The following is a 576,716-nucleotide window of genomic DNA, read 5'->3' on the forward strand; positions in this document are numbered from 1 at the left end:
TGGTGGGCCCTGTGTGCCCTCTATGGCCAGAATCCCCCTCCGTTGGTCGGTGTTGAGGGCCTCAAAGCGAGCGTAGAACCCGTTCAGCTCCTCTGGTAGTGTGTTTTGGCTGGTTGTGGTCCCCGCACTCCTCTGCTTGTAGTCTGTGATGTGTTGCAGACCTTGCCACATGTGCTGGGGATCTGCAGTGGTGTAGTATCCCTCCAGCTTCAGTCTGTATTGTCTCTTGGCTTTGCTGATGGATCTACGCAGGTCGTATCTGACTTTTTTTGTAATCCTCAGGGCTTACTTGAGGAGTTGTCTGTAGGCTGGATAGAGAAACACACAGCATCCAGGTGCACAGAGTAGTATAATAAACTTTTTATAGGGTAATGGTTTATATACAGAGCATGGAATATATTATCAGAACATGAGAGGCTAATGCCACAATAACCACTTATGTTACTTAATGGTCTATCTGACTGTTCAAAACCAACACTTTATTTTGATAATTTCCACAAGCCTTGTGACGACATTTCATCTCTGGAAAGGGCTGTGTTTCAGTGGTGAAGTTGTTAAACTATATAAAAATATATAAGGTCTTCTCCCTGTTAAATGCATTACAGCTCATCAATGTGCAAGCTAAAAGGGCTGTCAGATATCCCCAAAAACACCCTAACAAATTTGAAATGACAATCAATACAATCATCCTTAATGGTGTGTTTTAAATACCATTTTTAAATAAGTAATCATGACAGCTGTATTGTGTGACACACAATGTGGTTCCAAATAATAGTATACAGCCACTGCAGCCGCAAAAAACAGAAAGACAGTCTCGTATTAAAATCAGCTTGTTTAGCGGCAAACCCGACGTTCTGTGGTTTACGAATGGACTCACTTCCTGCTTAACTGGGAGTACAGCGCCAGTTGATAATATACCAAAGCTGCTACTGACACCTACAGGGGAAAATAATGATTGGTTGCAGCCAGCACAATGCTGTAATGAGGGTCCGATTCAGCAGTTGAAGGGAACCTGCTTCTCTTTTTATGCATTTTCAGTGTGTTGCTACATGGGTGTGAGGGAAATTCTCCTCCTGAAGATAATTTGTGAAGAACAAGCAAACTCAATGTTATGAATCAACTCTCTTTACTTACATTTTACATGCAGCATGGAGAGAAGTACGGCAGTTCTCTCCCTTGCTGTTACAGTGTTCAAGCTTATATACAACATCAACAACCCCCTACCCCATCCCCACATGGTACTTCACTCATCCACCTGGCCTTCATCAGCAAGATAAGATGACCTTCTCTGCTCTCCAGGGGAAACCAGGGGAAACCGGGGTTCACCAAGTCAACGTCATAAAATAAATTGCCCCCCCATATAAATTTAAATTTAGTTACCCCCTTGATGATCCCTGGAAAATTCCCACATGGGTCCGCAGCCAACATACGCCGTAGGATTCTGTGTCTAATATGTAACATATTAGACATGGTCAAAGACAACACAGAAAAAATACTTGCAGTATCTGTATCTATATATCGCGCTGCCGATCCTGTTGGCGGGGACAGCGAGGGCTATTTCAGTGGAGTGCACTGATTCATGTATTCTTTAAACAGTAGCTTGAAGTTGTGAGCCTTCAGATTCACAACTTCAAGCAACAGTTTCGTTTTGGATGGATAGCTTCAAAAAGGCTCTTCATGGAACGTCTGTATTTGTCCCAACTGTGCGCCACTGCGCTCTCCAAGATACCGGGCAGCTCCCTCGCTGTCCCCGGCAGCAGCATCAGCACCTTGGAGAGTGAACAGATGTCAGATTGTAGTGAACATTAAATAATAAAGCCCTTTGCTGTACTGTGAGAAAGGACAACTGTGCATTATACCATCTTATACGTCACATGTATGACGGCAGTATTATTATTATTATTATTATTATTATGACTACTTTCTTAACCTTATTTTTATTCCAGGTATTATAAAGTATTCGAATGATTCTATTTTTACTGTTGTTATCCCTGTGAGCAGCGAGAGAAAATCAACGTTCTGTGAACATCGAGAGAAGATCATCATGTTTTTCTCCTTCAATATGTGCCTTTAAGATATAATAGACAGGTTTGTCTTCTTATCATATCACTTAGTAATTCTGAAGCAGCAAAAACAACAAACAACATATGCCCCTCTTTGGTAAAGGATGCAGTAATGCTCGTCTTTCATAATAATGAAGTTAAAATGTTATTTGGATGTGATTAATAGTGTATTCGTGTCATATGGCGTGTACTATTCTATACTTGGTTGTCGATTATCTTTCAAAACTGCATGGAACAATACACTGTCCATGAAATCAGCGAGAGAAGATCAAAATGTGCTTTCTCAGGTGAAAACGACATTTCTCTCCATAAGATCTTTATTTATTTATTTACTGTACAATGGAAATATCAAAACTAAATGAATTGAAAGATGACCTTGTAGATGGTTTGTTTTTCCTCAATGTACTGCATCGTCAGATAAATCATGCCCTTACTCTACTGTTTATTCCGTCCAGCTTCGTAAGGCTTCGTAAGGATCTCTCAAAACTGCACGGAGCAGACAAAGGCTTCAGGCAGAGCCTTAATATGCTTTTGGGTTTTCTGACGCCACCTGTGGCTGTTCTAGCCCAATCTCTCGAAAAGAGATATAGATTGAAATTGAAAGTACATCCTTCAGCTAAGTTTGGATCAGATGCAAGCTAAAATGTTGCTGAATGTTTAGGAAAGTCGCAGCTGTGCACTAGAGGTTTCAGGTAGCTAGTACTAAAATGTAATAAATTCAGGGAGGCAACAGGCCTTTACAGCCTGTCTCAGCCCCTTCCACCTTTCATTCTTGGAACGGCATTTCTCGTTACAATATGGCAGCTGTCCGTTTTTCAAAAATTCTACTGTCTAATTGTAGCAGCCAGTCATTCCTTCAAACTGACTAAAGTTAATGTCAGTCACTCAGTCTTCCCCCACAGTGTCTTAAATCACCCAGTATCCTGTTCCTGTATCTCCAACACGTTTGAGTAATGCATTTCTTTTTGGCTGTTTGCAACAACTCTGGGGAGATGAAAAATTTGCCCAAAGTTAGCTGGTCTGCATGACAGATTTGGAAATTATAATTACAGTTGTTTTATCATTATTGAAATGGCAATCAGATATGAATAATAATGCAGTTAACTCATTGTCTAATAACAAAAAAAGGGAAAGATTGGTATTTTAGATTGAAAATTAACTATTGGCATTCAAGACTATACACAGGAGAAGTGCACAGAGAAATGAAAATGTATTCCATCTGACTTGTGAATGTAGTAGAGATATGCTAAAATGCTTTAATTATATTACATTTTTTTGTTTTTTGTTTCAGGCCCTTCCTTTTCTCACTGCTGGGGAGAGTGCACCTCAATAGCAGTACCAGGCTATATAACGACTGAGGATACCAGGAGAATAGAAGCTGGCTTCAAATGTAAGCTGTGATGCCCATATAGACTTTGTTGGGGAAGACTAGGGAGATAATTTATTCTAAAAAGAAAACTGGACTTGAAAATTTGAATGATCCTTGTGTTGTTAGTGCAACACTCTGTTGCATGGAGAATTGTTTCAACTACACTGTATGAGGTTGCCTGATGCAGCACTTGAAAAAGACTGGCACATGCTCCATGTTGAAAAAGGCAGAGCTCAGAACAAAAATGTACCATATTTTTAAGAACAATGAATTCTGCAGCAGCAAAGCATTGCCTCTGCAGTGTTTATGGACACTAACCAACAGAGCACTTTCTCAGTCTTCACAAAACAACAGAATCTGAGAGATGCCGCTTTACTTTGAAAAGCATCAAGACTTTCCTAAAAACACCATGACAATTGGATTGTTTGAAATGCTCTGGCAAAACATTCCTAACACCAGTCAGGGGATTGAAAGGTTTTTGGCTCTCAGAAGGAAAGTAGAGAGCAATTCAAACACAAATAGAAAAACATGCAGGGTTTCTCAGCACATTGTCTTTTCCTGAAAATAGTTTTCTTATTTTCTTAAAGCAGCAATAAGCATCTTTATATAACAACAGTGAAATCTGCAAAACTTTTTTTTTTTTTTTAAACTATCCACTTTATGTATTCTATAGCCAACAGATTTGATTGCTTTTTTATAGTAATTTTGTTGATAAAGACACAGATTGTGCCTCTGTGTAAGATGAGAATTTTCTTAAAGTTTAGGTTTGCTATATTTCACTATTTTGCACTTCAGATCACTTGACTCCCATGCCTATATCAATTTAAGTATTATTATTGCTTACTGCTTTCATTCACTAGTATTTGATCGTTTGTAAAAAATCTGCATGTTTGGGTGATAAAGTGTTCTGACATGGTTGAATAAAATAATAGTTTGATATTTAACTACTGAGTACAAATGAATTTTTATACCTTTGCTATTTTCTTGCTTTAAATAAGACTAAGGATGTTTGTTGAAGTTGTTTGATGTGGATTAAAACCACATCCTGAGTCTCCAAAATGCTTTTCTCTCAGATGCACCCCGGCCTGGGATAGCCGGCATTTGAGTTGAGGGCCGAGGACCCCGCCATTTGGACGGCCTTGATAGTTTTAAGTGGCGATGTTGTAGGCACCTTTAGCCTGCAGTGTACAGTAAACTTCATTTGGCGTGTCTTGACGGCTTGATAGTGTGATATGTTTTTACATTAAAAAGAAAATGCATTCATTGCAAACGACCGGCTGGGCCAACACGCCTCCTACAGGGTCGGCTCCACACTCCCCGGACTTTCTTCTATTGTCCTCCTCTCTGGATGAAGTAAAAACGTAATAACTGAATGTCACAATGTATGCTAAGATTAGTTTAGCAGTATACTATAGCGTATGGATAGTGGCCATCACCATCGCACAACATTGCGCTAGTATAGCTTCATCTACAAATCCACGTAAACAGTGCTGCTACAGCTTACCCTCACAGGGTTTCATCACTTTGTCCACCCCGTCAGTCCGTACTGAACTCGGTAGAAAGGCCTTTTCCTACTCTGCCCCATCAACCTGGAATACACTACAGAAGAATGGTGTCCAGCTTAATTCTAGGGAATTTTAAAATACTTTCATAGAACATGGAGAGAGCGTCTGTGGGAATGTACCATGTAACTTTTATTGACTTTTCTGCATTCATCAGTTTAATGATTTTATTATTACTTTGTATCTCCGTATTCATTTTGTTGATTGATGTTGAGTATTGTTTGTAACTCTGTGTTGTTGTTGTTGTTGTTGTTGTTGTTGTTGTTGCTGCTGTCCAAGCAGGTCTCTGACCACGTGTCTTAATGAGATTAAATAAAGGCTAAATAAAATTAATACAAAATTATGCAGCACAGGGGTTCCCAAACTTTTCAGCCCGCGACCCCCAAAATAACGATGCGAGAGACTGGCGACCCCCACTGTCCCTGGAGGTAGTTAAAGCATAACGTTGCGCACAGCCGTGCACACGCTCTTATAGGAACCTCCAAACCCCGGCACTAGAACAACACAAAGAACACAACAGTACAACAACAACCATAATATCATTTTATCGTAATTTAAGAAAGGCTAGATGCAGAATACAATTTCCATGTAGCACTGAATACAATATTTAATAAGGTTATGTCGGTGTGCGTGAAGAGCAGCAGACACCTACATTGTTGGTTACCTACATTTGCTTTCAAGTGCAAAATTACATTTTAGATTTTTTTTTACACATTACTTCAACATTAGACTCACCTAATGAGATGGGTGGGCACAATGCATGGAGCAGAGCAAGCCCATTGTGGGTTTAATTTTGGAGACGGCCACTCGGAGATCATCATCCATCTTTCGTGCTGTCTGTAACGTTCGGCCACTTGACAGTTTAACTGATGCGTCCTCCAGGTCTGATGTCGGATGATTTTCCCACGCAACAGTGAATGGTGATCTTATTCAGTCGTATTGTTCTGGAGCGGTTTCCTCTGGAAAATACTTGTTAAAGTGTTCACTGTGTTAACACTCAGTGCATTTTCCTCCATGAAGTCTTCCATCTTATAGAAACCATGTGAATCCTGCCCATTTCAATTTGCGCACTCTGTGAATAATACAGTGTCTGAAATGTACGTGAGTTGCCACATGTAAGACTCTTGCTTCAGTCCTTTCTCCCCCAGCATTGCTCCAGCACTGTCTGTATACACACCAATGCAATCGTCCCAAAGTTTATTGTCAAGTTTAGTGAACATGTCCTCACCTGTGCACGTCTCCTCGAGCAGGGTACAAAACAGCATTAAGAATTCCGTCAAAACTGTACTTACATTAACTGACTTATTGCTAAAGCTGCGGGTTTGATTAATGTTTCCTCGATTGTTTAGCTTTTGTGCCTGTGCAATTAAATATGGCGCGTCATTATGATGCCATTTGAGCTTTGGCTTGGATTGTTGTTTGTTTCATTAGGGCTTTTTGGCCTTACAACTCTTGCTCCTATCGGCGGAAAAAAATCAACTGGTTTAGCAGCAAGTGAGGGATGCTTGGTTTTCCAGTGTCTGTATAGCCTTTTAACAGGCTTTAGGCTTTCAAGTGCAAGTACCCCAGCGCATGCAACACATTGGGGATGTTGAAGTTTGTTGATGATGACACATGCAGATACATATTGCATTCATCTTGATATTTTCGAAACCTAGAAGAGCTGCTCCGACTGATGATGGATATTACCACGGTGGTCTCCACCTACGTTCACATGTCGCTGTGTTTCCTGTGCTGCTGTAAATTGATCTGCTGAAACGATGCTGTTAATCTGTCGCAATTACCTCAGGGACACTTCTTTTGCGCTTGGTTTCATTTCAAATTTAACTACTATTTTTGAATATATCTTGACGATAATGGATAAAATATGCAATTTTTTAATCATTTGAAATTTTTATTTGTTTTTTGGTATGCATCTCGCGACCTCCCCCGGTGTCTGCGATCCCCTGGGGGTCCCGCCTCCCACTGTTGGAACCACTGAGAAAAAAATCAACATGCTCTCTATCACAGACAATTCTCAAAGAAACTCAGAAAGAAAACCACGACGTAAGTAAAAATTGTTGGTTTTTATTTATTTTTTTCTTCACTGAACGGCGAAGCGGATAAAAAAGTTACAACATGAAAATTATACCATTTAAAATAACATTAACTCAGTGAAAGGAACATGCTGTTTTTAGAAGAACATTGCACATGCAAGAACATGCCTACATTTCTAAGAAACAAAATCATCCGATCTCTCTTCTGTCCCATTCATAGTTCATCAGTTATGCGTCGGGCTCGTAGTTGCAGACCTGCTCTCCTTCTGGGCTTCAACCAGCACCGCTTTTTTTGACGCGATGCATGACAATTTGATCTGATTAGCCTGTTTTTGATGTGATGTGATATGATGTGATGTGATGCATTTCAATGATGTCTGGTCCAAGTCAGTTTTTATTTCTAGCTCGCAATATCCGTAGATGAATAATTTCCTCAGTAGCTAACGGATGGATGTATATCTGTAGCAAATTACTTTGCCTCATTAAAAACATAGGCTACTTAACTAAAAGTAAAATTACTGACTTTAAAGAATACTCTAAAAAGTACAAGTACACGAAAAAGCAACTCAATTACAGTAATGTGAGTACTTGTGATTTGTTACTTTCACCTCTGTGTATATGGTAGAGATGACAGCTTATTAGTCAAAAGATATGTAACTTGGTGAGATGAGATCGTAATTACCATACTAAGACGGCCAAAATGTGGATTTTGCCCACATAATCAAAAGTTTAGGGAAAATGCCAATGGCCAAAAAAGTAGCAGAGATGCAAATAGGCTACCGCTTCTAAGTTGTTAATGGGGATGAAAGCTCCAGCCCGCCTCCAAGGCTCCTCCCTGCACCCCTGCACCCCCACCTCACGTCTTGTTCAGGCAAAACAGCTGGTCTGCTCCAATTCTGCGTACCTTTGAATCCTCTCAATTGAGCTGAAACAAAACGTCATAGGCGCGCGGGAAAATGTTCGTATATGTCCGGAAAATATCAGTATTATGTTACTGATTAATTGTCCCCATCCATAATTCTGATAACAATATAATTGGATGAAGCGATGCCTCCTCGAACTGCGTTAGGACCCGTGCTTATGACACAGCTGCCAATCTGTTTTTCACTGTTAACAGGGACTCCAATGCATGCTCTCTCTCTCTCTCTCGCTCTGTCTCTCTCTCAATTTCAATTTCATTGTGTGTGTATGTGTGTGTGTGTGTGTGTGTGTGTGTGTGTGTGTAAAATTAAATATTGTGTTAAAAAAAAAAAAATCAATAAACCAAGAGTTGATAACAGTAGAAAATGTTGGACATATCTTGCTGCAGCTTGGCTGCTGTATTTGATTTCTCCGAGATATGTTCATATTTGCTGCAGTGTAGCAGGAAGTGTGTCTCTGTCTCCAACTGTCTGTGTGGACGGAGCTGACACAGTCTCTCCTCTCTGGAGCCTGGTGCCTCTGTGTCTACCTGTCTCGATGGCCAGGCTGTGTTCGCTGAGTCTGTACCTGGTTAAAATCTCATCAGTCACAGTGCCACTGTGTACTGTCTGTTTAGAGCTGAATAACACAGCAATTTTCTCTGAGTGTTTGTGCTACATGTCCAATAGTTGTTGTCATGTTGTTTTTCTTTGTCTATCATCTGGTTGGTCTGGATTGTGTGAGGGCTGTCCTGAGGCCTGTTGAGGAGCTGAGCCTCAGAATTAGCTGGCTGACGGTGTTCTCCATGTTCTCCATGTTCTCCATGTTCTCCTCTTGGCATTGCAGTGCTTTGTGATGGTATGAGTTGGGGTCACTTGTTTTGAGGTGTTTATAAAATTTGATAGCTCTTTTTTTATTATAATGAAAAATGGAAATTAGTCTATGTCAAGTGGAGCCCAATAAAAACTGACTGGTTTCCCTGACCCCTTGGTCATTTCAAGAATATCATTATTCTTCTTTTGTCTAAATTAACTGTCAGGGCCTAGGTCTGACAGAAGGTTTGCAGGTGATCCACTGGCTGTTGAAATGCCCCCTTAGATGGAGCCAGCAATATCAGATCATCTGCAAACAGTAGGCATTTGATGTGTGTCAGACAGGGTGAGACCAGGGATATCAGACTGTTCCAATGACTTAGCCAATTCATCAGTATAAATGTTTAAGAGGGTGGGGCTGAGACTGCAGCCCTGTTTCACCGCTCTACTTTGGTAAAGAACTCTGTTTCCATCTTGGCAATTTTTACAGCATGCTTTAATGATGTCATGAACTCCTACACCATTTCAATTAATTTTAAGAACAGAACATAATGCCAAATCGAATCAAATGCTTTTTTTGAAGCCTACAAAACAGGAGAAGATTTTGTTGTTGTTTTTGTGGCCGTGTTTTTTAATGAGGGTGTTGAGGGTATAGATGTTCTTTTTTACCTCTGAGTGTTCCTCTGTATGTTCATAGTGTTCCCCAGCACTGGAGGCTGAGCTCAGGGTTGTCGGGTTGTCTGTGTTTTTGATTTGATAAACTTCTGAGTTTTTTACTCAGATGTCTGCAGTTTCTTTCGAACCACTCCTCATTGGTTCATGTTTTTGATGTGTGGTGCTGAGGCTTTTTCAGACTGGATAAGTCTGCCACATTGTCAAATATGTTGTAAATGACTTGTACAGCCTATTTCAGGCCGTCTGTACTGAAGGGAAAATGAGGTAGAAAGAAAATCTGCCGTCTGAAGTGCTGAAAATATGAGTGAAAAATGCTGAGTCAGTTTTCCCCAAAACACCCTAACAAATTTGAAATGACACTCAATACAATCATCCTTAATGGTATGTTTGTAATCAATCAAATTAAATTCAGATCAAAGTTTATTTGTATGGTGCCAAATCATAACCAGAGACACTTTACAAAAAGAGCAGGCCTAGACCGTACTCTTTGTTATGCTATTCAGAGAGAGACCCAACATGAATCACAATCAGTAGCACTTAGCAACATTCGGCACATTGGCAAGGAAAAACTTCCTTTTAACAGGCAGAAACCTTGAGCAGAACCAGACTCAGGGTAGGGGGGCCTGATAATTGAAGGCTCCCATACTACTCTTAGAGACTTAAGGTACCACAAGCAGGCCTGCATCCTGGGAGCTCAGTATTCTAGAAGGGTAATATGGCACTATGAGCTCTTAAACATAATACCTTTTTGAATAGGTAATCATGATAACTGTGTAGTGTGACACACACTGAATGATGACAGTGTGGTTCCAAATAATAGTATACAGCTTCTGCAACTGCAAACATAACAAAAAGACAGTCTCGTATTAAAATCGGCTTGCTTTTTTGTTTTTTTTAACACTTTATTTGTAACAGATTTTGCATTGCAGAACAAAACATTGATATGCCTCAATAAGAGCATACGTATGGACAAACTACAACCCAACATCCCTATCAACGACAATCAGCTTACTTTATGAAAGTAAGGAGGGAAATTTGTACCAGCTGAAACTAGGGATACCCCGAAGATACCAATTGTAGGAGAGGGCACAACCGTGCAGCCGTAAGACTTTGAGAGTGTGTCAAAAATCGCTTAGGTATCGCTTGAACCAAATATAAAAACTTTGGAACAATATTCATCTTTACAGAATTTGTTCTCCCAATAAGAGATGAGGGTAAAATAGACCAGTGTTTAATATCCTGTTTACACTGTTCTAAAAGAGGACCAAAATTTGCTTTAAATAGTCTGTTGATAAGATTTGGTTATTTTTACCCCCAGATATGTGAAAAAGTCAGCTGTGAGTTTAAATGGCAGATTGGGAAATTCTTAAGCTTTCTTGTTAATGGGGAAGTACCCACTTTTATTGAAATTAAGTTTGTATCCTGATATTTTTCCAAATTCTTCCAGGACTCTGAGGACTTCAGGTATGGTTGAGACAGGGTTGGTGACATATAATAACAAGTCGTCTGCGTAGAGTGAGACAGTATGTGTTATAGGCCACTGCGTGTACCACCCTGTATAGCATTTTTGCACATGAGGCTATGGAGAGTGGTTCTATTGCAAAGAGAAAAAGTAGTGGGCTTTCCTTTGTTTAGTCCCCCTGAAGAGAGGGAAGTAATCAGAGGAGACAGAGTTAGTGTAAACTGAGGCAGTTGGGTCCAACACTTTGTGAGGAAGAATGTTTTCAAGGCGAATAGCCAAAACTTTTGAAAACACTTTACCATTGCAGTTTATCGGCGTAAATATGAACTAAAATTAAATTAAGTTGTAGTAGCTTTCTCACAAATGTAACATAGCAAACATTTGGATCAGAGATAGTGTTTGATGCAATAAAAGAAGAAGAACAAATAGAACTAGACAATTCCCCGTTGGGAAATCGCGAGAGTGGGCTGTGCTGCGCTGCATGTCTGTATTTGTCTAGACAGACACATTCTGTACTTATGGATAGCCTATAGCTTTGCTAACCCCTGTTGGGAAATTTCCTATGGAGATCTGTTCAGGCCGACACTGTAATCATACATGGGAAATTTCAAGCTGATTGAACATTGTATATGAGAGTTACTACTGACTCTTACCAGTAGGTGGCGCCATCAGTATGAGTGAAAAATGAATATGCAGATGTGTTCAGGGCAGTACCCTCATGAAACCTGTGACATTTGGAGCAAATCAGACAATGTATATGAGAGTTGATACAGGCTCTGCCCAGTAGGTGGCGCCATCAGTATGAGTGAAAAATGTATATGTAGATGTGTTCAGGGCAGTACCCTCATCAAACCTGTGAAATTTGGTGGAGATTGGACAATGTATATGACAGTTTATACAGGCTCTGCCCAGTAGGTGGCGCTATGACTATGAGTGAGAAATGTATATGTAGATGTGTTCAGGGCGGTACCCTCATCAAACTTGTGAAATTTGGTGGAGATTGGACAATGTATATGAGAGTTGATACAGGCTGTCACCAGTGGGTGGCGCTATAGTATTGGTAAGGAAAGGAGTGTGTAGATCTGTTCAGGGCGGGACTCTGATCAAGCATGTGAAATTTGGTACAGACAGGATGAAGTACAGGCGAGTTATTGCAGCCTAAATGTCATGGCGAGGCATCATGGCGAAGGTTATATGCGCCGCGCTGCCAGGGTCACGCCCTCTGTTGTAACCTGAACAAGTTTTGTCACAGACCTTAATCAAGGTCTTAAGAGTTTCCTGACATGAATTTGAGGTTAACATGTTTTACCACCTTGGAGGAGGGGCTTATATGTCACTTCCTGTTTCCAGTAGCGGGCGCTAGGCCTGATGGGAAATATTTTCATGTAATTGTGTTCAGGCTGGGACTCTTGTCATACACGTGAAATATGAAAAACCACACACACACAACTGTCCAATCAGAGTCCTCCTGTGTTGTCTGTCATCTGTATCCGAGGTGATTTGTCAAATGAGATCGATCAGCACGGAGCAGACGGTTATATCATGGCAGAAAAAACCACACACACACAACTGTCCAATCAGAGTCCTCCTGTGTTGTCTGTCATCTGTATCCGAGGTGATTTGTCAAATGAGATCGATCAGCACGGAGCAGAAGGTTATATCATGGCAGAAAAAACCACACACACACAACTGTCCAATCAGAGTCCTCCTGTGTTGTCTGTCATCTGTATCCGAGGGGATTTGTCCAATGAGATGGCTGATATCTGTGCACTTGACACAGACGCCGGACGATCATACTCTGCTGCAGTCTCTCTGTCTGTGTGATTTACATTGGAGTGAATGGAGTAGTTGAGCGCTACTCTTGTCGGTTACAGGCAGATCAATCAAAAACCATAAGTCCTACTGATAAAGTAGACAGATTGGGAGAAAGAAGACAAGTGTGGCTACAACTTTGTGAAAAATCACTGTTCTACTGTGTAATTTGTGGCTGGGGTGAGTCACGGAAAGAGAGAATTTCTGAGAGTTTTTTGGAGTCTGAAGAATTAATTGGCCCAGCTGAGCTCGGTTGCCGCGGAGATGGTTGTCGTTACTCCCTAGCAACGACCAAAGCTGGTGTCTGTGGCAGCTGATCTGAGCGTGATTTCTGGCTCACATTTAGGACGTCAAACTACTGCCATTTCTTCCAAACCAAACATGATATCGTCAAAATTTCTTCACCATCAAGCCAGAAAGGCCTTAAAGAACACAGACATAAGTTTTTGTGGTCCTAGCTTCTAAAATGTGGTAATAGGAGCGAGTTAAAAACAGGTGCACTTTCGAAAATCCTGGAAAATCCTCCTCCCGATTAACATTGGAGTAAATGGAGCAGTTGAGAGCTACTCTTGTCAGTTAGGGGCAGATAAATCAAAAACCGTACATCCTACTGATAAAGTAGACACATTGGGAGAAAGAAGACAAGTGTGGCTACAACTCTGTGAAAAAATTACAGTTCTACTGTGTAATTTGTGGCTGGGGTCGCGAGAGAGAGACAGAATTTCTGAGAGTTTTTTTTGAGTCTCCGCACTCTGTCAGTTAGCTCTGCACGAACATTCCGCAATACACACCCATTATAAATCCTGAATTTTTCCAAAATAACTCACCATCTTTAAAGGGTCACCGTTCAAAAACGAAACATCGTAGGAAAAAAGTTCAAATACAACTTAAATAGACAAGACCCGTGCCTACATTTTAAAGTTTGAATGGTGTTTCTAGGTGAACGTAGGCCAGAGCAGGAGATGTTTGAAAAACGTCGTAGATTTTCGAGGTTTTTTTTCCTCGTCCCATTCATTCCAGATGGGAATTTTTTCCCAGTTTTTCGCGTCTTACGACGCGAAAAATTAATATTCTGGAGATAAAAATAATAGCACACCGAGTCCGAACGAGCCGCACGTTTTGATGTATTTTTTATTTGTGTGCGCTCAAAGCTGCGGGGCAAGAAAGAAACCGAAAATTAGGGAGGAAGAATAATAACTAGACAATTCCCCGTTGGGAAATCGCGAGAGTGGGCTGTGCTGCGCTGCATGTCTGTGTGCGTACATTGATAATATGATTTTTGAAAAAGAAAGTTTCATTTTTTTTGTCAATGAGGATTGCCAATGCTATGATACTATACTACAATGCAATGCTACAATGTATTCATTTCACCACCTACCATTCATTCTCAGCGTCTTCATCTATGGTATTTGTCTAGACAGACACATTCTGTACTTATGGATAGCCTATAGCTTTGCTAACCCCTGTTGGGAAATTTCCTATGGAGATCTGTTCAGGCCGAGACTATAATCATGCATGTGAAATTTGAAGCTGATATAACATTGTATATACCAGGTAGTACTGGCTCTTGCCAGTAGGTGGCGCTAAGAGTATGAGCGAAAAATGATTCTGTAGAACTGTTCAGTCCGACACTGTAATCATACATGGGAAATTTCAAGCTGATTGAACATTGTATATGAGAGTTACTACTGGCTCTTACCAGTAGGTGGCGCTGTGACTATGAGTGAAAAATGAATATGCAGATGTGTTCAGGGCAGTACCCTCATGAAACCTGTGAAATTTGGAGCAAATCAGACAATGTATATGAGAGTTACTACTGGCTCTTACCAGTAGGTGGCGCTGTGACTATGAGTGAAAAATGAATATGCAGATGTGTTCAGGGCAGTACCCTCATCAAACCTGTGAAATTTGGAGCAAATCAGACAATGTATATGAGAGTTGATACAGGCTCTGCCCAGTAGGTGGCGCCATCAGTATGAGTGAAAAATGTCTATGTAGATGTGTTCAGGGCAGTACCCTCATCAAACCTGTGAAATTTGGTGGAGATTGGACAATGTATATGAGAGTTGATACAGGCTGTCACCAGTGGGTGGCGCTATAGTATTGGTAAGGAAAGGAGTGTGTAGATCTGTTCAGGGCGGGACTCTGATCAAGCATGTGAAATTTGGTGCAGACAGGATGAAGTACAGGCGAGTTATCGCAGCCTAAATGTCATGGCGAGGCATCATGGCGAAGGTTATATGCGCCGCGCCGCCAGGGTCACGCCCTCTGTTGTAACCTGAACAAGTTTTGTCACAGACCTTAATCAAGGTCTTACGAGTTTCCTGACATGAATTTGAGGTTAACATGTTTTACCACCTTGGAGGAGGGGCTTGTAGAGTAAAATATGTCACTTCCTGTTTCCAGTAGTGGGCGCTAGGCCTGATGGGAAATATTTTCATGTAATTGTGTTCAGGCTGGGACTCTTGTCATACACGTGAAATATGAAAAACCACACACACACAACTGTCCAATCAGAGTCCTCCTGTGTTGTCTGTCATCTGTATCCGAGGTGATTTGTCCAATGAGATGGCTGATATCTGTGCACTTGACACAGACGCCGGACGATCATACTCTGCTGCAGTCTGTCTGTCTGTGTGATTTACATTGGAGTGAATGGAGCAGTTGAGCGCTACTCTTGTCGGTTACAGGCAGATAAATCAAAAACCATAAGTCCTACTGATAAAGTAGACAGATTGGGAGAAAGAAGACAAGTGTGGCTACAACTTTGTGAAAAATCGCTGTTCTACTGTGTAATTTGTGGCTGGGGTGAGTCACGGAAAGAGAGAATTTCTGAGAGTTTTTTGGAGTCTGAATAATTAATTGGCCCAGCTGAGCTCGGTTGCCGCGGTGATGGTTGTCGTTACTCCCTAGCAACGACCAAAGCTGGTGTCTGTGGCAGCTGATCTGAGCGTGATTTCTGGCTCACATTTAGGACGTCAAACTACTGCCATTTCTTCCAAACCAAACATGATATCGTCAAAATTTCTTCACCATCAAGCCAGAAAGGCCTTAAAGAACACAGACATAAGTTTTTGTGGTCCTAGCTTCTAAAATGTGGTAATAGGAGCGAGTTAAAAACAGGTGCACTTTCGAGAATCCTGGAAAATCCTCCTCCCGATTAACATTGGAGTAAATGGAGCAGTTGAGAGCTACTCTTGTCGGTTAGGGGCAGATAAATGAAAAACCGTACATCCTACTGATAAAGTAGACACATTGGGAGAAAGAAGACAAGTGTGGCTACAACTCTGTGAAAAATCACAGTTCTACTGTGTAATTTGTGGCTGGGGTCGCGAGAGAGAGATAGAATTTCTGAGAGGTTTTTTTGAGTCTCCACACTCTGTCAATTAGCTCTGCACGAACATTCCGCAATACACACCCATTATAAATCCTGAATTTTTCCAAGATAACTCACCATCTTTAAAGGGTCACCGTTCAAAAACGAAACATGGTAGGAAAAAAGATCAAATACAACTTAAATAGACAAGACCCGTGCCTACATTTTAAAGTTTGAATGGTGTTTCTAGGTGAACGTAGGCCAGAGCAGGAGATGTTTGAAAAACGTTGCAGATTTGCGCGTTTTTTGTACCTCGTCCCATTCATTCCAGATGGGAATTTTTTCCCAGTTTTTCGCGTCTTACGACGCGAAAAATTAATATTCTGGAGATAAAAATAATAGCATAGCGAGTTAGACCGAGCCGCACGTTTTGATGTATTTTTTGTTTGTGTGCGCTCAAAGCTGCGGGGCAAGAAAGAAACCGAAAATCAGGGAGGAAGAATAATAAAAAGAGGCGCAGTGAAGAACAATAGTGGGCTGTGCTTCGCACAGCCCACAATGGACCCCTATAGCTTTGCTATAGAGGGGGCCATTGTGGGCTGTGCTGCACAGCCCACTAACTAGACAATTCCCCGTTGGGAAATCGCGAGAGTGGGCTGTGCTGCGCTGCATGTCTGTGTGCGTACATTGATAATATGATAACATTTAGCTAACAGTCTAGACAGACACATTCTGTACTTATGGATAGCCTATAGCTTTGCTAACCCCTGTTGGGAAATTTCCTATGGAGATCTGTTCAGGCCGAGACTATAATCACGCATGTGAAATTTGAAGCTGATATAACATTGTATGTAACAGGTAGTACTGGCTCTCGCCAGTAGGTGGCGCTAAGAGTATGAGCGAAAAATGATTCTGTAGAACTGTTCAGTCCGACACTGTAATCATACATGGGAAATTTCAAGCTGATTGAACATTGTATATGAGAGTTACTACTGGCTCTTACCAGTAGGTGGCGCTGTGACTATGAGTGAAAAATGAATATGCAGATGTGTTCAGGGCAGTACCCTCATGAAACCTGTGACATTTGGAGCAAATCAGACAATGTATATGAGAGTTGATACAGGCTCTGCCCAGTAGGTGGCGCCATCAGTATGAGTGAAAAATGTCTATGTAGATGTGTTCAGGGCAGTACCCTCATCAAACCTGTGAAATTTGGTGGAGATTGGACAATGTATATGACAGTTTATACAGGGTCTGCCCAGTAGGTGGCGCTATGACTATGAGTGAGAAATGTATATGTAGATGTGTTCAGGGCGGTACCCTCATCAAACTTGTGAAATTTGGTGGAGATTGGACAATGTATATGAGAGTTGATACAGGCTGTCACCAGTGGGTGGCGCTATAGTATTGGCAAGGAAAGGAGTGTGTAGATCTGTTCAGGGCGGGACTCTGATCAAGCATGTGAAATTTGGTGCAGACAGGATGAAGTACAGGCGAGTTATCGCAGCCTAAATGTCATGGCGAGGCATCATGGCGAAGGTTATATGCGCCGCGCCGCCAGGGTCACGCCCTCTGTTGTAACCTGAACAAGTTTTGTCACAGACCTTAATCAAGGTCTTAAGAGTTTCCTGACATGAATTTGAGGTTAACATGTTTTACCACCTTGGAGGAGGGGCTTATATGTCACTTCCTGTTTCCAGTAGCGGGCGCTAGGCCTGATGGGAAATATTTTCATGTAATTGTGTTCAGGCTGGGACTCTTGTCATACACGTGAAATATGAAAAACCACACACACACAACTGTCCAATCAGAGTCCTCCTGTGTTGTCTGTCATCTGTATCCGAGGTGATTTGTCCAATGAGATGGCTGATATCTGTGCACTTGACACAGACGCCGGACGATCATACTCTGCTGCAGTCTGTCTGTCTGTGTGATTTACATTGGAGTGAATGGAGCAGTTGAGCGCTACTCTTGTCGGTTAGGGGCAGATCAATCAAAAACCATAAGTCCTACTGATAAAGTAGACAGATTGGGAAAAAGAAGACAAGTGTGGCTACAACTCTGTGAAAAAATCACTGTTCTACTGTGTAATTTGTGGCTGGGGTGAGTCACGGAAAGAGAGAATTTCTGAGAGTTTTTTGGAGTCTGAAGAATTAATTGGCCCAGCTGAGCTCGGTTGCCGCGGAGATGGTTGTCGTTACTCCCTAGCAACGACCAAAGCTGGTGTCTGTGGCAGCTGATTTGAGCGTGATTTCTGGCTCACATTTAGGACGTCAAACTACTGCCATTTCTTCCAAACCAAACATGATATCGTCAAAATTTCTTCACCATCAAGCCAGAAAGGCCTTAAAGAACACAGACATAAGTTTTTGTGGTCCTAGCTTCTAAAATGTGGTAATAGGAGCGAGTTAAAAACAGGTGCACTTTCGAAAATCCTGGAAAATCCTCCTCCCGATTAACATTGGAGTAAATGGAGCAGTTGAGAGCTACTCTTGTCGGTTAGGGGCAGATAAATGAAAAACCGTACATCCTACTGATAAAGTAGACACATTGGGAGAAAGAAGACAAGTGTGGCTACAACTCTGTGAAAAAATAACAGTTCTACTGTGTAATTTGTGGCTGGGGTCGCGAGAGAGAGAGAGAATTTCTGAGAGTTTTTTTTGAGTCTCCGCACTCTGTCAGTTAGCTCTGCACGAACATTCCGCAATACACACCCATTATAAATCCTGAATTTTTCCAAAATAACTCACCATCTTTAAAGGGTCACCGTTCAAAAACGAAACATGGTAGGAAAAAAGTTCAAATACAACTTAAATAGACAAGACCCGTGCCTACATTTTAAAGTTTGAATGGTGTTTCTAGGTGAACGTAGGCCAGAGCAGGAGATGTTTGAAAAACGTCGCAGATTTTCGAGGTTTTTTGTACCTCGTCCCATTCATTCCAGATGGGAATTTTTTCCCAGTTTTTCGCGTCTTACGACGCGAAAAATTAATATTCTGGAGATAAAAATAATAGCATAGCGAGTTAGACCGAGCCGCACGTTTTGATGTATTTTTTGTTGGTGTGCGCTCAAAGCTGCGGGGCAAGAAAGAAACCGAAAATTAGGTAGGAAGAATAATAATAAAAAGAGGCGCAGTGAAGAACAATAGTGGGCTGTGCTTCGCACAGCCCACAATGGACCCCTATAGCTACGCTATAGAGGGGGCCATTGTGGGCTGTGCTGCACAGCCCACTAACTAGACAATTCCCCGTTGGGAAATCGCGAGAGTGGGCTGTGCTGCGCTGCATGTCTGTGTGCGCGTGTGTGTGTGAACCCCACGTGTAAAAAAGTACTGGCTCTTGCCAGTAGGTGGCGCTAAGAGTATGAGCGAAAAATGATTCTGTAGAACTGTTCAGTCCGACACTGTAATCATACATGGGAAATTTCAAGCTGATTGAACATTGTATATGAGAGTTACTACTGGCTCTTACCAGTAGGTGGCGCTGTGACTATGAGTGAAAAATGAATATGCAGATGTGTTCAGGGCAGTACCCTCATGAAACCTGTGACATTTGGAGCAAATCAGACAATGTATATGAGAGTTGATACAGGCTCTGCCCAGTAGGTGGCGCCATCAGTATGAGTGAAAAATGTCTATGTAGATGTGTTCAGGGCAGTACCCTCATCAAACCTGTGAAATTTGGTGGAGATTGGACAATGTATATGACAGTTGATACAGGCTCTGCCCAGTAGGTGGCGCTATGACTATGAGTGAGAAATGTATATGTAGATGTGTTCAGGGCGGTACCCTCATCAAACTTGTGAAATTTGGTGGAGATTGGACAATGTATATGAGAGTTGATACAGGCTGTCACCAGTGGGTGGCGCTATAGTATTGGTAAGGAAAGGAGTGTGTAGATCTGTTCAGGGCGGGACTCTGATCAAGCATGTGAAATTTGGTGCAGACAGGATGAAGTACAGGCGAGTTATCGCAGCCTAAATGTCATGGCGAGGCATCATGGCGAAGGTTATATGCGCCGCGCCGCCAGGGTCACGCCCTCTGTTGTAACCTGAACAAGTTTTGTTCCTTAATCAAGGTCTTAAGAGTTTCCTGACATGAATTTGAGGTTAACATGTTTTACCACCTTGGAGGAGGGGCTTGTAGAGTAAAATATGTCACTTCCTGTTTCCAGTAGCGGGCGCTAGGCCTGATGGGAAATATTTTCATGTAATTGTGTTCAGGCTGGGACTCTTGTCATACACGTGAAATATGAAAAACCACACACACACAACTGTCCAATCAGAGTCCTCCTGTGTTGTCTGTCATCTGTATCCGAGGTGATTTGTCAAATGAGATCGATCAGCACGGAGCAGAAGGTTATATCATGGCAGAAAAAACCACACACACACAACTGTCCAATCAGAGTCCTCCTGTGTTGTCTGTCATCTGTATCCGAGGTGATTTGTCCAATGAGATGGCTGATATCTGTGCACTTGACACAGACGCCGGACGATCATACTCTGCTGCAGTCTGTCTGTCTGTGTGATTTACATTGGAGTGAATGGAGCAGTTGAGCGCTACTCTTGTCGGTTAGGGGCAGATCAATCAAAAACCATAAGTCCTACTGATAAAGTAGACAGATTGGGAGAAAGAAGACAAGTGTGGCTACAACTTTGTGAAAAATCGCTGTTCTACTGTGTAATTTGTGGCTGGGGTGAGTCACGGAAAGAGAGAATTTCGGAGAGTTTTTTCGAGTCTGAAGAATTAATTGGCCCAGCTGAGCTCGGTTGCCGCGGAGATGGTTGTCGTTACTCCCTAGCAACGACCAAAGCTGGTGTCTGTGGCAGCTGATCTGAGCATGATTTCTGGCTCACATTTAGGACGTCAAACTACTGCCATTTCTTCCAAACCAAACATGATATCGTCAAAATTTCTTCACCATCAAGCCAGAAAGGCCTTAAAGAACACAGACATAAGTTTTTGTGGTCCTAGCTTCTAAAATGTGGTAATAGGAGCGAGTTAAAAACAGGTGCACTTTCGAGAATCCTGGAAAATCCTCCTCCCGATTAACATTGGAGTAAATGGAGCAGTTGAGAGCTACTCTTGTCGGTTGGGGGCAGATAAATGAAAAACCGTACATCCTACTGATAAAGTAGACACATTGGGAGAAAGAAGACAAGTGTGGCTACAACTCTGTGAAAAAATCACAGTTCTACTGTGTAATTTGTGGCTGGGGTCGCGAGAGAGAGAGAGAATTTCTGAGAGTTTTTTTTGAGTCTCCGCACTCTGTCAATTAGCTCTGCACGAACATTCCGCAATACACACCCATTATAAATCCTGAATTTTTCCAAAATAACTCACCATCTTTAAAGGCTCACCGTTCAAAAACGAAACATCGTAGGAAAAAAGTTCAAATACAACTTAAATAGACAAGACCCGTGCCTACATTTTAAAGTTTGAATGGTGTTTCTAGGTGAACGTAGGCCAGAGCAGGAGATGTTTGAAAAACGTCTCCGATTTTCGAGTTTTTTTTTCCTCGTCCCATTCATTCCAGATGGGAAATTTGTGGCAGTTTTTCGCGTCTTACGACGCGAAAAATTAATATTCTGGAGATAAAAATAATAGCACACCGAGTCCGAACGAGCCGCACGTTTTGATGTATTTTTTGTTTGTGTGCGCTCAAAGCTGCGGGGCAAGTTAGGTGCCGAAATATAGGGAGGAAGAATAATAACTAGACAATTCCCCGTTGGGAAATCGCGAGAGTGGGCTGTGCTGCGCTGCATGTCTGTGTGCGCGTGTACATACAGATAATATGATAACATTTAGCTAACAGTCTAGACAGACACATTCTGTACTTATGGATAGCCTATAGCTTTGCTAACCCCTGTTGGGAAATTTCCTATGGAGATCTGTTCAGGCCGAGACTAGAATCATGCATGTGAAATTTGAAGCTGATATAACATTGTATGTAACAGGTAGTACTGGCTCTTGCCAGTAGGTGGCGCTAAGAGTATGAGCGAAAAATGATTATGTAGAACTGTTCAGTCCGACACTGTAATCATACATGGGAAATTTCAAGCTGATTGAACATTGTATATGAGAGTTACTACTGGCTCTTACCAGTAGGTGGCGCTGTGACTATGAGTGAAAAATGAATATGCAGATGTGTTCAGGGCAGTACCCTCATGAAACCTGTGAAATTTGGAGCAAATCAGACAATGTATATGACAGTTTATACAGGCTCTGCCCAGTAGGTGGCGCTATGACTATGAGTGAGAAATGTATATGTAGATGTGTTCAGGGCGGTACCCTCATCAAACTTGTGAAATTTGGTGGAGATTGGACAATGTATATGAGAGTTGATACAGGCTGTCACCAGTGGGTGGCGCTATAGTATTGGTAAGGAAAGGAGTGTGTAGATCTGTTCAGGGCGGGACTCTGATCAAGCATGTGAAATTTGGTGCAGACAGGATGAAGTACAGGCGAGTTATCGCAGCCTAAATGTCATGGCGAGGCATCATGGCGAAGGTTATATGCGCCGCGCCGCCAGGGTCACGCCCTCTGTTGTAACCTGAACAAGTTTTGTCACAGACCTTAATCAAGGTCTTAAGAGTTTCCCGACATGAATTTGAGGTTAACATGTTTTACCACCTTGGAGGAGGGGCTTGTAGAGTAAAATATGTCACTTCCTGTTTCCAGTAGCGGGCGCTAGGCCTGATGGGAAATATGTTCATGTAATTGTGATCAGGCTGGGACTCTTGTCATACACGTGAAATATGAAAAACCACACACACACAACTGTCCAATCAGAGTCCTCCTGTGTTGTCTGTCATCTGTATCCGAGGTGATTTGTCAAATGAGATCGATCAGCGCGGAGCAGAAGGTTATATCATGGCAGAAAAAACCACACACACACAACTGTCCAATCAGAGTCCTCCTGTGTTGTCTGTCATCTGTATCCGAGGGGATTTGTCAAATGAGATGGCTGATATCTGTGCACTTGACACAGACGCCGGACGATCATACTCTGCTGCAGTCTGTCTGTCTGTGTGATTTACATTGGAGTGAATGGAGCAGTTGAGCGCTACTCTTGTCGGTTACAGGCAGATCAATCAAAAACCATAAGTCCTACTGATAAAGTAGACAGATTGGGAGAAAGAAGACAAGTGTGGCTACAACTTTGTGAAAAATCACTGTTCTACTGTGTAATTTGTGGCTGGGGTGAGTCACGGAAAGAGAGAATTTCTGAGAGTTTTTTGGAGTCTGAAGAATTAATTGGCCCAGCTGAGCTCGGTTGCCGCGGAGATGGTTGTCGTTACTCCCTAGCAACGACCAAAGCTGGTGTCTGTGGCAGCTGATTTGAGCGTGATTTCTGGCTCACATTTAGGATGTCAAACTACTGCCATTTCTTCCAAACCAAACATGATATGGGCAAAATTTCTTCACCATCAAGCCAGAAAGGCCTTAAAGAACACAGACATAAGTTTTTGTGGTCCTAGCTTCTAAAATGTGGTAATAGGAGCGAGTTAAAAACAGGTGCACTTTCGAGAATCCTGGAAAATCCTCCTCCCGATTAACATTGGAGTAAATGGAGCAGTTGAGAGCTACTCTTGTCGGTTAGGGGCAGATAAATCAAAAACCGTACATCCTACTGATAAAGTAGACACATTGGGAGAAAGAAGACAAGTGTGGCTACAACTCTGTGAAAAAATCACAGTTCTACTGTGTAATTTGTGGCTGGGGTCGCGAGAGAGAGAGAGAATTTCTGAGAGTTTTTTTTGAGTCTCCGCACTCTGTCAGTTAGCTCTGCACGAACATTCCGCAATACACACCCATTATAAATCCTGAATTTTTCCAAAATAACTCACCATCTTTAAAGGGTCACCGTTCAAAAACGAAACATGGTAGGAAAAAAGTTCAAATACAACTTAAATAGACAAGACCCGTGCCTACATTTTAAAGTTTGAATGGTGTTTCTAGGTGAACGTAGGCCAGAGCAGGAGATGTTTGAAAAACGTCTCCGATTTTCGAGTTTTTTTTTCCTCGTCCCATTCATTCCAGATGGGAATTTTTTCCCAGTTTTTCGCGTCTTACGACGCGAAAAATTAATATTCTGGAGATAAAAATAATAGCACACCGAGTCCGAACGAGCCGCACGTTTTGATGTATTTTTTATTTGTGTGCGCTCAAAGCTGCGGGGCAAGAAAGAAACCGAAAATTAGGGAGGAAGAATAATAATAAAAAAGAGGCGCGAGCAATAACAATAGTGGGCTGTGCTTCGCACAGCCCACAATGGACCCCTATAGCTACGCTATAGAGGGGGCCATTGTGGGCCGTGCTGCACAGCCCACTAACTAGACAATTCCCCGTTGGGAAATCGCGAGAGTGGGCTGTGCTGCGCTGCATGTCTGTGTGCGTACATTGATAATATGATTTTTGAAAAAGAAAGTTTCTTTTTTTTTGTCAATGAGGATTGCCAATGCTATGATACTATACTACAATGCAATGCTACAATGTATTCATTTCACCACCTACCATTCATTCTCAGCGTCTTCATCTATGGTATTTGTCTAGACAGACACATTCTGTACTTATGGATAGCCTATAGCTTTGCTAACCCCTGTTGGGAAATTTCCTATGGAGATCTGTTCAGGCCGAGACTATAATCATGCATGTGAAATTTGAAGCTGATATAACATTGTATGTAACAGGTAGTACTGGCTCTTGCCAGTAGGTGGCGCTAAGAGTATGAGCGAAAAATGATTCTGTAGAACTGTTCAGTCCGACACTGTAATCATACATGGGAAATTTCAAGCTGATTGAACATTGTATATGAGAGTTACTACTGGCTCTTACCAGTAGGTGGCGCTGTGACTATGAGTGAAAAATGAATATGCAGATGTGTTCAGGGCAGTACCCTCATGAAACCTGTGACATTTGGAGCAAATCAGACAATGTATATGAGAGTTGATACAGGCTCTGCCCAGTAGGTGGCGCCATCAGTATGAGTGAAAAATGTCTATGTAGATGTGTTCAGGGCAGTACCCTCATCAAACCTGTGAAATTTGGTGGAGATTGGACAATGTATATGACAGTTGATACAGGCTCTGCCCAGTAGGTGGCGCTATGACTATGAGTGAGAAATGTATATGTAGATGTGTTCAGGGCGGTACCCTCATCAAACTTGTGAAATTTGGAGCAAATCAGACAATGTATATGAGAGTTGATACAGGCTGTCACCAGTGGGTGGCGCTATAGTATTGGTAAGGAAAGGAGTGTGTAGATCTGTTCAGGGCGGGACTCTGATCAAGCATGTGAAATTTGGTGCAGACAGGATGAAGTACAGGCGAGTTATCGCAGCCTAAATGTCATGGCGAGGCATCATGGCGAAGGTTATATGCGCCCCGCCGCCAGGGTCACGCCCTCTGTTGTAACCTGAACAAGTTTTGTCACAGACCTTGATCAAGGTCTTACGAGTTTCCTGACATGAATTTGAGGTTAACATGTTTTACCACCTTGGAGGAGGGGCTTGTAGAGTCAAATATGTCACTTCCTGTTTCCAGTAGCGGGCGCTAGGCCTGATGGGAAATATTTTCATGTAATTGTGTTCAGGCTGGGACTCTTGTCATACACGTGAAATATGAAAAACCACACACACACAACTGTCCAATCAGAGTCCTCCTGTGTTGTCTGTCATCTGTATCCGAGGGGATTTGTCCAATGAGATGGCTGATATCTGTGCACTTGACACAGACGCCGGACGATCATACTCTGCTGCAGTCTGTCTGTCTGTGTGATTTACATTGGAGTGAATGGAGCAGTTGAGCGCTACTCTTGTCGGTTACAGGCAGATTAATCAAAAACCATAAGTCCTACTGATAAAGTAGACAGATTGGGAGAAAGAAGACAAGTGTGGCTACAACTTTGTGAAAAATCGCAGTTCTACTGTGTAATTTGTGGCTGGGGTGAGTCACGGAAAGAGAGAATTTCTGAGAGTTTTTTGGAGTCTGAAGAATTAATTGGCCCAGCTGAGCTCGGTTGCCGCGGAGATGGTTGTCGTTACTCCCTAGCAACGACCAAAGCTGGTGTCTGTGGCAGCTGATTTGAGCGTGATTTCTGGCTCACATTTAGGACGTCAAACTACTGCCATTTCTTCCAAACCAAACATGATATCGTCAAAATTTCTTCACCATCAAGCCAGAAAGGCCTTAAAGAACACAGACATAAGTTTTTGTGGTCCTAGCTTCTAAAATGTGGTAATAGGAGCGAGTTAAAAACAGGTGCACTTTCGAGAATCCTGGAAAATCCTCCTCCCGATTAACATTGGAGTAAATGGAGCAGTTGAGAGCTACTCTTGTCGGTTGGGGGCAGATAAATGAAAAACCGTACATCCTACTGATAAAGTAGACACATTGGGAGAAAGAAGACAAGTGTGGCTACAACTCTGTGAAAAAATCACAGTTCTACTGTGTAATTTGTGGCTGGGGTCGCGAGAGAGAGAGAGAATTTCTGAGAGTTTTTTTTGAGTCTCCGCACTCTGTCAATTAGCTCTGCACGAACATTCCGCAATACACACCCATTATAAATCCTTAATTTTTCCAAAATAACTCACCATATTTAAAGGCTCACCGTTCAAAAACGAAACATCGTAGGAAAAAAGTTCAAATACAACTTAAATAGACAAGACCCGTGCCTACATTTTAAAGTTTGAATGGTGTTTCTAGGTGAACGTAGGCCAGAGCAGGAGATGTTTGAAAAACGTCTCCAATTTTCGAGGTTTTTTTTCCTCGTCCCATTCATTCCAGATGGGAATTTTTTCCCAGTTTTTCGCGTCTTACGACGCGAAAAATTAATATTCTGGAGATAAAAATAATAGCACCCCGAGTCCGAACGAGCCGCACGTTTTGATGTATTTTTTGTTTGTGTGCGCTCAAAGCTGCGGGGCAAGTTAGGTGCCAAAATTTAGGGGGAAGAATAATAATAAAAAAGAGGCGCGAGCAATAACAATAGTGGGCTGTGCTTCGCACAGCCCACAATGGACCCCTATAGCTTTGCTATAGAGGGGGCCATTGTGGGCTGTGCTGCACAGCCCACTAACTAGACAATTCCCCGTTGGGAAATCGCGAGAGTGGGCTGTGCTGCGCTGCATGTCTGTGTGCGTACATTGATAATATGATAACATTTAGCTAACAGTCTAGACAGACACATTCTGTACTTATGGATAGCCTATAGCTTTGCTAACCCCTGTTGGGAAATTTCCTATGGAGATCTGTTCAGGCCGAGACTAGAATCATGCATGTGAAATTTGAAGCTGATATAACATTGTATGTAACAGGTAGTACTGGCTCTTACCAGTAGGTGGCGCTGTGACTATGAGTGAAAAATGAATATGCAGATGTGTTCAGGGCAGTACCCTCATGAAACCTGTGACATTTGGAGCAAATCAGACAATGTATATGAGAGTTGATACAGGCTCTGCCCAGTAGGTGGCGCCATCAGTATGAGTGAAAAATGTATATGTAGATGTGTTCAGGGCAGTACCCTCATCAAACCTGTGAAATTTGGTGGAGATTGGACAATGTATATGAGAGTTGATACAGGCTGTCACCAGTGGGTGGCGCTATAGTATTGGTAAGGAAAGGAGTGTGTAGATCTGTTCAGGGCGGGACTCTGATCAAGCATGTGAAATTTGGTGCAGACAGGATGAAGTACAGGCGAGTTATCGCAGCCTAAATGTCATGGTGAGGCATCATGGCGAAGGTTATATGCGCCGCGCCGCCAGGGTCACGCCCTCTGTTGTAACCTGAACAAGTTTTGTCACAGACCTTAATCAAGGTCTTACGAGTTTCCTGACATGAATTTGAGGTTAACATGTTTTACCACCTTGGAGGAGGGGCTTATATGTCACTTCCTGTTTCCAGTAGCGGGCGCTAGGCCTGATGGGAAATATTTTCATGTAATTGTGTTCAGGCTGGGACTCTTGTCATACACGTGAAATATGAAAAACCACACACACACAACTGTCCAATCAGAGTCCTCCTGTGTTGTCTGTCATCTGTATCCGAGGTGATTTGTCAAATGAGATCGATCAGCACGGAGCAGAAGGTTATATCATGGCAGAAAAAACCACACACACACAACTGTCCAATCAGAGTCCTCCTGTGTTGTCTGTCATCTGTATCCGAGGTGATTTGTCCAATGAGATGGCTGATATCTGTGCACTTGACACAGACGCCGGACGATCATACTCTGCTGCAGTCTGTCTGTCTGTGTGATTTACATTGGAGTGAATGGAGCAGTTGAGCGCTACTCTTGTCGGTTACAGGCAGATCAATCAAAAACCATAAGTCCTACTGATAAAGTAGACAGATTGGGAGAAAGAAGACAAGTGTGGCTACAACTTTGTGAAAAATCGCTGTTCTACTGTGTAATTTGTGGCTGGGGTGAGTCACGGAAAGAGAGAATTTCTGAGAGTTTTTTGGAGTCTGAAGAATTAATTGGCCCAGCTGAGCTCGGTTGCCGTGGAGATGGTTGTCGTTACTCCCTAGCAACGACCAAAGCTGGTGTCTGTGGCAGCTGATCTGAGCGTGATTTCTGGCTCACATTTAGGACGTCAAACTACTGCCATTTCTTCCAAACCAAACATGATATCGTCAAAATTTCTTCACCATCAAGCCAGAAAGGCCTTAAAGAACACAGACATAAGTTTTTGTGGTCCTAGCTTCTAAAATGTGGTAATAGGAGCGAGTTAAAAACAGGTGCACTTTCGAAAATCCTGGAAAATCCTCCTCCCGATTAACATTGGAGTAAATGGAGCAGTTGAGAGCTACTCTTGTCGGTTAGGGGCAGATAAATCAAAAACCGTACATCCTACTGATAAAGTAGACACATTGGGAGAAAGAAGACAAGTGTGGCTACAACTCTGTGAAAAAATCACAGTTCTACTGTGTAATTTGTGGCTGGGGTCGCGAGAGAGAGACAGAATTTCTGAGAGTTTTTTTTGAGTCTCCGCACTCTGTCAGTTAGCTCTGCACGAACATTCCGCAATACACACCCATTATAAATCCTGAATTTTTCCAAAATAACTCACCATCTTTAAAGGGTCATCGTTCAAAAACGAAACATCGTAGGAAAAAAGTTCAAATACAACTTAAATAGACAAGACCCGTGCCTACATTTTAAAGTTTGAATGGTGTTTCTAGGTGAACGTAGGCCAGAGCAGGAGATGTTTGAAAAACGTGGCAGATTTGTGCGTTTTTTGGACCTCGTCCCATTCATTCCAGATGGGAAATTTGTGGCAGTTTTTCGCGTCTTACGACGCGAAAAATTAATATTCTGGAGATAAAAATAATAGCACACCGAGTCCGAACGAGCCGCACGTTTTGATGTATTTTTTCTTTGTGTGCGCTCAAAGCTGCGGGGCAAGTTAGGTGCCGAAAATCAGGGAGGAAGAATAATAAAAAGAGGCGCGAGCAATAACAATAGTGGGCTGTGCTTCGCACAGCCCACAATGGACCCCTATAGCTTTGCTATAGAGGGGGCCATTGTGGGCTGTGCTGCACAGCCCACTAAAAAGAGGCGCGAGCAATAACAATAGTGGGCTGTGCTTCGCACAGCCCACAATGGACCCCTATAGCTACGCTATAGAGGGGGCCATTGTGGGCCGTGCTGCACAGCCCACTAAAAAGAGGCGCGAGCAATAACAATAGTGGGCTGTGCTTCGCACAGCCCACAATGGACCCCTATAGCTACGCTATAGAGGGGGCCATTGTGGGCCGTGCTGCACAGCCCACTAACTAGACAATTCCCCGTTGGGAAATCGCGAGAGTGGGCTGTGCTGCGCTGCATGTCTGTGTGCGCGTGTACATACAGATAATATGATAACATTTAGCTAACAGTCTAGACAGACACATTCTGTACTTATGGATAGCCTATAGCTTTGCTAACCCCTGTTGGGAAATTTCCTATGGAGATCTGTTCAGGCCGAGACTAGAATCATGCATGTGAAATTTGAAGCTGATATAACATTGTATGTAACAGGTAGTACTGGCTCTTGCCAGTAGGTGGCGCTAAGAGTATGAGCGAAAAATGATTATGTAGAACTGTTCAGTCCGACACTGTAATCATACATGGGAAATTTCAAGCTGATTGAACATTGTATATGAGAGTTACTACTGGCTCTTACCAGTAGGTGGCGCTGTGACTATGAGTGAAAAATGAATATGCAGATGTGTTCAGGGCAGTACCCTCATGAAACCTGTGAAATTTGGAGCAAATCAGACAATGTATATGACAGTTTATACAGGCTCTGCCCAGTAGGTGGCGCTATGACTATGAGTGAGAAATGTATATGTAGATGTGTTCAGGGCGGTACCCTCATCAAACTTGTGAAATTTGGTGGAGATTGGACAATGTATATGAGAGTTGATACAGGCTGTCACCAGTGGGTGGCGCTATAGTATTGGTAAGGAAAGGAGTGTGTAGATCTGTTCAGGGCGGGACTCTGATCAAGCATGTGAAATTTGGTGCAGACAGGATGAAGTACAGGCGAGTTATCGCAGCCTAAATGTCATGGCGAGGCATCATGGCGAAGGTTATATGCGCCGCGCCGCCAGGGTCACGCCCTCTGTTGTAACCTGAACAAGTTTTGTCACAGACCTTAATCAAGGTCTTAAGAGTTTCCCGACATGAATTTGAGGTTAACATGTTTTACCACCTTGGAGGAGGGGCTTGTAGAGTAAAATATGTCACTTCCTGTTTCCAGTAGCGGGCGCTAGGCCTGATGGGAAATATGTTCATGTAATTGTGATCAGGCTGGGACTCTTGTCATACACGTGAAATATGAAAAACCACACACACACAACTGTCCAATCAGAGTCCTCCTGTGTTGTCTGTCATCTGTATCCGAGGTGATTTGTCAAATGAGATCGATCAGCGCGGAGCAGAAGGTTATATCATGGCAGAAAAAACCACACACACACAACTGTCCAATCAGAGTCCTCCTGTGTTGTCTGTCATCTGTATCCGAGGGGATTTGTCAAATGAGATGGCTGATATCTGTGCACTTGACACAGACGCCGGACGATCATACTCTGCTGCAGTCTGTCTGTCTGTGTGATTTACATTGGAGTGAATGGAGCAGTTGAGCGCTACTCTTGTCGGTTACAGGCAGATCAATCAAAAACCATAAGTCCTACTGATAAAGTAGACAGATTGGGAGAAAGAAGACAAGTGTGGCTACAACTTTGTGAAAAATCACTGTTCTACTGTGTAATTTGTGGCTGGGGTGAGTCACGGAAAGAGAGAATTTCTGAGAGTTTTTTGGAGTCTGAAGAATTAATTGGCCCAGCTGAGCTCGGTTGCCGCGGAGATGGTTGTCGTTACTCCCTAGCAACGACCAAAGCTGGTGTCTGTGGCAGCTGATTTGAGCGTGATTTCTGGCTCACATTTAGGATGTCAAACTACTGCCATTTCTTCCAAACCAAACATGATATGGGCAAAATTTCTTCACCATCAAGCCAGAAAGGCCTTAAAGAACACAGACATAAGTTTTTGTGGTCCTAGCTTCTAAAATGTGGTAATAGGAGCGAGTTAAAAACAGGTGCACTTTCGAGAATCCTGGAAAATCCTCCTCCCGATTAACATTGGAGTAAATGGAGCAGTTGAGAGCTACTCTTGTCGGTTAGGGGCAGATAAATCAAAAACCGTACATCCTACTGATAAAGTAGACACATTGGGAGAAAGAAGACAAGTGTGGCTACAACTCTGTGAAAAAATCACAGTTCTACTGTGTAATTTGTGGCTGGGGTCGCGAGAGAGAGAGAGAATTTCTGAGAGTTTTTTTTGAGTCTCCGCACTCTGTCAGTTAGCTCTGCACGAACATTCCGCAATACACACCCATTATAAATCCTGAATTTTTCCAAAATAACTCACCATCTTTAAAGGGTCACCGTTCAAAAACGAAACATGGTAGGAAAAAAGTTCAAATACAACTTAAATAGACAAGACCCGTGCCTACATTTTAAAGTTTGAATGGTGTTTCTAGGTGAACGTAGGCCAGAGCAGGAGATGTTTGAAAAACGTCTCCGATTTTCGAGTTTTTTTTTCCTCGTCCCATTCATTCCAGATGGGAATTTTTTCCCAGTTTTTCGCGTCTTACGACGCGAAAAATTAATATTCTGGAGATAAAAATAATAGCACACCGAGTCCGAACGAGCCGCACGTTTTGATGTATTTTTTATTTGTGTGCGCTCAAAGCTGCGGGGCAAGAAAGAAACCGAAAATTAGGGAGGAAGAATAATAACTAGACAATTCCCCGTTGGGAAATCGCGAGAGTGGGCTGTGCTGCGCTGCATGTCTGTGTGCGCGTGTACATACAGATAATATGATAACATTTAGCTAACAGTCTAGACAGACACATTCTGTACTTATGGATAGCCTATAGCTTTGCTAACCCCTGTTGGGAAATTTCCTATGGAGATCTGTTCAGGCCGAGACTAGAATCATGCATGTGAAATTTGAAGCTGATATAACATTGTATGTAACAGGTAGTACTGGCTCTTGCCAGTAGGTGGCGCTAAGAGTATGAGCGAAAAATGATTATGTAGAACTGTTCAGTCCGACACTGTAATCATACATGGGAAATTTCAAGCTGATTGAACATTGTATATGAGAGTTACTACTGGCTCTTACCAGTAGGTGGCGCTGTGACTATGAGTGAAAAATGAATATGCAGATGTGTTCAGGGCAGTACCCTCATGAAACCTGTGAAATTTGGAGCAAATCAGACAATGTATATGACAGTTTATACAGGCTCTGCCCAGTAGGTGGCGCTATGACTATGAGTGAGAAATGTATATGTAGATGTGTTCAGGGCGGTACCCTCATCAAACTTGTGAAATTTGGTGGAGATTGGACAATGTATATGAGAGTTGATACAGGCTGTCACCAGTGGGTGGCGCTATAGTATTGGTAAGGAAAGGAGTGTGTAGATCTGTTCAGGGCGGGACTCTGATCAAGCATGTGAAATTTGGTGCAGACAGGATGAAGTACAGGCGAGTTATCGCAGCCTAAATGTCATGGCGAGGCATCATGGCGAAGGTTATATGCGCCGCGCCGCCAGGGTCACGCCCTCTGTTGTAACCTGAACAAGTTTTGTCACAGACCTTAATCAAGGTCTTAAGAGTTTCCCGACATGAATTTGAGGTTAACATGTTTTACCACCTTGGAGGAGGGGCTTGTAGAGTAAAATATGTCACTTCCTGTTTCCAGTAGCGGGCGCTAGGCCTGATGGGAAATATGTTCATGTAATTGTGATCAGGCTGGGACTCTTGTCATACACGTGAAATATGAAAAACCACACACACACAACTGTCCAATCAGAGTCCTCCTGTGTTGTCTGTCATCTGTATCCGAGGTGATTTGTCAAATGAGATCGATCAGCGCGGAGCAGAAGGTTATATCATGGCAGAAAAAACCACACACACACAACTGTCCAATCAGAGTCCTCCTGTGTTGTCTGTCATCTGTATCCGAGGGGATTTGTCAAATGAGATGGCTGATATCTGTGCACTTGACACAGACGCCGGACGATCATACTCTGCTGCAGTCTGTCTGTCTGTGTGATTTACATTGGAGTGAATGGAGCAGTTGAGCGCTACTCTTGTCGGTTACAGGCAGATCAATCAAAAACCATAAGTCCTACTGATAAAGTAGACAGATTGGGAGAAAGAAGACAAGTGTGGCTACAACTTTGTGAAAAATCACTGTTCTACTGTGTAATTTGTGGCTGGGGTGAGTCACGGAAAGAGAGAATTTCTGAGAGTTTTTTGGAGTCTGAAGAATTAATTGGCCCAGCTGAGCTCGGTTGCCGCGGAGATGGTTGTCGTTACTCCCTAGCAACGACCAAAGCTGGTGTCTGTGGCAGCTGATTTGAGCGTGATTTCTGGCTCACATTTAGGATGTCAAACTACTGCCATTTCTTCCAAACCAAACATGATATGGGCAAAATTTCTTCACCATCAAGCCAGAAAGGCCTTAAAGAACACAGACATAAGTTTTTGTGGTCCTAGCTTCTAAAATGTGGTAATAGGAGCGAGTTAAAAACAGGTGCACTTTCGAGAATCCTGGAAAATCCTCCTCCCGATTAACATTGGAGTAAATGGAGCAGTTGAGAGCTACTCTTGTCGGTTAGGGGCAGATAAATCAAAAACCGTACATCCTACTGATAAAGTAGACACATTGGGAGAAAGAAGACAAGTGTGGCTACAACTCTGTGAAAAAATCACAGTTCTACTGTGTAATTTGTGGCTGGGGTCGCGAGAGAGAGAGAGAATTTCTGAGAGTTTTTTTTGAGTCTCCGCACTCTGTCAGTTAGCTCTGCACGAACATTCCGCAATACACACCCATTATAAATCCTGAATTTTTCCAAAATAACTCACCATCTTTAAAGGGTCACCGTTCAAAAACGAAACATGGTAGGAAAAAAGTTCAAATACAACTTAAATAGACAAGACCCGTGCCTACATTTTAAAGTTTGAATGGTGTTTCTAGGTGAACGTAGGCCAGAGCAGGAGATGTTTGAAAAACGTCTCCGATTTTCGAGTTTTTTTTTCCTCGTCCCATTCATTCCAGATGGGAATTTTTTCCCAGTTTTTCGCGTCTTACGACGCGAAAAATTAATATTCTGGAGATAAAAATAATAGCACACCGAGTCCGAACGAGCCGCACGTTTTGATGTATTTTTTATTTGTGTGCGCTCAAAGCTGCGGGGCAAGAAAGAAACCGAAAATTAGGGAGGAAGAATAATAACTAGACAATTCCCCGTTGGGAAATCGCGAGAGTGGGCTGTGCTGCGCTGCATGTCTGTGTGTGTACATTGATGCTATGATGCTACTATACTACAATGCAATGCTACAATGCAATGCTAATATGTATTCATTTCACCACCTACCATTCATTCTCAGCGTCTTCATCTATGGTATTTGTCTAGACAGACACATTCTGTACTTATGGATAGCCTATAGCTTTGCTAACCCCTGTTGGGAAATTTCCTATGGAGATCTGTTCAGGCCGAGACTATAATCATGCATGTGAAATTTGAAGCTGATATAACATTGTATGTAACAGGTAGTACTGGCTCTTGCCAGTAGGTGGCGCTAAGAGTATGAGCGAAAAATGATTCTGTAGAACTGTTCAGTCCGACACTGTAATCATACATGGGAAATTTCAAGCTGATTGAACATTGTATATGAGAGTTACTACTGGCTCTTACCAGTAGGTGGCGCTGTGACTATGAGTGAAAAATGAATATGCAGATGTGTTCAGGGCAGTACCCTCATGAAACCTGTGAAATTTGGAGCAAATCGGACAATGTATATGAGAGTTGATACAGGCTCTGCCCAGTAGGTGGCGCCATCAGTATGAGTGAAAAATGTATATGTAGATGTGTTCAGGGCAGTACCCTCATCAAACCTGTGAAATTTGGTGGAGATTGGACAATGTATATGACAGTTGATACAGGCTGTCACCAGTGGGTGGCGCTATAGTATTGGTAAGGAAAGGAGTGTGTAGATCTGTTCACGGCGGGACTCTGATCAAGCATGTGAAATTTGGTGCAGACAGGATGAAGTACAGGCGAGTTATCGCAGCCTAAATGTCATGGCGAGGCATCATGGCGAAGGTTATATGCACCGCGCCGCCAGGGTCACGCCCTCTGTTGTAACCTGAACAAGTTTTGTCACAGACCTTAATCAAGGTCTTAAGAGTTTCCTGACATGAATTTGAGGTTAACATGTTTTACCACCTTGGAGGAGGGGCTTGTAGAGTAAAATATGTCACTTCCTGTTTCCAGTAGCGGGCGCTAGGCCTGATGGGAAATATTTTCATGTAATTGTGTTCAGGCTGGGACTCTTGTCATACACGTGAAATATGAAAAACCACACACACACAACTGTCCAATCAGAGTCCTCCTGTGTTGTCTGTCATCTGTATCCGAGGTGATTTGTCAAATGAGATCGATCAGCGCGGAGCAGAAGGTTATATCATGGCAGAAAAAACCACACACACACAACTGTCCAATCAGAGTCCTCCTGTGTTGTCTGTCATCTGTATCCGAGGGGATTTGTCCAATGAGATGGCTGATATCTGTGCACTTGACACAGACGCCGGACGATCATACTCTGCTGCAGTCTGTCTGTCTGTGTGATTTACATTGGAGTGAATGGAGCAGTTGAGCGCTACTCTTGTCGGTTACAGGCAGATTAATCAAAAACCATAAGTCCTACTGATAAAGTAGACAGATTGGGAGAAAGAAGACAAGTGTGGCTACAACTTTGTGAAAAATCGCTGTTCTACTGTGTAAATTGTGGCTGGGGTGAGTCACGGAAAGAGAGAATTTCTGAGAGTTTTTTGGAGTCTGAAGAATTAATTGGCCCAGCTGAGCTCGGTTGCCGCGGAGATGGTTGTCGTTACTCCCTAGCAACGACCAAAGCTGGTGTCTGTGGCAGCTGATCTGAGCGTGATTTCTGGCTCACATTTAGGACGTCAAACTACTGCCATTTCTTCCAAACCAAACATGATATCGTCAAAATTTCTTCACCATCAAGCCAGAAAGGCCTTAAAGAACACAGACATAAGTTTTTGTGGTCCTAGCTTCTAAAATGTGGTAATAGGAGCGAGTTAAAAACAGGTGCACTTTCGAGAATCCTGGAAAATCCTCCTCCCGATTAACATTGGAGTAAATGGAGCAGTTGAGAGCTACTCTTGTCGGTTGGGGGCAGATAAATGAAAAACCGTACATCCTACTGATAAAGTAGACACATTGGGAGAAAGAAGACAAGTGTGGCTACAACTCTGTGAAAAAATCACAGTTCTACTGTGTAATTTGTGGCTGGGGTCGCGAGAGAGAGAGAGAATTTCTGAGAGTTTTTTTTGAGTCTCCGCACTCTGTCAATTAGCTCTGCACGAACATTCCGCAATACACACCCATTATAAATCCTGAATTTTTCCAAAATAACTCACCATCTTTAAAGGGTCACCGTTCAAAAACGAAACATCGTAGGAAAAAAGTTCAAATACAACTTAAATAGACAAGACCCGTGCCTACATTTTAAAGTTTGAATGGTGTTTCTAGGTGAACGTAGGCCAGAGCAGGAGATGTTTGAAAAACGTGTCAGATTTTCGAGTTTTTTTTTCCTCGTCCCATTCATTCCAGATGGGAATTTTTTCCCAGTTTTTCGCGTCTTACGACGCGAAAAATTAATATTCTGGAGATAAAAGTAATAGCATAGCGAGTTAGACCGAGCCGCACGTTTTGATGTATTTTTTGTTGGTGTGCGCTCAAAGCTGCGGGGCAAGAAAGAAACCGAAAATTAGGGAGGAAGAATAATAATAAAAAAGAGGCGCGAGCAATAACAATAGTGGGCTGTGCTTCGCACAGCCCACAATGGACCCCTATAGCTTTGCTATAGAGGGGGCCATTGTGGGCTGTGCTGCACAGCCCACTAACTAGACAATTCCCCGTTGGGAAATCGCGAGAGTGGGCTGTGCTGCGCTGCATGTCTGTGTGCGCGTGTACATTGATAATATGATAACATTTAGCTAACAGTCTAGACAGACACATTCTGTACTTATGGATAGCCTATAGCTTTGCTAACCCCTTTTGGGAAATTTCCTATGGAGATCTGTTCAGGCCGAGACTATAATCATGCATGTGAAATTTGAAGCTGATATAACATTGCATGTAACAGGTAGTACTGGCTCTTGCCAGTAGGTGGCGCTAAGAGTATGAGCGAAAAATGATTCTGTAGAACTGTTCAGTCCGACACTGTAATCATACATGGGAAATTTCAAGCTGATTGAACATTGTATATGAGAGTTACTACTGGCTCTTACCAGTAGGTGGCGCTGTGACTATGAGTGAAAAATGAATATGCAGATGTGTTCAGGGCAGTACCCTCATCAAACCTGTGAAATTTGGTGGAGATTGGACAATGTATATGACAGTTTATACAGGCTCTGCCCAGTAGGTGGCGCTATGACTATGAGTGAGAAATGTATATGTAGATGTGTTCAGGGCGGTACCCTCATCAAACTTGTGAAATTTGGAGCAAATCAGACAATGTATATGAGAGTTGATACAGGCTGTCACCAGTGGGTGGCGCTATAGTATTGGTAAGGAAAGGAGTGTGTAGATCTGTTCAGGGCGGGACTCTGATCAAGCATGTGAAATTTGGTGCAGACAGGATGAAGTACAGGCGAGTTATCGCAGCCTAAATGTCATGGCGAGGCATCATGGCGAAGGTTATATGCGCCGCGCCGCCAGGGTCACGCCCTCTGTTGTAACCTGAACAAGTTTTGTCACAGACCTTAATCAAGGTCTTACGAGTTTCCTGACATGAATTTGAGGTTAACATGTTTTACCACCTTGGAGGAGGGGCTTGTAGAGTAAAATATGTCACTTCCTGTTTCCAGTAGCGGGCGCTAGGCCTGATGGGAAATATTTTCATGTAATTGTGTTCAGGCTGGGACTCTTGTCATACACGTGAAATATGAAAGACCACACACACACAACTGTCCAATCAGAGTCCTCCTGTGTTGTCTGTCATCTGTATCCGAGGTGATTTGTCAAATGAGATCGATCAGCACGGAGCAGAAGGTTATATCCTGGCAGAATAAACCACACACACACAACTGTCCAATCAGAGTCCTCCTGTGTTGTCTGTCATCTGTATCCGAGGTGATTTGTCCAATGAGATGGCTGATATCTGTGCACTTGACACAGACGCCGGACGATCATACTCTGCTGCAGTCTCTCTGTCTGTGTGATTTACATTGGAGTGAATGGAGTAGTTGAGCGCTACTCTTGTCGGTTAGAGGCAGATCAATCAAAAACCATAAGTCCTACTGATAAAGTAGACAGATTGGGAGAAAGAAGACAAGTGTGGCTACAACTTTGTGAAAAATCGCTGTTCTACTGTGTAAATTGTGGCTGGGGTGAGTCACGGAAAGAGAGAATTTCTGAGAGTTTTTTGGAGTCTGAAGAATTAATTGGCCCAGCTGAGCTCGGTTGCCGCGGAGATGGTTGTCGTTACTCCCTAGCAACGACCAAAGCTGGTGTCTGTGGCAGCTGATCTGAGCGTGATTTCTGGCTCACATTTAGGACGTCAAACTACTGCCATTTCTTCCAAACCAAACATGATATCGGCAAAATTTCTTCACCATCAAGCCAGAAAGGCCTTAAAGAACACAGACATAAGTTTTTGTGGTCCTAGCTTCTAAAATGTGGTAATAGGAGCGAGTTAAAAACAGGTGCACTTTCGAGAATCCTGGAAAATCCTCCTCCCGATTAACATTGGAGTAAATGGAGCAGTTGAGAGCTACTCTTGTCGGTTGGGGGCAGATAAATGAAAAACCGTACATCCTACTGATAAAGTAGACACATTGGGAGAAAGAAGACAAGTGTGGCTACAACTCTGTGAAAAAATCACAGTTCTACTGTGTAATTTGTGGCTGGGGTCGCGAGAGAGAGACAGAATTTCTGAGAGTTTTTTTTGAGTCTCCGCACTCTGTCAGTTAGCTCTGCACGAACATTCCGCAATACACACCCATTATAAATCCTGAATTTTTCCAAAATAACTCACCATCTTTAAAGGGTCACCGTTCAAAAATGAAACATCGTAGGAAAAAAGTTCAAATACAACTTAAATAGACAAGACCCGTGCCTACATTTTAAAGTTTGAATGGTGTTTCTAGGTGAACGTAGGCCAGAGCAGGAGATGTTTGAAAAACGTCTCCGATTTTCGAGTTTTTTTTTCCTCGTCCCATTCATTCCAGATGGGAATTTTTTCCCAGTTTTTCGCGTCTTACGACGCGAAAAATTAATATTCTGGAGATAAAAGTAATAGCATAGCGAGTTAGACCGAGCCGCACGTTTTGATGTATTTTTTGTTGGTGTGCGCTCAAAGCTGCGGGGCAAGAAAGAAACCGAAAATTAGGGAGGAAGAATAATAATAAAAAAGAGGCGCGAGCAATAACAATAGTGGGCTGTGCTTCGCACAGCCCACAATGGACCCCTATAGCTTTGCTATAGAGGGGGCCATTGTGGGCTGTGCTGCACAGCCCACTAATAAAAAAGAGGCGCGAGCAATAACAATAGTGGGCTGTGCTTCGCACAGCCCACAATGGACCCCTATAGCTTTGCTATAGAGGGGGCCATTGTGGGCTGTGCTGCACAGCCCACTAATAAAAAAGAGGCGCGAGCAATAACAATAGTGGGCTGTGCTTCGCACAGCCCACAATGGACCCCTATAGCTTTGCTATAGAGGGGGCCATTGTGGGCTGTGCTGCACAGCCCACTAATAAAAAAGAGGCGCGGTGGAGAACAATAGTGGGCTGTGCTTCGCACAGCCCACAATGGACCCCTATAGCTACGCTATAGAGGGGGCCATTGTGGGCTGTGCTGCACAGCCCACTAACTAGACAATTCCCCGTTGGGAAATCGCGAAAGTGGGCTGTGCTGCGCTGCATGTCTGTGTGCGCGTGTACATACAGATAATATGATAACATTTAGCTAACAGTCTAGACAGACACATTCTGTACTTATGGATAGCCTATAGCTTTGCTAACCCCTGTTGGGAAATTTCCTATGGAGATCTGTTCAGGCCGAGACTATAATCATGCATGTGAAATTTGAAGCTGATATAACATTGTATGTAACAGGTAGTACTGGCTCTTGCCAGTAGGTGGCGCTAAGAGTATGAGCGAAAAATGATTATGTAGAACTGTTCAGTCCGACACTGTAATCATACATGGGAAATTTCAAGCTGATTGAACATTGTATATGAGAGTTACTACTGGCTCTTACCAGTAGGTGGCGCTGTGACTATGAGTGAAAAATGAATATGCAGATGTGTTCAGGGCAGTACCCTCATGAAACCTGTGAAATTTGGAGCAAATCAGACAATGTATATGAGAGTTGATACAGGCTCTGCCCAGTAGGTGGCGCTATGACTATGAGTGAGAAATGTATATGTAGATGTGTTCAGGGCGGTACCCTCATCAAACTTGTGAAATTTGGAGCAAATCAGACAATGTATATGAGAGTTGATACAGGCTGTCACCAGTGGGTGGCGCTATAGTATTGGTAAGGAAAGGAGTGTGTAGATCTGTTCAGGGCGGGACTCTGATCAAGCATGTGAAATTTGGTGCAGACAGCATGAAGTACAGGCGAGTTATCGCAGCCTAAATGTCATGGCGAGGCATCATGGCGAAGGTTATATGCGCCGCCAGGGTCACGTCCTCTGTTGTAACCTGAACAACTTTTGTCACTGACCTTAATCAAGGTCTTAAGAGTTTCCTGACATGAATTTGAGGTTAACATGTTTTACCACCTTGGAGGAGGGGCTTGTAGAGTAAAATATGTCACTTCCTGTTTCCAGTAGCGGGCGCTAGGCCTGATGGGAAATATTTTCATGTAATTGTGTTCAGGCTGGGACTCTTGTCATACACGTGAAATATGAAAAACCACACACACACAACTGTCCAATCAGAGTCCTCCTGTGTTGTCTGTCATCTGTATCCGAGGTGATTTGTCCAATGAGATCGATCAGCACGGAGCAGAAGGTTATATCATGGCAGAAAAAACCACACACACACAACTGTCCAATCAGAGTCCTCCTGTGTTGTCTGTCATCTGTATCCGAGGTGATTTGTCCAATGAGATGGCTGATATCTGTGCACTTGACACAGACGCCGGACGATCATACTCTGCTGCAGTCTCTCTGTCTGTGTGATTTACATTGGAGTGAATGGAGTAGTTGAGCGCTACTCTTGTCGGTTACAGGCAGATCAATCAAAAACCATAAGTCCTACTGATAAAGTAGACAGATTGGGAGAAAGAAGACAAGTGTGGCTACAACTTTGTGAAAAATCGCTGTTCTACTGTGTAAATTGTGGCTGGGGTGAGTCACGGAAAGAGAGAATTTCTGAGAGTTTTTTGGAGTCTGAAGAATTAATTGGCCCAGCTGAGCTCGGTTGCCGCGGAGATGGTTGTCGTTACTCCCTAGCAACGACCAAAGCTGGTGTCTGTGGCAGCTGATCTGAGCGTGATTTCTGGCTCACATTTAGGACGTCAAACTACTGCCATTTCTTCCAAACCAAACATGATATCGGCAAAATTTCTTCACCATCAAGCCAGAAAGGCCTTAAAGAACACAGACATAAGTTTTTGTGGTCCTAGCTTCTAAAATGTGGTAATAGGAGCGAGTTAAAAACAGGTGCACTTTCGAGAATCCTGGAAAATCCTCCTCCCGATTAACATTGGAGTAAATGGAGCAGTTGAGAGCTACTCTTGTCGGTTGGGGGCAGATAAATGAAAAACCGTACATCCTACTGATAAAGTAGACACATTGGGAGAAAGAAGACAAGTGTGGCTACAACTCTGTGAAAAAATCACAGTTCTACTGTGTAATTTGTGGCTGGGGTCGCGAGAGAGAGAGAGAATTTCTGAGAGTTTTTTTTGAGTCTCCGCACTCTGTCAATTAGCTCTGCACAAACATTCCGCAATACACACCCATTATAAATCCTGAATTTTTCCAAAATAACTCACCATCTTTAAAGGCTCACCGTTCAAAAACGAAACATGGTAGGAAAAAAGTTCAAATACAACTTAAATAGACAAGACCCGTGCCTACATTTTAAAGTTTGAATGGTGTTTCTAGGTGAACGTAGGCCAGAGCAGGAGATGTTTGAAAAACGTCTCCGATTTTCGAGGTTTTTTTTCCTCGTCCCATTCATTCCAGATGGGAAATTTGTGGCAGTTTTTCGCGTCTTACGACGCGAAAAATTAATATTCTGGAGATAAAAATAATAGCACACCGAGTCCGAACGAGCCGCACGTTTTGATGTATTTTTTGTTTGTGTGCGCTCAAAGCTGCGGGGCAAGTTAGGTGCCGAAATATAGGGAGGAAGAATAATAACTAGACAATTCCCCGTTGGGAAATCGCGAGAGTGGGCTGTGCTGCGCTGCATGTCTGTGTGCGTACATTGATAATATGATAACATTTAGACACATTCTGTACTTATGGATAGCCTATAGCTTTGCTAACCCCTGTTGGGAAATTTCCTATGGAGATCTGTTCAGGCCGAGACTATAATCATGCATGTGAAATTTGAAGCTGATATAACATTGTATGTAACAGGTAGTACTGGCTCTCGCCAGTAGGTGTTGCTAAGAGTATGAGCGAAAAATGATTCTGTAGAACTGTTCAGTCCGACACTGTAATCATACATGGGAAATTTCAAGCTGATTGAACTTTGTATATGAGAGTTACTACTGGCTCTTACCAGTAGGTGGCGCTGTGACTATGAGTGAAAAATGAATATGCAGATGTGTTCAGGGCAGTACCCTCATGAAACCTGTCAAATTTGGAGCAAATCAGACAATGTATATGAGAGTTGATACAGGCTCTGCCCAGTAGGTGGCGCCATCAGTATGAGTGAAAAATGTCTATGTAGATGTGTTCAGGGCAGTACCCTCATCAAACCTGTGAAATTTGGTGGAGATTGGACAATGTATATGACAGTTTATACAGGCTCTGCCCAGTAGGTGGCGCTATGACTATGAGTGAGAAATGTATATGTAGATGTGTTCAGGGCGGTACCCTCATCAAACTTGTGAAATTTGGAGCAAATCAGACAATGTATATGAGAGTTGATACAGGCTGTCACCAGTGGGTGGCGCTATAGTATTGGTAAGGAAAGGAGTGTGTAGATCTGTTCAGGGCGAGACTCTGATCAAGCATGTGAAATTTGGTGCAGACAGGATGAAGTACAGGCGAGTTATCGCAGCCTAAATGTCATGGCGAGGCATCATGGCGAAGGTTATATGCGCCGCGCCGCCAGGGTCACGCCCTCTGTTGTAACCTGAACAAGTTTTGTCACAGACCTTAATCAAGGTCTTAAGAGTTTCCTGACATGAATTTGAGGTTAACATGTTTTACCACCCTGGAGGAGGGGCTTGTAGAGTAAAATATGTCACTTCCTGTTTCCAGTAGCGGGCGCTAGGCCTGATGGGAAATATGTTCATGTAATTGTGTTCAGGCTGGGACTCTTGTCATACACGTGAAATATGAAAAACCACACACACACAACTGTCCAATCATAGTCCTCCTGTGTTGTCTGTCATCTGTATCCGAGGTGATTTGTCAAATGAGATCGATCAGCGCGGAGCAGAAGGTTATATCATGGCAGAAAAAACCACACACACACAACTGTCCAATCAGAGTCCTCCTGTGTTGTCTGTCATCTGTATCCGAGGTGATTTGTCCAATGAGATGGCTGATATCTGTGCACTTGACACAGACGCCGGACGATCACACTCTGCTGCAGTCTGTCTGTCTGTGTGATTTACATTGGAGTGAATGGAGCAGTTGAGCGCTACTCTTGTCGGTTACAGGCAGATTAATCAAAAACCATAAGTCCTACTGATAAAGTAGACAGATTGGGAGAAAGAAGACAAGTGTGGCTACAACTTTGTGAAAAATCGCTGTTCTACTGTGTAATTTGTGGCTGGGGTGAGTCACGGAAAGAGAGAATTTCTGAGAGTTTTTTGGAGTCTGAAGAATTAATTGGCCCAGCTGAGCTCGGTTGCCGCGGAGATGGTTGTCGTTACTCCCTAGCAACGACCAAAGCTGGTGTCTGTGGCAGCTGATCTGAGCGTGATTTCTGGCTCACATTTAGGACGTCAAACTACTGCCATTTCTTCCAAACCAAACATGATATCGTCAAAATTTCTTCACCATCAAGCCAGAAAGGCCTTAAAGAACACAGACATAAGTTTTTGTGGTCCTAGCTTCTAAAATGTGGTAATAGGAGCGAGTTAAAAACAGGTCCACTTTCGAGAATCCTGGAAAATCCTCCTCCCGATTAACATTGGAGTAAATGGAGCAGTTGAGAGCTACTCTTGTCGGTTGGGGGCAGATAAATGAAAAACCGTACATCCTACTGATAAAGTAGACACATTGGGAGAAAGAAGACAAGTGTGGCTACAACTCTGTGAAAAAATCACAGTTCTACTGTGTAATTTGTGGCTGGGGTCGCGAGAGAGAGAGAGAATTTCTGAGAGTTTTTTTTGAGTCTCCGCACTCTGTCAATTAGCTCTGCACGAACATTCCGCAATACACACCCATTATAAATCCTGAATTTTTCCAAAATAACTCACCATATTTAAAGGCTCACCGTTCAAAAACGAAACATGGTAGGAAAAAAGTTCAAATACAACTTAAATAGACAAGACCCGTGCCTACATTTTAAAGTTTGAATGGTGTTTCTAGGTGAACGTAGGCCAGAGCAGGAGATGTTTGAAAAACGTCTCCGATTTTCGAGTTTTTTTTTCCTCGTCCCATTCATTCCAGATGGGAAATTTGTGGCAGTTTTTCGCGTCTTACGACGCGAAAAATTAATATTCTGGAGATAAAAATAATAGCACACCGAGTCCGAACGAGCCGCACGTTTTGATGTATTTTTTGTTTGTGTGCGCTCAAAGCTGCGGGGCAAGTTAGGTGCCGAAATATAGGGAGGAAGAATAATAATAAAAAGAGGCGCGAGCAATAACAATAGTGGGCTGTGCTTCGCACAGCCCACAATGGACCCCTATAGCTTTGCTATAGAGGGGGCCATTGTGGGCTGTGCTGCACAGCCCACTAATAAAAAGAGGCGCGAGCAATAACAATAGTGGGCTGTGCTTCGCACAGCCCACAATGGACCCCTATAGCTTTGCTATAGAGGGGGCCATTGTGGGCTGTGCTGCACAGCCCACTAACTAGACAATTCCCCGTTGGGAAATCGCGAGAGTGGGCTGTGCTGCGCTGCATGTCTGTGTGCGTACATTGATAATATGATAACATTTAGCTAACAGTCTAGACAGACACATTCTGTACTTATGGATAGCCTATAGCTTTGCTAACCCCTGTTGGGAAATTTCCTATGGAGATCTGTTCAGGCCGAGACTATAATCATGCATGTGAAATTTGAAGCTGATTGAACATTGTATATGAGAGTTACTACTGGCTCTTACCAGTAGGTGGCGCCATCAGTATGAGTGAAAAATGAATATGCAGATGTGTTCAGGGCAGTACCCTCATGAAACCTGTGAAATTTGGAGCAAATCAGACAATGTATATGAGAGTTGATACAGGCTCTGCCCAGTAGGTGGCGCTATCAGTATGAGTGAAAAATGTCTATGTAGATGTGTTCAGGGCAGTACCCTCATCAAACCTGTGAAATTTGGTGGAGATTGGACAATGTATATGACAGTTTATACAGGCTCTGCCCAGTAGGTGGCGCTATGACTATGAGTGAGAAATGTATATGTGGATGTGTTCAGGGCGGTACCCTCATCAAACTTGTGAAATTTGGTGGAGATTGGACAATGTATATGAGAGTTGATACAGGCTGTCACCAGTGGGTGGCGCTATAGTATTGGTAAGGAAAGGAGTGTGTAGATCTGTTCAGGGCGGGACTCTGATCAAGCATGTGAAATTTGGTGCAGACAGGATGAAGTACAGGCGAGTTATCGCAGCCTAAATGTCATGGCGAGGCATCATGGCGAAGGTTATATGCGCCGCGCCGCCAGGGTCACGCCCTCTGTTGTAACCTGAACAAGTTTTGTCACAGACCTTAATCAAGGTCTTACGAGTTTCCTGACATGAATTTGAGGTTAACATGTTTTACCACCTTGGAGGAGGGGCTTGTAGAGTAAAATATGTCACTTCCTGTTTCCAGTAGCGGGCGCTAGGCCTGATGGGAAATATTTTCATGTAATTGTGTTCAGGCTGGGACTCTTGTCATACACGTGAAATATGAAAGACCACACACACACAACTGTCCAATCAGAGTCCTCCTGTGTTATCTGTCATCTGTATCCGAGGTGATTTGTCAAATGAGATCGATCAGCACGGAGCAGAAGGTTATATCATGGCAGAAAAAAACACACACACACAACTGTCCAATCAGAGTCCTCCTGTGTTGTCTGTCATCTGTATCCGAGGTGATTTGTCCAATGAGATGGCTGATATCTGTGCACTTGACACAGACGCCGGACGATCATACTCTGCTGCAGTCTGTCTGTCTGTGTGATTTACATTGGAGTGAATGGAGCAGTTGAGCGCTACTCTTGTCGGTTACAGGCAGATCAATCAAAAACCATAAGTCCTACTGATAAAGTAGACCGATTGGGAGAAAGAAGACAAGTGTGGCTACAACTTTGTGAAAAATCACTGTTCTACTGTGTAATTTGTGGCTGGGGTGAGTCACGGAAAGAGAGAATTTCTGAGAGTTTTTTGGAGTCTGAAGAATTAATTGGCCCAGCTGAGCTCGGTTGCCGCGGAGATGGTTGTCGTTACTCCCTAGCAACGACCAAAGCTGGTGTCTGTGGCAGCTGATTTGAGCGTGATTTCTGGCTCACATTTAGGACGTCAAACTACTGCCATTTCTTCCAAACCAAACATGATATCGTCAAAATTTCTTCACCATCAAGCCAGAAAGGCCTTAAAGAACACAGACATAAGTTTTTGTGGTCCTAGCTTCTAAAATGTGGTAATAGGAGCGAGTTAAAAACAGGTGCACTTTCGAGAATCCTGGAAAATCCTCCTCCCGATTAACATTGGAGTAAATGGAGCAGTTGAGAGCTACTCTTGTCGGTTAGGGGCAGATAAATGAAAAACCGTACATCCTACTGATAAAGTAGACACATTGGGAGAAAGAAGACAAGTGTGGCTACAACTCTGTGAAAAAATCACAGTTCTACTGTGTAATTTGTGGCTGGGGTCGCGAGAGAGAGAGAGAATTTCTGAGAGTTTTTTTTGAGTCTCCGCACTCTGTCAGTTAGCTCTGCACGAACATTCCGCAATACACACCCATTATAAATCCTGAATTTTTCCAAAATAACTCACCATCTTTAAAGGCTCACCGTTCAAAAACGAAACATGGTAGGAAAAAAGTTCAAATACAACTTAAATAGACAAGACCCGTGCCTACATTTTAAAGTTTGAATGGTGTTTCTAGGTGAACGTAGGCCAGAGCAGGAGATGTTTGAAAAACGTCTCCGATTTTCGAGTTTTTTTTTCCTCGTCCCATTCATTCCAGATGGGAAATTTGTGGCAGTTTTTCGCGTCTTACGACGCGAAAAATTAATATTCTGGAGATAAAAATAATAGCACACCGAGTCCGAACGAGCCGCACGTTTTGATGTATTTTTTGTTTGTGTGCGCTCAAAGCTGCGGGGCAAGTTAGGTGCCGAAATATAGGGAGGAAGAATAATAACTAGACAATTCCCCGTTGGGAAATCGCGAGAGTGGGCTGTGCTGCGCTGCATGTCTGTGTGCGCGTGTACATTGATCATATGATTTGATTTTTTGAATTGGATTTTTGAAAAAGAAAGTTTCATTTTTTTTTTCACACAGCCCCATTCATTGTCAATGAGGATTGCCAATGCTATGATACTATACTACAATGCAATGCTACAATGTATTCATTTCACCACCTACCATTCATTCTCAGCGTCTTCATCTATGGTATTTGTCTAGACAGACACATTCTGTACTCATGGATAGCCTATAGCTTTGCTAACCCCTGTTGGCCCGGAGCTACTGGGCTCCGACTAGCCAAGCTAACTGCTAACGCTCCGTTAGCGTAAGCGTGTCTGTGTGCGCGTGTGTGTGAACCCCACGTGTAAAAAAGTACTGGCTCTTGCCAGTAGGTGGCGCTAAGAGTATGAGCGAAAAATGATTATGTAGAACTGTTCAGTCCGACACTGTAATCATACATGGGAAATTTCAAGCTGATTGAACATTGTATATGAGAGTTACTACTGGCTCTTACCAGTAGGTGGCGCTGTGACTATGAGTGAAAAATGAATATGCAGATGTGTTCAGGGCAGTACCCTCATGAAACCTGTGAAATTTGGAGCAAATCAGACAATGTATATGAGAGTTGATACAGGCTCTGCCCAGTAGGTGGCGCCATCAGTATGAGTGAAAAATGTATATGTAGATGTGTTCAGGGCGGTACCCTCATCAAACTTGTGAAATTTGGAGCAAATCAGACAATGTATATGAGAGTTGATACAGGCTGTCACCAGTGGGTGGCGCTATAGTATTGGTAAGGAAAGGAGTGTGTAGATCTGTTCAGGGCGGGACTCTGATCAAGCATGTGAAATTTGGTGCAGACAGCATGAAGTACAGGCGAGTTATCGCAGCCTAAATGTCATGGCGAGGCATCATGGCGAAGGTTATATGCGCCGCCAGGGTCACGTCCTCTGTTGTAACCTGAACAACTTTTGTCACTGACCTTAATCAAGGTCTTACGAGTTTCCTGACATGAATTTGAGGTTAACATGTTTTACCACCTTGGAGGAGGGGCTTGTAGAGTAAAATATGTCACTTCCTGTTTCCAGTAGCGGGCGCTAGGCCTGATGGGAAATATTTTCATGTAATTGTGTTCAGGCTGGGACTCTTGTCATACACGTGAAATATGAAAAACCACACACACACACAACTGTCCAATCAGAGTCCTCCTGTGTTGTCTGTCATCTGTATCCGAGGTGATTTGTCCAATGAGATGGCTGATATCTGTGCACTTGACACAGACGCCGGATGATCATACTCTGCTGCAGTCTGTCTGTCTGTGTGATTTACATTGGAGTGAATGGAGCAGTTGAGCGCTACTCTTGTCGGTTAGGGGCAGATAAATCAAAAACCATAAGTCCTACTGATAAAGTAGACAGATTGGGAGAAAGAAGACAAGTGTGGCTACAACTTTGTGAAAAATCACTGTTCTACTGTGTAATTTGTGGCTGGGGTGAGTCACGGAAAGAGAGAATTTCTGAGAGTTTTTTGGAGTCTGAAGAATTAATTGGCCCAGCTGAGCTCGGTTGCCGCGGAGATGGTTGTCGTTACTCCCTAGCAACGACCAAAGCTGGTGTCTGTGGCAGCTGATCTGAGCGTGATTTCTGGCTCACATTTAGGACGTCAAACTACTGCCATTTCTTCCAAACCAAACATGATATCGGCAAAATTTCTTCACCATCAAGCCAGAAAGGCCTTAAAGAACACAGACATAAGTTTTTGTGGTCCTAGCTTCTAAAATGTGGTAATAGGAGCGAGTTAAAAACAGGTGCACTTTCGAAAATCCTGGAAAATCCTCCTCCCGATTAACATTGGAGTAAATGGAGCAGTTGAGAGCTACTCTTGTCGGTTAGGGGCAGATAAATGAAAAACCGTACATCCTACTGATAAAGTAGACACATTGGGAGAAAGAAGACAAGTGTGGCTACAACTCTGTGAAAAAATCACAGTTCTACTGTGTAATTTGTGGCTGGGGTCGCGAGAGAGAAAGAGAATTTCTGAGAGTTTTTTTTGAGTCTCCGCACTCTGTCAGTTAGCTCTGCACGAACATTCCGCAATACACACCCATTATAAATCCTGAATTTTTCCAAAATAACTCACCATCTTTAAAGGGTCACCGTTCAAAAACGAAACATGGTAGGAAAAAAGTTCAAATACAACTTAAATAGACAAGACCCGTGCCTACATTTTAAAGTTTGAATGGTGTTTCTAGGTGAACGTAGGCCAGAGCAGGAGATGTTTGAAAAACGTTGCAGATTTGCAAGTTTTTTGTACCTCGTCCCATTCATTCCAGATGGGAATTTTTTCCCAGTTTTTCGCGTCTTACGACGCGAAAAATTAATATTCTGGAGATAAAAATAATAGCATAGCGAGTTAGACCGAGCCGCACGTTTTGATGTATTTTTTGTTTGTGTGCGCTCAAAGCTGCGGGGCAAGAAAGAAACCGAAAATCAGGGAGGAAGAATAATAAAAAGAGGCGCAGTGAAGAACAATAGTGGGCTGTGCTTCGCACAGCCCACAATGGACCCCTATAGCTACGCTATAGAGGGGGCCATTGTGGGCTGTGCTGCACAGCCCACTAACTAGACAATTCCCCGTTGGGAAATCGCGAGAGTGGGCTGTGCTGCGCTGCATGTCTGTGTGCGTACATTGATAATATGATAACATTTAGACACATTCTGTACTTATGGATAGCCTATAGCTTTGCTAACCCCTGTTGGGAAATTTCCTATGGAGATCTGTTCAGGCCGAGACTATAATCATGCATGTGAAATTTGAAGCTGATATAACATTGTATGTAACAGGTAGTACTGGCTCTCGCCAGTAGGTGTTGCTAAGAGTATGAGCGAAAAATGATTCTGTAGAACTGTTCAGTCCGACACTGTAATCATACATGGGAAATTTCAAGCTGATTGAACTTTGTATATGAGAGTTACTACTGGCTCTTACCAGTAGGTGGCGCTGTGACTATGAGTGAAAAATGAATATGCAGATGTGTTCAGGGCAGTACCCTCATGAAACCTGTCAAATTTGGAGCAAATCAGACAATGTATATGAGAGTTGATACAGGCTCTGCCCAGTAGGTGGCGCCATCAGTATGAGTGAAAAATGTCTATGTAGATGTGTTCAGGGCAGTACCCTCATCAAACCTGTGAAATTTGGTGGAGATTGGACAATGTATATGACAGTTTATACAGGCTCTGCCCAGTAGGTGGCGCTATGACTATGAGTGAGAAATGTATATGTAGATGTGTTCAGGGCGGTACCCTCATCAAACTTGTGAAATTTGGAGCAAATCAGACAATGTATATGAGAGTTGATACAGGCTGTCACCAGTGGGTGGCGCTATAGTATTGGTAAGGAAAGGAGTGTGTAGATCTGTTCAGGGCGAGACTCTGATCAAGCATGTGAAATTTGGTGCAGACAGGATGAAGTACAGGCGAGTTATCGCAGCCTAAATGTCATGGCGAGGCATCATGGCGAAGGTTATATGCGCCGCGCCGCCAGGGTCACGCCCTCTGTTGTAACCTGAACAAGTTTTGTCACAGACCTTAATCAAGGTCTTAAGAGTTTCCTGACATGAATTTGAGGTTAACATGTTTTACCACCCTGGAGGAGGGGCTTGTAGAGTAAAATATGTCACTTCCTGTTTCCAGTAGCGGGCGCTAGGCCTGATGGGAAATATGTTCATGTAATTGTGTTCAGGCTGGGACTCTTGTCATACACGTGAAATATGAAAAACCACACACACACAACTGTCCAATCATAGTCCTCCTGTGTTGTCTGTCATCTGTATCCGAGGTGATTTGTCAAATGAGATCGATCAGCGCGGAGCAGAAGGTTATATCATGGCAGAAAAAACCACACACACACAACTGTCCAATCAGAGTCCTCCTGTGTTGTCTGTCATCTGTATCCGAGGTGATTTGTCCAATGAGATGGCTGATATCTGTGCACTTGACACAGACGCCGGACGATCACACTCTGCTGCAGTCTGTCTGTCTGTGTGATTTACATTGGAGTGAATGGAGCAGTTGAGCGCTACTCTTGTCGGTTACAGGCAGATTAATCAAAAACCATAAGTCCTACTGATAAAGTAGACAGATTGGGAGAAAGAAGACAAGTGTGGCTACAACTTTGTGAAAAATCGCTGTTCTACTGTGTAATTTGTGGCTGGGGTGAGTCACGGAAAGAGAGAATTTCTGAGAGTTTTTTGGAGTCTGAAGAATTAATTGGCCCAGCTGAGCTCGGTTGCCGCGGAGATGGTTGTCGTTACTCCCTAGCAACGACCAAAGCTGGTGTCTGTGGCAGCTGATCTGAGCGTGATTTCTGGCTCACATTTAGGACGTCAAACTACTGCCATTTCTTCCAAACCAAACATGATATCGTCAAAATTTCTTCACCATCAAGCCAGAAAGGCCTTAAAGAACACAGACATAAGTTTTTGTGGTCCTAGCTTCTAAAATGTGGTAATAGGAGCGAGTTAAAAACAGGTCCACTTTCGAGAATCCTGGAAAATCCTCCTCCCGATTAACATTGGAGTAAATGGAGCAGTTGAGAGCTACTCTTGTCGGTTGGGGGCAGATAAATGAAAAACCGTACATCCTACTGATAAAGTAGACACATTGGGAGAAAGAAGACAAGTGTGGCTACAACTCTGTGAAAAAATCACAGTTCTACTGTGTAATTTGTGGCTGGGGTCGCGAGAGAGAGAGAGAATTTCTGAGAGTTTTTTTTGAGTCTCCGCACTCTGTCAATTAGCTCTGCACGAACATTCCGCAATACACACCCATTATAAATCCTGAATTTTTCCAAAATAACTCACCATATTTAAAGGCTCACCGTTCAAAAACGAAACATGGTAGGAAAAAAGTTCAAATACAACTTAAATAGACAAGACCCGTGCCTACATTTTAAAGTTTGAATGGTGTTTCTAGGTGAACGTAGGCCAGAGCAGGAGATGTTTGAAAAACGTCTCCGATTTTCGAGTTTTTTTTTCCTCGTCCCATTCATTCCAGATGGGAAATTTGTGGCAGTTTTTCGCGTCTTACGACGCGAAAAATTAATATTCTGGAGATAAAAATAATAGCACACCGAGTCCGAACGAGCCGCACGTTTTGATGTATTTTTTGTTTGTGTGCGCTCAAAGCTGCGGGGCAAGTTAGGTGCCGAAATATAGGGAGGAAGAATAATAACTAGACAATTCCCCGTTGGGAAATCGCGAGAGTGGGCTGTGCTGCGCTGCATGTCTGTGTGCGTACATTGATAATATGATTTTTGAAAAAGAAAGTTTCATTTTTTTTGTCAATGAGGATTGCCAATGCTATGATACTATACTACAATGCAATGCTACAATGTATTCATTTCACCACCTACCATTCATTCTCAGCGTCTTCATCTATGGTATTTGTCTAGACAGACACATTCTGTACTTATGGATAGCCTATAGCTTTGCTAACCCCTGTTGGGAAATTTCCTATGGAGATCTGTTCAGGCCGAGACTATAATCATGCATGTGAAATTTGAAGCTGATATAACATTGTATGTAACAGGTAGTACTGGCTCTTGCCAGTAGGTGGCGCTAAGAGTATGAGCGAAAAATGATTCTGTAGAACTGTTCAGTCCGACACTGTAATCATACATGGGAAATTTCAAGCTGATTGAACATTGTATATGAGAGTTACTACTGGCTCTTACCAGTAGGTGGCGCTGTGACTATGAGTGAAAAATGAATATGCAGATGTGTTCAGGGCAGTACCCTCATGAAACCTGTGACATTTGGAGCAAATCAGACAATGTATTTGAGAGTTGATACAGGCTCTGCCCAGTAGGTGGCGCCATCAGTATGAGTGAAAAATGTCTATGTAGATGTGTTCAGGGCAGTACCCTCATCAAACCTGTGAAATTTGGTGGAGATTGGACAATGTATATGACAGTTTATACAGGCTCTGCCCAGTAGGTGGCGCTATGACTATGAGTGAAAAATTTATATGTAGATGTGTTCAGGGCGGTACCCTCATCAAACTTGTGAAATTTGGTGGAGATTGGACAATGTATATGAGAGTTGATACAGGCTGTCACCAGTGGGTGGCGCTATAGTATTGGTAAGGAAAGGAGTGTGTAGATCTGTTCAGGGCGGGAGTGTGTAGATCTGTTCAGGGCGGGACTCTGATCAAGCATGTGAAATTTGGTGCAGACAGGATGAAGTACAGGCGAGTTATCGCAGCCTAAATGTCATGGCGAGGCATCATGGCGAAGGTTATATGCGCCGCGCCGCCAGGGTCACGCCCTCTGTTGTAACCTGAACAAGTTTTGTCACAGACCTTAATCAAGGTCTTAAGAGTTTCCTGACATGAATTTGAGGTTAACATGTTTTACCACCTTGGAGGAGGGGCTTGTAGAGTAAAATATGTCACTTCCTGTTGCCAGTAGCGGGCGCTAGGCCTGATGGGAAATATTTTCATGTAATTGTGTTCAGGCTGGGACTCTTGTCATACACGTGAAATATGAAAAACCACACACACACAACTGTCCAATCAGAGTCCTCCTGTGTTGTCTGTCATCTGTATCCGAGGTGATTTGTCCAATGAGATGGCTGATATCTGTGCACTTGACACAGACGCCGGACGATCATACTCTGCTGCAGTCTGTCTGTCTGTGTGATTTACATTGGAGTGAATGGAGCAGTTGAGCGCTACTCTTGTCGGTTACAGGCAGATCAATCAAAAACCATAAGTCCTACTGATAAAGTAGACAGATTGGGAGAAAGAAGACAAGTGTGGCTACAACTTTGTGAAAAATCACTGTTCTACTGTGTAATTTGTGGCTGGGGTGAGTCACGGAAAGAGAGAATTTCTGAGAGTTTTTTGGAGTCTGAAGAATTAATTGGCCCAGCTGAGCTCGGTTGCCGCGGAGATGGTTGTCGTTACTCCCTAGCAACGACCAAAGCTGGTGTCTGTGGCAGCTGATCTGAGCGTGATTTCTGGCTCACATTTAGGACGTCAAACTACTGCCATTTCTTCCAAACCAAACATGATATCGTCAAAATTTCTTCACCATCAAGCCAGAAAGGCCTTAAAGAACACAGACATAAGTTTTTGTGGTCCTAGCTTCTAAAATGTGGTAATAGGAGCGAGTTAAAAACAGGTGCACTTTCGAGAGTCCTGGAAAATCCTCCTCCCGATTAACATTGGAGTAAATGGAGCAGTTGAGAGCTACTCTTGTCGGTTAGGGGCAGATAAATCAAAAACCGTACATCCTACTGATAAAGTAGACACATTGGGAGAAAGAAGACAAGTGTGGCTACAACTCTGTGAAAAAATCACAGTTCTACTGTGTAATTTGTGGCTGGGGTCGCGAGAGAGAGACAGAATTTCTGAGAGTTTTTTTTGAGTCTCCGCACTCTGTCAATTAGCTCTGCACGAACATTCCGCAATACACACCCATTATAAATCCTGAATTTTTCCAAAATAACTCACCATCTTTAAAGGCTCACCGTTCAAAAACGAAACATGGTAGGAAAAAAGTTCAAATACAACTTAAATAGACAAGACCCGTGCCTACATTTTAAAGTTTGAATGGTGTTTCTAGGTGAACGTAGGCCAGAGCAGGAGAGGTTTGAAAAACGTTGCAGATTTGCGCGTTTTTTGTACCTCGTCCCATTCATTCCAGATGGGAATTTTTTCCCAGTTTTTCGCGTCTTACGACGCGAAAAATTAATATTCTGGAGATAAAAATAATAGCATAGCGAGTTAGACCGAGCCGCACGTTTTGATGTATTTTTTGTTTGTGTGCGCTCAAAGCTGCGGGGCAAGAAAGAAACCGAAAATCAGGGAGGAAGAATAATAAAAAGAGGCGCAGTGAAGAACAATAGTGGGCTGTGCTTCGCACAGCCCACAATGGACCCCTATAGCTTTGCTATAGAGGGGGCCATTGTGGGCTGTGCTGCACAGCCCACTAACTAGACAATTCCCCGTTGGGAAATCGCGAGAGTGGGCTGTGCTGCGCTGCATGTCTGTGTGCGCGTGATTTGCAGCGTCTTCATCTATGGTATTTGTCTAGACAGACACATTCTGTACTTATGGATAGCCTATAGCTTTGCTAACCCCTGTTGGCCCGGAGCTACTGGGCTCCGACTAGCCAAGCTAACTGCTAACGCTCCGTTAGCGTAAGCATGTCTGTGTGCGCATGTGTGTGTGAACCCCACGTGTAAAAAAGTACTGGCTCTTGCCAGTAGGTGGCGCTAAGAGTATGAGCGAAAAATGATTATGTAGAACTGTTCAGTCCGACACTGTAATCATACATGGGAAATTTCAAGCTGATTGAACATTGTATATGAGAGTTACTACTGGCTCTTACCACTAGGTGGCGCTGTGACTATGAGTGAAAAATGAATATGCAGATGTGTTCAGGGCAGTACCCTCATGAAACCTGTGAAATTTGGTGGAGATTGGACAATGTATATGAGAGTTTATACAGGCTCTGCCCAGTAGGTGGCGCTATGACTATGAGTGAGAAATGTATATGTAGATGTGTTCAGGGCAGTACCCTCATCAAACCTGTGAAATTTGGTGGAGATTGGACAATGTATATGACAGTTTATACAGGCTCTGCCCAGTAGGTGGCGCTATGACTATGAGTGAGAAATGTATATGTGGATGTGTTCAGGGCGGTACCCTCATCAAACTTGTGAAATTTGGTGGAGATTGGACAATGTATATGAGAGTTGATACAGGCTGTCACCAGTGGGTGGCGCTATAGTATTGGTAAGGAAAGGAGTATGTAGATCTGTTCAGGGCGGGACTCTGATCAAGCATGTGAAATTTGGTGCAGACAGGATGAAGTACAGGCGAGTTATCGCAGCCTAAATGTCATGGCGAGGCATCATGGCGAAGGTTATATGCGCCGCGCCGCCACGGTCACGCCCTCTGTTGTAACCTGAACAAGTTTTGTCACAGACCTTAATCAAGGTCTTACGAGTTTCCTGACATGAATTTGAGGTTAACATGTTTTACCACCTTGGAGGAGGGGCTTGTAGAGTCACTTCCTGTTTCCAGTAGCGGGCGCTAGGCCTGATGGGAAATATTTTCATGTAATTGTGTTCAGGCTGGGACTCTTGTCATACACGTGAAATATGAAAGACCACACACACACAACTGTCCAATCAGAGTCCTCCTGTGTTGTCTGTCATCTGTATCCGAGGTGATTTGTCCAATGAGATGGCTGATATCTGTGCACTTGACACAGACGCCGGACGATCATACTCTGCTGCAGTCTGTCTGTCTGTGTGATTTACATTGGAGTGAATGGAGCAGTTGAGCGCTACTCTTGTCGGTTACAGGCAGATCAATCAAAAACCATAAGTCCTACTGATAAAGTAGACAGATTGGGAGAAAGAAGACAAGTGTGGCTACAACTTTGTGAAAAATCACTGTTCTACTGTGTAATTTGTGGCTGGGGTGAGTCACGGAAAGAGAGAATTTCTGAGGGTTTTTTGGAGTCTGAAGAATTAATTGGCCCAGCTGAGCTCGGTTGCCGCGGAGATGGTTGTCGTTACTCCCTAGCAACGACCAAAGCTGGTGTCTGTGGCAGCTGATTTGAGCGTGATTTCTGGCTCACATTTAGGACGTCAAACTACTGCCATTTCTTCCAAACCAAACATGATATCGGCAAAATTTCTTCACCATCAAGCCAGAAAGGCCTTAAAGAACACAGACATAAGTTTTTGTGGTCCTAGCTTCTAAAATGTGGTAATAGGAGCGAGTTAAAAACAGGTGCACTTTCGAAAATCCTGGAAAATCCTCCTCCCGATTAACATTGGAGTAAATGGAGCAGTTGAGAGCTACTCTTGTCGGTTAGGGGCAGATAAATGAAAAACCGTACATCCTACTGATAAAGTAGACACATTGGGAGAAAGAAGACAAGTGTGGCTACAACTCTGTGAAAAAATCACAGTTCTACTGTGTAATTTGTGGCTGGGGTCGCGAGAGAGAGACAGAATTTCTGAGAGTTTTTTTTGAGTCTCCGCACTCTGTCAATTAGCTCTGCACGAACATTCCGCAATACACACCCATTATAAATCCTGAATTTTTCCAAAATAACTCACCATCTTTAAAGGGTCACCGTTCAAAAACAAAACATCGTAGGAAAAAAGTTCAAATACAACTTAAATAGACAAGACCCGTGCCTACATTTTAAAGTTTGAATGGTGTTTCTAGGTGAACGTAGGCCAGAGCAGGAGATGTTTGAAAAACGTCTCCGATTTTCGAGTTTTTTTTTCCTCGTCCCATTCATTCCAGATGGGAATTTTTTCCCAGTTTTTCGCGTCTTACGACGCGAAAAATTAATATTCTGGAGATAAAAATAATAGCACACCGAGTCCGAACGAGCCGCACGTTTTGATGTATTTTTTATTTGTGTGCGCTCAAAGCTGCGGGGCAAGAAAGAAACCGAAAATTAGGGAGGAAGAATAATAATAAAAAAGAGGCGCGAGCAATAACAATAGTGGGCTGTGCTTCGCACAGCCCACAATGGACCCCTATAGCTTTGCTATAGAGGGGGCCATTGTGGGCTGTGCTGCACAGCCCACTAACTAGACAATTCCCCGTTGGGAAATCGCGAGAGTGGGCTGTGCTGCGCTGCATGTCTGTGTGCGCGTGATTTGCAGCGTCTTCATCTATGGTATTTGTCTAGACAGACACATTCTGTACTTATGGATAGCCTATAGCTTTGCTAACCCCTGTTGGGAAATTTCCTATGGAGATCTGTTCAGGCCGAGACTATAATCATGCATGTGAAATTTGAAGCTGATATAACATTGTATGTAACAGGTAGTACTGGCTCTCGCCAGTAGGTGGCGCTAAGAGTATGAGCGAAAAATGATTCTGTAGAACTGTTCAGTCCGACACTGTAATCATACATGGGAAATTTCAAGCTGATTGAACATTGTATATGAGAGTTACTACTGGCTCTTACCAGTAGGTGGCGCTGTGACTATGAGTGAAAAATGAATATGCAGATGTGTTCAGGGCAGTACCCTCATGAAACCTGTGACATTTGGAGCAAATCAGACAATGTATATGAGACTTGATACAGGCTCTGCCCAGTAGGTGGCGCCATCAGTATGAGTGAAAAATGTCTATGTAGATGTGTTCAGGGCAGTACCCTCATCAAACCTGTGAAATTTGGTGGAGATTGGACAATGTATATGACAGTTGATACAGGCTCTGCCCAGTAGGTGGCGCTATGACTATGAGTGAGAAATGTATACGTAGATGTGTTCAGGGCGGTACCCTCATCAAACTTGTGAAATTTGGAGCAAATCAGACAATGTATATGAGAGTTGATACAGGCTGTCACCAGTGGGTGGCGCTATAGTATTGGTAAGGAAAGGAGTGTGTAGATCTGTTCAGGGCGGGACTCTGATCAAGCATGTGAAATTTGGTGCAGACAGGATGAAGTACAGGCGAGTTATCGCAGCCTAAATGTCATGGCGAGGCATCATGGCGAAGGTTATATGCGCCCCGCCGCCAGGGTCACGCCCTCTGTTGTAACCTGAACAAGTTTTGTCACAGACCTTGATCAAGGTCTTACGAGTTTCCTGACATGAATTTGAGGTTAACATGTTTTACCACCTTGGAGGAGGGGCTTGTAGAGTCAAATATGTCACTTCCTGTTTCCAGTAGCGGGCGCTAGGCCTGATGGGAAATATTTTCATGTAATTGTGTTCAGGCTGGGACTCTTGTCATACACGTGAAATATGAAAGACCACACACACACAACTGTCCAATCAGAGTCCTCCTGTGTTGTCTGTCATCTATATCCGAGGTGATTTGTCAAATGAGATCGATCAGCACGGAGCAGAAGGTTATATCATGGCAGAAAAAACCACACACACACAACTGTCCAATCAGAGTCCTCCTGTGTTGTCTGTCATCTGTATCCGAGGTGATTTGTCCAATGAGATGGCTGATATCTGTGCACTTGACACAGACGCCGGACGATCATACTCTGCTGCAGTCTCTCTGTCTGTGTGATTTACATTGGAGTGAATGGAGCAGTTGAGCGCTACTCTTGTCGGTTAGGGGCAGATAAATCAAAAACCATAAGTCCTACTGATAAAGTAGACAGATTGGGAGAAAGAAGACAAGTGTGGCTACAACTTTGTGAAAAATCACTGTTCTACTGTGTAATTTGTGGCTGGGGTGAGTCACGGAAAGAGAGAATTTCTGAGAGTTTTTTGGAGTCTGAAGAATTAATTGGCCCAGCTGAGCTCGGTTGCCGCGGAGATGGTTGTCGTTACTCCCTAGCAACGACCAAAGCTGGTGTCTGTGGCAGCTGATTTGAGCGTGATTTCTGGCTCACATTTAGGACGTCAAACTACTGCCATTTCTTCCAAACCAAACATGATATCGGCAAAATTTCTTCACCATCAAGCCAGAAAGGCCTTAAAGAACACAGACATAAGTTTTTGTGGTCCTAGCTTCTAAAATGTGGTAATAGGAGCGAGTTAAAAACAGGTGCACTTTCGAGAATCCTGGAAAATCCTCCTCCCGATTAACATTGGAGTAAATGGAGCAGTTGAGAGCTACTCTTGTCGGTTAGGGGCAGATAAATGAAAAACCGTACATCCTACTGATAAAGTAGACACATTGGGAGAAAGAAGACAAGTGTGGCTACAACTCTGTGAAAAAATCACAGTTCTACTGTGTAATTTGTGGCTGGGGTCGCGAGAGAGAGAGAGAATTTCTGAGAGTTTTTTTTGAGTCTCCGCACTCTGTCAGTTAGCTCTGCACGAACATTCCGCAATACACACCCATTATAAATCCTGAATTTTTCCAAAATAACTCACCATCTTTAAAGGGTCACCGTTCAAAAACGAAACATGGTAGAAAAAAAGTTCAAATACAACTTAAATAGACAAGACCCGTGCCTACATTTTAAAGTTTGAATGGTGTTTCTAGGTGAACGTAGGCCAGAGCAGGAGATGTTTGAAAAACGTCTCCGATTTTCGAGTTTTTTTTTCCTCGTCCCATTCATTCCAGATGGGAATTTTTTCCCAGTTTTTCGCGTCTTACGACGCGAAAAATTAATATTCTGGAGATAAAAATAATAGCACACCGAGTCCGAACGAGCCGCACGTTTTGATGTATTTTTTGTTTGTGTGCGCTCAAAGCTGCGGGGCAAGTTAGGTGCCAAAATTTAGGGGGAAGAATAATAACTAGACAATTCCCCGTTGGGAAATCGCGAGAGTGGGCTGTGCTGCGCTGCATGTCTGTATTTGTCTAGACAGACACATTCTGTACTTATGGATAGCCTATAGCTTTGCTAACCCCTGTTGGGAAATTTCCTATGGAGATCTGTTCAGGCCGAGACTATAATCATGCATGTGAAATTTGAAGCTGATTGAACATTGTATATGAGAGTTACTACTGGCTCTTACCAGTAGGTGGCGCCATCAGTATGAGCGAAAAATGAATATGCAGATGTGTTCAGGGCAGTACCCTCATGAAACCTGTGAAATTTGGAGCAAATCAGACAATGTATATGAGAGTTGATACAGGCTCTGCCCAGTAGGTGGCGCTGTGACTATGAGTGAAAAATGAATATGCAGATGTGTTCAGGGCAGTACCCTCATGAAACCTGTGACATTTGGAGCAAATCAGACAATGTATATGAGAGTTGATACAGGCTCTGCCCAGTAGGTGGCGCCATCAGTATGAGTGAAAAATGTCTATGTAGATGTGTTCAGGGCAGTACCCTCATCAAACCTGTGAAATTTGGTGGAGATTGGACAATGTATATGACAGTTTATACAGGGTCTGCCCAGTAGGTGGCGCTATGACTATGAGTGAGAAATGTATATGTAGATGTGTTCAGGGCGGTACCCTCATCAAACTTGTGAAATTTGGTGGAGATTGGACAATGTATATGAGAGTTGATACAGGCTGTCACCAGTGGGTGGCGCTATAGTATTGGCAAGGAAAGGAGTGTGTAGATCTGTTCAGGGCGGGACTCTGATCAAGCATGTGAAATTTGGTGCAGACAGGATGAAGTACAGGCGAGTTATCGCAGCCTAAATGTCATGGCGAGGCATCATGGCGAAGGTTATATGCGCCGCGCCGCCAGGGTCACGCCCTCTGTTGTAACCTGAACAAGTTTTGTCACAGACCTTAATCAAGGTCTTAAGAGTTTCCTGACATGAATTTGAGGTTAACATGTTTTACCACCTTGGAGGAGGGGCTTATATGTCACTTCCTGTTTCCAGTAGCGGGCGCTAGGCCTGATGGGAAATATTTTCATGTAATTGTGTTCAGGCTGGGACTCTTGTCATACACGTGAAATATGAAAAACCACACACACACAACTGTCCAATCAGAGTCCTCCTGTGTTGTCTGTCATCTGTATCCGAGGGGATTTGTCCAATGAGATCGATCAGCACGGAGCAGAAGGTTATATCATGGCAGAAAAAACCACACACACACAACTGTCCAATCAGAGTCCTCCTGTGTTGTCTGTCATCTGTATCCGAGGTGATTTGTCCAATGACATGGCTGATATCTGTGCACTTGACACAGACGCCGGACGATCATACTCTGCTGCAGTCTGTCTGTCTGTGTGATTTACATTGGAGTGAATGGAGCAGTTGAGCGCTACTCTTGTCGGTTACAGGCAGATTAATCAAAAACCATAAGTCCTACTGATAAAGTAGACAGATTGGGAGAAAGAAGACAAGTGTGGCTACAACTTTGTGAAAAATCGCTGTTCTACTGTGTAATTTGTGGCTGGGGTGAGTCACGGAAAGAGAGAATTTCTGAGAGTTTTTTGGAGTCTGAAGAATTAATTGGCCCAGCTGAGCTCGGTTGCCGCGGAGATGGTTGTCGTTACTCCCTAGCAACGACCAAAGCTGGTGTCTGTGGCAGCTGATCTGAGCGTGATTTCTGGCTCACATTTAGGACGTCAAACTACTGCCATTTCTTCCAAACCAAACATGATATCGTCAAAATTTCTTCACCATCAAGCCAGAAAGGCCTTAAAGAACACAGACATAAGTTTTTGTGGTCCTAGCTTCTAAAATGTGGTAATAGGAGCGAGTTAAAAACAGGTGCACTTTCGAGAATCCTGGAAAATCCTCCTCCCGATTAACATTGGAGTAAATGGAGCAGTTGAGAGCTACTCTTGTCGGTTGGGGGCAGATAAATGAAAAACCGTACATCCTACTGATAAAGTAGACACATTGGGAGAAAGAAGACAAGTGTGGCTACAACTCTGTGAAAAAATCACAGTTCTACTGTGTAATTTGTGGCTGGGGTCGCGAGAGAGAGAGAGAATTTCTGAGAGTTTTTTTTGAGTCTCCGCACTCTGTCAATTAGCTCTGCACGAACATTCCGCAATACACACCCATTATAAATCCTGAATTTTTCCAAAATAACTCACCATATTTAAAGGCTCACCGTTCAAAAACGAAACATGGTAGGAAAAAAGTTCAAATACAACTTAAATAGACAAGACCCGTGCCTACATTTTAAAGTTTGAATGGTGTTTCTAGGTGAACGTAGGCCAGAGCAGGAGATGTTTGAAAAACGTGGCAGATTTGTGCGTTTTTTGGACCTCGTCCCATTCATTCCAGATGGGAAATTTGTGGCAGTTTTTCGCGTCTTACGACGCGAAAAATTAATATTCTGGAGATAAAAATAATAGCACACCGAGTCCGAACGAGCCGCACGTTTTGATGTATTTTTTATTTGTGTGCGCTCAAAGCTGCGGGGCAAGTTAGGTGCCGAAAATCAGGGAGGAAGAATAATAAAAAGAGGCGCGAGCAATAACAATAGTGGGCTGTGCTTCGCACAGCCCACAATGGACCCCTATAGCTTTGCTATAGAGGGGGCCATTGTGGGCTGTGCTGCACAGCCCACTAATAAAAAAGAGGCGCGAGCAATAACAATAGTGGGCTGTGCTTCGCACAGCCCACAATGGACCCCTATAGCTTTGCTATAGAGGGGGCCATTGTGGGCTGTGCTGCACAGCCCACTAACTAGACAATTCCCCGTTGGGAAATCGCGAGAGTGGGCTGTGCTGCGCTGCATGTCTGTGTGCGCGTGATTTGCAGCGTCTTCATCTATGGTATTTGTCTAGACAGACACATTCTGTACTTATGGATAGCCTATAGCTTTGCTAACCCCTGTTGGGAAATTTCCTATGGAGATCTGTTCAGGCCAAGACTATAATCATGCATGTGAAATTTGAAGCTGATATAACATTGTATGTAACAGGTATTACTGGCTCTTGCCAGTAGGTGGCGCTAAGAGTATGAGCGAAAAATGATTCTGTAGAACTGTTCAGTCCGACACTGTAATCATACATGGGAAATTTCAAGCTGATTGAACATTGTATATGAGAGTTACTACTGGCTCTTACCAGTAGGTGGCGCTGTGACTATGAGTGAAAAATGAATATGCAGATGTGTTCAGGGCAGTACCCTCATGAAACCTGTGAAATTTGGAGCAAATCAGACAATGTATATGAGAGTTGATACAGGCTCTGCCCAGTAGGGGGCGCCATCAGTATGAGTGAAAAATGTCTATGTAGATGTGTTCAGGGCAGTACCCTCATCAAACCTGTGAAATTTGGTGGAGATTGGACAATGTATATGACAGTTTATACAGGCTCTGCCCAGTAGGTGGCGCTATGACTATGAGTGAGAAATGTATATGTGGATGTGTTCAGGGCGGTACCCTCATCAAACTTGTGAAATTTGGTGGAGATTGGACAATGTATATGAGAGTTGATACAGGCTGTCACCAGTGGGTGGCGCTATAGTATTGGTAAGGAAAGGAGTGTGTAGATCTGTTCAGGGCGGGACTCTGATCAACCATGTGAAATTTGGTACAGACAGGATGAAGTACAGGCGAGTTATCGCAGCCTCAATGTCATGGCGAGGCATCATGGCGAAGGTTATATGCGCCGCGCCGCCAGCGTCACGCCCTCTGTTGTAACCTGAACAAGTTTTGTCACAGACCTTAATCAAGGTCTTAAGAGTTTCCTGACATGAATTTGAGGTTAACATGTTTTACCACCTTGGAGGAGGGGCTTATATGTCACTTCCTGTTTCCAGTAGCGGGCGCTAGGCCTGATGGGAAATATGTTCATGTAATTGTGTTCAGGCTGGGACTCTTGTCATACACGTGAAATATGAAAAACCACACACACACAACTGTCCAATCAGAGTCCTCCTGTGTTGTCTGTCATCTGTATCCGAGGTGATTTGTCAAATGAGATCGATCAGCGCGGAGCAGAAGGTTATATCATGGCAGAAAAAACCACACACACACAACTGTCCAATCAGAGTCCTCCTGTGTTGTCTGTCATCTGTATCCGAGGGGATTTGTCCAATGAGATGGCTGATATCTGTGCACTTGACACAGACGCCGGACGATCATACTCTGCTGCAGTCTGTCTGTCTGTGTGATTTACATTGGAGTGAATGGAGCAGTTGAGCGCTACTCTTGTCGGTTAGGGGCAGATAAATCAAAAACCATAAGTCCTACTGATAAAGTAGACAGATTGGGAGAAAGAAGACAAGTGTGGCTACAACTTTGTGAAAAATCGCTGTTCTACTGTGTAAATTGTGGCTGGGGTGAGTCACGGAAAGAGAGAATTTCTGAGAGTTTTTTGGAGTCTGAAGAATTAATTGGCCCAGCTGAGCTCGGTTGCCGCGGAGATGGTTGTCGTTACTCCCTAGCAACGACCAAAGCTGGTGTCTGTGGCAGCTGATCTGAGCGTGATTTCTGGCTCACATTTAGGACGTCAAACTACTGCCATTTCTTCCAAACCAAACATGATATCGGCAAAATTTCTTCACCATCAAGCCAGAAAGGCCTTAAAGAACACAGACATAAGTTTTTGTGGTCCTAGCTTCTAAAATGTGGTAATAGGAGCGAGTTAAAAACAGGTGCACTTTCGAGAATCCTGGAAAATCCTCCTCCCGATTAACATTGGAGTAAATGGAGCAGTTGAGAGCTACTCTTGTCGGTTGGGGGCAGATAAATGAAAAACCGTACATCCTACTGATAAAGTAGACACATTGGGAGAAAGAAGACAAGTGTGGCTACAACTCTGTGAAAAAATCACAGTTCTACTGTGTAATTTGTGGCTGGGGTCGCGAGAGAGAGACAGAATTTCTGAGAGTTTTTTTTGAGTCTCCGCACTCTGTCAGTTAGCTCTGCACGAACATTCCGCAATACACACCCATTATAAATCCTGAATTTTTCCAAAATAACTCACCATCTTTAAAGGCTCACCGTTCAAAAACGAAACATGGTAGGAAAAAAGTTCAAATACAACTTAAATAGACAAGACCCGTGCCTACATTTTAAAGTTTGAATGGTGTTTCTAGGTGAACGTAGGCCAGAGCAGGAGATGTTTGAAAAACGTCTCCGATTTTCGAGGTTTTTTTTCCTCGTCCCATTCATTCCAGATGGGAAATTTGTGGCAGTTTTTCGCGTCTTACGACGCGAAAAATTAATATTCTGGAGATAAAAATAATAGCACACCGAGTCCGAACGAGCCGCACGTTTTGATGTATTTTTTGTTTGTGTGCGCTCAAAGCTGCGGGGCAAGTTAGGTGCCGAAATATAGGGAGGAAGAATAATAACTAGACAATTCCCCGTTGGGAAATCGCGAGAGTGGGCTGTGCTGCGCTGCATGTCTGTGTGCGCGCGTGTGAACCCCAAATACATTGAACATATGATTTTTGAAAAAGAAAGTTTCTTTTTTTTTTCACACAGCCCCATTCATTGTCAATGAGGATTGCCAATGCTATGATACTATACTACAATGCAATGCTACAATGTATTCATTTCACCACCTACCATTCATTCTCAGCGTCTTCATCTATGGTATTTGTCTAGACAGACACATTCTGTACTTATGGATAGCCTATAGCTTTGCTAACCCCTGTTGGGAAATGTCCTATGGAGATCTGTTCAGGCCGAGACTATAATCATGCATGTGAAATTTGAAGCTGATATAACATTGTATGTAACAGGTAGTACTGGCTCTTGCCAGTAGGTGGCGCTAAGAGTATGAGCGAAAAATGATTCTGTAGAACTGTTCAGTCCGACACTGTAATCATACATGGGAAATTTCAAGCTGATTGAACATTGTATATGAGAGTTACTACTGGCTCTTACCAGTAGGTGGCGCTGTGACTATGAGTGAAAAATGAATATGCAGATGTGTTCAGGGCAGTACCCTCATGAAACCTGTGAAATTTGGAGCAAATCAGACAATGTATAATGAGAGTTGATACAGGCTGTCACCAGTGGGTGGCGCTATAGTATTGGTAAGGAAAGGAGTGTGTAGATCTGTTCAGGGCGGGACTCTGATCAAGCATGTGAAATTTGGTGCAGACAGGATGAAGTACAGGTGAGTTATCGCAGCCTAAATGTCATGGCGAGGCATCATGGCGAAGGTTATATGCGCCGTGCCGCCAGGGTCACGCCCTCTGTTGTAACCTGAACAAGTTTTGTTCCTTAATCAAGGTCTTACGAGTTTCCTGACATGAATTTGAGGTTAACATGTTTTACCACCTTGGAGGAGGGGCTTGTAGAGTCAAATATGTCACTTCCTGTTTCCAGTAGCGGGCGCTAGGCCTGATGGGAAATATTTTCATGTAATTGTGTTCAGGCTGGGACTCTTGTCATACACGTGAAATATGAAAGACCACACACACACAACTGTCCAATCAGAGTCCTCCTGTGTTGTCTGTCATCTGTATCCGAGGTGATTTGTCAAATGAGATCGATCAGCACGGAGCAGAAGGTTATATCATGGCAGAAAAAACCACACACACACAACTGTCCAATCAGAGTCCTCCTGTGTTGTCTGTCATCTGTATCCGAGGTGATTTGTCCAATGAGATGGCTGATATCTGTGCACTTGACACAGACGCCGGACGATCATACTCTGCTGAAGTCTGTCTGTCTGTGTGATTTACATTGGAGTGAATGGAGCAGTTGAGCGCTACTCTTGTCGGTTACAGGCAGATAAATCAAAAACCATAAGTCCTACTGATAAAGTAGACACATTGGGAGAAAGAAGACAAGTGTGGCTACAACTTTGTGAAAAATCGCTGTTCTACTGTGTAATTTGTGGCTGGGGTGAGTCACGGAAAGAGAGAATTTCTGAGAGTTTTTTGGAGTCTGAAGAATTAATTGGCCCAGCTGAGCTCGGTTGCCGCGGAGATGGTTGTCGTTACTCCCTAGCAACGACCAAAGCTGGTGTCTGTGGCAGCTGATCTGAGCGTGATTTCTGGCTCGCATTTAGGACGTCAAACTACTGCCATTTCTTCCAAAACAAACATGATATCGTCAAAATTTCTTCACCATCAAGCCAGAAAGGCCTTAAAGAACACAGACATAAGTTTTTGTGGTCCTAGCTTCTAAAATGTGGTAATAGGAGCGAGTTAAAAACAGGTGCACTTTCGAAAATCCTGGAAAATCCTCCTCCCGATTAACATTGGAGTAAATGGAGCAGTTGTGAGCTACTCTTGTCGGTTAGGGGCAGATAAATGAAAAACCGTACATCCTACTGATAAAGTAGACACATTGGGAGAAAGAAGACAAGTGTGGCTACAACTCTGTGAAAAAATCACAGTTCTACTGTGTAATTTGTGGCTGGGGTCGCGAGAGAGAGACAGAATTTCTGAGAGTTTTTTTTGAGTCTCCGCACTCTGTCAGTTAGCTCTGCACGAACATTCCGCAATACACACCCATTATAAATCCTGAATTTTTCCAAAATAACTCACCATCTTTAAAGGGTCACCGTTCAAAAACGAAACATGGTAGGAAAAAAGTTCAAATACAACTTAAATAGACAAGACCCGTGCCTACATTTTAAAGTTTGAATGGTGTTTCTAGGTGAACGTAGGCCAGAGCAGGAGATGTTTGAAAAACGTGGCAGATTTGTGCGTTTTTTGGACCTCGTCCCATTCATTCCAGATGGGAAATTTGTGGCAGTTTTTCGCGTCTTACGACGCGAAAAATTAATATTCTGGAGATAAAAATAATAGCACACCGAGTCCGAACGAGCCGCACGTTTTGATGTATTTTTTGTTTGTGTGCGCTCAAAGCTGCGGGGCAAGTTAGGTGCCGAAAATCAGGGAGGAAGAATAATAAAAAGAGGCGCGAGCAATAACAATAGTGGGCTGTGCTTCGCACAGCCCACAATGGACCCCTATAGCTTTGCTATAGAGGGGGCCATTGTGGGCTGTGCTGCACAGCCCACTAATAAAAAGAGGCGCGAGCAATAACAATAGTGGGCTGTGCTGCACAGCCCACTAACTAGACAATTCCCCGTTGGGAAATCGCGAGAGTGGGCTGTGCTGCGCTGCATGTCTGTGTGCGCGTGTACATACAGATAATATGATAACATTTAGCTAACAGTCTAGACAGACACATTCTGTACTTATGGATAGCCTATAGCTTTGCTAACCCCTGTTGGGAAATTTCCTATGGAGATCTGTTCAGGCCGAGACTAGAATCATGCATGTGAAATTTGAAGCTGATATAACATTGTATGTAACAGGTAGTACTGGCTCTTGCCAGTAGGTGGCGCTAAGAGTATGAGCGAAAAATGATTATGTAGAACTGTTCAGTCCGACACTGTAATCATACATGGGAAATTTCAAGCTGATTGAACATTGTATATGAGAGTTACTACTGGCTCTTACCAGTAGGTGGCGCTGTGACTATGAGTGAAAAATGAATATGCAGATGTGTTCAGGGCAGTACCCTCATGAAACCTGTGAAATTTGGAGCAAATCAGACAATGTATATGACAGTTTATACAGGCTCTGCCCAGTAGGTGGCGCTATGACTATGAGTGAGAAATGTATATGTAGATGTGTTCAGGGCGGTACCCTCATCAAACTTGTGAAATTTGGTGGAGATTGGACAATGTATATGAGAGTTGATACAGGCTGTCACCAGTGGGTGGCGCTATAGTATTGGTAAGGAAAGGAGTGTGTAGATCTGTTCAGGGCGGGACTCTGATCAAGCATGTGAAATTTGGTGCAGACAGGATGAAGTACAGGCGAGTTATCGCAGCCTAAATGTCATGGCGAGGCATCATGGCGAAGGTTATATGCGCCGCGCCGCCAGGGTCACGCCCTCTGTTGTAACCTGAACAAGTTTTGTCACAGACCTTAATCAAGGTCTTAAGAGTTTCCCGACATGAATTTGAGGTTAACATGTTTTACCACCTTGGAGGAGGGGCTTGTAGAGTAAAATATGTCACTTCCTGTTTCCAGTAGCGGGCGCTAGGCCTGATGGGAAATATGTTCATGTAATTGTGATCAGGCTGGGACTCTTGTCATACACGTGAAATATGAAAAACCACACACACACAACTGTCCAATCAGAGTCCTCCTGTGTTGTCTGTCATCTGTATCCGAGGTGATTTGTCAAATGAGATCGATCAGCGCGGAGCAGAAGGTTATATCATGGCAGAAAAAACCACACACACACAACTGTCCAATCAGAGTCCTCCTGTGTTGTCTGTCATCTGTATCCGAGGGGATTTGTCAAATGAGATGGCTGATATCTGTGCACTTGACACAGACGCCGGACGATCATACTCTGCTGCAGTCTGTCTGTCTGTGTGATTTACATTGGAGTGAATGGAGCAGTTGAGCGCTACTCTTGTCGGTTACAGGCAGATCAATCAAAAACCATAAGTCCTACTGATAAAGTAGACAGATTGGGAGAAAGAAGACAAGTGTGGCTACAACTTTGTGAAAAATCACTGTTCTACTGTGTAATTTGTGGCTGGGGTGAGTCACGGAAAGAGAGAATTTCTGAGAGTTTTTTGGAGTCTGAAGAATTAATTGGCCCAGCTGAGCTCGGTTGCCGCGGAGATGGTTGTCGTTACTCCCTAGCAACGACCAAAGCTGGTGTCTGTGGCAGCTGATTTGAGCGTGATTTCTGGCTCACATTTAGGATGTCAAACTACTGCCATTTCTTCCAAACCAAACATGATATGGGCAAAATTTCTTCACCATCAAGCCAGAAAGGCCTTAAAGAACACAGACATAAGTTTTTGTGGTCCTAGCTTCTAAAATGTGGTAATAGGAGCGAGTTAAAAACAGGTGCACTTTCGAGAATCCTGGAAAATCCTCCTCCCGATTAACATTGGAGTAAATGGAGCAGTTGAGAGCTACTCTTGTCGGTTAGGGGCAGATAAATCAAAAACCGTACATCCTACTGATAAAGTAGACACATTGGGAGAAAGAAGACAAGTGTGGCTACAACTCTGTGAAAAAATCACAGTTCTACTGTGTAATTTGTGGCTGGGGTCGCGAGAGAGAGAGAGAATTTCTGAGAGTTTTTTTTGAGTCTCCGCACTCTGTCAGTTAGCTCTGCACGAACATTCCGCAATACACACCCATTATAAATCCTGAATTTTTCCAAAATAACTCACCATCTTTAAAGGGTCACCGTTCAAAAACGAAACATGGTAGGAAAAAAGTTCAAATACAACTTAAATAGACAAGACCCGTGCCTACATTTTAAAGTTTGAATGGTGTTTCTAGGTGAACGTAGGCCAGAGCAGGAGATGTTTGAAAAACGTCTCCGATTTTCGAGTTTTTTTTTCCTCGTCCCATTCATTCCAGATGGGAATTTTTTCCCAGTTTTTCGCGTCTTACGACGCGAAAAATTAATATTCTGGAGATAAAAATAATAGCACACCGAGTCCGAACGAGCCGCACGTTTTGATGTATTTTTTATTTGTGTGCGCTCAAAGCTGCGGGGCAAGAAAGAAACCGAAAATTAGGGAGGAAGAATAATAATAAAAAAGAGGCGCGAGCAATAACAATAGTGGGCTGTGCTTCGCACAGCCCACAATGGACCCCTATAGCTACGCTATAGAGGGGGCCATTGTGGGCCGTGCTGCACAGCCCACTAACTAGACAATTCCCCGTTGGGAAATCGCGAGAGTGGGCTGTGCTGCGCTGCATGTCTGTGTGCGCGTGTGTGTGAACCCCACGTACATTGAACATATGATAACATTTAGCTAACAGTCTAGACAGACACATTCTGTACTTATGGATAGCCTATAGCTTTGCTAACCCCTGTTGGCCCGGAGCTACTGGGCTCCGACTAGCCAAGCTAACTGCTAACGCTCCGTTAAAAAAGTACTGGCTCTTGCCAGTAGGTGGCGCTAAGAGTATGAGCGAAAAATGAGTCTGTAGAACTGTTCAGTCCGACACTGTGATCATACATGGGAAATTTCAAGCTGATTGAACATTGTATATGAGAGTTACTACTGGCTCTTACCAGTAGGTGGCGCTGTGACTATGAGTGAAAAATGAATATGCAGATGTGTTCAGGGCAGTACCCTCATGAAACCTGTGACATTTGGAGCAAATCAGACAATGTATATGAGACTTGATACAGGCTCTGCCCAGTAGGTGGCGCCATCAGTATGAGTGAAAAATGTCTATGTAGATGTGTTCAGGGCAGTACCCTCATCAAACCTGTGAAATTTGGTGGAGATTGGACAACGTATATGACAGTTTATACAGGCTCTGCCCAGTAGGTGGCGCTATGACTATGAGTGAGAAATGTATATGTAGATGTGTTCAGGGCGGTACCCTCATCAAACTTGTGAAATTTGGAGCAAATCGGACAATGTATATGAGAGTTGATACAGGCTGTCACCAGTGGGTGGCGCTATAGTATTGGTAAGGAAAGGAGTGTGTAGATCTGTTCAGGGCGGGACTCTGATCAAGCATGTGAAATTTGGTGCAGACAGGATGAAGTACAGGCGAGTTATCGCAGCCTAAATGTCATGGCGAGGCATCATGGCGAAGGTTATATGCGCCGCGCCGCCAGGGTCACGCCCTCTGTTGTAACCTGAACAAGTTTTGTCACAGACCTTAATCAAGGTCTTAAGAGTTTCCTGACATGAATTTGAGGTTAACATGTTTTACCACCTTGGAGGAGGGGCTTGTAGAGTAAAATATGTCACTTCCTGTTGCCAGTAGCGGGCGCTAGGCCTGATGGGAAATATTTTCATGTAATTGTGTTCAGGCTGGGACTCTTGTCATACACGTGAAATATGAAAAACCACACACACACAACTGTCCAATCAGAGTCCTCCTGTGTTGTCTGTCATCTGTATCCGAGGTGATTTGTCCAATGAGATGGCTGATATCTGTGCACTTGACACAGACGCCGGACGATCATACTCTGCTGCAGTCTGTCTGTCTGTGTGATTTACATTGGAGTGAATGGAGCAGTTGAGCGCTACTCTTGTCGGTTACAGGCAGATTAATCAAAAACCATAAGTCCTACTGATAAAGTAGACAGATTGGGAGAAAGAAGACAAGTGTGGCTACAACTTTGTGAAAAATCACTGTTCTACTGTGTAATTTGTGGCTGGGGTGAGTCACGGAAAGAGAGAATTTCTGAGAGTTTTTTGGAGTCTGAAGAATTAATTGGCCCAGCTGAGCTCGGTTGCCGCGGAGATGGTTGTCGTTACTCCCTAGCAACGACCAAAGCTGGTGTCTGTGGCAGCTGATCTGAGCGTGATTTCTGGCTCACATTTAGGACGTCAAACTACTGCCATTTCTTCCAAACCAAACATGATATCGGCAAAATTTCTTCACCATCAAGCCAGAAAGGCCTTAAAGAACACAGACATAAGTTTTTGTGGTCCTAGCTTCTAAAATGTGGTAATAGGAGCGAGTTAAAAACAGGTGCACTTTTGAGAATCCTGGAAAATCCTCCTCCCGATTAACATTGGAGTAAATGGAGCAGTTGAGAGCTACTCTTGTCGGTTGGGGGCAGATAAATGAAAAACCGTACATCCTACTGATAAAGTAGACACATTGGGAGAAAGAAGACAAGTGTGGCTACAACTCTGTGAAAAAATCACAGTTCTACTGTGTAATTTGTGGCTGGGGTCGCGAGAGAGAGACAGAATTTCTGAGAGTTTTTTTTGAGTCTCCGCACTCTGTCAATTAGCTCTGCACGAACATTCCGCAATACACACCCATTATAAATCCTGAATTTTTCCAAAATAACTCACCATCTTTAAAGGCTCACCGTTCAAAAACGAAACATCGTAGGAAAAAAGTTCAAATACAACTTAAATAGACAAGACCCGTGCCTACATTTTAAAGTTTGAATGGTGTTTCTAGGTGAACGTAGGCCAGAGCAGGAGATGTTTGAAAAACGTCTCCGATTTTCGAGTTTTTTTTTCCTCGTCCCATTCATTCCAGATGGGAAATTTGTGGCAGTTTTTCGCGTCTTACGACGCGAAAAATTAATATTCTGGAGATAAAAATAATAGCACACCGAGTCCGAACGAGCCGCACGTTTTGATGTATTTTTTATTTGTGTGCGCTCAAAGCTGCGGGGCAAGAAAGAAACCGAAAATCTGGTAGGAAGAATAATAACTAGACAATTCCCCGTTGGGAAATCGCGAGAGTGGGCTGTGCTGCGCTGCATGTCTGTGTGCGTACATTGATAATATGATAACATTTAGCTAACAGTCTAGACAGACACACTCTGTACTTATGGATAGCCTATAGCTTTGCTAACCCCTGTTGGGAAATTTCCTATGGAGATCTGTTCAGGCCGAGACTATAATCATGCATGTGAAATTTGAAGCTGATATAACATTGTATGTAACAGGTAGTACTGGCTCTCGCCAGTAGGTGGCGCTAAGAGTATGAGCGAAAAATGATTCTGTAGAACTGTTCAGTCCGACACTGTGATCATACATGGGAAATTTCAAGCTGATTGAACATTGTATATGAGAGTTACTACTGGCTCTTACCAGTAGGTGGCGCTGTGACTATGAGTGAAAAATGAATATGCAGATGTGTTCAGGGCAGTACCCTCATGAAACCTGTGAAATTTGGAGCAAATCAGACAATGTATATGAGAGTTGATACAGGCTCTGCCCAGTAGGTGGCGCCATCAGTATGAGTGAAAAATGTATCTGTAGATGTGTTCAGGGCAGTACCCTCGTCAAACCTGTGAAATTTGGTGGAGATTGGACAATGTATATGACAGTTTATACAGGCTCTGCCCAGTAGGTGGCGCTATGACTATGAGTGAGAAATGTATATGTAGATGTGTTCAGGGCGGTACCCTCATCAAACTTGTGAAATTTGGTGGAGATTGGACAATGTATATGAGAGTTGATACAGGCTGTCACCAGTGGGTGGCGCTATAGTATTGGTAAGGAAAGGAGTGTGTAGATCTGTTCAGGGCGGGACTCTGATCAAGCATGTGAAATTTGGTGCAGACAGGATGAAGTACAGGCGAGTTATCGCAGCCTAAATGTCATGGCGAGGCATCATGGCGAAGGTTATATGTGCCGCGCCGCCAGGGTCACGCCCTCTGTTGTAACCTGAACAAGTTTTCTCACAGACCTTAATCAAGGTCTTAAGAGTTTCCTGACATGAATTTGAGGTTAACATGTTTTACCACCTTGGAGGAGGGGCTTGTAGAGTAAAATATGTCACTTCCTGTTTCCAGTAGCGGGCGCTAGGCCTGATGGGAAATATTTTCATGTAATTGTGTTCAGGCTGGGACTCTTGTCATACACGTGAAATATGAAAAACCACACACACACAACTGTCCAATCAGAGTCCTCCTGTGTTGTCTGTCATCTGTATCCGAGGTGATTTGTCCAATGAGATCGATCAGCACGGAGCAGAAGGTTATATCATGGCAGAAAAAACCACACACACACAACTGTCCAATCAGAGTCCTCCTGTGTTGTCTGTCATCTGTATCCGAGGTGATTTGTCCAATGAGATGGCTGATATCTGTGCACTTGACACAGACGCCGGACGATCATACTCTGCTGCAGTCTGTCTGTCTGTGTGATTTACATTGGAGTGAATGGAGCAGTTGAGCGCTACTCTTGTCGGTTACAGGCAGATTAATCAAAAACCATAAGTCCTACTGATAAAGTAGACAGATTGGGAGAAAGAAGACAAGTGTGGCTACAACTTTGTGAAAAATCGCTGTTCTACTGTGTAATTTGTGGCTGGGGTGAGTCACGGAAAGAGAGAATTTCTGAGAGTTTTTTGGAGTCTGAAGAATTAATTGGCCCAGCTGAGCTCGGTTGCCGCGGAGATGGTTGTCGTTACTCCCTAGCAACGACCAAAGCTGGTGTCTGTGGCAGCTGATCTGAGCGTGATTTCTGGCTCACATTTAGGACGTCAAACTACTGCCATTTCTTCCAAACCAAACATGATATCGTCAAAATTTCTTCACCATCAAGCCAGAAAGGCCTTAAAGAACACAGACATAAGTTTTTGTGGTCCTAGCTTCTAAAATGTGGTAATAGGAGCGAGTTAAAAACAGGTGCACTTTCGAGAATCCTGGAAAATCCTCCTCCCGATTAACATTGGAGTAAATGGAGCAGTTGAGAGCTACTCTTGTCGGTTGGGGGCAGATAAATGAAAAACCGTACATCCTACTGATAAAGTAGACACATTGGGAGAAAGAAGACAAGTGTGGCTACAACTCTGTGAAAAAATCACAGTTCTACTGTGTAATTTGTGGCTGGGGTCGCGAGAGAGAGACAGAATTTCTGAGAGTTTTTTTTGAGTCTCCGCACTCTGTCAATTAGCTCTGCACGAACATTCCGCAATACACACCCATTATAAATCCTGAATTTTTCCAAAATAACTCACCATATTTAAAGGCTCACCGTTCAAAAACGAAACATGGTAGGAAAAAAGTTCAAATACAACTTAAATAGACAAGACCCGTGCCTACATTTTAAAGTTTGAATGGTGTTTCTAGGTGAACGTAGGCCAGAGCAGGAGATGTTTGAAAAACGTCTCCGATTTTCGAGTTTTTTTTTCCTCGTCCCATTCATTCCAGATGGGAATTTTTTCCCAGTTTTTCGCGTCTTACGACGCGAAAAATTAATATTCTGGAGATAAAAGTAATAGCATAGCGAGTTAGACCGAGCCGCACGTTTTGATGTATTTTTTGTTGGTGTGCGCTCAAAGCTGCGGGGCAAGAAAGAAACCGAAAATTAGGGAGGAAGAATAATAACTAGACAATTCCCCGTTGGGAAATCGCGAGAGTGGGCTGTGCTGCGCTGCATGTCTGTGTGCGCGTGATTTGCAGCGTCTTCATCTATGGTATTTGTCTAGACAGACACATTCTGTACTTATGGATAGCCTATAGCTTTGCTAACCCCTGTTGGCCCGGAGCTACTGGGCTCCGACTAGCCAAGCTAACTGCTAACGATCCGTTAGCGTTAGCATGTCTGTGTGCGCGTGTGTGTGAACCAAACGTGTAAAAAAGTACTGGCTCTCGCCAGTAGGTGGCGCTAAGAGTATGAGCGAAAAATGATTCTGTAGAACTGTTCAGTCCGACACTGTAATCATACATGGGAAATTTCAAGCTGATTGAACATTGTATATGAGAGTTACTACTGGCTCTTACCAGTAGGTGGCGCTGTGACTATGAGTGAAAAATGAATATGCAGATGTGTTCAGGGCAGTACCCTCATGAAACCTGTGAAATTTGGAGCAAATCAGACAATGTATATGAGAGTTGATACAGGCTCTGCCCAGTAGGTGGCGCTATGACTATGAGTGAGAAATGTATATGTAGATGTGTTCAGGGCGGTACCCTCATCAAACCTGTGAAATTTGGAACAAATCAGACAATGTATATGAGAGTTGATACAGGCTGTCACCAGTGGGTGGCGCTATAGTATTGGTAAGGAAAGGAGTGTGTAGATCTGTTCAGGGCGGGACTCTGATCAAGCATGTGAAATTTGGTGCAGACAGGATGAAGTACAGGCGAGTTATCGCAGCCTAAATGTCATGGCGAGGCATCATGGCGAAGGTTATATGCGCCGCGCCGCCAGGGTCACGCCCTCTGTTGTAACCTGAACAAGTTTTCTCACAGACCTTAATCAAGGTCTTAAGAGTTTCCTGACATGAATTTGAGGTTAACATGTTTTACCACCTTGGAGGAGGGGCTTGTAGAGTAAAATATGTCACTTCCTGTTTCCAGTAGCGGGCGCTAGGCCTGATGGGAAATATTTTCATGTAATTGTGTTCAGGCTGGGACTCTTGTCATACACGTGAAATATGAAAAACCACACACACACAACTGTCCAATCAGAGTCCTCCTGTGTTGTCTGTCATCTGTATCCGAGGGGATTTGTCCAATGAGATGGCTGATATCTGTGCACTTGACACAGACGCCGGACGATCATACTCTGCTGCAGTCTGTCTGTCTGTGTGATTTACATTGGAGTGAATGGAGCAGTTGAGCGCTACTCTTGTCGGTTACAGGCAGATTAATCAAAAACCATAAGTCCTACTGATAAAGTAGACAGATTGGGAGAAAGAAGACAAGTGTGGCTACAACTTTGTGAAAAATCGCTGTTCTACTGTGTAATTTGTGGCTGGGGTGAGTCACGGAAAGAGAGAATTTCGGAGAGTTTTTTGGAGTCTGAAGAATTAATTGGCCCAGCTGAGCTCGGTTGCCGCGGAGATGGTTGTCGTTACTCCCTAGCAACGACCAAAGCTGGTGTCTGTGGCAGCTGATTTGAGCGTGATTTCTGGCTCACATTTAGGACGTCAAACTACTGCCATTTCTTCCAAACCAAACATGATATCGGCAAAATTTCTTCACCATCAAGCCAGAAAGGCCTTAAAGAACACAGACATAAGTTTTTGTGGTCCTAGCTTCTAAAATGTGGTAATAGGAGCGAGTTAAAAACAGGTGCACTTTCGAGAATCCTGGAAAATCCTCCTCCCGATTAACATTGGAGTAAATGGAGCAGTTGAGAGCTACTCTTGTCGGTTAGGGGCAGATAAATGAAAAACCGTACATCCTACTGATAAAGTAGACACATTGGGAGAAAGAAGACAAGTGTGGCTACAACTCTGTGAAAAAATCACAGTTCTACTGTGTAATTTGTGGCTGGGGTCGCGAGAGAGAGACAGAATTTCTGAGAGTTTTTTTTGAGTCTCCGCACTCTGTCAGTTAGCTCTGCACGAACATTCCGCAATACACACCCATTATAAATCCTGAATTTTTCCAAAATAACTCACCATCTTTAAAGGGTCACCGTTCAAAAACGAAACATGGTAGGAAAAAAGTTCAAATACAACTTAAATAGACAAGACCCGTGCCTACATTTTAAAGTTTGAATGGTGTTTCTAGGTGAACGTAGGCCAGAGCAGGAGATGTTTGAAAAACGTCTCCGATTTTCGAGGTTTTTTGTACCTCGTCCCATTCATTCCAGATGGGAATTTTTTCCCAGTTTTTCGCGTCTTACGACGCGAAAAATTAATATTCTGGAGATAAAAATAATAGCATAGCGAGTTAGACCGAGCCGCACGTTTTGATGTATTTTTTGTTGGTGTGCGCTCAAAGCTGCGGGGCAAGAAAGAAACCGAAAATTAGGTAGGAAGAATAATAATAAAAAGAGGCGCAGTGAAGAACAATAGTGGGCTGTGCTTCGCACAGCCCACAATGGACCCCTATAGCTACGCTATAGAGGGGGCCATTGTGGGCTGTGCTGCACAGCCCACTAACTAGACAATTCCCCGTTGGGAAATCGCGAGAGTGGGCTGTGCTGCGCTGCATGTCTGTGTGCGCGTGTACATACAGATAATATGATAACATTTAGCTAACAGTCTAGACAGACACATTCTGTACTTATGGATAGCCTATAGCTTTGCTAACCCCTGTTGGGAAATTTCCTATGGAGATCTGTTCAGGCCGAGACTAGAATCATGCATGTGAAATTTGAAGCTGATATAACATTGTATGTAACAGGTAGTACTGGCTCTTGCCAGTAGGTGGCGCTAAGAGTATGAGCGAAAAATGATTATGTAGAACTGTTCAGTCCGACACTGTAATCATACATGGGAAATTTCAAGCTGATTGAACATTGTATATGAGAGTTACTACTGGCTCTTACCAGTAGGTGGCGCTGTGACTATGAGTGAAAAATGAATATGCAGATGTGTTCAGGGCAGTACCCTCATGAAACCTGTGAAATTTGGAGCAAATCAGACAATGTATATGACAGTTTATACAGGCTCTGCCCAGTAGGTGGCGCTATGACTATGAGTGAGAAATGTATATGTAGATGTGTTCAGGGCGGTACCCTCATCAAACTTGTGAAATTTGGTGGAGATTGGACAATGTATATGAGAGTTGATACAGGCTGTCACCAGTGGGTGGCGCTATAGTATTGGTAAGGAAAGGAGTGTGTAGATCTGTTCAGGGCGGGACTCTGATCAAGCATGTGAAATTTGGTGCAGACAGGATGAAGTACAGGCGAGTTATCGCAGCCTAAATGTCATGGCGAGGCATCATGGCGAAGGTTATATGCGCCGCGCCGCCAGGGTCACGCCCTCTGTTGTAACCTGAACAAGTTTTGTCACAGACCTTAATCAAGGTCTTAAGAGTTTCCCGACATGAATTTGAGGTTAACATGTTTTACCACCTTGGAGGAGGGGCTTGTAGAGTAAAATATGTCACTTCCTGTTTCCAGTAGCGGGCGCTAGGCCTGATGGGAAATATGTTCATGTAATTGTGATCAGGCTGGGACTCTTGTCATACACGTGAAATATGAAAAACCACACACACACAACTGTCCAATCAGAGTCCTCCTGTGTTGTCTGTCATCTGTATCCGAGGTGATTTGTCAAATGAGATCGATCAGCGCGGAGCAGAAGGTTATATCATGGCAGAAAAAACCACACACACACAACTGTCCAATCAGAGTCCTCCTGTGTTGTCTGTCATCTGTATCCGAGGGGATTTGTCAAATGAGATGGCTGATATCTGTGCACTTGACACAGACGCCGGACGATCATACTCTGCTGCAGTCTGTCTGTCTGTGTGATTTACATTGGAGTGAATGGAGCAGTTGAGCGCTACTCTTGTCGGTTACAGGCAGATCAATCAAAAACCATAAGTCCTACTGATAAAGTAGACAGATTGGGAGAAAGAAGACAAGTGTGGCTACAACTTTGTGAAAAATCACTGTTCTACTGTGTAATTTGTGGCTGGGGTGAGTCACGGAAAGAGAGAATTTCTGAGAGTTTTTTGGAGTCTGAAGAATTAATTGGCCCAGCTGAGCTCGGTTGCCGCGGAGATGGTTGTCGTTACTCCCTAGCAACGACCAAAGCTGGTGTCTGTGGCAGCTGATTTGAGCGTGATTTCTGGCTCACATTTAGGATGTCAAACTACTGCCATTTCTTCCAAACCAAACATGATATGGGCAAAATTTCTTCACCATCAAGCCAGAAAGGCCTTAAAGAACACAGACATAAGTTTTTGTGGTCCTAGCTTCTAAAATGTGGTAATAGGAGCGAGTTAAAAACAGGTGCACTTTCGAGAATCCTGGAAAATCCTCCTCCCGATTAACATTGGAGTAAATGGAGCAGTTGAGAGCTACTCTTGTCGGTTAGGGGCAGATAAATCAAAAACCGTACATCCTACTGATAAAGTAGACACATTGGGAGAAAGAAGACAAGTGTGGCTACAACTCTGTGAAAAAATCACAGTTCTACTGTGTAATTTGTGGCTGGGGTCGCGAGAGAGAGAGAGAATTTCTGAGAGTTTTTTTTGAGTCTCCGCACTCTGTCAGTTAGCTCTGCACGAACATTCCGCAATACACACCCATTATAAATCCTGAATTTTTCCAAAATAACTCACCATCTTTAAAGGGTCACCGTTCAAAAACGAAACATGGTAGGAAAAAAGTTCAAATACAACTTAAATAGACAAGACCCGTGCCTACATTTTAAAGTTTGAATGGTGTTTCTAGGTGAACGTAGGCCAGAGCAGGAGATGTTTGAAAAACGTCTCCGATTTTCGAGTTTTTTTTTCCTCGTCCCATTCATTCCAGATGGGAATTTTTTCCCAGTTTTTCGCGTCTTACGACGCGAAAAATTAATATTCTGGAGATAAAAATAATAGCACACCGAGTCCGAACGAGCCGCACGTTTTGATGTATTTTTTATTTGTGTGCGCTCAAAGCTGCGGGGCAAGAAAGAAACCGAAAATTAGGGAGGAAGAATAATAATAAAAAAGAGGCGCGAGCAATAACAATAGTGGGCTGTGCTTCGCACAGCCCACAATGGACCCCTATAGCTACGCTATAGAGGGGGCCATTGTGGGCCGTGCTGCACAGCCCACTAACTAGACAATTCCCCGTTGGGAAATCGCGAGAGTGGGCTGTGCTGCGCTGCATGTCTGTGTGTGTACATTGATCATATGATAACATTTAGCTAACAGTCTAGACAGACACATTCTGTACTTATGGATAACCTATAGCTTTGCTAACCCCTGTTGGGAAATTTCCTATGGAGATCTGTTCAGGCCGAGACTATAATCATGCATGTGAAATTTGAAGCTGATATAACATTGTATGTAACAGGTAGTACTGGCTCTCGCCAGTAGGTGGCGCTAAGAGTATGAGCGAAAAATGATTCTGTAGAACTGTTCAGTCCAACACTGTAATCATACATGGGAAATTTCAAGCTGATTGAACATTGTATATGAGAGTTACTACTGGCTCTTACCAGTAGGTGGCGCTGTGACTATGAGTGAAAAATGAATATGCAGATGTGTTCAGGGCAGTACCCTCATGAAACCTGTGAAATTTGGAGCAAATCAGACAATGTATATGAGAGTTGATACAGGCTCTGCCCAGTAGGTGGCGCTATGACTATGAGTGAGAAATGTCTATGTAGATGTGTTCAGGGCGGTACCCTCATGAAACCTGTGACATTTGGAGCAAATCAGACAATGGATATGAGAGTTGATACAGGCTCTGCCCAGTAGGTGGCGCTATGACTATGAGTGAGAAATGTATATGTAGATGTGTTCAGGGCAGTACCCTCATCAAACCTGTGAAATTTGGTGGAGATTGGACAATGTATATGACAGTTTATACAGGCTCTGCCCAGTAGGTGGCGCTATGACTATGAGTGAGAAATGTATATGTAGATGTGTTCAGGGCGGTACCCTCATCAAACTTGTGAAATTTGGAGCAAATCAGACAATGTATATGAGAGTTGATACAGGCTGTCACCAGTGGGTGGCGCTATAGTATTGGTAAGGAAAGGAGTGTGTAGATCTGTTCAGGGCGGGACTCTGATCAAGCATGTGAAATTTGGTGCAGACAGGATGAAGTACAGGCGAGTTATCGCAGCCTAAATGTCATGGCGAAGCATCATGGCGAAGGTTATATGCGCCGCGCCGCCAGGGTCACGCCCTCTGTTGTAACCTGAACAAGTTTTGTCACAGACCTTAATCAAGGTCTTACGAGTTTCCTGACATGAATTTGAGGTTAACATGTTTTACCACCTTGGAGGAGGGGCTTATATGTCACTTCCTGTTTCCAGTAGCGGGCGCTAGGCCTGATGGGAAATATTTTCATGTAATTGTGTTCAGGCTGGGACTCTTGTCATACACGTGAAATATGAAAAACCACACACACACAACTGTCCAATCAGAGTCCTCCTGTGTTGTCTGTCATCTGTATCCGAGGTGATTTGTCCAATGAGATCGATCAGCACGGAGCAGAAGGTTATATCATGGCAGAAAAAACCACACACACACAACTGTCCAATCAGAGTCCTCCTATGTTGTCTGTCATCTGTATCCGAGGGGATTTGTCCAATGAGATGGCTGATATCTGTGCACTTGACACAGACGCCGGACGATCTGCTGCAGTCTGTCTGTCTGTGTGATTTACATTGGAGTGAATGGAGCAGTTGAGCGCTACTCTTGTCGGTTAGGGGCAGATCAATCAAAAACCATAAGTCCTACTGATAAAGTAGACAGATTGGGAGAAAGAAGACAAGTGTGGCTACAACTTTGTGAAAAATCACTGTTCTACTGTGTAATTTGTGGCTGGGGTGAGTCACGGAAAGAGAGAATTTCTGAGAGTTTTTTGGAGTCTGAAGAATTAATTGGCCCAGCTGAGCTCGGTTGCCGCGGAGATGGTTGTCGTTACTCCCTAGCAACGACCAAAGCTGGTGTCTGTGGCAGCTGATTTGAGCGTGATTTCTGGCTCACATTTAGGACGTCAAACTACTGCCATTTCTTCCAAACCAAACATGATATCGTCAAAATTTCTTCACCATCAAGCCAGAAAGGCCTTAAAGAACACAGACATAAGTTTTTGTGGTCCTAGCTTCTAAAATGTGGTAATAGGAGCGAGTTAAAAACAGGTGCACTTTCGAGAATCCTGGAAAATCCTCCTCCCGATTAACATTGGAGTAAATGGAGCAGTTGAGAGCTACTCTTGTCGGTTAGGGGCAGATGAATCAAAAACCGTACATCCTACTGATAAAGTAGACACATTGGGAGAAAGAAGACAAGTGTGGCTACAACTCTGTGAAAAAATCACAGTTCTACTGTGTAATTTGTGGCTGGGGTCGCGAGAGAGAGACAGAATTTCTGAGAGTTTTTTTTGAGTCTCCGCACTCTGTCAGTTAGCTCTGCACGAACATTCCGCAATACACACCCATTATAAATCCTGAATTTTTCCAAAATAACTCACCATCTTTAAAGGGTCACCGTTCAAAAACGAAACATGGTAGGAAAAAAGTTCAAATACAACTTAAATAGACAAGACCCGTGCCTACATTTTAAAGTTTGAATGGTGTTTCTAGGTGAACGTAGGCCAGAGCAGGAGATGTTTGAAAAACGTGGCAGATTTGTGCGTTTTTTGGACCTCGTCCCATTCATTCCAGATGGGAAATTTGTGGCAGTTTTTCGCGTCTTACGACGCGAAAAATTAATATTCTGGAGATAAAAATAATAGCACACCGAGTCCGAACGAGCCGCACGTTTTGATGTATTTTTTATTTGTGTGCGCTCAAAGCTGCGGGGCAAGTTAGGTGCCGAAAATCAGGGAGGAAGAATAATAAAAAGAGGCGCGAGCAATAACAATAGTGGGCTGTGCTTCGCACAGCCCACAATGGACCCCTATAGCTTTGCTATAGAGGGGGCCATTGTGGGCTGTGCTGCACAGCCCACTAATAAAAAAGAGGCGCGAGCAATAACAATAGTGGGCTGTGCTTCGCACAGCCCACAATGGACCCCTATAGCTTTGCTATAGAGGGGGCCATTGTGGGCTGTGCTGCACAGCCCACTAATAAAAAGAGGCGCGGTGAAGAACAATAGTGGGCTGTGCTTCGCACAGCCCACAATGGACCCCTATAGCTTTGCTATAGAGGGGGCCATTGTGGGCTGTGCTGCACAGCCCACTAACTAGACAATTCCCCGTTGGGAAATCGCGAGAGTGGGCTGTGCTGCGCTGCATGTCTGTGTGCGCGTGTACATACAGATAATATGATTTGATTTTTTGAATTGGATTTTTGAAAAAGAAAGTTTCATTTTTTTTTCACACAGCCCCATTCATTGTCAATGAGGATTGCCAATGCTATGATACTATACTACAATGCAATGCTACAATGTATTCATTTCACCACCTACCATTCATTCTCAGCGTCTTCATCTATGGTATTTGTCTAGACAGACACATTCTGTACTTATGGATAGCCTATAGCTTTGCTAACCCCTGTTGGGAAATTTCCTATGGAGAACTGTTCAGTCCGACACTGTAATCATACATGGGAAATTTCAAGCTGATTGAACATTGTATATGAGAGTTACTACTGGCTCTTACCAGTAGGTGGCGCTGTGACTATGAGTGAAAAATGAATATGCAGATGTGTTCAGGGCAGTACCCTCATGAAACCTGTGACATTTGGAGCAAATCAGACAATGTATATGAGAGTTGATACAGGCTCTGCCCAGTAGGTGGCGCTATCAGTATGAGTGAAAAATGTATATGTAGATGTGTTCAGGGCGGTACCCTCATCAAACTTGTGAAATTTGGAGCAAATCAGACAATGTATATGAGAGTTGATACAGGCTGTCACCAGTGGGTGGCGCTATAGTATTGGTAAGGAAAGGAGTGTGTAGATCTGTTCAGGGCGGGACTCTGATCAAGCATGTGAAATTTGGTGCAGACAGGATGAAGTACAGGCGAGTTATCGCAGCCTAAATGTCATGGCGAGGCATCATGGCGAAGGTTATATGCGCCGCGCCGCCAGGGTCACGCCCTCTGTTGTAACCTGAACAAGTTTTGTCACAGACCTTAATCAAGGTCTTAAGAGTTTCCTGACATGAATTTGAGGTTAACATGTTTTACCACCTTGGAGGAGGGGCTTATATGTCACTTCCTGTTTCCAGTAGCGGGCGCTAGGCCTGATGGGAAATATTTTCATGTAATTGTGTTCAGGCTGGGACTCTTGTCATACACGTGAAATATGAAAAACCACACACACACAACTGTCCAATCAGAGTCCTCCTGTGTTGTCTGTCATCTGTATCCGAGGTGATTTGTCAAATGAGATCGATCAGCGCGGAGCAGAAGGTTATATCATGGCAGAAAAAACCACACACACACAACTGTCCAATCAGAGTCCTCCTGTGTTGTCTGTCATCTGTATCCGAGGTGATTTGTCCAATGAGATGGCTGATATCTGTGCACTTGACACAGACGCCGGACGATCATACTCTGCTGCAGTCTGTCTGTCTGTGTGATTTACATTGGAGTGAATGGAGCAGTTGAGTGCTACTCTTGTCGGTTACAGGCAGATCAATCAAAAACCATAAGTCCTACTGATAAAGTAGACAGATTGGGAGAAAGAAGACAAGTGTGGCTACAACTTTGTGAAAAATCACGGTTCTACTGTGTAATTTGTGGCTGGGGTGAGTCACGGAAAGAGAGAATTTCTGAGAGTTTTTTGGAGTCTGAAGAATTAATTGGCCCAGCTGAGCTCGGTTGCCGCGGAGATGGTTGTCGTTACTCCCTAGCAACGACCAAAGCTGGTGTCTGTGGCAGCTGATCTGAGCGTGATTTCTGGCTCAGATTCAGGACGTCAAACTACTGCCATTTCTTCCAAACCAAACATGATATCGTCAAAATTTCTTCACCATCAAGCCAGAAAGGCCTTAAAGAACACAGACATAAGTTTTTGTGGTCCTAGCTTCTAAAATGTGGTAATAGGAGCGAGTTAAAAACAGGTGCACTTTCGAAAATCCTGGAAAATCCTCCTCCCAATTAACATTGGAGTAAATGGAGCAGTTGAGAGCTACTCTTGTCGGTTAGGGGCAGATAAATCAAAAACCGTACATCCTACTGATAAAGTAGACACATTGGGAGAAAGAAGACAAGTGTGGCTACAACTCTGTGAAAAAATCACAGTTCTACTGTGTAATTTGTGGCTGGGGTCGCGAGAGAGAGACAGAATTTCTGAGAGTTTTTTTTGAGTCTCCGCACTCTGTCAGTTAGCTCTGCACGAACATTCCGCAATACACACCCATTATAAATCCTGAATTTTTCCAAAATAACTCACCATCTTTAAAGGGTCACCGTTCAAAAACGAAACATGGTAGGAAAAAAGTTCAAATACAACTTAAATAGACAAGACCCGTGCCTACATTTTAAAGTTTGAATGGTGTTTCTAGGTGAACGTAGGCCAGAGCAGGAGATGTTTGAAAAACGTCTCCGATTTTCGAGTTTTTTTTTCCTCGTCCCATTCATTCCAGATGGGAATTTTTTCCCAGTTTTTCGCGTCTTACGACGCGAAAAATTAATATTCTGGAGATAAAAATAATAGCACACCGAGTCCGAACGAGCCGCACGTTTTGATGTATTTTTTGTTTGTGTGCGCTCAAAGCTGCGGGGCAAGTTAGGTGCCAAAATTTAGGGGGAAGAATAATAATAAAAAAGAGGCGCGAGCAATAACAATAGTGGGCTGTGCTTCGCACAGCCCACAATGGACCCCTATAGCTTTGCTATAGAGGGGGCCATTGTGGGCTGTGCTGCACAGCCCACTAATAAAAAGAGGCGCGAGCAATAACAATAGTGGGCTGTGCTTCGCACAGCCCACAATGGACCCCTATAGCTTTGCTATAGAGGGGGCCATTGTGGGCTGTGCGAAGCACAGCCCACTAACTAGACAATTCCCCGTTGGGAAATCGCGAGAGTGGGCTGTGCTGCGCTGCATGTCTGTGTGCGTACATTGATAATATGATTTTTGAAAAAGAACGTTTCATTTTTTTTGTCAATGAGGATTGCCAATGCTATGATACTATACTACAATGCAATGCTACAATGTATTCATTTCACCACCTACCATTCATTCTCAGCGTCTTCATCTATGGTATTTGTCTAGACAGACACATTCTGTACTTATGGATAGCCTATAGCTTTGCTAACCCCTGTTGGGAAATTTCCTATGGAGATCTGTTCAGGCCGAGACTATAATCATGCATGTGAAATTTGAAGCTGATTGAACATTGTATGTAACAGGTAGTACTGGCTCTTGCCAGTAGGTGGCGCTAAGAGTATGAGCGAAAAATGATTCTGTAGAACTGTTCAGTCCGACACTGTAATCATACATGGGAAATTTCAAGCTGATTGAACATTGTATATGAGAGTTACTACTGGCTCTTACCAGTAGGTGGCGCTGTGACTATGAGTGAAAAATGAATATGCAGATGTGTTCAGGGCAGTACCCTCATGAAACCTGTGAAATTTGGAGCAAATCAGACAATGTATATGAGAGTTGATACAGGCTCTGCCCAGTAGGTGGCGCCATCAGTATGAGTGAAAAATGTATATGTAGATGTGTTCAGGGCAGTACCCTCATCAAACCTGTGAAATTTGGTGGAGATTGGACAATGTATATGACAGTTTATACAGGCTCTGCCCAGTAGGTGGCGCTATGACTATGAGTGAGAAATGTATATGTAGATGTGTTCAGGGCGGTACCCTCATCAAACTTGTGAAATTTGGTGGAGATTGGACAATGTATATGAGAGTTGATACAGGCTGTCACCAGTGGGTGGCGCTATAGGATTGGTAAGGAAAGGAGTGTGTAGATCTGTTCAGGGCGGGACTCTGATCAAGCATGTGAAATTTGGTGCAGACAGGATGAAGTACAGGCGAGTTATCGCAGCCTAAATGTCATGGCGAGGCATCATGGCGAAGGTTATATGCGCCGCGCCGCCAGGGTCACGCCCTCTGTTGTAACCTGAACAAGTTTTGTCACAGACCTTAATCAAGGTCTTAAGAGTTTCCTGACACGAATTTGAGGTTAACATGTTTTACCACCTTGGAGGAGGGGCTTATATGTCACTTCCTGTTTCCAGTAGCGGGCGCTAGGCCTGATGGGAAATATTTTCATGTAATTGTGTTCAGGCTGGGACTCTTGTCATACACGTGAAATATGAAAGACCACACACACACAACTGTCCAATCAGAGTCCTCCTGTGTTGTCTGTCATCTGTATCCGAGGTGATTTGTCCAATGAGATCGATCAGCACGGAGCAGAAGGTTATATCATGGCAGAAAAAACCACACACACACAACTGTCCAATCAGAGTCCTCCTGTGTTGTCTGTCATCTGTATCCGAGGGGATTTGTCCAATGAGATGGCTGATATCTGTGCACTTGACACAGACGCCGGACGATCTGCTGCAGTCTGTCTGTCTGTGTGATTTACATTGGAGTGAATGGAGCAGTTGAGCGCTACTCTTGTCGGTTACAGGCAGATCAATCAAAAACCATAAGTCCTACTGATAAAGTAGACAGATTGGGAGAAAGAAGACAAGTGTGGCTACAACTTTGTGAAAAATCACTGTTCTACTGTGTAATTTGTGGCTGGGGTGAGTCACGGAAAGAGAGAATTTCTGAGAGTTTTTTGGAGTCTGAAGAATTAATTGGCCCAGCTGAGCTCGGTTGCCGCGGAGATGGTTGTCGTTACTCCCTAGCAACGACCAAAGCTGGTGTCTGTGGCAGCTGATTTGAGCGTGATTTCTGGCTCACATTTAGGACGTCAAACTACTGCCATTTCTTCCAAACCAAACATGATATCGTCAAAATTTCTTCACCATCAAGCCAGAAAGGCCTTAAAGAACACAGACATAAGTTTTTGTGGTCCTAGCTTCTAAAATGTGGTAATAGGAGCGAGTTAAAAACAGGTGCACTTTCGAAAATCCTGGAAAATCCTCCTCCCGATTAACATTGGAGTAAATGGAGCAGTTGAGAGCTACTCTTGTCGGTTAGGGGCAGATAAATGAAAAACCGTACATCCTACTGATAAAGTAGACACATTGGGAGAAAGAAGACAAGTGTGGCTACAACTCTGTGAAAAAATCACAGTTCTACTGTGTAATTTGTGGCTGGGGTCGCGAGAGAGAGACAGAATTTCTGAGAGTTTTTTTTGAGTCTCCGCACTCTGTCAATTAGCTCTGCACGAACATTCCGCAATACACACCCATTATAAATCCTGAATTTTTCCAAAATAACTCACCATCTTTAAAGGGTCACCGTTCAAAAACGAAACATGGTAGGAAAAAAGTTCAAATACAACTTAAATAGACAACACCCGTGCCTACATTTTAAAGTTTGAATGGTGTTTCTAGGTGAACGTAGGCCAGAGCAGGAGATGTTTGAAAAACGTCGCAGATTTTCGAGGTTTTTTGTACCTCGTCCCATTCATTCCAGATGGGAATTTTTTCCCAGTTTTTCGCGTCTTACGACGCGAAAAATTAATATTCTGGAGATAAAAATAATAGCATAGCGAGTTAGACCGAGCCGCACGTTTTGATGTATTTTTTGTTGGTGTGCGCTCAAAGCTGCGGGGCAAGAAAGAAACCGAAAATTAGGTAGGAAGAATAATAATAAAAAGAGGCGCAGTGAAGAACAATAGTGGGCTGTGCTTCGCACAGCCCACAATGGACCCCTATAGCTACGCTATAGAGGGGGCCATTGTGGGCTGTGCTGCACAGCCCACTAACTAGACAATTCCCCGTTGGGAAATCGCGAGAGTGGGCTGTGCTGCGCTGCATGTCTGTGTGCGCGTGTGTGTGTGAACCCCACGTGTAAAAAAGTACTGGCTCTCGCCAGTAGGTGGCGCTAAGAGTATGAGCGAAAAATGAATATGCAGATGTGTTCAGGGCAGTACCCTCATGAAACCTGGGAAATTTGGAGCAAATCAGACAATGTATATGAGAGTTGATACAGGCTCTGCCCAGTAGGTGGCGCCATCAGTATGAGTGAAAAATGTCTATGTAGATGTGTTCAGGGCAGTACCCTCATCAAACCTGTGAAATTTGGTGGAGATTGGACAATGTATATGACAGTTTATACAGGCTCTGCCCAGTAGGTGGCGCTATGACTATGAGTGAGAAATGTATATGTAGATGTGTTCAGGGCGGTACCCTCATCAAACTTGTGAAATTTGGAGCAAATCAGACAATGTATATGAGAGTTGATACAGGCTGTCACCAGTGGGTGGCGCTATAGTATTGGTAAGGAAAGGAGTGTGTAGATCTGTTCAGGGCGGGACTCTGATCAAGCATGTGAAATTTGGTGCAGACAGGATGAAGTACAGGCGAGTTATCGCAGCCTAAATGTCATGGCGAGGCATCATGGCGAAGGTTATATGCGCCGCGCTGCCAGGGTCACGCCCTCTGTTGTAACCTGAACAAGTTTTGTCACAGACCTTAATCAAGGTCTTCCGAGTTTCCTGACATGAATTTGAGGTTAACATGTTTTACCACCTTGGAGGAGGGGCTTGTAGAGTAAAATATGTCACTTCCTGTTTCCAGTAGCGGGCGCTAGGCCTGATGGGAAATATTTTCATGTAATTGTGTTCAGGCTGGGACTCTTGTCATACACGTGAAATATGAAAGACCACACACACACAACTGTCCAATCAGAGTCCTCCTGTGTTGTCTGTCATCTGTATCCGAGGTGATTTGTCCAATGAGATGGCTGATATCTGTGCACTTGACACAGACGCCGGACGATCATACTCTGCTGCAGTCTGTCTGTCTGTGTGATTTACATTGGAGTGAATGGAGCAGTTGAGCGCTACTCTTGTCGGTTAGGGGCAGATAAATCAAAAACCATAAGTCCTACTGATAAAGTAGACAGATTGGGAGAAAGAAGACAAGTGTGGCTACAACTTTGTGAAAAATCACTGTTCTACTGTGTAATTTGTGGCTGGGGTGAGTCACGGAAAGAGAGAATTTCTGAGAGTTTTTTGGAGTCTGAAGAATTAATTGGCCCAGCTGAGCTCGGTTGCCGCGGAGATGGTTGTCGTTACTCCCTAGCAACGACCAAAGCTGGTGTCTGTGGCAGCTGATTTGAGCGTGATTTCTGGCTCACATTCAGGACGTCAAACTACTGCCATTTCTTCCAAACCAAACATGATATCGTCAAAATTTCTTCACCATCAAGCCAGAAAGGCCTTAAAGAACACAGACATAAGTTTTTGTGGTCCTAGCTTCTAAAATGTGGTAATAGGAGCGAGTTAAAAACAGGTGCACTTTCGAAAATCCTGGAAAATCCTCCTCCCGATTAACATTGGAGTAAATGGAGCAGTTGAGAGCTACTCTTGTCGGTTAGGGGCAGATAAATCAAAAACCGTACATCCTACTGATAAAGTAGACACATTGGGAGAAAGAAGACAAGTGTGGCTACAACTCTGTGAAAAAATCACAGTTCTACTGTGTAATTTGTGGCTGGGGTCGCGAGAGAGAGACAGAATTTCTGAGAGGTTTTTTTGAGTCTCCGCACTCTGTCAGTTAGCTCTGCACGAACATTCCGCAATACACACCCATTATAAATCCTGAATTTTTCCAAAATAACTCACCATCTTTAAAGGGTCACCGTTCAAAAACGAAACATGGTAGGAAAAAAGTTCAAATACAACTTAAATAGACAAGACCCGTGCCTACATTTTAAAGTTTGAATGGTGTTTCTAGGTGAACGTAGGCCAGAGCAGGAGATGTTTGAAAAACGTCGCAGATTTTCGAGGTTTTTTGTACCTCGTCCCATTCATTCCAGATGGGAATTTTTTCCCAGTTTTTCGCGTCTTACGACGCGAAAAATTAATATTCTGGAGATAAAAATAATAGCATAGCGAGTTAGACCGAGCCGCACGTTTTGATGTATTTTTTGTTGGTGTGCGCTCAAAGCTGCGGGGCAAGAAAGAAACCGAAAATTAGGTAGGAAGAATAATAATAACTAGACAATTCCCCGTTGGGAAATCGCGAGAGTGGGCTGTGCTGCGCTGCATGTCTGTGTGCGCGTGATTTGCAGCGTCTTCATCTATGGTATTTGTCTAGACAGACACATTCTGTACTTATGGATAGCCTATAGCTTTGCTAACCCCTGTTGGCCCGGAGCTACTGGGCTCCGACTAGCCAAGCTAACTGCTAACGCTCCGTTAGCGTTAGCATGTCTGTGTGCGCGTGTGTGTGAACCCCACGTGTAAAAAAGTACTGACTCTTGCCAGTAGGTGGCGCTAAGAGTATGAGCGAAAAAATGATTCTTTAGAACTGTTCAGTCCGACACTGTAATCATACATGGGAAATTTCAAGCTGATTGAACATTGTATATGAGAGTTACTACTGGCTCTTACCAGTAGGTGGCGCTGTGACTATGAGTGAAAAATGAATATGCAGATGTGTTCAGGGCAGTACCCTCATGAAACCTGTGACATTTGGAGCAAATCAGACAATGTATATGAGAGTTGATACAGGCTCTGCCCAGTAGGTGGCGCTATGACTATGAGTGAGAAATGTATATGTAGATGTGTTCAGGGCGGTACCCTCATCAAACTTGTGAAATTTGGAGCAAATCAGACAATGTATATGAGAGTTGATACAGGCTGTCACCAGTGGGTGGCGCTATAGTATTGGTGAGGAAAAGAGTGTGTAGATCTGTTCAGGGCGGGACTCTGATCAAGCATGTGAAATTTGGTGCAGACAGGATGAAGTACAGGCGAGTTATCGCAGCCTAAATGTCATGGTGAGGCATCATGGCGAAGGTTATATGCGCCGCGCCGCCAGGGTCACGCCCTCTGTTGTAACCTGAACAAGTTTTGTCACAGACCTTAATCAAGGTCTTAAGAGTTTCCTGACATGAATTTGAGGTGAACATGTTTTACCACCTTGGAGGAGGGGCTTGTAGAGTAAAATATGTCACTTCCTGTTTCCAGTAGCGGGCGCTAGGCCTGATGGGAAATATGTTCATGTAATTGTGTTCAGGCTGGGACTCTTGTCATACACGTGAAATATGAAAAACCACACACACACAACTGTCCAATCAGAGTCCTCCTGTGTTGTCTGTCATCTGTATCCGAGGTGATTTGTCCAATGAGATGGCTGATATCTGTGCACTTGACACAGACGCCGGACGATCATACTCTGCTGCAGTCTGTCTGTCTGTGTGATTTACATTGGAGTGAATGGAGCAGTTGAGCGCTACTCTTGTCGGTTACAGGCAGATCAATCAAAAACCATAAGTCCTACTGATAAAGTAGACAGATTGGGAGAAAGAAGACAAGTGTGGCTACAACTTTGTGAAAAATCACTGTTCTACTGTGTAATTTGTGGCTGGGGTGAGTCACGGAAAGAGAGAATTTCTGAGAGTTTTTTGGAGTCTGAAGAATTAATTGGCCCAGCTGAGCTCGGTTGCCGCGGAGATGGTTGTCGTTACTCCCTAGCAACGACCAAAGCTGGTGTCTGTGGCAGCTGATCTGAGCGTGATTTCTGGCTCACATTTAGGACGTCAAACTACTGCCATTTCTTCAAAACCAAACATGATATCGTCAAAATTTCTTCACCATCAAGCCAGAAAGGCCTTAAAGAACACAGACATAAGTTTTTGTGGTCCTAGCTTCTAAAATGTGGTAATAGGAGCGAGTTAAAAACAGGTGCACTTTCGAAAATCCTGGAAAATCCTCCTCCCGATTAACATTGGAGTAAATGGAGCAGTTGAGAGCTACTCTTGTCGGTTAGGGGCAGATAAATCAAAAACCGTACATCCTACTGATAAAGTAGACACATTGGGAGAAAGAAGACAAGTGTGGCTACAACTCTGTGAAAAAATCACAGTTCTACTGTGTAATTTGTGGCTGGGGTCGCGAGAGAGAGACAGAATTTCTGAGAGTTTTTTTTGAGTCTCCGCACTCTGTCAGTTAGCTCTGCACGAACATTCCGCAATACACACCCATTATAAATCCTGAATTTTTCCAAAATAACTCACCATCTTTAAAGGGTCACCGTTCAAAAACGAAACATGGTAGGAAAAAAGTTCAAATACAACTTAAATAGACAAGACCCGTGCCTACATTTTAAAGTTTGAATGGTGTTTCTAGGTGAACGTAGGCCAGAGCAGGAGATGTTTGAAAAACGTGGCAGATTTTCGAGTTTTTTTTTCCTCGTCCCATTCATTCCAGATGGGAATTTTTTCCCAGTTTTTCGCGTCTTACGACGCGAAAAATTAATATTCTGGAGATAAAAATAATAGCACCCCGAGTCCGAACGAGCCGCACGTTTTGATGTATTTTTTGTTTGTGTGCGCTCAAAGCTGCGGGGCAAGTTAGGTGCCAAAATTTAGGGGGAAGAATAACAATAAAAAAGAGGCGCGAGCAATAACAATAGTGGGCTGTGCTTCGCACAGCCCACAATGGACCCCTATAGCTTTGCTATAGAGGGGGCCATTGTGGGCTGTGCTGCACAGCCCACTAACTAGACAATTCCCCGTTGGGAAATCGCGAGAGTGGGCTGTGCTGCGCTGCATGTCTGTATTTGTCTAGACAGACACATTCTGTACTTATGGATAGCCTATAGCTTTGCTAACCCCTGTTGGGAAATTTCCTATGGAGATCTGTTCAGGCCGAGACTATAATCATGCATGTGAAATTTGAAGCTGATATAACATTGTATGTAACAGGTAGTACTGGCTCTCGCCAGTAGGTGGCGCTAAGAGTATGAGCGAAAAATGATTCTGTAGAACTGTTCAGTCCGACACTGTAATCATACATGGGAAATTTCAAGCTGATTGAACATTGTATATGAGAGTTACTACTGGCTCTTACCAGTAGGTGGCGCTGTGACTATGAGTGAAAAATGAATATGCAGATGTGTTCAGGGCAGTACCCTCATGAAACCTGTGACATTTGGAGCAAATCAGACAATGTATATGAGAGTTGATACAGGCTCTGCCCAGTAGGTGGCGCCATCAGTATGAGTGAAAAATGTCTATGTAGATGTGTTCAGGGCAGTACCCTCATCAAACCTGTGAAATTTGGTGGAGATTGGACAATGTATATGACAGTTTATACAGGCTCTGCCCAGTAGGTGGCGCTATGACTATGAGTGAGAAATGTATATGTAGATGTGTTCAGGGCGGTACCCTCATCAAACTTGTGAAATTTGGTGGAGATTGGACAATGTATATGAGAGTTGATACAGGCTGTCACCAGTGGGTGGCGCTATAGTATTGGTAAGGAAAGGAGTGTGTAGATCTGTTCAGGGCGGGACTCTGATCAAGCATGTGAAATTTGGTGCAGACAGGATGAAGTACAGGCGAGTTATCGCAGCCTAAATGTGATGGCGAGGCATCATGGCGAAGGTTATATGCGCCGTGCCACCAGGGTCACGCCCTCTGTTGTAACCTGAACAAGTTTTGTCACAGACCTTAATCAAGGTCTTAAGAGTTTCCTGACATGAATTTGAGGTTAACATGTTTTACCACCTTGGAGGAGGGGCTTATATGTCACTTCCTGTTTCCAGTAGCGGGCGCTAGGCCTGATGGGAAATATTTTCATGTAATTGTGTTCAGGCTGGGACTCTTGTCATACACGTGAAATATGAAAGACCACACACACACAACTGTCCAATCAGAGTCCTCCTGTGTTGTCTGTCATCTGTATCCGAGGTGATTTGTCAAATGAGATCGATCAGCACGGAGCAGAAGGTTATATCATGGCAGAAAAAACCACACACACACAACTGTCCAATCAGAGTCCTCCTGTGTTGTCTGTCATCTGTATCCGAGGTGATTTGTCCAATGAGATGGCTGATATCTGTGCACTTGACACAGACGCCGGACGATTATACTCTGCTGCAGTCTCTCTGTCTGTGTGATTTACATTGGAGTGAATGGAGTAGTTGAGCGCTACTCTTGTCGGTTACAGGCAGATCAATCAAAAACCATAAGTCCTACTGATAAAGTAGACAGATTGGGAGAAAGAAGACAAGTGTGGCTACAACTTTGTGAAAAATCACTGTTCTACTGTGTAATTTGTGGCTGGGGTGAGTCACAGAAAGAGAGAATTTCTGAGAGTTTTTTGGAGTCTGAAGAATTAATTGGCCCAGCTGAGCTCGGTTGCCGCGGAGATGGTTGTCGTTACTCCCTAGCAACGACCAAAGCTGGTGTCTGTGGCAGCTGATTTGAGCGTGATTTCTGGCTCACATTTAGGACGTCAAACTACTGCCATTTCTTCCAAACCAAACATGATATCGGCAAAATTTCTACACCATCAAGCCAGAAAGGCCTTAAAGAACACAGACATAAGTTTTTGTGGTCCTAGCTTCTAAAATGTGGTAATAGGAGCGAGTTAAAAACAGGTGCACTTTCGAGAATCCTGGAAAATCCTCCTCCCGATTAACATTGGAGTAAATGGAGCAGTTGAGAGCTACTCTTGTCGGTTAGGGGCAGATAAATCAAAAACCGTACATCCTACTGATAAAGTAGACACATTGGGAGAAAGAAGACAAGTGTGGCTACAACTCTGTGAAAAAATCACAGTTCTACTGTGTAATTTGTGGCTGGGGTCGCGAGAGAGAGAGAGAATTTCTGAGAGTTTTTTTTGAGTCTCCGCACTCTGTCAGTTAGCTCTGCACGAACATTCCGCAATACACACCCATTATAAATCCTGAATTTTTCCAAAATAACTCACCATCTTTAAAGGGTCACCGTTCAAAAACGAAACATGGTAGGAAAAAAGTTCAAATACAACTTAAATAGACAAGACCCGTGCCTACATTTTAAAGTTTGAATGGTGTTTCTAGGTGAACGTAGGCCAGAGCAGGAGATGTTTGAAAAACGTCTCCGATTTGCGAGTTTTTTTTTCCTCGTCCCATTCATTCCAGATGGGAATTTTTTCCCAGTTTTTCGCGTCTTACGACGCGAAAAATTAATATTCTGGAGATAAAAATAATAGCACACCGAGTCCGAACGAGCCGCACGTTTTGATGTATTTTTTGTTTGTGTGCGCTCAAAGCTGCGGGGCAAGTTAGGTGCCAAAATTTAGGGGGAAGAATAATAATAAAAAAGAGGCGCGGTGAAGAACAATAGTGGGCTGTGCTTCGCACAGCCCACAATGGACCCCTATAGCTACGCTATAGAGGGGGCCATTGTGGGCTGTGCTGCACAGCCCACTAACTAGACAATTCCCCGTTGGGAAATCGCGAGAGTGGGCTGTGCTGCGCTGCATGTCTGTGTGCGCGTGTGTGTGTGAACCCCACGTGTAAAAAAGTACTGGCTCTCGCCAGTAGGTGGCGCTAAGAGTATGAGCGAAAAATGATTCTGTAGAACTGTTCAGTCCGACACTGTAATCATACATGGGAAATTTCAAGCTGATTGAACATTGTATATGAGAGTTACTACTGGCTCTTACCAGTAGGTGGCGCTGTGACTATGAGTGAAAAATGAATATGCAGATGTGTTCAGGGCAGTACCCTCATGAAACCTGTGACATTTGGAGCAAATCAGACAATGTATATGAGACTTGATACAGGCTCTGCCCAGTAGGTGGCGCCATCAGTATGAGTGAAAAATGTCTATGTAGATGTGTTCAGGGCAGTACCCTCATCAAACCTGTGAAATTTGGTGGAGATTGGACAATGTATATGACAGTTTATACAGGCTCTGCCCAGTAGGTGGCGCTATGACTATGAGTGAGAAATGTATATGTAGATGTGTTCAGGGCGGTACCCTCATCAAACTTGTGAAATTTGGAGCAAATCAGACAATGTATATGAGAGTTGATACAGGCTGTCACCAGTGGGTGGCGCTATAGTATTGGTAAGGAAAGGAGTGTGTAGATCTGTTCAGGGCGGGACTCTGATCAAGCATGTGAAATTTGGTGCAGACAGGATGAAGTACAGGCGAGTTATCGCAGCCTAAATGTCATGGCGAGGCATCATGGCGAAGGTTATATGCGCCGCGCCGCCAGGGTCACGCCCTCTGTTGTAACCTGAACAAGTTTTGTCACAGACCTTAATCAAGGTCTTACGAGTTTCCTGACATGAATTTGAGGTTAACATGTTTTACCACCTTGGAGGAGGGGCTTGTAGAGTAAAATATGTCACTTCCTGTTTCCAGTAGCGGGCGCTAGGCCTGATGGGAAATATTTTCATGTCATTGTGTTCAGGCTGGGACTCTTGTCATACACGTGAAATATGAAAGACCACACACACACAACTGTCCAATCAGAGTCCTCCTGTGTTGTCTGTCATCTGTATCCGAGGTGATTTGTCAAATGAGATCGATCAGCGCGGAGCAGAAGGTTATATCATGGCAGAAAAAACCACACACACAAAACTGTCCAATCAGAGTCCTCCTGTGTTGTCTGTCATCTGTAGCCGAGGTGATTTGTCCAATGAGATGGCTGATATCTGTGCACTTGACACAGACGCCGGACGATCATACTCTGCTGCAGTCTCTCTGTCTGTGTGATTTACATTGGAGTGAATGGAGTAGTTGAGCGCTACTCTTGTCGGTTACAGGCAGATCAATCAAAAACCATAAGTCCTACTGATAAAGTAGACAGATTGGGAGAAAGAAGACAAGTGTGGCTACAACTTTGTGAAAAATCACTGTTCTACTGTGTAATTTGTGGCTGGGGTGAGTCACGGAAAGAGAGAATTTCTGAGAGTTTTTTGGAGTCTGAAGAATTAATTGGCCCAGCTGAGCTCGGTTGCTGCGGAGATGGTTGTCGTTACTCCCTAGCAACGACCAAAGCTGGTGTCTGTGGCAGCTGATCTGAGCGTGATTTCTGGCTCACATTTAGGACGTCAAACTACTGCCATTTCTTCCAAACCAAACATGATATCGTCAAAATTTCTTCACCATCAAGCCAGAAAGGCCTTAAAGAACACAGACATAAGTTTTTGTGGTCCTAGCTTCTAAAATGTGGTAATAGGAGCGAGTTAAAAACAGGTGCACTTTCGAGAGTCCTGGAAAATCCTCCTCCCGATTAACATTGGAGTAAATGGAGCAGTTGAGAGCTACTCTTGTCGGTTAGGGGCAGATAAATGAAAAACCGTACATCCTACTGATAAAGTAGACACATTGGGAGAAAGAAGACAAGTGTGGCTACAACTCTGTTAAAAAATCACAGTTCTACTGTGTAAGTTGTGGCTGGGGTCGCGAGAGAGAGACAGAATTTCTGAGAGTTTTTTTTGAGTCTCCGCACTCTGTCAGTTAGCTCTGCACGAACATTCCGCAATACACACCCATTATAAATCCTGAATTTTTCCAAAATAACTCACCATCTTTAAAGGGTCACCGTTCAAAAACGAAACATTGTAGGAAAAAAGTTCAAATACAACTTAAATAGACAAGACCCGTGCCTACATTTTAAAGTTTGAATGGTGTTTCTAGGTGAACGTAGGCCAGAGCAGGAGATGTTTGAAAAACGTTGCAGATTTGCGAGTTTTTTGTACCTCGTCCCATTCATTCCAGATGGGAATTTTTTCCCAGTTTTTCGCGCCTTACGACGCGAAAAATTAATATTCTGGAGATAAAAATAATAGCATAGCGAGTTAGACCGAGCCGCACGTTTTGATGTATTTTTTGTTTGTGTGCGCTCAAAGCTGCGGGGCAAGAAAGAAACCGAAAATCAGGGAGGAAGAATAATAAAAAGAGGCGCAGTGAAGAACAATAGTGGGCTGTGCTTCGCACAGCCCACAATGGACCCCTATAGCTACGCTATAGAGGGGGCCATTGTGGGCTGTGCTGCACAGCCCACTAAAAAGAGGCGCAGTGAAGAACAATAGTGGGCTGTGCTTCGCACAGCCCACAATGGACCCCTATAGCTACGCTATAGAGGGGGCCATTGTGGGCTGTGCTGCACAGCCCACTAACTAGACAATTCCCCGTTGGGAAATCGCGAGAGTGGGCTGTGCTGCGCTGCATGTCTGTGTGCGCGTGTACATACAGATAATATGATAACATTTAGCTAACAGTCTAGACAGACACATTCTGTACTTATGGATAGCCTATAGCTTTGCTAACCCCTGTTGGGAAATTTCCTATGGAGATCTGTTCAGGCCGAGACTAGAATCATGCATGTGAAATTTGAAGCTGATATAACATTGTATGTAACAGGTAGTACTGGCTCTTGCCAGTAGGTGGCGCTAAGAGTATGAGCGAAAAATGATTATGTAGAACTGTTCAGTCCGACACTGTAATCATACATGGGAAATTTCAAGCTGATTGAACATTGTATATGAGAGTTACTACTGGCTCTTACCAGTAGGTGGCGCTGTGACTATGAGTGAAAAATGAATATGCAGATGTGTTCAGGGCAGTACCCTCATGAAACCTGTGAAATTTGGAGCAAATCAGACAATGTATATGACAGTTTATACAGGCTCTGCCCAGTAGGTGGCGCTATGACTATGAGTGAGAAATGTATATGTAGATGTGTTCAGGGCGGTACCCTCATCAAACTTGTGAAATTTGGTGGAGATTGGACAATGTATATGAGAGTTGATACAGGCTGTCACCAGTGGGTGGCGCTATAGTATTGGTAAGGAAAGGAGTGTGTAGATCTGTTCAGGGCGGGACTCTGATCAAGCATGTGAAATTTGGTGCAGACAGGATGAAGTACAGGCGAGTTATCGCAGCCTAAATGTCATGGCGAGGCATCATGGCGAAGGTTATATGCGCCGCGCCGCCAGGGTCACGCCCTCTGTTGTAACCTGAACAAGTTTTGTCACAGACCTTAATCAAGGTCTTAAGAGTTTCCCGACATGAATTTGAGGTTAACATGTTTTACCACCTTGGAGGAGGGGCTTGTAGAGTAAAATATGTCACTTCCTGTTTCCAGTAGCGGGCGCTAGGCCTGATGGGAAATATGTTCATGTAATTGTGATCAGGCTGGGACTCTTGTCATACACGTGAAATATGAAAAACCACACACACACAACTGTCCAATCAGAGTCCTCCTGTGTTGTCTGTCATCTGTATCCGAGGTGATTTGTCAAATGAGATCGATCAGCGCGGAGCAGAAGGTTATATCATGGCAGAAAAAACCACACACACACAACTGTCCAATCAGAGTCCTCCTGTGTTGTCTGTCATCTGTATCCGAGGGGATTTGTCAAATGAGATGGCTGATATCTGTGCACTTGACACAGACGCCGGACGATCATACTCTGCTGCAGTCTGTCTGTCTGTGTGATTTACATTGGAGTGAATGGAGCAGTTGAGCGCTACTCTTGTCGGTTACAGGCAGATCAATCAAAAACCATAAGTCCTACTGATAAAGTAGACAGATTGGGAGAAAGAAGACAAGTGTGGCTACAACTTTGTGAAAAATCACTGTTCTACTGTGTAATTTGTGGCTGGGGTGAGTCACGGAAAGAGAGAATTTCTGAGAGTTTTTTGGAGTCTGAAGAATTAATTGGCCCAGCTGAGCTCGGTTGCCGCGGAGATGGTTGTCGTTACTCCCTAGCAACGACCAAAGCTGGTGTCTGTGGCAGCTGATTTGAGCGTGATTTCTGGCTCACATTTAGGATGTCAAACTACTGCCATTTCTTCCAAACCAAACATGATATGGGCAAAATTTCTTCACCATCAAGCCAGAAAGGCCTTAAAGAACACAGACATAAGTTTTTGTGGTCCTAGCTTCTAAAATGTGGTAATAGGAGCGAGTTAAAAACAGGTGCACTTTCGAGAATCCTGGAAAATCCTCCTCCCGATTAACATTGGAGTAAATGGAGCAGTTGAGAGCTACTCTTGTCGGTTAGGGGCAGATAAATCAAAAACCGTACATCCTACTGATAAAGTAGACACATTGGGAGAAAGAAGACAAGTGTGGCTACAACTCTGTGAAAAAATCACAGTTCTACTGTGTAATTTGTGGCTGGGGTCGCGAGAGAGAGAGAGAATTTCTGAGAGTTTTTTTTGAGTCTCCGCACTCTGTCAGTTAGCTCTGCACGAACATTCCGCAATACACACCCATTATAAATCCTGAATTTTTCCAAAATAACTCACCATCTTTAAAGGGTCACCGTTCAAAAACGAAACATGGTAGGAAAAAAGTTCAAATACAACTTAAATAGACAAGACCCGTGCCTACATTTTAAAGTTTGAATGGTGTTTCTAGGTGAACGTAGGCCAGAGCAGGAGATGTTTGAAAAACGTCTCCGATTTTCGAGTTTTTTTTTCCTCGTCCCATTCATTCCAGATGGGAATTTTTTCCCAGTTTTTCGCGTCTTACGACGCGAAAAATTAATATTCTGGAGATAAAAATAATAGCACACCGAGTCCGAACGAGCCGCACGTTTTGATGTATTTTTTATTTGTGTGCGCTCAAAGCTGCGGGGCAAGAAAGAAACCGAAAATTAGGGAGGAAGAATAATAACTAGACAATTCCCCGTTGGGAAATCGCGAGAGTGGGCTGTGCTGCGCTGCATGTCTGTGTGCGCGTGTACATACAGATAATATGATAACATTTAGCTAACAGTCTAGACAGACACATTCTGTACTTATGGATAGCCTATAGCTTTGCTAACCCCTGTTGGGAAATTTCCTATGGAGATCTGTTCAGGCCGAGACTATAATCATGCATGTGAAATTTGAAGCTGATATAACATTGTATGTAACAGGTAGTACTGGCTCTCGCCAGTAGGTGGCGCTAAGAGTATGAGCGAAAAATGATTATGTAGAACTGTTCAGTCCGACACTGTAATCATACATGGGAAATTTCAAGCTGATGGAACATTGTATATGAGAGTTACTACTGGCTCTTACCAGTAGGTGGCGCTGTGACTATGAGTGAAAAATGAATATGCAGATGTGTTCAGGGCAGTACCCTCATCAAACCTGTGAAATTTGGTGGAGATTGGACAATGTATATGAGAGTTTATACAGGCTCTGCCCAGTAGGTGGCGCTATGACTATGAGTGAGAAATGTATATGTAGATGTGTTCAGGGCAGTACCCTCATCAAACCTGTGAAATTTGGTGGAGATTGGACAATGTATATGACAGTTTATACAGGCTCTGCCCAGTAGGTGGCGCTATGACTATGAGTGAGAAATGTATATGTAGATGTGTTCAGGGCGGTACCCTCATCAAACTTGTGAAATTTGGTGGAGATTGGACAATGTATATGAGAGTTGATACAGGCTGTCACCAGTGGGTGGCGCTATAGTATTGGTAAGGAAAGGAGTGTGTAGATCTGTTCAGGGCGGGACTCTGATCAAGCATGTGAAATTTGGTGCAGACAGGATGAAGTACAGGCGAGTTATCGCAGCCTAAATGTCATGGCGAGGCATCATGGCGAAGGTTATATGCGCCGCGCCGCCAGGGTCACGCCCTCTGTTGTAACCTGAACAAGTTTTGTCACAGACCTTAATCAACGTCTTAAGAGTTTCCTGACATGAATTTGAGGTTAACATGTTTTACCACCTTGGAGGAGGGGCTTGTAGAGTAAAATATGTCACTTCCTGTTTCCAGTAGCGGGCGCTAGGCCTGATGGGAAATATTTTCATGTAATTGTGTTCAGGCTGGGACTCTTGTCATACACGTGAAATATGAAAGACCACACACACACAACTGTCCAATCAGAGTCCTCCTGTGTTGTCTGTCATCTGTATCCGAGGTGATTTGTCAAATGAGATCGATCAGCACGGAGCAGAAGGTTATATCATGGCAGAAAAAACCACACACACACAACTGTCCAATCAGAGTCCTCCTGTGTTGTCTGTCATCTGTATCCGAGGTGATTTGTCCAATGAGATGGCTGAGATCTGTGCACTTGACACAGACGCCGGACGATCATACTCTGCTGCAGTCTGTCTGTCTGTGTGATTTACATTGGAGTGAATGGAGCAGTTGAGCGCTACTCTTGTCGGTTACAGGCAGATAAATCAAAAACCATAAGTCCTACTGATAAAGTAGACAGATTGGGAGAAAGAAGACAAGTGTGGCTACAACTTTGTGAAAAATCACTGTTCTACTGTGTAATTTGTGGCTGGGGTGAGTCACGGAAAGAGAGAATTTCTGAGAGTTTTTTGGAGTCTGAAGAATTAATTGGCCCAGCTGAGCTCGGTTGCCGCGGAGATGGTTGTCGTTACTCCCTAGCAACGACCAAAGCTGGTGTCTGTGGCAGCTGATCTGAGCGTGATTTCTGGCTCGCATTTAGGACGTCAAACTACTGCCATTTCTTCCAAACCAAACATGATATCGGCAAAATTTCTTCACCATCAAGCCAGAAAGGCCTTAAAGAACACAGACATAAGTTTTTGTGGTCCTAGCTTCTAAAATGTGGTAATAGGAGCGAGTTAAAAACAGGTGCACTTTCGAAAATCCTGGAAAATCCTCCTCCCGATTAACATTGGAGTAAATGGAGCAGTTGAGAGCTACTCTTGTCGGTTAGGGGCAGATAAATGAAAAACCGTACATCCTACTGATAAAGTAGACACATTGGGAGAAAGAAGACAAGTGTGGCTACAACTCTGTGAAAAAATCACAGTTCTACTGTGTAATTTGTGGCTGGGGTCGCGAGAGAGAGACAGAATTTCTGAGAGTTTTTTTTGAGTCTCCGCACTCTGTCAGTTAGCTCTGCACGAACATTCCGCAATACACACCCATTATAAATCCTGAATTTTTCCAAAATAACTCACCATCTTTAAAGGGTCACCGTTCAAAAACGAAACATGGTAGGAAAAAAGTTCAAATACAACTTAAATAGACAAGACCCGTGCCTACATTTTAAAGTTTGAATGGTGTTTCTAGGTGAACGTAGGCCAGAGCAGGAGATGTTTGAAAAACGTGGCAGATTTGTGCGTTTTTTGGACCTCGTCCCATTCATTCCAGATGGGAAATTTGTGGCAGTTTTTCGCGTCTTACGACGCGAAAAATTAATATTCTGGAGATAAAAATAATAGCACACCGAGTCCGAACGAGCCGCACGTTTTGATGTATTTTTTATTTGTGTGCGCTCAAAGCTGCGGGGCAAGTTAGGTGCCGAAAATCAGGGAGGAAGAATAATAAAAAGAGGCGCGAGCAATAACAATAGTGGGCTGTGCTTCGCACAGCCCACAATGGACCCCTATAGCTTTGCTATAGAGGGGGCCATTGTGGGCTGTGCTGCACAGCCCACTAACTAGACAATTCCCCGTTGGGAAATCGCGAGAGTGGGCTGTGCTGCGCTGCATGTCTGTGTGCGCGCGTGTGAACCCCAAATACATTGAACATATGATTTTTGAAAAAGAAAGTTTCTTTTTTTTTTCACACAGCCCCATTCATTGTCAATGAGGATTGCCAATGCTATGATACTATACTACAATGCAATGCTACAATGTATTCATTTCACCACCTACCATTCATTCTCAGCGTCTTCATCTATGGTATTTGTCTAGACAGACACATTCTGTACTTATGGATAGCCTATAGCTTTGCTAACCCCTGTTGGGAAATTTCCTATGGAGATCTGTTCAGGCCGAGACTATAATCATGCATGTGAAATTTGAAGCTGATTGAACATTGTATATGAGAGTTACTACTGGCTCTTACCAATAGGTGGCGCCATCAGTATGAGTGAAAAATGAATATGCAGATGTGTTCAGGGCAGTACCCTCATGAAACCTGCGAAATTTGGAGCAAATCAGACAATGTATATGAGAGTTGATACAGGCTCTGCCCAGTAGGTGGCGCTATCAGTATGAGTGAAAAATGTCTATGTAGATGTGTTCAGGGCAGTACCCTCATCAAACCTGTGAAATTTGGTGGAGATTGGACAATGTATATGACAGTTGATACAGGCTCTGCCCAGTAGGTGGCGCTATGACTATGAGTGAGAAATGTATATGTAGATGTGTTCAGGGCGGTACCCTCATCAAACTTGTGAAATTTGGTGGAGATTGGACAATGTATATGAGAGTTGATACAGGCTGTCACCAGTGGGTGGCGCTATAGTATTGGTAAGGAAAGGAGTGTGTAGATCTGTTCAGGGCGGGACTCTGATCAAGCATGTGAAATTTGGTGCAGACAGGATGAAGTACAGGCGAGTTATCGCAGCCTAAATGTCATGGCGAGGCATCATGGCGAAGGTTATATGCGCCGCGCCGCCAGGGTCACGCCCTCTGTTGTAACCTGAACAAGTTTTGTCACAGACCTTAATCAAGGTCTTACGAGTTTCCTGACATGAATTTGAGGTTAACATGTTTTACCACCTTGGAGGATGGGCTTGTAGAGTAAAATATGTCACTTCCTGTTTCCAGTAGCGGGCGCTAGGCCTGATGGGAAATATGTTCATGTAATTGTGTTCAGGCTGGGACTCTTGTCATACACGTGAAATATGAAAAACCACACACACACAACTGTCCAATCAGAGTCCTCCTGTGTTGTCTGTCATCTGTATCCGAGGTGATTTGTCCAATGAGATGGCTGATATCTGTGCACTTGACACAGACGCCGGACGATCATACTCTGCTGCAGTCTGTCTGTCTGTGTGATTTACATTGGAGTCAATGGAGCAGTTGAGCGCTACTCTTGTCGGTTAGGGGCAGATCAATCAAAAACCATAAGTCCTACTGATAAAGTAGACAGATTGGGAGAAAGAAGACAAGTGTGGCTACAACTTTGTGAAAAATCACTGTTCTACTGTGTAATTTGTGGCTGGGGTGAGTCACGGATAGAGAGAATTTCTGAGAGTTTTTTGGAGTCTGAAGAATTAATTGGCCCAGCTGAGCTCGGTTGCCGCGGTGATGGTTGTCGTTACTCCCTAGCAACGACCAAAGCTGGTGTCTGTGGCAGCTGATCTGAGCGTGATTTCTGGCTCAGATTCAGGACGTCAAACTACTGCCATTTCTTCAAAACCAAACATGATATCGTCAAAATTTCTCCACCATCAAGCCAGAAAGGCCTTAAAGAACACAGACATAAGTTTTTGTGGTCCTAGCTTCTAAAATGTGGTAATAGGAGCGAGTTAAAAACAGGTCCACTTTCGAGAATCCTGGAAAATCCTCCTCCCGATTAACATTGGAGTAAATGGAGCAGTTGAGAGCTACTCTTGTCTGTTAGGGGCAGATAAATGAAAAACCGTACATCCTACTGATAAAGTAGACACATTGGGAGAAAGAAGACAAATGTGGCTACAACTCTGTGAAAAAATCACAGTTCTACTGTGTAATTTGTGGCTGGGGTCGCGAGAGAGAGAGAGAATTTCTGAGAGTTTTTTTTGAGTCTCCGCACTCTGTCAATTAGCTCTGCACGAACATTCCGCAATACACACCCATTATAAATCCTGAATTTTTCCAAGATAACTCACCATCTTTAAAGGGTCACCGTTCAAAAACGAAACATGGTAGGAAAAAAGTTCAAATACAACTTAAATAGACAAGACCCGTGCCTACATTTTAAAGTTTGAATGGTGTTTCTAGGTGAACGTAGGCCAGAGCAGGAGATGTTTGAAAAACGTGGCAGATTTGTGCGTTTTTTGGACCTCGTCCCATTCATTCCAGATGGGAAATTTGTGGCAGTTTTTCGCGTCTTACGACGCGAAAAATTAATATTCTGGAGATAAAAATAATAGCACACCGAGTCCGAACGAGCCGCACGTTTTGATGTATTTTTTATTTGTGTGCGCTCAAAGCTGCGGGGCAAGTTAGGTGCCGAAAATCAGGGAGGAAGAATAATAAAAAGAGGCGCGAGCAATAACAATAGTGGGCTGTGCTTCGCACAGCCCACAATGGACCCCTATAGCTTTGCTATAGAGGGGGCCATTGTGGGCTGTGCTGCACAGCCCACTAACTAGACAATTCCCCGTTGGGAAATCGCGAGAGTGGGCTGTGCTGCGCTGCATGTCTGTGTGCGCGTGTACATTGATCATATGATAACATTTAGCTAACAGTCTAGACAGACACATTCTGTACTTATGGATAGCCTATAGCTTTGCTAACCCCTGTTGGGAAATTTCCTATGGAGATCTGTTCAGGCCGAGACTATAATCATGCATGTGAAATTTGAAGCTGATATAACATTGTATGTAACAGGTAGTACTGGCTCTCGCCAGTAGGTGGCGCTAAGAGTATGAGCGAAAAATGATTCTGTAGAACTGTTCAGTCCGACACTGTGATCATACATGGGAAATTTCAAGCTGATTGAACATTGTATATGAGAGTTACTACTGGCTCTTACCAGTAGGTGGCGCTGTGACTATGAGTGAAAAATGAATATGCAGATGTGTTCAGGGCAGTACCCTCATGAAACCTGTGAAATTTGGAGCAAATCAGACAATGTATATGAGAGTTGATACAGGCTCTGCCCAGTAGGTGGCGCCATCAGTATGAGTGAAAAATGTATCTGTAGATGTGTTCAGGGCAGTACCCTCGTCAAACCTGTGAAATTTGGTGGAGATTGGACAATGTATATGACAGTTTATACAGGCTCTGCCCAGTAGGTGGCGCTATGACTATGAGTGAGAAATGTATATGTAGATGTGTTCAGGGCGGTACCCTCATCAAACTTGTGAAATTTGGTGGAGATTGGACAATGTATATGAGAGTTGATACAGGCTCTGCCCAGTAGGTGGCGCTATGACTATGAGTGAGAAATGTATATGTAGATGTGTTCAGGGCGGTACCCTCATCAAACTTGTGAAATTTGGTGGAGATTGGACAATGTATATGAGAGTTGATACAGGCTCTGCCCAGTAGGTGGCGCTATGACTATGAGTGAGAAATGTATATGTAGATGTGTTCAGGGCGGTACCCTCATCAAACTTGCGAAATTTGGTGGAGATTGGACAATGTATATGAGAGTTGATACAGGCTGTCACCAGTGGGTGGCGCTATAGGATTGGTAAGGAAAGGAGTGTGTAGATCTGTTCAGGGCGGGACTCTGATCAAGCATGTGAAATTTGGTGCAGACAGGATGAAGTACAGGCGAGTTATCGCAGCCTAAATGTCATGGCGAGGCATCATGGCGAAGGTTATATGCGCCGCGCCGCCAGGGTCACGCCCTCTGTTGTAACCTGAACAAGTTTTGTCACAGACCTTAATCAAGGTCTTAAGAGTTTCCTGACATGAATTTGAGGTTAACATGTTTTACCACCTTGGAGGAGGGGCTTGTAGAGTAAAAAATATGTCACTTCCTGTTTCCAGTAGCGGGCGCTTGGCCTGATGGGAAATATTTTCATGTAATTGTGTTCAGGCTGGGACTCTTGTCATACACGTGAAATATGAAAGACCACACACACACAACTGTCCAATCAGAGTCCTCCTGTGTTGTCTGTCATCTGTATCCGAGGTGATTTGTCAAATGAGATCGATCAGCACGGAGCAGAAGGTTATATCATGGCAGAAAAAACCACACACACAAAACTGTCCAATCAGAGTCCTCCTGTGTTGTCTGTCATCTGTATCCGAGGTGATTTGTCCAATGAGATGGCTGATATCTGTGCACTTGACACAGACGCCGGACGATCATACTCTGCTGCAGTCTCTCTGTCTGTGTGATTTACATTGGAGTGAATGGAGTAGTTGAGCGCTACTCTTGTCGGTTACAGGCAGATCAATCAAAAACCATAAGTCCTACTGATAAAGTAGACAGATTGGGAGAAAGAAGACAAGTGTGGCTACAACTTTGTGAAAAATCACTGTTCTACTGTGTAATTTGTGGCTGGGGTGAGTCACGGAAAGAGAGAATTTCTGAGAGTTTTTTGGAGTCTGAAGAATTAATTGGCCCAGCTGAGCTCGGTTGCCGCGGAGATGGTTGTCGTTACTCCCTAGCAACGACCGCAGCTGGTGTCTGTGGCAGCTGATCTGAGCGTGATTTCTGGCTCACATTTAGGACGTCAAACTACTGCCATTTCTTCCAAACCAAACATGATATCGTCAAAATTTCTCCACCATCAAGCCAGAAAGGCCTTAAAGAACACAGACATAAGTTTTTGTGGTCCTAGCTTCTAAAATGTGGTAATAGGAGCGAGTTAAAAACAGGTGCACTTTCGAAAATCCTGGAAAATCCTCCTCCCGATTAACATTGGAGTAAATGGAGCAGTTGAGAGCTACTCTTGTCGGTTAGGGGCAGATAAATCAAAAACCGTACATCCTACTGATAAAGTAGACACATTGGGAGAAAGAAGACAAGTGTGGCTACAACTCTGTGAAAAAATCACAGTTCTACTGTGTAATTTGTGGCTGGGGTCGCGAGAGAGAGAGAGAATTTCTGAGAGTTTTTTTTGAGTCTCCGCACTCTGTCAATTAGCTCTGCACGAACATTCCGCAATACACACCCATTATAAATCCTGAATTTTTCCAAAATAACTCACCATCTTTAAAGGGTCACCGTTCAAAAACGAAACATCGTAGGAAAAAAGTTCAAATACAACTTAAATAGACAAGACCCGTGCCTACATTTTAAAGTTTGACTGGTGTTTCTAGGTGAACGTAGGCCAGAGCAGGAGATGTTTGAAAAACGTGGCAGATTTGTGCGTTTTTTGGACCTCGTCCCATTCATTCCAGATGGGAAATTTGTGGCAGTTTTTCGCGTCTTACGACGCGAAAAATTAATATTCTGGAGATAAAAATAATAGCACACCGAGTCCGAACGAGCCGCACGTTTTGATGTATTTTTTGTTTGTGTGCGCTCAAAGCTGCGGGGCAAGTTAGGTGCCGAAAATCAGGGAGGAAGAATAATAAAAAGAGGCGCGAGCAATAACAATAGTGGGCTGTGCTTCGCACAGCCCACAATGGACCCCTATAGCTTTGCTATAGAGGGGGCCATTGTGGGCTGTGCTGCACAGCCCACTAACTAGACAATTCCCCGTTGGGAAATCGCGAGAGTGGGCTGTGCTGCGCTGCATGTCTGTGTGCGCGTGTGTGTGTGAACCCCACGTGTAAAAAAGTACTGGCTCTCGCCAGTAGGTGGCACTAAGAGTATGAGCGAAAAATGAATATGCAGATGTGTTCAGGGCAGTACCCTCATGAAACCTGGGAAATTTGGAGCAAATCAGACAATGTATATGAGAGTTGATACAGGCTCTGCCCAGTAGGTGGCGCCATCAGTATGAGTGAAAAATGTCTATGTAGATGTGTTCAGGGCAGTACCCTCATCAAACCTGTGAAATTTGGTGGAGATTGGACAATGTATATGACAGTTTATACAGGCTCTGCCCAGTAGGTGGCGCTATGACTATGAGTGAGAAATGTATATGTAGATGTGTTCAGGGCGGTACCCTCATCAAACTTGTGAAATTTGGAGCAAATCAGACAATGTATATGAGAGTTGATACAGGCTGTCACCAGTGGGTGGCGCTATAGTATTGGTAAGGAAAGGAGTGTGTAGATCTGTTCAGGGCGGGACTCTGATCAAGCATGTGAAATTTGGTGCAGACAGGATGAAGTACAGACGAGTTATCGCAGCCTAAATGTCATGGCGAGGCATCATGGCGAAGGTTATATGCGCCGCGCTGCCAGGGTCACGCCCTCTGTTGTAACCTGAACAAGTTTTGTCACAGACCTTAATCAAGGTCTTCCGAGTTTCCTGACATGAATTTGAGGTTAACATGTTTTACCACCTTGGAGGAGGGGCTTGTAGAGTAAAATATGTCACTTCCTGTTTCCAGTAGCGGGCGCTAGGCCTGATGGGAAATATTTTCATGTAATTGTGTTCAGGCTGGGACTCTTGTCATACACGTGAAATATGAAAGACCACACACACACAACTGTCCAATCAGAGTCCTCCTGTGTTGTCTGTCATCTGTATCCGAGGTGATTTGTCCAATGAGATGGCTGATATCTGTGCACTTGACACAGACGCCGGACGATCATACTCTGCTGCAGTCTGTCTGTCTGTGTGATTTACATTGGAGTGAATGGAGCAGTTGAGCGCTACTCTTGTCGGTTAGGGGCAGATAAATCAAAAACCATAAGTCCTACTGATAAAGTAGACAGATTGGGAGAAAGAAGACAAGTGTGGCTACAACTTTGTGAAAAATCACTGTTCTACTGTGTAATTTGTGGCTGGGGTGAGTCACGGAAAGAGAGAATTTCTGAGAGTTTTTTGGAGTCTGAAGAATTAATTGGCCCAGCTGAGCTCGGTTGCCGCGGAGATGGTTGTCGTTACTCCCTAGCAACGACCAAAGCTGGTGTCTGTGGCAGCTGATTTGAGCGTGATTTCTGGCTCACATTCAGGACGTCAAACTACTGCCATTTCTTCCAAACCAAACATGATATCGTCAAAATTTCTTCACCATCAAGCCAGAAAGGCCTTAAAGAACACAGACATAAGTTTTTGTGGTCCTAGCTTCTAAAATGTGGTAATAGGAGCGAGTTAAAAACAGGTGCACTTTCGAAAATCCTGGAAAATCCTCCTCCCGATTAACATTGGAGTAAATGGAGCAGTTGAGAGCTACTCTTGTCGGTTAGGGGCAGATAAATCAAAAACCGTACATCCTACTGATAAAGTAGACACATTGGGAGAAAGAAGACAAGTGTGGCTACAACTCTGTGAAAAAATCACAGTTCTACTGTGTAATTTGTGGCTGGGGTCGCGAGAGAGAGACAGAATTTCTGAGAGTTTTTTTTGAGTCTCCGCACTCTGTCAGTTAGCTCTGCACGAACATTCCGCAATACACACCCATTATAAATCCTGAATTTTTCCAAAATAACTCACCATCTTTAAAGGGTCACCGTTCAAAAACGAAACATGGTAGGAAAAAAGTTCAAATACAACTTAAATAGACAAGACCCGTGCCTACATTTTAAAGTTTGAATGGTGTTTCTAGGTGAACGTAGGCCAGAGCAGGAGATGTTTGAAAAACGTCTCCGATTTTCGAGGTTTTTTTTCCTCGTCCCATTCATTCCAGATGGGAATTTTTTCCCAGTTTTTCGCGTCTTACGACGCGAAAAATTAATATTCTGGAGATAAAAATAATAGCATAGCGAGTTAGACCGAGCCGCACGTTTTGATGTATTTTTTGTTGGTGTGCGCTCAAAGCTGCGGGGCAAGAAAGAAACCGAAAATTAGGTAGGAAGAATAATAATAAAAAGAGGCGCAGTGAAGAACAATAGTGGGCTGTGCTTCGCACAGCCCACAATGGACCCCTATAGCTACGCTATAGAGGGGGCCATTGTGGGCTGTGCTGCACAGCCCACTAATAAAAAAGAGGCGCGAGCAATAACAATAGTGGGCTGTGCTTCGCACAGCCCACAATGGACCCCTATAGCTACGCTATAGAGGGGGCCATTGTGGGCCGTGCTGCACAGCCCACTAACTAGACAATTCCCCGTTGGGAAATCGCGAGAGTGGGCTGTGCTGCGCTGCATGTCTGTGTGTGTACATTGATGCTATGATGCTACTATACTACAATGCAATGCTACAATGCAATGCTAATATGTATTCATTTCACCACCTACCATTCATTCTCAGCGTCTTCATCTATGGTATTTGTCTAGACAGACACATTCTGTACTTATGGATAGCCTATAGCTTTGCTAACCCCTGTTGGGAAATTTCCTATGGAGATCTGTTCAGGCCGAGACTATAATCATGCATGTGAAATTTGAAGCTGATATAACATTGTATGTAACAGGTAGTACTGGCTCTTGCCAGTAGGTGGCGCTAAGAGTATGAGCGAAAAATGATTCTGTAGAACTGTTCAGTCCGACACTGTGATCATACATGGGAAATTTCAAGCTGATTGAACATTGTATATGAGAGTTACTACTGGCTCTTACCAGTAGGTGGCGCTGTGACTATGAGTGAAAAATGAATATGCAGATGTGTTCAGGGCAGTACCCTCATGAAACCTGTGAAATTTGGAGCAAATCAGACAATGTATATGAGAGTTGATACAGGCTCTGCCCAGTAGGTGGCGCCATCAGTATGAGTGAAAAATGTCTATGTAGATGTGTTCAGGGCAGTACCCTCATCAAACCTGTGAAATTTGGTGGAGATTGGACAATGTATATGACAGTTTATACAGGCTCTGCCCAGTAGGTGGCGCTATGACTATGAGTGAGAAATGTATATGTAGATGTGTTCAGGGCGGTACCCTCATCAAACTTGTGAAATTTGGAGCAAATCAGACAATGTATATGAGAGTTGATACAGGCTGTCACCAGTGGGTGGCGCTATAGTATTGGTAAGGAAAGGAGTGTGTAGATCTGTTCAGGGCGGGACTCTGATCAAGCATGTGAAATTTGGTGCAGACAGGATGAAGTACAGGCGAGTTATCGCAGCCTAAATGTCATGGCGAGGCATCATGGCGAAGGTTATATGCGCCGCGCCGCCAGGGTCACGCCCTCTGTTGTAACCTGAACAAGTTTTGTCACAGACCTTAATCAAGGTCTTACGAGTTTCCTGACATGAATTTGAGGTTAACATGTTTTACCACCTTGGAGGAGGGGCTTGTAGAGTAAAATATGTCACTTCCTGTTTCCAGTAGCGGGCGCTAGGCCTGATGGGAAATATTTTCATGTAATTGTGTTCAGGCTGGGACTCTTGTCATACACGTGAAATATGAAAAACCACACACACACAACTGTCCAATCAGAGTCCTCCTGTGTTGTCTGTCATCTGTATCCGAGGTGATTTGTCCAATGAGATCGATCAGCGCGGAGCAGAAGGTTATATCATGGCAGAAAAAACCACACACACACAACTGTCCAATCAGAGTCCTCCTGTGTTGTCTGTCATCTGTATCCGAGGGGATTTGTCCAATGAGATGGCTGATATCTGTGCACTTGACACAGACGCCGGACGATCATACTCTGCTGCAGTCTCTCTGTCTGTGTGATTTACATTGGAGTGAATGGAGTAGTTGAGCGCTACTCTTGTCGGTTACAGGCAGATCAATCAAAAACCATAAGTCCTACTGATAAAGTAGACAGATTGGGAGAAAGAAGACAAGTGTGGCTACAACTTTGTGAAAAATCGCTGTTCTACTGTGTAATTTGTGGCTGGGGTGAGTCACGGAAAGAGAGAATTTCTGAGAGTTTTTTGGAGTCTGAAGAATTAATTGGCCCAGCTGAGCTCGGTTGCCGCGGAGATGGTTGTCGTTACTCCCTAGCAACGACCAAAGCTGGTGTCTGTGGCAGCTGATCTGAGCGTGATTTCTGGCTCACATTTAGGACGTCAAACTACTGCCATTTCTTCCAAACCAAACATGATATCGGCAAAATTTCTTCACCATCAAGCCAGAAAGGCCTTAAAGAACACAGACATAAGTTTTTGTGGTCCTAGCTTCTAAAATGTGGTAATAGGAGCGAGTTAAAAACAGGTGCACTTTCGAAAATCCTGGAAAATCCTCCTCCCGATTAACATTGGAGTAAATGGAGCAGTTGAGAGCTACTCTTGTCGGTTAGGGGCAAATAAATCAAAAACCGTACATCCTACTGATAAAGTAGACACATTGGGAGAAAGAAGACAAGTGTGGCTACAACTCTGTGAAAAAATCACAGTTCTACTGTGTAATTTGTGGCTGGGGTCGCGAGAGAGAGACAGAATTTCTGAGAGTTTTTTTTGAGTCTCCGCACTCTGTCAGTTAGCTCTGCACGAACATTCCGCAATACACACCCATTATAAATCCTGAATATTTCCAAAATAACTCACCATCTTTAAAGGGTCACCGTTCAAAAACGAAACATGGTAGGAAAAAAGTTCAAATACAACTTAAATAGACAAGACCCGTGCCTACATTTTAAAGTTTGAATGGTGTTTCTAGGTGAACGTAGGCCAGAGCAGGAGATGTTTGAAAAACGTTGCAGATTTGCGAGTTTTTTGTACCTCGTCCCATTCATTCCAGATGGGAATTTTTTCCCAGTTTTTCGCGTCTTACGACGCGAAAAATTAATATTCTGGAGATAAAAATAATAGCATAGCGAGTTAGACCGAGCCGCACGTTTTGATGTATTTTTTGTTTGTGTGCGCTCAAAGCTGCGGGGCAAGAAAGAAACCGAAAATCAGGGAGGAAGAATAATAAAAAGAGGCGCAGTGAAGAACAATAGTGGGCTGTGCTTCGCACAGCCCACAATGGACCCCTATAGCTACGCTATAGAGGGGGCCATTGTGGGCTGTGCTGCACAGCCCACTAACTAGACAATTCCCCGTTGGGAAATCGCGAGAGTGGGCTGTGCTGCGCTGCATGTCTGTGTGCGCGTGATTTGCAGCGTCTTCATCTATGGTATTTGTCTAGACAGACACATTCTGTACTTATGGATAGCCTATAGCTTTGCTAACCCCTGTTGGCCCGGAGCTACTGGGCTCCGACTAGCCAAGATAACTGCTAACGCTCCGTTAGCGTTAGCATGTCTGTGTGCGCGTGTGTGTGAACCCCACGTGTAAAAAAGTACTGGCTCTTGCCAGTAGGTGGCGCTAAGAGTATGAGCGAAAAATGATTCTGTAGAACTGTTCAGTCCGACACTGTAATCATACATGGGAAATTTCAAGCTGATTGAACATTGTATATGAGAGTTACTACTGGCTCTTACCAGTAGGTGGCGCTGTGACTATGAGTGAAAAATGAATATGCAGATGTGTTCAGGGCAGTACCCTCATGAAACCTGTGACATTTGGAGCAAATCAGACAATGTATATGAGAGTTGATACAGGCTCTGCCCAGTAGGTGGCGCCATCAGTATGAGTGAAAAATGTCTATGTAGATGTGTTCAGGACAGTACCCTCATCAAACCTGTGAAATTTGGTGGAGATTGGACAATGTATATGACAGTTTATACAGGCTCTGCCCAGTAGGTGGCGCTATGACTATGAGTGAGAAATGTATATGTAGATGTGTTCAGGGCGGTACCCTCATCAAACTTGTGAAATTTGGTGGAGATTGGACAATGTATATGAGAGTTGATACAGGCTGTCACCAGTGGGTGGCGCTATAGTATTGGCAAGGAAAGGAGTGTGTAGATCTGTTCAGGGCGGGACTCTGATCAAGCATGTGAAATTTGGTGCAGACAGGATGAAGTACAGGCGAGTTATCGCAGCCTAAATGTCATGGCAAGGCATCATGGCGAAGGTTATATGCGCCGCGCCGCCAGGGTCACGCCCTCTGTTGTAACCTGAACAAGTTTTGTCACAGACCTTAATCAAGGTCTTAAGAGTTTCCTGACATGAATTTGAGGTTAACATGTTTTACCACCATGGAGGAGGGGCTTATATGTCACTTCCTGTTTCCAGTAGCGGGCGCTAGGCCTGATGGGAAATATGTTCATGTAATTGTGTTCAGGCTGGGACTCTTGTCATACACGTGAAATATGAAAAACCACACACACACAACTGTCCAATCAGAGTCCTCCTGTGTTGTCTGTCATCTGTATCCGAGGTGATTTGTCCAATGAGATGGCTGATATCTGTGCACTTGACACAGACGCCGGACAATCATACTCTGCTGCAGTCTGTCTGTCTGTGTGATTTACATTGGAGTGAATGGAGCAGTTGAGCGCTACTCTTGTCGGTTACAGGCAGATCAATCAAAAACCATAAGTCCTACTGATAAAGTAGACAGATTGGGAGAAAGAAGACAAGTGTGGCTACAACTTTGTGAAAAATCACTGTTCTACTGTGTAATTTGTGGCTGGGGTGAGTCACGGAAAGAGAGAATTTCTGAGAGTTTTTTGGAGTCTGAAGAATTAATTGGCCCAGCTGAGCTCGGTTGCCGCGGAGATGGTTGTCGTTACTCCCTAGCAACGACCAAAGCTGGTGTCTGTGGCAGCTGATTTGAGCGTGATTTCTGGCTCACATTTAGGACGTCAAACTACTGCCATTTCTTCCAAACCAAACATGATATCGTCAAAATTTCTTCACCATCAAGCCAGAAAGGCCTTAAAGAACACAGACATAAGTTTTTGTGGTCCTAGCTTCTAAAATGTGGTAATAGGAGCGAGTTAAAAACAGGTGCACTTTCGAGAATCCTGGAAAATCCTCCTCCCGATTAACATTGGAGTAAATGGAGCAGTTGAGAGCTACTCTTGTCGGTTAGGGGCAGATAAATCAAAAACCGTACATCCTACTGATAAAGTAGACACATTGGGAGAAAGAAGACAAGTGTGGCTACAACTCTGTGAAAAAATCACAGTTCTACTGTGTAATTTGTGGCTGGGGTCGCGAGAGAGAGACAGAATTTCTGAGAGTTTTTTTTGAGTCTCCGCACTCTGTCAGTTAGCTCTGCACGAACATTCCGCAATACACACCCATTATAAATCCTGAATTTTTCCAAAATAACTCACCATCTTTAAAGGGTCACCGTTCAAAAACGAAACATGGTAGGAAAAAAGTTCAAATACAACTTAAATAGACAAGACCCGTGCCTACATTTTAAAGTTTGAATGGTGTTTCTAGGTGAACGTAGGCCAGAGCAGGAGATGTTTGAAAAACGTCTCCGATTTTCGAGTTTTTTTTTCCTCGTCCCATTCATTCCAGATGGGAATTTTTTCCCAGTTTTTCGCGTCTTACGACGCGAAAAATTAATATTCTGGAGATAAAAATAATAGCACACCGAGTCCGAACGAGCCGCACGTTTTGATGTATTTTTTGTTTGTGTGCGCTCAAAGCTGCGGGGCAAGTTAGGTGCCAAAATTTAGGGGGAAGAATAATAACTAGACAATTCCCCGTTGGGAAATCGCGAGAGTGGGCTGTGCTGCGCTGCATGTCTGTGTGCGTACATTGATAATATGATAACATTTAGACACATTCTGTACTTATGGATAGCCTATAGCTTTGCTAACCCCTGTTGGGAAATTTCCTATGGAGATCTGTTCAGGCCGAGACTATAATCATGCATGTGAAATTTGAAGCTGATATAACATTGTATGTAACAGGTAGTACTGGCTCTCGCCAGTAGGTGTTGCTAAGAGTATGAGCGAAAAATGATTCTGTAGAACTGTTCAGTCCGACACTGTAATCATACATGGGAAATTTCAAGCTGATTGAACTTTGTATATGAGAGTTACTACTGGCTCTTACCAGTAGGTGGCGCTGTGACTATGAGTGAAAAATGAATATGCAGATGTGTTCAGGGCAGTACCCTCATGAAACCTGTCAAATTTGGAGCAAATCAGACAATGTATATGAGAGTTGATACAGGCTCTGCCCAGTAGGTGGCGCCATCAGTATGAGTGAAAAATGTCTATGTAGATGTGTTCAGGGCAGTACCCTCATCAAACCTGTGAAATTTGGTGGAGATTGGACAATGTATATGACAGTTTATACAGGCTCTGCCCAGTAGGTGGCGCTATGACTATGAGTGAGAAATGTATATGTAGATGTGTTCAGGGCGGTACCCTCATCAAACTTGTGAAATTTGGAGCAAATCAGACAATGTATATGAGAGTTGATACAGGCTGTCACCAGTGGGTGGCGCTATAGTATTGGTAAGGAAAGGAGTGTGTAGATCTGTTCAGGGCGAGACTCTGATCAAGCATGTGAAATTTGGTGCAGACAGGATGAAGTACAGGCGAGTTATCGCAGCCTAAATGTCATGGCGAGGCATCATGGCGAAGGTTATATGCGCCGCGCCGCCAGGGTCACGCCCTCTGTTGTAACCTGAACAAGTTTTGTCACAGACCTTAATCAAGGTCTTAAGAGTTTCCTGACATGAATTTGAGGTTAACATGTTTTACCACCCTGGAGGAGGGGCTTGTAGAGTAAAATATGTCACTTCCTGTTTCCAGTAGCGGGCGCTAGGCCTGATGGGAAATATGTTCATGTAATTGTGTTCAGGCTGGGACTCTTGTCATACACGTGAAATATGAAAAACCACACACACACAACTGTCCAATCATAGTCCTCCTGTGTTGTCTGTCATCTGTATCCGAGGTGATTTGTCAAATGAGATCGATCAGCGCGGAGCAGAAGGTTATATCATGGCAGAAAAAACCACACACACACAACTGTCCAATCAGAGTCCTCCTGTGTTGTCTGTCATCTGTATCCGAGGTGATTTGTCCAATGAGATGGCTGATATCTGTGCACTTGACACAGACGCCGGACGATCACACTCTGCTGCAGTCTGTCTGTCTGTGTGATTTACATTGGAGTGAATGGAGCAGTTGAGCGCTACTCTTGTCGGTTACAGGCAGATTAATCAAAAACCATAAGTCCTACTGATAAAGTAGACAGATTGGGAGAAAGAAGACAAGTGTGGCTACAACTTTGTGAAAAATCGCTGTTCTACTGTGTAATTTGTGGCTGGGGTGAGTCACGGAAAGAGAGAATTTCTGAGAGTTTTTTGGAGTCTGAAGAATTAATTGGCCCAGCTGAGCTCGGTTGCCGCGGAGATGGTTGTCGTTACTCCCTAGCAACGACCAAAGCTGGTGTCTGTGGCAGCTGATCTGAGCGTGATTTCTGGCTCACATTTAGGACGTCAAACTACTGCCATTTCTTCCAAACCAAACATGATATCGTCAAAATTTCTTCACCATCAAGCCAGAAAGGCCTTAAAGAACACAGACATAAGTTTTTGTGGTCCTAGCTTCTAAAATGTGGTAATAGGAGCGAGTTAAAAACAGGTCCACTTTCGAGAATCCTGGAAAATCCTCCTCCCGATTAACATTGGAGTAAATGGAGCAGTTGAGAGCTACTCTTGTCGGTTGGGGGCAGATAAATGAAAAACCGTACATCCTACTGATAAAGTAGACACATTGGGAGAAAGAAGACAAGTGTGGCTACAACTCTGTGAAAAAATCACAGTTCTACTGTGTAATTTGTGGCTGGGGTCGCGAGAGAGAGAGAGAATTTCTGAGAGTTTTTTTTGAGTCTCCGCACTCTGTCAATTAGCTCTGCACGAACATTCCGCAATACACACCCATTATAAATCCTGAATTTTTCCAAAATAACTCACCATATTTAAAGGCTCACCGTTCAAAAACGAAACATGGTAGGAAAAAAGTTCAAATACAACTTAAATAGACAAGACCCGTGCCTACATTTTAAAGTTTGAATGGTGTTTCTAGGTGAACGTAGGCCAGAGCAGGAGATGTTTGAAAAACGTCTCCGATTTTCGAGTTTTTTTTTCCTCGTCCCATTCATTCCAGATGGGAAATTTGTGGCAGTTTTTCGCGTCTTACGACGCGAAAAATTAATATTCTGGAGATAAAAATAATAGCACACCGAGTCCGAACGAGCCGCACGTTTTGATGTATTTTTTGTTTGTGTGCGCTCAAAGCTGCGGGGCAAGTTAGGTGCCGAAATATAGGGAGGAAGAATAATAACTAGACAATTCCCCGTTGGGAAATCGCGAGAGTGGGCTGTGCTGCGCTGCATGTCTGTGTGCGTACATTGATAATATGATAACATTTAGCTAACAGTCTAGACAGACACATTCTGTACTTATGGATAGCCTATAGCTTTGCTAACCCCTGTTGGGAAATTTCCTATGGAGATCTGTTCAGGCCGAGACTATAATCATGCATGTGAAATTTGAAGCTGATATAACATTGTATGTAACAGGTAGTACTGGCTCTCGCCAATAGGTGGCGCCATCAGTATGAGTGAAAAATGTCTATGTAGATGTGTTCAGGGCAGTACCCTCATCAAACCTGTGAAATTTGGTGGAGATTGGACAATGTATATGACAGTTGATACAGGCTCTGCCCAGTAGGTGGCGCTATGACTATGAGTGAGAAATGTATATGTAGATGTGTTCAGGGCGGTACCCTCATCAAACTTGTGAAATTTGGAGCAAATCAGACAATGTATATGAGAGTTGATACAGGCTGTCACCAGTGGGTGGCGCTATAGTATTGGTAAGGAAAGGAGTGTGTAGATCTGTTCAGGGCGGGACTCTGATCAAGCATGTGAAATTTGGTGCAGACAGGATGAAGTACAGGCGAGTTATCGCAGCCTAAATGTCATGGCGAGGCATCATGGCGAAGGTTATATGCGCCGCGCCGCCAGGGTCACGCCCTCTGTTGTAACCTGAACAAGTTTTGTCACAGACCTTAATCAAGGTCTTAAGAGTTTCCTGACATGAATTTGAGGTTAACATGCTTTACCACCTTGGAGGAGGGGCTTGTAGAGTAAAATATGTCACTTCCTGTTTCCAGTAGCGGGCGCTAGGCCTGATGGGAAATATTTTCATGTAATTGTGTTCAGGCTGGGACTCTTGTCATACACGTGAAATATGAAAAACCACACACACACAACTGTCCAATCAGAGTCCTCCTGTGTTGTCTGTCATCTGTATCCGAGGTGATTTGTCAAATGAGATCGATCAGCACGGAGCAGAAGGTTATATCATGGCAGAAAAAACCACACACACACAACTGTCCAATCAGAGTCCTCCTGTGTTGTCTGTCATCTGTATCCGAGGGGATTTGTCCAATGAGATGGCTGATATCTGTGCACTTGACACAGACGCCGGACGATCTGCTGCAGTCTGTCTGTCTGTGTGATTTACATTGGAGTGAATGGAGCAGTTGAGCGCTACTCTTGTCGGTTAGGGGCAGATAAATCAAAAACCATAAGTCCTACTGATAAAGTAGACAGATTGGGAGAAAGAAGACAAGTGTGGCTACAACTTTGTGAAAAATCACTGTTCTACTGTGTAATTTGTGGCTGGGGTGAGTCACGGAAAGAGAGAATTTCTGAGAGTTTTTTGGAGTCTGAAGAATTAATTGGCCCAGCTGAGCTCGGTTGCCGCGGAGATGGTTGTCGTTACTCCCTAGCAACGACCAAAGCTGGTGTCTGTGGCAGCTGATTTGAGCGTGATTTCTGGCTCACATTCAGGACGTCAAACTACTGCCATTTCTTCCAAACCAAACATGATATCGTCAAAATTTCTTCACCATCAAGCCAGAAAGGCCTTAAAGAACACAGACATAAGTTTTTGTGGTCCTAGCTTCTAAAATGTGGTAATAGGAGCGAGTTAAAAACAGGTGCACTTTCGAAAATCCTGGAAAATCCTCCTCCCGATTAACATTGGAGTAAATGGAGCAGTTGAGAGCTACTCTTGTCGGTTAGGGGCAGATAAATCAAAAACCGTACATCCTACTGATAAAGTAGACACATTGGGAGAAAGAAGACAAGTGTGGCTACAACTCTGTGAAAAAATCACAGTTCTACTGTGTAATTTGTGGCTGGGGTCGCGAGAGAGAGACAGAATTTCTGAGAGTTTTTTTTGAGTCTCCGCACTCTGTCAGTTAGCTCTGCACGAACATTCCGCAATACACACCCATTATAAATCCTGAATTTTTCCAAAATAACTCACCATCTTTAAAGGGTCACCGTTCAAAAACGAAACATGGTAGGAAAAAAGTTCAAATACAACTTAAATAGACAAGACCCGTGCCTACATTTTAAAGTTTGAATGGTGTTTCTAGGTGAACGTAGGCCAGAGCAGGAGATGTTTGAAAAACGTGTCAGATTTTTGAGTTTTTTTTTCCTCGTCCCATTCATTCCAGATGGGAATTTTTTCCCAGTTTTTCGCGTCTTACGACGCGAAAAATTAATATTCTGGAGATAAAAATAATAGCACACCGAGTCCGAACAAGCCGCACGTTTTGATGTATTTTTTGTTTGTGTGCGCTCAAAGCTGCGGGGCAAGTTAGGTGCCAAAATTTAGGGGGAAGAATAATAATAAAAAAGAGGCGCGAGCAATAACAATAGTGGGCTGTGCTTCGCACAGCCCACAATGGACCCCTATAGCTTTGCTATAGAGGGGGCCATTGTGGGCTGTGCTGCACAGCCCACTAATAAAAAGAGGCGCGAGCAATAACAATAGTGGGCTGTGCTTCGCACAGCCCACAATGGACCCCTATAGCTTTGCTATAGAGGGGGCCATTGTGGGCTGTGCTGCACAGCCCACTAACTAGACAATTCCCCGTTGGGAAATCGCGAGAGTGGGCTGTGCTGCGCTGCATGTCTGTGTGCGTACATTGATAATATGATTTTTGAAAAAGAACGTTTCATTTTTTTTGTCAATGAGGATTGCCAATGCTATGATACTATACTACAATGCAATGCTACAATGTATTCATTTCACCACCTACCATTCATTCTCAGCGTCTTCATCTATGGTATTTGTCTAGACAGACACATTCTGTACTTATGGATAGCCTATAGCTTTGCTAACCCCTGTTGGGAAATTTCCTATGGAGATCTGTTCAGGCCGAGACTATAATCATGCATGTGAAATTTGAAGCTGATTGAACATTGTATGTAACAGGTAGTACTGGCTCTTGCCAGTAGGTGGCGCTAAGAGTATGAGCGAAAAATGATTCTGTAGAACTGTTCAGTCCGACACTGTAATCATACATGGGAAATTTCAAGCTGATTGAACATTGTATATGAGAGTTACTACTGGCTCTTACCAGTAGGTGGCGCTGTGACTATGAGTGAAAAATGAATATGCAGATGTGTTCAGGGCAGTACCCTCATGAAACCTGTGAAATTTGGAGCAAATCAGACAATGTATATGAGAGTTGATACAGGCTCTGCCCAGTAGGTGGCGCCATCAGTATGAGTGAAAAATGTATATGTAGATGTGTTCAGGGCAGTACCCTCATCAAACCTGTGAAATTTGGTGGAGATTGGACAATGTATATGACAGTTTATACAGGCTCTGCCCAGTAGGTGGCGCTATGACTATGAGTGAGAAATGTATATGTAGATGTGTTCAGGGCGGTACCCTCATCAAACTTGTGAAATTTGGTGGAGATTGGACAATGTATATGAGAGTTGATACAGGCTGTCACCAGTGGGTGGCGCTATAGGATTGGTAAGGAAAGGAGTGTGTAGATCTGTTCAGGGCGGGACTCTGATCAAGCATGTGAAATTTGGTGCAGACAGGATGAAGTACAGGCGAGTTATCGCAGCCTAAATGTCATGGCGAGGCATCATGGCGAAGGTTATATGCGCCGCGCCGCCAGGGTCACGCCCTCTGTTGTAACCTGAACAAGTTTTGTCACAGACCTTAATCAAGGTCTTAAGAGTTTCCTGACACGAATTTGAGGTTAACATGTTTTACCACCTTGGAGGAGGGGCTTATATGTCACTTCCTGTTTCCAGTAGCGGGCGCTAGGCCTGATGGGAAATATTTTCATGTAATTGTGTTCAGGCTGGGACTCTTGTCATACACGTGAAATATGAAAGACCACACACACACAACTGTCCAATCAGAGTCCTCCTGTGTTGTCTGTCATCTGTATCCGAGGTGATTTGTCCAATGAGATCGATCAGCACGGAGCAGAAGGTTATATCATGGCAGAAAAAACCACACACACACAACTGTCCAATCAGAGTCCTCCTGTGTTGTCTGTCATCTGTATCCGAGGGGATTTGTCCAATGAGATGGCTGATATCTGTGCACTTGACACAGACGCCGGACGATCTGCTGCAGTCTGTCTGTCTGTGTGATTTACATTGGAGTGAATGGAGCAGTTGAGCGCTACTCTTGTCGGTTACAGGCAGATCAATCAAAAACCATAAGTCCTACTGATAAAGTAGACAGATTGGGAGAAAGAAGACAAGTGTGGCTACAACTTTGTGAAAAATCACTGTTCTACTGTGTAATTTGTGGCTGGGGTGAGTCACGGAAAGAGAGAATTTCTGAGAGTTTTTTGGAGTCTGAAGAATTAATTGGCCCAGCTGAGCTCGGTTGCCGCGGAGATGGTTGTCGTTACTCCCTAGCAACGACCAAAGCTGGTGTCTGTGGCAGCTGATTTGAGCGTGATTTCTGGCTCACATTTAGGACGTCAAACTACTGCCATTTCTTCCAAACCAAACATGATATCGTCAAAATTTCTTCACCATCAAGCCAGAAAGGCCTTAAAGAACACAGACATAAGTTTTTGTGGTCCTAGCTTCTAAAATGTGGTAATAGGAGCGAGTTAAAAACAGGTGCACTTTCGAAAATCCTGGAAAATCCTCCTCCCGATTAACATTGGAGTAAATGGAGCAGTTGAGAGCTACTCTTGTCGGTTAGGGGCAGATAAATGAAAAACCGTACATCCTACTGATAAAGTAGACACATTGGGAGAAAGAAGACAAGTGTGGCTACAACTCTGTGAAAAAATCACAGTTCTACTGTGTAATTTGTGGCTGGGGTCGCGAGAGAGAGACAGAATTTCTGAGAGTTTTTTTTGAGTCTCCGCACTCTGTCAATTAGCTCTGCACGAACATTCCGCAATACACACCCATTATAAATCCTGAATTTTTCCAAAATAACTCACCATCTTTAAAGGGTCACCGTTCAAAAACGAAACATGGTAGGAAAAAAGTTCAAATACAACTTAAATAGACAACACCCGTGCCTACATTTTAAAGTTTGAATGGTGTTTCTAGGTGAACGTAGGCCAGAGCAGGAGATGTTTGAAAAACGTCGCAGATTTTCGAGGTTTTTTGTACCTCGTCCCATTCATTCCAGATGGGAATTTTTTCCCAGTTTTTCGCGTCTTACGACGCGAAAAATTAATATTCTGGAGATAAAAATAATAGCATAGCGAGTTAGACCGAGCCGCACGTTTTGATGTATTTTTTGTTGGTGTGCGCTCAAAGCTGCGGGGCAAGAAAGAAACCGAAAATTAGGTAGGAAGAATAATAATAAAAAGAGGCGCAGTGAAGAACAATAGTGGGCTGTGCTTCGCACAGCCCACAATGGACCCCTATAGCTACGCTATAGAGGGGGCCATTGTGGGCTGTGCTGCACAGCCCACTAACTAGACAATTCCCCGTTGGGAAATCGCGAGAGTGGGCTGTGCTGCGCTGCATGTCTGTGTGCGCGTGTGTGTGAACCCCACGTACATTGAACATATGATAACATTTAGCTAACAGTCTAGACAGACACATTCTGTACTTATGGATAGCCTATAGCTTTGCTAACCCCTGTTGGCCCGGAGCTACTGGGCTCCGACTAGCCAAGCTAACTGCTAACGCTCCGTTAAAAAAGTACTGGCTCTTGCCAGTAGGTGGCGCTAAGAGTATGAGCGAAAAATGATTCTGTAGAACTGTTCAGTCCGACACTGTAATCATGCATGTGAAATTTGAAGCTGATTGAACATTGTATATGAGAGTTACTACTGGCTCTTACCAGTAGGTGGCGCCATCAGTATGAGTGAAAAATTAATATGCAGATGTGTTCAGGGCAGTACCCTCATGAAACCTGTGACATTTGGAGCAAATCAGACAATGTATATGAGAGTTGATACAGGCTCTACCCAGTAGGTGGCGCCATCAGTATGAGTGAAAAATGTATATGTAGATGTGTTCAGGGCAGTACCCTCATCAAACCTGTGAAATTTGGTGGAGATTGGACAATGTATATGACAGTTGATACAGGCTCTGCCCAGTAGGTGGCGCTATGACTATGAGTGAAAAATGTATATGTAGATGTGTTCAGGGCAGTACCCTCATCAAACCTGTGAAATTTGGTGGAGATTGGACAATGTATATGAGAGTTGATACAGGCTGTCACCAGTGGGTGGCGCTATAGTATTGGTAAGGAAAGGAGTGTGTAGATCTGTTCAGGGCGGGACTCTGATCAAGCATGTGAAATTTGGTGCAGACAGGATGAAGTACAGGCGAGTTATCGCAGCCTAAATGTCATGGCGAGGCATCATGGCGAAGGTTATATGCGCCGCGCCGCCAGGGTCACGCCCTCTGTTGTAACCTGAACAAGTTTTGTCACAGACCTTAATCAAGGTCTTACGAGTTTCCTGACATGAATTTGAGGTTAACATGTTTTACCACCTTGGAGGAGGGGCTTATATGTCACTTCCTGTTTCCAGTAGCGGGCGCTAGGCCTGATGGGAAATATTTTCATGTAATTGTGTTCAGGCTGGGACTCTTGTCATACACGTGAAATATGAAAGACCACACACACACAACTGTCCAATCAGAGTCCTCCTGTGTTGTCTGTCATCTGTATCCGAGGTGATTTGTCAAATGAGATCGATCAGCACGGAGCAGAAGGTTATATCATGGCAGAAAAAACCACACACACACAACTGTCCAATCAGAGTCCTCCTGTGTTGTCTGTCATCTGTATCCGAGGTGATTTGTCCAATGAGATGGCTGATATCTGTGCACTTGACACAGACGCCGGACGATCATACTCTGCTGCAGTCTCTCTGTCTGTGTGATTTACATTGGAGTGAATGGAGTAGTTGAGCGCTACTCTTGTCGGTTACAGGCAGATCAATCAAAAACCATAAGTCCTACTGATAAAGTAGACAGATTGGGAGAAAGAAGACAAGTGTGGCTACAACTTTGTGAAAAATCGCTGTTCTACTGTGTAATTTGTGGCTGGGGTGAGTCACGGAAAGAGAGAATTTCTGAGAGTTTTTTGGAGTCTGAAGAATTAATTGGCCCAGCTGAGCTCGGTTGCCGCGGAGATGGTTGTCGTTACTCCCTAGCAACGACCAAAGCTGGTGTCTGTGGCAGCTGATCTGAGCGTGATTTCTGGCTCACATTTAGGACGTCAAACTACTGCCATTTCTTCCAAACCAAACATGATATCGTCAAAATTTCTTCACCATCAAGCCAGAAAGGCCTTAAAGAACACAGACATAAGTTTTTGTGGTCCTAGCTTCTAAAATGTGGTAATAGGAGCGAGTTAAAAACAGGTGCACTTTCGAAAATCCTGGAAAATCCTCCTCCCGATTAACATTGGAGTAAATGGAGCAGTTGAGAGCTACTCTTGTCGGTTAGGGGCAGATAAATCAAAAACCGTACATCCTACTGATAAAGTAGACACATTGGGAGAAAGAAGACAAGTGTGGCTACAACTCTGTGAAAAAATCACAGTTCTACTGTGTAATTTGTGGCTGGGGTCGCGAGAGAGAGACAGAATTTCTGAGAGTTTTTTTTGAGTCTCCGCACTCTGTCAGTTAGCTCTGCACGAACATTCCGCAATACACACCCATTATAAATCCTGAATTTTTCCAAAATAACTCACCATCTTTAAAGGGTCACCGTTCAAAAACGAAACATGGTAGGAAAAAAGTTCAAATACAACTTAAATAGACAAGACCCGTGCCTACATTTTAAAGTTTGAATGGTGTTTCTAGGTGAACGTTGGCCAGAGCAGGAGATGTTTGAAAAACGTGGCAGATTTGTGCGTTTTTTGGACCTCGTCCCATTCATTCCAGATGGGAAATTTGTGGCAGTTTTTCGCGTCTTACGACGCGAAAAATTAATATTCTGGAGATAAAAATAATAGCACACCGAGTCCGAACGAGCCGCACGTTTTGATGTATTTTTTATTTGTGTGCGCTCAAAGCTGCGGGGCAAGTTAGGTGCCGAAAATCAGGGAGGAAGAATAATAAAAAGAGGCGCGAGCAATAACAATAGTGGGCTGTGCTTCGCACAGCCCACAATGGACCCCTATAGCTTTGCTATAGAGGGGGCCATTGTGGGCTGTGCTGCACAGCCCACTAACTAGACAATTCCCCGTTGGGAAATCGCGAGAGTGGGCTGTGCTGCGCTGCATGTCTGTGTGCGCGTGTACATTGATGCTATGATGCTACTATACTACAATGCAATGCTACAATGCAATGCTACAATGTATTCATTTCACCACCTACCATTCATTCTCAGCGTCTTCATCTATGGTATTTGTCTAGACAGACACATTCTGTACTTATGGATAGCCTATAGCTTTGCTAACCCCTGTTGGGAAATTTCCTATGGAGATCTGTTCAGGCCGAGACTATAATCATGCATGTGAAATTTGAAGCTGATATAACATTGTATGTAACAGGTAGTACTGGCTCTTGCCAGTAGGTGGCGCTAAGAGTATGAGCGAAAAATGATTCTGTAGAACTGTTCAGTCCGACACTGTAATCATACATGGGAAATTTCAAGCTGATTGAACATTGTATATGAGAGTTACTACTGGCTCTTACCAGTAGGTGGCGCTGTGACTATGAGTGAAAAATGAATATGCAGATGTGTTCAGGGCAGTAGCCTCATGAAACCTGTGAAATTTGGAGCAAATCAGACAATGTATATGAGAGTTGATACAGGCTCTGCCCAGTAGGTGGCGCCATCAGTATGAGTGAAAAATGTCTATGTAGATGTGTTCAGGGCAGTACCCTCATCAAACCAGTGAAATTTGGTGGAGATTGGACAATGTATATGACAGTTTATACAGGCTCTGCCCAGTAGGTGGCGCTATGACTATGAGTGAGAAATGTATATGTAGATGTGTTCAGGGCGGTACCCTCATCAAACTTGTGAAATTTGGAGCAAATCGGACAATGTATATGAGAGTTGATACAGGCTGTCACCAGTGGGTGGCGCTATAGTATTGGTAAGGAAAGGAGTGTGTAGATCTGTTCAGGGCGGGACTCTGATCAAGCATGTGAAATTTGGTGCAGACAGGATGAAGTACAGGCGAGTTATCGCAGCCTAAATGTCATGGCGAGGCATCATGGCGAAGGTTATATGCGCCGCGCCGCCAGGGTCACGCCCTCTGTTGTAACCTGAACAAGTTTTGTCACAGACCTTAATCAAGGTCTTAAGAGTTTCCTGACATGAATTTGAGGTTAACATGTTTTACCACCTTGGAGGAGGGGCTTGTAGAGTCAAATATGTCACTTCCTGTTTCCAGTAGCGGGCGCTAGGCCTGATGGGAAATATGTTCATGTAATTGTGTTCAGGCTGGGACTCTTGTCATACACGTGAAATATGAAAAACCACACACACACAACTGTCCAATCAGAGTCCTCCTGTGTTGTCTGTCATCTGTATCCGAGGTGATTTGTCCAATGAGATCGATCAGCACGGAGCAGAAGGTTATATCATGGCAGAAAAAACCCCACACACACAACTGTCCAATCAGAGTCCTCCTGTGTTGTCTGTCATCTGTATCCGAGGTGATTTGTCCAATGAGATGGCTGATATCTGTGCACTTGACACAGACGCCGGACGATCATACTCTGCTGCAGTCTGTCTGTCTGTGTGATTTACATTGGAGTGAATGGAGCAGTTGAGCGCTACTCTTGTCGGTTAGGGGCAGATCAATCAAAAACCATAAGTCCTACTGATAAAGTAGACAGATTGGGAGAAAGAAGACAAGTGTGGCTACAACTTTGTGAAAAATCACTGTTCTACTGTGTAATTTGTGGCTGGGGTGAGTCACGGAAAGAGAGAATTTCTGAGAGTTTTTTGGAGTCTGAAGAATTAATTGGCCCAGCTGAGCTCGGTTGCCGCGGAGATGGTTGTCGTTACTCCCTAGCAACGACCAAAGCTGGTGTCTGTGGCAGCTGATCTGAGCGTGATTTCTGGCTCACATTTAGGACGTCAAACTACTGCCATTTCTTCCAAACCAAACATGATATCGTCAAAATTTCTTCACCATCAAGCCAGAAAGGCCTTAAAGAACACAGACATAAGTTTTTGTGGTCCTAGCTTCTAAAATGTGGTAATAGGAGCGAGTTAAAAACAGGTGCACTTTCGAGAATCCTGGAAAATCCTCCTCCCGATTAACATTGGAGTAAATGGAGCAGTTGAGAGCTACTCTTGTCGGTTAGGGGCAGATAAATCAAAAACCGTACATCCTACTGATAAAGTAGACACATTGGGAGAAAGAAGACAAGTGTGGCTACAACTCTGTGAAAAAATCACAGTTCTACTGTGTAATTTGTGGCTGGGGTCGCGAGAGAGAGACAGAATTTCTGAGAGGTTTTTTTGAGTCTCCGCACTCTGTCAGTTAGCTCTGCACGAACATTCCGCAATACACACCCATTATAAATCCTGAATTTTTCCAAAATAACTCACCATCTTTAAAGGGTCACCGTTCAAAAACGAAACATGGTAGGAAAAAAGTTCAAATACAACTTAAATAGACAAGACCCGTGCCTACATTTTAAAGTTTGAATGGTGTTTCTAGGTGAACGTAGGCCAGAGCAGGAGATGTTTGAAAAACGTGGCAGATTTGTGCGTTTTTTGGACCTCGTCCCATTCATTCCAGATGGGAAATTTGTGGCAGTTTTTCGCGTCTTACGACGCGAAAAATTAATATTCTGGAGATAAAAATAATAGCACACCGAGTCCGAACGAGCCGCACGTTTTGATGTATTTTTTATTTGTGTGCGCTCAAAGCTGCGGGGCAAGTTAGGTGCCGAAAATCAGGGAGGAAGAATAATAAAAAGAGGCGCGAGCAATAACAATAGTGGGCTGTGCTTCGCACAGCCCACAATGGACCCCTATAGCTTTGCTATAGAGGGGGCCATTGTGGGCTGTGCTGCACAGCCCACTAACTAGACAATTCCCCGTTGGGAAATCGCGAGAGTGGGCTGTGCTGCGCTGCATGTCTGTGTGCGCGTGTGTGTGTGTGAACCCCACGTGTAAAAAAGTACTGGCTCTCGCCAGTAGGTGGCGCTAAGAGTATGAGCGAAAAATGATTCTGTAGAACTGTTCAGTCCGACACTGTAATCAGACATGGGAAATTTCAAGCTGATTGAACATTGTATATGAGAGTTACTACTGGCTCTTACCAGTAGGTGGCGCTGTGACTATGAGTGAAAAATGAATATGCAGATGTGTTCAGGGCAGTACCCTCATCAAACCTGTGAAATTTGGTGGAGATTGGACAATGTATATGACAGTTTATACAGGCTCTGCCCAGTAGGTGGCGCTATGACTATGAGTGAGAAATGTATATGTAGATGTGTTCAGGGCAGTACCCTCATCAAACCTGTGAAATTTGGTGGAGATTGGACAATGTATATGACAGTTTATACAGGCTCTGCCCAGTAGGTGGCGCTATGACTATGAGTGAGAAATGTATATGTAGATGTGTTCAGGGCGGTACCCTCATCAAACTTGTGAAATTTGGAGCAAATCAGACAATGTATATGAGAGTTGATACAGGCTGTCACCAGTGGGTGGCGCTATAGTATTGGTAAGGAAAGGAGTGTGTAGATCTGTTCAGGGCGGGACTCTGATCAAGCATGTGAAATTTGGTGCAGACAGGATGAAGTACAGGCGAGTTATCGCAGCCTAAATGTCATGGCGAGGCATCATGGCGAAGGTTATATGCGCCGCGCCGCCAGGGTCACGCCCTCTGTTGTAACCTGAACAAGTTTTGTCACAGACCTTAATCAAGGTCTTACGAGTTTCCTGACATGAATTTGAGGTTAACATGTTTTACCACCTTGGAGGAGGGGCTTGTAGAGTCAAATATGTCACTTCCTGTTTCCAGTAGCGGGCGCTAGGCCTGATGGGAAATATTTTCATGTAATTGTGTTCAGGCTGGGACTCTTGTCATACACGTGAAATATGAAAGACCACACACACACAACTGTCCAATCAGAGTCCTCCTGTGTTGTCTGTCATCTGTATCCGAGGTGATTTGTCAAATGAGATCGATCAGCGCGGAGCAGAAGGTTATATCATGGCAGAAAAAACCACACACACACAACTGTCCAATCAGAGTCCTCCTGTGTTGTCTGTCATCTGTATCCGAGGGGATTTGTCCAATGAGATGGCTGATATCTGTGCACTTGACACAGACGCCGGACGATCATACTCTGCTGCAGTCTGTCTGTCTGTGTGATTTACATTGGAGTGAATGGAGCAGTTGAGCGCTACTCTTGTCGGTTACAGGCAGATCAATCAAAAACCATAAGTCCTACTGATAAAGTAGACAGATTGGGAGAAAGAAGACAAGTGTGGCTACAACTTTGTGAAAAATCACTGTTCTACTGTGTAATTTGTGGCTGGGGTGAGTCACGGAAAGAGAGAATTTCTGAGTTTTTTGGAGTCTGAAGAATTAATTGGCCCAGCTGAGCTCGGTTGCCGCGGAGATGGTTGTCGTTACTCCCTAGCAACGACCAAAGCTGGTGTCTGTGGCAGCTGATTTGAGCGTGATTTCTGGCTCACATTTAGGACGTCAAACTACTGCCATTTCTTCCAAACCAAACATGATATCGGCAAAATTTCTTCACCATCAAGCCAGAAAGGCCTTAAAGAACACAGACATAAGTTTTTGTGGTCCTAGCTTCTAAAATGTGGTAATAGGAGCGAGTTAAAAACAGGTGCACTTTCGAGAATCCTGGAAAATCCTCCTCCCGATTAACATTGGAGTAAATGGAGCAGTTGAGAGCTACTCTTGTCGGTTAGGGGCAGATAAATGAAAAACCGTACATCCTACTGATAAAGTAGACACATTGGGAGAAAGAAGACAAGTGTGGCTACAACTCTGTGAAAAAATCACAGTTCTACTGTGTAATTTGTGGCTGGGGTCGCGAGAGAGAGAGAGAATTTCTGAGAGTTTTTTTTGAGTCTCCGCACTCTGTCAGTTAGCTCTGCACGAACATTCCGCAATACACACCCATTATAAATCCTGAATTTTTCCAAAATAACTCACCATCTTTAAAGGGTCACCGTTCAAAAACGAAACATGGTAGGAAAAAAGTTCAAATACAACTTAAATAGACAAGACCCGTGCCTACATTTTAAAGTTTGAATGGTGTTTCTAGGTGAACGTAGGCCAGAGCAGTAGATGTTTGAAAAACGTCTCCGATTTTCGAGTTTTTTTTTCCTCGTCCCATTCATTCCAGATGGGAATTTTTTCCCAGTTTTTCGCGTCTTACGACGCGAAAAATTAATATTCTGGAGATAAAAATAATAGCACACCGAGTCCGAACGAGCCGCACGTTTTGATGTATTTTTTGTTTGTGTGCGCTCAAAGCTGCGGGGCAAGAAAGAAACCGAAAATTAGGGAGGAAGAATAATAACTAGACAATTCCCCGTTGGGAAATCGCGAGAGTGGGCTGTGCTGCGCTGCATGTCTGTGTGCGTACATTGATAATATGATAACATTTAGCTAACAGTCTAGACAGACACATTCTGTACTTATGGATAGCCTATAGCTTTGCTAACCCCTGTTGGGAAATTTCCTATGGAGATCTGTTCAGGCCGAGACTATAATCATGCATGTGAAATTTGAAGCTGATATAACATTGTATGTAACAGGTAGTACTGGCTCTCGCCAATAGGTGGCGCCATCAGTATGAGTGAAAAATGTCTATGTAGATGTGTTCAGGGCAGTACCCTCATCAAACCTGTGAAATTTGGTGGAGATTGGACAATGTATATGACAGTTGATACAGGCTCTGCCCAGTAGGTGGCGCTATGACTATGAGTGAGAAATGTATATGTAGATGTGTTCAGGGCGGTACCCTCATCAAACTTGTGAAATTTGGAGCAAATCAGACAATGTATATGAGAGTTGATACAGGCTGTCACCAGTGGGTGGCGCTATAGTATTGGTAAGGAAAGGAGTGTGTAGATCTGTTCAGGGCGGGACTCTGATCAAGCATGTGAAATTTGGTGCAGACAGGATGAAGTACAGGCGAGTTATCGCAGCCTAAATGTCATGGCGAGGCATCATGGCGAAGGTTATATGCGCCGCGCCGCCAGGGTCACGCCCTCTGTTGTAACCTGAACAAGTTTTGTCACAGACCTTAATCAAGGTCTTAAGAGTTTCCTGACATGAATTTGAGGTTAACATGCTTTACCACCTTGGAGGAGGGGCTTGTAGAGTAAAATATGTCACTTCCTGTTTCCAGTAGCGGGCGCTAGGCCTGATGGGAAATATTTTCATGTAATTGTGTTCAGGCTGGGACTCTTGTCATACACGTGAAATATGAAAAACCACACACACACAACTGTCCAATCAGAGTCCTCCTGTGTTGTCTGTCATCTGTATCCGAGGTGATTTGTCAAATGAGATCGATCAGCACGGAGCAGAAGGTTATATCATGGCAGAAAAAACCACACACACACAACTGTCCAATCAGAGTCCTCCTGTGTTGTCTGTCATCTGTATCCGAGGGGATTTGTCCAATGAGATGGCTGATATCTGTGCACTTGACACAGACGCCGGACGATCTGCTGCAGTCTGTCTGTCTGTGTGATTTACATTGGAGTGAATGGAGCAGTTGAGCGCTACTCTTGTCGGTTAGGGGCAGATAAATCAAAAACCATAAGTCCTACTGATAAAGTAGACAGATTGGGAGAAAGAAGACAAGTGTGGCTACAACTTTGTGAAAAATCACTGTTCTACTGTGTAATTTGTGGCTGGGGTGAGTCACGGAAAGAGAGAATTTCTGAGAGTTTTTTGGAGTCTGAAGAATTAATTGGCCCAGCTGAGCTCGGTTGCCGCGGAGATGGTTGTCGTTACTCCCTAGCAACGACCAAAGCTGGTGTCTGTGGCAGCTGATTTGAGCGTGATTTCTGGCTCACATTCAGGACGTCAAACTACTGCCATTTCTTCCAAACCAAACATGATATCGTCAAAATTTCTTCACCATCAAGCCAGAAAGGCCTTAAAGAACACAGACATAAGTTTTTGTGGTCCTAGCTTCTAAAATGTGGTAATAGGAGCGAGTTAAAAACAGGTGCACTTTCGAAAATCCTGGAAAATCCTCCTCCCGATTAACATTGGAGTAAATGGAGCAGTTGAGAGCTACTCTTGTCGGTTAGGGGCAGATAAATCAAAAACCGTACATCCTACTGATAAAGTAGACACATTGGGAGAAAGAAGACAAGTGTGGCTACAACTCTGTGAAAAAATCACAGTTCTACTGTGTAATTTGTGGCTGGGGTCGCGAGAGAGAGACAGAATTTCTGAGAGTTTTTTTTGAGTCTCCGCACTCTGTCAGTTAGCTCTGCACGAACATTCCGCAATACACACCCATTATAAATCCTGAATTTTTCCAAAATAACTCACCATCTTTAAAGGGTCACCGTTCAAAAACGAAACATGGTAGGAAAAAAGTTCAAATACAACTTAAATAGACAAGACCCGTGCCTACATTTTAAAGTTTGAATGGTGTTTCTAGGTGAACGTAGGCCAGAGCAGGAGATGTTTGAAAAACGTGTCAGATTTTTGAGTTTTTTTTTCCTCGTCCCATTCATTCCAGATGGGAATTTTTTCCCAGTTTTTCGCGTCTTACGACGCGAAAAATTAATATTCTGGAGATAAAAATAATAGCACACCGAGTCCGAACGAGCCGCACGTTTTGATGTATTTTTTGTTTGTGTGCGCTCAAAGCTGCGGGGCAAGTTAGGTGCCAAAATTTAGGGGGAAGAATAATAATAAAAAAGAGGCGCGAGCAATAACAATAGTGGGCTGTGCTTCGCACAGCCCACAATGGACCCCTATAGCTTTGCTATAGAGGGGGCCATTGTGGGCTGTGCTGCACAGCCCACTAACTAGACAATTCCCCGTTGGGAAATCGCGAGAGTGGGCTGTGCTGCGCTGCATGTCTGTGTGCGCGCGTGTGAACCCCAAATACATTGAACATATGATTTTTGAAAAAGAAAGTTTCTTTTTTTTTTCACACAGCCCCATTCATTGTCAATGAGGATTGCCAATGCTATGATACTATACTACAATGCAATGCTACAATGTATTCATTTCACCACCTACCATTCATTCTCAGCGTCTTCATCTATGGTATTTGTCTAGACAGACACATTCTGTACTTATGGATAGCCTATAGCTTTGCTAACCCCTGTTGGGAAATTTCCTATGGAGATCTGTTCAGGCCGAGACTATAATCATGCATGTGAAATTTGAAGCTGATTGAACATTGTATATGAGAGTTACTACTGGCTCTTACCAATAGGTGGCGCCATCAGTATGAGTGAAAAATGAATATGCAGATGTGTTCAGGGCAGTACCCTCATGAAACCTGCGAAATTTGGAGCAAATCAGACAATGTATATGAGAGTTGATACAGGCTCTGCCCAGTAGGTGGCGCTATCAGTATGAGTGAAAAATGTCTATGTAGATGTGTTCAGGGCAGTACCCTCATCAAACCTGTGAAATTTGGTGGAGATTGGACAATGTATATGACAGTTGATACAGGCTCTGCCCAGTAGGTGGCGCTATGACTATGAGTGAGAAATGTATATGTAGATGTGTTCAGGGCGGTACCCTCATCAAACTTGTGAAATTTGGTGGAGATTGGACAATGTATATGAGAGTTGATACAGGCTGTCACCAGTGGGTGGCGCTATAGTATTGGTAAGGAAAGGAGTGTGTAGATCTGTTCAGGGCGGGACTCTGATCAAGCATGTGAAATTTGGTGCAGACAGGATGAAGTACAGGCGAGTTATCGCAGCCTAAATGTCATGGCGAGGCATCATGGCGAAGGTTATATGCGCCGCGCCGCCAGGGTCACGCCCTCTGTTGTAACCTGAACAAGTTTTGTCACAGACCTTAATCAAGGTCTTACGAGTTTCCTGACATGAATTTGAGGTTAACATGTTTTACCACCTTGGAGGATGGGCTTGTAGAGTAAAATATGTCACTTCCTGTTTCCAGTAGCGGGCGCTAGGCCTGATGGGAAATATGTTCATGTAATTGTGTTCAGGCTGGGACTCTTGTCATACACGTGAAATATGAAAAACCACACACACACAACTGTCCAATCAGAGTCCTCCTGTGTTGTCTGTCATCTGTATCCGAGGTGATTTGTCCAATGAGATCGATCAGCGCGGAGCAGAAGGTTATATCATGGCAGAAAAAACCACACACACACAACTGTCCAATCAGAGTCCTCCTGTGTTGTCTGTCATCTGTATCCGAGGTGATTTGTCCAATGAGATGGCTGATATCTGTGCACTTGACACAGACGCCGGACGATCATACTCTGCTGCAGTCTGTCTGTCTGTGTGATTTACATTGGAGTGAATGGAGCAGTTGAGCGCTACTCTTGTCGGTTACAGGCAGATCAATCAAAAACCATAAGTCCTACTGATAAAGTAGACAGATTGGGAGAAAGAAGACAAGTGTGGCTACAACTTTGTGAAAAATCACTGTTCTACTGTGTAATTTGTGGCTGGGGTGAGTCACGGAAAGAGAGAATTTCGGAGAGTTTTTTGGAGTCTGAAGAATTAATTGGCCCAGCTGAGCTCGGTTGCCGCGGAGATGGTTGTCGTTACTCCCTAGCAACGACCAAAGCTGGTGTCTGTGGCAGCTGATTTGAGCGTGATTTCTGGCTCACATTTAGGACGTCAAACTACTGCCATTTCTTCCAAACCAAACATGATATCGGCAAAATTTCTTCACCATCAAGCCAGAAAGGCCTTAAAGAACACAGACATAAGTTTTTGTGGTCCTAGCTTCTAAAATGTGGTAATAGGAGCGAGTTAAAAACAGGTGCACTTTCGAGAATCCTGGAAAATCCTCCTCCCGATTAACATTGGAGTAAATGGAGCAGTTGAGAGCTACTCTTGTCGGTTAGGGGCAGATAAATCAAAAACCGTACATCCTACTGATAAAGTAGACACATTGGGAGAAAGAAGACAAGTGTGGCTACAACTCTGTGAAAAAATCACAGTTCTACTGTGTAATTTGTGGCTGGGGTCGCGAGAGAGAGAGAGAATTTCTGAGAGTTTTTTTTGAGTCTCCGCACTCTGTCAGTTAGCTCTGCACGAACATTCCGCAATACACACCCATTATAAATCCTGAATTTTTCCAAAATAACTCACCATCTTTAAAGGGTCACCGTTCAAAAACGAAACATGGTAGGAAAAAAGTTCAAATACAACTTAAATAGACAAGACCCGTGCCTACATTTTAAAGTTTGAATGGTGTTTCTAGGTGAACGTAGGCCAGAGCAGGAGATGTTTGAAAAACGTCGTAGATTTTCGAGGTTTTTTTTCCTCGTCCCATTCATTCCAGATGGGAATTTTTTCCCAGTTTTTCGCGTCTTACGACGCGAAAAATTAATATTCTGGAGATAAAAATAATAGCACACCGAGTCCGAACGAGCCGCACGTTTTGATGTATTTTTTATTTGTGTGCGCTCAAAGCTGCGGGGCAAGAAAGAAACCGAAAATTAGGGAGGAAGAATAATAATAAAAAAGAGGCGCGGTGGAGAACAATAGTGGGCTGTGCTTCGCACAGCCCACAATGGACCCCTATAGCTACGCTATAGAGGGGGCCATTGTGGGCTGTGCTGCACAGCCCACTAACTAGACAATTCCCCGTTGGGAAATCGCGAGAGTGGGCTGTGCTGCGCTGCATGTCTGTGTGCGTACACTGATGCTATGATGCTACTATACTACAATGCAATGCTACAATGCAATGCTAATATGTATTCATTTCACCACCTACCATTCATTCTCAGCGTCTTCATCTATGGTATTTGTCTAGACAGACACATTCTGTACTTATGGATAGCCTATAGCTTTGCTAACCCCTGTTGGGAAATTTCCTATGGAGATCTGTTCAGGCCGAGACTAGAATCATGCATGTGAAATTTGAAGCTGATATAACATTGTATGTAACAGGTAGTACTGGCTCTCGCCAGTAGGTGGCGCTAAGAGTATGAGCGAAAAATGATTCTGTAGAACTGTTCAGTCCGACACTGTAATCATACATGGGAAATTTCAAGCTGATTGAACATTGTATATGAGAGTTGATACAGGCTCTGCCCAGTAGGTGGCGCCATCAGTATGAGTGAAAAATGTCTATGTAGATGTGTTCAGGGCAGTACCCTCATCAAACCTGTGAAATTTGGTGGAGATTGGACAATGTATATGACAGTTTATACAGGGTCTGCCCAGTAGGTGGCGCTATGACTATGAGTGAGAAATGTATATGTAGATGTGTTCAGGGCGGTACCCTCATCAAACTTGTGAAATTTGGTGGAGATTGGACAATGTATATGAGAGTTGATACAGGCTGTCACCAGTGGGTGGCGCTATAGTATTGGCAAGGAAAGGAGTGTGTAGATCTGTTCAGGGCGGGACTCTGATCAAGCATGTGAAATTTGGTGCAGACAGGATGAAGTACAGGCGAGTTATCGCAGCCTAAATGTCATGGCGAGGCATCATGGCGAAGGTTATATGCGCCGCGCCGCCAGGGTCACGCCCTCTGTTGTAACCTGAACAAGTTTTGTCACAGACCTTAATCAAGGTCTTAAGAGTTTCCTGACATGAATTTGAGGTTAACATGTTTTACCACCTTGGAGGAGGGGCTTATATGTCACTTCCTGTTTCCAGTAGCGGGCGCTAGGCCTGATGGGAAATATTTTCATGTAATTGTGTTCAGGCTGGGACTCTTGTCATACACGTGAAATATGAAAAACCACACACACACAACTGTCCAATCAGAGTCCTCCTGTGTTGTCTGTCATCTGTATCCGAGGTGATTTGTCCAATGAGATCGATCAGCACGGAGCAGAAGGTTATATCATGGCAGAAAAAACCACACACACACAACTGTCCAATCAGAGTCCTCCTGTGTTGTCTGTCATCTGTATCCGAGGTGATTTGTCCAATGAGATGGCTGATATCTGTGCACTTGACACAGACGCCGGAAGATCATACTCTGCTGCAGTCTGTCTGTCTGTGTGATTTACATTGGAGTGAATGGAGCAGTTGAGCGCTACTCTTGTCGGTTACAGGCAGATCAATCAAAAACCATAAGTCCTACTGATAAAGTAGACAGATTGGGAGAAAGAAGACAAGTGTGGCTACAACTTTGTGAAAAATCACTGTTCTACTGTGTAATTTGTGGCTGGGGTGAGTCACGGAAAGAGAGAATTTCTGAGAGTTTTTTGGAGTCTGAAGAATTAATTGGCCCAGCTGAGCTCGGTTGCCGCGGAGATGGTTGTCGTTACTCCCTAGCAACGACCAAAGCTGGTGTCTGTGGCAGCTGATTTGAGCGTGATTTCTGGCTCACATTTAGGACGTCAAACTACTGCCATTTCTTCCAAACCAAACATGATATCGGCAAAATTTCTTCACCATCAAGCCAGAAAGGCCTTAAAGAACACAGACATAAGTTTTTGTGGTCCTAGCTTCTAAAATGTGGTAATAGGAGCGAGTTAAAAACAGGTCCACTTTCGAGAATCCTGGAAAATCCTCCTCCCGATTAACATTGGAGTAAATGGAGCAGTTGAGAGCTACTCTTGTCGGTTAGGGGCAGATAAATGAAAAACCGTACATCCTACTGATAAAGTAGACACATTGGGAGAAAGAAGACAAGTGTGGCTACAACTCTGTGAAAAAATCACAGTTCTACTGTGTAATTTGTGGCTGGGGTCGCGAGAGAGAGAGAGAATTTCTGAGAGTTTTTTTTGAGTCTCCGCACTCTGTCAGTTAGCTCTGCACGAACATTCCGCAATACACACCCATTATAAATCCTGAATTTTTCCAAAATAACTCACCATCTTTAAAGGGTCACCGTTCAAAAACGAAACATGGTAGGAAAAAAGTTCAAATACAACTTAAATAGACAAGACCCGTGCCTACATTTTAAAGTTTGAATGGTGTTTCTAGGTGAACGTAGGCCAGAGCAGGAGATGTTTGAAAAACGTCGCAGATTTTCGAGTTTTTTTTTCCTCGTCCCATTCATTCCAGATGGGAATTTTTTCCCAGTTTTTCGCGTCTTACGACGCGAAAAATTAATATTCTGGAGATAAAAATAATAGCACACCGAGTCCGAACGAGCCGCACGTTTTGATGTATTTTTTGTTTGTGTGCGCTCAAAGCTGCGGGGCAAGTTAGGTGCCAAAATTTAGGGGGAAGAATAATAATAAAAAAGAGGCGCGAGCAATAACAATAGTGGGCTGTGCTTCGCACAGCCCACAATGGACCCCTATAGCTTTGCTATAGAGGGGGCCATTGTGGGCTGTGCTGCACAGCCCACTAACTAGACAATTCCCCGTTGGGAAATCGCGAGAGTGGGCTGTGCTGCGCTGCATGTCTGTGTGCGCGTGATTTGCAGCGTCTTCTTTGCTAACCCCTGTTGGGAAATTTCCTATGGAGATCTGTTCAGGCCGAGACTATAATCACGCATGTGAAATTTGAAGCTGATATAACATTGTATGTAACAGGTAGTACTGGCTCTTGCCAGTAGGTGGCGCTAAGAGTATGAGCGAAAAATGATTCTGTAGAACTGTTCAGTCCGACACTGTAATCATACATGGGAAATTTCAAGCTGATTGAACATTGTATATGAGAGTTACTACTGGCTCTTACCAGTAGGTGGCGCTGTGACTATGAGTGAAAAATGAATATGCAGATGTGTTCAGGGCAGTACCCTCATGAAACCTGTGACATTTGGAGCAAATCAGACAATGTATATGAGAGTTGATACAGGCTCTGCCCAGTAGGTGGCGCCATCAGTATGAGTGAAAAATGTCTATGTAGATGTGTTCAGGGCAGTACCCTCATCAAACCTGTGAAATTTGGTGGAGATTGGACAATGTATATGACAGTTTATACAGGCTCTGCCCAGTAGGTGGCGCTATGACTATGAGTGAGAAATGTATATGTGGATGTGTTCAGGGCGGTACCCTCATCAAACTTGTGAAATTTGGTGGAGATTGGACAATGTATATGAGAGTTGATACAGGCTGTCACCAGTGGGTGGCGCTATAGTATTGGTAAGGAAAGGAGTGTGTAGATCTGTTCAGGGCGGGACTCTGATCAAGCATGTGAAATTTGGTGCAGACAGGATGAAGTACAGGCGAGTTATCGCAGCCTAAATGTCATGGCGAGGCATCATGGCGAAGGTTATATGCGCCGCGCCGCCAGGGTCACGCCCTCTGTTGTAACCTGAACAAGTTTTGTCACAGACCTTAATCAAGGTCTTACGAGTTTCCTGACATGAATTTGAGGTTAACATGTTTTACCACCTTGGAGGAGGGGCTTGTAGAGTCAAATATGTCACTTCCTGTTTCCAGTAGCGGGCGCTAGGCCTGATGGGAAATATTTTCATGTAATTGTGTTCAGGCTGGGACTCTTGTCATACACGTGAAATATGAAAAACCACACACACACACAACTGTCCAATCAGAGTCCTCCTGTGTTGTCTGTCATCTGTATCCGAGGTGATTTGTCAAATGAGATCGATCAGCGCGGAGCAGAAGGTTATATCATGGCAGAAAAAACCACACACACACAAATGTCCAATCAGAGTCCTCCTGTGTTGTCTGTCATCTGTATCCGAGGTGATTTGTCCAATGAGATGGCTGATATCTGTGCACTTGACACAGATGCCGGACGATCATACTCTGCTGCAGTCTGTCTGTCTGTGTGATTTACATTGGAGTGAATGGAGCAGTTGAGCGCTACTCTTGTCGGTTAGGGGCAGATCAATCAAAAACCATAAGTCCTACTGATAAAGTAGACAGATTGGGAGAAAGAAGACAAGTGTGGCTACAACTTTGTGAAAAATCACTGTTCTACTGTGTAATTTGTGGCTGGGGTGAGTCACGGAAAGAGAGAATTTCTGAGAGTTTTTTGGAGTCTGAAGAATTAATTGGCCCAGCTGAGCTCGGTTGCCGCGGAGATGGTTGTCGTTACTCCCTAGCAACGACCAAAGCTGGTGTCTGTGGCAGCTGATCTGAGCGTGATTTCTGGCTCACATTTAGGACGTCAAACTACTGCCATTTCTTCCAAACCAAACATGATATCAGCAAAATTTCTTCACCATCAAGCCAGAAAGGCCTTAAAGAACACAGACATAAGTTTTTGTGGTCCTAGCTTCTAAAATGTGGTAATAGGAGCGAGTTAAAAACAGGTGCACTTTCGAAAATCCTGGAAAATCCTCCTCCCGATTAACATTGGAGTAAATGGAGCAGTTGAGAGCTACTCTTGTCGGTTAGGGGCAGATAAATGAAAAACCGTACATCCTACTGATAAAGTAGACACATTGGGAGAAAGAAGACAAGTGTGGCTCCAACTCTGTGAAAAATCACAGTTCTACTGTGTAATTTGTGGCTGGGGTCGCGAGAGAGAGACAGAATTTCTGAGAGTTTTTTTTGAGTCTCCGCACTCTGTCAGTTAGCTCTGCACGAACATTCCGCAATACACACCCATTATAAATCCTGAATTTTTCCAAAATAACTCACCATCTTTAAAGGGTCACCGTTCAAAAACGAAACATGGTAGGGAAAAAGTTCAAATACAACTTAAATAGACAAGACCCGTGCCTACATTTTAAAGTTTGAATGGTGTTTCTAGGTGAACGTAGGCCAGAGCAGGAGATGTTTGAAAAACGTGTCAGATTTTCGAGTTTTTTTTTCCTCGTCCCATTCATTCCAGATGGGAATTTTTTCCCAGTTTTTCGCGTCTTACGACGCGAAAAATTAATATTCTGGAGATAAAAATAATAGCACACCGAGTCCGAACGAGCCGCACGTTTTGATGTATTTTTTGTTTGTGTGCGCTCAAAGCTGCGGGGCAAGTTAGGTGCCAAAATTTAGGGGGAAGAATAATAATAAACTAGACAATTCCCCGTTGGGAAATCGCGAGAGTGGGCTGTGCTGCGCTGCATGTCTGTGTGTGTACATTGATCATATGATAACATTTAGCTAACAGTCTAGACAGACACATTCTGTACTTATGGATAGCCTATAGCTTTGCAAACCCCTGTTGGGAAATTTCCTATGGAGATCTGTTCAGGCCGAGACTATAATCATGCATGTGAAATTTGAAGCTGATATAACATTGTATGTAACAGGTAGTACTGGCTCTTGCCAGTAGGTGGCGCTAAGAGGATGAGCGAAAAATGATTCTGTAGAACTGTTCAGTCCGACACTGTAATCATACATGGGAAATTTCAAGCTGATTGAACATTGTATATGAGAGTTACTACTGGCTCTTACCAGTAGGTGGCGCTGTGACTATGAGTGAAAAATGAATATGCAGATGTGTTCAGGGCAGTACCCTCATCAAACCTGTGACATTTGGAGCAAATCAGACAATGTATATGAGAGTTGATACAGGCTCTGCCCAGTAGGTGGCGCCATCAGTATGAGTGAGAAATGTATATGTAGATGTGTTCAGGGCGGTACCCTCATCAAACTTGTGAAATTTGGTGGAGATTGGACAATGTATATGAGAGTTGATACAGGCTGTCACCAGTGGGTGGCGCTATAGTATTGGTAAGGAAAGGAGTGTGTAGATCTGTTCAGGGCGGGACTCTGATCAAGCATGTGAAATTTGGTGCAGACAGGATGAAGTACAGGCGAGTTATCGCAGCCTAAATGTCATGGCGAGGCATCATGGCGAAGGTTATATGCGCCGCGCCGTCAGGGTCACGCCCTCTGTTGTAACCTGAACAAGTTTTGTCACAGACCTTAATCAAGGTCTTACGAGTTTCCTGACATGAATTTGAGGTTAACATGTTTTACCACCTTGGAGGAGGGGCTTATATGTCACTTCCTGTTTCCAGTAGCGGGCGCTAGGCCTGATGGGAAATATGTTCATGTAATTGTGTTCAGGCTGGGACTCTTGTCATACACGTGAAATATGAAAAACCACACACACACAACTGTCCAATCAGAGTCCTCCTGTGTTGTCTGTCATCTGTATCCGAGGTGATTTGTCAAATGAGATCGATCAGCGCGGAGCAGAAGGTTATATCATGGCAGAAAAAACCACACACACACAACTGTCCAATCAGAGTCCTCCTGTGTTGTCTGTCATCTGTATCCGAGGGGATTTGTCCAATGAGATGGCTGATATCTGTGCACTTGACACAGACGCCGGACGATCATACTCTGCTGCAGTCTGTCTGTCTGTGTGATTTACATTGGAGTGAATGGAGCAGTTGAGCGCTACTCTTGTCGGTTACAGGCAGATTAATCAAAAACCATAAGTCCTACTGATAAAGTAGACAGATTGGGAGAAAGAAGACAAGTGTGGCTACAACTTTGTGAAAAATCGTTGTTCTACTGTGTAAATTGTGGCTGGGGTGAGTCACGGAAAGAGAGAATTTCTGAGAGTTTTTTGGAGTCTGAAGAATTAATTGGCCCAGCTGAGCTCGGTTGCCGCGGAGATGGTTGTCGTTACTCCCTAGCAACGACCAAAGCTGGTGTCTGTGGCAGCTGATCTGAGCGTGATTTCTGGCTCAGATTCAGGACGTCAAACTACTGCCATTTCTTCCAAACCAAACATGATATCGGCAAAATTTCTTCACCATCAAGCCAGAAAGGCCTTAAAGAACACAGACATAAGTTTTTGTGGTCCTAGCTTCTAAAATGTGGTAATAGGAGCGAGTTAAAAACAGGTGCACTTTCGAAAATCCTGGAAAATCCTCCTCCCGATTAACATTGGAGTAAATGGAGCAGTTGAGAGCTACTCTTGTCGGTTAGGGGCAGATAAATCAAAAACCGTACATCCTACTGATAAAGTAGACACATTGGGAGAAAGAAGACAAGTGTGGCTACAACTCTGTGAAAAAATCACAGTTCTACTGTGTAATTTGTGGCTGGGGTCGCGAGAGAGAGACAGAATTTCTGAGAGTTTTTTTTGAGTCTCCGCACTCTGTCAGTTAGCTCTGCACGAACATTCCGCAATACACACCCATTATAAATCCTGAATTTTTCCAAAATAACTCACCATCTTTAAAGGGTCACCGTTCAAAAACGAAACATCGTAGGAAAAAAGTTCAAATACAACTTAAATAGACAAGACCCGTGCCTACATTTTAAAGTTTGAATGGTGTTTCTAGGTGAACGTAGGCCAGAGCAGGAGATGTTTGAAAAACGTCTCCGATTTTCGAGTTTTTTTTTCCTCGTCCCATTCATTCCAGATGGGAATTTTTTCCCAGTTTTTCGCGTCTTACGACGCGAAAAATTAATATTCTGGAGATAAAAATAATAGCACACCGAGTCCGAACGAGCCGCACGTTTTGATGTATTTTTTGTTTGTGTGCGCTCAAAGCTGCGGGGCAAGTTAGGTGCCAAAATTTAGGGGGAAGAATAATAATAAAAAAGAGGCGCGAGCAATAACAATAGTGGGCTGTGCTTCGCACAGCCCACAATGGACCCCTATAGCTTTGCTATAGAGGGGGCCATTGTGGGCTGTGCTGCACAGCCCACTAACTAGACAATTCCCCGTTGGGAAATCGCGAGAGTGGGCTGTGCTGCGCTGCATGTCTGTGTGCGCGTGATTTGCAGCGTCTTCATCTATGGTATTTGTCTAGACAGACACATTCTGTACTTATGGATAGCCTATAGCTTTGCTAACCCCTGTTGGGAAATTTCCTATGGAGATCTGTTCAGGCCGAGACTATAATCATGCATGTGAAATTTGAAGCTGATATAACATTGTATGTAACAGGTAGTACTGGCTCTTGCCAGTAGGTGGCGCTAAGAGTATGAGCGAAAAATGATTCTGTAGAACTGTTCAGTCCGACACTGTAATCATACATGTGAAATTTCAAGCTGATTGAACATTGTATATGAGAGTTACTACTGGCTCTTACCAGTAGGTGGCGCTGTGACTATGAGTGAAAAATGAAAATGCAGATGTGTTCAGGGCAGTACCCTCATGAAACCTGTGACATTTGGAGCAAATCAGACAATGTATATGAGAGTTGATACAGGCTCTGCCCAGTAGGTGGCGCCATCAGTATGAGTGAAAAATGTCTATGTAGATGTGTTCAGGGCAGTACCCTCATCAAACCTGTGAAATTTGGTGGAGATTGGACAATGTATATGACAGTTTATACAGGCTCTGCCCAGTAGGTGGCGCTATGACTATGAGTGAGAAATGTATATGTAGATGTGTTCAGGGCGGTACCCTCATCAAACTTGTGAAATTTGGAGCAAATCAGACAATGTATATGAGAGTTGATACAGGCTGTCACCAGTGGGTGGCGCTATAGTATTGGTAAGGAAAGGAGTGTGTAGATCTGTTCAGGGCGGGACTCTGATCAAGCATGTGAAATTTGGTGCAGACAGGATGAAGTACAGGCGAGTTATCGCAGCCTAAATGTCATGGCGAGGCATCATGGCGAAGGTTATATGCGCCGCGCCGCCAGGGTCACGCCCTCTGTTGTAACCTGAACAAGTTTTGTCACAGACCTTAATCAAGGTCTTACGAGTTTCCTGACATGAATTTGAGGTTAACATGTTTTACCACCTTGGAGGAGGGGCTTATATGTCACTTCCTGTTTCCAGTAGCGGGCGCTAGGCCTGATGGGAAATATTTTCATGTAATTGTGTTCAGGCTGGGACTCTTGTCATACACGTGAAATATGAAAGACCACACACACACAACTGTCCAATCAGAGTCCTCCTGTGTTGTCTGTCATCTGTATCCGAGGTGATTTGTCAAATGAGATCGATCAGCGCGGAGCAGAAGGTTATATCATGGCAGAAAAAACCACACACACACAACTGTCCAATCAGAGTCCTCCTGTGTTGTCTGTCATCTGTATCCGAGGTGATTTGTCCAATGAGATGGCTGATATCTGTGCACTTGACACAGACGCCGGACGATCATACTCTGCTGCAGTCTGTCTTGTCTGTGTGATTTACATTGGAGTGAATGGAGCAGTTGAGCGCTACTCTTGTCGGTTACAGGCAGATCAATCAAAAACCATAAGTCCTACTGATAAAGTAGACAGATTGGGAGAAAGAAGACAAGTGTGGCTACAACTTTGTGAAAAATCACTGTTCTACTGTGTAATTTGTGGCTGGGGTGAGTCATGGAAAGAGAGAATTTCTGAGAGTTTTTTGGAGTCTGAAGAATTAATTGGCCCAGCTGAGCTCGGTTGCCGCGGAGATGGTTGTCGTTACTCCCTAGCAACGACCAAAGCTGGTGTCTGTGGCAGCTGATTTGAGCGTGATTTCTGGCTCACATTTAGGACGTCAAACTACTGCCATTTCTTCCAAACCAAACATGATATCGGCAAAATTTCTTCACCATCAAGCCAGAAAGGCCTTAAAGAACACAGACATAAGTTTTTGTGGTCCTAGCTTCTAAAATGTGGTAATAGGAGCGAGTTAAAAACAGGTGCACTTTCGAGAATCCTGGAAAATCCTCCTCCCGATTAACATTGGAGTAAATGGAGCAGTTGAGAGCTACTCTTGTCGGTTAGGGGCAGATAAATGAAAAACCGTACATCCTACTGATAAAGTAGACACATTGGGAGAAAGAAGACAAGTGTGGCTACAACTCTGTGAAAAAATCACAGTTCTACTGTGTAATTTGTGGCTGGGGTCGCGAGAGAGAGACAGAATTTCTGAGAGTTTTTTTTGAGTCTCCGCACTCTGTCAGTTAGCTCTGCACGAACATTCCGCAATACACACCCATTATAAATCCTGAATTTTTCCAAAATAACTCACCATCTTTAAAGGGTCACCGTTCAAAAACGAAACATGGTAGGAAAAAAGTTCAAATACAACTTAAATAGACAAGACCCGTGCCTACATTTTAAAGTTTGAATGGTGTTTCTAGGTGAACGTAGGCCAGAGCAGGAGATGTTTGAAAAACGTCTCCGATTTTCGAGTTTTTTTTTCCTCGTCCCATTCATTCCAGATGGGAATTTTTTCCCAGTTTTTCGCGTCTTACGACGCGAAAAATTAATATTCTGGAGATAAAAATAATAGCACACCGAGTCCGAACGAGCCGCACGTTTTGATGTATTTTTTGTTTGTGTGCGCTCAAAGCTGCGGGGCAAGAAAGAAACCGAAAATCTGGTAGGAAGAATAATAACTAGACAATTCCCCGTTGGGAAATCGCGAGAGTGGGCTGTGCTGCGCTGCATGTCTGTGTGCGAGTGATTTGCAGCGTCTTCATCTATGGTATTTGTCTAGACAGACACATTCTGTACTTATGGATAGCCTATAGCTTTGCTAACCCCTGTTGGGAAATTTCCTATGGAGATCTGTTCAGGCCGAGACTATAATCATGCATGTGAAATTTGAAGCTGATATAACATTGTATGTAACAGGTAGTACTGGCTCTTGCCAGTAGGTGGCGCTAAGAGTATGAGCGAAAAATGATTATGTAGAACTGTTCAGTCCGACACTGTAATCATACATGGGAAATTTCAAGCTGATTGAACATTGTATATGAGAGTTACTACTGGCTCTTACCAGTAGGTGGCGCTGTGACTATGAGTGAAAAATGAATATGCAGATGTGTTCAGGGCAGTACCCTCATGAAACCTGTGAAATTTGGTGGAGATTGGACAATGTATATGAGAGTTGATACAGGCTCTGCCCAGTAGGTGTCGCTATGACTATGAGTGAGAAATGTATATGTAGATGTGTTCAGGGCGGTACCCTCATCAAACTTGTGAAATTTGGTGGAGATTGGACAATGTATATGAGAGTTGATACAGGCTGTCACCAGTGGGTGGCGCTATAGTATTGGTAAGGAAAGGAGTGTGTAGATCTGTTCAGGGCGGGACTCTGATCAAGCATGTGAAATTTGGTGCAGACAGGATGAAGTACAGGCGAGTTATCGCAGCCTAAATGTCATGGCGAGGCATCATGGCGAAGGTTATATGCGCCGCGCCGCCAGGGTCACGCCCTCTGTTGTAACCTGAACAAGTTTTGTCACAGACCTTAATCAAGGTCTTAAGAGTTTCCTGACATGAATTTGAGGTTAACATGCTTTACCACCTTGGAGGAGGGGCTTGTAGAGTAAAATATGTCACTTCCTGTTTCCAGTAGCGGGCGCTAGGCCTGATGGGAAATATTTTCATGTAATTGTGTTCAGGCTGGGACTCTTGTCATACACGTGAAATATGAAAAACCACACACACACAACTGTCCAATCAGAGTCCTCCTGTGTTGTCTGTCATCTGTATCCGAGGTGATTTGTCAAATGAGATCGATCAGCACGGAGCAGAAGGTTATATCATGGCAGAAAAAACCACACACACACAACTGTCCAATCAGAGTCCTCCTGTGTTGTCTGTCATCTGTATCCGAGGTGATTTGTCAAATGAGATCGATCAGCGCGGAGCAGAAGGTTATATCATGGCAGAAAAAACCACACACACACAACTGTCCAATCAGAGTCCTCCTGTGTTGTCTGTCATCTGTATCCGAGGTGATTTGTCCAATGAGATGGCTGATATCTGTGCACTTGACACAGACGCCGGACGATCATACTCTGCTGCAGTCTGTCTGTCTGTGTGATTTACATTGGAGTGAATGGAGCAGTTGAGCGCTACTCTTGTCGGTTACAGGCAGATAAATCAAAAACCATAAGTCCTACTGATAAAGTAGACAGATTGGGAGAAAGAAGACAAGTGTGGCTACAACTTTGTGAAAAATCGCTGTTCTACTGTGTAATTTGTGGCTGGGGTGAGTCACGGAAAGAGAGAATTTCTGAGAGTTTTTTGGAGTCTGAATAATTAATTGGCCCAGCTGAGCTCGGTTGCCGCGGTGATGGTTGTCGTTACTCCCTAGCAACGACCAAAGCTGGTGTCTGTGGCAGCTGATCTGAGCGTGATTTCTGGCTCACATTTAGGACGTCAAACTACTGCCATTTCTTCCAAACCAAACACGATATCGTCAAAATTTCTTCACCATCAAGCCAGAAAGGCCTTAAAGAACACAGACATAAGTTTTTGTGGTCCTAGCTTCTAAAATGTGGTAATAGGAGCGAGTTAAAAACAGGTGCACTTTCGAGAATCCTGGAAAATCCTCCTCCCGATTAACATTGGAGTAAATGGAGCAGTTGAGAGCTACTCTTGTCGGTTAGGGGCAGATAAATCAAAAACCGTACATCCTACTGATAAAGTAGACACATTGGGAGAAAGAAGACAAGTGTGGCTACAACTCTGTGAAAAATCACAGTTCTACTGTGTAATTTGTGGCTGGGGTCGCGAGAGAGAGATAGAATTTCTGAGAGGTTTTTTTGAGTCTCCACACTCTGTCAATTAGCTCTGCACGAACATTCCGCAATACACACCCATTATAAATCCTGAATTTTTCCAAGATAACTCACCATCTTTAAAGGGTCACCGTTCAAAAACGAAACATGGTAGGAAAAAAGTTCAAATACAACTTAAATAGACAAGACCCGTGCCTACATTTTAAAGTTTGAATGGTGTTTCTAGGTGAACGTAGGCCAGAGCAGGAGATGTTTGAAAAACGTTGCAGATTTGCGCGTTTTTTGTACCTCGTCCCATTCATTCCAGATGGGAATTTTTTCCCAGTTTTTCGCGTCTTACGACGCGAAAAATTAATATTCTGGAGATAAAAATAATAGCATAGCGAGTTAGACCGAGCCGCACGTTTTGATGTATTTTTTGTTTGTGTGCGCTCAAAGCTGCGGGGCAAGAAAGAAACCGAAAATCAGGGAGGAAGAATAATAAAAAGAGGCGCAGTGAAGAACAATAGTGGGCTGTGCTTCGCACAGCCCACAATGGACCCCTATAGCTTTGCTATAGAGGGGGCCATTGTGGGCTGTGCTGCACAGCCCACTAATAAAAAGAGGCGCGGTGAAGAACAATAGTGGGCTGTGCTTCGCACAGCCCACAATGGACCCCTATAGCTACGCTATAGAGGGGGCCATTGTGGGCTGTGCTGCACAGCCCACTAACTAGACAATTCCCCGTTGGGAAATCGCGAGAGTGGGCTGTGCTGCGCTGCATGTCTGTGTGCGTACATTGATAATATGATTTTTGAAAAAGAACGTTTCATTTTTTTTGTCAATGAGGATTGCCAATGCTATGATACTATACTACAATGCAATGCTACAATGTATTCATTTCACCACCTACCATTCATTCTCAGCGTCTTCATCTATGGTATTTGTCTAGACAGACACATTCTGTACTTATGGATAGCCTATAGCTTTGCTAACCCCTGTTGGGAAATTTCCTATGGAGATCTGTTCAGGCCGAGACTATAATCATGCATGTGAAATTTGAAGCTGATTGAACATTGTATGTAACAGGTAGTACTGGCTCTTGCCAGTAGGTGGCGCTAAGAGTATGAGCGAAAAATGATTCTGTAGAACTGTTCAGTCCGACACTGTAATCATACATGGGAAATTTCAAGCTGATTGAACATTGTATATGAGAGTTACTACTGGCTCTTACCAGTAGGTGGCGCTGTGACTATGAGTGAAAAATGAATATGCAGATGTGTTCAGGGCAGTACCCTCATGAAACCTGTGAAATTTGGAGCAAATCAGACAATGTATATGAGAGTTGATACAGGCTCTGCCCAGTAGGTGGCGCCATCAGTATGAGTGAAAAATGTATATGTAGATGTGTTCAGGGCAGTACCCTCATCAAACCTGTGAAATTTGGTGGAGATTGGACAATGTATATGACAGTTTATACAGGCTCTGCCCAGTAGGTGGCGCTATGACTATGAGTGAGAAATGTATATGTAGATGTGTTCAGGGCGGTACCCTCATCAAACTTGTGAAATTTGGTGGAGATTGGACAATGTATATGAGAGTTGATACAGGCTGTCACCAGTGGGTGGCGCTATAGGATTGGTAAGGAAAGGAGTGTGTAGATCTGTTCAGGGCGGGACTCTGATCAAGCATGTGAAATTTGGTGCAGACAGGATGAAGTACAGGCGAGTTATCGCAGCCTAAATGTCATGGCGAGGCATCATGGCGAAGGTTATATGCGCCGCGCCGCCAGGGTCACGCCCTCTGTTGTAACCTGAACAAGTTTTGTCACAGACCTTAATCAAGGTCTTAAGAGTTTCCTGACACGAATTTGAGGTTAACATGTTTTACCACCTTGGAGGAGGGGCTTATATGTCACTTCCTGTTTCCAGTAGCGGGCGCTAGGCCTGATGGGAAATATTTTCATGTAATTGTGTTCAGGCTGGGACTCTTGTCATACACGTGAAATATGAAAGACCACACACACACAACTGTCCAATCAGAGTCCTCCTGTGTTGTCTGTCATCTGTATCCGAGGTGATTTGTCCAATGAGATCGATCAGCACGGAGCAGAAGGTTATATCATGGCAGAAAAAACCACACACACACAACTGTCCAATCAGAGTCCTCCTGTGTTGTCTGTCATCTGTATCCGAGGGGATTTGTCCAATGAGATGGCTGATATCTGTGCACTTGACACAGACGCCGGACGATCTGCTGCAGTCTGTCTGTCTGTGTGATTTACATTGGAGTGAATGGAGCAGTTGAGCGCTACTCTTGTCGGTTACAGGCAGATCAATCAAAAACCATAAGTCCTACTGATAAAGTAGACAGATTGGGAGAAAGAAGACAAGTGTGGCTACAACTTTGTGAAAAATCACTGTTCTACTGTGTAATTTGTGGCTGGGGTGAGTCACGGAAAGAGAGAATTTCTGAGAGTTTTTTGGAGTCTGAAGAATTAATTGGCCCAGCTGAGCTCGGTTGCCGCGGAGATGGTTGTCGTTACTCCCTAGCAACGACCAAAGCTGGTGTCTGTGGCAGCTGATTTGAGCGTGATTTCTGGCTCACATTTAGGACGTCAAACTACTGCCATTTCTTCCAAACCAAACATGATATCGTCAAAATTTCTTCACCATCAAGCCAGAAAGGCCTTAAAGAACACAGACATAAGTTTTTGTGGTCCTAGCTTCTAAAATGTGGTAATAGGAGCGAGTTAAAAACAGGTGCACTTTCGAAAATCCTGGAAAATCCTCCTCCCGATTAACATTGGAGTAAATGGAGCAGTTGAGAGCTACTCTTGTCGGTTAGGGGCAGATAAATGAAAAACCGTACATCCTACTGATAAAGTAGACACATTGGGAGAAAGAAGACAAGTGTGGCTACAACTCTGTGAAAAAATCACAGTTCTACTGTGTAATTTGTGGCTGGGGTCGCGAGAGAGAGACAGAATTTCTGAGAGTTTTTTTTGAGTCTCCGCACTCTGTCAATTAGCTCTGCACGAACATTCCGCAATACACACCCATTATAAATCCTGAATTTTTCCAAAATAACTCACCATCTTTAAAGGGTCACCGTTCAAAAACGAAACATGGTAGGAAAAAAGTTCAAATACAACTTAAATAGACAACACCCGTGCCTACATTTTAAAGTTTGAATGGTGTTTCTAGGTGAACGTAGGCCAGAGCAGGAGATGTTTGAAAAACGTCGCAGATTTTCGAGGTTTTTTGTACCTCGTCCCATTCATTCCAGATGGGAATTTTTTCCCAGTTTTTCGCGTCTTACGACGCGAAAAATTAATATTCTGGAGATAAAAATAATAGCATAGCGAGTTAGACCGAGCCGCACGTTTTGATGTATTTTTTGTTGGTGTGCGCTCAAAGCTGCGGGGCAAGAAAGAAACCGAAAATTAGGTAGGAAGAATAATAATAAAAAGAGGCGCAGTGAAGAACAATAGTGGGCTGTGCTTCGCACAGCCCACAATGGACCCCTATAGCTACGCTATAGAGGGGGCCATTGTGGGCTGTGCTGCACAGCCCACTAACTAGACAATTCCCCGTTGGGAAATCGCGAGAGTGGGCTGTGCTGCGCTGCATGTCTGTGTGTGTACATTGATCATATGATAACATTTAGCTAACAGTCTAGACAGACACATTCTGTACTTATGGATAGCCTATAGCTTTGCAAACCCCTGTTGGGAAATTTCCTATGGAGATCTGTTCAGGCCGAGACTATAATCATGCATGTGAAATTTGAAGCTGATATAACATTGTATGTAACAGGTAGTACTGGCTCTTGCCAGTAGGTGGCGCTAAGAGTATGAGCGAAAAATGATTCTGTAGAACTGTTCAGTCCGACACTGTAATCATACATGGGAAATTTCAAGCTGATTGAACATTGTATATGAGAGTTACTACTGGCTCTTACCAGTAGGTGGCGCTGTGACTATGAGTGAAAAATGAATATGCAGATGTGTTCAGGGCAGTACCCTCATGAAACCTGTGACATTTGGAGCAAATCAGACAATGTATATGAGACTTGATACAGGCTCTGCCCAGTAGGTGGCGCCATCAGTATGAGTGAAAAATGTCTATGTAGATGTGTTCAGGGCAGTACCCTCATCAAACCTGTGAAATTTGGTGGAGATTGGACAATGTATATGACAGTTTATACAGGCTCTGCCCAGTAGGTGGCGCTATGACTATGAGTGAGAAATGTATATGGAGATGTGTTCAGGGCGGTACCCTCATCAAACTTGTGAAATTTGGAGCAAATCAGACAATGTATATGAGAGTTGATACAGGCTGTCACCAGTGGGTGGCGCTATAGTATTGGTAAGGAAAGGAGTGTGTAGATCTGTTCAGGGCGGGACTCTGATCAAGCATGTGAAATTTGGTGCAGACAGGATGAAGTACAGGCGAGTTATCGCAGCCTAAATGTCATGGCGAGGCATCATGGCGAAGGTTATATGCGCCGCGCCGCCAGGGTCACGCCCTCTGTTGTAACCTGAACAAGTTTTGTCACAGACCTTAATCAAGGTCTTAAGAATTTGAGGTTAACATGTTTTACCACCTTGGAGGAGGGGCTTGTAGAGTAAAATATGTCACTTCCTGTTTCCAGTAGCGGGCGCTAGGCCTGATGGGAAATATTTTCATGTAATTGTGTTCAGGCTGGGACTCTTGTCATACACGTGAAATATGAAAGACCACACACACACAACTGTCCAATCAGAGTCCTCCTGTGTTGTCTGTCATCTGTATCCGAGGTGATTTGTCAAATGAGATCGATCAGCACGGAGCAGAAGTTTATATCATGGCAGAAAAAACCACACACACACAACTGTCCAATCAGAGTCCTCCTGTGTTGTCTGTCATCTGTATCCGAGGTGATTTGTCCAATGAGATGGCTGATATCTGTGCACTTGACACAGACGCCGGACGATCATACTCTGCTGCAGTCTGTCTTGTCTGTGTGATTTACATTGGAGTGAATGGAGCAGTTGAGCGCTACTCTTGTCGGTTACAGGCAGATCAATCAAAAACCATAAGTCCTACTGATAAAGTAGACAGATTGGGAGAAAGAAGACAAGTGTGGCTACAACTTTGTGAAAAATCACTGTTCTACTGTGTAATTTGTGGCTGGGGTGAGTCACGGAAAGAGAGAATTTCTGAGAGTTTTTTGGAGTCTGAAGAATTAATTGGCCCAGCTGAGCTCGGTTGCCGCGGAGATGGTTGTCGTTACTCCCTAGCAACGACCAAAGCTGGTGTCTGTGGCAGCTGATTTGAGCGTGATTTCTGGCTCACATTTAGGACGTCAAACTACTGCCATTTCTTCCAAACCAAACATGATATCGTCAAAATTTCTTCACCATCAAGCAAGAAAGGCCTTAAAGAACACAGACATAAGTTTTTGTGGTCCTAGCTTCTAAAATGTGGTAATAGGAGCGAGTTAAAAACAGGTGCACTTTCGAAAATCCTGGAAAATCCTCCTCCCGATTAACATTGGAGTAAATGGAGCAGTTGAGAGCTACTCTTGTCGGTTAGGGGCAGATAAATGAAAAACCGTACATCCTACTGATAAAGTAGACACATTGGGAGAAAGAAGACAAGTGTGGCTACAACTCTGTGAAAAAATCACAGTTCTACTGTGTAATTTGTGGCTGGGGTCGCGAGAGAGAGACAGAATTTCTGAGAGTTTTTTTTGAGTCTCCGCACTCTGTCAGTTAGCTCTGCACGAACATTCCGCAATACACACCCATTATAAATCCTGAATTTTTCCAAAATAACTCACCATCTTTAAAGGGTCACCGTTCAAAAACGAAACATGGTAGGAAAAAAGTTCAAATACAACTTAAATAGACAAGACCCGTGCCTACATTTTAAAGTTTGAATGGTGTTTCTAGGTGAACGTAGGCCAGAGCAGGAGATGTTTGAAAAACGTCGTAGATTTTCGAGGTTTTTTTTCCTCGTCCCATTCATTCCAGATGGGAATTTTTTCCCAGTTTTTCGCGTCTTACGACGCGAAAAATTAATATTCTGGAGATAAAAATAATAGCACACCGAGTCCGAACGAGCCGCACGTTTTGATGTATTTTTTATTTGTGTGCGCTCAAAGCTGCGGGGCAAGAAAGAAACCGAAAATCTGGTAGGAAGAATAATAATAAAAAGAGGCGCGGTGAAGAACAATAGTGGGCTGTGCTTCGCACAGCCCACAATGGACCCCTATAGCTACGCTATAGAGGGGGCCATTGTGGGCTGTGCTGCACAGCCCACTAACTAGACAATTCCCCGTTGGGAAATCGCGAGAGTGGGCTGTGCTGCGCTGCATGTCTGTGTGCGCGTGTACATTGATGCTATGATGCTACTATACTACAATGCAATGCTACAATGTATTCATTTCACCACCTACCATTCATTCTCAGCGTCTTCATCTATGGTATTTGTCTAGACAGACACATTCTGTACTTATGGATAGCCTATAGCTTTGCTAACCCCTGTTGGCCCGGAGCTACTGGGCTCCGACTAGCCAAGCTAACTGCTAACGCTCCGTTAAAAAAGTACTGGCTCTTGCCAGTAGGTGGCGCTAAGAGTATGAGCGAAAAATGATTCTGTAGAACTGTTCAGTCCGACACTGTAATCATACATGGGAAATTTCAAGCTGATTGAACATTGTATATGAGAGTTACTACTGGCTCTTACCAGTAGGTGGCGCTGTGACTATTAGTGAAAAATGAATATGCAGATGTGTTCAGGGCAGTACCCTCATGAAACCTGTGAAATTTGGAGCAAATCAGACAATGTATATGAGAGTTGATACAGGCTCTGCCCAGTAGGGGGCGCCATCAGTATGAGTGAAAAATGTCTATGTAGATGTGTTCAGGGCAGTACCCTCATCAAACCTGTGAAATTTGGTGGAGATTGGACAATGTATATGACAGTTTATACAGGCTCTGCCCAGTAGGTGGCGCTATGACTATGAGTGAGAAATGTATATGTGGATGTGTTCAGGGCGGTACCCTCATCAAACTTGTGAAATTTGGTGGAGATTGGACAATGTATATGAGAGTTGATACAGGCTGTCACCAGTGGGTGGCGCTATAGTATTGGTAAGGAAAGGAGTGTGTAGATCTGTTCAGGGCGGGACTCTGATCAAGCATGTGAAATTTGGTACAGACAGGATGAAGTACAGGCGAGTTATCGCAGCCTCAATGTCATGGCGAGGCATCATGGCGAAGGTTATATGCGCCGCGCCGCCAGCGTCACGCCCTCTGTTGTAACCTGAACAAGTTTTGTCACAGACCTTAATCAAGGTCTTAAGAGTTTCCTGACATGAATTTGAGGTTAACATGTTTTACCACCTTGGAGGAGGGGCTTATATGTCACTTCCTGTTTCCAGTAGCGGGCGCTAGGCCTGATGGGAAATATGTTCATGTAATTGTGTTCAGGCTGGGACTCTTGTCATACACGTGAAATATGAAAAACCACACACACACAACTGTCCAATCAGAGTCCTCCTGTGTTGTCTGTCATCTGTATCCGAGGTGATTTGTCAAATGAGATCGATCAGCGCGGAGCAGAAGGTTATATCATGGCAGAAAAAACCACACACACACAACTGTCCAATCAGAGTCCTCCTGTGTTGTCTGTCATCTGTATCCGAGGGGATTTGTCCAATGAGATGGCTGATATCTGTGCACTTGACACAGACGCCGGACGATCATACTCTGCTGCAGTCTGTCTGTCTGTGTGATTTACATTGGAGTGAATGGAGCAGTTGAGCGCTACTCTTGTCGGTTACAGGCAGATTAATCAAAAACCATAAGTCCTACTGATAAAGTAGACAGATTGGGAGAAAGAAGACAAGTGTGGCTACAACTTTGTGAAAAATCGCTGTTCTACTGTGTAAATTGTGGCTGGGGTGAGTCACGGAAAGAGAGAATTTCTGAGAGTTTTTTGGAGTCTGAAGAATTAATTGGCCCAGCTGAGCTCGGTTGCCGCGGAGATGGTTGTCGTTACTCCCTAGCAACGACCAAAGCTGGTGTCTGTGGCAGCTGATCTGAGCGTGATTTCTGGCTCACATTTAGGACGTCAAACTACTGCCATTTCTTCCAAACCAAACATGATATCGGCAAAATTTCTTCACCATCAAGCCAGAAAGGCCTTAAAGAACACAGACATAAGTTTTTGTGGTCCTAGCTTCTAAAATGTGGTAATAGGAGCGAGTTAAAAACAGGTGCACTTTCGAGAATCCTGGAAAATCCTCCTCCCGATTAACATTGGAGTAAATGGAGCAGTTGAGAGCTACTCTTGTCGGTTGGGGGCAGATAAATGAAAAACCGTACATCCTACTGATAAAGTAGACACATTGGGAGAAAGAAGACAAGTGTGGCTACAACTCTGTGAAAAAATCACAGTTCTACTGTGTAATTTGTGGCTGGGGTCGCGAGAGAGAGACAGAATTTCTGAGAGTTTTTTTTGAGTCTCCGCACTCTGTCAGTTAGCTCTGCACGAACATTCCGCAATACACACCCATTATAAATCCTGAATTTTTCCAAAATAACTCACCATCTTTAAAGGGTCACCGTTCAAAAATGAAACATCGTAGGAAAAAAGTTCAAATACAACTTAAATAGACAAGACCCGTGCCTACATTTTAAAGTTTGAATGGTGTTTCTAGGTGAACGTAGGCCAGAGCAGGAGATGTTTGAAAAACGTCTCCGATTTTCGAGTTTTTTTTTCCTCGTCCCATTCATTCCAGATGGGAATTTTTTCCCAGTTTTTCGCGTCTTACGACGCGAAAAATTAATATTCTGGAGATAAAAGTAATAGCATAGCGAGTTAGACCGAGCCGCACGTTTTGATGTATTTTTTGTTGGTGTGCGCTCAAAGCTGCGGGGCAAGAAAGAAACCGAAAATTAGGGAGGAAGAATAATAACTAGACAATTCCCCGTTGGGAAATCGCGAGAGTGGGCTGTGCTGCGCTGCATGTCTGTGTGCGTACATTGATAATATGATTTTTGAAAAAGAAAGTTTCTTTTTTTTTGTCAATGAGGATTGCCAATGCTATGATACTATACTACAATGCAATGCTACAATGTATTCATTTCACCACCTACCATTCATTCTCAGCGTCTTCATCTATGGTATTTGTCTAGACAGACACATTCTGTACTTATGGATAGCCTATAGCTTTGCTAACCCCTGTTGGGAAATTTCCTATGGAGATCTGTTCAGGCCGAGACTATAATCATGCATGTGAAATTTGAAGCTGATATAACATTGTATGTAACAGGTAGTACTGGCTCTTGCCAGTAGGTGGCGCTAAGAGTATGAGCGAAAAATGATTCTGTAGAACTGTTCAGTCCGACACTGTAATCATACATGGGAAATTTCAAGCTGATTGAACATTGTATATGAGAGTTACTACTGGCTCTTACCAGTAGGTGGCGCTGTGACTATGAGTGAAAAATGAATATGCAGATGTGTTCAGGGCAGTACCCTCATGAAACCTGTGACATTTGGAGCAAATCAGACAATGTATATGAGAGTTGATACAGGCTCTGCCCAGTAGGTGGCGCCATCAGTATGAGTGAAAAATGTCTATGTAGATGTGTTCAGGGCAGTACCCTCATCAAACCTGTGAAATTTGGTGGAGATTGGACAATGTATATGACAGTTGATACAGGCTCTGCCCAGTAGGTGGCGCTATGACTATGAGTGAGAAATGTATATGTAGATGTGTTCAGGGCGGTACCCTCATCAAACTTGTGAAATTTGGTGGAGATTGGACAATGTATATGAGAGTTGATACAGGCTGTCACCAGTGGGTGGCGCTATAGTATTGGTAAGGAAAGGAGTGTGTAGATCTGTTCAGGGCGGGACTCTGATCAAGCATGTGAAATTTGGTGCAGACAGGATGAAGTACAGGCGAGTTATCGCAGCCTAAATGTCATGGCGAGGCATCATGGCGAAGGTTATATGCGCCGCGCCGCCAGGGTCACGCCCTCTGTTGTAACCTGAACAAGTTTTGTCACAGACCTTAATCAAGGTCTTAAGAGTTTCCCGACATGAATTTGAGGTTAACATGTTTTACCACCTTGGAGGAGGGGCTTGTAGAGTAAAATATGTCACTTCCTGTTTCCAGTAGCGGGCGCTAGGCCTGATGGGAAATATGTTCATGTAATTGTGATCAGGCTGGGACTCTTGTCATACACGTGAAATATGAAAAACCACACACACACAACTGTCCAATCAGAGTCCTCCTGTGTTGTCTGTCATCTGTATCCGAGGTGATTTGTCAAATGAGATCGATCAGCGCGGAGCAGAAGGTTATATCATGGCAGAAAAAACCACACACACACAACTGTCCAATCAGAGTCCTCCTGTGTTGTCTGTCATCTGTATCCGAGGGGATTTGTCAAATGAGATGGCTGATATCTGTGCACTTGACACAGACGCCGGACGATCATACTCTGCTGCAGTCTGTCTGTCTGTGTGATTTACATTGGAGTGAATGGAGCAGTTGAGCGCTACTCTTGTCGGTTACAGGCAGATCAATCAAAAACCATAAGTCCTACTGATAAAGTAGACAGATTGGGAGAAAGAAGACAAGTGTGGCTACAACTTTGTGAAAAATCACTGTTCTACTGTGTAATTTGTGGCTGGGGTGAGTCACGGAAAGAGAGAATTTCTGAGAGTTTTTTGGAGTCTGAAGAATTAATTGGCCCAGCTGAGCTCGGTTGCCGCGGAGATGGTTGTCGTTACTCCCTAGCAACGACCAAAGCTGGTGTCTGTGGCAGCTGATTTGAGCGTGATTTCTGGCTCACATTTAGGATGTCAAACTACTGCCATTTCTTCCAAACCAAACATGATATGGGCAAAATTTCTTCACCATCAAGCCAGAAAGGCCTTAAAGAACACAGACATAAGTTTTTGTGGTCCTAGCTTCTAAAATGTGGTAATAGGAGCGAGTTAAAAACAGGTGCACTTTCGAGAATCCTGGAAAATCCTCCTCCCGATTAACATTGGAGTAAATGGAGCAGTTGAGAGCTACTCTTGTCGGTTAGGGGCAGATAAATCAAAAACCGTACATCCTACTGATAAAGTAGACACATTGGGAGAAAGAAGACAAGTGTGGCTACAACTCTGTGAAAAAATCACAGTTCTACTGTGTAATTTGTGGCTGGGGTCGCGAGAGAGAGAGAGAATTTCTGAGAGTTTTTTTTGAGTCTCCGCACTCTGTCAGTTAGCTCTGCACGAACATTCCGCAATACACACCCATTATAAATCCTGAATTTTTCCAAAATAACTCACCATCTTTAAAGGGTCACCGTTCAAAAACGAAACATGGTAGGAAAAAAGTTCAAATACAACTTAAATAGACAAGACCCGTGCCTACATTTTAAAGTTTGAATGGTGTTTCTAGGTGAACGTAGGCCAGAGCAGGAGATGTTTGAAAAACGTCTCCGATTTTCGAGTTTTTTTTTCCTCGTCCCATTCATTCCAGATGGGAATTTTTTCCCAGTTTTTCGCGTCTTACGACGCGAAAAATTAATATTCTGGAGATAAAAATAATAGCACACCGAGTCCGAACGAGCCGCACGTTTTGATGTATTTTTTATTTGTGTGCGCTCAAAGCTGCGGGGCAAGAAAGAAACCGAAAATTAGGGAGGAAGAATAATAACTAGACAATTCCCCGTTGGGAAATCGCGAGAGTGGGCTGTGCTGCGCTGCATGTCTGTGTGCGCGTGTACATTGATGCTATGATGCTACTATACTACAATGCAATGCTACAATGCAATGCTACAATGTATTCATTTCACCACCTACCATTCATTCTCAGCGTCTTCATCTATGGTATTTGTCTAGACAGACACATTCTGTACTTATGGATAGCCTATAGCTTTGCTAACCCCTGTTGGGAAATTTCCTATGGAGATCTGTTCAGGCCGAGACTATAATCATGCATGTGAAATTTGAAGCTGATATAACATTGTATGTAACAGGTAGTACTGGCTCTTGCCAGTAGGTGGCGCTAAGAGTATGAGCGAAAAATGATTCTGTAGAACTGTTCAGTCCGACACTGTAATCATACATGGGAAATTTCAAGCTGATTGAACATTGTATATGAGAGTTACTACTGGCTCTTACCAGTAGGTGGCGCTGTGACTATGAGTGAAAAATGAATATGCAGATGTGTTCAGGGCAGTACCCTCATGAAACCTGTGACATTTGGAGCAAATCAGACAATGTATATGAGAGTTGATACAGGCTCTGCCCAGTAGGTGGCGCCATCAGTATGAGTGAAAAATGTATCTGTAGATGTGTTCAGGGCAGTACCCTCATCAAACCTGTGAAATTTGGTGGAGATTGGACAATGTATATGACAGTTTATACAGGCTCTGCCCAGTAGGTGGCGCTATGACTATGAGTGAGAAATGTATATGTAGATGTGTTCAGGGCGGTACCCTCATCAAACTTGTGAAATTTGGTGGAGATTGGACAATGTATATGAGAGTTGATACAGGCTGTCACCAGTGGGTGGCGCTATAGTATTGTTAAGGAAAGGAGTGTGTAGATCTGTTCAGGGCGGGACTCTGATCAAGCATGTGAAATTTGGTGCAGACAGGATGAAGTACAGGCGAGTTATCGCAGCCTACATGTCATGGCGAGGCATCATGGCGAAGGTTATATGCGCCGCGCCGCCAGGGTCACGCCCTCTGTTGTAACCTGAACAAGTTTTGTCACAGACCTTAATCAAAGTCTTAAGAGTTTCCTGACATGAATTTGAGGTTAACATGTTTTACCACCTTGGAGGAGGGGCTTGTAGAGTAAAAAATATGTCACTTCCTGTTTCCAGTAGCGGGCGCTAGGCCTGATGGGAAATATTTTCATGTCATTGTGTTCAGGCTGGGACTCTTGTCATACACGTGAAATATGAAAGACCACACACACACAACTGTCCAATCAGAGTCCTCCTGTGTTGTCTGTCATCTGTATCCGAGGTGATTTGTCAAATGAGATCGATCAGCACGGAGCAGAAGGTTATATCATGGCAGAAAAAACCACACACACAAAACTGTCCAATCAGAGTCCTCCTGTGTTGTCTGTCATCTGTATCCGAGGTGATTTGTCCAATGAGATGGCTGATATCTGTGCACTTGACACAGACGCCGGACGATCATACTCTGCTGCAGTCTCTCTGTCTGTGTGATTTACATTGGAGTGAATGGAGTAGTTGAGCGCTACTCTTGTCGGTTACAGGCAGATCAATCAAAAACCATAAGTCCTACTGATAAAGTAGACAGATTGGGAGAAAGAAGACAAGTGTGGCTACAACTTTGTGAAAAATCACTGTTCTACTGTGTAATTTGTGGCTGGGGTGAGTCACGGAAAGAGAGAATTTCTGAGAGTTTTTTGGAGTCTGAAGAATTAATTGGCCCAGCTGAGCTCGGTTGCCGCGGAGATGGTTGTCGTTACTCCCTAGCAACGACCAAAGCTGGTGTCTGTGGCAGCTGATCTGAGCGTGATTTCTGGCTCACATTTAGGACGTCAAACTACTGCCAGTTCTTCCAAACCAAACATGATATCGGCAAAATTTCTTCACCATCAAGCCAGAAAGGCCTTAAAGAACACAGACATAAGTTTTTGTGGTCCTAGCTTCTAAAATGTGGTAATAGGAGCGAGTTAAAAACAGGTGCACTTTCGAAAATCCTGGAAAATCCTCCTCCCGATTAACATTGGAGTAAATGGAGCAGTTGAGAGCTACTCTTGTCGGTTAGGGGCAGATAAATCAAAAACCGTAAATTCTACTGATAAAGTAGACACATTGGGAGAAAGAAGACAAGTGTGGCTACAACTCTGTGAAAAAATCACAGTTCTACTGTGTAATTTGTGACTGGGGTCGCGAGAGAGAGAGAGAATTTCTGAGAGTTTTTTTTGAGTCTCCGCACTCTGTCAATTAGCTCTGCACGAACATTCCGCAATACACACCCATTATAAATCCTGATTTTTCCCAAAATAACTCACCATCTTTAAAGGGTCACCGTTCAAAAACGAAACATGGTAGGAAAAAAGTTCAAATACAACTTAAATAGACAAGACCCGTGCCTACATTTTAAAGTTTGAATGGTGTTTCTAGGTGAACGTAGGCCAGAGCAGGAGATGTTTGAAAAACGTGGCAGATTTGTGCGTTTTTTGGACCTCGTCCCATTCATTCCAGATGGGAAATTTGTGGCAGTTTTTCGCGTCTTACGACGCGAAAAATTAATATTCTGGAGATAAAAATAATAGCACACCGAGTCCGAACGAGCCGCACGTTTTGATGTATTTTTTGTTTGTGTGCGCTCAAAGCTGCGGGGCAAGTTAGGTGCCGAAAATCAGGGAGGAAGAATAATAAAAAGAGGCGCGAGCAATAACAATAGTGGGCTGTGCTTCGCACAGCCCACAATGGACCCCTATAGCTTTGCTATAGAGGGGGCCATTGTGGGCTGTGCTGCACAGCCCACTAATAAAAAAGAGGCGCGAGCAATAACAATAGTGGGCTGTGCTTCGCACAGCCCACAATGGACCCCTATAGCTACGCTATAGAGGGGGCCATTGTGGGCCGTGCTGCACAGCCCACTAATAAAAAGAGGCGCGGTGAAGAACAATAGTGGGCTGTGCTTCGCACAGCCCACAATGGACCCCTATAGCTACGCTATAGAGGGGGCCATTGTGGGCTGTGCTGCACAGCCCACTAACTAGACAATTCCCCGTTGGGAAATCGCGAGAGTGGGCTGTGCTGCGCTGCATGTCTGTGTGCGTACATTGATAATATGATTTTTGAAAAAGAAAGTTTCATTTTTTTTGTCAATGAGGATTGCCAATGCTATGATACTATACTACAATGCAATGCTACAATGTATTCATTTCACCACCTACCATTCATTCTCAGCGTCTTCATCTATGGTATTTGTCTAGACAGACACATTCTGTACTTATGGATAGCCTATAGCTTTGCTAACCCCTGTTGGGAAATTTCCTATGGAGATCTGTTCAGGCCGAGACTATAATCATGCATGTGAAATTTGAAGCTGATATAACATTGTATGTAACAGGTAGTACTGGCTCTTGCCAGTAGGTGGCGCTAAGAGTATGAGCGAAAAATGATTCTGTAGAACTGTTCAGTCCGACACTGTAATCATACATGGGAAATTTCAAGCTGATTGAACATTGTATATGAGAGTTACTACTGGCTCTTACCAGTAGGTGGCGCTGTGACTATGAGTGAAAAATGAATATGCAGATGTGTTCAGGGCAGTACCCTCATGAAACCTGTGAAATTTGGAGCAAATCAGACAATGTATATGAGAGTTGATACAGGCTCTGCCCAGTAGGTGGCGCCATCAGTATGAGTGAAAAATGTCTATGTAGATGTGTTCAGGGCAGTACCCTCATCAAACCTGTGAAATTTGGTGGAGATTGGACAATGTATATGACAGTTTATACAGGCTCTGCCCAGTAGGTGGCGCTATGACTATGAGTGAGAAATGTAGATGTAGATGTGTTCAGGGCGGTACCCTCATCAAACTTGTGAAATTTGGTGGAGATTGGACAATGTATATGAGAGTTGATACAGGCTCTGCCCAGTAGGTGGCGCTATGACTATGAGTGAGAAATGTATATGTAGATGTGTTCAGGGCGGTACCCTCATCAAACTTGCGAAATTTGGTGGAGATTGGACAATGTATATGAGAGTTGATACAGGCTGTCACCAGTGGGTGGCGCTATAGGATTGGTAAGGAAAGGAGTGTGTAGATCTGTTCAGGGCGGGACTCTGATCAAGCATGTGAAATTTGGTGCAGACAGGATGAAGTACAGGCGAGTTATCGCAGCCTAAATGTCATGGCGAGGCATCATGGCGAAGGTTATATGCGCCGCGCCGCCAGGGTCACGCCCTCTGTTGTAACCTGAACAAGTTTTGTCACAGACCTTAATCAAGGACTTAAGAGTTTCCTGACATGAGTTTGAGGTTAACATGTTTTACCACCTTGGAGGAGGGGCTTGTAGAGTAAAATATGTCACTTCCTGTTTCCAGTAGCGGGCGCTAGGCCTGATGGGAAATATGTTCATGTAATTGTGTTCAGGCTGGGACTCTTGTCATACACGTGAAATATGAAAAACCACACACACACAACTGTCCAATCAGAGTCCTCCTGTGTTGTCTGTCATCTGTATCCGAGGTGATTTGTCCAATGAGATGGCTGATATCTGTGCACTTGACACAGACGCCGGACGATCATACTCTGCTGCAGTCTGTCTGTCTGTGTGATTTACATTGGAGTGAATGGAGCAGTTGAGCGCTACTCTTGTCGGTTACAGGCAGATTAATCAAAAACCATAAGTCCTACTGATAAAGTAGACAGATTGGGAGAAAGAAGACAAGTGTGGCTACAACTTTGTGAAAAATCGCTGTTCTACTGTGTAAATTGTGGCTGGGGTGAGTCACGGAAAGAGAGAATTTCTGAGAGTTTTTTGGAGTCTGAAGAATTAATTGGCCCAGCTGAGCTCGGTTGCCGCGGTGATGGTTGTCGTTACTCCCTAGCAACGACCAAAGCTGGTGTCTGTGGCAGCTGATCTGAGCGTGATTTCTGGCTCGTATTTAGGACGTCAAACTACTGCCATTTCTTCCAAACCAAACACGATGTCGTCAAAATTTCTTCACCATCAAGCCAGAAAGGCCTTAAAGAACACAGACATAAGTTTTTGTGGTCCTAGCTTCTAAAATGTGGTAATAGGAGCGAGTTAAAAACAGGTGCACTTTCGAAAATCCTGGAAAATCCTCCTCCCGATTAACATTGGAGTAAATGGAGCAGTTGAGAGCTACTCTTGTCGGTTAGGGGCAGATAAATGAAAAACCGTACATCCTACTGATAAAGTAGACACATTGGGAGAAAGAAGACAAGTGTGGCTACAACTCTGTGAAAAAATCACAGTTCTACTGTGTAATTTGTGGCTGGGGTCGCGAGAGAGAGACAGAATTTCTGAGAGTTTTTTTTGAGTCTCCGCACTCTGTCAGTTAGCTCTGCACGAACATTCCGCAATACACACCCATTATAAATCCTGAATTTTTCCAAAATAACTCACCATCTTTAAAGGGTCACCGTTCAAAAACGAAACATGGTAGGAAAAAAGTTCAAATACAACTTAAATAGACAAGACCCGTGCCTACATTTTAAAGTTTGAATGGTGTTTCTAGGTGAACGTAGGCCAGAGCAGGAGATGTTTGAAAAACGTCTCCGATTTTCGAGTTTTTTTTTCTTCGTCCCATTCATTCCAGATGGGAAATTTGTGGCAGTTTTTCGCGTCTTACGACGCGAAAAATTAATATTCTGGAGATAAAAATAATAGCACACCGAGTCCGAACGAGCCGCACGTTTTGATGTATTTTTTGTTTGTGTGCGCTCAAAGCTGCGGGGCAAGTTAGGTGCCGAAATATAGGGAGGAAGAATAATAACTAGACAATTCCCCGTTGGGAAATCGCGAGAGTGGGCTGTGCTGCGCTGCATGTCTGTGTGCGCGTGATTTGCAGCGTCTTCATCTATGGTATTTGTCTAGACAGACACATTCTGTATTTATGGATAGCCTATAGCTTTGCTAACCCCTGTTGGGAAATTTCCTATGGAGATCTGTTCAGGCCGAGACTATAATCATGCATGTGAAATTTGAAGCTGATATAACATTGTATGTAACAGGTAGTACTGGCTCTTGCCAGTAGGTGGCGCTAAGAGTATGAGCGAAAAATGATTCTGTAGAACTGTTCAGTCCGACACTGTAATCATACATGTGAAATTTCAAGCTGATTGAACATTGTATATGAGAGTTACTACTGGCTCTTACCAGTAGGTGGCGCTGTGACTATGAGTGAAAAATGAAAATGCAGATGTGTTCAGGGCAGTACCCTCATGAAACCTGTGACATTTGCAGCAAATCAGACAATGTATATGAGAGTTGATACAGGCTCTGCCCAGTAGGTGGCGCCATCAGTATGAGTGAAAAATGTCTATGTAGATGTGTTCAGGGCAGTACCCTCATCAAACCTGTGAAATTTGGTGGAGATTGGACAATGTATATGACAGTTTATACAGGCTCTGCCCAGTAGGTGGCGCTATGACTATGAGTGAGAAATGTATATGTAGATGTGTTCAGGGCGGTACCCTCATCAAACTTGTGAAATTTGGAGCAAATCAGACAATGTATATGAGAGTTGATACAGGCTGTCACCAGTGGGTGGCGCTATAGTATTGGTAAGGAAAGGAGTGTGTAGATCTGTTCAGGGCGGGACTCTGATCAAGCATGTGAAATTTGGTGCAGACAGGATGAAGTACAGGCGAGTTATCGCAGCCTAAATGTCATGGCGAGGCATCATGGCGAAGGTTATATGCGCCGCGCCGCCAGGGTCACGCCCTCTGTTGTAACCTGAACAAGTTTTGTCACAGACCTTAATCAAGGTCTTACGAGTTTCCTGACATGAATTTGAGGTTAACATGTTTTACCACCTTGGAGGAGGGGCTTATATGTCACTTCCTGTTTCCAGTAGCGGGCGCTAGGCCTGATGGGAAATATTTTCATGTAATTGTGTTCAGGCTGGGACTCTTGTCATACACGTGAAATATGAAAGACCACACACACACAACTGTCCAATCAGAGTCCTCCTGTGTTGTCTGTCATCTGTATCCGAGGTGATTTGTCAAATGAGATCGATCAGCGCGGAGCAGAAGGTTATATCATGGCAGAAAAAACCACACACACACAACTGTCCAATCAGAGTCCTCCTGTGTTGTCTGTCATCTGTATCCGAGGTGATTTGTCCAATGAGATGGCTGATATCTGTGCACTTGACACAGACGCCGGACGATCATACTCTGCTGCAGTCTGTCTGTCTGTGTGATTTACATTGGAGTGAATGGAGCAGTTGAGCGCTACTCTTGTCGGTTACAGGCAGATCAATCAAAAACCATAAGTCCTACTGATAAAGTAGACAGATTGGGAGAAAGAAGACAAGTGTGGCTACAACTTTGTGAAAAATCACTGTTCTACTGTGTAATTTGTGGCTGGGGTGAGTCACGGAAAGAGAGAATTTCTGAGAGTTTTTTGGAGTCTGAAGAATTAATTGGCCCAGCTGAGCTCGGTTGCCGCGGAGATGGTTGTCGTTACTCCCTAGCAACGACCAAAGCTGGTGTCTGTGGCAGCTGATTTGAGCGTGATTTCTGGCTCACATTTAGGACGTCAAACTACTGCCATTTCTTCCAAACCAAACATGATATCGGCAAAATTTCTTCACCATCAAGCCAGAAAGGCCTTAAAGAACACAGACATAAGTTTTTGTGGTCCTAGCTTGTAAAATGTGGTAATAGGAGCGAGTTAAAAACAGGTGCACTTTCGAGAATCCTGGAAAATCCTCCTCCCGATTAACATTGGAGTAAATGGAGCAGTTGAGAGCTACTCTTGTCGGTTAGGGGCAGATAAATGAAAAACCGTACATCCTACTGATAAAGTAGACACATTGGGAGAAAGAAGACAAGTGTGGCTACAACTCTGTGAAAAAATCACAGTTCTACTGTGTAATTTGTGGCTGGGGTCGCGAGAGAGAGACAGAATTTCTGAGAGTTTTTTTTGAGTCTCCGCACTCTGTCAGTTAGCTCTGCACGAACATTCCGCAATACACACCCATTATAAATCCTGAATTTTTCCAAAATAACTCACCATCTTTAAAGGGTCACCGTTCAAAAACGAAACATGGTAGGAAAAAAGTTCAAATACAACTTAAATAGACAAGACCCGTGCCTACATTTTAAAGTTTGAATGGTGTTTCTAGGTGAACGTAGGCCAGAGCAGGAGATGTTTGAAAAACGTGTCAGATTTTCGAGTTTTTTTTTCCTCGTCCCATTCATTCCAGATGGGAATTTTTTCCCAGTTTTTCGCGTCTTACGACGCGAAAAATTAATATTCTGGAGATAAAAATAATAGCACACCGAGTCCGAACGAGCCGCACGTTTTGATGTATTTTTTGTTTGTGTGCGCTCAAAGCTGCGGGGCAAGTTAGGTGCCGAAATATAGGGAGGAAGAATAATAACTAGACAATTCCCCGTTGGGAAATCGCGAGAGTGGGCTGTGCTGCGCTGCATGTCTGTGTGCGTACATTGATAATATGATAACATTTAGCTAACAGTCTAGACAGACACACTCTGTACTTATGGATAGCCTATAGCTTTGCTAACCCCTGTTGGGAAATTTCCTATGGAGATCTGTTCAGGCCGAGACTATAATCATGCATGTGAAATTTGAAGCTGATATAACATTGTATGTAACAGGTAGTACTGGCTCTCGCCAGTAGGTGGCGCTAAGAGTATGAGCGAAAAATGATTCTGTAGAACTGTTCAGTCCGACACTGTGATCATACATGGGAAATTTCAAGCTGATTGAACATTGTATATGAGAGTTACTACTGGCTCTTACCAGTAGGTGGCGCTGTGACTATGAGTGAAAAATGAATATGCAGATGTGTTCAGGGCAGTACCCTCATGAAACCTGTGAAATTTGGAGCAAATCAGACAATGTATATGAGAGTTGATACAGGCTCTGCCCAGTAGGTGGCGCCATCAGTATGAGTGAAAAATGTATCTGTAGATGTGTTCAGGGCAGTACCCTCGTCAAACCTGTGAAATTTGGTGGAGATTGGACAATGTATATGACAGTTTATACAGGCTCTGCCCAGTAGGTGGCGCTATGACTATGAGTGAGAAATGTATATGTAGATGTGTTCAGGGCGGTACCCTCATCAAACTTGTGAAATTTGGTGGAGATTGGACAATGTATATGAGAGTTGATACAGGCTGTCACCAGTGGGTGGCGCTATAGTATTGGTAAGGAAAGGAGTGTGTAGATCTGTTCAGGGCGGGACTCTGATCAAGCATGTGAAATTTGGTGCAGACAGGATGAAGTACAGGCGAGTTATCGCAGCCTAAATGTCATGGCGAGGCATCATGGCGAAGGTTATATGTGCCGCGCCGCCAGGGTCACGCCCTCTGTTGTAACCTGAACAAGTTTTCTCACAGACCTTAATCAAGGTCTTAAGAGTTTCCTGACATGAATTTGAGGTTAACATGTTTTACCACCTTGGAGGAGGGGCTTGTAGAGTAAAATATGTCACTTCCTGTTTCCAGTAGCGGGCGCTAGGCCTGATGGGAAATATTTTCATGTAATTGTGTTCAGGCTGGGACTCTTGTCATACACGTGAAATATGAAAAACCACACACACACAACTGTCCAATCAGAGTCCTCCTGTGTTGTCTGTCATCTGTATCCGAGGTGATTTGTCCAATGAGATCGATCAGCACGGAGCAGAAGGTTATATCATGGCAGAAAAAACCACACACACACAACTGTCCAATCAGAGTCCTCCTGTGTTGTCTGTCATCTGTATCCGAGGTGATTTGTCCAATGAGATGGCTGATATCTGTGCACTTGACACAGACGCCGGACGATCATACTCTGCTGCAGTCTGTCTGTCTGTGTGATTTACATTGGAGTGAATGGAGCAGTTGAGCGCTACTCTTGTCGGTTACAGGCAGATTAATCAAAAACCATAAGTCCTACTGATAAAGTAGACAGATTGGGAGAAAGAAGACAAGTGTGGCTACAACTTTGTGAAAAATCGCTGTTCTACTGTGTAATTTGTGGCTGGGGTGAGTCACGGAAAGAGAGAATTTCTGAGAGTTTTTTGGAGTCTGAAGAATTAATTGGCCCAGCTGAGCTCGGTTGCCGCGGAGATGGTTGTCGTTACTCCCTAGCAACGACCAAAGCTGGTGTCTGTGGCAGCTGATCTGAGCGTGATTTCTGGCTCACATTTAGGACGTCAAACTACTGCCATTTCTTCCAAACCAAACATGATATCGTCAAAATTTCTTCACCATCAAGCCAGAAAGGCCTTAAAGAACACAGACATAAGTTTTTGTGGTCCTAGCTTCTAAAATGTGGTAATAGGAGCGAGTTAAAAACAGGTGCACTTTCGAGAATCCTGGAAAATCCTCCTCCCGATTAACATTGGAGTAAATGGAGCAGTTGAGAGCTACTCTTGTCGGTTGGGGGCAGATAAATGAAAAACCGTACATCCTACTGATAAAGTAGACACATTGGGAGAAAGAAGACAAGTGTGGCTACAACTCTGTGAAAAAATCACAGTTCTACTGTGTAATTTGTGGCTGGGGTCGCGAGAGAGAGACAGAATTTCTGAGAGTTTTTTTTGAGTCTCCGCACTCTGTCAATTAGCTCTGCACGAACATTCCGCAATACACACCCATTATAAATCCTGAATTTTTCCAAAATAACTCACCATATTTAAAGGCTCACCGTTCAAAAACGAAACATGGTAGGAAAAAAGTTCAAATACAACTTAAATAGACAAGACCCGTGCCTACATTTTAAAGTTTGAATGGTGTTTCTAGGTGAACGTAGGCCAGAGCAGGAGATGTTTGAAAAACGTCTCCGATTTTCGAGTTTTTTTTTCCTCGTCCCATTCATTCCAGATGGGAATTTTTTCCCAGTTTTTCGCGTCTTACGACGCGAAAAATTAATATTCTGGAGATAAAAGTAATAGCATAGCGAGTTAGACCGAGCCGCACGTTTTGATGTATTTTTTGTTGGTGTGCGCTCAAAGCTGCGGGGCAAGAAAGAAACCGAAAATTAGGGAGGAAGAATAATAATAAAAAAGAGGCGCGAGCAATAACAATAGTGGGCTGTGCTTCGCACAGCCCACAATGGACCCCTATAGCTTTGCTATAGAGGGGGCCATTGTGGGCTGTGCTGCACAGCCCACTAACTAGACAATTCCCCGTTGGGAAATCGCGAGAGTGGGCTGTGCTGCGCTGCATGTCTGTATTTGTCTAGACAGACACATTCTGTACTTATGGATAGCCTATAGCTTTGCTAACCCCTGTTGGGAAATTTCCTATGGAGATCTGTTCAGGCCGAGACTATAATCATGCATGTGAAATTTGAAGCTGATATAACATTGTATGTAACAGGTAGTACTGGCTCTCGCCAGTAGGTGGCGCTAAGAGTATGAGCGAAAAATGATTCTGTAGAACTGTTCAGTCCGACACTGTGATCATACATGGGAAATTTCAAGCTGATTGAACATTGTATATGAGAGTTACTACTGGCTCTTACCAGTAGGTGGCGCTGTGACTATGAGTGAAAAATGAATATGCAGATGTGTTCAGGGCAGTACCCTCATGAAACCTGTGAAATTTGGAGCAAATCAGACAATGTATATGAGAGTTGATACAGGCTCTGCCCAGTAGGTGGCGCCATCAGTATGAGTGAAAAATGTATCTGTAGATGTGTTCAGGGCAGTACCCTCGTCAAACCTGTGAAATTTGGTGGAGATTGGACAATGTATATGACAGTTTATACAGGCTCTGCCCAGTAGGTGGCGCTATGACTATGAGTGAGAAATGTATATGTAGATGTGTTCAGGGCAGTACCCTCATCAAACCTGTGAAATTTGGTGGAGATTGGACAATGTATATGACAGTTTATACAGGCTCTGCCCAGTAGGTGGCGCTATGACTATGAGTGAGAAATGTATATGTGGATGTGTTCAGGGCGGTACCCTCATCAAACTTGTGAAATTTGGTGGAGATTGGACAATGTATATGAGAGTTGATACAGGCTGTCACCAGTGGGTGGCGCTATAGTATTGGTAAGGAAAGGAGTGTGTAGATCTGTTCAGGGCGGGACTCTGATCAAGCATGTGAAATTTGGTGCAGACAGGATGAAGTACAGGCGAGTTATCGCAGCCTAAATGTCATGGCGAGGCATCATGGCGAAGGTTATATGCGCCACGCCGCCAGGGTCACGCCCTCTGTTGTAACCTGAACAAGTTTTGTCACAGACCTTAATCAAGGTCTTAAGAGTTTCCTGACATGAATTTGAGGTTAACATGTTTTACCACCTTGGAGGAGGGGCTTGTAGAGTAAAATATGTCACTTCCTGTTTCCAGTAGCGGGCGCTAGGCCTGATGGGAAATATTTTCATGTAATTGTGTTCAGGCTGGGACTCTTGTCATACACGTGAAATATGAAAGACCACACACACACAACTGTCCAATCAGAGTCCTCCTGTGTTGTCTGTCATCTGTATCCGAGGTGATTTGTCCAATGAGATGGCTGATATCTGTGCACTTGACACAGACGCCGGACGATCATACTCTGCTGCAGTCTGTCTGTCTGTGTGATTTACATTGGAGTGAATGGAGCAGTTGAGCGCTACTCTTGTCGGTTACAGGCAGATCAATCAAAAACCATAAGTCCTACTGATAAAGTAGACAGATTGGGAGAAAGAAGACAAGTGTGGCTACAACTTTGTGAAAAATCACTGTTCTACTGTGTAATTTGTGGCTGGGGTGAGTCACGGAAAGAGAGAATTTCTGAGAGTTTTTTGGAGTCTGAAGAATTAATTGGCCCAGTTGAGCTCGGTTGCCGCGGAGATGGTTGTCGTTACTCCCTAGCAACGACCAAAGCTGGTGTCTGTGGCAGCTGATCTGAGCGTGATTTCTGGCTCACATTTAGGACGTCAAACTACTGCCATTTCTTCCAAACCAAACATGATATCGTCAAAATTTCTTCACCATCAAGCCAGAAAGGCCTTAAAGAACACAGACATAAGTTTTTGTGGTCCTAGCTTCTAAAATGTGGTAATAGGAGCGAGTTAAAAACAGGTGCACTTTCGAGAATCCTGGAAAATCCTCCTCCCGATTAACATTGGAGTAAATGGAGCAGTTGAGAGCTACTCTTGTCGGTTGGGGGCAGATAAATGAAAAACCGTACATCCTACTGATAAAGTAGACACATTGGGAGAAAGAAGACAAGTGTGGCTACAACTCTGTGAAAAAATCACAGTTCTACTGTGTAATTTGTGGCTGGGGTCGCGAGAGAGAGAGAGAATTTCTGAGAGTTTTTTTTGAGTCTCCGCACTCTGTCAATTAGCTCTGCACGAACATTCCGCAATACACACCCATTATAAATCCTGAATTTTTCCAAAATAACTCACCATATTTAAAGGGTCACCGTTCAAAAACGAAACATGGTAGGAAAAAAGTTCAAATACAACTTAAATAGACAAGACCCGTGCCTACATTTTAAAGTTTGAATGGTGTTTCTAGGTGAACGTAGGCCAGAGCAGGAGATGTTTGAAAAACGTCTCCGATTTTCGAGTTTTTTTTTCCTCGTCCCATTCATTCCAGATGGGAAATTTGTGGCAGTTTTTCGCGTCTTACGACGCGAAAAATTAATATTCTGGAGATAAAAATAATAGCACACCGAGTCCGAACGAGCCGCACGTTTTGATGTATTTTTTGTTTGTGTGCGCTCAAAGCTGCGGGGCAAGTTAGGTGCCGAAATATAGGGAGGAAGAATAATAACTAGACAATTCCCCGTTGGGAAATCGCGAGAGTGGGCTGTGCTGCGCTGCATGTCTGTGTGCGCGTGTACATACAGATAATATGATAACATTTAGCTAACAGTCTAGACAGACACATTCTGTACTTATGGATAGCCTATAGCTTTGCTAACCCCTGTTGGGAAATTTCCTATGGAGATCTGTTCAGGCCGAGACTATAATCATGCATGTGAAATTTGAAGCTGATATAACATTGTATGTAACAGGTAGTACTGGCTCTTGCCAGTAGGTGGCGCTAAGAGTATGAGCGAAAAATGATTCTGTAGAACTGTTCAGTCCGACACTGTAATCATACATGGGAAATTTCAAGCTGATTGAACATTGTATATGAGAGTTACTACTGGCTCTTACCAGTAGGTGGCGCTGTGACTATGAGTGAAAAATGAATATGCAGATGTGTTCAGGGCAGTACCCTCATGAAACCTGTGAAATTTGGAGCAAATCAGACAATGTATATGACAGTTTATACAGGCTCTGCCCAGTAGGTGGCGCTATGACTATGAGTGAGAAATGTATATGTAGATGTGTTCAGGGCGGTACCCTCATCAAACTTGTGAAATTTGGTGGAGATTGGACAATGTATATGAGAGTTGATACAGGCTGTCACCAGTGGGTGGCGCTATAGTATTGGTAAGGAAAGGAGTGTGTAGATCTGTTCAGGGCGGGACTCTGATCAAGCATGTGAAATTTGGTGCAGACAGGATGAAGTACAGGCGAGTTATCGCAGCCTCAATGTCATGGCGAGGCATGATGGCGAAGGTTATATGCGCCGCGCCGCCAGGGTCACGCCCTCTGTTGTAACCTGAACAAGTTTTGTCACAGACCTTAATCAAGGTCTTACGAGTTTCCTGACATGAATTTGAGGTTAACATGTTTTACCACCTTGGAGGAGGGGCTTGTAGAGTAAAATATGTCACTTCCTGTTTCCAGTAGCGGGCGCTAGGCCTGATGGGAAATATTTTCATGTAATTGTGTTCAGGCTGGGACTCTTGTCATACACGTGAAATATGAAAAACCACACACACACAACTGTCCAATCAGAGTCCTCCTGTGTTGTCTGTCATCTGTATCCGAGGTGATTTGTCAAATGAGATGGCTGATATCTGTGCACTTGACACAGACGCCGGACGATCATACTCTGCTGCAGTCTGTCTGTCTGTGTGATTTACATTGGAGTGAATGGAGCAGTTGAGCGCTACTCTTGTCGGTTAGGGGCAGATAAATCAAAAACCATAAGTCCTACTGATAAAGTAGACAGATTGGGAGAAAGAAGACAAGTGTGGCTACAACTTTGTGAAAAATCACTGTTCTACTGTGTAATTTGTGGCTGGGGTCGTCAGAGAGAGAGAGAATTTCTGAGAGGTTTTTTTGAGTCTGAGTAATTAATTGGCCCAGCTGAGCTCGGTTGCCGCGGTGATGGTTGTCGTTACTCCCTAGCAACGACCAAAGCTGGAGTCTGTGGCAGCTGATGTGAGCGTGATTTCTGGCTCACATGTAGGACGTCAAACTACTGCCATTTCTTCAAAACCAAACATGATATCATCAAAATTTCTTCACCATCAAGCCAGAAAGGCCTTAAAGAACACAGACATAAGTTTTTGTGGTCCTAGCTTCTAAAATGTGGTAATAGGAGCGAGTTAAAAACAGGTGCACTTTCGAAAATCCTGGAAAATCCTCCTCCCGATTAACATTGGAGTAAATGGAGCAGTTGAGAGCTACTCTTGTCGGTTAGGGGCAGATAAATGAAAAACCGTACATCCTACTGATAAAGTAGACTCATTGGGAGAAAGAAGACAAGTGTGGCTACAACTCTGTGAAAAAATCACAGTTCTACTGTGTAATTTGTGGCTGGGGTCGCGAGAGAGAGAGAGAATTTCTGAGAGTTTTTTTTGAGTCTCCGCACTCTGTCAATTAGCTCTGCACGAACATTCCGCAATACACACCCATTATAAATCCTGAATTTTTCCAAAATAACTCACCATCTTTAAACGGTCACCGTTCAAAAACGAAACATGGTAGGAAAAAAGTTCAAATACAACTTAAATAGACAAGACCCGTGCCTACATTTTAAAGTTTGAATGGTGTTTCTAGGTGAACGTAGGCCAGAGCAGGAGATGTTTGAAAAACGTTGCAGATTTGCGACTTTTTTGTACCTCGTCCCATTCATTCCAGATGGGAATTTTTTCCCAGTTTTTCGCGTCTTACGACGCGAAAAATTAATATTCTGGAGATAAAAATAATAGCATAGCGAGTTAGACCGAGCCGCACGTTTTGATGTATTTTTTGTTTGTGTGCGCTCAAAGCTGCGGGGCAAGAAAGAAACCGAAAATCAGGGAGGAAGAATAATAAAAAGAGGCGCAGTGAAGAACAATAGTGGGCTGTGCTTCGCACAGCCCACAATGGACCCCTATAGCTTTGCTATAGAGGGGGCCATTGTGGGCTGTGCTGCACAGCCCACTAATAAAAAAGAGGCGCGAGCAATAACAATAGTGGGCTGTGCTTCGCACAGCCCACAATGGACCCCTATAGCTTTGCTATAGAGGGGGCCATTGTGGGCTGTGCTGCACAGCCCACTAACTAGACAATTCCCCGTTGGGAAATCGCGAGAGTGGGCTGTGCTGCGCTGCATGTCTGTGTGCGCGTGTACATTGATCATATGATGCTACTATACTACAATGCAATGCTACAATGTATTCATTTCACCACCTACCATTCATTCTCAGTGTCTTCATCTATGGTATTTGTCTAGACAGACACATTCTGTACTTATGGATAGCCTATAGCTTTGCTAACCCCTGTTGGGAAATTTCCTATGGAGATCTGTTCAGGCCGAGACTATAATCATGCATGTGAAATTTGAAGCTGATATAACATTGTATGTAACAGGTAGTACTGGCTCTTGCCAGTAGGTGGCGCTAAGAGTATGAGCGAAAAATGATTCTGTAGAACTGTTCAGTCCGACACTGTAATCATACATGGGAAATTTCAAGCTGATTGAACATTGTATATGAGAGTTACTACTGGCTCTTACCAGTAGGTGGCGCTGTGACTATGAGTGAAAAATGAATATGCAGATGTGTTCAGGGCAGTACCCTCATGAAACCTGTGACATTTGGAGCAAATCAGACAATGTCTATGAGAGTTGATACAGGCTCTGCCCAGTAGGTGGCGCCATCAGTATGAGTGAAAAATGTCTATGTAGATGTGTTCAGGGCAGTACCCTCATCAAACCTGTGAAATTGGGTGGAGATTGGACAATGTATATGACAGTTTATACAGGCTCTGCCCAGTAGGTGGCGCTATGACTATGAGTGAGAAATGTATATGTAGATGTGTTCAGGGCGGTACCCTCATCAAACTTGTGAAATTTGGAGCAAATCAGACAATGTATATGAGAGTTGATACAGGCTGTCACCAGTGGGTGGCGCTATAGTATTGGTAAGGAAAGGAGTGTGTAGATCTGTTCAGGGCGGGACTCTGATCAAGCATGTGAAATTTGGTGCAGACAGGATGAAGTACAGGCGAGTTATCGCAGCCTAAATGTCATGGCGAGGCATCATGGCGAAGGTTATATGCGCCGCGCCGCCAGGGTCACGCCCTCTGTTGTAACCTGAACAAGTTTTGTCACAGACCTTAATCAAGGTCTTACGAGTTTCCTGACATGAATTTGAGGTTAACATGTTTTACCACCTTGGAGGAGGGGCTTGTAGAGTAAAATATGTCACTTCCTGTTTCCAGTAGCGGGCGCTAGGCCTGATGGGAAATATTTTCATGTCATTGTGTTCAGGCTGGGACTCTTGTCATACACGTGAAATATGAAAAACCACACACACACAACTGTCCAATCAGAGTCCTCCTGTGTTGTCTGTCATCTGTATCCGAGGTGATTTGTCCAATGAGATGGCTGATATCTGTGCACTTGACACAGACGCCGGACGATCATACTCTGCTGCAGTCTCTCTGTCTGTGTGATTTACATTGGAGTGAATGGAGTAGTTGAGCGCTACTCTTGTCGGTTACAGGCAGATCAATCAAAAACCATAAGTCCTACTGATAAAGTAGACAGATTGGGAGAAAGAAGACAAGTGTGGCTACAACTTTGTGAAAAATCACTGTTCTACTGTGTAATTTGTGGCTGGGGTGAGTCACGGAAAGAGACAATTTCTGAGAGTTTTTTGGAGTCTGAAGAATTAATTGGCCCAGCTGAGCTCGGTTGCCGCGGAGATGGTTGTCGTTACTCCCTAGCAACGACCAAAGCTGGTGTCTGTGGCAGCTGATTTGAGCGTGATTTCTGGCTCACATTTAGGACGTCAAACTACTGCCATTTCTTCCAAACCAAACATGATATCGGCAAAATTTCTTCACCATCAAGCCAGAAAGGCCTTAAAGAACACAGACATAAGTTTTTGTGGTCCTAGCTTCTAAAATGTGGTAATAGGAGCGAGTTAAAAACAGGTGCACTTTCGAGAATCCTGGAAAATCCTCCTCCCGATTAACATTGGAGTAAATGGAGCAGTTGAGAGCTACTCTTGTCGGTTAGGGGCAGATAAATCAAAAACCGTACATCCTACTGATAAAGTAGACACATTGGGAGAAAGAAGACAAGTGTGGCTACAACTCTGTGAAAAAATCACAGTTCTACTGTGTAATTTGTGGCTGGAGTCGCGAGAGAGAGAGAGAATTTCTGAGAGTTTTTTTTGAGTCTCCGCACTCTGTCAGTTAGCTCTGCACGAACATTCCGCAATACACACCCATTATAAATCCTGAATTTTTCCAAAATAGCTCACCATCTTTAAAGGGTCACCGTTCAAAAACGAAACATGGTAGGAAAAAAGTTCAAATACAACTTAAATAGACAAGACCCGTGCCTACATTTTAAAGTTTGAATGGTGTTTCTAGGTGAACGTAGGCCAGAGCAGGAGATGTTTGAAAAACGTGGCAGATTTTCGAGTTTTTTTTTCCTCGTCCCATTCATTCCAGATGGGAATTTTTTCCCAGTTTTTCGCGTCTTACGACGCGAAAAATTAATATTCTGGAGATAAAAATAATAGCACACCGAGTCCGAACGAGCCGCACGTTTTGATGTATTTTTTGTTTGTGTGCGCTCAAAGCTGCGGGGCAAGTTAGGTGCCAAAATTTAGGGGGAAGAATAATAATAAACTAGACAATTCCCCGTTGGGAAATCGCGAGAGTGGGCTGTGCTGCGCTGCATGTCTGTGTGTGTACATTGATGCTATGATGCTACTATACTACAATGCAATGCTACAATGCAATGCTAATATGTATTCATTTCACCACCTACCATTCATTCTCAGCGTCTTCATCTATGGTATTTGTCTAGACAGACACATTCTGTACTTATGGATAGCCTATAGCTTTGCTAACCCCTGTTGGGAAATTTCCTATGGAGATCTGTTCAGGCCGAGACTATAATCATGCATGTGAAATTTGAAGCTGATATAACATTGTATGTAACAGGTAGTACTGGCTCTCGCCAGTAGGTGGCGCAAAGAGTATGAGCGAAAAATGATTCTGTAGAACTGTTCAGTCCGACACTGTAATCATACATGGGAAATTTCAAGCTGATTGAACATTGTATATGAGAGTTACTACTGGCTCTTACCAGTAGGTGGCGCTGTGACTATGAGTGAAAAATGAATATGCAGATGTGTTCAGGGCAGTACCCTCATGAAACCTGTGACATTTGGAGCAAATCAGACAATGTATATGAGAGTTGATACAGGCTCTGCCCAGTAGGTGGCGCCATCAGTATGAGTGAAAAATGTCTATGTAGATGTGTTCAGGGCAGTACCCTCATCAAACCTGTGAAATTTGGTGGAGATTGGACAATGTATATGACAGTTTATACAGGCTCTGCCCAGTAGGTGGCGCTATGACTATGAGTGAGAAATGTATATGTAGATGTGTTCAGGGCGGTACCCTCATCAAACTTGTGAAATTTGGTGGAGATTGGACAATGTATATGAGAGTTGATACAGGCTGTCACCAGTGGGTGGCGCTATAGTATTGGTAAGGAAAGGAGTGTGTAGATCTGTTCAGGGCGGGACTCTGATCAAGCATGTGAAATTTGGTGCAGACAGGATGAAGTACAGGCGAGTTATCGCAGCCTAAATGTCATGGCGAGGCATCATGGCGAAGGTTATATGCGCCGCGCCGCCAGGGTCACGCCCTCTGTTGTAACCTGAACAAGTTTTGTCACAGACCTTAATCAAGGTCTTCATAGTTTCCTGACATGAATTTGAGGTTAACATGTTTTACCACCTTGGAGGAGGGGCTTGTAGAGTAAAATATGTCACTTCCTGTTGCCAGTAGCGGGCGCTAGGCCTGATGGGAAATATTTTCATGTAATTGTGTTCAGGCTGGGACTCTTGTCATACACGTGAAATATGAAAAACCACACACACACAACTGTCCAATCAGAGTCCTCCTGTGTTGTCTGTCATCTGTATCCGAGGTGATTTGTCAAATGAGATCGATCAGCACGGAGCAGAAGGTTATATCATGGCAGAAAAAACCACACACACACAACTGTCCAATCAGAGTCCTCCTGTGTTGTCTGTCATCTGTATCCGAGGGGATTTGTCCAATGAGATGGCTGATATCTGTGCACTTGACACAGACGCCGGACGACCTGCTGCAGTCTGTCTGTCTGTGTGATTTACATTGGAGTGAATGGAGCAGTTGAGCGCTACTCTTGTCGGTTAGGGGCAGATAAATCAAAAACCATAAGTCCTACTGATAAAGTAGACAGATTGGGAGAAAGAAGACAAGTGTGGCTACAACTTTGTGAAAAATCACTGTTCTACTGTGTAATTTGTGGCTGGGGTGAGTCACGGAAAGAGAGAATTTCTGAGAGTTTTTTGGAGTCTGAAGAATTAATTGGCCCAGCTGAGCTCGGTTGCCGCGGAGATGGTTGTCGTTACTCCCTAGCAACGACCAAAGCTGGTGTCTGTGGCAGCTGATCTGAGCATGATTTCTGGCTCACATTTAGGACGTCAAACTACTGCCATTTCTTCCAAACCAAACATGATATCGTCAAAATTTCTTCACCATCAAGCCAGAAAGGCCTTAAAGAACACAGACATAAGTTTTTGTGGTCCTAGCTTCTAAAATGTGGTAATAGGAGCGAGTTAAAAACAGGTGCACTTTCGAAAATCCTGGAAAATCCTCCTCCCGATTAACATTGGAGTAAATGGAGCAGTTGAGAGCTACTCTTGTCGGTTGGGGGCAGATAAATGAAAAACCGTACATCCTACTGATAAAGTAGACACATTGGGAGAAAGAAGACAAGTGTGGCTACAACTCTGTGAAAAAATCACAGTTCTACTGTGTAATTTGTGGCTGGGGTCGCGAGAGAGAGAGAGAATTTCTGAGAGTTTTTTTTGAGTCTCCGCACTCTGTCAATTAGCTCTGCACGAACATTCCGCAATACACACCCATTATAAATCCTGAATTTTTCCAAAATAACTCACCATCTTTAAAGGCTCACCGTTCAAAAACGAAACATCGTAGGAAAAAAGTTCAAATACAACTTAAATAGACAAGACCCGTGCCTACATTTTAAAGTTTGAATGGTGTTTCTAGGTGAACGTAGGCCAGAGCAGGAGATGTTTGAAAAACGTCTCCGATTTTCGAGTTTTTTTTTCCTCGTCCCATTCATTCCAGATGGGAATTTTTTCCCAGTTTTTCGCGTCTTACGACGCGAAAAATTAATATTCTGGAGATAAAAATAATAGCACACCGAGTCCGAACGAGCCGCACGTTTTGATGTATTTTTTGTTTGTGTGCGCTCAAAGCTGCGGGGCAAGTTAGGTGCCAAAATTTAGGGGGAAGAATAATAATAAAAAAAAGAGGCGCGAGCAATAACAATAGTGGGCTGTGCTTCGCACAGCCCACAATGGACCCCTATAGCTTTGCTATAGAGGGGGCCATTGTGGGCTGTGCTGCACAGCCCACTAAAAAGAGGCGCGAGCAATAACAATAGTGGGCTGTGCTTCGCACAGCCCACAATGGACCCCTATAGCTTTGCTATAGAGGGGGCCATTGTGGGCTGTGCTGCACAGCCCACTAACTAGACAATTCCCCGTTGGGAAATCGCGAGAGTGGGCTGTGCTGCGCTGCATGTCTGTGTGCGCGCGTGTGTGTGAACCCCACGTACATTGAACATATGATTTTTGAAAAAGAAAGTTTCATTTTTTTTTCACACAGCCCCATTCATTGTCAATGAGGATTGCCAATGCTATGATACTATACTACAATGCAATGCTACAATGTATTCATTTCACCACCTACCATTCATTCTCAGCGTCTTCATCTATGGTATTTGTCTAGACAGACACATTCTGTACTTATGGATAGCCTATAGCTTTGCTAACCCCTGTTGGGAAATTTCCTATGGAGATCTGTTCAGGCCGAGACTATAATCATGCATGTGAAATTTGAAGCTGATATAACATTGTATGTAACAGGTAGTACTGGCTCTTGCCAGTAGGTGGCGCTAAGAGTATGAGCGAAAAATTATTCTGTAGAACTGTTCAGTCCGACACTGTAATCATACATGGGAAATTTCAAGCTGATTGAACATTGTATATGAGAGTTACTACTGGCTCTTACCAGTAGGTGGCGCTGTGACTATGAGTGAAAAATGAATATGCAGATGTGTTCAGGGCAGTACCCTCATGAAACCTGTGAAATTTGGAGCAAATCAGACAATGTATATGAGAGTTGATACAGGCTCTGCCCAGTAGGTGGCGCCATCAGTATGAGTGAAAAATGTCTATGTAGATGTGTTCAGGGCAGTACCCTCATCAAACCTGTGAAATTTGGTGGAGATTGGACAATGTATATGACAGTTTATACAGGCTCTGCCCAGTAGGTGGCGCTATGACTATGAGTGAGAAATGTATATGTGGATGTGTTCAGGGCGGTACCCTCATCAAACTTGTGAAATTTGGAGCAAATCAGACAATGTATATGAGAGTTGATACAGGCTGTCACCAGTGGGTGGCGCTATAGTATTGGTAAGGAAAGGAGTGTGTAGATCTGTTCAGGGCGGGACTCTGATCAAGCATGTGAAATTTGGTGCAGACAGGATGAAGTACAGGCGAGTTATCGCAGCCTAAATGTCATGGCGAGGCATCATGGCGAAGGTTATATGCGCCGCGCCGCCAGGGTCACGCCCTCTGTTGTAACCTGAACAAGTTTTGTCACAGACCTTAATCAAGGTCTTACGAGTTTCCTGACATGAATTTGAGGTTAACATGTTTTACCACCTTGGAGGAGGGGCTTATATGTCACTTCCTGTTGCCAGTAGCGGGCGCTAGGCCTGATGGGAAATATTTTCATGTAATTGTGTTCAGGCTGGGACTCTTGTCATACACGTGAAATATGAAAGACCACACACACACACAACTGTCCAATCAGAGTCCTCCTGTGTTGTCTGTCATCTGTATCCGAGGTGATTTGTCAAATGAGATCGATCAGCACGGAGCAGAAGGTTATATCATGGCAGAAAAAACCACACACACACAACTGTCCAATCAGAGTCCTCCTGTGTTGTCTGTCATCTGTATCCGAGGTGATTTGTCCAATGAGATGGCTGATATCTGTGCACTTGACACAGACGCCGGACGATCATACTCTGCTGCAGTCTCTCTGTCTGTGTGATTTACATTGGAGTGAATGGAGCAGTTGAGCGCTACTCTTGTCGGTTACAGGCAGATCAATCAAAAACCATAAGTCCTACTGATAAAGTAGACAGATTGGGAGAAAGAAGACAAGTGTGGCTACAACTTTGTGAAAAATCACTGTTCTACTGTGTAATTTGTGGCTGGGGTGAGTCACGGAAAGAGAGAATTTCTGAGAGTTTTTTGGAGTCTGAAGAATTAATTGGCCCAGCTGAGCTCGGTTGCCGCGGAGATGGTTGTCGTTACTCCCTAGCAACGACCAAAGCTGGTGTCTGTGGCAGCTGATTTGAGCGTGATTTCTGGCTCACATTTAGGACGTCAAACTACTGCCATTTCTTCCAAACCAAACATGATATCGGCAAAATTTCTTCACCATCAAGCCAGAAAGGCCTTAAAGAACACAGACATAAGTTTTTGTGGTCCTAGCTTCTAAAATGTGGTAATAGGAGCGAGTTAAAAACAGGTGCACTTTCGAGAATCCTGGAAAATCCTCCTCCCGATTAACATTGGAGTAAATGGAGCAGTTGAGAGCTACTCTTGTCGGTTAGGGGCAGATAAATCAAAAACCGTACATCCTACTGATAAAGTAGACACATTGGGAGAAAGAAGACAAGTGTGGCTACAACTCTGTGAAAAAATCACAGTTCTACTGTGTAATTTGTGGCTGGGGTCGCGAGAGAGAGAGAGAATTTCTGAGAGTTTTTTTTGAGTCTCCGCACTCTGTCAGTTAGCTCTGCACGAACATTCCGCAATACACACCCATTATAAATCCTGAATTTTTCCAAAATAACTCACCATCTTTAAAGGGTCACCGTTCAAAAACGAAACATGGTAGGAAAAAAGTTCAAATACAACTTAAATAGACAAGACCCGTGCCTACATTTTAAAGTTTGAATGGTGTTTCTAGGTGAACGTAGGCCAGAGCAGGAGATGTTTGAAAAACGTCTCCGATTTTCGAGTTTTTTTTTCCTCGTCCCATTCATTCCAGATGGGAATTTTTTCCCAGTTTTTCGCGTCTTACGACGCGAAAAATTAATATTCTGGAGATAAAAATAATAGCACACCGAGTCCGAACGAGCCGCACGTTTTGATGTATTTTTTGTTTGTGTGCGCTCAAAGCTGCGGGGCAAGTTAGGTGCCAAAATTTAGGGGGAAGAATAATAATAAAAAAGAGGCGCGAGCAATAACAATAGTGGGCTGTGCTTCGCACAGCCCACAATGGACCCCTATAGCTTTGCTATAGAGGGGGCCATTGTGGGCTGTGCTGCACAGCCCACTAACTAGACAATTCCCCGTTGGGAAATCGCGAGAGTGGGCTGTGCTGCGCTGCATGTCTGTGTGCGTACATTGATAATATGATAACATTTAGCTAACAGTCTAGACAGACACATTCTGTACTTATGGATAGCCTATAGCTTTGCTAACCCCTGTTGGGAAATTTCCTATGGAGATCTGTTCAGGCCGAGACTATAATCATGCATGTGAAATTTGAAGCTGATATAACATTGTATGTAACAGGTAGTACTGGCTCTTGCCAGTAGGTGGCGCTAAGAGTATGAGCGAAAAATGATTCTGTAGAACTGTTCAGTCCGACACTGTAATCATACATGGGAAATTTCAAGCTGATTGAACATTGTATATGAGAGTTACTACTGGCTCTTACCAGTAGGTGGCGCCATCAGTATGAGTGAAAAATGAATATGCAGATGTGTTCAGGGCAGTACCCTCATCAAACTTGTGAAATTTGGAGCAAATCAGACAATGTATATGAGAGTTGATACAGGCTGTCACCAGTGGGTGGCGCTATAGTATTGGTAAGGAAAGGAGTGTGTAGATCTGTTCAGGGCGGGACTCTGATCAAGCATGTGAAATTTGGTGCAGACAGGATGAAGTACAGGCGAGTTATCGCAGCCTAAATGTCATGGCGAGGCATCATGGCGAAGGTTATATGCGCCGCGCCGCCAGGGTCACGCCCTCTGTTGTAACCTGAACAAGTTTTGTCACAGACCTTAATCAAGGTCTTACGAGTTTCCTGACATGAATTTGAGGTTAACATGTTTTACCACCTTGGAGGAGGGGCTTGTAGAGTCAAATATGTCACTTCCTGTTTCCAGTAGCGGGCGCTAGGCCTGATGGGAAATATTTTCATGTAATTGTGTTCAGGCTGGGACTCTTGTCATACACGTGAAATATGAAAAACCACACACACACAACTGTCCAATCAGAGTCCTCCTGTGTTGTCTGTCATCTGTATCCGAGGGGATTTGTCCAATGAGATGGCTGATATCTGTGCACTTGACACAGACGCCGGACGATCATACTCTGCTGCAGTCTGTCTGTCTGTGTGATTTACATTGGAGTGAATGGAGCAGTTGAGCGCTACTCTTGTCGGTTAGGGGCAGATCAATCAAAAACCATAAGTCCTACTGATAAAGTAGACAGATTGGGAGAAAGAAGACAAGTGTGGCTACAACTTTGTGAAAAATCACTGTTCTACTGTGTAATTTGTGGCTGGGGTGAGTCACGGAAAGAGAGAATTTCTGAGAGTTTTTTGGAGTCTGAAGAATTAATTGGCCCAGCTGAGCTCGGTTGCCGCGGAGATGGTTGTCGTTACTCCCTAGCAACGACCAAAGCTGGTGTCTGTGGCAGCTGATCTGAGCGTGATTTCTGGCTCGCATTTAGGACGTCAAACTACTGCCATTTCTTCCAAACCAAACATGATATCGGCAAAATTTCTTCACCATCAAGCCAGAAAGGCCTTAAAGAACACAGACATAAGTTTTTGTGGTCCTAGCTTCTAAAATGTGGTAATAGGAGCGAGTTAAAAACAGGTGCACTTTCGAGAATCCTGGAAAATCCTCCTCCCGATTAACATTGGAGTAAATGGAGCAGTTGAGAGCTACTCTTGTCGGTGAGGGGCAGATAAATCAAAAACCGTAAATCCTACTGATAAAGTAGACACATTGGGAGAAAGAAGACAAGTGTGGCTACAACTCTGTGAAAAAATCACAGTTCTACTGTGTAATTTGTGGCTGGGGTCGCGAGAGAGAGACAGAATTTCTGAGAGTTTTTTTTGAGTCTCCGCACTCTGTCAATTAGCTCTGCACGAACATTCCGCAATACACACCCATTATAAATCCTGAATTTTTCCAAAATAACTCACCATCTTTAAAGGCTCACCGTTCAAAAACGAAACATGGTAGGAAAAAAGTTCAAATACAACTTAAATAGACAAGACCTGTGCCTACATTTTAAAGTTTGAATGGTGTTTCTAGGTGAACGTAGGCCAGAGCAGGAGATGTTTGAAAAACGTGTCAGATTTTCGAGTTTTTTTTTCCTCGTCCCATTCATTCCAGATGGGAATTTTTTCCCAGTTTTTCGCGTCTTACGACGCGAAAAATTAATATTCTGGAGATAAAAATAATAGCACACCGAGTCCGAACGAGCCGCACGTTTTGATGTATTTTTTATTTGTGTGCGCTCAAAGCTGCGGGGCAAGAAAGAAACCGAAAATCTGGTAGGAAGAATAATAACTAGACAATTCCCCGTTGGGAAATCGCGAGAGTGGGCTGTGCTGCGCTGCATGTCTGTATTTGTCTAGACAGACACATTCTGTACTTATGGATAGCCTATAGCTTTGCTAACCCCTGTTGGGAAATGTCCTATGGAGATCTGTTCAGGCCGAGACTATAATCATGCATGTGAAATTTGAAGCTGATATAACATTGTATGTAACAGGTAGTACTGGCTCTTGCCAGTAGGTGGCGCTAAGAGTATGAGCGAAAAATGATTCTGTAGAACTGTTCAGTCCGACACTGTAATCATACATGGGAAATTTCAAGCTGATTGAACATTGTATATGAGAGTTACTACTGGCTCTTACCAGTAGGTGGCGCTGTGACTATGAGTGAAAAATGAATATGCAGATGTGTTCAGGGCAGTACCCTCATGAAACCTGTGAAATTTGGAGCAAATCAGACAATGTATATGACAGTTTATACAGGCTCTGCCCAGTAGGTGGCGCTATGACTATGAGTGAGAAATGTATATGTAGATGTGTTCAGGGCGGTACCCTCATCAAACTTGTGAAATTTGGAGCAAATCAGACAATGTATAATGAGAGTTGATACAGGCTGTCACCAGTGGGTGGCGCTATAGTATTGGTAAGGAAAGGAGTGTGTAGATCTGTTCAGGGCGGGACTCTGATCAAGCATGTGAAATTTGGTGCAGACAGGATGAAGTACAGGTGAGTTATCGCAGCCTAAATGTCATGGCGAGGCATCATGGCGAAGGTTATATGCGCCGTGCCGCCAGGGTCACGCCCTCTGTTGTAACCTGAACAAGTTTTGTTCCTTAATCAAGGTCTTACGAGTTTCCTGACATGAATTTGAGGTTAACATGTTTTACCACCTTGGAGGAGGGGCTTGTAGAGTCAAATATGTCACTTCCTGTTTCCAGTAGCGGGCGCTAGGCCTGATGGGAAATATTTTCATGTAATTGTGTTCAGGCTGGGACTCTTGTCATACACGTGAAATATGAAAGACCACACACACACAACTGTCCAATCAGAGTCCTCCTGTGTTGTCTGTCATCTGTATCCGAGGTGATTTGTCAAATGAGATCGATCAGCACGGAGCAGAAGGTTATATCATGGCAGAAAAAACCACACACACACAACTGTCCAATCAGAGTCCTCCTGTGTTGTCTGTCATCTGTATCCGAGGTGATTTGTCCAATGAGATGGCTGATATCTGTGCACTTGACACAGACGCCGGACGATTATACTCTGCTGCAGTCTCTCTGTCTGTGTGATTTACATTGGAGTGAATGGAGTAGTTGAGCGCTACTCTTGTCGGTTACAGGCAGATCAATCAAAAACCATAAGTCCTACTGATAAAGTAGACAGATTGGGAGAAAGAAGACAAGTGTGGCTACAACTTTGTGAAAAATCACTGTTCTACTGTGTAATTTGTGGCTGGGGTGAGTCACAGAAAGAGAGAATTTCTGAGAGTTTTTTGGAGTCTGAAGAATTAATTGGCCCAGCTGAGCTCGGTTGCCGCGGAGATGGTTGTCGTTACTCCCTAGCAACGACCAAAGCTGGTGTCTGTGGCAGCTGATTTGAGCGTGATTTCTGGCTCACATTTAGGACGTCAAACTACTGCCATTTCTTCCAAACCAAACATGATATCGGCAAAATTTCTTCACCATCAAGCCAGAAAGGCCTTAAAGAACACAGACATAAGTTTTTGTGGTCCTAGCTTCTAAAATGTGGTAATAGGAGCGAGTTAAAAACAGGTGCACTTTCGAGAATCCTGGAAAATCCTCCTCCCGATTAACATTGGAGTAAATGGAGCAGTTGAGAGCTACTCTTGTCGGTTAGGGGCAGATAAATGAAAAACCGTACATCCTACTGATAAAGGAGACACATTGGGAGAAAGAAGACAAGTGTGGCTACAACTCTGTGAAAAAATCACAGTTCTACTGTGTAATTTGTGGCTGGGGTCGCGAGAGAGAGAGAGAATTTCTGAGAGTTTTTTTTGAGTCTCCGCACTCTGTCAGTTAGCTCTGCACGAACATTCCGCAATACACACCCATTATAAATCCTGAATTTTTCCAAAATAACTCACCATCTTTAAAGGGTCACCGTTCAAAAACGAAACATGGTAGGAAAAAAGTTCAAATACAACTTAAATAGACAAGACCCGTGCCTACATTTTAAAGTTTGAATGGTGTTTCTAGGTGAACGTAGGCCAGAGCAGGAGATGTTTGCAAAACGTCGCAGATTTTCGAGTTTTTTTTTCCTCGTCCCATTCATTCCAGATGGGAATTTTTTCCCAGTTTTTCGCGTCTTACGACGCGAAAAATTAATATTCTGGAGATAAAAATAATAGCACACCGAGTCCGAACGAGCCGCACGTTTTGATGTATTTTTTGTTGGTGTGCGCTCAAAGCTGCGGGGCAAGTTAGGTGCCAAAATTTAGGGGGAAGAATAATAATAAAAAAGAGGCGCGGTGAAGAACAATAGTGGGCTGTGCTTCGCACAGCCCACAATGGACCCCTATAGCTACGCTATAGAGGGGGCCATTGTGGGCTGTGCTGCACAGCCCACTAATAAAAAGAGGCGCGGTGAAGAACAATAGTGGGCTGTGCTTCGCACAGCCCACAATGGACCCCTATAGCTACGCTATAGAGGGGGCCATTGTGGGCTGTGCTGCACAGCCCACTAACTAGACAATTCCCCGTTGGGAAATCGCGAGAGTGGGCTGTGCTGCGCTGCATGTCTGTGTGCGCGTGTGTGTGTGAACCCCACGTGTAAAAAAGTACTGGCTCTCGCCAGTAGGTGGCGCTAAGAGTATGAGCGAAAAATGATTCTGTAGAACTGTTCAGTCCGACACTGTAATCATACATGGGAAATTTCAAGCTGATTGAACATTGTATATGAGAGTTACTACTGGCTCTTACCAGTAGGTGGCGCTGTGACTATGAGTGAAAAATGAATATGCAGATGTGTTCAGGGCAGTACCCTCATGAAACCTGTGACATTTGGAGCAAATCAGACAATGTATATGAGACTTGATACAGGCTCTGCCCAGTAGGTGGCGCCATCAGTATGAGTGAAAAATGTCTATGTAGATGTGTTCAGGGCAGTACCCTCATCAAACCTGTGAAATTTGGTGGAGATTGGACAATGTATATGACAGTTGATACAGGCTCTGCCCAGTAGGTGGCGCTATGACTATGAGTGAGAAATGTATATGGAGATGTGTTCAGGGCGGTACCCTCATCAAACTTGTGAAATTTGGTGGAGATTGGACAATGTATATGAGAGTTGATACAGGCTGTCACCAGTGGGTGGCGCTATAGTATTGGTAAGGAAAGGAGTGTGTAGATCTGTTCAGGGCGGGACTCTGATCAAGCATGTGAAATTTGGTGCAGACAGGATGAAGTACAGGCGAGTTATCGCAGCCTAAATGTCATGGCGAGGCATCATGGCGAAGGTTATATGCGCCGCGCCGCCAGGGTCACGCCCTCTGTTGTAACCTGAACAAGTTTTGTCACAGACCTTAATCAAGGTCTTAAGAGTTTCCTGACATGAATTTGAGGTTAACATGTTTTACCACCTTGGAGGAGGGGCTTATATGTCACTTCCTGTTTCCAGTAGCGGGCGCTAGGCTGGATGGGAAATATTTTCATGTAATTGTGTTCAGGCTGGGACTCTTGTCATACACGTGAAATATGAAAGACCACACACACACAACTGTCCAATCAGAGTCCTCCTGTGTTGTCTGTCATCTGTATCCGAGGTGATTTGTCAAATGAGATCGATCAGCGCGGAGCAGAAGGTTATATCATGGCAGAAAAAACCACACACACACACAACTGTCCAATCAGAGTCCTCCTGTGTTGTCTGTCATCTGTATCCGAGGTGATTTGTCCAATGAGATGGCTGATATCTGTGCACTTGACACAGACGCCGGACGATCATACTCTGCTGCAGTCTGTCTTGTCTGTGTGATTTACATTGGAGTGAATGGAGCAGTTGAGCGCTACTCTTGTCGGTTACAGGCAGATCAATCAAAAACCATAAGTCCTACTGATAAAGTAGACAGATTGGGAGAAAGAAGACAAGTGTGGCTACAACTTTGTGAAAAATCACTGTTCTACTGTGTAATTTGTGGCTGGGGTGAGTCACGGAAAGAGAGAATTTCTGAGAGTTTTTTGGAGTCTGAAGAATTAATTGGCCCAGCTGAGCTCGGTTGCCGCGGAGATGGTTGTCGTTACTCCCTAGCAACGACCAAAGCTGGTGTCTGTGGCAGCTGATTTGAGCGTGATTTCTGGCTCACATTTAGGACGTCAAACTACTGCCATTTCTTCCAAACCAAACATGATATCGTCAAAATTTCTTCACCATCAAGCCAGAAAGGCCTTAAAGAACACAGACATAAGTTTTTGTGGTCCTAGCTTCTAAAATGTGGTAATAGGAGCGAGTTAAAAACAGGTGCACTTTCGAAAATCCTGGAAAATCCTCCTCCCGATTAACATTGGAGTAAATGGAGCAGTTGAGAGCTACTCTTGTCGGTTAGGGGCAGATAAATGAAAAACCGTACATCCTACTGATAAAGTAGACACATTGGGAGAAAGAAGACAAGTGTGGCTACAACTCTGTGAAAAAATCACAGTTCTACTGTGTAATTTGTGGCTGGGGTCGCGAGAGAGAGACAGAATTTCTGAGAGTTTTTTTTGAGTCTCCGCACTCTGTCAGTTAGCTCTGCACGAACATTCCGCAATACACACCCATTATAAATCCTGAGTTTTTCCAAAATAACTCACTATATTTAAAGGGTCACCGTTCAAAAACGAAACATGGTAGGAAAAAAGTTCAAATACAACTTAAATAGACAAGACCCGTGCCTCTATTTTAAAGTTTGAATGGTGTTTCTAGGTGAACGTAGGCCAGAGCAGGAGATGTTTGAAAAACGTGGCAGATTTGTGCGTTTTTTGGACCTCGTCCCATTCATTCCAGATGGGAAATTTGTGGCAGTTTTTCGCGTCTTACGACGCGAAAAATTAATATTCTGGAGATAAAAATAATAGCACACCGAGTCCGAACGAGCCGCACGTTTTGATGTATTTTTTGTTTGTGTGCGCTCAAAGCTGCGGGGCAAGTTAGGTGCCCAAAATCAGGGAGGAAGAATAATAAAAAAAGAGGCGCGAGCAATAACAATAGTGGGCTGTGCTTCGCACAGCCCACAATGGACCCCTATAGCTTTGCTATAGAGGGGGCCATTGTGGGCTGTGCTGCACAGCCCACTAAAAAGAGGCGCGAGCAATAACAATAGTGGGCTGTGCTTTGCACAGCCCACAATGGACCCCTATAGCTTTGCTATAGAGGGGGCCATTGTGGGCTGTGCTGCACAGCCCACTAATAAAAAAGAGGCGCGAGCAATAACAATAGTGGGCTGTGCTGCACAGCCCACTAACTAGACAATTCCCCGTTGGGAAATCGCGAGAGTGGGCTGTGCTGCGCTGCATGTCTGTATTTGTCTAGACAGACACATTCTGTACTTATGGATAGCCTATAGCTTTGCTAACCCCTGTTGGGAAATTTCCTATGGAGATCTGTTCAGGCCGAGACTATAATCATGCATGTGAAATTTGAAGCTGATATAACATTGTATGTAACAGGTAGTACTGGCTCTCGCCAGTAGGTGGCGCTAAGAGTAGGAGCGAAAAATGATTCTGTAGAACTGTTCAGTCCGACACTGTAATCATACATGGGAAATTTCAAGCTGATTGAACATTGTATATGAGAGTTACTACTGGCTCTTACCAGTAGGTGGCGCTGTGACTATGAGTGAAAAATGAATATGCAGATGTGTTCAGGGCAGTACCCTCATGAAACCTGTGACATTTGGAGCAAATCAGACAATGTATATGAGAGTTGATACAGGCTCTGCCCAGTAGGTGGCGCCATCAGTATGAGTGAAAAATGTCTATGTAGATGTGTTCAGGGCAGTACCCTCATCAAACCTGTGAAATTTGGTGGAGATTGGACAATGTATATGACAGTTTATACAGGCTCTGCCCAGTAGGTGGCGCTATGACTATGAGTGAAAAATTTATATGTAGATGTGTTCAGGGCGGTACCCTCATCAAACTTGTGAAATTTGGTGGAGATTGGACAATGTATATGAGAGTTGATACAGGCTGTCACCAGTGGGTGGCGCTATAGTATTGGTAAGGAAAGGAGTGTGTAGATCTGTTCAGGGCGGGACTCTGATCAAGCATGTGAAATTTGGTGCAGACAGGATGAAGTACAGGCGAGTTATCGCAGCCTAAATGTCATGGCGAGGCATCATGGCGAAGGTTATATGCGCCGCGCCGCCAGGGTCACGCCCTCTGTTGTAACCTGAACAAGTTTTGTCACAGACCTTAATCAAGGTCTTAAGAGTTTCCTGACATGAATTTGAGGTTGACATGTTTTACCACCTTGGAGGAGGGGCTTGTAGAGTAAAATATGTCACTTCCTGTTTCCAGTAGCGGGCGCTAGGCCTGATGGGAAATATTTTCATGTAATTGTGTTCAGGCTGGGACTCTTGTCATACACGTGAAATATGAAAGACCACACACACACAACTGTCCAATCAGAGTCCTCCTGTGTTGTCTGTCATCTGTATCCGAGGTGATTTGTCCAATGAGATGGCTGATATCTGTGCACTTGACACAGACGCCGGACGATCTGCTGCAGTCTGTCTGTCTGTGTGATTTACATTGGAGTGAATGGAGCAGTTGAGCGCTACTCTTGTCGGTTAGGGGCAGATCAATCAAAAACCATAAGTCCTACTGATAAAGTAGACAGATTGGGAGAAAGAAGACAAGTGTGGCTACAACTTTGTGAAAAATCACTGTTCTACTGTGTAATTTGTGGCTGGGGTGAGTCACGGAAAGAGAGAATTTCTGAGAGTTTTTGGAGTCTGAAGAATTAATTGGCCCAGCTGAGCTCGGTTGCCGCGGAGATGGTTGTCGTTACTCCCTAGCAACGACCAAAGCTGGTGTCTGTGGCAGCTGATCTGAGCGTGATTTCTGGCTCACATTTAGGACGTCAAACTACTGCCATTTCTTCCAAACCAAACATGATATCGGCAAAATTTCTTCACCATCAAGCCAGAAAGGCCTTAAAGAACACAGACATAAGTTTTTGTGGTCCTAGCTTCTAAAATGTGGTAATAGGAGCGAGTTAAAAACAGGTGCACTTTCGAAAATCCTGGAAAATCCTCCTACCGATTAACATTGGAGTAAATGGAGCAGTTGAGAGCTACTCTTGTCGGTTAGGGGCAGATAAATCAAAAACCGTACATCCTACTGATAAAGTAGACACATTGGGAGAAAGAAGACAAGTGTGGCTACAACTCTGTGAAAAAATAACAGTTATACTGTGTAATTTGTGGCTGGGGTCGCGAGAGAGAGACAGAATTTCTGAGAGTTTTTTTTGAGTCTCCGCACTCTGTCAGTTAGCTCTGCACGAACATTCCGCAATACACACCCATTATAAATCCTGAATTTTTCCAAAATAACTCACCATCTTTAAAGGGTCACCGTTCAAAAACGAAACATGGTAGGAAAAAAGTTCAAATACAACTTAAATAGACAAGACCCGTGCCTACATTTTAAAGTTTGAATGGTGTTTCTAGGTGAACGTAGGCCAGAGCAGGAGATGTTTGAAAAACGTCTCCGATTTTCGAGGTTTTTTGTACCTCGTCCCATTCATTCCAGATGGGAATTTTTTCCCAGTTTTTCGCGTCTTACGACGCGAAAAATTAATATTCTGGAGATAAAAATAATAGCATAGCGAGTTAGACCGAGCCGCACGTTTTGATGTATTTTTTGTTGGTGTGCGCTCAAAGCTGCGGGGCAAGAAAGAAACCGAAAATTAGGTAGGAAGAATAACTAGACAATTCCCCGTTGGGAAATCGCGAGAGTGGGCTGTGCTGCGCTGCATGTCTGTATTTGTCTAGACAGACACATTCTGTACTTATGGATAGCCTATAGCTTTGCTAACCCCTGTTGGGAAATTTCCTATGGAGATCTGTTCAGGCCGAGACTATAATCATGCATGTGAAATTTGAAGCTGATATAACATTGTATGTAACAGGTAGTACTGGCTCTTGCCAGTAGGTGGCGCTAAGAGTATGAGCGAAAAATGATTCTGTAGAACTGTTCAGTCCGACACTGTAATCATACATGGGAAATTTCAAGCTGATTGAACATTGTATATGAGAGTTACTACTGGCTCTTACCAGTAGGTGGCGCTGTGACTATGAGTGAAAAATGAATATGCAGATGTGTTCAGGGCAGTACCCTCATGAAACCTGTGAAATTTGGAGCAAATCAGACAATGTATATGAGAGTTGATACAGGCTCTGCCCAGTAGGTGGCGCCATCAGTATGAGTGAAAAATGTATCTGTAGATGTGTTCAGGGCAGTACCCTCGTCAAACCTGTGAAATTTGGTGGAGATTGGACAATGTATATGACAGTTTATACAGGCTCTGCCCAGTAGGTGGCGCTATGACTATGAGTGAGAAATGTATATGTAGATGTGTTCAGGGCGGTACCCTCATCAAACTTGTGAAATTTGGAGCAAATCAGACAATGTATATGAGAGTTGATACAGGCTGTCACCAGTGGGTGGCGCTATAGTATTGGTAAGGAAAGGAGTGTGTAGATCTGTTCAGGGCGGGACTCTGATCAAGCATGTGAAATTTGGTGCAGACAGGATGAAGTACAGGCGAGTTATCGCAGCCTAAATGTCATGGCGAGGCATCATGGCGAAGGTTATATGCGCCGCGCTGCCAGGGTCACGCCCTCTGTTGTAACCTGAACAAGTTTTGTCACAGACCTTAATCAAGGTCTTCCGAGTTTCCTGACATGAATTTGAGGTTAACATGTTTTACCACCTTGGAGGAGGGGCTTGTAGAGTAAAATATGTCACTTCCTGTTTCCAGTAGCGGGCGCTAGGCCTGATGGGAAATATTTTCATGTAATTGTGTTCAGGCTGGGACTCTTGTCATACACGTGAAATATGAAAAACCACACACACACAACTGTCCAATCAGAGTCCTCCTGTGTTGTCTGTCATCTGTATCCGAGGTGATTTGTCAAATGAGATCGATCAGCACGGAGCAGAAGGTTATATCATGGCAGAAAAAACCACACACACACAACTGTCCAATCAGAGTCCTCCTGGGTTGTCTGTCATCTGTATCCGAGGGGATTTGTCCAATGAGATGGCTGATATCTGTGCACTTGACACAGACGCCGGACGATCATACTCTGCTGCAGTCTCTCTGTCTGTGTGATTTACATTGGAGTGAATGGAGTAGTTGAGCGCTACTCTTGTCGGTTACAGGCAGATCAATCAAAAACCATAAGTCCTACTGATAAAGTAGACAGATTGGGAGAAAGAAGACAAGTGTGGCTACAACTTTGTGAAAAATCACTGTTCTACTGTGTAATTTGTGGCTGGGGTGAGTCACGGAAAGAGAGAATTTCTGAGAGTTTTTTGGAGTCTGAAGAATTAATTGGCCCAGCTGAGCTCGGTTGCCGCGGAGATGGTTGTCGTTACTCCCTAGCAACGACCAAAGCTGGTGTCTGTGGCAGCTGATCTGAGCGTGATTTCTGGCTCACATTTAGGACGTCAAACTACTGCCATTTCTTCCAAACCAAACATGATATCGGCAAAATTTCTTCACCATCAAGCCAGAAAGGCCTTAAAGAACACAGACATAAGTTTTTGTGGTCCTAGCTTCTAAAATGTGGTAATAGGAGCGAGTTAAAAACAGGTGCACTTTCGAAAATCCTGGAAAATCCTTTATTTGTATTTGAAATAAAAAATAAACTTGCTCAAAAAGCGACTTGCAATTATTAATGTATGCACAGGAGAACTGTTATTTTGTTCAAGCAGTGGCCAGAAGTCATAAAAAGTAATGTGGAAATACTGCTGTCGTATCAGGCATCACATTCAGTTTCATGAAGAGTGTAACTATTTTAAAACAGGAAGATATATCTTGTGTTTTGTTTTAAATGTGTGTTTTTATGTAACTGCTGACATTTTTCTCCTATCAAAGAGCAAATTCATTCTAACAACTGCTGATTAAGTAACAGCTGAATAAATATACAATGTGCTTCAGAAAAGATGTGAACGCATGCAAGAAACAGAAATAATCTGCAAAGAGATAAAATGAACATTAGATAAATGATACATGTTTAGGTCAAAGCAAATCTGAAAAGTTGAGTTACTAGTTTTCGTGCATTTTATTTTGGACGTTTATTATAGTGTAGTTTTGGTTAATTGCCATGGTCAGTTACTAACTATGACTTATCTTTACCAGCTGTTTCTACAACTACACTGGATGAAGGTATCCTTACCAGGTGACTCTACAACTACGTATGAAGGTTTGTATATACAAACACTTGTTTAATTGTAGTATGGAATGTGGGGAAAAAATTAGATTCACAAAAAGTTGGTTATATATATTTTATGTGTGTAATTCACCCGTATCTAGGACGGCGTGATTTATCAGAACTTTATTGTAAATGTATTTGCAACATGTGTGTGTTACTAGCTGGAGAGAGTTAAATTAATGTTTAAAAAACATTACATTTGCTAAAAATGCTTTATTAGTTTACTTTCGCAATTTTGAAAGTCGCACATCTTCCTGTTTTTAAGATTCAAGAGTGTTTTGGGGGCACTTGTTAATTCCCAAGTTCAGCCAGGCACATGCCAAAATTAAACTGCCAAGAAAAACTTTGCTGACTTCATTATATGTGCAAGCTAATGAATACAATGCTTAGCTCATGAAGCTTTGAGAATAAAGGCTAAACTTACCTGATTAACTGTGGGGGGAAAAATGAGCAGTATATTTACCTGAGGCGGCTGTCAGAATAAAAGCCATACTTGCCTGATTACGTTATTGAAGGTGGCCTAGTTTAAGTTCAGTTTTTTCTTTCAATTCTTGAGTTTCATACTTTCCTGAACAGTCGTATGCTCTTTAACATGTGTATGCCTCAGAACAATATGCTTCAGCAATATAATCAGTAATATTTGACCGATCTACACTCACCGGCCACTTCATTAGGAACACGTGTGCAATCTAATGCAATCCAATACAACAGTTCTGCCATAAAGTCTTTTTTTACGAAGCTTATACATTTTTGGTTTTTGTTGACATTGTCAGAAAGGTGATAATTCTACTTCATGTTTATTATTGAGTTCATAGTGGTAGTGTACTGGAGTGCATTATATTGAGCAGTGATCCTTGTACTTTTCTCCAACCATTAACATATTTGAGGGGGACAAAATATTAACACTTTTCAATATATTGCACTCCAGTACACCAGCACCACCCAGCCACCCAGTACAACCTCAATAATAAACCTGAAGTATAATTATCACCTTTCTGACAATGTCAACACAAACTGAAAATGTAGAAGCTTCTTAAAAGTTGAACATATAAGAGCTGTTGTATTGGATTGCATTTGATTGCACAGGTGTTCCTAATGAAGTGGCTAGGGAGTGTATACACTTACAATTTGTGCACAAGTGTAAGTCACTCCAAGATTGTGCTGTGCGTTGTTGGGATCTGTGTAATGCAAAGGTTCTATACACTTTTATATAAAAATCACACACTCACAAAGACGGTGCACAGTTTCATTAAGATGAACTCAAAGATGTTAGAAGTAATCCGCAGTGGAGAAAGAACTGCAAATTACACAATAGCAACAAATGACTTCTGGTGTTGACTTATTAGTTGAATATTTCCTTGATTTGTTTACATTTGGCATGTAAACAGCAGAAATTGATTGTGGTCTTTTTTTGTTAAACTTTTGAGGAAGGACGGACAAGCAGACGGAGAGGGAAATGTTGCTAAACTGAAGCCGAGTGCCTGACTGTAACCTAGCATCACATCTCGCAGTTGTGTCCCATCCTAACCTCCTCCAGAGAGACCACCCAATTTGCTCCTCCTTTGGGGTCTGGACGTACTTGGATTTAGCATCTGACTTTTACTCTTTATGGGATGGATTTGCAAGATCTGTACCTTTGTTGCGCCTGAAACAAATGCACTTTTGAGGCACTACAGGTTAAGGCACAACCACAGCGAATTTCTTCCCTGTTTACATGCTGATTGCCCCTGCTCCTTCAAAACCTGGAATACCCTCAAATCACATTTGTCAAGGAAACATTCAACTAATGAGTCAACACCAGAAGTAATTTCTTTCAATTGTGAACTTTGCAGTTCTTGTTTCTCCGCTGAGAAGGATTACTTCCAACATCTTGGAGTTCATCTTAGGAAAAATCAAACTGTGCACTGTGTCTTTAAAGAGTGTGATTTCTACACAAATGTGTATGGAACCTTTGCATCACATAGATCCAGAAAACACACTGTACATTCTTCGAGTGATTTTCGGCCACAAATTGTACATAAGTATATAGCTCAGACAAATATCACAGACATTGCTGAAGCACATTGTTCTGAGGCATACGAGCGTTCAGGAACATATGACTGTATAGGAGAGTGTGAAACAGAAGAATTGAAAGGGGAAGAAATTGAACTGAACTTAGGCCACCTTTTATTGAAATTGGATAGCATTTATAATGTGCCAAGCAAGTGCATTTCTGAACTAGTAGCAGAGCTCCAGTTTATATCCTCCTCGGTGTCAGGTCCTGACATAAGAAATACTGTAAACTTATGTTTAAGGAAACATGACTGTGTACTTGATGACCTAGTCGTCTCCGATTTAGTCAAACAGTTGAGTGAGTCAAACCCAATTAGCACAGCTTTAAGAGCTGATGGTCCTCTTGCCACATCTTACAAAAGAAAGGAGTTTTATAAGAAGATTTTTAATGTGGTTGAGCCAGTTGAATACATTCTGGACAAGAAGGAAGGTAAAACATTACAGTATGTTCCCATTCTTCAGTCATTGTCACAGATATTAAGCCTGAAAGACATACAGGAGAAAGCTTTCAATTCTTCATACACTACTCACGAGGGCAGATACAAGTCATTCCATGATGGAACACATTTTAAAGAAAATGCACTTCTATCCACTGAAAGCATAACCATTTCTCTCCTTCTCTACATTGATGATTTTGAGGTTTGCAATCCCCTGGGAACATCTCGAAAAAAACACAAGATTACTGCCGTGTATTGGGTATTGGCAAATGTTCCACCACAGTTTCGCGCTACACTGAAGTCAATTTATTTAGCTCTGCTTTGCAAGGCTGCGGATGTAAAGAAGTATGGTTATGAGGCAGTACTTCAGCCACTGTTAAAAGACCTTGTCCAGCTGGAAGAGGAAGGACTCTTTATCCCTGTGTTTGGAAGGAAAATCAAAGGCACAATAGTTAGTGTAATAGCTGATAATTTAGGTGCCCATTCAATTTGTGGCTTTTTGGAAAGCTTTTCTGGATCGCATGTCTGCAGGTTTTGTTTGGGGCAGCGCTCTGAGTTTCAGGAAAAAGAAGTGAGAACTGGATCCTTCCAAGCCAGAACAAAACAGGAACATTCACTTCATCTGCAAGCAGTTTCCGAAAGTCCCACTCTCACTCACTGCTTTGGTGTGAAAAGGCAGTGTGCCTTAACTGATAAATTGAAATATTTTCATGTTTTGTCAGGGTATCCACCAGATCTGCTACACGACCTGTTCAAGGGAATAGTGCCTCTGGAGTTGGCATTGTGCCTTAATGTTCTGATCAAGAAAAAATACTTTACGTTCATTCAACTCAATGACTTAATCAGGAAGTTCCCCTACAAGTGGACTGACAAAGCTGACAGCCCGCAGCCTGTACCACTGAATTTTGCCAGCCGGAAGAGCATAGGTGGAAACGCTCATGAAAATTGGAGCATCTTGCGTTTGCTCCCTCTTATCATTGGTTTCAAAGTGCCAGAGAGTGAACCAGCATGGCATCTTCTAATGGATCTGAAAGACATTGTGGAGCTAGTGGTTTCTCCATTTCACACAGATGACACAATTAGATACTTGGACACCAAGATATCAGAACACAGGCATAGATACTTGCAAGTTTTCCCAGAGGCAAAACTTCTGCCAAAGCACCATTTCCTGGAGCATTATCCTCAACTGATCAAGGCATTTGGACCCCTTGTAGCTCTGTGGACGATAAGATTTGAAGCGAAACATAGCTTTTTTAAGCGAGTTGTTCGACATACCAGCTGTTTTCGCAACATTTTACTGTCTCTTGCTCTCAAGCATCAGTTGATGCTGGCTTACCATCTGCATGGCACAGACATACTCAAACCTGCCCTCAGTGTCTCAAATCTGTCCACAGTGCCTTTGGAAGTCCTCAAGGAAAACTTACAGAAAGCAGTGCAAAAAAAGTTTCCAGGAGAGACGTGTGTTCAGGTGGCTAATACAGTGACTTGCTATGGCACCAGTTACTCAGTGGGAATGATCTTGCCCTATGGATCCACCGGAGGGCTTCCAGATTTTGTTGAACTAAGTCTAATCCTTATTGTGCAAGGCCAGCCTGCATTTGCTGTCAAATGTCTACATTCATGGTACAGTGAGCACTTTAGGTCTTTCGAATTGGAATCCACAAGACGTGTGACAGTCCTCGACCAACAGGAATTAACAGACTCCTACCCTCTTGCAGCATACACTGTTGAGCAAAAGCGATTTGTCACCTTGAAGCGTCACATTCCCCTGCAAGATTAGGTAGTAAATACAGTATATATTGACATGTTTAAAATTGTTCTTGATTCCTCAATACCATCAGTGTTTCAAATGATTTTCACATTTCCCAGGACATGAGAAAATGTGCAAAACTATTCCAAAATGTCACCCAGTAGACTTTTAGATTTCCTGCATTGTCCCACTTTAAAAATACCCCCAGTTGTTTTCCTGTACATGCCATGCTTGTATGAGTTTTGTTTACCTTGCATGGTTTACCTTACAAGTAGGCATAGGCCGGTATGAGATTCTGACGGTATGATAACCTTAAGCAAAAATATCACGGTTTCAAAGTCGAGGTCTATTGCATACACTGATGATCCACAACATTAAAATCACCTGCCTAATGGGTTGTTTTAGTGTTTAATGTAATGATTGACTTACCTGAGAATGCCTCTTATTTGATTTAATACTACTATCTTTAAAAAAATGTTTTTAAGTTATCTCTTTGTAATAAGATGTAAATTCATTGTTTGCATGCCTAAATTCAACATAACTTTTTGGGCTTTTTGTCTTGTTTTCCTACTACAGAATCAACATGTCTGTCAGACTTCGAGTCATACTGCAAGAAGAAATTCTCAAGCTTTCCTTGCCCTCCGGAATCCCTGAGACTGTGGGGGAATTGAAGAATATTTTACAAGAGACATTTGCAATTGAACAAGATTTTAATATTCAGTTTCAGGACCAAGATTTTGATGGTCAGTTTTTTAGTCTCCTTGAAACTAAGGACATAAAGGACAAAGACACTATCAAGGTGGTTCTTATTGAACCAGTGATCACACTAACATTTGAGGATTCTTTGAATGCTAAAGGACTCCAAGAGAGCATTGATAGCAGTTGTGCAGAGTCATCGGAAGATGCCTGTTCCACAGCATCCACCATAATTCTGTCTTCTCCAGAGAGCACCTCCTCCCTTCGTTCTGAGTCCTGGCCAGCTCAGTTTGAGATACCTACCTTCTCCTTTGACACTGAACTCATTCTACAAGCTGCAAATGAAGCTTACAAAAAGGACGGAACCTTACTCAACAATCCTGCAGTAAAATCCAACATTCTGGACAAACTAGCAGATAGCATCTTTGTCTACACTGCCTATCCTTCACAAGCACAAAGGGAGCAGGTTGCTGAGGCCCTGGTTGCGAGGCACCCATGTTTGAAGGACCCAGTATCCTTCAATGGTTTATATAGTTGGCACAACAGCTTGAAGTATAAGCTTGGCAATTACAGAGCAAAGGTGAGACACCTTGGACTACAAGAGCTAAATGTAAACTCCCGAAAGAGAAAATCGGCTGCAGACTCCAGCCCTCCAGGTAGAAACTTGAAAAAGGCGAAGAAATCTGAGGTAAACTACCTCCCACCTCATCCTCAAGGGGAAACTGATGCAACACTTGAGAAGGAGCGAGTGGAGCTTCTCTATGAGTACAAGAAGAGAGACAATAACAAACTCATAAATGAGAAGATGGCAAAAACCTTCTCACTGCGTCGAAATGATGTAATCCTCAACAAACCACCTGTGATTGACTTGAAAGCTCGATGGCCTGCCTTGTTTGAGTTTTCCCAGGTATGTTGAACATTTTAATCATGTCTTCTCCAATACAGGGTGTTGTGTGGCAAAGTTTCAAAGTGAATATCGCTATTTTGAATGAATCATTATTTCCTTGTTTGACAGTATCACTGCCATTATCCTGTAACCCATGTGACACTTTCTGAAGTGAAAGTCACACATCTTCCTGTTTTTTAAGATTCAACAGGGGATGAGCAATATATTTACCTGATGAGGCTGCCAGAATGAAAGCTATTCTTACCTGATTACCTGTGGAAAAAATTAGCAGTATTCTTGCACTTCCGGTGCAGCATCCCTTATCACTTAAATGTCGATTTCAGTGTAGTCTTTGGATTACATTTTCTGTGTCTTATTCTGTTTCTCTTGCCCATGTGTGTCTGTAATTCTTTTCTCCCCGTTATCTCATTATGTTTCTACATCTCCATGTTTCTCTCTTGGTCTCTCTCAGATCGAGGAGGAATTCCGCAGGATCACACTAAAGCCACTGCAGTCCACATTCCTGGGCAAGTTGGACCAATACACACCCAAGCTGTTGAGCCTGTACAGGAGGAAGGGTGGAGCCGTTGGGAAGAAACTTGATGAGATCCTTGACATGTTAAATGAGGCATGTATTTACAACAGTGTAGTAGTAGTTAGTTGTATGTAGTTGCTTTCTGTTGTCTGTAATCTCATATTTTATATTAATCGCATACCAATGAGTAATCTCATTTCATATTTTTGTAGGACAGCAACATTGAGTCCCGAAGAGAAGTTGTGATCAGAGGCCTCACTCTCTACCTTGGTGAAAACACTGGAGAGTTAATCAAGGACTACCAGGTAAAGAAAATATAACTGATTCAAAGCCCTGTCAATATGAGACAAGTTTGTGCAAAAATAGCTGTTTGCTGATGATAATTTGACAAGATTTTTTAGTAGATTTTTAATAATGTGCCTATGTAGAAATTAATGGGATTTGATTTGATTCATTTAATTGTATCAAAATGCCTTACACATGAAGGACACAAAGTACAATCGAGGATAAAAAACACTAAGTCCAGGACTTATTTCCATTGTGGTCTTCATAATATTTTAGCGTCTAATTATTAAAAATGCTGCAGTGAAACATGGAAAATCATCACAGATATCTAGAGACTACTTCTACTCTATGTACAGGAATATCCTGGGGTTTGCTGATAACTGCTGCTAACAATTGGATTTGATTATTTTATGGAATTTAGAAGATTGGAATCTATTGGAATATGATTTTGCTTTGCTATATGATTATTAAAAACGCTGTAGTGAAAGAACAAGAAAGTAATGAAGCTAACAGAACCAAATATATGATACTTTTTATATAAAGCTGCATTGCTTTATTGAATAAGCGAAAGATGATTTCTCCAACAATAGGTCTTAAATGGCATTTAATTGAACTCTGTGATACCTGTAGACACCCTTGCTAAGCTACAATACTACTCAAAACTACCACAACAATCTGATCCTCTGTTTGGAGAGGGAACAAAGAGTTATGCATCCTTCACATTACTATGAAATAAATATGTTTTATTCTCTCTGGTGTATTTCACACGTTTTCGATGACGACGATGCTGCAACTGTCCAGGAAGCCATTACTACATTTGTCCTTGGCATCTTTGTGGTCAGCAAAGCCAGGGATGGTCTCCCCAAGCAAGCTGGAATAGCCATCGAGGGAGCAGAAGTCCTTTTTGGTATCCCAGATGTGGCACATGCTTGCACCTATCTGATGGGCCTTATCTATGCCTTGGAACTAAGGTACCCTAATAAACTGAAATACACATTTGAGGTCTTTCAGAAGATCTTTCTAGAACTGGAGGATGCGAACAAAAAAATGTCCTCCAAAGTCCATGATCTCAAGGTCTGTTTGCATGCTTAAAAGCCATACAGATGGCGTTGAAGGTGTAGGATTTGAGTGAGCTCACTCTTATCAAGTTTTACAGTTAGTTTTACACTGCACATTCTGAGGTTCTCCCAATGCACTCTCTCAGGTTACACGACTCGTTTTTTTTTAATTCTATGATGCTGGAAAATATTTAATTTGATTGAATTTGATGATGCTGGCGCATGCTTTATTTTGTTATGTATTGTGAATTCTATCTGTTCTCTGCACTTTAAATGGCACACATAATTCAGCTCCAGCTCAAGTAAAGCATTTAAAGTAACCTGAACTCTATTTTTCAAGCAGCTTTTCATGTACTGCCACAAGAGGCAGAGAAACCATGCAGAACTGGAAATTTCTTTACTACATTTTAAAATTTTGAGAGCTGCTGGATTTTGGTTTGTTTTTTTGCCTATCAGTGTATCTGAATGTAGCTGTGAATTTGAATGTAGCTGTTTTGACAGCTAGGATTTCATTTCGTTATGGTGTTCTGACCTCTAAGAAAGACTGTCAGTGGGGTTCTGATAGCATGTCTTGTGCTGACAGCAATTATCCCTTCAGTGTTTATGACTCTGTGGAATGGAGTTCATATTTTATTGTCAAATAAATTTGTTTATTTGAGCTAAACGACTTCCAAGTCTTGTTTTGGGTTAAGATGCATAATTATACCCGAGATTGCTTGACTCATGTGGGTGTTGTTCATAGTATACAGTGTGATAAATCAATTTGTAGTTTGGTCCATACAATGTAAGAAAATGGTGAAAAATCAATCACTGTTTCCCAAAGCCGCAACCTAATATGTCTTGTTTTGTCCTGATAAACAGTCCACAATTTAAAACATTCACATCAGAGAATCTGGGATTTTTCTTCTTGAAAAAATGACTCAAAGAAAATTATCAAAATTGTTGACGATTAATTTAGTTGTTAGCAACTAATTGATTAATCAACTAATCGTTGCAGCTCCTGTCTATTTACCAGTATGGTCAACACTTGGCTCCACGGCAGCATATCTTAACATGTGATAAGAGGATTGTCATTTCCAACACATAGATGAAACATACTTAACTTTTTAAGTAGACCAAGCATGATACAAAATATTGTGCCTGATCTACTTAAAAAAGGTAAGGCAACTTTTTGCATCAGATTATTATGTAGATAATACAAGGCTAGTCTTTGTATAGGCTACTTAATTTCTTGAATGTAAGAAATGAGTTTTGGAAGTAAAAATCTACTTCATTTAGTAAGTAAAGTCTATTTAATTTAGTAAGTAAATCTACTTAACTTTGCAAGTAAAGTCAATTTTAATTTTGCAAGTAAAGTCAACTTAGCTTAATTAAATAGACTTGAGAGAGAGAGAGAGAGAGAGAGAGAGAGAGAGAGAAATATAGTATGGTACAGAAAAAAGTTGTTTCACAAGAAGTTCGAGTAGTTATATCAAATGCTAGTTATTAAGTCATTATGCTATAATGAGCTGTAATCTAAGACATTACCAAGAATGTTAATATAATATCACTATCAGCATCATATGAAACAGCACAATATTCGGCAATTGTGCTTTGTCGAAGTGCATATTTGATTTTTAATGAAGAATGTGGATCACAATAAATATGTAGACCTACAGTTTCATCCACTGTATTCTACTCACCCAGCTCACATCTGATCAGCACCCCTGTCCACCCTAGCAGCAGATAGACCTCCGTTCCCATTCTCTTGCTCGTCCACTCATTCACTGTACCGTTAGCTGCAATTAAAAGACCGGCACCTGAAACCGTCAAGGCCAGTCAAATTGAGAAGTCTCCCTTCGTCCTTATGTTCTTTAGTGCGGAAAAACACATCTCTACCCACCCTAAAAGAAGCCACACCGCCACTCCTCCAACCTCATTCGTCTACTCACTCACTCCGGTAGTCGATTTGTACTGCAGGCTAACGGTCGCATAGCTAAAGCATCTGTCGGCTCGTTTGAATGAATTTCAACAGTAAGGTGTGTTTTTTTAGCTAGCAAAATGAACCACGTCGTACAGACGGCGGTATATAAATGAATAAATCAGCCGAACAATAGGCATTTTAATAGCAAACAATTTGCAGTTCTGAAATTAGGTCAGAAATATAAAGAACTTTTGATTTACTTGATTTACTTACCGTAAAAAAATGCCAAGAGGCGCTCTCGTCTTCTTATTCCTGCACTGACGTAGCAACAGCCGTCTGATTCGTCGAAAAAGCGGGGGCGGGAATTAAGGCTGAAGGGTTTTTCTGATTGGTAAGAAATAGAGAGGAGGTCCCGTTTGATTGGCAAGAAATGGAAGCCGGGGACAGCGGCTTTCATTTGATTGGTAAGAAATGGAGAGAAATGTAGAGGGGGGATTTTTGGATTGGTGAGAAATGGTCGGACTTGGTCTCCCTGCTCCAGTTTTTGTATGTCAGTTTATTATGTCTTTCTCCCTGTATAAATTATCAATACAAACGTGGCAAAATATTGTAATTCTGAGCCGGATTACACCCGCTCAAACCATATTTTTTTAGTTACAGTGACAACCCAAATTCATTACAGATTGTCTAACTTGTGTATTGGTATTCATCTGTGTCTGTAATTAATGCTCTAATGTAACATTCTGACTCAAAGGGGTAGTCCACAATTGTCATCCAAAACCCTTTTGTCAAATTCAGTGAATATCTCCTTATGATCCTCTAGCTGTCCACTCTGTCTGCTCAATTACACTCAATTACACTGTTGATAAATTATCCACTGATCTAAACCAGCACGCAATTTTATCTTTCATTCCAGGGGTACCAAGATCACAATAGTCAGTCAGTTGGTGGTACTTTTATGCAGCTTGAGGCTTATCTTGAACAGCCTGCTCTGGAGTTTATAAGGGGGAATTGTGAGGCTTGTTAAGTTACCTTGGTGATGTACCCCGGTTAAAACAAGCACAACCTTCATTGTACTGAGATACTAGGGTATCTAGGTCACATTGCTAAACTGCAAATTTGGCTGTCAAACAAGCCAGCTCCAATCAAAAGTGTATTTGTAAAAGGGAGTGTGGGAAGAAAAGACTCCCATGATTATAGCTATGTCGTAGTGTAGGGGTTATGCTAACAGCCTAGGAGCTGGAGGAGTGGGGTTCAAGTTCAAGCCCTGATATGGACATGTTGAAGATAGTTTCACATATTTAATTAAGTAAAATTGTACTGGAAGGATATTAATTAATCCAAGCCAAGCCCCGCCCCGTCACAAATATAAGGCCCATGTAACTGACATAAGCCCAACCCCATAAACAAGCCCCGCCCATGTGACGCGACTAGCCACGCCCCCGTCACAGTAATAAGCCACGCCCCCAATACAACCCCGCCCATGTGGCACGAACAGACCACGCCCCTGTCACAGTCATAGGCCACGCCCCCGTTACGGACATTAGCCACGCCCCCAAGACAAGCCCCGCCCATATGACAAGAAAGGGCCACGCCCCTGTCAAAGGCCACGCCCCCGTTACGGACATTAGCCACGCCCCCAAGACAAGCCCCGCCCCCGTCACACGCATAGGCCACGCCCATGTCACGGACGCAGGCCACGCCCCCGTTACGGACATAAGCCACGCCCCCAAAACAAGCCACGCCCATGTGACACGAACAGGCCACGCCCCCAAGACAAGACCCGCCCACATGACAAGAAATGGCCACGCCCCCGTTACAGACATTAGCCCCGCCCCCGTCACATGCATAGGCCACGCCCATGTCACAGACATAGGCCACGCCCCTGTCACAGTCATAGGCCACGCCCCCGTTACGGACATTAGCCACGCCCCCAAGACAAGCCCCGCCCATATGACAAGAAAGGGCCACGCCCCCGTCACAGTAATAAGCCACACCCCAAAACGGGAAACGCCCCCCTTCACAGGCATGTTATTCGAAGTGGAGGCTGGCTTGACTGTAGTGCTGGACAGGACGAGCACAGGTAAGGACATTTTCACTAAACTTGACAATAAACTTTGGGACAATTGCATTGGTGTGTATACAGACAGTGCTGGAGCAATGCTTAAGGAAGAAGAAAGGACTGAAGCAAGAGTCTCATAAGTGGCACCTCATGTAAGCTTCAGACACTGTATCACAGACTGCGCAAATTGAATGGGCAGGATTCATATGGTTTCTATAAGATGGAAGACTTCATGGAGGGAAATGCACCATGTGTTGTTCTGTGTGTTCATGTGTTTGTTAGTCTATATTATTACGCAACCTCCAGTTCCTCCTGGAACACTTTAACAAGTATTTCCCAGAGGAAACCACTCCAGAACAATACAACTAAATAAGATCACCATTCACTGTTCACGTGGGAAAATCATCTGACATCAGACCGGGCTGTCTCCAAAATTTAACCAACAATAGACTTGCTCTGCTCCATGCATTGTGCCCACCCTTCTCATTAGGTGAGTCTAATGTTGAAATTACGTGTAAAAAAAATTCTAAAATGTATGTTTGCACATGAAAGCAACAATGTAGGTGTCTGCTGCTCTTCACGCTCACAGACATCACCTTATTTCATATTGTATTCAGAGCTACATGGAAATTACTTGTATTCTGCATCTAGCCTTTCTTGAATTACTATAAAATAATATTATGGTTGTTAGGCTGTTGTGTTCTTCCTGTTGTTCCAGTGCATGGGTTTGGATAGGCCTACTGGAGCGTGTGAGAGAGTAGAATAGGAAAAGGCCTTTCTACCGAGTTCAGTACGGACTGATGGGGTTGACAAAGTGATGAAACCCTGTGAGCGTAAGCTGTAGCAACACTGTTTATGTGGATTTGTAGTTGAAGCTATTCCAGTGCAATGTTGTGCGCATGTATAGTGATGGCCACTATCTATGCGCGGCACTATACTGTAATAGCCCTTACAGTAAATGAATAAGTAAACTATTCTTAGCATACATTGTGACATTCAGTTATTACGTTTTAACATCCAGAGAGGAGGACAATAGAAGAAAGTCCGGGGAGGCGTGTTGGCCCAGTTACACTGTAGGCTAAAGGTGCCTATAACATCGCCACTTAAAACTTTCAAGGCCGTCCAAATTGCGTGGTCCTCGGCCCTCAACTCAACTGCTACCACAACTTTCCGTCATGAATATTCAGATAGTAACACGTTTTTCTTTAACTGTCATTCCCTCCCACACACAGCTCAGCTGCCACTTGCCACGAAAATGATCACAAGCAACATAGTCAGCAAACCCTCAGCAAGAACGACGTGATAAACAAAGATTTAAAAAATGGTTTTCAATGCTTTTCCTCACCTTGTCAGTGCTCGCATGATTGTTGAAGTGTATCCTTTCTTCTCCAGACATATTTTTCTGACTGCGGTGAGGTTTTATGATTGATCCAGATCCAGCAGCGTCTTCTTCAAAGTCTGGAAGAAGAAGGAAACTCGCCTTCAATCCCACTAGAAATGGGATTGGAGGCTATCCCAGGCTGGGGTGCTCCTGAGAGAAAAGCATTTTGGAGACTCAGGATGTGGTTTTAAACATGACCTCACTAGGCCTATATCTGTGAGGTATTATTTGTGAAGGACAGCTTATCTCCTGCACGTAGACAGAACATAGCCTACAGTATCAGCTAGAATGGCTGGAGGCAAATTTCCTAGGTGGGGCTGTGCCACATCAAGCAACGTCAGCAAACATCATTAGTGTTATTTAAAGCCAAAAATAGTAAAGGTATAAAAAAAATCATTTGTACTCAGTAGTTAAAACTATTATGTTATTCAACCGTGTAAGAACATTTTATCACCCAAACACGCAGATTTTTTACAAACCATTAAATAGTAGTGAAAATGAAATCAGTAAGCAATAATAATAATTCAATTGATATAGGCATGGGAGTCAAGTGCTCTAAAGTGCAAAATAGTGAACTCCAGCAAACCTAAGCTTTCTCACCTTACTCAGAGGCACAATCTGTGTCTTTATCAGCTAAAATACTATTCAAAAGCAACCAAATCTTTTAGCAGTAGAATATGCAAAGTGTAAGGATAGTTTAAAAAAAAAAGTTTACAGATTTCACTGTTGTTATATAAGAGTTGCTTATTGCTGGCAAGAGACAACTTTTCTCAGGAAAGACAATGTGCTGAGAAACCCTGCATGTGTTTCTATTTGTGGTGTATTTCTGAGAGCCAAAAACCTCTCAATAACCCTCAGATTGGTGTCAGGAATGTTTAGCCAGAGCATTCAGACAATCCAAGTGTCATTGTGTTTTTAGGAAAGTCTTGATGCTTTTCAAAGTAAAGAGGCACCTCTCGGATTCTGTTGTTTTGTGAAGACTCTGAGAAAGTGCTCTGTTGGTTAATGTCCATAAAACACTGCGGAGACAATGCTTAGCTGCTGCAGAATTCACTGTTCTCATAAGTATTGTACAATTCTGTTCTGAGCTCTGGCTCGTTTAACATTCAGCATGTGCCACTCTTTTTCAAGAGATGCATCAGGCAACCTCATACAGTGTAGTTGAAACAATTCTCCATGCAACAGAGTGTTGCGCTAACCAGGTGCTGCCATGCACCAGGATAGTATCACATACCTGTAAAAGATACATTCAGACATCATTCATCAGCTAACATTTGAGATAAAGCAATTTGATGAACACATGCATAAATCCAAGTCAAGTATATGACTACTAAAACTTAACATGACAACAAAATTATTCCTACTTGCACTTTACAGCGTGTGTAAAGGTTTTCAGTCATCCAGGTCATTGTATAAAAGATTAATCCACAAGGCAAGTCCAGTTTCCTTTTAGAATAAATTAACTCCCTATCGGTTTCCCCAACAAAGTCTATGGGTCAATCTCAATAAATTAACCACATCGTTTCAGGTACTTTTACGGTGGCTTCTTACATTAAATCTATTTTCTGTATTTGTGAATGACCACAAGTCATCGTGATGCTTGTGACTTCTAAGTCATCGACCTGGATGAAAAAAGTAGAAAATGCAAAGATGAATTTCTGAAACACTGAAATATACATCACAGCTCACCTTTGAAGCCGGCCTCTGTTCTCCTGGTTCCAGCATTCTCTGTCGCCTGTTACTGGTATTGAGGTGCACTCTCCCCAAACAGAGAAAAAAGGAAGGGCCTGAAACAAAAAACAAAATATGTAATTAAAATTTAATTGTTTTTCTTTGGTCAGCATTTTAGCATATCTCTACTACATTCATAAGTCAGATGGAATACATTTTCATTCCTCTGTGCACTTCTCCTGTGTATAGTCTTGAATGCCAATAGTTCATTTTCAATCTGAAATACCAACCTTTCCCTTTTTTGTTATTAGACAATGAGTGAACTGCATTATTATTCATATCTGATTGCCATTTCAGTAATGATAAAATTACTGTAATTATAATTTCCAAATCTGCCATGCAGACCAGCTAACTTTGGGCCTTTTCTTTCCATCTCCCCAGAGTTGTTGCAAACAGCCAAAGGCAATGCATCACTCAAACGTGCTGGAAATACAGGAATAGGATACTACTCAGTGAAGATTGATGGTGACCTTTATGTTACAGTAGCATGATTATTTACAGTTAGGCTAACCTGGACTCTGACACCGGGGGTGATTTAAGACACAGTGGGGGAAGATTGAGTGACTGACGTTAACTTTAGTCAGTTTGATCACACTGAAGGAATGACTGGCTGCTACAATTAGACAGTAGAATTTTTGAAAATCTGAACTGGGATGAACATGTGACTGCTGCCATATTGTAACGAGAAATGCTCCCCAGCCCACAAGGCCCATGATAAAGCCATACAACGAGCTGAGTGAGCTGGAACCCAAGTTGTGCAGGGGGAGCCTGAAAGAACATTTGCCGTCAGTGGGACCCCTGTGGACACAGGCCCACTCTCAGCAGGCACCTTAGGATTGATCATATGGGCAGGGAGAGAGAGAAAATTTTGACCACAGTGCCGTTGGGCTATAAGACGAAGGCTCAGCTTCTGTTCAGAGAAAACAGCACGACTAGGCAGACTTTGAAGGGCTACTACATTCCTAAAGCTAGTACAACTTCTCCATGTTGAAATTCTTGCCCAGCTTGTCGCTCATTTGACATAGGCAGATGCAACAATGCCGTTCCAAGAATGAAAGGTGGAAAGGGCTGAGACAGGCTTTAAAGGCCTGTTGCCTCCCTGAATTTAGTACATTTTGGTACTAGCTACCTGAAACCTCTAGTGCACAGCTGCGACTTTCCTAATCATTCAGCAACATTTTAGCTTGCATCTGATCCAAACTTAGCTGAAGGATGTACTTTCAATTTCAATCTATATCTCCTTTCGAGAGACTGGGCTAGAACAGCCACCGGTGGCGTCAGACAACCCAAAAGCATATTGCTCTGCCTGAAGCCTTTGTCTGCTACGTGCAGTTTTGAAAGATCATCGACAACACTAAAATGTCTGCTAAGTATGGTGGCCTTACGAAGCTGGACGGAATAAACAGTAGCATAAGGGCATGATTTATCTGATGATGCACTAGATTGAGGAAAAAAAAAATCAATCTATATCTTTCAAATCATTTAGTTTTAATATTTCCATTGTACAGTGAATAAATAAAAAAAGATCTTATGGAGAGTAATGTCGTTTTTACCTGAGAAAGCACATTCTTGCCTTCATAGAAAGTGTATTGTTCCGTGCAGTTTTGAAAGATCATCGACAACCCTCAGCGTCTTTTGACAAGTATAGAATAGTACACGCTATATGACACGAATACACTATTAATTGCATCCAAATAACAGTTAAACTTCATTATTATGAAAGACGGCGCATTACTGCATCCTTTACCTTTAGAGGGGCATATGTTGTTTTTCAACTCCTCTAGTCGAAAGTGCATTTTTTACCACTTGTTGTAGGTTAAGATGAAATGTCCTCCCCCATGCTATAAAAATGTTTAGCTTATTCAGAATTACTAAATAGATGATTAAGAAGGGAAAACTGTCTTACGTCTTAAAGGCACTTATTGAAACAGCAAAGTACGTTTTGATCTTCTCTCACTGCGTTAAGCGTCTTTTGACAAGTATTGAATAGTACACGCTATTTGACATGAATCCACTGTTAAACACAACCACATAACATTTAAGCTTCATTATTATGAAAGTTGGCGTGATTTCATTTGGCACATTACTGCATCTTCACCAAAGAGGGACATGTGCTGTTTTTCAACTCCTCCAGACGAGAGAAGTGCATTTTTACCACTTGTTGTAGGTTAATGTGCTATGTCCTCCCCCATGCTATAAATATGTTTTGCTTATTCAGAATTACTAAAAGAGATGATTATATGTCTGAAAAACAGTTATTTAGACAGCAAAGCACGTTTTGAGTTTCTGACACGAATCCACTATTAAGCACATCCAATTAACATTTGAACTTCATTATTATGAAAGTTGGCGTGATTTCATTTGGCACATTACTGCATCTTTACCAAAGAGGTACAAGTGGTAGTAGTCAATTTTTCTCAATTTTCATTTATTTTCTACCTGTTAAAATGAGCTTCCCCGCCTGTCAATATGACCTACCCTGTCTGTCAAATGAGCTATCCTCCCTGTTAAAATAAGCTACCCTCATTGTCAATATGAGCTTCCCTCCCTGTCAAATATGAGCTACCCTACTTTAAGCACAACCATATAACATTTTGACTTTGTTATTATGACAGTTGGAGTGGTTTCATTTGGTCCATTTCTTGTTAATCTGTTCTCCTTGTTGAGCTATATTGCTAATAACAAACATTATTCACAAAAACTATATATAATAGAAATAGATAGAATAAAAATAGAAAAGTAATAATAATAATAATAATAATAGTTGGAAATACTGCCATCATACATGTGACGAATAAGATGTCACAGTTGTAGCTATTTCCATTAATTTCTATCACCCTTTGAAAACACAATATGTCCTTTCTCACAGTACAGTAAAGGGCTTTATTCTTTTATATTCACTACAATCTGACAGCTGTTCACTCTCCGAGGTGCTGATGCTGCTGCCAGGGACAGTGGAGGGAGGTGTCCGGTGACTTGGAGAGCGCAGCCGCCACAGTCGGGACAAATACACTTTTTCCATGAAGAGCCATTTTGAAGCTATCCATCCAAACCAAACTGTTGCTTGAAGTTGTGAATCTGAAGGCTCACAACTTCAAGCTACTGTTTAAAGAATACATTAATCAGTGCACTCAGATAAATGTCAGTAAAATCCCGGAGGGAGTTGTGCTTAAAGTGTGTACGTAGTTCAAACTCAGCCATTCAAACGCACGTACGTGTAGGCTAGGACTTCTGTGAATCACATGAGTCGTGTTTGTCTGTGTGTGTTGCAATATTTCAATATTTCAAAGGATTATGACTACCAGAGATAAAACGGTTTATTGACAAACTCAATATTAGGGCTGCACAAAAAGAAAAATGTACATTGCAATTTATTCTTTTTCTGCGATTTATAGATACAGATGCTGCAAGTTTTTTTTCTGTCTTGTATTTGTTCAGTATTTCTTATAATTTGCCGGTAACTATCCCCGTGAGAGTAACATATTAGACACAGAATCCTACAGCATATGTACTACATTTCGGTTAGTTTTTAAACGCCTGCTGATGTGTGATTACAGTCTTATTTGTATTTTTTTATTTGATCATTTTTTTATAGCATTTCAGTAAAGACTGAGCAGACTGCAGATGGGTAATCACAGTTTTAATTATTTATTTTATATGTTACATTTCAGTCAAAATTGAGCAGGTGATCACAGGTTAGTTTTACTTTTTCTTTAAATACGAAATATGAATGACTGAACAGACTGACATGAAAGGACATAGAATTATAAGTAGTCTTATTTTCTTTATTCACTACATATTCATAGACTAAGTAAACATTGTGTAATAAGTTGGAATGGAAATGGGCTTAAACGAGAGAGAGAGGGTTCTCTCACACTTAAACATCTCGGGGTAGGCATAGCATTCTTACAGGAAACCCACCTTCAGAATAAAGAGCACTTTAGGATTCACAAAGACTGAGTAGGGCAGGTGTTTCACTCACAATTTAATTCTATTTTTTCTTCTCCTTTTTTGCATCAAACACTATCTCTGATCGAAATGTTTGCTATGTTACATTTGTGAGAAAGCTACTACAACTTAATTTAATTTTAGTTCATATTTACGCCGATTAAATTGCGATGGAAAAGTGTTTTCAAAAGTTTTGGCTCTTCGCCTTGAAAACATTCTTCCTCACAAAGTGTGGACCCAACTGCCTCAGTTTACACTAACTCTGTCTCCTCTGATTACTTCCCTCTCTTCAGGGGGACTAAACAAGGATAGCCCACTACTTTTTGTCTTTGCAATAGAACCACTCTCCATAGCTCTCATGTGCAACAATGCTATACAGGGTATTACACGCGGTGGCCTATAACACATACTGTCTCGCTCTACGCAGACGACTTGTTATTATATGTCACCAACCCTGTCTCAACCATACCTGAAGTCCTCAGAGTCCTGGAAGAATTTGGAAAAATATCAGGATACAAACTTAATTTCAATAAAAGTGGGTACTTCCCCATTAACGAGAAAGCTTAAGAATTTCCCAATCTCCCATATAAACTCACAGCTGACTTTTTCACATATCTGGGGGTAAAAATAACCAAATCTTATCAACAGCGAATTTTAGTCCTCTTTTAGAACAGTGTAAAAAGGATATTAAACACTGGTCTATTTTACCCTCATCTCTTATTGGGAGAACAAATTCTGTTAAGATGAATATTGTTCCAAAGTTTTTATATTTGGTTCAAGAGATACCTAAGCAATTTTTCACACACTCCCAAAGTCTTACGGCTGCATGGTTGTTCCCTCTCCTAATTGGTATCATCGGGGTATCCCTACTTTCAGCTGGTACAAATTTCCCTCCTTACTTTCATAAAGTTATTGCCTTTTCCGCTCTAGTAGCTAGACGTTCAATTCTATTCAAATGGAAGGATGTAATCCCTCCATCACACAACCAATGGATAAAAAATGTGATGCAGAACATCAAGCTGGAAAAAATCTGAGGCACCCTTAAATGATCTATCAGCAGATTCCACAAAACCTGGGACCCATCTATGAACTTTGTGAATAATTTATCTGGCCTGGAACTATGAACTTTCATCCCCTCAGGTGGTCTCTCCTATTAATGCTTAAGAACAGAATGCACCTTATTTTTTAATTTAACTTACTTTCTTTTTAAAATTTAATTATTTATTTACTTTTATTTATTAATTTTCATCTCTTTTATTGTTATTAATATTGTTCTTTTTCCTTGTTCGTACGCCGTTGTCTGTGGGAGTTTTGAAATGTTTAGTTTTTTGTCTTTGAGAAAGCTGTTTGTCGTTGATAGTGATGTTGGGTTGTAGTTTGTCCATACGTATGCTTTTATTGAGGCATATCAATGTTTTGTTCTGCAATGCAAAATCTGTTACAAATAAAGCTGATTTTAATACGAGACTGTCTTTTTGTTATGTTTGCAGTTGCAGCAGCTGTATACTATTATTTGGAACCACATTGTCATCATTCAGTGTGTGTCACACTACACAGTTATCATGATTACTTATTCAAAAAGGTATTATGTTGAAGAGCTCATAGTGCCATATTACCCCTCTAGAATATTGAAGTCCCAGGATGCAGACCTGCTTGTGGTACCTTAAGTCTCTAAGAGTAGTATGGGAGCCTTCAATTATCAGGCCCCCCTACCCTGATTCTGGTTCTGCTCAAGGTTTCTGCCTGTTAAAAGGAAGTTTTTCCTTGCCAATGTGCCGAATGTTGCTAAGTGCTACTGATTGTGATTCATGTTGGGTCTCTCTCTAAATAGCATAACAAAGAGTACGGTCTGGGCATGCTCTTTTTGTAAAGTGTCTCTGGTTATGATTTGCACCATACAAATAAACTTTGATCTGAATTTAATTTGATTGATTAAAAACATACCATTAAGGATGATTGTATTGATTGTCATTTCAAATTTGTAAGGATGTTTTGGGGAAAACTGACAGCCCTTTTTAGCTTGCACATTGAGGAGCTGTAATTCATTTAACCTTAACCTTAAGAAAACCTTGTATATTTTTTCTATATTTTTACAACTTCAGCATTTTTCACTCATATTTTCACCACTTCAGACGGCAGATTTTCTTTCTACCTCATTTTCCCTTCAGTAAAGACGGCCTGAAATAGGCTGTACAAGTCATTTACAACATATTTGACAATGTGGCAGACTTATCCAGTCTGAAAAAGCCTCAGCACCACACATCAAAAACATGAACCAATGAGGAGTGGTTCGACACAGACTGCAGACGTCTGAGTAAAAAACTCAAAAGTTTATCAAATCAAAAACACAGACAACCCGACAACCCTGAGCTCAGCCTCCAGTACTGGGGAACACTATGAACATACAGAGGAACACTCAGATGTAAAAAAGAACATCTATACCCTCAACACCCTCATTAAAAAACATGGCCACAAAAACAAGAAGAAAATCTTCTCCTGTTTTGTAGGCTTCAAAAAAAGCATTTGACTCGATTTGGCATTATGTTGTGTTCTTAAAATTAATTGAAATGGTGTAGGAGTTCGTGACATCATTAAAACATGCTGTAAAAATTGCCAAGATGGAAACAGAGTTCTTTACCAAAGTAGAGGGGTGAAACAGGGCTGCAGTCTCAGCCCCACCCTCTTAAACATTTATACTGATGAATTGGCGAAGTCATTGGAACAGTCTGATATCCCTGGTCTCACCCTGTCTGACACACATCAAATGCCTACTGTTTGCAGATGATCTGATATTGCTGGCTCCATCTAAGGGGGCATTTCAACAGCAACTGGATCACCTGCAAACCTTCTGTCAAACCTAGGCCCTGACAGTTAATTTAGACAAAAGAAGAATAATGATATTCCTGAAACGACCAAGGGGTCAGGGAAACCAGTCAGTTTTTATTGGGCTCCACTTGACATAGACTAATTTCCATTTTTCATTATAATAAAAAAAGAGCTATCAAAACAAGTGACCCCAACTCGTACCATCACAAAGCACTGCAATGCCAAGAGGAGAAATGGAGAACATGGAGAACACCGTCAGCCAGCTAATCCTTAGGCTCAGCTCCTCAACAGGCCTCAGGACAGCCCTCACACAATCCAGACCAACAAGATGATAGATAAAGAAAAACAACATGACAACAACTATTGGACATGTAGCGCAAACACTCAGAGCAAATTGCTGTGTTATTCAGCTCTAAACAGACAGTACACAGTGGCACTGTGACTGATGAGACTTCATCCAGGTACAGACTCAGATCCAGGTACAGACTCAGCAAACACAGCCATCGAGACAGGTAGACACAGAGACACCAGGCTCCAGAGAGGACAGACTGTGTCAGCTCTGTCCACACAGACAGTTGGAGACAGAGACACACTTCCTGCTACACTGCATCAAATATGAACATATCTCAGAGAAATCAAATACAGCAGCCAAGCTGCAGCAAGATTTGTCCAACATTTTCTACTGTTATCAACTCTTGGTTTATTGATTTTTTTTTTTTAAACACACTATTTAATTTTACTTCAACACCCCCAATGTGTTGCATGCGCTGGGGTACTTGCACTTGAAAGCCTGTTAAAAGGCTATACAGACACTGGTAAACCAAGCATCCCTCACTTGCTGCTAAACCAGTTGATCTTTTCCGCCGAAAGGAGCAAGAGTTGTAAGGCCAAAAAGCCCTTATGAAACAAACAACAATCCCAGCCAAAGATCAAATGGCATCATAATGACGCGCCATATTTAATTGCACAGGCACAAAAGCTACACAATCGAGGAAACATTAATCAAACCCGCTGCAGTAGCAATAAGTCAGTTAATGTAAGTACAGTTTTGACGGAATTCTTAATGCTGTTTTGTTCCCCGCTCGAGGGGACGTGCACAGGTGAGGACATGTTCATTAAACTTGACAATACACTTTGGGAAGATTGCACTGGTGTGTATACAGACAGTGCTGGAGCAATGCTGGGGGAGAAAGGACTGAAGCAAGAGTCTTACAAGTGGCACCTCACGTACATTTCAGACACTGTATTATTCACAGAGTGCGCAAATTGAAATGGGCAGGATTCATTTGGTTTCTATAAGATGAAAATGCACTGAGTGTTAACACAGTGAACAAGTCTATATCATTACTCATCTTCCAGTTCCTCCTGGAACACTTTAACAAGTATATTTTCCAGAGGAAACCGCTCCAGAAGTCAGTGCTACATGGAAATTACTTGTATTCTGCATCTAGCCTTTCTTAAATTACCATAAAATTATATTATGGTTGTTAGGCTGTTGTGTTCTTCTTGTTGTTCTAGTGCATGGGTTTGGACAGGCCTACTGGAGCGTGTGCACGGCTGTGCGCAACGTTATGCTTTAACCACCTCCAGGGAGTGGGGGTCGCCAGTCTCTCGCACCGTTATTTTGGGGGTCGCGGGCTGAAAGTTTGGGAACCCCTGTGCTGTATAATTTTTCATTAATTTTATTTAGCCTTTATTTAATCTCATTAAGACACGTGGTCAGAGACCTGCTTGGACAGCAGCAACAACAACAACAACAACAACAACAACAACAACAACAACAACAACACAGAGTTACAGACAATAATCAATACTCAACATGAATCAGCAAAATGAATACGGAGATACAAAGTAATAGTAAAATCATTAAACTGATGAATGCAGAAGAGTCAATACAAGTTACATGGTACATTCCCACAGACGCTCTCTCCATGTTTTATAAAAGTATTTTACAATTCCCTAGAATTAAGCTGGACACCTTTTTCTCTAGTGTGTTCCAGGTTGATGGGGCAGAGTAGGAAAAGGCCTTTCTACCGAGTTCAGTACGGACTGATGGGGTGGACAAAGTGATGAAACCCTGTGAGCGTAAGCTGTAGCAGCACTGTTTATGTGGATTTGTAGATGAAGCTATGCCAGTGCAATGTTTTGCGCATGGATAGTGATGGCCACTATCCATACGCTATAGTATACTGCTAAACTAATCTTAGCATACGTTGTGACATTCAGTTATTACTTTTTTTACTTCATCCAGAGAGGAGGACAATAGAAGAAAGTCCGGGGAGTGTGGAGCCGACCCTCTAGGAGGCGTGTTGGACCAGCCGGTCGTTTGCAATGAATGCATTTTCTTTTCGATGTAAAAACAGATCACACTATCAAGCCGTCAAGACACGCCGAATGAAGTTTACTGTGGCGGGGTCCTCGGCCCTCAACTCAACTGCTACCACAACTTTCCGTCTTGAATATTCAGATAGTAGCAAGTTTTTCTTTAACTGTCATTCCCTCCCACACACAGCTCAGCTGCCACTTGACACGAAAATGATCACAAGCAACATTGTCAGCAAACCCTCAACAAGAACGATGTGATCAACAAAGTTTAAAAAAAAAAAAAAAAAGTGTAATGCTTTTCCTCACCTTGTCAGTGCTCGCATGATTGTTGAAGTGTATCCTTTCTTCTCAAGACATGTTTTTCTGACCGCGGTGAGGTTTCTGTTATTGATCCAGATCCAGCAGCGTCTTCTTTAAAGTCAGCTTTGCCCAGAGTTGTCAGAAGAAGGAAACTCGGCTATCCCAGGCTGGGGTGCTCCTGAGAGAAAAGCATTTTGGAGACTCAGGATGTGGTTTTAATCCACATCAAACAACTTCAACAAACATCCTTAGTGTTATTTAAAGCAAAACAATAGTAAAGGTATAAACAATTCATTTGTACTCAGTAGTTAAATATCAAACTATTATTTTATTCAACCATGTCAGAACACTTTATCACCCAAACATACAGATTTTATACAAACGATCAAATACTAGTGAATGAAAGCAGTAAGCAATAATAATACTTAAATTGATATAGGCATGGGAGTCAAGTGATCTGAAGCAAAACTAAACTTTAAGAAAATTCTCATCTTACACAGAGGCACAATCTGTGTCTTTATCAACAAAATTACTATAAAAAAGGGATCAAATCTGTTGGCTATAGAATACACAAAGTGGATCGTTTTTTTAAAAAAAGTTTACAGATTTCACTGTTGTTATATAAAAGTTGCTTATTGCTGCTTTAAGAAAATAAGACAACTATTTTCAGGAGGCAATGCTTTGCTGCTGCAAAATTCATTGTTCTTAAAAGTATGGTACAATTATGTTCTGAGCTCTGCCTTTTTCAACATGGAGCACGCGCCACTCTTTTTCAAGTGCTGCATCAGGCAACCTCATACAGTGTAGTTGAAACAATTCTCCATGCAACAGAGTGTTGCACTAACAAGGTGCTTGCATGCACCAGGATAGTATCACAAAACTGTAAAAGATACATCAACATCATTCATCAGCTAACATTTGAAATAAAACAATTTGACGAACACATGCATAAATCCAATTCAAGTATATGACCACTAAAACTTAACAGGCATCCAGGTCATTGTATACAAGATTAATCCACAAGGCACCTGGTTCATTTTTCAAGTCCAGTTTCCTTTTAGAATAAATTTTCTCCCTATCGGATAGGGGCATCTCAATAAATTAAGAAAATGCAAAGATAAATTGCTGAAACACTGAAATATACATCACAGCTTACATTTGAAGCCAGCTTCTGTTCTCCTGGTTCCAGCATCCTCTGTTGCCCGTTACTGCTAATGAGGTGCACTCTCCCCAAACAGTGAGAAAAGGAAGGGCCCGAAACAAAAAACTAAAAAAATGTAATATAATTAAAGCATTTTAGCATATCTCTACTACATTCACAAGTCAGATGGAATACATTTTCATTCTTCTGTGCACTTCTCCTGTGTATAGTCTTGAATGCCAATAGTTAATTTTCAATCTAAAATACCAACCTTTCCCTTTTTTGTTATTAGACAATGAGTTAACTGCATTATTATTCATATCTGACTGCCATTTCAATAATGAAAAAATAACTGTAATTATAATTTTCAAATCTACCATGCAGACCAGCTAACTTTGGGCCATTTTTTCATCTCCCCAGAGTTGTTGCAAACAGCCAAAAAGAAATGCATATTACTCAAACGTGTTGGAGATACAGGAACAGGATACTACTCAGTGAAGATTGATGGTGGAGTTTGACGACAGGGAGTAACCTTTATGTTACAGTAGCATGACACACCGTGGGAGATTAAGACACAGTGGGGGAAGATTGAGTTGACTGACTTTAACTTTAGTCAGTTTGATCACACTGAAGGAATGACTGGCTGCTACAATTAGAGCAGAGACAGTAGAATTTTTTGAAAATCGGAGCTGGGATGAACATGTGACTGCTGCCATACTGTAACGAGAAATGTTCCCCAGCCCGCAAGGCCCACGAGGAAGCCATACCTGTAGCCTTAAATATTTACTTTCAATTTCAGTCTATATCTCCTTTCAGAGATTGGGCTACAACAGCCACAGGTGGCGTCAAATAACCCAAAAGCATATTAAGGCTCTACATGTAGCCTTTGTCTGCTCCTTCATAGACAGTGTATTGTTCCGTGCAGTTTTGAAAGACCATCGACAACCCCTAATTCCTGCTAAGTATGGTCGCCTTACGAAGCTGGATGGAATAAACAGCAGAATAAAGGGCATGATTTATCTCAAGATGCACTAGATTGAGAAAAAAATTAATAATGAATCTACTATTAAGCACATCCAATTAACATTTAAGCTTCATTATTGTGGAAGTTGGCGTGATTTCATTTGACACATAACTGCATCTTCACCAAAGAGGGACATATGCTGTTTTTCAACTCCTCTAGACGAGAGAAGTGCATTTTTACCACTTGTTGTAGGTTAATGTGCTATGTCCTCCCCCATGCTATAAAAATGTTTAGCTTCTTCAGAATTAATAAAAGAGATGATTTAGAAGAGAAAACTGTCTTATATGTCTTAAAGGCACTTATTGAAACAGCAAAGTACGTTTTGATCTTCTCTCGCTGTGATAAGCGTCTTTTGACAAGTATATAATAGTACAGGCTATTTGACATGAATCCACTGTTAAACACAACCAAATAACATTTAAGCTTCATTATTATGAAAGTTGGCGTGATTTCATTAAGCACATTACTGCATCTTCACCAAAGAGGGACATGTGCTGTTTTTCAACTCCTCTAGACGAGAGAAGTGCATTTTTACCACTTGTTGTAGGTTAATGTGCTATGTCCTCCCCCATGCTATAAAAATGTTTAGCTTATTCAGAATTACTAAAAGAGATGATTTATAAGAGAAAACTGTCTTATATGTCTTAAAGGTACTTACTGAAACAGCAAAGTACGTTTTGATCTTCTCTCGCTGCGTTAAGCGTCTTTTGACAAGTATAGAATAGTACAGGCTATTTGACATGAGTCCACTGTTAAACACAACCAAATAACATTTTAACTTCATTATTATGAAAGTTGGCGTGATTTCATTTGGCACATTACTGCATCTTCACCAAAGAGGGACATATGCTGTTTTTCAACTCCTCTTGACGAGAGAAGTGCATTTTTACCACGTGTTGTAGGTTAATGTGGTATGTCCTCCCCCATGCTATAAAAATGTTTATCTTGTTCAGAATTACTAAAAGAGATGATTTAGAAGAGAAAACTGTCTTATATGTCTTAAAGGCACTTAGTGAAACAGCAAAGCACGTTTTGATCTTCTCTCGCTGCGTTAAGCGTCTTTTGACAAGCATAGAATAATACACGCTATTTGACATAAATCCACTGTTAAACACAACCAAATAACATATAAACTTCATTATTATGAAAGTTGGCGTGATTTCATTTGGCAAATTACTGCATCTTCACCAAAGAGGGACATATGCTGTTTTTCAACTCCTCTAGACGAGAGAAGTGCATTTTTACCACTTGTTGTAGGTTAATGTGCTATGTCCTCCCCCATGCTATAAAAATGTTTAGCTTATTCAGAATTACTAAAAGAGATGATTTAGAAGAGAAAACTGTCCTATATGTCTTAAAGGCACTTACTGAAACAGCAAAGCACGTTTTGATCTTCTCTCGCTGCGTTAAGCGTCTTTTGTCAAGTATAGAATAGTACAGGCTATTTGACATGAATCCACTGTTAAACACAACCACATAACATTTAAGCTTCATTATTATGAAAGTTGGCGTGATTTCATTTGGCACATTACTGCATCTTCACCAAAGAGGGACTTATGCTGTTTTTCAACTCCTCTTGACGAGAGAAGTGCATTTTTACCATTTGTTGTAGGTTAATGTGCTATGTCCTCCCCCATGCTATAAAAATGTTTATCTTATTCAGAATTACTAAAAGAGATGATTTAGAAGAGAAAACTGTCCAATATATCTTAAAGGCACTTATTGAAACAGCAAAGCACGTTTTGATCTTCTCTCGCTGCGTTAAGCGTCTTTTGTCAAGTATAGAATAGTACAGGCTATTTGACATGAATCCACTGTTAAACACAACCACATAACATTTAAGCTTCATTATTATGAAAGTTGGCGTGATTTCATTTGGCACATTACTGCATCTTCACCAAAGAGGGACTTATGCTGTTTTTCAACTCCTCTTGACGAGAGAAGTGCATTTTTACCATTTGTTGTAGGTTAATGTGCTATGTCCTCCCCCATGCTATAAAAATGTTTATCTTATTCAGAATTACTAAAAGAGATGATTTAGAAGAGAAAACTGTCCTATATATCTTAAAGGCACTTATTGAAACAGCAAAGCACGTTTTGATCTTCTCTCGCTGCGTTAAGCGTCTTTTGACAAGTATAGAATAGTACACGCTATTTGACGTGAATCCACTGTTAAACACAACCAAATAACATTTAAGCTTCATAATTATGACAGTCAGCGTTGTTTTAGTTCGTACATTACTGCATCTTTACCAAAGAGGGGCATATGTTGTTTTTCGACTCCTCTAGACGAGAGAAGTGGATTTTTACCACTTGTTGTAGGTTAAGGTGCAATGTCCTCCCCCATGCTATAAAAATGTTTAGCTTCTTCAGAATTACTAAAAGAGATGATTTAGAAGAGAAAACTGTCTTATATGTCTTAAAGGCACTTATTGAAACAGCAAAGTACGTTTTGATCTTCTCTCGCTGCGTTAAGCGTCTATTGATAAGTATAGAATAGTACACGTTATTTGACATGAATCTACTGTTAAACACAACCAAATAACATTTAAGCTTCATTATTATGAAAGTTGGCGTGGTTTCATTTGGCACATTACTGTATCTTTACCAAAGAGGTACAAGTGGTAATACTCATTTTTACCTCAATTTTCATTCATGTTGCAATATTTCAATATGTCAAAGGATTATGACTACCAGAGATAAAACAGTATATTGACAAACTCAATATTAGGGCTGCACAATATTGATAGAAAAATTTACATTGCAATTTATTCTTCTTCTGCGATATATAGATACAGATGCTGCAAGAATTTTTTCTGTCTTGTCTTTGTTCAGTATTTCTTACAATTTTCCTGTAACTATCCCCATGGTTACATATTAGACAGAATCCTACAGCATATGTTGGCTGCGGACCCATGTAGCAACACACTGAAGAGAAGCAACAAGGTTCCTTTTAACTGCTGAATAGGACTCTTATTACAGCATTGTGCTAGCTGCTTGCAATAATTATTTTCCCCAGTAGGTGTCAGTAGCAGCTTTGGTATATTACCAACTGGCGCTGAACTCCCAGTTAAGTAAGCAGGCAGTCCAGCCGGAAAGCATAAGACCATCGGGTTAGCAGCAAAACAAGCTGATTTATTATTATTATTATTATTATTATTATTATTATTATTATGTTATACATTTTTTCACCCTATACCTGTTTCATCCAAGGGAACTAAAAAGAAAGCATCATTGCATCATTACATCAGCGGTAATGATCCTTCCGCAGGTTCACCTACGGAAGGATCTTATTTGTATTTTGTAATTTTTTATAGCATTTCAGTAAAGACTGAGCAGACTGCAGATGGGTGATCACAGTTTTATTTATTTATTTTATATTTAACATTTCAGTCAAAATTGAGCAGGTGATTACAGTTTTACTTTTACTTTTTTTTTTAAATATACGAAATATTAATGACTAAGCAGACTGACATGAAAGGTCATAGAATTATTAGTAGTCTTATTGTCTTTATTCCCTACATATTCATAGACTAAGTAAACATTGGGTAATAGGCAAATATGCGGAAGTCTAAGGGGGCGGGGGGGTTCTGTCTTAAGGCATATATGTATGTATGTATATATTACTTTTGTTCATTACTTTTTAAGTGTAGATGTATTTGTATTTTGTACGTTTTATATCTGATTTGTGCATTCATCTATGTTTTGTATTGCTTAAATTGGAATGGGATTTACATATTTGAACTCGATAGTTTCAGTGTCGCACAGTAATTCATATCCAGTCCCAGGTAGGAGTGATGTAAAAATAATGAGTTGGAATGTAAAAGGGCTTAAACATGCAGTCAAAAGAGAGAGGGTTCTCTCACACTTAAAACATCTTGGGGTAGGCAAAGCATTCTTACAGGAAACCAACCTTCAGAATAAAGACCACTTTGGGATTCACAAAGACTGGGTAGGGCAGGTGTTTCACTCACAATTTAATTTTAAAACTAGAGGAAGAGCTATACTAGTCCATAAAAATGTTCCTTTTATTGCATCAAACACTATCTCTGATCCAAATGTTCGATATGTTACGGTTGTGAGGAAGCTACTACAACTTAATTTAATTATAGTTAATATTTACGCCCCTAACTTTGACGATGATCAGTTTAAAAAAAAAAAATGCTAAGCTCCATCCCCAGTCTGTACAGTCATCACTTGATTCTTTCAGGGGATTACAATCTGGTGACTGTTCCTCTCATTCGTCATCAAAGTAATCTAAATCAGTTAACAATCCATGCATTTATGAACACATATAAACTTGTAGATCCATGGAGATTTAAGAATCCTAACAAAAGGGAGTACTCTTATTTCTGTCATGTACACAGATCATTTTCAAGAATAGACTTTTTTTTGCGCGATCGCTATTTACTGAGAACAATAACAATTTGTTAAAGTAATTCGATTTTGATCTCTGGTCATGCATTGTTATTAAAGAAAAATAAGGACCCACTTGACTGTTCATCATACAGACCAATTAGTTTAGCAAACTGCGATGGTAAAGTGTTTTCAAAAGTTTTGGCTCCTCGCCTTGAAAACATTCTTCCTCACATAGTGTTGGACCACCAGACTGGGTTTGTTCAAGGCAGACAGTCCTATTTCAATCTGAGACGATTGTTTAACACAATCTACACGAAATCTCCCACTCAAAAGCGGTAATCTCGCTCAACGGCGAGAAGGCGTTCGATAGGGAATAGAGATGAGTAATGAGTGGGAATATCTTCTTTCCACACTCAGTCGGTTTGGATTCGGCCCTAATTTTATTAAACACATCAAACTGATCTACACCGACCCAACTGCCTCAGTTTACACTAACTCTGTCTCCTCTGATTACTTCCCTCTCTTCAGGGGGACTAAACAAGGAGATCCATTGAGCCCACTACTTTTGTCTTAGCAACAGAACCACTCTCCATAGCTCTCAGGTGCAACAATGCTATACAGGGTATTACACAGAGTCCTGGAAGAATTTGGAAAAATATCAGGATACAAACTTAATTTTAATAAAAGTGAGTACTTCCCCATTAACAAGAAAGCTTAAGAATTTCCCAATCAGCCATTTAAACTCACAGCTGACTTTTTCTCATATCTGGGGGTAAAAATAACCAAATCTTACTACAGTTTATTTAAAGCAAATTGTATTCCTCTTTAGAACAGTGTAAAAAGGATATTAAACGCTAGTCTTTTTTACCCTTATCTCTTATTGGGACAACAAATTCGTAAAGATGAATATTGTTCCAAATTTTTTATATTTGGTTCAAGCGATACCTAAGTGATTTTTGACACACTCTCAAAGTCTTACTGCTGCATGGTTGTGCCCTCTCCTACAATTAGTATCTTCGGGGTATCCCTAGTTTTAGCTGGTACAAATTTCCCTCCTTACTTTCATAAAGTTATTGCCTTTTCCTTTCTAGGTAGACGTTTAATTCTATTCAAATAGTTCATAGTTATCTTTATTATACTTTGTAGAATATCCCCCTGGTGTCTAGTCCTTATTGCCAAAATTGGAATAAATGTAACATCGGTCAAAAGTACAATGTTTTATTGGTCATTAATATAAGCTTGCATCTAATCAGAACTTAGCATAATGAATCTGGTTCTGTGTTTGCTGTGTTTTTAAAATATCATTTGTTGATTGCTTTAACAATGCAATAATGCCACAAGCACTGATCTTTACCAATCCTGTTAATATTGTGACACTAAAAATATATACACATAGGACTTAATCATTTTCACACAGCTCTCACCCACTTGGAAAAACCTTATACCTACAGTATGTCGGGATGCTGTTGATTCAGCTTAACATTTCATTCCATCAACACTGAGAGCCTACACCTTATTCCTGGTCAGGAAGACTTAGCAGTGCAGAACAATCTGGGTACAATGGACTCCCTCAATAACTGTTATCATTGCACAAGAGAAGGCATTCTGACATAAAGCTGCACAGTCTGGTAGTCCAGCAGCAACAAGGCTTGCCCTTTCACATTCAAGGGATATGAAGGGGCTGGGTTCTTATTGTCCAGATTAAAATGAATGTTAAAGTGGTCACTGCGCGATGTATTACGTATTTGCCATAAGATATGGCTAATAACCTTGTGTCTAATCAGAACATTGAGTAACAGTGAGACAGACACTATTGTATTTTTAACTACATGAATTCATTCTTCTAAGTGAGTTCTTCCACTTTTAAAAACTATTGCTCATTAACTCATTCATACCCTTTGATAATAGAATAGATACTAATAAATTAAAGAATGTAACTCAACACTGATACTACAATATGACTAATGCTACAAATGCTTACAAATAGACATTGTATGAAGTACAAATCAATGTCACTGCTGCAGATTAAAGAACAAACAGCTCAACCAGGGTTCAGCAGGTTTCCCCAAAGATTCCAGCCAAGCAGATGATCGCACACATGCCACAATGCACAGGCAAAGGAGTCTTCAGGACTTGGAATCTGACTTCATCAAGTCACAATAGTCAATAGCAGATAAATAAAATTCTGTTAAACTTACCAAAGCTGCTCATCTTTTGAATGAGTCCATCCCTCGAAAAAGGCTTTTTCAGTGTATCCGTTTCTTCTTCTCCTTCAGCCATGTAAAAAAGGAACAATGGTAAATACAAATCCAAACAAAAAAAGTGCTACCTACCCTAACTGCTGTCAGCTAAGTGACCTTCAGAACGGTCTAAAGACATGGCAGTTAGGTAGTTAGACCTAACAGGCAGTTAGGTCCATACGGTTCTTGTCAAATAATAGAGCAAGAGAGAAATTCGTTATACTCTGAAAACCACCCTCACATGAGGGGAGAAACTGGCAAATCTCTAAGAGTTTGTGTGCAAGGGAAACTGTTCATGTATTGTTTCTGCATAACGACAGGTATGTGGCTTTAGTGTAAAAAGCACGGTTTGTATTTACGGTTCTATTTAATAATTTTAATACTTTGCATCTGTATCATACTTTATTTTGCTAGAAGTCTTTTTTTAGTTTTTATTTCTGTTATCATTTCCCACAAAACACCTCTACAATGATATGTTAGGGATCCCTGGATTATTCATAGGTGTGTTTTCGGCATAACATGAATCAAACCAATCAGAGCGTCAGCTCTCATTCCCTTTAAGGGCCAGGTGCGCCTGTAGGCAGGCGTGTTGCTATTTACACGGCGGATTTCAGTCATTCCTCTTTAAACCGGGCTCTCCTTCCACTGTGCCCCTGCACAGGCAGAAAACACACAGGTCACTGTACAATATACTGTATGTCGAAGCACGGGATTGGAGTTAAAGCCACTGAAGCGATCCCACTGCCCAGGAGAATTAGAGAGAGCGTGCATCAGAATGAGCGCGCATTATGGAAAGCTTTGTGTCATTCTCGGTTGTTTTTGGCCCGTGTGTGGCTGGAGCAGGTAGTTCCCTGAGGTGAAGCAGGTGTGTGTAGAGGCAGCCACACGTCTTCCAGCACTTCTCACCAGATCGGTAACAAACCGAAAGCAGCATCATGATTTAAAGAGACGAGGGAAACAAAAGCTTGCCGTAACACAGTCCCATAAACGTTATTTCAGAAAAAAAAATCAGTGGGATAACAAATAAAACTTAGAGCACAACATATATTTTAAATGATTTAAAATAAAATAATCGAATTCCTTCCTGGTCCTGACGGCATTGAGACGGCATTTTGGTACACACTGTACTGCCACTAACAGTAATTTTATTGACTATAATCTACAAACATCTAGAAATTCTTATCAAGGGTAGCTTACATACAACTTCATTTAAAAAGCCCTCAGTCTACAATACTCCCACACTAGATCCAAATTAAAGACTGACCGCCTGATAAACAACTTGCCGACTAACGGTGACTAACTGCGCAACAAGCAAGATCAAAAAGATACACATGCACCTGCATTTCAAAGATTAAAGATGTTTGCAAACAAGTGCCCGGCTTTGCCCTTTTGCCCCCTCTGTGTGTGTGTGTGTGTGTGTGTGTGTGTGTGTGTGTGTGTGTGTGTGTGTGTGTGTGTGTGTGTGTGTGTGTGCGTGTGTGTGTGTGTGTGTGTGAGAGAGAGAGAGAGAGAGAGAGAGAGAGAGAGAGAGAGAGACAATGAGAACTAACTAAATATAGTATGGTACAGAAAAAAGTTGTTTTACAAGAAGTTCGAGTAGTTCTATCAAATGCTAGTTATCATTTGAATCAAACCACGTTTAATCTTAATATTTAATATTAAGCATGTCGAGTAAAGGTCAAACCTATTTCCGTAATTTAGGCAGAATCCACGTCTGAGAGAAAAAAAAAAAGTGGGATGAGAATGAACTTTGTACCAATAAAATATATAATTTTGATTCTTCCTTCCTGGGCCTGATGGCCCACTATTGTATTGTTCTGGCACATCGATTGTACAAACTATTTTACCGCAACTTCAGAGTAATTATGCTATAATGAGCTGTAATCTAAGACATTACCAAGAATGTTAATATAATATCACTATCAGCATCATATGAAACAGCACAATATTCGGGAATTGTGTTTTGTCGAAGTGCATATTTGATTTTAATGAAGAATGTGGATCACAATAAATATGTAGACCTACAGTTTAATCCACTGTATTCTACTCACCCAGCTCACATCTGATCAGCACCCCTGTCCACCCTAGCAGCAGACAGACCTCCGTTCCCATTCTCTTGCTCGTCCACTCATTCACTGTACCGTTAGCTGCAGTTAAAAGACCGGCACCTGAAACCGTCAAGGCCAGTCAAATTGAGAAGTCTCCCTTCGTCCTAATGTTCTTTAGTGCGGAAAAACACATCTCTACCCACCCTGAAAGAAGCCACACCGCCACTCCTCCAACCTCATTCGTCTACTCACTCACTCACTCACTCACTCACTCCGGTAGTCGATCGTACTGCAGGCTAACGGTCGCATAGCTAAAGCATCTGTCGGCTCGTTTGAATGAATTTCAACAGTAAGGTGTGTTTTTTTTAGCTAGCAAAGTACAGACGGCGGTATATAAATGAATAAATCAGCCGAACAATATGCATTTTAATAGCAAACAATTTGCAGTTCTGAAATTAGGTCAGAAATATAAAGAACTTTTGATTTACTTGATTTACTTACCGTAAAAAATGCCAAGAGGCGCTCTCGTCTTCATTTGCCTGCACTGAGGTAGCAACAGCCGTCTGATTCGTCGAAAAAGCGGGGGCGGGAATTAAGGCTGAAGGGTTTTTCTGATTGGTAAGAAATAGAGAGGAGGTCCCGTTTGATTGGCAAGAAATGGAAGCCGGGGACAGCGGCTTTCATTTGATTGGTAAGAACTGGAGAGAAATTGAGAGGGGGGATTTTTGGATTGGTAAGAAATGGACGGACTTGGTCTCCCTGCTCCAGTTTTTGTATGTCAGTTTATTATGTCTTTCTCCCTGTATAAATTAACAATACAAACGTGGCAAAATATTGTAATTCTGAGCCGGATTACACCCGCTCAAACCATATTTTTTTAGTTACAGTGACAACCCAAATTCATTACAGATTGTCTAACTTGTGTATTGGTATTCATCTGTGTCTGTACTTAATGCTCTAATGTAACATTCTGACTCAAAGGGGTAGTCCACAATTGTCATCCAAAACCCTTTTGTCAAATTCAGTGAATATCTACTTATGATCCTCTAGCTGTCCACTCTGTCCGCTCAATTACACTCAATTACACTGTCTATAAATAAATTATCCACTGATCTAAACCAGCATGCAATTTTATCTTTCATTCCAGGGGTACCAAGATCACAATAGTCAGTCAGTTGGTGGTACTTTTATGCAGCTTGAGGCTTATCTTGAACAGCCTGCTCTAGAGTTTATAAGGGGGAATTGTGAGGCTTGTTAAGTTACCTTGGTGATGTACCCCGGCTAAAATAAGCACAACCTTCGTTGTACTGAGATACTAGGGTATCTAGGTCACATTGCATCTCTGGAAAGAGCTTCCAGAGGCTGCAGTACATACAAAACAGCGCTGCAAGGATCCTGTTAAAGGTCCGCAAATACGATCACATCACCCCCTTTCTAAAATCCCTTCACTGGCTCCCTGTCCCACTCAGAATTGAGTACAAGGTCTCCCTCCTCACTCATCAGTGCATTCACGGACATGCCCCCCAATACCTGAAAGAACTCCTCACCCTCCAGACCTCCTCATGCACCCGCCGTTCTGCAACCAGGAACACCCTCCAAGTCCCCAGAACCAAGCTCCGCACTATGGGTGATCGGGCCTTTTCCTCTGCAGCTCCGAGGCTGTGGAACACCCTCCCCGACCACCTGAGGGTCCCACAGACTGCAGATGATTTTAAACGGGACCTAAAAACTTATCTTTTTAAGAAAGCTTTTTGCTAAGTGCCTTTTATAGGCTCTCATTTTAACACATAAAATTGTCTTGTTGTATCTTTCTTCTCTGTAGCACTTTGAGATTGCTTAAATATAAAGTGCAATACAAATAAAATGTATTATTATTATTATTATTATTACATTGCTAAACTGCAAATTTGGCTGTCAAACAAGCCAGCTGCAATCAAAAGTGTATTTGTAAAAGGTAGTGTTGGAAGAAGAGACTCACATGGTTATAGCTATGTCGTAGTGTAGGGGTTACGCTAACAGCCTAGGAGCTGGAGGAGCGGGGTTCAAGCCTAGATGTGGACATGATGAAGATAATATCATATATTTAATTAAGTAATATTGTAGTGGAAGGATATTAATTAATCTAAGCCAAGCCCCGCCCCGTCACAGGTATAAGGCCCACCCATGTCACAGCCATAGACCACGCCCCCGTTACGGGTATAAGCCACGCCCCCAAAACAAGCCCCGCCCATTTGACACGAACAGGCCACGCCCCCGTTACGTGCATGAGCCACGCCCATGGCACAGTCATAGGCCACGCCCCCGTTACGGGTATAAGCCACGCCCCCAAGACAAGCCCCGCCCATTTGACACGGACAGGCCACGCCCCAAAAACAAGCTCCGCCCATGTGACACGAAAAGGCCACGCCCCTGTCACAGTCATAGGCCACGCCCCAAAACAAGCCACGCCCACGTGACACAAACAGGCCACGCCCCAAAACAAGCCCCGCCCACGTGACACAAACAGGCCACGCCCCTGTCACAGTCATAGGCCACGCCCCAAAACAAGCCCCGCCCACGTGACACAAACAGGCCACGCCCCTGTCACAGTCATAGGCCACGCCCCCGTTACGTGCATGAGCCACGCCCCCAAAACAAGCCCCGCCCATTTGACACGAACAGGCCACGCCCCCGTTACGTGCATGAGCCACGCCCCCAAAACAAGCCCCGCCCATGTGAAACGAAAAGGCCACGCCTCCAGAAACAAGCCCCGCCCATGTGACACGTACAGGCCACGCCCCACGTTACAGGCATAAGCCACACCCCAAAAGGGGAAACGCCCCCGTCACAGGCATGTTATTCGAAGTGGAGGCTGGCTTGACTGTAGTGCTGTAGTGCTGGACAGGACGAGCACAAGGACATTTTCACTAAACTTGACAATAAAGTGACATTTTGGGACGATTGCATTGGTGTGTATACAGACAGTGCTGGAGCAATGCTTAAGGAAGAAGACAGGACTGAAGCAAGAGTCTCATAAGTGGCACCTCACGTAAGCTTCAGACACTGTATTATTCACAGACTGCGCAAATTGAAATGGGCAGGATTCATATGGTTTCTATAAGATGGAAGACTTCATGGAGGGAAATGCACCATTACGCAACCTCCAGTTCCTCCTTGAACACTTAAACAAGTATTTCCCAGAGGAAACCGCTCCAGAACAATACAACTGAATAAGATCACCATTCACTGTTCATGTGGGAAAATCATCTGACATCAGACTGGGCCGTCTCCAAAATGTAACCAACAATAGACTTGCTCTGCTCCATGCATTGTGCCCACCCATCTCATTAGGTGAGTCTAATGTTGAAATAACGTGTAAAGAAAATTCTAAAATGTATGTTTGCACATGAAAGCAACAATTTAGGTGTCTGCTGCTCTTCACGCTCACAGACATCACCTTATTTCATATTGTATTCAGTGCTTCATGGAAATTACATGTATTCTGCATCTAGCCTTTGTTAAATTACTATAAAATAATATTATGGTTGTTAGGCAGTTGTGTTCTTCGTGTTGTTCCAGTGCATGGGTTTGGATAGGCCTACTGGAGCGTGTGAGAGAGTAGAGTAGGAAAAAGTCTTTCTACCGAGTTCAGTACGGATTGATGGGGTTGACAAAGTGATGAAACCCTGTGAGCGTAAGCTTTAGCAACACTGTTTATGTGGATTTGTAGATGAAGCTATACCAGTGCAATGTTGTGCGCATGGATAGTGATGGCCACTATCTATGCGCGACACTATACTGTAATAGCCCTTACAGTAAATGAATAAGTAAACTAATCTTAGCATACATTGTGACATTCAGTTATTACGTTTTAACATCCAGAGAGGAGGACAACAGAAGAAAGTCTGGGAAGGGTGGAGCCGACCCTGTAGGAGGCGTGTTGGCCCAGCCGGTCGTTTGCAATAAATTAATTTTCTTTTCGATGTAAAAACATTTCACACTATCAAGCTGTCAAGACATGCCAAATGAAGTGTACCGTTACACTGCATGCTAAAGGTGCCTAAAACATCGCCACTTAAAAGTTTCAAGGCCGTCCAAATGGCGTGGTCCTCGGACCTCAACTCAACTGCTACCACAACTTTCCGTCAAGAATATTCAGATAGTAACACGTTTTTCTTTAACTGTCATTCCCTCCCACACACAGCTCAGCTGCAACTTGACACGAAAATGATCACAAGCAACATAGTCAGCAAACCCTCAGCAAGAACGACGTGATAAACAAAGATTTAAAAAATGGTTTTAAATGCTTTTCCTCACCTTGTCAGTGCTCGCATGATCGTTGAAGTGTATCCTTTCTTCTCCAGACATGTTTTTCTGACTGCGGTGAGGTTTTATGATTGATCCAGATCCAGTGGCGTCTTCTTCAAAGTCAGCTTTGCCCAGAGTTGTCAGAAGAAGGAAACTCGCCTTCAATCCCACTAGAAATGGGATTGGAGGCTATCCCAGGCTGGGGTGCTCCTGAGAGAAAAGCATTTTGGAGACTCAGGATGTGGTTTTAAACATGACCTCACTAGGCCTATATCTGTCAGGTAGTATTTGTGAAGGACAGCTTATCTCCTGCACGTAGAAAGAACATAGCCTACAGTATCAGCTAGAATGGCTGGAGGCAAATTTCCTAGGTGGGGCTGTGCCACATCAAGCAACGTCAGCAAACATCATTAGTGTTATTTAAAGCAAAAAATAGTAAAGGTATAAAAAAAAACATATGTACTCAGTAGTTAAAGCTATTATTTTATTCAACCGTGTCAGAACATTTTATCACCCAAACATGCAGATTTTTTACAAACCATTAAATAGTAGTGAAAATGAAAGCAGTAAGCAATAATAATAAGTCAATTGATATAGGCATGGGAGTCAAGTGCTCTAAAGTGCAAAATAGTGAACTCTAATAGCAAAGTAAAGTAAAGAGGCACCTCTCCGATTCTGTTGTTTTGTGAAGACTCTGAGAAAGTGCTCTGTTGGTTAGTGTCCATAAAACACTGCGGAGACAATGCTTTGCTGCTGCAGAATTCACTGTTCTCATAAGTATGGTACAATTCTGTTCTGAGCTCTGGCTCGTTTAACATGCAGCATGTGCCACTCTTTTTCAAGACATGCATCAGGCAACCTCATACAGTGTAGTTGAAACAATTCTCCATGCAACAGAGTGTTGCACTAACAAGGTGCTGGCATGCACCAGGATAGTATCACATACCTGTAAAAGATACATTCAGACATCATTCATCAGCTAACATTTGAAATAAAACAAGTTGATGAACACATGCATAAATCCAAGTCAAGTATATGACTACTAAAACTTAACATGACAACAAAATTATTCTTACTTGCACTTTACAGTGTGTGTAAAAGTTTAATGCTTTTCCTCACCTTGTCAGTGCTTGCATGATTGTTGAAGTGTATCCTTTCTTCTCAAGACATGTTTTTCTGACCGCGGTGAGGTTTCTGTTATTGATCCAGATCCAGCAGCGTCTTCTTTAAAGTCAGCTTTGCCCAGAGTTGTCAGAAGAAGGAAACTCGGCTATCCCAGGCTGGGGTGATCCTGAGAGAAAAGCATTTTGGAGACTCAGGATGTGGTTTTAATCCACATCAAACAACTTCAACAAACATCCTTAGTGTTATTTAAAGCAAAACAATAGTAAAGGTATAAACAATTCATTTGTACTCAGTAGTTAAATATCAAACTATTATTTTATTCAACCATGTCAGAACACTTTATCACCCAAACATGCAGATTTTATACAAACGATCAACTAGTGAATGAAAGCAGTAAGCAATAATAATACTTAAATTGATATAGGCATGGGAGTCAAGTGATCTGAAGCAAAACTAAACTTTAAAAAAATTCTCATCTTACACAGAGGCACAATCTGTGTCTTTATCAACAAAATTACTATAAAAAAGCAACCAAATCTGTTGGCTATAGAATACACAAAGTGGATCGTTTTTTTAAAAAAAGTTTACAGATTTCACTGTTGTTATATAAAAGTTGCTTATTGCTGCTTTAAGAAAATAAGACAACTATTTTCAGGAAAAGACTGTGCTGAGAAACCCTGCATGTTTTTCTATTTGTGTTTGAATTGCTCTCTACTTTCCTTCTGAGAGCCAAAAACCTTTCAATCCCCTGACTAGTGTCAGGAATGTTTAGCCAGAGCATTTCAGACAATCCAATTGTCATGGTGTTTTTGGGAAAGTCTTGATGCTTTTCAAAGTAAAGCGGCACCTCTCAGATTCTGTTGTTTTGTGAAGACTGAGAAAGTGCTCTGTCATTTAAACACTGCAGAGGCAATGCTTTGCTGCTGCAAAATTCATTGTTCTTAAAAGTATGGTACAATTCTGTTCTGAGCTCTGCCTTTTTCAACATGGAGCACGCGCCACTCTTTTTCAAGTGCTGCATCAGGCAACCTCATACAGTGTAGTTGAAACAATTCTCCATGCAACAGAGTGTTGCACTAACAAGGTGCTTGCATGCACCAGGATCGTATCACAAAACTGTAAAAGATACATCAACATCATTCATCAGCTAACATTTGAAATAAAACAATTTGACGAACACATGCATAAATCCAATTCAAGTATATGACTACTAAAACTTAACAGGCATCCAGGTCATTGTATACAAGATTAATCCACAAGGCACCTGGTTCATGTTTCAAGTCCAGTTTCCTTTTAGAATAAATTTTCTCCCTATCGGATAGGGGCATCTCAATAAATTAAGAAAATGCAAAGATAAATTGCTGAAATACTGAAATATACACCACAGCTTACATTTGAAACCAGCTTCTGTTCTCCTGGTTCCAGCATCCTCTGTTGCCCGTTACTGCAAATGAGGTGCACTCTCCCCAAACAGTGAGAAAAGGAAGGGCCCGAAACAAAAAACAAAAAAATGTAATATAATTAAAGCATTTTAGCATATGTCTACTACATTCACAAGTCAGATGGAATACATTTTCATTCTTCTGTGCACTTCTCCTGTGTATAGTCTTGAATGCCAATAGTTCATTTTCAATCTAAAATACCAACCTTTCCCTTTTTTGTTATTAGACAATGAGTTAACTGCATTATTATTCATATCTGACTGCCATTTCAATAATGAAAAAATAACTGTAATTATAATTTTCAAATTTACCATGCAGACCAGCTAACTTTGGGCCATTTTTTCATCTCCCCAGAGTTGTTGCAAACAGCCAAAAAGAAATGCATATTACTCAAACGTGTTGGAGATACAGGAACAGGATACTACTCAGTGAAGATTGATGGTGGAGTTTGACGACAGGGAGTAACCTTTATGTTACAGTAGCATGACACACCGGGGGAGATTAAGACACAGTGGGGGAAGATTGAGTTGACTGACTTTAACTTTAGTCAGTTTGATCACACTGAAGGAATGACTGGCTGCTACAACTAGAGCAGAGACAGTAGAATTTTTTGAAAATCGGAGCTGGGATGAACATGTGACTGCTGCCATACTGTAACGAGAAATGCTCCCCAGCCCGCAAGGCCAACGAGGAAGCCATACCTGTAGCCTTAAAGATGTACTTTCAATTTCAGTCTATATCTCCTTTCAGAGATTGGGCTACAACAGCCACAGGTGGCGTCAAATAACCCAAAAGCATATTAAGGCTCTACATGTAGCCTTTGTCTGCTCCTTCATAGACAGTGTATTGTTCCGTGCAGTTTTGAAAGATCATCGACAACCCCTAATGTCTGCTAAGTATGGTCGCCTTACGAAGCTGGATGGAATAAACAGCAGAATAAAGGGCATGATTTATCTCAAGATGCACTAGATTGAGAAAAAAATTAATAATGAATCCACTGTTAAACACAACCAAATAATATTTAAGCTTCATTATTATGAAAGTTGGCGTGATTTCATTTGGCACATTACTGCATCTTCACCAAAGAGGGACATGTGCTGTTTTTCAACTCCTCTAGACGAGAGAAGTGCATTTTTACCACTTGTTGTAGGTTAATGTGCTATGTCCTCCCCCATGCTATAAAAATGTTTAGCTTATTCAGAATTACTAAAAGAGATGATTTAGAAGAGAAAACTGTCTTATATGTCATAAAGGCACTTATTGAAACAGCAAAGTACGTTTTGATCTTCTCTCGCTGCGTTAAGCGTCTTTTGACAAGTATAGAATAGTACAGGCTATTTGACATGAATCCACTGTTAAACACAACCAAATAACATTTAAGCTTCATTATTATGAAAGTTGGCGTGATTTCATTTGGCACATTACTGCATCTTCACCAAAGAGGGACATATGCTGATTTTCAACTCCTCTAGACGAGAGAAGTGCATTTTTACCACTTGTTGTAGGTTAAGGTGCAATGTCCTCCCCCATGCTATAAATATGTTTTCCTTATTCAGAATTACTTAAAGAGATGATTATATGTCTGAAAAACAGTTATTTAGACAGCAAAGCACGTTTTGATTTCCTGACACGAATCCACTATTAAGCACATCCAATTAAAATTTGAACTTCATTATTATGAAAGTTGGCGTGATTTCATTTGGCACATTACTGCATCTTTACCAAAGAGGTACAAGTGGCAGTAGTCAATTTTTCTCAATTTTCATTTATTTTCTACCTGTTAAAATGAGCTTCCCCGCCTGTCAGTATGACCTACCCTGTTTGTCAAATGAGCTATCCTCCCTGTCAAATATGAGCTACCCTACTTTAAGCACAACCATATAACATTTTGACTTTGTTATTATGACAGTTGGAGTGGTTTCATTTGGTCCATTTCTTGTTAATCTGTTCTCCTTGTTGAGCTATATTGCTAATAACAAACATTATTCACAAAAACTATATATAATAGAAATAGAATAAAAATAGAAAAGTAATAATAATAATAATAATAATAATAAAAATATTAATAATAATAATAGTAGTAGGAAATACTGCCATCATACATGTGACGAATAAGATGTCACAGTTGTAGCTATTTCCATTAATTTCTATCACCCTTTGAAAACACAATATGTCCTTTCTCACAGTACAGTAAAGGGCTTTATTCTTTTATATTCACTACAATCTGACAGCTGTTCACTCTCCGAGGTGCTGATGCTGCTGCCAGGGACAGTGGAGGGAGGTGTCCGGTGACTTGGAGAGCGCAGCCGCCACAGTCGGGACAAATACACGTTTTCCATGAAGAGCCATTTTGAAGCTATCCATCCAAACCAAACTGTTGCTTGAAGTTGTGAATCTGAAGGCTCACAACTTCAAGCTACTGTTTAAAGAATACATTAATCAGTGCACTCAGATAAATGTCAGTAAAATCCCGGAGGGAGTTGTGCTTAAAGTGTGTACGTAGTTCAAACTCAGCCATTCAAACGCACGTACGTGTATGCTAGGACTTCTGTGAATCACATGAGTCGTGTTTGTCTGTGTGTGTTGCAATATTTCAATATTTCAAAGGATTATGACTACCAGAGATAAAACGGTTTATTGACAAACTCAATATTAGGGCTGCACAAAAAGAAAAATGTACATTGCAATTTATTCTTTTTCTGCGATTTATAGATACAGATGCTGCAAGTTTTTTTTCTGTCTTGTATTTGTTCAGTATTTCTTATAATTTGCCGGTAACTATCCCCGTGAGAGTAACATATTAGACACAGAATCCTACAGCATATGTACTACATTTCGGTTAGTTTTTAAACGCATGCTGATGTGTGATTACAGTCTTATTTGTATTTTTTTATTTGATCATTTTTTTTATAGTATTTCAGTAAAGACTGAGCAGACTGCAGATGGGTAATCACAGTTTTAATTATTTATTTTATATGTTACATTTCAGTCAAAATTGAGCAGGTGATCACAGGTTAGTTTTACTTTTTCTTTAAATACGAAATATGAATGACTGAACAGACTGACATGAAAGGACATAGAATTATAAGTAGTCTTATTTTCTTTATTCACTACATATTCATAGACTAAGTAAACATTGTGTAATAAGTTGGAATGGAAAAGGGCTTAAACGAGAGAGAGAGGGTTCTCTCACACTTAAACATCTCGGGGTAGGCATAGCATTCTTACAGGAAACCCACCTTCAGAATAAAGAGCACTTTAGGATTCACAAAGACTGAGTAGGGCAGGTGTTTCACTCACAATTTAATTCTATTTTTTCTTCTCCTTTTTTGCATCAAACACTATCTCTGATCCAAATGTTTGCTATGTTACATTTGTGAGAAAGCTACTACAACTTAATTTAATTTTAGTTCATATTTACGCCGATTAAATTGCGATGGAAAAGTGTTTTCAAAAGTTTTGGCTCTTCGCCTTGAAAACATTCTTCCTCACACAAAGTGTGGACCCAACTGCCTCAGTTTACACTAACTCTGTCTCCTCTGATTACTTCCCTCTCTTCAGGGGGACTAAACAAGGATAGCCCACTACTTTTTGTCTTTGCAATAGAACCACTCTCCATAGCTCTCATGTGCAACAATGCTATACAGGGTATTACACGCGGTGGCCTATAACACATACTGTCTCGCTCTACGCAGACGACTTGTTATTATATGTCACCAACCCTGTCTCAACCATACCTGAAGTCCTCAGAGTCCTGGAAGAATTTGGAAAAATATCAGGATACAAACTTAATTTCAATAAAAGTGGGTACTTCCCCATTAACGAGAAAGCTTAAGAATTTCCCAATCTCCCATATAAACTCACAGCTGACTTTTTCACATATCTGGGGGTAAAAATAACCAAATCTTATCAACAGCAAATTTTAGTCCTCTTTTAGAACAGTGTAAAAAGGATATTAAACACTGGTCTATTTTACCCTCATCTCTTATTGGGAGAACAAATTCTGTAAAGATGAATATTGCTCCAAAGTTTTTATATTTGGTTCAAGAGATACCTAAGCAATTTTTCACACACTCCCAAAGTCTTACGGCTGCATGGTTGTTCCCTCTCCTACAATTGGTATCATCGGGGTATCCCTACTTTCAGCTGGTACAAATTTCCCTCCTTACTTTCATAAAGTTATTGCCTTTTCCGCTCTAGTAGCTAGACGTTCAATTCTATTCAAATGGAAGGATGTAATCCCTCCATCACACAACCAATGGATAAAAAATGTGATGCAGAACATCAAGCTGGAAAAAATCTGAGGCACCCTTAAATGATCTATCAGCAGATTCCACAAAACCTGGGACCCATCTATGAACTTTGTGAATAATTTATCTGGCCTGGAACTATGAACTTTCATCCCCTCAGGTGGTCTCTCCTATTAATGCTTAAGAACAGAATGCACCTTATTTTTTAATTTAACTTACTTTCTTTTTAAAATTTAATTATTTATTTACTTTTATTTATTAATTTTCATCTCTTTTATTGTTATTAATATTGTTCTTTTTCCTTGTTCGTACGCCGTTGTCTGTGGGAGTTTTGAAATGTTTAGTTTTTTGTCTTTGAGAAAGCTGTTTGTCGTTGATAGTGATGTTGGGTTGTAGTTTGTCCATACGTATGCTTTTATTGAGGCATATCAATGTTTTGTTCTGCAATGCAAAATCTGTTACAAATAAAGCTGATTTTAATACGAGACTGTCTTTTTGTTATGTTTGCAGTTGCAGCAGCTGTATACTATTATTTGGAACCACATTGTCATCATTCAGTGTGTGTCACACTACACAGTTATCATGATTACTTATTCAAAAAGGTATTATGTTGAAGAGCTCATAGTGCCATATTACCCCTCTAGAATATTGAAGTCCCAGGATGCAGGCCTGCTTGTGGTACCTTAAGTCTCTAAGAGTAGTATGGGAGCCTTCAATTATCAGGCCCCCCTACCCTGATTCTGGTTCTGCTCAAGGTTTCTGCCTGTTAAAAGGAAGTTTTTCCTTGCCAATGTGCCGAATGTTGCTAAGTGCTACTGATTGTGATTCATGTTGGGTCTCTCTCTAAATAGCATAACAAAGAGTACGGTCTGGGCATGCTCTTTTTGTAAAGTGTCTCTGGTTATGATTTGCACCATACAAATAAACTTTGATCTGAATTTAATTTGATTGATTAAAAACATACCATTAAGGATGATTGTATTGATTGTCATTTCAAATTTGTTAGGATGTTTTGGGGAAAACTGACAGCCCTTTTTAGCTTGCACATTGAGGAGCTGTAATTCATTTAACCTTAACCTTAAGAAAACCTTGTATATTTTTTCTATATTTTTACAACTTCAGCATTTTTCACTCATATTTTCACCACTTCAGACGGCAGATTTTCTTTCTACCTCATTTTCCCTTCAGTAAAGACGGCCTGAAATAGGCTGTACAAGTCATTTACAACATATTTGACAATGTGGCAGACTTATCCAGTCTGAAAAAGCCTCAGCACCACACATCAAAAACATGGTTCGACACAGACTGCAGACGTCTGAGTAAAAAACTCAAAAGTTTATCAAATCAAAAACACAGACAACCCGACAACCCTGAGCTCAGCCTCCAGTACTGGGGAACACTATGAACATACAGAGGAACACTCAGATGTAAAAAAGAACATCTATACCCTCAACACCCTCATTAAAAAACATGGCCACAAAAACAAGAAGAAAATCTTCTCCTGTTTTGTAGGCTTCAAAAAAAGCATTTGACTCGATTTGGCATTATGTTGTGTTCTTAAAATTAATTGAAATGGTGTAGGAGTTCATGACATCATTAAAGCATGCTGTAAAAATTGCCAAGATGGAAACAGAGTTCTTTACCAAAGTAGAGGGGTGAAACAGGGCTGCAGTCTCAGCCCCACACTCTTAAACATTTATACTGATGAATTGGCGAAGTCATTGGAACAGTCTGATATCCCTGGTCTCACCCTGTCTGACACACATCAAATGCCTACTGTTTGCAGATGATCTGATATTGCTGGCTCCATCTAAGGGGGCATTTCATCAGCAACTGGATCACCTGCAAACCTTCTGTCAAACCTAGGCCCTGACAGTTAATTTAGACAAAAGAAGAATAATGATATTCCTGAAACGACCAAGGGGTCAGGGAAACCAGTCAGTTTTTATTGGGCTCCACTTGACATAGACTAATTTCCATTTTTCATTATAATAAAAAAAGAGCTATCAAAACAAGTGACCCCAACTCGTACCATCACAAAGCACTGCAATGCCAAGAGGAGAAATGGAGAACATGGAGAACACCGTCAGCCAGCTAATCCTTAGGCTCAGCTCCTCAACAGGCCTCAGGACAGCCCTCACACAATCCAGACCAACAAGATGATAGATAAAGAAAAACAACATGACAACAACTATTGGACATGTAGCACAAACACTCAGAGCAAATTGCTGTGTTATTCAGCTCTAAACAGACAGTACACAGTGGCACTGTGACTGATGAGACTTCATCCAGGTACAGACTCAGATCCAGGTACAGACTCAGCAAACACAGCCATCGAGACAGGTAGACACAGAGACACCAGGCTCCAGAGAGGACAGACTGTGTCAGCTCTGTCCACACAGACAGTTGGAGACAGAGACACACTTCCTGCTACACTGCATCAAATATGAACATATCTCAGAGAAATCAAATACAGCAGCCAAGCTGCAGCAAGATTTGTCCAACATTTTCTACTGTTATCAACTCTTGGTTTATTGATTTTTTTTTTTTAAACACACTATTTAATTTTACTTCAACACCCCCAATGTGTTGCATGCGCTGGGGTACTTGCACTTAAAAGCCTGTCCAATAAGCTGTCATCTCTACCATATACACAGAGGTGAAAGTAACGAATTACAAGTACTCACATTACTGTAATTGAGTTGCTTTTTCGTGTACTTGTATTTTTTAGAGTATTCTTTAAAGTCAGTAATTTTACTTTTACTTAAGTAGCCTATGTTTTTAATGAGGCAAAGTAATTTGCTACAGATATACATCCACCCGTTAGCTACTGAGGAAATTATTTATCTACGGATATTGCGAGCTAGAAATAAAAAATGACTTGGACCAGACATCAATCAAGTGCATCACATCACATCAAAAACAGGCTAATCAGATCAAATTGTCATGCATCGCGTCAAAAAAAAGCGGTGCTGGTTGAAGCCCAGAAGGAGAGCAGGTCTGCAACTACGAGCCCGACGCATAACGTGAGTGAACTATGAATGGGACAGAAGAGAGATCGGATGATTTTGTTTCTTAGAAATGTAGGCAATTCTATATTAGACATGGGGAAAATGGGAATATATAAAAACTCTTGTTTTTTCTAAATGATGTTTTTTTTTCTTCTAAAAACAGCATGTTCCTTTCACTGAGTTAATGTTATTTTAAATGGTATCATTTTCATGTTGTAACTTTTTTTTCCGCTTTGCTGTTCAGTGACGTTTGATAAAGAAAAAAAAAACCCAACTATTTTTACTTACGTCGTGGTTTTCTTTCTGAGTTTCTTTGAGAATTTTCTGTGATACAGAGCATGTTGATTTTTTTCTCAGTGGTTCCAACAGTGGGAGGCGGGATCCTCAGGGGGTCGCAGACACCGGGGGAGGTCGCGAGATGCATACCAAAAAACTAATAAAAATTTCAAATGATTAAAAAATTGCATATTTTATCCATTATTGTCAAGATATATTCAAAAATAGTAGTTACATTTGAAATAAAACCAAGCGCAAAAAAAGTGTCCCTGAGGTAATTGCGGCAGATTAACAGCATCGTTTCAGCAGGTCAATTTACAGCAGCACAGGAAACACAGCGACATGTGGACGTAGGTGGAGACCACCGTGGTAATATCCATCATCAGTCGGAGCGGCTCTTCTAGGTTTCGAAAATATCAAAATGAATGCAATATGTATCTGCATGTGTCATCGTCAACAAACTTCAACACCCCCAATGTGTTGCATGCGCTGGGGTACTTGCACTTGAAAGCCTGTTAAAAGGCTATACAGACACTGGTAAACCAAGCATCCCTCACTTGCTGCTAAACCAGTTGATCTTTTCCGCCGAAAGGAGCAAGAGTTGTAAGGCCAAAAAGCCCTTATGAAACAAACAACAATCCCAGCCAAAGATCAAATGGCATCATAATGACGCGCCATATTTAATTGCACAGGCACAAAAGCTACACAATCGAGGAAACATTAATCAAACCCGCTGCAGTAGCAATAAGTCAGTTAATGTAAGTACAGTTTTGACGGAATTCTTAATGCTGTTTTGTTCCCCGCTCGAGGGGACGTGCACAGGTGAGGACATGTTCATTAAACTTGACAATACACTTTGGGACGATTGCACTGGTGTGTATACAGACAGTGCTGGAGCAATGCTGGGGGAGAAAGGACTGAAGCAAGAGTCTTACAAGTGGCACCTCACGTACATTTCAGACACTGTATTATTCACAGAGTGCGCAAATTGAAATGGGCAGGATTCATTTGGTTTCTATAAGATGAAAATGCACTGAGTGTTAACACAGTGAACAAGTCTATATCATTACTCATCTTCCAGTTCCTCCTGGAACACTTTAACAAGTATATTTTCCAGAGGAAACCGCTCCAGAAGTCAGTGCTACATGGAAATTACTTGTATTCTGCATCTAGCCTTTCTTAAATTACCATAAAATTATATTATGGTTGTTAGGCTGTTGTGTTCTTCTTGTTGTTCTAGTGCATGGGTTTGGACAGGCCTACTGGAGCGTGTGCACGGCTGTGCGCAACGTTATGCTTTAACCACCTCCAGGGAGTGGGGGTCGCCAGTCTCTCGCACCGTTATTTTGGGGGTCGCGGGCTGAAAGTTTGGGAACCCCTGTGCTGCATAATTTTTTATTAATTTTATTTAGCCTTTATTTAATCTCATTAAGACACGTGGTCAGAGACCTGCTTGGACAGCAGCAACAACAACAACAACAACAACAACAACAACAACAACACAGAGTTACAGACAATAATCAATACTCAACATGAATCAACAAAATGAATACGGAGATACAAAGTAATAGTAAAATCATTAAACTGATGAATGCAGAAGAGTCAATACAAGTTACATGGTACATTCCCACAGACTCCCTCCATGTTTTATAAAAGTATTTTACAATTCCCTAGAATTAAGCTGGACACCTTTTTCTCTAGTGTGTTCCAGGTTGATGGGGCAGAGTAGGAAAAGGCCTTTCTACCGAGTTCAGTACGGACTGATGGGGTGGACAAAGTGATGAAACCCTGTGAGCGTAAGCTGTAGCAGCACTGTTTATGTGGATTTGTAGATGAAGCTATACCAGTGCAATGTTGTGCGCATGGATAGTGATGGCCACTATCCATACGCTATAGTATACTGCTAAACTAATCTTAGCATACGTTGTGACATTCAGTTATTACTTTTTTTACTTCATCCAGAGAGGAGGACAATAGAAGAAAGTCCGGGGAGTGTGGAGCCGACCCTCTAGGAGGCGTGTTGGCCCAGCCGGTCGTTTGCAATGAATGCATTTTCTTTTCGATGTAAAAACAGATCACACTATCAAGCCGTCAAGACACGCCGAATGAAGTTTACTGTGGCGGGGTCCTCGGCCCTCAACTCAACTGCTACCACAACTTTCCGTCTTGAATATTCAGATAGTAGCAAGTTTTTCTTTAACTGTCATTCCCTCCCACACACAGCTCAGCTGCCACTTGACACGAAAATGATCACAAGCAACATTGTCAGCAAACCCTCAACAAGAACGATGTGATCAACAAAGTTTAAAAAAAAAAAAAAAAAGTGTAATGCTTTTCCTCACCTTGTCAGTGCTCGCATGATTGTTGAAGTGTATCCTTTCTTCTCAAGACATGTTTTTCTGACCGCGGTGAGGTTTCTGTTATTGATCCAGATCCAGCAGCGTCTTCTTTAAAGTCAGCTTTGCCCAGAGTTGTCAGAAGAAGGAAACTCGGCTATCCCAGGCTGGGGTGCTCCTGAGAGAAAAGCATTTTGGAGACTCAGGATGTGGTTTTAATCCACATCAAACAACTTCAACAAACATCCTTAGTGTTATTTAAAGCAAAACAATAGTAAAGGTATAAACAATTCATTTGTACTCAGTAGTTAAATATCAAACTATTATTTTATTCAACCATGTCAGAACACTTTATCACCCAAACATACAGATTTTATACAAACGATCAAATACTAGTGAATGAAAGCAGTAAGCAATAATAATACTTAAATTGATATAGGCATGGGAGTCAAGTGATCTGAAGCAAAACTAAACTTTAAGAAAATTCTCATCTTACACAGAGGCACAATCTGTGTCTTTATCAACAAAATTACTATAAGCGATAAATCAAGCGACCAAATCTGTTGGCTATAGAATACACAAAGTGGATCGTTTTTTAAATAAAAGTTTACAGATTTCACTGTTGTTATATAAAAGTAGCTTATTGCTGCTTTAAGAAAATAAGACAACTATTTTCAGGAAAAGACAATGTGCTGAGAAACCCTGCATGTTTTTCTATTTGTGTTTGAATTGCTCTCTACTTTCCTTCCGAGAGCCAAAAACCTTTCAATCCCCTGACTAGTGTCAGGAATGTTTAGCCAGAGCATTTCAGACAATCCAATTGTCATGGTATTTTTTAGGAAAGTCTTGATGCTTTTCAAAGTAAAGCGGCACCTCTCAGATTCTGTTGTTTTGTGAAGACTGAGAAAGTGCTCTGTCATTAAAACACTGCAGAGGCAATGCTTTGCTGCTGCAAAATTCATTGTTCTTAAAAGTATGGTACAATTCTGTTCTGAGCTCTGCCTTTTTCAACATGGAGCACGCGCCACTCTTTTTCAAGTGCTGCATCAGGCAACCTCATACAGTGTAGTTGAAACAATTCTCCATGCAACAGAGTGTTGCACTAACAAGGTGCTTGCATGCACCAGGATAGTATCACAAAACTGTAAAAGATACATCAACATCATTCATCAGCTAACATTTGAAATAAAACAATTTGACGAACACATGCATAAATCCAATTCAAGTATATGACCACTAAAACTTAACAGGCATCCAGGTCATTGTATACAAGATTAATCCACAAGGCACCTGGTTCATTTTTCAAGTCCAGTTTCCTTTTAGAATAAATTTTCTCCCTATCGGATAGGGGCATCTCAATAAATTAAGAAAATGCAAAGATAAATTGCTGAAACACTGAAATATACATCACAGCTTACATTTGAAGCCAGCTTCTGTTCTCCTGGTTCCAGCATCCTCTGTTGCCCGTTACTGCTAATGAGGTGCACTCTCCCCAAACAGTGAGAAAAGGAAGGGCCCGAAACAAAAAACAAAAAAATGTAATATAATTAAAGCATTTTAGCATATCTCTACTACATTCACAAGTCAGATGGAATACATTTTCATTCTTCTGTGCACTTCTCCTGTGTATAGTCTTGAATGCCAATAGTTAATTTTCAATCTAAAATACCAACCTTTCCCTTTTTTGTTATTAGACAATGAGTTAACTGCATTATTATTCATATCTGACTGCCATTTCAATAATGAAAAAATAACTGTAATTATAATTTTCAAATCTACCATGCAGACCAGCTAACTTTGGGCCATTTTTTCATCTCCCCAGAGTTGTTGCAAACAGCCAAAAAGAAATGCATATTACTCAAACGTGTTGGAGATACAGGAACAGGATACTACTCAGTGAAGATTGATGGTGGAGTTTGACGACAGGGAGTAACTTTATGTTACAGTAGCATGACACACCGGGGGAGATTAAGACACAGTGGGGGAAGATTGAGTTGACTGACTTTAACTTTAGTCAGTTTGATCACACTGAAGGAATGACTGGCTGCTACAATTAGAGCAGAGACAGTAGAATTTTTTAAATGTCGGAGCTGGGATGAACATGTGACTGCTGCCATACTGTAACGAGAAATGCTCCCCAGCACGCAAGGCCCACGAGGAAGCCATACCTGTAGCCTTAAATATGTACTTTCAATTTCAGTCTATATCTCCTTTCAGAGATTGGGCTACAACAGCCACAGGTGGCGTCAAATAACCCAAAAGCATATTAAGGCTCTACATGTAGCCTTTGTCTGCTCCTTCATAGACAGTGTATTGTTCCGTGCAGTTTTGAAAGATCATCGACAACCCCTAATGTCTGCTAAGTATGGTCGCCTTACGAAGCTGGATGGAATAAATAGCAGAATAAAGGGCATGATTTATCTCAAGATGCACTAGATTGAGAAAAAAAATAATAATGAATCCACTGTTAAACACAACCAAATAACATTTAAGCTTCATTATTATGAAAGTTGGCGTGATTTCATTTGGCACATTATTGCATCTTCACCAAAGAGGGACATGTGCTGTTTTTCAACTCCTCTAGATGAGAGAAGTGCATTTTTACCACTTGTTGTAGGTTAATGTGCTATGTCCTCCCCCATGCTATGAAAATCTTTAGCTTCTTCAGAATTACTAAAAGAGATGATTTAGAAGAGAAAACTGTCTTATATGTCTTAAAGGCACTTATTGAAACAGCAAAGTACGTTTTGATCTTCTCTCGCTGCGATAAGCGTCTTTTGACAAGTATTGAATAGTACACGCTATTTGACATGAATCCACTGTTAAACACAACCAAATAACATTTAAGCTTCATTAGTATGAAAGTTGGCGTGATTTCATTTGGCACATTACTGCATCTTCACCAAAGAGGAACTTATGCTGTTTTTCAACTCCTCTTGACGAGAGAAGTGCATTTTTACCACTTGTTGTAGGTTAAGGTGCAATGTCCTCCCCCATGCTATAAATATGTTTAGCTTCTTCAGAATTACTAAAAGAGATGATTTAGAAGAGAAAACTGTCTGATATGTCATAATGGCACTTATTGAAACAGCAAAGTACGTTTTGATCTTCTCTCGCTGCGAAAGCGTCTTTTGACAAGTATTGAAAAGTACACGCTATTTGACATGAATCCACTGTTAAACACAACCACATAACATTTAAGCTTCATTGTTATGAAAGTTGGCGTGATTTCATTTGGCACATTACTGCATCTTCACCAAAGAGGGACATGTGCTGTTTTTCAACTCCTCTAGACGAGAGAAGTGCATTTTTACCACTTGTTGTAGGTTAATGTGCTATGTCCTCCCCCATGCTATGAAAATCTTTAGCTTATTCAGAATTACTAAAAGAGATGACTTAGAAGAGAAACTGTCTTATATGTCATAAAGGCACTTATTGAAACAGCAAAGTACGTTTTGATCTTCTCTCGCTGCGTTAAGCGTCTTTTGACAAGTATAGAATAGTACAAGCTATTTGACATGAATCCAATGTGAAACACAACCAAATAACATTTAAGCTTCATTATTATGAAAGTTGGCGTGATTTCATTTGGCAAATTACTGCATCTTCACCAAAGAGGGACATGTGCTGTTTTTCAACTCCTATAGACGAGAGAAGTGCATTTTTACCACTTGTTGTAGGTTAATGTGCTATGTCCTCCCCCATGCTATAAAAATGTTTAGCTTATTCAGAATTACTAAAAGAGATGATTTAGAAGAGAAAACTGTCTTATATGTCATAAAGGCACTTATTGAAACAGCAAAGTACGTTTTGATCTTCTCTCGCTGCGTTAAGCGTCTTTTGACAAGTATAGAATAGTACAGGCTATTTGACATGAATCCACTGTGAAACACAACCAAATAACATTTAAGCTTCATTATTATGAAAGTTGGCGTGATTTCATTTGGCACATTACTGCATCTTTACCAAAGAGGGACATATGCTGTTTTTCAACTCCTCTAGACGAGAGAAGTGCATTTTTACCACTTGTTGTAGGTTAATGTGCTATGTCCTCCCCCATGCTATAAAAATCTTTAGCTTATTCAGAATTACTAAAAGAGATGATTTAGAAGAGAAAACTGTCTTATATGTCTTAAAGGCACGTATTGAAACAGCAAAGTACGTTTTGATCTTCTCTCGCTGCGTTAAGCGTCTTTTGACAAGTATAGAATAGTACACGCTACTGGACATGAATCCACTGTTAAACACACCCAAATAACATTTAAGCTTCATTATTTTGAAAGTTGCCGTGATTTCATTTGGCACATTACTGTATCTTTACCAAAGAGGTACAAGTGGTAATACTCATTTTTACCTCAATTTTCATTCATGTTGCAATATTTCAATATGTCAAAGGATTATGACTACCAGAGATAAAACAGTATATTGACAAACTCAATATTAGGGCTGCACAATATTGAAAGAAAAATTTACATTGCAATTTTTTCTTCTTCTGCGATATATAGATACAGATGCTGCAAGTATTTTTTCTGTCTTGTCTTTGTTCAGTATTTCTTACAATTTTCCGGTAACTATCCCCATGGTTACATATTAGACAGAATCCTACAGCATATGTTGGCTGCGGACCCATGTAGCAACACACTGAAGAGAAGCAACAAGGTTCCCTTTAACTGCTGAATAGGACTCTTATTACAGCATTGTGCTAGCTGCTTGCAATAATTATTTTCCCCAGTAGGTGTCAGTAGCAGCTTTGGTATATTACCAACTGGCGCTGAACTCCCAGTTAAGTAAGCAGGGAGTCCAGCCGGAAAGCATAAGACCACCGGGTTAGCAGCAAAACAAGCTGATTTATTATTAGTATTATTATTATTATTATTATTATTATTATGTTATACATTTTTTCACCCTATACCTGTTTCATCCAAGGGAACTAAAAAGAAAGCATCATTGCATCATTACATCAGCGGTAATGATCCTTCCGCAGGTTCACCTACGGAAGGATCTTATTTGTATTTTGTAATTTTTTATAGCATTTCAGTAAAGACTGAGCAGACTGCAGATGGGTGATCACAGTTTTATTTATTTATTTTATATTTAACATTTCAGTCAAAATTGAGCAGGTGATTACAGTTTTACTTTTACTTTTTTTTTTTAAATATACGAAATATTAATGACTAAGCAGACTGACATGAACGGTCATAGAATTATTAGTAGTCTTATTGTCTTTATTCCCTACATATTCATAGACTAAGTAAACATTAGGCAAATATGCGGAAGTCTAAGGGGGCGGGGGGTTCTGTCTTAAGGCATATATGTATGTATGTATATATTTGTTTTGTTCATTACTTGTTAAGTGTAGATGTATTTGTATTTTGTACGTTTTATATCTGATTTGTGCATTCATCTATGTTTTGTATTGCTTAAATTGGAATGGGATTTACATATTTGAACTCGATAGTTTCAGTGTCGCACACTAATTCATATCCAGTCCCAGGTAGGAGTGATGTAAAAATAATGAGTTGGAATGTAAAAGGGCTTAAACATGCAGTCAAAAGAGAGAGGGTTCTCTCACACTTAAAACATCTTGGGGTAGGCAAAGCATTCTTACAGGAAACCAACCTTCAGAATAAAGACCACTTTGGGATTCACAAAGACTGGGTAGGGCAGGTGTTTCACTCACAATTTAATTTTAAAACTAGAGGAAGAGCTATACTAGTCCATAAAAATGTTCCTTTTATTGCATCAAACACTATCTCTGATCCAAATGTTCGATATGTTACGGTTGTGAGGAAGCTACTACAACTTAATTTAATTATAGTTAATATTTACGCCCCTAACTTTGACGATGATCAGTTTAAAAAAAAAAAATGCTAAGCTCCATCCCCAGTCTGTACAGTCATCACTTGATTCTTTCAGGGGATTACAATCTGGTGATTGTTCCTCTCATTCGACATCAAAGTAATCTAAATCAGTTAACAATCCATGCATTTATGAACACATATAAACTTGTAGATCCATGGAGATTTAAGAATCCTAACAAAAGGGAGTACTCTTATTTCTGTCATGTACACAGATCATTTTCAAGAATAGACTTTTTTTTGCGCGATCGCTATTTACTGAGAACAATAACAATTTGTTAAAGTAATTCGATTTTGATCTCTGGTCATGCATTGTTATTAAAGAAAAATAAGGACCCACTTGACTGTTCATCATACAGACCAATTAGTTTAGCAAACTGCGATGGTAAAGTGTTTTCAAAAGTTTTGTCTCCTCGCCTTGAAAACATTCTTCCTCACATAGTGTTGGACCACCAGACTGGGTTTGTTCAAGGCAGACAGTCCTATTTCAATCTGAGACGATTGTTTAACATAATCTACACGAAATCTCCCACTCAAAAGCGGTAATCTCGCTCAACGGCGAGAAGGCGTTCGATAGGGAATAGAGATGAGTAATGAGTGGGAATATCTTCTTTCCACACTCAGTCGGTTTGGATTCGGCCCTAATTTTATTAAACACATCAAACTGATCTACACCGACCCAACTGCCTCAGTTTACACTAACTCTGTCTCCTCTGATTACTTCCCTCTCTTCAGGGGGACTAAACAAGGAGATCCATTGAGCCCACTACTTTTGTCTTAGCAACAGAACCACTCTCCATAGCTCTCAGGTGCAACAATGCTATACAGGGTATTACACGCGGTGGCCTATAACACATACTGTCTCGCTCTACGCAGACGACTTGTTATTATATGTCACCAACCCTGTCTCAACCATACCTGAAGTCCTCAGAGTCCTGGAAGAATTTGGAAAAATATCAGGATACAAACTTAATTTCAATAAAAGTGGGTACTTACCCATTAACGAGAAAGCTTAAGAATTTCCCAATCTCCCATATAAACTCACAGCTGACTTTTTCACATATCTGGGGGTAAAAATAACCAAATCTCATCAACAGCAAATTTTAGTCCTCTTTTAGAACAGTGTAAAAAGGATATTAAACACTGGTCTATTTTACCCTCATCTCTTATTGGGAGAACAAATTCTGTAAAGATGAATATTGTTCCAAAGTTTTTATATTTGGTTCAAGAGATACCTAAGCAATTTTTCACACACTCCCAAAGTCTTACGGCTGCATGGTTGTTCCCTCTCCTACAATTGGTATCATCGGGGTATCCCTACTTTCAGCTGGTACAAATTTCCCTCCTTACTTTCATAAAGTTATTGCCTTTTCCGCTCTAGTAGCTAGACGTTCAATTCTATTCAAATGGAAGGATGTAAATCCCTCCATCACACAACCAATGGATAAAAAATGTGATGCAGAACATCAAGCTGGAAAAAATCTGAGGCACCCTTAAATGATCTATCAGCAGATTCCACAAAACCTGGGACCCATCTATGAACTTTGTGAATAATTTATCTGGCCTGGAACTATGAACTTTCATCCCCTCAGGTGGTCTCTCCTATTAATGCTTAAGAACAGAATGCACCTTATTTTTTAATTTAACTTACTTTCTTTTTAAAATTTAATTATTTATTTACTTTTATTTATTAATTTTCATCTCTTTTATTGTTATTAATATTGTTCTTTTTCCTTGTTCGTACGCCGTTGTCTGTGGGAGTTTTGAAATGTTTAGTTTTTTGTCTTTGAGAAAGCTGTTTGTCGTTGATAGTGATGTTGGGTTGTAGTTTGTCCATACGTATGCTTTTATTGAGGCATATCAATGTTTTGTTCTGCAATGCAAAATCTGTTACAAATAAAGCTGATTTTAATACGAGACTGTCTTTTTGTTATGTTTGCAGTTGCAGCAGCTGTATACTATTATTTGGAACCACATTGTCATCATTCAGTGTGTGTCACACTACACAGTTATCATGATTACTTATTCAAAAAGGTATTATGTTTAAGAGCTCATAGTGCCATATTACCCCTCTAGAATATTGAAGTCCCAGGATGCAGACCTGCTTGTGGTACCTTAAGTCTCTAAGAGTAGTATGGGAGCCTTCAATTATCAGGCCCCCCTACCCTGATTCTGGTTCTGCTCAAGGTTTCTGCCTGTTAAAAGGAAGTTTTTCCTTGCCAATGTGCCGAATGTTGCTAAGTGCTACTGATTGTGATTCATGTTGGGTCTCTCTCTAAATAGCATAACAAAGAGTACGGTCTGGGCATGCTCTTTTTGTAAAGTGTCTCTGGTTATGATTTGCACCATACAAATAAACTTTGATCTGAATTTAATTTGATTGATTAAAAACATACCATTAAGGATGATTGTATTGATTGTCATTTCAAATTTGTTAGGATGTTTTGGGGAAAACTGACAGCCCTTTTTAGCTTGCACATTGAGGAGCTGTAATTCATTTAACCTTAACCTTAAGAAAACCTTGTATATTTTTTCTATATTTTTACAACTTCAGCATTTTTCACTCATATTTTCACCACTTCAGACGGCAGATTTTCTTTCTACCTCATTTTCCCTTCAGTAAAGACGGCCTGAAATAGGCTGTACAAGTCATTTACAACATATTTGACAATGTGGCAGACTTATCCAGTCTGAAAAAGCCTCAGCACCACACATCAAAAACATGGTTCGACACAGACTGCAGACGTCTGAGTAAAAAACTCAAAAGTTTATCAAATCAAAAACACAGACAACCCGACAACCCTGAGCTCAGCCTCCAGTACTGGGGAACACTATGAACATACAGAGGAACACTCAGATGTAAAAAAGAACATCTATACCCTCAACACCCTCATTAAAAAACATGGCCACAAAAACAAGAAGAAAATCTTCTCCTGTTTTGTAGGCTTCAAAAAAAGCATTTGACTCGATTTGGCATTATGTTGTGTTCTTAAAATTAATTGAAATGGTGTAGGAGTTCATGACATCATTAAAGCATGCTGTAAAATTTGCCAAGATGGAAACAGAGTTCTTTACCAAAGTAGAGGGGTGAAACAGGGCTGCAGTCTCAGCCCCACACTCTTAAACATTTATACTGATGAATTGGCGAAGTCATTGGAACAGTCTGATATCCCTGGTCTCACCCTGTCTGACACACATCAAATGCCTACTGTTTGCAGATGATCTGATATTGCTGGCTCCATCTAAGGGGGCATTTCATCAGCAACTGGATCACCTGCAAACCTTCTGTCAAACCTAGGCCCTGACAGTTAATTTAGACAAAAGAAGAATAATGATATTCCTGAAATGACCAAGGGGTCAGGGAAACCAGTCAGTTTTTATTGGGCTCCACTTGACATAGACTAATTTCCATTTTTCATTATAATAAAAAAAGAGCTATCAAAACAAGTGACCCCAATTCGTACCATCACAAAGCACTGCAATGCCAAGAGGAGAAATGGAGAACATGGAGAACACCGTCAGCCAGCTAATCCTTAGGCTCAGCTCCTCAACAGGCCTCAGGACAGCCCTCACACAATCCAGACCAACAAGATGATAGATAAAGAAAAACAACATGACAACAACTATTGGACATGTAGCACAAACACTCAGAGCAAATTGCTGTGTTATTCAGCTCTAAACAGACAGTACACAGTGGCACTGTGACTGATGAGACTTCATCCAGGTACAGACTCAGATCCAGGTACAGACTCAGCAAACACAGCCATCGAGACAGGTAGACACAGAGACACCAGGCTCCAGAGAGGACAGACTGTGTCAGCTCTGTCCACACAGACAGTTGGAGACAGAGACACACTTCCTGCTACACTGCATCAAATATGAACATATCTCAGAGAAATCAAATACAGCAGCCAAGCTGCAGCAAGATTTGTCCAACATTTTCTACTGTTATCAACTCTTGGTTTATTGATTTTTTTTTTTAAACACACTATTTAATTTTACTTCAACACCCCCAATGTGTTGCATGCGCTGGGGTACTTGCACTTAAAAGCCTGTCCAATAAGCTGTCATCTCTACCATATACACAGAGGTGAAAGTAACGAATTACAAGTACTCACATTACTGTAATTGAGTTGCTTTTTCGTGTACTTGTATTTTTTAGAGTATTCTTTAAAGTCAGTAATTTTACTTTTACTTAAGTAGCCTATGTTTTTAATGAGGCAAAGTAATTTGCTACAGATATACATCCACCCGTTAGCTACTGAGGAAATTATTTATCTACGGATATTGCGAGCTAGAAATAAAAAATGACTTGGACCAGACATCAATCAAATGCATCACATCACATCAAAAACAGGCTAATCAGATCAAATTGTCATGCATCGCGTCAAAAAAAAGCGGTGCTGGTTGAAGCCCAGAAGGAGAGCAGGTCTGCAACTACGAGCCCGACGCATAACGTGAGTGAACTATGAATGGGACAGAAGAGAGATCGGATGATTTTGTTTCTTAGAAATGTAGGCAATTCTATATTAGACATGGGGAAAATGGGAATATATAAAAACTCTTGTTTTTTCTAAATGATGTTTTTTTTTCTTCTAAAAACAGCATGTTCCTTTCACTGAGTTAATGTTATTTTAAATGGTATCATTTTCATGTTGTAACTTTTTTTTCCGCTTTGCCGTTCAGTGACGTTTGATAAAGAAAAAAAAAACCCAACTATTTTTACTTACGTCGTGGTTTTCTTTCTGAGTTTCTTTGAGAATTTTCTGTGATACAGAGCATGTTGATTTTTTTCTCAGTGGTTCCAACAGTGGGAGGCGGGATCCTCAGGGGGTCGCAGACACCGGGGGAGGTCGCGAGATGCATACCAAAAAACTAATAAAAATTTCAAATGATTAAAAAATTGCATATTTTATCCATTATTGTCAAGATATATTCAAAAATAGTAGTTACATTTGAAATAAAACCAAGCGCAAAAAAAGTGTCCCTGAGGTAATTGCGGCAGATTAACAGCATCGTTTCAGCAGGTCAATTTACAGCAGCACAGGAAACACAGCGACATGTGGACGTAGGTGGAGACCACCGTGGTAATATCCATCATCAGTCGGAGCGGCTCTTCTAGGTTTCGAAAATATCAAAATGAATGCAATATGTATCTGCATGTGTCATCGTCAACAAACTTCAACACCCCCAATGTGTTGCATGCGCTGGGGTACTTGCACTTGAAAGCCTGTTAAAAGGCTATACAGCCACTGGTAAACCAAGCATCCCTCACTTGCTGCTAAACCAGTTGATCTTTTCCGCCGAAAGGAGCAAGAGTTGTAAGGCCAAAAAGCCCTTATGAAACAAACAACAATCCCAGCCAAAGATCAAATGGCATCATAATGACGCGCCATATTTAATTGCACAGGCACAAAAGCTACACAATCGAGGAAACATTAATCAAACCCGCTGCAGTAGCAATAAGTCAGTTAATGTAAGTACAGTTTTGACGGAATTCTTAATGCTGTTTTGTTCCCCGCTCGAGGGGACGTGCACAGGTGAGGACATGTTCATTAAACTTGACAATACACTTTGGGACGATTGCACTGGTGTGTATACAGACAGTGCTGGAGCAATGCTGGGGGAGAAAGGACTGAAGCAAGAGTCTTACAAGTGGCACCTCACGTACATTTCAGACACTGTATTATTCACAGAGTGCGCAAATTGAAATGGGCAGGATTCATTTGGTTTCTATAAGATGAAAATGCACTGAGTGTTAACACAGTGAACAAGTCTATATCATTACTCATCTTCCAGTTCCTCCTGGAACACTTTAACAAGTATATTTTCCAGAGGAAACCGCTCCAGAAGTCAGTGCTACATGGAAATTACTTGTATTCTGCATCTAGCCTTTCTTAAATTACCATAAAATTATATTATGGTTGTTAGGCTGTTGTGTTCTTCTTGTTGTTCTAGTGCATGGGTTTGGACAGGCCTACTGGAGCGTGTGCACGGCTGTGCGCAACGTTATGCTTTAACCACCTCCAGGGAGTGGGGGTCGCCAGTCTCTTGCACCGTTATTTTGGGGGTCGCGGGCTGAAAGTTTGGGAACCCCTGTGCTGTATAATTTTTTATTAATTTTATTTAGCCTTTATTTAATCTCATTAAGACACGTGGTCAGAGACCTGCTTGGACAGCAGCAACAACAACAACAACAACAACAACAACACAGAGTTACAGACAATAATCAATACTCAACATGAATCAGCAAAATGAATACGGAGATACAAAGTAATAGTAAAATCATTAAACTGATGAATGCAGAAGAGTCAATACAAGTTACATGGTACATTCCCACAGACGCTCTCTCCATGTTTTATAAAAGTATTTTACAATTCCCTAGAATTAAGCTGGACACCTTTTTCTCTAGTGTGTTCCAGGTTGATGGGGCAGAGTAGGAAAAGGCCTTTCTACCGAGTTCAGTACGGACTGATGGGGTGGACAAAGTGATGAAACCCTGTGAGCGTAAGCTGTAGCAGCACTGTTTATGTGGATTTGTAGATGAAGCTATACCAGTGCAATGTTGTGCGCATGGATAGTGATGGCCACTATCCATACGCTATAGTATACTGCTAAACTAATCTTAGCATACGTTGTGACATTCAGTTATTACTTTTTTTACTTCATCCAGAGAGGAGGACAATAGAAGAAAGTCCGGGGAGTGTGGAGCCGACCCTCTAGGAGGCGTGTTGGCCCAGCCGGTCGTTTGCAATGAATGCATTTTCTTTTCGATGTAAAAACAGATCACACTATCAAGCCGTCAAGACACGCCGAATGAAGTTTACTGTGGCGGGGTCCTCGGCCCTCAACTCAACTGCTACCACAACTTTCTGTCTTGAATATTCAGATAGTAGCAAGTTTTTCTTTAACTGTCATTCCCTCCCACACACAGCTCAGCTGCCACTTGACACGAAAATGATCACAAGCAACATTGTCAGCAAACCCTCAACAAGAACGATGTGATCAACAAAGTTTAAAAAAAAAAAAAAAAGTTTAATGCTTTTCCTCACCTTGTCAGTGCTTGCATGATTGTTGAAGTGTATCCTTTCTTCTCAAGACATGTTTTTCTGACCGCGGTGAGGTTTCTGTTATTGATCCAGATCCAGCAGCGTCTTCTTTAAAGTCAGCTTTGCCCAGAGTTGTCAGAAGAAGGAAACTCGGCTATCCCAGGCTGGGGTGCTCCTGAGAGAAAAGCATTTTGGAGACTCAGGATGTGGTTTTAATCCACATCAAACAACTTCAACAAACATCCTTAGTGTTATTTAAAGCAAAACAATAGTAAAGGTATAAACAATTCATTTGTACTCAGTAGTTAAATATCAAACTATTATTTTATTCAACCATGTCAGAACACTTTATCACCCAAACATACAGATTTTATACAAACGATCAAATACTAGTGAATGAAAGCAGTAAGCAATAATAATACTTAAATTGATATAGGCATGGGAGTCAAGTGATCTGAAGCAAAACTAAACTTTAAGAAAATTCTCATCTTACACAGAGGCACAATCTGTGTCTTTATCAACAAAATTACTATAAGCGATAAATCAAGCGACCAAATCTGTTGGCTATAGAATATACAAAGTGGATCGTTTTTTAAAAAAAAGTTTACAGATTTCACTGTTGTTATATAAAAGTTGCTTATTGCTGCTTTAAGAAAATAAGACAACTATTTTCAGGAAAAGACAATGTGCTGAGAAACCCTGCATGTTTTTCTATTTGTGTTTGAATTGCTCTCTACTTTCCTTCCGAGAGCCAAAAACCTTTCAATCCCCTGACTAGTGTCAGGAATGTTTAGCCAGAGCATTTCAGACAATCCAATTGTCATGGTATTTTTTAGGAAAGTCTTGATGCTTTTCAAAGTAAAGCGGCACCTCTCAGATTCTGTTGTTTTGTGAAGACTGAGAAAGTGCTCTGTCATTAAAACACTGCAGAGGCAATGCTTTGCTGCTGCAAAATTCATTGTTCTTAAAAGTATGGTACAATTCTGTTCTGAGCTCTGCCTTTTTCAACATGGAGCACGCGCCACTCTTTTTCAAGTGCTGCATCAGGCAACCTCATACAGTGTAGTTGAAACAATTCTCCATGCAACAGAGTGTTGCACTAACAAGGTGCTTGCATGCACCAGGATAGTATCACAAAACTGTAAAAGATACATCAACATCATTCATCAGCTAACATTTGAAATAAAACAATTTGACGAACACATGCATAAATCCAATTCAAGTATATGACCACTAAAACTTAACAGGCATCCAGGTCATTGTATACAAGATTAATCCACAAGGCACCTGGTTCATTTTTCAAGTCCAGTTTCCTTTTAGAATAAATTTTCTCCCTATCGGATAGGGGCATCTCAATAAATTAAGAAAATGCAAAGATAAATTGCTGAAACACTGAAATATACATCACAGCTTACATTTGAAGCCAGCTTCTGTTCTCCTGGTTCCAGCATCCTCTGTTGCCCGTTACTGCTAATGAGGTGCACTCTCCCCAAACAGTGAGAAAAGGAAGGGCCCGAAACAAAAAACAAAAAAATGTAATATAATTAAAGCATTTTAGCATATCTCTACTACATTCACAAGTCAGATGGAATACATTTTCATTCTTCTGTGCACTTCTCCTGTGTATAGTCTTGAATGCCAATAGTTAATTTTCAATCTAAAATACCAACCTTTCCCTTTTTTGTTATTAGACAATGAGTTAACTGCATTATTATTCATATCTGACTGCCATTTCAATAATGAAAAAATAACTGTAATTATAATTTTCAAATCTACCATGCAGACCAGCTAACTTTGGGCCATTTTTTCATCTCCCCAGAGTTGTTGCAAACAGCCAAAAAGAAATGCATATTACTCAAACGTGTTGGAGATACAGGAACAGGATACTACTCAGTGAAGATTGATGGTGGAGTTTGACGACAGGGAGTAACTTTATGTTACAGTAGCATGACACACCGGGGGAGATTAAGACACAGTGGGGGAAGATTGAGTTGACTGACTTTAACTTTAGTCAGTTTGATCACACTGAAGGAATGACTGGCTGCTACAATTAGAGCAGAGACAGTAGAATTTTTTAAATGTCGGAGCTGGGATGAACATGTGACTGCTGCCATACTGTAACGAGAAATGCTCCCCAGCACGCAAGGCCCACGAGGAAGCCATACCTGTAGCCTTAAATATGTACTTTCAATTTCAGTCTATATCTCCTTTCAGAGATTGGGCTACAACAGCCACAGGTGGCGTCAAATAACCCAAAAGCATATTAAGGCTCTACATGTAGCCTTTGTCTGCTCCTTCATAGACAGTGTATTGTTCCGTGCAGTTTTGAAAGATCATCGACAACCCCTAATGTCTGCTAAGTATGGTCGCCTTACGAAGCTGGATGGAATAAATAGCAGAATAAAGGGCATGATTTATCTCAAGATGCACTAGATTGAGAAAAAAAATAATAATGAATCCACTGTTAAACACAACCAAATAACATTTAAGCTTCATTATTATGAAAGTTGGCGTGATTTCATTTGGCACATTATTGCATCTTCACCAAAGAGGGACATGTGCTGTTTTTCAACTCCTCTAGATGAGAGAAGTGCATTTTTACCACTTGTTGTAGGTTAATGTGCTATGTCCTCCCCCATGCTATGAAAATCTTTAGCTTCTTCAGAATTACTAAAAGAGATGATTTAGAAGAGAAAACTGTCTTATATGTCTTAAAGGCACTTATTGAAACAGCAAAGTACGTTTTGATCTTCTCTCGCTGCGATAAGCGTCTTTTGACAAGTATTGAATAGTACACGCTATTTGACATGAATCCACTGTTAAACACAACCAAATAACATTTAAGCTTCATTAGTATGAAAGTTGGCGTGATTTCATTTGGCACATTACTGCATCTTCACCAAAGAGGAACTTATGCTGTTTTTCAACTCCTCTTGACGAGAGAAGTGCATTTTTACCACTTGTTGTAGGTTAAGGTGCAATGTCCTCCCCCATGCTATAAATATGTTTAGCTTCTTCAGAATTACTAAAAGAGATGATTTAGAAGAGAAAACTGTCTGATATGTCATAATGGCACTTATTGAAACAGCAAAGTACGTTTTGATCTTCTCTCGCTGCGAAAGCGTCTTTTGACAAGTATTGAATAGTACACGCTATTTGACATGAATCCACTGTTAAACACAACCACATAACATTTAAGCTTCATTGTTATGAAAGTTGGCGTGATTTCATTTGGCACATTACTGCATCTTCACCAAAGAGGGACATGTGCTGTTTTTCAACTCCTATAGACGAGAGAAGTGCATTTTTACCACTTGTTGTAGGTTAATGTGCTATGTCCTCCCCCATGCTATGAAAATCTTTAGCTTCTTCAGAATTACTAAAAGAGATGATTTAGAAGAGAAAACTGTCTTATATGTCTTAAAGGCACTTATTGAAACAGCAAAGTACGTTTTGATCTTCTCTCGCTGCGATAAGCGTCTTTTGACAAGTATTGAATAGTACACGCTATTTGACATGAATCCACTGTTAAACACAACCAAATAACATTTAAGCTTCATTATTATGAAAGTTGGCGTGATTTCATTTGGCACATTACTGCATCTTCACCAAAGAGGAACTTATGCTGTTTTTCAACTCCTCTTGACGAGAGAAGTGCATTTTTACCACTTGTTGTAGGTTAAGGTGCAATGTCCTCCCCCATGCTATAAAAATGTTTAGCTTCTTCAGAATTACTAAAAGAGATGATTTAGAAGAGAAAACTGTCTGATATGTCATAATGGCACTTATTGAAACAGCAAAGTACGTTTTGATCTTCTCTCGCTGCGAAAGCGTCTTTTGACAAGTATTGAAAAGTACACGCTATTTGACATGAATCCACTGTTAAACACAACCAAATAACATTTAAGCTTCATTATTATGAAAGTTGGCGTGATTTCATTTGGCACATTACTGCATCTTCACCAAAGAGGAACTTATGCTGTTTTTCAACTCCTCTTGACGAGAGAAGTGCATTTTTACCACTTGTTGTAGGTTAAGGTGCAATGTCCTCCCCCATGCTATAAATATGTTTAGCTTATTCAGAATTACTAAAAGAGATGATTTAGAAGAGAAAACTGTCTGATATGTCATAATGGCACTTATTGAAACAGCAAAGTACGTTTTGATCTTCTCTCGCTGCGAAAGCGTCTTTTGACAAGTATTGAATAGTACACGCTATTTGACATGAATCCACTGTTAAACACAACCACATAACATTTAAGCTTCATTGTTATGAAAGTTGGCGTGATTTCATTTGGCACATTACTGCATCTTCACCAAAGAGGGACATGTGCTGCTTTTCAACTCCTATAGACGAGAGAAGTGCATTTTTACCACTTGTTGTAGGTTAATGTGCTATGTCCTCCCCCATGCTATGAAAATCTTTAGCTTCTTCAGAATTACTAAAAGAGATGATTTAGAAGAGAAAACTGTCTTATATGTCTTAAAGGCACTTATTGAAACAGCAAAGTACGTTTTGATCTTCTCTCGCTGCGATAAGCGTCTTTTGACAAGTATTGAATAGTACACGCTATTTGACATGAATCCACTGTTAAACACAACCAAATAACATTTAAGCTTCATTATTATGAAAGTTGGCGTGATTTCTTTGGCACATTACTGCATCTTCACCAAAGAGGAACTTATGCTGTTTTTCAACTCCTCTTGACGAGAGAAGTGCATTTTTACCACTTGTTGTAGGTTAAGGTGCAATGTCCTCCCCCATGCTATAAAAATGTTTAGCTTATTCAGAATTACTAAAAGAGATGATTTAGAAGAGAAAACTGTCTGATATGTCATAATGGCACTTATTGAAACAGCAAAGTACGTTTTGATCTTCTCTCGCTGCGAAAGCGTCTTTTGACAAGTATTGAAAAGTACACGCTATTTGACATGAATCCACTGTTAAACACAACCAAATAACATTTAAGCTTCATTATTATGAAAGTTGGCGTGATTTCATTTGGCACATTACTGCATCTTCACCAAAGAGGAACTTATGCTGTTTTTCAACTCCTCTTGACGAGAGAAGTGCATTTTTACCACTTGTTGTAGGTTAAGGTGCAATGTCCTCCCCCATGCTATAAATATGTTTAGCTTATTCAGAATTACTAAAAGAGATGATTTAGAAGAGAAAACTGTCTTATATGTCATAAAGGCACTTATTGAAACAGCAAAGTACGTTTTGATCTTCTCTCGCTACGAAAGCGTCTTTTGACAAGTATTGAAAAGTCGAGCTATTTGACATGAATCCACTGTTAAACACAACCAAATAACATTTAAGCTTCATTATTGTGAAAGTTGGCGTGATTTCATATGGCACATTACTGCATCTTCACCAAAGTGGGACATGTGCTGTTTTTCAACTCCTCTAGATGAGAGAAGTGCATTTTTACCACTTGTTGTGGGTTAATGTGCTATGTCCTCCCCCATGCCATAAAAATGTTTAGCTTATTCAGAATTACTAAAAGAGATGACTTAGAAGAGAAAACTGTCTTATATGTCATAAAGGCACTTATTGAAACAGCAAAGTACGTTTTGATCTTCTCTCGCTGCGTTAAGCGTCTTTTGACAAGTATAGAATAGTACAAGCTATTTGACATGAATCCAATGTGAAACACAACCAAATAACATTTAAGCTTCATTATTATGAAAGTTGGCGTGATTTCATTTGGCAAATTACTGCATCTTCACCAAAGAGGGACATGTGCTGTTTTTCAACTCCTATAGACGAGAGAAGTGCATTTTTACCACTTGTTGTAGGTTAATGTGCTATGTCCTCCCCCATGCTATAAAAATGTTTAGCTTATTCAGAATTACTAAAAGAGATGATTTAGAAGAGAAAACTGTCTTATATGTCATAAAGGCACTTATTGAAACAGCAAAGTACGTTTTGATCTTCTCTCGCTGCGTTAAGCGTCTATTGATAAGTATAGAATAGTACACGTTATTTGACATGAATCTACTGTTAAAGACAACCAAATAACATTTAAGCTTCATTATTATGAAAGTTGGCGTGGTTTCATTTGGCACATTACTGTATCTTTACCAAAGAGGTACAAGTGGTAATACTCATTTTTACCTCAATTTTCATTCATGTTGCAATATTTCAATATGTCAAAGGATTATGACTACCAGAGATAAAACAGTATATTGACAAACTCAATATTAGGGCTGCACAATATTGAAAGAAAAATTTAAATTGCAATTTATTCTTCTTCTGCGATATATAGATACAGATGCTGCAAGTATTTTTTCTGTCTTGTCTTTGTTCAGTATTTCTTACAATTTTCCGGTAACTATCCCCATGGTTACATATTAGACAGAATCCTACAGCATATGTTGGCTGCGGACCCATGTAGCAACACACTGAAGAGAAGCAACAAGGTTCCCTTTAACTGCTGAATAGGACTCTTATTACAGCATTGTGCTAGCTGCTTGCAATAATTATTTTCCCCAGTAGGTGTCAGTAGCAGCTTTGGTATATTACCAACTGGCGCTGAACTCCCAGTTAAGTAAGCAGGGAGTCCAGCCGGAAAGCATAAGACCACCGGGTTAGCAGCAAAACAAGCTGATTTATTATTAGTATTATTATTATTATTATTATTATGTTATACATTTTTTCACCCTATACCTGTTTCATCCAAGGGAACTAAAAAGAAAGCATCATTGCATCATTACATCAGCGGTAATGATCCTTCCGCAGGTTCACCTACGGAAGGATCTTATTTGTATTTTGTAATTTTTTATAGCATTTCAGTAAAGACTGAGCAGACTGCAGATGGGTGATCACAGTTTTATTTATTTATTTTATATTTAACATTTCAGTCAAAATTGAGCAGGTGATTACAGTTTTACTTTTTTTTTTAAATATACGAAATATTAATGACTAAGCAGACTGACATGAACGGTCATAGAATTATTAGTAGTCTTATTGTCTTTATTCCCTACATATTCATAGACTAAGTAAACATTAGGCAAATATGCGGAAGTCTAAGGGGGCGGGGGGTTCTGTCTTAAGGCATATATGTATGTATGTATATATTTGTTTTGTTCATTACTTGTTAAGTGTAGATGTATTTGTATTTTGTACGTTTTATATCTGATTTGTGCATTCATCTATGTTTTGTATTGCTTAAATTGGAATGGGATTTACATATTTGAACTCGATAGTTTCAGTGTCGCACACTAATTCATATCCAGTCCCAGGTAGGAGTGATGTAAAAATAATGAGTTGGAATGTAAAAGGGCTTAAACATGCAGTCAAAAGAGAGAGGGTTCTCTCACACTTAAAACATCTTGGGGTAGGCAAAGCATTCTTACAGGAAACCAACCTTCAGAATAAAGACCACTTTGGGATTCACAAAGACTGGGTAGGGCAGGTGTTTCACTCACAATTTAATTTTAAAACTAGAGGAAGAGCTATACTAGTCCATAAAAATGTTCCTTTTATTGCATCAAACACTATCTCTGATCCAAATGTTCGATATGTTACGGTTGTGAGGAAGCTACTACAACTTAATTTAATTATAGTTAATATTTACGCCCCTAACTTTGACGATGATCAGTTTAAAAAAAAAAAATGCTAAGCTCCATCCCCAGTCTGTACAGTCATCACTTGATTCTTTCAGGGGATTACAATCTGGTGATTGTTCCTCTCATTCGACATCAAAGTAATCTAAATCAGTTAACAATCCATGCATTTATGAACACATATAAACTTGTAGATCCATGGAGATTTAAGAATCCTAACAAAAGGGAGTACTCTTATTTCTGTCATGTACACAGATCATTTTCAAGAATAGACTTTTTTTTGCGCGATCGCTATTTACTGAGAACAATAACAATTTGTTAAAGTAATTCGATTTTGATCTCTGGTCATGCATTGTTATTAAAGAAAAATAAGGACCCACTTGACTGTTCATCATACAGACCAATTAGTTTAGCAAACTGCGATGGTAAAGTGTTTTCAAAAGTTTTGTCTCCTCGCCTTGAAAACATTCTTCCTCACATAGTGTTGGACCACCAGACTGGGTTTGTTCAAGGCAGACAGTCCTATTTCAATCTGAGACGATTGTTTAACATAATCTACACGAAATCTCCCACTCAAAAGCGGTAATCTCGCTCAACGGCGAGAAGGCGTTCGATAGGGAATAGAGATGAGTAATGAGTGGGAATATCTTCTTTCCACACTCAGTCGGTTTGGATTCGGCCCTAATTTTATTAAACACATCAAACTGATCTACACCGACCCAACTGCCTCAGTTTACACTAACTCTGTCTCCTCTGATTACTTCCCTCTCTTCAGGGGGACTAAACAAGGAGATCCATTGAGCCCACTACTTTTGTCTTAGCAACAGAACCACTCTCCATAGCTCTCAGGTGCAACAATGCTATACAGGGTATTACACGCGGTGGCCTATAACACATACTGTCTCGCTCTACGCAGACGACTTGTTATTATATGTCACCAACCCTGTCTCAACCATACCTGAAGTCCTCAGAGTCCTGGAAGAATTTGGAAAAATATCAGGATACAAACTTAATTTCAATAAAAGTGGGTACTTACCCATGAACGAGAAAGCTTAAGAATTTCCCAATCTCCCATATAAACTCACAGCTGACTTTTTCACATATCTGGGGGTAAAAATAACCAAATCTCATCAACAGCAAATTTTAGTCCTCTTTTAGAACAGTGTAAAAAGGATATTAAACACTGGTCTATTTTACCCTCATCTCTTATTGGGAGAACAAATTCTGTAAAGATGAATATTGTTCCAAAGTTTTTATATTTGGTTCAAGAGATACCTAAGCAATTTTTCACACACTCCCAAAGTCTTACGGCTGCATGGTTGTTCCCTCTCCTACAATTGGTATCATCGGGGTATCCCTACTTTCAGCTGGTACAAATTTCCCTCCTTACTTTCATAAAGTTATTGCCTTTTCCGCTCTAGTAGCTAGACGTTCAATTCTATTCAAATGGAAGGATGTAAATCCCTCCATCACACAACCAATGGATAAAAAATGTGATGCAGAACATCAAGCTGGAAAAAATCTGAGGCACCCTTAAATGATCTATCAGCAGATTCCACAAAACCTGGGACCCATCTATGAACTTTGTGAATAATTTATCTGGCCTTGAACTATGAACTTTCATCCCCTCAGGTGGTCTCTCCTATTAATGCTTAAGAACAGAATGCACCTTATTTTTTAATTTAACTTACTTTCTTTTTAAAATTTAATTATTTATTTACTTTTATTTATTAATTTTCATCTCTTTTATTGTTATTAATATTGTTCTTTTTCCTTGTTCGTACGCCGTTGTCTGTGGGAGTTTTGAAATGTTTAGTTTTTTGTCTTTGAGAAAGCTGTTTGTCGTTGATAGTGATGTTGGGTTGTAGTTTGTCCATACGTATGCTTTTATTGAGGCATATCAGTGTTTTGTTCTGCAATGCAAAATCTGTTACAAATAAAGCTGATTTTAATACGAGACTGTCTTTTTGTTATGTTTGCAGTTGCAGCAGCTGTATACTATTATTTGGAACCACATTGTCATCATTCAGTGTGTGTCACACTACACAGTTATCATGATTACTTATTCAAAAAGGTATTATGTTTAAGAGCTCATAGTGCCATATTACCCCTCTAGAATATTGAAGTCCCAGGATGCAGACCTGCTTGTGGTACCTTAAGTCTCTAAGAGTAGTATGGGAGCCTTCAATTATCAGGCCCCCCTACCCTGATTCTGGTTCTGCTCAAGGTTTCTGCCTGTTAAAAGGAAGTTTTTCCTTGCCAATGTGCCGAATGTTGCTAAGTGCTACTGATTGTGATTCATGTTGGGTCTCTCTCTAAATAGCATAACAAAGAGTACGGTCTGGGCATGCTCTTTTTGTAAAGTGTCTCTGGTTATGATTTGCACCATACAAATAAACTTTGATCTGAATTTAATTTGATTGATTAAAAACATACCATTAAGGATGATTGTATTGATTGTCATTTCAAATTTGTTAGGATGTTTTGGGGAAAACTGACAGCCCTTTTTAGCTTGCACATTGAGGAGCTGTAATTCATTTAACCTTAACCTTAAGAAAACCTTGTATATTTTTTCTATATTTTTACAACTTCAGCATTTTTCACTCATATTTTCACCACTTCAGACGGCAGATTTTCTTTCTACCTCATTTTCCCTTCAGTAAAGACGGCCTGAAATAGGCTGTACAAGTCATTTACAACATATTTGACAATGTGGCAGACTTATCCAGTCTGAAAAAGCCTCAGCACCACACATCAAAAACATGGTTCGACACAGACTGCAGACGTCTGAGTAAAAAACTCAAAAGTTTATCAAATCAAAAACACAGACAACCCGACAACCCTGAGCTCAGCCTCCAGTACTGGGGAACACTATGAACATACAGAGGAACACTCAGATGTAAAAAAGAACATCTATACCCTCAACACCCTCATTAAAAAACATGGCCACAAAAACAAGAAGAAAATCTTCTCCTGTTTTGTAGGCTTCAAAAAAAGCATTTGACTCGATTTGGCATTATGTTGTGTTCTTAAAATTAATTGAAATGGTGTAGGAGTTCATGACATCATTAAAGCATGCTGTAAAAATTGCCAAGATGGAAACAGAGTTCTTTACCAAAGTAGAGGGGTGAAACAGGGCTGCAGTCTCAGCCCCACACTCTTAAACATTTATACTGATGAATTGGCGAAGTCATTGGAACAGTCTGATATCCCTGGTCTCACCCTGTCTGACACACATCAAATGCCTACTGTTTGCAGATGATCTGATATTGCTGGCTCCATCTAAGGGGGCATTTCATCAGCAACTGGATCACCTGCAAACCTTCTGTCAAACCTAGGCCCTGACAGTTAATTTAGACAAAAGAAGAATAATGATATTCCTGAAACGACCAAGGGGTCAGGGAAACCAGTCAGTTTTTATTGGGCTCCACTTGACATAGACTAATTTCCATTTTTCATTATAATAAAAAAAGAGCTATCAAAACAAGTGACCCCAACTCGTACCATCACAAAGCACTGCAATGCCAAGAGGAGAAATGGAGAACATGGAGAACACCGTCAGCCAGCTAATCCTTAGGCTCAGCTCCTCAACAGGCCTCAGGACAGCCCTCACACAATCCAGACCAACAAGATGATAGATAAAGAAAAACAACATGACAACAACTATTGGACATGTAGCACAAACACTCAGAGCAAATTGCTGTGTTATTCAGCTCTAAACAGACAGTACACAGTGGCACTGTGACTGATGAGACTTCATCCAGGTACAGACTCAGATCCAGGTACAGACTCAGCAAACACAGCCATCGAGACAGGCAGACACAGAGACACCAGGCTCCAGAGAGGACAGACTGTGTCAGCTCTGTCCACACAGACAGTTGGAGACAGAGACACACTTCCTGCTACACTGCATCAAATATGAACATATCTCAGAGAAATCAAATACAGCAGCCAAGCTGCAGCAAGATTTGTCCAACATTTTCTACTGTTATCAACTCTTGGTTTATTGATTTTTTTTTTTTAAACACACTATTTAATTTTACTTCAACACCCCCAATGTGTTGCATGCGCTGGGGTACTTGCACTTAAAAGCCTGTCCAATAAGCTGTCATCTCTACCATATACACAGAGGTGAAAGTAACGAATTACAAGTACTCACATTACTGTAATTGAGTTGCTTTTTCGTGTACTTGTATTTTTTAGAGTATTCTTTAAAGTCAGTAATTTTACTTTTACTTAAGTAGCCTATGTTTTTAATGAGGCAAAGTAATTTGCTACAGATATACATCCAAATCAAATGCAATCATCATCAAATGCATCACATCACATCAAAAACAGGCTAATCAGATCAAATTGTCATGCATCGCGTCAAAAAAAAAGCGGTGCTGGTTGAAGCCCAGAAGGAGAGCAGGTCTGCAACTACGAGCCCGACGCATAACGTGAGTGAACTATGAATGGGACAGAAGAGAGATCGGATGATTTTGTTTCTTAGAAATGTAGGCAATTCTATATTAGACATGGGGAAAATGGGAATATATAAAAACTCTTGTTTTTTCTAAATGATGTTTTTTTTTCTTCTAAAAACAGCATGTTCCTTTCACTGAGTTAATGTTATTTTAAATGGTATCATTTTCATGTTGTAACTTTTTTTTCCGCTTTGCCGTTCAGTGACGTTTGATAAAGAAAAAAAAAACCCAACTATTTTTACTTACGTCGTGGTTTTCTTTCTGAGTTTCTTTGAGAATTTTCTGTGATACAGAGCATGTTGATTTTTTTCTCAGTGGTTCCAACAGTGGGAGGCGGGATCCTCAGGGGGTCGCAGACACCGGGGGAGGTCGCGAGATGCATACCAAAAAACTAATAAAAATTTCAAATGATTAAAAAATTGCATATTTTATCCATTATTGTCAAGATATATTCAAAAATAGTAGTTACATTTGAAATAAAACCAAGCGCAAAAAAAGTGTCCCTGAGGTAATTGCGGCAGATTAACAGCATCGTTTCAGCAGGTCAATTTACAGCAGCACAGGAAACACAGCGACATGTGGACGTAGGTGGAGACCACCGTGGTAATATCCATCATCAGTCGGAGCGGCTCTTCTAGGTTTCGAAAATATCAAAATGAATGCAATATGTATCTGCATGTGTCATCGTCAACAAACTTCAACACCCCCAATGTGTTGCATGCGCTGGGGTACTTGCACTTGAAAGCCTGTTAAAAGGCTATACAGACACTGGTAAACCAAGCATCCCTCACTTGCTGCTAAACCAGTTGATCTTTTCCGCCGAAAGGAGCAAGAGTTGTAAGGCCCAAAAGCCCTTATGAAACAAACAACAATCCCAGCCAAAGATCAAATGGCATCATAATGACGCGCCATATTTAATTGCACAGGCACAAAAGCTACACAATCGAGGAAACATTAATCAAACCCGCTGCAGTAGCAATAAGTCAGTTAATGTAAGTACAGTTTTGACGGAATTCTTAATGCTGTTTTGTTCCCCGCTCGAGGGGACGTGCACAGGTGAGGACATGTTCATTAAACTTGACAATACACTTTGGGACGATTGCACTGGTGTGTATACAGACAGTGCTGGAGCAATGCTGGGGGAGAAAGGACTGAAGCAAGAGTCTTACAAGTGGCACCTCACGTACATTTCAGACACTGTATTATTCACAGAGTGCGCAAATTGAAATGGGCAGGATTCATTTGGTTTCTATAAGATGAAAATGCACTGAGTGTTAACACAGTGAACAAGTCTATATCATTACTCATCTTCCAGTTCCTCCTGGAACACTTTAACAAGTATATTTTCCAGAGGAAACCGCTCCAGAAGTCAGTGCTACATGGAAATTACTTGTATTCTGCATCTAGCCTTTCTTAAATTACCATAAAATTATATTATGGTTGTTAGGCTGTTGTGTTCTTCTTGTTGTTCTAGTGCATGGGTTTGGACAGGCCTACTGGAGCGTGTGCACGGCTGTGCGCAACGTTATGCTTTAACCACCTCCAGGGAGTGGGGGTCGCCAGTCTCTCGCACCGTTATTTTGGGGGTCGCGGGCTGAAAGTTTGGGAACCCCTGTGCTGCATAATTTTTTATTAATTTTATTTAGCCTTTATTTAATCTCATTAAGACACGTGGTCAGAGACCTGCTTGGACAGCAGCAACAACAACAACAACAACAACAACAACAACAACAACAACACAGAGTTACAGACAATAATCAATACTCAACATGAATCAACAAAATGAATACGGAGATACAAAGTAATAGTAAAATCATTAAACTGATGAATGCAGAAGAGTCAATACAAGTTACATGGTACATTCCCACAGACTCCCTCCATGTTTTATAAAAGTATTTTACAATTCCCTAGAATTAAGCTGGACACCTTTTTCTCTAGTGTGTTCCAGGTTGAAGGGGCAGAGTAGGAAAAGGCCTTTCTACCGAGTTCAGTACGGACTGATGGGGTGGACAAAGTGATGAAACCCTGTGAGCGTAAGCTGTAGCAGCACTGTTTATGTGGATTTGTAGATGAAGCTATACCAGTGCAATGTTGTGCGCATGGATAGTGATGGCCACTATCCATACGCTATAGTATACTGCTAAACTAATCTTAGCATACGTTGTGACATTCAGTTATTACTTTTTTTACTTCATCCAGAGAGGAGGACAATAGAAGAAAGTCCGGGGAGTGTGGAGCCGACCCTCTAGGAGGCGTGTTGGACCAGCCGGTCGTTTGCAATGAATGCATTTTCTTTTCGATGTAAAAACAGATCACACTATCAAGCCGTCAAGACACGCCGAATGAAGTTTACTGAGGCGGGGTCCTCGGCCCTCAACTCAACTGCTACCACAACTTTCTGTCTTGAATATTCAGATAGTAGCAAGTTTTTCTTTAACTGTCATTCCCTCCCACACACAGCTCAGCTGCCACTTGACACGAAAATGATCACAAGCAACATTGTCAGCAAACCCTCAACAAGAACGATGTGATCAACAAAGTTTAAAAAAAAAAAAGAAAAAGTGTAATGCTTTTCCTCACCTTGTCAGTGCTCGCATGATTGTTGAAGTGTATCCTTTCTTCTCAAGACATGTTTTTCTGACCGCGGTGAGGTTTCTGTTATTGATCCAGATCCAGCAGCGTCTTCTTTAAAGTCAGCTTTGCCCAGAGTTGTCAGAAGAAGGAAACTCGGCTATCCCAGGCTGGGGTGCTCCTGAGAGAAAAGCATTTTGGAGACTCAGGATGTGGTTTTAATCCACATCAAACAACTTCAACAAACATCCTTAGTGTTATTTAAAGCAAAACAATAGTAAAGGTATAAACAATTCATTTGTACTCAGTAGTTAAATATCAAACTATTATTTTATTCAACCATGTCAGAACACTTTATCACCCAAACATACAGATTTTATACAAACGATCAAATACTAGTGAATGAAAGCAGTAAGCAATAATAATACTTAAATTGATATAGGCATGGGAGTCAAGTGATCTGAAGCAAAACTAAACTTTAAGAAAATTCTCATCTTACACAGAGGCACAATCTGTGTCTTTATCAACAAAATTACTATAAGCGATAAATCAAGCGACCAAATCTGTTGGCTATAGAATACACAAAGTGGATCGTTTTTTTAAAAAAAGTTTACAGATTTCACTGTTGTTATATAAAAGTTGCTTATTGCTGCTTTAAGAAAATAAGACAACTATTTTCAGGAAAAGACAATGTGCTGAGAAACCCTGCATGTTTTTCTATTTGTGTTTGAATTGCTCTCTACTTTCCTTCCGAGAGCCAAAAACCTTTCAATCCCCTGACTAGTGTCAGGAATGTTTAGCCAGAGCATTTCAGACAATCCAATTGTCATGGTATTTTTTAGGAAAGTCTTGATGCTTTTCAAAGTAAAGCGGCACCTCTCAGATTCTGTTGTTTTGTGAAGACTGAGAAAGTGCTCTGTCATTAAAACACTGCAGAGGCAATGCTTTGCTGCTGCAAAATTCATTGTTCTTAAAAGTATGGTACAATTCTGTTCTGAGCTCTGCCTTTTTCAACATGGAGCACGCGCCACTCTTTTTCAAGTGCTGCATCAGGCAACCTCATACAGTGTAGTTGAAACAATTCTCCATGCAACAGAGTGTTGCACTAACAAGGTGCTTGCATGCACCAGGATAGTATCACAAAACTGTAAAAGATACATCAACATCATTCATCAGCTAACATTTGAAATAAAACAATTTGACGAACACATGCATAAATCCAATTCAAGTATATGACCACTAAAACTTAACAGGCATCCAGGTCATTGTATACAAGATTAATCCACAAGGCACCTGGTTCATTTTTCAAGTCCAGTTTCCTTTTAGAATAAATTTTCTCCCTATCGGATAGGGGCATCTCAATAAATTAAGAAAATGCAAAGATAAATTGCTGAAACACTGAAATATACATCACAGCTTACATTTGAAGCCAGCTTCTGTTCTCCTGGTTCCAGCATCCTCTGTTGCCCGTTACTGCTAATGAGGTGCACTCTCCCCAAACAGTGAGATAAGGAAGGGCCCGAAACAAAAAACAAAAAAATGTAATATAATTAAAGCATTTTAGCATATCTCTACTACATTCACAAGTCAGATGGAATACATTTTCATTCTTCTGTGCACTTCTCCTGTGTATAGTCTTGAATGCCAATAGTTAATTTTCAATCTAAAATATCAACCTTTCCCTTTTTTGTTATTAGACAATGAGTTAACTGCATTATTATTCATATCTGACTGCCATTTCAATAATGAAAAAATAACTGTAATTATAATTTTCAAATCTACCATGCAGACCAGCTAACTTTGGGCCATTTTTTCATCTCCCCAGAGTTGTTGCAAACAGCCAAAAAGAAATGCATATTACTCAAACGTGTTGGAGATACAGGAACAGGATACTACTCAGTGAAGATTGATGGTGGAGTTTGACGACAGGGAGTAACCTTTATGTTACAGTAGCATGACACACCGGGGGAGATTAAGACACAGTGGGGGAAGATTGAGTTGACTGACTTTAACTTTAGTCAGTTTGATCACACTGAAGGAATGACTGGCTGCTACAATTAGAGCAGAGACAGTAGAATTTTTTGAAAGTCGGAGCTGGGATGAACATGTGACTGCTGCCATACTGTAACGAGAAATGCTCCCCAGCACGCAAGGCCCACGAGGAAGCCATACCTGTAGCCTTAAATATGTACTTTCAATTTCAGTCTATATCTCCTTTCAGAGATTGGGCTACAACAGCCACAGGTGGCGTCAAATAACCCAAAGGCATATTAAGGCTCTACATGTAGCCTTTGTCTGCTCCTTCATAGACAGTGTATTGTTCCGTGCAGTTTTGAAAGATCATCGACAACCCCTAATGTCTGCTAAGTATGGTCGCCTTACGAAGCTGGATGGAATAAATAGCAGAATAAAGGGCATGATTTATCTCAAGATGCACTAGATTGAGAAAAAAAAAAAAAAATGAATCCACTGTTAAACACAACCAAATAACATTTAAGCTTCATTAGTATGAAAGTTGGCGTGATTTCATTTGGCACATTACTGCATCTTCACCAAAGAGGAACTTATGCTGTTTTTCAACTCCTCTTGACGAGAGAAGTGCATTTTTACCACTTGTTGTAGGTTAAGGTGCAATGTCCTCCCCCATGCTATAAATATGTTTAGCTTATTCAGAATTACTAAAAGAGATGATTTAGAAGAGAAAACTGTCTTATATGTCATAAAGGCACTTATTGAAACAGCAAAGTACGTTTTGATCTTCTCTCGCTGCGAAAGCGTCTTTTGACAAGTATTGAAAAGTACACGCTATTTGACATGAATCCACTGTTAAACACAACCAAATAACATTTAAGCTTCATTATTATGAAAGTTGGCGTGATTTCATATGGCACATTACTGCATCTTCACCAAAGTGGGACATGTGCTGTTTTTCAACTCCTCTAGACGAGAGAAGTGCATTTTTACCACTTGTTATAGGTTAATGTGCTATGTCCTCCCCCATGCTATGAAAATGTTTAGCTTATTCAGAAATACTAAAAGAGATGATTTAGAAGAGAAAACTGTCTGATATGTCATAATGGCACTTATTGAAACAGCAAAGTACGTTTTGATCTTCTCTCGCTGCGAAAGCGTCTTTTGACAAGTATTGAATAGTACACGCTATTTGACATGAATCCACTGTTAAACACAACCACATAACATTTAAGCTTCATTGTTATGAAAGTTGGCGTGATTTCATTTGGCACATTACTGCATCTTCACCAAAGAGGGACATGTGCTGTTTTTCAACTCCTCTAGACGAGAGAAGTGCATTTTTACCACTTGTTGTAGGTTAATGTGCTATGTCCTCCCCCATGCTATGAAAATGTTTAGCTTCTTCAGAATTACTAAAAGAGATGATTTAGAAGAGAAAACTGTCTTATATGTCTTAAAGGCACTTATTGAAACAGCAAAGTACGTTTTGATCTTCTCTCGCTGCGATAAGCGTCTTTTGACAAGTATAGAATAGTACACGCTATTTGACATGAATCCACTGTGAAACACAACCAAATAACATTTAAGCTTCATTATTATGAAAGTTGGCGTGATTTCATTTGGCACATTACTGCATCTTCACCAAAGAGGAACTTATGCTGTTTTTCAACTCCTCTTGACGAGAGAAGTGCATTTTTACCACTTGTTGTAGGTTAAGGTGCAATGTCCTCCCCCATGCTATAAATATGTTTAGCTTATTCAGAATTACTAAAAGAGATGATTTAGAAGAGAAAACTGTCTTATATGTCATAAAGGCACTTATTGAAACAGCAAAGTACGTTTTGATCTTCTCTCGCTACGAAAGCGTCTTTTGACAAGTATTGAAAAGTCGAGCTATTTGACATGAATCCACTGTTAAACACAACCAAATAACATTTAAGCTTCATTATTGTGAAAGTTGGCGTGATTTCATATGGCACATTACTGCATCTTCACCAAAGTGGGACATGTGCTGTTTTTCAACTCCTCTAGACGAGAGAAGTGCATTTTTACCACTTGTTGTAGGTTAATGTGCTATGTCCTCCCCCATGCTATAAAAATCTTTAGCTTATTCAGAATTACTAAAAGAGATGATTTAGAAGAGAAAACTGTCTTATATGTCTTAAAGGCACTTATTGAAACAGCAAAGTACGTTTTGATCTTCTCTCGCTGCGATAAGCGTCTTTTGACAAGTATTGAATAGTACACGCTATTTGACATGAATCCACTGTGAAACACAACCAAATAACATTTAAGCTTCATTATTATGAAAGTTGGCGTGATTTCATATGGCACATTACTGCATCTTCACCAAAGAGAGACATGTGCTGTTTTTCAACTCCTCTAGATGAGAGAAGTGCATTTTTACCACTTGTTGTAGGTTAATGTGCTATGTCCTCCCCCATGCCATAAAAATGTTTAGCTTATTCAGAATTACTAAAAGAGATGACTTAGAAGAGAAACTGTCTTATATGTCATAAAGGCACTTATTGAAACAGCAAAGTACGTTTTGATCTTCTCTCGCTGCGTTAAGCGTCTTTTGACAAGTATAGAATAGTACAAGCTATTTGACATGAATCCAATGTGAAACACAACCAAATAACATTTAAGCTTCATTATTATGAAAGTTGGCGTGATTTCATTTGGCAAATTACTGCATCTTCACCAAAGAGGGACATGTGCTGTTTTTCAACTCCTATAGACGAGAGAAGTGCATTTTTACCACTTGTTGTAGGTTAATGTGCTATGTCCTCCCCCATGCTATAAAAATGTTTAGCTTATTCAGAATTACTAAAAGAGATGATTTAGAAGAGAAAACTGTCTTATATGTCATAAAGGCACTTATTGAAACAGCAAAGTACGTTTTGATCTTCTCTCGCTGCGTTAAGCGTCTTTTGACAAGTATAGATAGTACAGGCTATTTGACATGAATCCACTGTGAAACACAACCAAATAACATTTAAGCTTCATTATTATGAAAGTTGGCGTGATTTCATTTGGCACATTACTGCATCTTTACCAAAGAGGGACATATGCTGTTTTTCAACTCCTCTAGACGAGAGAAGTGCATTTTTACCACTTGTTGTAGGTTAATGTGCTATGTCCTCCCCCATGCTATAAAAATGTTTAGCTTCTTCAGAATTACTAAAAGAGATGATTTAGAAGAGAAAACTGTCTTATATGTCTTAAAGGCACTTATTGAAACAGCAAAGTACGTTTTGATCTTCTCTCGCTGCGTTAAGCGTCTATTGATAAGTATAGAATAGTACACGTTATTTGACATGAATCTACTGTTAAAGACAACCAAATAACATTTAAGCTTCATTATTATGAAAGTTGGCGTGGTTTCATTTGGCACATTACTGTATCTTTACCAAAGAGGTACAAGTGGTAATACTCATTTTTACCTCAATTTTCATTCATGTTGCAATATTTCAATATGTCAAAGGATTATGACTACCAGAGATAAAACAGTATATTGACAAACTCAATATTAGGGCTGCACAATATTGAAAGAAAAATTTACATTGCAATTTATTCTTCTTCTGCGATATATAGATACAGATGCTGCAAGTATTTTTTCTGTCTTGTCTTTGTTCAGTATTTCTTACAATTTTCCGGTAACTATCCCCATGGTTACATATTAGACAGAATCCTACAGCATATGTTGGCTGCGGACCCATGTAGCAACACACTGAAGAGAAGCAACAAGGTTCCCTTTAACTGCTGAATAGGACTCTTATTACAGCATTGTGCTAGCTGCTTGCAATAATTATTTTCCCCAGTAGGTGTCAGTAGCAGCTTTGGTATATTACCAACTGGCGCTGAACTCCCAGTTAAGTAAGCAGGGAGTCCAGCCGGAAAGCATAAGACCACCGGGTTAGCAGCAAAACAAGCTGATTTATTATTAGTATTATTATTATTATTATTATTATTATTATTATGTTATACATTTTTTCACCCTATACCTGTTTCATCCAAGGGAACTAAAAAGAAAGCATCATTGCATCATTACATCAGCGGTAATGATCCTTCCGCAGGTTCACCTACGGAAGGATCTTATTTGTATTTTGTAATTTTTTATAGCATTTCAGTAAAGACTGAGCAGACTGCAGATGGGTGATCACAGTTTTATTTATTTATTTTATATTTAACATTTCAGTCAAAATTGAGCAGGTGATTACAGTTTTACTTTTTTTTTTAAATATACGAAATATTAATGACTAAGCAGACTGACATGAACGGTCATAGAATTATTAGTAGTCTTATTGTCTTTATTCCCTACATATTCATAGACTAAGTAAACATTAGGCAAATATGCGGAAGTCTAAGGGGGCGGGGGGTTCTGTCTTAAGGCATATATGTATGTATGTATATATTTGTTTTGTTCATTACTTGTTAAGTGTAGATGTATTTGTATTTTGTACGTTTTATATCTGATTTGTGCATTCATCTATGTTTTGTATTGCTTAAATTGGAATGGGATTTACATATTTGAACTCGATAGTTTCAGTGTCGCACACTAATTCATATCCAGTCCCAGGTAGGAGTGATGTAAAAATAATGAGTTGGAATGTAAAAGGGCTTAAACATGCAGTCAAAAGAGAGAGGGTTCTCTCACACTTAAAACATCTTGGGGTAGGCAAAGCATTCTTACAGGAAACCAACCTTCAGAATAAAGACCACTTTGGGATTCACAAAGACTGGGTAGGGCAGGTGTTTCACTCACAATTTAATTTTAAAACTAGAGGAAGAGCTATACTAGTCCATAAAAATGTTCCTTTTATTGCATCAAACACTATCTCTGATCCAAATGTTCGATATGTTACGGTTGTGAGGAAGCTACTACAACTTAATTTAATTATAGTTAATATTTACGCCCCTAACTTTGACGATGATCAGTTTAAAAAAAAAAAATGCTAAGCTCCATCCCCAGTCTGTACAGTCATCACTTGATTCTTTCAGGGGATTACAATCTGGTGATTGTTCCTCTCATTCGACATCAAAGTAATCTAAATCAGTTAACAATCCATGCATTTATGAACACATATAAACTTGTAGATCCATGGAGATTTAAGAATCCTAACAAAAGGGAGTACTCTTATTTCTGTCATGTACACAGATCATTTTCAAGAATAGACTTTTTTTTGCGCGATCGCTATTTACTGAGAACAATAACAATTTGTTAAAGTAATTCGATTTTGATCTCTGGTCATGCATTGTTATTAAAGAAAAATAAGGACCCACTTGACTGTTCATCATACAGACCAATTAGTTTAGCAAACTGCGATGGTAAAGTGTTTTCAAAAGTTTTGTCTCCTCGCCTTGAAAACATTCTTCCTCACATAGTGTTGGACCACCAGACTGGGTTTGTTCAAGGCAGACAGTCCTATTTCAATCTGAGACGATTGTTTAACATAATCTACACGAAATCTCCCACTCAAAAGCGGTAATCTCGCTCAACGGCGAGAAGGCGTTCGATAGGGAATAGAGATGAGTAATGAGTGGGAATATCTTCTTTCCACACTCAGTCGGTTTGGATTCGGCCCTAATTTTATTAAACACATCAAACTGATCTACACCGACCCAACTGCCTCAGTTTACACTAACTCTGTCTCCTCTGATTACTTCCCTCTCTTCAGGGGGACTAAACAAGGAGATCCATTGAGCCCACTACTTTTGTCTTAGCAACAGAACCACTCTCCATAGCTCTCAGGTGCAACAATGCTATACAGGGTATTACACGCGGTGGCCTATAACACATACTGTCTCGCTCTACGCAGACGACTTGTTATTATATGTCACCAACCCTGTCTCAACCATACCTGAAGTCCTCAGAGTCCTGGAAGAATTTGGAAAAATATCAGGATACAAACTTAATTTCAATAAAAGTGGGTACTTACCCATTAACGAGAAAGCTTAAGAATTTCCCAATCTCCCATATAAACTCACAGCTGACTTTTTCACATATCTGGGGGTAAAAATAACCAAATCTCATCAACAGCAAATTTTAGTCCTCTTTTAGAACAGTGTAAAAAGGATATTAAACACTGGTCTATTTTACCCTCATCTCTTATTGGGAGAACAAATTCTGTAAAGATGAATATTGTTCCAAAGTTTTTATATTTGGTTCAAGAGATACCTAAGCAATTTTTCACACACTCCCAAAGTCTTACGGCTGCATGGTTGTTCCCTCTCCTACAATTGGTATCATCGGGGTATCCCTACTTTCAGCTGGTACAAATTTCCCTCCTTACTTTCATAAAGTTATTGCCTTTTCCGCTCTAGTAGCTAGACGTTCAATTCTATTCAAATGGAAGGATGTAAATCCCTCCATCACACAACCAATGGATAAAAAATGTGATGCAGAACATCAAGCTGGAAAAAATCTGAGGCACCCTTAAATGATCTATCAGCAGATTCCACAAAACCTGGGACCCATCTATGAACTTTGTGAATAATTTATCTGGCCTGGAACTATGAACTTTCATCCCCTCAGGTGGTCTCTCCTATTAATGCTTAAGAACAGAATGCACCTTATTTTTTAATTTAACTTACTTTCTTTTTAAAATTTAATTATTTATTTACTTTTATTTATTAATTTTCATCTCTTTTATTGTTATTAATATTGTTCTTTTTCCTTGTTCGTACGCCGTTGTCTGTGGGAGTTTTGAAATGTTTAGTTTTTTGTCTTTGAGAAAGCTGTTTGTCGTTGATAGTGATGTTGGGTTGTAGTTTGTCCATACGTATGCTTTTATTGAGGCATATCAATGTTTTGTTCTGCAATGCAAAATCTGTTACAAATAAAGCTGATTTTAATACGAGACTGTCTTTTTGTTATGTTTGCAGTTGCAGCAGCTGTATACTATTATTTGGAACCACATTGTCATCATTCAGTGTGTGTCACACTACACAGTTATCATGATTACTTATTCAAAAAGGTATTATGTTTAAGAGCTCATAGTGCCATATTACCCCTCTAGAATATTGAAGTCCCAGGATGCAGACCTGCTTGTGGTACCTTAAGTCTCTAAGAGTAGTATGGGAGCCTTCAATTATCAGGCCCCCCTACCCTGATTCTGGTTCTGCTCAAGGTTTCTGCCTGTTAAAAGGAAGTTTTTCCTTGCCAATGTGCCGAATGTTGCTAAGTGCTACTGATTGTGATTCATGTTGGGTCTCTCTCTAAATAGCATAACAAAGAGTACGGTCTGGGCATGCTCTTTTTGTAAAGTGTCTCTGGTTATGATTTGCACCATACAAATAAACTTTGATCTGAATTTAATTTGATTGATTAAAAACATACCATTAAGGATGATTGTATTGATTGTCATTTCAAATTTGTTAGGATGTTTTGGGGAAAACTGACAGCCCTTTTTAGCTTGCACATTGAGGAGCTGTAATTCATTTAACCTTAACCTTAAGAAAACCTTGTATATTTTTTCTATATTTTTACAACTTCAGCATTTTTCACTCATATTTTCACCACTTCAGACGGCAGATTTTCTTTCTACCTCATTTTCCCTTCAGTAAAGACGGCCTGAAATAGGCTGTACAAGTCATTTACAACATATTTGACAATGTGGCAGACTTATCCAGTCTGAAAAAGCCTCAGCACCACACATCAAAAACATGGTTCGACACAGACTGCAGACGTCTGAGTAAAAAACTCAAAAGTTTATCAAATCAAAAACACAGACAACCCGACAACCCTGAGCTCAGCCTCCAGTACTGGGGAACACTATGAACATACAGAGGAACACTCAGATGTAAAAAAGAACATCTATACCCTCAACACCCTCATTAAAAAACATGGCCACAAAAACAAGAAGAAAATCTTCTCCTGTTTTGTAGGCTTCAAAAAAAGCATTTGACTCGATTTGGCATTATGTTGTGTTCTTAAAATTAATTGAAATGGTGTAGGAGTTCATGACATCATTAAAGCATGCTGTAAAAATTGCCAAGATGGAAACAGAGTTCTTTACCAAAGTAGAGGGGTGAAACAGGGCTGCAGTCTCAGCCCCACACTCTTAAACATTTATACTGATGAATTGGCGAAGTCATTGGAACAGTCTGATATCCCTGGTCTCACCCTGTCTGACACACATCAAATGCCTACTGTTTGCAGATGATCTGATATTGCTGGCTCCATCTAAGGGGGCATTTCATCAGCAACTGGATCACCTGCAAACCTTCTGTCAAACCTAGGCCCTGACAGTTAATTTAGACAAAAGAAGAATAATGATATTCCTGAAACGACCAAGGGGTCAGGGAAACCAGTCAGTTTTTATTGGGCTCCACTTGACATAGACTAATTTCCATTTTTCATTATAATAAAAAAAGAGCTATCAAAACAAGTGACCCCAACTCGTACCATCACAAAGCACTGCAATGCCAAGAGGAGAAATGGAGAACATGGAGAACACCGTCAGCCAGCTAATCCTTAGGCTCAGCTCCTCAACAGGCCTCAGGACAGCCCTCACACAATCCAGACCAACAAGATGATAGATAAAGAAAAACAACATGACAACAACTATTGGACATGTAGCACAAACACTCAGAGCAAATTGCTGTGTTATTCAGCTCTAAACAGACAGTACACAGTGGCACTGTGACTGATGAGACTTCATCCAGGTACAGACTCAGATCCAGGTACAGACTCAGCAAACACAGCCATCGAGACAGGCAGACACAGAGACACCAGGCTCCAGAGAGGACAGACTGTGTCAGCTCTGTCCACACAGACAGTTGGAGACAGAGACACACTTCCTGCTACACTGCATCAAATATGAACATATCTCAGAGAAATCAAATACAGCAGCCAAGCTGCAGCAAGATTTGTCCAACATTTTCTACTGTTATCAACTCTTGGTTTATTGATTTTTTTTTTTTAAACACACTATTTAATTTTACTTCAACACCCCCAATGTGTTGCATGCGCTGGGGTACTTGCACTTAAAAGCCTGTCCAATAAGCTGTCATCTCTACCATATACACAGAGGTGAAAGTAACGAATTACAAGTACTCACATTACTGTAATTGAGTTGCTTTTTCGTGTACTTGTATTTTTTAGAGTATTCTTTAAAGTCAGTAATTTTACTTTTACTTAAGTAGCCTATGTTTTTAATGAGGCAAAGTAATTTGCTACAGATATACATCCACCCGTTAGCTACTGAGGAAATTATTTATCTACGGATATTGCGAGCTAGAAATAAAAAATGACTTGGACCAGACATCAATCAAATGCATCACATCACATCAAAAACAGGCTAATCAGATCAAATTGTCATGCATCGCGTCAAAAAAAAAGCGGTGCTGGTTGAAGCCCAGAAGGAGAGCAGGTCTGCAACTACGAGCCCGACGCATAACGTGAGTGAACTATGAATGGGACAGAAGAGAGATCGGATGATTTTGTTTCTTAGAAATGTAGGCAATTCTATATTAGACATGGGGAAAATGGGAATATATAAAAACTCTTGTTTTTTCTAAATGATGTTTTTTTTTCTTCTAAAAACAGCATGTTCCTTTCACTGAGTTAATGTTATTTTAAATGGTATCATTTTCATGTTGTAACTTTTTTTTCCGCTTTGCCGTTCAGTGACGTTTGATAAAGAAAAAAAAAACCCAACTATTTTTACTTACGTCGTGGTTTTCTTTCTGAGTTTCTTTGAGAATTTTCTGTGATACAGAGCATGTTGATTTTTTTCTCAGTGGTTCCAACAGTGGGAGGCGGGATCCTCAGGGGGTCGCAGACACCGGGGGAGGTCGCGAGATGCATACCAAAAAACTAATAAAAATTTCAAATGATTAAAAAATTGCATATTTTATCCATTATTGTCAAGATATATTCAAAAATAGTAGTTACATTTGAAATAAAACCAAGCGCAAAAAAAGTGTCCCTGAGGTAATTGCGGCAGATTAACAGCATCGTTTCAGCAGGTCAATTTACAGCAGCACAGGAAACACAGCGACATGTGGACGTAGGTGGAGACCACCGTGGTAATATCCATCATCAGTCGGAGCGGCTCTTCTAGGTTTCGAAAATATCAAAATGAATGCAATATGTATCTGCATGTGTCATCGTCAACAAACTTCAACACCCCCAATGTGTTGCATGCGCTGGGGTACTTGCACTTGAAAGCCTGTTAAAAGGCTATACAGACACTGGTAAACCAAGCATCCCTCACTTGCTGCTAAACCAGTTGATCTTTTCCGCCGAAAGGAGCAAGAGTTGTAAGGCCCAAAAGCCCTTATGAAACAAACAACAATCCCAGCCAAAGATCAAATGGCATCATAATGACGCGCCATATTTAATTGCACAGGCACAAAAGCTACACAATCGAGGAAACATTAATCAAACCCGCTGCAGTAGCAATAAGTCAGTTAATGTAAGTACAGTTTTGACGGAATTCTTAATGCTGTTTTGTTCCCCGCTCGAGGGGACGTGCACAGGTGAGGACATGTTCATTAAACTTGACAATACACTTTGGGACGATTGCACTGGTGTGTATACAGACAGTGCTGGAGCAATGCTGGGGGAGAAAGGACTGAAGCAAGAGTCTTACAAGTGGCACCTCACGTACATTTCAGACACTGTATTATTCACAGAGTGCGCAAATTGAAATGGGCAGGATTCATTTGGTTTCTATAAGATGAAAATGCACTGAGTGTTAACACAGTGAACAAGTCTATATCATTACTCATCTTCCAGTTCCTCCTGGAACACTTTAACAAGTATATTTTCCAGAGGAAACCGCTCCAGAAGTCAGTGCTACATGGAAATTACTTGTATTCTGCATCTAGCCTTTCTTAAATTACCATAAAATTATATTATGGTTGTTAGGCTGTTGTGTTCTTCTTGTTGTTCTAGTGCATGGGTTTGGACAGGCCTACTGGAGCGTGTGCACGGCTGTGCGCAACGTTATGCTTTAACCACCTCCAGGGAGTGGGGGTCGCCAGTCTCTCGCACCGTTATTTTGGGGGTCGCGGGCTGAAAGTTTGGGAACCCCTGTGCTGCATAATTTTTTATTAATTTTATTTAGCCTTTATTTAATCTCATTAAGACACGTGGTCAGAGACCTGCTTGGACAGCAGCAACAACAACAACAACAACAACAACAACAACAACACAGAGTTACAGACAATAATCAATACTCAACATGAATCAACAAAATGAATACGGAGATACAAAGTAATAGTAAAATCATTAAACTGATGAATGCAGAAGAGTCAATACAAGTTACATGGTACATTCCCACAGACTCCCTCCATGTTTTATAAAAGTATTTTACAATTCCCTAGAATTAAGCTGGACACCTTTTTCTCTAGTGTGTTCCAGGTTGATGGGGCAGAGTAGGAAAAGGCCTTTCTACCGAGTTCAGTACGGACTGATGGGGTGGACAAAGTGATGAAACCCTGTGAGCGTAAGCTATAGCAGCACTGTTTATGTGGATTTGTAGATGAAGCTATACCAGTGCAATGTTGTGCGCATGGATAGTGATGGCCACTATCCATACGCTATAGTATACTGCTAAACTAATCTTAGCATACGTTGTGACATTCAGTTATTACTTTTTTTACTTCATCCAGAGAGGAGGACAATAGAAGAAAGTCCGGGGAGTGTGGAGCCGACCCTCTAGGAGGCGTGTTGGACCAGCCGGTCGTTTGCAATGAATGCATTTTCTTTTCGATGTAAAAACAGATCACACTATCAAGCCGTCAAGACACGCCGAATGAAGTTTACTGAGGCGGGGTCCTCGGCCCTCAACTCAACTGCTACCACAACTTTCCGTCTTGAATATTCAGATAGTAGCAAGTTTTTCTTTAACTGTCATTCCCTCCCACACACAGCTCAGCTGCCACTTGACACGAAAATGATCACAAGCAACATTGTCAGCAAACCCTCAACAAGAACGATGTGATCAACAAAGTTTAAAAAAAAAAAAGAAAAAGTGTAATGCTTTTCCTCACCTTGTCAGTGCTCGCATGATTGTTGAAGTGTATCCTTTCTTCTCAAGACATGTTTTTCTGACCGCGGTGAGGTTTCTGTTATTGATCCAGATCCAGCAGCGTCTTCTTTAAAGTCAGCTTTGCCCAGAGTTGTCAGAAGAAGGAAACTCGGCTATCCCAGGCTGGGGTGCTCCTGAGAGAAAAGCATTTTGGAGACTCAGGATGTGGTTTTAATCCACATCAAACAACTTCAACAAACATCCTTAGTGTTATTTAAAGCAAAACAATAGTAAAGGTATAAACAATTCATTTGTACTCAGTAGTTAAATATCAAACTATTATTTTATTCAACCATGTCAGAACACTTTATCACCCAAACATACAGATTTTATACAAACGATCAAATACTAGTGAATGAAAGCAGTAAGCAATAATAATACTTAAATTGATATAGGCATGGGAGTCAAGTGATCTGAAGCAAAACTAAACTTTAAGAAAATTCTCATCTTACACAGAGGCACAATCTGTGTCTTTATCAACAAAATTACTATAAGCGATAAATCAAGCGACCAAATCTGTTGGCTATAGAATACACAAAGTGGATCGTTTTTTTAAAAAAAGTTTACAGATTTCACTGTTGTTATATAAAAGTTGCTTATTGCTGCTTTAAGAAAATAAGACAACTATTTTCAGGAAAAGACAATGTGCTGAGAAACCCTGCATGTTTTTCTATTTGTGTTTGAATTGCTCTCTACTTTCCTTCCGAGAGCCAAAAACCTTTCAATCCCCTGACTAGTGTCAGGAATGTTTAGCCAGAGCATTTCAGACAATCCAATTGTCATGGTATTTTTTAGGAAAGTCTTGATGCTTTTCAAAGTAAAGCGGCACCTCTCAGATTCTGTTGTTTTGTGAAGACTGAGAAAGTGCTCTGTCATTAAAACACTGCAGAGGCAATGCTTTGCTGCTGCAAAATTCATTGTTCTTAAAAGTATGGTACAATTCTGTTCTGAGCTCTGCCTTTTTCAACATGGAGCACGCGCCACTCTTTTTCAAGTGCTGCATCAGGCAACCTCATACAGTGTAGTTGAAACAATTCTCCATGCAACAGAGTGTTGCACTAACAAGGTGCTTGCATGCACCAGGATAGTATCACAAAACTGTAAAAGATACATCAACATCATTCATCAGCTAACATTTGAAATAAAACAATTTGACGAACACATGCATAAATCCAATTCAAGTATATGACCACTAAAACTTAACAGGCATCCAGGTCATTGTATACAAGATTAATCCACAAGGCACCTGGTTCATTTTTCAAGTCCAGTTTCCTTTTAGAATAAATTTTCTCCCTATCGGATAGGGGCATCTCAATAAATTAAGAAAATGCAAAGATAAATTGCTGAAACACTGAAATATACATCACAGCTTACATTTGAAGCCAGCTTCTGTTCTCCTGGTTCCAGCATCCTCTGTTGCCCGTTACTGCTAATGAGGTGCACTCTCCCCAAACAGTGAGATAAGGAAGGGCCCGAAACAAAAAACAAAAAAATGTAATATAATTAAAGCATTTTAGCATATCTCTACTACATTCACAAGTCAGATGGAATACATTTTCATTCTTCTGTGCACTTCTCCTGTGTATAGTCTTGAATGCCAATAGTTAATTTTCAATCTAAAATATCAACCTTTCCCTTTTTTGTTATTAGACAATGAGTTAACTGCATTATTATTCATATCTGACTGCCATTTCAATAATGAAAAAATAACTGTAATTATAATTTTCAAATCTACCATGCAGACCAGCTAACTTTGGGCCATTTTTTCATCTCCCCAGAGTTGTTGCAAACAGCCAAAAAGAAATGCATATTACTCAAACGTGTTGGAGATACAGGAACAGGATACTACTCAGTGAAGATTGATGGTGGAGTTTGACGACAGGGAGTAACCTTTATGTTACAGTAGCATGACACACCGGGGGAGATTAAGACACAGTGGGGGAAGATTGAGTTGACTGACTTTAACTTTAGTCAGTTTGATCACACTGAAGGAATGACTGGCTGCTACAATTAGAGCAGAGACAGTAGAATCTTTTGAAAGTCGGAGCTGGGATGAACATGTGACTGCTGCCATACTGTAACGAGAAATGCTCCCCAGCACGCAAGGCCCACGAGGAAGCCATACCTGTAGCCTTAAATATGTACTTTCAATTTCAGTCTATATCTCCTTTCAGAGATTGGGCTACAACAGCCACAGGTGGCGTCAAATAACCCAAAGGCATATTAAGGCTCTACATGTAGCCTTTGTCTGCTCCTTCATAGACAGTGTATTGTTCCGTGCAGTTTTGAAAGATCATCGACAACCCCTAATGTCTGCTAAGTATGGTCGCCTTACGAAGCTGGATGGAATAAATAGCAGAATAAAGGGCATGATTTATCTCAAGATGCACTAGATTGAGAAAAAAAAAAAAAATGAATCCACTGTTAAACACAACCAAATAACATTTAAGCTTCATTAGTATGAAAGTTGGCGTGATTTCATTTGGCACATTACTGCATCTTCACCAAAGAGGAACTTATGCTGTTTTTCAACTCCTCTTGACGAGAGAAGTGCATTTTTACCACTTGTTGTAGGTTAAGGTGCAATGTCCTCCCCCATGCTATAAATATGTTTAGCTTATTCAGAATTACTAAAAGAGATGATTTAGAAGAGAAAACTGTCTTATATGTCATAAAGGCACTTATTGAAACAGCAAAGTACGTTTTGATCTTCTCTCGCTGCGAAAGCGTCTTTTGACAAGTATTGAAAAGTACAAGCTATTTGACATGAATCCACTGTTAAACACAACCAAATAACATTTAAGCTTCATTATTATGAAAGTTGGCGTGATTTCATATGGCACATTACTGCATCTTCACCAAAGTGGGACATGTGCTGTTTTTCAACTCCTCTAGACGAGAGAAGTGCATTTTTACCACTTGTTATAGGTTAATGTGCTATGTCCTCCCCCATGCTATGAAAATGTTTAGCTTATTCAGAAATACTAAAAGAGATGATTTAGAAGAGAAAACTGTCTGATATGTCATAATGGCACTTATTGAAACAGCAAAGTACGTTTTGATCTTCTCTCGCTGCGAAAGCGTCTTTTGACAAGTATTGAATAGTACACGCTATTTGACATGAATCCACTGTTAAACACAACCACATAACATTTAAGCTTCATTGTTATGAAAGTTGGCATGATTTCATTTGGCACATTACTGCATCTTCACCAAAGAGGGACATGTGCTGTTTTTCAACTCCTCTAGACGAGAGAAGTGCATTTTTACCACTTGTTGTAGGTTAATGTGCTATGTCCTCCCCCATGCTATGAAAATGTTTAGCTTCTTCAGAATTACTAAAAGAGATGATTTAGAAGAGAAAACTGTCTTATATGTCTTAAAGGCACTTATTGAAACAGCAAAGTACGTTTTGATCTTCTCTCGCTGCGATAAGCGTCTTTTGACAAGTATAGAATAGTACACGCTATTTGACATGAATCCACTGTGAAACACAACCAAATAACATTTAAGCTTCATTATTATGAAAGTTGGCGTGATTTCATTTGGCACATTACTGCATCTTCACCAAAGAGGAACTTATGCTGTTTTTCAACTCCTCTTGACGAGAGAAGTGCATTTTTACCACTTGTTGTAGGTTAAGGTGCAATGTCCTCCCCCATGCTATAAATATGTTTAGCTTATTCAGAATTACTAAAAGACATGATTTAGAAGAGAAAACTGTCTTATATGTCATAAAGGCACTTATTGAAACAGCAAAGTACGTTTTGATCTTCTCTCGCTACGAAAGCGTCTTTTGACAAGTATTGAAAAGTCAAGCTATTTGACATGAATCCACTGTTAAACACAACCAAATAACATTTAAGCTTCATTATTGTGAAAGTTGGCGTGATTTCATATGGCACATTACTGCATCTTCACCAAAGTGGGACATGTGCTGTTTTTCAACTCCTCTAGACGAGAGAAGTGCATTTTTACCACTTGTTGTAGGTTAATGTGCTATGTCCTCCCCCATGCTATAAAAATCTTTAGCTTATTCAGAATTACTAAAAGAGATGATTTAGAAGAGAAAACTGTCTTATATGTCTTAAAGGCACTTATTGAAACAGCAAAGTACGTTTTGATCTTCTCTCGCTGCGATAAGCGTCTTTTGACAAGTATTGAATAGTACACGCTATTTGACATGAATCCACTGTGAAACACAACCAAATAACATTTAAGCTTCATTATTATGAAAGTTGGCGTGATTTCATATGGCACATTACTGCATCTTCACCAAAGAGAGACATGTGCTGTTTTTCAACTCCTCTAGATGAGAGAAGTGCATTTTTACCACTTGTTGTAGGTTAATGTGCTATGTCCTCCCCCATGCCATAAAAATGTTTAGCTTATTCAGAATTACTAAAAGAGATGACTTAGAAGAGAAACTGTCTTATATGTCATAAAGGCACTTATTGAAACAGCAAAGTACGTTTTGATCTTCTCTCGCTGCGTTAAGCGTCTTTTGACAAGTATAGAATAGTACAAGCTATTTGACATGAATCCAATGTGAAACACAACCAAATAACATTTAAGCTTCATTATTATGAAAGTTGGCGTGATTTCATTTGGCAAATTACTGCATCTTCACCAAAGAGGGACATGTGCTGTTTTTCAACTCCTATAGACGAGAGAAGTGCATTTTTACCACTTGTTGTAGGTTAATGTGCTATGTCCTCCCCCATGCTATAAAAATGTTTAGCTTATTCAGAATTACTAAAAGAGATGATTTAGAAGAGAAAACTGTCTTATATGTCATAAAGGCACTTATTGAAACAGCAAAGTACGTTTTGATCTTCTCTCGCTGCGTTAAGCGTCTTTTGACAAGTATAGAATAGTACAGGCTATTTGACATGAATCCACTGTGAAACACAACCAAATAACATTTAAGCTTCATTATTATGAAAGTTGGCGTGATTTCATTTGGCACATTACTGCATCTTTACCAAAGAGGGACATATGCTGTTTTTCAACTCCTCTAGACGAGAGAAGTGCATTTTTACCACTTGTTGTAGGTTAATGTGCTATGTCCTCCCCCATGCTATAAAAATGTTTAGCTTATTCAGAATTACTAAAAGAGATGATTTAGAAGAGAAAACTGTCTTATATGTCTTAAAGGCACTTATTGAAACAGCAAAGTACGTTTTGATCTTCTCTCGCTGCGTTAAGCGTCTATTGATAAGTATAGAATAGTACACGTTATTTGACATGAATCCACTGTTAAAGACAACCAAATAACATTTAAGCTTCATTATTATGAAAGTTGGCGTGGTTTCATTTGGCACATTACTGTATCTTTACCAAAGAGGTACAAGTGGTAATACTCATTTTTACCTCAATTTTCATTCATGTTGCAATATTTCAATATGTCAAAGGATTATGACTACCAGAGATAAAACAGTATATTGACAAACTCAATATTAGGGCTGCACAATATTGAAAGAAAAATTTACATTGCAATTTATTCTTCTTCTGCGATATATAGATACAGATGCTGCAAGTATTTTTTCTGTCTTGTCTTTGTTCAGTATTTCTTACAATTTTCCGGTAACTATCCCCATGGTTACATATTAGACAGAATCCTACAGCATATGTTGGCTGCGGACCCATGTAGCAACACACTGAAGAGAAGCAACAAGGTTCCCTTTAACTGCTGAATAGGACTCTTATTACAGCATTGTGCTAGCTGCTTGCAATAATTATTTTCCCCAGTAGGTGTCAGTAGCAGCTTTGGTATATTACCAACTGGCGCTGAACTCCCAGTTAAGTAAGCAGGGAGTCCAGCCGGAAAGCATAAGACCACCGGGTTAGCAGCAAAACAAGCTGATTTATTATTAGTATTATTATTATTATTATTATTATTATTATTATGTTATACATTTTTTCACCCTATACCTGTTTCATCCAAGGGAACTAAAAAGAAAGCATCATTGCATCATTACATCAGCGGTAATGATCCTTCCGCAGGTTCACCTACGGAAGGATCTTATTTGTATTTTGTAATTTTTTATAGCATTTCAGTAAAGACTGAGCAGACTGCAGATGGGTGATCACAGTTTTATTTATTTATTTTATATTTAACATTTCAGTCAAAATTGAGCAGGTGATTACAGTTTTACTTTTTTTTTTAAATATACGAAATATTAATGACTAAGCAGACTGACATGAACGGTCATAGAATTATTAGTAGTCTTATTGTCTTTATTCCCTACATATTCATAGACTAAGTAAACATTAGGCAAATATGCGGAAGTCTAAGGGGGCGGGGGGTTCTGTCTTAAGGCATATATGTATGTATGTATATATTTGTTTTGTTCATTACTTGTTAAGTGTAGATGTATTTGTATTTTGTACGTTTTATATCTGATTTGTGCATTCATCTATGTTTTGTATTGCTTAAATTGGAATGGGATTTACATATTTGAACTCGATAGTTTCAGTGTCGCACACTAATTCATATCCAGTCCCAGGTAGGAGTGATGTAAAAATAATGAGTTGGAATGTAAAAGGGCTTAAACATGCAGTCAAAAGAGAGAGGGTTCTCTCACACTTAAAACATCTTGGGGTAGGCAAAGCATTCTTACAGGAAACCAACCTTCAGAATAAAGACCACTTTGGGATTCACAAAGACTGGGTAGGGCAGGTGTTTCACTCACAATTTAATTTTAAAACTAGAGGAAGAGCTATACTAGTCCATAAAAATGTTCCTTTTATTGCATCAAACACTATCTCTGATCCAAATGTTCGATATGTTACGGTTGTGAGGAAGCTACTACAACTTAATTTAATTATAGTTAATATTTACGCCCCTAACTTTGACGATGATCAGTTTAAAAAAAAAAAATGCTAAGCTCCATCCCCAGTCTGTACAGTCATCACTTGATTCTTTCAGGGGATTACAATCTGGTGATTGTTCCTCTCATTCGACATCAAAGTAATCTAAATCAGTTAACAATCCATGCATTTATGAACACATATAAACTTGTAGATCCATGGAGATTTAAGAATCCTAACAAAAGGGAGTACTCTTATTTCTGTCATGTACACAGATCATTTTCAAGAATAGACTTTTTTTTGCGCGATCGCTATTTACTGAGAACAATAACAATTTGTTAAAGTAATTCGATTTTGATCTCTGGTCATGCATTGTTATTAAAGAAAAATAAGGACCCACTTGACTGTTCATCATACAGACCAATTAGTTTAGCAAACTGCGATGGTAAAGTGTTTTCAAAAGTTTTGTCTCCTCGCCTTGAAAACATTCTTCCTCACATAGTGTTGGACCACCAGACTGGGTTTGTTCAAGGCAGACAGTCCTATTTCAATCTGAGACGATTGTTTAACATAATCTACACGAAATCTCCCACTCAAAAGCGGTAATCTCGCTCAACGGCGAGAAGGCGTTCGATAGGGAATAGAGATGAGTAATGAGTGGGAATATCTTCTTTCCACACTCAGTCGGTTTGGATTCGGCCCTAATTTTATTAAACACATCAAACTGATCTACACCGACCCAACTGCCTCAGTTTACACTAACTCTGTCTCCTCTGATTACTTCCCTCTCTTCAGGGGGACTAAACAAGGAGATCCATTGAGCCCACTACTTTTGTCTTAGCAACAGAACCACTCTCCATAGCTCTCAGGTGCAACAATGCTATACAGGGTATTACACGCGGTGGCCTATAACACATACTGTCTCGCTCTACGCAGACGACTTGTTATTATATGTCACCAACCCTGTCTCAACCATACCTGAAGTCCTCAGAGTCCTGGAAGAATTTGGAAAAATATCAGGATACAAACTTAATTTCAATAAAAGTGGGTACTTACCCATTAACGAGAAAGCTTAAGAATTTCCCAATCTCCCATATAAACTCACAGCTGACTTTTTCACATATCTGGGGGTAAAAATAACCAAATCTCATCAACAGCAAATTTTAGTCCTCTTTTAGAACAGTGTAAAAAGGATATTAAACACTGGTCTATTTTACCCTCATCTCTTATTGGGAGAACAAATTCTGTAAAGATGAATATTGTTCCAAAGTTTTTATATTTGGTTCAAGAGATACCTAAGCAATTTTTCACACACTCCCAAAGTCTTACGGCTGCATGGTTGTTCCCTCTCCTACAATTGGTATCATCGGGGTATCCCTACTTTCAGCTGGTACAAATTTCCCTCCTTACTTTCATAAAGTTATTGCCTTTTCCGCTCTAGTAGCTAGACGTTCAATTCTATTCAAATGGAAGGATGTAAATCCCTCCATCACACAACCAATGGATAAAAAATGTGATGCAGAACATCAAGCTGGAAAAAATCTGAGGCACCCTTAAATGATCTATCAGCAGATTCCACAAAACCTGGGACCCATCTATGAACTTTGTGAATAATTTATCTGGCCTGGAACTATGAACTTTCATCCCCTCAGGTGGTCTCTCCTATTAATGCTTAAGAACAGAATGCACCTTATTTTTTAATTTAACTTACTTTCTTTTTAAAATTTTATTATTTATTTACTTTTATTTATTAATTTTCATCTCTTTTATTGTTATTAATATTGTTCTTTTTCCTTGTTCGTACGCCGTTGTCTGTGGGAGTTTTGAAATGTTTAGTTTTTTGTCTTTGAGAAAGCTGTTTGTCGTTGATAGTGATGTTGGGTTGTAGTTTGTCCATACGTATGCTTTTATTGAGGCATATCAGTGTTTTGTTCTGCAATGCAAAATCTGTTACAAATAAAGCTGATTTTAATACGAGACTGTCTTTTTGTTATGTTTGCAGTTGCAGCAGCTGTATACTATTATTTGGAACCACATTGTCATCATTCAGTGTGTGTCACACTACACAGTTATCATGATTACTTATTCAAAAAGGTATTATGTTTAAGAGCTCATAGTGCCATATTACCCCTCTAGAATATTGAAGTCCCAGGATGCAGACCTGCTTGTGGTACCTTAAGTCTCTAAGAGTAGTATGGGAGCCTTCAATTATCAGGCCCCCCTACCCTGATTCTGGTTCTGCTCAAGGTTTCTGCCTGTTAAAAGGAAGTTTTTCCTTGCCAATGTGCCGAATGTTGCTAAGTGCTACTGATTGTGATTCATGTTGGGTCTCTCTCTAAATAGCATAACAAAGAGTACGGTCTGGGCATGCTCTTTTTGTAAAGTGTCTCTGGTTATGATTTGCACCATACAAATAAACTTTGATCTGAATTTAATTTGATTGATTAAAAACATACCATTAAGGATGATTGTATTGATTGTCATTTCAAATTTGTTAGGATGTTTTGGGGAAAACTGACAGCCCTTTTTAGCTTGCACATTGAGGAGCTGTAATTCATTTAACCTTAACCTTAAGAAAACCTTGTATATTTTTTCTATATTTTTACAACTTCAGCATTTTTCACTCATATTTTCACCACTTCAGACGGCAGATTTTCTTTCTACCTCATTTTCCCTTCAGTAAAGACGGCCTGAAATAGGCTGTACAAGTCATTTACAACATATTTGACAATGTGGCAGACTTATCCAGTCTGAAAAAGCCTCAGCACCACACATCAAAAACATGGTTCGACACAGACTGCAGACGTCTGAGTAAAAAACTCAAAAGTTTATCAAATCAAAAACACAGACAACCCGACAACCCTGAGCTCAGCCTCCAGTACTGGGGAACACTATGAACATACAGAGGAACACTCAGATGTAAAAAAGAACATCTATACCCTCAACACCCTCATTAAAAAACATGGCCACAAAAACAAGAAGAAAATCTTCTCCTGTTTTGTAGGCTTCAAAAAAAGCATTTGACTCGATTTGGCATTATGTTGTGTTCTTAAAATTAATTGAAATGGTGTAGGAGTTCATGACATCATTAAAGCATGCTGTAAAAATTGCCAAGATGGAAACAGAGTTCTTTACCAAAGTAGAGGGGTGAAACAGGGCTGCAGTCTCAGCCCCACACTCTTAAACATTTATACTGATGAATTGGCGAAGTCATTGGAACAGTCTGATATCCCTGGTCTCACCCTGTCTGACACACATCAAATGCCTACTGTTTGCAGATGATCTGATATTGCTGGCTCCATCTAAGGGGGCATTTCATCAGCAACTGGATCACCTGCAAACCTTCTGTCAAACCTAGGCCCTGACAGTTAATTTAGACAAAAGAAGAATAATGATATTCCTGAAACGACCAAGGGGTCAGGGAAACCAGTCAGTTTTTATTGGGCTCCACTTGACATAGACTAATTTCCATTTTTCATTATAATAAAAAAAGAGCTATCAAAACAAGTGACCCCAACTCGTACCATCACAAAGCACTGCAATGCCAAGAGGAGAAATGGAGAACATGGAGAACACCGTCAGCCAGCTAATCCTTAGGCTCAGCTCCTCAACAGGCCTCAGGACAGCCCTCACACAATCCAGACCAACAAGATGATAGATAAAGAAAAACAACATGACAACAACTATTGGACATGTAGCACAAACACTCAGAGCAAATTGCTGTGTTATTCAGCTCTAAACAGACAGTACACAGTGGCACTGTGACTGATGAGACTTCATCCAGGTACAGACTCAGATCCAGGTACAGACTCAGCAAACACAGCCATCGAGACAGGCAGACACAGAGACACCAGGCTCCAGAGAGGACAGACTGTGTCAGCTCTGTCCACACAGACAGTTGGAGACAGAGACACACTTCCTGCTACACTGCATCAAATATGAACATATCTCAGAGAAATCAAATACAGCAGCCAAGCTGCAGCAAGATTTGTCCAACATTTTCTACTGTTATCAACTCTTGGTTTATTGATTTTTTTTTTTTAAACACACTATTTAATTTTACTTCAACACCCCCAATGTGTTGCATGCGCTGGGGTACTTGCACTTAAAAGCCTGTCCAATAAGCTGTCATCTCTACCATATACACAGAGGTGAAAGTAACGAATTACAAGTACTCACATTACTGTAATTGAGTTGCTTTTTCGTGTACTTGTATTTTTTAGAGTATTCTTTAAAGTCAGTAATTTTACTTTTACTTAAGTAGCCTATGTTTTTAATGAGGCAAAGTAATTTGCTACAGATATACATCCACCCGTTAGCTACTGAGGAAATTATTTATCTACGGATATTGCGAGCTAGAAATAAAAAATGACTTGGACCAGACATCAATCAAATGCATCACATCACATCAAAAACAGGCTAATCAGATCAAATTGTCATGCATCGCGTCAAAAAAAAAGCGGTGCTGGTTGAAGCCCAGAAGGAGAGCAGGTCTGCAACTACGAGCCCGACGCATAACGTGAGTGAACTATGAATGGGACAGAAGAGAGATCGGATGATTTTGTTTCTTAGAAATGTAGGCAATTCTATATTAGACATGGGGAAAATGGGAATATATAAAAACTCTTGTTTTTTCTAAATGATGTTTTTTTTTCTTCTAAAAACAGCATGTTCCTTTCACTGAGTTAATGTTATTTTAAATGGTATCATTTTCATGTTGTAACTTTTTTTTCCGCTTTGCCGTTCAGTGACGTTTGATAAAGAAAAAAAAACCCCAACTATTTTTACTTACGTCGTGGTTTTCTTTCTGAGTTTCTTTGAGAATTTTCTGTGATACAGAGCATGTTGATTTTTTTCTCAGTGGTTCCAACAGTGGGAGGCGGGATCCTCAGGGGGTCGCAGACACCGGGGGAGGTCGCGAGATGCATACCAAAAAACTAATAAAAATTTCAAATGATTAAAAAATTGCATATTTTATCCATTATTGTCAAGATATATTCAAAAATAGTAGTTACATTTGAAATAAAACCAAGCGCAAAAAAAGTGTCCCTGAGGTAATTGCGGCAGATTAACAGCATCGTTTCAGCAGGTCAATTTACAGCAGCACAGGAAACACAGCGACATGTGGACGTAGGTGGAGACCACCGTGGTAATATCCATCATCAGTCGGAGCGGCTCTTCTAGGTTTCGAAAATATCAAAATGAATGCAATATGTATCTGCATGTGTCATCGTCAACAAACTTCAACACCCCCAATGTGTTGCATGCGCTGGGGTACTTGCACTTGAAAGCCTGTTAAAAGGCTATACAGACACTGGTAAACCAAGCATCCCTCACTTGCTGCTAAACCAGTTGATCTTTTCCGCCGAAAGGAGCAAGAGTTGTAAGGCCCAAAAGCCCTTATGAAACAAACAACAATCCCAGCCAAAGATCAAATGGCATCATAATGACGCGCCATATTTAATTGCACAGGCACAAAAGCTACACAATCGAGGAAACATTAATCAAACCCGCTGCAGTAGCAATAAGTCAGTTAATGTAAGTACAGTTTTGACGGAATTCTTAATGCTGTTTTGTTCCCCGCTCGAGGGGACGTGCACAGGTGAGGACATGTTCATTAAACTTGACAATACACTTTGGGACGATTGCACTGGTGTGTATACAGACAGTGCTGGAGCAATGCTGGGGGAGAAAGGACTGAAGCAAGAGTCTTACAAGTGGCACCTCACGTACATTTCAGACACTGTATTATTCACAGAGTGCGCAAATTGAAATGGGCAGGATTCATTTGGTTTCTATAAGATGAAAATGCACTGAGTGTTAACACAGTGAACAAGTCTATATCATTACTCATCTTCCAGTTCCTCCTGGAACACTTTAACAAGTATATTTTCCAGAGGAAACCGCTCCAGAAGTCAGTGCTACATGGAAATTACTTGTATTCTGCATCTAGCCTTTCTTAAATTACCATAAAATTATATTATGGTTGTTAGGCTGTTGTGTTCTTCTTGTTGTTCTAGTGCATGGGTTTGGACAGGCCTACTGGAGCGTGTGCACGGCTGTGCGCAACGTTATGCTTTAACCACCTCCAGGGAGTGGGGGTCGCCAGTCTCTCGCACCGTTATTTTGGGGGTCGCGGGCTGAAAGTTTGGGAACCCCTGTGCTGCATAATTTTTTATTAATTTTATTTAGCCTTTATTTAATCTCATTAAGACACGTGGTCAGAGACCTGCTTGGACAGCAGCAACAACAACAACAACAACAACAACAACAACACAGAGTTACAGACAATAATCAATACTCAACATGAATCAACAAAATGAATACGGAGATACAAAGTAATAGTAAAATCATTAAACTGATGAATGCAGAAGAGTCAATACAAGTTACATGGTACATTCCCACAGACTCCCTCCATGTTTTATAAAAGTATTTTACAATTCCCTAGAATTAAGCTGGACACCTTTTTCTCTAGTGTGTTCCAGGTTGATGGGGCAGAGTAGGAAAAGGCCTTTCTACCGAGTTCAGTACGGACTGATGGGGTGGACAAAGTGATGAAACCCTGTGAGCGTAAGCTATAGCAGCACTGTTTATGTGGATTTGTAGATGAAGCTATACCAGTGCAATGTTGTGCGCATGGATAGTGATGGCCACTATCCATACGCTATAGTATACTGCTAAACTAATCTTAGCATACGTTGTGACATTCAGTTATTACTTTTTTTACTTCATCCAGAGAGGAGGACAATAGAAGAAAGTCCGGGGAGTGTGGAGCCGACCCTCTAGGAGGCGTGTTGGACCAGCCGGTCGTTTGCAATGAATGCATTTTCTTTTCGATGTAAAAACAGATCACACTATCAAGCCGTCAAGACACGCCGAATGAAGTTTACTGAGGCGGGGTCCTCGGCCCTCAACTCAACTGCTACCACAACTTTCCGTCTTGAATATTCAGATAGTAGCAAGTTTTTCTTTAACTGTCATTCCCTCCCACACACAGCTCAGCTGCCACTTGACACGAAAATGATCACAAGCAACATTGTCAGCAAACAAGAACGATGTGATCAACAAAGTTTAAAAAAAAAAAAGAAAAAGTGTAATGCTTTTCCTCACCTTGTCAGTGCTCGCATGATTGTTGAAGTGTATCCTTTCTTCTCAAGACGTGTTTTTCTGACCGCGGTGAGGTTTCTGTTATTGATCCAGATCCAGCAGCGTCTTCTTTAAAGTCAGCTTTGCCCAGAGTTGTCAGAAGAAGGAAACTCGGCTATCCCAGGCTGGGGTGCTCCTGAGAGAAAAGCATTTTGGAGACTCAGGATGTGGTTTTAATCCACATCAAACAACTTCAACAAACATCCTTAGTGTTATTTAAAGCAAAACAATAGTAAAGGTATAAACAATTCATTTGTACTCAGTAGTTAAATATCAAACTATTATTTTATTCAACCATGTCAGAACACTTTATCACCCAAACATACAGATTTTATACAAACGATCAAATACTAGTGAATGAAAGCAGTAAGCAATAATAATACTTAAATTGATATAGGCATGGGAGTCAAGTGATCTGAAGCAAAACTAAACTTTAAGAAAATTCTCATCTTACACAGAGGCACAATCTGTGTCTTTATCAACAAAATTACTATAAGCGATAAATCAAGCGACCAAATCTGTTGGCTATAGAATACACAAAGTGGATCGTTTTTTTAAAAAAAGTTTACAGATTTCACTGTTGTTATATAAAAGTTGCTTATTGCTGCTTTAAGAAAATAAGACAACTATTTTCAGGAAAAGACAATGTGCTGAGAAACCCTGCATGTTTTTCTATTTGTGTTTGAATTGCTCTCTACTTTCCTTCCGAGAGCCAAAAACCTTTCAATCCCCTGACTAGTGTCAGGAATGTTTAGCCAGAGCATTTCAGACAATCCAATTGTCATGGTATTTTTTAGGAAAGTCTTGATGCTTTTCAAAGTAAAGCGGCACCTCTCAGATTCTGTTGTTTTGTGAAGACTGAGAAAGTGCTCTGTCATTAAAACACTGCAGAGGCAATGCTTTGCTGCTGCAAAATTCATTGTTCTTAAAAGTATGGTACAATTCTGTTCTGAGCTCTGCCTTTTTCAACATGGAGCACGCGCCACTCTTTTTCAAGTGCTGCATCAGGCAACCTCATACAGTGTAGTTGAAACAATTCTCCATGCAACAGAGTGTTGCACTAACAAGGTGCTTGCATGCACCAGGATAGTATCACAAAACTGTAAAAGATACATCAACATCATTCATCAGCTAACATTTGAAATAAAACAATTTGACGAACACATGCATAAATCCAATTCAAGTATATGACCACTAAAACTTAACAGGCATCCAGGTCATTGTATACAAGATTAATCCACAAGGCACCTGGTTCATTTTTCAAGTCCAGTTTCCTTTTAGAATAAATTTTCTCCCTATCGGATAGGGGCATCTCAATAAATTAAGAAAATGCAAAGATAAATTGCTGAAACACTGAAATATACATCACAGCTTACATTTGAAGCCAGCTTCTGTTCTCCTGGTTCCAGCATCCTCTGTTGCCCGTTACTGCTAATGAGGTGCACTCTCCCCAAACAGTGAGATAAGGAAGGGCCCGAAACAAAAAACAAAAAAATGTAATATAATTAAAGCATTTTAGCATATCTCTACTACATTCACAAGTCAGATGGAATACATTTTCATTCTTCTGTGCACTTCTCCTGTGTATAGTCTTGAATGCCAATAGTTAATTTTCAATCTAAAATATCAACCTTTCCCTTTTTTGTTATTAGACAATGAGTTAACTGCATTATTATTCATATCTGACTGCCATTTCAATAATGAAAAAATAACTGTAATTATAATTTTCAAATCTACCATGCAGACCAGCTAACTTTGGGCCATTTTTTCATCTCCCCAGAGTTGTTGCAAACAGCCAAAAAGAAATGCATATTACTCAAACGTGTTGGAGATACAGGAACAGGATACTACTCAGTGAAGATTGATGGTGGAGTTTGACGACAGGGAGTAACCTTTATGTTACAGTAGCATGACACACCGGGGGAGATTAAGACACAGTGGGGGAAGATTGAGTTGACTGACTTTAACTTTAGTCAGTTTGATCACACTGAAGGAATGACTGGCTGCTACAATTAGAGCAGAGACAGTAGAATTTTTTGAAAGTCGGAGCTGGGATGAACATGTGACTGCTGCCATACTGTAACGAGAAATGCTCCCCAGCACGCAAGGCCCACGAGGAAGCCATACCTGTAGCCTTAAATATGTACTTTCAATTTCAGTCTATATCTCCTTTCAGAGATTGGGCTACAACAGCCACAGGTGGCGTCAAATAACCCAAAGGCATATTAAGGCTCTACATGTAGCCTTTGTCTGCTCCTTCATAGACAGTGTATTGTTCCGTGCAGTTTTGAAAGATCATCGACAACCCCTAATGTCTGCTAAGTATGGTCGCCTTACGAAGCTGGATGGAATAAATAGCAGAATAAAGGGCATGATTTATCTCAAGATGCACTAGATTGAGAAAAAAAAAAAAAAATGAATCCACTGTTAAACACAACCAAATAACATTTAAGCTTCATTAGTATGAAAGTTGGCGTGATTTCATTTGGCACATTACTGCATCTTCACCAAAGAGGAACTTATGCTGTTTTTCAACTCCTCTTGACGAGAGAAGTGCATTTTTACCACTTGTTGTAGGTTAAGGTGCAATGTCCTCCCCCATGCTATAAATATGTTTAGCTTATTCAGAATTACTAAAAGAGATGATTTAGAAGAGAAAACTGTCTTATATGTCATAAAGGCACTTATTGAAACAGCAAAGTACGTTTTGATCTTCTCTCGCTGCGAAAGCGTCTTTTGACAAGTATTGAAAAGTACACGCTATTTGACATGAATCCACTGTGAAACACAACCAAATAACATTTAAGCTTCATTATTATGAAAGTTGGCGTGATTTCATATGGCACATTACTGCATCTTCACCAAAGTGGGACATGTGCTGTTTTTCAACTCCTCTAGACGAGAGAAGTGCATTTTTACCACTTGTTATAGGTTAATGTGCTATGTCCTCCCCCATGCTATGAAAATGTTTAGCTTATTCAGAAATACTAAAAGAGATGATTTAGAAGAGAAAACTGTCTGATATGTCATAATGGCACTTATTGAAACAGCAAAGTACGTTTTGATCTTCTCTCGCTGCGAAAGCGTCTTCTGACAAGTATTGAATAGTACACGCTATTTGACATGAATCCACTGTTAAACACAACCACATAACATTTAAGCTTCATTGTTATGAAAGTTGGCGTGATTTCATTTGGCACATTACTGCATCTTCACCAAAGAGGGACATGTGCTGTTTTTCAACTCCTCTAGACGAGAGAAGTGCATTTTTACCACTTGTTGTAGGTTAATGTGCTATGTCCTCCCCCATGCTATGAAAATGTTTAGCTTCTTCAGAATTACTAAAAGAGATGATTTAGAAGAGAAAACTGTCTTATATGTCTTAAAGGCACTTATTGAAACAGCAAAGTACGTTTTGATCTTCTCTCGCTGCGATAAGCGTCTTTTGACAAGTATAGAATAGTACACGCTATTTGACATGAATCCACTGTGAAACACAACCAAATAACATTTAAGCTTCATTATTATGAAAGTTGGCGTGATTTCATTTGGCACATTACTGCATCTTCACCAAAGAGGAACTTATGCTGTTTTTCAACTCCTCTTGACGAGAGAAGTGCATTTTTACCACTTGTTGTAGGTTAAGGTGCAATGTCCTCCCCCATGCTATAAATATGTTTAGCTTATTCAGAATTACTAAAAGAGATGATTTAGAAGAGAAAACTGTCTTATATGTCATAAAGGCACTTATTGAAACAGCAAAGTACGTTTTGATCTTCTCTCGCTACGAAAGCGTCTTTTGACAAGTATTGAAAAGTCGAGCTATTTGACATGAATCCACTGTTAAACACAACCAAATAACATTTAAGCTTCATTATTGTGAAAGTTGGCGTGATTTCATATGGCACATTACTGCATCTTCACCAAAGTGGGACATGTGCTGTTTTTCAACTCCTCTAGACGAGAGAAGTGCATTTTTACCACTTGTTGTAGGTTAATGTGCTATGTCCTCCCCCATGCCATAAAAATGTTTAGCTTATTCAGAATTACTAAAAGAGATGATTTAGAAGAGAAACTGTCTTATATGTCATAAAGGCACTTATTGAAACAGCAAAGTACGTTTTGATCTTCTCTCGCTGCGTTAAGCGTCTTTTGACAAGTATAGAATAGTACAAGCTATTTGACATGAATCCAATGTGAAACACAACCAAATAACATTTAAGCTTCATTATTATGAAAGTTGGCGTGATTTCATTTGGCAAATTACTGCATCTTCACCAAAGAGGGACATGTGCTGTTTTTCAACTCCTATAGACGAGAGAAGTGCATTTTTACCACTTGTTGTAGGTTAATGTGCTATGTCCTCCCCCATGCTATAAAAATGTTTAGCTTATTCAGAATTACTAAAAGAGATGATTTAGAAGAGAAAACTGTCTTATATGTCATAAAGGCACTTATTGAAACAGCAAAGTACGTTTTGATCTTCTCTCGCTGCGTTAAGCGTCTTTTGACAAGTATAGAATAGTACAGGCTATTTGACATGAATCCACTGTGAAACACAACCAAATAACATTTAAGCTTCATTATTATGAAAGTTGGCGTGATTTCATTTGGCACATTACTGCATCTTTACCAAAGAGGGACATATGCTGTTTTTCAACTCCTCTAGACGAGAGAAGTGCATTTTTACCACTTGTTGTAGGTTAATGTGCTATGTCCTCCCCCATGCTATAAAAATGTTTAGCTTATTCAGAATTACTAAAAGAGATGATTTAGAAGAGAAAACTGTCTTATATGTCTTAAAGGCACTTATTGAAACAGCAAAGTACGTTTTGATCTTCTCTCGCTGCGTTAAGCGTCTATTGATAAGTATAGAATAGTACACGTTATTTGACATGAATCTACTGTTAAAGACAACCAAATAACATTTAAGCTTCATTATTATAAAAGTTGGCGTGGTTTCATTTGGCACATTACTGTATCTTTACCAAAGAGGTACAAGTGGTAATACTCATTTTTACCTCAATTTTCATTCATGTTGCAATATTTCAATATGTCAAAGGATTATGACTACCAGAGATAAAACAGTATATTGACAAACTCAATATTAGGGCTGCACAATATTGAAAGAAAAATTTACATTGCAATTTATTCTTCTTCTGCGATATATAGATACAGATGCTGCAAGTATTTTTTCTGTCTTGTTTTTGTTCAGTATTTCTTACAATTTTCCGGTAACTATCCCCATGGTTACATATTAGACAGAATCCTACAGCATATGTTGGCTGCGGACCCATGTAGCAACACACTGAAGAGAAGCAACAAGGTTCCCTTTAACTGCTGAATAGGACTCTTATTACAGCATTGTGCTAGCTGCTTGCAATAATTATTTTCCCCAGTAGGTGTCAGTAGCAGCTTTGGTATATTACCAACTGGCGCTGAACTCCCAGTTAAGTAAGCAGGGAGTCCAGCCGGAAAGCATAAGACCACCGGGTTAGCAGCAAAACAAGCTGATTTATTATTAGTATTATTATTATTATTATTATTATTATTATTATTATTATGTTATACATTTTTTCACCCTATACCTGTTTCATCCAAGGGAACTAAAAAGAAAGCATCATTGCATCATTACATCAGCGGTAATGATCCTTCCGCAGGTTCACCTACGGAAGGATCTTATTTGTATTTTGTAATTTTTTATAGCATTTCAGTAAAGACTGAGCAGACTGCAGATGGGTGATCACAGTTTTATTTATTTATTTTATATTTAACATTTCAGTCAAAATTGAGCAGGTGATTACAGTTTTACTTTTTTTTTTAAATATACGAAATATTAATGACTAAGCAGACTGACATGAACGGTCATAGAATTATTAGTAGTCTTATTGTCTTTATTCCCTACATATTCATAGACTAAGTAAACATTAGGCAAATATGCGGAAGTCTAAGGGGGCGGGGGGTTCTGTCTTAAGGCATATATGTATGTATGTATATATTTGTTTTGTTCATTACTTGTTAAGTGTAGATGTATTTGTATTTTGTACGTTTTATATCTGATTTGTGCATTCATCTATGTTTTGTATTGCTTAAATTGGAATGGGATTTACATATTTGAACTCGATAGTTTCAGTGTCGCACACTAATTCATATCCAGTCCCAGGTAGGAGTGATGTAAAAATAATGAGTTGGAATGTAAAAGGGCTTAAACATGCAGTCAAAAGAGAGAGGGTTCTCTCACACTTAAAACATCTTGGGGTAGGCAAAGCATTCTTACAGGAAACCAACCTTCAGAATAAAGACCACTTTGGGATTCACAAAGACTGGGTAGGGCAGGTGTTTCACTCACAATTTAATTTTAAAACTAGAGGAAGAGCTATACTAGTCCATAAAAATGTTCCTTTTATTGCATCAAACACTATCTCTGATCCAAATGTTCGATATGTTACGGTTGTGAGGAAGCTACTACAACTTAATTTAATTATAGTTAATATTTACGCCCCTAACTTTGACGATGATCAGTTTAAAAAAAAAAAATGCTAAGCTCCATCCCCAGTCTGTACAGTCATCACTTGATTCTTTCAGGGGATTACAATCTGGTGATTGTTCCTCTCATTCGACATCAAAGTAATCTAAATCAGTTAACAATCCATGCATTTATGAACACATATAAACTTGTAGATCCATGGAGATTTAAGAATCCTAACAAAAGGGAGTACTCTTATTTCTGTCATGTACACAGATCATTTTCAAGAATAGACTTTTTTTTGCGCGATCGCTATTTACTGAGAACAATAACAATTTGTTAAAGTAATTCGATTTTGATCTCTGGTCATGCATTGTTATTAAAGAAAAATAAGGACCCACTTGACTGTTCATCATACAGACCAATTAGTTTAGCAAACTGCGATGGTAAAGTGTTTTCAAAAGTTTTGTCTCCTCGCCTTGAAAACATTCTTCCTCACATAGTGTTGGACCACCAGACTGGGTTTGTTCAAGGCAGACAGTCCTATTTCAATCTGAGACGATTGTTTAACATAATCTACACGAAATCTCCCACTCAAAAGCGGTAATCTCGCTCAACGGCGAGAAGGCGTTCGATAGGGAATAGAGATGAGTAATGAGTGGGAATATCTTCTTTCCACACTCAGTCGGTTTGGATTCGGCCCTAATTTTATTAAACACATCAAACTGATCTACACCGACCCAACTGCCTCAGTTTACACTAACTCTGTCTCCTCTGATTACTTCCCTCTCTTCAGGGGGACTAAACAAGGAGATCCATTGAGCCCACTACTTTTGTCTTAGCAACAGAACCACTCTCCATAGCTCTCAGGTGCAACAATGCTGTACAGGGTATTACACGCGGTGGCCTATAACACATACTGTCTCGCTCTACGCAGACGACTTGTTATTATATGTCACCAACCCTGTCTCAACCATACCTGAAGTCCTCAGAGTCCTGGAAGAATTTGGAAAAATATCAGGATACAAACTTAATTTCAATAAAAGTGGGTACTTACCCATTAACGAGAAAGCTTAAGAATTTCCCAATCTCCCATATAAACTCACAGCTGACTTTTTCACATATCTGGGGGTAAAAATAACCAAATCTCATCAACAGCAAATTTTAGTCCTCTTTTAGAACAGTGTAAAAAGGATATTAAACACTGGTCTATTTTACCCTCATCTCTTATTGGGAGAACAAATTCTGTAAAGATGAATATTGTTCCAAAGTTTTTATATTTGGTTCAAGAGATACCTAAGCAATTTTTCACACACTCCCAAAGTCTTACGGCTGCATGGTTGTTCCCTCTCCTACAATTGGTATCATCGGGGTATCCCTACTTTCAGCTGGTACAAATTTCCCTCCTTACTTTCATAAAGTTATTGCCTTTTCCGCTCTAGTAGCTAGACGTTCAATTCTATTCAAATGGAAGGATGTAAATCCCTCCATCACACAACCAATGGATAAAAAATGTGATGCAGAACATCAAGCTGGAAAAAATCTGAGGCACCCTTAAATGATCTATCAGCAGATTCCACAAAACCTGGGACCCATCTATGAACTTTGTGAATAATTTATCTGGCCTTGAACTATGAACTTTCATCCCCTCAGGTGGTCTCTCCTATTAATGCTTAAGAACAGAATGCACCTTATTTTTTAATTTAACTTACTTTCTTTTTAAAATTTAATTATTTATTTACTTTTATTTATTAATTTTCATCTCTTTTATTGTTATTAATATTGTTCTTTTTCCTTGTTCGTACGCCGTTGTCTGTGGGAGTTTTGAAATGTTTAGTTTTTTGTCTTTGAGAAAGCTGTTTGTCGTTGATAGTGATGTTGGGTTGTAGTTTGTCCATACGTATGCTTTTATTGAGGCATATCAGTGTTTTGTTCTGCAATGCAAAATCTGTTACAAATAAAGCTGATTTTAATACGAGACTGTCTTTTTGTTATGTTTGCAGTTGCAGCAGCTGTATACTATTATTTGGAACCACATTGTCATCATTCAGTGTGTGTCACACTACACAGTTATCATGATTACTTATTCAAAAAGGTATTATGTTTAAGAGCTCATAGTGCCATATTACCCCTCTAGAATATTGAAGTCCCAGGATGCAGACCTGCTTGTGGTACCTTAAGTCTCTAAGAGTAGTATGGGAGCCTTCAATTATCAGGCCCCCCTACCCTGATTCTGGTTCTGCTCAAGGTTTCTGCCTGTTAAAAGGAAGTTTTTCCTTGCCAATGTGCCGAATGTTGCTAAGTGCTACTGATTGTGATTCATGTTGGGTCTCTCTCTAAATAGCATAACAAAGAGTACGGTCTGGGCATGCTCTTTTTGTAAAGTGTCTCTGGTTATGATTTGCACCATACAAATAAACTTTGATCTGAATTTAATTTGATTGATTAAAAACATACCATTAAGGATGATTGTATTGATTGTCATTTCAAATTTGTTAGGATGTTTTGGGGAAAACTGACAGCCCTTTTTAGCTTGCACATTGAGGAGCTGTAATTCATTTAACCTTAACCTTAAGAAAACCTTGTATATTTTTTCTATATTTTTACAACTTCAGCATTTTTCACTCATATTTTCACCACTTCAGACGGCAGATTTTCTTTCTACCTCATTTTCCCTTCAGTAAAGACGGCCTGAAATAGGCTGTACAAGTCATTTACAACATATTTGACAATGTGGCAGACTTATCCAGTCTGAAAAAGCCTCAGCACCACACATCAAAAACATGGTTCGACACAGACTGCAGACGTCTGAGTAAAAAACTCAAAAGTTTATCAAATCAAAAACACAGACAACCCGACAACCCTGAGCTCAGCCTCCAGTACTGGGGAACACTATGAACATACAGAGGAACACTCAGATGTAAAAAAGAACATCTATACCCTCAACACCCTCATTAAAAAACATGGCCACAAAAACAAGAAGAAAATCTTCTCCTGTTTTGTAGGCTTCAAAAAAAGCATTTGACTCGATTTGGCATTATGTTGTGTTCTTAAAATTAATTGAAATGGTGTAGGAGTTCATGACATCATTAAAGCATGCTGTAAAAATTGCCAAGATGGAAACAGAGTTCTTTACCAAAGTAGAGGGGTGAAACAGGGCTGCAGTCTCAGCCCCACACTCTTAAACATTTATACTGATGAATTGGCGAAGTCATTGGAACAGTCTGATATCCCTGGTCTCACCCTGTCTGACACACATCAAATGCCTACTGTTTGCAGATGATCTGATATTGCTGGCTCCATCTAAGGGGGCATTTCATCAGCAACTGGATCACCTGCAAACCTTCTGTCAAACCTAGGCCCTGACAGTTAATTTAGACAAAAGAAGAATAATGATATTCCTGAAACGACCAAGGGGTCAGGGAAACCAGTCAGTTTTTATTGGGCTCCACTTGACATAGACTAATTTCCATTTTTCATTATAATAAAAAAAGAGCTATCAAAACAAGTGACCCCAACTCGTACCATCACAAAGCACTGCAATGCCAAGAGGAGAAATGGAGAACATGGAGAACACCGTCAGCCAGCTAATCCTTAGGCTCAGCTCCTCAACAGGCCTCAGGACAGCCCTCACACAATCCAGACCAACAAGATGATAGATAAAGAAAAACAACATGACAACAACTATTGGACATGTAGCACAAACACTCAGAGCAAATTGCTGTGTTATTCAGCTCTAAACAGACAGTACACAGTGGCACTGTGACTGATGAGACTTCATCCAGGTACAGACTCAGATCCAGGTACAGACTCAGCAAACACAGCCATCGAGACAGGTAGACACAGAGACACCAGGCTCCAGAGAGGACAGACTGTGTCAGCTCTGTCCACACAGACAGTTGGAGACAGAGACACACTTCCTGCTACACTGCATCAAATATGAACATATCTCAGAGAAATCAAATACAGCAGCCAAGCTGCAGCAAGATTTGTCCAACATTTTCTACTGTTATCAACTCTTGGTTTATTGATTTTTTTTTTTTAAACACACTATTTAATTTTACTTCAACACCCCCAATGTGTTGCATGCGCTGGGGTACTTGCACTTAAAAGCCTGTCCAATAAGCTGTCATCTCTACCATATACACAGAGGTGAAAGTAACGAATTACAAGTACTCACATTACTGTAATTGAGTTGCTTTTTCGTGTACTTGTATTTTTTAGAGTATTCTTTAAAGTCAGTAATTTTACTTTTACTTAAGTAGCCTATGTTTTTAATGAGGCAAAGTAATTTGCTACAGATATACATCCACCCGTTAGCTACTGAGGAAATTATTTATCTACGGATATTGCGAGCTAGAAATAAAAAATGACTTGGACCAGACATCAATCAAATGCATCACATCACATCAAAAACAGGCTAATCAGATCAAATTGTCATGCATCGCGTCAAAAAAAAGCGGTGCTGGTTGAAGCCCAGAAGGAGAGCAGGTCTGCAACTACGAGCCCGACGCATAACGTGAGTGAACTATGAATGGGACAGAAGAGAGATCGGATGATTTTGTTTCTTAGAAATGTAGGCAATTCTATATTAGACATGGGGAAAATGGGAATATATAAAAACTCTTGTTTTTTCTAAATGATGTTTTTTTTTCTTCTAAAAACAGCATGTTCCTTTCACTGAGTTAATGTTATTTTAAATGGTATCATTTTCATGTTGTAACTTTTTTTTCCGCTTTGCCGTTCAGTGACGTTTGATAAAGAAAAAAAAAACCCAACTATTTTTACTTACGTCGTGGTTTTCTTTCTGAGTTTCTTTGAGAATTTTCTGTGATACAGAGCATGTTGATTTTTTTCTCAGTGGTTCCAACAGTGGGAGGCGGGATCCTCAGGGGGTCGCAGACACCGGGGGAGGTCGCGAGATGCATACCAAAAAACTAATAAAAATTTCAAATGATTAAAAAATTGCATATTTTATCCATTATTGTCAAGATATATTCAAAAATAGTAGTTACATTTGAAATAAAACCAAGCGCAAAAAAAGTGTCCCTGAGGTAATTGCGGCAGATTAACAGCATCGTTTCAGCAGGTCAATTTACAGCAGCACAGGAAACACAGCGACATGTGGACGTAGGTGGAGACCACCGTGGTAATATCCATCATCAGTCGGAGCGGCTCTTCTAGGTTTCGAAAATATCAAAATGAATGCAATATGTATCTGCATGTGTCATCGTCAACAAACTTCAACACCCCCAATGCGTTGCATGCGCTGGGGTACTTGCACTTGAAAGCCTGTTAAAAGGCTATACAGACACTGGTAAACCAAGCATCCCTCACTTGCTGCTAAACCAGTTGATCTTTTCCGCCGAAAGGAGCAAGAGTTGTAAGGCCCAAAAGCCCTTATGAAACAAACAACAATCCCAGCCAAAGATCAAATGGCATCATAATGACGCGCCATATTTAATTGCACAGGCACAAAAGCTACACAATCGAGGAAACATTAATCAAACCCGCTGCAGTAGCAATAAGTCAGTTAATGTAAGTACAGTTTTGACGGAATTCTTAATGCTGTTTTGTTCCCCGCTCGAGGGGACGTGCACAGGTGAGGACATGTTCATTAAACTTGACAATACACTTTGGGACGATTGCACTGGTGTGTATACAGACAGTGCTGGAGCAATGCTGGGGGAGAAAGGACTGAAGCAAGAGTCTTACAAGTGGCACCTCACGTACATTTCAGACACTGTATTATTCACAGAGTGCGCAAATTGAAATGGGCAGGATTCATTTGGTTTCTATAAGATGAAAATGCACTGAGTGTTAACACAGTGAACAAGTCTATATCATTACTCATCTTCCAGTTCCTCCTGGAACACTTTAACAAGTATATTTTCCAGAGGAAACCGCTCCAGAAGTCAGTGCTACATGGAAATTACTTGTATTCTGCATCTAGCCTTTCTTAAATTACCATAAAATTATATTATGGTTGTTAGGCTGTTGTGTTCTTCTTGTTGTTCTAGTGCATGGGTATGGACAGGCCTACTGGAGCGTGTGCACGGCTGTGCGCAACGTTATGCTTTAACCACCTCCAGGGAGTGGGGGTCGCCAGTCTCTCGCACCGTTATTTTGGGGGTCGCGGGCTGAAAGTTTGGGAACCCCTGTGCTGCATAATTTTTTATTAATTTTATTTAGCCTTTATTTAATCTCATTAAGACACGTGGTCAGAGACCTGCTTGGACAGCAGCAACAACAACAACAACAACAACAACAACACAGAGTTACAGACAATAATCAATACTCAACATGAATCAACAAAATGAATACGGAGATACAAAGTAATAGTAAAATCATTAAACTGATGAATGCAGAAGAGTCAATACAAGTTACATGGTACATTCCCACAGACTCCCTCCATGTTTTATAAAAGTATTTTACAATTCCCTAGAATTAAGCTGGACACCTTTTTCTCTAGTGTGTTCCAGGTTGATGGGGCAGAGTAGGAAAAGGCCTTTCTACCGAGTTCAGTACGGACTGATGGGGTGGACAAAGTGATGAAACCCTGTGAGCTTAAGCTGTAGCAGCACTGTTTATGTGGATTTGTAGATGAAGCTATACCAGTGCAATGTTGTGCGCATGGATAGTGATGGCCACTATCCATACGCTATAGTATACTGCTAAACTAATCTTAGCATACGTTGTGACATTCAGTTATTACTTTTTTTACTTCATCCAGAGAGGAGGACAATAGAAGAAAGTCCGGGGAGTGTGGAGCCGACCCTCTAGGAGGCGTGTTGGACCAGCCGGTCGTTTGCAATGAATGCATTTTCTTTTCGATGTAAAAACAGATCACACTATCAAGCCGTCAAGACACGCCGAATGAAGTTTACTGAGGCGGGGTCCTCGGCCCTCAACTCAACTGCTACCACAACTTTCCGTCTTGAATATTCAGATAGTAGCAAGTTTTTCTTTAACTGTCATTCCCTCCCACACACAGCTCAGCTGCCACTTGACACGAAAATGATCACAAGCAACATTGTCAGCAAACCCTCAACAAGAACGATGTGATCAACAAAGTTTAAAAAAAAAAAAGAAAAAGTGTAATGCTTTTCCTCACCTTGTCAGTGCTCGCATGATTGTTGAAGTGTATCCTTTCTTCTCAAGACATGTTTTTCTGACCGCGGTGAGGTTTCTGTTATTGATCCAGATCCAGCAGCGTCTTCTTTAAAGTCAGCTTTGCCCAGAGTTGTCAGAAGAAGGAAACTCGGCTATCCCAGGCTGGGGTGCTCCTGAGAGAAAAGCATTTTGGAGACTCAGGATGTGGTTTTAATCCACATCAAACAACTTCAACAAACATCCTTAGTGTTATTTAAAGCAAAACAATAGTAAAGGTATAAACAATTCATTTGTACTCAGTAGTTAAATATCAAACTATTATTTTATTCAACCATGTCAGAACACTTTATCACCCAAACATACAGATTTTATACAAACGATCAAATACTAGTGAATGAAAGCAGTAAGCAATAATAATACTTAAATTGATATAGGCATGGGAGTCAAGTGATCTGAAGCAAAACTAAACTTTAAGAAAATTCTCATCTTACACAGAGGCACAATCTGTGTCTTTATCAACAAAATTACTATAAGCGATAAATCAAGCGACCAAATCTGTTGGCTATAGAATACACAAAGTGGATCGTTTTTTTAAAAAAAGTTTACAGATTTCACTGTTGTTATATAAAAGTTGCTTATTGCTGCTTTAAGAAAATAAGACAACTATTTTCAGGAAAAGACAATGTGCTGGGAAACCCTGCATGTTTTTCTATTTGTGTTTGAATTGCTCTCTACTTTCCTTCCGAGAGCCAAAAACCTTTCAATCTCCTGACTAGTGTCAGGAATGTTTAGCCAGAGCATTTCAGACAATCCAATTGTCATGGTATTTTTTAGGAAAGTCTTGATGCTTTTCAAAGTAAAGCGGCACCTCTCAGATTCTGTTGTTTTGTGAAGACTGAGAAAGTGCTCTGTCATTAAAACACTGCAGAGGCAATGCTTTGCTGCTGCAAAATTCATTGTTCTTAAAAGTATGGTACAATTCTGTTCTGAGCTCTGCCTTTTTCAACATGGAGCACGCGCCACTCTTTTTCAAGTGCTGCATCAGGCAACCTCATACAGTGTAGTTGAAACAATTCTCCATGCAACAGAGTGTTGCACTAACAAGGTGCTTGCATGCACCAGGATAGTATCACAAAACTGTAAAAGATACATCAACATCATTCATCAGCTAACATTTGAAATAAAACAATTTGACGAACACATGCATAAATCCAATTCAAGTATATGACCACTAAAACTTAACAGGCATCCAGGTCATTGTATACAAGATTAATCCACAAGGCACCTGGTTCATTTTTCAAGTCCAGTTTCCTTTTAGAATAAATTTTCTCCCTATCGGATAGGGGCATCTCAATAAATTAAGAAAATGCAAAGATAAATTGCTGAAACACTGAAATATACATCACAGCTTACATTTGAAGCCAGCTTCTGTTCTCCTGGTTCCAGCATCCTCTGTTGCCCGTTACTGCTAATGAGGTGCACTCTCCCCAAACAGTGAGATAAGGAAGGGCCCGAAACAAAAAACAAAAAAATGTAATATAATTAAAGCATTTTAGCATATCTCTACTACATTCACAAGTCAGATGGAATACATTTTCATTCTTCTGTGCACTTCTCCTGTGTATAGTCTTGAATGCCAATAGTTAATTTTCAATCTAAAATATCAACCTTTCCCTTTTTTGTTATTAGACAATGAGTTAACTGCATTATTATTCATATCTGACTGCCATTTCAATAATGAAAAAATAACTGTAATTATAATTTTCAAATCTACCATGCAGACCAGCTAACTTTGGGCCATTTTTTCATCTCCCCAGAGTTGTTGCAAACAGCCAAAAAGAAATGCATATTACTCAAACGTGTTGGAGATACAGGAACAGGATACTACTCAGTGAAGATTGATGGTGGAGTTTGACGACAGGGAGTAACCTTTATGTTACAGTAGCATGACACACCGGGGGAGATTAAGACACAGTGGGGGAAGATTGAGTTGACTGACTTTAACTTTAGTCAGTTTGATCACACTGAAGGAATGACTGGCTGCTACAATTAGAGCAGAGACAGTAGAATTTTTTGAAAGTCGGAGCTGGGATGAACATGTGACTGCTGCCATACTGTAACGAGAAATGCTCCCCAGCACGCAAGGCCCACGAGGAAGCCATACCTGTAGCCTTAAATATGTACTTTCAATTTCAGTCTATATCTCCTTTCAGAGATTGGGCTACAACAGCCACAGGTGGCGTCAAATAACCCAAAGGCATATTAAGGCTCTACATGTAGCCTTTGTCTGCTCCTTCATAGACAGTGTATTGTTCCGTGCAGTTTTGAAAGATCATCGACAACCCCTAATGTCTGCTAAGTATGGTCGCCTTACGAAGCTGGATGGAATAAATAGCAGAATAAAGGGCATGATTTATCTCAAGATGCACTAGATTGAGAAAAAAAAAAAAAAATGAATCCACTGTTAAACACAACCAAATAACATTTAAGCTTCATTAGTATGAAAGTTGGCGTGATTTCATTTGGCACATTACTGCATCTTCACCAAAGAGGAACTTATGCTGTTTTTCAACTCCTCTTGACGAGAGAAGTGCATTTTTACCACTTGTTGTAGGTTAAGGTGCAATGTCCTCCCCCATGCTATGAATATGTTTAGCTTATTCAGAATTACTAAAAGAGATGATTTAGAAGAGAAAACTGTCTTATATGTCATAAAGGCACTTATTGAAACAGCAAAGTACGTTTTGATCTTCTCTCGCTGCGAAAGCGTCTTTTGACAAGTATTGAAAAGTACACGCTATTTGACATGAATCCACTGTTAAACACAACCAAATAACATTTAAGCTTCATTATTATGAAAGTTGGCGTGATTTCATATGGCACATTACTGCATCTTCACCAAAGTGGGACATGTGCTGTTTTTCAACTCCTCTAGACGAGAGAAGTGCATTTTTACCACTTGTTATAGGTTAATGTGCTATGTCCTCCCCCATGCTATGAAAATGTTTAGCTTATTCAGAATTACTAAAAGAGATGATTTAGAAGAGAAAACTGTCTGATATGTCATAATGGCACTTATTGAAACAGCAAAGTACGTTTTGATCTTCTCTCGCTGCGAAAGCGTCTTTTGACAAGTATTGAATAGTACACGCTATTTGACATGAATCCACTGTTAAACACAACCACATAACATTTAAGCTTCATTGTTATGAAAGTTGGCGTGATTTCATTTGGCACATTACTGCATCTTCACCAAAGAGGGACATGTGCTGTTTTTCAACTCCTCTAGACGAGAGAAGTGCATTTTTACCACTTGTTGTAGGTTAATGTGCTATGTCCTCCCCCATGCTATGAAAATGTTTAGCTTCTTCAGAATTACTAAAAGAGATGATTTAGAAGAGAAAACTGTCTTATATGTCTTAAAGGCACTTATTGAAACAGCAAAGTACGTTTTGATCTTCTCTCGCTGCGATAAGCGTCTTTTGACAAGTATAGAATAGTACACGCTATTTGACATGAATCCACTGTGAAACACAACCAAATAACATTTAAGCTTCATTATTATGAAAGTTGGCGTGATTTCATTTGGCACATTACTGCATCTTCACCAAAGAGGAACTTATGCTGTTTTTCAACTCCTCTTGACGAGAGAAGTGCATTTTTACCACTTGTTGTAGGTTAAGGTGCAATGTCCTCCCCCATGCTATAAATATGTTTAGCTTATTCAGAATTACTAAAAGAGATGATTTAGAAGAGAAAACTGTCTTATATGTCATAAAGGCACTTATTGAAACAGCAAAGTACGTTTTGATCTTCTCTCGCTACGAAAGCGTCTTTTGACAAGTATTGAAAAGTCGAGCTATTTGACATGAATCCACTGTTAAACACAACCAAATAACATTTAAGCTTCATTATTGTGAAAGTTGGCGTGATTTCATATGGCACATTACTGCATCTTCACCAAAGTGGGACATGTGCTGTTTTTCAACTCCTCTAGACGAGAGAAGTGCATTTTTACCACTTGTTGTAGGTTAATGTGCTATGTCCTCCCCCATGCTATAAAAATCTTTAGCTTATTCAGAATTACTAAAAGAGATGATTTAGAAGAGAAAACTGTCTTATATGTCTTAAAGGCACTTATTGAAACAGCAAAGTACGTTTTGATCTTCTCTCGCTGCGATAAGCGTCTTTTGACAAGTATTGAATAGTACACGCTATTTGACATGAATCCACTGTGAAACACAACCAAATAACATTTAAGCTTCATTATTATGAAAGTTGGCGTGATTTCATATGGCACATTACTGCATCTTCACCAAAGAGAGACATGTGCTGTTTTTCAACTCCTCTAGATGAGAGAAGTGCATTTTTACCACTTGTTGTAGGTTAATGTGCTATGTCCTCCCCCATGCCATAAAAATGTTTAGCTTATTCAGAATTACTAAAAGAGATGACTTAGAAGAGAAACTGTCTTATATGTCATAAAGGCACTTATTGAAACAGCAAAGTACGTTTTGATCTTCTCTCGCTGCGTTAAGCGTCTTTTGACAAGTATAGAATAGTACAAGCTATTTGACATGAATCCAATGTGAAACACAACCAAATAACATTTAAGCTTCATTATTATGAAAGTTGGCGTGATTTCATTTGGCAAATTACTGCATCTTCACCAAAGAGGGACATGTGCTGTTTTTCAACTCCTATAGACGAGAGAAGTGCATTTTTACCACTTGTTGTAGGTTAATGTGCTATGTCCTCCCCCATGCTATAAAAATGTTTAGCTTATTCAGAATTACTAAAAGAGATGATTTAGAAGAGAAAACTGTCTTATATGTCATAAAGGCACTTATTGAAACAGCAAAGTACGTTTTGATCTTCTCTCGCTGCGTTAAGCGTCTTTTGACAAGTATAGAATAGTACAGGCTATTTGACATGAATCCACTGTGAAACACAACCAAATAACATTTAAGCTTCATTATTATGAAAGTTGGCGTGATTTCATTTGGCACATTACTGCATCTTTACCAAAGAGGGACATATGCTGTTTTTCAACTCCTCTAGACGAGAGAAGTGCATTTTTACCACTTGTTGTAGGTTAATGTGCTATGTCCTCCCCCATGCTATGAAAATGTTTAGCTTCTTCAGAATTACTAAAAGAGATGATTTAGAAGAGAAAACTGTCTTATATGTCTTAAAGGCACTTATTGAAACAGCAAAGTACGTTTTGATCTTCTCTCGCTGCGTTAAGCGTCTATTGATAAGTATAGAATAGTACACGTTATTTGACATGAATCTACTGTTAAAGACAACCAAATAACATTTAAGCTTCATTATTATGAAAGTTGGCGTGGTTTCATTTGGCACATTACTGTATCTTTACCAAAGAGGTACAAGTGGTAATACTCATTTTTACCTCAATTTTCATTCATGTTGCAATATTTCAATATGTCAAAGGATTATGACTACCAGAGATAAAACAGTATATTGACAAACTCAATATTAGGGCTGCACAATATTGAAAGAAAAATTTACATTGCAATTTATTCTTCTTCTGCGATATATAGATACAGATGCTGCAAGTATTTTTTCTGTCTTGTCTTTGTTCAGTATTTCTTACAATTTTCCGGTAACTATCCCCATGGTTACATATTAGACAGAATCCTACAGCATATGTTGGCTGCGGACCCATGTAGCAACACACTGAAGAGAAGCAACAAGGTTCCCTTTAACTGCTGAATAGGACTCTTATTACAGCATTGTGCTAGCTGCTTGCAATAATTATTTTCCCCAGTAGGTGTCAGTAGCAGCTTTGGTATATTACCAACTGGCGCTGAACTCCCAGTTAAGTAAGCAGGGAGTCCAGCCGGAAAGCATAAGACCACCGGGTTAGCAGCAAAACAAGCTGATTTATTATTAGTATTATTATTATTATTATTATTATTATTATTATTATTATTATGTTATACATTTTTTCACCCTATACCTGTTTCATCCAAGGGAACTAAAAAGAAAGCATCATTGCATCATTACATCAGCGGTAATGATCCTTCCGCAGGTTCACCTACGGAAGGATCTTATTTGTATTTTGTAATTTTTTATAGCATTTCAGTAAAGACTGAGCAGACTGCAGATGGGTGATCACAGTTTTATTTATTTATTTTATATTTAACATTTCAGTCAAAATTGAGCAGGTGATTACAGTTTTACTTTTTTTTTTAAATATACGAAATATTAATGACTAAGCAGACTGACATGAACGGTCATAGAATTATTAGTAGTCTTATTGTCTTTATTCCCTACATATTCATAGACTAAGTAAACATTAGGCAAATATGCGGAAGTCTAAGGGGGCGGGGGGTTCTGTCTTAAGGCATATATGTATGTATGTATATATTTGTTTTGTTCATTACTTGTTAAGTGTAGATGTATTTGTATTTTGTACGTTTTATATCTGATTTGTGCATTCATCTATGTTTTGTATTGCTTAAATTGGAATGGGATTTACATATTTGAACTCGATAGTTTCAGTGTCGCACACTAATTCATATCCAGTCCCAGGTAGGAGTGATGTAAAAATAATGAGTTGGAATGTAAAAGGGCTTAAACATGCAGTCAAAAGAGAGAGGGTTCTCTCACACTTAAAACATCTTGGGGTAGGCAAAGCATTCTTACAGGAAACCAACCTTCAGAATAAAGACCACTTTGGGATTCACAAAGACTGGGTAGGGCAGGTGTTTCACTCACAATTTAATTTTAAAACTAGAGGAAGAGCTATACTAGTCCATAAAAATGTTCCTTTTATTGCATCAAACACTATCTCTGATCCAAATGTTCGATATGTTACGGTTGTGAGGAAGCTACTACAACTTAATTTAATTATAGTTAATATTTACGCCCCTAACTTTGACGATGATCAGTTTAAAAAAAAAAAATGCTAAGCTCCATCCCCAGTCTGTACAGTCATCACTTGATTCTTTCAGGGGATTACAATCTGGTGATTGTTCCTCTCATTCGACATCAAAGTAATCTAAATCAGTTAACAATCCATGCATTTATGAACACATATAAACTTGTAGATCCATGGAGATTTAAGAATCCTAACAAAAGGGAGTACTCTTATTTCTGTCATGTACACAGATCATTTTCAAGAATAGACTTTTTTTTGCGCGATCGCTATTTACTGAGAACAATAACAATTTGTTAAAGTAATTCGATTTTGATCTCTGGTCATGCATTGTTATTAAAGAAAAATAAGGACCCACTTGACTGTTCATCATACAGACCAATTAGTTTAGCAAACTGCGATGGTAAAGTGTTTTCAAAAGTTTTGTCTCCTCGCCTTGAAAACATTCTTCCTCACATAGTGTTGGACCACCAGACTGGGTTTGTTCAAGGCAGACAGTCCTATTTCAATCTGAGACGATTGTTTAACATAATCTACACGAAATCTCCCACTCAAAAGCGGTAATCTCGCTCAACGGCGAGAAGGCGTTCGATAGGGAATAGAGATGAGTAATGAGTGGGAATATCTTCTTTCCACACTCAGTCGGTTTGGATTCGGCCCTAATTTTATTAAACACATCAAACTGATCTACACCGACCCAACTGCCTCAGTTTACACTAACTCTGTCTCCTCTGATTACTTCCCTCTCTTCAGGGGGACTAAACAAGGAGATCCATTGAGCCCACTACTTTTGTCTTAGCAACAGAACCACTCTCCATAGCTCTCAGGTGCAACAATGCTATACAGGGTATTACACGCGGTGGCCTATAACACATACTGTCTCGCTCTACGCAGACGACTTGTTATTATATGTCACCAACCCTGTCTCAACCATACCTGAAGTCCTCAGAGTCCTGGAAGAATTTGGAAAAATATCAGGATACAAACTTAATTTCAATAAAAGTGGGTACTTACCCATTAACGAGAAAGCTTAAGAATTTCCCAATCTCCCATATAAACTCACAGCTGACTTTTTCACATATCTGGGGGTAAAAATAACCAAATCTCATCAACAGCAAATTTTAGTCCTCTTTTAGAACAGTGTAAAAAGGATATTAAACACTGGTCTATTTTACCCTCATCTCTTATTGGGAGAACAAATTCTGTAAAGATGAATATTGTTCCAAAGTTTTTATATTTGGTTCAAGAGATACCTAAGCAATTTTTCACACACTCCCAAAGTCTTACGGCTGCATGGTTGTTCCCTCTCCTACAATTGGTATCATCGGGGTATCCCTACTTTCAGCTGGTACAAATTTCCCTCCTTACTTTCATAAAGTTATTGCCTTTTCCGCTCTAGTAGCTAGACGTTCAATTCTATTCAAATGGAAGGATGTAAATCCCTCCATCACACAACCAATGGATAAAAAATGTGATGCAGAACATCAAGCTGGAAAAAATCTGAGGCACCCTTAAATGATCTATCAGCAGATTCCACAAAACCTGGGACCCATCTATGAACTTTGTGAATAATTTATCTGGCCTGGAACTATGAACTTTCATCCCCTCAGGTGGTCTCTCCTATTAATGCTTAAGAACAGAATGCACCTTATTTTTTAATTTAACTTACTTTCTTTTTAAAATTTAATTATTTATTTACTTTTATTTATTAATTTTCATCTCTTTTATTGTTATTAATATTGTTCTTTTTCCTTGTTCGTACGCCGTTGTCTGTGGGAGTTTTGAAATGTTTAGTTTTTTGTCTTTGAGAAAGCTGTTTGTCGTTGATAGTGATGTTGGGTTGTAGTTTGTCCATACGTATGCTTTTATTGAGGCATATCAGTGTTTTGTTCTGCAATGCAAAATCTGTTACAAATAAAGCTGATTTTAATACGAGACTGTCTTTTTGTTATGTTTGCAGTTGCAGCAGCTGTATACTATTATTTGGAACCACATTGTCATCATTCAGTGTGTGTCACACTACACAGTTATCATGATTACTTATTCAAAAAGGTATTATGTTTAAGAGCTCATAGTGCCATATTACCCCTCTAGAATATTGAAGTCCCAGGATGCAGACCTGCTTGTGGTACCTTAAGTCTCTAAGAGTAGTATGGGAGCCTTCAATTATCAGGCCCCCCTACCCTGATTCTGGTTCTGCTCAAGGTTTCTGCCTGTTAAAAGGAAGTTTTTCCTTGCCAATGTGCCGAATGTTGCTAAGTGCTACTGATTGTGATTCATGTTGGGTCTCTCTCTAAATAGCATAACAAAGAGTACGGTCTGGGCATGCTCTTTTTGTAAAGTGTCTCTGGTTATGATTTGCACCATACAAATAAACTTTGATCTGAATTTAATTTGATTGATTAAAAACATACCATTAAGGATGATTGTATTGATTGTCATTTCAAATTTGTTAGGATGTTTTGGGGAAAACTGACAGCCCTTTTTAGCTTGCACATTGAGGAGCTGTAATTCATTTAACCTTAACCTTAAGAAAACCTTGTATATTTTTTCTATATTTTTACAACTTCAGCATTTTTCACTCATATTTTCACCACTTCAGACGGCAGATTTTCTTTCTACCTCATTTTCCCTTCAGTAAAGACGGCCTGAAATAGGCTGTACAAGTCATTTACAACATATTTGACAATGTGGCAGACTTATCCAGTCTGAAAAAGCCTCAGCACCACACATCAAAAACATGGTTCGACACAGACTGCAGACGTCTGAGTAAAAAACTCAAAAGTTTATCAAATCAAAAACACAGACAACCCGACAACCCTGAGCTCAGCCTCCAGTACTGGGGAACACTATGAACATACAGAGGAACACTCAGATGTAAAAAAGAACATCTATACCCTCAACACCCTCATTAAAAAACATGGCCACAAAAACAAGAAGAAAATCTTCTCCTGTTTTGTAGGCTTCAAAAAAAGCATTTGACTCGATTTGGCATTATGTTGTGTTCTTAAAATTAATTGAAATGGTGTAGGAGTTCATGACATCATTAAAGCATGCTGTAAAAATTGCCAAGATGGAAACAGAGTTCTTTACCAAAGTAGAGGGGTGAAACAGGGCTGCAGTCTCAGCCCCACACTCTTAAACATTTATACTGATGAATTGGCGAAGTCATTGGAACAGTCTGATATCCCTGGTCTCACCCTGTCTGACACACATCAAATGCCTACTGTTTGCAGATGATCTGATATTGCTGGCTCCATCTAAGGGGGCATTTCATCAGCAACTGGATCACCTGCAAACCTTCTGTCAAACCTAGGCCCTGACAGTTAATTTAGACAAAAGAAGAATAATGATATTCCTGAAACGACCAAGGGGTCAGGGAAACCAGTCAGTTTTTATTGGGCTCCACTTGACATAGACTAATTTCCATTTTTCATTATAATAAAAAAAGAGCTATCAAAACAAGTGACCCCAACTCGTACCATCACAAAGCACTGCAATGCCAAGAGGAGAAATGGAGAACATGGAGAACACCGTCAGCCAGCTAATCCTTAGGCTCAGCTCCTCAACAGGCCTCAGGACAGCCCTCACACAATCCAGACCAACAAGATGATAGATAAAGAAAAACAACATGACAACAACTATTGGACATGTAGCACAAACACTCAGAGCAAATTGCTGTGTTATTCAGCTCTAAACAGACAGTACACAGTGGCACTGTGACTGATGAGACTTCATCCAGGTACAGACTCAGATCCAGGTACAGACTCAGCAAACACAGCCATCGAGACAGGCAGACACAGAGACACCAGGCTCCAGAGAGGACAGACTGTGTCAGCTCTGTCCACACAGACAGTTGGAGACAGAGACACACTTCCTGCTACACTGCATCAAATATGAACATATCTCAGAGAAATCAAATACAGCAGCCAAGCTGCAGCAAGATTTGTCCAACATTTTCTACTGTTATCAACTCTTGGTTTATTGATTTTTTTTTTTTAAACACACTATTTAATTTTACTTCAACACCCCCAATGTGTTGCATGCGCTGGGGTACTTGCACTTAAAAGCCTGTCCAATAAGCTGTCATCTCTACCATATACACAGAGGTGAAAGTAACGAATTACAAGTACTCACATTACTGTAATTGAGTTGCTTTTTCGTGTACTTGTATTTTTTAGAGTATTCTTTAAAGTCAGTAATTTTACTTTTACTTAAGTAGCCTATGTTTTTAATGAGGCAAAGTAATTTGCTACAGATATACATCCACCCGTTAGCTACTGAGGAAATTATTTATCTACGGATATTGCGAGCTAGAAATAAAAAATGACTTGGACCAGACATCAATCAAATGCATCACATCACATCAAAAACAGGCTAATCAGATCAAATTGTCATGCATCGCGTCAAAAAAAAAGCGGTGCTGGTTGAAGCCCAGAAGGAGAGCAGGTCTGCAACTACGAGCCCGACGCATAACGTGAGTGAACTATGAATGGGACAGAAGAGAGATCGGATGATTTTGTTTCTTAGAAATGTAGGCAATTCTATATTAGACATGGGGAAAATGGGAATATATAAAAACTCTTGTTTTTTCTAAATGATGTTTTTTTTTCTTCTAAAAACAGCATGTTCCTTTCACTGAGTTAATGTTATTTTAAATGGTATCATTTTCATGTTGTAACTTTTTTTTCCGCTTTGCCGTTCAGTGACGTTTGATAAAGAAAAAAAAACCCCAACTATTTTTACTTACGTCGTGGTTTTCTTTCTGAGTTTCTTTGAGAATTTTCTGTGATACAGAGCATGTTGATTTTTTTCTCAGTGGTTCCAACAGTGGGAGGCGGGATCCTCAGGGGGTCGCAGACACCGGGGGAGGTCGCGAGATGCATACCAAAAAACTAATAAAAATTTCAAATGATTAAAAAATTGCATATTTTATCCATTATTGTCAAGATATATTCAAAAATAGTAGTTACATTTGAAATAAAACCAAGCGCAAAAAAAGTGTCCCTGAGGTAATTGCGGCAGATTAACAGCATCGTTTCAGCAGGTCAATTTACAGCAGCACAGGAAACACAGCGACATGTGGACGTAGGTGGAGACCACCGTGGTAATATCCATCATCAGTCGGAGCGGCTCTTCTAGGTTTCGAAAATATCAAAATGAATGCAATATGTATCTGCATGTGTCATCGTCAACAAACTTCAACACCCCCAATGTGTTGCATGCGCTGGGGTACTTGCACTTGAAAGCCTGTTAAAAGGCTATACAGACACTGGTAAACCAAGCATCCCTCACTTGCTGCTAAACCAGTTGATCTTTTCCGCCGAAAGGAGCAAGAGTTGTAAGGCCCAAAAGCCCTTATGAAACAAACAACAATCCCAGCCAAAGATCAAATGGCATCATAATGACGCGCCATATTTAATTGCACAGGCACAAAAGCTACACAATCGAGGAAACATTAATCAAACCCGCTGCAGTAGCAATAAGTCAGTTAATGTAAGTACAGTTTTGACGGAATTCTTAATGCTGTTTTGTTCCCCGCTCGAGGGGACGTGCACAGGTGAGGACATGTTCATTAAACTTGACAATACACTTTGGGACGATTGCACTGGTGTGTATACAGACAGTGCTGGAGCAATGCTGGGGGAGAAAGGACTGAAGCAAGAGTCTTACAAGTGGCACCTCACGTACATTTCAGACACTGTATTATTCACAGAGTGCGCAAATTGAAATGGGCAGGATTCATTTGGTTTCTATAAGATGAAAATGCACTGAGTGTTAACACAGTGAACAAGTCTATATCATTACTCATCTTCCAGTTCCTCCTGGAACACTTTAACAAGTATATTTTCCAGAGGAAACCGCTCCAGAAGTCAGTGCTACATGGAAATTACTTGTATTCTGCATCTAGCCTTTCTTAAATTACCATAAAATTATATTATGGTTGTTAGGCTGTTGTGTTCTTCTTGTTGTTCTAGTGCATGGGTTTGGACAGGCCTACTGGAGCGTGTGCACGGCTGTGCGCAACGTTATGCTTTAACCACCTCCAGGGAGTGGGGGTCGCCAGTCTCTCGCACCGTTATTTTGGGGGTCGCGGGCTGAAAGTTTGGGAACCCCTGTGCTGCATAATTTTTTATTAATTTTATTTAGCCTTTATTTAATCTCATTAAGACACGTGGTCAGAGACCTGCTTGGACAGCAGCAACAACAACAACAACAACAACAACAACAACACAGAGTTACAGACAATAATCAATACTCAACATGAATCAACAAAATGAATACGGAGATACAAAGTAATAGTAAAATCATTAAACTGATGAATGCAGAAGAGTCAATACAAGTTACATGGTACATTCCCACAGACTCCCTCCATGTTTTATAAAAGTATTTTACAATTCCCTAGAATTAAGCTGGACACCTTTTTCTCTAGTGTGTTCCAGGTTGATGGGGCAGAGTAGGAAAAGGCCTTTCTACCGAGTTCAGTACGGACTGATGGGGTGGACAAAGTGATGAAACCCTGTGAGCGTAAGCTATAGCAGCACTGTTTATGTGGATTTGTAGATGAAGCTATACCAGTGCAATGTTGTGCGCATGGATAGTGATGGCCACTATCCATACGCTATAGTATACTGCTAAACTAATCTTAGCATACGTTGTGACATTCAGTTATTACTTTTTTTACTTCATCCAGAGAGGAGGACAATAGAAGAAAGTCCGGGGAGTGTGGAGCCGACCCTCTAGGAGCCGTGTTGGACCAGCCGGTCGTTTGCAATGAATGCATTTTCTTTTCGATGTAAAAACAGATCACACTATCAAGCCGTCAAGACACGCCGAATGAAGTTTACTGAGGCGGGGTCCTCGGCCCTCAACTCAACTGCTACCACAACTTTCCGTCTTGAATATTCAGATAGTAGCAAGTTTTTCTTTAACTGTCATTCCCTCCCACACACAGCTCAGCTGCCACTTGACACGAAAATGATCACAAGCAACATTGTCAGCAAACAAGAACGATGTGATCAACAAAGTTTAAAAAAAAAAAAGAAAAAGTGTAATGCTTTTCCTCACCTTGTCAGTGCTCGCATGATTGTTGAAGTGTATCCTTTCTTCTCAAGACATGTTTTTCTGACCGCGGTGAGGTTTCTGTTATTGATCCAGATCCAGCAGCGTCTTCTTTAAAGTCAGCTTTGCCCAGAGTTGTCAGAAGAAGGAAACTCGGCTATCCCAGGCTGGGGTGCTCCTGAGAGAAAAGCATTTTGGAGACTCAGGATGTGGTTTTAATCCACATCAAACAACTTCAACAAACATCCTTAGTGTTATTTAAAGCAAAACAATAGTAAAGGTATAAACAATTCATTTGTACTCAGTAGTTAAATATCAAACTATTATTTTATTCAACCATGTCAGAACACTTTATCACCCAAACATACAGATTTTATACAAACGATCAAATACTAGTGAATGAAAGCAGTAAGCAATAATAATACTTAAATTGATATAGGCATGGGAGTCAAGTGATCTGAAGCAAAACTAAACTTTAAGAAAATTCTCATCTTACACAGAGGCACAATCTGTGTCTTTATCAACAAAATTACTATAAGCGATAAATCAAGCGACCAAATCTGTTGGCTATAGAATACACAAAGTGGATCGTTTTTTTAAAAAAAGTTTACAGATTTCACTGTTGTTATATAAAAGTTGCTTATTGCTGCTTTAAGAAAATAAGACAACTATTTTCAGGAAAAGACAATGTGCTGAGAAACCCTGCATGTTTTTCTATTTGTGTTTGAATTGCTCTCTACTTTCCTTCCGAGAGCCAAAAACCTTTCAATCCCCTGACTAGTGTCAGGAATGTTTAGCCAGAGCATTTCAGACAATCCAATTGTCATGGTATTTTTTAGGAAAGTCTTGATGCTTTTCAAAGTAAAGCGGCACCTCTCAGATTCTGTTGTTTTGTGAAGACTGAGAAAGTGCTCTGTCATTAAAACACTGCAGAGGCAATGCTTTGCTGCTGCAAAATTCATTGTTCTTAAAAGTATGGTACAATTCTGTTCTGAGCTCTGCCTTTTTCAACATGGAGCACGCGCCACTCTTTTTCAAGTGCTGCATCAGGCAACCTCATACAGTGTAGTTGAAACAATTCTCCATGCAACAGAGTGTTGCACTAACAAGGTGCTTGCATGCACCAGGATAGTATCACAAAACTGTAAAAGATACATCAACATCATTCATCAGCTAACATTTGAAATAAAACAATTTGACGAACACATGCATAAATCCAATTCAAGTATATGACCACTAAAACTTAACAGGCATCCAGGTCATTGTATACAAGATTAATCCACAAGGCACCTGGTTCATTTTTCAAGTCCAGTTTCCTTTTAGAATAAATTTTCTCCCTATCGGATAGGGGCATCTCAATAAATTAAGAAAATGCAAAGATAAATTGCTGAAACACTGAAATATACATCACAGCTTACATTTGAAGCCAGCTTCTGTTCTCCTGGTTCCAGCATCCTCTGTTGCCCGTTACTGCTAATGAGGTGCACTCTCCCCAAACAGTGAGATAAGGAAGGGCCCGAAACAAAAAACTAAAAAATGTAATATAATTAAAGCATTTTAGCATATCTCTACTACATTCACAAGTCAGATGGAATACATTTTCATTCTTCTGTGCACTTCTCCTGTGTATAGTCTTGAATGCCAATAGTTAATTTTCAATCTAAAATACCAACCTTTCCCTTTTTTGTTATTAGACAATGAGTTAACTGCATTATTATTCATATCTGACTGCCATTTCAATAATGAAAAAATAACTGTAATTATAATTTTCAAATCTACCATGCAGACCAGCTAACTTTGGGCCATTTTTTCATCTCCCCAGAGTTGTTGCAAACAGCCAAAAAGAAATGCATATTACTCAAACGTGTTGGAGATACAGGAACAGGATACTACTCAGTGAAGATTGATGGTGGAGTTTGACGACAGGGAGTAACCTTTATGTTACAGTAGCATGAAACACCGGGGGAGATTAAGACACAGTGGGGGAAGATTGAGTTGACTGACTTTAACTTTAGTCAGTTTGATCACACTGAAGGAATGACTGGCTGCTACAATTAGAGCAGAGACAGTAGAATTTTTTGAAAGTCGGAGCTGGGATGAACATGTGACTGCTGCCATACTGTAACGAGAAATGCTCCCCAGCACGCAAGGCCCACGAGGAAGCCATACCTGTAGCCTTAAATATGTACTTTCAATTTCAGTCTATATCTCCTTTCAGAGATTGGGCTACAACAGCCACAGGTGGCGTCAAATAACCCAAAGGCATATTAAGGCTCTACATGTAGCCTTTGTCTGCTCCTTCATAGACAGTGTATTGTTCCGTGCAGTTTTGAAAGATCATCGACAACCCCTAATGTCTGCTAAGTATGGTCGCCTTACGAAGCTGGATGGAATAAATAGCAGAATAAAGGGCATGATTTATCTCAAGATGCACTAGATTGAGAAAAAAAAAAAAAAATGAATCCACTGTTAAACACAACCAAATAACATTTAAGCTTCATTATTATGAAAGTTGGCGTGATTTCATTTGGCACATTATTGCATCTTCACCAAAGAGGGACATGTGCTGTTTTTCAACTCCTCTAGATGAGAGAAGTGCATTTTTACCACTTGTTGTAGGTTAATGTGCTATGTCCTCCCCCATGCTATGAAAATCTTTAGCTTCTTCAGAATTACTAAAAGAGATGATTTAGAAGAGAAAACTGTCTGATATGTCTTAAAGGCACTTATTGAAACAGCAAAGTACGTTTTGATCTTCTCTCGCTGCGATAAGCGTCTTTTGACAAGTATAGAATAGTACACGCTATTTGACATGAATCCACTGTGAAACACAACCAAATAACATTTAAGCTTCATTATTATGAAAGTTGGCGTGATTTCATTTGGCACATTACTGCATCTTCACCAAAGAGGAACTTATGCTGTTTTTCAACTCCTCTTGACGAGAGAAGTGCATTTTTACCACTTGTTGTAGGTTAAGGTGCAATGTCCTCCCCCATGCTATAAATATGTTTAGCTTATTCAGAATTACTAAAAGAGATGATTTAGAAGAGAAAACTGTCTTATATGTCATAAAGGCACTTATTGAAACAGCAAAGTACGTTTTGATCTTCTCTCGCTGCGAAAGCGTCTTTTGACAAGTATTGAAAAGTACACGCTATTTGACATGAATCCACTGTTAAACACAACCACATAACATTTAAGCTTCATTGTTATGAAAGTTGGCGTGATTTCATTTGGCACATTACTGCATCTTCACCAAAGAGGGACATGTGCTGTTTTTCAACTCCTCTAGACGAGAGAAGTGCATTTTTACCACTTGTTGTAGGTTAATGTGCTATGTCCTCCCCCATGCTATGAAAATGTTTAGCTTCTTCAGAATTACTAAAAGAGATGATTTAGAAGAGAAAACTGTCTTATATGTCTTAAAGGCACTTATTGAAACAGCAAAGTACGTTTTGATCTTCTCTCGCTGCGATAAGCGTCTTTTGACAAGTATAGAATAGTACACGCTATTTGACATGAATCCACTGTGAAACACAACCAAATAACATTTAAGCTTCATTATTATGAAAGTTGGCGTGATTTCATTTGGCACATTACTGCATCTTCACCAAAGAGGAACTTATGCTGTTTTTCAACTCCTCTTGACGAGAGAAGTGCATTTTTACCACTTGTTGTAGGTTAAGGTGCAATGTCCTCCCCCATGCTATAAAAATGTTTATCTTATTCAGAATTACTAAAAGAGATGATTTAGAAGAGAAAACTGTCCTATATATCTTTAAGGCACTTATTGAAACAGCAAAGCACGTTTTGATCTTCTCTCGCTGCGTTAAGCGTCTTTTGACAAGTATAGAAAAGTACACGCTATTTGACGTGAATCCACTGTTAAACACAACCAAATAACATTTAAGCTTCATAATTATGACAGTCAGCGTTGTTTTAGTTCGTACATTACTGCATCTTCACCAAAGAGGGGCATATGTTGTTTTTCGACTCCTCTAGACGAGAGAAGTGGATTTTTACCACTTGTTGTAGGTTAAGGTGCAATGTCCTCCCCCATGCTATAAAAATGTTTAGCTTATTCAGAATTACTAAAAGAGATGATTTAGAAGAGAAAACTGTCTTATATGTCATAAAGGCACTTATTGAAACAGCAAAGTACGTTTTGATCTTCTCTCGCTGCGTTAAGCGTCTTTTGACAAGTATAGAATAGTACAGGCTATTTGACATGAATCCACTGTGAAACACAACCAAATAACATTTAAACTTCATTATTATGAAAGTTGGCGTGATTTCATTTGGCACATTACTGCATCTTCACCAAAGAGGGACATATGCTGATTTTCAACTCCTCTAGACGAGAGAAGTGCATTTTTACCACTTGTTGTAGGTTAAGGTGCAATGTCCTCCCCCATGCTATAAATATGTTTTCCTTATTCAGAATTACTTAAAGAGATGATTATATGTCTGAAAAACAGTTATTTAGACAGCAAAGCACGTTTTGATTTCCTGACACGAATCCACTATTAAGCACATCCAATTAAAATTTGAACTTCATTATTATGAAAGTTGGCGTGATTTCATTTGGCACATTACTGCATCTTTACCAAAGAGGTACAAGTGGCAGCAGTCAATTTTTCTCAATTTTCATTTATTTTCTACCTGTTAAAATGAGCTTCCCCGCCTGTCAGTATGACCTACCCTGTCTGTCAAATGAGCTATCCTCCCTGTCAAATATGAGCTACCCTACTTTAAGCACAACCATATAACATTTTGACTTTGTTATTATGACAGTTGGAGTGGTTTCATTTGGTCCATTTCTTGTTAATCTGTTCTCCTTGTTGAGCTATATTGCTAATAACAAACATTATTCACAAAAACTATATATAATAGAAATAGAATAAAAATAGAAAAGTAATAATAATAATAATAATAATAATAAAAATATTAATAATAATAATAGTAGTAGGAAATACTGCCATCATACATGTGACGAATAAGATGTCACAGTTGTAGCTATTTCCATTAATTTCTATCACCCTTTGAAAACACAATATGTCCTTTCTCACAGTACAGTAAAGGTCTTTATTCTTTTATATTCACTACAATCTGACAGCTGTTCACTCTCCGAGGTGCTGATGCTGCTGCCAGGGACAGTGGAGGGAGGTGTCCGGTGACTTGGAGAGCGCAGCCGCCACAGTCGGGACAAATACACGTTTTCCATGAAGAGCCATTTTGAAGCTATCCATCCAAACCAAACTGTTGCTTGAAGTTGTGAATCTGAAGGCTCACAACTTCAAGCTACTGTTTAAAGAATACATTAATCAGTGCACTCAGATAAATGTCAGTAAAATCCCGGAGGGAGTTGTGCTTAAAGTGTGTACGTAGTTCAAACTCAGCCATTCAAACGCACGTACGTGTATGCTAGGACTTCTGTGAATCACATGAGTCGTGTTTGTCTGTGTGTGTTGCAATATTTCAATATTTCAAAGGATTATGACTACCAGAGATAAAACGGTTTATTGACAAACTCAATATTAGGGCTGCACAAAAAGAAAAATGTACATTGCAATTTATTCTTTTTCTGCGATTTATAGATACAGATGCTGCAAGTTTTTTTTCTGTCTTGTATTTGTTCAGTATTTCTTATAATTTGCCGGTAACTATCCCCGTGAGAGTAACATATTAGACACAGAATCCTACAGCATATGTACTACATTTCGGTTAGTTTTTAAACGCATGCTGATGTGTGATTACAGTCTTATTTGTATTTTTTTATTTGATCATTTTTTTTATAGTATTTCAGTAAAGACTGAGCAGACTGCAGATGGGTAATCACAGTTTTAATTATTTATTTTATATGTTACATTTCAGTCAAAATTGAGCAGGTGATCACAGGTTAGTTTTACTTTTTCTTTAAATACGAAATATGAATGACTGAACAGACTGACATGAAAGGACATAGAATTATAAGTAGTCTTATTTTCTTTATTCACTACATATTCATAGACTAAGTAAACATTGTGTAATAAGTTGGAATGGAAAAGGGCTTAAACGAGAGAGAGAGGGTTCTCTCACACTTAAACATCTCGGGGTAGGCATAGCATTCTTACAGGAAACCCACCTTCAGAATAAAGAGCACTTTAGGATTCACAAAGACTGAGTAGGGCAGGTGTTTCACTCACAATTTAATTCTATTTTTTCTTCTCCTTTTTTGCATCAAACACTATCTCTGATCCAAATGTTTGCTATGTTACATTTGTGAGAAAGCTACTACAACTTAATTTAATTTTAGTTCATATTTACGCCGATTAAATTGCGATGGAAAAGTGTTTTCAAAAGTTTTGGCTCTTCGCCTTGAAAACATTCTTCCTCACACAAAGTGTGGACCCAACTGCCTCAGTTTACACTAACTCTGTCTCCTCTGATTACTTCCCTCTCTTCAGGGGGACTAAACAAGGATAGCCCACTACTTTTTGTCTTTGCAATAGAACCACTCTCCATAGCTCTCATGTGCAACAATGCTATACAGGGTATTACACGCGGTGGCCTATAACACATACTGTCTCGCTCTACGCAGACGACTTGTTATTATATGTCACCAACCCTGTCTCAACCATACCTGAAGTCCTCAGAGTCCTGGAAGAATTTGGAAAAATATCAGGATACAAACTTAATTTCAATAAAAGTGGGTACTTCCCCATTAACGAGAAAGCTTAAGAATTTCCCAATCTCCCATATAAACTCACAGCTGACTTTTTCACATATCTGGGGGTAAAAATAACCAAATCTTATCAACAGCAAATTTTAGTCCTCTTTTAGAACAGTGTAAAAAGGATATTAAACACTGGTCTATTTTACCCTCATCTCTTATTGGGAGAACAAATTCTGTAAAGATGAATATTGCTCCAAAGTTTTTATATTTGGTTCAAGAGATACCTAAGCAATTTTTCACACACTCCCAAAGTCTTACGGCTGCATGGTTGTTCCCTCTCCTACAATTGGTATCATCGGGGTATCCCTACTTTCAGCTGGTACAAATTTCCCTCCTTACTTTCATAAAGTTATTGCCTTTTCCGCTCTAGTAGCTAGACGTTCAATTCTATTCAAATGGAAGGATGTAATCCCTCCATCACACAACCAATGGATAAAAAATGTGATGCAGAACATCAAGCTGGAAAAAATCTGAGGCACCCTTAAATGATCTATCAGCAGATTCCACAAAACCTGGGACCCATCTATGAACTTTGTGAATAATTTATCTGGCCTGGAACTATGAACTTTCATCCCCTCAGGTGGTCTCTCCTATTAATGCTTAAGAACAGAATGCACCTTATTTTTTAATTTAACTTACTTTCTTTTTAAAATTTAATTATTTATTTACTTTTATTTATTAATTTTCATCTCTTTTATTGTTACTAATATTGTTCTTTTTCCTTGTTCGTACGCCGTTGTCTGTGGGAGTTTTGAAATGTTTAGTTTTTTGTCTTTGAGAAAGCTGTTTGTCGTTGATAGTGATGTTGGGTTGTAGTTTGTCCATACGTATGCTTTTATTGAGGCATATCAATGTTTTGTTCTGCAATGCAAAATCTGTTACAAATAAAGCTGATTTTAATACAAGACTGTCTTTTTGTTATGTTTGCAGTTGCAGCAGCTGTATACTATTATTTGGAACCACATTGTCATCATTCAGTGTGTGTCACACTACACAGTTATCATGATTACTTATTCAAAAAGGTATTATGTTGAAGAGCTCATAGTGCCATATTACCCCTCTAGAATATTGAAGTCCCAGGATGCAGGCCTGCTTGTGGTACCTTAAGTCTCTAAGAGTAGTATGGGAGCCTTCAATTATCAGGCCCCCCTACCCTGATTCTGGTTCTGCTCAAGGTTTCTGCCTGTTAAAAGGAAGTTTTTCCTTGCCAATGTGCCGAATGTTGCTAAGTGCTACTGATTGTGATTCATGTTGGGTCTCTCTCTAAATAGCATAACAAAGAGTACGGTCTGGGCATGCTCTTTTTGTAAAGTGTCTCTGGTTATGATTTGCACCATACAAATAAACTTTGATCTGAATTTAATTTGATTGATTAAAAACATACCATTAAGGATGATTGTATTGATTGTCATTTCAAATTTGTTAGGATGTTTTGGGGAAAACTGACAGCCCTTTTTAGCTTGCACATTGAGGAGCTGTAATTCATTTAACCTTAACCTTAAGAAAACCTTGTATATTTTTTCTATATTTTTACAACTTCAGCATTTTTCACTCATATTTTCACCACTTCAGACGGCAGATTTTCTTTCTACCTCATTTTCCCTTCAGTAAAGACGGCCTGAAATAGGCTGTACAAGTCATTTACAACATATTTGACAATGTGGCAGACTTATCCAGTCTGAAAAAGCCTCAGCACCACACATCAAAAACATGGTTCGACACAGACTGCAGACGTCTGAGTAAAAAACTCAAAAGTTTATCAAATCAAAAACACAGACAACCCGACAACCCTGAGCTCAGCCTCCAGTACTGGGGAACACTATGAACATACAGAGGAACACTCAGATGTAAAAAAGAACATCTATACCCTCAACACCCTCATTAAAAAACATGGCCACAAAAACAAGAAGAAAATCTTCTCCTGTTTTGTAGGCTTCAAAAAAAGCATTTGACTCGATTTGGCATTATGTTGTGTTCTTAAAATTAATTGAAATGGTGTAGGAGTTCATGACATCATTAAAGCATGCTGTAAAAATTGCCAAGATGGAAACAGAGTTCTTTACCAAAGTAGAGGGGTGAAACAGGGCTGCAGTCTCAGCCCCACACTCTTAAACATTTATACTGATGAATTGGCGAAGTCATTGGAACAGTCTGATATCCCTGGTCTCACCCTGTCTGACACACATCAAATGCCTACTGTTTGCAGATGATCTGATATTGCTGGCTCCATCTAAGGGGGCATTTCATCAGCAACTGGATCACCTGCAAACCTTCTGTCAAACCTAGGCCCTGACAGTTAATTTAGACAAAAGAAGAATAATGATATTCCTGAAACGACCAAGGGGTCAGGGAAACCAGTCAGTTTTTATTGGGCTCCACTTGACATAGACTAATTTCCATTTTTCATTATAATAAAAAAAGAGCTATCAAAACAAGTGACCCCAACTCGTACCATCACAAAGCACTGCAATGCCAAGAGGAGAAATGGAGAACATGGAGAACACCGTCAGCCAGCTAATCCTTAGGCTCAGCTCCTCAACAGGCCTCAGGACAGCCCTCACACAATCCAGACCAACAAGATGATAGATAAAGAAAAACAACATGACAACAACTATTGGACATGTAGCACAAACACTCAGAGCAAATTGCTGTGTTATTCAGCTCTAAACAGACAGTACACAGTGGCACTGTGACTGATGAGACTTCATCCAGGTACAGACTCAGATCCAGGTACAGACTCAGCAAACACAGCCATCGAGACAGGTAGACACAGAGACACCAGGCTCCAGAGAGGACAGACTGTGTCAGCTCTGTCCACACAGACAGTTGGAGACAGAGACACACTTCCTGCTACACTGCATCAAATATGAACATATCTCAGAGAAATCAAATACAGCAGCCAAGCTGCAGCAAGATTTGTCCAACATTTTCTACTGTTATCAACTCTTGGTTTATTGATTTTTTTTTTTTAAACACACTATTTAATTTTACTTCAACACCCCCAATGTGTTGCATGCGCTGGGGTACTTGCACTTAAAAGCCTGTCCAATAAGCTGTCATCTCTACCATATACACAGAGGTGAAAGTAACGAATTACAAGTACTCACATTACTGTAATTGAGTTGCTTTTTCGTGTACTTGTATTTTTTAGAGTATTCTTTAAAGTCAGTAATTTTACTTTTACTTAAGTAGCCTATGTTTTTAATGAGGCAAAGTAATTTGCTACAGATATACATCCACCCGTTAGCTACTGAGGAAATTATTTATCTACGGATATTGCGAGCTAGAAATAAAAAATGACTTGGACCAGACATCAATCAAATGCATCACATCACATCAAAAACAGGCTAATCAGATCAAATTGTCATGCATCGCGTCAAAAAAAAAGCGGTGCTGGTTGAAGCCCAGAAGGAGAGCAGGTCTGCAACTACGAGCCCGACGCATAACGTGAGTGAACTATGAATGGGACAGAAGAGAGATCGGATGATTTTGTTTCTTAGAAATGTAGGTAATTCTATATTAGACATGGGGAAAATGGGAATATATAAAAACTCTTGTTTTTTCTAAATGATGTTTTTTTTTCTTCTAAAAACAGCATGTTCCTTTCACTGAGTTAATGTTATTTTAAATGGTATCATTTTCATGTTGTAACTTTTTTTTCCGCTTTGCCGTTCAGTGACGTTTGATAAAGAAAAAAAAAACCCAACTATTTTTACTTACGTCGTGGTTTTCTTTCTGAGTTTCTTTGAGAATTTTCTGTGATACAGAGCATGTTGATTTTTTTCTCAGTGGTTCCAACAGTGGGAGGCGGGATCCTCAGGGGGTCGCAGACACCGGGGGAGGTCGCGAGATGCATACCAAAAAACTAATAAAAATTTCAAATGATTAAAAAATTGCATATTTTATCCATTATTGTCAAGATATATTCAAAAATAGTAGTTACATTTGAAATAAAACCAAGCGCAAAAAAAGTGTCCCTGAGGTAATTGCGGCAGATTGCGATGCAGAACAGCATCGTTTCAGCAGGTCAATTTACAGCAGCACAGGAAACACAGCGACATGTGGACGTAGGTGGAGACCACCGTGGTAATATCCATCATCAGTCGGAGCGGCTCTTCTAGGTTTCGAAAATATCAAAATGAATGCAATATGTATCTGCATGTGTCATCGTCAACAAACTTCAACACCCCCAATGTGTTGCATGCGCTGGGGTACTTGCACTTGAAAGCCTGTTAAAAGGCTATACAGACACTGGTAAACCAAGCATCCCTCACTTGCTGCTAAACCAGTTGATTTTTTCCGCCGAAAGGAGCAAGAGTTGTAAGGCCAAAAAGCCCTTATGAAACAAACAACAATCCCAGCCAAAGATCAAATGGCATCATAATGACGCGCCATATTTAATTGCACAGGCACAAAAGCTACACAATCGAGGAAACATTAATCAAACCCGCTGCAGTAGCAATAAGTCAGTTAATGTAAGTACAGTTTTGACGGAATTCTTAATGCTGTTTTGTTCCCCGCTCGAGGGGACGTGCACAGGTGAGGACATGTTCATTAAACTTGACAATACACTTTGGGACGATTGCACTGGTGTGTATACAGACAGTGCTGGAGCAATGCTGGGGGAGAAAGGACTGAAGCAAGAGTCTTACAAGTGGCACCTCACGTACATTTCAGACACTGTATTATTCACAGAGTGCGCAAATTGAAATGGGCAGGATTCATTTGGTTTCTATAAGATGAAAATGCACTGAGTGTTAACACAGTGAACAAGTCTATATCATTACTCATCTTCCAGTTCCTCCTGGAACACTTTAACAAGTATATTTTCCAGAGGAAACCGCTCCAGAAGTCAGTGCTACATGGAAATTACTTGTATTCTGCATCTAGCCTTTCTTAAATTACCATAAAATTATATTATGGTTGTTAGGCTGTTGTGTTCTTCTTGTTGTTCTAGTGCATGGGTTTGGACAGGCCTACTGGAGCGTGTGCACGGCTGTGCGCAACGTTATGCTTTAACCACCTCCAGGGAGTGGGGGTCGCCAGTCTCTCGCACCGTTATTTTGGGGGTCGCGGGCTGAAAGTTTGGGAACCCCTGTGCTGCATAATTTTTTATTAATTTTATTTAGCCTTTATTTAATCTCATTAAGACACGTGGTCAGAGACCTGCTTGGACAGCAGCAACAACAACAACAACAACAACAACAACAACAACAACAACACAGAGTTACAGACAATAATCAATACTCAACATGAATCAACAAAATGAATACGGAGATACAAAGTAATAGTAAAATCATTAAACTGATGAATGCAGAAGAGTCAATACAAGTTACATGGTACATTCCCACAGACGCTCTCTCCATGTTTTATAAAAGTATTTTACAATTCCCTAGAATTAAGCTGGACACCTTTTTCTCTAGTGTGTTCCAGGTTGATGGGGCAGAGTAGGAAAAGGCCTTTCTACCGAGTTCAGTACGGACTGATGGGGTGGACAAAGTGATGAAACCCTGTGAGCGTAAGCTGTAGCAGCACTGTTTATGTGGATTTGTAGATGAAGCTATACCAGTGCAATGTTGTGCGCATGGATAGTGATGGCCACTATCCATACGCTATAGTATACTGCTAAACTAATCTTAGCATACGTTGTGACATTCAGTTATTACTTTTTTTACTTCATCCAGAGAGGAGGACAATAGAAGAAAGTCCGGGGAGTGTGGAGCCGACCCTCTAGGAGGCGTGTTGGACCAGCCGGTCGTTTGCAATGAATGCATTTTCTTTTCGATGTAAAAACAGATCACACTATCAAGCCGTCAAGACACGCCGAATGAAGTTTACTGTGGCGGGGTCCTCGGCCCTCAACTCAACTGCTACCACAACTTTCCGTCTTGAATATTCAGATAGTAGCAAGTTTTTCTTTAACTGTCATTCCCTCCCACACACAGCTCAGCTGCCACTTGACACGAAAATGATCACAAGCAACATTGTCAGCAAACCCTCAACAAGAACGATGTGATCAACAAAGTTTAAAAAAAAAAAAGAAAAAGTGTAATGCTTTTCCTCACCTTGTCAGTGCTCGCATGATTGTTGAAGTGTATCCTTTCTTCTCAAGACATGTTTTTCTGACCGCGGTGAGGTTTCTGTTATTGATCCAGATCCAGCAGCGTCTTCTTTAAAGTCAGCTTTGCCCAGAGTTGTCAGAAGAAGGAAACTCGGCTATCCCAGGCTGGGGTGCTCCTGAGAGAAAAGCATTTTGGAGACTCAGGATGTGGTTTTAATCCACATCAAACAACTTCAACAAACATCCTTAGTGTTATTTAAAGCAAAACAATAGTAAAGGTATAAACAATTCATTTGTACTCAGTAGTTAAATATCAAACTATTATTTTATTCAACCATGTCAGAACACTTTATCACCCAAACATACAGATTTTATACAAACGATCAAATACTAGTGAATGAAAGCAGTAAGCAATAATAATACTTAAATTGATATAGGCATGGGAGTCAAGTGATCTGAAGCAAAACTAAACTTTAAGAAAATTCTCATCTTACACAGAGGCACAATCTGTGTCTTTATCAACAAAATTACTATAAGCGATAAATCAAGCGACCAAATCTGTTGGCTATAGAATACACAAAGTGGATCGTTTTTTAAATAAAAGTTTACAGATTTCACTGTTGTTATATAAAAGTAGCTTATTGCTGCTTTAAGAAAATAAGACAACTATTTTCAGGAAAAGACAATGTGCTGAGAAACCCTGCATGTTTTTCTATTTGTGTTTGAATTGCTCTCTACTTTCCTTCCGAGAGCCAAAAACCTTTCAATCCCCTGACTAGTGTCAGGAATGTTTAGCCAGAGCATTTCAGACAATCCAATTGTCATGGTATTTTTTAGGAAAGTCTTGATGCTTTTCAAAGTAAAGCGGCACCTCTCAGATTCTGTTGTTTTGTGAAGACTGAGAAAGTGCTCTGTCATTAAAACACTGCAGAGGCAATGCTTTGCTGCTGCAAAATTCATTGTTCTTAAAAGTATGGTACAATTCTGTTCTGAGCTCTGCCTTTTTCAACATGGAGCACGCGCCACTCTTTTTCAAGTGCTGCATCAGGCAACCTCATACAGTGTAGTTGCATTCTCCATGCAACAGAGTGTTGCACTAACAAGGTGCTTGCATGCACCAGGATAGTATCACAAAACTGTAAAAGATACATCAACATCATTCATCAGCTAACATTTGAAATAAAACAATTTGACGAACACATGCATAAATCCAATTCAAGTATATGACCACTAAAACTTAACAGGCATCCAGGTCATTGTATACAAGATTAATCCACAAGGCACCTGGTTCATTTTTCAAGTCCAGTTTCCTTTTAGAATAAATTTTCTCCCTATCGGATAGGGGCATCTCAATAAATTAAGAAAATGCAAAGATAAATTGCTGAAACACTGAAATATACATCACAGCTTACATTTGAAGCCAGCTTCTGTTCTCCTGGTTCCAGCATCCTCTGTTGCCCGTTACTGCTAATGAGGTGCACTCTCCCCAAACAGTGAGAAAAGGAAGGGCCCGAAACAAAAAACAAAAAAATGTAATATAATTAAAGCATTTTAGCATATCTCTACTACATTCACAAGTCAGATGGAATACATTTTCATTCTTCTGTGCACTTCTCCTGTGTATAGTCTTGAATGCCAATAGTTAATTTTCAATCTAAAATACCAACCTTTCCCTTTTTTGTTATTAGACAATGAGTTAACTGCATTATTATTCATATCTGACTGCCATTTCAATAATGAAAAAATAACTGTAATTATAATTTTCAAATCTACCATGCAGACCAGCTAACTTTGGGCCATTTTTTCATCTCCCCAGAGTTGTTGCAAACAGCCAAAAAGAAATGCATATTACTCAAACGTGTTGGAGATACAGGAACAGGATACTACTCAGTGAAGATTGATGGTGGAGTTTGACGACAGGGAGTAACTTTATGTTACAGTAGCATGACACACCGGGGGAGATTAAGACACAGTGGGGGAAGATTGAGTTGACTGACTTTAACTTTAGTCAGTTTGATCACACTGAAGGAATGACTGGCTGCTACAATTAGAGCAGAGACAGTAGAATTTTTTAAATGTCGGAGCTGGGATGAACATGTGACTGCTGCCATACTGTAACGAGAAATGCTCCCCAGCACGCAAGGCCCACGAGGAAGCCATACCTGTAGCCTTAAATATGTACTTTCAATTTCAGTCTATATCTCCTTTCAGAGATTGGGCTACAACAGCCACAGGTGGCGTCAAATAACCCAAAAGCATATTAAGGCTCTACATGTAGCCTTTGTCTGCTCCTTCATAGACAGTGTATTGTTCCGTGCAGTTTTGAAAGATCATCGACAACCCCTAATGTCTGCTAAGTATGGTCGCCTTACGAAGCTGGATGGAATAAATAGCAGAATAAAGGGCATGATTTATCTCAAGATGCACTAGATTGAGAAAAAAAATAATAATGAATCCACTGTTAAACACAACCAAATAACATTTAAGCTTCATTATTATGAAAGTTGGCGTGATTTCATTTGGCACATTATTGCATCTTCACCAAAGAGGGACATGTGCTGTTTTTCAACTCCTCTAGATGAGAGAAGTGCATTTTTACCACTTGTTGTAGGTTAATGTGCTATGTCCTCCCCCATGCTATGAAAATCTTTAGCTTCTTCAGAATTACTAAAAGAGATGATTTAGAAGAGAAAACTGTCTTATATGTCTTAAAGGCACTTATTGAAACAGCAAAGTACGTTTTGATCTTCTCTCGCTGCGATAAGCGTCTTTTGACAAGTATTGAATAGTACACGCTATTTGACATGAATCCACTGTTAAACACAACCACATAACATTTAAGCTTCATTGTTATGAAAGTTGGCGTGATTTCATTTGGCACATTACTGCATCTTCACCAAAGAGGGACATGTGCTGTTTTTCAACTCCTATAGACGAGAGAAGTGCATTTTTACCACTTGTTGTAGGTTAATGTGCTATGTCCTCCCCCATGCTATGAAAATCTTTAGCTTCTTCAGAATTACTAAAAGAGATGATTTAGAAGAGAAAACTGTCTTATATGTCTTAAAGGCACTTATTGAAACAGCAAAGTACGTTTTGATCTTCTCTCGCTGCGATAAGCGTCTTTTGACAAGTATTGAATAGTACACGCTATTTGACATGAATCCACTGTTAAACACAACCAAATAACATTTAAGCTTCATTATTATGAAAGTTGGCGTGATTTCATTTGGCACATTACTGCATCTTCACCAAAGAGGAACTTATGCTGTTTTTCAACTCCTCTTGACGAGAGAAGTGCATTTTTACCACTTGTTGTAGGTTAAGGTGCAATGTCCTCCCCCATGCTATAAAAATGTTTAGCTTCTTCAGAATTACTAAAAGAGATGATTTAGAAGAGAAAACTGTCTGATATGTCATAATGGCACTTATTGAAACAGCAAAGTACGTTTTGATCTTCTCTCGCTGCGAAAGCGTCTTTTGACAAGTATTGAAAAGTACACGCTATTTGACATGAATCCACTGTTAAACACAACCAAATAACATTTAAGCTTCATTATTATGAAAGTTGGCGTGATTTCATTTGGCACATTACTGCATCTTCACCAAAGAGGAACTTATGCTGTTTTTCAACTCCTCTTGACGAGAGAAGTGCATTTTTACCACTTGTTGTAGGTTAAGGTGCAATGTCCTCCCCCATGCTATAAATATGTTTAGCTTATTCAGAATTACTAAAAGAGATGATTTAGAAGAGAAAACTGTCTGATATGTCATAATGGCACTTATTGAAACAGCAAAGTACGTTTTGATCTTCTCTCGCTGCGAAAGCGTCTTTTGACAAGTATTGAATAGTACACGCTATTTGACATGAATCCACTGTTAAACACAACCACATAACATTTAAGCTTCATTGTTATGAAAGTTGGCGTGATTTCATTTGGCACATTACTGCATCTTCACCAAAGAGGGACATGTGCTGTTTTTCAACTCCTATAGACGAGAGAAGTGCATTTTTACCACTTGTTGTAGGTTAAGGTGCAATGTCCTCCCCCATGCTATAAAAATGTTTAGCTTCTTCAGAATTACTAAAAGAGATGATTTAGAAGAGAAAACTGTCTGATATGTCATAATGGCACTTATTGAAACAGCAAAGTACGTTTTGATCTTCTCTCGCTGCGAAAGCGTCTTTTGACAAGTATTGAAAAGTACACGCTATTTGACATGAATCCACTGTTAAACACAACCAAATAACATTTAAGCTTCATTATTATGAAAGTTGGCGTGATTTCATTTGGCACATTACTGCATCTTCACCAAAGAGGAACTTATGCTGTTTTTCAACTCCTCTTGACGAGAGAAGTGCATTTTTACCACTTGTTGTAGGTTAAGGTGCAATGTCCTCCCCCATGCTATAAATATGTTTAGCTTATTCAGAATTACTAAAAGAGATGATTTAGAAGAGAAAACTGTCTGATATGTCATAAAGGCACTTATTGAAACAGCAAAGTACGTTTTGATCTTCTCTCGCTGCGAAAGCGTCTTTTGACAAGTATTGAATAGTACACGCTATTTGACATGAATCCACTGTTAAACACAACCACATAACATTTAAGCTTCATTGTTATGAAAGTTGGCGTGATTTCATTTGGCACATTACTGCATCTTCACCAAAGAGGGACATGTGCTGTTTTTCAACTCCTATAGACGAGAGAAGTGCATTTTTACCACTTGTTGTAGGTTAATGTGCTATGTCCTCCCCCATGCTATGAAAATCTTTAGCTTCTTCAGAATTACTAAAAGAGATGATTTAGAAGAGAAAACTGTCTTATATGTCTTAAAGGCACTTATTGAAACAGCAAAGTACGTTTTGATCTTCTCTCGCTGCGATAAGCGTCTTTTGACAAGTATTGAATAGTACACGCTATTTGACATGAATCCACTGTTAAACACAACCAAATAACATTTAAGCTTCATTATTATGAAAGTTGGCGTGATTTCATTTGGCACATTACTGCATCTTCACCAAAGAGGAACTTATGCTGTTTTTCAACTCCTCTTGACGAGAGAAGTGCATTTTTACCACTTGTTGTAGGTTAAGGTGCAATGTCCTCCCCCATGCTATAAAAATGTTTAGCTTATTCAGAATTACTAAAAGAGATGATTTAGAAGAGAAAACTGTCTGATATGTCATAATGGCACTTATTGAAACAGCAAAGTACGTTTTGATCTTCTCTCGCTGCGAAAGCGTCTTTTGACAAGTATTGAAAAGTACACGCTATTTGACATGAATCCACTGTTAAACACAACCAAATAACATTTAAGCTTCATTATTATGAAAGTTGGCGTGATTTCATTTGGCACATTACTGCATCTTCACCAAAGAGGAACTTATGCTGTTTTTCAACTCCTCTTGACGAGAGAAGTGCATTTTTACCACTTGTTGTAGGTTAAGGTGCAATGTCCTCCCCCATGCTATAAATATGTTTAGCTTCTTCAGAATTACTAAAAGAGATGATTTAGAAGAGAAAACTGTCTTATATGTCATAAAGGCACTTATTGAAACAGCAAAGTACGTTTTGATCTTCTCTCGCTACGAAAGCGTCTTTTGACAAGTATTGAAAAGTCGAGCTATTTGACATGAATCCACTGTTAAACACAACCAAATAACATTTAAGCTTCATTATTGTGAAAGTTGGCGTGATTTCATATGGCACATTACTGCATCTTCACCAAAGTGGGACATGTGCTGTTTTTCAACTCCTCTAGATGAGAGAAGTGCATTTTTACCACTTGTTGTGGGTTAATGTGCTATGTCCTCCCCCATGCCATAAAAATGTTTAGCTTATTCAGAATTACTAAAAGAGATGACTTAGAAGAGAAAACTGTCTTATATGTCATAAAGGCACTTATTGAAACAGCAAAGTACGTTTTGATCTTCTCTCGCTGCGTTAAGCGTCTTTTGACAAGTATAGAATAGTACAAGCTATTTGACATGAATCCAATGTGAAACACAACCAAATAACATTTAAGCTTCATTATTATGAAAGTTGGCGTGATTTCATTTGGCAAATTACTGCATCTTCACCAAAGAGGGACATGTGCTGTTTTTCAACTCCTATAGACGAGAGAAGTGCATTTTTACCACTTGTTGTAGGTTAATGTGCTATGTCCTCCCCCATGCTATAAAAATGTTTAGCTTATTCAGAATTACTAAAAGAGATGATTTAGAAGAGAAAACTGTCTTATATGTCATAAAGGCACTTATTGAAACAGCAAAGTACGTTTTGATCTTCTCTCGCTGCGTTAAGCGTCTTTTGACAAGTATAGAATAGTACACGCTACTGGACATGAATCCACTGTTAAACACACCCAAATAACATTTAAGCTTCATTATTATGAAAGTTGGCGTGGTTTCATTTGGCACATTACTGTATCTTTACCAAAGAGGTACAAGTGGTAATACTCATTTTTACCTCAATTTTCATTCATGTTGCAATATTTCAATATGTCAAAGGATTATGACTACCAGAGATAAAACAGTATATTGACAAACTCAATATTAGGGCTGCACAATATTGAAAGAAAAATTTACATTGCAATTTATTCTTCTTCTGCGATATATAGATACAGATGCTGCAAGTATTTTTTCTGTCTTGTCTTTGTTCAGTATTTCTTACAATTTTCCGGTAACTATCCCCATGGTTACATATTAGACAGAATCCTACAGCATATGTTGGCTGCGGACCCATGTAGCAACACACTGAAGAGAAGCAACAAGGTTCCCTTTAACTGCTGAATAGGACTCTTATTACAGCATTGTGCTAGCTGCTTGCAATAATTATTTTCCCCAGTAGGTGTCAGTAGCAGCTTTGGTATATTACCAACTGGCGCTGAACTCCCAGTTAAGTAAGCAGGGAGTCCAGCCGGAAAGCATAAGACCACCGGGTTAGCAGCAAAACAAGCTGATTTATTATTAGTATTATTATTATTATTATTATTATTATTATTATTATGTTATACATTTTTTCACCCTATACCTGTTTCATCCAAGGGAACTAAAAAGAAAGCATCATTGCATCATTACATCAGCGGTAATGATCCTTCCGCAGGTTCACCTACGGAAGGATCTTATTTGTATTTTGTAATTTTTTATAGCATTTCAGTAAAGACTGAGCAGACTGCAGATGGGTGATCACAGTTTTATTTATTTATTTTATATTTAACATTTCAGTCAAAATTGAGCAGGTGATTACAGTTTTACTTTTACTTTTTTTTTTTAAATATACGAAATATTAATGACTAAGCAGACTGACATGAACGGTCATAGAATTATTAGTAGTCTTATTGTCTTTATTCCCTACATATTCATAGACTAAGTAAACATTAGGCAAATATGCGGAAGTCTAAGGGGGCGGGGGGTTCTGTCTTAAGGCATATATGTATGTATGTATATATTTGTTTTGTTCATTACTTGTTAAGTGTAGATGTATTTGTATTTTGTACGTTTTATATCTGATTTGTGCATTCATCTATGTTTTGTATTGCTTAAATTGGAATGGGATTTACATATTTGAACTCGATAGTTTCAGTGTCGCACAGTAATTCATATCCAGTCCCAGGTAGGAGTGATGTAAAAATAATGAGTTGGAATGTAAAAGGGCTTAAACATGCAGTCAAAAGAGAGAGGGTTCTCTCACACTTAAAACATCTTGGGGTAGGCAAAGCATTCTTACAGGAAACCAACCTTCAGAATAAAGACCACTTTGGGATTCACAAAGACTGGGTAGGGCAGGTGTTTCACTCACAATTTAATTTTAAAACTAGAGGAAGAGCTATACTAGTCCATAAAAATGTTCCTTTTATTGCATCAAACACTATCTCTGATCCAAATGTTCGATATGTTACGGTTGTGAGGAAGCTACTACAACTTAATTTAATTATAGTTAATATTTACGCCCCTAACTTTGACGATGATCAGTTTAAAAAAAAAAAATGCTAAGCTCCATCCCCAGTCTGTACAGTCATCACTTGATTCTTTCAGGGGATTACAATCTGGTGATTGTTCCTCTCATTCGACATCAAAGTAATCTAAATCAGTTAACAATCCATGCATTTATGAACACATATAAACTTGTAGATCCATGGAGATTTAAGAATCCTAACAAAAGGGAGTACTCTTATTTCTGTCATGTACACAGATCATTTTCAAGAATAGACTTTTTTTTGCGCGATCGCTATTTACTGAGAACAATAACAATTTGTTAAAGTAATTCGATTTTGATCTCTGGTCATGCATTGTTATTAAAGAAAAATAAGGACCCACTTGACTGTTCATCATACAGACCAATTAGTTTAGCAAACTGCGATGGTAAAGTGTTTTCAAAAGTTTTGGCTCCTCGCCTTGAAAACATTCTTCCTCACATAGTGTTGGACCACCAGACTGGGTTTGTTCAAGGCAGACAGTCCTATTTCAATCTGAGACGATTGTTTAACATAATCTACACGAAATCTCCCACTCAAAAGCGGTAATCTCGCTCAACGGCGAGAAGGCGTTCGATAGGGAATAGAGATGAGTAATGAGTGGGAATATCTTCTTTCCACACTCAGTCGGTTTGGATTCGGCCCTAATTTTATTAAACACATCAAACTGATCTACACCGACCCAACTGCCTCAGTTTATACTAACTCTGTCTCCTCTGATTACTTCCCTCTCTTCAGGGGGACTAAACAAGGAGATCCATTGAGCCCACTACTTTTGTCTTAGCAACAGAACCACTCTCCATAGCTCTCAGGTGCAACAATGCTATACAGGGTATTACACGCGGTGGCCTATAACACATACTGTCTCGCTCTACGCAGACGACTTGTTATTATATGTCACCAACCCTGTCTCAACCATACCTGAAGTCCTCAGAGTCCTGGAAGAATTTGGAAAAATATCAGGATACAAACTTAATTTCAATAAAAGTGGGTACTTACCCATTAACGAGAAAGCTTAAGAATTTCCCAATCTCCCATATAAACTCACAGCTGACTTTTTCACATATCTGGGGGTAAAAATAACCAAATCTCATCAACAGCAAATTTTAGTCCTCTTTTAGAACAGTGTAAAAAGGATATTAAACACTGGTCTATTTTACCCTCATCTCTTATTGGGAGAACAAATTCTGTAAAGATGAATATTGTTCCAAAGTTTTTATATTTGGTTCAAGAGATACCTAAGCAATTTTTCACACACTCCCAAAGTCTTACGGCTGCATGGTTGTTCCCTCTCCTACAATTGGTATCATCGGGGTATCCCTACTTTCAGCTGGTACAAATTTCCCTCCTTACTTTCATAAAGTTATTGCCTTTTCCGCTCTAGTAGCTAGACGTTCAATTCTATTCAAATGGAAGGATGTAAATCCCTCCATCACACAACCAATGGATAAAAAATGTGATGCAGAACATCAAGCTGGAAAAAATCTGAGGCACCCTTAAATGATCTATCAGCAGATTCCACAAAACCTGGGACCCATCTATGAACTTTGTGAATAATTTATCTGGCCTGGAACTATGAACTTTCATCCCCTCAGGTGGTCTCTCCTATTAATGCTTAAGAACAGAATGCACCTTATTTTTTAATTTAACTTACTTTCTTTTTAAAATTTAATTATTTATTTACTTTTATTTATTAATTTTCATCTCTTTTATTGTTATTAATATTGTTCTTTTTCCTTGTTCGTACGCCGTTGTCTGTGGGAGTTTTGAAATGTTTAGTTTTTTGTCTTTGAGAAAGCTGTTTGTCGTTGATAGTGATGTTGGGTTGTAGTTTGTCCATACGTATGCTTTTATTGAGGCATATCAATGTTTTGTTCTGCAATGCAAAATCTGTTACAAATAAAGCTGATTTTAATACGAGACTGTCTTTTTGTTATGTTTGCAGTTGCAGCAGCTGTATACTATTATTTGGAACCACATTGTCATCATTCAGTGTGTGTCACACTACACAGTTATCATGATTACTTATTCAAAAAGGTATTATGTTTAAGAGCTCATAGTGCCATATTACCCCTCTAGAATATTGAAGTCCCAGGATGCAGACCTGCTTGTGGTACCTTAAGTCTCTAAGAGTAGTATGGGAGCCTTCAATTATCAGGCCCCCCTACCCTGATTCTGGTTCTGCTCAAGGTTTCTGCCTGTTAAAAGGAAGTTTTTCCTTGCCAATGTGCCGAATGTTGCTAAGTGCTACTGATTGTGATTCATGTTGGGTCTCTCTCTAAATAGCATAACAAAGAGTACGGTCTGGGCATGCTCTTTTTGTAAAGTGTCTCTGGTTATGATTTGCACCATACAAATAAACTTTGATCTGAATTTAATTTGATTGATTAAAAACATACCATTAAGGATGATTGTATTGATTGTCATTTCAAATTTGTTAGGATGTTTTGGGGAAAACTGACAGCCCTTTTTAGCTTGCACATTGAGGAGCTGTAATTCATTTAACCTTAACCTTAAGAAAACCTTGTATATTTTTTCTATATTTTTACAACTTCAGCATTTTTCACTCATATTTTCACCACTTCAGACGGCAGATTTTCTTTCTACCTCATTTTCTCTTCAGTAAAGACGGCCTGAAATAGGCTGTACAAGTCATTTACAACATATTTGACAATGTGGCAGACTTATCCAGTCTGAAAAAGCCTCAGCACCACACATCAAAAACATGGTTCGACACAGACTGCAGACGTCTGAGTAAAAAACTCAAAAGTTTATCAAATCAAAAACACAGACAACCCGACAACCCTGAGCTCAGCCTCCAGTACTGGGGAACACTATGAACATACAGAGGAACACTCAGATGTAAAAAAGAACATCTATACCCTCAACACCCTCATTAAAAAACATGGCCACAAAAACAAGAAGAAAATCTTCTCCTGTTTTGTAGGCTTCAAAAAAAGCATTTGACTCGATTTGGCATTATGTTGTGTTCTTAAAATTAATTGAAATGGTGTAGGAGTTCATGACATCATTAAAGCATGCTGTAAAAGTTGTCAAGATGGAAACAGAGTTCTTTACCAAAGTAGAGGGGTGAAACAGGGCTGCAGTCTCAGCCCCACACTCTTAAACATTTATACTGATGAATTGGCGAAGTCATTGGAACAGTCTGATATCCCTGGTCTCACCCTGTCTGACACACATCAAATGCCTACTGTTTGCAGATGATCTGATATTGCTGGCTCCATCTAAGGGGGCATTTCATCAGCAACTGGATCACCTGCAAACCTTCTGTCAAACCTAGGCCCTGACAGTTAATTTAGACAAAAGAAGAATAATGATATTCCTGAAACGACCAAGGGGTCAGGGAAACCATTCAGTTTTTATTGGGCTCCACTTGACATAGACTAATTTCCATTTTTCATTATAATAAAAAAAGAGCTATCAAAACAAGTGACCCCAACTCGTACCATCACAAAGCACTGCAATGCCAAGAGGAGAAATGGAGAACATGGAGAACACCGTCAGCCAGCTAATCCTTAGGCTCAGCTCCTCAACAGGCCTCAGGACAGCCCTCACACAATCCAGACCAACAAGATGATAGATAAAGAAAAACAACATGACAACAACTATTGGACATGTAGCACAAACACTCAGAGCAAATTGCTGTGTTATTCAGCTCTAAACAGACAGTACACAGTGGCACTGTGACTGATGAGACTTCATCCAGGTACAGACTCAGATCCAGGTACAGACTCAGCAAACACAGCCATCGAGACAGGTAGACACAGAGACACCAGGCTCCAGAGAGGACAGACTGTGTCAGCTCTGTCCACACAGACAGTTGGAGACAGAGACACACTTCCTGCTACACTGCATCAAATATGAACATATCTCAGAGAAATCAAATACAGCAGCCAAGCTGCAGCAAGATTTGTCCAACATTTTCTACTGTTATCAACTCTTGGTTTATTGATTTTTTTTTTTTAAACACACTATTTAATTTTACTTCAACACCCCCAATGTGTTGCATGCGCTGGGGTACTTGCACTTGAAAGCCTGTTAAAAGGCTATACAGACACTGGTAAACCAAGCATCCCTCACTTGCTGCTAAACCAGTTGATCTTTTCCGCCGAAAGGAGCAAGAGTTGTAAGGCCCAAAAGCCCTTATGAAACAAACAACAATCCCAGCCAAAGATCAAATGGCATCATAATGACGCGCCATATTTAATTGCACAGGCACAAAAGCTACACAATCGAGGAAACATTAATCAAACCCGCTGCAGTAGCAATAAGTCAGTTAATGTAAGTACAGTTTTGACGGAATTCTTAATGCTGTTTTGTTCCCCGCTCGAGGGGACGTGCACAGGTGAGGACATGTTCATTAAACTTGACAATACACTTTGGGACGATTGCACTGGTGTGTATACAGACAGTGCTGGAGCAATGCTGGGGGAGAAAGGACTGAAGCAAGAGTCTTACAAGTGGCACCTCACGTACATTTCAGACACTGTATTATTCACAGAGTGCGCAAATTGAAATGGGCAGGATTCATTTGGTTTCTATAAGATGAAAATGCACTGAGTGTTAACACAGTGAACAAGTCTATATCATTACTCATCTTCCAGTTCCTCCTGGAACACTTTAACAAGTATATTTTCCAGAGGAAACCGCTCCAGAAGTCAGTGCTACATGGAAATTACTTGTATTCTGCATCTAGCCTTTCTTAAATTACCATAAAATTATATTATGGTTGTTAGGCTGTTGTGTTCTTCTTGTTGTTCTAGTGCATGGGTTTGGACAGGCCTACTGGAGCGTGTGCACGGCTGTGCGCAACGTTATGCTTTAACCACCTCCAGGGAGTGGGGGTCGCCAGTCTCTCGCACCGTTATTTTGGGGGTCGCGGGCTGAAAGTTTGGGAACCCCTGTGCTGCATAATTTTTTATTAATTTTATTTAGCCTTTATTTAATCTCATTAAGACACGTGGTCAGAGACCTGCTTGGACAGCAGCAACAACAACAACAACAACACAGAGTTACAGACAATAATCAATACTCAACATGAATCAACAAAATGAATACGGAGATACAAAGTAATAGTAAAATCATTAAACTGATGAATGCAGAAGAGTCAATACAAGTTACATGGTACATTCCCACAGACTCCCTCCATGTTTTATAAAAGTATTTTACAATTCCCTAGAATTAAGCTGGACACCTTTTTCTCTAGTGTGTTCCAGGTTGATGGGGCAGAGTAGGAAAAGGCCTTTCTACCGAGTTCAGTACGGACTGATGGGGTGGACAAAGTGATGAAACCCTGTGAGCGTAAGCTGTAGCAGCACTGTTTATGTGGATTTGTAGATGAAGCTATACCAGTGCAATGTTGTGCGCATGGATAGTGATGGCCACTATCCATACGCTATAGTATACTGCTAAACTAATCTTAGCATACGTTGTGACATTCAGTTATTACTTTTTTTACTTCATCCAGAGAGGAGGACAATAGAAGAAAGTCCGGGGAGTGTGGAGCCGACCCTCTAGGAGGCGTGTTGGACCAGCCGGTCGTTTGCAATGAATGCATTTTCTTTTCGATGTAAAAACAGATCACACTATCAAGCCGTCAAGACACGCCGAATGAAGTTTACTGTGGCGGGGTCCTCGGCCCTCAACTCAACTGCTACCACAACTTTCCGTCTTGAATATTCAGATAGTAGCAAGTTTTTCTTTAACTGTCATTCCCTCCCACACACAGCTCAGCTGCCACTTGACACGAAAATGATCACAAGCAACATTGTCAGCAAACCCTCAACAAGAACGATGTGATCAACAAAGTTTAAAAAAAAAAAAAAAAAGTGTAATGCTTTTCCTCACCTTGTCAGTGCTCGCATGATTGTTGAAGTGTATCCTTTCTTCTCAAGACATGTTTTTCTGACCGCGGTGAGGTTTCTGTTATTGATCCAGATCCAGCAGCGTCTTCTTTAAAGTCAGCTTTGCCCAGAGTTGTCAGAAGAAGGAAACTCGGCTATCCCAGGCTGGGGTGCTCCTGAGAGAAAAGCATTTTGGAGACTCAGGATGTGGTTTTAATCCACATCAAACAACTTCAACAAACATCCTTAGTGTTATTTAAAGCAAAACAATAGTAAAGGTATAAACAATTCATTTGTACTCAGTAGTTAAATATCAAACTATTATTTTATTCAACCATGTCAGAACACTTTATCACCCAAACATACAGATTTTATACAAACGATCAAATACTAGTGAATGAAAGCAGTAAGCAATAATAATACTTAAATTGATATAGGCATGGGAGTCAAGTGATCTGAAGCAAAACTAAACTTTAAGAAAATTCTCATCTTACACAGAGGCACAATCTGTGTCTTTATCAACAAAATTACTATAAGCGATAAATCAAGCGACCAAATCTGTTGGCTATAGAATACACAAAGTGGATCGTTTTTTTAAAAAAAGTTTACAGATTTCACTGTTGTTATATAAAAGTTGCTTATTGCTGCTTTAAGAAAATAAGATAACTATTTTCAGGAAAAGACAATGTGCTGAGAAACCCTGCATGTTTTTCTATTTGTGTTTGAATTGCTCTCTACTTTCCTTCCGAGAGCCAAAAACCTTTCAATCCCCTGACTAGTGTCAGGAATGTTTAGCCAGAGCATTTCAGACAATCCAATTGTCATGGTATTTTTTAGGAAAGTCTTGATGCTTTTCAAAGTAAAGCGGCACCTCTCAGATTCTGTTGTTTTGTGAAGACTGAGAAAGTGCTCTGTCATTAAAACACTGCAGAGGCAATGCTTTGCTGCTGCAAAATTCATTGTTCTTAAAAGTATGGTACAATTCTGTTCTGAGCTCTGCCTTTTTCAACATGGAGCACGCGCCACTCTTTTTCAAGTGCTGCATCAGGCAACCTCATACAGTGTAGTTGAAACAATTCTCCATGCAACAGAGTGTTGCACTAACAAGGTGCTTGCATGCACCAGGATAGTATCACAAAACTGTAAAAGATACATCAACATCATTCATCAGCTAACATTTGAAATAAAACAATTTGACGAACACATGCATAAATCCAGTTCAAGTATATGACCACTAAAACTTAACAGGCATCCAGGTCATTGTATACAAGATTAATCCACAAGGCACCTGGTTCATTTTTCAAGTCCAGTTTCCTTTTAGAATAAATTTTCTCCCTATCGGATAGGGGCATCTCAATAAATTAAGAAAATGCAAAGATAAATTGCTGAAACACTGAAATATACATCACAGCTTACATTTGAAGCCAGCTTCTGTTCTCCTGGTTCCAGCATCCTCGGTTGCCCGTTACTGCTAATGAGGTGCACTCTCCCCAAACAGTGAGATAAGGAAGGGCCCGAAACAAAAAACAAAAAAATGTAATATAATTAAAGCATTTTAGCATATCTCTACTACATTCACAAGTCAGATGGAATACATTTTCATTCTTCTGTGCACTTCTCCTGTGTATAGTCTTGAATGCCAATAGTTAATTTTCAATCTAAAATACCAACCTTTCCCTTTTTTGTTATTAGACAATGAGTTAACTGCATTATTATTCATATCTGACTGCCATTTCAATAATGAAAAAATAACTGTAATTATAATTTTCAAATCTACCATGCAGACCAGCTAACTTTGGGCCATTTTTTCATCTCCCCAGAGTTGTTGCAAACAGCCAAAAAGAAATGCATATTACTCAAACGTGTTGGAGATACAGGAACAGGATACTACTCAGTGAAGATTGATGGTGGAGTTTGACGACAGGGAGTAACCTTTATGTTACAGTAGCATGACACACCGGGGGAGATTAAGACACAGTGGGGGAAGATTGAGTTGACTGACTTTAACTTTAGTCAGTTTGATCACACTGAAGGAATGACTGGCTGCTACAATTAGAGCAGAGACAGTAGAATTTTTTGAAAGTCGGAGCTGGGATGAACATGTGACTGCTGCCATACTGTAACGAGAAATGCTCCCCAGCACGCAAGGCCCACGAGGAAGCCATACCTGTAGCCTTAAATATGTACTTTCAATTTCAGTCTATATCTCCTTTCAGAGATTGGGCTGCAACAGCCACAGGTGGCGTCAAATAACCCAAAAGCATATTAAGGCTCTACATGTAGCCTTTGTCTGCTCCTTCATAGACAGTGTATTGTTCCGTGCAGTTTTGAAAGATCATCGACAACCCCTAATGTCTGCTAAGTATGGTCGCCTTACGAAGCTGGATGGAATAAATAGCAGAATAAAGGGCATGATTTATCTCAAGATGCACTAGATTGAGAAAAAAAAAAAAAATGAATCCACTGTTAAACACAACCAAATAACATTTAAGCTTCATTATTATGAAAGTTGGCGTGATTTCATTTGGCACATTATTGCATCTTCACCAAAGAGGGACATGTGCTGTTTTTCAACTCCTCTAGATGAGAGAAGTGCATTTTTACCACTTGTTGTAGGTTAATGTGCTATGTCCTCCCCCATGCTATAAAAATGTTTAGCTTCTTCAGAATTACTAAAAGAGATGATTTAGAAGAGAAAACTGTCTTATATGTCATAAAGGCACTTATTGAAACAGCAAAGTACGTTTTGATCTTCTCTCGCTGCGTTAAGCGTCTTTTGACAAGTATAGAATAGTACACGTTATTTGACATGAATCTACTGTTAAAGACAACCAAATAACATTTAAGCTTCATTATTATGAAAGTTGGCGTGGTTTCATTTGGCACATTACTGTATCTTTACCAAAGAGGTACAAGTGGTAATACTCATTTTTACCTCAATTTTCATTCATGTTGCAATATTTCAATATGTCAAAGGATTATGACTACCAGAGATAAAACAGTATATTGACAAACTCAATATTAGGGCTGCACAATATTGAAAGAAAAATTTACATTGCAATTTTTTCTTCTTCTGCGATATATAGATACAGATGCTGCAAGTATTTTTTCTGTCTTGTCTTTGTTCAGTATTTCTTACAATTTTCCGGTAACTATCCCCATGGTTACATATTAGACAGAATCCTACAGCATATGTTGGCTGCGGACCCATGTAGCAACACACTGAAGAGAAGCAACAAGGTTCCCTTTAACTGCTGAATAGGACTCTTATTACAGCATTGTGCTAGCTGCTTGCAATAATTATTTTCCCCAGTAGGTGTCAGTAGCAGCTTTGGTATATTACCAACTGGCGCTGAACTCCCAGTTAAGTAAGTAGGGAGTCCAGCCGGAAAGCATAAGACCACCGGGTTAGCAGCAAAACAAGCTGATTTATTATTATTATTATTATTATTATTATTATTATTATGTTATACATTTTTTCACCCTATACCTGTTTCATCCAAGGGAACTAAAAAGAAAGCATCATTGCATCATTACATCAGCGGTAATGATCCTTCCGCAGGTTCACCTACGGAAGGATCTTATTTGTATTTTGTAATTTTTTATAGCATTTCAGTAAAGACTGAGCAGACTGCAGATGGGTGATCACAGTTTTATTTATTTATTTTATATTTAACATTTCAGTCAAAATTGAGCAGGTGATTACAGTTTTACTTTTACTTTTTTTTTTTAAATATACGAAATATTAATGACTAAGCAGACTGACATGAACGGTCATAGAATTATTAGTAGTCTTATTGTCTTTATTCCCTACATATTCATAGACTAAGTAAACATTAGGCAAATATGCGGAAGTCTAAGGGGGCGGGGGGTTCTGTCTTAAGGCATATATGTATGTATGTATATATTTGTTTTGTTCATTACTTGTTAAGTGTAGATGTATTTGTATTTTGTACGTTTTATATCTGATTTGTGCATTCATCTATGTTTTGTATTGCTTAAATTGGAATGGGATTTACATATTTGAACTCGATAGTTTCAGTGTCGCACACTAATTCATATCCAGTCCCAGGTAGGAGTGATGTAAAAATAATGAGTTGGAATGTAAAAGGGCTTAAACATGCAGTCAAAAGAGAGAGGGTTCTCTCACACTTAAAACATCTTGGGGTAGGCAAAGCATTCTTACAGGAAACCAACCTTCAGAATAAAGACCACTTTGGGATTCACAAAGACTGGGTAGGGCAGGTGTTTCACTCACAATTTAATTTTAAAACTAGAGGAAGAGCTATACTAGTCCATAAAAATGTTCCTTTTATTGCATCAAACACTATCTCTGATCCAAATGTTCGATATGTTACGGTTGTGAGGAAGCTACTACAACTTAATTTAATTATAGTTAATATTTACGCCCCTAACTTTGACGATGATCAGTTTAAAAAAAAAAAATGCTAAGCTCCATCCCCAGTCTGTACAGTCATCACTTGATTCTTTCAGGGGATTACAATCTGGTGATTGTTCCTCTCATTCGACATCAAAGTAATCTAAATCAGTTAACAATCCATGCATTTATGAACACATATAAACTTGTAGATCCATGGAGATTTAAGAATCCTAACAAAAGGGAGTACTCTTATTTCTGTCATGTACACAGATCATTTTCAAGAATAGACTTTTTTTTGCGCGATCGCTATTTACTGAGAACAATAACAATTTGTTAAAGTAATTCGATTTTGATCTCTGGTCATGCATTGTTATTAAAGAAAAATAAGGACCCACTTGACTGTTCATCATACAGACCAATTAGTATAGCAAACTGCGATGGTAAAGTGTTTTCAAAAGTTTTGTCTCCTCGCCTTGAAAACATTCTTCCTCACATAGTGTTGGACCACCAGACTGGGTTTGTTCAAGGCAGACAGTCCTATTTCAATCTGAGACGATTGTTTAACATAATCTACACGAAATCTCCCACTCAAAAGCGGTAATCTCGCTCAACGGCGAGAAGGCGTTCGATAGGGAATAGAGATGAGTAATGAGTGGGAATATCTTCTTTCCACACTCAGTCGGTTTGGATTCGGCCCTAATTTTATTAAACACATCAAACTGATCTACACCGACCCAACTGCCTCAGTTTACACTAACTCTGTCTCCTCTGATTACTTCCCTCTCTTCAGGGGGACTAAACAAGGAGATCCATTGAGCCCACTACTTTTGTCTTAGCAACAGAACCACTCTCCATAGCTCTCAGGTGCAACAATGCTATACAGGGTATTACACGCGGTGGCCTATAACACATACTGTCTCGCTCTACGCAGACGACTTGTTATTATATGTCACCAACCCTGTCTCAACCATACCTGAAGTCCTCAGAGTCCTGGAAGAATTTGGAAAAATATCAGGATACAAACTTAATTTCAATAAAAGTGGGTACTTACCCATTAACGAGAAAGCTTAAGAATTTCCCAATCTCCCATATAAACTCACAGCTGACTTTTTCACATATCTGGGGGTAAAAATAACCAAATCTCATCAACAGCAAATTTTAGTCCTCTTTTAGAACAGTGTAAAAAGGATATTAAACACTGGTCTATTTTACCCTCATCTCTTATTGGGAGAAAAAATTCTGTAAAGATGAATATTGTTCCAAAGTTTTTATATTTGGTTCAAGAGATACCTAAGCAATTTTTCACACACTCCCAAAGTCTTACGGCTGCATGGTTGTTCCCTCTCCTACAATTGGTATCATCGGGGTATCCCTACTTTCAGCTGGTACAAATTTCCCTCCTTACTTTCATAAAGTTATTGCCTTTTCCTTTCTAGGTAGACGTTTAATTCTATTCAAATAGTTCATAGTTATCTTTATTATACTTTGTAGAATATCCCCCTGGTGTCTAGTCCTTATTGCCAAAATTGGAATAAATGTAACATCGGTCAAAAGTACAATGTTTTATTGGTCATTAATATAAGCTTGCATCTAATCAGAACTTAGCATAATGAATCTGGTTCTGTGTTTGCTGTGTTTTTAAAATATCATTTGTTGATTGCTTTAACAATGCAATAATGCCACAAGCACTGATCTTTACCAATCCTGTTAATATTGTGACACTAAAAATATATACACATAGGACTTAATCATTTTCACACAGCTCTCACCCACTTGGAAAAACCTTATACCTACAGTATGTCGGGATGCTGTTGATTCAGCTTAACATTTCATTCCATCAACACTGAGAGCCTACACCTTATTCCTGGTCAGGAAGACTTAGCAGTGCAGAACAATCTGGGTACAATGGACTCCCTCAATAACTGTTATCATTGCACAAGAGAAGGCATTCTGACATAAAGCTGCACAGTCTGGTAGTCCAGCAGCAACAAGGCTTGCCCTTTCACATTCAAGGGATATGAAGGGGCTGGGTTCTTATTGTCCAGATTAAAATGAATGTTAAAGTGGTCACTGCGCGATGTATTACGTATTTGCCATAAGATATGGCTAATAACCTTGTGTCTAATCAGAACATTGAGTAACAGTGAGACAGACACTATTGTATTTTTAACTACATGAATTCATTCTTCTCAGTGAGTTCTTCCACTTTTAAAAACTATTGCTCATTAACTCATTCATACCCTTTGATAATAGAATAGATACTAATAAATTAAAGAATGTAACTCAACACTGATACTACATTATGACTAATGCTACAAATGCTTACAAATAGACATTGTATGAAGTACAAATCAATGTCACTGCTGCAGATTAAAGAACAAACAGCTCAACCAGGGTTCAGCAGGTTTCCCCAAAGATTCCGGCCAAGCAGATGATCGCACACATGCCACAATGCACAGGCAAAGGAGTCTTCAGGACTTGGAATCTGACTTCATCAAGTCACAATAGTCAATAGCAGATAAATAAAATTCTGTTAAACTTACCAAAGCTGCTCATCTTTTGAATGAGTCCATCCCTCGAAAAAGGCTTTTTCAGTGTATCCGTTTCTTCTTCTCCTTCAGCCATGTAAAAAAGGAACAATGGTAAATACAAATCCAAACAAAAAAAGTGCTACCTACCCTAACTGCTGTCAGCTAAGTGACCTTCAGAACGGTCTAAAGACATGGCAGTTAGGTAGTTAGACCTAACAGGCAGTTAGGTCCATACGGTTCTTGTCAAATAATAGAGCAAGAGAGAAATTCGTTATACTCTGAAAACCACCCTCACATGAGGGGAGAAACTGGCAAATCTCTAAGAGTTTGTGTGCAAGGGAAACTGTTCATGTATTGTTTCTGCATAACGACAGGTATGTGGCTTTAGTGTAAAAAGCACGGTTTGTATTTACGGTTCTATTTAATAATTTTAATACTTTGCATCTGTATCATACTTTATTTTGCTAGAAGTCTTTTTTTAGTTTTTATTTCTGTTATCATTTCCCACAAAACACCTCTACAATGATATGTTAGGGATCCCTGGATTATTCATAGGTGTGTTTTCGGCATAACATGAATCAAACCAATCAGAGCGTCAGCTCTCATTCCCTTTAAGGGCCAGGTGCGCCTGTAGGCAGGCGTGTTGCTATTTACACGGCGGATTTCAGTCATTCCTCTATAAACCGGGCTCTCCTTCCACTGTGCCCCTGCACAGGCAGAAAACACACAGGTCACTGTACAATATACTGTATGTCGAAGCACGGGATTGGAGTTAAAGCCACTGAAGCGATCCCACTGCCCAGGAGAATTAGAGAGAGCGTGCATCAGAATGAGCGCGCATTATGGAAAGCTTTGTGTCATTCTCGGTTGTTTTTGGCCCGTGTGTGGCTGGAGCAGGTAGTTCCCTGAGGTGAAGCAGGTGTGTGTAGAGGCAGCCCCACGTCTTCCAGCACTTCTCACCAGATCGGTAACAAACCGAAAGCAGCATCATGATTTAAAGAGACGAGGGAAACAAAAGCTTGCCGTAACACAGTCCCATAAACGTTATTTCAGAAAAAAAAATCAGTGGGATAACAAATAAAACTTAGAGCACAACATATATTTTAAATGATTTAAAATAAAATAATCGAATTCCTTCCTGGTCCTGACGGCATTGAGACGGCATTTTGGTACACACTGTACTGCCACTAACAGTAATTTTATTGACTATAATCTACAAACATCTAGAAATTCTTATCAAGGGTAGCTTACATACAACTTCATTTAAAAAGCCCTCAGTCTACAATACTCCCACACTAGATCCAAATTAAAGACTGACCGCCTGATAAACAACTTGCCGACTAACGGTGACTAACTGCGCAACAAGCAAGATCAAAAAGATACACATGCACCTGCATTTCAAAGATCAAAGATGTTTGCAAACAAGTGCCCGGCTTTGCCCTTTTGCCCCCTCTGTGTGTGTGTGTGTGTGTGTGTGTGTGTGTGTGTGTGTGTGCGTGTGTGTGTGTGTGTGTGAGAGAGAGAGAGAGAGAGAGAGAGAGAGAGAGAGAGAGAGAGAGACAATGAGAACTAACTAAATATAGTATGGTACAGAAAAAAGTTGTTTTACAAGAAGTTCGAGTAGTTCTATCAAATGCTAGTTATCATTTGAATCAAACCACGTTTAATCTTAATATTTAATATTAAGCATGTCGAGTAAAGGTCAAACCTATTTCCGTAATTTAGGCAGAATCCACGTCTGAGAGAAAAAAAAAAAGTGGGATGAGAATGAACTTTGTACCAATAAAATATATAATTTTGATTCTTCCTTCCTGGGCCTGATGGCCCACTATTGTATTGTTCTGGCACATCGATTGTACAAACTATTTTACCGCAACTTCAGAGTAATTATGCTATAATGAGCTGTAATCTAAGACATTACCAAGAATGTTAATATAATATCACTATCAGCATCATATGAAACAGCACAATATTCGGGAATTGTGTTTTGTCGAAGTGCATATTTGATTTTAATGAAGAATGTGGATCACAATAAATATGTAGACCTACAGTTTAATCCACTGTATTCTACTCACCCAGCTCACATCTGATCAGCACCCCTGTCCACCCTAGCAGCAGACAGACCTCCGTTCCCATTCTCTTGCTCGTCCACTCATTCACTGTACCGTTAGCTGCAGTTAAAAGACCGGCACCTGAAACCGTCAAGGCCAGTCAAATTGAGAAGTCTCCCTTCGTCCTAATGTTCTTTAGTGCGGAAAAACACATCTCTACCCACCCTGAAAGAAGCCACACCGCCACTCCTCCAACCTCATTCGTCTACTCACTCACTCACTCACTCACTCACTCACTCCGGTAGTCGATCGTACTGCAGGCTAACGGTCGCATAGCTAAAGCATCTGTCGGCTCGTTTGAATGAATTTCAACAGTAAGGTGTGTTTTTTTTAGCTAGCAAAGTACAGACGGCGGTATATAAATGAATAAATCAGCCGAACAATATGCATTTTAATAGCAAACAATTTGCAGTTCTGAAATTAGGTCAGAAATATAAAGAACTTTTGATTTACTTGATTTACTTACCGTAAAAAATGCCAAGAGGCGCTCTCGTCTTCATTTGCCTGCACTGAGGTAGCAACAGCCGTCTGATTCGTCGAAAAAGCGGGGGCGGGAATTAAGGCTGAAGGGTTTTTCTGATTGGTAAGAAATAGAGAGGAGGTCCCGTTTGATTGGCAAGAAATGGAAGCCGGGGACAGCGGCTTTCATTTGATTGGTAAGAACTGGAGAGAAATTGAGAGGGGGGATTTTTGGATTGGTAAGAAATGGACGGACTTGGTCTCCCTGCTCCAGTTTTTGTATGTCAGTTTATTATGTCTTTCTCCCTGTATAAATTAACAATACAAACGTGGCAAAATATTGTAATTCTGAGCCGGATTACACCCGCTCAAACCATATTTTTTTAGTTACAGTGACAACCCAAATTCATTACAGATTGTCTAACTTGTGTATTGGTATTCATCTGTGTCTGTACTTAATGCTCTAATGTAACATTCTGACTCAAAGGGGTAGTCCACAATTGTCATCCAAAACCCTTTTGTCAAATTCAGTGAATATCTACTTATGATCCTCTAGCTGTCCACTCTGTCCGCTCAATTACACTCAATTACACTGTCTATAAATAAATTATCCACTGATCTAAACCAGCATGCAATTTTATCTTTCATTCCAGGGGTACCAAGATCACAATAGTCAGTCAGTTGGTGGTACTTTTATGCAGCTTGAGGCTTATCTTGAACAGCCTGCTCTAGAGTTTATAAGGGGGAATTGTGAGGCTTGTTAAGTTACCTTGGTGATGTACCCCGGCTAAAATAAGCACAACCTTCGTTGTACTGAGATACTAGGGTATCTAGGTCACATTGCATCTCTGGAAAGAGCTTCCAGAGGCTGCAGTACATACAAAACAGCGCTGCAAGGATCCTGTTAAAGGTCCGCAAATACGATCACATCACCCCCTTTCTAAAATCCCTTCACTGGCTCCCTGTCCCACTCAGAATTGAGTACAAGGTCTCCCTCCTCACTCATCAGTGCATTCACGGACATGCCCCCCAATACCTGAAAGAACTCCTCACCCTCCAGACCTCCTCATGCACCCGCCGTTCTGCAACCAGGAACACCCTCCAAGTCCCCAGAACCAAGCTCCGCACTATGGGTGATCGGGCCTTTTCCTCTGCAGCTCCGAGGCTGTGGAACACCCTCCCCGACCACCTGAGGGTCCCACAGACTGCAGATGATTTTAAACGGGACCTAAAAACTTATCTTTTTAAGAAAGCTTTTTGCTAAGTGCCTTTTATAGGCTCTCATTTTAACACATAAAATTGTCTTGTTGTATCTTTCTTCTCTGTAGCACTTTGAGATTGCTTAAATATAAAGTGCAATACAAATAAAATGTATTATTATTATTATTATTATTACATTGCTAAACTGCAAATTTGGCTGTCAAACAAGCCAGCTGCAATCAAAAGTGTATTTGTAAAAGGTAGTGTTGGAAGAAGAGACTCCCATGGTTATAGCTATGTCGTAGTGTAGGGGTTACGCTAACAGCCTAGGAGCTGGAGGAGCGGGGTTCAAGCCTAGATGTGGACATGATGAAGATAATATCATATATTTAATTAAGTAATATTGTAGTGGAAGGATATTAATTAATCTAAGCCAAGCCCCGCCCCGTCACAGGTATAAGGCCCACCCATGGCACAGTCATAGGCCATGCCCCCGTTACGGGTATAAGCCACGCCCCCAAGACAAGCCCCGCCCATTTGACACGGACAGGCCACGCCCCAAAAACAAGCTCCGCCCATGTGACACGAAAAGGCCACGCCCCTGTCACAGTCATAGGCCACGCCCCAAAACAAGCCACGCCCACGTGACACAAACAGGCCACGCCCCAAAACAAGCCCCGCCCACGTGACACAAACAGGCCACGCCCCTGTCACAGTCATAGGCCACGCCCCAAAACAAGCCCCGCCCACGTGACACAAACAGGCCACGCCCCTGTCACAGTCATAGGCCACGCCCCCGTTACGTGCATGAGCCACGCCCCCAAAACAAGCCCCGCCCATTTGACACGAACAGGCCACGCCCCCGTTACGTGCATGAGCCACGCCCCCAAAACAAGCCCCGCCCATGTGAAACGAAAAGGCCACGCCTCCAGAAACAAGCCCCGCCCATGTGACACGTACAGGCCACGCCCCACGTTACAGGCATAAGCCACACCCCAAAAGGGGAAACGCCCCCGTCACAGGCATGTTATTCGAAGTGGAGGCTGGCTTGACTGTAGTGCTGTAGTGCTGGACAGGACGAGCACAAGGACATTTTCACTAAACTTGACAATAAAGTGACATTTTGGGACGATTGCATTGGTGTGTATACAGACAGTGCTGGAGCAATGCTTAAGGAAGAAGACAGGACTGAAGCAAGAGTCTCATAAGTGGCACCTCACGTAAGCTTCAGACACTGTATTATTCACAGACTGCGCAAATTGAAATGGGCAGGATTCATATGGTTTCTATAAGATGGAAGACTTCATGGAGGGAAATGCACCATTACGCAACCTCCAGTTCCTCCTTGAACACTTAAACAAGTATTTCCCAGAGGAAACCGCTCCAGAACAATACAACTGAATAAGATCACCATTCACTGTTCATGTGGGAAAATCATCTGACATCAGACCGGGCCGTCTCCAAAATGTAACCAACAATAGACTTGCTCTGCTCCATGCATTGTGCCCACCCATCTCATTAGGGGAGTCTAATGTTGAAATAACGTGTAAAGAAAATTCTAAAATGTATGTTTGCACATGAAAGCAACAATTTAGGTGTCTGCTGCTCTTCACGCTCACAGACATCACCTTATTTCATATTGTATTCAGTGCTTCATGGAAATTACATGTATTCTGCATCTAGCCTTTGTTAAATTACTATAAAATAATATTATGGTTGTTAGGCAGTTGTGTTCTTCGTGTTGTTCCAGTGCATGGGTTTGGATAGGCCTACTGGAGCGTGTGAGAGAGTAGAGTAGGAAAAGGTCTTTCTACCGAGTTCAGTACGGATTGATGGGGTTGACAAAGTGATGAAACCCTGTGAGCGTAAGCTTTAGCAACACTGTTTATGTGGATTTGTAGATGAAGCTATACCAGTGCAATGTTGTGCGCATGGATAGTGATGGCCACTATCTATGCGCGACACTATACTGTAATAGCCCTTACAGTAAATGAATAAGTAAACTAATCTTAGCATACATTGTGACATTCAGTTATTACGTTTTAACATCCAGAGAGGAGGACAACAGAAGAAAGTCTGGGAAGGGTGGAGCCGACCCTGTAGGAGGCGTGTTGGCCCAGCCGGTCGTTTGCAATAAATTAATTTTCTTTTCGATGTAAAAACATTTCACACTATCAAGCTGTCAAGACATGCCAAATGAAGTGTACCGTTACACTGCATGCTAAAGGTGCCTAAAACATCGCCACTTAAAAGTTTCAAGGCCGTCCAAATGGCGTGGTCCTCGGACCTCAACTCAACTGCTACCACAACTTTCCGTCAAGAATATTCAGATAGTAACACGTTTTTCTTTAACTGTCATTCCCTCCCACACACAGCTCAGCTGCAACTTGACACGAAAATGATCACAAGCAACATAGTCAGCAAACCCTCAGCAAGAACGACATGATAAACAAAGATTTAAAAAATGGTTTTAAATGCTTTTCCTCACCTTGTCAGTGCTCGCATGATCGTTGAAGTGTATCCTTTCTTCTCCAGACATGTTTTTCTGACTGCGGTGAGGTTTTATGATTGATCCAGATCCAGTGGCGTCTTCTTCAAAGTCAGCTTTGCCCAGAGTTGTCAGAAGAAGGAAACTCGCCTTCAATCCCACTAGAAATGGGATTGGAGGCTATCCCAGGCTGGGGTGCTCCTGAGAGAAAAGCATTTTGGAGACTCAGGATGTGGTTTTAAACATGACCTCACTAGGCCTATATCTGTCAGGTAGTATTTGTGAAGGACAGCTTATCTCCTGCACGTAGAAAGAACATAGCCTACAGTATCAGCTAGAATGGCTGGAGGCAAATTTCCTAGGTGGGGCTGTGCCACATCAAGCAACGTCAGCAAACATCATTAGTGTTATTTAAAGCAAAAAATAGTAAAGGTATAAAAAAAAACATATGTACTCAGTAGTTAAAGCTATTATTTTATTCAACCGTGTCAGAACATTTTATCACCCAAACATGCAGATTTTTTACAAACCATTAAATAGTAGTGAAAATGAAAGCAGTAAGCAATAATAATAAGTCAATTGATATAGGCATGGGAGTCAAGTGCTCTAAAGTGCAAAATAGTGAACTCTAATAGCAAAGTAAAGTAAAGAGGCACCTCTCCGATTCTGTTGTTTTGTGAAGACTCTGAGAAAGTGCTCTGTTGGTTAGTGTCCATAAAACACTGCGGAGACAATGCTTTGCTGCTGCAGAATTCACTGTTCTCATAAGTATGGTACAATTCTGTTCTGAGCTCTGGCTCGTTTAACATGCAGCATGTGCCACTCTTTTTCAAGACATGCATCAGGCAACCTCATACAGTGTAGTTGAAACAATTCTCCATGCAACAGAGTGTTGCACTAACAAGGTGCTGGCATGCACCAGGATAGTATCACATACCTGTAAAAGATACATTCAGACATCATTCATCAGCTAACATTTGAAATAAAACAATTTGATGAACACATGCATAAATCCAAGTCAAGTATATGACTACTAAAACTTAACATGACAACAAAATTATTCTTACTTGCACTTTACAGTGTGTGTAAAAGTTTAATGCTTTTCCTCACCTTGTCAGTGCTTGCATGATTGTTGAAGTGTATCCTTTCTTCTCAAGACATGTTTTTCTGACCGCGGTGAGGTTTCTATTATTGATCCAGATCCAGCAGCGTCTTCTTTAAAGTCAGCTTTGCCCAGAGTTGTCAGAAGAAGGAAACTCGGCTATCCCAGGCTGGGGTGATCCTGAGAGAAAAGCATTTTGGAGACTCAGGATGTGGTTTTAATCCACATCAAACAACTTCAACAAACATCCTTAGTGTTATTTAAAGCAAAACAATAGTAAAGGTATAAACAATTCATTTGTACTCAGTAGTTAAATATCAAACTATTATTTTATTCAACCATGTCAGAACACTTTATCACCCAAACATGCAGATTTTATACAAACGATCAACTAGTGAATGAAAGCAGTAAGCAATAATAATACTTAAATTGATATAGGCATGGGAGTCAAGTGATCTGAAGCAAAACTAAACTTTAAAAAAATTCTCATCTTACACAGAGGCACAATCTGTGTCTTTATCAACAAAATTACTATAAAAAAGCAACCAAATCTGTTGGCTATAGAATACACAAAGTGGATCGTTTTTTTAAAAAAAGTTTACAGATTTCACTGTTGTTATATAAAAGTTGCTTATTGCTGCTTTAAGAAAATAAGACAACTATTTTCAGGAAAAGACTGTGCTGAGAAACCCTGCATGTTTTTCTATTTGTGTTTGAATTGCTCTCTACTTTCCTTCTGAGAGCCAAAAACCTTTCAATCCCCTGACTAGTGTCAGGAATGTTTAGCCAGAGCATTTCAGACAATCCAATTGTCATGGTGTTTTTGGGAAAGTCTTGATGCTTTTCAAAGTAAAGCGGCACCTCTCAGATTCTGTTGTTTTGTGAAGACTGAGAAAGTGCTCTGTCATTTAAACACTGCAGAGGCAATGCTTTGCTGCTGCAAAATTCATTGTTCTTAAAAGTATGGTACAATTCTGTTCTGAGCTCTGCCTTTTTCAACATGGAGCACGCGCCACTCTTTTTCAAGTGCTGCATCAGGCAACCTCATACAGTGTAGTTGAAACAATTCTCCATGCAACAGAGTGTTGCACTAACAAGGTGCTTGCATGCACCAGGATCGTATCACAAAACTGTAAAAGATACATCAACATCATTCATCAGCTAACATTTGAAATAAAACAATTTGACGAACACATGCATAAATCCAATTCAAGTATATGACTACTAAAACTTAACAGGCATCCAGGTCATTGTATACAAGATTAATCCACAAGGCACCTGGTTCATGTTTCAAGTCCAGTTTCCACAGCTTACATTTGAAACCAGCTTCTGTTCTCCTGGTTCCAGCATCCTCTGTTGCCCGTTACTGCAAATGAGGTGCACTCTCCCCAAACAGTGAGAAAAGGAAGGGCCCGAAACAAAAAACAAAAAAATGTAATATAATTAAAGCATTTTAGCATATGTCTACTACATTCACAAGTCAGATGGAATACATTTTCATTCTTCTGTGCACTTCTCCTGTGTATAGTCTTGAATGCCAATAGTTAATTTTCAATCTAAAATACCAACCTTTCCCTTTTTTGTTATTAGACAATGAGTTAACTGCATTATTATTCATATCTGACTGCCATTTCAATAATGAAAAAATAACTGTAATTATAATTTTCAAATCTACCATGCAGACCAGCTAACTTTGGGCCATTTTTTCATCTCCCCAGAGTTGTTGCAAACAGCCAAAAAGAAATGCATATTACTCAAACGTGTTGGAGATACAGGAACAGGATACTACTCAGTGAAGATTGATGGTGGAGTTTGACGACAGGGAGTAACCTTTATGTTACAGTAGCATGACACACCGGGGGAGATTAAGACACAGTGGGGGAAGATTGAGTTGACTGACTTTAACTTTAGTCAGTTTGATCACACTGAAGGAATGACTGGCTGCTACAACTAGAGCAGAGACAGTAGAATTTTTTGAAAATCGGAGCTGGGATGAACATGTGACTGCTGCCATACTGTAACGAGAAATGCTCCCCAGCCCGCAAGGCCCACGAGGAAGCCATACCTGTAGCCTTAAAGATGTACTTTCAATTTCAGTCTATATCTCCTTTCAGAGATTGGGCTACAACAGCCACAGGTGGCGTCAAATAACCCAAAAGCATATTAAGGCTCTACATGTAGCCTTTGTCTGCTCCTTCATAGACAGTGTATTGTTCCGTGCAGTTTTGAAAGATCATCGACAACCCCTAATGTCTGCTAAGTATGGTCGCCTTACGAAGCTGGATGGAATAAACAGCAGAATAAAGGGCATGATTTATCTCAAGATGCACTAGATTGAGAAAAAAATTAATAATGAATCCACTGTTAAACACAACCAAATAATATTTAAGCTTCATTATTATGAAAGTTGGCGTGATTTCATTTGGCACATTACTGCATCTTCACCAAAGAGGGACATGTGCTGTTTTTCAACTCCTCTAGACGAGAGAAGTGCATTTTTACCACTTGTTGTAGGTTAATGTGCTATGTCCTCCCCCATGCTATAAAAATGTTTAGCTTATTCAGAATTACTAAAAGAGATGATTTAGAAGAGAAAACTGTCTTATATGTCATAAAGGCACTTATTGAAACAGCAAAGTACGTTTTGATCTTCTCTCGCTGCGTTAAGCGTCTTTTGACAAGTATAGAATAGTACAGGCTATTTGACATGAATCCACTGTGAAACACAACCAAATAACATTTAAACTTCATTATTATGAAAGTTGGCGTGATTTCATTTGGCACATTACTGCATCTTCACCAAAGAGGGACATATGCTGATTTTCAACTCCTCTAGACGAGAGAAGTGCATTTTTACCACTTGTTGTAGGTTAAGGTGCAATGTCCTCCCCCATGCTATAAATATGTTTTCCTTATTCAGAATTACTTAAAGAGATGATTATATGTCTGAAAAACAGTTATTTAGACAGCAAAGCACGTTTTGATTTCCTGACACGAATCCACTATTAAGCACATCCAATTAAAATTTGAACTTCATTATTATGAAAGTTGGCGTGATTTCATTTGGCACATTACTGCATCTTTACCAAAGAGGTACAAGTGGCAGTAGTCAATTTTTCTCAATTTTCATTTATTTTCTACCTGTTAAAATGAGCTTCCCCGCCTGTCAGTATGACCTACCCTGTCTGTCAAATGAGCTATCCTCCCTGTCAAATATGAGCTACCCTACTTTAAGCACAACCATATAACATTTTGACTTTGTTATTATGACAGTTGGAGTGGTTTCATTTGGTCCATTTCTTGTTAATCTGTTCTCCTTGTTGAGCTATATTGCTAATAACAAACATTATTCACAAAAACTATATATAATAGAAATAGAATAAAAATAGAAAAGTAATAATAATAATAATAATAATAAAAATATTAATAATAATAATAGTAGTAGGAAATACTGCCATCATACATGTGACGAATAAGATGTCACAGTTGTAGCTATTTCCATTAATTTCTATCACCCTTTGAAAACACAATATGTCCTTTCTCACAGTACAGTAAAGGGCTTTATTCTTTTATATTCACTACAATCTGACAGCTGTTCACTCTCCGAGGTGCTGATGCTGCTGCCAGGGACAGTGGAGGGAGGTGTCCGGTGACTTGGAGAGCGCAGCCGCCACAGTCGGGACAAATACACGTTTTCCATGAAGAGCCATTTTGAAGCTATCCATCCAAACCAAACTGTTGCTTGAAGTTGTGAATCTGAAGGCTCACAACTTCAAGCTACTGTTTAAAGAATACATTAATCAGTGCACTCAGATAAATGTCAGTAAAATCCCGGAGGGAGTTGTGCTTAAAGTGTGTACGTAGTTCAAACTCAGCCATTCAAACGCACGTACGTGTATGCTAGGACTTCTGTGAATCACATGAGTCGTGTTTGTCTGTGTGTGTTGCAATATTTCAATATTTCAAAGGATTATGACTACCAGAGATAAAACGGTTTATTGACAAACTCAATATTAGGGCTGCACAAAAAGAAAAATGTACATTGCAATTTATTCTTTTTCTGCGATTTATAGATACAGATGCTGCAAGTTTTTTTTCTGTCTTGTATTTGTTCAGTATTTCTTATAATTTGCCGGTAACTATCCCCGTGAGAGTAACATATTAGACACAGAATCCTACAGCATATGTACTACATTTCGGTTAGTTTTTAAACGCATGCTGATGTGTGATTACAGTCTTATTTGTATTTTTTTATTTGATCATTTTTTTTATAGTATTTCAGTAAAGACTGAGCAGACTGCAGATGGGTAATCACAGTTTTAATTATTTATTTTATATGTTACATTTCAGTCAAAATTGAGCAGGTGATCACAGGTTAGTTTTACTTTTTCTTTAAATACGAAATATGAATGACTGAACAGACTGACATGAAAGGACATAGAATTATAAGTAGTCTTATTTTCTTTATTCACTACATATTCATAGACTAAGTAAACATTGTGTAATAAGTTGGAATGGAAAAGGGCTTAAACGAGAGAGAGAGGGTTCTCTCACACTTAAACATCTCGGGGTAGGCATAGCATTCTTACAGGAAACCCACCTTCAGAATAAAGAGCACTTTAGGATTCACAAAGACTGAGTAGGGCAGGTGTTTCACTCACAATTTAATTCTATTTTTTCTTCTCCTTTTTTGCATCAAACACTATCTCTGATCCAAATGTTTGCTATGTTACATTTGTGAGAAAGCTACTACAACTTAATTTAATTTTAGTTCATATTTACGCCGATTAAATTGCGATGGAAAAGTGTTTTCAAAAGTTTTGGCTCTTCGCCTTGAAAACATTCTTCCTCACACAAAGTGTGGACCCAACTGCCTCAGTTTACACTAACTCTGTCTCCTCTGATTACTTCCCTCTCTTCAGGGGGACTAAACAAGGATAGCCCACTACTTTTTGTCTTTGCAATAGAACCACTCTCCATAGCTCTCATGTGCAACAATGCTATACAGGGTATTACACGCGGTGGCCTATAACACATACTGTCTCGCTCTACGCAGACGACTTGTTATTATATGTCACCAACCCTGTCTCAACCATACCTGAAGTCCTCAGAGTCCTGGAAGAATTTGGAAAAATATCAGGATACAAACTTAATTTCAATAAAAGTGGGTACTTCCCCATTAACGAGAAAGCTTAAGAATTTCCCAATCTCCCATATAAACTCACAGCTGACTTTTTCACATATCTGGGGGTAAAAATAACCAAATCTTATCAACAGCAAATTTTAGTCCTCTTTTAGAACAGTGTAAAAAGGATATTAAACACTGGTCTATTTTACCCTCATCTCTTATTGGGAGAACAAATTCTGTAAAGATGAATATTGCTCCAAAGTTTTTATATTTGGTTCAAGAGATACCTAAGCAATTTTTCACACACTCCCAAAGTCTTACGGCTGCATGGTTGTTCCCTCTCCTACAATTGGTATCATCGGGGTATCCCTACTTTCAGCTGGTACAAATTTCCCTCCTTACTTTCATAAAGTTATTGCCTTTTCCGCTCTAGTAGCTAGACGTTCAATTCTATTCAAATGGAAGGATGTAATCCCTCCATCACACAACCAATGGATAAAAAATGTGATGCAGAACATCAAGCTGGAAAAAATCTGAGGCACCCTTAAATGATCTATCAGCAGATTCCACAAAACCTGGGACCCATCTATGAACTTTGTGAATAATTTATCTGGCCTGGAACTATGAACTTTCATCCCCTCAGGTGGTCTCTCCTATTAATGCTTAAGAACAGAATGCACCTTATTTTTTAATTTAACTTACTTTCTTTTTAAAATTTAATTATTTATTTACTTTTATTTATTAATTTTCATCTCTTTTATTGTTATTAATATTGTTCTTTTTCCTTGTTCGTACGCCGTTGTCTGTGGGAGTTTTGAAATGTTTAGTTTTTTGTCTTTGAGAAAGCTGTTTGTCGTTGATAGTGATGTTGGGTTGTAGTTTGTCCATACGTATGCTTTTATTGAGGCATATCAATGTTTTGTTCTGCAATGCAAAATCTGTTACAAATAAAGCTGATTTTAATACGAGACTGTCTTTTTGTTATGTTTGCAGTTGCAGCAGCTGTATACTATTATTTGGAACCACATTGTCATCATTCAGTGTGTGTCACACTACACAGTTATCATGATTACTTATTCAAAAAGGTATTATGTTGAAGAGCTCATAGTGCCATATTACCCCTCTAGAATATTGAAGTCCCAGGATGCAGGCCTGCTTGTGGTACCTTAAGTCTCTAAGAGTAGTATGGGAGCCTTCAATTATCAGGCCCCCCTACCCTGATTCTGGTTCTGCTCAAGGTTTCTGCCTGTTAAAAGGAAGTTTTTCCTTGCCAATGTGCCGAATGTTGCTAAGTGCTACTGATTGTGATTCATGTTGGGTCTCTCTCTAAATAGCATAACAAAGAGTACGGTCTGGGCATGCTCTTTTTGTAAAGTGTCTCTGGTTATGATTTGCACCATACAAATAAACTTTGATCTGAATTTAATTTGATTGATTAAAAACATACCATTAAGGATGATTGTATTGATTGTCATTTCAAATTTGTTAGGATGTTTTGGGGAAAACTGACAGCCCTTTTTAGCTTGCACATTGAGGAGCTGTAATTCATTTAACCTTAACCTTAAGAAAACCTTGTATATTTTTTCTATATTTTTACAACTTCAGCATTTTTCACTCATATTTTCACCACTTCAGACGGCAGATTTTCTTTCTACCTCATTTTCCCTTCAGTAAAGACGGCCTGAAATAGGCTGTACAAGTCATTTACAACATATTTGACAATGTGGCAGACTTATCCAGTCTGAAAAAGCCTCAGCACCACACATCAAAAACATGGTTCGACACAGACTGCAGACGTCTGAGTAAAAAACTCAAAAGTTTATCAAATCAAAAACACAGACAACCCGACAACCCTGAGCTCAGCCTCCAGTACTGGGGAACACTATGAACATACAGAGGAACACTCAGATGTAAAAAAGAACATCTATACCCTCAACACCCTCATTAAAAAACATGGCCACAAAAACAAGAAGAAAATCTTCTCCTGTTTTGTAGGCTTCAAAAAAAGCATTTGACTCGATTTGGCATTATGTTGTGTTCTTAAAATTAATTGAAATGGTGTAGGAGTTTGTGACATCATTAAAGCATGCTGTAAAAATTGCCAAGATGGAAACAGAGTTCTTTACCAAAGTAGAGGGGTGAAACAGGGCTGCAGTCTCAGCCCCACCCTCTTAAACATTTATACTGATGAATTGGCGAAGTCATTGGAACAGTCTGATATCCCTGGTCTCACCCTGTCTGACACACATCAAATGCCTACTGTTTGCAGATGATCTGATATTGCTGGCTCCATCTAAGGGGGCATTTCATCAGCAACTGGATCACCTGCAAACCTTCTGTCAAACCTAGGCCCTGACAGTTAATTTAGACAAAAGAAGAATAATGATATTCCTGAAACGACCAAGGGGTCAGGGAAACCAGTCAGTTTTTATTGGGCTCCACTTGACATAGACTAATTTCCATTTTTCATTATAATAAAAAAAGAGCTATCAAAACAAGTGACCCCAACTCGTACCATCACAAAGCACTGCAATGCCAAGAGGAGAAATGGAGAACATGGAGAACACCGTCAGCCAGCTAATCCTTAGGCTCAGCTCCTCAACAGGCCTCAGGACAGCCCTCACACAATCCAGACCAACAAGATGATAGATAAAGAAAAACAACATGACAACAACTATTGGACATGTAGCACAAACACTCAGAGCAAATTGCTGTGTTATTCAGCTCTAAACAGACAGTACACAGTGGCACTGTGACTGATGAGACTTCATCCAGGTACAGACTCAGATCCAGGTACAGACTCAGCAAACACAGCCATCGAGACAGGTAGACACAGAGACACCAGGCTCCAGAGAGGACAGACTGTGTCAGCTCTGTCCACACAGACAGTTGGAGACAGAGACACACTTCCTGCTACACTGCATCAAATATGAACATATCTCAGAGAAATCAAATACAGCAGCCAAGCTGCAGCAAGATTTGTCCAACATTTTCTACTGTTATCAACTCTTGGTTTATTGATTTTTTTTTTTTAAACACACTATTTAATTTTACTTCAACACCCCCAATGTGTTGCATGCGCTGGGGTACTTGCACTTGAAAGCCTGTTAAAAGGCTATACAGACACTGGTAAACCAAGCATCCCTCACTTGCTGCTAAACCAGTTGATCTTTTCCGCCGAAAGGAGCAAGAGTTGTAAGGCCAAAAAGCCCTTATGAAACAAACAACAATCCCAGCCAAAGATCAAATGGCATCATAATGACGCGCCATATTTAATTGCACAGGCACAAAAGCTACACAATCGAGGAAACATTAATCAAACCCGCTGCAGTAGCAATAAGTCAGTTAATGTAAGTACAGTTTTGACGGAATTCTTAATGCTGTTTTGTTCCCTGCTCGAGGGGACGTGCACAGGTGAGGACATGTTCATTAAACTTGACAATACACTTTGGGACGATTGCACTGGTGTGTATACAGACAGTGCTGGAGCAATGCTGGGGGAGAAAGGACTGAAGCAAGAGTCTTACAAGTGGCACCTCACGTACATTTCAGACACTGTATTATTCACAGAGTGCGCAAATTGAAATGGGCAGGATTCATTTGGTTTCTATAAGATGAAAATGCACTGAGTGTTAACACAGTGAACAAGTCTATATCATTACTCATCTTCCAGTTCCTCCTGGAACACTTTAACAAGTATATTTTCCAGAGGAAACCGCTCCAGAAGTCAGTGCTACATGGAAATTACTTGTATTCTGCATCTAGCCTTTCTTAAATTACCATAAAATTATATTATGGTTGTTAGGCTGTTGTGTTCTTCTTGTTGTTCTAGTGCATGGGTTTGGACAGGCCTACTGGAGCGTGTGCACGGCTGTGCGCAACGTTATGCTTTAACCACCTCCAGGGAGTGGGGGTCGCCAGTCTCTCGCACCGTTATTTTGGGGGTCGCGGGCTGAAAGTTTGGGAACCCCTGTGCTGTATAATTTTTTATTAATTTTATTTAGCCTTTATTTAATCTCATTAAGACACGTGGTCAGAGACCTGCTTGGACAGCAGCAACAACAACAACAACAACAACAACAACAACACAGAGTTACAGACAATAATCAATACTCAACATGAATCAGCAAAATGAATACGGAGATACAAAGTAATAGTAAAATCATTAAACTGATGAATGCAGAAGAGTCAATACAAGTTACATGGTACATTCCCACAGACGCTCTCTCCATGTTTTATAAAAGTATTTTACAATTCCCTAGAATTAAGCTGGACACCTTTTTCTCTAGTGTGTTCCAGGTTGATGGGGCAGAGTAGGAAAAGGCCTTTCTACCGAGTTCAGTACGGACTGATGGGGTGGACAAAGTGATGAAACCCTGTGAGCGTAAGCTGTAGCAGCACTGTTTATGTGGATTTGTAGATGAAGCTATACCAGTGCAATGTTGTGCGCATGGATAGTGATGGCCACTATCCATACGCTATAGTATACTGCTAAACTAATCTTAGCATACGTTGTGACATTCAGTTATTACTTTTTTTACTTCATCCAGAGAGGAGGACAATAGAAGAAAGTCCGGGGAGTGTGGAGCCGACCCTCTAGGAGGCGTGTTGGCCCAGCCGGTCGTTTGCAATGAATGCATTTTCTTTTCGATGTAAAAACAGATCACACTATCAAGCCGTCAAGACACGCCGAATGAAGTTTACTGTGGCGGGGTCCTCGGCCCTCAACTCAACTGCTACCACAACTTTCTGTCTTGAATGTTCAGATAGTAGCAAGTTTTTCTTTAACTGTCATTCCCTCCCACACACAGCTCAGCTGCCACTTGACACGAAAATGATCACAAGCAACATTGTCAGCAAACCCTCAACAAGAACGATGTGATCAACAAAGTTTAAAAAAAAAAAAAAAAGTTTAATGCTTTTCCTCACCTTGTCAGTGCTTGCATGATTGTTGAAGTGTATCCTTTCTTCTCAAGACATGTTTTTCTGACCGCGGTGAGGTTTCTGTTATTGATCCAGATCCAGCAGCGTCTTCTTTAAAGTCAGCTTTGCCCAGAGTTGTCAGAAGAAGGAAACTCGGCTATCCCAGGCTGGGGTGCTCCTGAGAGAAAAGCATTTTGGAGACTCAGGATGTGGTTTTAATCCACATCAAACAACTTCAACAAACATCCTTAGTGTTATTTAAAGCAAAACAATAGTAAAGGTATAAACAATTCATTTGTACTCAGTAGTTAAATATCAAACTATTATTTTATTCAACCATGTCAGAACACTTTATCACCCAAACATACAGATTTTATACAAACGATCAAATACTAGTGAATGAAAGCAGTAAGCAATAATAATACTTAAATTGATATAGGCATGGGAGTCAAGTGATCTGAAGCAAAACTAAACTTTAAGAAAATTCTCATCTTACACAGAGGCACAATCTGTGTCTTTATCAACAAAATTACTATAAGCGATAAATCAAGCGACCAAATCTGTTGGCTATAGAATACACAAAGTGGATCGTTTTTTAAAAAAAAGTTTACAGATTTCACTGTTGTTATATAAAAGTTGCTTATTGCTGCTTTAAGAAAATAAGACAACTATTTTCAGGAAAAGACAATGTGCTGAGAAACCCTGCATGTTTTTCTATTTGTGTTTGAATTGCTTTCCTTCCGAGAGCCAAAAACCTTTCAATCCCCTGACTAGTGTCAGGAATGTTTAGCCAGAGCATTTCAGACAATCCAATTGTCATGGTATTTTTTAGGAAAGTCTTGATGCTTTTCAAAGTAAAGCGGCACCTCTCAGATTCTGTTGTTTTGTGAAGACTGAGAAAGTGCTCTGTCATTAAAACACTGCAGAGGCAATGCTTTGCTGCTGCAAAATTCATTGTTCTTAAAAGTATGGTACAATTCTGTTCTGAGCTCTGCCTTTTTCAACATGGAGCACGCGCCACTCTTTTTCAAGTGCTGCATCAGGCAACCTCATACAGTGTAGTTGAAACAATTCTCCATGCAACAGAGTGTTGCACTAACAAGGTGCTTGCATGCACCAGGATAGTATCACAAAACTGTAAAAGATACATCAACATCATTCATCAGCTAACATTTGAAATAAAACAATTTGACGAACACATGCATAAATCCAATTCAAGTATATGACCACTAAAACTTAACAGGCATCCAGGTCATTGTATACAAGATTAATCCACAAGGCACCTGGTTCATTTTTCAAGTCCAGTTTCCTTTTAGAATAAATTTTCTCCCTATCGGATAGGGGCATCTCAATAAATTAAGAAAATGCAAAGATAAATTGCTGAAACACTGAAATATACATCACAGCTTACATTTGAAGCCAGCTTCTGTTCTCCTGGTTCCAGCATCCTCTGTTGCCCGTTACTGCTAATGAGGTGCACTCTCCCCAAACAGTGAGATAAGGAAGGGCCCGAAACAAAAAACAAAAAAATGTAATATAATTAAAGCATTTTAGCATATCTCTACTACATTCACAAGTCAGATGGAATACATTTTCATTCTTCTGTGCACTTCTCCTGTGTATAGTCTTGAATGCCAATAGTTAATTTTCAATCTAAAATATCAACCTTTCCCTTTTTTGTTATTAGACAATGAGTTAACTGCATTATTATTCATATCTGACTGCCATTTCAATAATGAAAAAATAACTGTAATTATAATTTTCAAATCTACCATGCAGACCAGCTAACTTTGGGCCATTTTTTCATCTCCCCAGAGTTGTTGCAAACAGCCAAAAAGAAATGCATATTACTCAAACGTGTTGGAGATACAGGAACAGGATACTACTCAGTGAAGATTGATGGTGGAGTTTGACGACAGGGAGTAACCTTTATGTTACAGTAGCATGACACACCGGGGGAGATTAAGACACAGTGGGGGAAGATTGAGTTGACTGACTTTAACTTTAGTCAGTTTGATCACACTGAAGGAATGACTGGCTGCTACAATTAGAGCAGAGACAGTAGAATTTTTTGAAAGTCGGAGCTGGGATGAACATGTGACTGCTGCCATACTGTAACGAGAAATGCTCCCCAGCACGCAAGGCCCACGAGGAAGCCATACCTGTAGCCTTAAATATGTACTTTCAATTTCAGTCTATATCTCCTTTCAGAGATTGGGCTACAACAGCCACAGGTGGCGTCAAATAACCCAAAGGCATATTAAGGCTCTACATGTAGCCTTTGTCTGCTCCTTCATAGACAGTGTATTGTTCCGTGCAGTTTTGAAAGATCATCGACAACCCCTAATGTCTGCTAAGTATGGTCGCCTTACGAAGCTGGATGGAATAAATAGCAGAATAAAGGGCATGATTTATCTCAAGATGCACTAGATTGAGAAAAAAAAAAAAAAATGAATCCACTGTTAAACACAACCAAATAACATTTAAGCTTCATTAGTATGAAAGTTGGCGTGATTTCATTTGGCACATTACTGCATCTTCACCAAAGAGGAACTTATGCTGTTTTTCAACTCCTCTTGACGAGAGAAGTGCATTTTTACCACTTGTTGTAGGTTAAGGTGCAATGTCCTCCCCCATGCTATAAATATGTTTAGCTTATTCAGAATTACTAAAAGAGATGATTTAGAAGAGAAAACTGTCTTATATGTCATAAAGGCACTTATTGAAACAGCAAAGTACGTTTTGATCTTCTCTCGCTGCGAAAGCGTCTTTTGACAAGTATTGAAAAGTACACGCTATTTGACATGAATCCACTGTTAAACACAACCAAATAACATTTAAGCTTCATTATTATGAAAGTTGGCGTGATTTCATATGGCACATTACTGCATCTTCACCAAAGTGGGACATGTGCTGTTTTTCAACTCCTCTAGACGAGAGAAGTGCATTTTTACCACTTGTTGTAGGTTAATGTGCTATGTCCTCCCCCATGCTATGAAAATGTTTAGCTTCTTCAGAATTAGTAAAAGAGATGATTTAGAAGAGAAAACTGTCTTATATGTCTTAAAGGCACTTATTGAAACAGCAAAGTACGTTTTGATCTTCTCTCGCTGCGATAAGCGTCTTTTGACAAGTATAGAATAGTACACGCTATTTGACATGAATCCACTGTGAAACACAACCAAATAACATTTAAGCTTCATTATTATGAAAGTTGGCGTGATTTCATTTGGCACATTACTGCATCTTCACCAAAGAGGAACTTATGCTGTTTTTCAACTCCTCTTGACGAGAGAAGTGCATTTTTACCACTTGTTGTAGGTTAAGGTGCAATGTCCTCCCCCATGCTATAAATATGTTTAGCTTATTCAGAATTACTAAAAGAGATGATTTAGAAGAGAAAACTGTCTTATATGTCATAAAGGCACTTATTGAAACAGCAAAGTACGTTTTGATCTTCTCTCGCTACGAAAGCGTCTTTTGACAAGTATTGAAAAGTCGAGCTATTTGACATGAATCCACTGTTAAACACAACCAAATAACATTTAAGCTTCATTATTGTGAAAGTTGGCGTGATTTCATATGGCACATTACTGCATCTTCACCAAAGTGGGACATGTGCTGTTTTTCAACTCCTCTAGACGAGAGAAGTGCATTTTTACCACTTGTTGTAGGTTAATGTGCTATGTCCTCCCCCATGCTATAAAAATCTTTAGCTTATTCAGAATTACTAAAAGAGATGATTTAGAAGAGAAAACTGTCTTATATGTCTTAAAGGCACTTATTGAAACAGCAAAGTACGTTTTGATCTTCTCTCGCTGCGATAAGCGTCTTTTGACAAGTATTGAATAGTACACGCTATTTGACATGAATCCACTGTGAAACACAACCAAATAACATTTAAGCTTCATTATTATGAAAGTTGGCGTGATTTCATATGGCACATTACTGCATCTTCACCAAAGAGAGACATGTGCTGTTTTTCAACTCCTCTAGACGAGAGAAGTGCATTTTTACCACTTGTTGTAGGTTAATGTGCTATGTCCTCCCCCATGCTATGAAAATGTTTAGCTTATTCAGAAATACTAAAAGAGATGATTTAGAAGAGAAAACTGTCTGATATGTCATAATGGCACTTATTGAAACAGCAAAGTACGTTTTGATCTTCTCTCGCTGCGAAAGCGTCTTTTGACAAGTATTGAATAGTACACGCTATTTGACATGAATCCACTGTTAAACACAACCACATAACATTTAAGCTTCATTGTTATGAAAGTTGGCGTGATTTCATTTGGCACATTACTGCATCTTCACCAAAGAGGGACATGTGCTGTTTTTCCAACTCCTCTAGACGAGAGAAGTGCATTTTTACCACTTGTTGTAGGTTAATGTGCTATGTCCTCCCCCATGCCATAAAAATGTTTAGCTTATTCAGAATTACTAAAAGAGATGACTTAGAAGAGAAACTGTCTTATATGTCATAAAGGCACTTATTGAAACAGCAAAGTACGTTTTGATCTTCTCTCGCTGCGTTAAGCGTCTTTTGACAAGTATAGAGTAGTACAAGCTATTTGACATGAATCCAATGTGAAACACAACCAAATAACATTTAAGCTTCATTATTATGAAAGTTGGCGTGATTTCATTTGGCAAATTACTGCATCTTCACCAAAGAGGGACATGTGCTGTTTTTCAACTCCTATAGACGAGAGAAGTGCATTTTTACCACTTGTTGTAGGTTAATGTGCTATGTCCTCCCCCATGCTATAAAAATGTTTAGCTTATTCAGAATTACTAAAAGAGATGATTTAGAAGAGAAAACTGTCTTATATGTCATAAAGGCACTTATTGAAACAGCAAAGTACGTTTTGATCTTCTCTCGCTGCGTTAAGCGTCTATTGATAAGTATAGAATAGTACACGTTATTTGACATGAATCTACTGTTAAACACAACCAAATAACATTTAAGCTTCATTATTATGAAAGTTGGCGTGGTTTCATTTGGCACATTACTGTATCTTTACCAAAGAGGTACAAGTGGTAATACTCATTTTTACCTCAATTTTCATTCATGTTGCAATATTTCAATATGTCAAAGGATTATGACTACCAGAGATAAAACAGTATATTGACAAACTCAATATTAGGGCTGCACAATATTGAAAGAAAAATTTACATTGCAATTTATTCTTCTTCTGCGATATATAGATACAGATGCTGCAAGTATTTTTTCTGTCTTGTCTTTGTTCAGTATTTCTTACAATTTTCCGGTAACTATCCCCATGGTTACATATTAGACAGAATCCTACAGCATATGTTGGCTGCGGACCCATGTAGCAACACACTGAAGAGAAGCAACAAGGTTCCCTTTAACTGCTGAATAGGACTCTTATTACAGCATTGTGCTAGCTGCTTGCAATAATTATTTTCCCCAGTAGGTGTCAGTAGCAGCTTTGGTATATTACCAACTGGCGCTGAACTCCCAGTTAAGTAAGCAGGGAGTCCAGCCGGAAAGCATAAGACCACCGGGTTAGCAGCAAAACAAGCTGATTTATTATTAGTATTATTATTATTATTATTATTATTATTATTATGTTATACATTTTTTCACCCTATACCTGTTTCATCCAAGGGAACTAAAAAGAAAGCATCATTGCATCATTACATCAGCGGTAATGATCCTTCCGCAGGTTCACCTACGGAAGGATCTTATTTGTATTTTGTAATTTTTTATAGCATTTCAGTAAAGACTGAGCAGACTGCAGATGGGTGATCACAGTTTTATTTATTTATTTTATATTTAACATTTCAGTCAAAATTGAGCAGGTGATTACAGTTTTACTTTTTTTTTTAAATATACGAAATATTAATGACTAAGCAGACTGACATGAACGGTCATAGAATTATTAGTAGTCTTATTGTCTTTATTCCCTACATATTCATAGACTAAGTAAACATTAGGCAAATATGCGGAAGTCTAAGGGGGCGGGGGGTTCTGTCTTAAGGCATATATGTATGTATGTATATATTTGTTTTGTTCATTACTTGTTAAGTGTAGATGTATTTGTATTTTGTACGTTTTATATCTGATTTGTGCATTCATCTATGTTTTGTATTGCTTAAATTGGAATGGGATTTACATATTTGAACTCGATAGTTTCAGTGTCGCACACTAATTCATATCCAGTCCCAGGTAGGAGTGATGTAAAAATAATGAGTTGGAATGTAAAAGGGCTTAAACATGCAGTCAAAAGAGAGAGGGTTCTCTCACACTTAAAACATCTTGGGGTAGGCAAAGCATTCTTACAGGAAACCAACCTTCAGAATAAAGACCACTTTGGGATTCACAAAGACTGGGTAGGGCAGGTGTTTCACTCACAATTTAATTTTAAAACTAGAGGAAGAGCTATACTAGTCCATAAAAATGTTCCTTTTATTGCATCAAACACTATCTCTGATCCAAATGTTCGATATGTTACGGTTGTGAGGAAGCTACTACAACTTAATTTAATTATAGTTAATATTTACGCCCCTAACTTTGACGATGATCAGTTTAAAAAAAAAAAATGCTAAGCTCCATCCCCAGTCTGTACAGTCATCACTTGATTCTTTCAGGGGATTACAATCTGGTGATTGTTCCTCTCATTCGACATCAAAGTAATCTAAATCAGTTAACAATCCATGCATTTATGAACACATATAAACTTGTAGATCCATGGAGATTTAAGAATCCTAACAAAAGGGAGTACTCTTATTTCTGTCATGTACACAGATCATTTTCAAGAATAGACTTTTTTTTGCGCGATCGCTATTTACTGAGAACAATAACAATTTGTTAAAGTAATTCGATTTTGATCTCTGGTCATGCATTGTTATTAAAGAAAAATAAGGACCCACTTGACTGTTCATCATACAGACCAATTAGTTTAGCAAACTGCGATGGTAAAGTGTTTTCAAAAGTTTTGTCTCCTCGCCTTGAAAACATTCTTCCTCACATAGTGTTGGACCACCAGACTGGGTTTGTTCAAGGCAGACAGTCCTATTTCAATCTGAGACGATTGTTTAACATAATCTACACGAAATCTCCCACTCAAAAGCGGTAATCTCGCTCAACGGCGAGAAGGCGTTCGATAGGGAATAGAGATGAGTAATGAGTGGGAATATCTTCTTTCCACACTCAGTCGGTTTGGATTCGGCCCTAATTTTATTAAACACATCAAACTGATCTACACCGACCCAACTGCCTCAGTTTACACTAACTCTGTCTCCTCTGATTACTTCCCTCTCTTCAGGGGGACTAAACAAGGAGATCCATTGAGCCCACTACTTTTGTCTTAGCAACAGAACCACTCTCCATAGCTCTCAGGTGCAACAATGCTGTACAGGGTATTACACGCGGTGGCCTATAACACATACTGTCTCGCTCTACGCAGACGACTTGTTATTATATGTCACCAACCCTGTCTCAACCATACCTGAAGTCCTCAGAGTCCTGGAAGAATTTGGAAAAATATCAGGATACAAACTTAATTTCAATAAAAGTGGGTACTTACCCATTAACGAGAAAGCTTAAGAATTTCCCAATCTCCCATATAAACTCACAGCTGACTTTTTCACATATCTGGGGGTAAAAATAACCAAATCTCATCAACAGCAAATTTTAGTCCTCTTTTGACACACTCCCAAAGTCTTACGGCTGCATGGTTGTTCCCTCTCCTACAATTGGTATCATCGGGGTATCCCTACTTTCAGCTGGTACAAATTTCCCTCCTTACTTTCATAAAGTTATTGCCTTTTCCGCTCTAGTAGCTAGACGTTCAATTCTATTCAAATGGAAGGATGTAAATCCCTCCATCACACAACCAATGGATAAAAAATGTGATGCAGAACATCAAGCTGGAAAAAATCTGAGGCACCCTTAAATGATCTATCAGCAGATTCCACAAAACCTGGGACCCATCTATGAACTTTGTGAATAATTTATCTGGCCTTGAACTATGAACTTTCATCCCCTCAGGTGGTCTCTCCTATTAATGCTTAAGAACAGAATGCACCTTATTTTTTAATTTAACTTACTTTCTTTTTAAAATTTAATTATTTATTTACTTTTATTTATTAATTTTCATCTCTTTTATTGTTATTAATATTGTTCTTTTTCCTTGTTCGTACGCCGTTGTCTGTGGGAGTTTTGAAATGTTTAGTTTTTTGTCTTTGAGAAAGCTGTTTGTCGTTGATAGTGATGTTGGGTTGTAGTTTGTCCATACGTATGCTTTTATTGAGGCATATCAGTGTTTTGTTCTGCAATGCAAAATCTGTTACAAATAAAGCTGATTTTAATACGAGACTGTCTTTTTGTTATGTTTGCAGTTGCAGCAGCTGTATACTATTATTTGGAACCACATTGTCATCATTCAGTGTGTGTCACACTACACAGTTATCATGATTACTTATTCAAAAAGGTATTATGTTTAAGAGCTCATAGTGCCATATTACCCCTCTAGAATATTGAAGTCCCAGGATGCAGACCTGCTTGTGGTACCTTAAGTCTCTAAGAGTAGTATGGGAGCCTTCAATTATCAGGCCCCCCTACCCTGATTCTGGTTCTGCTCAAGGTTTCTGCCTGTTAAAAGGAAGTTTTTCCTTGCCAATGTGCCGAATGTTGCTAAGTGCTACTGATTGTGATTCATGTTGGGTCTCTCTCTAAATAGCATAACAAAGAGTACGGTCTGGGCATGCTCTTTTTGTAAAGTGTCTCTGGTTATGATTTGCACCATACAAATAAACTTTGATCTGAATTTAATTTGATTGATTAAAAACATACCATTAAGGATGATTGTATTGATTGTCATTTCAAATTTGTTAGGATGTTTTGGGGAAAACTGACAGCCCTTTTTAGCTTGCACATTGAGGAGCTGTAATTCATTTAACCTTAACCTTAAGAAAACCTTGTATATTTTTTCTATATTTTTACAACTTCAGCATTTTTCACTCATATTTTCACCACTTCAGACGGCAGATTTTCTTTCTACCTCATTTTCCCTTCAGTAAAGACGGCCTGAAATAGGCTGTACAAGTCATTTACAACATATTTGACAATGTGGCAGACTTATCCAGTCTGAAAAAGCCTCAGCACCACACATCAAAAACATGGTTCGACACAGACTGCAGACGTCTGAGTAAAAAACTCAAAAGTTTATCAAATCAAAAACACAGACAACCCGACAACCCTGAGCTCAGCCTCCAGTACTGGGGAACACTATGAACATACAGAGGAACACTCAGATGTAAAAAAGAACATCTATACCCTCAACACCCTCATTAAAAAACATGGCCACAAAAACAAGAAGAAAATCTTCTCCTGTTTTGTAGGCTTCAAAAAAAGCATTTGACTCGATTTGGCATTATGTTGTGTTCTTAAAATTAATTGAAATGGTGTAGGAGTTCATGACATCATTAAAGCATGCTGTAAAAATTGCCAAGATGGAAACAGAGTTCTTTACCAAAGTAGAGGGGTGAAACAGGGCTGCAGTCTCAGCCCCACACTCTTAAACATTTATACTGATGAATTGGCGAAGTCATTGGAACAGTCTGATATCCCTGGTCTCACCCTGTCTGACACACATCAAATGCCTACTGTTTGCAGATGATCTGATATTGCTGGCTCCATCTAAGGGGGCATTTCATCAGCAACTGGATCACCTGCAAACCTTCTGTCAAACCTAGGCCCTGACAGTTAATTTAGACAAAAGAAGAATAATGATATTCCTGAAACGACCAAGGGGTCAGGGAAACCAGTCAGTTTTTATTGGGCTCCACTTGACATAGACTAATTTCCATTTTTCATTATAATAAAAAAAGAGCTATCAAAGCAAGTGACCCCAACTCGTACCATCACAAAGCACTGCAATGCCAAGAGGAGAAATGGAGAACATGGAGAACACCGTCAGCCAGCTAATCCTTAGGCTCAGCTCCTCAACAGGCCTCAGGACAGCCCTCACACAATCCAGACCAACAAGATGATAGATAAAGAAAAACAACATGACAACAACTATTGGACATGTAGCACAAACACTCAGAGCAAATTGCTGTGTTATTCAGCTCTAAACAGACAGTACACAGTGGCACTGTGACTGATGAGACTTCATCCAGGTACAGACTCAGATCCAGGTACAGACTCAGCAAACACAGCCATCGAGACAGGCAGACACAGAGACACCAGGCTCCAGAGAGGACAGACTGTGTCAGCTCTGTCCACACAGACAGTTGGAGACAGAGACACACTTCCTGCTACACTGCATCAAATATGAACATATCTCAGAGAAATCAAATACAGCAGCCAAGCTGCAGCAAGATTTGTCCAACATTTTCTACTGTTATCAACTCTTGGTTTATTGATTTTTTTTTTTTAAACACACTATTTAATTTTACTTCAACACCCCCAATGTGTTGCATGCGCTGGGGTACTTGCACTTAAAAGCCTGTCCAATAAGCTGTCATCTCTACCATATACACAGAGGTGAAAGTAACGAATTACAAGTACTCACATTACTGTAATTGAGTTGCTTTTTCGTGTACTTGTATTTTTTAGAGTATTCTTTAAAGTCAGTAATTTTACTTTTACTTAAGTAGCCTATGTTTTTAATGAGGCAAAGTAATTTGCTACAGATATACATCCACCCGTTAGCTACTGAGGAAATTATTTATCTACGGATATTGCGAGCTAGAAATAAAAAATGACTTGGACCAGACATCAATCAAATGCATCACATCACATCAAAAACAGGCTAATCAGATCAAATTGTCATGCATCGCGTCAAAAAAAAAGCGGTGCTGGTTGAAGCCCAGAAGGAGAGCAGGTCTGCAACTACGAGCCCGACGCATAACGTGAGTGAACTATGAATGGGACAGAAGAGAGATCGGATGATTTTGTTTCTTAGAAATGTAGGCAATTCTATATTAGACATGGGGAAAATGGGAATATATAAAAACTCTTGTTTTTTCTAAATGATGTTTTTTTTTCTTCTAAAAACAGCATGTTCCTTTCACTGAGTTAATGTTATTTTAAATGGTATCATTTTCATGTTGTAACTTTTTTTTCCGCTTTGCCGTTCAGTGACGTTTGATAAAGAAAAAAAAAACCCAACTATTTTTACTTACGTCGTGGTTTTCTTTCTGAGTTTCTTTGAGAATTTTCTGTGATACAGAGCATGTTGATTTTTTTCTCAGTGGTTCCAACAGTGGGAGGCGGGATCCTCAGGGGGTCGCAGACACCGGGGGAGGTCGCGAGATGCATACCAAAAAACTAATAAAAATTTCAAATGATTAAAAAATTGCATATTTTATCCATTATTGTCAAGATATATTCAAAAATAGTAGTTACATTTGAAATAAAACCAAGCGCAAAAAAAGTGTCCCTGAGGTAATTGCGGCAGATTAACAGCATCGTTTCAGCAGGTCAATTTACAGCAGCACAGGAAACACAGCGACATGTGGACGTAGGTGGAGACCACCGTGGTAATATCCATCATCAGTCGGAGCGGCTCTTCTAGGTTTCGAAAATATCAAAATGAATGCAATATGTATCTGCATGTGTCATCGTCAACAAACTTCAACACCCCCAATGTGTTGCATGCGCTGGGGTACTTGCACTTGAAAGCCTGTTAAAAGGCTATACAGACACTGGTAAACCAAGCATCCCTCACTTGCTGCTAAACCAGTTGATCTTTTCCGCCGAAAGGAGCAAGAGTTGTAAGGCCCAAAAGCCCTTATGAAACAAACAACAATCCCAGCCAAAGATCAAATGGCATCATAATGACGCGCCATATTTAATTGCACAGGCACAAAAGCTACACAATCGAGGAAACATTAATCAAACCCGCTGCAGTAGCAATAAGTCAGTTAATGTAAGTACAGTTTTGACGGAATTCTTAATGCTGTTTTGTTCCCCGCTCGAGGGGACGTGCACAGGTGAGGACATGTTCATTAAACTTGACAATACACTTTGGGACGATTGCACTGGTGTGTATACAGACAGTGCTGGAGCAATGCTGGGGGAGAAAGGACTGAAGCAAGAGTCTTACAAGTGGCACCTCACGTACATTTCAGACACTGTATTATTCACAGAGTGCGCAAATTGAAATGGGCAGGATTCATTTGGTTTCTATAAGATGAAAATGCACTGAGTGTTAACACAGTGAACAAGTCTATATCATTACTCATCTTCCAGTTCCTCCTGGAACACTTTAACAAGTATATTTTCCAGAGGAAACCGCTCCAGAAGTCAGTGCTACATGGAAATTACTTGTATTCTGCATCTAGCCTTTCTTAAATTACCATAAAATTATATTATGGTTGTTAGGCTGTTGTGTTCTTCTTGTTGTTCTAGTGCATGGGTTTGGACAGGCCTACTGGAGCGTGTGCACGGCTGTGCGCAACGTTATGCTTTAACCACCTCCAGGGAGTGGGGGTCGCCAGTCTCTCGCACCGTTATTTTGGGGGTCGCGGGCTGAAAGTTTGGGAACCCCTGTGCTGCATAATTTTTTATTAATTTTATTTAGCCTTTATTTAATCTCATTAAGACACGTGGTCAGAGACCTGCTTGGACAGCAGCAACAACAACAACAACAACACAGAGTTACAGACAATAATCAATACTCAACATGAATCAACAAAATGAATACGGAGATACAAAGTAATAGTAAAATCATTAAACTGATGAATGCAGAAGAGTCAATACAAGTTACATGGTACATTCCCACAGACTCCCTCCATGTTTTATAAAAGTATTTTACAATTCCCTAGAATTAAGCTGGACACCTTTTTCTCTAGTGTGTTCCAGGTTGATGGGGCAGAGTAGGAAAAGGCCTTTCTACCGAGTTCAGTACGGACTGATGGGGTGGACAAAGTGATGAAACCCTGTGAGCGTAAGCTGTAGCAGCACTGTTTATGTGGATTTGTAGATGAAGCTATACCAGTGCAATGTTGTGCGCATGGATAGTGATGGCCACTATCCATACGCTATAGTATACTGCTAAACTAATCTTAGCATACGTTGTGACATTCAGTTATTACTTTTTTTACTTCATCCAGAGAGGAGGACAATAGAAGAAAGTCCGGGGAGTGTGGAGCCGACCCTCTAGGAGGCGTGTTGGACCAGCCGGTCGTTTGCAATGAATGCATTTTCTTTTCGATGTAAAAACAGATCACACTATCAAGCCGTCAAGACACGCCGAATGAAGTTTACTGAGGCGGGGTCCTCGGCCCTCAACTCAACTGCTACCACAACTTTCCGTCTTGAATATTCAGATAGTAGCAAGTTTTTCTTTAACTGTCATTCCCTCCCACACACAGCTCAGCTGCCACTTGACACGAAAATGATCACAAGCAACATTGTCAGCAAACCCTCAACAAGAACGATGTGATCAACAAAGTTTAAAAAAAAAAAAGAAAAAGTGTAATGCTTTTCCTCACCTTGTCAGTGCTCGCATGATTGTTGAAGTGTATCCTTTCTTCTCAAGACATGTTTTTCTGACCGCGGTGAGGTTTCTGTTATTGATCCAGATCCAGCAGCGTCTTCTTTAAAGTCAGCTTTGCCCAGAGTTGTCAGAAGAAGGAAACTCGGCTATCCCAGGCTGGGGTGCTCCTGAGAGAAAAGCATTTTGGAGACTCAGGATGTGGTTTTAATCCACATCAAACAACTTCAACAAACATCCTTAGTGTTATTTAAAGCAAAACAATAGTAAAGGTATAAACAATTCATTTGTACTCAGTAGTTAAATATCAAACTATTATTTTATTCAACCATGTCAGAACACTTTATCACCCAAACATACAGATTTTATACAAACGATCAAATACTAGTGAATGAAAGCAGTAAGCAATAATAATACTTAAATTGATATAGGCATGGGAGTCAAGTGATCTGAAGCAAAACTAAACTTTAAGAAAATTCTCATCTTACACAGAGGCACAATCTGTGTCTTTATCAACAAAATTACTATAAGCGATAAATCAAGCGACCAAATCTGTTGGCTATAGAATACACAAAGTGGATCGTTTTTTTAAAAAAAGTTTACAGATTTCACTGTTGTTATATAAAAGTTGCTTATTGCTGCTTTAAGAAAATAAGACAACTATTTTCAGGAAAAGACTGTGCTGAGAAACCCTGCATGTTTTTCTATTTGTGTTTGAATTGCTCTCTACTTTCCTTCTGAGAGCCAAAAACCTTTCAATCCCCTGACTAGTGTCAGGAATGTTTAGCCAGAGCATTTCAGACAATCCAATTGTCATGGTATTTTTTAGGAAAGTCTTGATGCTTTTCAAAGTAAAGCGGCACCTCTCAGATTCTGTTGTTTTGTGAAGACTGAGAAAGTGCTCTGTCATTAAAACACTGCAGAGGCAATGCTTTGCTGCTGCAAAATTCATTGTTCTTAAAAGTATGGTACAATTCTGTTCTGAGCTCTGCCTTTTTCAACATGGAGCACGCGCCACTCTTTTTCAAGTGCTGCATCAGGCAACCTCATACAGTGTAGTTGAAACAATTCTCCATGCAACAGAGTGTTGCACTAACAAGGTGCTTGCATGCACCAGGATAGTATCACAAAACTGTAAAAGATACATCAACATCATTCATCAGCTAACATTTGAAATAAAACAATTTGACGAACACATGCATAAATCCAATTCAAGTATATGACCACTAAAACTTAACAGGCATCCAGGTCATTGTATACAAGATTAATCCACAAGGCACCTGGTTCATTTTTCAAGTCCAGTTTCCTTTTAGAATAAATTTTCTCCCTATCGGATAGGGGCATCTCAATAAATTAAGAAAATGCAAAGATAAATTGCTGAAACACTGAAATATACATCACAGCTTACATTTGAAGCCAGCTTCTGTTCTCCTGGTTCCAGCATCCTCTGTTGCCCGTTACTGCTAATGAGGTGCACTCTCCCCAAACAGTGAGATAAGGAAGGGCCCGAAACAAAAAACAAAAAAATGTAATATAATTAAAGCATTTTAGCATATCTCTACTACATTCACAAGTCAGATGGAATACATTTTCATTCTTCTGTGCACTTCTCCTGTGTATAGTCTTGAATGCCAATAGTTAATTTTCAATCTAAAATATCAACCTTTCCCTTTTTTGTTATTAGACAATGAGTTAACTGCATTATTATTCATATCTGACTGCCATTTCAATAATGAAAAAATAACTGTAATTATAATTTTCAAATCTACCATGCAGACCAGCTAACTTTGGGCCATTTTTTCATCTCCCCAGAGTTGTTGCAAACAGCCAAAAAGAAATGCATATTACTCAAACGTGTTGGAGATACAGGAACAGGATACTACTCAGTGAAGATTGATGGTGGAGTTTGACGACAGGGAGTAACCTTTATGTTACAGTAGCATGACACACCGGGGGAGATTAAGACACAGTGGGGGAAGATTGAGTTGACTGACTTTAACTTTAGTCAGTTTGATCACACTGAAGGAATGACTGGCTGCTACAATTAGAGCAGAGACAGTAGAATTTTTTGAAAGTCGGAGCTGGGATGAACATGTGACTGCTGCCATACTGTAACGAGAAATGCTCCCCAGCACGCAAGGCCCACGAGGAAGCCATACCTGTAGCCTTAAATATGTACTTTCAATTTCAGTCTATATCTCCTTTCAGAGATTGGGCTACAACAGCCACAGGTGGCGTCAAATAACCCAAAAGCATATTAAGGCTCTACATGTAGCCTTTGTCTGCTCCTTCATAGACAGTGTATTGTTCCGTGCAGTTTTGAAAGATCATCGACAACCCCTAATGTCTGCTAAGTATGGTCGCCTTACGAAGCTGGATGGAATAAATAGCAGAATAAAGGGCATGATTTATCTCAAGATGCACTAGATTGAGAAAAAAAAAAAAAATGAATCCACTGTTAAACACAACCAAATAACATTTAAGCTTCATTAGTATGAAAGTTGGCGTGATTTCATTTGGCACATTACTGCATCTTCACCAAAGAGGAACTTATGCTGTTTTTCAACTCCTCTTGACGAGAGAAGTGCATTTTTACCACTTGTTGTAGGTTAAGGTGCAATGTCCTCCCCCATGCTATAAATATGTTTAGCTTATTCAGAATTACTAAAAGAGATGATTTAGAAGAGAAAACTGTCTTATATGTCATAAAGGCACTTATTGAAACAGCAAAGTACGTTTTGATCTTCTCTCGCTGCGAAAGCGTCTTTTGACAAGTATTGAAAAGTACACGCTATTTGACATGAATCCACTGTTAAACACAACCAAATAACATTTAAGCTTCATTATTATGAAAGTTGGCGTGATTTCATATGGCACATTACTGCATCTTCACCAAAGTGGGACATGTGCTGTTTTTCAACTCCTCTAGACGAGAGAAGTGCATTTTTACCACTTGTTATAGGTTAATGTGCTATGTCCTCCCCCATGCTATGAAAATGTTTAGCTTCTTCAGAATTACTAAAAGAGATGATTTAGAAGAGAAAACTGTCTTATATGTCTTAAAGGCACTTATTGAAACAGCAAAGTACGTTTTGATCTTCTCTCGCTGCGATAAGCGTCTTTTGACAAGTATAGAATAGTACACGCTATTTGACATGAATCCACTGTGAAACACAACCAAATAACATTTAAGCTTCATTATTATGAAAGTTGGCGTGATTTCATTTGGCACATTACTGCATCTTCACCAAAGAGGAACTTATGCTGTTTTTCAACTCCTCTTGACGAGAGAAGTGCATTTTTACCACTTGTTGTAGGTTAAGGTGCAATGTCCTCCCCCATGCTATAAATATGTTTAGCTTATTCAGAATTACTAAAAGAGATGATTTAGAAGAGAAAACTGTCTTATATGTCATAAAGGCACTTATTGAAACAGCAAAGTACGTTTTGATCTTCTCTCGCTACGAAAGCGTCTTTTGACAAGTATTGAAAAGTCGAGCTATTTGACATGAATCCACTGTTAAACACAACCAAATAACATTTAAGCTTCATTATTGTGAAAGTTGGCGTGATTTCATATGGCACATTACTGCATCTTCACCAAAGTGGGACATGTGCTGTTTTTCAACTCCTCTAGACGAGAGAAGTGCATTTTTACCACTTGTTGTAGGTTAATGTGCTATGTCCTCCCCCATCCTATGAAAATGTTTAGCTTCTTCAGAATTACTAAAAGAGATGACTTAGAAGAGAAACTGTCTTATATGTCATAAAGGCACTTATTGAAACAGCAAAGTACGTTTTGATCTTCTCTCGCTGCGTTAAGCGTCTTTTGACAAGTATAGAATAGTACAAGCTATTTGACATGAATCCAATGTGAAACACAACCAAATAACATTTAAGCTTCATTATTATGAAAGTTGGCGTGATTTCATTTGGCAAATTACTGCATCTTCACCAAAGAGGGACATGTGCTGTTTTTCAACTCCTATAGACGAGAGAAGTGCATTTTTACCACTTGTTGTAGGTTAATGTGCTATGTCCTCCCCCATGCTATAAAAATGTTTAGCTTATTCAGAATTACTAAAAGAGATGATTTAGAAGAGAAAACTGTCTTATATGTCTTAAAGGCACTTATTGAAACAGCAAAGTACGTTTTGATCTTCTCTCGCTGCGTTAAGCGTCTATTGATAAGTATAGAATAGTACACGTTATTTGACATGAATCTACTGTTAAAGACAACCAAATAACATTTAAGCTTCATTATTATGAAAGTTGGCGTGGTTTCATTTGGCACATTACTGTATCTTTACCAAAGAGGTACAAGTGGTAATACTCATTTTTACCTCAATTTTCATTCATGTTGCAATATTTCAATATGTCAAAGGATTATGACTACCAGAGATAAAACAGTATATTGACAAACTCAATATTAGGGCTGCACAATATTGAAAGAAAAATTTACATTGCAATTTATTCTTCTTCTGCGATATATAGATACAGATGCTGCAAGTATTTTTTCTGTCTTGTCTTTGTTCAGTATTTCTTACAATTTTCCGGTAACTATCCCCATGGTTACATATTAGACAGAATCCTACAGCATATGTTGGCTGCGGACCCATGTAGCAACACACTGAAGAGAAGCAACAAGGTTCCCTTTAACTGCTGAATAGGACTCTTATTACAGCATTGTGCTAGCTGCTTGCAATAATTATTTTCCCCAGTAGGTGTCAGTAGCAGCTTTGGTATATTACCAACTGGCGCTGAACTCCCAGTTAAGTAAGCAGGGAGTCCAGCCGGAAAGCATAAGACCACCGGGTTAGCAGCAAAACAAGCTGATTTATTATTAGTATTATTATTATTATTATTATTATTATTATTATTATGTTATACATTTTTTCACCCTATACCTGTTTCATCCAAGGGAACTAAAAAGAAAGCATCATTGCATCATTACATCAGCGGTAATGATCCTTCCGCAGGTTCACCTACGGAAGGATCTTATTTGTATTTTGTAATTTTTTATAGCATTTCAGTAAAGACTGAGCAGACTGCAGATGGGTGATCACAGTTTTATTTATTTATTTTATATTTAACATTTCAGTCAAAATTGAGCAGGTGATTACAGTTTTACTTTTTTTTTTAAATATACGAAATATTAATGACTAAGCAGACTGACATGAACGGTCATAGAATTATTAGTAGTCTTATTGTCTTTATTCCCTACATATTCATAGACTAAGTAAACATTAGGCAAATATGCGGAAGTCTAAGGGGGCGGGGGGTTCTGTCTTAAGGCATATATGTATGTATGTATATATTTGTTTTGTTCATTACTTGTTAAGTGTAGATGTATTTGTATTTTGTACGTTTTATATCTGATTTGTGCATTCATCTATGTTTTGTATTGCTTAAATTGGAATGGGATTTACATATTTGAACTCGATAGTTTCAGTGTCGCACACTAATTCATATCCAGTCCCAGGTAGGAGTGATGTAAAAATAATGAGTTGGAATGTAAAAGGGCTTAAACATGCAGTCAAAAGAGAGAGGGTTCTCTCACACTTAAAACATCTTGGGGTAGGCAAAGCATTCTTACAGGAAACCAACCTTCAGAATAAAGACCACTTTGGGATTCACAAAGACTGGGTAGGGCAGGTGTTTCACTCACAATTTAATTTTAAAACTAGAGGAAGAGCTATACTAGTCCATAAAAATGTTCCTTTTATTGCATCAAACACTATCTCTGATCCAAATGTTCGATATGTTACGGTTGTGAGGAAGCTACTACAACTTAATTTAATTATAGTTAATATTTACGCCCCTAACTTTGACGATGATCAGTTTAAAAAAAAAAAATGCTAAGCTCCATCCCCAGTCTGTACAGTCATCACTTGATTCTTTCAGGGGATTACAATCTGGTGATTGTTCCTCTCATTCGACATCAAAGTAATCTAAATCAGTTAACAATCCATGCATTTATGAACACATATAAACTTGTAGATCCATGGAGATTTAAGAATCCTAACAAAAGGGAGTACTCTTATTTCTGTCATGTACACAGATCATTTTCAAGAATAGACTTTTTTTTGCGCGATCGCTATTTACTGAGAACAATAACAATTTGTTAAAGTAATTCGATTTTGATCTCTGGTCATGCATTGTTATTAAAGAAAAATAAGGACCCACTTGACTGTTCATCATACAGACCAATTAGTTTAGCAAACTGCGATGGTAAAGTGTTTTCAAAAGTTTTGTCTCCTCGCCTTGAAAACATTCTTCCTCACATAGTGTTGGACCACCAGACTGGGTTTGTTCAAGGCAGACAGTCCTATTTCAATCTGAGACGATTGTTTAACATAATCTACACGAAATCTCCCACTCAAAAGCGGTAATCTCGCTCAACGGCGAGAAGGCGTTCGATAGGGAATAGAGATGAGTAATGAGTGGGAATATCTTCTTTCCACACTCAGTCGGTTTGGATTCGGCCCTAATTTTATTAAACACATCAAACTGATCTACACCGACCCAACTGCCTCAGTTTACACTAACTCTGTCTCCTCTGATTACTTCCCTCTCTTCAGGGGGACTAAACAAGGAGATCCATTGAGCCCACTACTTTTGTCTTAGCAACAGAACCACTCTCCATAGCTCTCAGGTGCAACAATGCTATACAGGGTATTACACGCGGTGGCCTATAACACATACTGTCTCGCTCTACGCAGACGACTTGTTATTATATGTCACCAACCCTGTCTCAACCATACCTGAAGTCCTCAGAGTCCTGGAAGAATTTGGAAAAATATCAGGATACAAACTTAATTTCAATAAAAGTGGGTACTTACCCATTAACGAGAAAGCTTAAGAATTTCCCAATCTCCCATATAAACTCACAGCTGACTTTTTCACATATCTGGGGGTAAAAATAACCAAATCTCATCAACAGCAAATTTTAGTCCTCTTTTAGAACAGTGTAAAAAGGATATTAAACACTGGTCTATTTTACCCTCATCTCTTATTGGGAGAACAAATTCTGTAAAGATGAATATTGTTCCAAAGTTTTTATATTTGGTTCAAGAGATACCTAAGCAATTTTTCACACACTCCCAAAGTCTTACGGCTGCATGGTTGTTCCCTCTCCTACAATTGGTATCATCGGGGTATCCCTACTTTCAGCTGGTACAAATTTCCCTCCTTACTTTCATAAAGTTATTGCCTTTTCCGCTCTAGTAGCTAGACGTTCAATTCTATTCAAATGGAAGGATGTAAATCCCTCCATCACACAACCAATGGATAAAAAATGTGATGCAGAACATCAAGCTGGAAAAAATCTGAGGCACCCTTAAATGATCTATCAGCAGATTCCACAAAACCTGGGACCCATCTATGAACTTTGTGAATAATTTATCTGGCCTGGAACTATGAACTTTCATCCCCTCAGGTGGTCTCTCCTATTAATGCTTAAGAACAGAATGCACCTTATTTTTTAATTTAACTTACTTTCTTTTTAAAATTTTATTATTTATTTACTTTTATTTATTAATTTTCATCTCTTTTATTGTTATTAATATTGTTCTTTTTCCTTGTTCGTACGCCGTTGTCTGTGGGAGTTTTGAAATGTTTAGTTTTTTGTCTTTGAGAAAGCTGTTTGTCGTTGATAGTGATGTTGGGTTGTAGTTTGTCCATACGTATGCTTTTATTGAGGCATATCAGTGTTTTGTTCTGCAATGCAAAATCTGTTACAAATAAAGCTGATTTTAATACGAGACTGTCTTTTTGTTATGTTTGCAGTTGCAGCAGCTGTATACTATTATTTGGAACCACATTGTCATCATTCAGTGTGTGTCACACTACACAGTTATCATGATTACTTATTCAAAAAGGTATTATGTTTAAGAGCTCATAGTGCCATATTACCCCTCTAGAATATTGAAGTCCCAGGATGCAGACCTGCTTGTGGTACCTTAAGTCTCTAAGAGTAGTATGGGAGCCTTCAATTATCAGGCCCCCCTACCCTGATTCTGGTTCTGCTCAAGGTTTCTGCCTGTTAAAAGGAAGTTTTTCCTTGCCAATGTGCCGAATGTTGCTAAGTGCTACTGATTGTGATTCATGTTGGGTCTCTCTCTAAATAGCATAACAAAGAGTACGGTCTGGGCATGCTCTTTTTGTAAAGTGTCTCTGGTTATGATTTGCACCATACAAATAAACTTTGATCTGAATTTAATTTGATTGATTAAAAACATACCATTAAGGATGATTGTATTGATTGTCATTTCAAATTTGTTAGGATGTTTTGGGGAAAACTGACAGCCCTTTTTAGCTTGCACATTGAGGAGCTGTAATTCATTTAACCTTAACCTTAAGAAAACCTTGTATATTTTTTCTATATTTTTACAACTTCAGCATTTTTCACTCATATTTTCACCACTTCAGACGGCAGATTTTCTTTCTACCTCATTTTCCCTTCAGTAAAGACGGCCTGAAATAGGCTGTACAAGTCATTTACAACATATTTGACAATGTGGCAGACTTATCCAGTCTGAAAAAGCCTCAGCACCACACATCAAAAACATGGTTCGACACAGACTGCAGACGTCTGAGTAAAAAACTCAAAAGTTTATCAAATCAAAAACACAGACAACCCGACAACCCTGAGCTCAGCCTCCAGTACTGGGGAACACTATGAACATACAGAGGAACACTCAGATGTAAAAAAGAACATCTATACCCTCAACACCCTCATTAAAAAACATGGCCACAAAAACAAGAAGAAAATCTTCTCCTGTTTTGTAGGCTTCAAAAAAAGCATTTGACTCGATTTGGCATTATGTTGTGTTCTTAAAATTAATTGAAATGGTGTAGGAGTTCATGACATCATTAAAGCATGCTGTAAAAATTGCCAAGATGGAAACAGAGTTCTTTACCAAAGTAGAGGGGTGAAACAGGGCTGCAGTCTCAGCCCCACACTCTTAAACATTTATACTGATGAATTGGCGAAGTCATTGGAACAGTCTGATATCCCTGGTCTCACCCTGTCTGACACACATCAAATGCCTACTGTTTGCAGATGATCTGATATTGCTGGCTCCATCTAAGGGGGCATTTCATCAGCAACTGGATCACCTGCAAACCTTCTGTCAAACCTAGGCCCTGACAGTTAATTTAGACAAAAGAAGAATAATGATATTCCTGAAATGACCAAGGGGTCAGGGAAACCAGTCAGTTTTTATTGGGCTCCACTTGACATAGACTAATTTCCATTTTTCATTATAATAAAAAAAGAGCTATCAAAACAAGTGACCCCAACTCGTACCATCACAAAGCACTGCAATGCCAAGAGGAGAAATGGAGAACATGGAGAACACCGTCAGCCAGCTAATCCTTAGGCTCAGCTCCTCAACAGGCCTCAGGACAGCCCTCACACAATCCAGACCAACAAGATGATAGATAAAGAAAAACAACATGACAACAACTATTGGACATGTAGCACAAACACTCAGAGCAAATTGCTGTGTTATTCAGCTCTAAACAGACAGTACACAGTGGCACTGTGACTGATGAGACTTCATCCAGGTACAGACTCAGATCCAGGTACAGACTCAGCAAACACAGCCATCGAGACAGGCAGACACAGAGACACCAGGCTCCAGAGAGGACAGACTGTGTCAGCTCTGTCCACACAGACAGTTGGAGACAGAGACACACTTCCTGCTACACTGCATCAAATATGAACATATCTCAGAGAAATCAAATACAGCAGCCAAGCTGCAGCAAGATTTGTCCAACATTTTCTACTGTTATCAACTCTTGGTTTATTGATTTTTTTTTTTTAAACACACTATTTAATTTTACTTCAACACCCCCAATGTGTTGCATGCGCTGGGGTACTTGCACTTAAAAGCCTGTCCAATAAGCTGTCATCTCTACCATATACACAGAGGTGAAAGTAACGAATTACAAGTACTCACATTACTGTAATTGAGTTGCTTTTTCGTGTACTTGTATTTTTTAGAGTATTCTTTAAAGTCAGTAATTTTACTTTTACTTAAGTAGCCTATGTTTTTAATGAGGCAAAGTAATTTGCTACAGATATACATCCACCCGTTAGCTACTGAGGAAATTATTTATCTACGGATATTGCGAGCTAGAAATAAAAAATGACTTGGACCAGACATCAATCAAATGCATCACATCACATCAAAAACAGGCTAATCAGATCAAATTGTCATGCATCGCGTCAAAAAAAAAGCGGTGCTGGTTGAAGCCCAGAAGGAGAGCAGGTCTGCAACTACGAGCCCGACGCATAACGTGAGTGAACTATGAATGGGACAGAAGAGAGATCGGATGATTTTGTTTCTTAGAAATGTAGGCAATTCTATATTAGACATGGGGAAAATGGGAATATATAAAAACTCTTGTTTTTTCTAAATGATGTTTTTTTTTCTTCTAAAAACAGCATGTTCCTTTCACTGAGTTAATGTTATTTTAAATGGTATCATTTTCATGTTGTAACTTTTTTTTCCGCTTTGCCGTTCAGTGACGTTTGATAAAGAAAAAAAAAACCCAACTATTTTTACTTACGTCGTGGTTTTCTTTCTGAGTTTCTTTGAGAATTTTCTGTGATACAGAGCATGTTGATTTTTTTCTCAGTGGTTCCAACAGTGGGAGGCGGGATCCTCAGGGGGTCGCAGACACCGGGGGAGGTCGCGAGATGCATACCAAAAAACTAATAAAAATTTCAAATGATTAAAAAATTGCATATTTTATCCATTATTGTCAAGATATATTCAAAAATAGTAGTTACATTTGAAATAAAACCAAGCGCAAAAAAAGTGTCCCTGAGGTAATTGCGGCAGATTAACAGCATCGTTTCAGCAGGTCAATTTACAGCAGCACAGGAAACACAGCGACATGTGGACGTAGGTGGAGACCACCGTGGTAATATCCATCATCAGTCGGAGCGGCTCTTCTAGGTTTCGAAAATATCAAAATGAATGCAATATGTATCTGCATGTGTCATCGTCAACAAACTTCAACACCCCCAATGTGTTGCATGCGCTGGGGTACTTGCACTTGAAAGCCTGTTAAAAGGCTATACAGACACTGGTAAACCAAGCATCCCTCACTTGCTGCTAAACCAGTTGATCTTTTCCGCCGAAAGGAGCAAGAGTTGTAAGGCCAAAAAGCCCTTATGAAACAAACAACAATCCCAGCCAAAGATCAAATGGCATCATAATGACGCGCCATATTTAATTGCACAGGCACAAAAGCTACACAATCGAGGAAACATTAATCAAACCCGCTGCAGTAGCAATAAGTCAGTTAATGTAAGTACAGTTTTGACGGAATTCTTAATGCTGTTTTGTTCCCCGCTCGAGGGGACGTGCACAGGTGAGGACATGTTCATTAAACTTGACAATACACTTTGGGACGATTGCACTGGTGTGTATACAGACAGTGCTGGAGCAATGCTGGGGGAGAAAGGACTGAAGCAAGAGTCTTACAAGTGGCACCTCACGTACATTTCAGACACTGTATTATTCACAGAGTGCGCAAATTGAAATGGGCAGGATTCATTTGGTTTCTATAAGATGAAAATGCACTGAGTGTTAACACAGTGAACAAGTCTATATCATTACTCATCTTCCAGTTCCTCCTGGAACACTTTAACAAGTATATTTTCCAGAGGAAACCGCTCCAGAAGTCAGTGCTACATGGAAATTACTTGTATTCTGCATCTAGCCTTTCTTAAATTACCATAAAATTATATTATGGTTGTTAGGCTGTTGTGTTCTTCTTGTTGTTCTAGTGCATGGGTTTGGACAGGCCTACTGGAGCGTGTGCACGGCTGTGCGCAACGTTATGCTTTAACCACCTCCAGGGAGTGGGGGTCGCCAGTCTCTCGCACCGTTATTTTGGGGGTCGCGGGCTGAAAGTTTGGGAACCCCTGTGCTGCATAATTTTTTATTAATTTTATTTAGCCTTTATTTAATCTCATTAAGACACGTGGTCAGAGACCTGCTTGGACAGCAGCAACAACAACAACAACAACAACAACAACAACACAGAGTTACAGACAATAATCAATACTCAACATGAATCAACAAAATGAATACGGAGATACAAAGTAATAGTAAAATCATTAAACTGATGAATGCAGAAGAGTCAATACAAGTTACATGGTACATTCCCACAGACTCCCTCCATGTTTTATAAAAGTATTTTACAATTCCCTAGAATTAAGCTGGACACCTTTTTCTCTAGTGTGTTCCAGGTTGATGGGGCAGAGTAGGAAAAGGCCTTTCTACCGAGTTCAGTACGGACTGATGGGGTGGACAAAGTGATGAAACCCTGTGAGCGTAAGCTGTAGCAGCACTGTTTATGTGGATTTGTAGATGAAGCTATACCAGTGCAATGTTGTGCGCATGGATAGTGATGGCCACTATCCATACGCTATAGTATACTGCTAAACTAATCTTAGCATACGTTGTGACATTCAGTTATTACTTTTTTTACTTCATCCAGAGAGGAGGACAATAGAAGAAAGTCCGGGGAGTGTGGAGCCGACCCTCTAGGAGGCGTGTTGGACCAGCCGGTCGTTTGCAATGAATGCATTTTCTTTTCGATGTAAAAACAGATCACACTATCAAGCCGTCAAGACACGCCGAATGAAGTTTACTGAGGCGGGGTCCTCGGCCCTCAACTCAACTGCTACCACAACTTTCCGTCTTGAATATTCAGATAGTAGCAAGTTTTTCTTTAACTGTCATTCCCTCCCACACACAGCTCAGCTGCCACTTGACACGAAAATGATCACAAGCAACATTGTCAGCAAACCCTCAACAAGAACGATGTGATCAACAAAGTTTAAAAAAAAAAAAGAAAAAGTGTAATGCTTTTCCTCACCTTGTCAGTGCTCGCATGATTGTTGAAGTGTATCCTTTCTTCTCAAGACATGTTTTTCTGACCGCGGTGAGGTTTCTGTTATTGATCCAGATCCAGCAGCGTCTTCTTTAAAGTCAGCTTTGCCCAGAGTTGTCAGAAGAAGGAAACTCGGCTATCCCAGGCTGGGGTGCTCCTGAGAGAAAAGCATTTTGGAGACTCAGGATGTGGTTTTAATCCACATCAAACAACTTCAACAAACATCCTTAGTGTTATTTAAAGCAAAACAATAGTAAAGGTATAAACAATTCATTTGTACTCAGTAGTTAAATATCAAACTATTATTTTATTCAACCATGTCAGAACACTTTATCACCCAAACATACAGATTTTATACAAACGATCAAATACTAGTGAATGAAAGCAGTAAGCAATAATAATACTTAAATTGATATAGGCATGGGAGTCAAGTGATCTGAAGCAAAACTAAACTTTAAGAAAATTCTCATCTTACACAGAGGCACAATCTGTGTCTTTATCAACAAAATTACTATAAGCGATAAATCAAGCGACCAAATCTGTTGGCTATAGAATACACAAAGTGGATCGTTTTTTTAAAAAAAGTTTACAGATTTCACTGTTGTTATATAAAAGTTGCTTATTGCTGCTTTAAGAAAATAAGACAACTATTTTCAGGAAAAGACAATGTGCTGAGAAACCCTGCATGTTTTTCTATTTGTGTTTGAATTGCTCTCTACTTTCCTTCCGAGAGCCAAAAACCTTTCAATCCCCTGACTAGTGTCAGGAATGTTTAGCCAGAGCATTTCAGACAATCCAATTGTCATGGTATTTTTTAGGAAAGTCTTGATGCTTTTCAAAGTAAAGCGGCACCTCTCAGATTCTGTTGTTTTGTGAAGACTGAGAAAGTGCTCTGTCATTAAAACACTGCAGAGGCAATGCTTTGCTGCTGCAAAATTCATTGTTCTTAAAAGTATGGTACAATTCTGTTCTGAGCTCTGCCTTTTTCAACATGGAGCACGCGCCACTCTTTTTCAAGTGCTGCATCAGGCAACCTCATACAGTGTAGTTGAAACAATTCTCCATGCAACAGAGTGTTGCACTAACAAGGTGCTTGCATGCACCAGGATAGTATCACAAAACTGTAAAAGATACATCAACATCATTCATCAGCTAACATTTGAAATAAAACAATTTGACGAACACATGCATAAATCCAATTCAAGTATATGACCACTAAAACTTAACAGGCATCCAGGTCATTGTATACAAGATTAATCCACAAGGCACCTGGTTCATTTTTCAAGTCCAGTTTCCTTTTAGAATAAATTTTCTCCCTATCGGATAGGGGCATCTCAATAAATTAAGAAAATGCAAAGATAAATTGCTGAAACACTGAAATATACATCACAGCTTACATTTGAAGCCAGCTTCTGTTCTCCTGGTTCCAGCATCCTCTGTTGCCCGTTACTGCTAATGAGGTGCACTCTCCCCAAACAGTGAGATAAGGAAGGGCCCGAAACAAAAAACAAAAAAATGTAATATAATTAAAGCATTTTAGCATATCTCTACTACATTCACAAGTCAGATGGAATACATTTTCATTCTTCTGTGCACTTCTCCTGTGTATAGTCTTGAATGCCAATAGTTAATTTTCAATCTAAAATATCAACCTTTCCCTTTTTTGTTATTAGACAATGAGTTAACTGCATTATTATTCATATCTGACTGCCATTTCAATAATGAAAAAATAACTGTAATTATAATTTTCAAATCTACCATGCAGACCAGCTAACTTTGGGCCATTTTTTCATCTCCCCAGAGTTGTTGCAAACAGCCAAAAAGAAATGCATATTACTCAAACGTGTTGGAGATACAGGAACAGGATACTACTCAGTGAAGATTGATGGTGGAGTTTGACGACAGGGAGTAACCTTTATGTTACAGTAGCATGACACACCGGGGGAGATTAAGACACAGTGGGGGAAGATTGAGTTGACTGACTTTAACTTTAGTCAGTTTGATCACACTGAAGGAATGACTGGCTGCTACAATTAGAGCAGAGACAGTAGAATTTTTTGAAAGTCGGAGCTGGGATGAACATGTGACTGCTGCCATACTGTAACGAGAAATGCTCCCCAGCACGCAAGGCCCACGAGGAAGCCATACCTGTAGCCTTAAATATGTACTTTCAATTTCAGTCTATATCTCCTTTCAGAGATTGGGCTACAACAGCCACAGGTGGCGTCAAATAACCCAAAGGCATATTAAGGCTCTACATGTAGCCTTTGTCTGCTCCTTCATAGACAGTGTATTGTTCCGTGCAGTTTTGAAAGATCATCGACAACCCCTAATGTCTGCTAAGTATGGTCGCCTTACGAAGCTGGATGGAATAAATAGCAGAATAAAGGGCATGATTTATCTCAAGATGCACTAGATTGAGAAAAAAAAAAAAAAATGAATCCACTGTTAAACACAACCAAATAACATTTAAGCTTCATTAGTATGAAAGTTGGCGTGATTTCATTTGGCAAATTACTGCATCTTCACCAAAGAGGGACATGTGCTGTTTTTCAACTCCTATAGACGAGAGAAGTGCATTTTTACCACTTGTTATAGGTTAATGTGCTATGTCCTCCCCCATGCTATAAATATGTTTAGCTTATTCAGAATTACTAAAAGAGATGATTTAGAAGAGAAAACTGTCTTATATGTCATAAAGGCACTTATTGAAACAGCAAAGTACGTTTTGATCTTCTCTCGCTGCGAAAGCGTCTTTTGACAAGTATTGAAAAGTACACGCTATTTGACATGAATCCACTGTTAAACACAACCAAATAACATTTAAGCTTCATTATTATGAAAGTTGGCGTGATTTCATATGGCACATTACTGCATCTTCACCAAAGTGGGACATGTGCTGTTTTTCAACTCCTCTAGACGAGAGAAGTGCATTTTTACCACTTGTTATAGGTTAATGTGCTATGTCCTCCCCCATGCTATGAAAATCTTTAGCTTATTCAGAATTACTAAAAGAGATGATTTAGAAGAGAAAACTGTCTGATATGTCATAATGGCACTTATTGAAACAGCAAAGTACGTTTTGATCTTCTCTCGCTGCGAAAGCGTCTTTTGACAAGTATTGAATAGTACACGCTATTTGACATGAATCCACTGTTAAACACAACCACATAACATTTAAGCTTCATTGTTATGAAAGTTGGCGTGATTTCATTTGGCACATTACTGCATCTTCACCAAAGAGGGACATGTGCTGTTTTTCAACTCCTCTAGACGAGAGAAGTGCATTTTTACCACTTGTTGTAGGTTAATGTGCTATGTCCTCCCCCATGCTATGAAAATGTTTAGCTTCTTCAGAATTACTAAAAGAGATGATTTAGAAGAGAAAACTGTCTTATATGTCTTAAAGGCACTTATTGAAACAGCAAAGTACGTTTTGATCTTCTCTCGCTGCGATAAGCGTCTTTTGACAAGTATAGAATAGTACACGCTATTTGACATGAATCCACTGTGAAACACAACCAAATAACATTTAAGCTTCATTATTATGAAAGTTGGCGTGATTTCATTTGGCACATTACTGCATCTTCACCAAAGAGGAACTTATGCTGTTTTTCAACTCCTCTTGACGAGAGAAGTGCATTTTTACCACTTGTTGTAGGTTAAGGTGCAATGTCCTCCCCCATGCTATAAATATGTTTAGCTTATTCAGAATTACTAAAAGAGATGATTTAGAAGAGAAAACTGTCTTATATGTCATAAAGGCACTTATTGAAACAGCAAAGTACGTTTTGATCTTCTCTCGCTACGAAAGCGTCTTTTGACAAGTATTGAAAAGTCGAGCTATTTGACATGAATCCACTGTTAAACACAACCAAATAACATTTAAGCTTCATTATTGTGAAAGTTGGCGTGATTTCATATGGCACATTACTGCATCTTCACCAAAGTGGGACATGTGCTGTTTTTCAACTCCTCTAGACGAGAGAAGTGCATTTTTACCACTTGTTGTAGGTTAATGTGCTATGTCCTCCCCCATGCTATAAAAATCTTTAGCTTATTCAGAATTACTAAAAGAGATGATTTAGAAGAGAAAACTGTCTTATATGTCTTAAAGGCACTTATTGAAACAGCAAAGTACGTTTTGATCTTCTCTCGCTGCGATAAGCGTCTTTTGACAAGTATTGAATAGTACACGCTATTTGACATGAATCCACTGTGAAACACAACCAAATAACATTTAAGCTTCATTATTATGAAAGTTGGCGTGATTTCATATGGCACATTACTGCATCTTCACCAAAGAGAGACATGTGCTGTTTTTCAACTCCTCTAGATGAGAGAAGTGCATTTTTACCACTTGTTGTAGGTTAATGTGCTATGTCCTCCCCCATGCCATAAAAATGTTTAGCTTATTCAGAATTACTAAAAGAGATGATTTAGAAGAGAAAACTGTCTTATATGTCATAAAGGCACTTATTGAAACAGCAAAGTACGTTTTGATCTTCTCTCGCTGCGTTAAGCGTCTTTTGACAAGTATAGATAGTACAGGCTATTTGACATGAATCCACTGTGAAACACAACCAAATAACATTTAAGCTTCATTATTATGAAAGTTGGCGTGATTTCATTTGGCACATTACTGCATCTTTACCAAAGAGGGACATATGCTGTTTTTCAACTCCTCTAGACGAGAGAAGTGCATTTTTACCACTTGTTGTAGGTTAATGTGCTATGTCCTCCCCCATGCTATAAAAATGTTTAGCTTCTTCAGAATTACTAAAAGAGATGATTTAGAAGAGAAAACTGTCTTATATGTCTTAAAGGCACTTATTGAAACAGCAAAGTACGTTTTGATCTTCTCTCGCTGCGTTAAGCGTCTATTGATAAGTATAGAATAGTACACGTTATTTGACATGAATCTACTGTTAAAGACAACCAAATAACATTTAAGCTTCATTATTATGAAAGTTGGCGTGGTTTCATTTGGCACATTACTGTATCTTTACCAAAGAGGTACAAGTGGTAATACTCATTTTTACCTCAATTTTCATTCATGTTGCAATATTTCAATATGTCAAAGGATTATGACTACCAGAGATAAAACAGTATATTGACAAACTCAATATTAGGGCTGCACAATATTGAAAGAAAAATTTACATTGCAATTTATTCTTCTTCTGCGATATATAGATACAGATGCTGCAAGTATTTTTTCTGTCTTGTCTTTGTTCAGTATTTCTTACAATTTTCCGGTAACTATCCCCATGGTTACATATTAGACAGAATCCTACAGCATATGTTGGCTGCGGACCCATGTAGCAACACACTGAAGAGAAGCAACAAGGTTCCCTTTAACTGCTGAATAGGACTCTTATTACAGCATTGTGCTAGCTGCTTGCAATAATTATTTTCCCCAGTAGGTGTCAGTAGCAGCTTTGGTATATTACCAACTGGCGCTGAACTCCCAGTTAAGTAAGCAGGGAGTCCAGCCGGAAAGCATAAGACCACCGGGTTAGCAGCAAAACAAGCTGATTTATTATTAGTATTATTATTATTATTATTATTATTATTATTATTATGTTATACATTTTTTCACCCTATACCTGTTTCATCCAAGGGAACTAAAAAGAAAGCATCATTGCATCATTACATCAGCGGTAATGATCCTTCCGCAGGTTCACCTACGGAAGGATCTTATTTGTATTTTGTAATTTTTTATAGCATTTCAGTAAAGACTGAGCAGACTGCAGATGGGTGATCACAGTTTTATTTATTTATTTTATATTTAACATTTCAGTCAAAATTGAGCAGGTGATTACAGTTTTACTTTTTTTTTTAAATATACGAAATATTAATGACTAAGCAGACTGACATGAACGGTCATAGAATTATTAGTAGTCTTATTGTCTTTATTCCCTACATATTCATAGACTAAGTAAACATTAGGCAAATATGCGGAAGTCTAAGGGGGCGGGGGGTTCTGTCTTAAGGCATATATGTATGTATGTATATATTTGTTTTGTTCATTACTTGTTAAGTGTAGATGTATTTGTATTTTGTACGTTTTATATCTGATTTGTGCATTCATCTATGTTTTGTATTGCTTAAATTGGAATGGGATTTACATATTTGAACTCGATAGTTTCAGTGTCGCACACTAATTCATATCCAGTCCCAGGTAGGAGTGATGTAAAAATAATGAGTTGGAATGTAAAAGGGCTTAAACATGCAGTCAAAAGAGAGAGGGTTCTCTCACACTTAAAACATCTTGGGGTAGGCAAAGCATTCTTACAGGAAACCAACCTTCAGAATAAAGACCACTTTGGGATTCACAAAGACTGGGTAGGGCAGGTGTTTCACTCACAATTTAATTTTAAAACTAGAGGAAGAGCTATACTAGTCCATAAAAATGTTCCTTTTATTGCATCAAACACTATCTCTGATCCAAATGTTCGATATGTTACGGTTGTGAGGAAGCTACTACAACTTAATTTAATTATAGTTAATATTTACGCCCCTAACTTTGACGATGATCAGTTTAAAAAAAAAAAAATGCTAAGCTCCATCCCCAGTCTGTACAGTCATCACTTGATTCTTTCAGGGGATTACAATCTGGTGATTGTTCCTCTCATTCGACATCAAAGTAATCTAAATCAGTTAACAATCCATGCATTTATGAACACATATAAACTTGTAGATCCATGGAGATTTAAGAATCCTAACAAAAGGGAGTACTCTTATTTCTGTCATGTACACAGATCATTTTCAAGAATAGACTTTTTTTTGCGCGATCGCTATTTACTGAGAACAATAACAATTTGTTAAAGTAATTCGATTTTGATCTCTGGTCATGCATTGTTATTAAAGAAAAATAAGGACCCACTTGACTGTTCATCATACAGACCAATTAGTTTAGCAAACTGCGATGGTAAAGTGTTTTCAAAAGTTTTGTCTCCTCGCCTTGAAAACATTCTTCCTCACATAGTGTTGGACCACCAGACTGGGTTTGTTCAAGGCAGACAGTCCTATTTCAATCTGAGACGATTGTTTAACATAATCTACACGAAATCTCCCACTCAAAAGCGGTAATCTCGCTCAACGGCGAGAAGGCGTTCGATAGGGAATAGAGATGAGTAATGAGTGGGAATATCTTCTTTCCACACTCAGTCGGTTTGGATTCGGCCCTAATTTTATTAAACACATCAAACTGATCTACACCGACCCAACTGCCTCAGTTTACACTAACTCTGTCTCCTCTGATTACTTCCCTCTCTTCAGGGGGACTAAACAAGGAGATCCATTGAGCCCACTACTTTTGTCTTAGCAACAGAACCACTCTCCATAGCTCTCAGGTGCAACAATGCTATACAGGGTATTACACGCGGTGGCCTATAACACATACTGTCTCGCTCTACGCAGACGACTTGTTATTATATGTCACCAACCCTGTCTCAACCATACCTGAAGTCCTCAGAGTCCTGGAAGAATTTGGAAAAATATCAGGATACAAACTTAATTTCAATAAAAGTGGGTACTTACCCATTAACGAGAAAGCTTAAGAATTTCCCAATCTCCCATATAAACTCACAGCTGACTTTTTCACATATCTGGGGGTAAAAATAACCAAATCTCATCAACAGCAAATTTTAGTCCTCTTTTAGAACAGTGTAAAAAGGATATTAAACACTGGTCTATTTTACCCTCATCTCTTATTGGGAGAACAAATTCTGTAAAGATGAATATTGTTCCAAAGTTTTTATATTTGGTTCAAGAGATACCTAAGCAATTTTTCACACACTCCCAAAGTCTTACGGCTGCATGGTTGTTCCCTCTCCTACAATTGGTATCATCGGGGTATCCCTACTTTCAGCTGGTACAAATTTCCCTCCTTACTTTCATAAAGTTATTGCCTTTTCCGCTCTAGTAGCTAGACGTTCAATTCTATTCAAATGGAAGGATGTAAATCCCTCCATCACACAACCAATGGATAAAAAATGTGATGCAGAACATCAAGCTGGAAAAAATCTGAGGCACCCTTAAATGATCTATCAGCAGATTCCACAAAACCTGGGACCCATCTATGAACTTTGTGAATAATTTATCTGGCCTGGAACTATGAATTTTCATCCCCTCAGGTGGTCTCTCCTATTAATGCTTAAGAACAGAATGCACCTTATTTTTTAATTTAACTTACTTTCTTTTTAAAATTTAATTATTTATTTACTTTTATTTATTAATTTTCATCTCTTTTATTGTTATTAATATTGTTCTTTTTTCCTTGTTCGTACGCCGTTGTCTGTGGGAGTTTTGAAATGTTTAGTTTTTTGTCTTTGAGAAAGCTGTTTGTCGTTGATAGTGATGTTGGGTTGTAGTTTGTCCATACGTATGCTTTTATTGAGGCATATCAATGTTTTGTTCTGCAATGCAAAATCTGTTACAAATAAAGCTGATTTTAATACGAGACTGTCTTTTTGTTATGTTTGCAGTTGCAGCAGCTGTATACTATTATTTGGAACCACATTGTCATCATTCAGTGTGTGTCACACTACACAGTTATCATGATTACTTATTCAAAAAGGTATTATGTTTAAGAGCTCATAGTGCCATATTACCCCTCTAGAATATTGAAGTCCCAGGATGCAGACCTGCTTGTGGTACCTTAAGTCTCTAAGAGTAGTATGGGAGCCTTCAATTATCAGGCCCCCCTACCCTGATTCTGGTTCTGCTCAAGGTTTCTGCCTGTTAAAAGGAAGTTTTTCCTTGCCAATGTGCCGAATGTTGCTAAGTGCTACTGATTGTGATTCATGTTGGGTCTCTCTCTAAATAGCATAACAAAGAGTACGGTCTGGGCATGCTCTTTTTGTAAAGTGTCTCTGGTTATGATTTGCACCATACAAATAAACTTTGATCTGAATTTAATTTGATTGATTAAAAACATACCATTAAGGATGATTGTATTGATTGTCATTTCAAATTTGTTAGGATGTTTTGGGGAAAACTGACAGCCCTTTTTAGCTTGCACATTGAGGAGCTGTAATTCATTTAACCTTAACCTTAAGAAAACCTTGTATATTTTTTCTATATTTTTACAACTTCAGCATTTTTCACTCATATTTTCACCACTTCAGACGGCAGATTTTCTTTCTACCTCATTTTCCCTTCAGTAAAGACGGCCTGAAATAGGCTGTACAAGTCATTTACAACATATTTGACAATGTGGCAGACTTATCCAGTCTGAAAAAGCCTCAGCACCACACATCAAAAACATGGTTCGACACAGACTGCAGACGTCTGAGTAAAAAACTCAAAAGTTTATCAAATCAAAAACACAGACAACCCGACAACCCTGAGCTCAGCCTCCAGTACTGGGGAACACTATGAACATACAGAGGAACACTCAGATGTAAAAAAGAACATCTATACCCTCAACACCCTCATTAAAAAACATGGCCACAAAAACAAGAAGAAAATCTTCTCCTGTTTTGTAGGCTTCAAAAAAAGCATTTGACTCGATTTGGCATTATGTTGTGTTCTTAAAATTAATTGAAATGGTGTAGGAGTTCATGACATCATTAAAGCATGCTGTAAAAATTGCCAAGATGGAAACAGAGTTCTTTACCAAAGTAGAGGGGTGAAACAGGGCTGCAGTCTCAGCCCCACACTCTTAAACATTTATACTGATGAATTGGCGAAGTCATTGGAACAGTCTGATATCCCTGGTCTCACCCTGTCTGACACACATCAAATGCCTACTGTTTGCAGATGATCTGATATTGCTGGCTCCATCTAAGGGGGCATTTCATCAGCAACTGGATCACCTGCAAACCTTCTGTCAAACCTAGGCCCTGACAGTTAATTTAGACAAAAGAAGAATAATGATATTCCTGAAACGACCAAGGGGTCAGGGAAACCAGTCAGTTTTTATTGGGCTCCACTTGACATAGACTAATTTCCATTTTTCATTATAATAAAAAAAGAGCTATCAAAACAAGTGACCCCAACTCGTACCATCACAAAGCACTGCAATGCCAAGAGGAGAAATGGAGAACATGGAGAACACCGTCAGCCAGCTAATCCTTAGGCTCAGCTCCTCAACAGGCCTCAGGACAGCCCTCACACAATCCAGACCAACAAGATGATAGATAAAGAAAAACAACATGACAACAACTATTGGACATGTAGCACAAACACTCAGAGCAAATTGCTGTGTTATTCAGCTCTAAACAGACAGTACACAGTGGCACTGTGACTGATGAGACTTCATCCAGGTACAGACTCAGATCCAGGTACAGACTCAGCAAACACAGCCATCGAGACAGGCAGACACAGAGACACCAGGCTCCAGAGAGGACAGACTGTGTCAGCTCTGTCCACACAGACAGTTGGAGACAGAGACACACTTCCTGCTACACTGCATCAAATATGAACATATCTCAGAGAAATCAAATACAGCAGCCAAGCTGCAGCAAGATTTGTCCAACATTTTCTACTGTTATCAACTCTTGGTTTATTGATTTTTTTTTTTTAAACACACTATTTAATTTTACTTCAACACCCCCAATGTGTTGCATGCGCTGGGGTACTTGCACTTAAAAGCCTGTCCAATAAGCTGTCATCTCTACCATATACACAGAGGTGAAAGTAACGAATTACAAGTACTCACATTACTGTAATTGAGTTGCTTTTTCGTGTACTTGTATTTTTTAGAGTATTCTTTAAAGTCAGTAATTTTACTTTTACTTAAGTAGCCTATGTTTTTAATGAGGCAAAGTAATTTGCTACAGATATACATCCACCCGTTAGCTACTGAGGAAATTATTTATCTACGGATATTGCGAGCTAGAAATAAAAAATGACTTGGACCAGACATCAATCAAATGCATCACATCACATCAAAAACAGGCTAATCAGATCAAATTGTCATGCATCGCGTCAAAAAAAAAGCGGTGCTGGTTGAAGCCCAGAAGGAGAGCAGGTCTGCAACTACGAGCCCGACGCATAACGTGAGTGAACTATGAATGGGACAGAAGAGAGATCGGATGATTTTGTTTCTTAGAAATGTAGGCAATTCTATATTAGACATGGGGAAAATGGGAATATATAAAAACTCTTGTTTTTTCTAAATGATGTTTTTTTTTCTTCTAAAAACAGCATGTTCCTTTCACTGAGTTAATGTTATTTTAAATGGTATCATTTTCATGTTGTAACTTTTTTTTCCGCTTTGCCGTTCAGTGACGTTTGATAAAGAAAAAAAAACCCCAACTATTTTTACTTACGTCGTGGTTTTCTTTCTGAGTTTCTTTGAGAATTTTCTGTGATACAGAGCATGTTGATTTTTTTCTCAGTGGTTCCAACAGTGGGAGGCGGGATCCTCAGGGGGTCGCAGACACCGGGGGAGGTCGCGAGATGCATACCAAAAAACTAATAAAAATTTCAAATGATTAAAAAATTGCATATTTTATCCATTATTGTCAAGATATATTCAAAAATAGTAGTTACATTTGAAATAAAACCAAGCGCAAAAAAAGTGTCCCTGAGGTAATTGCGGCAGATTAACAGCATCGTTTCAGCAGGTCAATTTACAGCAGCACAGGAAACACAGCGACATGTGGACGTAGGTGGAGACCACCGTGGTAATATCCATCATCAGTCGGAGCGGCTCTTCTAGGTTTCGAAAATATCAAAATGAATGCAATATGTATCTGCATGTGTCATCGTCAACAAACTTCAACACCCCCAATGTGTTGCATGCGCTGGGGTACTTGCACTTGAAAGCCTGTTAAAAGGCTATACAGACACTGGTAAACCAAGCATCCCTCACTTGCTGCTAAACCAGTTGATCTTTTCCGCCGAAAGGAGCAAGAGTTGTAAGGCCCAAAAGCCCTTATGAAACAAACAACAATCCCAGCCAAAGATCAAATGGCATCATAATGACGCGCCATATTTAATTGCACAGGCACAAAAGCTACACAATCGAGGAAACATTAATCAAACCCGCTGCAGTAGCAATAAGTCAGTTAATGTAAGTACAGTTTTGACGGAATTCTTAATGCTGTTTTGTTCCCCGCTCGAGGGGACGTGCACAGGTGAGGACATGTTCATTAAACTTGACAATACACTTTGGGACGATTGCACTGGTGTGTATACAGACAGTGCTGGAGCAATGCTGGGGGAGAAAGGACTGAAGCAAGAGTCTTACAAGTGGCACCTCACGTACATTTCAGACACTGTATTATTCACAGAGTGCGCAAATTGAAATGGGCAGGATTCATTTGGTTTCTATAAGATGAAAATGCACTGAGTGTTAACACAGTGAACAAGTCTATATCATTACTCATCTTCCAGTTCCTCCTGGAACACTTTAACAAGTATATTTTCCAGAGGAAACCGCTCCAGAAGTCAGTGCTACATGGAAATTACTTGTATTCTGCATCTAGCCTTTCTTAAATTACCATAAAATTATATTATGGTTGTTAGGCTGTTGTGTTCTTCTTGTTGTTCTAGTGCATGGGTTTGGACAGGCCTACTGGAGCGTGTGCACGGCTGTGCGCAACGTTATGCTTTAACCACCTCCAGGGAGTGGGGGTCGCCAGTCTCTCGCACCGTTATTTTGGGGGTCGCGGGCTGAAAGTTTGGGAACCCCTGTGCTGCATAATTTTTTATTAATTTTATTTAGCCTTTATTTAATCTCATTAAGACACGTGGTCAGAGACCTGCTTGGACAGCAGCAACAACAACAACAACAACAACAACAACAACACAGAGTTACAGACAATAATCAATACTCAACATGAATCAACAAAATGAATACGGAGATACAAAGTAATAGTAAAATCATTAAACTGATGAATGCAGAAGAGTCAATACAAGTTACATGGTACATTCCCACAGACTCCCTCCATGTTTTATAAAAGTATTTTACAATTCCCTAGAATTAAGCTGGACACCTTTTTCTCTAGTGTGTTCCAGGTTGATGGGGCAGAGTAGGAAAAGGCCTTTCTACCGAGTTCAGTACGGACTGATGGGGTGGACAAAGTGATGAAACCCTGTGAGCGTAAGCTATAGCAGCACTGTTTATGTGGATTTGTAGATGAAGCTATACCAGTGCAATGTTGTGCGCATGGATAGTGATGGCCACTATCCATACGCTATAGTATACTGCTAAACTAATCTTAGCATACGTTGTGACATTCAGTTATTACTTTTTTTACTTCATCCAGAGAGGAGGACAATAGAAGAAAGTCCGGGGAGTGTGGAGCCGACCCTCTAGGAGGCGTGTTGGACCAGCCGGTCGTTTGCAATGAATGCATTTTCTTTTCGATGTAAAAACAGATCACACTATCAAGCCGTCAAGACACGCCGAATGAAGTTTACTGAGGCGGGGTCCTCGGCCCTCAACTCAACTGCTACCACAACTTTCCGTCTTGAATATTCAGATAGTAGCAAGTTTTTCTTTAACTGTCATTCCCTCCCACACACAGCTCAGCTGCCACTTGACACGAAAATGATCACAAGCAACATTGTCAGCAAACAAGAACGATGTGATCAACAAAGTTTAAAAAAAAAAAAGAAAAAGTGTAATGCTTTTCCTCACCTTGTCAGTGCTCGCATGATTGTTGAAGTGTATCCTTTCTTCTCAAGACGTGTTTTTCTGACCGCGGTGAGGTTTCTGTTATTGATCCAGATCCAGCAGCGTCTTCTTTAAAGTCAGCTTTGCCCAGAGTTGTCAGAAGAAGGAAACTCGGCTATCCCAGGCTGGGGTGCTCCTGAGAGAAAAGCATTTTGGAGACTCAGGATGTGGTTTTAATCCACATCAAACAACTTCAACAAACATCCTTAGTGTTATTTAAAGCAAAACAATAGTAAAGGTATAAACAATTCATTTGTACTCAGTAGTTAAATATCAAACTATTATTTTATTCAACCATGTCAGAACACTTTATCACCCAAACATACAGATTTTATACAAACGATCAAATACTAGTGAATGAAAGCAGTAAGCAATAATAATACTTAAATTGATATAGGCATGGGAGTCAAGTGATCTGAAGCAAAACTAAACTTTAAGAAAATTCTCATCTTACACAGAGGCACAATCTGTGTCTTTATCAACAAAATTACTATAAGCGATAAATCAAGCGACCAAATCTGTTGGCTATAGAATACACAAAGTGGATCGTTTTTTTAAAAAAAGTTTACAGATTTCACTGTTGTTATATAAAAGTTGCTTATTGCTGCTTTAAGAAAATAAGACAACTATTTTCAGGAAAAGACAATGTGCTGAGAAACCCTGCATGTTTTTCTATTTGTGTTTGAATTGCTCTCTACTTTCCTTCCGAGAGCCAAAAACCTTTCAATCCCCTGACTAGTGTCAGGAATGTTTAGCCAGAGCATTTCAGACAATCCAATTGTCATGGTATTTTTTAGGAAAGTCTTGATGCTTTTCAAAGTAAAGCGGCACCTCTCAGATTCTGTTGTTTTGTGAAGACTGAGAAAGTGCTCTGTCATTAAAACACTGCAGAGGCAATGCTTTGCTGCTGCAAAATTCATTGTTCTTAAAAGTATGGTACAATTCTGTTCTGAGCTCTGCCTTTTTCAACATGGAGCACGCGCCACTCTTTTTCAAGTGCTGCATCAGGCAACCTCATACAGTGTAGTTGAAACAATTCTCCATGCAACAGAGTGTTGCACTAACAAGGTGCTTGCATGCACCAGGATAGTATCACAAAACTGTAAAAGATACATCAACATCATTCATCAGCTAACATTTGAAATAAAACAATTTGACGAACACATGCATAAATCCAATTCAAGTATATGACCACTAAAACTTAACAGGCATCCAGGTCATTGTATACAAGATTAATCCACAAGGCACCTGGTTCATTTTTCAAGTCCAGTTTCCTTTTAGAATAAATTTTCTCCCTATCGGATAGGGGCATCTCAATAAATTAAGAAAATGCAAAGATAAATTGCTGAAACACTGAAATATACATCACAGCTTACATTTGAAGCCAGCTTCTGTTCTCCTGGTTCCAGCATCCTCTGTTGCCCGTTACTGCTAATGAGGTGCACTCTCCCCAAACAGTGAGATAAGGAAGGGCCCGAAACAAAAAACAAAAAAATGTAATATAATTAAAGCATTTTAGCATATCTCTACTACATTCACAAGTCAGATGGAATACATTTTCATTCTTCTGTGCACTTCTCCTGTGTATAGTCTTGAATGCCAATAGTTAATTTTCAATCTAAAATATCAACCTTTCCCTTTTTTGTTATTAGACAATGAGTTAACTGCATTATTATTCATATCTGACTGCCATTTCAATAATGAAAAAATAACTGTAATTATAATTTTCAAATCTACCATGCAGACCAGCTAACTTTGGGCCATTTTTTCATCTCCCCAGAGTTGTTGCAAACAGCCAAAAAGAAATGCATATTACTCAAACGTGTTGGAGATACAGGAACAGGATACTACTCAGTGAAGATTGATGGTGGAGTTTGACGACAGGGAGTAACCTTTATGTTACAGTAGCATGACACACCGGGGGAGATTAAGACACAGTGGGGGAAGATTGAGTTGACTGACTTTAACTTTAGTCAGTTTGATCACACTGAAGGAATGACTGGCTGCTACAATTAGAGCAGAGACAGTAGAATTTTTTGAAAGTCGGAGCTGGGATGAACATGTGACTGCTGCCATACTGTAACGAGAAATGCTCCCCAGCACGCAAGGCCCACGAGGAAGCCATACCTGTAGCCTTAAATATGTACTTTCAATTTCAGTCTATATCTCCTTTCAGAGATTGGGCTACAACAGCCACAGGTGGCGTCAAATAACCCAAAGGCATATTAAGGCTCTACATGTAGCCTTTGTCTGCTCCTTCATAGACAGTGTATTGTTCCGTGCAGTTTTGAAAGATCATCGACAACCCCTAATGTCTGCTAAGTATGGTCGCCTTACGAAGCTGGATGGAATAAATAGCAGAATAAAGGGCATGATTTATCTCAAGATGCACTAGATTGAGAAAAAAAAAAAAAAATGAATCCACTGTTAAACACAACCAAATAACATTTAAGCTTCATTAGTATGAAAGTTGGCGTGATTTCATTTGGCACATTACTGCATCTTCACCAAAGAGGAACTTATGCTGTTTTTCAACTCCTCTTGACGAGAGAAGTGCATTTTTACCACTTGTTGTAGGTTAAGGTGCAATGTCCTCCCCCATGCTATAAATATGTTTAGCTTATTCAGAATTACTAAAAGAGATGATTTAGAAGAGAAAACTGTCTTATATGTCATAAAGGCACTTATTGAAACAGCAAAGTACGTTTTGATCTTCTCTCGCTGCGAAAGCGTCTTTTGACAAGTATTGAAAAGTACACGCTATTTGACATGAATCCACTGTGAAACACAACCAAATAACATTTAAGCTTCATTATTATGAAAGTTGGCGTGATTTCATATGGCACATTACTGCATCTTCACCAAAGTGGGACATGTGCTGTTTTTCAACTCCTCTAGACGAGAGAAGTGCATTTTTACCACTTGTTATAGGTTAATGTGCTATGTCCTCCCCCATGCTATGAAAATGTTTAGCTTATTCAGAAATACTAAAAGAGATGATTTAGAAGAGAAAACTGTCTGATATGTCATAATGGCACTTATTGAAACAGCAAAGTACGTTTTGATCTTCTCTCGCTGCGAAAGCGTCTTCTGACAAGTATTGAATAGTACACGCTATTTGACATGAATCCACTGTTAAACACAACCACATAACATTTAAGCTTCATTGTTATGAAAGTTGGCGTGATTTCATTTGGCACATTACTGCATCTTCACCAAAGAGGGACATGTGCTGTTTTTCAACTCCTCTAGACGAGAGAAGTGCATTTTTACCACTTGTTGTAGGTTAATGTGCTATGTCCTCCCCCATGCTATGAAAATGTTTAGCTTCTTCAGAATTACTAAAAGAGATGATTTAGAAGAGAAAACTGTCTTATATGTCTTAAAGGCACTTATTGAAACAGCAAAGTACGTTTTGATCTTCTCTCGCTGCGATAAGCGTCTTTTGACAAGTATAGAATAGTACACGCTATTTGACATGAATCCACTGTGAAACACAACCAAATAACATTTAAGCTTCATTATTATGAAAGTTGGCGTGATTTCATTTGGCACATTACTGCATCTTCACCAAAGAGGAACTTATGCTGTTTTTCAACTCCTCTTGACGAGAGAAGTGCATTTTTACCACTTGTTGTAGGTTAAGGTGCAATGTCCTCCCCCATGCTATAAATATGTTTAGCTTATTCAGAATTACTAAAAGAGATGATTTAGAAGAGAAAACTGTCTTATATGTCATAAAGGCACTTATTGAAACAGCAAAGTACGTTTTGATCTTCTCTCGCTACGAAAGCGTCTTTTGACAAGTATTGAAAAGTCGAGCTATTTGACATGAATCCACTGTTAAACACAACCAAATAACATTTAAGCTTCATTATTGTGAAAGTTGGCGTGATTTCATATGGCACATTACTGCATCTTCACCAAAGTGGGACATGTGCTGTTTTTCAACTCCTCTAGACGAGAGAAGTGCATTTTTACCACTTGTTGTAGGTTAATGTGCTATGTCCTCCCCCATGCTATAAAAATCTTTAGCTTATTCAGAATTACTAAAAGAGATGATTTAGAAGAGAAAACTGTCTTATATGTCTTAAAGGCACTTATTGAAACAGCAAAGTACGTTTTGATCTTCTCTCGCTGCGATAAGCGTCTTTTGACAAGTATTGAATAGTACACGCTATTTGACATGAATCCACTGTGAAACACAACCAAATAACATTTAAGCTTCATTATTATGAAAGTTGGCGTGATTTCATATGGCACATTACTGCATCTTCACCAAAGAGAGACATGTGCTGTTTTTCAACTCCTCTAGATGAGAGAAGTGCATTTTTACCACTTGTTGTAGGTTAATGTGCTATGTCCTCCCCCATGCCATAAAAATGTTTAGCTTATTCAGAATTACTAAAAGAGATGACTTAGAAGAGAAACTGTCTTATATGTCATAAAGGCACTTATTGAAACAGCAAAGTACGTTTTGATCTTCTCTCGCTGCGTTAAGCGTCTTTTGACAAGTATAGAATAGTACAAGCTATTTGACATGAATCCAATGTGAAACACAACCAAATAACATTTAAGCTTCATTATTATGAAAGTTGGCGTGATTTCATTTGGCAAATTACTGCATCTTCACCAAAGAGGGACATGTGATGTTTTTCAACTCCTATAGACGAGAGAAGTGCATTTTTACCACTTGTTGTAGGTTAATGTGCTATGTCCTCCCCCATGCTATAAAAATGTTTAGCTTATTCAGAATTACTAAAAGAGATGATTTAGAAGAGAAAACTGTCTTATATGTCATAAAGGCACTTATTGAAACAGCAAAGTACGTTTTGATCTTCTCTCGCTGCGTTAAGCGTCTTTTGACAAGTATAGAATAGTACAGGCTATTTGACATGAATCCACTGTGAAACACAACCAAATAACATTTAAGCTTCATTATTATGAAAGTTGGCGTGATTTCATTTGGCACATTACTGCATCTTTACCAAAGAGGGACATATGCTGTTTTTCAACTCCTCTAGACGAGAGAAGTGCATTTTTATCACTTGTTGTAGGTTAATGTGCTATGTCCTCCCCCATGCTATAAAAATGTTTAGCTTATTCAGAATTACTAAAAGAGATGATTTAGAAGAGAAAACTGTCTTATATGTCTTAAAGGCACTTATTGAAACAGCAAAGTACGTTTTGATCTTCTCTCGCTGCGTTAAGCGTCTATTGATAAGTATAGAATAGTACACGCTATTTGACATGAATCCACTGTGAAACACAACCAAATAACATTTAAGCTTCATTATTATGAAAGTTGGCGTGATTTCATTTGGCACATTACTGCATCTTCACCAAAGAGGAACTTATGCTGTTTTTCAACTCCTCTTGACGAGAGAAGTTCATTTTTACCACTTGTTGTAGGTTAAGGTGCAATGTCCTCCCCCATGCTATAAATATGTTTAGCTTATTCAGAATTACTAAAAGAGATGATTTAGAAGAGAAAACTGTCTTATATGTCATAAAGGCACTTATTGAAACAGCAAAGTACGTTTTGATCTTCTCTCGCTACGAAAGCGTCTTTTGACAAGTATTGAAAAGTCGAGCTATTTGACATGAATCCACTGTTAAACACAACCAAATAACATTTAAGCTTCATTATTGTGAAAGTTGGCGTGATTTCATATGGCACATTACTGCATCTTCACCAAAGTGGGACATGTGCTGTTTTTCAACTCCTCTAGACGAGAGAAGTGCATTTTTACCACTTGTTGTAGGTTAATGTGCTATGTCCTCCCCCATGCCATAAAAATGTTTAGCTTATTCAGAATTACTAAAAGAGATGATTTAGAAGAGAAACTGTCTTATATGTCATAAAGGCACTTATTGAAACAGCAAAGTACGTTTTGATCTTCTCTCGCTGCGTTAAGCGTCTTTTGACAAGTATAGAATAGTACAAGCTATTTGACATGAATCCAATGTGAAACACAACCAAATAACATTTAAGCTTCATTATTATGAAAGTTGGCGTGATTTCATTTGGCAAATTACTGCATCTTCACCAAAGAGGGACATGTGCTGTTTTTCAACTCCTATAGACGAGAGAAGTGCATTTTTACCACTTGTTGTAGGTTAATGTGCTATGTCCTCCCCCATGCTATAAAAATGTTTAGCTTATTCAGAATTACTAAAAGAGATGATTTAGAAGAGAAAACTGTCTTATATGTCATAAAGGCACTTATTGAAACAGCAAAGTACGTTTTGATCTTCTCTCGCTGCGTTAAGCGTCTTTTGACAAGTATAGAATAGTACAGGCTATTTGACATGAATCCACTGTGAAACACAACCAAATAACATTTAAGCTTCATTATTATGAAAGTTGGCGTGATTTCATTTGGCACATTACTGCATCTTTACCAAAGAGGGACATATGCTGTTTTTCAACTCCTCTAGACGAGAGAAGTGCATTTTTACCACTTGTTGTAGGTTAATGTGCTATGTCCTCCCCCATGCTATAAAAATGTTTAGCTTATTCAGAATTACTAAAAGAGATGATTTAGAAGAGAAAACTGTCTTATATGTCTTAAAGGCACTTATTGAAACAGCAAAGTACGTTTTGATCTTCTCTCGCTGCGTTAAGCGTCTATTGATAAGTATAGAATAGTACACGTTATTTGACATGAATCTACTGTTAAAGACAACCAAATAACATTTAAGCTTCATTATTATAAAAGTTGGCGTGGTTTCATTTGGCACATTACTGTATCTTTACCAAAGAGGTACAAGTGGTAATACTCATTTTTACCTCAATTTTCATTCATGTTGCAATATTTCAATATGTCAAAGGATTATGACTACCAGAGATAAAACAGTATATTGACAAACTCAATATTAGGGCTGCACAATATTGAAAGAAAAATTTACATTGCAATTTATTCTTCTTCTGCGATATATAGATACAGATGCTGCAAGTATTTTTTCTGTCTTGTTTTTGTTCAGTATTTCTTACAATTTTCCGGTAACTATCCCCATGGTTACATATTAGACAGAATCCTACAGCATATGTTGGCTGCGGACCCATGTAGCAACACACTGAAGAGAAGCAACAAGGTTCCCTTTAACTGCTGAATAGGACTCTTATTACAGCATTGTGCTAGCTGCTTGCAATAATTATTTTCCCCAGTAGGTGTCAGTAGCAGCTTTGGTATATTACCAACTGGCGCTGAACTCCCAGTTAAGTAAGCAGGGAGTCCAGCCGGAAAGCATAAGACCACCGGGTTAGCAGCAAAACAAGCTGATTTATTATTAGTATTATTATTATTATTATTATTATTATTATTATTATTATGTTATACATTTTTTCACCCTATACCTGTTTCATCCAAGGGAACTAAAAAGAAAGCATCATTGCATCATTACATCAGCGGTAATGATCCTTCCGCAGGTTCACCTACGGAAGGATCTTATTTGTATTTTGTAATTTTTTATAGCATTTCAGTAAAGACTGAGCAGACTGCAGATGGGTGATCACAGTTTTATTTATTTATTTTATATTTAACATTTCAGTCAAAATTGAGCAGGTGATTACAGTTTTACTTTTTTTTTTAAATATACGAAATATTAATGACTAAGCAGACTGACATGAACGGTCATAGAATTATTAGTAGTCTTATTGTCTTTATTCCCTACATATTCATAGACTAAGTAAACATTAGGCAAATATGCGGAAGTCTAAGGGGGCGGGGGGTTCTGTCTTAAGGCATATATGTATGTATGTATATATTTGTTTTGTTCATTACTTGTTAAGTGTAGATGTATTTGTATTTTGTACGTTTTATATCTGATTTGTGCATTCATCTATGTTTTGTATTGCTTAAATTGGAATGGGATTTACATATTTGAACTCGATAGTTTCAGTGTCGCACACTAATTCATATCCAGTCCCAGGTAGGAGTGATGTAAAAATAATGAGTTGGAATGTAAAAGGGCTTAAACATGCAGTCAAAAGAGAGAGGGTTCTCTCACACTTAAAACATCTTGGGGTAGGCAAAGCATTCTTACAGGAAACCAACCTTCAGAATAAAGACCACTTTGGGATTCACAAAGACTGGGTAGGGCAGGTGTTTCACTCACAATTTAATTTTAAAACTAGAGGAAGAGCTATACTAGTCCATAAAAATGTTCCTTTTATTGCATCAAACACTATCTCTGATCCAAATGTTCGATATGTTACGGTTGTGAGGAAGCTACTACAACTTAATTTAATTATAGTTAATATTTACGCCCCTAACTTTGACGATGATCAGTTTAAAAAAAAAAAATGCTAAGCTCCATCCCCAGTCTGTACAGTCATCACTTGATTCTTTCAGGGGATTACAATCTGGTGATTGTTCCTCTCATTCGACATCAAAGTAATCTAAATCAGTTAACAATCCATGCATTTATGAACACATATAAACTTGTAGATCCATGGAGATTTAAGAATCCTAACAAAAGGGAGTACTCTTATTTCTGTCATGTACACAGATCATTTTCAAGAATAGACTTTTTTTTGCGCGATCGCTATTTACTGAGAACAATAACAATTTGTTAAAGTAATTCGATTTTGATCTCTGGTCATGCATTGTTATTAAAGAAAAATAAGGACCCACTTGACTGTTCATCATACAGACCAATTAGTTTAGCAAACTGCGATGGTAAAGTGTTTTCAAAAGTTTTGTCTCCTCGCCTTGAAAACATTCTTCCTCACATAGTGTTGGACCACCAGACTGGGTTTGTTCAAGGCAGACAGTCCTATTTCAATCTGAGACGATTGTTTAACATAATCTACACGAAATCTCCCACTCAAAAGCGGTAATCTCGCTCAACGGCGAGAAGGCGTTCGATAGGGAATAGAGATGAGTAATGAGTGGGAATATCTTCTTTCCACACTCAGTCGGTTTGGATTCGGCCCTAATTTTATTAAACACATCAAACTGATCTACACCGACCCAACTGCCTCAGTTTACACTAACTCTGTCTCCTCTGATTACTTCCCTCTCTTCAGGGGGACTAAACAAGGAGATCCATTGAGCCCACTACTTTTGTCTTAGCAACAGAACCACTCTCCATAGCTCTCAGGTGCAACAATGCTGTACAGGGTATTACACGCGGTGGCCTATAACACATACTGTCTCGCTCTACGCAGACGACTTGTTATTATATGTCACCAACCCTGTCTCAACCATACCTGAAGTCCTCAGAGTCCTGGAAGAATTTGGAAAAATATCAGGATACAAACTTAATTTCAATAAAAGTGGGTACTTACCCATTAACGAGAAAGCTTAAGAATTTCCCAATCTCCCATATAAACTCACAGCTGACTTTTTCACATATCTGGGGGTAAAAATAACCAAATCTCATCAACAGCAAATTTTAGTCCTCTTTTAGAACAGTGTAAAAAGGATATTAAACACTGGTCTATTTTACCCTCATCTCTTATTGGGAGAACAAATTCTGTAAAGATGAATATTGTTCCAAAGTTTTTATATTTGGTTCAAGAGATACCTAAGCAATTTTTCACACACTCCCAAAGTCTTACGGCTGCATGGTTGTTCCCTCTCCTACAATTGGTATCATCGGGGTATCCCTACTTTCAGCTGGTACAAATTTCCCTCCTTACTTTCATAAAGTTATTGCCTTTTCCGCTCTAGTAGCTAGACGTTCAATTCTATTCAAATGGAAGGATGTAAATCCCTCCATCACACAACCAATGGATAAAAAATGTGATGCAGAACATCAAGCTGGAAAAAATCTGAGGCACCCTTAAATGATCTATCAGCAGATTCCACAAAACCTGGGACCCATCTATGAACTTTGTGAATAATTTATCTGGCCTTGAACTATGAACTTTCATCCCCTCAGGTGGTCTCTCCTATTAATGCTTAAGAACAGAATGCACCTTATTTTTTAATTTAACTTACTTTCTTTTTAAAATTTAATTATTTATTTACTTTTATTTATTAATTTTCATCTCTTTTATTGTTATTAATATTGTTCTTTTTCCTTGTTCGTACGCCGTTGTCTGTGGGAGTTTTGAAATGTTTAGTTTTTTGTCTTTGAGAAAGCTGTTTGTCGTTGATAGTGATGTTGGGTTGTAGTTTGTCCATACGTATGCTTTTATTGAGGCATATCAGTGTTTTGTTCTGCAATGCAAAATCTGTTACAAATAAAGCTGATTTTAATACGAGACTGTCTTTTTGTTATGTTTGCAGTTGCAGCAGCTGTATACTATTATTTGGAACCACATTGTCATCATTCAGTGTGTGTCACACTACACAGTTATCATGATTACTTATTCAAAAAGGTATTATGTTTAAGAGCTCATAGTGCCATATTACCCCTCTAGAATATTGAAGTCCCAGGATGCAGACCTGCTTGTGGTACCTTAAGTCTCTAAGAGTAGTATGGGAGCCTTCAATTATCAGGCCCCCCTACCCTGATTCTGGTTCTGCTCAAGGTTTCTGCCTGTTAAAAGGAAGTTTTTCCTTGCCAATGTGCCGAATGTTGCTAAGTGCTACTGATTGTGATTCATGTTGGGTCTCTCTCTAAATAGCATAACAAAGAGTACGGTCTGGGCATGCTCTTTTTGTAAAGTGTCTCTGGTTATGATTTGCACCATACAAATAAACTTTGATCTGAATTTAATTTGATTGATTAAAAACATACCATTAAGGATGATTGTATTGATTGTCATTTCAAATTTGTTAGGATGTTTTGGGGAAAACTGACAGCCCTTTTTAGCTTGCACATTGAGGAGCTGTAATTCATTTAACCTTAACCTTAAGAAAACCTTGTATATTTTTTCTATATTTTTACAACTTCAGCATTTTTCACTCATATTTTCACCACTTCAGACGGCAGATTTTCTTTCTACCTCATTTTCCCTTCAGTAAAGACGGCCTGAAATAGGCTGTACAAGTCATTTACAACATATTTGACAATGTGGCAGACTTATCCAGTCTGAAAAAGCCTCAGCACCACACATCAAAAACATGGTTCGACACAGACTGCAGACGTCTGAGTAAAAAACTCAAAAGTTTATCAAATCAAAAACACAGACAACCCGACAACCCTGAGCTCAGCCTCCAGTACTGGGGAACACTATGAACATACAGAGGAACACTCAGATGTAAAAAAGAACATCTATACCCTCAACACCCTCATTAAAAAACATGGCCACAAAAACAAGAAGAAAATCTTCTCCTGTTTTGTAGGCTTCAAAAAAAGCATTTGACTCGATTTGGCATTATGTTGTGTTCTTAAAATTAATTGAAATGGTGTAGGAGTTCATGACATCATTAAAGCATGCTGTAAAAATTGCCAAGATGGAAACAGAGTTCTTTACCAAAGTAGAGGGGTGAAACAGGGCTGCAGTCTCAGCCCCACACTCTTAAACATTTATACTGATGAATTGGCGAAGTCATTGGAACAGTCTGATATCCCTGGTCTCACCCTGTCTGACACACATCAAATGCCTACTGTTTGCAGATGATCTGATATTGCTGGCTCCATCTAAGGGGGCATTTCATCAGCAACTGGATCACCTGCAAACCTTCTGTCAAACCTAGGCCCTGACAGTTAATTTAGACAAAAGAAGAATAATGATATTCCTGAAACGACCAAGGGGTCAGGGAAACCAGTCAGTTTTTATTGGGCTCCACTTGACATAGACTAATTTCCATTTTTCATTATAATAAAAAAAGAGCTATCAAAACAAGTGACCCCAACTCGTACCATCACAAAGCACTGCAATGCCAAGAGGAGAAATGGAGAACATGGAGAACACCGTCAGCCAGCTAATCCTTAGGCTCAGCTCCTCAACAGGCCTCAGGACAGCCCTCACACAATCCAGACCAACAAGATGATAGATAAAGAAAAACAACATGACAACAACTATTGGACATGTAGCACAAACACTCAGAGCAAATTGCTGTGTTATTCAGCTCTAAACAGACAGTACACAGTGGCACTGTGACTGATGAGACTTCATCCAGGTACAGACTCAGATCCAGGTACAGACTCAGCAAACACAGCCATCGAGACAGGCAGACACAGAGACACCAGGCTCCAGAGAGGACAGACTGTGTCAGCTCTGTCCACACAGACAGTTGGAGACAGAGACACACTTCCTGCTACACTGCATCAAATATGAACATATCTCAGAGAAATCAAATACAGCAGCCAAGCTGCAGCAAGATTTGTCCAACATTTTCTACTGTTATCAACTCTTGGTTTATTGATTTTTTTTTTTTAAACACACTATTTAATTTTACTTCAACACCCCCAATGTGTTGCATGCGCTGGGGTACTTGCACTTAAAAGCCTGTCCAATAAGCTGTCATCTCTACCATATACACAGAGGTGAAAGTAACGAATTACAAGTACTCACATTACTGTAATTGAGTTGCTTTTTCGTGTACTTGTATTTTTTAGAGTATTCTTTAAAGTCAGTAATTTTACTTTTACTTAAGTAGCCTATGTTTTTAATGAGGCAAAGTAATTTGCTACAGATATACATCCACCCGTTAGCTACTGAGGAAATTATTTATCTACGGATATTGCGAGCTAGAAATAAAAAATGACTTGGACCAGACATCAATCAAATGCATCACATCACATCAAAAACAGGCTAATCAGATCAAATTGTCATGCATCGCGTCAAAAAAAAAGCGGTGCTGGTTGAAGCCCAGAAGGAGAGCAGGTCTGCAACTACGAGCCCGACGCATAACGTGAGTGAACTATGAATGGGACAGAAGAGAGATCGGATGATTTTGTTTCTTAGAAATGTAGGCAATTCTATATTAGACATGGGGAAAATGGGAATATATAAAAACTCTTGTTTTTTCTAAATGATGTTTTTTTTTCTTCTAAAAACAGCATGTTCCTTTCACTGAGTTAATGTTATTTTAAATGGTATCATTTTCATGTTGTAACTTTTTTTTCCGCTTTGCCGTTCAGTGACGTTTGATAAAGAAAAAAAAACCCCAACTATTTTTACTTACGTCGTGGTTTTCTTTCTGAGTTTCTTTGAGAATTTTCTGTGATACAGAGCATGTTGATTTTTTTCTCAGTGGTTCCAACAGTGGGAGGCGGGATCCTCAGGGGGTCGCAGACACCGGGGGAGGTCGCGAGATGCATACCAAAAAACTAATAAAAATTTCAAATGATTAAAAAATTGCATATTTTATCCATTATTGTCAAGATATATTCAAAAATAGTAGTTACATTTGAAATAAAACCAAGCGCAAAAAAAGTGTCCCTGAGGTAATTGCGGCAGATTAACAGCATCGTTTCAGCAGGTCAATTTACAGCAGCACAGGAAACACAGCGACATGTGGACGTAGGTGGAGACCACCGTGGTAATATCCATCATCAGTCGGAGCGGCTCTTCTAGGTTTCGAAAATATCAAAATGAATGCAATATGTATCTGCATGTGTCATCGTCAACAAACTTCAACACCCCCAATGTGTTGCATGCGCTGGGGTACTTGCACTTGAAAGCCTGTTAAAAGGCTATACAGACACTGGTAAACCAAGCATCCCTCACTTGCTGCTAAACCAGTTGATCTTTTCCGCCGAAAGGAGCAAGAGTTGTAAGGCCCAAAAGCCCTTATGAAACAAACAACAATCCCAGCCAAAGATCAAATGGCATCATAATGACGCGCCATATTTAATTGCACAGGCACAAAAGCTACACAATCGAGGAAACATTAATCAAACCCGCTGCAGTAGCAATAAGTCAGTTAATGTAAGTACAGTTTTGACGGAATTCTTAATGCTGTTTTGTTCCCCGCTCGAGGGGACGTGCACAGGTGAGGACATGTTCATTAAACTTGACAATACACTTTGGGACGATTGCACTGGTGTGTATACAGACAGTGCTGGAGCAATGCTGGGGGAGAAAGGACTGAAGCAAGAGTCTTACAAGTGGCACCTCACGTACATTTCAGACACTGTATTATTCACAGAGTGCGCAAATTGAAATGGGCAGGATTCATTTGGTTTCTATAAGATGAAAATGCACTGAGTGTTAACACAGTGAACAAGTCTATATCATTACTCATCTTCCAGTTCCTCCTGGAACACTTTAACAAGTATATTTTCCAGAGGAAACCGCTCCAGAAGTCAGTGCTACATGGAAATTACTTGTATTCTGCATCTAGCCTTTCTTAAATTACCATAAAATTATATTATGGTTGTTAGGCTGTTGTGTTCTTCTTGTTGTTCTAGTGCATGGGTTTGGACAGGCCTACTGGAGCGTGTGCACGGCTGTGCGCAACGTTATGCTTTAACCACCTCCAGGGAGTGGGGGTCGCCAGTCTCTCGCACCGTTATTTTGGGGGTCGCGGGCTGAAAGTTTGGGAACCCCTGTGCTGCATAATTTTTTATTAATTTTATTTAGCCTTTATTTAATCTCATTAAGACACGTGGTCAGAGACCTGCTTGGACAGCAGCAACAACAACAACAACAACAACAACAACAACACAGAGTTACAGACAATAATCAATACTCAACATGAATCAACAAAATGAATACGGAGATACAAAGTAATAGTAAAATCATTAAACTGATGAATGCAGAAGAGTCAATACAAGTTACATGGTACATTCCCACAGACTCCCTCCATGTTTTATAAAAGTATTTTACAATTCCCTAGAATTAAGCTGGACACCTTTTTCTCTAGTGTGTTCCAGGTTGATGGGGCAGAGTAGGAAAAGGCCTTTCTACCGAGTTCAGTACGGACTGATGGGGTGGACAAAGTGATGAAACCCTGTGAGCGTAAGCTATAGCAGCACTGTTTATGTGGATTTGTAGATGAAGCTATACCAGTGCAATGTTGTGCGCATGGATAGTGATGGCCACTATCCATACGCTATAGTATACTGCTAAACTAATCTTAGCATACGTTGTGACATTCAGTTATTACTTTTTTTACTTCATCCAGAGAGGAGGACAATAGAAGAAAGTCCGGGGAGTGTGGAGCCGACCCTCTAGGAGGCGTGTTGGACCAGCCGGTCGTTTGCAATGAATGCATTTTCTTTTCGATGTAAAAACAGATCACACTATCAAGCCGTCAAGACACGCCGAATGAAGTTTACTGAGGCGGGGTCCTCGGCCCTCAACTCAACTGCTACCACAACTTTCCGTCTTGAATATTCAGATAGTAGCAAGTTTTTCTTTAACTGTCATTCCCTCCCACACACAGCTCAGCTGCCACTTGACACGAAAATGATCACAAGCAACATTGTCAGCAAACAAGAACGATGTGATCAACAAAGTTTAAAAAAAAAAAAGAAAAAGTGTAATGCTTTTCCTCACCTTGTCAGTGCTCGCATGATTGTTGAAGTGTATCCTTTCTTCTCAAGACATGTTTTTCTGACCGCGGTGAGGTTTCTGTTATTGATCCAGATCCAGCAGCGTCTTCTTTAAAGTCAGCTTTGCCCAGAGTTGTCAGAAGAAGGAAACTCGGCTATCCCAGGCTGGGGTGCTCCTGAGAGAAAAGCATTTTGGAGACTCAGGATGTGGTTTTAATCCACATCAAACAACTTCAACAAACATCCTTAGTGTTATTTAAAGCAAAACAATAGTAAAGGTATAAACAATTCATTTGTACTCAGTAGTTAAATATCAAACTATTATTTTATTCAACCATGTCAGAACACTTTATCACCCAAACATACAGATTTTATACAAACGATCAAATACTAGTGAATGAAAGCAGTAAGCAATAATAATACTTAAATTGATATAGGCATGGGAGTCAAGTGATCTGAAGCAAAACTAAACTTTAAGAAAATTCTCATCTTACACAGAGGCACAATCTGTGTCTTTATCAACAAAATTACTATAAGCGATAAATCAAGCGACCAAATCTGTTGGCTATAGAATACACAAAGTGGATCGTTTTTTTAAAAAAAGTTTACAGATTTCACTGTTGTTATATAAAAGTTGCTTATTGCTGCTTTAAGAAAATAAGACAACTATTTTCAGGAAAAGACAATGTGCTGAGAAACCCTGCATGTTTTTCTATTTGTGTTTGAATTGCTCTCTACTTTCCTTCCGAGAGCCAAAAACCTTTCAATCCCCTGACTAGTGTCAGGAATGTTTAGCCAGAGCATTTCAGACAATCCAATTGTCATGGTATTTTTTAGGAAAGTCTTGATGCTTTTCAAAGTAAAGCGGCACCTCTCAGATTCTGTTGTTTTGTGAAGACTGAGAAAGTGCTCTGTCATTAAAACACTGCAGAGGCAATGCTTTGCTGCTGCAAAATTCATTGTTCTTAAAAGTATGGTACAATTCTGTTCTGAGCTCTGCCTTTTTCAACATGGAGCACGCGCCACTCTTTTTCAAGTGCTGCATCAGGCAACCTCATACAGTGTAGTTGAAACAATTCTCCATGCAACAGAGTGTTGCACTAACAAGGTGCTTGCATGCACCAGGATAGTATCACAAAACTGTAAAAGATACATCAACATCATTCATCAGCTAACATTTGAAATAAAACAATTTGACGAACACATGCATAAATCCAATTCAAGTATATGACCACTAAAACTTAACAGGCATCCAGGTCATTGTATACAAGATTAATCCACAAGGCACCTGGTTCATTTTTCAAGTCCAGTTTCCTTTTAGAATAAATTTTCTCCCTATCGGATAGGGGCATCTCAATAAATTAAGAAAATGCAAAGATAAATTGCTGAAACACTGAAATATACATCACAGCTTACATTTGAAGCCAGCTTCTGTTCTCCTGGTTCCAGCATCCTCTGTTGCCCGTTACTGCTAATGAGGTGCACTCTCCCCAAACAGTGAGATAAGGAAGGGCCCGAAACAAAAAACTAAAAAATGTAATATAATTAAAGCATTTTAGCATATCTCTACTACATTCACAAGTCAGATGGAATACATTTTCATTCTTCTGTGCACTTCTCCTGTGTATAGTCTTGAATGCCAATAGTTAATTTTCAATCTAAAATACCAACCTTTCCCTTTTTTGTTATTAGACAATGAGTTAACTGCATTATTATTCATATCTGACTGCCATTTCAATAATGAAAAAATAACTGTAATTATAATTTTCAAATCTACCATGCAGACCAGCTAACTTTGGGCCATTTTTTCATCTCCCCAGAGTTGTTGCAAACAGCCAAAAAGAAATGCATATTACTCAAACGTGTTGGAGATACAGGAACAGGATACTACTCAGTGAAGATTGATGGTGGAGTTTGACGACAGGGAGTAACCTTTATGTTACAGTAGCATGAAACACCGGGGGAGATTAAGACACAGTGGGGGAAGATTGAGTTGACTGACTTTAACTTTAGTCAGTTTGATCACACTGAAGGAATGACTGGCTGCTACAATTAGAGCAGAGACAGTAGAATTTTTTGAAAGTCGGAGCTGGGATGAACATGTGACTGCTGCCATACTGTAACGAGAAATGCTCCCCAGCACGCAAGGCCCACGAGGAAGCCATACCTGTAGCCTTAAATATGTACTTTCAATTTCAGTCTATATCTCCTTTCAGAGATTGGGCTACAACAGCCACAGGTGGCGTCAAATAACCCAAAGGCATATTAAGGCTCTACATGTAGCCTTTGTCTGCTCCTTCATAGACAGTGTATTGTTCCGTGCAGTTTTGAAAGATCATCGACAACCCCTAATGTCTGCTAAGTATGGTCGCCTTACGAAGCTGGATGGAATAAATAGCAGAATAAAGGGCATGATTTATCTCAAGATGCACTAGATTGAGAAAAAAAAAAAAAAATGAATCCACTGTTAAACACAACCAAATAACATTTAAGCTTCATTATTATGAAAGTTGGCGTGATTTCATTTGGCACATTATTGCATCTTCACCAAAGAGGGACATGTGCTGTTTTTCAACTCCTCTAGATGAGAGAAGTGCATTTTTACCACTTGTTGTAGGTTAATGTGCTATGTCCTCCCCCATGCTATGAAAATCTTTAGCTTCTTCAGAATTACTAAAAGAGATGATTTAGAAGAGAAAACTGTCTGATATGTCTTAAAGGCACTTATTGAAACAGCAAAGTACGTTTTGATCTTCTCTCGCTGCGATAAGCGTCTTTTGACAAGTATAGAATAGTACACGCTATTTGACATGAATCCACTGTGAAACACAACCAAATAACATTTAAGCTTCATTATTATGAAAGTTGGCGTGATTTCATTTGGCACATTACTGCATCTTCACCAAAGAGGAACTTATGCTGTTTTTCAACTCCTCTTGACGAGAGAAGTGCATTTTTACCACTTGTTGTAGGTTAAGGTGCAATGTCCTCCCCCATGCTATAAATATGTTTAGCTTATTCAGAATTACTAAAAGAGATGATTTAGAAGAGAAAACTGTCTTATATGTCATAAAGGCACTTATTGAAACAGCAAAGTACGTTTTGATCTTCTCTCGCTGCGAAAGCGTCTTTTGACAAGTATTGAAAAGTACACGCTATTTGACATGAATCCACTGTTAAACACAACCACATAACATTTAAGCTTCATTGTTATGAAAGTTGGCGTGATTTCATTTGGCACATTACTGCATCTTCACCAAAGAGGGACATGTGCTGTTTTTCAACTCCTCTAGACGAGAGAAGTGCATTTTTACCACTTGTTGTAGGTTAATGTGCTATGTCCTCCCCCATGCTATGAAAATGTTTAGCTTCTTCAGAATTACTAAAAGAGATGATTTAGAAGAGAAAACTGTCTTATATGTCTTAAAGGCACTTATTGAAACAGCAAAGTACGTTTTGATCTTCTCTCGCTGCGATAAGCGTCTTTTGACAAGTATAGAATAGTACACGCTATTTGACATGAATCCACTGTGAAACACAACCAAATAACATTTAAGCTTCATTATTATGAAAGTTGGCGTGATTTCATTTGGCACATTACTGCATCTTCACCAAAGAGGAACTTATGCTGTTTTTCAACTCCTCTTGACGAGAGAAGTGCATTTTTACCACTTGTTGTAGGTTAAGGTGCAATGTCCTCCCCCATGCTATAAAAATGTTTATCTTATTCAGAATTACTAAAAGAGATGATTTAGAAGAGAAAACTGTCCTATATATCTTTAAGGCACTTATTGAAACAGCAAAGCACGTTTTGATCTTCTCTCGCTGCGTTAAGCGTCTTTTGACAAGTATAGAAAAGTACACGCTATTTGACGTGAATCCACTGTTAAACACAACCAAATAACATTTAAGCTTCATAATTATGACAGTCAGCGTTGTTTTAGTTCGTACATTACTGCATCTTCACCAAAGAGGGGCATATGTTGTTTTTCGACTCCTCTAGACGAGAGAAGTGGATTTTTACCACTTGTTGTAGGTTAAGGTGCAATGTCCTCCCCCATGCTATAAAAATGTTTAGCTTATTCAGAATTACTAAAAGAGATGATTTAGAAGAGAAAACTGTCTTATATGTCATAAAGGCACTTATTGAAACAGCAAAGTACGTTTTGATCTTCTCTCGCTGCGTTAAGCGTCTTTTGACAAGTATAGAATAGTACAGGCTATTTGACATGAATCCACTGTGAAACACAACCAAATAACATTTAAACTTCATTATTATGAAAGTTGGCGTGATTTCATTTGGCACATTACTGCATCTTCACCAAAGAGGGACATATGCTGATTTTCAACTCCTCTAGACGAGAGAAGTGCATTTTTACCACTTGTTGTAGGTTAAGGTGCAATGTCCTCCCCCATGCTATAAATATGTTTTCCTTATTCAGAATTACTTAAAGAGATGATTATATGTCTGAAAAACAGTTATTTAGACAGCAAAGCACGTTTTGATTTCCTGACACGAATCCACTATTAAGCACATCCAATTAAAATTTGAACTTCATTATTATGAAAGTTGGCGTGATTTCATTTGGCACATTACTGCATCTTTACCAAAGAGGTACAAGTGGCAGCAGTCAATTTTTCTCAATTTTCATTTATTTTCTACCTGTTAAAATGAGCTTCCCCGCCTGTCAGTATGACCTACCCTGTCTGTCAAATGAGCTATCCTCCCTGTCAAATATGAGCTACCCTACTTTAAGCACAACCATATAACATTTTGACTTTGTTATTATGACAGTTGGAGTGGTTTCATTTGGTCCATTTCTTGTTAATCTGTTCTCCTTGTTGAGCTATATTGCTAATAACAAACATTATTCACAAAAACTATATATAATAGAAATAGAATAAAAATAGAAAAGTAATAATAATAATAATAATAATAATAAAAATATTAATAATAATAATAGTAGTAGGAAATACTGCCATCATACATGTGACGAATAAGATGTCACAGTTGTAGCTATTTCCATTAATTTCTATCACCCTTTGAAAACACAATATGTCCTTTCTCACAGTACAGTAAAGGTCTTTATTCTTTTATATTCACTACAATCTGACAGCTGTTCACTCTCCGAGGTGCTGATGCTGCTGCCAGGGACAGTGGAGGGAGGTGTCCGGTGACTTGGAGAGCGCAGCCGCCACAGTCGGGACAAATACACGTTTTCCATGAAGAGCCATTTTGAAGCTATCCATCCAAACCAAACTGTTGCTTGAAGTTGTGAATCTGAAGGCTCACAACTTCAAGCTACTGTTTAAAGAATACATTAATCAGTGCACTCAGATAAATGTCAGTAAAATCCCGGAGGGAGTTGTGCTTAAAGTGTGTACGTAGTTCAAACTCAGCCATTCAAACGCACGTACGTGTATGCTAGGACTTCTGTGAATCACATGAGTCGTGTTTGTCTGTGTGTGTTGCAATATTTCAATATTTCAAAGGATTATGACTACCAGAGATAAAACGGTTTATTGACAAACTCAATATTAGGGCTGCACAAAAAGAAAAATGTACATTGCAATTTATTCTTTTTCTGCGATTTATAGATACAGATGCTGCAAGTTTTTTTTCTGTCTTGTATTTGTTCAGTATTTCTTATAATTTGCCGGTAACTATCCCCGTGAGAGTAACATATTAGACACAGAATCCTACAGCATATGTACTACATTTCGGTTAGTTTTTAAACGCATGCTGATGTGTGATTACAGTCTTATTTGTATTTTTTTATTTGATCATTTTTTTTATAGTATTTCAGTAAAGACTGAGCAGACTGCAGATGGGTAATCACAGTTTTAATTATTTATTTTATATGTTACATTTCAGTCAAAATTGAGCAGGTGATCACAGGTTAGTTTTACTTTTTCTTTAAATACGAAATATGAATGACTGAACAGACTGACATGAAAGGACATAGAATTATAAGTAGTCTTATTTTCTTTATTCACTACATATTCATAGACTAAGTAAACATTGTGTAATAAGTTGGAATGGAAAAGGGCTTAAACGAGAGAGAGAGGGTTCTCTCACACTTAAACATCTCGGGGTAGGCATAGCATTCTTACAGGAAACCCACCTTCAGAATAAAGAGCACTTTAGGATTCACAAAGACTGAGTAGGGCAGGTGTTTCACTCACAATTTAATTCTATTTTTTCTTCTCCTTTTTTGCATCAAACACTATCTCTGATCCAAATGTTTGCTATGTTACATTTGTGAGAAAGCTACTACAACTTAATTTAATTTTAGTTCATATTTACGCCGATTAAATTGCGATGGAAAAGTGTTTTCAAAAGTTTTGGCTCTTCGCCTTGAAAACATTCTTCCTCACACAAAGTGTGGACCCAACTGCCTCAGTTTACACTAACTCTGTCTCCTCTGATTACTTCCCTCTCTTCAGGGGGACTAAACAAGGATAGCCCACTACTTTTTGTCTTTGCAATAGAACCACTCTCCATAGCTCTCATGTGCAACAATGCTATACAGGGTATTACACGCGGTGGCCTATAACACATACTGTCTCGCTCTACGCAGACGACTTGTTATTATATGTCACCAACCCTGTCTCAACCATACCTGAAGTCCTCAGAGTCCTGGAAGAATTTGGAAAAATATCAGGATACAAACTTAATTTCAATAAAAGTGGGTACTTCCCCATTAACGAGAAAGCTTAAGAATTTCCCAATCTCCCATATAAACTCACAGCTGACTTTTTCACATATCTGGGGGTAAAAATAACCAAATCTTATCAACAGCAAATTTTAGTCCTCTTTTAGAACAGTGTAAAAAGGATATTAAACACTGGTCTATTTTACCCTCATCTCTTATTGGGAGAACAAATTCTGTAAAGATGAATATTGCTCCAAAGTTTTTATATTTGGTTCAAGAGATACCTAAGCAATTTTTCACACACTCCCAAAGTCTTACGGCTGCATGGTTGTTCCCTCTCCTACAATTGGTATCATCGGGGTATCCCTACTTTCAGCTGGTACAAATTTCCCTCCTTACTTTCATAAAGTTATTGCCTTTTCCGCTCTAGTAGCTAGACGTTCAATTCTATTCAAATGGAAGGATGTAATCCCTCCATCACACAACCAATGGATAAAAAATGTGATGCAGAACATCAAGCTGGAAAAAATCTGAGGCACCCTTAAATGATCTATCAGCAGATTCCACAAAACCTGGGACCCATCTATGAACTTTGTGAATAATTTATCTGGCCTGGAACTATGAACTTTCATCCCCTCAGGTGGTCTCTCCTATTAATGCTTAAGAACAGAATGCACCTTATTTTTTAATTTAACTTACTTTCTTTTTAAAATTTAATTATTTATTTACTTTTATTTATTAATTTTCATCTCTTTTATTGTTACTAATATTGTTCTTTTTCCTTGTTCGTACGCCGTTGTCTGTGGGAGTTTTGAAATGTTTAGTTTTTTGTCTTTGAGAAAGCTGTTTGTCGTTGATAGTGATGTTGGGTTGTAGTTTGTCCATACGTATGCTTTTATTGAGGCATATCAATGTTTTGTTCTGCAATGCAAAATCTGTTACAAATAAAGCTGATTTTAATACAAGACTGTCTTTTTGTTATGTTTGCAGTTGCAGCAGCTGTATACTATTATTTGGAACCACATTGTCATCATTCAGTGTGTGTCACACTACACAGTTATCATGATTACTTATTCAAAAAGGTATTATGTTGAAGAGCTCATAGTGCCATATTACCCCTCTAGAATATTGAAGTCCCAGGATGCAGGCCTGCTTGTGGTACCTTAAGTCTCTAAGAGTAGTATGGGAGCCTTCAATTATCAGGCCCCCCTACCCTGATTCTGGTTCTGCTCAAGGTTTCTGCCTGTTAAAAGGAAGTTTTTCCTTGCCAATGTGCCGAATGTTGCTAAGTGCTACTGATTGTGATTCATGTTGGGTCTCTCTCTAAATAGCATAACAAAGAGTACGGTCTGGGCATGCTCTTTTTGTAAAGTGTCTCTGGTTATGATTTGCACCATACAAATAAACTTTGATCTGAATTTAATTTGATTGATTAAAAACATACCATTAAGGATGATTGTATTGATTGTCATTTCAAATTTGTTAGGATGTTTTGGGGAAAACTGACAGCCCTTTTTAGCTTGCACATTGAGGAGCTGTAATTCATTTAACCTTAACCTTAAGAAAACCTTGTATATTTTTTCTATATTTTTACAACTTCAGCATTTTTCACTCATATTTTCACCACTTCAGACGGCAGATTTTCTTTCTACCTCATTTTCCCTTCAGTAAAGACGGCCTGAAATAGGCTGTACAAGTCATTTACAACATATTTGACAATGTGGCAGACTTATCCAGTCTGAAAAAGCCTCAGCACCACACATCAAAAACATGGTTCGACACAGACTGCAGACGTCTGAGTAAAAAACTCAAAAGTTTATCAAATCAAAAACACAGACAACCCGACAACCCTGAGCTCAGCCTCCAGTACTGGGGAACACTATGAACATACAGAGGAACACTCAGATGTAAAAAAGAACATCTATACCCTCAACACCCTCATTAAAAAACATGGCCACAAAAACAAGAAGAAAATCTTCTCCTGTTTTGTAGGCTTCAAAAAAAGCATTTGACTCGATTTGGCATTATGTTGTGTTCTTAAAATTAATTGAAATGGTGTAGGAGTTCATGACATCATTAAAGCATGCTGTAAAAATTGCCAAGATGGAAACAGAGTTCTTTACCAAAGTAGAGGGGTGAAACAGGGCTGCAGTCTCAGCCCCACACTCTTAAACATTTATACTGATGAATTGGCGAAGTCATTGGAACAGTCTGATATCCCTGGTCTCACCCTGTCTGACACACATCAAATGCCTACTGTTTGCAGATGATCTGATATTGCTGGCTCCATCTAAGGGGGCATTTCATCAGCAACTGGATCACCTGCAAACCTTCTGTCAAACCTAGGCCCTGACAGTTAATTTAGACAAAAGAAGAATAATGATATTCCTGAAACGACCAAGGGGTCAGGGAAACCAGTCAGTTTTTATTGGGCTCCACTTGACATAGACTAATTTCCATTTTTCATTATAATAAAAAAAGAGCTATCAAAACAAGTGACCCCAACTCGTACCATCACAAAGCACTGCAATGCCAAGAGGAGAAATGGAGAACATGGAGAACACCGTCAGCCAGCTAATCCTTAGGCTCAGCTCCTCAACAGGCCTCAGGACAGCCCTCACACAATCCAGACCAACAAGATGATAGATAAAGAAAAACAACATGACAACAACTATTGGACATGTAGCACAAACACTCAGAGCAAATTGCTGTGTTATTCAGCTCTAAACAGACAGTACACAGTGGCACTGTGACTGATGAGACTTCATCCAGGTACAGACTCAGATCCAGGTACAGACTCAGCAAACACAGCCATCGAGACAGGTAGACACAGAGACACCAGGCTCCAGAGAGGACAGACTGTGTCAGCTCTGTCCACACAGACAGTTGGAGACAGAGACACACTTCCTGCTACACTGCATCAAATATGAACATATCTCAGAGAAATCAAATACAGCAGCCAAGCTGCAGCAAGATTTGTCCAACATTTTCTACTGTTATCAACTCTTGGTTTATTGATTTTTTTTTTTTAAACACACTATTTAATTTTACTTCAACACCCCCAATGTGTTGCATGCGCTGGGGTACTTGCACTTAAAAGCCTGTCCAATAAGCTGTCATCTCTACCATATACACAGAGGTGAAAGTAACGAATTACAAGTACTCACATTACTGTAATTGAGTTGCTTTTTCGTGTACTTGTATTTTTTAGAGTATTCTTTAAAGTCAGTAATTTTACTTTTACTTAAGTAGCCTATGTTTTTAATGAGGCAAAGTAATTTGCTACAGATATACATCCACCCGTTAGCTACTGAGGAAATTATTTATCTACGGATATTGCGAGCTAGAAATAAAAAATGACTTGGACCAGACATCAATCAAATGCATCACATCACATCAAAAACAGGCTAATCAGATCAAATTGTCATGCATCGCGTCAAAAAAAAAGCGGTGCTGGTTGAAGCCCAGAAGGAGAGCAGGTCTGCAACTACGAGCCCGACGCATAACGTGAGTGAACTATGAATGGGACAGAAGAGAGATCGGATGATTTTGTTTCTTAGAAATGTAGGTAATTCTATATTAGACATGGGGAAAATGGGAATATATAAAAACTCTTGTTTTTTCTAAATGATGTTTTTTTTTCTTCTAAAAACAGCATGTTCCTTTCACTGAGTTAATGTTATTTTAAATGGTATCATTTTCATGTTGTAACTTTTTTTTCCGCTTTGCCGTTCAGTGACGTTTGATAAAGAAAAAAAAAACCCAACTATTTTTACTTACGTCGTGGTTTTCTTTCTGAGTTTCTTTGAGAATTTTCTGTGATACAGAGCATGTTGATTTTTTTCTCAGTGGTTCCAACAGTGGGAGGCGGGATCCTCAGGGGGTCGCAGACACCGGGGGAGGTCGCGAGATGCATACCAAAAAACTAATAAAAATTTCAAATGATTAAAAAATTGCATATTTTATCCATTATTGTCAAGATATATTCAAAAATAGTAGTTACATTTGAAATAAAACCAAGCGCAAAAAAAGTGTCCCTGAGGTAATTGCGGCAGATTGCGATGCAGAACAGCATCGTTTCAGCAGGTCAATTTACAGCAGCACAGGAAACACAGCGACATGTGGACGTAGGTGGAGACCACCGTGGTAATATCCATCATCAGTCGGAGCGGCTCTTCTAGGTTTCGAAAATATCAAAATGAATGCAATATGTATCTGCATGTGTCATCGTCAACAAACTTCAACACCCCCAATGTGTTGCATGCGCTGGGGTACTTGCACTTGAAAGCCTGTTAAAAGGCTATACAGACACTGGTAAACCAAGCATCCCTCACTTGCTGCTAAACCAGTTGATTTTTTCCGCCGAAAGGAGCAAGAGTTGTAAGGCCAAAAAGCCCTTATGAAACAAACAACAATCCCAGCCAAAGATCAAATGGCATCATAATGACGCGCCATATTTAATTGCACAGGCACAAAAGCTACACAATCGAGGAAACATTAATCAAACCCGCTGCAGTAGCAATAAGTCAGTTAATGTAAGTACAGTTTTGACGGAATTCTTAATGCTGTTTTGTTCCCCGCTCGAGGGGACGTGCACAGGTGAGGACATGTTCATTAAACTTGACAATACACTTTGGGACGATTGCACTGGTGTGTATACAGACAGTGCTGGAGCAATGCTGGGGGAGAAAGGACTGAAGCAAGAGTCTTACAAGTGGCACCTCACGTACATTTCAGACACTGTATTATTCACAGAGTGCGCAAATTGAAATGGGCAGGATTCATTTGGTTTCTATAAGATGAAAATGCACTGAGTGTTAACACAGTGAACAAGTCTATATCATTACTCATCTTCCAGTTCCTCCTGGAACACTTTAACAAGTATATTTTCCAGAGGAAACCGCTCCAGAAGTCAGTGCTACATGGAAATTACTTGTATTCTGCATCTAGCCTTTCTTAAATTACCATAAAATTATATTATGGTTGTTAGGCTGTTGTGTTCTTCTTGTTGTTCTAGTGCATGGGTTTGGACAGGCCTACTGGAGCGTGTGCACGGCTGTGCGCAACGTTATGCTTTAACCACCTCCAGGGAGTGGGGGTCGCCAGTCTCTCGCACCGTTATTTTGGGGGTCGCGGGCTGAAAGTTTGGGAACCCCTGTGCTGCATAATTTTTTATTAATTTTATTTAGCCTTTATTTAATCTCATTAAGACACGTGGTCAGAGACCTGCTTGGACAGCAGCAACAACAACAACAACAACAACAACAACAACAACAACAACACAGAGTTACAGACAATAATCAATACTCAACATGAATCAACAAAATGAATACGGAGATACAAAGTAATAGTAAAATCATTAAACTGATGAATGCAGAAGAGTCAATACAAGTTACATGGTACATTCCCACAGACGCTCTCTCCATGTTTTATAAAAGTATTTTACAATTCCCTAGAATTAAGCTGGACACCTTTTTCTCTAGTGTGTTCCAGGTTGATGGGGCAGAGTAGGAAAAGGCCTTTCTACCGAGTTCAGTACGGACTGATGGGGTGGACAAAGTGATGAAACCCTGTGAGCGTAAGCTGTAGCAGCACTGTTTATGTGGATTTGTAGATGAAGCTATACCAGTGCAATGTTGTGCGCATGGATAGTGATGGCCACTATCCATACGCTATAGTATACTGCTAAACTAATCTTAGCATACGTTGTGACATTCAGTTATTACTTTTTTTACTTCATCCAGAGAGGAGGACAATAGAAGAAAGTCCGGGGAGTGTGGAGCCGACCCTCTAGGAGGCGTGTTGGACCAGCCGGTCGTTTGCAATGAATGCATTTTCTTTTCGATGTAAAAACAGATCACACTATCAAGCCGTCAAGACACGCCGAATGAAGTTTACTGTGGCGGGGTCCTCGGCCCTCAACTCAACTGCTACCACAACTTTCCGTCTTGAATATTCAGATAGTAGCAAGTTTTTCTTTAACTGTCATTCCCTCCCACACACAGCTCAGCTGCCACTTGACACGAAAATGATCACAAGCAACATTGTCAGCAAACCCTCAACAAGAACGATGTGATCAACAAAGTTTAAAAAAAAAAAAGAAAAAGTGTAATGCTTTTCCTCACCTTGTCAGTGCTCGCATGATTGTTGAAGTGTATCCTTTCTTCTCAAGACATGTTTTTCTGACCGCGGTGAGGTTTCTGTTATTGATCCAGATCCAGCAGCGTCTTCTTTAAAGTCAGCTTTGCCCAGAGTTGTCAGAAGAAGGAAACTCGGCTATCCCAGGCTGGGGTGCTCCTGAGAGAAAAGCATTTTGGAGACTCAGGATGTGGTTTTAATCCACATCAAACAACTTCAACAAACATCCTTAGTGTTATTTAAAGCAAAACAATAGTAAAGGTATAAACAATTCATTTGTACTCAGTAGTTAAATATCAAACTATTATTTTATTCAACCATGTCAGAACACTTTATCACCCAAACATACAGATTTTATACAAACGATCAAATACTAGTGAATGAAAGCAGTAAGCAATAATAATACTTAAATTGATATAGGCATGGGAGTCAAGTGATCTGAAGCAAAACTAAACTTTAAGAAAATTCTCATCTTACACAGAGGCACAATCTGTGTCTTTATCAACAAAATTACTATAAGCGATAAATCAAGCGACCAAATCTGTTGGCTATAGAATACACAAAGTGGATCGTTTTTTAAATAAAAGTTTACAGATTTCACTGTTGTTATATAAAAGTAGCTTATTGCTGCTTTAAGAAAATAAGACAACTATTTTCAGGAAAAGACAATGTGCTGAGAAACCCTGCATGTTTTTCTATTTGTGTTTGAATTGCTCTCTACTTTCCTTCCGAGAGCCAAAAACCTTTCAATCCCCTGACTAGTGTCAGGAATGTTTAGCCAGAGCATTTCAGACAATCCAATTGTCATGGTATTTTTTAGGAAAGTCTTGATGCTTTTCAAAGTAAAGCGGCACCTCTCAGATTCTGTTGTTTTGTGAAGACTGAGAAAGTGCTCTGTCATTAAAACACTGCAGAGGCAATGCTTTGCTGCTGCAAAATTCATTGTTCTTAAAAGTATGGTACAATTCTGTTCTGAGCTCTGCCTTTTTCAACATGGAGCACGCGCCACTCTTTTTCAAGTGCTGCATCAGGCAACCTCATACAGTCTCCATGCAACAGAGTGTTGCACTAACAAGGTGCTTGCATGCACCAGGATAGTATCACAAAACTGTAAAAGATACATCAACATCATTCATCAGCTAACATTTGAAATAAAACAATTTGACGAACACATGCATAAATCCAATTCAAGTATATGACCACTAAAACTTAACAGGCATCCAGGTCATTGTATACAAGATTAATCCACAAGGCACCTGGTTCATTTTTCAAGTCCAGTTTCCTTTTAGAATAAATTTTCTCCCTATCGGATAGGGGCATCTCAATAAATTAAGAAAATGCAAAGATAAATTGCTGAAACACTGAAATATACATCACAGCTTACATTTGAAGCCAGCTTCTGTTCTCCTGGTTCCAGCATCCTCTGTTGCCCGTTACTGCTAATGAGGTGCACTCTCCCCAAACAGTGAGAAAAGGAAGGGCCCGAAACAAAAAACAAAAAAATGTAATATAATTAAAGCATTTTAGCATATCTCTACTACATTCACAAGTCAGATGGAATACATTTTCATTCTTCTGTGCACTTCTCCTGTGTATAGTCTTGAATGCCAATAGTTAATTTTCAATCTAAAATACCAACCTTTCCCTTTTTTGTTATTAGACAATGAGTTAACTGCATTATTATTCATATCTGACTGCCATTTCAATAATGAAAAAATAACTGTAATTATAATTTTCAAATCTACCATGCAGACCAGCTAACTTTGGGCCATTTTTTCATCTCCCCAGAGTTGTTGCAAACAGCCAAAAAGAAATGCATATTACTCAAACGTGTTGGAGATACAGGAACAGGATACTACTCAGTGAAGATTGATGGTGGAGTTTGACGACAGGGAGTAACTTTATGTTACAGTAGCATGACACACCGGGGGAGATTAAGACACAGTGGGGGAAGATTGAGTTGACTGACTTTAACTTTAGTCAGTTTGATCACACTGAAGGAATGACTGGCTGCTACAATTAGAGCAGAGACAGTAGAATTTTTTAAATGTCGGAGCTGGGATGAACATGTGACTGCTGCCATACTGTAACGAGAAATGCTCCCCAGCACGCAAGGCCCACGAGGAAGCCATACCTGTAGCCTTAAATATGTACTTTCAATTTCAGTCTATATCTCCTTTCAGAGATTGGGCTACAACAGCCACAGGTGGCGTCAAATAACCCAAAAGCATATTAAGGCTCTACATGTAGCCTTTGTCTGCTCCTTCATAGACAGTGTATTGTTCCGTGCAGTTTTGAAAGATCATCGACAACCCCTAATGTCTGCTAAGTATGGTCGCCTTACGAAGCTGGATGGAATAAATAGCAGAATAAAGGGCATGATTTATCTCAAGATGCACTAGATTGAGAAAAAAAATAATAATGAATCCACTGTTAAACACAACCAAATAACATTTAAGCTTCATTATTATGAAAGTTGGCGTGATTTCATTTGGCACATTATTGCATCTTCACCAAAGAGGGACATGTGCTGTTTTTCAACTCCTCTAGATGAGAGAAGTGCATTTTTACCACTTGTTGTAGGTTAATGTGCTATGTCCTCCCCCATGCTATGAAAATCTTTAGCTTCTTCAGAATTACTAAAAGAGATGATTTAGAAGAGAAAACTGTCTTATATGTCTTAAAGGCACTTATTGAAACAGCAAAGTACGTTTTGATCTTCTCTCGCTGCGATAAGCGTCTTTTGACAAGTATTGAATAGTACACGCTATTTGACATGAATCCACTGTTAAACACAACCACATAACATTTAAGCTTCATTGTTATGAAAGTTGGCGTGATTTCATTTGGCACATTACTGCATCTTCACCAAAGAGGGACATGTGCTGTTTTTCAACTCCTATAGACGAGAGAAGTGCATTTTTACCACTTGTTGTAGGTTAATGTGCTATGTCCTCCCCCATGCTATGAAAATCTTTAGCTTCTTCAGAATTACTAAAAGAGATGATTTAGAAGAGAAAACTGTCTTATATGTCTTAAAGGCACTTATTGAAACAGCAAAGTACGTTTTGATCTTCTCTCGCTGCGATAAGCGTCTTTTGACAAGTATTGAATAGTACACGCTATTTGACATGAATCCACTGTTAAACACAACCAAATAACATTTAAGCTTCATTATTATGAAAGTTGGCGTGATTTCATTTGGCACATTACTGCATCTTCACCAAAGAGGAACTTATGCTGTTTTTCAACTCCTCTTGACGAGAGAAGTGCATTTTTACCACTTGTTGTAGGTTAAGGTGCAATGTCCTCCCCCATGCTATAAAAATGTTTAGCTTCTTCAGAATTACTAAAAGAGATGATTTAGAAGAGAAAACTGTCTGATATGTCATAATGGCACTTATTGAAACAGCAAAGTACGTTTTGATCTTCTCTCGCTGCGAAAGCGTCTTTTGACAAGTATTGAAAAGTACACGCTATTTGACATGAATCCACTGTTAAACACAACCAAATAACATTTAAGCTTCATTATTATGAAAGTTGGCGTGATTTCATTTGGCACATTACTGCATCTTCACCAAAGAGGAACTTATGCTGTTTTTCAACTCCTCTTGACGAGAGAAGTGCATTTTTACCACTTGTTGTAGGTTAAGGTGCAATGTCCTCCCCCATGCTATAAATATGTTTAGCTTATTCAGAATTACTAAAAGAGATGATTTAGAAGAGAAAACTGTCTGATATGTCATAATGGCACTTATTGAAACAGCAAAGTACGTTTTGATCTTCTCTCGCTGCGAAAGCGTCTTTTGACAAGTATTGAATAGTACACGCTATTTGACATGAATCCACTGTTAAACACAACCACATAACATTTAAGCTTCATTGTTATGAAAGTTGGCGTGATTTCATTTGGCACATTACTGCATCTTCACCAAAGAGGGACATGTGCTGTTTTTCAACTCCTATAGACGAGAGAAGTGCATTTTTACCACTTGTTGTAGGTTAAGGTGCAATGTCCTCCCCCATGCTATAAAAATGTTTAGCTTCTTCAGAATTACTAAAAGAGATGATTTAGAAGAGAAAACTGTCTGATATGTCATAATGGCACTTATTGAAACAGCAAAGTACGTTTTGATCTTCTCTCGCTGCGAAAGCGTCTTTTGACAAGTATTGAAAAGTACACGCTATTTGACATGAATCCACTGTTAAACACAACCAAATAACATTTAAGCTTCATTATTATGAAAGTTGGCGTGATTTCATTTGGCACATTACTGCATCTTCACCAAAGAGGAACTTATGCTGTTTTTCAACTCCTCTTGACGAGAGAAGTGCATTTTTACCACTTGTTGTAGGTTAAGGTGCAATGTCCTCCCCCATGCTATAAATATGTTTAGCTTATTCAGAATTACTAAAAGAGATGATTTAGAAGAGAAAACTGTCTGATATGTCATAAAGGCACTTATTGAAACAGCAAAGTACGTTTTGATCTTCTCTCGCTGCGAAAGCGTCTTTTGACAAGTATTGAATAGTACACGCTATTTGACATGAATCCACTGTTAAACACAACCACATAACATTTAAGCTTCATTGTTATGAAAGTTGGCGTGATTTCATTTGGCACATTACTGCATCTTCACCAAAGAGGGACATGTGCTGTTTTTCAACTCCTATAGACGAGAGAAGTGCATTTTTACCACTTGTTGTAGGTTAATGTGCTATGTCCTCCCCCATGCTATGAAAATCTTTAGCTTCTTCAGAATTACTAAAAGAGATGATTTAGAAGAGAAAACTGTCTTATATGTCTTAAAGGCACTTATTGAAACAGCAAAGTACGTTTTGATCTTCTCTCGCTGCGATAAGCGTCTTTTGACAAGTATTGAATAGTACACGCTATTTGACATGAATCCACTGTTAAACACAACCAAATAACATTTAAGCTTCATTATTATGAAAGTTGGCGTGATTTCATTTGGCACATTACTGCATCTTCACCAAAGAGGAACTTATGCTGTTTTTCAACTCCTCTTGACGAGAGAAGTGCATTTTTACCACTTGTTGTAGGTTAAGGTGCAATGTCCTCCCCCATGCTATAAAAATGTTTAGCTTATTCAGAATTACTAAAAGAGATGATTTAGAAGAGAAAACTGTCTGATATGTCATAATGGCACTTATTGAAACAGCAAAGTACGTTTTGATCTTCTCTCGCTGCGAAAGCGTCTTTTGACAAGTATTGAAAAGTACACGCTATTTGACATGAATCCACTGTTAAACACAACCAAATAACATTTAAGCTTCATTATTATGAAAGTTGGCGTGATTTCATTTGGCACATTACTGCATCTTCACCAAAGAGGAACTTATGCTGTTTTTCAACTCCTCTTGACGAGAGAAGTGCATTTTTACCACTTGTTGTAGGTTAAGGTGCAATGTCCTCCCCCATGCTATAAATATGTTTAGCTTCTTCAGAATTACTAAAAGAGATGATTTAGAAGAGAAAACTGTCTTATATGTCATAAAGGCACTTATTGAAACAGCAAAGTACGTTTTGATCTTCTCTCGCTACGAAAGCGTCTTTTGACAAGTATTGAAAAGTCGAGCTATTTGACATGAATCCACTGTTAAACACAACCAAATAACATTTAAGCTTCATTATTGTGAAAGTTGGCGTGATTTCATATGGCACATTACTGCATCTTCACCAAAGTGGGACATGTGCTGTTTTTCAACTCCTCTAGATGAGAGAAGTGCATTTTTACCACTTGTTGTGGGTTAATGTGCTATGTCCTCCCCCATGCCATAAAAATGTTTAGCTTATTCAGAATTACTAAAAGAGATGACTTAGAAGAGAAAACTGTCTTATATGTCATAAAGGCACTTATTGAAACAGCAAAGTACGTTTTGATCTTCTCTCGCTGCGTTAAGCGTCTTTTGACAAGTATAGAATAGTACAAGCTATTTGACATGAATCCAATGTGAAACACAACCAAATAACATTTAAGCTTCATTATTATGAAAGTTGGCGTGATTTCATTTGGCAAATTACTGCATCTTCACCAAAGAGGGACATGTGCTGTTTTTCAACTCCTATAGACGAGAGAAGTGCATTTTTACCACTTGTTGTAGGTTAATGTGCTATGTCCTCCCCCATGCTATAAAAATGTTTAGCTTATTCAGAATTACTAAAAGAGATGATTTAGAAGAGAAAACTGTCTTATATGTCATAAAGGCACTTATTGAAACAGCAAAGTACGTTTTGATCTTCTCTCGCTGCGTTAAGCGTCTATTGATAAGTATAGAATAGTACACGTTATTTGACATGAATCTACTGTTAAAGACAACCAAATAACATTTAAGCTTCATTATTATGAAAGTTGGCGTGGTTTCATTTGGCACATTACTGTATCTTTACCAAAGAGGTACAAGTGGTAATACTCATTTTTACCTCAATTTTCATTCATGTTGCAATATTTCAATATGTCAAAGGATTATGACTACCAGAGATAAAACAGTATATTGACAAACTCAATATTAGGGCTGCACAATATTGAAAGAAAAATTTACATTGCAATTTATTCTTCTTCTGCGATATATAGATACAGATGCTGCAAGTATTTTTTCTGTCTTGTCTTTGTTCAGTATTTCTTACAATTTTCCGGTAACTATCCCCATGGTTACATATTAGACAGAATCCTACAGCATATGTTGGCTGCGGACCCATGTAGCAACACACTGAAGAGAAGCAACAAGGTTCCCTTTAACTGCTGAATAGGACTCTTATTACAGCATTGTGCTAGCTGCTTGCAATAATTATTTTCCCCAGTAGGTGTCAGTAGCAGCTTTGGTATATTACCAACTGGCGCTGAACTCCCAGTTAAGTAAGCAGGGAGTCCAGCCGGAAAGCATAAGACCACCGGGTTAGCAGCAAAACAAGCTGATTTATTATTAGTATTATTATTATTATTATTATTATTATTATTATTATGTTATACATTTTTTCACCCTATACCTGTTTCATCCAAGGGAACTAAAAAGAAAGCATCATTGCATCATTACATCAGCGGTAATGATCCTTCCGCAGGTTCACCTACGGAAGGATCTTATTTGTATTTTGTAATTTTTTATAGCATTTCAGTAAAGACTGAGCAGACTGCAGATGGGTGATCACAGTTTTATTTATTTATTTTATATTTAACATTTCAGTCAAAATTGAGCAGGTGATTACAGTTTTACTTTTTTTTTTAAATATACGAAATATTAATGACTAAGCAGACTGACATGAACGGTCATAGAATTATTAGTAGTCTTATTGTCTTTATTCCCTACATATTCATAGACTAAGTAAACATTAGGCAAATATGCGGAAGTCTAAGGGGGCGGGGGGTTCTGTCTTAAGGCATATATGTATGTATGTATATATTTGTTTTGTTCATTACTTGTTAAGTGTAGATGTATTTGTATTTTGTACGTTTTATATCTGATTTGTGCATTCATCTATGTTTTGTATTGCTTAAATTGGAATGGGATTTACATATTTGAACTCGATAGTTTCAGTGTCGCACACTAATTCATATCCAGTCCCAGGTAGGAGTGATGTAAAAATAATGAGTTGGAATGTAAAAGGGCTTAAACATGCAGTCAAAAGAGAGAGGGTTCTCTCACACTTAAAACATCTTGGGGTAGGCAAAGCATTCTTACAGGAAACCAACCTTCAGAATAAAGACCACTTTGGGATTCACAAAGACTGGGTAGGGCAGGTGTTTCACTCACAATTTAATTTTAAAACTAGAGGAAGAGCTATACTAGTCCATAAAAATGTTCCTTTTATTGCATCAAACACTATCTCTGATCCAAATGTTCGATATGTTACGGTTGTGAGGAAGCTACTACAACTTAATTTAATTATAGTTAATATTTACGCCCCTAACTTTGACGATGATCAGTTTAAAAAAAAAAAATGCTAAGCTCCATCCCCAGTCTGTACAGTCATCACTTGATTCTTTCAGGGGATTACAATCTGGTGATTGTTCCTCTCATTCGACATCAAAGTAATCTAAATCAGTTAACAATCCATGCATTTATGAACACATATAAACTTGTAGATCCATGGAGATTTAAGAATCCTAACAAAAGGGAGTACTCTTATTTCTGTCATGTACACAGATCATTTTCAAGAATAGACTTTTTTTTGCGCGATCGCTATTTACTGAGAACAATAACAATTTGTTAAAGTAATTCGATTTTGATCTCTGGTCATGCATTGTTATTAAAGAAAAATAAGGACCCACTTGACTGTTCATCATACAGACCAATTAGTTTAGCAAACTGCGATGGTAAAGTGTTTTCAAAAGTTTTGGCTCCTCGCCTTGAAAACATTCTTCCTCACATAGTGTTGGACCACCAGACTGGGTTTGTTCAAGGCAGACAGTCCTATTTCAATCTGAGACGATTGTTTAACATAATCTACACGAAATCTCCCACTCAAAAGCGGTAATCTCGCTCAACGGCGAGAAGGCGTTCGATAGGGAATAGAGATGAGTAATGAGTGGGAATATCTTCTTTCCACACTCAGTCGGTTTGGATTCGGCCCTAATTTTATTAAACACATCAAACTGATCTACACCGACCCAACTGCCTCAGTTTATACTAACTCTGTCTCCTCTGATTACTTCCCTCTCTTCAGGGGGACTAAACAAGGAGATCCATTGAGCCCACTACTTTTGTCTTAGCAACAGAACCACTCTCCATAGCTCTCAGGTGCAACAATGCTATACAGGGTATTACACGCGGTGGCCTATAACACATACTGTCTCGCTCTACGCAGACGACTTGTTATTATATGTCACCAACCCTGTCTCAACCATACCTGAAGTCCTCAGAGTCCTGGAAGAATTTGGAAAAATATCAGGATACAAACTTAATTTCAATAAAAGTGGGTACTTACCCATTAACGAGAAAGCTTAAGAATTTCCCAATCTCCCATATAAACTCACAGCTGACTTTTTCACATATCTGGGGGTAAAAATAACCAAATCTCATCAACAGCAAATTTTAGTCCTCTTTTAGAACAGTGTAAAAAGGATATTAAACACTGGTCTATTTTACCCTCATCTCTTATTGGGAGAACAAATTCTGTAAAGATGAATATTGTTCCAAAGTTTTTATATTTGGTTCAAGAGATACCTAAGCAATTTTTCACACACTCCCAAAGTCTTACGGCTGCATGGTTGTTCCCTCTCCTACAATTGGTATCATCGGGGTATCCCTACTTTCAGCTGGTACAAATTTCCCTCCTTACTTTCATAAAGTTATTGCCTTTTCCGCTCTAGTAGCTAGACGTTCAATTCTATTCAAATGGAAGGATGTAAATCCCTCCATCACACAACCAATGGATAAAAAATGTGATGCAGAACATCAAGCTGGAAAAAATCTGAGGCACCCTTAAATGATCTATCAGCAGATTCCACAAAACCTGGGACCCATCTATGAACTTTGTGAATAATTTATCTGGCCTGGAACTATGAACTTTCATCCCCTCAGGTGGTCTCTCCTATTAATGCTTAAGAACAGAATGCACCTTATTTTTTAATTTAACTTACTTTCTTTTTAAAATTTAATTATTTATTTACTTTTATTTATTAATTTTCATCTCTTTTATTGTTATTAATATTGTTCTTTTTCCTTGTTCGTACGCCGTTGTCTGTGGGAGTTTTGAAATGTTTAGTTTTTTGTCTTTGAGAAAGCTGTTTGTCGTTGATAGTGATGTTGGGTTGTAGTTTGTCCATACGTATGCTTTTATTGAGGCATATCAATGTTTTGTTCTGCAATGCAAAATCTGTTACAAATAAAGCTGATTTTAATACGAGACTGTCTTTTTGTTATGTTTGCAGTTGCAGCAGCTGTATACTATTATTTGGAACCACATTGTCATCATTCAGTGTGTGTCACACTACACAGTTATCATGATTACTTATTCAAAAAGGTATTATGTTTAAGAGCTCATAGTGCCATATTACCCCTCTAGAATATTGAAGTCCCAGGATGCAGACCTGCTTGTGGTACCTTAAGTCTCTAAGAGTAGTATGGGAGCCTTCAATTATCAGGCCCCCCTACCCTGATTCTGGTTCTGCTCAAGGTTTCTGCCTGTTAAAAGGAAGTTTTTCCTTGCCAATGTGCCGAATGTTGCTAAGTGCTACTGATTGTGATTCATGTTGGGTCTCTCTCTAAATAGCATAACAAAGAGTACGGTCTGGGCATGCTCTTTTTGTAAAGTGTCTCTGGTTATGATTTGCACCATACAAATAAACTTTGATCTGAATTTAATTTGATTGATTAAAAACATACCATTAAGGATGATTGTATTGATTGTCATTTCAAATTTGTTAGGATGTTTTGGGGAAAACTGACAGCCCTTTTTAGCTTGCACATTGAGGAGCTGTAATTCATTTAACCTTAACCTTAAGAAAACCTTGTATATTTTTTCTATATTTTTACAACTTCAGCATTTTTCACTCATATTTTCACCACTTCAGACGGCAGATTTTCTTTCTACCTCATTTTCCCTTCAGTAAAGACGGCCTGAAATAGGCTGTACAAGTCATTTACAACATATTTGACAATGTGGCAGACTTATCCAGTCTGAAAAAGCCTCAGCACCACACATCAAAAACATGGTTCGACACAGACTGCAGACGTCTGAGTAAAAAACTCAAAAGTTTATCAAATCAAAAACACAGACAACCCGACAACCCTGAGCTCAGCCTCCAGTACTGGGGAACACTATGAACATACAGAGGAACACTCAGATGTAAAAAAGAACATCTATACCCTCAACACCCTCATTAAAAAACATGGCCACAAAAACAAGAAGAAAATCTTCTCCTGTTTTGTAGGCTTCAAAAAAAGCATTTGACTCGATTTGGCATTATGTTGTGTTCTTAAAATTAATTGAAATGGTGTAGGAGTTCATGACATCATTAAAGCATGCTGTAAAAATTGCCAAGATGGAAACAGAGTTCTTTACCAAAGTAGAGGGGTGAAACAGGGCTGCAGTCTCAGCCCCACACTCTTAAACATTTATACTGATGAATTGGCGAAGTCATTGGAACAGTCTGATATCCCTGGTCTCACCCTGTCTGACACACATCAAATGCCTACTGTTTGCAGATGATCTGATATTGCTGGCTCCATCTAAGGGGGCATTTCATCAGCAACTGGATCACCTGCAAACCTTCTGTCAAACCTAGGCCCTGACAGTTAATTTAGACAAAAGAAGAATAATGATATTCCTGAAACGACCAAGGGGTCAGGGAAACCAGTCAGTTTTTATTGGGCTCCACTTGACATAGACTAATTTCCATTTTTCATTATAATAAAAAAAGAGCTATCAAAGCAAGTGACCCCAACTCGTACCATCACAAAGCACTGCAATGCCAAGAGGAGAAATGGAGAACATGGAGAACACCGTCAGCCAGCTAATCCTTAGGCTCAGCTCCTCAACAGGCCTCAGGACAGCCCTCACACAATCCAGACCAACAAGATGATAGATAAAGAAAAACAACATGACAACAACTATTGGACATGTAGCACAAACACTCAGAGCAAATTGCTGTGTTATTCAGCTCTAAACAGACAGTACACAGTGGCACTGTGACTGATGAGACTTCATCCAGGTACAGACTCAGATCCAGGTACAGACTCAGCAAACACAGCCATCGAGACAGGCAGACACAGAGACACCAGGCTCCAGAGAGGACAGACTGTGTCAGCTCTGTCCACACAGACAGTTGGAGACAGAGACACACTTCCTGCTACACTGCATCAAATATGAACATATCTCAGAGAAATCAAATACAGCAGCCAAGCTGCAGCAAGATTTGTCCAACATTTTCTACTGTTATCAACTCTTGGTTTATTGATTTTTTTTTTTTAAACACACTATTTAATTTTACTTCAACACCCCCAATGTGTTGCATGCGCTGGGGTACTTGCACTTAAAAGCCTGTCCAATAAGCTGTCATCTCTACCATATACACAGAGGTGAAAGTAACGAATTACAAGTACTCACATTACTGTAATTGAGTTGCTTTTTCGTGTACTTGTATTTTTTAGAGTATTCTTTAAAGTCAGTAATTTTACTTTTACTTAAGTAGCCTATGTTTTTAATGAGGCAAAGTAATTTGCTACAGATATACATCCACCCGTTAGCTACTGAGGAAATTATTTATCTACGGATATTGCGAGCTAGAAATAAAAAATGACTTGGACCAGACATCAATCAAATGCATCACATCACATCAAAAACAGGCTAATCAGATCAAATTGTCATGCATCGCGTCAAAAAAAAAGCGGTGCTGGTTGAAGCCCAGAAGGAGAGCAGGTCTGCAACTACGAGCCCGACGCATAACGTGAGTGAACTATGAATGGGACAGAAGAGAGATCGGATGATTTTGTTTCTTAGAAATGTAGGCAATTCTATATTAGACATGGGGAAAATGGGAATATATAAAAACTCTTGTTTTTTCTAAATGATGTTTTTTTTTCTTCTAAAAACAGCATGTTCCTTTCACTGAGTTAATGTTATTTTAAATGGTATCATTTTCATGTTGTAACTTTTTTTTCCGCTTTGCCGTTCAGTGACGTTTGATAAAGAAAAAAAAAACCCAACTATTTTTACTTACGTCGTGGTTTTCTTTCTGAGTTTCTTTGAGAATTTTCTGTGATACAGAGCATGTTGATTTTTTTCTCAGTGGTTCCAACAGTGGGAGGCGGGATCCTCAGGGGGTCGCAGACACCGGGGGAGGTCGCGAGATGCATACCAAAAAACTAATAAAAATTTCAAATGATTAAAAAATTGCATATTTTATCCATTATTGTCAAGATATATTCAAAAATAGTAGTTACATTTGAAATAAAACCAAGCGCAAAAAAAGTGTCCCTGAGGTAATTGCGGCAGATTAACAGCATCGTTTCAGCAGGTCAATTTACAGCAGCACAGGAAACACAGCGACATGTGGACGTAGGTGGAGACCACCGTGGTAATATCCATCATCAGTCGGAGCGGCTCTTCTAGGTTTCGAAAATATCAAAATGAATGCAATATGTATCTGCATGTGTCATCGTCAACAAACTTCAACACCCCCAATGTGTTGCATGCGCTGGGGTACTTGCACTTGAAAGCCTGTTAAAAGGCTATACAGACACTGGTAAACCAAGCATCCCTCACTTGCTGCTAAACCAGTTGATCTTTTCCGCCGAAAGGAGCAAGAGTTGTAAGGCCCAAAAGCCCTTATGAAACAAACAACAATCCCAGCCAAAGATCAAATGGCATCATAATGACGCGCCATATTTAATTGCACAGGCACAAAAGCTACACAATCGAGGAAACATTAATCAAACCCGCTGCAGTAGCAATAAGTCAGTTAATGTAAGTACAGTTTTGACGGAATTCTTAATGCTGTTTTGTTCCCCGCTCGAGGGGACGTGCACAGGTGAGGACATGTTCATTAAACTTGACAATACACTTTGGGACGATTGCACTGGTGTGTATACAGACAGTGCTGGAGCAATGCTGGGGGAGAAAGGACTGAAGCAAGAGTCTTACAAGTGGCACCTCACGTACATTTCAGACACTGTATTATTCACAGAGTGCGCAAATTGAAATGGGCAGGATTCATTTGGTTTCTATAAGATGAAAATGCACTGAGTGTTAACACAGTGAACAAGTCTATATCATTACTCATCTTCCAGTTCCTCCTGGAACACTTTAACAAGTATATTTTCCAGAGGAAACCGCTCCAGAAGTCAGTGCTACATGGAAATTACTTGTATTCTGCATCTAGCCTTTCTTAAATTACCATAAAATTATATTATGGTTGTTAGGCTGTTGTGTTCTTCTTGTTGTTCTAGTGCATGGGTTTGGACAGGCCTACTGGAGCGTGTGCACGGCTGTGCGCAACGTTATGCTTTAACCACCTCCAGGGAGTGGGGGTCGCCAGTCTCTCGCACCGTTATTTTGGGGGTCGCGGGCTGAAAGTTTGGGAACCCCTGTGCTGCATAATTTTTTATTAATTTTATTTAGCCTTTATTTAATCTCATTAAGACACGTGGTCAGAGACCTGCTTGGACAGCAGCAACAACAACAACAACAACACAGAGTTACAGACAATAATCAATACTCAACATGAATCAACAAAATGAATACGGAGATACAAAGTAATAGTAAAATCATTAAACTGATGAATGCAGAAGAGTCAATACAAGTTACATGGTACATTCCCACAGACTCCCTCCATGTTTTATAAAAGTATTTTACAATTCCCTAGAATTAAGCTGGACACCTTTTTCTCTAGTGTGTTCCAGGTTGATGGGGCAGAGTAGGAAAAGGCCTTTCTACCGAGTTCAGTACGGACTGATGGGGTGGACAAAGTGATGAAACCCTGTGAGCGTAAGCTGTAGCAGCACTGTTTATGTGGATTTGTAGATGAAGCTATACCAGTGCAATGTTGTGCGCATGGATAGTGATGGCCACTATCCATACGCTATAGTATACTGCTAAACTAATCTTAGCATACGTTGTGACATTCAGTTATTACTTTTTTTACTTCATCCAGAGAGGAGGACAATAGAAGAAAGTCCGGGGAGTGTGGAGCCGACCCTCTAGGAGGCGTGTTGGACCAGCCGGTCGTTTGCAATGAATGCATTTTCTTTTCGATGTAAAAACAGATCACACTATCAAGCCGTCAAGACACGCCGAATGAAGTTTACTGTGGCGGGGTCCTCGGCCCTCAACTCAACTGCTACCACAACTTTCCGTCTTGAATATTCAGATAGTAGCAAGTTTTTCTTTAACTGTCATTCCCTCCCACACACAGCTCAGCTGCCACTTGACACGAAAATGATCACAAGCAACATTGTCAGCAAACCCTCAACAAGAACGATGTGATCAACAAAGTTTAAAAAAAAAAAAAAAAAGTGTAATGCTTTTCCTCACCTTGTCAGTGCTCGCATGATTGTTGAAGTGTATCCTTTCTTCTCAAGACATGTTTTTCTGACCGCGGTGAGGTTTCTGTTATTGATCCAGATCCAGCAGCGTCTTCTTTAAAGTCAGCTTTGCCCAGAGTTGTCAGAAGAAGGAAACTCGGCTATCCCAGGCTGGGGTGCTCCTGAGAGAAAAGCATTTTGGAGACTCAGGATGTGGTTTTAATCCACATCAAACAACTTCAACAAACATCCTTAGTGTTATTTAAAGCAAAACAATAGTAAAGGTATAAACAATTCATTTGTACTCAGTAGTTAAATATCAAACTATTATTTTATTCAACCATGTCAGAACACTTTATCACCCAAACATACAGATTTTATACAAACGATCAAATACTAGTGAATGAAAGCAGTAAGCAATAATAATACTTAAATTGATATAGGCATGGGAGTCAAGTGATCTGAAGCAAAACTAAACTTTAAGAAAATTCTCATCTTACACAGAGGCACAATCTGTGTCTTTATCAACAAAATTACTATAAGCGATAAATCAAGCGACCAAATCTGTTGGCTATAGAATACACAAAGTGGATCGTTTTTTAAAAAAAAGTTTACAGATTTCACTGTTGTTATATAAAAGTAGCTTATTGCTGCTTTAAGAAAATAAGACAACTATTTTCAGGAAAAGACAATGTGCTGAGAAACCCTGCATGTTTTTCTATTTGTGTTTGAATTGCTCTCTACTTTCCTTCCGAGAGCCAAAAACCTTTCAATCCCCTGACTAGTGTCAGGAATGTTTAGCCAGAGCATTTCAGACAATCCAATTGTCATGGTATTTTTTAGGAAAGTCTTGATGCTTTTCAAAGTAAAGCGGCACCTCTCAGATTCTGTTGTTTTGTGAAGACTGAGAAAGTGCTCTGTCATTAAAACACTGCAGAGGCAATGCTTTGCTGCTGCAAAATTCATTGTTCTTAAAAGTATGGTACAATTCTGTTCTGAGCTCTGCCTTTTTCAACATGGAGCACGCGCCACTCTTTTTCAAGTGCTGCATCAGGCAACCTCATACAGTGTAGTTGAAACAATTCTCCATGCAACAGAGTGTTGCACTAACAAGGTGCTTGCATGCACCAGGATAGTATCACAAAACTGTAAAAGATACATCAACATCATTCATCAGCTAACATTTGAAATAAAACAATTTGACGAACACATGCATAAATCCAATTCAAGTATATGACCACTAAAACTTAACAGGCATCCAGGTCATTGTATACAAGATTAATCCACAAGGCACCTGGTTCATTTTTCAAGTCCAGTTTCCTTTTAGAATAAATTTTCTCCCTATCGGATAGGGGCATCTCAATAAATTAAGAAAATGCAAAGATAAATTGCTGAAACACTGAAATATACATCACAGCTTACATTTGAAGCCAGCTTCTGTTCTCCTGGTTCCAGCATCCTCTGTTGCCCGTTACTGCTAATGAGGTGCACTCTCCCCAAACAGTGAGATAAGGAAGGGCCCGAAACAAAAAACAAAAAAATGTAATATAATTAAAGCATTTTAGCATATCTCTACTACATTCACAAGTCAGATGGAATACATTTTCATTCTTCTGTGCACTTCTCCTGTGTATAGTCTTGAATGCCAATAGTTAATTTTCAATCTAAAATACCAACCTTTCCCTTTTTTGTTATTAGACAATGAGTTAACTGCATTATTATTCATATCTGACTGCCATTTCAATAATGAAAAAATAACTGTAATTATAATTTTCAAATCTACCATGCAGACCAGCTAACTTTGGGCCATTTTTTCATCTCCCCAGAGTTGTTGCAAACAGCCAAAAAGAAATGCATATTACTCAAACGTGTTGGAGATACAGGAACAGGATACTACTCAGTGAAGATTGATGGTGGAGTTTGACGACAGGGAGTAACCTTTATGTTACAGTAGCATGACACACCGGGGGAGATTAAGACACAGTGGGGGAAGATTGAGTTGACTGACTTTAACTTTAGTCAGTTTGATCACACTGAAGGAATGACTGGCTGCTACAATTAGAGCAGAGACAGTAGAATTTTTTGAAAGTCGGAGCTGGGATGAACATGTGACTGCTGCCATACTGTAACGAGAAATGCTCCCCAGCACGCAAGGCCCACGAGGAAGCCATACCTGTAGCCTTAAATATGTACTTTCAATTTCAGTCTATATCTCCTTTCAGAGATTGGGCTACAACAGCCACAGGTGGCGTCAAATAACCCAAAGGCATATTAAGGCTCTACATGTAGCCTTTGTCTGCTCCTTCATAGACAGTGTATTGTTCCGTGCAGTTTTGAAAGATCATCGACAACCCCTAATGTCTGCTAAGTATGGTCGCCTTACGAAGCTGGATGGAATAAATAGCAGAATAAAGGGCATGATTTATCTCAAGATGCACTAGATTGAGAAAAAAAAAAAAAAATGAATCCACTGTTAAACACAACCAAATAACATTTAAGCTTCATTATTATGAAAGTTGGCGTGATTTCATTTGGCACATTATTGCATCTTCACCAAAGAGGGACATGTGCTGTTTTTCAACTCCTCTAGATGAGAGAAGTGCATTTTTACCACTTGTTGTAGGTTAATGTGCTATGTCCTCCCCCATGCTATGAAAATCTTTAGCTTCTTCAGAATTACTAAAAGAGATGATTTAGAAGAGAAAACTGTCTTATATGTCTTAAAGGCACTTATTGAAACAGCAAAGTACGTTTTGATCTTCTCTCGCTGCGATAAGCGTCTTTTGACAAGTATTGAATAGTACACGCTATTTGACATGAATCCACTGTTAAACACAACCAAATAACATTTAAGCTTCATTAGTATGAAAGTTGGCGTGATTTCATTTGGCACATTACTGCATCTTCACCAAAGAGGAACTTATGCTGTTTTTCAACTCCTCTTGACGAGAGAAGTGCATTTTTACCACTTGTTGTAGGTTAAGGTGCAATGTCCTCCCCCATGCTATAAATATGTTTAGCTTCTTCAGAATTACTAAAAGAGATGATTTAGAAGAGAAAACTGTCTGATATGTCATAATGGCACTTATTGAAACAGCAAAGTACGTTTTGATCTTCTCTCGCTGCGAAAGCGTCTTTTGACAAGTATTGAAAAGTACACGCTATTTGACATGAATCCACTGTTAAACACAACCACATAACATTTAAGCTTCATTGTTATGAAAGTTGGCGTGATTTCATTTGGCACATTACTGCATCTTCACCAAAGAGGGACATGTGCTGTTTTTCAACTCCTCTAGACGAGAGAAGTGCATTTTTACCACTTGTTGTAGGTTAATGTGCTATGTCCTCCCCCATGCTATGAAAATCTTTAGCTTATTCAGAATTACTAAAAGAGATGACTTAGAAGAGAAACTGTCTTATATGTCATAAAGGCACTTATTGAAACAGCAAAGTACGTTTTGATCTTCTCTCGCTGCGTTAAGCGTCTTTTGACAAGTATAGAATAGTACAAGCTATTTGACATGAATCCAATGTGAAACACAACCAAATAACATTTAAGCTTCATTATTATGAAAGTTGGCGTGATTTCATTTGGCAAATTACTGCATCTTCACCAAAGAGGGACATGTGCTGTTTTTCAACTCCTATAGACGAGAGAAGTGCATTTTTACCACTTGTTGTAGGTTAATGTGCTATGTCCTCCCCCATGCTATAAAAATGTTTAGCTTATTCAGAATTACTAAAAGAGATGATTTAGAAGAGAAAACTGTCTTATATGTCATAAAGGCACTTATTGAAACAGCAAAGTACGTTTTGATCTTCTCTCGCTGCGTTAAGCGTCTTTTGACAAGTATAGAATAGTACACGCTACTGGACATGAATCCACTGTTAAACACACCCAAATAACATTTAAGCTTCATTATTTTGAAAGTTGCCGTGATTTCATTTGGCACATTACTGTATCTTTACCAAAGAGGTACAAGTGGTAATACTCATTTTTACCTCAATTTTCATTCATGTTGCAATATTTCAATATGTCAAAGGATTATGACTACCAGAGATAAAACAGTATATTGACAAACTCAATATTAGGGCTGCACAATATTGAAAGAAAAATTTACATTGCAATTTTTTCTTCTTCTGCGATATATAGATACAGATGCTGCAAGTATTTTTTCTGTCTTGTCTTTGTTCAGTATTTCTTACAATTTTCCGGTAACTATCCCCATGGTTACATATTAGACAGAATCCTACAGCATATGTTGGCTGCGGACCCATGTAGCAACACACTGAAGAGAAGCAACAAGGTTCCCTTTAACTGCTGAATAGGACTCTTATTACAGCATTGTGCTAGCTGCTTGCAATAATTATTTTCCCCAGTAGGTGTCAGTAGCAGCTTTGGTATATTACCAACTGGCGCTGAACTCCCAGTTAAGTAAGCAGGGAGTCCAGCCGGAAAGCATAAGACCACCGGGTTAGCAGCAAAACAAGCTGATTTATTATTAGTATTATTATTATTATTATTATTATTATTATGTTATACATTTTTTCACCCTATACCTGTTTCATCCAAGGGAACTAAAAAGAAAGCATCATTGCATCATTACATCAGCGGTAATGATCCTTCCGCAGGTTCACCTATGGAAGGATCTTATTTGTATTTTGTAATTTTTTATAGCATTTCAGTAAAGACTGAGCAGACTGCAGATGGGTGATCACAGTTTTATTTATTTATTTTATATTTAACATTTCAGTCAAAATTGAGCAGGTGATTACAGTTTTACTTTTACTTTTTTTTTTTAAATATACGAAATATTAATGACTAAGCAGACTGACATGAACGGTCATAGAATTATTAGTAGTCTTATTGTCTTTATTCCCTACATATTCATAGACTAAGTAAACATTAGGCAAATATGCGGAAGTCTAAGGGGGCGGGGGGTTCTGTCTTAAGGCATATATGTATGTATGTATATATTTGTTTTGTTCATTACTTGTTAAGTGTAGATGTATTTGTATTTTGTACGTTTTATATCTGATTTGTGCATTCATCTATGTTTTGTATTGCTTAAATTGGAATGGGATTTACATATTTGAACTCGATAGTTTCAGTGTCGCACAGTAATTCATATCCAGTCCCAGGTAGGAGTGATGTAAAAATAATGAGTTGGAATGTAAAAGGGCTTAAACATGCAGTCAAAAGAGAGAGGGTTCTCTCACACTTAAAACATCTTGGGGTAGGCAAAGCATTCTTACAGGAAACCAACCTTCAGAATAAAGACCACTTTGGGATTCACAAAGACTGGGTAGGGCAGGTGTTTCACTCACAATTTAATTTTAAAACTAGAGGAAGAGCTATACTAGTCCATAAAAATGTTCCTTTTATTGCATCAAACACTATCTCTGATCCAAATGTTCGATATGTTACGGTTGTGAGGAAGCTACTACAACTTAATTTAATTATAGTTAATATTTACGCCCCTAACTTTGACGATGATCAGTTTAAAAAAAAAAAATGCTAAGCTCCATCCCCAGTCTGTACAGTCATCACTTGATTCTTTCAGGGGATTACAATCTGGTGATTGTTCCTCTCATTCGACATCAAAGTAATCTAAATCAGTTAACAATCCATGCATTTATGAACACATATAAACTTGTAGATCCATGGAGATTTAAGAATCCTAACAAAAGGGAGTACTCTTATTTCTGTCATGTACACAGATCATTTTCAAGAATAGACTTTTTTTTGCGCGATCGCTATTTACTGAGAACAATAACAATTTGTTAAAGTAATTCGATTTTGATCTCTGGTCATGCATTGTTATTAAAGAAAAATAAGGACCCACTTGACTGTTCATCATACAGACCAATTAGTTTAGCAAACTGCGATGGTAAAGTGTTTTCAAAAGTTTTGTCTCCTCGCCTTGAAAACATTCTTCCTCACATAGTGTTGGACCACCAGACTGGGTTTGTTCAAGGCAGACAGTCCTATTTCAATCTGAGACGATTGTTTAACATAATCTACACGAAATCTCCCACTCAAAAGCGGTAATCTCGCTCAACGGCGAGAAGGCGTTTGATAGGGAATAGAGATGAGTAATGAGTGGGAATATCTTCTTTCCACACTCAGTCGGTTTGGATTCGGCCCTAATTTTATTAAACACATCAAACTGATCTACACCGACCCAACTGCCTCAGTTTACACTAACTCTGTCTCCTCTGATTACTTCCCTCTCTTCAGGGGGACTAAACAAGGAGATCCATTGAGCCCACTACTTTTGTCTTAGCAACAGAACCACTCTCCATAGCTCTCAGGTGCAACAATGCTATACAGGGTATTACACGCGGTGGCCTATAACACATACTGTCTCGCTCTACGCAGACGACTTGTTATTATATGTCACCAACCCTGTCTCAACCATACCTGAAGTCCTCAGAGTCCTGGAAGAATTTGGAAAAATATCAGGATACAAACTTAATTTCAATAAAAGTGGGTACTTACCCATGAACGAGAAAGCTTAAGAATTTCCCAATCTCCCATATAAACTCACAGCTGACTTTTTCACATATCTGGGGGTAAAAATAACCAAATCTCATCAACAGCAAATTTTAGTCCTCTTTTAGAACAGTGTAAAAAGGATATTAAACACTGGTCTATTTTACCCTCATCTCTTATTGGGAGAACAAATTCTGTAAAGATGAATATTGTTCCAAAGTTTTTATATTTGGTTCAAGAGATACCTAAGCAATTTTTCACACACTCCCAAAGTCTTACGGCTGCATGGTTGTTCCCTCTCCTACAATTGGTATCATCGGGGTATCCCTACTTTCAGCTGGTACAAATTTCCCTCCTTACTTTCATAAAGTTATTGCCTTTTCCGCTCTAGTAGCTAGACGTTCAATTCTATTCAAATGGAAGGATGTAAATCCCTCCATCACACAACCAATGGATAAAAAATGTGATGCAGAACATCAAGCTGGAAAAAATCTGAGGCACCCTTAAATGATCTATCAGCAGATTCCACAAAACCTGGGACCCATCTATGAACTTTGTGAATAATTTATCTGGCCTGGAACTATGAACTTTCATCCCCTCAGGTGGTCTCTCCTATTAATGCTTAAGAACAGAATGCACCTTATTTTTTAATTTAACTTACTTTCTTTTTAAAATTTAATTATTTATTTACTTTTATTTATTAATTTTCATCTCTTTTATTGTTATTAATATTGTTCTTTTTCCTTGTTCGTACGCCGTTGTCTGTGGGAGTTTTGAAATGTTTAGTTTTTTGTCTTTGAGAAAGCTGTTTGTCGTTGATAGTGATGTTGGGTTGTAGTTTGTCCATACGTATGCTTTTATTGAGGCATATCAATGTTTTGTTCTGCAATGCAAAATCTGTTACAAATAAAGCTGATTTTAATACGAGACTGTCTTTTTGTTATGTTTGCAGTTGCAGCAGCTGTATACTATTATTTGGAACCACATTGTCATCATTCAGTGTGTGTCACACTACACAGTTATCATGATTACTTATTCAAAAAGGTATTATGTTTAAGAGCTCATAGTGCCATATTACCCCTCTAGAATATTGAAGTCCCAGGATGCAGACCTGCTTGTGGTACCTTAAGTCTCTAAGAGTAGTATGGGAGCCTTCAATTATCAGGCCCCCCTACCCTGATTCTGGTTCTGCTCAAGGTTTCTGCCTGTTAAAAGGAAGTTTTTCCTTGCCAATGTGCCGAATGTTGCTAAGTGCTACTGATTGTGATTCATGTTGGGTCTCTCTCTAAATAGCATAACAAAGAGTACGGTCTGGGCATGCTCTTTTTGTAAAGTGTCTCTGGTTATGATTTGCACCATACAAATAAACTTTGATCTGAATTTAATTTGATTGATTAAAAACATACCATTAAGGATGATTGTATTGATTGTCATTTCAAATTTGTTAGGATGTTTTGGGGAAAACTGACAGCCCTTTTTAGCTTGCACATTGAGGAGCTGTAATTCATTTAACCTTAACCTTAAGAAAACCTTGTATATTTTTTCTATATTTTTACAACTTCAGCATTTTTCACTCATATTTTCACCACTTCAGACGGCAGATTTTCTTTCTACCTCATTTTCCCTTCAGTAAAGACGGCCTGAAATAGGCTGTACAAGTCATTTACAACATATTTGACAATGTGGCAGACTTATCCAGTCTGAAAAAGCCTCAGCACCACACATCAAAAACATGGTTCGACACAGACTGCAGACGTCTGAGTAAAAAACTCAAAAGTTTATCAAATCAAAAACACAGACAACCCGACAACCCTGAGCTCAGCCTCCAGTACTGGGGAACACTATGAACATACAGAGGAACACTCAGATGTAAAAAAGAACATCTATACCCTCAACACCCTCATTAAAAAACATGGCCACAAAAACAAGAAGAAAATCTTCTCCTGTTTTGTAGGCTTCAAAAAAAGCATTTGACTCGATTTGGCATTATGTTGTGTTCTTAAAATTAATTGAAATGGTGTAGGAGTTCATGACATCATTAAAGCATGCTGTAAAAATTGCCAAGATGGAAACAGAGTTCTTTACCAAAGTAGAGGGGTGAAACAGGGCTGCAGTCTCAGCCCCACACTCTTAAACATTTATACTGATGAATTGGCGAAGTCATTGGAACAGTCTGATATCCCTGGTCTCACCCTGTCTGACACACATCAAATGCCTACTGTTTGCAGATGATCTGATATTGCTGGCTCCATCTAAGGGGGCATTTCATCAGCAACTGGATCACCTGCAAACCTTCTGTCAAACCTAGGCCCTGACAGTTAATTTAGACAAAAGAAGAATAATGATATTCCTGAAACGACCAAGGGGTCAGGGAAACCAGTCAGTTTTTATTGGGCTCCACTTGACATAGACTAATTTCCATTTTTCATTATAATAAAAAAAGAGCTATCAAAACAAGTGACCCCAACTCGTACCATCACAAAGCACTGCAATGCCAAGAGGAGAAATGGAGAACATGGAGAACACCGTCAGCCAGCTAATCCTTAGGCTCAGCTCCTCAACAGGCCTCAGGACAGCCCTCACACAATCCAGACCAACAAGATGATAGATAAAGAAAAACAACATGACAACAACTATTGGACATGTAGCACAAACACTCAGAGCAAATTGCTGTGTTATTCAGCTCTAAACAGACAGTACACAGTGGCACTGTGACTGATGAGACTTCATCCAGGTACAGACTCAGATCCAGGTACAGACTCAGCAAACACAGCCATCGAGACAGGCAGACACAGAGACACCAGGCTCCAGAGAGGACAGACTGTGTCAGCTCTGTCCACACAGACAGTTGGAGACAGAGACACACTTCCTGCTACACTGCATCAAATATGAACATATCTCAGAGAAATCAAATACAGCAGCCAAGCTGCAGCAAGATTTGTCCAACATTTTCTACTGTTATCAACTCTTGGTTTATTGATTTTTTTTTTTTAAACACACTATTTAATTTTACTTCAACACCCCCAATGTGTTGCATGCGCTGGGGTACTTGCACTTAAAAGCCTGTCCAATAAGCTGTCATCTCTACCATATACACAGAGGTGAAAGTAACGAATTACAAGTACTCACATTACTGTAATTGAGTTGCTTTTTCGTGTACTTGTATTTTTTAGAGTATTCTTTAAAGTCAGTAATTTTACTTTTACTTAAGTAGCCTATGTTTTTAATGAGGCAAAGTAATTTGCTACAGATATACATCCACCCGTTAGCTACTGAGGAAATTATTTATCTACGGATATTGCGAGCTAGAAATAAAAAATGACTTGGACCAGACATCAATCAAATGCATCACATCACATCAAAAACAGGCTAATCAGATCAAATTGTCATGCATCGCGTCAAAAAAAAAGCGGTGCTGGTTGAAGCCCAGAAGGAGAGCAGGTCTGCAACTACGAGCCCGACGCATAACGTGAGTGAACTATGAATGGGACAGAAGAGAGATCGGATGATTTTGTTTCTTAGAAATGTAGGCAATTCTATATTAGACATGGGGAAAATGGGAATATATAAAAACTCTTGTTTTTTCTAAATGATGTTTTTTTTTCTTCTAAAAACAGCATGTTCCTTTCACTGAGTTAATGTTATTTTAAATGGTATCATTTTCATGTTGTAACTTTTTTTTCCGCTTTGCCGTTCAGTGACGTTTGATAAAGAAAAAAAAAACCCAACTATTTTTACTTACGTCGTGGTTTTCTTTCTGAGTTTCTTTGAGAATTTTCTGTGATACAGAGCATGTTGATTTTTTTCTCAGTGGTTCCAACAGTGGGAGGCGGGATCCTCAGGGGGTCGCAGACACCGGGGGAGGTCGCGAGATGCATACCAAAAAACTAATAAAAATTTCAAATGATTAAAAAATTGCATATTTTATCCATTATTGTCAAGATATATTCAAAAATAGTAGTTACATTTGAAATAAAACCAAGCGCAAAAAAAGTGTCCCTGAGGTAATTGCGGCAGATTAACAGCATCGTTTCAGCAGGTCAATTTACAGCAGCACAGGAAACACAGCGACATGTGGACGTAGGTGGAGACCACCGTGGTAATATCCATCATCAGTCGGAGCGGCTCTTCTAGGTTTCGAAAATATCAAAATGAATGCAATATGTATCTGCATGTGTCATCGTCAACAAACTTCAACACCCCCAATGTGTTGCATGCGCTGGGGTACTTGCACTTGAAAGCCTGTTAAAAGGCTATACAGACACTGGTAAACCAAGCATCCCTCACTTGCTGCTAAACCAGTTGATCTTTTCCGCCGAAAGGAGCAAGAGTTGTAAGGCCAAAAAGCCCTTATGAAACAAACAACAATCCCAGCCAAAGATCAAATGGCATCATAATGACGCGCCATATTTAATTGCACAGGCACAAAAGCTACACAATCGAGGAAACATTAATCAAACCCGCTGCAGTAGCAATAAGTCAGTTAATGTAAGTACAGTTTTGACGGAATTCTTAATGCTGTTTTGTTCCCCGCTCGAGGGGACGTGCACAGGTGAGGACATGTTCATTAAACTTGACAATACACTTTGGGACGATTGCACTGGTGTGTATACAGACAGTGCTGGAGCAATGCTGGGGGAGAAAGGACTGAAGCAAGAGTCTTACAAGTGGCACCTCACGTACATTTCAGACACTGTATTATTCACAGAGTGCGCAAATTGAAATGGGCAGGATTCATTTGGTTTCTATAAGATGAAAATGCACTGAGTGTTAACACAGTGAACAAGTCTATATCATTACTCATCTTCCAGTTCCTCCTGGAACACTTTAACAAGTATATTTTCCAGAGGAAACCGCTCCAGAAGTCAGTGCTACATGGAAATTACTTGTATTCTGCATCTAGCCTTTCTTAAATTACCATAAAATTATATTATGGTTGTTAGGCTGTTGTGTTCTTCTTGTTGTTCTAGTGCATGGGTTTGGACAGGCCTACTGGAGCGTGTGCACGGCTGTGCGCAACGTTATGCTTTAACCACCTCCAGGGAGTGGGGGTCGCCAGTCTCTCGCACCGTTATTTTGGGGGTCGCGGGCTGAAAGTTTGGGAACCCCTGTGCTGCATAATTTTTTATTAATTTTATTTAGCCTTTATTTAATCTCATTAAGACACGTGGTCAGAGACCTGCTTGGACAGCAGCAACAACAACAACAACAACACAGAGTTACAGACAATAATCAATACTCAACATGAATCAACAAAATGAATACGGAGATACAAAGTAATAGTAAAATCATTAAACTGATGAATGCAGAAGAGTCAATACAAGTTACATGGTACATTCCCACAGACTCCCTCCATGTTTTATAAAAGTATTTTACAATTCCCTAGAATTAAGCTGGACACCTTTTTCTCTAGTGTGTTCCAGGTTGATGGGGCAGAGTAGGAAAAGGCCTTTCTACCGAGTTCAGTACGGACTGATGGGGTGGACAAAGTGATGAAACCCTGTGAGCGTAAGCTGTAGCAGCACTGTTTATGTGGATTTGTAGATGAAGCTATACCAGTGCAATGTTGTGCGCATGGATAGTGATGGCCACTATCCATACGCTATAGTATACTGCTAAACTAATCTTAGCATACGTTGTGACATTCAGTTATTACTTTTTTTACTTCATCCAGAGAGGAGGACAATAGAAGAAAGTCCGGGGAGTGTGGAGCCGACCCTCTAGGAGGCGTGTTGGACCAGCCGGTCGTTTGCAATGAATGCATTTTCTTTTCGATGTAAAAACAGATCACACTATCAAGCCGTCAAGACACGCCGAATGAAGTTTACTGTGGCGGGGTCCTCGGCCCTCAACTCAACTGCTACCACAACTTTCCGTCTTGAATATTCAGATAGTAGCAAGTTTTTCTTTAACTGTCATTCCCTCCCACACACAGCTCAGCTGCCACTTGACACGAAAATGATCACAAGCAACATTGTCAGCAAACCCTCAACAAGAACGATGTGATCAACAAAGTTTAAAAAAAAAAAAAAAAAGTGTAATGCTTTTCCTCACCTTGTCAGTGCTCGCATGATTGTTGAAGTGTATCCTTTCTTCTCAAGACATGTTTTTCTGACCGCGGTGAGGTTTCTGTTATTGATCCAGATCCAGCAGCGTCTTCTTTAAAGTCAGCTTTGCCCAGAGTTGTCAGAAGAAGGAAACTCGGCTATCCCAGGCTGGGGTGCTCCTGAGAGAAAAGCATTTTGGAGACTCAGGATGTGGTTTTAATCCACATCAAACAACTTCAACAAACATCCTTAGTGTTATTTAAAGCAAAACAATAGTAAAGGTATAAACAATTCATTTGTACTCAGTAGTTAAATATCAAACTATTATTTTATTCAACCATGTCAGAACACTTTATCACCCAAACATACAGATTTTATACAAACGATCAAATACTAGTGAATGAAAGCAGTAAGCAATAATAATACTTAAATTGATATAGGCATGGGAGTCAAGTGATCTGAAGCAAAACTAAACTTTAAGAAAATTCTCATCTTACACAGAGGCACAATCTGTGTCTTTATCAACAAAATTACTATAAGCGATAAATCAAGCGACCAAATCTGTTGGCTATAGAATACACAAAGTGGATCGTTTTTTTAAAAAAAGTTTACAGATTTCACTGTTGTTATATAAAAGTTGCTTATTGCTGCTTTAAGAAAATAAGATAACTATTTTCAGGAAAAGACAATGTGCTGAGAAACCCTGCATGTTTTTCTATTTGTGTTTGAATTGCTCTCTACTTTCCTTCCGAGAGCCAAAAACCTTTCAATCCCCTGACTAGTGTCAGGAATGTTTAGCCAGAGCATTTCAGACAATCCAATTGTCATGGTATTTTTTAGGAAAGTCTTGATGCTTTTCAAAGTAAAGCGGCACCTCTCAGATTCTGTTGTTTTGTGAAGACTGAGAAAGTGCTCTGTCATTAAAACACTGCAGAGGCAATGCTTTGCTGCTGCAAAATTCATTGTTCTTAAAAGTATGGTACAATTCTGTTCTGAGCTCTGCCTTTTTCAACATGGAGCACGCGCCACTCTTTTTCAAGTGCTGCATCAGGCAACCTCATACAGTGTAGTTGAAACAATTCTCCATGCAACAGAGTGTTGCACTAACAAGGTGCTTGCATGCACCAGGATAGTATCACAAAACTGTAAAAGATACATCAACATCATTCATCAGCTAACATTTGAAATAAAACAATTTGACGAACACATGCATAAATCCAGTTCAAGTATATGACCACTAAAACTTAACAGGCATCCAGGTCATTGTATACAAGATTAATCCACAAGGCACCTGGTTCATTTTTCAAGTCCAGTTTCCTTTTAGAATAAATTTTCTCCCTATCGGATAGGGGCATCTCAATAAATTAAGAAAATGCAAAGATAAATTGCTGAAACACTGAAATATACATCACAGCTTACATTTGAAGCCAGCTTCTGTTCTCCTGGTTCCAGCATCCTCGGTTGCCCGTTACTGCTAATGAGGTGCACTCTCCCCAAACAGTGAGATAAGGAAGGGCCCGAAACAAAAAACAAAAAAATGTAATATAATTAAAGCATTTTAGCATATCTCTACTACATTCACAAGTCAGATGGAATACATTTTCATTCTTCTGTGCACTTCTCCTGTGTATAGTCTTGAATGCCAATAGTTAATTTTCAATCTAAAATACCAACCTTTCCCTTTTTTGTTATTAGACAATGAGTTAACTGCATTATTATTCATATCTGACTTCCATTTCAATAATGAAAAAATAACTGTAATTATAATTTTCAAATCTACCATGCAGACCAGCTAACTTTGGGCCATTTTTTCATCTCCCCAGAGTTGTTGCAAACAGCCAAAAAGAAATGCATATTACTCAAACGTGTTGGAGATACAGGAACAGGATACTACTCAGTGAAGATTGATGGTGGAGTTTGACGACAGGGAGTAACCTTTATGTTACAGTAGCATGACACACCGGGGGAGATTAAGACACAGTGGGGGAAGATTGAGTTGACTGACTTTAACTTTAGTCAGTTTGATCACACTGAAGGAATGACTGGCTGCTACAATTAGAGCAGAGACAGTAGAATTTTTTGAAAGTCGGAGCTGGGATGAACATGTGACTGCTGCCATACTGTAACGAGAAATGCTCCCCAGCACGCAAGGCCCACGAGGAAGCCATACCTGTAGCCTTAAATATGTACTTTCAATTTCAGTCTATATCTCCTTTCAGAGATTGGGCTGCAACAGCCACAGGTGGCGTCAAATAACCCAAAAGCATATTAAGGCTCTACATGTAGCCTTTGTCTGCTCCTTCATAGACAGTGTATTGTTCCGTGCAGTTTTGAAAGATCATCGACAACCCCTAATGTCTGCTAAGTATGGTCGCCTTACGAAGCTGGATGGAATAAATAGCAGAATAAAGGGCATGATTTATCTCAAGATGCACTAGATTGAGAAAAAAAAAAAAAATGAATCCACTGTTAAACACAACCAAATAACATTTAAGCTTCATTATTATGAAAGTTGGCGTGATTTCATTTGGCACATTATTGCATCTTCACCAAAGAGGGACATGTGCTGTTTTTCAACTCCTCTAGATGAGAGAAGTGCATTTTTACCACTTGTTGTAGGTTAATGTGCTATGTCCTCCCCCATGCTATGAAAATCTTTAGCTTCTTCAGAATTACTAAAAGAGATGATTTAGAAGAGAAAACTGTCTTATATGTCTTAAAGGCACTTATTGAAACAGCAAAGTACGTTTTGATCTTCTCTCGCTGCGATAAGCGTCTTTTGACAAGTATTGAATAGTACACGCTATTTGACATGAATCCACTGTTAAACACAACCAAATAACATTTAAGCTTCATTAGTATGAAAGTTGGCGTGATTTCATTTGGCACATTACTGCATCTTCACCAAAGAGGGACATGTGCTGTTTTTCAACTCCTCTTGACGAGAGAAGTGCATTTTTACCACTTGTTGTAGGTTAATGTGCTATGTCCTCCCCCATGCTATGAAAATCTTTAGCTTCTTCAGAATTACTAAAAGAGATGATTTAGAAGAGAAAACTGTCTTATATGTCTTAAAGGCACTTATTGAAACAGCAAAGTACGTTTTGATCTTCTCTCGCTGCGATAAGCGTCTTTTGACAAGTATTGAATAGTACACGCTATTTGACATGAATCCACTGTTAAACACAACCAAATAACATTTAAGCTTCATTATTATGAAAGTTGGCGTGATTTCATTTGGCACATTACTGCATCTTCACCAAAGAGGAACTTATGCTGTTTTTCAACTCCTCTTGACGAGAGAAGTGCATTTTTACCACTTGTTGTAGGTTAAGGTGCAATGTCCTCCCCCATGCTATAAATATGTTTAGCTTCTTCAGAATTACTAAAAGAGATGATTTAGAAGAGAAAACTGTCTTATATGTCATAAAGGCACTTATTGAAACAGCAAAGTACGTTTTGATCTTCTCTCGCTGCGATAAGCGTCTTTTGACAAGTATTGAAAAGTACACGCTATTTGACATGAATCCACTGTTAAACACAACCAAATAACATTTAAGCTTCATTATTGTGAAAGTTGGCGTGATTTCATATGGCACATTACTGCATCTTCACCAAAGTGGGACATGTGCTGTTTTTCAACTCCTCTAGACGAGAGAAGTGCATTTTTACCACTTGTTGTAGGTTAATGTGCTATGTCCTCCCCCATGCTATAAAAATATTTAGCTTATTCAGAATTACTAAAAGAGATGATTTAGAAGAGAAAAATGTCTTATATGTCTTAAAGGCACTTATTGAAACAGCAAAGTACGTTTTGATCTTCTCTGGCTGCGATAAGCGTCTTTTGACAAGTATTGAATAGTACACGCTATTTGACATGAATCCACTGTGAAACACAACCAAATAACATTTAAGCTTCATTATTATGAAAGTTGGCGTGATTTCATATGGCACTTTACTGCATCTTCACCAAAGAGAGACATGTGCTGTTTTTCAACTCCTCTAGATGAGAGAAGTGCATTTTTACCACTTGTTGTAGGTTAATGTGCTATGTCCTCCCCCATGCCATAAAAATGTTTAGCTTATTCAGAATTACTAAAAGAGATGACTTAGAAGAGAAACTGTCTTATATGTCATAAAGGCACTTATTGAAACAGCAAAGTACGTTTTGATCTTCTCTCGCTGCGTTAAGCGTCTTTTGACAAGTATAGAATAGTACAAGCTATTTGACATGAATCCAATGTGAAACACAACCAAATAACATTTAAGCTTCATTATTATGAAAGTTGGCGTGATTTCATTTGGCAAATTACTGCATCTTCACCAAAGAGGGACATGTGCTGTTTTTCAACTCCTATAGACGAGAGAAGTGCATTTTTACCACTTGTTGTAGGTTAATGTGCTATGTCCTCCCCCATGCTATAAAAATGTTTAGCTTATTCAGAATTACTAAAAGAGATGATTTAGAAGAGAAAACTGTCTTATATGTCATAAAGGCACTTATTGAAACAGCAAAGTACGTTTTGATCTTCTCTCGCTGCGTTAAGCGTCTTTTGACAAGTATAGAATAGTACACGTTATTTGACATGAATCTACTGTTAAAGACAACCAAATAACATTTAAGCTTCATTATTATGAAAGTTGGCGTGGTTTCATTTGGCACATTACTGTATCTTTACCAAAGAGGTACAAGTGGTAATACTCATTTTTACCTCAATTTTCATTCATGTTGCAATATTTCAATATGTCAAAGGATTATGACTACCAGAGATAAAACAGTATATTGACAAACTCAATATTAGGGCTGCACAATATTGAAAGAAAAATTTACATTGCAATTTTTTCTTCTTCTGCGATATATAGATACAGATGCTGCAAGTATTTTTTCTGTCTTGTCTTTGTTCAGTATTTCTTACAATTTTCCGGTAACTATCCCCATGGTTACATATTAGACAGAATCCTACAGCATATGTTGGCTGCGGACCCATGTAGCAACACACTGAAGAGAAGCAACAAGGTTCCCTTTAACTGCTGAATAGGACTCTTATTACAGCATTGTGCTAGCTGCTTGCAATAATTATTTTCCCCAGTAGGTGTCAGTAGCAGCTTTGGTATATTACCAACTGGCGCTGAACTCCCAGTTAAGTAAGTAGGGAGTCCAGCCGGAAAGCATAAGACCACCGGGTTAGCAGCAAAACAAGCTGATTTATTATTATTATTATTATTATTATTATTATTATTATGTTATACATTTTTTCACCCTATACCTGTTTCATCCAAGGGAACTAAAAAGAAAGCATCATTGCATCATTACATCAGCGGTAATGATCCTTCCGCAGGTTCACCTACGGAAGGATCTTATTTGTATTTTGTAATTTTTTATAGCATTTCAGTAAAGACTGAGCAGACTGCAGATGGGTGATCACAGTTTTATTTATTTATTTTATATTTAACATTTCAGTCAAAATTGAGCAGGTGATTACAGTTTTACTTTTACTTTTTTTTTTTAAATATACGAAATATTAATGACTAAGCAGACTGACATGAACGGTCATAGAATTATTAGTAGTCTTATTGTCTTTATTCCCTACATATTCATAGACTAAGTAAACATTAGGCAAATATGCGGAAGTCTAAGGGGGCGGGGGGTTCTGTCTTAAGGCATATATGTATGTATGTATATATTTGTTTTGTTCATTACTTGTTAAGTGTAGATGTATTTGTATTTTGTACGTTTTATATCTGATTTGTGCATTCATCTATGTTTTGTATTGCTTAAATTGGAATGGGATTTACATATTTGAACTCGATAGTTTCAGTGTCGCACACTAATTCATATCCAGTCCCAGGTAGGAGTGATGTAAAAATAATGAGTTGGAATGTAAAAGGGCTTAAACATGCAGTCAAAAGAGAGAGGGTTCTCTCACACTTAAAACATCTTGGGGTAGGCAAAGCATTCTTACAGGAAACCAACCTTCAGAATAAAGACCACTTTGGGATTCACAAAGACTGGGTAGGGCAGGTGTTTCACTCACAATTTAATTTTAAAACTAGAGGAAGAGCTATACTAGTCCATAAAAATGTTCCTTTTATTGCATCAAACACTATCTCTGATCCAAATGTTCGATATGTTACGGTTGTGAGGAAGCTACTACAACTTAATTTAATTATAGTTAATATTTACGCCCCTAACTTTGACGATGATCAGTTTAAAAAAAAAAAATGCTAAGCTCCATCCCCAGTCTGTACAGTCATCACTTGATTCTTTCAGGGGATTACAATCTGGTGATTGTTCCTCTCATTCGACATCAAAGTAATCTAAATCAGTTAACAATCCATGCATTTATGAACACATATAAACTTGTAGATCCATGGAGATTTAAGAATCCTAACAAAAGGGAGTACTCTTATTTCTGTCATGTACACAGATCATTTTCAAGAATAGACTTTTTTTTGCGCGATCGCTATTTACTGAGAACAATAACAATTTGTTAAAGTAATTCGATTTTGATCTCTGGTCATGCATTGTTATTAAAGAAAAATAAGGACCCACTTGACTGTTCATCATACAGACCAATTAGTATAGCAAACTGCGATGGTAAAGTGTTTTCAAAAGTTTTGTCTCCTCGCCTTGAAAACATTCTTCCTCACATAGTGTTGGACCACCAGACTGGGTTTGTTCAAGGCAGACAGTCCTATTTCAATCTGAGACGATTGTTTAACATAATCTACACGAAATCTCCCACTCAAAAGCGGTAATCTCGCTCAACGGCGAGAAGGCGTTCGATAGGGAATAGAGATGAGTAATGAGTGGGAATATCTTCTTTCCACACTCAGTCGGTTTGGATTCGGCCCTAATTTTATTAAACACATCAAACTGATCTACACCGACCCAACTGCCTCAGTTTACACTAACTCTGTCTCCTCTGATTACTTCCCTCTCTTCAGGGGGACTAAACAAGGAGATCCATTGAGCCCACTACTTTTGTCTTAGCAACAGAACCACTCTCCATAGCTCTCAGGTGCAACAATGCTATACAGGGTATTACACAGAGTCCTGGAAGAATTTGGAAAAATATCAGGATACAAACTTAATTTTAATAAAAGTGAGTACTTCCCCATTAACAAGAAAGCTTAAGAATTTCCCAATCAGCCATTTAAACTCACAGCTGACTTTTTCTCATATCTGGGGGTAAAAATAACCAAATCTTACTACAGTTTATTTAAAGCAAATTGTATTCCTCTTTAGAACAGTGTAAAAAGGATATTAAACGCTAGTCTTTTTTACCCTTATCTCTTATTGGGACAACAAATTCGTAAAGATGAATATTGTTCCAAATTTTTTATATTTGGTTCTAGCGATACCTAAGTGATTTTTGACACACTCTCAAAGTCTTACTGCTGCATGGTTGTGCCCTCTCCTACAATTAGTATCTTCGGGGTATCCCTAGTTTTAGCTGGTACAAATTTCCCTCCTTACTTTCATAAAGTTATTGCCTTTTCCTTTCTAGGTAGACGTTTAATTCTATTCAAATAGTTCATAGTTATCTTTATTATACTTTGTAGAATATCCCCCTGGTGTCTAGTCCTTATTGCCAAAATTGGAATAAATGTAACATCGGTCAAAAGTACAATGTTTTATTGGTCATTAATATAAGCTTGCATCTAATCAGAACTTAGCATAATGAATCTGGTTCTGTGTTTGCTGTGTTTTTAAAATATCATTTGTTGATTGCTTTAACAATGCAATAATGCCACAAGCACTGATCTTTACCAATCCTGTTAATATTGTGACACTAAAAATATATACACATAGGACTTAATCATTTTCACACAGCTCTCACCCACTTGGAAAAACCTTATACCTACAGTATGTCGGGATGCTGTTGATTCAGCTTAACATTTCATTCCATCAACACTGAGAGCCTACACCTTATTCCTGGTCAGGAAGACTTAGCAGTGCAGAACAATCTGGGTACAATGGACTCCCTCAATAACTGTTATCATTGCACAAGAGAAGGCATTCTGACATAAAGCTGCACAGTCTGGTAGTCCAGCAGCAACAAGGCTTGCCCTTTCACATTCAAGGGATATGAAGGGGCTGGGTTCTTATTGTCCAGATTAAAATGAATGTTAAAGTGGTCACTGCGCGATGTATTACGTATTTGCCATAAGATATGGCTAATAACCTTGTGTCTAATCAGAACATTGAGTAACAGTGAGACAGACACTATTGTATTTTTAACTACATGAATTCATTCTTCTCAGTGAGTTCTTCCACTTTTAAAAACTATTGCTCATTAACTCATTCATACCCTTTGATAATAGAATAGATACTAATAAATTAAAGAATGTAACTCAACACTGATACTACATTATGACTAATGCTACAAATGCTTACAAATAGACATTGTATGAAGTACAAATCAATGTCACTGCTGCAGATTAAAGAACAAACAGCTCAACCAGGGTTCAGCAGGTTTCCCCAAAGATTCCGGCCAAGCAGATGATCGCACACATGCCACAATGCACAGGCAAAGGAGTCTTCAGGACTTGGAATCTGACTTCATCAAGTCACAATAGTCAATAGCAGATAAATAAAATTCTGTTAAACTTACCAAAGCTGCTCATCTTTTGAATGAGTCCATCCCTCGAAAAAGGCTTTTTCAGTGTATCCGTTTCTTCTTCTCCTTCAGCCATGTAAAAAAGGAACAATGGTAAATACAAATCCAAACAAAAAAAGTGCTACCTACCCTAACTGCTGTCAGCTAAGTGACCTTCAGAACGGTCTAAAGACATGGCAGTTAGGTAGTTAGACCTAACAGGCAGTTAGGTCCATACGGTTCTTGTCAAATAATAGAGCAAGAGAGAAATTCGTTATACTCTGAAAACCACCCTCACATGAGGGGAGAAACTGGCAAATCTCTAAGAGTTTGTGTGCAAGGGAAACTGTTCATGTATTGTTTCTGCATAACGACAGGTATGTGGCTTTAGTGTAAAAAGCACGGTTTGTATTTACGGTTCTATTTAATAATTTTAATACTTTGCATCTGTATCATACTTTATTTTGCTAGAAGTCTTTTTTTAGTTTTTATTTCTGTTATCATTTCCCACAAAACACCTCTACAATGATATGTTAGGGATCCCTGGATTATTCATAGGTGTGTTTTCGGCATAACATGAATCAAACCAATCAGAGCGTCAGCTCTCATTCCCTTTAAGGGCCAGGTGCGCCTGTAGGCAGGCGTGTTGCTATTTACACGGCGGATTTCAGTCATTCCTCTATAAACCGGGCTCTCCTTCCACTGTGCCCCTGCACAGGCAGAAAACACACAGGTCACTGTACAATATACTGTATGTCGAAGCACGGGATTGGAGTTAAAGCCACTGAAGCGATCCCACTGCCCAGGAGAATTAGAGAGAGCGTGCATCAGAATGAGCGCGCATTATGGAAAGCTTTGTGTCATTCTCGGTTGTTTTTGGCCCGTGTGTGGCTGGAGCAGGTAGTTCCCTGAGGTGAAGCAGGTGTGTGTAGAGGCAGCCCCACGTCTTCCAGCACTTCTCACCAGATCGGTAACAAACCGAAAGCAGCATCATGATTTAAAGAGACGAGGGAAACAAAAGCTTGCCGTAACACAGTCCCATAAACGTTATTTCAGAAAAAAAAATCAGTGGGATAACAAATAAAACTTAGAGCACAACATATATTTTAAATGATTTAAAATAAAATAATCGAATTCCTTCCTGGTCCTGACGGCATTGAGACGGCATTTTGGTACACACTGTACTGCCACTAACAGTAATTTTATTGACTATAATCTACAAACATCTAGAAATTCTTATCAAGGGTAGCTTACATACAACTTCATTTAAAAAGCCCTCAGTCTACAATACTCCCACACTAGATCCAAATTAAAGACTGACCGCCTGATAAACAACTTGCCGACTAACGGTGACTAACTGCGCAACAAGCAAGATCAAAAAGATACACATGCACCTGCATTTCAAAGATCAAAGATGTTTGCAAACAAGTGCCCGGCTTTGCCCTTTTGCCCCCTCTGTGTGTGTGTGTGTGTGTGTGTGTGTGTGTGTGTGTGTGTGTGTGTGTGTGTGTGCGTGTGTGTGTGTGTGTGTGAGAGAGAGAGAGAGAGAGAGAGAGAGAGAGAGAGAGAGAGAGAGACAATGAGAACTAACTAAATATAGTATGGTACAGAAAAAAGTTGTTTTACAAGAAGTTCGAGTAGTTCTATCAAATGCTAGTTATCATTTGAATCAAACCACGTTTAATCTTAATATTTAATATTAAGCATGTCGAGTAAAGGTCAAACCTATTTCCGTAATTTAGGCAGAATCCACGTCTGAGAGAAAAAAAAAAAGTGGGATGAGAATGAACTTTGTACCAATAAAATATATAATTTTGATTCTTCCTTCCTGGGCCTGATGGCCCACTATTGTATTGTTCTGGCACATCGATTGTACAAACTATTTTACCGCAACTTCAGAGTAATTATGCTATAATGAGCTGTAATCTAAGACATTACCAAGAATGTTAATATAATATCACTATCAGCATCATATGAAACAGCACAATATTCGGGAATTGTGTTTTGTCGAAGTGCATATTTGATTTTAATGAAGAATGTGGATCACAATAAATATGTAGACCTACAGTTTAATCCACTGTATTCTACTCACCCAGCTCACATCTGATCAGCACCCCTGTCCACCCTAGCAGCAGACAGACCTCCGTTCCCATTCTCTTGCTCGTCCACTCATTCACTGTACCGTTAGCTGCAGTTAAAAGACCGGCACCTGAAACCGTCAAGGCCAGTCAAATTGAGAAGTCTCCCTTCGTCCTAATGTTCTTTAGTGCGGAAAAACACATCTCTACCCACCCTGAAAGAAGCCACACCGCCACTCCTCCAACCTCATTCGTCTACTCACTCACTCACTCACTCACTCACTCACTCCGGTAGTCGATCGTACTGCAGGCTAACGGTCGCATAGCTAAAGCATCTGTCGGCTCGTTTGAATGAATTTCAACAGTAAGGTGTGTTTTTTTTAGCTAGCAAAGTACAGACGGCGGTATATAAATGAATAAATCAGCCGAACAATATGCATTTTAATAGCAAACAATTTGCAGTTCTGAAATTAGGTCAGAAATATAAAGAACTTTTGATTTACTTGATTTACTTACCGTAAAAAATGCCAAGAGGCGCTCTCGTCTTCATTTGCCTGCACTGAGGTAGCAACAGCCGTCTGATTCGTCGAAAAAGCGGGGGCGGGAATTAAGGCTGAAGGGTTTTTCTGATTGGTAAGAAATAGAGAGGAGGTCCCGTTTGATTGGCAAGAAATGGAAGCCGGGGACAGCGGCTTTCATTTGATTGGTAAGAACTGGAGAGAAATTGAGAGGGGGGATTTTTGGATTGGTAAGAAATGGACGGACTTGGTCTCCCTGCTCCAGTTTTTGTATGTCAGTTTATTATGTCTTTCTCCCTGTATAAATTAACAATACAAACGTGGCAAAATATTGTAATTCTGAGCCGGATTACACCCGCTCAAACCATATTTTTTTAGTTACAGTGACAACCCAAATTCATTACAGATTGTCTAACTTGTGTATTGGTATTCATCTGTGTCTGTACTTAATGCTCTAATGTAACATTCTGACTCAAAGGGGTAGTCCACAATTGTCATCCAAAACCCTTTTGTCAAATTCAGTGAATATCTACTTATGATCCTCTAGCTGTCCACTCTGTCCGCTCAATTACACTCAATTACACTGTCTATAAATAAATTATCCACTGATCTAAACCAGCATGCAATTTTATCTTTCATTCCAGGGGTACCAAGATCACAATAGTCAGTCAGTTGGTGGTACTTTTATGCAGCTTGAGGCTTATCTTGAACAGCCTGCTCTAGAGTTTATAAGGGGGAATTGTGAGGCTTGTTAAGTTACCTTGGTGATGTACCCCGGCTAAAATAAGCACAACCTTCGTTGTACTGAGATACTAGGGTATCTAGGTCACATTGCATCTCTGGAAAGAGCTTCCAGAGGCTGCAGTACATACAAAACAGCGCTGCAAGGATCCTGTTAAAGGTCCGCAAATACGATCACATCACCCCCTTTCTAAAATCCCTTCACTGGCTCCCTGTCCCACTCAGAATTGAGTACAAGGTCTCCCTCCTCACTCATCAGTGCATTCACGGACATGCCCCCCAATACCTGAAAGAACTCCTCACCCTCCAGACCTCCTCATGCACCCGCCGTTCTGCAACCAGGAACACCCTCCAAGTCCCCAGAACCAAGCTCCGCACTATGGGTGATCGGGCCTTTTCCTCTGCAGCTCCGAGGCTGTGGAACACCCTCCCCGACCACCTGAGGGTCCCACAGACTGCAGATGATTTTAAACGGGACCTAAAAACTTATCTTTTTAAGAAAGCTTTTTGCTAAGTGCCTTTTATAGGCTCTCATTTTAACACATAAAATTGTCTTGTTGTATCTTTCTTCTCTGTAGCACTTTGAGATTGCTTAAATATAAAGTGCAATACAAATAAAATGTATTATTATTATTATTATTATTACATTGCTAAACTGCAAATTTGGCTGTCAAACAAGCCAGCTGCAATCAAAAGTGTATTTGTAAAAGGTAGTGTTGGAAGAAGAGACTCCCATGGTTATAGCTATGTCGTAGTGTAGGGGTTACGCTAACAGCCTAGGAGCTGGAGGAGCGGGGTTCAAGCCTAGATGTGGACATGATGAAGATAATATCATATATTTAATTAAGTAATATTGTAGTGGAAGGATATTAATTAATCTAAGCCAAGCCCCGCCCCGTCACAGGTATAAGGCCCACCCATGGCACAGTCATAGGCCATGCCCCCGTTACGGGTATAAGCCACGCCCCCAAGACAAGCCCCGCCCATTTGACACGGACAGGCCACGCCCCAAAAACAAGCTCCGCCCATGTGACACGAAAAGGCCACGCCCCTGTCACAGTCATAGGCCACGCCCCAAAACAAGCCACGCCCACGTGACACAAACAGGCCACGCCCCAAAACAAGCCCCGCCCACGTGACACAAACAGGCCACGCCCCTGTCACAGTCATAGGCCACGCCCCAAAACAAGCCCCGCCCACGTGACACAAACAGGCCACGCCCCTGTCACAGTCATAGGCCACGCCCCCGTTACGTGCATGAGCCACGCCCCCAAAACAAGCCCCGCCCATTTGACACGAACAGGCCACGCCCCCGTTACGTGCATGAGCCACGCCCCCAAAACAAGCCCCGCCCATGTGAAACGAAAAGGCCACGCCTCCAGAAACAAGCCCCGCCCATGTGACACGTACAGGCCACGCCCCACGTTACAGGCATAAGCCACACCCCAAAAGGGGAAACGCCCCCGTCACAGGCATGTTATTCGAAGTGGAGGCTGGCTTGACTGTAGTGCTGTAGTGCTGGACAGGACGAGCACAAGGACATTTTCACTAAACTTGACAATAAAGTGACATTTTGGGACGATTGCATTGGTGTGTATACAGACAGTGCTGGAGCAATGCTTAAGGAAGAAGACAGGACTGAAGCAAGAGTCTCATAAGTGGCACCTCACGTAAGCTTCAGACACTGTATTATTCACAGACTGCGCAAATTGAAATGGGCAGGATTCATATGGTTTCTATAAGATGGAAGACTTCATGGAGGGAAATGCACCATTACGCAACCTCCAGTTCCTCCTTGAACACTTAAACAAGTATTTCCCAGAGGAAACCGCTCCAGAACAATACAACTGAATAAGATCACCATTCACTGTTCATGTGGGAAAATCATCTGACATCAGACCGGGCCGTCTCCAAAATGTAACCAACAATAGACTTGCTCTGCTCCATGCATTGTGCCCACCCATCTCATTAGGGGAGTCTAATGTTGAAATAACGTGTAAAGAAAATTCTAAAATGTATGTTTGCACATGAAAGCAACAATTTAGGTGTCTGCTGCTCTTCACGCTCACAGACATCACCTTATTTCATATTGTATTCAGTGCTTCATGGAAATTACATGTATTCTGCATCTAGCCTTTGTTAAATTACTATAAAATAATATTATGGTTGTTAGGCAGTTGTGTTCTTCGTGTTGTTCCAGTGCATGGGTTTGGATAGGCCTACTGGAGCGTGTGAGAGAGTAGAGTAGGAAAAGGTCTTTCTACCGAGTTCAGTACGGATTGATGGGGTTGACAAAGTGATGAAACCCTGTGAGCGTAAGCTTTAGCAACACTGTTTATGTGGATTTGTAGATGAAGCTATACCAGTGCAATGTTGTGCGCATGGATAGTGATGGCCACTATCTATGCGCGACACTATACTGTAATAGCCCTTACAGTAAATGAATAAGTAAACTAATCTTAGCATACATTGTGACATTCAGTTATTACGTTTTAACATCCAGAGAGGAGGACAACAGAAGAAAGTCTGGGAAGGGTGGAGCCGACCCTGTAGGAGGCGTGTTGGCCCAGCCGGTCGTTTGCAATAAATTAATTTTCTTTTCGATGTAAAAACATTTCACACTATCAAGCTGTCAAGACATGCCAAATGAAGTGTACCGTTACACTGCATGCTAAAGGTGCCTAAAACATCGCCACTTAAAAGTTTCAAGGCCGTCCAAATGGCGTGGTCCTCGGACCTCAACTCAACTGCTACCACAACTTTCCGTCAAGAATATTCAGATAGTAACACGTTTTTCTTTAACTGTCATTCCCTCCCACACACAGCTCAGCTGCAACTTGACACGAAAATGATCACAAGCAACATAGTCAGCAAACCCTCAGCAAGAACGACATGATAAACAAAGATTTAAAAAATGGTTTTAAATGCTTTTCCTCACCTTGTCAGTGCTCGCATGATCGTTGAAGTGTATCCTTTCTTCTCCAGACATGTTTTTCTGACTGCGGTGAGGTTTTATGATTGATCCAGATCCAGTGGCGTCTTCTTCAAAGTCAGCTTTGCCCAGAGTTGTCAGAAGAAGGAAACTCGCCTTCAATCCCACTAGAAATGGGATTGGAGGCTATCCCAGGCTGGGGTGCTCCTGAGAGAAAAGCATTTTGGAGACTCAGGATGTGGTTTTAAACATGACCTCACTAGGCCTATATCTGTCAGGTAGTATTTGTGAAGGACAGCTTATCTCCTGCACGTAGAAAGAACATAGCCTACAGTATCAGCTAGAATGGCTGGAGGCAAATTTCCTAGGTGGGGCTGTGCCACATCAAGCAACGTCAGCAAACATCATTAGTGTTATTTAAAGCAAAAAATAGTAAAGGTATAAAAAAAAACATATGTACTCAGTAGTTAAAGCTATTATTTTATTCAACCGTGTCAGAACATTTTATCACCCAAACATGCAGATTTTTTACAAACCATTAAATAGTAGTGAAAATGAAAGCAGTAAGCAATAATAATAAGTCAATTGATATAGGCATGGGAGTCAAGTGCTCTAAAGTGCAAAATAGTGAACTCTAATAGCAAAGTAAAGTAAAGAGGCACCTCTCCGATTCTGTTGTTTTGTGAAGACTCTGAGAAAGTGCTCTGTTGGTTAGTGTCCATAAAACACTGCGGAGACAATGCTTTGCTGCTGCAGAATTCACTGTTCTCATAAGTATGGTACAATTCTGTTCTGAGCTCTGGCTCGTTTAACATGCAGCATGTGCCACTCTTTTTCAAGACATGCATCAGGCAACCTCATACAGTGTAGTTGAAACAATTCTCCATGCAACAGAGTGTTGCACTAACAAGGTGCTGGCATGCACCAGGATAGTATCACATACCTGTAAAAGATACATTCAGACATCATTCATCAGCTAACATTTGAAATAAAACAATTTGATGAACACATGCATAAATCCAAGTCAAGTATATGACTACTAAAACTTAACATGACAACAAAATTATTCTTACTTGCACTTTACAGTGTGTGTAAAAGTTTAATGCTTTTCCTCACCTTGTCAGTGCTTGCATGATTGTTGAAGTGTATCCTTTCTTCTCAAGACATGTTTTTCTGACCGCGGTGAGGTTTCTATTATTGATCCAGATCCAGCAGCGTCTTCTTTAAAGTCAGCTTTGCCCAGAGTTGTCAGAAGAAGGAAACTCGGCTATCCCAGGCTGGGGTGATCCTGAGAGAAAAGCATTTTGGAGACTCAGGATGTGGTTTTAATCCACATCAAACAACTTCAACAAACATCCTTAGTGTTATTTAAAGCAAAACAATAGTAAAGGTATAAACAATTCATTTGTACTCAGTAGTTAAATATCAAACTATTATTTTATTCAACCATGTCAGAACACTTTATCACCCAAACATGCAGATTTTATACAAACGATCAACTAGTGAATGAAAGCAGTAAGCAATAATAATACTTAAATTGATATAGGCATGGGAGTCAAGTGATCTGAAGCAAAACTAAACTTTAAAAAAATTCTCATCTTACACAGAGGCACAATCTGTGTCTTTATCAACAAAATTACTATAAAAAAGCAACCAAATCTGTTGGCTATAGAATACACAAAGTGGATCGTTTTTTTAAAAAAAGTTTACAGATTTCACTGTTGTTATATAAAAGTTGCTTATTGCTGCTTTAAGAAAATAAGACAACTATTTTCAGGAAAAGACTGTGCTGAGAAACCCTGCATGTTTTTCTATTTGTGTTTGAATTGCTCTCTACTTTCCTTCTGAGAGCCAAAAACCTTTCAATCCCCTGACTAGTGTCAGGAATGTTTAGCCAGAGCATTTCAGACAATCCAATTGTCATGGTGTTTTTGGGAAAGTCTTGATGCTTTTCAAAGTAAAGCGGCACCTCTCAGATTCTGTTGTTTTGTGAAGACTGAGAAAGTGCTCTGTCATTTAAACACTGCAGAGGCAATGCTTTGCTGCTGCAAAATTCATTGTTCTTAAAAGTATGGTACAATTCTGTTCTGAGCTCTGCCTTTTTCAACATGGAGCACGCGCCACTCTTTTTCAAGTGCTGCATCAGGCAACCTCATACAGTGTAGTTGAAACAATTCTCCATGCAACAGAGTGTTGCACTAACAAGGTGCTTGCATGCACCAGGATCGTATCACAAAACTGTAAAAGATACATCAACATCATTCATCAGCTAACATTTGAAATAAAACAATTTGACGAACACATGCATAAATCCAATTCAAGTATATGACTACTAAAACTTAACAGGCATCCAGGTCATTGTATACAAGATTAATCCACAAGGCACCTGGTTCATGTTTCAAGTCCAGTTTCCACAGCTTACATTTGAAACCAGCTTCTGTTCTCCTGGTTCCAGCATCCTCTGTTGCCCGTTACTGCAAATGAGGTGCACTCTCCCCAAACAGTGAGAAAAGGAAGGGCCCGAAACAAAAAACAAAAAAATGTAATATAATTAAAGCATTTTAGCATATGTCTACTACATTCACAAGTCAGATGGAATACATTTTCATTCTTCTGTGCACTTCTCCTGTGTATAGTCTTGAATGCCAATAGTTAATTTTCAATCTAAAATACCAACCTTTCCCTTTTTTGTTATTAGACAATGAGTTAACTGCATTATTATTCATATCTGACTGCCATTTCAATAATGAAAAAATAACTGTAATTATAATTTTCAAATCTACCATGCAGACCAGCTAACTTTGGGCCATTTTTTCATCTCCCCAGAGTTGTTGCAAACAGCCAAAAAGAAATGCATATTACTCAAACGTGTTGGAGATACAGGAACAGGATACTACTCAGTGAAGATTGATGGTGGAGTTTGACGACAGGGAGTAACCTTTATGTTACAGTAGCATGACACACCGGGGGAGATTAAGACACAGTGGGGGAAGATTGAGTTGACTGACTTTAACTTTAGTCAGTTTGATCACACTGAAGGAATGACTGGCTGCTACAACTAGAGCAGAGACAGTAGAATTTTTTGAAAATCGGAGCTGGGATGAACATGTGACTGCTGCCATACTGTAACGAGAAATGCTCCCCAGCCCGCAAGGCCCACGAGGAAGCCATACCTGTAGCCTTAAAGATGTACTTTCAATTTCAGTCTATATCTCCTTTCAGAGATTGGGCTACAACAGCCACAGGTGGCGTCAAATAACCCAAAAGCATATTAAGGCTCTACATGTAGCCTTTGTCTGCTCCTTCATAGACAGTGTATTGTTCCGTGCAGTTTTGAAAGATCATCGACAACCCCTAATGTCTGCTAAGTATGGTCGCCTTACGAAGCTGGATGGAATAAACAGCAGAATAAAGGGCATGATTTATCTCAAGATGCACTAGATTGAGAAAAAAATTAATAATGAATCCACTGTTAAACACAACCAAATAATATTTAAGCTTCATTATTATGAAAGTTGGCGTGATTTCATTTGGCACATTACTGCATCTTCACCAAAGAGGGACATGTGCTGTTTTTCAACTCCTCTAGACGAGAGAAGTGCATTTTTACCACTTGTTGTAGGTTAATGTGCTATGTCCTCCCCCATGCTATAAAAATGTTTAGCTTATTCAGAATTACTAAAAGAGATGATTTAGAAGAGAAAACTGTCTTATATGTCATAAAGGCACTTATTGAAACAGCAAAGTACGTTTTGATCTTCTCTCGCTGCGTTAAGCGTCTTTTGACAAGTATAGAATAGTACAGGCTATTTGACATGAATCCACTGTGAAACACAACCAAATAACATTTAAACTTCATTATTATGAAAGTTGGCGTGATTTCATTTGGCACATTACTGCATCTTCACCAAAGAGGGACATATGCTGATTTTCAACTCCTCTAGACGAGAGAAGTGCATTTTTACCACTTGTTGTAGGTTAAGGTGCAATGTCCTCCCCCATGCTATAAATATGTTTTCCTTATTCAGAATTACTTAAAGAGATGATTATATGTCTGAAAAACAGTTATTTAGACAGCAAAGCACGTTTTGATTTCCTGACACGAATCCACTATTAAGCACATCCAATTAAAATTTGAACTTCATTATTATGAAAGTTGGCGTGATTTCATTTGGCACATTACTGCATCTTTACCAAAGAGGTACAAGTGGCAGTAGTCAATTTTTCTCAATTTTCATTTATTTTCTACCTGTTAAAATGAGCTTCCCCGCCTGTCAGTATGACCTACCCTGTCTGTCAAATGAGCTATCCTCCCTGTCAAATATGAGCTACCCTACTTTAAGCACAACCATATAACATTTTGACTTTGTTATTATGACAGTTGGAGTGGTTTCATTTGGTCCATTTCTTGTTAATCTGTTCTCCTTGTTGAGCTATATTGCTAATAACAAACATTATTCACAAAAACTATATATAATAGAAATAGAATAAAAATAGAAAAGTAATAATAATAATAATAATAATAAAAATATTAATAATAATAATAGTAGTAGGAAATACTGCCATCATACATGTGACGAATAAGATGTCACAGTTGTAGCTATTTCCATTAATTTCTATCACCCTTTGAAAACACAATATGTCCTTTCTCACAGTACAGTAAAGGGCTTTATTCTTTTATATTCACTACAATCTGACAGCTGTTCACTCTCCGAGGTGCTGATGCTGCTGCCAGGGACAGTGGAGGGAGGTGTCCTGTGACTTGGAGAGCGCAGCCGCCACAGTCGGGACAAATACACGTTTTCCATGAAGAGCCATTTTGAAGCTATCCATCCAAACCAAACTGTTGCTTGAAGTTGTGAATCTGAAGGCTCACAACTTCAAGCTACTGTTTAAAGAATACATTAATCAGTGCACTCAGATAAATGTCAGTAAAATCCCGGAGGGAGTTGTGCTTAAAGTGTGTACGTAGTTCAAACTCAGCCATTCAAACGCACGTACGTGTATGCTAGGACTTCTGTGAATCACATGAGTCGTGTTTGTCTGTGTGTGTTGCAATATTTCAATATTTCAAAGGATTATGACTACCAGAGATAAAACGGTTTATTGACAAACTCAATATTAGGGCTGCACAAAAAGAAAAATGTACATTGCAATTTATTCTTTTTCTGCGATTTATAGATACAGATGCTGCAAGTTTTTTTTCTGTCTTGTATTTGTTCAGTATTTCTTATAATTTGCCGGTAACTATCCCCGTGAGAGTAACATATTAGACACAGAATCCTACAGCATATGTACTACATTTCGGTTAGTTTTTAAACGCATGCTGATGTGTGATTACAGTCTTATTTGTATTTTTTTATTTGATCATTTTTTTTATAGTATTTCAGTAAAGACTGAGCAGACTGCAGATGGGTAATCACAGTTTTAATTATTTATTTTATATGTTACATTTCAGTCAAAATTGAGCAGGTGATCACAGGTTAGTTTTACTTTTTCTTTAAATACGAAATATGAATGACTGAACAGACTGACATGAAAGGACATAGAATTATAAGTAGTCTTATTTTCTTTATTCACTACATATTCATAGACTAAGTAAACATTGTGTAATAAGTTGGAATGGAAAAGGGCTTAAACGAGAGAGAGAGGGTTCTCTCACACTTAAACATCTCGGGGTAGGCATAGCATTCTTACAGGAAACCCACCTTCAGAATAAAGAGCACTTTAGGATTCACAAAGACTGAGTAGGGCAGGTGTTTCACTCACAATTTAATTCTATTTTTTCTTCTCCTTTTTTGCATCAAACACTATCTCTGATCCAAATGTTTGCTATGTTACATTTGTGAGAAAGCTACTACAACTTAATTTAATTTTAGTTCATATTTACGCCGATTAAATTGCGATGGAAAAGTGTTTTCAAAAGTTTTGGCTCTTCGCCTTGAAAACATTCTTCCTCACACAAAGTGTGGACCCAACTGCCTCAGTTTACACTAACTCTGTCTCCTCTGATTACTTCCCTCTCTTCAGGGGGACTAAACAAGGATAGCCCACTACTTTTTGTCTTTGCAATAGAACCACTCTCCATAGCTCTCATGTGCAACAATGCTATACAGGGTATTACACGCGGTGGCCTATAACACATACTGTCTCGCTCTACGCAGACGACTTGTTATTATATGTCACCAACCCTGTCTCAACCATACCTGAAGTCCTCAGAGTCCTGGAAGAATTTGGAAAAATATCAGGATACAAACTTAATTTCAATAAAAGTGGGTACTTCCCCATTAACGAGAAAGCTTAAGAATTTCCCAATCTCCCATATAAACTCACAGCTGACTTTTTCACATATCTGGGGGTAAAAATAACCAAATCTTATCAACAGCAAATTTTAGTCCTCTTTTAGAACAGTGTAAAAAGGATATTAAACACTGGTCTATTTTACCCTCATCTCTTATTGGGAGAACAAATTCTGTAAAGATGAATATTGCTCCAAAGTTTTTATATTTGGTTCAAGAGATACCTAAGCAATTTTTCACACACTCCCAAAGTCTTACGGCTGCATGGTTGTTCCCTCTCCTACAATTGGTATCATCGGGGTATCCCTACTTTCAGCTGGTACAAATTTCCCTCCTTACTTTCATAAAGTTATTGCCTTTTCCGCTCTAGTAGCTAGACGTTCAATTCTATTCAAATGGAAGGATGTAAATCCCTCCATCACACAACCAATGGATAAAAAATGTGATGCAGAACATCAAGCTGGAAAAAATCTGAGGCACCCTTAAATGATCTATCAGCAGATTCCACAAAACCTGGGACCCATCTATGAACTTTGTGAATAATTTATCTGGCCTTGAACTATGAACTTTCATCCCCTCAGGTGGTCTCTCCTATTAATGCTTAAGAACAGAATGCACCTTATTTTTTAATTTAACTTACTTTCTTTTTAAAATTTAATTATTTATTTACTTTTATTTATTAATTTTCATCTCTTTTATTGTTATTAATATTGTTCTTTTTCCTTGTTCGTACGCCGTTGTCTGTGGGAGTTTTGAAATGTTTAGTTTTTTGTCTTTGAGAAAGCTGTTTGTCGTTGATAGTGATGTTGGGTTGTAGTTTGTCCATACGTATGCTTTTATTGAGGCATATCAGTGTTTTGTTCTGCAATGCAAAATCTGTTACAAATAAAGCTGATTTTAATACGAGACTGTCTTTTTGTTATGTTTGCAGTTGCAGCAGCTGTATACTATTATTTGGAACCACATTGTCATCATTCAGTGTGTGTCACACTACACAGTTATCATGATTACTTATTCAAAAAGGTATTATGTTTAAGAGCTCATAGTGCCATATTACCCCTCTAGAATATTGAAGTCCCAGGATGCAGACCTGCTTGTGGTACCTTAAGTCTCTAAGAGTAGTATGGGAGCCTTCAATTATCAGGCCCCCCTACCCTGATTCTGGTTCTGCTCAAGGTTTCTGCCTGTTAAAAGGAAGTTTTTCCTTGCCAATGTGCCGAATGTTGCTAAGTGCTACTGATTGTGATTCATGTTGGGTCTCTCTCTAAATAGCATAACAAAGAGTACGGTCTGGGCATGCTCTTTTTGTAAAGTGTCTCTGGTTATGATTTGCACCATACAAATAAACTTTGATCTGAATTTAATTTGATTGATTAAAAACATACCATTAAGGATGATTGTATTGATTGTCATTTCAAATTTGTTAGGATGTTTTGGGGAAAACTGACAGCCCTTTTTAGCTTGCACATTGAGGAGCTGTAATTCATTTAACCTTAACCTTAAGAAAACCTTGTATATTTTTTCTATATTTTTACAACTTCAGCATTTTTCACTCATATTTTCACCACTTCAGACGGCAGATTTTCTTTCTACCTCATTTTCCCTTCAGTAAAGACGGCCTGAAATAGGCTGTACAAGTCATTTACAACATATTTGACAATGTGGCAGACTTATCCAGTCTGAAAAAGCCTCAGCACCACACATCAAAAACATGGTTCGACACAGACTGCAGACGTCTGAGTAAAAAACTCAAAAGTTTATCAAATCAAAAACACAGACAACCCGACAACCCTGAGCTCAGCCTCCAGTACTGGGGAACACTATGAACATACAGAGGAACACTCAGATGTAAAAAAGAACATCTATACCCTCAACACCCTCATTAAAAAACATGGCCACAAAAACAAGAAGAAAATCTTCTCCTGTTTTGTAGGCTTCAAAAAAAGCATTTGACTCGATTTGGCATTATGTTGTGTTCTTAAAATTAATTGAAATGGTGTAGGAGTTCATGACATCATTAAAGCATGCTGTAAAAATTGCCAAGATGGAAACAGAGTTCTTTACCAAAGTAGAGGGGTGAAACAGGGCTGCAGTCTCAGCCCCACACTCTTAAACATTTATACTGATGAATTGGCGAAGTCATTGGAACAGTCTGATATCCCTGGTCTCACCCTGTCTGACACACATCAAATGCCTACTGTTTGCAGATGATCTGATATTGCTGGCTCCATCTAAGGGGGCATTTCATCAGCAACTGGATCACCTGCAAACCTTCTGTCAAACCTAGGCCCTGACAGTTAATTTAGACAAAAGAAGAATAATGATATTCCTGAAACGACCAAGGGGTCAGGGAAACCAGTCAGTTTTTATTGGGCTCCACTTGACATAGACTAATTTCCATTTTTCATTATAATAAAAAAAGAGCTATCAAAGCAAGTGACCCCAACTCGTACCATCACAAAGCACTGCAATGCCAAGAGGAGAAATGGAGAACATGGAGAACACCGTCAGCCAGCTAATCCTTAGGCTCAGCTCCTCAACAGGCCTCAGGACAGCCCTCACACAATCCAGACCAACAAGATGATAGATAAAGAAAAACAACATGACAACAACTATTGGACATGTAGCACAAACACTCAGAGCAAATTGCTGTGTTATTCAGCTCTAAACAGACAGTACACAGTGGCACTGTGACTGATGAGACTTCATCCAGGTACAGACTCAGATCCAGGTACAGACTCAGCAAACACAGCCATCGAGACAGGCAGACACAGAGACACCAGGCTCCAGAGAGGACAGACTGTGTCAGCTCTGTCCACACAGACAGTTGGAGACAGAGACACACTTCCTGCTACACTGCATCAAATATGAACATATCTCAGAGAAATCAAATACAGCAGCCAAGCTGCAGCAAGATTTGTCCAACATTTTCTACTGTTATCAACTCTTGGTTTATTGATTTTTTTTTTTTAAACACACTATTTAATTTTACTTCAACACCCCCAATGTGTTGCATGCGCTGGGGTACTTGCACTTAAAAGCCTGTCCAATAAGCTGTCATCTCTACCATATACACAGAGGTGAAAGTAACGAATTACAAGTACTCACATTACTGTAATTGAGTTGCTTTTTCGTGTACTTGTATTTTTTAGAGTATTCTTTAAAGTCAGTAATTTTACTTTTACTTAAGTAGCCTATGTTTTTAATGAGGCAAAGTAATTTGCTACAGATATACATCCACCCGTTAGCTACTGAGGAAATTATTTATCTACGGATATTGCGAGCTAGAAATAAAAAATGACTTGGACCAGACATCAATCAAATGCATCACATCACATCAAAAACAGGCTAATCAGATCAAATTGTCATGCATCGCGTCAAAAAAAAAGCGGTGCTGGTTGAAGCCCAGAAGGAGAGCAGGTCTGCAACTACGAGCCCGACGCATAACGTGAGTGAACTATGAATGGGACAGAAGAGAGATCGGATGATTTTGTTTCTTAGAAATGTAGGCAATTCTATATTAGACATGGGGAAAATGGGAATATATAAAAACTCTTGTTTTTTCTAAATGATGTTTTTTTTTCTTCTAAAAACAGCATGTTCCTTTCACTGAGTTAATGTTATTTTAAATGGTATCATTTTCATGTTGTAACTTTTTTTTCCGCTTTGCCGTTCAGTGACGTTTGATAAAGAAAAAAAAAACCCAACTATTTTTACTTACGTCGTGGTTTTCTTTCTGAGTTTCTTTGAGAATTTTCTGTGATACAGAGCATGTTGATTTTTTTCTCAGTGGTTCCAACAGTGGGAGGCGGGATCCTCAGGGGGTCGCAGACACCGGGGGAGGTCGCGAGATGCATACCAAAAAACTAATAAAAATTTCAAATGATTAAAAAATTGCATATTTTATCCATTATTGTCAAGATATATTCAAAAATAGTAGTTACATTTGAAATAAAACCAAGCGCAAAAAAAGTGTCCCTGAGGTAATTGCGGCAGATTAACAGCATCGTTTCAGCAGGTCAATTTACAGCAGCACAGGAAACACAGCGACATGTGGACGTAGGTGGAGACCACCGTGGTAATATCCATCATCAGTCGGAGCGGCTCTTCTAGGTTTCGAAAATATCAAAATGAATGCAATATGTATCTGCATGTGTCATCGTCAACAAACTTCAACACCCCCAATGTGTTGCATGCGCTGGGGTACTTGCACTTGAAAGCCTGTTAAAAGGCTATACAGACACTGGTAAACCAAGCATCCCTCACTTGCTGCTAAACCAGTTGATCTTTTCCGCCGAAAGGAGCAAGAGTTGTAAGGCCCAAAAGCCCTTATGAAACAAACAACAATCCCAGCCAAAGATCAAATGGCATCATAATGACGCGCCATATTTAATTGCACAGGCACAAAAGCTACACAATCGAGGAAACATTAATCAAACCCGCTGCAGTAGCAATAAGTCAGTTAATGTAAGTACAGTTTTGACGGAATTCTTAATGCTGTTTTGTTCCCCGCTCGAGGGGACGTGCACAGGTGAGGACATGTTCATTAAACTTGACAATACACTTTGGGACGATTGCACTGGTGTGTATACAGACAGTGCTGGAGCAATGCTGGGGGAGAAAGGACTGAAGCAAGAGTCTTACAAGTGGCACCTCACGTACATTTCAGACACTGTATTATTCACAGAGTGCGCAAATTGAAATGGGCAGGATTCATTTGGTTTCTATAAGATGAAAATGCACTGAGTGTTAACACAGTGAACAAGTCTATATCATTACTCATCTTCCAGTTCCTCCTGGAACACTTTAACAAGTATATTTTCCAGAGGAAACCGCTCCAGAAGTCAGTGCTACATGGAAATTACTTGTATTCTGCATCTAGCCTTTCTTAAATTACCATAAAATTATATTATGGTTGTTAGGCTGTTGTGTTCTTCTTGTTGTTCTAGTGCATGGGTTTGGACAGGCCTACTGGAGCGTGTGCACGGCTGTGCGCAACGTTATGCTTTAACCACCTCCAGGGAGTGGGGGTCGCCAGTCTCTCGCACCGTTATTTTGGGGGTCGCGGGCTGAAAGTTTGGGAACCCCTGTGCTGCATAATTTTTTATTAATTTTATTTAGCCTTTATTTAATCTCATTAAGACACGTGGTCAGAGACCTGCTTGGACAGCAGCAACAACAACAACAACAACACAGAGTTACAGACAATAATCAATACTCAACATGAATCAACAAAATGAATACGGAGATACAAAGTAATAGTAAAATCATTAAACTGATGAATGCAGAAGAGTCAATACAAGTTACATGGTACATTCCCACAGACTCCCTCCATGTTTTATAAAAGTATTTTACAATTCCCTAGAATTAAGCTGGACACCTTTTTCTCTAGTGTGTTCCAGGTTGATGGGGCAGAGTAGGAAAAGGCCTTTCTACCGAGTTCAGTACGGACTGATGGGGTGGACAAAGTGATGAAACCCTGTGAGCGTAAGCTGTAGCAGCACTGTTTATGTGGATTTGTAGATGAAGCTATACCAGTGCAATGTTGTGCGCATGGATAGTGATGGCCACTATCCATACGCTATAGTATACTGCTAAACTAATCTTAGCATACGTTGTGACATTCAGTTATTACTTTTTTTACTTCATCCAGAGAGGAGGACAATAGAAGAAAGTCCGGGGAGTGTGGAGCCGACCCTCTAGGAGGCGTGTTGGACCAGCCGGTCGTTTGCAATGAATGCATTTTCTTTTCGATGTAAAAACAGATCACACTATCAAGCCGTCAAGACACGCCGAATGAAGTTTACTGAGGCGGGGTCCTCGGCCCTCAACTCAACTGCTACCACAACTTTCCGTCTTGAATATTCAGATAGTAGCAAGTTTTTCTTTAACTGTCATTCCCTCCCACACACAGCTCAGCTGCCACTTGACACGAAAATGATCACAAGCAACATTGTCAGCAAACCCTCAACAAGAACGATGTGATCAACAAAGTTTAAAAAAAAAAAAGAAAAAGTGTAATGCTTTTCCTCACCTTGTCAGTGCTCGCATGATTGTTGAAGTGTATCCTTTCTTCTCAAGACATGTTTTTCTGACCGCGGTGAGGTTTCTGTTATTGATCCAGATCCAGCAGCGTCTTCTTTAAAGTCAGCTTTGCCCAGAGTTGTCAGAAGAAGGAAACTCGGCTATCCCAGGCTGGGGTGCTCCTGAGAGAAAAGCATTTTGGAGACTCAGGATGTGGTTTTAATCCACATCAAACAACTTCAACAAACATCCTTAGTGTTATTTAAAGCAAAACAATAGTAAAGGTATAAACAATTCATTTGTACTCAGTAGTTAAATATCAAACTATTATTTTATTCAACCATGTCAGAACACTTTATCACCCAAACATACAGATTTTATACAAACGATCAAATACTAGTGAATGAAAGCAGTAAGCAATAATAATACTTAAATTGATATAGGCATGGGAGTCAAGTGATCTGAAGCAAAACTAAACTTTAAGAAAATTCTCATCTTACACAGAGGCACAATCTGTGTCTTTATCAACAAAATTACTATAAGCGATAAATCAAGCGACCAAATCTGTTGGCTATAGAATACACAAAGTGGATCGTTTTTTTAAAAAAAGTTTACAGATTTCACTGTTGTTATATAAAAGTTGCTTATTGCTGCTTTAAGAAAATAAGACAACTATTTTCAGGAAAAGACAATGTGCTGAGAAACCCTGCATGTTTTTCTATTTGTGTTTGAATTGCTCTCTACTTTCCTTCCGAGAGCCAAAAACCTTTCAATCCCCTGACTAGTGTCAGGAATGTTTAGCCAGAGCATTTCAGACAATCCAATTGTCATGGTATTTTTTAGGAAAGTCTTGATGCTTTTCAAAGTAAAGCGGCACCTCTCAGATTCTGTTGTTTTGTGAAGACTGAGAAAGTGCTCTGTCATTAAAACACTGCAGAGGCAATGCTTTGCTGCTGCAAAATTCATTGTTCTTAAAAGTATGGTACAATTCTGTTCTGAGCTCTGCCTTTTTCAACATGGAGCACGCGCCACTCTTTTTCAAGTGCTGCATCAGGCAACCTCATACAGTGTAGTTGAAACAATTCTCCATGCAACAGAGTGTTGCACTAACAAGGTGCTTGCATGCACCAGGATAGTATCACAAAACTGTAAAAGATACATCAACATCATTCATCAGCTAACATTTGAAATAAAACAATTTGACGAACACATGCATAAATCCAATTCAAGTATATGACCACTAAAACTTAACAGGCATCCAGGTCATTGTATACAAGATTAATCCACAAGGCACCTGGTTCATTTTTCAAGTCCAGTTTCCTTTTAGAATAAATTTTCTCCCTATCGGATAGGGGCATCTCAATAAATTAAGAAAATGCAAAGATAAATTGCTGAAACACTGAAATATACATCACAGCTTACATTTGAAGCCAGCTTCTGTTCTCCTGGTTCCAGCATCCTCTGTTGCCCGTTACTGCTAATGAGGTGCACTCTCCCCAAACAGTGAGATAAGGAAGGGCCCGAAACAAAAAACAAAAAAATGTAATATAATTAAAGCATTTTAGCATATCTCTACTACATTCACAAGTCAGATGGAATACATTTTCATTCTTCTGTGCACTTCTCCTGTGTATAGTCTTGAATGCCAATAGTTAATTTTCAATCTAAAATATCAACCTTTCCCTTTTTTGTTATTAGACAATGAGTTAACTGCATTATTATTCATATCTGACTGCCATTTCAATAATGAAAAAATAACTGTAATTATAATTTTCAAATCTACCATGCAGACCAGCTAACTTTGGGCCATTTTTTCATCTCCCCAGAGTTGTTGCAAACAGCCAAAAAGAAATGCATATTACTCAAACGTGTTGGAGATACAGGAACAGGATACTACTCAGTGAAGATTGATGGTGGAGTTTGACGACAGGGAGTAACCTTTATGTTACAGTAGCATGACACACCGGGGGAGATTAAGACACAGTGGGGGAAGATTGAGTTGACTGACTTTAACTTTAGTCAGTTTGATCACACTGAAGGAATGACTGGCTGCTACAATTAGAGCAGAGACAGTAGAATTTTTTGAAAGTCGGAGCTGGGATGAACATGTGACTGCTGCCATACTGTAACGAGAAATGCTCCCCAGCACGCAAGGCCCACGAGGAAGCCATACCTGTAGCCTTAAATATGTACTTTCAATTTCAGTCTATATCTCCTTTCAGAGATTGGGCTACAACAGCCACAGGTGGCGTCAAATAACCCAAAAGCATATTAAGGCTCTACATGTAGCCTTTGTCTGCTCCTTCATAGACAGTGTATTGTTCCGTGCAGTTTTGAAAGATCATCGACAACCCCTAATGTCTGCTAAGTATGGTCGCCTTACGAAGCTGGATGGAATAAATAGCAGAATAAAGGGCATGATTTATCTCAAGATGCACTAGATTGAGAAAAAAAAAAAAAATGAATCCACTGTTAAACACAACCAAATAACATTTAAGCTTCATTAGTATGAAAGTTGGCGTGATTTCATTTGGCACATTACTGCATCTTCACCAAAGAGGAACTTATGCTGTTTTTCAACTCCTCTTGACGAGAGAAGTGCATTTTTACCACTTGTTGTAGGTTAAGGTGCAATGTCCTCCCCCATGCTATAAATATGTTTAGCTTATTCAGAATTACTAAAAGAGATGATTTAGAAGAGAAAACTGTCTTATATGTCATAAAGGCACTTATTGAAACAGCAAAGTACGTTTTGATCTTCTCTCGCTGCGAAAGCGTCTTTTGACAAGTATTGAAAAGTACACGCTATTTGACATGAATCCACTGTTAAACACAACCAAATAACATTTAAGCTTCATTATTATGAAAGTTGGCGTGATTTCATATGGCACATTACTGCATCTTCACCAAAGTGGGACATGTGCTGTTTTTCAACTCCTCTAGACGAGAGAAGTGCATTTTTACCACTTGTTATAGGTTAATGTGCTATGTCCTCCCCCATGCTATGAAAATGTTTAGCTTCTTCAGAATTACTAAAAGAGATGATTTAGAAGAGAAAACTGTCTTATATGTCTTAAAGGCACTTATTGAAACAGCAAAGTACGTTTTGATCTTCTCTCGCTGCGATAAGCGTCTTTTGACAAGTATAGAATAGTACACGCTATTTGACATGAATCCACTGTGAAACACAACCAAATAACATTTAAGCTTCATTATTATGAAAGTTGGCGTGATTTCATTTGGCACATTACTGCATCTTCACCAAAGAGGAACTTATGCTGTTTTTCAACTCCTCTTGACGAGAGAAGTGCATTTTTACCACTTGTTGTAGGTTAAGGTGCAATGTCCTCCCCCATGCTATAAATATGTTTAGCTTATTCAGAATTACTAAAAGAGATGATTTAGAAGAGAAAACTGTCTTATATGTCATAAAGGCACTTATTGAAACAGCAAAGTACGTTTTGATCTTCTCTCGCTACGAAAGCGTCTTTTGACAAGTATTGAAAAGTCGAGCTATTTGACATGAATCCACTGTTAAACACAACCAAATAACATTTAAGCTTCATTATTGTGAAAGTTGGCGTGATTTCATATGGCACATTACTGCATCTTCACCAAAGTGGGACATGTGCTGTTTTTCAACTCCTCTAGACGAGAGAAGTGCATTTTTACCACTTGTTGTAGGTTAATGTGCTATGTCCTCCCCCATCCTATGAAAATGTTTAGCTTCTTCAGAATTACTAAAAGAGATGACTTAGAAGAGAAACTGTCTTATATGTCATAAAGGCACTTATTGAAACAGCAAAGTACGTTTTGATCTTCTCTCGCTGCGTTAAGCGTCTTTTGACAAGTATAGAATAGTACAAGCTATTTGACATGAATCCAATGTGAAACACAACCAAATAACATTTAAGCTTCATTATTATGAAAGTTGGCGTGATTTCATTTGGCAAATTACTGCATCTTCACCAAAGAGGGACATGTGCTGTTTTTCAACTCCTATAGACGAGAGAAGTGCATTTTTACCACTTGTTGTAGGTTAATGTGCTATGTCCTCCCCCATGCTATAAAAATGTTTAGCTTATTCAGAATTACTAAAAGAGATGATTTAGAAGAGAAAACTGTCTTATATGTCTTAAAGGCACTTATTGAAACAGCAAAGTACGTTTTGATCTTCTCTCGCTGCGTTAAGCGTCTATTGATAAGTATAGAATAGTACACGTTATTTGACATGAATCTACTGTTAAAGACAACCAAATAACATTTAAGCTTCATTATTATGAAAGTTGGCGTGGTTTCATTTGGCACATTACTGTATCTTTACCAAAGAGGTACAAGTGGTAATACTCATTTTTACCTCAATTTTCATTCATGTTGCAATATTTCAATATGTCAAAGGATTATGACTACCAGAGATAAAACAGTATATTGACAAACTCAATATTAGGGCTGCACAATATTGAAAGAAAAATTTACATTGCAATTTATTCTTCTTCTGCGATATATAGATACAGATGCTGCAAGTATTTTTTCTGTCTTGTCTTTGTTCAGTATTTCTTACAATTTTCCGGTAACTATCCCCATGGTTACATATTAGACAGAATCCTACAGCATATGTTGGCTGCGGACCCATGTAGCAACACACTGAAGAGAAGCAACAAGGTTCCCTTTAACTGCTGAATAGGACTCTTATTACAGCATTGTGCTAGCTGCTTGCAATAATTATTTTCCCCAGTAGGTGTCAGTAGCAGCTTTGGTATATTACCAACTGGCGCTGAACTCCCAGTTAAGTAAGCAGGGAGTCCAGCCGGAAAGCATAAGACCACCGGGTTAGCAGCAAAACAAGCTGATTTATTATTAGTATTATTATTATTATTATTATTATTATTATTATTATGTTATACATTTTTTCACCCTATACCTGTTTCATCCAAGGGAACTAAAAAGAAAGCATCATTGCATCATTACATCAGCGGTAATGATCCTTCCGCAGGTTCACCTACGGAAGGATCTTATTTGTATTTTGTAATTTTTTATAGCATTTCAGTAAAGACTGAGCAGACTGCAGATGGGTGATCACAGTTTTATTTATTTATTTTATATTTAACATTTCAGTCAAAATTGAGCAGGTGATTACAGTTTTACTTTTTTTTTTAAATATACGAAATATTAATGACTAAGCAGACTGACATGAACGGTCATAGAATTATTAGTAGTCTTATTGTCTTTATTCCCTACATATTCATAGACTAAGTAAACATTAGGCAAATATGCGGAAGTCTAAGGGGGCGGGGGGTTCTGTCTTAAGGCATATATGTATGTATGTATATATTTGTTTTGTTCATTACTTGTTAAGTGTAGATGTATTTGTATTTTGTACGTTTTATATCTGATTTGTGCATTCATCTATGTTTTGTATTGCTTAAATTGGAATGGGATTTACATATTTGAACTCGATAGTTTCAGTGTCGCACACTAATTCATATCCAGTCCCAGGTAGGAGTGATGTAAAAATAATGAGTTGGAATGTAAAAGGGCTTAAACATGCAGTCAAAAGAGAGAGGGTTCTCTCACACTTAAAACATCTTGGGGTAGGCAAAGCATTCTTACAGGAAACCAACCTTCAGAATAAAGACCACTTTGGGATTCACAAAGACTGGGTAGGGCAGGTGTTTCACTCACAATTTAATTTTAAAACTAGAGGAAGAGCTATACTAGTCCATAAAAATGTTCCTTTTATTGCATCAAACACTATCTCTGATCCAAATGTTCGATATGTTACGGTTGTGAGGAAGCTACTACAACTTAATTTAATTATAGTTAATATTTACGCCCCTAATTTTGACGATGATCAGTTTAAAAAAAAAAAATGCTAAGCTCCATCCCCAGTCTGTACAGTCATCACTTGATTCTTTCAGGGGATTACAATCTGGTGATTGTTCCTCTCATTCGACATCAAAGTAATCTAAATCAGTTAACAATCCATGCATTTATGAACACATATAAACTTGTAGATCCATGGAGATTTAAGAATCCTAACAAAAGGGAGTACTCTTATTTCTGTCATGTACACAGATCATTTTCAAGAATAGACTTTTTTTTGCGCGATCGCTATTTACTGAGAACAATAACAATTTGTTAAAGTAATTCGATTTTGATCTCTGGTCATGCATTGTTATTAAAGAAAAATAAGGACCCACTTGACTGTTCATCATACAGACCAATTAGTTTAGCAAACTGCGATGGTAAAGTGTTTTCAAAAGTTTTGTCTCCTCGCCTTGAAAACATTCTTCCTCACATAGTGTTGGACCACCAGACTGGGTTTGTTCAAGGCAGACAGTCCTATTTCAATCTGAGACGATTGTTTAACATAATCTACACGAAATCTCCCACTCAAAAGCGGTAATCTCGCTCAACGGCGAGAAGGCGTTCGATAGGGAATAGAGATGAGTAATGAGTGGGAATATCTTCTTTCCACACTCAGTCGGTTTGGATTCGGCCCTAATTTTATTAAACACATCAAACTGATCTACACCGACCCAACTGCCTCAGTTTACACTAACTCTGTCTCCTCTGATTACTTCCCTCTCTTCAGGGGGACTAAACAAGGAGATCCATTGAGCCCACTACTTTTGTCTTAGCAACAGAACCACTCTCCATAGCTCTCAGGTGCAACAATGCTGTACAGGGTATTACACGCGGTGGCCTATAACACATACTGTCTCGCTCTACGCAGACGACTTGTTATTATATGTCACCAACCCTGTCTCAACCATACCTGAAGTCCTCAGAGTCCTGGAAGAATTTGGAAAAATATCAGGATACAAACTTAATTTCAATAAAAGTGGGTACTTACCCATTAACGAGAAAGCTTAAGAATTTCCCAATCTCCCATATAAACTCACAGCTGACTTTTTCACATATCTGGGGGTAAAAATAACCAAATCTCATCAACAGCAAATTTTAGTCCTCTTTTAGAACAGTGTAAAAAGGATATTAAACACTGGTCTATTTTACCCTCATCTCTTATTGGGAGAACAAATTCTGTAAAGATGAATATTGTTCCAAAGTTTTTATATTTGGTTCAAGAGATACCTAAGCAATTTTTCACACACTCCCAAAGTCTTACGGCTGCATGGTTGTTCCCTCTCCTACAATTGGTATCATCGGGGTATCCCTACTTTCAGCTGGTACAAATTTCCCTCCTTACTTTCATAAAGTTATTGCCTTTTCCGCTCTAGTAGCTAGACGTTCAATTCTATTCAAATGGAAGGATGTAAATCCCTCCATCACACAACCAATGGATAAAAAATGTGATGCAGAACATCAAGCTGGAAAAAATCTGAGGCACCCTTAAATGATCTATCAGCAGATTCCACAAAACCTGGGACCCATCTATGAACTTTGTGAATAATTTATCTGGCCTGGAACTATGAACTTTCATCCCCTCAGGTGGTCTCTCCTATTAATGCTTAAGAACAGAATGCACCTTATTTTTTAATTTAACTTACTTTCTTTTTAAAATTTTATTATTTATTTACTTTTATTTATTAATTTTCATCTCTTTTATTGTTATTAATATTGTTCTTTTTCCTTGTTCGTACGCCGTTGTCTGTGGGAGTTTTGAAATGTTTAGTTTTTTGTCTTTGAGAAAGCTGTTTGTCGTTGATAGTGATGTTGGGTTGTAGTTTGTCCATACGTATGCTTTTATTGAGGCATATCAGTGTTTTGTTCTGCAATGCAAAATCTGTTACAAATAAAGCTGATTTTAATACGAGACTGTCTTTTTGTTATGTTTGCAGTTGCAGCAGCTGTATACTATTATTTGGAACCACATTGTCATCATTCAGTGTGTGTCACACTACACAGTTATCATGATTACTTATTCAAAAAGGTATTATGTTTAAGAGCTCATAGTGCCATATTACCCCTCTAGAATATTGAAGTCCCAGGATGCAGACCTGCTTGTGGTACCTTAAGTCTCTAAGAGTAGTATGGGAGCCTTCAATTATCAGGCCCCCCTACCCTGATTCTGGTTCTGCTCAAGGTTTCTGCCTGTTAAAAGGAAGTTTTTCCTTGCCAATGTGCCGAATGTTGCTAAGTGCTACTGATTGTGATTCATGTTGGGTCTCTCTCTAAATAGCATAACAAAGAGTACGGTCTGGGCATGCTCTTTTTGTAAAGTGTCTCTGGTTATGATTTGCACCATACAAATAAACTTTGATCTGAATTTAATTTGATTGATTAAAAACATACCATTAAGGATGATTGTATTGATTGTCATTTCAAATTTGTTAGGATGTTTTGGGGAAAACTGACAGCCCTTTTTAGCTTGCACATTGAGGAGCTGTAATTCATTTAACCTTAACCTTAAGAAAACCTTGTATATTTTTTCTATATTTTTACAACTTCAGCATTTTTCACTCATATTTTCACCACTTCAGACGGCAGATTTTCTTTCTACCTCATTTTCCCTTCAGTAAAGACGGCCTGAAATAGGCTGTACAAGTCATTTACAACATATTTGACAATGTGGCAGACTTATCCAGTCTGAAAAAGCCTCAGCACCACACATCAAAAACATGGTTCGACACAGACTGCAGACGTCTGAGTAAAAAACTCAAAAGTTTATCAAATCAAAAACACAGACAACCCGACAACCCTGAGCTCAGCCTCCAGTACTGGGGAACACTATGAACATACAGAGGAACACTCAGATGTAAAAAAGAACATCTATACCCTCAACACCCTCATTAAAAAACATGGCCACAAAAACAAGAAGAAAATCTTCTCCTGTTTTGTAGGCTTCAAAAAAAGCATTTGACTCGATTTGGCATTATGTTGTGTTCTTAAAATTAATTGAAATGGTGTAGGAGTTCATGACATCATTAAAGCATGCTGTAAAAATTGCCAAGATGGAAACAGAGTTCTTTACCAAAGTAGAGGGGTGAAACAGGGCTGCAGTCTCAGCCCCACACTCTTAAACATTTATACTGATGAATTGGCGAAGTCATTGGAACAGTCTGATATCCCTGGTCTCACCCTGTCTGACACACATCAAATGCCTACTGTTTGCAGATGATCTGATATTGCTGGCTCCATCTAAGGGGGCATTTCATCAGCAACTGGATCACCTGCAAACCTTCTGTCAAACCTAGGCCCTGACAGTTAATTTAGACAAAAGAAGAATAATGATATTCCTGAAACGACCAAGGGGTCAGGGAAACCAGTCAGTTTTTATTGGGCTCCACTTGACATAGACTAATTTCCATTTTTCATTATAATAAAAAAAGAGCTATCAAAACAAGTGACCCCAACTCGTACCATCACAAAGCACTGCAATGCCAAGAGGAGAAATGGAGAACATGGAGAACACCGTCAGCCAGCTAATCCTTAGGCTCAGCTCCTCAACAGGCCTCAGGACAGCCCTCACACAATCCAGACCAACAAGATGATAGATAAAGAAAAACAACATGACAACAACTATTGGACATGTAGCACAAACACTCAGAGCAAATTGCTGTGTTATTCAGCTCTAAACAGACAGTACACAGTGGCACTGTGACTGATGAGACTTCATCCAGGTACAGACTCAGATCCAGGTACAGACTCAGCAAACACAGCCATCGAGACAGGCAGACACAGAGACACCAGGCTCCAGAGAGGACAGACTGTGTCAGCTCTGTCCACACAGACAGTTGGAGACAGAGACACACTTCCTGCTACACTGCATCAAATATGAACATATCTCAGAGAAATCAAATACAGCAGCCAAGCTGCAGCAAGATTTGTCCAACATTTTCTACTGTTATCAACTCTTGGTTTATTGATTTTTTTTTTTTAAACACACTATTTAATTTTACTTCAACACCCCCAATGTGTTGCATGCGCTGGGGTACTTGCACTTAAAAGCCTGTCCAATAAGCTGTCATCTCTACCATATACACAGAGGTGAAAGTAACGAATTACAAGTACTCACATTACTGTAATTGAGTTGCTTTTTCGTGTACTTGTATTTTTTAGAGTATTCTTTAAAGTCAGTAATTTTACTTTTACTTAAGTAGCCTATGTTTTTAATGAGGCAAAGTAATTTGCTACAGATATACATCCACCCGTTAGCTACTGAGGAAATTATTTATCTACGGATATTGCGAGCTAGAAATAAAAAATGACTTGGACCAGACATCAATCAAATGCATCACATCACATCAAAAACAGGCTAATCAGATCAAATTGTCATGCATCGCGTCAAAAAAAAAGCGGTGCTGGTTGAAGCCCAGAAGGAGAGCAGGTCTGCAACTACGAGCCCGACGCATAACGTGAGTGAACTATGAATGGGACAGAAGAGAGATCGGATGATTTTGTTTCTTAGAAATGTAGGCAATTCTATATTAGACATGGGGAAAATGGGAATATATAAAAACTCTTGTTTTTTCTAAATGATGTTTTTTTTTCTTCTAAAAACAGCATGTTCCTTTCACTGAGTTAATGTTATTTTAAATGGTATCATTTTCATGTTGTAACTTTTTTTTCCGCTTTGCCGTTCAGTGACGTTTGATAAAGAAAAAAAAAACCCAACTATTTTTACTTACGTCGTGGTTTTCTTTCTGAGTTTCTTTGAGAATTTTCTGTGATACAGAGCATGTTGATTTTTTTCTCAGTGGTTCCAACAGTGGGAGGCGGGATCCTCAGGGGGTCGCAGACACCGGGGGAGGTCGCGAGATGCATACCAAAAAACTAATAAAAATTTCAAATGATTAAAAAATTGCATATTTTATCCATTATTGTCAAGATATATTCAAAAATAGTAGTTACATTTGAAATAAAACCAAGCGCAAAAAAAGTGTCCCTGAGGTAATTGCGGCAGATTAACAGCATCGTTTCAGCAGGTCAATTTACAGCAGCACAGGAAACACAGCGACATGTGGACGTAGGTGGAGACCACCGTGGTAATATCCATCATCAGTCGGAGCGGCTCTTCTAGGTTTCGAAAATATCAAAATGAATGCAATATGTATCTGCATGTGTCATCGTCAACAAACTTCAACACCCCCAATGTGTTGCATGCGCTGGGGTACTTGCACTTGAAAGCCTGTTAAAAGGCTATACAGACACTGGTAAACCAAGCATCCCTCACTTGCTGCTAAACCAGTTGATCTTTTCCGCCGAAAGGAGCAAGAGTTGTAAGGCCAAAAAGCCCTTATGAAACAAACAACAATCCCAGCCAAAGATCAAATGGCATCATAATGACGCGCCATATTTAATTGCACAGGCACAAAAGCTACACAATCGAGGAAACATTAATCAAACCCGCTGCAGTAGCAATAAGTCAGTTAATGTAAGTACAGTTTTGACGGAATTCTTAATGCTGTTTTGTTCCCCGCTCGAGGGGACGTGCACAGGTGAGGACATGTTCATTAAACTTGACAATACACTTTGGGACGATTGCACTGGTGTGTATACAGACAGTGCTGGAGCAATGCTGGGGGAGAAAGGACTGAAGCAAGAGTCTTACAAGTGGCACCTCACGTACATTTCAGACACTGTATTATTCACAGAGTGCGCAAATTGAAATGGGCAGGATTCATTTGGTTTCTATAAGATGAAAATGCACTGAGTGTTAACACAGTGAACAAGTCTATATCATTACTCATCTTCCAGTTCCTCCTGGAACACTTTAACAAGTATATTTTCCAGAGGAAACCGCTCCAGAAGTCAGTGCTACATGGAAATTACTTGTATTCTGCATCTAGCCTTTCTTAAATTACCATAAAATTATATTATGGTTGTTAGGCTGTTGTGTTCTTCTTGTTGTTCTAGTGCATGGGTTTGGACAGGCCTACTGGAGCGTGTGCACGGCTGTGCGCAACGTTATGCTTTAACCACCTCCAGGGAGTGGGGGTCGCCAGTCTCTCGCACCGTTATTTTGGGGGTCGCGGGCTGAAAGTTTGGGAACCCCTGTGCTGCATAATTTTTTATTAATTTTATTTAGCCTTTATTTAATCTCATTAAGACACGTGGTCAGAGACCTGCTTGGACAGCAGCAACAACAACAACAACAACAACAACAACAACACAGAGTTACAGACAATAATCAATACTCAACATGAATCAACAAAATGAATACGGAGATACAAAGTAATAGTAAAATCATTAAACTGATGAATGCAGAAGAGTCAATACAAGTTACATGGTACATTCCCACAGACTCCCTCCATGTTTTATAAAAGTATTTTACAATTCCCTAGAATTAAGCTGGACACCTTTTTCTCTAGTGTGTTCCAGGTTGATGGGGCAGAGTAGGAAAAGGCCTTTCTACCGAGTTCAGTACGGACTGATGGGGTGGACAAAGTGATGAAACCCTGTGAGCGTAAGCTGTAGCAGCACTGTTTATGTGGATTTGTAGATGAAGCTATACCAGTGCAATGTTGTGCGCATGGATAGTGATGGCCACTATCCATACGCTATAGTATACTGCTAAACTAATCTTAGCATACGTTGTGACATTCAGTTATTACTTTTTTTACTTCATCCAGAGAGGAGGACAATAGAAGAAAGTCCGGGGAGTGTGGAGCCGACCCTCTAGGAGGCGTGTTGGACCAGCCGGTCGTTTGCAATGAATGCATTTTCTTTTCGATGTAAAAACAGATCACACTATCAAGCCGTCAAGACACGCCGAATGAAGTTTACTGAGGCGGGGTCCTCGGCCCTCAACTCAACTGCTACCACAACTTTCCGTCTTGAATATTCAGATAGTAGCAAGTTTTTCTTTAACTGTCATTCCCTCCCACACACAGCTCAGCTGCCACTTGACACGAAAATGATCACAAGCAACATTGTCAGCAAACCCTCAACAAGAACGATGTGATCAACAAAGTTTAAAAAAAAAAAAGAAAAAGTGTAATGCTTTTCCTCACCTTGTCAGTGCTCGCATGATTGTTGAAGTGTATCCTTTCTTCTCAAGACATGTTTTTCTGACCGCGGTGAGGTTTCTGTTATTGATCCAGATCCAGCAGCGTCTTCTTTAAAGTCAGCTTTGCCCAGAGTTGTCAGAAGAAGGAAACTCGGCTATCCCAGGCTGGGGTGCTCCTGAGAGAAAAGCATTTTGGAGACTCAGGATGTGGTTTTAATCCACATCAAACAACTTCAACAAACATCCTTAGTGTTATTTAAAGCAAAACAATAGTAAAGGTATAAACAATTCATTTGTACTCAGTAGTTAAATATCAAACTATTATTTTATTCAACCATGTCAGAACACTTTATCACCCAAACATACAGATTTTATACAAACGATCAAATACTAGTGAATGAAAGCAGTAAGCAATAATAATACTTAAATTGATATAGGCATGGGAGTCAAGTGATCTGAAGCAAAACTAAACTTTAAGAAAATTCTCATCTTACACAGAGGCACAATCTGTGTCTTTATCAACAAAATTACTATAAGCGATAAATCAAGCGACCAAATCTGTTGGCTATAGAATACACAAAGTGGATCGTTTTTTTAAAAAAAGTTTACAGATTTCACTGTTGTTATATAAAAGTTGCTTATTGCTGCTTTAAGAAAATAAGACAACTATTTTCAGGAAAAGACAATGTGCTGAGAAACCCTGCATGTTTTTCTATTTGTGTTTGAATTGCTCTCTACTTTCCTTCCGAGAGCCAAAAACCTTTCAATCCCCTGACTAGTGTCAGGAATGTTTAGCCAGAGCATTTCAGACAATCCAATTGTCATGGTATTTTTTAGGAAAGTCTTGATGCTTTTCAAAGTAAAGCGGCACCTCTCAGATTCTGTTGTTTTGTGAAGACTGAGAAAGTGCTCTGTCATTAAAACACTGCAGAGGCAATGCTTTGCTGCTGCAAAATTCATTGTTCTTAAAAGTATGGTACAATTCTGTTCTGAGCTCTGCCTTTTTCAACATGGAGCACGCGCCACTCTTTTTCAAGTGCTGCATCAGGCAACCTCATACAGTGTAGTTGAAACAATTCTCCATGCAACAGAGTGTTGCACTAACAAGGTGCTTGCATGCACCAGGATAGTATCACAAAACTGTAAAAGATACATCAACATCATTCATCAGCTAACATTTGAAATAAAACAATTTGACGAACACATGCATAAATCCAATTCAAGTATATGACCACTAAAACTTAACAGGCATCCAGGTCATTGTATACAAGATTAATCCACAAGGCACCTGGTTCATTTTTCAAGTCCAGTTTCCTTTTAGAATAAATTTTCTCCCTATCGGATAGGGGCATCTCAATAAATTAAGAAAATGCAAAGATAAATTGCTGAAACACTGAAATATACATCACAGCTTACATTTGAAGCCAGCTTCTGTTCTCCTGGTTCCAGCATCCTCTGTTGCCCGTTACTGCTAATGAGGTGCACTCTCCCCAAACAGTGAGATAAGGAAGGGCCCGAAACAAAAAACTAAAAAATGTAATATAATTAAAGCATTTTAGCATATCTCTACTACATTCACAAGTCAGATGGAATACATTTTCATTCTTCTGTGCACTTCTCCTGTGTATAGTCTTGAATGCCAATAGTTAATTTTCAATCTAAAATATCAACCTTTCCCTTTTTTGTTATTAGACAATGAGTTAACTGCATTATTATTCATATCTGACTGCCATTTCAATAATGAAAAAATAACTGTAATTATAATTTTCAAATCTACCATGCAGACCAGCTAACTTTGGGCCATTTTTTCATCTCCCCAGAGTTGTTGCAAACAGCCAAAAAGAAATGCATATTACTCAAACGTGTTGGAGATACAGGAACAGGATACTACTCAGTGAAGATTGATGGTGGAGTTTGACGACAGGGAGTAACCTTTATGTTACAGTAGCATGACACACCGGGGGAGATTAAGACACAGTGGGGGAAGATTGAGTTGACTGACTTTAACTTTAGTCAGTTTGATCACACTGAAGGAATGACTGGCTGCTACAATTAGAGCAGAGACAGTAGAATTTTTTGAAAGTCGGAGCTGGGATGAACATGTGACTGCTGCCATACTGTAACGAGAAATGCTCCCCAGCACGCAAGGCCCACGAGGAAGCCATACCTGTAGCCTTAAATATGTACTTTCAATTTCAGTCTATATCTCCTTTCAGAGATTGGGCTACAACAGCCACAGGTGGCGTCAAATAACCCAAAGGCATATTAAGGGTCTACATGTAGCCTTTGTCTGCTCCTTCATAGACAGTGTATTGTTCCGTGCAGTTTTGAAAGATCATCGACAACCCCTAATGTCTGCTAAGTATGGTCGCCTTACGAAGCTGGATGGAATAAATAGCAGAAAAAAGGGCATGATTTATCTCAAGATGCACTAGATTGAGAAAAAAAAAAAAAAATGAATCCACTGTTAAACACAACCAAATAACATTTAAGCTTCATTAGTATGAAAGTTGGCGTGATTTCATTTGGCACATTACTGCATCTTCACCAAAGAGGAACTTATGCTGTTTTTCAACTCCTCTTGACGAGAGAAGTGCATTTTTACCACTTGTTGTAGGTTAAGGTGCAATGTCCTCCCCCATGCTATAAATATGTTTAGCTTATTCAGAATTACTAAAAGAGATGATTTAGAAGAGAAAACTGTCTTATATGTCATAAAGGCACTTATTGAAACAGCAAAGTACGTTTTGATCTTCTCTCGCTGCGAAAGCGTCTTTTGACAAGTATTGAAAAGTACACGCTATTTGACATGAATCCACTGTTAAACACAACCAAATAACATTTAAGCTTCATTATTATGAAAGTTGGCGTGATTTCATATGGCACATTACTGCATCTTCACCAAAGTGGGACATGTGCTGTTTTTCAACTCCTCTAGACGAGAGAAGTGCATTTTTACCACTTGTTATAGGTTAATGTGCTATGTCCTCCCCCATGCTATGAAAATGTTTAGCTTATTCAGAAATACTAAAAGAGATGATTTAGAAGAGAAAACTGTCTGATATGTCATAATGGCACTTATTGAAACAGCAAAGTACGTTTTGATCTTCTCTCGCTGCGAAAGCGTCTTTTGACAAGTATTGAATAGTACACGCTATTTGACATGAATCCACTGTTAAACACAACCACATAACATTTAAGCTTCATTGTTATGAAAGTTGGCGTGATTTCATTTGGCACATTACTGCATCTTCACCAAAGAGGGACATGTGCTGTTTTTCAACTCCTCTAGACGAGAGAAGTGCATTTTTACCACTTGTTGTAGGTTAATGTGCTATGTCCTCCCCCATGCTATGAAAATGTTTAGCTTCTTCAGAATTACTAAAAGAGATGACTTAGAAGAGAAAACTGTCTTATATGTCTTAAAGGCACTTATTTGAAACAGCAAAGTACGTTTTGATCTTCTCTCGCTGCGTTAAGCGTCTTTTGACAAGTATAGAATAGTACAAGCTATTTGACATGAATCCAATGTGAAACACAACCAAATAACATTTAAGCTTCATTATTATGAAAGTTGGCGTGATTTCATTTGGCAAATTACTGCATCTTCACCAAAGAGGGACATGTGCTGTTTTTCAACTCCTATAGACGAGAGAAGTGCATTTTTACCACTTGTTGTAGGTTAATGTGCAATGTCCTCCCCCATGCTATAAAAATGTTTAGCTTATTCAGAATTACTAAAAGAGATGATTTAGAAGAGAAAACTGTCTTATATGTCATAAAGGCACTTATTGAAACAGCAAAGTACGTTTTGATCTTCTCTCGCTGCGTTAAGCGTCTTTTGACAAGTATAGAATAGTACAGGCTATTTGACATGAATCCACTGTGAAACACAACCAAATAACATTTAAGCTTCATTATTATGAAAGTTGGCGTGATTTCATTTGGCACATTACTGCATCTTTACCAAAGAGGGACATATGCTGTTTTTCAACTCCTCTAGACGAGAGAAGTGCATTTTTACCACTTGTTGTAGGTTAATGTGCTATGTCCTCCCCCATGCTATAAAAATGTTTAGCTTATTCAGAATTACTAAAAGAGATGATTTAGAAGAGAAAACTGTCTTATATGTCTTAAAGGCACTTATTGAAACAGCAAAGTACGTTTTGATCTTCTCTCGCTGCGTTAAGCGTCTATTGATAAGTATAGAATAGTACACGTTATTTGACATGAATCTACTGTTAAAGACAACCAAATAACATTTAAGCTTCATTATTATGAAAGTTGGCGTGGTTTCATTTGGCACATTACTGTATCTTTACCAAAGAGGTACAAGTGGTAATACTCATTTTTACCTCAATTTTCATTCATGTTGCAATATTTCAATATGTCAAAGGATTATGACTACCAGAGATAAAACAGTATATTGACAAACTCAATATTAGGGCTGCACAATATTGAAAGAAAAATTTACATTGCAATTTATTCTTCTTCTGCGATATATAGATACAGATGCTGCAAGTATTTTTTCTGTCTTGTCTTTGTTCAGTATTTCTTACAATTTTCCGGTAACTATCCCCATGGTTACATATTAGACAGAATCCTACAGCATATGTTGGCTGCGGACCCATGTAGCAACACACTGAAGAGAAGCAACAAGGTTCCCTTTAACTGCTGAATAGGACTCTTATTACAGCATTGTGCTAGCTGCTTGCAATAATTATTTTCCCCAGTAGGTGTCAGTAGCAGCTTTGGTATATTACCAACTGGCGCTGAACTCCCAGTTAAGTAAGCAGGGAGTCCAGCCGGAAAGCATAAGACCACCGGGTTAGCAGCAAAACAAGCTGATTTATTATTAGTATTATTATTATTATTATTATTATTATTATTATTATGTTATACATTTTTTCACCCTATACCTGTTTCATCCAAGGGAACTAAAAAGAAAGCATCATTGCATCATTACATCAGCGGTAATGATCCTTCCGCAGGTTCACCTACGGAAGGATCTTATTTGTATTTTGTAATTTTTTATAGCATTTCAGTAAAGACTGAGCAGACTGCAGATGGGTGATCACAGTTTTATTTATTTATTTTATATTTAACATTTCAGTCAAAATTGAGCAGGTGATTACAGTTTTACTTTTTTTTTTAAATATACGAAATATTAATGACTAAGCAGACTGACATGAACGGTCATAGAATTATTAGTAGTCTTATTGTCTTTATTCCCTACATATTCATAGACTAAGTAAACATTAGGCAAATATGCGGAAGTCTAAGGGGGCGGGGGGTTCTGTCTTAAGGCATATATGTATGTATGTATATATTTGTTTTGTTCATTACTTGTTAAGTGTAGATGTATTTGTATTTTGTACGTTTTATATCTGATTTGTGCATTCATCTATGTTTTGTATTGCTTAAATTGGAATGGGATTTACATATTTGAACTCGATAGTTTCAGTGTCGCACACTAATTCATATCCAGTCCCAGGTAGGAGTGATGTAAAAATAATGAGTTGGAATGTAAAAGGGCTTAAACATGCAGTCAAAAGAGAGAGGGTTCTCTCACACTTAAAACATCTTGGGGTAGGCAAAGCATTCTTACAGGAAACCAACCTTCAGAATAAAGACCACTTTGGGATTCACAAAGACTGGGTAGGGCAGGTGTTTCACTCACAATTTAATTTTAAAACTAGAGGAAGAGCTATACTAGTCCATAAAAATGTTCCTTTTATTGCATCAAACACTATCTCTGATCCAAATGTTCGATATGTTACGGTTGTGAGGAAGCTACTACAACTTAATTTAATTATAGTTAATATTTACGCCCCTAACTTTGACGATGATCAGTTTAAAAAAAAAAAATGCTAAGCTCCATCCCCAGTCTGTACAGTCATCACTTGATTCTTTCAGGGGATTACAATCTGGTGATTGTTCCTCTCATTCGACATCAAAGTAATCTAAATCAGTTAACAATCCATGCATTTATGAACACATATAAACTTGTAGATCCATGGAGATTTAAGAATCCTAACAAAAGGGAGTACTCTTATTTCTGTCATGTACACAGATCATTTTCAAGAATAGACTTTTTTTTGCGCGATCGCTATTTACTGAGAACAATAACAATTTGTTAAAGTAATTCGATTTTGATCTCTGGTCATGCATTGTTATTAAAGAAAAATAAGGACCCACTTGACTGTTCATCATACAGACCAATTAGTTTAGCAAACTGCGATGGTAAAGTGTTTTCAAAAGTTTTGTCTCCTCGCCTTGAAAACATTCTTCCTCACATAGTGTTGGACCACCAGACTGGGTTTGTTCAAGGCAGACAGTCCTATTTCAATCTGAGACGATTGTTTAACATAATCTACACGAAATCTCCCACTCAAAAGCGGTAATCTCGCTCAACGGCGAGAAGGCGTTCGATAGGGAATAGAGATGAGTAATGAGTGGGAATATCTTCTTTCCACACTCAGTCGGTTTGGATTCGGCCCTAATTTTATTAAACACATCAAACTGATCTACACCGACCCAACTGCCTCAGTTTACACTAACTCTGTCTCCTCTGATTACTTCCCTCTCTTCAGGGGGACTAAACAAGGAGATCCATTGAGCCCACTACTTTTGTCTTAGCAACAGAACCACTCTCCATAGCTCTCAGGTGCAACAATGCTGTACAGGGTATTACACGCGGTGGCCTATAACACATACTGTCTCGCTCTACGCAGACGACTTGTTATTATATGTCACCAACCCTGTCTCAACCATACCTGAAGTCCTCAGAGTCCTGGAAGAATTTGGAAAAATATCAGGATACAAACTTAATTTCAATAAAAGTGGGTACTTACCCATTAACGAGAAAGCTTAAGAATTTCCCAATCTCCCATATAAACTCACAGCTGACTTTTTCACATATCTGGGGGTAAAAATAACCAAATCTCATCAACAGCAAATTTTAGTCCTCTTTTAGAACAGTGTAAAAAGGATATTAAACACTGGTCTATTTTACCCTCATCTCTTATTGGGAGAACAAATTCTGTAAAGATGAATATTGTTCCAAAGTTTTTATATTTGGTTCAAGAGATACCTAAGCAATTTTTCACACACTCCCAAAGTCTTACGGCTGCATGGTTGTTCCCTCTCCTACAATTGGTATCATCGGGGTATCCCTACTTTCAGCTGGTACAAATTTCCCTCCTTACTTTCATAAAGTTATTGCCTTTTCCGCTCTAGTAGCTAGACGTTCAATTCTATTCAAATGGAAGGATGTAAATCCCTCCATCACACAACCAATGGATAAAAAATGTGATGCAGAACATCAAGCTGGAAAAAATCTGAGGCACCCTTAAATGATCTATCAGCAGATTCCACAAAACCTGGGACCCATCTATGAACTTTGTGAATAATTTATCTGGCCTTGAACTATGAACTTTCATCCCCTCAGGTGGTCTCTCCTATTAATGCTTAAGAACAGAATGCACCTTATTTTTTAATTTAACTTACTTTCTTTTTAAAATTTAATTATTTATTTACTTTTATTTATTAATTTTCATCTCTTTTATTGTTATTAATATTGTTCTTTTTCCTTGTTCGTACGCCGTTGTCTGTGGGAGTTTTGAAATGTTTAGTTTTTTGTCTTTGAGAAAGCTGTTTGTCGTTGATAGTGATGTTGGGTTGTAGTTTGTCCATACGTATGCTTTTATTGAGGCATATCAGTGTTTTGTTCTGCAATGCAAAATCTGTTACAAATAAAGCTGATTTTAATACGAGACTGTCTTTTTGTTATGTTTGCAGTTGCAGCAGCTGTATACTATTATTTGGAACCACATTGTCATCATTCAGTGTGTGTCACACTACACAGTTATCATGATTACTTATTCAAAAAGGTATTATGTTTAAGAGCTCATAGTGCCATATTACCCCTCTAGAATATTGAAGTCCCAGGATGCAGACCTGCTTGTGGTACCTTAAGTCTCTAAGAGTAGTATGGGAGCCTTCAATTATCAGGCCCCCCTACCCTGATTCTGGTTCTGCTCAAGGTTTCTGCCTGTTAAAAGGAAGTTTTTCCTTGCCAATGTGCCGAATGTTGCTAAGTGCTACTGATTGTGATTCATGTTGGGTCTCTCTCTAAATAGCATAACAAAGAGTACGGTCTGGGCATGCTCTTTTTGTAAAGTGTCTCTGGTTATGATTTGCACCATACAAATAAACTTTGATCTGAATTTAATTTGATTGATTAAAAACATACCATTAAGGATGATTGTATTGATTGTCATTTCAAATTTGTTAGGATGTTTTGGGGAAAACTGACAGCCCTTTTTAGCTTGCACATTGAGGAGCTGTAATTCATTTAACCTTAACCTTAAGAAAACCTTGTATATTTTTTCTATATTTTTACAACTTCAGCATTTTTCACTCATATTTTCACCACTTCAGACGGCAGATTTTCTTTCTACCTCATTTTCCCTTCAGTAAAGACGGCCTGAAATAGGCTGTACAAGTCATTTACAACATATTTGACAATGTGGCAGACTTATCCAGTCTGAAAAAGCCTCAGCACCACACATCAAAAACATGGTTCGACACAGACTGCAGACGTCTGAGTAAAAAACTCAAAAGTTTATCAAATCAAAAACACAGACAACCCGACAACCCTGAGCTCAGCCTCCAGTACTGGGGAACACTATGAACATACAGAGGAACACTCAGATGTAAAAAAGAACATCTATACCCTCAACACCCTCATTAAAAAACATGGCCACAAAAACAAGAAGAAAATCTTCTCCTGTTTTGTAGGCTTCAAAAAAAGCATTTGACTCGATTTGGCATTATGTTGTGTTCTTAAAATTAATTGAAATGGTGTAGGAGTTCATGACATCATTAAAGCATGCTGTAAAAATTGCCAAGATGGAAACAGAGTTCTTTACCAAAGTAGAGGGGTGAAACAGGGCTGCAGTCTCAGCCCCACACTCTTAAACATTTATACTGATGAATTGGCGAAGTCATTGGAACAGTCTGATATCCCTGGTCTCACCCTGTCTGACACACATCAAATGCCTACTGTTTGCAGATGATCTGATATTGCTGGCTCCATCTAAGGGGGCATTTCATCAGCAACTGGATCACCTGCAAACCTTCTGTCAAACCTAGGCCCTGACAGTTAATTTAGACAAAAGAAGAATAATGATATTCCTGAAACGACCAAGGGGTCAGGGAAACCAGTCAGTTTTTATTGGGCTCCACTTGACATAGACTAATTTCCATTTTTCATTATAATAAAAAAAGAGCTATCAAAACAAGTGACCCCAACTCGTACCATCACAAAGCACTGCAATGCCAAGAGGAGAAATGGAGAACATGGAGAACACCGTCAGCCAGCTAATCCTTAGGCTCAGCTCCTCAACAGGCCTCAGGACAGCCCTCACACAATCCAGACCAACAAGATGATAGATAAAGAAAAACAACATGACAACAACTATTGGACATGTAGCACAAACACTCAGAGCAAATTGCTGTGTTATTCAGCTCTAAACAGACAGTACACAGTGGCACTGTGACTGATGAGACTTCATCCAGGTACAGACTCAGATCCAGGTACAGACTCAGCAAACACAGCCATCGAGACAGGCAGACACAGAGACACCAGGCTCCAGAGAGGACAGACTGTGTCAGCTCTGTCCACACAGACAGTTGGAGACAGAGACACACTTCCTGCTACACTGCATCAAATATGAACATATCTCAGAGAAATCAAATACAGCAGCCAAGCTGCAGCAAGATTTGTCCAACATTTTCTACTGTTATCAACTCTTGGTTTATTGATTTTTTTTTTTTAAACACACTATTTAATTTTACTTCAACACCCCCAATGTGTTGCATGCGCTGGGGTACTTGCACTTAAAAGCCTGTCCAATAAGCTGTCATCTCTACCATATACACAGAGGTGAAAGTAACGAATTACAAGTACTCACATTACTGTAATTGGGTTGCTTTTTCGTGTACTTGTATTTTTTAGAGTATTCTTTAAAGTCAGTAATTTTACTTTTACTTAAGTAGCCTATGTTTTTAATGAGGCAAAGTAATTTGCTACAGATATACATCCACCCGTTAGCTACTGAGGAAATTATTTATCTACGGATATTGCGAGCTAGAAATAAAAAATGACTTGGACCAGACATCAATCAAATGCATCACATCACATCAAAAACAGGCTAATCAGATCAAATTGTCATGCATCGCGTCAAAAAAAAAGCGGTGCTGGTTGAAGCCCAGAAGGAGAGCAGGTCTGCAACTACGAGCCCGACGCATAACGTGAGTGAACTATGAATGGGACAGAAGAGAGATCGGATGATTTTGTTTCTTAGAAATGTAGGCAATTCTATATTAGACATGGGGAAAATGGGAATATATAAAAACTCTTGTTTTTTCTAAATGATGTTTTTTTTTCTTCTAAAAACAGCATGTTCCTTTCACTGAGTTAATGTTATTTTAAATGGTATCATTTTCATGTTGTAACTTTTTTTTCCGCTTTGCCGTTCAGTGACGTTTGATAAAGAAAAAAAAAACCCAACTATTTTTACTTACGTCGTGGTTTTCTTTCTGAGTTTCTTTGAGAATTTTCTGTGATACAGAGCATGTTGATTTTTTTCTCAGTGGTTCCAACAGTGGGAGGCGGGATCCTCAGGGGGTCGCAGACACCGGGGGAGGTCGCGAGATGCATACCAAAAAACTAATAAAAATTTCAAATGATTAAAAAATTGCATATTTTATCCATTATTGTCAAGATATATTCAAAAATAGTAGTTACATTTGAAATAAAACCAAGCGCAAAAAAAGTGTCCCTGAGGTAATTGCGGCAGATTAACAGCATCGTTTCAGCAGGTCAATTTACAGCAGCACAGGAAACACAGCGACATGTGGACGTAGGTGGAGACCACCGTGGTAATATCCATCATCAGTCGGAGCGGCTCTTCTAGGTTTCGAAAATATCAAAATGAATGCAATATGTATCTGCATGTGTCATCGTCAACAAACTTCAACACCCCCAATGTGTTGCATGCGCTGGGGTACTTGCACTTGAAAGCCTGTTAAAAGGCTATACAGACACTGGTAAACCAAGCATCCCTCACTTGCTGCTAAACCAGTTGATCTTTTCCGCCGAAAGGAGCAAGAGTTGTAAGGCCCAAAAGCCCTTATGAAACAAACAACAATCCCAGCCAAAGATCAAATGGCATCATAATGACGCGCCATATTTAATTGCACAGGCACAAAAGCTACACAATCGAGGAAACATTAATCAAACCCGCTGCAGTAGCAATAAGTCAGTTAATGTAAGTACAGTTTTGACGGAATTCTTAATGCTGTTTTGTTCCCCGCTCGAGGGGACGTGCACAGGTGAGGACATGTTCATTAAACTTGACAATACACTTTGGGACGATTGCACTGGTGTGTATACAGACAGTGCTGGAGCAATGCTGGGGGAGAAAGGACTGAAGCAAGAGTCTTACAAGTGGCACCTCACGTACATTTCAGACACTGTATTATTCACAGAGTGCGCAAATTGAAATGGGCAGGATTCATTTGGTTTCTATAAGATGAAAATGCACTGAGTGTTAACACAGTGAACAAGTCTATATCATTACTCATCTTCCAGTTCCTCCTGGAACACTTTAACAAGTATATTTTCCAGAGGAAACCGCTCCAGAAGTCAGTGCTACATGGAAATTACTTGTATTCTGCATCTAGCCTTTCTTAAATTACCATAAAATTATATTATGGTTGTTAGGCTGTTGTGTTCTTCTTGTTGTTCTAGTGCATGGGTTTGGACAGGCCTACTGGAGCGTGTGCACGGCTGTGCGCAACGTTATGCTTTAACCACCTCCAGGGAGTGGGGGTCGCCAGTCTCTCGCACCGTTATTTTGGGGGTCGCGGGCTGAAAGTTTGGGAACCCCTGTGCTGCATAATTTTTTATTAATTTTATTTAGCCTTTATTTAATCTCATTAAGACACGTGGTCAGAGACCTGCTTGGACAGCAGCAACAACAACAACAACAACAACAACAACAACAACAACAACAACACAGAGTTACAGACAATAATCAATACTCAACATGAATCAACAAAATGAATACGGAGATACAAAGTAATAGTAAAATCATTAAACTGATGAATGCAGAAGAGTCAATACAAGTTACATGGTACATTCCCACAGACTCCCTCCATGTTTTATAAAAGTATTTTACAATTCCCTAGAATTAAGCTGGACACCTTTTTCTCTAGTGTGTTCCAGGTTGATGGGGCAGAGTAGGAAAAGGCCTTTCTACCGAGTTCAGTACGGACTGATGGGGTGGACAAAGTGATGAAACCCTGTGAGCGTAAGCTGTAGCAGCACTGTTTATGTGGATTTGTAGATGAAGCTATACCAGTGCAATGTTGTGCGCATGGATAGTGATGGCCACTATCCATACGCTATAGTATACTGCTAAACTAATCTTAGCATACGTTGTGACATTCAGTTATTACTTTTTTTACTTCATCCAGAGAGGAGGACAATAGAAGAAAGTCCGGGGAGTGTGGAGCCGACCCTCTAGGAGGCGTGTTGGACCAGCCGGTCGTTTGCAATGAATGCATTTTCTTTTCGATGTAAAAACAGATCACACTATCAAGCCGTCAAGACACGCCGAATGAAGTTTACTGAGGCGGGGTCCTCGGCCCTCAACTCAACTGCTACCACAACTTTCCGTCTTGAATATTCAGATAGTAGCAAGTTTTTCTTTAACTGTCATTCCCTCCCACACACAGCTCAGCTGCCACTTGACACGAAAATGATCACAAGCAACATTGTCAGCAAACCCTCAACAAGAACGATGTGATCAACAAAGTTTAAAAAAAAAAAAGAAAAAGTGTAATGCTTTTCCTCACCTTGTCAGTGCTCGCATGATTGTTGAAGTGTATCCTTTCTTCTCAAGACATGTTTTTCTGACCGCGGTGAGGTTTCTGTTATTGATCCAGATCCAGCAGCGTCTTCTTTAAAGTCAGCTTTGCCCAGAGTTGTCAGAAGAAGGAAACTCGGCTATCCCAGGCTGGGGTGCTCCTGAGAGAAAAGCATTTTGGAGACTCAGGATGTGGTTTTAATCCACATCAAACAACTTCAACAAACATCCTTAGTGTTATTTAAAGCAAAACAATAGTAAAGGTATAAACAATTCATTTGTACTCAGTAGTTAAATATCAAACTATTATTTTATTCAACCATGTCAGAACACTTTATCACCCAAACATACAGATTTTATACAAACGATCAAATACTAGTGAATGAAAGCAGTAAGCAATAATAATACTTAAATTGATATAGGCATGGGAGTCAAGTGATCTGAAGCAAAACTAAACTTTAAGAAAATTCTCATCTTACACAGAGGCACAATCTGTGTCTTTATCAACAAAATTACTATAAGCGATAAATCAAGCGACCAAATCTGTTGGCTATAGAATACACAAAGTGGATCGTTTTTTTAAAAAAAGTTTACAGATTTCACTGTTGTTATATAAAAGTTGCTTATTGCTGCTTTAAGAAAATAAGACAACTATTTTCAGGAAAAGACAATGTGCTGAGAAACCCTGCATGTTTTTCTATTTGTGTTTGAATTGCTCTCTACTTTCCTTCCGAGAGCCAAAAACCTTTCAATCCCCTGACTAGTGTCAGGAATGTTTAGCCAGAGCATTTCAGACAATCCAATTGTCATGGTATTTTTTAGGAAAGTCTTGATGCTTTTCAAAGTAAAGCGGCACCTCTCAGATTCTGTTGTTTTGTGAAGACTGAGAAAGTGCTCTGTCATTAAAACACTGCAGAGGCAATGCTTTGCTGCTGCAAAATTCATTGTTCTTAAAAGTATGGTACAATTCTGTTCTGAGCTCTGCCTTTTTCAACATGGAGCACGCGCCACTCTTTTTCAAGTGCTGCATCAGGCAACCTCATACAGTGTAGTTGAAACAATTCTCCATGCAACAGAGTGTTGCACTAACAAGGTGCTTGCATGCACCAGGATAGTATCACAAAACTGTAAAAGATACATCAACATCATTCATCAGCTAACATTTGAAATAAAACAATTTGACGAACACATGCATAAATCCAATTCAAGTATATGACCACTAAAACTTAACAGGCATCCAGGTCATTGTATACAAGATTAATCCACAAGGCACCTGGTTCATTTTTCAAGTCCAGTTTCCTTTTAGAATAAATTTTCTCCCTATCGGATAGGGGCATCTCAATAAATTAAGAAAATGCAAAGATAAATTGCTGAAACACTGAAATATACATCACAGCTTACATTTGAAGCCAGCTTCTGTTCTCCTGGTTCCAGCATCCTCTGTTGCCCGTTACTGCTAATGAGGTGCACTCTCCCCAAACAGTGAGATAAGGAAGGGCCCGAAACAAAAAACTAAAAAATGTAATATAATTAAAGCATTTTAGCATATCTCTACTACATTCACAAGTCAGATGGAATACATTTTCATTCTTCTGTGCACTTCTCCTGTGTATAGTCTTGAATGCCAATAGTTAATTTTCAATCTAAAATATCAACCTTTCCCTTTTTTGTTATTAGACAATGAGTTAACTGCATTATTATTCATATCTGACTGCCATTTCAATAATGAAAAAATAACTGTAATTATAATTTTCAAATCTACCATGCAGACCAGCTAACTTTGGGCCATTTTTTCATCTCCCCAGAGTTGTTGCAAACAGCCAAAAAGAAATGCATATTACTCAAACGTGTTGGAGATACAGGAACAGGATACTACTCAGTGAAGATTGATGGTGGAGTTTGACGACAGGGAGTAACCTTTATGTTACAGTAGCATGACACACCGGGGGAGATTAAGACACAGTGGGGGAAGATTGAGTTGACTGACTTTAACTTTAGTCAGTTTGATCACACTGAAGGAATGACTGGCTGCTACAATTAGAGCAGAGACAGTAGAATTTTTTGAAAGTCGGAGCTGGGATGAACATGTGACTGCTGCCATACTGTAACGAGAAATGCTCCCCAGCACGCAAGGCCCACGAGGAAGCCATACCTGTAGCCTTAAATATGTACTTTCAATTTCAGTCTATATCTCCTTTCAGAGATTGGGCTACAACAGCCACAGGTGGCGTCAAATAACCCAAAGGCATATTAAGGCTCTACATGTAGCCTTTGTCTGCTCCTTCATAGACAGTGTATTGTTCCGTGCAGTTTTGAAAGATCATCGACAACCCCTAATGTCTGCTAAGTATGGTCGCCTTACGAAGCTGGATGGAATAAATAGCAGAATAAAGGGCATGATTTATCTCAAGATGCACTAGATTGAGAAAAAAAAAAAAAAATGAATCCACTGTTAAACACAACCAAATAACATTTAAGCTTCATTAGTATGAAAGTTGGCGTGATTTCATTTGGCAAATTACTGCATCTTCACCAAAGAGGGACATGTGCTGTTTTTCAACTCCTATAGACGAGAGAAGTGCATTTTTACCACTTGTTATAGGTTAATGTGCTATGTCCTCCCCCATGCTATAAATATGTTTAGCTTATTCAGAATTACTAAAAGAGATGATTTAGAAGAGAAAACTGTCTTATATGTCATAAAGGCACTTATTGAAACAGCAAAGTACGTTTTGATCTTCTCTCGCTGCGAAAGCGTCTTTTGACAAGTATTGAAAAGTACACGCTATTTGACATGAATCCACTGTTAAACACAACCAAATAACATTTAAGCTTCATTATTATGAAAGTTGGCGTGATTTCATATGGCACATTACTGCATCTTCACCAAAGTGGGACATGTGCTGTTTTTCAACTCCTCTAGACGAGAGAAGTGCATTTTTACCACTTGTTATAGGTTAATGTGCTATGTCCTCCCCCATGCTATGAAAATCTTTAGCTTATTCAGAATTACTAAAAGAGATGATTTAGAAGAGAAAACTGTCTGATATGTCATAATGGCACTTATTGAAACAGCAAAGTACGTTTTGATCTTCTCTCGCTGCGAAAGCGTCTTTTGACAAGTATTGAATAGTACACGCTATTTGACATGAATCCACTGTTAAACACAACCACATAACATTTAAGCTTCATTGTTATGAAAGTTGGCGTGATTTCATTTGGCACATTACTGCATCTTCACCAAAGAGGGACATGTGCTGTTTTTCAACTCCTCTAGACGAGAGAAGTGCATTTTTACCACTTGTTGTAGGTTAATGTGCTATGTCCTCCCCCATGCTATGAAAATGTTTAGCTTCTTCAGAATTACTAAAAGAGATGATTTAGAAGAGAAAACTGTCTTATATGTCTTAAAGGCACTTATTGAAACAGCAAAGTACGTTTTGATCTTCTCTCGCTGCGATAAGCGTCTTTTGACAAGTATAGAATAGTACACGCTATTTGACATGAATCCACTGTGAAACACAACCAAATAACATTTAAGCTTCATTATTATGAAAGTTGGCGTGATTTCATTTGGCACATTACTGCATCTTCACCAAAGAGGAACTTATGCTGTTTTTCAACTCCTCTTGACGAGAGAAGTGCATTTTTACCACTTGTTGTAGGTTAAGGTGCAATGTCCTCCCCCATGCTATAAATATGTTTAGCTTATTCAGAATTACTAAAAGAGATGATTTAGAAGAGAAAACTGTCTTATATGTCATAAAGGCACTTATTGAAACAGCAAAGTACGTTTTGATCTTCTCTCGCTACGAAAGCGTCTTTTGACAAGTATTGAAAAGTCGAGCTATTTGACATGAATCCACTGTTAAACACAACCAAATAACATTTAAGCTTCATTATTGTGAAAGTTGGCGTGATTTCATATGGCACATTACTGCATCTTCACCAAAGTGGGACATGTGCTGTTTTTCAACTCCTCTAGACGAGAGAAGTGCATTTTTACCACTTGTTGTAGGTTAATGTGCTATGTCCTCCCCCATGCTATAAAAATCTTTAGCTTATTCAGAATTACTAAAAGAGATGATTTAGAAGAGAAAACTGTCTTATATGTCTTAAAGGCACTTATTGAAACAGCAAAGTACGTTTTGATCTTCTCTCGCTGCGATAAGCGTCTTTTGACAAGTATTGAATAGTACACGCTATTTGACATGAATCCACTGTGAAACACAACCAAATAACATTTAAGCTTCATTATTATGAAAGTTGGCGTGATTTCATATGGCACATTACTGCATCTTCACCAAAGAGAGACATGTGCTGTTTTTCAACTCCTCTAGATGAGAGAAGTGCATTTTTACCACTTGTTGTAGGTTAATGTGCTATGTCCTCCCCCATGCCATAAAAATGTTTAGCTTATTCAGAATTACTAAAAGAGATGATTTAGAAGAGAAAACTGTCTTATATGTCATAAAGGCACTTATTGAAACAGCAAAGTACGTTTTGATCTTCTCTCGCTGCGTTAAGCGTCTTTTGACAAGTATAGATAGTACAGGCTATTTGACATGAATCCACTGTGAAACACAACCAAATAACATTTAAGCTTCATTATTATGAAAGTTGGCGTGATTTCATTTGGCACATTACTGCATCTTTACCAAAGAGGGACATATGCTGTTTTTCAACTCCTCTAGACGAGAGAAGTGCATTTTTACCACTTGTTGTAGGTTAATGTGCTATGTCCTCCCCCATGCTATAAAAATGTTTAGCTTCTTCAGAATTACTAAAAGAGATGATTTAGAAGAGAAAACTGTCTTATATGTCTTAAAGGCACTTATTGAAACAGCAAAGTACGTTTTGATCTTCTCTCGCTGCGTTAAGCGTCTATTGATAAGTATAGAATAGTACACGTTATTTGACATGAATCTACTGTTAAAGACAACCAAATAACATTTAAGCTTCATTATTATGAAAGTTGGCGTGGTTTCATTTGGCACATTACTGTATCTTTACCAAAGAGGTACAAGTGGTAATACTCATTTTTACCTCAATTTTCATTCATGTTGCAATATTTCAATATGTCAAAGGATTATGACTACCAGAGATAAAACAGTATATTGACAAACTCAATATTAGGGCTGCACAATATTGAAAGAAAAATTTACATTGCAATTTATTCTTCTTCTGCGATATATAGATACAGATGCTGCAAGTATTTTTTCTGTCTTGTCTTTGTTCAGTATTTCTTACAATTTTCCGGTAACTATCCCCATGGTTACATATTAGACAGAATCCTACAGCATATGTTGGCTGCGGACCCATGTAGCAACACACTGAAGAGAAGCAACAAGGTTCCCTTTAACTGCTGAATAGGACTCTTATTACAGCATTGTGCTAGCTGCTTGCAATAATTATTTTCCCCAGTAGGTGTCAGTAGCAGCTTTGGTATATTACCAACTGGCGCTGAACTCCCAGTTAAGTAAGCAGGGAGTCCAGCCGGAAAGCATAAGACCACCGGGTTAGCAGCAAAACAAGCTGATTTATTATTAGTATTATTATTATTATTATTATTATTATTATTATTATGTTATACATTTTTTCACCCTATACCTGTTTCATCCAAGGGAACTAAAAAGAAAGCATCATTGCATCATTACATCAGCGGTAATGATCCTTCCGCAGGTTCACCTACGGAAGGATCTTATTTGTATTTTGTAATTTTTTATAGCATTTCAGTAAAGACTGAGCAGACTGCAGATGGGTGATCACAGTTTTATTTATTTATTTTATATTTAACATTTCAGTCAAAATTGAGCAGGTGATTACAGTTTTACTTTTTTTTTTAAATATACGAAATATTAATGACTAAGCAGACTGACATGAACGGTCATAGAATTATTAGTAGTCTTATTGTCTTTATTCCCTACATATTCATAGACTAAGTAAACATTAGGCAAATATGCGGAAGTCTAAGGGGGCGGGGGGTTCTGTCTTAAGGCATATATGTATGTATGTATATATTTGTTTTGTTCATTACTTGTTAAGTGTAGATGTATTTGTATTTTGTACGTTTTATATCTGATTTGTGCATTCATCTATGTTTTGTATTGCTTAAATTGGAATGGGATTTACATATTTGAACTCGATAGTTTCAGTGTCGCACACTAATTCATATCCAGTCCCAGGTAGGAGTGATGTAAAAATAATGAGTTGGAATGTAAAAGGGCTTAAACATGCAGTCAAAAGAGAGAGGGTTCTCTCACACTTAAAACATCTTGGGGTAGGCAAAGCATTCTTACAGGAAACCAACCTTCAGAATAAAGACCACTTTGGGATTCACAAAGACTGGGTAGGGCAGGTGTTTCACTCACAATTTAATTTTAAAACTAGAGGAAGAGCTATACTAGTCCATAAAAATGTTCCTTTTATTGCATCAAACACTATCTCTGATCCAAATGTTCGATATGTTACGGTTGTGAGGAAGCTACTACAACTTAATTTAATTATAGTTAATATTTACGCCCCTAACTTTGACGATGATCAGTTTAAAAAAAAAAAAATGCTAAGCTCCATCCCCAGTCTGTACAGTCATCACTTGATTCTTTCAGGGGATTACAATCTGGTGATTGTTCCTCTCATTCGACATCAAAGTAATCTAAATCAGTTAACAATCCATGCATTTATGAACACATATAAACTTGTAGATCCATGGAGATTTAAGAATCCTAACAAAAGGGAGTACTCTTATTTCTGTCATGTACACAGATCATTTTCAAGAATAGACTTTTTTTTGCGCGATCGCTATTTACTGAGAACAATAACAATTTGTTAAAGTAATTCGATTTTGATCTCTGGTCATGCATTGTTATTAAAGAAAAATAAGGACCCACTTGACTGTTCATCATACAGACCAATTAGTTTAGCAAACTGCGATGGTAAAGTGTTTTCAAAAGTTTTGTCTCCTCGCCTTGAAAACATTCTTCCTCACATAGTGTTGGACCACCAGACTGGGTTTGTTCAAGGCAGACAGTCCTATTTCAATCTGAGACGATTGTTTAACATAATCTACACGAAATCTCCCACTCAAAAGCGGTAATCTCGCTCAACGGCGAGAAGGCGTTCGATAGGGAATAGAGATGAGTAATGAGTGGGAATATCTTCTTTCCACACTCAGTCGGTTTGGATTCGGCCCTAATTTTATTAAACACATCAAACTGATCTACACCGACCCAACTGCCTCAGTTTACACTAACTCTGTCTCCTCTGATTACTTCCCTCTCTTCAGGGGGACTAAACAAGGAGATCCATTGAGCCCACTACTTTTGTCTTAGCAACAGAACCACTCTCCATAGCTCTCAGGTGCAACAATGCTATACAGGGTATTACACGCGGTGGCCTATAACACATACTGTCTCGCTCTACGCAGACGACTTGTTATTATATGTCACCAACCCTGTCTCAACCATACCTGAAGTCCTCAGAGTCCTGGAAGAATTTGGAAAAATATCAGGATACAAACTTAATTTCAATAAAAGTGGGTACTTACCCATTAACGAGAAAGCTTAAGAATTTCCCAATCTCCCATATAAACTCACAGCTGACTTTTTCACATATCTGGGGGTAAAAATAACCAAATCTCATCAACAGCAAATTTTAGTCCTCTTTTAGAACAGTGTAAAAAGGATATTAAACACTGGTCTATTTTACCCTCATCTCTTATTGGGAGAACAAATTCTGTAAAGATGAATATTGTTCCAAAGTTTTTATATTTGGTTCAAGAGATACCTAAGCAATTTTTCACACACTCCCAAAGTCTTACGGCTGCATGGTTGTTCCCTCTCCTACAATTGGTATCATCGGGGTATCCCTACTTTCAGCTGGTACAAATTTCCCTCCTTACTTTCATAAAGTTATTGCCTTTTCCGCTCTAGTAGCTAGACGTTCAATTCTATTCAAATGGAAGGATGTAAATCCCTCCATCACACAACCAATGGATAAAAAATGTGATGCAGAACATCAAGCTGGAAAAAATCTGAGGCACCCTTAAATGATCTATCAGCAGATTCCACAAAACCTGGGACCCATCTATGAACTTTGTGAATAATTTATCTGGCCTGGAACTATGAATTTTCATCCCCTCAGGTGGTCTCTCCTATTAATGCTTAAGAACAGAATGCACCTTATTTTTTAATTTAACTTACTTTCTTTTTAAAATTTAATTATTTATTTACTTTTATTTATTAATTTTCATCTCTTTTATTGTTATTAATATTGTTCTTTTTTCCTTGTTCGTACGCCGTTGTCTGTGGGAGTTTTGAAATGTTTAGTTTTTTGTCTTTGAGAAAGCTGTTTGTCGTTGATAGTGATGTTGGGTTGTAGTTTGTCCATACGTATGCTTTTATTGAGGCATATCAATGTTTTGTTCTGCAATGCAAAATCTGTTACAAATAAAGCTGATTTTAATACGAGACTGTCTTTTTGTTATGTTTGCAGTTGCAGCAGCTGTATACTATTATTTGGAACCACATTGTCATCATTCAGTGTGTGTCACACTACACAGTTATCATGATTACTTATTCAAAAAGGTATTATGTTTAAGAGCTCATAGTGCCATATTACCCCTCTAGAATATTGAAGTCCCAGGATGCAGACCTGCTTGTGGTACCTTAAGTCTCTAAGAGTAGTATGGGAGCCTTCAATTATCAGGCCCCCCTACCCTGATTCTGGTTCTGCTCAAGGTTTCTGCCTGTTAAAAGGAAGTTTTTCCTTGCCAATGTGCCGAATGTTGCTAAGTGCTACTGATTGTGATTCATGTTGGGTCTCTCTCTAAATAGCATAACAAAGAGTACGGTCTGGGCATGCTCTTTTTGTAAAGTGTCTCTGGTTATGATTTGCACCATACAAATAAACTTTGATCTGAATTTAATTTGATTGATTAAAAACATACCATTAAGGATGATTGTATTGATTGTCATTTCAAATTTGTTAGGATGTTTTGGGGAAAACTGACAGCCCTTTTTAGCTTGCACATTGAGGAGCTGTAATTCATTTAACCTTAACCTTAAGAAAACCTTGTATATTTTTTCTATATTTTTACAACTTCAGCATTTTTCACTCATATTTTCACCACTTCAGACGGCAGATTTTCTTTCTACCTCATTTTCCCTTCAGTAAAGACGGCCTGAAATAGGCTGTACAAGTCATTTACAACATATTTGACAATGTGGCAGACTTATCCAGTCTGAAAAAGCCTCAGCACCACACATCAAAAACATGGTTCGACACAGACTGCAGACGTCTGAGTAAAAAACTCAAAAGTTTATCAAATCAAAAACACAGACAACCCGACAACCCTGAGCTCAGCCTCCAGTACTGGGGAACACTATGAACATACAGAGGAACACTCAGATGTAAAAAAGAACATCTATACCCTCAACACCCTCATTAAAAAACATGGCCACAAAAACAAGAAGAAAATCTTCTCCTGTTTTGTAGGCTTCAAAAAAAGCATTTGACTCGATTTGGCATTATGTTGTGTTCTTAAAATTAATTGAAATGGTGTAGGAGTTCATGACATCATTAAAGCATGCTGTAAAAATTGCCAAGATGGAAACAGAGTTCTTTACCAAAGTAGAGGGGTGAAACAGGGCTGCAGTCTCAGCCCCACACTCTTAAACATTTATACTGATGAATTGGCGAAGTCATTGGAACAGTCTGATATCCCTGGTCTCACCCTGTCTGACACACATCAAATGCCTACTGTTTGCAGATGATCTGATATTGCTGGCTCCATCTAAGGGGGCATTTCATCAGCAACTGGATCACCTGCAAACCTTCTGTCAAACCTAGGCCCTGACAGTTAATTTAGACAAAAGAAGAATAATGATATTCCTGAAACGACCAAGGGGTCAGGGAAACCAGTCAGTTTTTATTGGGCTCCACTTGACATAGACTAATTTCCATTTTTCATTATAATAAAAAAAGAGCTATCAAAACAAGTGACCCCAACTCGTACCATCACAAAGCACTGCAATGCCAAGAGGAGAAATGGAGAACATGGAGAACACCGTCAGCCAGCTAATCCTTAGGCTCAGCTCCTCAACAGGCCTCAGGACAGCCCTCACACAATCCAGACCAACAAGATGATAGATAAAGAAAAACAACATGACAACAACTATTGGACATGTAGCACAAACACTCAGAGCAAATTGCTGTGTTATTCAGCTCTAAACAGACAGTACACAGTGGCACTGTGACTGATGAGACTTCATCCAGGTACAGACTCAGATCCAGGTACAGACTCAGCAAACACAGCCATCGAGACAGGCAGACACAGAGACACCAGGCTCCAGAGAGGACAGACTGTGTCAGCTCTGTCCACACAGACAGTTGGAGACAGAGACACACTTCCTGCTACACTGCATCAAATATGAACATATCTCAGAGAAATCAAATACAGCAGCCAAGCTGCAGCAAGATTTGTCCAACATTTTCTACTGTTATCAACTCTTGGTTTATTGATTTTTTTTTTTTAAACACACTATTTAATTTTACTTCAACACCCCCAATGTGTTGCATGCGCTGGGGTACTTGCACTTAAAAGCCTGTCCAATAAGCTGTCATCTCTACCATATACACAGAGGTGAAAGTAACGAATTACAAGTACTCACATTACTGTAATTGAGTTGCTTTTTCGTGTACTTGTATTTTTTAGAGTATTCTTTAAAGTCAGTAATTTTACTTTTACTTAAGTAGCCTATGTTTTTAATGAGGCAAAGTAATTTGCTACAGATATACATCCACCCGTTAGCTACTGAGGAAATTATTTATCTACGGATATTGCGAGCTAGAAATAAAAAATGACTTGGACCAGACATCAATCAAATGCATCACATCACATCAAAAACAGGCTAATCAGATCAAATTGTCATGCATCGCGTCAAAAAAAAAGCGGTGCTGGTTGAAGCCCAGAAGGAGAGCAGGTCTGCAACTACGAGCCCGACGCATAACGTGAGTGAACTATGAATGGGACAGAAGAGAGATCGGATGATTTTGTTTCTTAGAAATGTAGGCAATTCTATATTAGACATGGGGAAAATGGGAATATATAAAAACTCTTGTTTTTTCTAAATGATGTTTTTTTTTCTTCTAAAAACAGCATGTTCCTTTCACTGAGTTAATGTTATTTTAAATGGTATCATTTTCATGTTGTAACTTTTTTTTCCGCTTTGCCGTTCAGTGACGTTTGATAAAGAAAAAAAAAACCCAACTATTTTTACTTACGTCGTGGTTTTCTTTCTGAGTTTCTTTGAGAATTTTCTGTGATACAGAGCATGTTGATTTTTTTCTCAGTGGTTCCAACAGTGGGAGGCGGGATCCTCAGGGGGTCGCAGACACCGGGGGAGGTCGCGAGATGCATACCAAAAAACTAATAAAAATTTCAAATGATTAAAAAATTGCATATTTTATCCATTATTGTCAAGATATATTCAAAAATAGTAGTTACATTTGAAATAAAACCAAGCGCAAAAAAAGTGTCCCTGAGGTAATTGCGGCAGATTAACAGCATCGTTTCAGCAGGTCAATTTACAGCAGCACAGGAAACACAGCGACATGTGGACGTAGGTGGAGACCACCGTGGTAATATCCATCATCAGTCGGAGCGGCTCTTCTAGGTTTCGAAAATATCAAAATGAATGCAATATGTATCTGCATGTGTCATCGTCAACAAACTTCAACACCCCCAATGTGTTGCATGCGCTGGGGTACTTGCACTTGAAAGCCTGTTAAAAGGCTATACAGACACTGGTAAACCAAGCATCCCTCACTTGCTGCTAAACCAGTTGATCTTTTCCGCCGAAAGGAGCAAGAGTTGTAAGGCCCAAAAGCCCTTATGAAACAAACAACAATCCCAGCCAAAGATCAAATGGCATCATAATGACGCGCCATATTTAATTGCACAGGCACAAAAGCTACACAATCGAGGAAACATTAATCAAACCCGCTGCAGTAGCAATAAGTCAGTTAATGTAAGTACAGTTTTGACGGAATTCTTAATGCTGTTTTGTTCCCCGCTCGAGGGGACGTGCACAGGTGAGGACATGTTCATTAAACTTGACAATACACTTTGGGACGATTGCACTGGTGTGTATACAGACAGTGCTGGAGCAATGCTGGGGGAGAAAGGACTGAAGCAAGAGTCTTACAAGTGGCACCTCACGTACATTTCAGACACTGTATTATTCACAGAGTGCGCAAATTGAAATGGGCAGGATTCATTTGGTTTCTATAAGATGAAAATGCACTGAGTGTTAACACAGTGAACAAGTCTATATCATTACTCATCTTCCAGTTCCTCCTGGAACACTTTAACAAGTATATTTTCCAGAGGAAACCGCTCCAGAAGTCAGTGCTACATGGAAATTACTTGTATTCTGCATCTAGCCTTTCTTAAATTACCATAAAATTATATTATGGTTGTTAGGCTGTTGTGTTCTTCTTGTTGTTCTAGTGCATGGGTTTGGACAGGCCTACTGGAGCGTGTGCACGGCTGTGCGCAACGTTATGCTTTAACCACCTCCAGGGAGTGGGGGTCGCCAGTCTCTCGCACCGTTATTTTGGGGGTCGCGGGCTGAAAGTTTGGGAACCCCTGTGCTGCATAATTTTTTATTAATTTTATTTAGCCTTTATTTAATCTCATTAAGACACGTGGTCAGAGACCTGCTTGGACAGCAGCAACAACAACAACAACAACAACAACAACAACACAGAGTTACAGACAATAATCAATACTCAACATGAATCAACAAAATGAATACGGAGATACAAAGTAATAGTAAAATCATTAAACTGATGAATGCAGAAGAGTCAATACAAGTTACATGGTACATTCCCACAGACTCCCTCCATGTTTTATAAAAGTATTTTACAATTCCCTAGAATTAAGCTGGACACCTTTTTCTCTAGTGTGTTCCAGGTTGATGGGGCAGAGTAGGAAAAGGCCTTTCTACCGAGTTCAGTACGGACTGATGGGGTGGACAAAGTGATGAAACCCTGTGAGCGTAAGCTATAGCAGCACTGTTTATGTGGATTTGTAGATGAAGCTATACCAGTGCAATGTTGTGCGCATGGATAGTGATGGCCACTATCCATACGCTATAGTATACTGCTAAACTAATCTTAGCATACGTTGTGACATTCAGTTATTACTTTTTTTACTTCATCCAGAGAGGAGGACAATAGAAGAAAGTCCGGGGAGTGTGGAGCCGACCCTCTAGGAGGCGTGTTGGACCAGCCGGTCGTTTGCAATGAATGCATTTTCTTTTCGATGTAAAAACAGATCACACTATCAAGCCGTCAAGACACGCCGAATGAAGTTTACTGAGGCGGGGTCCTCGGCCCTCAACTCAACTGCTACCACAACTTTCCGTCTTGAATATTCAGATAGTAGCAAGTTTTTCTTTAACTGTCATTCCCTCCCACACACAGCTCAGCTGCCACTTGACACGAAAATGATCACAAGCAACATTGTCAGCAAACCCTCAACAAGAACGATGTGATCAACAAAGTTTAAAAAAAAAAAAGAAAAAGTGTAATGCTTTTCCTCACCTTGTCAGTGCTCGCATGATTGTTGAAGTGTATCCTTTCTTCTCAAGACATGTTTTTCTGACCGCGGTGAGGTTTCTGTTATTGATCCAGATCCAGCAGCGTCTTCTTTAAAGTCAGCTTTGCCCAGAGTTGTCAGAAGAAGGAAACTCGGCTATCCCAGGCTGGGGTGCTCCTGAGAGAAAAGCATTTTGGAGACTCAGGATGTGGTTTTAATCCACATCAAACAACTTCAACAAACATCCTTAGTGTTATTTAAAGCAAAACAATAGTAAAGGTATAAACAATTCATTTGTACTCAGTAGTTAAATATCAAACTATTATTTTATTCAACCATGTCAGAACACTTTATCACCCAAACATACAGATTTTATACAAACGATCAAATACTAGTGAATGAAAGCAGTAAGCAATAATAATACTTAAATTGATATAGGCATGGGAGTCAAGTGATCTGAAGCAAAACTAAACTTTAAGAAAATTCTCATCTTACACAGAGGCACAATCTGTGTCTTTATCAACAAAATTACTATAAGCGATAAATCAAGCGACCAAATCTGTTGGCTATAGAATACACAAAGTGGATCGTTTTTTTAAAAAAAGTTTACAGATTTCACTGTTGTTATATAAAAGTTGCTTATTGCTGCTTTAAGAAAATAAGACAACTATTTTCAGGAAAAGACAATGTGCTGAGAAACCCTGCATGTTTTTCTATTTGTGTTTGAATTGCTCTCTACTTTCCTTCCGAGAGCCAAAAACCTTTCAATCCCCTGACTAGTGTCAGGAATGTTTAGCCAGAGCATTTCAGACAATCCAATTGTCATGGTATTTTTTAGGAAAGTCTTGATGCTTTTCAAAGTAAAGCGGCACCTCTCAGATTCTGTTGTTTTGTGAAGACTGAGAAAGTGCTCTGTCATTAAAACACTGCAGAGGCAATGCTTTGCTGCTGCAAAATTCATTGTTCTTAAAAGTATGGTACAATTCTGTTCTGAGCTCTGCCTTTTTCAACATGGAGCACGCGCCACTCTTTTTCAAGTGCTGCATCAGGCAACCTCATACAGTGTAGTTGAAACAATTCTCCATGCAACAGAGTGTTGCACTAACAAGGTGCTTGCATGCACCAGGATAGTATCACAAAACTGTAAAAGATACATCAACATCATTCATCAGCTAACATTTGAAATAAAACAATTTGACGAACACATGCATAAATCCAATTCAAGTATATGACCACTAAAACTTAACAGGCATCCAGGTCATTGTATACAAGATTAATCCACAAGGCACCTGGTTCATTTTTCAAGTCCAGTTTCCTTTTAGAATAAATTTTCTCCCTATCGGATAGGGGCATCTCAATAAATTAAGAAAATGCAAAGATAAATTGCTGAAACACTGAAATATACATCACAGCTTACATTTGAAGCCAGCTTCTGTTCTCCTGGTTCCAGCATCCTCTGTTGCCCGTTACTGCTAATGAGGTGCACTCTCCCCAAACAGTGAGATAAGGAAGGGCCCGAAACAAAAAACAAAAAAATGTAATATAATTAAAGCATTTTAGCATATCTCTACTACATTCACAAGTCAGATGGAATACATTTTCATTCTTCTGTGCACTTCTCCTGTGTATAGTCTTGAATGCCAATAGTTAATTTTCAATCTAAAATATCAACCTTTCCCTTTTTTGTTATTAGACAATGAGTTAACTGCATTATTATTCATATCTGACTGCCATTTCAATAATGAAAAAATAACTGTAATTATAATTTTCAAATCTACCATGCAGACCAGCTAACTTTGGGCCATTTTTTCATCTCCCCAGAGTTGTTGCAAACAGCCAAAAAGAAATGCATATTACTCAAACGTGTTGGAGATACAGGAACAGGATACTACTCAGTGAAGATTGATGGTGGAGTTTGACGACAGGGAGTAACCTTTATGTTACAGTAGCATGACACACCGGGGGAGATTAAGACACAGTGGGGGAAGATTGAGTTGACTGACTTTAACTTTAGTCAGTTTGATCACACTGAAGGAATGACTGGCTGCTACAATTAGAGCAGAGACAGTAGAATCTTTTGAAAGTCGGAGCTGGGATGAACATGTGACTGCTGCCATACTGTAACGAGAAATGCTCCCCAGCACGCAAGGCCCACGAGGAAGCCATACCTGTAGCCTTAAATATGTACTTTCAATTTCAGTCTATATCTCCTTTCAGAGATTGGGCTACAACAGCCACAGGTGGCGTCAAATAACCCAAAGGCATATTAAGGCTCTACATGTAGCCTTTGTCTGCTCCTTCATAGACAGTGTATTGTTCCGTGCAGTTTTGAAAGATCATCGACAACCCCTAATGTCTGCTAAGTATGGTCGCCTTACGAAGCTGGATGGAATAAATAGCAGAATAAAGGGCATGATTTATCTCAAGATGCACTAGATTGAGAAAAAAAAAAAAAATGAATCCACTGTTAAACACAACCAAATAACATTTAAGCTTCATTAGTATGAAAGTTGGCGTGATTTCATTTGGCACATTACTGCATCTTCACCAAAGAGGAACTTATGCTGTTTTTCAACTCCTCTTGACGAGAGAAGTGCATTTTTACCACTTGTTGTAGGTTAAGGTGCAATGTCCTCCCCCATGCTATAAATATGTTTAGCTTATTCAGAATTACTAAAAGAGATGATTTAGAAGAGAAAACTGTCTTATATGTCATAAAGGCACTTATTGAAACAGCAAAGTACGTTTTGATCTTCTCTCGCTGCGAAAGCGTCTTTTGACAAGTATTGAAAAGTACAAGCTATTTGACATGAATCCACTGTTAAACACAACCAAATAACATTTAAGCTTCATTATTATGAAAGTTGGCGTGATTTCATATGGCACATTACTGCATCTTCACCAAAGTGGGACATGTGCTGTTTTTCAACTCCTCTAGACGAGAGAAGTGCATTTTTACCACTTGTTATAGGTTAATGTGCTATGTCCTCCCCCATGCTATGAAAATGTTTAGCTTATTCAGAAATACTAAAAGAGATGATTTAGAAGAGAAAACTGTCTGATATGTCATAATGGCACTTATTGAAACAGCAAAGTACGTTTTGATCTTCTCTCGCTGCGAAAGCGTCTTTTGACAAGTATTGAATAGTACACGCTATTTGACATGAATCCACTGTTAAACACAACCACATAACATTTAAGCTTCATTGTTATGAAAGTTGGCATGATTTCATTTGGCACATTACTGCATCTTCACCAAAGAGGGACATGTGCTGTTTTTCAACTCCTCTAGACGAGAGAAGTGCATTTTTACCACTTGTTGTAGGTTAATGTGCTATGTCCTCCCCCATGCTATGAAAATGTTTAGCTTCTTCAGAATTACTAAAAGAGATGATTTAGAAGAGAAAACTGTCTTATATGTCTTAAAGGCACTTATTGAAACAGCAAAGTACGTTTTGATCTTCTCTCGCTGCGATAAGCGTCTTTTGACAAGTATAGAATAGTACACGCTATTTGACATGAATCCACTGTGAAACACAACCAAATAACATTTAAGCTTCATTATTATGAAAGTTGGCGTGATTTCATTTGGCACATTACTGCATCTTCACCAAAGAGGAACTTATGCTGTTTTTCAACTCCTCTTGACGAGAGAAGTGCATTTTTACCACTTGTTGTAGGTTAAGGTGCAATGTCCTCCCCCATGCTATAAATATGTTTAGCTTATTCAGAATTACTAAAAGAGATGATTTAGAAGAGAAAACTGTCTTATATGTCATAAAGGCACTTATTGAAACAGCAAAGTACGTTTTGATCTTCTCTCGCTACGAAAGCGTCTTTTGACAAGTATTGAAAAGTCAAGCTATTTGACATGAATCCACTGTTAAACACAACCAAATAACATTTAAGCTTCATTATTGTGAAAGTTGGCGTGATTTCATATGGCACATTACTGCATCTTCACCAAAGTGGGACATGTGCTGTTTTTCAACTCCTCTAGACGAGAGAAGTGCATTTTTACCACTTGTTGTAGGTTAATGTGCTATGTCCTCCCCCATGCTATAAAAATCTTTAGCTTATTCAGAATTACTAAAAGAGATGATTTAGAAGAGAAAACTGTCTTATATGTCTTAAAGGCACTTATTGAAACAGCAAAGTACGTTTTGATCTTCTCTCGCTGCGATAAGCGTCTTTTGACAAGTATTGAATAGTACACGCTATTTGACATGAATCCACTGTGAAACACAACCAAATAACATTTAAGCTTCATTATTATGAAAGTTGGCGTGATTTCATATGGCACATTACTGCATCTTCACCAAAGAGAGACATGTGCTGTTTTTCAACTCCTCTAGATGAGAGAAGTGCATTTTTACCACTTGTTGTAGGTTAATGTGCTATGTCCTCCCCCATGCCATAAAAATGTTTAGCTTATTCAGAATTACTAAAAGAGATGACTTAGAAGAGAAACTGTCTTATATGTCATAAAGGCACTTATTGAAACAGCAAAGTACGTTTTGATCTTCTCTCGCTGCGTTAAGCGTCTTTTGACAAGTATAGAATAGTACAAGCTATTTGACATGAATCCAATGTGAAACACAACCAAATAACATTTAAGCTTCATTATTATGAAAGTTGGCGTGATTTCATTTGGCAAATTACTGCATCTTCACCAAAGAGGGACATGTGCTGTTTTTCAACTCCTATAGACGAGAGAAGTGCATTTTTACCACTTGTTGTAGGTTAATGTGCTATGTCCTCCCCCATGCTATAAAAATGTTTAGCTTATTCAGAATTACTAAAAGAGATGATTTAGAAGAGAAAACTGTCTTATATGTCATAAAGGCACTTATTGAAACAGCAAAGTACGTTTTGATCTTCTCTCGCTGCGTTAAGCGTCTTTTGACAAGTATAGAATAGTACAGGCTATTTGACATGAATCCACTGTGAAACACAACCAAATAACATTTAAGCTTCATTATTATGAAAGTTGGCGTGATTTCATTTGGCACATTACTGCATCTTTACCAAAGAGGGACATATGCTGTTTTTCAACTCCTCTAGACGAGAGAAGTGCATTTTTACCACTTGTTGTAGGTTAATGTGCTATGTCCTCCCCCATGCTATAAAAATGTTTAGCTTATTCAGAATTACTAAAAGAGATGATTTAGAAGAGAAAACTGTCTTATATGTCTTAAAGGCACTTATTGAAACAGCAAAGTACGTTTTGATCTTCTCTCGCTGCGTTAAGCGTCTATTGATAAGTATAGAATAGTACACGTTATTTGACATGAATCCACTGTTAAAGACAACCAAATAACATTTAAGCTTCATTATTATGAAAGTTGGCGTGGTTTCATTTGGCACATTACTGTATCTTTACCAAAGAGGTACAAGTGGTAATACTCATTTTTACCTCAATTTTCATTCATGTTGCAATATTTCAATATGTCAAAGGATTATGACTACCAGAGATAAAACAGTATATTGACAAACTCAATATTAGGGCTGCACAATATTGAAAGAAAAATTTACATTGCAATTTATTCTTCTTCTGCGATATATAGATACAGATGCTGCAAGTATTTTTTCTGTCTTGTCTTTGTTCAGTATTTCTTACAATTTTCCGGTAACTATCCCCATGGTTACATATTAGACAGAATCCTACAGCATATGTTGGCTGCGGACCCATGTAGCAACACACTGAAGAGAAGCAACAAGGTTCCCTTTAACTGCTGAATAGGACTCTTATTACAGCATTGTGCTAGCTGCTTGCAATAATTATTTTCCCCAGTAGGTGTCAGTAGCAGCTTTGGTATATTACCAACTGGCGCTGAACTCCCAGTTAAGTAAGCAGGGAGTCCAGCCGGAAAGCATAAGACCACCGGGTTAGCAGCAAAACAAGCTGATTTATTATTAGTATTATTATTATTATTATTATTATTATTATTATGTTATACATTTTTTCACCCTATACCTGTTTCATCCAAGGGAACTAAAAAGAAAGCATCATTGCATCATTACATCAGCGGTAATGATCCTTCCGCAGGTTCACCTACGGAAGGATCTTATTTGTATTTTGTAATTTTTTATAGCATTTCAGTAAAGACTGAGCAGACTGCAGATGGGTGATCACAGTTTTATTTATTTATTTTATATTTAACATTTCAGTCAAAATTGAGCAGGTGATTACAGTTTTACTTTTTTTTTTAAATATACGAAATATTAATGACTAAGCAGACTGACATGAACGGTCATAGAATTATTAGTAGTCTTATTGTCTTTATTCCCTACATATTCATAGACTAAGTAAACATTAGGCAAATATGCGGAAGTCTAAGGGGGCGGGGGGTTCTGTCTTAAGGCATATATGTATGTATGTATATATTTGTTTTGTTCATTACTTGTTAAGTGTAGATGTATTTGTATTTTGTACGTTTTATATCTGATTTGTGCATTCATCTATGTTTTGTATTGCTTAAATTGGAATGGGATTTACATATTTGAACTCGATAGTTTCAGTGTCGCACACTAATTCATATCCAGTCCCAGGTAGGAGTGATGTAAAAATAATGAGTTGGAATGTAAAAGGGCTTAAACATGCAGTCAAAAGAGAGAGGGTTCTCTCACACTTAAAACATCTTGGGGTAGGCAAAGCATTCTTACAGGAAACCAACCTTCAGAATAAAGACCACTTTGGGATTCACAAAGACTGGGTAGGGCAGGTGTTTCACTCACAATTTAATTTTAAAACTAGAGGAAGAGCTATACTAGTCCATAAAAATGTTCCTTTTATTGCATCAAACACTATCTCTGATCCAAATGTTCGATATGTTACGGTTGTGAGGAAGCTACTACAACTTAATTTAATTATAGTTAATATTTACGCCCCTAACTTTGACGATGATCAGTTTAAAAAAAAAAAATGCTAAGCTCCATCCCCAGTCTGTACAGTCATCACTTGATTCTTTCAGGGGATTACAATCTGGTGATTGTTCCTCTCATTCGACATCAAAGTAATCTAAATCAGTTAACAATCCATGCATTTATGAACACATATAAACTTGTAGATCCATGGAGATTTAAGAATCCTAACAAAAGGGAGTACTCTTATTTCTGTCATGTACACAGATCATTTTCAAGAATAGACTTTTTTTTGCGCGATCGCTATTTACTGAGAACAATAACAATTTGTTAAAGTAATTCGATTTTGATCTCTGGTCATGCATTGTTATTAAAGAAAAATAAGGACCCACTTGACTGTTCATCATACAGACCAATTAGTTTAGCAAACTGCGATGGTAAAGTGTTTTCAAAAGTTTTGTCTCCTCGCCTTGAAAACATTCTTCCTCACATAGTGTTGGACCACCAGACTGGGTTTGTTCAAGGCAGACAGTCCTATTTCAATCTGAGACGATTGTTTAACATAATCTACACGAAATCTCCCACTCAAAAGCGGTAATCTCGCTCAACGGCGAGAAGGCGTTCGATAGGGAATAGAGATGAGTAATGAGTGGGAATATCTTCTTTCCACACTCAGTCGGTTTGGATTCGGCCCTAATTTTATTAAACACATCAAACTGATCTACACCGACCCAACTGCCTCAGTTTACACTAACTCTGTCTCCTCTGATTACTTCCCTCTCTTCAGGGGGACTAAACAAGGAGATCCATTGAGCCCACTACTTTTGTCTTAGCAACAGAACCACTCTCCATAGCTCTCAGGTGCAACAATGCTGTACAGGGTATTACACGCGGTGGCCTATAACACATACTGTCTCGCTCTACGCAGACGACTTGTTATTATATGTCACCAACCCTGTCTCAACCATACCTGAAGTCCTCAGAGTCCTGGAAGAATTTGGAAAAATATCAGGATACAAACTTAATTTCAATAAAAGTGGGTACTTACCCATTAACGAGAAAGCTTAAGAATTTCCCAATCTCCCATATAAACTCACAGCTGACTTTTTCACATATCTGGGGGTAAAAATAACCAAATCTCATCAACAGCAAATTTTAGTCCTCTTTTAGAACAGTGTAAAAAGGATATTAAACACTGGTCTATTTTACCCTCATCTCTTATTGGGAGAACAAATTCTGTAAAGATGAATATTGTTCCAAAGTTTTTATATTTGGTTCAAGAGATACCTAAGCAATTTTTCACACACTCCCAAAGTCTTACGGCTGCATGGTTGTTCCCTCTCCTACAATTGGTATCATCGGGGTATCCCTACTTTCAGCTGGTACAAATTTCCCTCCTTACTTTCATAAAGTTATTGCCTTTTCCGCTCTAGTAGCTAGACGTTCAATTCTATTCAAATGGAAGGATGTAAATCCCTCCATCACACAACCAATGGATAAAAAATGTGATGCAGAACATCAAGCTGGAAAAAATCTGAGGCACCCTTAAATGATCTATCAGCAGATTCCACAAAACCTGGGACCCATCTATGAACTTTGTGAATAATTTATCTGGCCTTGAACTATGAACTTTCATCCCCTCAGGTGGTCTCTCCTATTAATGCTTAAGAACAGAATGCACCTTATTTTTTAATTTAACTTACTTTCTTTTTAAAATTTAATTATTTATTTACTTTTATTTATTAATTTTCATCTCTTTTATTGTTATTAATATTGTTCTTTTTCCTTGTTCGTACGCCGTTGTCTGTGGGAGTTTTGAAATGTTTAGTTTTTTGTCTTTGAGAAAGCTGTTTGTCGTTGATAGTGATGTTGGGTTGTAGTTTGTCCATACGTATGCTTTTATTGAGGCATATCAGTGTTTTGTTCTGCAATGCAAAATCTGTTACAAATAAAGCTGATTTTAATACGAGACTGTCTTTTTGTTATGTTTGCAGTTGCAGCAGCTGTATACTATTATTTGGAACCACATTGTCATCATTCAGTGTGTGTCACACTACACAGTTATCATGATTACTTATTCAAAAAGGTATTATGTTTAAGAGCTCATAGTGCCATATTACCCCTCTAGAATATTGAAGTCCCAGGATGCAGACCTGCTTGTGGTACCTTAAGTCTCTAAGAGTAGTATGGGAGCCTTCAATTATCAGGCCCCCCTACCCTGATTCTGGTTCTGCTCAAGGTTTCTGCCTGTTAAAAGGAAGTTTTTCCTTGCCAATGTGCCGAATGTTGCTAAGTGCTACTGATTGTGATTCATGTTGGGTCTCTCTCTAAATAGCATAACAAAGAGTACGGTCTGGGCATGCTCTTTTTGTAAAGTGTCTCTGGTTATGATTTGCACCATACAAATAAACTTTGATCTGAATTTAATTTGATTGATTAAAAACATACCATTAAGGATGATTGTATTGATTGTCATTTCAAATTTGTTAGGATGTTTTGGGGAAAACTGACAGCCCTTTTTAGCTTGCACATTGAGGAGCTGTAATTCATTTAACCTTAACCTTAAGAAAACCTTGTATATTTTTTCTATATTTTTACAACTTCAGCATTTTTCACTCATATTTTCACCACTTCAGACGGCAGATTTTCTTTCTACCTCATTTTCCCTTCAGTAAAGACGGCCTGAAATAGGCTGTACAAGTCATTTACAACATATTTGACAATGTGGCAGACTTATCCAGTCTGAAAAAGCCTCAGCACCACACATCAAAAACATGGTTCGACACAGACTGCAGACGTCTGAGTAAAAAACTCAAAAGTTTATCAAATCAAAAACACAGACAACCCGACAACCCTGAGCTCAGCCTCCAGTACTGGGGAACACTATGAACATACAGAGGAACACTCAGATGTAAAAAAGAACATCTATACCCTCAACACCCTCATTAAAAAACATGGCCACAAAAACAAGAAGAAAATCTTCTCCTGTTTTGTAGGCTTCAAAAAAAGCATTTGACTCGATTTGGCATTATGTTGTGTTCTTAAAATTAATTGAAATGGTGTAGGAGTTCATGACATCATTAAAGCATGCTGTAAAAATTGCCAAGATGGAAACAGAGTTCTTTACCAAAGTAGAGGGGTGAAACAGGGCTGCAGTCTCAGCCCCACACTCTTAAACATTTATACTGATGAATTGGCGAAGTCATTGGAACAGTCTGATATCCCTGGTCTCACCCTGTCTGACACACATCAAATGCCTACTGTTTGCAGATGATCTGATATTGCTGGCTCCATCTAAGGGGGCATTTCATCAGCAACTGGATCACCTGCAAACCTTCTGTCAAACCTAGGCCCTGACAGTTAATTTAGACAAAAGAAGAATAATGATATTCCTGAAACGACCAAGGGGTCAGGGAAACCAGTCAGTTTTTATTGGGCTCCACTTGACATAGACTAATTTCCATTTTTCATTATAATAAAAAAAGAGCTATCAAAACAAGTGACCCCAACTCGTACCATCACAAAGCACTGCAATGCCAAGAGGAGAAATGGAGAACATGGAGAACACCGTCAGCCAGCTAATCCTTAGGCTCAGCTCCTCAACAGGCCTCAGGACAGCCCTCACACAATCCAGACCAACAAGATGATAGATAAAGAAAAACAACATGACAACAACTATTGGACATGTAGCACAAACACTCAGAGCAAATTGCTGTGTTATTCAGCTCTAAACAGACAGTACACAGTGGCACTGTGACTGATGAGACTTCATCCAGGTACAGACTCAGATCCAGGTACAGACTCAGCAAACACAGCCATCGAGACAGGCAGACACAGAGACACCAGGCTCCAGAGAGGACAGACTGTGTCAGCTCTGTCCACACAGACAGTTGGAGACAGAGACACACTTCCTGCTACACTGCATCAAATATGAACATATCTCAGAGAAATCAAATACAGCAGCCAAGCTGCAGCAAGATTTGTCCAACATTTTCTACTGTTATCAACTCTTGGTTTATTGATTTTTTTTTTTTAAACACACTATTTAATTTTACTTCAACACCCCCAATGTGTTGCATGCGCTGGGGTACTTGCACTTAAAAGCCTGTCCAATAAGCTGTCATCTCTACCATATACACAGAGGTGAAAGTAACGAATTACAAGTACTCACATTACTGTAATTGAGTTGCTTTTTCGTGTACTTGTATTTTTTAGAGTATTCTTTAAAGTCAGTAATTTTACTTTTACTTAAGTAGCCTATGTTTTTAATGAGGCAAAGTAATTTGCTACAGATATACATCCACCCGTTAGCTACTGAGGAAATTATTTATCTACGGATATTGCGAGCTAGAAATAAAAAATGACTTGGACCAGACATCAATCAAATGCATCACATCACATCAAAAACAGGCTAATCAGATCAAATTGTCATGCATCGCGTCAAAAAAAAAGCGGTGCTGGTTGAAGCCCAGAAGGAGAGCAGGTCTGCAACTACGAGCCCGACGCATAACGTGAGTGAACTATGAATGGGACAGAAGAGAGATCGGATGATTTTGTTTCTTAGAAATGTAGGCAATTCTATATTAGACATGGGGAAAATGGGAATATATAAAAACTCTTGTTTTTTCTAAATGATGTTTTTTTTTCTTCTAAAAACAGCATGTTCCTTTCACTGAGTTAATGTTATTTTAAATGGTATCATTTTCATGTTGTAACTTTTTTTTCCGCTTTGCCGTTCAGTGACGTTTGATAAAGAAAAAAAAACCCCAACTATTTTTACTTACGTCGTGGTTTTCTTTCTGAGTTTCTTTGAGAATTTTCTGTGATACAGAGCATGTTGATTTTTTTCTCAGTGGTTCCAACAGTGGGAGGCGGGATCCTCAGGGGGTCGCAGACACCGGGGGAGGTCGCGAGATGCATACCAAAAAACTAATAAAAATTTCAAATGATTAAAAAATTGCATATTTTATCCATTATTGTCAAGATATATTCAAAAATAGTAGTTACATTTGAAATAAAACCAAGCGCAAAAAAAGTGTCCCTGAGGTAATTGCGGCAGATTAACAGCATCGTTTCAGCAGGTCAATTTACAGCAGCACAGGAAACACAGCGACATGTGGACGTAGGTGGAGACCACCGTGGTAATATCCATCATCAGTCGGAGCGGCTCTTCTAGGTTTCGAAAATATCAAAATGAATGCAATATGTATCTGCATGTGTCATCGTCAACAAACTTCAACACCCCCAATGTGTTGCATGCGCTGGGGTACTTGCACTTGAAAGCCTGTTAAAAGGCTATACAGACACTGGTAAACCAAGCATCCCTCACTTGCTGCTAAACCAGTTGATCTTTTCCGCCGAAAGGAGCAAGAGTTGTAAGGCCCAAAAGCCCTTATGAAACAAACAACAATCCCAGCCAAAGATCAAATGGCATCATAATGACGCGCCATATTTAATTGCACAGGCACAAAAGCTACACAATCGAGGAAACATTAATCAAACCCGCTGCAGTAGCAATAAGTCAGTTAATGTAAGTACAGTTTTGACGGAATTCTTAATGCTGTTTTGTTCCCCGCTCGAGGGGACGTGCACAGGTGAGGACATGTTCATTAAACTTGACAATACACTTTGGGACGATTGCACTGGTGTGTATACAGACAGTGCTGGAGCAATGCTGGGGGAGAAAGGACTGAAGCAAGAGTCTTACAAGTGGCACCTCACGTACATTTCAGACACTGTATTATTCACAGAGTGCGCAAATTGAAATGGGCAGGATTCATTTGGTTTCTATAAGATGAAAATGCACTGAGTGTTAACACAGTGAACAAGTCTATATCATTACTCATCTTCCAGTTCCTCCTGGAACACTTTAACAAGTATATTTTCCAGAGGAAACCGCTCCAGAAGTCAGTGCTACATGGAAATTACTTGTATTCTGCATCTAGCCTTTCTTAAATTACCATAAAATTATATTATGGTTGTTAGGCTGTTGTGTTCTTCTTGTTGTTCTAGTGCATGGGTTTGGACAGGCCTACTGGAGCGTGTGCACGGCTGTGCGCAACGTTATGCTTTAACCACCTCCAGGGAGTGGGGGTCGCCAGTCTCTCGCACCGTTATTTTGGGGGTCGCGGGCTGAAAGTTTGGGAACCCCTGTGCTGCATAATTTTTTATTAATTTTATTTAGCCTTTATTTAATCTCATTAAGACACGTGGTCAGAGACCTGCTTGGACAGCAGCAACAACAACAACAACAACAACAACAACAACACAGAGTTACAGACAATAATCAATACTCAACATGAATCAACAAAATGAATACGGAGATACAAAGTAATAGTAAAATCATTAAACTGATGAATGCAGAAGAGTCAATACAAGTTACATGGTACATTCCCACAGACTCCCTCCATGTTTTATAAAAGTATTTTACAATTCCCTAGAATTAAGCTGGACACCTTTTTCTCTAGTGTGTTCCAGGTTGATGGGGCAGAGTAGGAAAAGGCCTTTCTACCGAGTTCAGTACGGACTGATGGGGTGGACAAAGTGATGAAACCCTGTGAGCGTAAGCTATAGCAGCACTGTTTATGTGGATTTGTAGATGAAGCTATACCAGTGCAATGTTGTGCGCATGGATAGTGATGGCCACTATCCATACGCTATAGTATACTGCTAAACTAATCTTAGCATACGTTGTGACATTCAGTTATTACTTTTTTTACTTCATCCAGAGAGGAGGACAATAGAAGAAAGTCCGGGGAGTGTGGAGCCGACCCTCTAGGAGGCGTGTTGGACCAGCCGGTCGTTTGCAATGAATGCATTTTCTTTTCGATGTAAAAACAGATCACACTATCAAGCCGTCAAGACACGCCGAATGAAGTTTACTGAGGCGGGGTCCTCGGCCCTCAACTCAACTGCTACCACAACTTTCCGTCTTGAATATTCAGATAGTAGCAAGTTTTTCTTTAACTGTCATTCCCTCCCACACACAGCTCAGCTGCCACTTGACACGAAAATGATCACAAGCAACATTGTCAGCAAACAAGAACGATGTGATCAACAAAGTTTAAAAAAAAAAAAGAAAAAGTGTAATGCTTTTCCTCACCTTGTCAGTGCTCGCATGATTGTTGAAGTGTATCCTTTCTTCTCAAGACGTGTTTTTCTGACCGCGGTGAGGTTTCTGTTATTGATCCAGATCCAGCAGCGTCTTCTTTAAAGTCAGCTTTGCCCAGAGTTGTCAGAAGAAGGAAACTCGGCTATCCCAGGCTGGGGTGCTCCTGAGAGAAAAGCATTTTGGAGACTCAGGATGTGGTTTTAATCCACATCAAACAACTTCAACAAACATCCTTAGTGTTATTTAAAGCAAAACAATAGTAAAGGTATAAACAATTCATTTGTACTCAGTAGTTAAATATCAAACTATTATTTTATTCAACCATGTCAGAACACTTTATCACCCAAACATACAGATTTTATACAAACGATCAAATACTAGTGAATGAAAGCAGTAAGCAATAATAATACTTAAATTGATATAGGCATGGGAGTCAAGTGATCTGAAGCAAAACTAAACTTTAAGAAAATTCTCATCTTACACAGAGGCACAATCTGTGTCTTTATCAACAAAATTACTATAAGCGATAAATCAAGCGACCAAATCTGTTGGCTATAGAATACACAAAGTGGATCGTTTTTTTAAAAAAAGTTTACAGATTTCACTGTTGTTATATAAAAGTTGCTTATTGCTGCTTTAAGAAAATAAGACAACTATTTTCAGGAAAAGACAATGTGCTGAGAAACCCTGCATGTTTTTCTATTTGTGTTTGAATTGCTCTCTACTTTCCTTCCGAGAGCCAAAAACCTTTCAATCCCCTGACTAGTGTCAGGAATGTTTAGCCAGAGCATTTCAGACAATCCAATTGTCATGGTATTTTTTAGGAAAGTCTTGATGCTTTTCAAAGTAAAGCGGCACCTCTCAGATTCTGTTGTTTTGTGAAGACTGAGAAAGTGCTCTGTCATTAAAACACTGCAGAGGCAATGCTTTGCTGCTGCAAAATTCATTGTTCTTAAAAGTATGGTACAATTCTGTTCTGAGCTCTGCCTTTTTCAACATGGAGCACGCGCCACTCTTTTTCAAGTGCTGCATCAGGCAACCTCATACAGTGTAGTTGAAACAATTCTCCATGCAACAGAGTGTTGCACTAACAAGGTGCTTGCATGCACCAGGATAGTATCACAAAACTGTAAAAGATACATCAACATCATTCATCAGCTAACATTTGAAATAAAACAATTTGACGAACACATGCATAAATCCAATTCAAGTATATGACCACTAAAACTTAACAGGCATCCAGGTCATTGTATACAAGATTAATCCACAAGGCACCTGGTTCATTTTTCAAGTCCAGTTTCCTTTTAGAATAAATTTTCTCCCTATCGGATAGGGGCATCTCAATAAATTAAGAAAATGCAAAGATAAATTGCTGAAACACTGAAATATACATCACAGCTTACATTTGAAGCCAGCTTCTGTTCTCCTGGTTCCAGCATCCTCTGTTGCCCGTTACTGCTAATGAGGTGCACTCTCCCCAAACAGTGAGATAAGGAAGGGCCCGAAACAAAAAACAAAAAAATGTAATATAATTAAAGCATTTTAGCATATCTCTACTACATTCACAAGTCAGATGGAATACATTTTCATTCTTCTGTGCACTTCTCCTGTGTATAGTCTTGAATGCCAATAGTTAATTTTCAATCTAAAATATCAACCTTTCCCTTTTTTGTTATTAGACAATGAGTTAACTGCATTATTATTCATATCTGACTGCCATTTCAATAATGAAAAAATAACTGTAATTATAATTTTCAAATCTACCATGCAGACCAGCTAACTTTGGGCCATTTTTTCATCTCCCCAGAGTTGTTGCAAACAGCCAAAAAGAAATGCATATTACTCAAACGTGTTGGAGATACAGGAACAGGATACTACTCAGTGAAGATTGATGGTGGAGTTTGACGACAGGGAGTAACCTTTATGTTACAGTAGCATGACACACCGGGGGAGATTAAGACACAGTGGGGGAAGATTGAGTTGACTGACTTTAACTTTAGTCAGTTTGATCACACTGAAGGAATGACTGGCTGCTACAATTAGAGCAGAGACAGTAGAATTTTTTGAAAGTCGGAGCTGGGATGAACATGTGACTGCTGCCATACTGTAACGAGAAATGCTCCCCAGCACGCAAGGCCCACGAGGAAGCCATACCTGTAGCCTTAAATATGTACTTTCAATTTCAGTCTATATCTCCTTTCAGAGATTGGGCTACAACAGCCACAGGTGGCGTCAAATAACCCAAAGGCATATTAAGGCTCTACATGTAGCCTTTGTCTGCTCCTTCATAGACAGTGTATTGTTCCGTGCAGTTTTGAAAGATCATCGACAACCCCTAATGTCTGCTAAGTATGGTCGCCTTACGAAGCTGGATGGAATAAATAGCAGAATAAAGGGCATGATTTATCTCAAGATGCACTAGATTGAGAAAAAAAAAAAAAAATGAATCCACTGTTAAACACAACCAAATAACATTTAAGCTTCATTAGTATGAAAGTTGGCGTGATTTCATTTGGCACATTACTGCATCTTCACCAAAGAGGAACTTATGCTGTTTTTCAACTCCTCTTGACGAGAGAAGTGCATTTTTACCACTTGTTGTAGGTTAAGGTGCAATGTCCTCCCCCATGCTATAAATATGTTTAGCTTATTCAGAATTACTAAAAGAGATGATTTAGAAGAGAAAACTGTCTTATATGTCATAAAGGCACTTATTGAAACAGCAAAGTACGTTTTGATCTTCTCTCGCTGCGAAAGCGTCTTTTGACAAGTATTGAAAAGTACACGCTATTTGACATGAATCCACTGTGAAACACAACCAAATAACATTTAAGCTTCATTATTATGAAAGTTGGCGTGATTTCATATGGCACATTACTGCATCTTCACCAAAGTGGGACATGTGCTGTTTTTCAACTCCTCTAGACGAGAGAAGTGCATTTTTACCACTTGTTATAGGTTAATGTGCTATGTCCTCCCCCATGCTATGAAAATGTTTAGCTTATTCAGAAATACTAAAAGAGATGATTTAGAAGAGAAAACTGTCTGATATGTCATAATGGCACTTATTGAAACAGCAAAGTACGTTTTGATCTTCTCTCGCTGCGAAAGCGTCTTCTGACAAGTATTGAATAGTACACGCTATTTGACATGAATCCACTGTTAAACACAACCACATAACATTTAAGCTTCATTGTTATGAAAGTTGGCGTGATTTCATTTGGCACATTACTGCATCTTCACCAAAGAGGGACATGTGCTGTTTTTCAACTCCTCTAGACGAGAGAAGTGCATTTTTACCACTTGTTGTAGGTTAATGTGCTATGTCCTCCCCCATGCTATGAAAATGTTTAGCTTCTTCAGAATTACTAAAAGAGATGATTTAGAAGAGAAAACTGTCTTATATGTCTTAACGGCACTTATTGAAACAGCAAAGTACGTTTTGATCTTCTCTCGCTGCGATAAGCGTCTTTTGACAAGTATAGAATAGTACACGCTATTTGACATGAATCCACTGTGAAACACAACCAAATAACATTTAAGCTTCATTATTATGAAAGTTGGCGTGATTTCATTTGGCACATTACTGCATCTTCACCAAAGAGGAACTTATGCTGTTTTTCAACTCCTCTTGACGAGAGAAGTGCATTTTTACCACTTGTTGTAGGTTAAGGTGCAATGTCCTCCCCCATGCTATAAATATGTTTAGCTTATTCAGAATTACTAAAAGAGATGATTTAGAAGAGAAAACTGTCTTATATGTCATAAAGGCACTTATTGAAACAGCAAAGTACGTTTTGATCTTCTCTCGCTACGAAAGCGTCTTTTGACAAGTATTGAAAAGTCGAGCTATTTGACATGAATCCACTGTTAAACACAACCAAATAACATTTAAGCTTCATTATTGTGAAAGTTGGCGTGATTTCATATGGCACATTACTGCATCTTCACCAAAGTGGGACATGTGCTGTTTTTCAACTCCTCTAGACGAGAGAAGTGCATTTTTACCACTTGTTGTAGGTTAATGTGCTATGTCCTCCCCCATGCTATAAAAATCTTTAGCTTATTCAGAATTACTAAAAGAGATGATTTAGAAGAGAAAACTGTCTTATATGTCTTAAAGGCACTTATTGAAACAGCAAAGTACGTTTTGATCTTCTCTCGCTGCGATAAGCGTCTTTTGACAAGTATTGAATAGTACACGCTATTTGACATGAATCCACTGTGAAACACAACCAAATAACATTTAAGCTTCATTATTATGAAAGTTGGCGTGATTTCATATGGCACATTACTGCATCTTCACCAAAGAGAGACATGTGCTGTTTTTCAACTCCTCTAGATGAGAGAAGTGCATTTTTACCACTTGTTGTAGGTTAATGTGCTATGTCCTCCCCCATGCCATAAAAATGTTTAGCTTATTCAGAATTACTAAAAGAGATGACTTAGAAGAGAAACTGTCTTATATGTCATAAAGGCACTTATTGAAACAGCAAAGTACGTTTTGATCTTCTCTCGCTGCGTTAAGCGTCTTTTGACAAGTATAGAATAGTACAAGCTATTTGACATGAATCCAATGTGAAACACAACCAAATAACATTTAAGCTTCATTATTATGAAAGTTGGCGTGATTTCATTTGGCAAATTACTGCATCTTCACCAAAGAGGGACATGTGCTGTTTTTCAACTCCTATAGACGAGAGAAGTGCATTTTTACCACTTGTTGTAGGTTAATGTGCTATGTCCTCCCCCATGCTATAAAAATGTTTAGCTTATTCAGAATTACTAAAAGAGATGATTTAGAAGAGAAAACTGTCTTATATGTCATAAAGGCACTTATTGAAACAGCAAAGTACGTTTTGATCTTCTCTCGCTGCGTTAAGCGTCTTTTGACAAGTATAGAATAGTACAGGCTATTTGACATGAATCCACTGTGAAACACAACCAAATAACATTTAAGCTTCATTATTATGAAAGTTGGCGTGATTTCATTTGGCACATTACTGCATCTTTACCAAAGAGGGACATATGCTGTTTTTCAACTCCTCTAGACGAGAGAAGTGCATTTTTATCACTTGTTGTAGGTTAATGTGCTATGTCCTCCCCCATGCTATAAAAATGTTTAGCTTATTCAGAATTACTAAAAGAGATGATTTAGAAGAGAAAACTGTCTTATATGTCTTAAAGGCACTTATTGAAACAGCAAAGTACGTTTTGATCTTCTCTCGCTGCGTTAAGCGTCTATTGATAAGTATAGAATAGTACACGCTATTTGACATGAATCCACTGTGAAACACAACCAAATAACATTTAAGCTTCATTATTATGAAAGTTGGCGTGATTTCATTTGGCACATTACTGCATCTTCACCAAAGAGGAACTTATGCTGTTTTTCAACTCCTCTTGACGAGAGAAGTTCATTTTTACCACTTGTTGTAGGTTAAGGTGCAATGTCCTCCCCCATGCTATAAATATGTTTAGCTTATTCAGAATTACTAAAAGAGATGATTTAGAAGAGAAAACTGTCTTATATGTCATAAAGGCACTTATTGAAACAGCAAAGTACGTTTTGATCTTCTCTCGCTACGAAAGCGTCTTTTGACAAGTATTGAAAAGTCGAGCTATTTGACATGAATCCACTGTTAAACACAACCAAATAACATTTAAGCTTCATTATTGTGAAAGTTGGCGTGATTTCATATGGCACATTACTGCATCTTCACCAAAGTGGGACATGTGCTGTTTTTCAACTCCTCTAGACGAGAGAAGTGCATTTTTACCACTTGTTGTAGGTTAATGTGCTATGTCCTCCCCCATGCCATAAAAATGTTTAGCTTATTCAGAATTACTAAAAGAGATGATTTAGAAGAGAAACTGTCTTATATGTCATAAAGGCACTTATTGAAACAGCAAAGTACGTTTTGATCTTCTCTCGCTGCGTTAAGCGTCTTTTGACAAGTATAGAATAGTACAAGCTATTTGACATGAATCCAATGTGAAACACAACCAAATAACATTTAAGCTTCATTATTATGAAAGTTGGCGTGATTTCATTTGGCAAATTACTGCATCTTCACCAAAGAGGGACATGTGCTGTTTTTCAACTCCTATAGACGAGAGAAGTGCATTTTTACCACTTGTTGTAGGTTAATGTGCTATGTCCTCCCCCATGCTATAAAAATGTTTAGCTTATTCAGAATTACTAAAAGAGATGATTTAGAAGAGAAAACTGTCTTATATGTCATAAAGGCACTTATTGAAACAGCAAAGTACGTTTTGATCTTCTCTCGCTGCGTTAAGCGTCTTTTGACAAGTATAGAATAGTACAGGCTATTTGACATGAATCCACTGTGAAACACAACCAAATAACATTTAAGCTTCATTATTATGAAAGTTGGCGTGATTTCATTTGGCACATTACTGCATCTTTACCAAAGAGGGACATATGCTGTTTTTCAACTCCTCTAGACGAGAGAAGTGCATTTTTACCACTTGTTGTAGGTTAATGTGCTATGTCCTCCCCCATGCTATAAAAATGTTTAGCTTATTCAGAATTACTAAAAGAGATGATTTAGAAGAGAAAACTGTCTTATATGTCTTAAAGGCACTTATTGAAACAGCAAAGTACGTTTTGATCTTCTCTCGCTGCGTTAAGCGTCTATTGATAAGTATAGAATAGTACACGTTATTTGACATGAATCTACTGTTAAAGACAACCAAATAACATTTAAGCTTCATTATTATAAAAGTTGGCGTGGTTTCATTTGGCACATTACTGTATCTTTACCAAAGAGGTACAAGTGGTAATACTCATTTTTACCTCAATTTTCATTCATGTTGCAATATTTCAATATGTCAAAGGATTATGACTACCAGAGATAAAACAGTATATTGACAAACTCAATATTAGGGCTGCACAATATTGAAAGAAAAATTTACATTGCAATTTATTCTTCTTCTGCGATATATAGATACAGATGCTGCAAGTATTTTTTCTGTCTTGTTTTTGTTCAGTATTTCTTACAATTTTCCGGTAACTATCCCCATGGTTACATATTAGACAGAATCCTACAGCATATGTTGGCTGCGGACCCATGTAGCAACACACTGAAGAGAAGCAACAAGGTTCCCTTTAACTGCTGAATAGGACTCTTATTACAGCATTGTGCTAGCTGCTTGCAATAATTATTTTCCCCAGTAGGTGTCAGTAGCAGCTTTGGTATATTACCAACTGGCGCTGAACTCCCAGTTAAGTAAGCAGGGAGTCCAGCCGGAAAGCATAAGACCACCGGGTTAGCAGCAAAACAAGCTGATTTATTATTAGTATTATTATTATTATTATTATTATTATTATTATTATTATTATTATGTTATACATTTTTTCACCCTATACCTGTTTCATCCAAGGGAACTAAAAAGAAAGCATCATTGCATCATTACATCAGCGGTAATGATCCTTCCGCAGGTTCACCTACGGAAGGATCTTATTTGTATTTTGTAATTTTTTATAGCATTTCAGTAAAGACTGAGCAGACTGCAGATGGGTGATCACAGTTTTATTTATTTATTTTATATTTAACATTTCAGTCAAAATTGAGCAGGTGATTACAGTTTTACTTTTTTTTTTAAATATACGAAATATTAATGACTAAGCAGACTGACATGAACGGTCATAGAATTATTAGTAGTCTTATTGTCTTTATTCCCTACATATTCATAGACTAAGTAAACATTAGGCAAATATGCGGAAGTCTAAGGGGGCGGGGGGTTCTGTCTTAAGGCATATATGTATGTATGTATATATTTGTTTTGTTCATTACTTGTTAAGTGTAGATGTATTTGTATTTTGTACGTTTTATATCTGATTTGTGCATTCATCTATGTTTTGTATTGCTTAAATTGGAATGGGATTTACATATTTGAACTCGATAGTTTCAGTGTCGCACACTAATTCATATCCAGTCCCAGGTAGGAGTGATGTAAAAATAATGAGTTGGAATGTAAAAGGGCTTAAACATGCAGTCAAAAGAGAGAGGGTTCTCTCACACTTAAAACATCTTGGGGTAGGCAAAGCATTCTTACAGGAAACCAACCTTCAGAATAAAGACCACTTTGGGATTCACAAAGACTGGGTAGGGCAGGTGTTTCACTCACAATTTAATTTTAAAACTAGAGGAAGAGCTATACTAGTCCATAAAAATGTTCCTTTTATTGCATCAAACACTATCTCTGATCCAAATGTTCGATATGTTACGGTTGTGAGGAAGCTACTACAACTTAATTTAATTATAGTTAATATTTACGCCCCTAACTTTGACGATGATCAGTTTAAAAAAAAAAAATGCTAAGCTCCATCCCCAGTCTGTACAGTCATCACTTGATTCTTTCAGGGGATTACAATCTGGTGATTGTTCCTCTCATTCGACATCAAAGTAATCTAAATCAGTTAACAATCCATGCATTTATGAACACATATAAACTTGTAGATCCATGGAGATTTAAGAATCCTAACAAAAGGGAGTACTCTTATTTCTGTCATGTACACAGATCATTTTCAAGAATAGACTTTTTTTTGCGCGATCGCTATTTACTGAGAACAATAACAATTTGTTAAAGTAATTCGATTTTGATCTCTGGTCATGCATTGTTATTAAAGAAAAATAAGGACCCACTTGACTGTTCATCATACAGACCAATTAGTTTAGCAAACTGCGATGGTAAAGTGTTTTCAAAAGTTTTGTCTCCTCGCCTTGAAAACATTCTTCCTCACATAGTGTTGGACCACCAGACTGGGTTTGTTCAAGGCAGACAGTCCTATTTCAATCTGAGACGATTGTTTAACATAATCTACACGAAATCTCCCACTCAAAAGCGGTAATCTCGCTCAACGGCGAGAAGGCGTTCGATAGGGAATAGAGATGAGTAATGAGTGGGAATATCTTCTTTCCACACTCAGTCGGTTTGGATTCGGCCCTAATTTTATTAAACACATCAAACTGATCTACACCGACCCAACTGCCTCAGTTTACACTAACTCTGTCTCCTCTGATTACTTCCCTCTCTTCAGGGGGACTAAACAAGGAGATCCATTGAGCCCACTACTTTTGTCTTAGCAACAGAACCACTCTCCATAGCTCTCAGGTGCAACAATGCTGTACAGGGTATTACACGCGGTGGCCTATAACACATACTGTCTCGCTCTACGCAGACGACTTGTTATTATATGTCACCAACCCTGTCTCAACCATACCTGAAGTCCTCAGAGTCCTGGAAGAATTTGGAAAAATATCAGGATACAAACTTAATTTCAATAAAAGTGGGTACTTACCCATTAACGAGAAAGCTTAAGAATTTCCCAATCTCCCATATAAACTCACAGCTGACTTTTTCACATATCTGGGGGTAAAAATAACCAAATCTCATCAACAGCAAATTTTAGTCCTCTTTTAGAACAGTGTAAAAAGGATATTAAACACTGGTCTATTTTACCCTCATCTCTTATTGGGAGAACAAATTCTGTAAAGATGAATATTGTTCCAAAGTTTTTATATTTGGTTCAAGAGATACCTAAGCAATTTTTCACACACTCCCAAAGTCTTACGGCTGCATGGTTGTTCCCTCTCCTACAATTGGTATCATCGGGGTATCCCTACTTTCAGCTGGTACAAATTTCCCTCCTTACTTTCATAAAGTTATTGCCTTTTCCGCTCTAGTAGCTAGACGTTCAATTCTATTCAAATGGAAGGATGTAAATCCCTCCATCACACAACCAATGGATAAAAAATGTGATGCAGAACATCAAGCTGGAAAAAATCTGAGGCACCCTTAAATGATCTATCAGCAGATTCCACAAAACCTGGGACCCATCTATGAACTTTGTGAATAATTTATCTGGCCTTGAACTATGAACTTTCATCCCCTCAGGTGGTCTCTCCTATTAATGCTTAAGAACAGAATGCACCTTATTTTTTAATTTAACTTACTTTCTTTTTAAAATTTAATTATTTATTTACTTTTATTTATTAATTTTCATCTCTTTTATTGTTATTAATATTGTTCTTTTTCCTTGTTCGTACGCCGTTGTCTGTGGGAGTTTTGAAATGTTTAGTTTTTTGTCTTTGAGAAAGCTGTTTGTCGTTGATAGTGATGTTGGGTTGTAGTTTGTCCATACGTATGCTTTTATTGAGGCATATCAGTGTTTTGTTCTGCAATGCAAAATCTGTTACAAATAAAGCTGATTTTAATACGAGACTGTCTTTTTGTTATGTTTGCAGTTGCAGCAGCTGTATACTATTATTTGGAACCACATTGTCATCATTCAGTGTGTGTCACACTACACAGTTATCATGATTACTTATTCAAAAAGGTATTATGTTTAAGAGCTCATAGTGCCATATTACCCCTCTAGAATATTGAAGTCCCAGGATGCAGACCTGCTTGTGGTACCTTAAGTCTCTAAGAGTAGTATGGGAGCCTTCAATTATCAGGCCCCCCTACCCTGATTCTGGTTCTGCTCAAGGTTTCTGCCTGTTAAAAGGAAGTTTTTCCTTGCCAATGTGCCGAATGTTGCTAAGTGCTACTGATTGTGATTCATGTTGGGTCTCTCTCTAAATAGCATAACAAAGAGTACGGTCTGGGCATGCTCTTTTTGTAAAGTGTCTCTGGTTATGATTTGCACCATACAAATAAACTTTGATCTGAATTTAATTTGATTGATTAAAAACATACCATTAAGGATGATTGTATTGATTGTCATTTCAAATTTGTTAGGATGTTTTGGGGAAAACTGACAGCCCTTTTTAGCTTGCACATTGAGGAGCTGTAATTCATTTAACCTTAACCTTAAGAAAACCTTGTATATTTTTTCTATATTTTTACAACTTCAGCATTTTTCACTCATATTTTCACCACTTCAGACGGCAGATTTTCTTTCTACCTCATTTTCCCTTCAGTAAAGACGGCCTGAAATAGGCTGTACAAGTCATTTACAACATATTTGACAATGTGGCAGACTTATCCAGTCTGAAAAAGCCTCAGCACCACACATCAAAAACATGGTTCGACACAGACTGCAGACGTCTGAGTAAAAAACTCAAAAGTTTATCAAATCAAAAACACAGACAACCCGACAACCCTGAGCTCAGCCTCCAGTACTGGGGAACACTATGAACATACAGAGGAACACTCAGATGTAAAAAAGAACATCTATACCCTCAACACCCTCATTAAAAAACATGGCCACAAAAACAAGAAGAAAATCTTCTCCTGTTTTGTAGGCTTCAAAAAAAGCATTTGACTCGATTTGGCATTATGTTGTGTTCTTAAAATTAATTGAAATGGTGTAGGAGTTCATGACATCATTAAAGCATGCTGTAAAAATTGCCAAGATGGA

This window comes from Semicossyphus pulcher, unplaced genomic scaffold (assembly GCF_022749685.1).
Source record: "Semicossyphus pulcher isolate SPU_LCO1_2020_fin unplaced genomic scaffold, fSemPul1.0.p SCAF_14, whole genome shotgun sequence".
Taxonomy (NCBI): Eukaryota; Metazoa; Chordata; class Actinopteri; order Labriformes; family Labridae; genus Semicossyphus; species Semicossyphus pulcher.